The sequence below is a fragment of the Lasioglossum baleicum genome, chromosome 13 (genome assembly GCF_051020765.1).
Source record: "Lasioglossum baleicum chromosome 13, iyLasBale1, whole genome shotgun sequence".
NCBI classification, from domain to species: Eukaryota; Metazoa; Arthropoda; class Insecta; order Hymenoptera; family Halictidae; genus Lasioglossum; species Lasioglossum baleicum.
Window position 1 is genome coordinate 13,843,901 of NC_134941.1, and position 558,368 is coordinate 14,402,268.

General features: G+C 42.8%; 59 protein-coding genes, 1 long non-coding RNA gene and 1 other non-coding gene across 121 annotated transcripts; 26 read left to right on the forward strand and 35 right to left on the reverse strand.

Moving 5' to 3' along the window:
- Positions 1–9,142: 9,142 nt before the first annotated feature.
- Positions 9,143–12,630, forward strand: LOC143214882 (nucleolar protein 11-like). Its single transcript, XM_076436412.1, has 4 exons — positions 9,143–9,765; positions 9,940–10,474; positions 10,798–11,855; positions 11,948–12,630. The coding sequence occupies exons 1-4, from the start codon at positions 9,634–9,636 to the stop codon at positions 12,074–12,076; spliced, it is 1,854 nt and encodes a 617-aa protein (XP_076292527.1). The 5' UTR covers positions 9,143–9,633; the 3' UTR covers positions 12,077–12,630.
- Uqcr-c2 (Ubiquinol-cytochrome c reductase core protein 2) lies at positions 12,607–15,309 on the reverse strand. Its single transcript, XM_076436443.1, has 7 exons — positions 15,152–15,309; positions 14,675–14,811; positions 14,415–14,606; positions 14,123–14,339; positions 13,626–14,057; positions 12,925–13,146; positions 12,607–12,847 (listed from the first exon to the last, which is right to left on the reverse strand). The coding sequence occupies exons 1-7, from the start codon at positions 15,194–15,196 to the stop codon at positions 12,761–12,763; spliced, it is 1,332 nt and encodes a 443-aa protein (XP_076292558.1). The 5' UTR covers positions 15,197–15,309; the 3' UTR covers positions 12,607–12,760.
- A 428-nt stretch (positions 15,310–15,737) lies between these two features.
- LOC143214864 (uncharacterized) lies at positions 15,738–25,815 on the reverse strand. 3 transcript variants are annotated; one of them, XM_076436365.1, is made up of 8 exons: positions 24,583–25,815; positions 22,030–23,686; positions 21,719–21,953; positions 21,498–21,607; positions 21,146–21,392; positions 20,858–21,062; positions 20,585–20,783; positions 15,738–20,491 (listed from the first exon to the last, which is right to left on the reverse strand). In XM_076436365.1, exons 1-8 carry the CDS (start codon positions 24,810–24,812, stop codon positions 18,410–18,412), a joined length of 4,965 nt encoding a protein of 1,654 aa, XP_076292480.1. In that variant the 5' UTR covers positions 24,813–25,815; the 3' UTR covers positions 15,738–18,409. The 3 variants fall into 3 exon arrangements, with proteins under 3 accessions (XP_076292480.1, XP_076292478.1, XP_076292481.1); XM_076436363.1 differs by having other exon boundaries at positions 15,738–20,494; positions 24,583–25,814; XM_076436366.1 differs by lacking the exon at positions 24,583–25,815 and adding an exon at positions 24,209–24,539 and having other exon boundaries at positions 15,738–20,494.
- A 342-nt stretch (positions 25,816–26,157) lies between these two features.
- On the forward strand, positions 26,158–27,270 carry LOC143214918 (ATP synthase subunit d, mitochondrial). Its single transcript, XM_076436482.1, has 3 exons — positions 26,158–26,363; positions 26,649–26,817; positions 26,888–27,270. The coding sequence occupies exons 1-3, from the start codon at positions 26,248–26,250 to the stop codon at positions 27,110–27,112; spliced, it is 510 nt and encodes a 169-aa protein (XP_076292597.1). The 5' UTR covers positions 26,158–26,247; the 3' UTR covers positions 27,113–27,270.
- Positions 27,271–28,123: 853 nt separating this feature from the next.
- On the forward strand, positions 28,124–45,227 carry Nonc (serine/threonine-protein kinase Smg1). 5 transcript variants are annotated; one of them, XM_076436355.1, is made up of 16 exons: positions 28,124–28,633; positions 29,305–29,569; positions 29,643–29,866; positions 30,013–30,265; positions 30,446–30,575; positions 30,659–32,009; positions 32,234–32,390; positions 32,486–33,014; positions 33,446–33,633; positions 33,805–38,376; positions 38,462–38,735; positions 38,860–39,122; positions 39,195–39,471; positions 39,556–41,479; positions 41,798–42,841; positions 43,044–45,227. In XM_076436355.1, the coding sequence occupies exons 2-16, from the start codon at positions 29,334–29,336 to the stop codon at positions 43,226–43,228; spliced, it is 11,607 nt and encodes a 3,868-aa protein (XP_076292470.1). In that variant the 5' UTR covers positions 28,124–28,633; positions 29,305–29,333; the 3' UTR covers positions 43,229–45,227. The 5 variants fall into 5 exon arrangements, with proteins under 5 accessions (XP_076292470.1, XP_076292471.1, XP_076292468.1 ...); XM_076436356.1 differs by having other exon boundaries at positions 28,124–28,525; XM_076436353.1 differs by having other exon boundaries at positions 28,124–28,356; positions 29,280–29,569.
- Tmf (TATA element modulatory factor) lies at positions 44,356–52,482 on the reverse strand. Of its 3 annotated transcripts, none has more exons than XM_076436381.1 (12): positions 52,326–52,482; positions 51,327–51,527; positions 49,137–51,235; positions 48,969–49,070; positions 48,427–48,705; positions 47,968–48,306; positions 47,672–47,884; positions 47,463–47,609; positions 46,983–47,375; positions 46,664–46,913; positions 46,462–46,588; positions 44,356–46,038 (listed from the first exon to the last, which is right to left on the reverse strand). In XM_076436381.1, exons 3-12 carry the CDS (start codon positions 51,215–51,217, stop codon positions 45,752–45,754), a joined length of 4,218 nt encoding a protein of 1,405 aa, XP_076292496.1. In that variant the 5' UTR covers positions 51,218–51,235; positions 51,327–51,527; positions 52,326–52,482; the 3' UTR covers positions 44,356–45,751. The 3 variants fall into 3 exon arrangements, with proteins under 3 accessions (XP_076292496.1, XP_076292494.1, XP_076292495.1); XM_076436379.1 differs by lacking the exon at positions 52,326–52,482 and adding an exon at positions 51,693–52,225; XM_076436380.1 differs by lacking the exon at positions 52,326–52,482 and adding an exon at positions 51,604–52,225.
- A 179-nt stretch (positions 52,483–52,661) lies between these two features.
- Trnai-uau (transfer RNA isoleucine (anticodon UAU)) lies at positions 52,662–52,754 on the forward strand. Its single transcript is given in 2 exon segments — positions 52,662–52,699; positions 52,719–52,754. It is a non-coding gene; the product is annotated as a tRNA-Ile (tRNA).
- Positions 52,755–53,754: 1,000 nt separating this feature from the next.
- Positions 53,755–55,484, reverse strand: LOC143214913 (uncharacterized). Of its 2 annotated transcripts, none has more exons than XM_076436471.1 (3): positions 55,343–55,484; positions 54,816–55,283; positions 53,755–54,099 (listed from the first exon to the last, which is right to left on the reverse strand). In XM_076436471.1, the coding sequence occupies exons 1-3, from the start codon at positions 55,395–55,397 to the stop codon at positions 53,903–53,905; spliced, it is 720 nt and encodes a 239-aa protein (XP_076292586.1). In that variant the 5' UTR covers positions 55,398–55,484; the 3' UTR covers positions 53,755–53,902. The 2 variants fall into 2 exon arrangements, 1 of the variants encoding a protein (XP_076292586.1); XR_013010238.1 differs by having other exon boundaries at positions 53,861–53,897; positions 53,992–55,283.
- Positions 55,397–57,340, forward strand: LOC143214925 (IQ domain-containing protein K). The gene is made up of 5 exons (XM_076436493.1): positions 55,397–55,879; positions 56,513–56,649; positions 56,756–56,879; positions 57,012–57,087; positions 57,140–57,340. The coding sequence occupies exons 1-5, from the start codon at positions 55,604–55,606 to the stop codon at positions 57,259–57,261; spliced, it is 735 nt and encodes a 244-aa protein (XP_076292608.1). The 5' UTR covers positions 55,397–55,603; the 3' UTR covers positions 57,262–57,340.
- On the reverse strand, positions 57,105–58,324 carry Mrps34 (mitochondrial ribosomal protein S34). Its single transcript, XM_076436476.1, has 3 exons — positions 58,198–58,324; positions 57,815–58,101; positions 57,105–57,729 (listed from the first exon to the last, which is right to left on the reverse strand). Exons 2-3 carry the CDS (start codon positions 58,004–58,006, stop codon positions 57,328–57,330), a joined length of 594 nt encoding a protein of 197 aa, XP_076292591.1. The 5' UTR covers positions 58,007–58,101; positions 58,198–58,324; the 3' UTR covers positions 57,105–57,327.
- A 347-nt stretch (positions 58,325–58,671) lies between these two features.
- Positions 58,672–59,527, forward strand: Atg12 (Autophagy-related 12). The gene is made up of 3 exons (XM_076436489.1): positions 58,672–58,846; positions 58,921–59,057; positions 59,144–59,527. Exons 1-3 carry the CDS (start codon positions 58,672–58,674, stop codon positions 59,264–59,266), a joined length of 435 nt encoding a protein of 144 aa, XP_076292604.1. The 3' UTR covers positions 59,267–59,527.
- Positions 59,513–63,106, reverse strand: LOC143214881 (cilia- and flagella-associated protein 52). Its single transcript, XM_076436411.1, has 8 exons — positions 62,839–63,106; positions 62,119–62,546; positions 61,741–62,032; positions 61,173–61,345; positions 60,952–61,100; positions 60,716–60,861; positions 60,453–60,604; positions 59,513–60,038 (listed from the first exon to the last, which is right to left on the reverse strand). Exons 1-8 carry the CDS (start codon positions 62,980–62,982, stop codon positions 59,525–59,527), a joined length of 1,998 nt encoding a protein of 665 aa, XP_076292526.1. The 5' UTR covers positions 62,983–63,106; the 3' UTR covers positions 59,513–59,524.
- Positions 63,107–64,582: 1,476 nt separating this feature from the next.
- On the forward strand, positions 64,583–69,324 carry Det (baculoviral IAP repeat containing deterin). Of its 2 annotated transcripts, none has more exons than XM_076436488.1 (5): positions 64,583–64,830; positions 64,956–65,159; positions 65,240–65,360; positions 65,432–65,579; positions 66,554–69,324. In XM_076436488.1, exons 1-4 carry the CDS (start codon positions 64,817–64,819, stop codon positions 65,543–65,545), a joined length of 453 nt encoding a protein of 150 aa, XP_076292603.1. In that variant the 5' UTR covers positions 64,583–64,816; the 3' UTR covers positions 65,546–65,579; positions 66,554–69,324. The 2 variants fall into 2 exon arrangements, with proteins under 2 accessions (XP_076292603.1, XP_076292602.1); XM_076436487.1 differs by having other exon boundaries at positions 64,584–64,830; positions 66,569–69,324.
- Positions 67,099–75,382, forward strand: LOC143214892 (putative inorganic phosphate cotransporter). 2 transcript variants are annotated; one of them, XM_076436434.1, is made up of 5 exons: positions 67,099–67,240; positions 67,335–67,398; positions 71,168–71,400; positions 71,592–72,489; positions 73,854–75,382. In XM_076436434.1, exons 2-5 carry the CDS (start codon positions 67,374–67,376, stop codon positions 74,168–74,170), a joined length of 1,473 nt encoding a protein of 490 aa, XP_076292549.1. In that variant the 5' UTR covers positions 67,099–67,240; positions 67,335–67,373; the 3' UTR covers positions 74,171–75,382. The 2 variants fall into 2 exon arrangements, with proteins under 2 accessions (XP_076292549.1, XP_076292548.1); XM_076436433.1 differs by lacking the exon at positions 67,099–67,240 and having other exon boundaries at positions 67,293–67,398.
- Positions 74,736–80,987, reverse strand: Ire1 (serine/threonine-protein kinase/endoribonuclease Ire1). The gene is made up of 13 exons (XM_076436398.1): positions 79,836–80,987; positions 79,642–79,759; positions 79,513–79,558; positions 79,067–79,446; positions 78,789–79,008; positions 78,417–78,664; positions 77,962–78,329; positions 77,710–77,876; positions 77,332–77,618; positions 76,825–77,121; positions 76,464–76,639; positions 76,182–76,373; positions 74,736–76,108 (listed from the first exon to the last, which is right to left on the reverse strand). Exons 1-13 carry the CDS (start codon positions 79,947–79,949, stop codon positions 75,722–75,724), a joined length of 3,000 nt encoding a protein of 999 aa, XP_076292513.1. The 5' UTR covers positions 79,950–80,987; the 3' UTR covers positions 74,736–75,721.
- Positions 80,988–81,165: 178 nt separating this feature from the next.
- Positions 81,166–86,006, forward strand: LOC143214869 (uncharacterized). 3 transcript variants are annotated; one of them, XM_076436384.1, is made up of 5 exons: positions 81,166–81,660; positions 81,790–82,277; positions 82,335–84,889; positions 85,318–85,393; positions 85,477–86,006. In XM_076436384.1, the coding sequence occupies exons 1-5, from the start codon at positions 81,612–81,614 to the stop codon at positions 85,807–85,809; spliced, it is 3,501 nt and encodes a 1,166-aa protein (XP_076292499.1). In that variant the 5' UTR covers positions 81,166–81,611; the 3' UTR covers positions 85,810–86,006. The 3 variants fall into 3 exon arrangements, with proteins under 3 accessions (XP_076292499.1, XP_076292500.1, XP_076292497.1); XM_076436385.1 differs by having other exon boundaries at positions 81,790–81,864; positions 81,936–84,889; XM_076436382.1 differs by having other exon boundaries at positions 81,167–81,660; positions 81,790–84,889.
- A 961-nt stretch (positions 86,007–86,967) lies between these two features.
- On the reverse strand, positions 86,968–90,208 carry Metrn (meteorin). Of its 2 annotated transcripts, XM_076436450.1 has the most exons (4): positions 89,671–90,208; positions 89,385–89,580; positions 87,538–88,237; positions 86,968–87,235 (listed from the first exon to the last, which is right to left on the reverse strand). In XM_076436450.1, the coding sequence occupies exons 2-4, from the start codon at positions 89,513–89,515 to the stop codon at positions 87,020–87,022; spliced, it is 1,047 nt and encodes a 348-aa protein (XP_076292565.1). In that variant the 5' UTR covers positions 89,516–89,580; positions 89,671–90,208; the 3' UTR covers positions 86,968–87,019. The 2 variants fall into 2 exon arrangements, with proteins under 2 accessions (XP_076292565.1, XP_076292564.1); XM_076436449.1 differs by having other exon boundaries at positions 89,385–90,207.
- A 453-nt stretch (positions 90,209–90,661) lies between these two features.
- On the reverse strand, positions 90,662–92,099 carry LOC143214920 (uncharacterized). Its single transcript, XM_076436486.1, has 4 exons — positions 91,676–92,099; positions 91,419–91,621; positions 91,154–91,318; positions 90,662–90,807 (listed from the first exon to the last, which is right to left on the reverse strand). Exons 1-4 carry the CDS (start codon positions 91,736–91,738, stop codon positions 90,753–90,755), a joined length of 486 nt encoding a protein of 161 aa, XP_076292601.1. The 5' UTR covers positions 91,739–92,099; the 3' UTR covers positions 90,662–90,752.
- Positions 92,100–92,227: 128 nt separating this feature from the next.
- LOC143214893 (methanethiol oxidase) lies at positions 92,228–95,099 on the reverse strand. The gene is made up of 8 exons (XM_076436435.1): positions 94,834–95,099; positions 94,596–94,765; positions 93,807–93,986; positions 93,396–93,699; positions 93,064–93,324; positions 92,656–92,989; positions 92,440–92,562; positions 92,228–92,367 (listed from the first exon to the last, which is right to left on the reverse strand). Exons 1-8 carry the CDS (start codon positions 94,853–94,855, stop codon positions 92,316–92,318), a joined length of 1,446 nt encoding a protein of 481 aa, XP_076292550.1. The 5' UTR covers positions 94,856–95,099; the 3' UTR covers positions 92,228–92,315.
- A 2,570-nt stretch (positions 95,100–97,669) lies between these two features.
- On the reverse strand, positions 97,670–104,784 carry LOC143214885 (protein APCDD1). Of its 5 annotated transcripts, none has more exons than XM_076436423.1 (6): positions 100,272–100,533; positions 100,032–100,079; positions 99,799–99,940; positions 99,292–99,523; positions 98,778–99,158; positions 97,670–98,584 (listed from the first exon to the last, which is right to left on the reverse strand). In XM_076436423.1, exons 1-6 carry the CDS (start codon positions 100,330–100,332, stop codon positions 97,676–97,678), a joined length of 1,773 nt encoding a protein of 590 aa, XP_076292538.1. In that variant the 5' UTR covers positions 100,333–100,533; the 3' UTR covers positions 97,670–97,675. The 5 variants fall into 5 exon arrangements, with proteins under 5 accessions (XP_076292538.1, XP_076292541.1, XP_076292539.1 ...); XM_076436427.1 differs by having other exon boundaries at positions 98,154–98,584; positions 98,750–99,158; XM_076436426.1 differs by lacking the exons at positions 100,032–100,079; positions 100,272–100,533 and adding an exon at positions 104,656–104,784.
- L(1)10bb (BUD31-like protein) lies at positions 101,119–121,394 on the forward strand. Of its 2 annotated transcripts, XM_076436485.1 has the most exons (5): positions 101,119–101,259; positions 101,384–101,506; positions 101,787–120,656; positions 121,192–121,240; positions 121,360–121,394. In XM_076436485.1, the coding sequence occupies exons 1-3, from the start codon at positions 101,166–101,168 to the stop codon at positions 102,002–102,004; spliced, it is 435 nt and encodes a 144-aa protein (XP_076292600.1). In that variant the 5' UTR covers positions 101,119–101,165; the 3' UTR covers positions 102,005–120,656; positions 121,192–121,240; positions 121,360–121,394. The 2 variants fall into 2 exon arrangements, with proteins under 2 accessions (XP_076292600.1, XP_076292598.1); XM_076436483.1 differs by lacking the exons at positions 101,119–101,259; positions 101,384–101,506 and having other exon boundaries at positions 109,371–120,656.
- LOC143214896 (uncharacterized) lies at positions 102,298–104,678 on the reverse strand. Its single transcript, XM_076436440.1, has 2 exons — positions 104,436–104,678; positions 102,298–104,005 (listed from the first exon to the last, which is right to left on the reverse strand). Exons 1-2 carry the CDS (start codon positions 104,676–104,678, stop codon positions 102,896–102,898), a joined length of 1,353 nt encoding a protein of 450 aa, XP_076292555.1. The 3' UTR covers positions 102,298–102,895.
- LOC143214872 (uncharacterized) lies at positions 105,193–113,013 on the reverse strand. Of its 6 annotated transcripts, none has more exons than XM_076436393.1 (5): positions 112,576–113,013; positions 111,457–111,748; positions 110,658–111,371; positions 110,364–110,581; positions 105,193–110,022 (listed from the first exon to the last, which is right to left on the reverse strand). In XM_076436393.1, exons 3-5 carry the CDS (start codon positions 110,752–110,754, stop codon positions 107,323–107,325), a joined length of 3,015 nt encoding a protein of 1,004 aa, XP_076292508.1. In that variant the 5' UTR covers positions 110,755–111,371; positions 111,457–111,748; positions 112,576–113,013; the 3' UTR covers positions 105,193–107,322. The 6 variants fall into 6 exon arrangements, with proteins under 6 accessions (XP_076292508.1, XP_076292509.1, XP_076292511.1 ...); XM_076436394.1 differs by lacking the exon at positions 112,576–113,013 and adding an exon at positions 111,907–112,048; XM_076436396.1 differs by lacking the exon at positions 112,576–113,013 and having other exon boundaries at positions 110,658–110,854; positions 111,143–111,371; positions 111,457–111,931.
- Positions 114,303–120,815, reverse strand: Foxk (forkhead box K). The gene is made up of 6 exons (XM_076436428.1): positions 120,671–120,815; positions 119,447–119,827; positions 118,289–119,062; positions 117,907–118,169; positions 117,685–117,787; positions 114,303–117,262 (listed from the first exon to the last, which is right to left on the reverse strand). Exons 1-6 carry the CDS (start codon positions 120,703–120,705, stop codon positions 117,088–117,090), a joined length of 1,731 nt encoding a protein of 576 aa, XP_076292543.1. The 5' UTR covers positions 120,706–120,815; the 3' UTR covers positions 114,303–117,087.
- Positions 121,330–126,377, forward strand: Rpn5 (regulatory particle non-ATPase 5). Of its 2 annotated transcripts, XM_076436446.1 has the most exons (9): positions 121,330–121,472; positions 121,548–121,689; positions 121,774–122,010; positions 122,084–122,188; positions 122,248–122,429; positions 122,506–122,730; positions 122,816–122,972; positions 123,218–123,511; positions 124,083–126,377. In XM_076436446.1, the coding sequence occupies exons 2-8, from the start codon at positions 121,567–121,569 to the stop codon at positions 123,506–123,508; spliced, it is 1,320 nt and encodes a 439-aa protein (XP_076292561.1). In that variant the 5' UTR covers positions 121,330–121,472; positions 121,548–121,566; the 3' UTR covers positions 123,509–123,511; positions 124,083–126,377. The 2 variants fall into 2 exon arrangements, with proteins under 2 accessions (XP_076292561.1, XP_076292559.1); XM_076436444.1 differs by lacking the exon at positions 124,083–126,377 and having other exon boundaries at positions 123,218–123,839.
- On the reverse strand, positions 123,944–126,149 carry LOC143214916 (uncharacterized). 4 transcript variants are annotated; one of them, XM_076436479.1, is made up of 3 exons: positions 125,817–126,149; positions 125,300–125,459; positions 123,944–124,678 (listed from the first exon to the last, which is right to left on the reverse strand). In XM_076436479.1, the coding sequence occupies exons 1-3, from the start codon at positions 126,147–126,149 to the stop codon at positions 124,605–124,607; spliced, it is 567 nt and encodes a 188-aa protein (XP_076292594.1). In that variant the 3' UTR covers positions 123,944–124,604. The 4 variants fall into 4 exon arrangements, with proteins under 4 accessions (XP_076292594.1, XP_076292593.1, XP_076292592.1 ...); XM_076436478.1 differs by having other exon boundaries at positions 125,300–125,468; XM_076436477.1 differs by having other exon boundaries at positions 125,300–125,474.
- A 306-nt stretch (positions 126,378–126,683) lies between the features above and the next one.
- Ilers-m (Isoleucyl-tRNA synthetase, mitochondrial) lies at positions 126,684–131,691 on the forward strand. Its single transcript, XM_076436402.1, has 14 exons — positions 126,684–126,893; positions 127,000–127,122; positions 127,188–127,335; positions 127,443–127,647; positions 127,719–128,023; positions 128,087–128,253; positions 128,434–128,670; positions 128,771–128,943; positions 129,023–129,161; positions 129,231–129,388; positions 129,460–129,603; positions 129,754–129,967; positions 130,053–130,493; positions 130,682–131,691. Exons 1-14 carry the CDS (start codon positions 126,684–126,686, stop codon positions 130,925–130,927), a joined length of 2,910 nt encoding a protein of 969 aa, XP_076292517.1. The 3' UTR covers positions 130,928–131,691.
- Positions 129,753–136,667, reverse strand: Grip163 (gamma-tubulin complex component 6). Its single transcript, XM_076436378.1, has 15 exons — positions 136,493–136,667; positions 136,210–136,424; positions 135,893–136,134; positions 135,613–135,742; positions 135,167–135,532; positions 134,979–135,089; positions 134,728–134,898; positions 134,357–134,655; positions 134,067–134,286; positions 133,733–133,964; positions 133,382–133,577; positions 132,000–133,305; positions 131,703–131,912; positions 131,445–131,617; positions 129,753–131,377 (listed from the first exon to the last, which is right to left on the reverse strand). The coding sequence occupies exons 1-15, from the start codon at positions 136,665–136,667 to the stop codon at positions 131,050–131,052; spliced, it is 4,374 nt and encodes a 1,457-aa protein (XP_076292493.1). The 3' UTR covers positions 129,753–131,049.
- A 707-nt stretch (positions 136,668–137,374) lies between these two features.
- LOC143214906 (uncharacterized) lies at positions 137,375–139,195 on the reverse strand. Of its 2 annotated transcripts, none has more exons than XM_076436457.1 (5): positions 139,057–139,195; positions 138,437–138,637; positions 138,189–138,368; positions 137,903–138,114; positions 137,375–137,779 (listed from the first exon to the last, which is right to left on the reverse strand). In XM_076436457.1, the coding sequence occupies exons 2-5, from the start codon at positions 138,606–138,608 to the stop codon at positions 137,660–137,662; spliced, it is 684 nt and encodes a 227-aa protein (XP_076292572.1). In that variant the 5' UTR covers positions 138,609–138,637; positions 139,057–139,195; the 3' UTR covers positions 137,375–137,659. The 2 variants fall into 2 exon arrangements, with proteins under 2 accessions (XP_076292572.1, XP_076292571.1); XM_076436456.1 differs by having other exon boundaries at positions 137,423–137,825; positions 139,057–139,187.
- On the forward strand, positions 138,278–145,571 carry LOC143214895 (uncharacterized). Its single transcript, XM_076436439.1, has 5 exons — positions 138,278–139,681; positions 139,741–140,237; positions 140,421–141,114; positions 141,184–145,220; positions 145,309–145,571. The coding sequence occupies exons 2-4, from the start codon at positions 139,766–139,768 to the stop codon at positions 141,392–141,394; spliced, it is 1,377 nt and encodes a 458-aa protein (XP_076292554.1). The 5' UTR covers positions 138,278–139,681; positions 139,741–139,765; the 3' UTR covers positions 141,395–145,220; positions 145,309–145,571.
- D12 (YEATS domain containing 2 homolog D12) lies at positions 141,739–145,871 on the reverse strand. 3 transcript variants are annotated; one of them, XM_076436401.1, is made up of 5 exons: positions 145,628–145,871; positions 145,009–145,344; positions 142,244–144,885; positions 142,099–142,169; positions 141,739–141,877 (listed from the first exon to the last, which is right to left on the reverse strand). In XM_076436401.1, exons 2-5 carry the CDS (start codon positions 145,091–145,093, stop codon positions 141,760–141,762), a joined length of 2,916 nt encoding a protein of 971 aa, XP_076292516.1. In that variant the 5' UTR covers positions 145,094–145,344; positions 145,628–145,871; the 3' UTR covers positions 141,739–141,759. The 3 variants fall into 3 exon arrangements, with proteins under 3 accessions (XP_076292516.1, XP_076292515.1, XP_076292514.1); XM_076436400.1 differs by having other exon boundaries at positions 145,571–145,871; XM_076436399.1 differs by having other exon boundaries at positions 145,461–145,871.
- A 341-nt stretch (positions 145,872–146,212) lies between these two features.
- Positions 146,213–150,883, forward strand: Duba (Deubiquitinating enzyme A). Of its 8 annotated transcripts, none has more exons than XM_076436416.1 (12): positions 146,213–146,802; positions 146,914–147,006; positions 147,194–147,285; positions 147,535–147,677; positions 147,800–147,948; positions 148,076–148,231; positions 148,321–148,477; positions 148,889–149,124; positions 149,205–149,324; positions 149,399–149,554; positions 149,629–149,815; positions 150,321–150,883. In XM_076436416.1, the coding sequence occupies exons 1-12, from the start codon at positions 146,665–146,667 to the stop codon at positions 150,464–150,466; spliced, it is 1,773 nt and encodes a 590-aa protein (XP_076292531.1). In that variant the 5' UTR covers positions 146,213–146,664; the 3' UTR covers positions 150,467–150,883. The 8 variants fall into 8 exon arrangements, with proteins under 8 accessions (XP_076292531.1, XP_076292535.1, XP_076292537.1 ...); XM_076436422.1 differs by having other exon boundaries at positions 146,214–146,802; positions 148,889–149,100; XM_076436415.1 differs by having other exon boundaries at positions 146,215–146,802; positions 147,532–147,677.
- Positions 150,884–151,571: 688 nt separating this feature from the next.
- LOC143214904 (serine/threonine-protein kinase Nek5) lies at positions 151,572–154,774 on the forward strand. Its single transcript, XM_076436452.1, has 6 exons — positions 151,572–151,983; positions 152,042–152,132; positions 153,290–153,457; positions 153,999–154,159; positions 154,245–154,401; positions 154,484–154,774. Exons 1-6 carry the CDS (start codon positions 151,925–151,927, stop codon positions 154,772–154,774), a joined length of 927 nt encoding a protein of 308 aa, XP_076292567.1. The 5' UTR covers positions 151,572–151,924.
- Positions 154,775–155,218: 444 nt separating this feature from the next.
- LOC143214878 (MAM and LDL-receptor class A domain-containing protein 1) lies at positions 155,219–159,894 on the forward strand. Its single transcript, XM_076436405.1, has 10 exons — positions 155,219–155,682; positions 155,742–155,939; positions 156,475–156,853; positions 156,915–157,091; positions 157,186–157,612; positions 157,951–158,295; positions 158,358–158,579; positions 159,007–159,395; positions 159,488–159,653; positions 159,723–159,894. Exons 1-10 carry the CDS (start codon positions 155,219–155,221, stop codon positions 159,764–159,766), a joined length of 2,811 nt encoding a protein of 936 aa, XP_076292520.1. The 3' UTR covers positions 159,767–159,894.
- A 137-nt stretch (positions 159,895–160,031) lies between these two features.
- On the reverse strand, positions 160,032–161,644 carry LOC143214900 (rRNA methyltransferase 3, mitochondrial). Its single transcript, XM_076436447.1, has 4 exons — positions 161,181–161,644; positions 160,866–161,110; positions 160,637–160,792; positions 160,032–160,570 (listed from the first exon to the last, which is right to left on the reverse strand). The coding sequence occupies exons 1-4, from the start codon at positions 161,492–161,494 to the stop codon at positions 160,032–160,034; spliced, it is 1,254 nt and encodes a 417-aa protein (XP_076292562.1). The 5' UTR covers positions 161,495–161,644.
- A 304-nt stretch (positions 161,645–161,948) lies between these two features.
- Positions 161,949–170,727, reverse strand: LOC143214907 (uncharacterized). Its single transcript, XM_076436458.1, has 5 exons — positions 170,587–170,727; positions 169,145–169,409; positions 167,632–167,897; positions 166,129–166,320; positions 161,949–166,030 (listed from the first exon to the last, which is right to left on the reverse strand). The coding sequence occupies exons 1-5, from the start codon at positions 170,638–170,640 to the stop codon at positions 165,992–165,994; spliced, it is 816 nt and encodes a 271-aa protein (XP_076292573.1). The 5' UTR covers positions 170,641–170,727; the 3' UTR covers positions 161,949–165,991.
- Positions 170,728–171,754: 1,027 nt separating this feature from the next.
- LOC143214889 (putative ATP-dependent RNA helicase DDX5) lies at positions 171,755–180,727 on the reverse strand. Of its 2 annotated transcripts, none has more exons than XM_076436431.1 (8): positions 180,548–180,727; positions 179,790–180,140; positions 179,066–179,719; positions 178,819–178,991; positions 178,672–178,731; positions 175,017–175,259; positions 174,695–174,865; positions 171,755–171,894 (listed from the first exon to the last, which is right to left on the reverse strand). In XM_076436431.1, the coding sequence occupies exons 1-8, from the start codon at positions 180,562–180,564 to the stop codon at positions 171,884–171,886; spliced, it is 1,680 nt and encodes a 559-aa protein (XP_076292546.1). In that variant the 5' UTR covers positions 180,565–180,727; the 3' UTR covers positions 171,755–171,883. The 2 variants fall into 2 exon arrangements, with proteins under 2 accessions (XP_076292546.1, XP_076292545.1); XM_076436430.1 differs by lacking the exon at positions 171,755–171,894 and adding an exon at positions 173,816–174,478.
- A 578-nt stretch (positions 180,728–181,305) lies between these two features.
- On the forward strand, positions 181,306–192,492 carry LOC143214908 (uncharacterized). 7 transcript variants are annotated; one of them, XM_076436461.1, is made up of 4 exons: positions 181,787–182,728; positions 182,804–184,714; positions 188,687–189,069; positions 189,742–192,492. In XM_076436461.1, exons 3-4 carry the CDS (start codon positions 188,990–188,992, stop codon positions 190,220–190,222), a joined length of 561 nt encoding a protein of 186 aa, XP_076292576.1. In that variant the 5' UTR covers positions 181,787–182,728; positions 182,804–184,714; positions 188,687–188,989; the 3' UTR covers positions 190,223–192,492. The 7 variants fall into 7 exon arrangements, with proteins under 7 accessions (XP_076292580.1, XP_076292579.1, XP_076292574.1 ...); XM_076436465.1 differs by lacking the exon at positions 189,742–192,492 and adding an exon at positions 181,306–181,780 and having other exon boundaries at positions 182,598–182,728; positions 182,813–188,977; XM_076436464.1 differs by lacking the exon at positions 189,742–192,492 and adding an exon at positions 181,410–181,780 and having other exon boundaries at positions 182,598–182,728; positions 182,804–188,977.
- Positions 192,493–192,992: 500 nt separating this feature from the next.
- On the reverse strand, positions 192,993–197,584 carry Alpha-man-ib (alpha-Mannosidase class I b). The gene is made up of 11 exons (XM_076436413.1): positions 197,060–197,584; positions 196,213–196,380; positions 195,965–196,121; positions 195,718–195,903; positions 195,470–195,618; positions 195,117–195,305; positions 194,858–195,045; positions 194,647–194,773; positions 194,396–194,560; positions 194,177–194,326; positions 192,993–193,647 (listed from the first exon to the last, which is right to left on the reverse strand). Exons 1-11 carry the CDS (start codon positions 197,156–197,158, stop codon positions 193,429–193,431), a joined length of 1,797 nt encoding a protein of 598 aa, XP_076292528.1. The 5' UTR covers positions 197,159–197,584; the 3' UTR covers positions 192,993–193,428.
- A 337-nt stretch (positions 197,585–197,921) lies between these two features.
- On the forward strand, positions 197,922–200,346 carry Trsn (translin). 3 transcript variants are annotated; one of them, XM_076436474.1, is made up of 8 exons: positions 198,316–198,463; positions 198,556–198,665; positions 198,782–198,881; positions 199,041–199,256; positions 199,329–199,408; positions 199,467–199,699; positions 199,994–200,122; positions 200,206–200,346. In XM_076436474.1, the coding sequence occupies exons 3-7, from the start codon at positions 198,833–198,835 to the stop codon at positions 200,004–200,006; spliced, it is 591 nt and encodes a 196-aa protein (XP_076292589.1). In that variant the 5' UTR covers positions 198,316–198,463; positions 198,556–198,665; positions 198,782–198,832; the 3' UTR covers positions 200,007–200,122; positions 200,206–200,346. The 3 variants fall into 3 exon arrangements, with proteins under 3 accessions (XP_076292587.1, XP_076292588.1, XP_076292589.1); XM_076436472.1 differs by lacking the exon at positions 198,556–198,665 and having other exon boundaries at positions 197,922–198,463; XM_076436473.1 differs by lacking the exons at positions 198,556–198,665; positions 199,994–200,122; positions 200,206–200,346 and having other exon boundaries at positions 197,944–198,463; positions 199,467–199,726.
- On the reverse strand, positions 199,947–201,813 carry LOC143214903 (glyoxylate/hydroxypyruvate reductase A). The gene is made up of 4 exons (XM_076436451.1): positions 201,668–201,813; positions 200,616–200,990; positions 200,170–200,534; positions 199,947–200,088 (listed from the first exon to the last, which is right to left on the reverse strand). Exons 1-4 carry the CDS (start codon positions 201,762–201,764, stop codon positions 199,957–199,959), a joined length of 969 nt encoding a protein of 322 aa, XP_076292566.1. The 5' UTR covers positions 201,765–201,813; the 3' UTR covers positions 199,947–199,956.
- Positions 201,575–212,270, forward strand: E(pc) (Enhancer of Polycomb). Of its 2 annotated transcripts, XM_076436407.1 has the most exons (11): positions 201,575–201,716; positions 203,349–203,684; positions 204,581–204,719; positions 204,793–205,079; positions 205,197–205,453; positions 205,528–205,660; positions 205,913–206,215; positions 206,605–206,756; positions 206,847–206,981; positions 207,060–208,034; positions 208,502–212,270. In XM_076436407.1, the coding sequence occupies exons 2-11, from the start codon at positions 203,532–203,534 to the stop codon at positions 208,617–208,619; spliced, it is 2,652 nt and encodes an 883-aa protein (XP_076292522.1). In that variant the 5' UTR covers positions 201,575–201,716; positions 203,349–203,531; the 3' UTR covers positions 208,620–212,270. The 2 variants fall into 2 exon arrangements, with proteins under 2 accessions (XP_076292522.1, XP_076292523.1); XM_076436408.1 differs by lacking the exon at positions 201,575–201,716 and having other exon boundaries at positions 203,252–203,684; positions 204,793–205,034.
- Positions 212,271–215,041: 2,771 nt separating this feature from the next.
- LOC143214877 (fanconi-associated nuclease 1) lies at positions 215,042–219,414 on the forward strand. Of its 2 annotated transcripts, XM_076436404.1 has the most exons (8): positions 215,043–215,382; positions 215,441–216,870; positions 216,936–217,067; positions 217,420–217,863; positions 217,931–218,351; positions 218,468–218,590; positions 218,673–218,784; positions 218,889–219,414. In XM_076436404.1, exons 1-8 carry the CDS (start codon positions 215,275–215,277, stop codon positions 218,915–218,917), a joined length of 2,799 nt encoding a protein of 932 aa, XP_076292519.1. In that variant the 5' UTR covers positions 215,043–215,274; the 3' UTR covers positions 218,918–219,414. The 2 variants fall into 2 exon arrangements, with proteins under 2 accessions (XP_076292518.1, XP_076292519.1); XM_076436403.1 differs by lacking the exon at positions 218,889–219,414 and having other exon boundaries at positions 215,042–215,382; positions 218,673–218,828.
- On the reverse strand, positions 218,632–220,681 carry LOC143214911 (NAD-dependent protein deacylase sirtuin-5, mitochondrial). Its single transcript, XM_076436468.1, has 5 exons — positions 220,439–220,681; positions 220,147–220,361; positions 219,443–219,585; positions 219,059–219,209; positions 218,632–218,854 (listed from the first exon to the last, which is right to left on the reverse strand). The coding sequence occupies exons 1-5, from the start codon at positions 220,679–220,681 to the stop codon at positions 218,800–218,802; spliced, it is 807 nt and encodes a 268-aa protein (XP_076292583.1). The 3' UTR covers positions 218,632–218,799.
- Positions 220,603–222,731, forward strand: LOC143214905 (methionine aminopeptidase 1D, mitochondrial). 2 transcript variants are annotated; one of them, XM_076436455.1, is made up of 6 exons: positions 220,603–220,743; positions 221,327–221,566; positions 221,634–221,825; positions 221,883–222,033; positions 222,111–222,221; positions 222,459–222,731. In XM_076436455.1, exons 1-6 carry the CDS (start codon positions 220,738–220,740, stop codon positions 222,647–222,649), a joined length of 891 nt encoding a protein of 296 aa, XP_076292570.1. In that variant the 5' UTR covers positions 220,603–220,737; the 3' UTR covers positions 222,650–222,731. The 2 variants fall into 2 exon arrangements, with proteins under 2 accessions (XP_076292570.1, XP_076292569.1); XM_076436454.1 differs by lacking the exon at positions 220,603–220,743 and adding an exon at positions 221,063–221,206.
- On the reverse strand, positions 222,722–224,297 carry Prosbeta7 (proteasome subunit beta type-4). Its single transcript, XM_076436466.1, has 5 exons — positions 224,119–224,297; positions 223,672–223,878; positions 223,197–223,343; positions 222,935–223,133; positions 222,722–222,863 (listed from the first exon to the last, which is right to left on the reverse strand). Exons 1-5 carry the CDS (start codon positions 224,280–224,282, stop codon positions 222,774–222,776), a joined length of 807 nt encoding a protein of 268 aa, XP_076292581.1. The 5' UTR covers positions 224,283–224,297; the 3' UTR covers positions 222,722–222,773.
- Positions 224,298–224,761: 464 nt separating this feature from the next.
- On the reverse strand, positions 224,762–226,187 carry LOC143214924 (U-scoloptoxin(01)-Er1a-like). Its single transcript, XM_076436491.1, has 3 exons — positions 225,861–226,187; positions 225,486–225,673; positions 224,762–225,037 (listed from the first exon to the last, which is right to left on the reverse strand). The coding sequence occupies exons 1-3, from the start codon at positions 225,886–225,888 to the stop codon at positions 224,903–224,905; spliced, it is 351 nt and encodes a 116-aa protein (XP_076292606.1). The 5' UTR covers positions 225,889–226,187; the 3' UTR covers positions 224,762–224,902.
- A 2,045-nt stretch (positions 226,188–228,232) lies between these two features.
- LOC143214897 (putative chitinase 2) lies at positions 228,233–232,446 on the reverse strand. Its single transcript, XM_076436442.1, has 8 exons — positions 232,294–232,446; positions 230,769–230,966; positions 230,502–230,670; positions 230,327–230,429; positions 230,029–230,235; positions 229,753–229,950; positions 229,155–229,283; positions 228,233–229,075 (listed from the first exon to the last, which is right to left on the reverse strand). Exons 1-8 carry the CDS (start codon positions 232,355–232,357, stop codon positions 228,809–228,811), a joined length of 1,335 nt encoding a protein of 444 aa, XP_076292557.1. The 5' UTR covers positions 232,358–232,446; the 3' UTR covers positions 228,233–228,808.
- Positions 232,447–237,666: 5,220 nt separating this feature from the next.
- Positions 237,667–239,025, forward strand: LOC143214733 (protein KTI12 homolog). The gene is made up of 5 exons (XM_076436078.1): positions 237,667–237,954; positions 238,029–238,290; positions 238,361–238,499; positions 238,619–238,681; positions 238,828–239,025. The coding sequence occupies exons 1-5, from the start codon at positions 237,792–237,794 to the stop codon at positions 239,023–239,025; spliced, it is 825 nt and encodes a 274-aa protein (XP_076292193.1). The 5' UTR covers positions 237,667–237,791.
- On the reverse strand, positions 238,687–244,423 carry LOC143214732 (carnosine N-methyltransferase). 3 transcript variants are annotated; one of them, XM_076436076.1, is made up of 9 exons: positions 244,026–244,423; positions 242,338–242,567; positions 241,610–241,835; positions 241,171–241,328; positions 240,921–241,061; positions 240,687–240,849; positions 240,389–240,622; positions 240,103–240,301; positions 238,687–239,517 (listed from the first exon to the last, which is right to left on the reverse strand). In XM_076436076.1, exons 2-8 carry the CDS (start codon positions 242,442–242,444, stop codon positions 240,131–240,133), a joined length of 1,200 nt encoding a protein of 399 aa, XP_076292191.1. In that variant the 5' UTR covers positions 242,445–242,567; positions 244,026–244,423; the 3' UTR covers positions 238,687–239,517; positions 240,103–240,130. The 3 variants fall into 3 exon arrangements, with proteins under 3 accessions (XP_076292191.1, XP_076292192.1, XP_076292190.1); XM_076436077.1 differs by having other exon boundaries at positions 238,687–240,301; positions 241,628–241,835; positions 244,026–244,419; XM_076436075.1 differs by lacking the exon at positions 244,026–244,423 and having other exon boundaries at positions 238,687–240,301; positions 242,338–242,630.
- Pip4k (phosphatidylinositol 5-phosphate 4-kinase) lies at positions 243,702–252,594 on the forward strand. 5 transcript variants are annotated; one of them, XM_076436071.1, is made up of 10 exons: positions 243,702–243,797; positions 245,472–245,681; positions 246,528–246,625; positions 246,992–247,102; positions 248,011–248,196; positions 248,731–248,869; positions 248,946–249,245; positions 249,474–249,649; positions 249,720–249,862; positions 250,032–252,594. In XM_076436071.1, exons 2-10 carry the CDS (start codon positions 245,544–245,546, stop codon positions 250,217–250,219), a joined length of 1,479 nt encoding a protein of 492 aa, XP_076292186.1. In that variant the 5' UTR covers positions 243,702–243,797; positions 245,472–245,543; the 3' UTR covers positions 250,220–252,594. The 5 variants fall into 5 exon arrangements, with proteins under 5 accessions (XP_076292186.1, XP_076292185.1, XP_076292187.1 ...); XM_076436070.1 differs by having other exon boundaries at positions 243,720–243,797; positions 245,398–245,681; XM_076436072.1 differs by lacking the exon at positions 243,702–243,797 and having other exon boundaries at positions 244,658–245,681; positions 249,801–249,862.
- LOC143214730 (kinesin-like protein KIF23) lies at positions 247,732–259,685 on the reverse strand. Of its 2 annotated transcripts, XM_076436068.1 has the most exons (15): positions 259,480–259,685; positions 258,741–259,313; positions 258,504–258,674; positions 258,237–258,435; positions 257,693–257,831; positions 257,430–257,629; positions 257,252–257,356; positions 257,083–257,168; positions 256,886–257,016; positions 256,591–256,694; positions 256,431–256,535; positions 256,218–256,364; positions 255,538–255,813; positions 255,237–255,473; positions 247,732–254,925 (listed from the first exon to the last, which is right to left on the reverse strand). In XM_076436068.1, exons 1-15 carry the CDS (start codon positions 259,488–259,490, stop codon positions 254,755–254,757), a joined length of 2,655 nt encoding a protein of 884 aa, XP_076292183.1. In that variant the 5' UTR covers positions 259,491–259,685; the 3' UTR covers positions 247,732–254,754. The 2 variants fall into 2 exon arrangements, with proteins under 2 accessions (XP_076292183.1, XP_076292182.1); XM_076436067.1 differs by having other exon boundaries at positions 258,504–259,313.
- An 804-nt stretch (positions 259,686–260,489) lies between these two features.
- On the reverse strand, positions 260,490–261,305 carry LOC143214734 (uncharacterized). Its single transcript, XM_076436080.1, has 2 exons — positions 261,050–261,305; positions 260,490–260,896 (listed from the first exon to the last, which is right to left on the reverse strand). The coding sequence occupies exons 1-2, from the start codon at positions 261,122–261,124 to the stop codon at positions 260,540–260,542; spliced, it is 432 nt and encodes a 143-aa protein (XP_076292195.1). The 5' UTR covers positions 261,125–261,305; the 3' UTR covers positions 260,490–260,539.
- A 1,041-nt stretch (positions 261,306–262,346) lies between these two features.
- On the forward strand, positions 262,347–285,018 carry LOC143215241 (uncharacterized). The gene is made up of 5 exons (XM_076437199.1): positions 262,347–266,419; positions 266,494–266,641; positions 267,534–267,701; positions 269,844–270,122; positions 271,182–285,018. The coding sequence occupies exons 3-4, from the start codon at positions 267,542–267,544 to the stop codon at positions 270,104–270,106; spliced, it is 423 nt and encodes a 140-aa protein (XP_076293314.1). The 5' UTR covers positions 262,347–266,419; positions 266,494–266,641; positions 267,534–267,541; the 3' UTR covers positions 270,107–270,122; positions 271,182–285,018.
- Positions 285,019–285,187: 169 nt separating this feature from the next.
- Positions 285,188–301,892, forward strand: LOC143215235 (venom protease). Of its 3 annotated transcripts, XM_076437191.1 has the most exons (10): positions 285,188–285,787; positions 294,615–295,099; positions 295,928–295,972; positions 297,158–297,409; positions 299,527–299,612; positions 299,705–299,790; positions 299,862–299,999; positions 300,455–300,591; positions 300,655–300,812; positions 301,202–301,892. In XM_076437191.1, exons 2-10 carry the CDS (start codon positions 294,622–294,624, stop codon positions 301,358–301,360), a joined length of 1,539 nt encoding a protein of 512 aa, XP_076293306.1. In that variant the 5' UTR covers positions 285,188–285,787; positions 294,615–294,621; the 3' UTR covers positions 301,361–301,892. The 3 variants fall into 3 exon arrangements, with proteins under 3 accessions (XP_076293306.1, XP_076293308.1, XP_076293307.1); XM_076437192.1 differs by lacking the exon at positions 297,158–297,409 and having other exon boundaries at positions 285,191–285,787; XM_076437193.1 differs by lacking the exons at positions 295,928–295,972; positions 297,158–297,409 and having other exon boundaries at positions 285,190–285,787.
- Positions 301,893–302,298: 406 nt separating this feature from the next.
- Anne (polyamine-transporting ATPase anne boleyn) lies at positions 302,299–323,393 on the reverse strand. Of its 2 annotated transcripts, none has more exons than XM_076437190.1 (11): positions 323,251–323,393; positions 310,039–310,123; positions 309,716–309,943; positions 309,499–309,635; positions 309,275–309,431; positions 309,008–309,212; positions 308,572–308,910; positions 307,507–308,455; positions 306,903–307,395; positions 306,608–306,789; positions 302,299–306,534 (listed from the first exon to the last, which is right to left on the reverse strand). In XM_076437190.1, exons 1-11 carry the CDS (start codon positions 323,300–323,302, stop codon positions 305,114–305,116), a joined length of 4,248 nt encoding a protein of 1,415 aa, XP_076293305.1. In that variant the 5' UTR covers positions 323,303–323,393; the 3' UTR covers positions 302,299–305,113. The 2 variants fall into 2 exon arrangements, with proteins under 2 accessions (XP_076293305.1, XP_076293304.1); XM_076437189.1 differs by lacking the exon at positions 323,251–323,393 and adding an exon at positions 310,830–310,966.
- On the forward strand, positions 313,252–325,760 carry LOC143215242 (uncharacterized). The gene is made up of 8 exons (XR_013010333.1): positions 313,252–313,386; positions 313,804–313,915; positions 313,982–314,086; positions 314,167–315,032; positions 315,157–315,966; positions 316,083–317,347; positions 317,423–317,473; positions 317,552–325,760. It is a non-coding gene; the product is annotated as an uncharacterized LOC143215242 (long non-coding RNA).
- On the reverse strand, positions 325,474–339,018 carry LOC143215239 (uncharacterized). Its single transcript, XM_076437196.1, has 4 exons — positions 338,877–339,018; positions 328,061–328,146; positions 327,606–327,830; positions 325,474–326,855 (listed from the first exon to the last, which is right to left on the reverse strand). The coding sequence occupies exons 2-4, from the start codon at positions 328,139–328,141 to the stop codon at positions 326,208–326,210; spliced, it is 954 nt and encodes a 317-aa protein (XP_076293311.1). The 5' UTR covers positions 328,142–328,146; positions 338,877–339,018; the 3' UTR covers positions 325,474–326,207.
- Positions 339,019–340,706: 1,688 nt separating this feature from the next.
- Positions 340,707–344,420, reverse strand: LOC143215238 (hyaluronidase-like). Its single transcript, XM_076437195.1, has 5 exons — positions 344,223–344,420; positions 343,245–343,462; positions 342,530–342,956; positions 341,326–341,530; positions 340,707–340,940 (listed from the first exon to the last, which is right to left on the reverse strand). Exons 1-5 carry the CDS (start codon positions 344,282–344,284, stop codon positions 340,707–340,709), a joined length of 1,146 nt encoding a protein of 381 aa, XP_076293310.1. The 5' UTR covers positions 344,285–344,420.
- Positions 344,421–347,206: 2,786 nt separating this feature from the next.
- Nmt (N-myristoyl transferase) lies at positions 347,207–350,672 on the reverse strand. Its single transcript, XM_076437194.1, has 8 exons — positions 350,517–350,672; positions 349,778–350,013; positions 349,498–349,708; positions 349,309–349,425; positions 348,791–348,961; positions 348,547–348,727; positions 348,216–348,479; positions 347,207–347,949 (listed from the first exon to the last, which is right to left on the reverse strand). Exons 1-8 carry the CDS (start codon positions 350,618–350,620, stop codon positions 347,791–347,793), a joined length of 1,443 nt encoding a protein of 480 aa, XP_076293309.1. The 5' UTR covers positions 350,621–350,672; the 3' UTR covers positions 347,207–347,790.
- An 898-nt stretch (positions 350,673–351,570) lies between these two features.
- On the reverse strand, positions 351,571–485,435 carry LOC143215240 (uncharacterized). The gene is made up of 7 exons (XM_076437198.1): positions 484,704–485,435; positions 371,921–372,094; positions 365,901–365,941; positions 362,387–362,485; positions 356,508–356,582; positions 356,057–356,323; positions 351,571–355,423 (listed from the first exon to the last, which is right to left on the reverse strand). The coding sequence occupies exons 2-6, from the start codon at positions 372,081–372,083 to the stop codon at positions 356,117–356,119; spliced, it is 585 nt and encodes a 194-aa protein (XP_076293313.1). The 5' UTR covers positions 372,084–372,094; positions 484,704–485,435; the 3' UTR covers positions 351,571–355,423; positions 356,057–356,116.
- Between the last annotated feature and the right edge of the window lie 72,933 nt (positions 485,436–558,368).

Consider the following 558,368-nt stretch of genomic DNA (forward strand, 5'->3'; position numbering starts at 1 on the left):
AAGTTTAGCCGAGTTTAGCTTTCGAACAAATTGGAATATCTCCAGCACACCTTCCTTTAAACAATCCCTCAATTATATTTCATATCCTAGCATTTTTTTATCGTTTTCGAAAGCCGTGATTGAAATGTCACGGAATTCCTCGGTCTAAAGCGTCCACCGCATTTTTTGCCAATAAAATAAAAATTGCCCCCAGCGTGTAATAAAATGTTTCCCGGTCTCAGTGGTTTTTAGGAAGATTAATGGATTGTTAGAACAAATTTCCGAGCCTCCGGTGGCGATTGCGAACGACAATCGATCACCGAATGGCCCGCCGTGTATCTCGAATATGCAAATCGCGTGTTGTCGTCAACACCTCTTACCGTACGGAAAACATTTTAGCGAATTTCTGGAATATTTATAGGGAGTTGAACCCCGTGTAAACGGTTCTAACAGAGCATATATCTCGGTATCGATCGACGATCTACAGTCCGCTAGTCTCCGGGATACACGAAAATCGAGCGGGCGACATATGTAGAAAATGTCGGACACCGTTCGCGGGTTGATCGCTTAATCACGTACAGGTTTCCGTCGGAAATTCGATGTCCTGGTAATCGTTGTGTATACACGCGTTTCTGCACCGGTCGCCGATAAATCTGTCGAAAGGTCGACCGGCGAAAACGCTAACGGTAAAATTCGCTGACGTACCTTTCGCTCCGCGGCAATAAAAACGTACAAGTGTGTAAATTCGACGGAGTTATGTTACCGGAGTGATACCGGCTATCACGTCGCATCTTGTCCGCGAGGAATTTCTCGGACCCATTCGGGCCTGTCTCGAATTACGTTCGTTATGGTAATAACACCGAGGATTATGTTAATGCTGTCGAATGTATGCCGAGATTCTAGCGAAAACTACCGACAGTTTCGTTAGAGACGATCTCGGCCTCGTTTACCATCTTTAACGAACCATTCAGCGTTAATTATTTGAAAATCATCCCCGCGGGAGTCTCGAGCAAGTAATTTATGCTTTGTTTCGTGAAAGTTTGTTGCGACGCCGCAATTTCGCGGGCAGAAATTGAAAGCATAAACCTGTCCGAGCATTAATTGCCTACTCTACTCGAAGTAGTTTAATACACACTGTCCCGGGATTGACAAGTTGAATGCCTAGAAATTCCAGTTGCCCGACTAGCTTCGCGGAGGCAGAGCTACCGAACATTACAGATTCATGGGACAGGAATTAATTTGCCAACACCTTGATTCTTCTAAATTATATTCTTCGGATGCGCCAAACAACTCAAGCTCTTTTTTACGTTCGTTGCTTCAAAAAGGAACAACTCAATCACGCAACCAAATTGGTTAATTTACGCCAGTTCCACAGATACACGGCTTATTGGAGCACCAATTTACAATAGCGAGGAATGATCTCTTGGGCGAGAGGACAATTCACATCGTACGATTGTAAACTGTGAAAAAATCGCGGCGAACTGATTAGTAAGAAGGCTACATGAACGGAGAGCGCTCAGGTATTAAAGATAGCAGATGGATTCAGTTACGGTGCCTGCTTCAAAAGAATAAGTATAACCCGGACATTTGTCCGGGGCGCCAAAAAGGGGCGCCATTTTGGCTGTAAGTGTGACAAAAATATTGATGTGTTCAATACCCAATTAATAGAAAATTTGCTTTTATTAAAATAAATGCTTCTGTTTAAATCAAAATGAAATGATTTCATCTTTATTGAAAATAAAAAATATGTACCTTTATTTAAAAAATATATATATTCTTAAGGGGCGGCAATTTGTCTTTTTGTCTGGGGCGACGTAACCGCTAGGCGGGTGCCACAGGCTGGCAGCCCACCCCTGTTCTAACGTATTCGCTAAATAAGTTACAAAATTACAGTCACAAAGCAAAATTGAGTCGACAATTTTTACGAAGGAGAAAATTACGTGAACTCCAGCCTCGTTAATTCCTATCGTATTTAAAGGCGGAGAAGGATGCAGAAATGTGCAGATTGCAGCCGAAGTTTGGCGAAGCAGTTAGACTGGCCCGCTACCAGGAACGATCCCGGGATTCCCCGAAGAAAAACGCATCGATAACGGTGCAAGGGGCTATAATGCGGCAAGGTAATAAACAAATGCACGGTGCCGTGCAAATTAAACGCGACACTCGGCCCCCCTCGCATAACGTTACTTCAGGATTCTTGGCTTCGCAGACAATCTCTCTCTATCTCTCTCTCTGAAACGTTACAACGTTGAACAAGAGTATTCAGCATTTGCAACATTGAACACTTCCGAAAGACTCTAATAGACTACGGACAGCGATCATGATTTCTCATTCGATGACCAGAACGTCGGAGATAAAGGAGTCTCGTAGAAATTTTTGCAGAAAACAGAGTTCTGTTATGCGGACTGAAGAACCGGAATGAGGACCAGTTGTCGGCAGGATTGCATCCCGCCGCCACAAGTTTTCTCAATTTCAGACGATCTCTGTGTGGGTCACTGGCCCTCAGGACCAATAAGGAAATTCGCAAGATCTTAAACCCATACCGTTGCGAATCTCATGGATTTTATGTTCGGATTACAGTTAACCGGCGAATTCTTTTTTCGGGGACCTTCGGGGACGTTTTCGGGCCTGATTTACTTCTTAGTAAATTTAGCATCGCTGAAATGCAAAGAGGTAGCTTTCATTTATATTAGGTTGTCCCAAAAGTTTCTTCCGGAATGTGTTCCTTTAATGTCGCTAAATAAATACAAACAATACGATAATGTTTATGTTAATATTTTAGTACTTCTTAGTATGAATTTGCATTATGTGTATGCATCGAAAACCAACTTTCGGAACAACCTAATATTTATTTAGCAATATTAAAGGATCACATTCCGGAAGAAACTTTTGGGACAACCTAATACGTTGATTAAAGATTATGGACATCTGCTTATTAACTACGACCAGAGTCGTGTTGAATTACAATTGAATTACTTCACGAATTATAATTACATAGTAATTCAATTATATTGTATTCGATCATCTCGTAATTCGAAAAATTCAGTCGCTTCGTTCAATGAAATTATAATGTAATTTGTAATTCTGGTCACTTAATCAATTCAATTACGATGTAATTCACTTTTACAATTGAAATACGTATTGATGTGTTATGTTAGGGATGTTGCTGTAATCTGTTGGTGATTCAGACTTTCCGATATTTTCCATATAACCGTGTTCAATTTCTACCAAATAAATTATCAAATATGAAAGTGTATCGTGTCTGATCATTTAACCGTCAATTTCAAAATATTCTTAGAGTCAGTATAAAAAAAGTCCTGATTTTCGACTCGAGAGCCACGTTTATCTCGAGCAGTATCTCGGAAACGTGATCGGTAGCGCGAGAGCATGGTTTATGCGATCTTGATCCGGTGCGCGACGATCTACTAAACGGCCGCTAATTGCATGTCCGTCGGAGAGTAACAGCTAGTCGGGGGCCATAACGTAATATGACGAGGATCGTTGACAAACCGCAGGCGCCACGAAGACGTCGTAGATCGGAGATAAAGATCCTAAGAGGCGTGACATCTGACTGATCGGCGGGAATGCTAATTTTCGAGGGACCTTGGCCCAGAGGAAAGAAGAGGTTCGTCCGTGGGGGCCGGTTTCTATCGTCGGTTGATCGATCGATCAGACCCCCGCTCTTGAACTTGATCCCAGATCGGTGTTCACGGTCTCTTCGTGGCCGGGACCAGGGAAGTCAATAAATATGGTGGCTTACGTGGGCAGCAGGAATTTATTCGCAGACTGGAGAGAGGGTCGTTAGCCGAGTAAAATCTTCGCCTCGAGCCGACGACGACAGGAAGAGAGACTTCGTGATAGAGAGAGAGAAAGAGCAACAGGATCGACGACTGCTCCTCCTTGAAAAATAATCGGACAAGCTGTAATGTCTACGCTAAACGCTGTTCCGTTGCCGGTCCACCACGTTCCCAGCTCACCCGAGATGCTTCCCTACGACCATCCGTGATCTGCACCTACGGATTGCGCAATTCTGAACTGTACGACAGCACCGAGGGAACTTTACACCTCCGCCAACAATTCAGGGAATGCGAGAGAGAGGCGGTGCTATCGACTTTTGACCGACTGCGAGTAGGATAACCCTGTGCTCAGGGCCAGGGACCGTCGCTTTTCATCGGCGGAATGTTGGCAGCTGCTTTGCCACATTGTAACAACTATTCGTACCGGAAAAAAGCATACCAGCTTCATTACTTTTCGACGTTTACGTGATTCAGCTTCGTGATTTCTATTTAGTCTGTCCAGGAAAAATTCGGCGAATGAAAGAGATAATTGTACTGTTTTCTTTTATGTATTTTTCAAACCCGTCTCCTCCCACAGCATCTCCCCAGGATCTGTTTCTGAGACATTGCAACCAGGGGGATGTGAAATTCTTTCTAAATCCAATATTATCTCCCTTCGCGGTTCGTAAATACGACGTCGCGACAGAGATAATTGTACTGGTCTTTAGCGTGCGCTTTAGCAAGCCTCGACATTACAATAACATGCTTCAGATAAATATAGATGTTCTCTCAATCCAGCGCGGTGTCCCAACATCGCTACACCAGAAGATCATTCAAGGAATCGAGTAAAGTATGAAAACGATGCCCAGCACGCGTAGCAAGACCCCGAAGAATCCCCAGCGCCTCGTCAACCGTTGCCTCCACCTTCGCCTCTCTATTCAAGATCAAGAATCCAGTTTCATCATCGCGACGAGCATCATCGAAAGTCCCTAGAGGTGTTTTTCTGCCTCCAGGATGCAACGGTGGCGGAAGAATCCGCCTGCTCGGCGACCGTGTCGTCGGATTAACATTTTCGCTGATCACCGAATCGCTGGAATCGTTCCCCGGTACATTTCCCCGGGATTCCCCGGAGTGCAAGGTCGCCGGATGCGAAAGAGTCGCGAGTGTCCTGGAATTCTTGGCAATATTCGTAACGGAATCCACTCGAACATCTGGAAGTTGTTGCCGACTGCAGAGGACCGCCGAAAAACGTTGGAAACGAAGGGAAGAAGGGGCGTCGTTTTATCAGCCCCTTGATCAACGTCCGTGAATCACACGGACTTCCTGCTTGTTTGGGAAAAAAAGAAACCTGTTGCTCGTTGCCCGAATCCTCCCTCTCTGATCCTTTTCCCAGAGCCTCGATCTTTTTTGTCGCGTTCAGGAAGCTTTGGAACTTCCTCGTGTTACGGTACCCGTTCGCTAGTCCTCTGTCCGTCCTATCGGATCCTGCGATCGTGAAATCGTCACGCAATGGGAAGAAATCCTCGTGAAACCAGACCTAACCCAGACCCGTTCAACCTCCGCTTCGACGCAGAACCAGGGATGAAGGAAACGCGAGAGTAAATTGCCGGAGAATAATTGTTCTTCGAATTCCTGCCTCGCGGCGTTTTATTATTCCTCGCTGGCCCTTGAACTTTGTGCATTTTGTAACGCGTGGGTGGAACGTAAATCTGTAGAAGCATTCACAGTTTAGTTAGTTATTCTCATTAATATTCGGACACTGTTGAAAAGACGATCACGGTTTTAATATCGGACCATACGATTTGAACTTCTTTCAGAAGCCAGAACAATTGGTTTGCTACAGAACGGGGAAGAAACCTTTGAAGAAAATTGCTAGTTATCGGAATTGCAGAGAAGATACTACATAGAAGTTGTAGTTTGCAACTTTTCTATGTGGATTAAATTAATTATTTTAATCCTTAAGCGTCCTAAGTGGTCAAAGTTCGCCCAGATTTCTTTCTAATTATTTGGAACAGCTCTGGGGGATTCCGTAAAAGAAATTTTGACCAAAATGTTTGACAAGAGTAAATAAGAGCCACGAAAAATCAATTTTCATGTTCGTCTATATCCATTAGCATCCAACACCGCCGCTATTCTTTTTGTAGAATGACACAGGCTTATTCGAAAATGTCCTAATCGTTCCGCTACAGCATGCTTCTCCGGCGAATTAGCATAATCGCTTGGCTATCAAGGATTGTTGGTCACGGCAATTTTTTATTTCGTGGATTATTTATAGATCCACGATTCTAACGGACAGTCGGACAGCAAAGGTGTTTCTGCTGTCCAGTTTAATGCGCAGATAATGGTCCAGAGATACCGGAAGTGGCGTCGAACGTGAAAAATTACGTAAAATCGGCGGGATCGCGTGACGAAAAACAATCGCGGGCAAGAAACAAGGATTGTTTCTTTTTTTATTTCTGTTCAAGATTATGAGAGGGATTCAGATGTACTCCGTTTAAGTGAATCACCCGCGTTCATTATTCTTCTTCTTTTTTTTTCTTGTTCGTTAGACTCGTTAAACCGCGCCGTTTCCGGCGGACGATTAACGTCCTCGGATCTCTCTGGCTTGCGCACGAATACGATCCTCCTGATTCGAATCTACCAGGCGGGAGAGCTCGTTAGTTGGTAAAACGGAGGAGCCGAAGGAAAAAGTCTCGTTCCTTAACGCTCGCTTTGCCCTCCCACCGCAATAGTTCTTTCTGATTGTTCAATTAAAACGATCATTGCGCGCGCGATCGAGCGCGTACATGTTAAACTAGAAAAGGTACATTCAAGTTCAAATTGAGATAAATAAAATGGATTTGACTAGCGTGTTCCTTTCATTCAAAGATTATACATTGAAATAGGGACTTCAGTACGTGTCCCAGAATTTTTTTAGATTTTCTTAAAAAAGATTTTCTTAATAAACGACCCTGTATGCGAACTAACTTCGAATTGAAATTGAAAAAGTATCGATTTGATTTAAATTAGAAGTCGGAGTGCGTTCAAACAAAAGCAGAAGATTAAAATACGAGGAAATCTCTCAGTCTTGCTAAGAAGCAGAACTAAATTCGAATTGAAATTGAAAAAGTATTAATTCGATCTAAATTAGACGGAGCCAGAGTGAACTAAAATGAAAGAATAAAATATAATGTTGAAAGAAATAAGGAAAGGAAAAGATTACATGCATTATGAAGGTCTCTTATAGGGAGGGTTCCATGGGTGAGCTCGTTAGTCGAACGGCTACCAGCAGTGAGGCCGGGGTTCGATTCCCGCAGCGGTGCCTCTCATTTTTCCTGAGATCATCTGCACTAGCATATATTGGAAACTTCGTCTTATAATCATCATTTGATTGTAAGCACTGATGAATGACCATGACCAGAGGGTCATAATAACTGGATGTCCTCCACATGATGTGGTTGCATGGTTGCAACCCTATTGTGTGTGTACAGATGTAGATTAATTTGGAGGACTAAGATCGACTGATTATTTCCGGTTATTAGTTAATTGATTATTTCTATCGATATTTATCTCTTTAGTGATACTTTTAAGCACTCTTTTATTTAAGTAATATAATTTATAAGTCCACCAGTATATCGGCGGTTCGATACCATTTGAAGCTTGACAATTTTTGCCGTAGATGGCACCAACATTTTGGATATACCTGCCTCTCTCGAGCTGCTGTAAATTCGTACCTCTGTCCTCCATTAATACCAACTAAGACATCATGTACTCCTACTATGAAAAAGGCTTCAAAGGTATCCAGAACCGCATGAAACAATGTCTTGAAAATAGGTAGCACGATCAGAAATATCGCTATAGGTGCATATAAAACACTTATCACTCTAAATAAAGTAACCTTGAAATATCGCTATCATTATCGCACAATCAATTTTCCTTCTCTTATTCTATCTCTATCTCAACAAAAATCGTTAATAACTTCTCAATTATATCATGAACATGCTAAAAAAACGTTGCCAAAATGTTACTACGAATATATTAAAGTCTCTTTAACCATAAATGTTCGTATATTACGCTCGCAAAATTAGAAAATCAATTATTATTTACTTATAGTGACCGAAAATTGCTTTCTATCTATCTCAGTGCACGGGTACAGAAAATTTTTATCATCAGTTTAATCTGTTATCGCATCCGACTAAAAATTATACGTAAAAGTTGCTGAAGGTCCACTTTATATTATACAACTTTAAATATTTATGACTTGTTAGCGGAAAGTGAGTAATTAATTATTTTTCCATCAATTTTACGAATTACCGGGGCTATGAAACTCAAGCGCCATGGTAGCGACATCTGTGGGACGAGATTGAGAACTAATTTCCCCTATCTTTCACACGTGTAAAACGCTTCTGCGGCGCTTCGAATCTCCTGGTATTACCAGGAGCACATGATATGCGAGGAGGTATCCGACAACAGCAGCAATGACGGACCCCACTAGCCCATCAAATTAATCAATGATTCATTCATTAATTATTCGCTTCACAGCAACAATTTATAAACTTTAGCGAATGGAGAATGCGAGGTGGACCTCCTGCTACTTTCACGTATAGGTTTTGAATGGCTGCCGTTAGTTGTTAAATAATCATTAACAATTTTCTGGACCTCTGTCCAGAAGTGAGCTAGAAAAATATTGACACCATCTGAATAATAAATTATTTTCTCACTCTCCGGACATAATTTGTGAAGATTTATGATCGAATAAACTAGAATAGACCTCTAGCAACGATCCAGTAGCAATTTTTTGTAGATCCGGCTCGTATTTAATTAGTTATTAACAATTGTTGCAGAGGGTACTTGATTCTCCTATGCCCGTAATGTGTAAGACAAAGAGAGGTTGAGTGTGGGACAAGGACAGAGCGCGACGCACTCGTGCCACCTACTTTCAAGGCGCTGCTAATCCCCGGATACTTACTCCTGATAACATGAAACTGTCAGGAAATTCATTAAATAACTCGCCTCCCGATAATAGTTTATAACAATCTATGGTCAGAGAATGTAGGCTAGACTATTAGCAACTTTCACGTACAGTTTTTTATTCGATTTTATTAGTTGTTGAATAGTTATTAACAATTTTCTGGACATCTGTCCAGAAGTGAGGTAGAAAAATATTGACACCATCTTAATAATAAATTGTTTTCTAACTCTGCAGGCATAATTTGTGAAGATTTATGATTGAAGAAGCTAGAATAGACCTCTACCAACAATCCAGTAGTAATTTTGTGTAAATCAGGCTCGTATTTAATTAGTTATTAACAATTTTTTCAGTGGGTATTTGTTTCTTCTGTGCCTGTAATGTGCCACCTCCTTCTTGCAGCGCTTCGGATCTCCTGGTAAGTATTAGGCGCACGTGCTAATCAAGGAGGTGTTCGGCAAGAACTGACTTATGAATAATAATATCTGTATGTACCATGCTAAAGATAATGTCGGTTCTGTTTCATGCTAAAAACGATATAGGAAAAAGTGGGAACGCCGAAATATACTTTCATATACTTTCTACCTGGGGTAATTGGTCTATTCCTAACCTAATCTCGTCTGTAATTGCACGTAAATAACCTACAGCGCCATACAACATTAACCTAAATAAACTCGTGCGGTGTGCCCCGCGAGAGAAATTCTTCTATTCAAATAATTCCGATTGTTCGGCGTTGTTTGTAATCGCAACGGAAACGTTGATCGTGTAGCAGTGCGATCGATGATCGCCGAGGCAGAACACCGGAACGGTATGCACGAAAGAAATGTTAAAATTCGGAAAGCAATTGTTGGTTATCGGCGAAGCTGATTTTGGTTCTCCACGGATTGGATAGCAACACGTGCGCCGCAAACAGGAACCTGAAACGTGTTCGAAATGGCTAAACTTTATTCGTATTACACGTTATGTCCGCTTATCGATCAACAAAATTTACTAGGTGTCGAACAAGACTCGGAAAGCGGATGTGCAGTCGTGACGTTAGGGAGAAACATTGTTATTCGATACAAGGTAAACTTTGATATTTGTAATATCAGTAATAATACTAGTATTAGTATATATATTATATAGTATTAGTATAGATATTAGTAATAGTATAAATGCATAAAGATTCACAGTCTAGATATTACACTTTCTATATGTTTACTTCGCAATATTTTCTTCAACCACACGTTTCATCCACAGCTACAGGATCCAAAGCAGTTAAACAGTTGGACCAGCAAAGATCGATTAACGTCTCAAGTGATATACGATAAAACAACGTGTCGTTACGCTGCTATATTTAACGAGAAGAAGCTACGTCTTTGGACGGAGAACGAAACCGATCTAAACACCATCAAAGGTTACAAATTTCAATCTCCGCTGCATACAATTCTTACTTTTGAATCGTCTCCCTCCGTGTTGGTACGCAAAGACGGAGCTAGTGCTCTGTTAGAATGGGCTATACAAAACAGAAAGAAATCTTGGTCCAACGAGGGGATATTACATACGGACGAAAAGATTCTAGACTGTCGCTTGATTCGCACAGGCAACAGAACAAATTTATGCCTCTTAACAGAAACAAAAGGGACGTATGCATGTGTGGTGGTTAAATTGAACAACCAGACCTATTCTCAAGACGCCGATCGAGCCAGGCGAATGGAACTCAAGCGAAGATCCGAGGAGCTTGTCGGTTACACTGTGCTGCAAACCAAGAGCAAAGCATGTTTCTTGACGCTGTGTAAGTCGATAGTTGGAAAAAACATTGAAAAAATTGGTTTTTATTTTTCTTTTAAATTCACGAATAATAATTATAACAATATATCGGTCCTGTAAAAATATAAATGTGGTCACTCCAGAACTTCCTTGTGAAATCTGCATTTTGTTCGATTTTTCTCAGGTGTTTGATCTTTTACAAGCAGGATTTTCAATTTAAAAATCTGAAACGAATCGCAGAGTATGTGTTTAGGTGCTTGACGTGTGTCAGATTTTTCTCAGAATTTCTAAACATCATTAACTTATATAGACATGCATCTAACGTACAAACTGTTTCTCATTCGTTAGGGTCTCACGGAAGATTGTACAGCCATTCTTTGATGGAAGCGAACAACGAATCCAGCTCGAACGCGCTGATCGGTATTATTAGTAACGTAGATACTAAACACCCAGTCGTCATGACTCCATTGAACGAGACGACGGTGGCAATTTATGGTGCTGATGCTTCGGAGGAAGGAGCTGTATTAATGATTTACAATGTTCAGTTCAAGTTGGTTCAAGATGTACAAAAATTGAAATTGTACACGAAGGATGCAAAATTGTGGAAAATCGAGGATAAACTGTTACTAGCCGCCAATAGGCATTTAGCGATTGCGCCGTATCATCTGGCTCCGCAGAAAATAGCGACACTGCTTGGCTCGTCTCTGCGTTTCAAACGCAGCGATGAGAATGATGAGGACGACGACGACGTCGTTGTGATACAGGAATCTACGTTGGCTCAATGGGAAAAGAACGAGCATACCATTGGCAGCAAACAGCTGATTCAGAAACCACCGATGAAACTTTCCAAGCAGATATCATCTTACGTAAACGAGGGCTTGAGCGACGCGGCGATTCAGGAAATATTAATTCCTCAGCTGATAGAATCGAAGGATGTACGAACGATCGTATGGTGCTTAAATGTTTTCAAAGACCTGCCAGAAAAATTGCTTATCGAGCTTTTAATCTTTTCCCTTCGAACTCCCAACGAAACGTTCCTACCAATGCAGAATGGTACAGTCGATAGTCCATCGCAGAAGAAGACTCAAAGCAACGATTGCTACTCTAGAAACGGTTTTCTCGATAAGATATTCAACCTTACTTATTCTGACGTTTCTCTGTCGTCCTACCTTAAAAGTGGAGGCTTAAACTTCGATGAAATCCTACGACTATTGCAATACCTGATACAGAAATTAGCTGATAGAGATAAAGAATTTTACGAAAGTATTGTACAAGAACCTACGGAGAAACAATTATACGAGTGGTCTAGCCTTTTGTTAGAATCCCATTATCAACATTACGTATTGTCGCGGGATCCGGAAGTGTCGACGCTTCTCAATGAGCTTACCTGTGTTTTGGACGAGCATGTAAGTGTCTATGTAGACTCGTACGAGAACTCGAATATAACCCATGAGTTTGATTTTCATTTTTATCGTCTACTGATCTATGTTTGTTTTAGCTACGTTTACTGAAGGACATGGAGAACTTGAGACCTCTCCTGAAAAGGATCATTAACGGAAAGTCGTTGAAATTATTGCAGAAAGATCGTAACAAGTTCTACGCAATCGAAGAAATCAAGCTTTATTGACACGTAATGTATAGTAGAATGGACAAAATTGGAGCAGACTGGATGTTCAAATTCCTCGCATAAGGAGAAGCGAAGGAGGTTTTTTTATCAAGTCATTTCGTTTCTCGAGACTCAACTTTCGTTCTAAATAAAAGAAACTTGGACAGGTGAACAAATATGTTTGAAATTAAATGGCCTCTGAGTGTACATAGATTAACCCACCTAATCTGCCATGCTATATGTAGTGATCCCTTTGATCTCTTTCAAAGTAGGTAAATTCTATCCTTCTCGAATAACTTTCTATTAAATAGAAACCACTATTTTGCTGTATACACGTCCGTAGGAAGAAGAAGTTATTGAACAAATAAAATTCCGTATACGACATCCCTGGGAGATCCAGAAAGTATGTTTCGAAGAAAAGATTCCTGAATTTCAATTGTTATTTATGTATAGCAGAATGAACACGTTTTAAACATTTCCGAAATTTTCTTCTGATTGTTGAATCGCGATAATATTTGTTATACATATATAAAACTTGCAACACAACAACGTTTCGAATAAAGAATGTTTATTTTTATCAGTATCTACAGAACGCTTATGATGACACATTTTTTTAGCTTAGATCCCAACAGCGAGGCAGGATCTGAATATATTAAATTGGCGCTATTCGTTTTTCTCTTTTTTTTTTAAGATTCAACTTCGAATCTATTTTAACTGATCGAGGTATGGCACTGTGCTTAAGTCACCAATAGCAGCCATGCTCAATTTTCCTTTCGCTAGTTTATCGGCAACCTGAAATATATATTAACGATTAGCTGAACGTAAAGATAAACTGATGGAATCGACGTGATCGACGTAAATTTACGTACAGATTTCACGTCAGAAGCAGAAACATTGTCAACTTCGGCGGTCAACGCTGACGGTGAGGTAACTCGACCCTTCAGCAATGCTTGACATTGTAAACTCTCCAAGATGGCAGCCGCGTTATCTGCTCCGCACAGAATTTCTGCTTTCAATATTGCTTTACCGCGAGCAATGTCGCTGTCGTTTAAATTCGGACTTCTCAACCAGCTGCAGGCAGCTTTCGTCAACTGAAATGTAGCGATAGAAATTAATTATACAGTAGGTATTCACGGTTTATAGTTCGCACCAGAGATCCCTATTTCACGTGTCCACATTTTCATTCGTGTTAATTTAATTTTTAGATAGAAAAATTAATTTGAAAACCACTTCCATTTAAAAAATGTAATCAACTAGCTCTAGTTTATTAGAGAAGAATCCGATATGTTTTAACGTTCTGACGAGAAACGACTTCGTTTAGGATAACAACATTCTTAGCTGTTGAAAAACACTACTCCAGAGTCAGTACTGTTGCTGATATGTTTAAATATTTTCTTGCCGGTTCTAGAATTCTCAGATAATTAAATTTACTGTTGTACCAACAACCGCGAAATTTGTAAAACCGTAGTCTCGATACGTACATGGATATCAGTGTTCTAAAAATTGTACAAATTAAAATGAGGGTGCATTAAGTGAAATATTGTATACTCTGTCCATAGTAGCTACTCACAGCTCCCGCTACATTGGGTGCCGAGCACAGAATGAAGCCAAACAGTCCTGAATCGGTATAACTGGCGTTAAAGGTTGACAAAGCATACGGATCTGAGCCTGCAGCGTCGGATAATTTTTTCTGTAAAGGACTCGAACTGCTGCCCCATTTAACGCGCGGTCCTGCGTTAGAAGCTCTTTGCAAAATAGCGCACGCGAGGGCATCCTTCTCATTTTTCAAACTTGCACCCTCGACGGCAACTGCGACGTTAGATAGATCGCTGGCTTTTTCCTTACGAACTTCTCCACCGGCATACTTGGATGGTTCGGATGCACGATCTTCTGAACCAATCGACAGATGGTTCGCTAAAGCTGTAAGTTCTGACAGCGAAACACCGGTCCCTACGACCGCACACTTGGGTCCAGTAAACCACGTATTCACAAAGTGCTGTAACTGTACAACGAAGGTAAAACATTGTTCCCAGGCTTATCGAGATAGTTTCACACAATGATGCTTACAGTTTCCGATCCAATTTTTCCTATCTGACGTTTCGGACAGTATAGAGAGTAGCCCAGTCCGGTACGATAGGCAACTTTGTGCAACATCTCCAAAACTAAAGTTGTATGCGGCAGAGAGGCCTTCTCGTATTGCAGTCTAGGTGTCTGGTCCGATACTTCCCATGGTTTGAAGAGTTGCTTAGTCGCGACATACTCCAATAATTGAAGAGCATCCGATCTATAAAAAGAAAACATTGATCCACCAAAAGCTACATGATGCGACCAGCAATATGTCGTAACAAGCAATATTTACAAATTGTTTCTTGTGATTTGTAACGTGTATGCGATACTTTCTCGATCTACAGTAGCGATTATATTACCGCCCATTTGTTGAAGATTTCTTGTTATCGCAAACCCAGTTGCATTCACTGTAGTTAACCCTGCTGCCATCCGTAAATAATGAGCCGTACCTTGCGTTTCGTAAGTTTCATTTCGTGATCCAGTTCTAGAAATAAAAGGCTCTTAAGAACGAGGAGAAGAAGAAGAAGAGGGTCATTAAAACGAGAAAAGTACCTGAAGGCTATGGACACTTGCGCGATTGGTAAATTATTATCGCAGGCAGCAATAGTGACTTTATTGCCCAAAACTTGACATTCTGCGGCAGCGGAAACGGCAGGCTGAGTAGCTGCTGCAGCTACGTAATGCCTGACCTGTATAATATACAAAGCAACTTAAGCAAAGAATATTGGAGTAGAACTGTCTGTGGATAGAGAAAGCTTGAAATTGAATAAAAATTTTAGAGCAAGTATACATGTAATCGTTGACTAATCAAACATTCACCGTAAGATAGAAATTTGAATTCTAGAAATAAGATATCAGTCTTTTAACAAGATCTTGTTCGCGTAATCTGTACGACAAAGTCTGACATACAGAATGATACCGAATTACGTTTACATAACACCCATGAGTTTCATCGTGCCATTTATCAGTTACGAGTGATTCTTTTTCTTGTTAAAGCGAAATGGAAATGTATCAGGGTGTAATCTTTACCGTGGAGCCGCGTAACAAGGACGACCGTACAACCGAATTAGCCATTTTCTCGGTCCTCGAGAACTTGAAGAGCTTTTTCGTCCAAGTAGAACACGGAACAAAATTTAACGATCTTGCGCTCTCGGACTGTAGATGGCGAACGAATCTCCGTCAAACCTATACATATAGATCAGAGACTGTCTGACAGTCAGAGACTCTTTGATAGATATCAATAGATATTATAGAATTATAGATGTTCTGTACTTACCTGAGGACTTAGAGATTTTATAATCTAAACTCATGTTCTCTCATTAAAAAGCTGGATGAATAGGTTGATTCTTGCGTACGATTCTTTCGAGACAATATTCAACCGAGATGGAAGTATAATTGAATAGTAGAATTGAGTATAATATATATAAAATATATAAAAGTAGAATTGAAGTATAATGGAAGTATAATTATACAGGGTGAACCATGAATCGTGATCAGCAGAGATTACTCCGTTATTAGCAGTCCGATCGAAAATGTTTTCATCAGATATTATAGCATGGTTTCGAGAGAGCTTTCGCGCGATTATAAATTAAAACACACATGAAACTTGTATCAGTTTTCTCTATCGTATTCTATTTATTTCGTTTATAATGTTAATGAAGTTGATACAAATATGTTCGTGCTATATTTGTACTCGTAAACATTGTAATGTGAAGTTTTTCTTCGTCATCGTGATTGACGATGACATATAGATAATATATATAATACCTACGAATGAATGATAGCAAAAATTATGGTTCAGTTTATATGTAGACGTTCTGACAAATTTTTCTTTTCCACAATACAAAAACAAGGTAAAGACGGAATTAAAAAATTAAAAACTCGTTGCATTACTATTATGAAAAATCAAACGGCACATACACGCATATACCTCGCTTACTTACGAATACGTATCAACATATGTACATACATACATACATACATACACACATCCATGCATCTATGTACCTATACTACGTATCGTAAATGCTACGACATGTTTAAATAACCGAAAATAATCGCAGAGTTTCATTATATAGTATACACGTAGAATGTGCATATTTATGGTACAATTAATGTCTGATCAATTTGGCACAAAAGTTCCACGATTCCGTTAATCTTTGGTTTGAAAAAACACGTAACAATAGAAGTATAATACTCGACAATTCGGAAGCTATTCGCTCGCACCTCGCTACGAACATTGCAACTGAGATACAGTCTTATTTTATGCTTTAGCAATCCTGTTGCTGACTCGTAGAAAAACTCAATGTACAATACAATACAATCACGTACGACATGTTCAACGATTCTCATCTACAGTTTAAAACATGAAAAAAAAAGTATTATAAATCAATTTACTGTTCTGCACGTAGAGTACAAAAACCCCGTAGCTCACGTTGCAATCTCCGTGATACAATTCACGTAACCGTAAGATAATAATGTTGATCCTTATACAGGTGCATACTTACTATGACTAGAATTAAAAACGAACGCTTAACATTTCTTGTCGCTATGCATAATAGACATACTTACAGCTATAATTAGGCAACTCGCTCAGCTTATTTAGCGAATTCTAGACTGCCTCGATTGATTGAAACGACCATTTGCGATTTTCTCGGGGAAATAAATAACAAAACAGAAAGAGTTCTATCGCATCGCGTCGAGTCGAGTTGAACGAACGGTATACATGTTGCACGACGGCGATGTAATTAACGATAATCCTAAAACGGGCGACGATAAACGAAAATATATGTACACGTACTTATACATATACATTTGTATAATATAACAACAGCGACAAATGAAAAATCGAACATGCGGCGGCTAAATAGGAAATGTGTAAACGTTCTCCGTGTAGTAAAAGTTTTTCGCGCTATCGTCTCGCAAATCTCGCATCGATCGGTGCGGAAGAGAACCTACAGCCCTTTAGAAAAATTGTATAACCATCACGACGAATTTTGCACTGTTCAGGAAAAGTCTGTGTTAATACAAATATCCGATTTTTAAAGGCTAGATATACTCGGAAATCGTACGTAATTTCTTTGATCCGTGAGTCGTACTTTTGCTTGCGGAACGAAGAACGGTTCCTTTCTCTCTACGATTTTGTTCTTATTTTATCACGTATCTTAAAAAAATAATGTCCATTTGAGAAAAATAATAAATACACGTGACATCTCGCTATATACTTTTACAACGATCGCGTTTCTATCAGTCGACTAGTTTGATCGTACAAAATTTTTTTAAAACGTCTCGTTTAATTCGACGGCTCTACGTGTACCGATTTTCTTTTTTTTCTCTTTTTTTTACATTTGTGCGATCTCTTTAATCCAAACTTGTACTTTCGTTCGAAAGGTAAGGAAACTTCGATCAATTTTCATCATTGACGCGTCTAATACCGAATAATCTTCGGTGTCTGAGATTCTACAAGTATCCAAGACTAAGAAATGCAATCGAATCTCAATGTTCCGTGATCTGTTGCTATCATCTCTGTCCTAACGCGTCCAACTAAAGCCTATTATCGATACATATCATTATAGTGATAAATTGTTTACCTGTTAGCGAAATGGACTAAGCTAAGCTAAAGCTAAGCTAAGCTAAAGTAGACTAAAGTAAAAGTAAACATTCGATTCCGAATTCGGTAAAAAGTGTAAATAAACGGAAATGTAAATCACTGAGAACGGTGTATAGTGTAACATTGCGAAACGACAACATTTTCATACGCATCCTATAATCGTATCGATTGTTCGGGCAGCAAATGTTCGTTCGGCAAGGTTCGAAAATATGTCTACCTTTGATGAGAGAATACTGGAAAAACTATAGTACAGGGTGAACCGCGAATCGTGATCAGTAGGGGTAATCTCTTTTAGTTAATCTCTGTTATCAGCAGTCAGATCACAAATTTTTTGTAAAAAAAAAATTTTTTAAACACATTTTATTTTTTTATGTTATGATACTGAATTCGTCTTGAAATCCCCTAATAAATAGACGTACAAAATGACAGGTGTATTTGCAAAAAAATCGAAGTTGACCTTGAAAAATCACGGCCAAAAAGAGCCGACAAAAAATCCGCTATAATCGCGTGAAAGCTCTCTCGAAACCATGCTACGTCTGATAAAAATATTTTCGATCGGACTGCTAATGACAGAGCAATCTCTACTTCACTTCGATCACGATTCGTGGTTCACGCTGCACAAGAATATCAATCTATCCCAAGACACCTGGAGCGAACACGAAGCAATCGTTTACCGATCAGTAATAACCAGAGTAATGATGGTACCCTGGCCTGGGTGGATGATACGGTGTCGGACTAACAGGATAACCGGGATTGTATCCCGATAAAGGTGACGGTGGTGGTGGGGAAGACAGCATTCGACCATCCACCGGGTCAGCTAGGACATGCTGATTACCGGAGCCGGTCGATTGAGGACTGGTAATAACGCGAGCTCCGGATCCGTGTAGATGATGAGCTCTTGACAAGGCGAGATCGACGGTGTGCCTGCCGCCAGGAGTAAGATCCAGACTTACTACCCTCAATATATCGTTATGAGGATACGGTGGCGGTGGAGGTTGAGGTTGAGACGGAGGCGGCGGTGGCGGCGGTGGCGGTGACGGTGGAAGTGGAGGCGAAGGTGGTGCTGTGGAAACCGATATCGATGCCAAAGCTAAAGCTGATGAAGACGCTGATGTCGACGCCGATGATACCGATACTGATTCCGATATCGATACCGATACCGACACCGGTGCCAAAGAAGTTGATGGTTGAGACGACGGTTCCGATTGCGACTGCGACAACGGAACCATGCTAGCCGAAGAAACGGAAGGCGATGGAGGCGGTGGACCAGCTACCGTTATGGATGTTGCGACGGCCGATTGAGAAGAGGAAGAGAGAGGCGGAGGTGAAATAGAATAGGTTCCTGTTCTACTGAGGTCGACGGTTTGTCTTTCCGTAATTTCGTACAAATGATGATGATGATACCGCGCGGTGTTTTGTATCTGTACGCTAAAACCATGGTGGAAGCCTCTCGCAGTCATGTCCAAACCCTGAAGTTCGCCGCCATTTAGAACGAGAGGCTCGAAGCTCGACCTTTCCCTAGGGAAGGACTCGTCGATGGCGTCGTATTTGTAGGACGTCGACAGATCCAGTTGCATCGTTTTCTCTTTAACGGGGAGGCTAAGGTTTTGCGCCACAGAGTCACCCTCGTCGCTAGACAGATTGTCGGCGGACACCGGATGATGATGATGATGGTGGTGGTGGTGATGATGATGATGGACGTCCGGATATCGTGAATTCGGCGTTGCCGACGGTGACACTAAATTATCCTGCTGCATATGGATGTAATTGTTCGGGGAAGAAACGCGCGGGATATCTTCATGATGCAAGTACTGGTCGATGTTATGGTTTCTCGGTGTTCCGATGTAATCGATCGATCGATGGAGTTGATAGTCGACGTGCAGATGAGTAGGTGGGGTGTTCCGACTGTCCGGTGTAGGAGCAGGAGATATCAATTCCTCCTGTTGCTGAATATAAGAGTCCAAGTGACTCGGTGATCTTTGCGGTAAGGGAGACTGTAGCTGACTGGAGATCGAATAAAGATTGGTGTCGCGATCGTTGTCTTCTAACATTGGACTAGATACAGCTCCTATATCCCTTTCAGCAGCGTCGAGGGCAGCTTCGACCAGCAAACTAGCATTCGCGCTTTCGGTTCTTCTGTAAACGCTCAGCCCCAGCTTATTGCTCTCCATAACGCTCTGGATCCTCCCATTCTTCTCGTCAATCTCCTTTCGGACATCCTCGAACTCGTACGCGTTTCCGACAACGACGCCCGACGTCGAGAAACGCGGAATCGCCGTCGCGTTCGATGTTACGTTTATGTTCAACGTAGTCGAAGGATTGAACTCGCCCAGCCACTTTTTACTGCCTTTGCTCTGCAGTCGCGAAACCCCGTACACGTCCGTCTCTATGCGAACGTTTTCCATCGTTGATTCGAGGGCCGTTACCATTAATGGCGGTAGCAGTGATTGTGGCGGTGGTGGTTGCGGCGGTGGCGGTTGCGGCGGAGATAATTGCGGCGGTGATAACTGCGGCGGTGATAGTTGCGGCGGTGACGGTTGCGGCGGGGGCTGTGATTGCAGCTGCGATGCCAACGGTGACGGCGACGGCGACGACGGTGGAGATATTAAAACGCGCGAATTATGTTCCACTTTGTAGTTGCCCGCAGGATTTGTTCCAAACTCGATTATGTTTGACTGCGTGGAATTACTTGACGATTCAACCTTCAAGTTGCCTTCGAACATTCCCTTGTCCAACGACGTCAGACTATTGTTGTTGTCCTGCTGTAAACGTTACAACGCCGATCAGTCGATAACCCGTGTGTATAGTTAGTATTCGTTTAACAAGCGTTACCGTCGATTTCGAAAACAAACCTGGACTTTCCTGCTGGGTCGAGGTGTCTTGCCGCGGCCGACGTCTTCTACGAGCCCACCGCTGTACGCGTCGAAAGTGTACGCGACGGATCGTTCGATCTTTGGCATCATTTCCTCCGTGAGACCGTGTACTTTCTTGTAATGAAATTGTAAGCACTGTTTCGTTGTGAAAGCGGCTTTACATCCGTTCTCTTTACACCTGTAAATCGATTACGCACGATTACGAAATAGAGGACGCGTAGCATTGAAAGTGTTGTTTGCTGCGAGTCTTACTTGAACGGTTTCACGCCGCTGTGCGTTAACATGTGTATCTTCAAGTTACTCTTGTTTTGAAACATTTTGCCGCACCTATCGCAAGTCGCAGCGCCAACCACGTCCTTGTGATGGACTTCTTTCATGTGACGCTGAAGAGCGGCACGAGATCCCAACAGTTTTAGACATAGCTTACACTGAAACTCGCGGAGGACCTCCGACATATCTAAATAAAGTCCAGAGAACGAAATGCTTGTCAGAACACACTTTGAAAACTTGGTGAAACACAACACGGTTTTTTAAGCTTACCGCTATGCATTCGTTTGATGTGTACTTTGAGCTTCTGCGGCTGACAAAATTTACGTCCGCAAAAATCGCACAACGGCCTCGAACGTTGAGGATTTTGAGAGCATCCGTACGTTCGATGCATCTCGAGATAATTCAAGCGTAAGAAGAACTTTTTACAGTACTGACATTGATATGCTCCTCGGCCAGCGTGCAGTTCTGCCGCATGTTTCATGATGTTGTCTTTACCTAAAACAGCAGCTCCGCATACCTGGAGAAGCGAAACCAGTAGATTTTGTTTAGAAAAAAACTACGAATTAAGTTACGTCGATCGTCGTTAGCCAGATGCCTATCAGAATCCACGTTCGCAACCCACCTTACAATGATATTTTCTTATCGTCAAACTGTAGTTGGTATCATGGAAGATACAACAATGCAGACGATAATATATCGGATGGGTGAAATTCAAATTACAACCTCCGCAATCTAAACACAGGAGAAAGAATAAGCGTTTCATTTAATTCATACTCGAACGTTTGATTGTTTTCGTCGCAACATTCACCATCGATGCTGATATTGACAAAGATGATACCATACTCGTTTTGTCTACTTTATTTTTTCTTGTCCAAGCTGAAGATTGCGAATCCGCCCAATACGTTAGCTCCATTCCTGATACAATATTCTGGGTGGTAACCAGGTGTAATTCTCCTCGCTTTGTAATTACCGCCACGCTTCTTTCTTCCTTTGTCTCCGCCGGTCTAATGTAACGGATCCAATTACTTCGTAGCGGATTGGTAGTGCTAACGTAGCAGGTTTTACCATTGTTATCTATCTAAAGAAAAAGAACAACGAAAAACAAGATGCAACGGTAACAATAACAACGATGACGAATATCGCATCGATTTTACCTCCCAGATATGCCGCATAGAGAAGTCGTCGGGGATGTCCATTTCTCTGACTGGCCGTCCTACGAGGGGACCCAGTTTCACATGCATTGGGACAGAACTTTTCGCATAGATTCCGAGTCCGTGATCCGAATTGGCAATCCTTAATTCAAAACAATCAGGCAACGAGTCTCTAGCATACAATGGTCGATAATTGTCTACGATCAATCGCTTTTCCTCCTTTTGAGTTTTCACTTTCGTTTTACAATGATCTGTAGAGGGTGAATCCTCGTCCGATTCGATACTATCCTCCGCAGTTTGCCCATACCCGTCGGACATGGGATCGTCACATTTCATAGCTTTCAATATTTCCGCGTTTTCTCTATGCTTGTTCACCCAATCGTCGAGCGATATAGAATCCGAAATCGCGTACTGCGGTGTTGTCAATGGACAAGCATCTTGCAAGTGACGATTATTGCATTCCTGACAAAGTTTGATCTTTATAGCTAATCTCTGTGGCTCGGACATTAAATGTTCCAAGTTTGTCTCGCTTTGCGGTTTTGATGTTGCAATAACGGATGGTGGATCGTCCACAATCGGACAAGCGTCTTTGCTATCTTGCACGATTATTCCATCCTGTGGTGCTTTCCGAACATCGTGATGTCTGCGATTGCGATGCTCGCTGGTGTGTTTGTGCCTTTTCCTTTTGTGCTTGTGCACAGAATCCTCTACGAAGTCTTCCGATGAATCTCCCTTAGTATTTTCATCGTCTTCCCCGTGGGTATCGTATTTCAATCGCTTTCGTCTTTTCTTCAATTTACGAATATCTGTTTCGTCCGTCTCTGTAAAGTTTACGTTTGAAGCATCCATGTCAGCTGCTGTGTTGCCCTGCATTTTCTCGCTGTCGCTTATGCAGTCGAAGGTATTAATATTTGAAACATTTTTGTCTCCTTCTAACTTTTCAGGTGCTATATCGGAACTGGCATCCAACGTGTCTAGAACTCTGTCCACGAATGTTGCAGATTCGCTGAAATTACTTTTAACAGCAGGCGATATTGTTGAACTATTCGAATTTGACATTTCTTTTTTCCCATTAATAGAAATAATATTTTTCGCATCGACATCTCCAATGTCAGAATAAAGTATATTTTTGTTCGTGCTAACGTTACCTACATTTTCTATGCTACCTACATGTTCAGTCTTTGATACAACAGTTTCATCTTCCCTAGCGGAAATGCAAACACTATTTTCTGCATTCGACATGACTTTGTGTTTCTGTGGTAGTCCAGTATTATCTTCCTTCGCGGGAAGTTCTTCCTCGTCCCCTGACGTTGTGTCTTTTGGCAGAGGTTTTGCAGGCTCTACGGGTATAACTGTGTCAGCTGTCTTCAAATGACGTTTCTTTTTTCGCTTATCCTTATGATGTTTAACTTTATTTTTGCGGTGTTTGGATCTCGAACCGCATCTAGTATATAATTCCATTTCTTTGGATAGCCTGGCAGGTTCCGCGACCACAGAAGTTTCATGTTCAGCGATGACGACGCCGCTTTGTTTTCTCAAGCTCCGTCGGACAAATTCTCCCGAATCTTCTATCGATAAATCGGTCGAGGCCATTTGCGTTTTGTTCTTCTTAATTGCGTCCGTCTCTCTCTCTTCTTCTCCGTTCCATTTGCCGCTGTGTCTACCGGTCATAGAAATAACAACTTTTATATGGTGAATGGCATAGAATGGAAATAGTATAACTGATAGGCTTTTGAGACAACATAAAATTGAAATAATAAGCAAGCAAAAAATCAAACATTAACATGTTCCGTACCACCCTACAAAATTAAACATTTCTTCCAACCTAGAATATTTCCATTCTCTATGATTTTTGAAATTTCACAGATATGGAATTGGTATAATGTCTCATGCAATACCTAAATGTTTCGTAATCATAGTTAATAATGTAAACAATATTTTGAGTAATGGTACAGCAATTTTTAGTTGCGCCTCTCGGAGTTACCATTCGAATGCTAAGAATTAAACTGTTCATTCAGGCAGCGTGTGTACCACTGGAGAATATATTTTACAACCAGTTTTAAACTGTAGAATATATTTCAAAAAATTCAGTATAGAACAAAGCACATGAGTCTGCTTAATTGTCAAGTGAGAACAGCTCGGCACGGAACATGTTAAACCGATGCGAAAAGAAAATGTTTACCGAGATACATTCCATGCTTCAACATTCTCTTGAGTCTCTCCAAATGAAAATAGCTGTTGCAACTTGTTACATATGTAATTCGAACAAGTAAAATATTATCGATTGTTTTTATATCAAACGCAAAGTCCGCAAGATGGCGATTCGGCTAAGGTGCTGATTGACATAGAAGAGGGGAAGTCCCGTCAACGAGTGACAAGAAACGTTCATGCATTAGTCGAAAATAGTTTTCATAACGAGATATTCCATAATAAATCGAACGTCGTTCAATTACAAACACACAAGAAAAATAAATCATTTTTAATTAACTACTAATAAAATATATAATAGACATACATGTCAAAAGTTAGAGAGAGGTAGTTTGTTTAATATCGTACCTGGAGGTGGACTCTGCCAGATCGAGCAAATAAACAGCAACATCTTCATCTGTTGACAGACCCAGACGCTTTTTAAGAGACAGCCAACGTTTGCCGTTGGTAAGACCGATACGAACGCTGCGAAAATGTCTGGTTTCTTGTTCCGGCGGGATGCCAGAATTATTGGTTCGGTAATGAGAACTTCTCGTTAACCCCAACTCTCTGGCATACCTTGTATTTTTCTTCGGCATCACTACATTATAGATCTGCCGGTATTAAAGCGGCGAACTTGAAGGCACCACGGAGGTCGCGCACCGGTATTATCCTATCCTCTTTATGCTCACCACCTAACCACCACCGCCCACTCCGCCCGCGTCCGCACCCGTTCCACCCACCCTTGGCACTTGCCACTCACCACCCCGTACCCGTAACCGTAACCGTACCCGAACTCCGAACAACCTCGCAATTCACTCGCAACCACTCCCACCCACTTGCACCCACTCGCAACCACGCGCGTCATCTACTTCCCTTCTTCTTCTCGTTTGTTTCGTTATTCTCCTTTCCTTTTCAATACCCCACGCATCCCTTCGCCGCGATCATCCTCTTTTATCGATCCTCCTGTCTACGCTTCATCGCTAGGTATGTAAGTACATATCCACCTACATATCGCTTATGTATGTTGATATCCACATACATATGTACACATAGAAACGTGCTTCTACCCTGTGCTTCTACTATACATACCGGGTTTGTCCGCGAAAGTTCCCGCAATCATTCTTTCTTTCGGGAAACATTGATCGAGATTTTTTAAGTTGGTAACACGTGAAACAGTTACGTTCACATCTTAGTTAGTTTTTTGCTATAATTGTATATAATAATCACTGAATAATCACATAATAATATATAATTGTATGAACAGAGAGAGAGAGTTAGGTCCATAAGCTGGATTATATGATTATGATAGCGTACGGTTTCATCTACACCTAACGTCACACTTGTTGTTGAAAACAAATGTCACAAATGTTTAACCTCGTCACGTCACGACCGGAATCAAAGTGCACTTTGAACCATGGTTCCTGTTGCACGACAGCACACCGGCTTATACTTATACTTTGTGTAGCGAATGAATTTTTGTAAAAGAGAGAAACAGTTTCCTCTAATAATAAAATGTATTATATTTGTCTATATACTTGTTTATTATGTAAATACCTAGTTCCTCACGTTTCTGTATCATTTCCATCACCAATTCCTATCAGGAAGAAGGAAGGGATCACCAACGAATCAGTAATCAAATGTGAACATCTATTTTTGTTATTGGCCAATGAGCATATTCCATCTAAATATACGTATATATATATAAGTATACATGCATAAATATATATTATATCTATAGAACATTTATTCTGTGTTCTATATAAGATAACGGAATATCTGTCCACAACCACAACTGACGTTACAAGATAATTCAGTCGAAAAACTGCCTATATTCATATAGATTAGAGATCACGGACAAAGGAAATAAGTTCGTGTCTGGCATAGACTACATGAATACACTAGAGGCTTGTGACGTCACTCGACTCCGACTATAGCATTTCCCCACTACTGTCCCCTCGTAAGGTAACGTTAGTCTGCTAGTCGAAACGTCGAGACTCGCGTTGAGAAGGATTATTGTCACGAAAACGAAAGATGTCACGAAGAGCGATCAAGGCGATCGACTGGGCAGCTATTGCCGAACGAGTTGCGGAATCCCAAAAGACCGAGCTGACTGCGTTTAAAGCTGCATCGGATAAAATCTTACGACGGTTAGTCAAACCAATTCCATTACATAATGTCTTCGAAATACTCTGCATAACAATTGTTTCAAGGCATACATGTTTTCATTATTTTATATTGTCCCCTACATAGAGCGACAAAGCTTTCATTCATCTGTGGTTAAATAATCATCTTGAAATTAAACGGTTCTAATTCAGATGACATAACCTAGTTGCACATGTTAGACATGTTACACTATAACGTCTTGTAGCGATATTGTTAGAAAGCTTTGTCAAATGGTCATCGATCAAGAAACTACTTGGTATATTTTACAGCATGACTGCTAACCCAGAAACACCGCCAAAGCTCGATTGGGCTTACTATAGGAAAAATATTAAGACTCCAGGACTAGTAGATAAGTTTCAGAAAGAATTCGAAGCATTTTCGGTACCTTATCCAGCCGATAAATATACAGCAGAGATTGAAGCCCAAGGAAAGAAGGAGGTAAAACAATATATATTTTCAATTTTTCAAGTAATGCTCGATTAATAATGTTGTACTTATAATGTTACAGGAAGAAGCAGTGGCAAAGTTTAAATCTGAGGCGGATGAGATGATTAGAGACTTGTCGAACCAAATTTCTCACATTAAAAATTTATTACCATTCGAAGATATGACAATGGAAGATTTAGCTATTATACATCCGGAGCTTGCTATATGCAGCGAGAATCCTACCGCATGGCCCCATGATAAAACATTAGAGGAGGATGATTCCAAAGATGATGATAATGGTCACTAATTACATTTGAGATGCCATAGTCCCAATATAATATCTGTCGTTGATAATTTTCATTGTAATAGTCATTATTATCAATACCATTGTGGATAAATACGAAGGTTAGAACAATTTTCAAAGTGTCTGAATAAAAGTGTACCGTACTACACGTTTATTATTTACATTGTCTAGGTATTTGTCTGCTTATTATTTTCATCGAGTTTAGTTCAGAGTCACTGCCGCACGTCTGTTGGGGAATGTTTACAGTTGTAATTCAGTTATTTATCTATTACGAATTTGAATAATTTGTATATTTACAAATACGATATTTACAGCTCACAATAAATTTATCATGTTACTTCTTTGAAGGTTTATTTAGATCTGATTTGTACAAAAGAAATTTGTTGATTAGAAATGATGAATGAACGAATAAATATTTACAATGTATATAGATTGGACCCAGCCAATAGACCCAGCTTCGGATAACATGCCGTGTTCCAAGATTACATCGTCTACCAGATAACGGATGTGGGCAAAGTGCTATAGTATGTTGAGAAGTACCACGAAGCTAAAGTGTACCTAGAGAGGAAAGGGGAACCGTCGCCGTATCTCATTCTGTATAAATATTCATGGAAACTGTAACTGTAATATGTATATATATAAATATATTTGATTTTATTACCCGTTTATTTTTACTTTACTCTTATTATTTTAAATATGGCTAATTCATTTTGTCAATCATAATTTAGAAAAAGTGAAATTCTAATGTAGACGTCGATAATATGAAATCTGTATTTATTTCCTCACGACTTACTTTATTTGAATAAAAGAATAGTAAAAGAACAATATATCTTACTAAGATCTGGTTTACATGTAATACTCTCGGCGAAATCGCAAACCATGAATAATATAAATCGCAATAGAGTCGTGTACCTACTACTCGATACGGGCCAATCAGATTTCTAAATCGATCAGAATATCTTCCAAAGGATAGTTTTCATTGGTCGAAGAATTGTTGCTTTTTGCTTTCATCATTTCGCGTTGCGTACACTTATTTTATTGGGATGCCTACAAGTTGAACGTGTAAAAAAATAATATAATTATATATTATTACATGTACACACATGTACATGTAACATAGCTATAGCTAATATAGCGAGCTAATATAGTTCGAGCAGGTATGAATAATTCACGTATTTGTCAGTAAAGACATAAATTGTTTTCTCTGCAAGTGCAAATGTGTGTGCGTGCGGTGGTGTACGAAAGAGGTAAATACCTATATATTTAGTGTGGGTTGTCCTCGTTATACGTACGACGAAGGCATGTGGTGTGTCCATTAATTGATCTACTTTCCTCTTTTCTGTTTTTCTCTTTTTCTTTGAATTGTATAGCTTTTCAATGAATTTCGAAGAATGAATTTATAAAAAGTGAGACAAGGTAACAACGAGAGGGGGAGAGAGAGAGAGAGTTGCTCGCCGAAACGAAACAATTATCGAGAGCACGTCAACGTATACATAGCTTGGAGGCTACCACTCGTAAAACGATGTATGATCCTTTTCTTCTTCATTGGTTCTCGTACATTTTGACCAGGAATAATCGCTTTTGAACGAGCGCGCATACCTACAAATTTTCGAGTACTTGTCGAGAATCGTTCTCGAACAAGTCGTACGCGGAACAAGGTTGTAGCGTATTTTGATATCCATCGACTAGGGAAATATTCTAACGTATTTAGATTCGTTCGCGTTCTCGATACAATTGTACTTTATCTAGATTTTCGGCAACGAGTTCGACGTGTTTTCATTACCATTTCGAAAACTCTCCTCGACAATGGAAAATATTATCGAATTGAAATCGACGAACGTTCCGCGCGTATCCGAGAATGTTGCTTGAACGTAAGCTCAATCCTTTTCGAAATTACCGATTTCGATAATTGTCCCTTTCTTCTCGAGTTCGTCGTGATTTTTCTATCGAATATCTTACTATCTATCCTCTTCGTTAGCTTTCTGATCGTTCGGTGCTCTTTTTTTTTTTTTGACCCGTCGATACTGCGTTTGCGACGTTCACGATTCTTAGTCGCCGTCAAGATTCAGTTTCAGCTTCGATAACAAACACTGTCGCTTCGTACAACACGTATGCTTTCACTCTCTTTGTTGGCTGATTATTCTAGATAATGGTTATTATACATGTTTAGAACATTTTGTACATGCAAAGTGTAGGTTATGCAGATCGTCTGCACAGTAATGTAATGAATAGCTGTGGGAACTCTAATATTAGCACAAAGCTACGAGGATCCAAGTGTTTGGAGATACAGGAAGAATCTGTTGGTAATAATCGAGCTACAGAGTTAGATAAAGGAGACGTCAATGCGCTGAGCAGTTACAATACAAATGATTTTAATGCTTCGCGTGGCCCACTGGTCATTTGTCAAAGGAATTCGAATCATTACTCGTCTGATCACAGCTTCTCCAGGTTCAAACCCAGGTGAAATATTTACTGTACCAAATTTCTAAGAGTTCTATGGTTTCTCCTTTACAATCAATTCATTCAATTATAGAATCAGCGGTGTTCCACGCAATGAGTTTCGAATGGCTCGTGGTGGCAGTTCCGGAGACCGTGCCAGAGGCGCGTTACGGGGCAGAGCTTTTAAGAAGACGCCTGTCGAGCGAGACTCGAATTTGGAAACCAATTATTACTCTACAGCTAGACCCAAATTTCAAGAATCGCTGAAGAACCAGGAAAACTCGCAGGGAAAGTATTACGATGACAAACGAATAAATGGTTGGCACCACAAAATTATCTACAGCAGGCAGCTCCAACTTGTTCTTGTTGACTTGCGAGCTACAAGTTTGAACTCCCTGGTCTATGCCGGAACTAACGTTCAAGTACAGTTTCCTCATAATCCAGCTGTTTCGGTCGTGTTGCAGAAGACTCTAGAATTTCGAAACTCTTGAGGAGATTATGCCGAGAAGAAGATTACGATCATTTTATCCTGCTGTGCAAGCAAGCGCAGGAAGGTATAATAGCGGCTGAGAATCAGAGATACATACGTCGAAATTTGGAAGTGATCTGCGAAAGTCTACTGGATATGTTGCACACAGGGCCTGGACCCGAAGCGAAGCAGCAAATCGCCAAGTGTCTGGGTCGTGTCGGATATGCAGCCGAACAGGATTTCAAACGGTAAGAGTCGATCGAGAAGTAGAAACAATTCCAGTCTGTGTTTATCCTTGCAAATTATTCAATTTTAAAGAATGAAATTAAGAATTTTAAGAAATTCTATAAATTTGCTCATCATTGCATTAATCGGTATCGTTGTTTATAGATTACATACAATAATCAGTATCTGTTTTGTATTCCCAGATATATGGATTGGGTCTTCAGCAAGTACTCGCTGGAGCGGAAGGAGGACATCAAATACCTGTTGATTAAATCATTCGTGGAAGTGTTCAAGATGGACGCAGAGGCACCAAGATTAAAAGAATTTTCAGTGGTATTGCCATTTGATTTACATCATTGTTTCGCAATTGACCTCATACGAGATCAGTCTTCTTCTATCATGTTTATTGTTTTCAGCTGATGATGTCGCAGTTACAATCAACATTAGAGAACGTCGATCGATCGGACTTATTGGTGGCAACGGTAGACGCGATACTGTTGATCATGGAATCGTATCCCGAAACGTTCTCGAATCATTTTCGCGATACCGTCGACATACTGGTCGGTTGGCATATAGATTCAACTCAACAGAAGGCGATCGCGAGTTACGCTAGTCGCAGCTTGCAGAGATTACGAACATTTTGGATAGCCGATTTGCAGTTCACCTTAACGTTGTTGGGACAATTTCTAGAGGATATGGAGAGTTACGACGAGGAGTTGACTTTACCAGAACCTGGCAGAAGTTCACCTGCCGATGAAACATCTCCGACACCACGGGAATGCATCCTTCGTATCACGTCGTTGATCTCTGTGTTCAATACGGTCACGAAAAGCATATCCGAGCATTTGAATCCGAACGTGACACCGAACGTGCAATGGTCGTTTTTGACCGATTGTTTATCGAAAATGCTGAAAACAGTAGTGAAAGCTATCGAACTGAACGACGACTGCGAAACTTCGATCTCGAGTTGCGCTCTGACAGTCGAGAACGCCGACGAGCTGATGAAACGGGTAAAAGCCGCAGGCGTCACCGTTCCATCGCCGCCTCGTCGAAATTTCAACAAATCTGAATCGGCTGAGGAAAACGTGCTCGAGATGCTGAGATCGTTGAAACTCGACAAGAACGAGGTGAAGAATTTGAAGCTCAGCATCGAGAGAGAACCGTGGTCGAAAGAGAAACAGGAGCCGCTGTTGAACTTTATACGGTGGTTGCAATCGAGAGAAACAAAACGAAAGGACAATCTAGATTTGACCGAGGAGAAGGAAGAGTTGATTGTAACTGCAAACGAGTGCGCTTTTCTCCTGTTGGGTCACCTTCAGAGTCGTACAACGAAGAACCACGAGTTGCTCTACAAGTTTATCGATCTTCAGCTGAAAAGAATCCACATGTTCTGGGACGACACGATAATATCCATGCTGAACACCGTTTCGAAAATAATCAAAGAAGTCTCGGCGAATTTACCATTGGAATTGGTGCACAAATTGCTGGGAAAGGATTCGGCGTTACTCAAATTGAGATTCCGGGATTCTATTACTATACAAAATGCTAGCCTCCGTGTTTACCATAGCTTGCTCAGTTTGAAGAATATTCCGTTGCTGCAGGAATCGTATCGTTACATATTGTCTGATCTGGAGGTCGCGTACAGGCTTGTGTTGGCTGACATTGAGAGTTTGGTGCCCGACAATCCGCTGCTCGACGGGATCCATTACAAGAAGAAAGACGCAGAGATCGTGATTACATTCTTGTTGCGGGCTTTATCCGATATAGGTAAAGCGATTACTTTCTGAAACTTCCAAGGCGATGAGAATCAAAGTTTTGAAGCTTCTAATTAAAGCTTGTTTTATTTTTTATATTCTGTGAAAATGACATAACATGAAACTCGTAAGCTACAACTTCGTACGATTCGAAGACTTCGAATCTTCGAAGAATCGGAGCTTCGGAAAAGCAACAGCCCTTCAAATGCAACCGTGTAATCTTCGAACATTTTCCAGCGAACGCGAGTAACTCTATCATCGGTATGTGGGCGTTGAAACCAAGCATTCTCGAACTGTTGGCTGTAAAGTTGAGACCTTACGACAGCAGCTTGTCGATTACCAGTCCGTTCTTACAATACAGTATATTGTATTTGCTGTACGCTCACTGTTCCAGGTAAGACGACGATATCGATCATACGATTGTCGATGTGAATCAAATTCGATTGATTGTTCTTGTAATCTTCACCCAATGATATTCCTCTGTTCTAGATACAATCATTTCGTACCGAGTTCCAGTTTAATAACAGGAACCACCGCGTGTCGTCCGATAGACATGTTTCCAGGTGCACTGGATGTACCGACTACATCCCCAACCAGTGGTCATCTGTCTATAATTCTACATTTGATCGCTAAGAGTTTCAATCAGCATACCCCAGAGCAAACTTTGCTGTTGTTGTCGACATGGATGCAAGAAATTTGTTTGCAATCAGAAAATTATATCGGTATACTAAGTAAAACGACCGAGTACGAACGTGTTTTGGAGAGTCTCATTGCTTGCGGAGCTAGTACCGATTCCGATATCTCCATTGCTGTTTGCGAACTCTTTGAAATGATGGTGAGCGCTAAGAACGTAACATGGGGAGAGGACGTTTATTCGTCTATAGTGGACTTGGCGACGTTACACTTGGCATCGCGAGATCAGATCTTACGAGACAAGTATGGTTCTTTGTTGACACGCTTGCCTCTAAATATAGTGGTACCGAAGCTGAACACGGAATGTTTGCTGTCGGACACGAAGGTGAGTTGAGAATTAGGATAAGGATTGGTGATCCCTGTATTTAAATACACGTGTACAAGTGTATTTCACACGTATATTCAAATACACGTGCACTAACGTATCCACATTTTCATTCGTATTGATTTTTAGGATACAGTTACTAATTTTATCAAAGCAAACTTCTTGCCAGTTCTACAATTCTCAGATGTTTCAATTTATTGTTGTACGAACAATCGCAGAATTCGTGAAACCATAGTCTCGATACATAAATTAATATAAATGTTTGAAAAATTATATAAATTAAAATAAGGATGCATTTTGATGCACGTGTATTTAAAATGACATGCAGTATAAACTACGTGTATGTCAATACACGTGTGTTATTAATACACGTTCAAAACCACGATCTCTAATAAGGATAAGAATAAGGATCGCTACGCGTCTGTTCGCAGAAGCATCAAGGGATTAAGGATTATTCGCGGGAATCGTTGACTCTTGCGAAGAGATTGCATATGCGTGGAAATAGCAACGGAGAGATGCAAGCACAGCATTTTAAGACCTACATGGCTTTTTTATTGCAAGAACAATGCTTGGACGCATCCGGGCTAACGGAATTATTTACCCTGTGCTGGCCGATCATGTGAGTACAATATCGAAACGATAAATAATAAAGAACCGATGGTGGTAAATATAATGTAGGCGTAGATTGTAGAATTACAGTAAAGTCGCGATCTAAGCGCTACAATTCGCCCAACCTGTTCTCGATTTTCTGGTTCGGTCGCGTGACGATGCACTTCTGATTTTTCCCTAGATCCGAGAGTGAGCCTACGAGGAAGATGTACCGGTTAGGAGTCGCGAATCGCTCCTTTTTATATTTCTGGGCGGGTTTCGAAGCGGCTCAGCATTGCGTGAACAACAAACTCCGCACATCCTTGGGAAAACCGCAAGAAACGTTCACATCAATCGAAAGCGCTTTGAAGACGTTGGCCCGCGAGATATCGTACAACGTGGAGACAACGAGAAAGGAGAAACGAAGTTTGGACGATTTACTGGGCGAACATAGTCGAGTCCGACTATTGATCGAGTTTCTCGAGCACCTGGAGAGAGTGATCCATAACGCAGCAGAGGGATGCGCGTTGGCTTTGCCACCACTTTCCAAACCAGTCCGAACCTTTTTCCATACGAACAAGTCGACTTGCAAAGAATGGTTGAATCGAATTCGTCTGGCGTTGTGCGTGGTTTCGCTGCATTCTGGACTGGCTGGCAGCGCTCTGAGAAACAGTGGACGGTTGCTGGAGGATCTGAGCAACAGCGACAACACGCACGGTATCGAGTTCGAGAGGGCTACTCTGTGCACGGCTCAAGCATTAGTGATGCTAGGCGAGGCGGAAGCGTTGCAAGGACTGTACGTTTACACGAAGGAGAAAGAGAGAAAGTTTCCTTGGTTGAAAGCCGCGATGGAAGAAGCTGCAGGTCATTACGAATCCGCTGCCGAGGCGTACAAATTGATTATCGAGGAGCAAATGGCAGCAAGAAGAAAGGATTCCGAACACAAGATGGAGCAAGAATACAACGACGGTCGTGGAGGATACAACGGACAGAACCGCGAAGGCGATGCTGACATTGGTGGCGATGGTGATGCCAATGACAATAGTAATCGCGATGGCGATGACGATGATTGCGAAGGTGATGGGGACGACGATGGTAACGATAATGGTAATGGCGACGGTGATATCGATGTTGACGTCGATGTCGATGATGTGGATGTCGATGTTGACGTCGATAGCGAAGGTGAAGGTGATGTTGAAGACGAAGGCGGAGAAGACGATGAAGATGAAGAGGAAGATGAAGACGAAGGCGATGAAGACATTGAAGGTGACGGGAAGGGCGACGCTGTGGGTGAAGGTGACGGCGAGGGCAATGGCGACGGCGATGGCGCTGGTGAAGGAGAAGGAGAAGCTGACGGAGACGGCGACGGAATAGAGTGCTTCGGCGTTAGCGTAAGCGGAAACGGGAGCGGAAGTGGAGGCATGATCGGCAGCGGGGGCGAGGAACTTGGCTCTGCGGAGAAAGAGAAGAACGTGAAGCCCGAGGGCGACAGTCAGCTACTAGGTTTCTGTATGCAACGATTATCGAAGTGTTACGAAGCGGTGAGCGATTGGTCTCGCCTGGAAGCGTGGAAGCAGCAGGAGGCTCGTCTCCTCGCTCGAGACAAGAGCAGCAACGTGGGCAAGCAACTGCAAGCGGAGAGCAGCGATTGTAAACGAGCGAAGTGTTTGAAGATGTTCGAAGAAGGTGAAACAATAGCTCTGGACGATCTGACTAATTGGAACTTCTTGGAGAACGAGACGGAGAAGCCTGGCAATTGGAGTTGCGCGAAAACATTGGTGGAATGCAACGACACTCTGACGAACATAGCGCTCCGAATTCGCATAAACGACCGGCACGATTACTTCCAGGAGAAAGTGGAGCGGTGTCGCAGGGTGGCAGCTAAGACTATGGAGGAGGGTTTGCGAAACGTGTTGTCGGATTACTTGAACGAGTCGATACTGATCCGGTATTCGGCGAACGCGTTGAAGGAGCTGCTGCGATCCGGTCGGAGAGAGAACCTGGCTGCGTTTCAATTGTACAAAACGGAGAAACTAGAGCGGATGGACTCGCGTATTCTCACGAGAATTCTCTGGTGGTCGGAGTACTTTGAGACAACGGGAGAAGGGGGAAAAGAGGACGAAGGGAACGGAGACGGACGAAGAATCGCTCGCAACTGCGAGAACGGTGTGGCGAGCGAGGTGGCCGATCTGCGACTGCACATCGTTCGAACTGCCAGAAAGGAAGGAAACTTCGAATTAGCGAAACGGGAACTTGTGAATTACTTGCGGTCGGAGCAAGAGGTTTGCCGCATCGAGGGGAAGAAGAGAGGCTTCGAACGCGTGGATCTCGACTTCGATCGAGTAACCGCCGACGCTTTGAGGAACGTGATGCGCGTGAAATGGTCGAAGAACAACATGCGCGCTTTTCGGGAGTACTCGAAGCTGCTGTACGACATGGAATACGTCGACAAGGCGTTGAAAGTTTGTAGCGCGACGGCGCTGGGGATCTCGCGTGCTATCGTGGACGGAGAACGGTCGGCGGACTTGAGGGAGAACGGGACCAGGCTGCTTCTCACTCTGGGCAAGTGGATTCAGCAGCAAGAAGCTGGGATCACGGAGAACATTCAGCTGGAACAGTTGCTGGAATTCGAAGCTTTGCACAACGACGGTTTGATGACGAAGCTGTTCGGCTCGACCACAGACTCGATACCAGTCTCGGACATGATAATCGGCAAGCTGATGCAACTGGGAGTGAACCAGTGCCCAGATTTGCCGGTCGCGTGGTGCAGCTTCGCTAGTTGGTGCTACAAATGGGGCAGGAAGATCGTCGACAACTCGAACACGGCTCGACTAACCGATTCCGACAGGTCTGCTATACGAGACATGCTTCCATTCGAGACCGGCGAGGCTGATCTTATGGCGATCTTCTCCATACTGAGTCAGAGCAAAACCATTCCCGAAGACGAAGGTGACATAATTGACACGATTAACGACATCAACACCTCCGATATGATAGAGAACCAGCTAAGAAACGTACCGATACTGAGGCTAGCCAGCCCCGAACGCCTCGGAATGCTCGTTGACGTCTGGAAGCAAGCCCAGAAGAGAATCTACTCGTACTACGAGCTCTCCGCGAATGCCTACTTCAAGTACTTACAGCTAGCCGCGAACAAGGAGACCAACGACTGCGACACGATCACCGCTACGCTTAGGCTGCTGCGATTGGTCGTAAAACACGCCCTGGAGCTGCAGAATGTACTCGAATCCGGACTCTCCTCGACTCCCACTGCTCCCTGGAAACAAATAATACCGCAGCTGTTTTCTAGGCTCAGTCACCCGGAGGCTTACGTGCGAACTCGAGTTTCAGAGCTGTTGTGCAGAGTCGCGGAAAATTCTCCGCATCTGATCACATTCCCTGCGGTTGTAGGAGCGGTCTCTGGCCAGAGGAAGAGCTGCGACAAAGTTCTGTACGCGAAAACTGAGAACAGTTCGACTCAGAACGATCTGTGCTTCATCGAGGAGGAGAGAGGGTTGTTGGACCATGAGGACGACGAAGAGAAGATCGAGAAGGAAGGAGGCACTGCTATGAAAGGCGACGAGTCTGCAGATGCCGACGGAGACGCGGACGGAGACGTCGATGCTGACGAAGACGGCGACGAGGAGGAGGAAGAGGGTTATCAGGATCAAGACGAACACGAGAAATTCATGGACTGCTGCTTCTCGCAGCTGGTCGACTGCCTGTCGAATAGAATTCAAGATTCAGTAGAACAGATCAAGATCTTGGTGAGAGAGCTGCGTCGAATCACGTTGTTGTGGGATGAATTATGGCTGGCTACTCTCTGCCAACATCATACAGAGATCTCGAAGAGGTTCGAGCAGCTGGAGATTGAGGTGCAGAAGGTGCAAGACAACGTCTGGTTGAGCGCTGACGAGAAGGATCGGTTGATCGCTGAGAAGCACAGGATCATATTGAAGCCGGTGGTGTTCATCTTAGAAAATTTATTCGCCATGACCTCTGTCCCGGCTGAGACGCCGCACGAGAAAACCTTTCAGGAGAAGTTTGGTCCCTCGATCGAAGAAGCGATCGGCAAGCTGACCAATCCCAAGAACCCAGCGAAACCTCAGATCGCCAATCTCTGTCTGAAGCAATTGGAAAGCAAGTTGGCGCAACGCGTTCATCGACGCGCTGCTTATTCTCTCGCTATGAATGATATCAGCCCAGTGTTGGCTAATTTGAGAAACACGCGCATCGCTATGCCAGGCGTGGCTGCGAACGATAATAGAATCATCACGATCCAATCCGTCGATAACAATGTACAGATATTGCCTACCAAGACCAAGCCGAAGAAACTGATTTTCCACGGTTCCGACGGACATGTTTACACATATCTGTTCAAGGGATTGGAGGATCTTCACTTGGACGAGAGAATCATGCAGTTTTTAAGCATATGTAATACAATGATGTCGAAGAAGGGTGATTCCAAGCAGGTATACAGAGCTCGACACTATTCGGTTATACCGTTAGGCCCGAGGTCTGGATTGATACAATGGGTCGACGGTGTCACACCGCTGTTCGTTCTATACAAGAAATGGCAACAAAGAGAGAACTCTATGACTAACAAGACTGGCAGTACTGCGATCTTACGACCGTCCGAACTCTTTTACAACAAGTTGACACCGTTGCTGAAAGAACGGGGAATCGGCTTGGAAAATAGAAAGGAATGGCCAGCACAAGTTCTGAAACAGGTCCTGGCTGAGTTGATGGCCGAAACTCCGAAGGATCTGTTGGCAAAGTTAGTGCATCTCTTCTTCTTCTTCCTTTTGATTTTTTCCATTACTTCTGCTTGTTACCTGTAACCGTTATTTGTGATCTTACAGGGAGATTTGGTGCAACAGCATCGACGCTGGAAACTGGTGGCAGGCAACCAAGAATTACTCTTACTCGGTCGCCGTGATGTCGATTATTGGTTACATCATTGGTTTGGGCGATCGGCACTTGGACAACGTGCTCGTAGACCTGAACACGGGCGAAGTAGTTCATATCGATTACAATGTATGCTTCGAGAAGGGCAAGACGTTACGAGTGCCCGAGAAGGTGCCTTTCAGGATGACTCCGAATATTAAAACGGCGCTGGGCGTTACCGGTGTCGAGGTACGACGATCAACGATGTTATTGACGAACTATAACAACTACAGATCGTGGTTTTGAACGTGTATCTAAATACACGAAATAGGGGTCTCTGGTAGCAACGCTACATTTTCTAATCTCGTTCCAGGGCATATTTCGGCTAGCTTGCGAGCATACTCTTCGCGTGATGAGACGAGGTCGCGAAACTCTGCTTACTTTGCTCGAGGCGTTCGTCTACGATCCATTGGTGGATTGGCGAGCTGGCGCCGACAATAGTATCGCGAGTTACGGAGCATGTCAAGCCAGAGCGAGGTGCACCGGCATAGGAAGGAAACAACTGGAGCAGGAATTAACGCGAGCAATGTTTGCCGTGCGGACGGCAGAGATGCGAGCCGAATGGCTGGCGAACAGGTTCGCATCTATTTCCTTATTTTCTCATAATTTCGTTGATCGGATCGGATCAATCAGTCGTTTCGTTTCCAGGGACGAACTGATCAAGGTGTTTCCATCTCTGTGCCACCGTTTGAATTGTTGGATGGACGCAAGCGAAATCACGCGTCAGTGTCGGGAATTGCTTCAGGATAGACACCAGCAGCTCGCGTTGGTGAAGGAAGCTCAGGCGATGGGACGCAATCATCCGTTGTATTCGGTGATAAAACGTTACAACTCTTTCAAGAGAGCGCGCGATGCCCACGAAAAGGCGAAGGCCGCGTTGAAAGAGAGAATAGAGGACTGCGAGAAACAGATCAACATGCACAATGTAAGTACGAGAACCATGCTAGAGTTGGTCATCGATAGTGTCGTAAGTAAGCAAGTCAAGCAAATAAAGAATCACCGTTTTCAGCTAGCGCTTTCGGCGATAAGAGGCGTCCAATTGGGGCAATGGTTGTCGGAATTGGGAACGTCGACAACTTCGGAGGAGCACGTGGTGTTCGACTTGGTGAAGGAATTTCTACAGAACGCTGGCCAAAGTCAAATGATTGTTCAGTGCGAACAATCAGAAAACGAGCTGACTCAATTAGCCACGCAACAGTCTATCTTGATAAGAAGCTGTCTGGACCTTTTGAGCCAGTACTCGGCGATCTGTAACTTGTACCCGTTGAGTATCATGTCTCAACACCGTACGGTACTGTACCACGGTTGGGCGAACAAACTGTTGAACTCTGGGAACGTGGACGGTTGCCGCGAAGTGATGGCGCAGTTTGAAAGTACCTTCGACCCGTTAAAGAGCACGAACAGCCAGCACGTGCAGCAGATACTAACGTTCTCTTACCAAATGCAAGGGATTCTGAACGAGGCGAACGAGAGATGGAAGAAAGCGTACGAGAGAATGGTTTCGGAAGGGTTGCCGGAATCGGTGGGCAGAATCGAGAAAGCGTACACAGAATCTAGAGTGCAGATCCAGGGGTTCCTGAGGCGGGAAAAGGGAGCAGAAAGAGCACTCGAATGCGTGAACATAACCGCTCTGTGTGCCTTGAACAAAAGATACTTGATGATGGAGGTGGCAGCAAAGTGCGCCGGTGATTGTCTTGTCGATCTAACGTCTAGAGAAGGAGACTGGTTTTTGGACGAGATGCGGTTGATGTCGTCGTTGATCTCAGAACTGGTCACCTTGATACCCGAATGCCACAAGGCGAACAACGATCCTAGGATATCGTTGGTGTTGAAATGTTTAAGAGGATCCGATTACATTTACAAGGGGCTGCAGGAGCTGAATTACAATTTCCACACGATCATCCTTCCGGAAGCGATGAAGACGATCATCACCGAGGAGCCAACCGTGATCAGGATGATCGGCGAGTTAACAGAGATCATCGTGTCGCCAGGGATACCGCTCGGTGAGATCCTGGGACAGTTGGAGATGCATCTGCGGTTTACTGTGATGGAGATGGACAGTCCTCACGCGATGATGCAGAGTGTTGTCAACAGCATGAGGCTGCGATTCGAGGCGTTGCTGTCTCGAACAGCTGAGATCGAGGAACCGAATCAGGATGAGACGTTGACGCCCGGTCAGATGTTGTTGATGGGCTTCAACGGACTGTTCGAGAAGCTCCAGATGGAGGGGAACGCGTTGATTGGTACTTTGAGCACGCTGGACATTCCCGCAGCTTGGAGAAAAATCGATCAGATCAGGGAAGCGAAGGAAATGTCTGCGCCGATATTCAACAAAGCCGCGTGCCAGGTTCTTGAGGATATATTCCTGGTGAAACGACTGCACACTATTCAAGAGTTCTTCATGATGTGCAGGGATATCGCGACCGCGTTCAAAGGCGGTCTGGCGAACCTCTACGACGACGAACGGTTGAATAAACCTATTCGAATTTTTACGGCGGACTACGTGTCCAGGCAATTGCTCGGCGTCACTTCTCAAACGTTGGCGATCGCGCTTTGTCTCCTGCTGCAAAGAATGGGACTCAGCGTCACCACCGAGATCGAGCAGCGTGATATTGGAGCAGAGAGCAAAGTATCTCTGGAAGAGCTTTGCAGAAAGGTTGTCGATCTATGCCTGAAGAGAGGCTCGTTCTCGGGTTCCGTTCTCGCGCAAGCTAGCGCACTCAGCAGCACTCTTGAAAGTGCTTGGCGACGAAAACAAACCGCAAGATTGACGCAGCAATGCGTTGAAGTGGCCAGAGCTAGTATGCAGCGGTTGCAACTGCAGCTGACCGCTCAGCATTGGCTGCACGAGGACAGCTTGCTCCTCCGACCGAATTTGAATCTTAATCTAAATTTGAATCTGAATCTGAATCTTAATCTAATCAATCCTCTGAGTAAGTATGTCCGCTATACTATTAGGTTGTTGCATATTTCCGATTTTTAGCAGTGACATTAAACAAACGCAATTTTGTACTTGATTCTATTACGGTAAAAATATGAAGATTGTTATCTTGGTTCTGATGTCCTTTTTACCATCAACGACTACTACGTTAATTAATCACCAAATTTTCACCAAAAATCACACAATGCTATCGCCAATAAGTTTTCTAAGAGTTGCATTCTAAAATCGGACATTTCATACGCAACAACCTAATATGTCCGCATAGTACAACTCGATAACCAAGTCGATACCAACTAACTTTCTTTTTCAGATCGTTCGGCGTTCATGTTGGAATTACGCAAGACCGCTGCCGGTCTTTCCAGCCTGCAGTCACGCGTGTGCGAAGCCCGGGAGCAACAACAAAATCTCGTGTCGAGCGCCGTGCAACGTTTAAAATGGGCAGCTGGAGCGAATCCGGCTCTCGGCGAAGTGATGTCGGCGTTCGACAACGCCGTGCTTTCCTCGTGCGAGAAGCTTACCCGGCAGCATAATCTCGCGACCAACGTCGTCAATGCTTGCAACTCTATATTGCATTACGAAGCACTGAGAACTCGAACGTCGGAGAGCGTAACTCACGACGCGAATTTCGTCAAGCTGGTGAAACACTGGGAGGAGAGTTGTGTCTTAACCATGAGTTTAACCATTACCGTAACCGCGATCGAGGAGAGCCTGGTCGAACTGCTACCGATGGAAAGCACCGTTGACATCAATTGGCTCAAACAAGCCGAGAGATTCATCTCCGAAGCGATTCTCGACGTTCAGAAAAAGTTACAGGAGAAACAAGAATGCTTGCACGCCGCTCAAGAACGTTTACGCGAACAGATCTCGAATCTGCAGAACGTCTTGACCGAACATCACAGATTGATGTCCGACGTTCGGATTCTATTACGAACCATGGCTAAGCAAGAGAATATTACCGGGCTTCAGGAGTTTCTCTGTTCGTATCGATCCTTTACCGAAAGCGTATCTGCGATCGTGAAAGAACTCGAATCCGATTGTCTAGACGCGAACAGAGGGAGAACAATCAAACAACAATTGGAAAGTATGGCGACCGTAGTGCCGAGTTTGTACAATGAATTGCTAGAATTCGCGAATGAGAAAAAACTAAATACTGGCAAACTGCTTGACAAGTCCAAGGATGAAAGGTCCGAGAAAGGGAATCTCGAGAAGGAGAGAGCTCGAGAGAGAGGTAAAAAGGGCAAAAGCTTGGTCACGGTTAGGGCAAACAGAAAGAAAAAGTTAATTAGGCAAGAGGGAGTGTGCCACAGTCCGAGGAAGGGAATTCAGTTGACCAGAGATCCGACCACGGGGAAAGGTGAGCCTTCAATCATTTCTTTCCTTTATCCGTCTACAGTGTCCACACTAGTTGTATTGCTGTACTGCTGGACAAAATGATAAGACACTGTGTATGTTTCTATATTATGTACATTTGAAACAAGGAAAACAGAGTCTTATCCTTTAATGCGGCACTGTATTACAATCACGATTATTCATCGATCTATTCGTTTTCCACGCAGCTGTCCAAGAACGGAACGCGTACGCGCTGAACGTTTGGCGTCGTATTCGAATGAAGCTGGAAGGCCGCGATCCACATCCGTCCCGCAAGTACACCACAGCCGAGCAAGTAGAGTACGTGATACGCGAAGCTCAGAGCACTGACAATTTAGCCCTTTTGTACGAGGGTTGGACACCGTGGGTTTGAACGAAAGGTGGTTGACGCGTTCGCGTCGATGGTTCAATGTTCGTTACACACGGTACCAGAGTTTGTACCGTTCTGCGCTCTACGCTCTACGCTCTACGCTCGACAGAGCTAGCTCTCTGTTCGATCAGGTGTGAAGTACCTTCATCGTCATCTGGAAGAGAAAGTTCACTACGCCCGCGAGGATACCGTTCGAGAGTTCGGTAACGTGCGTCCATCTACAAAAAGGAATAATTCTGCGCGATGCACGATACACGTGACACGTGATCAACGATCCGCGATCCAACCGGTTTGATCTGGCACCGGTTCTATGATTATCTCAAATTACTCAAAACACTATCGTCGGTACCGCGCCTGTCGTGTACTCTACCAAAGTTTGTCCGTCTGTCCTTTCTCATTTTTATCTACACTCCGGTCTTATCCTAATTATTTACCACCGACCCTACCTATTATTTACCCATTTACTTACCCAGACAGTGGAACGCTACAAACTTTCAACAGTCGTTCTGAACTCTACAAATTGTTGCATTGCAAACGAAAAATTTCATTTTACCGTGTATTCACGTCGATCTTGAATTTGGGAAAAGCATAGAATCCGTCGCTCAATTTTTGAAATAAAACGGGGACAACGACTGCGAAGTTCAGTCGACGATGCGGAGGAACTCGATGACGATTAACGGCGTCGATGACGACGACGCTCGAGACTTTGAAGAGAACATCTGTGACGTGTTGTCTACCACGAACGTGATTCGTTCGAAGAAAACGACCCTTCTCTGAACTGAAATTTCTTTCATTTGATCAATTTATCCATGAAATCTCTTTCGTGTCGTCCGTTGACTAGTCGCTCATTCGCTTTAACAAAAAGACGAATGGAGAAAAGACAAACTGTTCACCGCTTGATCAGCGGTCATAGTTTGAAATCAACCTGCAACTTTTCACCAAGATAATTGCCGACACTGTTAAATAGTCTTGCTTCTTGAGAATGACTGAAACAACTTGAAAACATGAAAAAGAACTCCGGTGGTAATCGTACGATCCGACGGTACTCTTCGTTTGTCCGCGATAACAACTAATTTTCTAACTATACAGGTATCAGAAACACAGTCGTATATTTTAAGGAAATTCAGAAAATTAGGAAACTGTTTTATTTGTTGAGTAACTGTGACGTACTTGATATTTTAGTCGGAACAAACGTACCGTGACGTTGGAACAAAACGCCTCAGTACACGTACTTACAGTGACTCCCATCAATATTCGGACGCTCTCAAAAAATTAAGGTCCAATATTAAAAAAGCTGCAATATATAACTTTTAGTATTTTCTCTGCAATTTTTTCCCCCCCGTTCTGTAGCGAACCAATTGTTCTAACTTCTCGAAAAAGCTCAAATCGTATGGTCCAATATTTAAAAAGTTATCGTCTTTTTAAAAGAGTATTCGAATATTAGTAGGAATCACTGTAAATATACATGCCAGCCTGTAATATAAAATGTTATCGCGCCCAAATCAAATCTTTCTCTCCGATCGCAGTTATAGAGATAACATACAACGCGAATTTTCAGTAACAAACAACACTTTTCTTTATCAGACTTCGTTTCGAAAAATCAGTGAAGTATAGACATTTATACTTGCTCCTCTATACGTACAATTAATGGTAGTGCAACGCTACTGCATCGTACAGCCGTACAGATAACAGTCAGAGTAATAATCTTCCAAGGAAAAAATCATCAAGAAAGAGAAGGAAACGATAATACCGCTGCCAACATTCGACATTCGAAATAATTCTGTTTGTTCTCTTATTAAAGATACACGATACCACCGAACAAAACTAACATTTTAGTCATTCATTTCGCGTTTCTCTCCCATTTTTGTTTCATTTATTCTTTTGTTGCGGATCAGGAGCAGAGATAAGGTCGCACTTTGTAACCAATAAAGTTTACGATATATACGAAAAATAACGAGAAGTATATATTTCCTTCAACTGAATTACAATATCTGAAATCTTCTATATTTTACCATTTTCTTTCATCTTTCCATATTTCCTCCTAGCGTGTGCTCATCATAACGCCGTATCACGGTTTCACCGGATCGAAAAGTTTCACTTTCTCGATTCTTTCATTTTAGTTATGACTGGCTATAAAAAAAGAGATCCAACTATCGATGAACGTACATTCTTTTTTAATAAATTACATTGTAATTCAACTGTATATTATTATACAATATTGTAAACTTTAATCGTTATATTACAACTTCGTATCACATTGTTACTTATTCAACCAGCGTTGTACACGATGCGACAGGTCCCGAAAGAAACAAAATGTTGCATCGCATGCTTCGCGATTATTCAGTTACATGCAACTACGGATTTCTGCTGCCAGGCAAACTTTTGTCAAACTATAAATCTGATCTCTCTCGTATCTCGAACGAAACCCAACGAGAAATAACGTCGTTGTAGCAACGGAATTATGAATTATCCAACTGATATAATCTGTACACAACATTGATTCGCTTCGATCGACTGCGAGTTACTTCAAGTATGTTCTTTCATCAGCTGATCGATCTGTGTTTTGTAGACATCCTTGACATCTTGAAGGTCTAAACGCAGCTCTTCGTTTTCCTCCATTTTTTCACCGCACATTTGCAACAACGCGTCGTATCTTGTTTGGATGTCTTGCAAGTTCTCGTTCAAAACAGTTATATGCGAGACCTTGTTATTCAGTTCTTCGATTTTTAAGGTCAACGTAGACAGTTCTGTATTGAGCGCATCTCTCTCTACATTTCGACGCGACAGTTCCCACTGAAGTTGTTGTATCTCACCTACGGGAGCGAAGTTATCAGTTCAAATTATCGCGAATTATTATAAGGATGGTAACGAGATGCAGTGGGTATACCAAGTATTCGTAAGTAGACCTTTTGAAAACGAATCTTTTCAAAATTGGACCTCACATTACAGGCACAGGTAAAGAATTTAAAAATCGTGACTTTTACTTTTTCCATCGCAATGATAACCAATAACAATTAAAAAAAAATATACATTAGCTAGTAAACTATCCCTTCTAACGTCTCAAAAAGACTGAAGCTGTTGGATTATCGCGTAATGATTAATGTATAACATTATACATCGGAACACAATTTAGACTTTTGCTAAAATTCAATGAGAGATATTGCTCCAATAAAAATAACGAGAATGCAGGATACAACAATGGCATCTGTAGCTGCAATGGACGCTTAAAAACCTACCGTCCTTCTGTTTCAGTTGCGCTTGCAAGTTTTCAAATATAGACGTATTACTCGATCCAGCTCTGAGATAGTCGTACACCATCGCGCCCCTTTCGCTGCCCTCGTCGACAGCCTCGGAATCGCACAACTAAAAAATGTCGGACAATTCAACAGAATGCAATTTTACAGTTGACCATTGACAGTTTACGGTTTTTTGCATTACCGGCCAAATAAGGTCTATCGCGTTCGGAGAGGTCTGTAGATTCGCAGTTTCTGTGGTAGGACTTTGAGGATTCTGGGACTCGTTACGGTCAACTCGTTTTTGCTCAGAGATTGCGTTGTTCTTCCTTTTCTCTGCATCCGTGGCTGCCTTTTCTACAGCCAACTTGTTTTCTAACGCCACTATCTCTCTATTCAGTTCCATTATCTGCGAGGAGTGGGACTGCTCGAGCGTTTCTATCGTCCGCCGATATCTGAAAACGTAAGACTGATTCAGAAGTGTAATTCGGTAGAGGAAGAAGATATCTTTAAAGTTTCTATACCGGACAGTTTCCTCCGTTAGCCTCTCTTTTTCTATCGTTAACTCGTCGTACGATTCTTGCAATCGTGACAGCTCAACCTCCTTCGCAGAGAATTTTGATTCTAATTGGTGTAACTTCGAATTTAAATTAACAGATTCTTCTTTCAAGTAGCGATTCGTCTCGATCAAATGCTCCACTTTCGTCTGCAGTTCGAGATTCTTTTCCGACAACGCTTTCTCCTGTTTCATGAAATTGTTGCATTTTTGCGTTAGATTCGTATGAAGTTGTTCCAACTGTCTGACCAAAGGTTTCGTAGCCGTAGACACCGATTCCGAAAGTTCTTCGCTTCTGGTTTCGGCTGCCTCTAAACGCTTCAATAGTTCGTTGTTTTCATGCTTGAAGAACTCTTCTTTTCTAAACGAGGAACAACAAGACGAAAATATATTATACGAAATACACAATATACCTACGTGTACACGTATACATATATGTAGTATTTACTTGGCGTGCATTTCTTTCGATTCCCGCAATCTTAATTTCAATTCTTCAACTTGCGCCAGCAGTTGACACGATTCTCCAGCGTTATTCGTAGCATCTTTCAGTTCTGCCTCCGTTGCCAACAACAGTTTCTTCGTTTCTATTAGATCCCTGCAATTCAGTTAATCATAAAATCAAAGAATATCGAAGTAGACGAGTATTCTGACACTAACATTTTCGTCGCATCCAAACTCGTCTTGTAAGCGTCCATCTTGTGCAGAGTGTTGTCCAATTTTTCTTGCAAAGTTAAGATTTCTTTCTCCTGTTTCTTCGTTTTCGCTGTCAGCATATGAACAGCCTCTATCTGAGTTCTTTCGACTTCCTCTTTTGCGTGCAACGATTTCTTCAAACGTTCCACCTCCAATGTTTGCTCATCTATCAACTGCCTACGGTTATTCAACATCGAAATGTAAGTAACTACTTATATACTCTCTCTCAATATACACAGACACACTCTCTCGCTACATACTTTTGACTCTTTATCGAAGCGTCACTCTCCTTCTCCTTAATTCGCAATTTTTTAATAATGTTACTATGCTGAAGCTGCTGCTTGCTCAACTTGTCTCCTTCCTCCCTAAGCTCCTTAATGATTTCATCCTTCTCGGCGCTCAATGTGTACATCTCTTGAGACGACAAACGCGTAGCTGCTTCCGTTTTCAGTTGTTCCAAATTTTTCCGCAACGAGTCTCGTTCTCGTATCGCTTGTTGAAACTTTCTTTCCAGCGCAGACAACCGTTGAGTGTACTCGTCAGCTATTTGATTCAAGTTCTGGCTTTGTTCCGCGTATTTCTCAAAGTTGTCTAGTTGTCTGTAAAATCGTGATCGATAAGTTCATCGGTAAACGAGAAACAAAGTCCAAAGTCTACAAAAAAAAAAACTGAAAAGTACGATTGAATAAAAAGCATAAATACACTTGTGAAAAATATACTTTTTCATATTGCTGTTCTGTTCGTGCAATTCCATATTCATCCTGCTGACGTCGATCAGTTTCGATTCTCTCGCTTCTAATATCTCGGTCATCTCTTGTATACGTTTCAATAGCGTTTCTATCTCGAGATTCGTTTCGTCCGATCCCACGCTAATTTCGCTCAACTCTCTGGAATGTCCTCTGGATTTTAAGGTCTTCGTTAAAAGATCACTGCCCTTCGCTGATTGCGATCTCGTCAGACTCTGACGTGACTGCGTCGAACTCGAATCACCGTTTGGGCTTCTCAAACAAACGAATTTCTCTTCTTAGCAAATTTGAAGACGGTAAACGTAACGGCAGGTTGCTAACTATGGCCATTACTAGACAACGGATTTGATGCATTTACGACAAAAATGAATAGGTGCAATTTCAAACAGTAAAAATATTAGAAAATTTTTATTTCGCATAGAGATCCGCTGTCCAGCCATTACTACTGCTGACACCTGCACGTAGGACATTACATAGATGCATAGGAATGCCTACGCCTATACCTATACTTATACCTGGATATGATTTCAATATCACTAGAAGTGGTGGTTTCCAATTCATCCCCGCTAGTGTGACCGCTGGTTTGATCTGAACCAATTTTGACCAAATCAGATCGACTGAAACAAACGAACCATAATCAATCTTTCGCAAGGCTTTTCCTTTCTTTTCTTTCTTCAAAATACCTCTCCGAGGAAATAGGCGAATTCTCCCGAGGCATATCCGAGCTTTGTCCTTCCATCTCCATGATTTCGCCGACTTTCTCAATCATCGCATCCGCTAACATTGTCTTCACGTACGAGCTAGCCGTTAGAGGTGGTTCTGTTATCTTCCCTTCCGGTTTGTGAACCTGCGTCGCGTTATCCTCTGAATTGCTTTCGATCAAAGTCCCTTCGCAACTCGAATCCGTTGACATTAAATGATGGTCCATGATATCGATTGTGTCAGATTTCAACGGATACGGGTGTACAACATCTTCGCTGGTGGAATATCGTTCGGATTCTTCTTGGCCTGATGCTGATGCCAGTATCGGTGTCGGTTCCGATTTCGACTCCGGCTCCGGTTCCATCTCACTTTCCTGCTCTGTTTCTGGTTCTGCTGGCTCTATAGTCGTGTTTATCAGCAGATCGATACCTTTCCTATCCGTTTCTGGCTTTTTGCTAGTTAAAACTCCATCAATGCTCGTATACGTTTGCTCCGTTGATTTACGGATTGGTTGGGTGGTGATCGCTTCAATTGGTAAATGTAGATTAGGCTTCTCTTTAACGGTGTCTAGATTCGGACACGGATGCGTCTCCGTGCAAAGTATCATCGAGACTTGTTTACCGCTTAGAGGAATCTCTGTCCGTTGCTGTTGTACCAGAGGTTCGAATATAGTTGCAACAGTGCTCTCCGAGGCAGACGTATAAGAATCCTCGGCTAAACTCGGTTCGTCTGGTTCATCCAGATAACTGGTGGCTTCTATGTTCTCCGCCGGATATGTTCTTAAATTTTGCCCGATCAGTGATGACAAAAGCTTTCCCCCATGCGTATGTGTCCCCAGCTCTCCGTGGCTCTGCGTAGGATAGGCACTAGTCGATGCAGATAGCGACGGTGACGATGTACTCTCCATACTTGCACACAAATCATTGTGAAGCGTTTTGGCTTCTTCCAATGGAGATTCGTACGGAGAAATGTCGGAGGATGACAGATACCTCTGACTCGCATCTTCAATTGGAATCTGTTCGATGTTATCATCTTCCCAGCAAGGTGTCACCGAGTCGTCTCTGTCTAGCGCTGAACACGTTTCGGAACGCAATGGATCTACTGGCGACAGATACGGACTACTATCGCTCTTCCAATCTCCTAAAATTTCCACGGAACTTGGAGAGGTAATTAAACTGTCCGGCAATATTTCTACAGACTCGGAATTTAGCTTAGTACTGTTGGCACCCACGCCAGAGGGACTCGCTGAATCACCAATGGAACTGCTGTCCAACTCTGGAGTGGTAGTGCAATCAGTGTTCGATCGAGAACCCAGAATTTCAACGCTTTCCAAGCTCTTCTTATCGTTTTCTGATGAAACTAACAACATATTGTCGGCCTCCTCGTCTTGGCTCTTCGATATCTGTTGGCACGCATCTTTCTGCTCGCATTCCGTACCAGTGGTTCGAATATTCGCGATACCATCCTCTTTCGATAAACTTGCTATAGAATCTGAGTCCTCCATGCTCGTTCCTGCCACCCGTTCCTCCGTTTCATCTTCCATTCCAGATATTACGTCCTTCGCTTCATTCGTGTTTGACAATTCTGATACGTCCAACTCCGGACACGACGTATCTTTTTCTGTTGTACTCTTAGACCAACTTTGAGTTTTACTAGTACGATCCTCAGAGAAGGATAACGACGACGTAAGTCTAGCCCTTTGTCTATTTCCAGTGAATGTGTTTTGCAAAGACTTGGATTGAACAATTCGTCTCTGATCGCTATCCCCTTCCCTATACTTCGGAGATTCGAAAAACGACCCTGTAAAACTACCCCATATGCTGTTGCTTGCTTCTTGTTTGGATTCTTTATTTTTATCGCTCGGAACAACATCCTCATCGCTCTTCAATCCCCACGACACAAAGAAGTCCGACCCATCTTCCACACGACGTTCCAAAACTAACTTCTGCTCCGCTTCTTCTTCTTCCTCCTTGATATCCAACGCTTTGTCGATCGTTTTTTGAGCTTCTTTCAGGGCAGATTTGGCCAAATTGGCAAATCCTGTGGCATCAAACCAGCTCATTCTTTGCGGTGTCTAAAACTAAGCGGAAAATGTATTATACATGCTACACAGGCTACACAAGGGTTAATATAATGTAAAGTCGGGCAATTCGTTTGAAGAAGTAACTCACGTTGCATATTAAAATAATATTACGTTTAGTTTAAAAGTGTGTTCATATGAGAACACAATTGTACACGACAGTTGTAGGTTAGAGTAACGAAGCAACGATGTCAACGTTTGCTTTTCAGAAAGCTTTACATTGCTTTACACGATCTTGCCAAGGATCATCGATCTCTTTGTACATTTGTACATAGAACTGTCTACGAAAAAGCTGTAAAGGAAAGATCAGACGAATAAAACAACGAAGATGACATTCGTCGCATTGATGTATCGTAGACTAGGATTACAAGCATGATAGCTGAAGAACGTTGCTCTTCGGAATGGATAGCATGTTATACATTATAAGTATATAAATACTCGTGTATAACATACATACATGATTACTGTACTCAACGGTTCAAATAAACCGACTTTCACCCGAAACAACACTATTTTCATAGGTACACCGCATACACACATACATATGTAGAAGTGTTACGCGCATACGGACTACATGTTGTAAGTAAGTATGCTTACTATTGTACTATTGTACTACTGTGTTATGTACTTATACTGAATGTATTTGTATGCGTATTGATGCGTATGCGCGTATACACCATTGAAACACGTAATTTATGTTCGACGTTTTTTATGTTCGATGCTGTTACCAAACTTTGCTCTTGATGACACATGTACGATGAAATAGATAAATATTATAGATTGGAAATCATCCTGAATCATTCGTTCGCAGACCCGTGTCACATTCGAAATTTTGGAATATCCACTTGTCACGGATACACACTATTTATATACAGCAATAACATACATTACATATTACGTAAACGTTGGCATCGCGAAACAAATTGAAACAAATTACAAAAACGGTAACGTCTTTATCGAATCAACGTAATCGACAAGCAGGCGATAAATTGGTTCAAATTTCCAAAGTAAGGAACAGGAAAACATATTCCATGAAAATGTATACGTGTTGCTTTTTATCGTTTCCGTGCTTGAAAAGTTTCCAACCTACCTATATATGTAGATTCCTATCGGAATCTTTTCCGTTGTCCATATTTCGTCGACGGATATCGCTGTAACAATGTCAGAAAACTTTGACGTGTCGCTATAGCGAATATGTATACATATTCGCACGTACGCAGTATAATGTATATGTACGTATATGTGTACGTATATACATATTATACGTATCGGAAGGTATATTGTACCGATACCACGGTAAATGTAAAATGTTTACTGCACTATTGGAAAAGACGCATTATTGTTAAACAGATGCTCTATATTCGAGAAAATCGATGGGTTTCGATCGAGCCGCATAAAAACATTATTAGCGGGGTTGTTACCAACAGCTCCAGTGGCGCAATTGGTTAGCGCACGGTACTTATAAGACAGTGACTAGTGAGCAATGCCGGGGTTGTGAGTTCGAGCCTCACCTGGAGCATTTTTTTTTCTTACAAGTTTAATCTGTTATCTTGAAATTACGGTTGATTCTATGCATGTCTGATACGGATTCCATGGCGAATATGAATAAATAGTGACAATAACACCAACGGAAAGATGAGTATATTGGGAAATATATATATATATATACACACATGTATATATTTATTTCATTCCATATTATGTTTATTCGAGATCATATATTTGTAATTTCTTATCAGGCTGTTCAATTCTGCTTTACGAAAGCCGAATCGGTATGTACCACGCATCGAATTCCGTGCAAAGTTTCAGACCAAACGTGAATAGTGCAACAGATCCTATTATGCTTCTAACGAACGTGTCTCGACTCAATGAACGGACGATACAAGAGAGCGAACAAGTGCAGACGTCGTCGAAGTAACGCGCACCTTTGTTCAACAAGTACGTATCAACAACCTTCTGTCTTTCCTCGAGGGTTCGTATTCGGCTTTCTGTAGGAGTAGTACGAGATTGATTGCGATTCGATCAATGTTTTTACTTTGTCTACTACAGTAAAGTCGCGATCTAGCTCCCTGAGGATCTGCACGATCACTGTCCCTTCGCCTACCCCTTCCACTGGAGGGCATCCCCGCGAGAGGCCAAGAAACTCGAGCTGCATCTGCTGTCCTTTTCTGCGTTCGGCATCCTTTGTATTTACTTTCGGCGCAGTCGACGCAGTTATAAAACAATAGGTCCCCTACACGCAGTGGCGGCTCAAGTCAAGTGGAGGCTCCAAGCGGTAAAAATTTTGGTCTTTTACATAAAACAACGAATTGTAGCCTATAACGATCGTGGTATTAAAAATAAGCATAATTCACAATTGAAAATTGAAAAAGTTGTTTTAATTTTTTGTACATAAATTGAATTTTTCGCGGCCGCTTACTGCTAAACCCGCCACTTATTATTCCTACACGATCTCTGTCCCTGCTCGGAACAGGCGATGGGAGCTAGATCGCGACTTTACTGCATCTCTACTATTTTATCGGTGGATTTCTGGAGAAAATGAAGAAAAAGTACTTGCTTCGCGAGATACGCCGTGGACAAGTTGGATCGCATTCATCCTCGAAGCGAGTCGTAGCGAATGGTCCCGTCAATTCGTCTTCTTTGGTAGGACCGTCGTCGGTTCCTGTATCAAAGAGTGTCGTGGCAGTGACCGTTTCCCTGTTGACCTAGCAAACAGCTATCGTACCGTAACTCTATACTTCTAACATTAGGTTTACCTCGGCCTGAATATTGAGTCGCGGTGGACGCATCCTTCTCCCCTCTGGTCCGTGGCCCCGCGGACCATAACGGATCTACACCCCTTCCTTCGACAGATTGTGAATACGCTGACGAATATGCGGAAATTAGGAAAACAGTATCGGCTATCGCGGAGATACAGCAGGTGTACTAAAATATTCGTATATCTTTTAAAAACAGCTTTAGTTTTTTTTGAGATGTTAGAGGGATCGGTTTACTATAGCTAATGTGTAAATAATTTTTTCTTTAAATTGTGCCTGCAATGAAAATTTAGAAGGCGCATTTCGTTGGTCTAAGTAAGTTATATGCGTGTACACAGAGTTCCATCAAAATCGATCGAGGTTGTTATGAAATATAATCGATTGGAAAGTAACAAAAATTGTAAGACTCAGTAAATTCAAAGATTTTTACATCCTACAATACCTGCGGCTTTTTTGAAACTTCGTACATTTGTATAACTTACTTATAGATCAACAAAATTAAATGCACGTTTGAAATTTTCATTACAGGCACATAGATGAAAAATCTTGGTCTTTACCTTTTTCCTTCGCAATTGCGACCGATAACAACCAACAGCAATTGTTTACATGATTAAATATGTCGGCATCTAGTCAATTACTGAACATTTAAGTATTGTATGAGGTGTTACATCACTTTCATGTCCGTAAAATGAAGAAAATGATATAGAATGGAATTATTCTAGGTCGGACGAAGGGTTTAAAGAGTTAAAAGGTATACGAACACTTTGCACACCCACTGCATGCAGGTACCGCGATTTGAAACGTGATTATACCTCCGTTCTTACCATCGTGCGGAGATTGCGTCGCCGATTCTGTTCTCGGTCTTGTTCCGTTGGTATCGGGGAGTCGGCGCGAGGACTCCCCATTTGTATCGGGGAGTCGGCGCGAGGACTCCCCATTGGTATCGAGGAGTCTTCGGGAGGAATCCCCGTTGGTATCGGGGAGTCGGCGCGAGGACTCCCCATTGGTATCGGGGAGTCGGCGCGAGGACTCCCCATTGGTATCGGGGAGTCTTCGCGAGGAATCCCCGTTGGTATCGGGGAATCGGCGCGAGGACTCCGGCCTCGAGTCCGATACCTGTCTAGCACCTTTACCCTTTTCTCTTTCTTTGTATATTAACGGTTTTGCAGACACGCCATCGATGACTGCTCTTTGTTCCCTTTGGTCATCGCGATCGAGATCCCAGTCCCCTGTTTGGTCGACTCCGTTTCTCGACGCGACTTGCTCGTGCCAGATCCACGGTGCTCGCGCGACTGAAATGATCTCGGAAAGTAATAGCCGAACAACCAACGAAAATCCAACCGACTCGTACCTACTTTCTTCAATTCAGCTCTTACTATCGGACATCGAATATCGCATGTGGGCATTTAGGAAGAAGCGAGTTTCGAAAGAACCAAACATCCAAGAAATTATATCCTGATCATCGAATCCACAAAATTTGATCGAACCGCCGTTAACGCATCTTGTTGATCGTTCGAGTCTCGTTGTCTCGGCGCCAACGCCGACGATTGACAAATGATTTTCAAGCATTCAATTATCCTGTAAACGTAATTCCCCCGTTCGAACGTGAAACATGCAAGAGCCGGCGACGTGTTTCACACGTTCGCATAAGCTATCGCCCGAAGAAAATGGTAACGGTTGCGTTCGCAGATGCAGATGCGAATGCAAATTCGATTGCGCACGCCGCGTTGAAGAAACAGTCGGATATTCGAAGTCGGTCGTTCATTCGCCGCAGCAACTGGACCGTCGCCAGTCGGCATCGATTTATATCGATCAACAAATATCTCGATTGTTATTACCCGCCCTGGAGGAAACGCTTCTCGCGGCGGACAAGTGGAACGCGCTTCGGGTATCGTTGAATATTTTCACGGAACTACGATAGAAGATGATTCGACTGCGGATCTTTATGCGAGAGCAAAATTGTCTGCATCGATTGCAAGGAATAGAAACTAAATTGAATAGAGAAATCATATTTGCTATTTGACATCTCCAATTGTTAAAATTTTCCAACAATTTTGTATATTTTAGTAATGATTAATTTGCAGATTTTTATGTATTTATAAATCCCAGAATATATCAATATGTTTTTATCCCGGAAGTCCTTCAGGATCAAGTGCTAAAACTAAATTAGTATGGAAAGTTAAAATTTGATACACAGTTAGCCGTTAGCCCAAAGGGATGCGCGAATATGTTTTTATCCTGGAAGGCCTTCAAGATTAATTGCTAAAATTAAATTAGTGTTACTTCTTAAAACACAGAAGGTGTAGAAAGTTGAAATTTGATGCAGAGGTAGCCGTTAGCCCAAAGGGGTGCACGAATATGTTTTTATCCCGGAAATCCTTCGGGATTAAGTGGTAAAAGTAAATTAATGGCATACTTCCAGGAATTACCACTGAAAATAATATTTCGTTTGGTTCGAAAAAATTGCGAATTGCATAAACTTCCGCAGCCTAGTAATGATCGAATAAATGATCGCGTGCAGGTACAAAAGTGTTGGTTCAACGGTATCGATCGTCTCGCGGAGATTTTGTGGAATCGGAATCCCCGTCGTTCCAAGAGCATTCGCTCGCGTGTGCACGCCTTCGACATCCCACTGTTTCAACGGTGGTTGTCTCTACGGTTGGTAAATTGGCACAAATCCCACGTATTTTTGTATTATCGGTTTTATATATATATATGTACAAATGCTATATTTTCAATGAATAACAACTAATAACATTTACAGGCCACCTTATCCTAAATCATGGCTGTGGACCAGAGACGAGGCTGCGCTGTGCTTGCAAAGATACGTTCGCGGCTGGCTCGTACGAAAACGCGACGATGTTCAGGAATTGAGGCAATTCTGGAAGGTTAGCGAACGCATTCTCAACGTTAACTGGACATTTGTAGACTAAGTGTATTTGTACTCCATGTGTGATCATAACATTACACACAGACGCGCACACATTTCCGTCACATTACATTATCACTCTATATGTTAGGACTTCGCTGAAAAAGATGTGTCCGACAAGCAAATCAGGGATCATATCTTGCAACATGAAGGAACTTCTATCAAAGGTAGACGCTGTTCAATATTTTGTTGACGTATCTAATTACAGGTGAATTACAGGTGCAAGCGAATACGAGCCGAGTATGCACATTATCGATACTCTTCGCTGCAAAGCGTATCGTCGAGCGATCGCTGCGAAGAAAACAAACTGTGCGAAATCGAAGGACAGCACTTACGCGTAAACCGCTTTGAACGATTCGGAAAGTTTGGTTCGTGTACGGACGTTCTAAAAAGCTTTTTCTAATTTATTATTGCAAACGATTTTCGCATTCGTTACTGCTGTACAGTGTAGGTCGTTTTGTTGCCTCTAAATCGACCGTTGGCGTTTCCTGCTGCTTCGCGACAATGTAACCTTTCACTCCGGTTAGGTTGTATTTAAGCCGTAGTTTCGGTTCTACCACAGGATATTCTTTCCCTTCTCTCTTTATCGCTTCTCGAATCAAAATTTCCTTGAGCAGGGGAGGAAATTCTATTTCGCTTGGCATCACTCTCATAGGCAATCGACCAGGCGCATTCAAATACCGTGACTCTTCATCCTTTGGTATCAACACGTAATCTGACTTATAAGTTACTGATTCTAGTTGAACAGGTTTTTCTTTAGTTTCACCACGAAACGTCCTTTCAACCAGCGCAACCACTTTTCGCACATTCTGTAACACGCGATACCTGTGTTATGAGCACACGGATACTGGAAACTAGTGAATACATATGCCGAATCAAAACATTAAAACTTACGTCTGGATTCGCCTCGCCGATCATTGGTAACGCGGATACTTTTAATATTCTCATATAACATGGCTCGGGGTATCTTTGATACTGACTTCGGATAACCATTCTACCCACTCCGAAATTCTTCAAGTTTCCCAAAATTTCCCATAAAGATTTCCCTTTCAAAGTGGTTGTACGGCCAATGTATTTGATCCCCATATTTGGTTTAACCTTTGGTCTATCCTTTCCTTCTTCCTCAGATTATTGTTTGCTACTCTTCTTTTACTCTGACGACGATGATTCAACGACTAATCCTAGAAAACAATAGTATCGGTTCTCCTAATCAACTATTCCGTTTGTATACTGTATACAATAAATATTTTTATTGGTTTACACATTTGCAACCTAACCTATAACTCTCTGCCATAGGTTAGGAAAAGTGAACAAATTCGACGAGGCCAGGGTTTAGTACAGTTTAGTACCACATGGTACCCATGGTACCACAGTACCACGGTCTGGCATCACTGCTCTGGATATGCAGTGATATGTGATTGTATGTGATATCCAGTGATATCCGATACCTGTCGTGATCAATAAAACGAATGCAATTTTGACTGGTTATCAATGAACGGTGCGCGATCATGTTCTGATTTCTCATATGGTTCGATATTGTGAATCTCGACGAATAATTGTAATTTGCCAATTCGTTCCACGATCGATGGATTCGAAACGCTCGAACTCGGATTGTCAATGTTTGGTTAGAAAATGACGTGCAGCAATCAAACCGTTTGAAACTGTGCAGCTGTTGCAGTTGTATATTATTTGCGTTGTCAATATTTCTTTTGGGACTTGAAATATTGCTTGTCTAATGCGCATCGCTTGCCATGTCCGAGAAGACGGAAAACGATTGTATCACGCAGGAAACTCCAGGAAAATCCTCCGAGGAAACGGGGGAAAGTATAACCAACGAAGAAGCGTCAGCCAGTCTTGAAACAATTCCTTCGGAAGCTCTCATAGCGCGAAATGGGGTACACACGGTTTCCAAGGATAAAGCAAAAAGTAAAAGATTTCATAATATTTTGGCTTACGAGCGTACGTGTAGGAGTTTGCTCACCACGTAATAAACGTTTCAGTCGATATATTGTTGAAAGCAACTGGTAATGCTCCTATAATGAAGCAAAAGAAATGGTCGGTCAGTCAAGATTTCTATATTGGCAGAATTTCTGATTTCGTTAGAAGATATCTGAAACTAGAGCCTGGTGAAAAACTGGTGAGTCTAAAGTGAAAACAACTTCTCTCTAATATCGGTTAACAATCGATTGCATATATGTATATATATATTTTTTTGTTTACTAGTTCCTGTATGTAAATCAGACGTTTGCGCCAGCGCCGGATCAACTGCTAAAGAATTTATACAACTGTTACGGAGCTGATGGGAAATTAATACTTCATTACTGTAAAAGTCAAGCCTGGGGATAAACTATGAGATAAGCAACTACTAATTACGTATTATATATCCTACAAGTATCGAAACGATAATTGCAGACAGTTTCGAGAGCTATGTACAATACACGATAGGATTTGAGTACCGTCGAAGATACACTGTAAATACCATAGTCAGCATTGTCGGTGGAATGGTGAAATTTTTATGGAATCTTAAGAAGGGATAGCATTTGGCTTGACTTCTGAATTTCATGTTGCAAGCTGATTATTTCACGAAATACAGATACACTTAAACTAGGTTTGAGTATTTATAGCGTCGGTGTCGTTGCAATTGCAGCTGCTGCTGCTATTATAACATACGCTGTTTGACGACAAACGCTCGCGTATCGTATGCGATTGCTCCATCTGTTCCGTGTTCTGCGTTTCACTCGGTTGTTTCCAGATCATTATTGCTCCGTCCGTGCTTACCGTGACCATAAATTTACCGTCCGGCGAAAAAGCGCAACTACTGATCGGAGCTGCATGAGCAAGACCCAATCCGACGACGATCGCGGTACGATATTCCCAGAGCTTTACGATACAGTCGTCCGACCCGGTGAGGAAATATTTTCCGTCAGGACGGACTGTAACAGCGTTCAGCGTACCAATCGTAGAACCTTCCACTTCACGGACCAACGAACCATCCAAAGTCTCCCAGTAGGCGATTTTTCGATCCGTACCGCATGTTAAAACTTGGACACCGCTGGGTACGAAACACGCCGACATGTGCATAGTGTTTGACTGCAATGCGAATCTTCTCGTGAAATTCCTGCACGAAACAGAGACATCAACCCGGCTAGTCTAATCTAGGGCTGTTATTTTCCTTCGAAGGTCGAGTATTTTGAAGCTTCGAAGCTTCGAATTTCGAACCTCCGTAGTAAATCATTACAAGATTAAAAGAAATACAGTAAAGTCCCGATCTAAGCATGTTCGCCTATCCCTTCCACTGGGGGCATACCCCGCGAGAGGCCGAAAAGTTCGAGCTGCCTCGGTCGCCGAGCAGTGTAAACATTATTGGATTATTTTATGTTTACGCTTCTCGGCGACCGAGACCTCTCGAGCTTCGCTATCATTTTCTACGTTCAACGCAGCTACAAAAAAATATAATAGTATCCCTTCAGGATCTCTGTCACAGCAGAGAACCGAGAATCGGCTTAGATCACGGAATTTTCTATAGCATTACCTTGCGTCCCACACGATGCATGTCCCGTCCGTGCTCGAGCTAATAAGATTCTCGTCGTTCGACGAAACACGCAGCGCGGTGATCGGGCCTCTGTGTTGCTTCAAAACGTGTAACAATTGCCATGTTTTGCACTTTGCTTTCCATATGCGCACCTACACCGGACCAGGATGTAATTGTAATTGCACAGAACAGTTTCTTACCGAGCCTTCACGGCCAGTGAAGATAGAAATGGGAATAGGAATGAAACTGGAAATGTTTCAGACCTGACCGTCGCAGCCGCCGCTAATTAGATAGCAATCGTCGTTCTTGATCGTAATCGCCGATGCGGATTTTGTGTGCGCCCGATCAATAACGAATGCCATATTCCCGCCGTTTAATGTGAATCCTCGTATGGCGCCATCCTCCCAAGCTTTGCAAATGCAGCATGTAAACACAAGACGAGCATGCACGATACTTTACGGTAAAATTCGGGGAAAGAACTTGTGGACGAGAGATCTACCGGATATTATGGTGGCGCCGTTCCGGTTGAAGCACAAGCTGGAACAAAGGAAATTCGGCACAGTGATTCGCAACAATTCCTTCTGCGTGCTCAGCTTCCATATTCGGATATCGTGTTTGCCAGTCGTCGCAAATATCTCCGAACGATCGCTGCGGGAAAGCATCAGTTTGATTGGTAACGAGGAAATCTTTGTTACGATCCAGTCAACGAAACTGATTTACCGTGGGAAAGCTAGATCGTAGATCGGACTGGTGTGACAAGTTACGAGCAAACGCGTTTGAAAATTCGACAATTGGATCTCGTAGATCTCGCATTGAGCCGTTCCTACCAATATCAAATCATTTTTGTACCTGACCATGGACGTCACTGTGCCGCAAACGTGTCCCGTTCGAAGCTATGGCCACACAAAACGTGAAACATATTCGTACGCTCGTATATGTACGTACAGTAAATATTCTATGGACGCAAGAAGGTGTTACACGTTGGATGCAAAAAAATATTCCCTCCACTGCGGGGCAACGCCGCAGGGGCCATGAAGCTCGAGCTGCATCGGCACTGCCTCGGTCGCCGAGCAGTGTAAACATGCCGCGTAATCTGATCCCGGATCGGCTATATCGGTGTGAATCACTACTAATCCAATCGTAAAAACAAACAAGTTTCATTTATTGCACGAAGGTCTGTTTACACGCGCTGTCCTTTTCCCAAACAAACCTCCCCGAGGCCGTTGCGTCCATCGAATATTTACTGCAATTGTATTACTGCAAAGTGTAGTATAGTAGGGCAGTTTACCGTTACGATATAAGGGAGCACATGGCAGGAAAGTTTCCCACGAACGGACCCGTTCTTTAGGAGTTTCGCGTTGTCTTTCGCTATTTCGATCAATTCGACCGAGCCATCTCCTGCGCCCACTATCATCTTCTCGTTTCGTAAAAACAATAAACTTTTCACGCCCCCCGCGTATACTTCTCCCGTCGGCGTCTTATTATTTCTCGCTCCATTACGTGGCATCTTCGAATAGCATCCAATCATAACAGGATAAACGCTCGATGGCTCTTTCCCGTTCGTCTCTATTCTGTTTAATCTATGAGAAGCGTACGGAATCTCGATTATTGTAGTTACAGATCTATATAACTAATGTCGACATATTGGTATCCTTTTTACGGTTACCTTGTTTTCACAATGTCACCGGACGTTGTTCCACAATAGATATATTCGTCTTTGTCGTCCACGGCGATGCAGTTGATGTCACGCCGAATCTTACCGATCTTAACATCGATTCCTTCGAGTCTCCTTTCTTTTGGATCCACCAGCCAAACCCTGAACGTTCCTTCTCCGGCTGTGATGAAACTAGTCCCGCAAACTTGCATAGCTGCGATCGACAAAACGTTTCCGGACGTTTCTTTGCTGGCGAGAGTACCGCAAAGCGGTGTTCCCTTTGAAACATCCCATACCATGATACCGCCGTCGTCCATGCCTCCAAGGCTGATCAGATATTGTTCGTTCCGCGTGAAACACACGTCCTCGACTCTTACTTTGTGCATCTCGTAGCTAGATTTCATCTCGCGTTTCGCATAATCCCATATTATGACCATTGCCTGGCGATACAAGGAATACATCACTCGACTAATTGATATGCATATAACACTATACATGTATAGTGTTTTCGCGATAAATGTCCTAAATGTTTGTCCTTTAATTGTCCCAGAACTATCTCTACTACCGCGAGGTATATCCCGTGAGTGACCAGGAAGCTCGAGAGGCCTCGCTCGCCGAGAAGTGTATTATGAACATTCATCGAGGAAACACTGTATATACTGCTGAATGAATACCGCGATTTATACGATTTATGCGTCGATCTAATTGCAAGCGATCGAGCCAAGTAATCACCTTGAAACCATGGTGGGTCACTTGGCCGGATGCTAGAAAATTCCCTTGAGGTGAGACGCATAAAGCGGACACTATATTTTTATGTCCCGCGAGGAATGATTGTTTCCCCGTTTTCAGACTTTTTATAGTGACTTTATTGCCCATTGGGTACACGAGGTGTTCTCCATCCGGATGCAATTCCAAACCGTTTCTTATGGAACCTACAAACAGGCAAAGTGCAAGTAATCGTGCAGAGTGTTATAATGATGATGTGGGGTTCGAGACGATATAAGATACTAACCGTCGAATGCTACCACTCCGAATAATTCGAGTTGTTTCATGTTTACGATAGCTTGCCGAGTACCTTGCACAGTTTAAAGTTTAAACGATGCCGACACTTGTGTTCGTTTTACCTGTTCTGTTGTACCTTTACCGAGAAGCATGTATGTCGAAATTGTTTCGTTTCGCGTGTACATCCGAGTAGCATTCGGTGATCGAATGTTATCGTGTTGTCATGACATTCGAATAAGAATATAGGGTGTGTAACTTTGTATTATACAAATACATACATATACTAGCAGATGCAGATAATGTGGAAGTTTGGCGGTAAAGTGGGCATAGCAACGTTACTGGAGCGAAAAGTTTTCGTAAACGAATCTCTATATAGGCTTTGGAAGCAAATCCTTTCAAATTTCATTCGGACCGCCAAACAACGCCGAATCGATAAAGTAGGTAGCTGTAGATTACCATATCGACTGTTACCATTACCTTCCGGATAAAAAAATCGACAAAATGAGTTAGCACTATTTAAAATAATAAGGGTAAAGTAAACATGAACGAGTAATAAAATCAAATATACATATATTACTCCTCGCCTCTCTAGGTACACTTTAGCTTCGTGGTACTTCTCAACACACTATAGCAGAGACTCTGATTGTAGCACTTTGCCCACAACCGTCATCTGGTAGACGATGTAATCTTGGAACTGAAGTCGGGTCTATATAAGTATACATAATGCCTTAGACAGGATAAAGCCAGTGAAGCAAAGATAACTGGAACATATGACGTCACAAGATCGTTCCTAAGATACCCTGTCCATTGTCCATTCTTTCCATGTACTGTCCAGCACGCGAACGCGAAACAACGATTGAGAACAGAAATAGACTTGCTTATTTATTTGTGGCACGAAGATTCCGGCATAAACTCGTCTAAATCGCGTGAAATGAAAATGACAATGAGGTTACGTGGTCCCCGAAAAGTGAGCCGCAAAAATACATTGGATGATAGGTCTATTCTTATATCTAGTCGGTGCTTATACAGTATACAACATTCGTGGAGCTTGCATAAATATCTGTAAACTGTAAATAATTTCTAACCGTAACAATTTTCAATAAATCCTGCCAGAGATTAATTGGTTATTATTCATTCCCCCGGACACATTATATTTACATTTATTGATGAAAAATCAAGAGTATTGGCAGCTCTGGAATTGGATATTCAAAAACGTCCGTACAGCGCCATTTCGTGCAGCGGCAAAACGCTGAAACTGTTAGCCAAATGTTACCGACAGAGGTTCAGGTCGGTAACGGCGCCATCTAGCGGTAGATTCGGAACTAAATTTGGCTAACAGTTTGAGCGTTTTGCCGAAGAGCAAATAATTCGTGCCGGATTTAACATTGCGTCTTATGGGAAAAGCGGCACGAATCATTTGGAGCGGAGGCAGAGGTGCGTGCTGCAATGAAAGCAAGGTTGGTGTTGTTGATTAGGTCTCCGCCAGGTGGCTGGACACGCCCGACTCGGCGTTGCGTGGTTACGAGCAACGAGTTTGTGACGTTTGTGTGCGTTTATGCGCGCAGATTCGCGCTTCGAACGGTTACAAAATTTCAACTGAATCGAAGCGCGCGAAATACGCTGCCAACTGGTTTGTATACTGCCGGCTCGTTACCTCGGTTTATGTATCTCGTCTGAAGGAATCAACAAGCGTTTCATCGAAGACACAATGGATTTATTACCGTAAGTAGTCATTTTTTCGTGGCGTCATTGCAACGATCCGTATCTATCGATATTACTAAACGATTTATAAGTCAACGTCCTCATAACCTCATCTATAACATAGCTATTACTCCATTTTTCCTCAGAGGTCTTAATTCAACATTCTGGCAAGCTGGTAGACTACAAACGTTCGAACGTTGGCCTTTCCAATCTTCCGATAACTGCTGTAATCCGGAACAAATGGCCAGAGCTGGATTTATTGCTATTGGCAGTGAAGACGAACCAGATTTAGTTGAATGCTTCATCTGTTCGAAGCAACTCGATGGTTGGGATCCGGAGGATGATCCCTGGTACCTTGCTAGTTCATACCATTATTTCATTTATCGATGCGTCTACTATTTCTTTATTGTTCATCGCAAACTTGTTTCAGGGTCGAACACAGCAAGCATCAATCGCAATGTCCATTTGTACAATTAGGTAAACCCGACGAGACATCATGGACGGTACACGATTTGTTTGAATTGTTTAAAAAGTATTCAGTGAAAGAATGTGTAAGTATTATATATCCAGAAATAAAACATTTGGTAACAAGACTTGGTAACAAGATCTATGTACGTTGTAGACGCGAGAATTGGAGATGGCTAAGGTCAAAGTCAAAGAAGAGAGTGTCAAAGCAGCGCAAGAAATACCTCAGATTTATAAGACTTTGAGGAAGAGTTATCGAGGTGCGAGTTAACGGCATCTTTCCAGTTCTGCTTGTGGAAGTTGTGGTAATATATTTCTGGAACATACAGTTCCTTTTTCCTTTGTCTTCGCTTTTTTCTACTCTCGATTGTCGTCGTCGAGGTTCAAGGGAGATATCGTGCGCATGGGAAAAGAATGCAATCTCGCGGCAATTGTTCCGATAGCGACGCGGGCTTAACAGTCAGAAACCGATCTGTATTGTAGAGAAGCGTGTGTCGCGCTATCGCATTTCACCAATTTGCGTTGTCCAGTCTTGTTGAACTTGTTTGATTTTATCATGGAGCCACTCGATTCAGCGATATTAGAGGTGACAGAATTTTATTGTCTTTGATCCCGAAAGATACCGATAACGACAAGAAAATGAATCGACCAATTCCTTTTCCAATTCTATGAGATTGCTACTTCACGTGGCTTCCACGACGGATATCATGCACCCGCGGAAACGAGAATCGAACGGCATACTTCGTTCCACCTGTATTATGTATCGCGTTACCAATAAAAAAGAAAAAACTACATTTTCATGTGAACAGTTTGTGTCGCTTACGTAATTACTACATCGATTACTAAGTAAGGTAATCGATCATAGGCCGATTACAGCATTATCAACGCTCATAATTATAGTCGTGCCTGGCGCGAATCGCAACCGACCCTGATTAAATTTTCCTTCCTCGTACACAAAATTCATACGAAATGCCACACGTCGAATCGTTGCGATTCCTTGTTGTTTCGAAGGATAGCCGCGCATTTGTTATGTTTTCGATTCTTCGCGACGTAGAGTTGCGAAATAATCGAGAAGCCTTGTCTCGAAACTTGAGCAATCGGTATATAATTCGTCGACGAGCTTCATTATCGCGGTGGTAATATATAACTATAGGAAGCTTTTGCACATTTATGTTTGCTTTGTATTACCGGGCGATGCGTTTGCGTTCGCGTCGCTTAAGGGCTATATTCTTTGTTTATCAGATCGCTTTAAGTCGGTAGCTTATTGGATTACTGATAGTTTTGTTGAATCCAGGCTTTCGGTCGATGTATTTCTGTTCGGCTGACGCGTTCAACGTCTAGAGCCTCTTCTGACCCAGCGAGAAGATGCAACGGAAATCGGCCGAGGACTATCGTCCTCCGTAAAACAGGATTCTAAGGGATAAGGCGATGGAAGGTGGGAGATTCCGTAAAATACCTCAATCTATCTATGCATCCGATGCGAGCGGTTCACATTCGTCAGTGTCCGTATAACATTTTATATTGCCACACGATAATCATCGATTGTATCTGCCTGTTAGACTCGTTATTCTCTTCTGTTAGATGTTCGATCGACGCCGAAGACGATGTCTACGTCGATGGATATTCAACGATGCCGTACCGTATGAATATATGAAAAAAACGAGTACATGTCCCACCGCGTTATCATTTCCCCTCCTGGCTGAGCTGTGTGCCTCCTCCGCTTCAACTTTTACCAGTGCCGCGCTGCTCGGCGTCTTATCCACGTTTCCTTTCCCTTTTCGCATCCGACGAACAGCACGTGTACAAGTATAAAACGAAATCGCGCGGAGAACGTCGATTCAGTTACTCGCAACAATTTGATCGAGGTGTACGCACGCACGTATAAACAATTTACAGCACCGTATCGAGAACATTTATCATTGAACATCGTGAACGAAAAGGTCGTGAATAAAAAGAGTTGTCCGCCGTACGTATTCCCTTCAAGTTAGGATATCGTTTACTCTGGATCGTAAATTTTAATGCATGTATGTACAAATACCTATCTGTTGCTTTATTTCAAGGCTCGTCAGCTTCGCTACATTTTCGGTACATTTCGCAAAATGCTATCCACCTGGAAACTTTGTTGTAAGTATAGAATATTATTAGCGTTACGCGCGTCCACGTTAAATGTAGAGCCAGCCGTGCGGCGCGGTGCGATACAAATTTCAAATTTTCTTCAGATAGTTTTAACGATATCAGACAGTAGGAATTTTGTCGGTTGTCGCCGATTTTATTGCGCTTATGATTTTCTAATTCTAACGATTATGAAAATTGTCGAGACTCGTTTTAGATACACATTACGGGAAACGAATTCGCAACTAGGAGATTTTCTGGGAAATTAAAATTCTTATTGCGTATAGATCGAGGTCGTCCCTCGACGGCTGTTTGCAATGTAAATATAATGACGGAACTTAAATCATTCAGCGACACGTACCACTACACCGGCTTCGTTCACCAAGTTCACGGTTTCCGTAGTTTCGAAAGATCGACAATGATATAATGCAGACTGCGATAACAATATATTCCAGCGACATCGTTCAAACGAGAGTAAAAAAAGAAGAAAAGTCGGATTTCAAGTGGTCAGCAAGCGTGATATTGTTGCGCTCGTCGATCCTCGTGCCTTCGAATATTCTCCATGTTTGTGAAATTGTTTCTCAACGATTCGAAAATGGGGAATGTTTGAATTCGCGGTTGAAAAATTAATATTACTTTTACCGCGTTCGTACTTTTTTTAAAAACGAATAACTTTTTCAACATTCGAACCAACAGCTTGATTCTTTCATAAATTGGTCGCAATTGCGAAGAAAAAAGTAAAGGTGATGATTTGTAAATTTTTTATCTGTTTCTTATCACCTTTTAAAAATTAATATCTTTTTCAAAGTTGGGCCCAACAGCTTCAGTTTTCTTTTTGTTGTGTAAATTATTCTTTTTCAAATTGTTATTGGTCGCAATCGCGAAGGAAAAAGTGAGGGTGACGATTTTTAAATGTTTTATTCCTTCCCTGTAATGAAAATTTAAAATATGAATTTATTGACTCGTACAATGTTCGCTATTTTCAATCGATTATATTTCACAACAACTTCGATCGATTTCGATGTAACTTTGTACACGCATATTACTTTCTCAGACCTACCAAATGCACCTTCTAAATTTTCATTACAGGCATAATTTAAAGAAAAAATTATTTACACATTAGCTGGTAAACTGACTTTTCTAACGTCTCGAAAAATAAGCTGTTTGTACGTGGCCTGGGTAAATTACAAAGATAGTAATGAGTCTATAAGTATTATTAGTCGTGTCGCTTCTGATACAGAGAGATTAGTTGTTTGTTGAGTAGCAACAGACTACCACGCGAACCGGGATTACAAAAATTATCTTTTAATCCGGGATTAACAGTTTCCGCGATATCTTGCAACGAATTGACAATTATACGCGTAGATTCGATCTGTTATCGAATCGAGTTCAAGTATTTTCTCGAAGTAATTTTTGACATATCGCATTTGGGTTTCCCATACATCGTTGACAGATAAGATAAAATCGCTGAGGTTTTATAGTACAATACCGATGTGCGTTTCAGAGACATCCTCCCCGAAAAAATACAATTGTACACATGTGTATGCGTTCGCTAAAACGTCGATGATGTTACACGTACGATGCGCATGTATATCGGATAACCCTGGAAGAAAACGGTTGCGTTTCTTTATCGCGATTCATCTTGTTTCTACATATTGTCGATCTTCCGAGAAACGAGAAACTATAGTTTTTCGGATAAACTCGATCTCTCTCGGGACAAGCGCGCTTGCCCCACGATCGATAAGAATATTGATATGTACTCGTTTTGTTTGAACGACATACGTAACGTACCCATACCAAGATTTCTTACAGGTGTTCGATCATATTATGCGATGTGACGTCGAGTTAAAATGTGCGAGTACCTATACAATACCACTCGTTGTACAGTACTGTGTATTTTTTAAATTCTTAGAAATACAGCTTGGAAATTGATAATTAGACAGCGGATCTTCGTGCAAGATAAACATTTTCTACCTCCATTAGAACAAAGTCGAGTGAATTAGACATTCATCTTCTGTCAAAATATGTTTCATAGATTGGGAACAATAATAACAGTAGTTTAAAATTCTTTTTCACCTACTCACTTTTGCCATAAATGCGTTAAATCCGCTGTGTATCGGTAATAGAAACTCGCTGACATTGTTTCTATCATCGAATCGCTTCGATTCCCATCGTTGACCCGATTTTCATCCGAAGCCGCGCGCGCTTCGACGGCGACCTGTACGAAACGGTTTTTCGTTCAACTCCTGTACCTACCGATACTTGTCTATTTAAGGTAAAAGCATCAATATAGTTGACCAGTTCAGAAGAATTAATATAAATAATAGTAAACGCCTTTATTAACCCTTAGCACTCGAGCAGCGCTTCGGAGTCACCGCTCGAATTTTAAGGGTGAACATGAGAAACTATCTTCTTCTGTCGCGCCTCTTTTTCGAAACATTATTTCTCACGTTTCCGAGAAAAATGATCAGCTACTGATACGAGGTCAATTACTGGTGCCTTTACCGTACAGTCGCGTCACGAATGATCGAGGTCTTATCCGATACGCGCCCGACCTTTTCTTTTTATTCCAAGGATCATCGCCGAAATTTTCTTTTCATTCTACCCGAGACGCGCCCGACCTTTTTTCTTCTGTTCCAAGGATCATCGCCGAAATTTTCTTTTCATTCTATCCGTTACGCGTCGATCTTGCAATCGGATTGGGACAGCTCGGATCCGATTGGATCGAATCATAACGAGTTGAATTGGATTGTAGCGACGACCGGGATAAGCCGAGGGACACCGGTATCTTTCGAGCGGACACGAGCCGAAATTGAAATCAAGTTGCACCGGAGTCAGACTGTTTTACGTGCAAGGAATCTGACCTTTACCTAGATAGGTTTGTACGGTTCGTTAGACAGCTGCCAATAGGGAAAGGCTCTGCTAATCGTCATTCCTTCCGCGCCGTTGACCTCGAGCTTTCTTCTTTGCGGACGCGGACGCGGACGCGAATACGCGGTCGCGACACGATGCGACGTCTTATGAGCACGTCGCGTGTCGCTCAAAGTCCTCCATTTATCGCCTTCCAGAAGATAGCCCCCCACTCGATGAATTAAATCATTCATTTGTGCTCGAATATCAAAACTATAATACGAAAAATACGACAAAAACTTGAGAGAAATGATCTTTTGAGCAGCCCCCACTTTGCATTGTTTTTTCAATTTTATCGATTACGCTAAATTGTGTTAAAGTATTACTTTAAAAAGATAATAAATAGACAGCAGATCTTTATGCACGATAAAAAGTTTGTACCTGAATTGCAACAAACTGGAGTGAAACAGATGTTTATTTTCTTTCTTAATATGTTTGACATAGGTTGAAAAGAATATAATAGTATTTTAAAATTCTTCTAATGTTTCTACCGTTTTAAATCCGCTGTCTAATAATAAATAAAGAAGTTATGGTAAACGATATTTTTGGACATGCAACTAGCTCGTGCTAGCTTAGCACAACTTGGATATGCAATACTGTCTTTGTCGGATGTTCAGAAAGTCCAACCCTTGGAAACGAGTTATCGTTCTGCCGGAGAAACTGGTAGTTGTGCTGACTTGTGCTCGGTTAGCACAACTCTGATATACATATAAATTATATGCCGTTTGGATAACCGTTACTAACTTAAACATCAATCGCATATCACAAACAAAATCATTTAATTCAGCAAATGGATGAGGCTAACTTCTACTATGCCCGTTTAACGATACAATTATCAATAAAAACGAACGTGTGCGCGTGTATTACACAGGCGGGAGATTGCAGCAACGATGGGTATTCGCGATCATGGGATTTTTGGCATTGCTCAACGCTTACGCGATGAGAGTTTGCCTCTCGATCACGATTACCGAGATGGTGCAACAGGAAAGTACGTCGAATCACACCGATAGTAACAGTTGCCCGATCATAGAGGAAGATCAAGTGCATACCAACCAAACGAGACCATCCGGTGCGAAACTCTACGACTGGGACACGATTACTCAGGTAAAGGAAAATTCCGAGCCCGTCGTCGACAACGTTTCGATTGTATAATATGTGTGTATGCAACAACGATGGTGATGGTGATGGTGATGGTATTGGAAATGGAAATCGTGCCGTCGATACATTCGCAACATTTATCGTCAGATCTAATAGACAGTCTTGTCTGTGTTTGTTGTTGAATCTGGCGGTTACAGGGTGCTATACTATCTTCATTCTACTGGGGCTACATAGTAACGCACATACCGGGTGGTTTGCTGTCTGAGAAATTCGGTGGAAAGCAACTCCTTGGCCTGGGTATTCTGGCAACAGCTGTGTTCACAATCCTGACGCCGGTTGTCGTCGAATACGGTGATGCGACGGGTATGATTATTCTTCGCGTGATGATGGGCCTTTGCGAAGGGACAACCTTTCCGGCATTGAACGCGATGCTCGCGCAATGGACACCGCCAGAAGAAAGATCAAAGATCGGCTCTTTGGTGTTCGCCGGTGCTCAGCTGGGCACAGTATTCGCGAACTCTCTGTCCGGAGTGATTCTCCATTATTCTTCGATGGGCTGGCCAGCGGTTTTCTACGTTTTCGGAGGCGTCGGAGTACTCTGGTTCATCGTGTGGCTGTTCACCTGCTACAACGATCCAAACTCGCATCCCTTCATTTCTGAAAGAGAGAAAGCCTTCCTGAAAGAAAGAATGAGCGCTCATACGCACGAGAAACCACCGTCGGTGCCGTGGAGACACATCCTTACCTCGGTGCCGGTTTGGGCACTGATTACCGCGCAGATCGGTCACGATTGGGGTTTCTTCACTTTGATCAACGATCTTCCGAAATACATGAGCAGTGTGCTCAAGTATTCCATCAAGAGCAACGGCTTGCTCTCCGCCCTCCCCTATCTGACAATGTGGATTTGCAGCGTGATCACGTCTTGGTTAGCTGATTGGATGATCACGACTAATTTGATGTCGCGCACAAATGTGCGGAAACTAGGAACCACCATCGCCTCCCTCGGTCCGGCGACATTTATCATCGGCGCATCTTACGCCGGATGCGATAGGACGGTGGTCGTCGTTCTGTTCATCATCGGCGCTACACTTATGGGTACGTACCATATTCCAGTAATTGTAAGCAAAATCATCGGAATCTCATTTGAGTTGGACGGCACACCGTACGAGCGCAATGTCAAAAAACTTATCGTATTGCTTAAAATACCAGTGCGATGCCAACTTTTTTATTTTCAATTTTTCGCGACCGACCGAAGCGTGTCTTCCATCCAGAGTTGGCCAAAATGTAATTTCAATTACAATTACAATTACTTACCAATTACTGTAATTTGAAATTGCAGAAATACAATTACAATTACATGTAATTGTAATTGGTAATTGCAATTACTTGACGAATCACTGCAATTGTAATTGTGATCCGCAATTACAATTACTGGTTGAGCCAAAGTAATTTCAATTACAATTACTTACCAATTACAAGCAATTGTAATTGGTAGTTGCAATTACTTAACGCCAAAATGGCTCTAAAAAAAGTAATTAGAAACCTTTTCTTGATTGATTGTTTTACGTCGCTTCTTCAACTGCTATGGTTATTAAGCGAAAAGTGATTACATATAATATATGTATACCTACTCAATGGAAATGTCTAAAAAGAACAAACAAAAAGCATATGTTAGAAAATATTGATTATTTATTAAATATTTATTTGTAGCTAATTAGTTGATATTTCACAAAAACGATTACCGTTACTTTTCAGAATGACCCTCATTTCAAAGTTGAAGTCGGATAATATATAACATATGCTTTTTGTTTGTTCTTTTTAGACATTTCCATTGAGTAGGTATCTAATTACATTTTCTTCATTTTCTCTACAATTACTTGAAATTGCAGAAATAAAATTACAATTACATGTAATTGGTAATTGCAATTACTTTGGCTCAACCAGTAATTGTAATCGAGTCTAACAATTACTTCAGTGTAATTGTTCTTTTAAACCACTAATTTTTATGTTCTGGACCATTTAACCGTTTGCTTATTGTAATTATAGTCCACTTTTGCACATGTAATTGAAGATGTAATGAAATACTCATGTAATTAATTACTGCCCAACTCTGCTTCCATCTGCCCTGTTTCATCTGTCTGTTCTATCTGCCCATATATTAGAAGAGTGTGTGAGAGAGAGTAATAATAATAATAGCAATTATTATCATTAATTATTATTATTACTTTTCCCAATTATTTTCAATTTGCTTTCCAATTCAAAGTATTGGGTTGGCAAATAAGTTCGTTCGGTTTTTGTGATTTATTCCAATGTAAAAAACCGAACGAACTTATTTGCCAACCCAATAGATAAAGAGCACCATAATGCCCGCCATCTGCTCGCACCGTACGATTGCAGGCTGTAATCGATATCGTCTTGCAACCTGGTCCCGACCATTTTTCTCAACCACTCTTTTTCAGGTACCTTCTATCCGGGGATGAAAGTGAACGCCCTAGATCTCAGTCCAAATTATTCTGGCACCTTGATGGCAGTAGTGAACGGCCTCGGCGCACTTTCCGGTATCATCACCCCGTACATCGTCGGCGTGTTAACTCCCCACGACGGTCTCCACGAGTGGAGACTCGTCTTCTGGATCGTTTTCGCCGTTTTCATCGTGACCAATATAGTTTTCGTGCTATACGCGGACGGCGAAGTTCAGTACTGGAACGATCCTGAATTCCTCTGCAAGGAAAGGGAAGAGAAGCGAGGGAAGGTTCCAATGTACGTTATTCGATGAAAGTCCATACGTTGCGTTCAAGAAGGACACGATTCCGTGTGAACGCGCACCACAATCTTTGCGATCGTCACCGTCCTCCTCGTGTGTCGCGATGTTGTCACGTTACGGAGCGAAATCAATCGTTGAACGAATAATCTTCTTTTTTCGCACACGATCAACCGTTAACTGGGCAGCATATCTTTTCGTGTATACCGTTCGTACACGCGTATCGTCCGCCGCTACTTTTCCTCTTTTTCGTCTAGTCCGTATCTATATTTCTATTTTATTTAGTCGCGGAACGTTGCAAACGATCATTAAAGAGATACGCAACGATCGCAAGTAAGAAAGGAGTTTGGCTGTTTTCTTTTTTTTTTAAGAACGCGCAGATTCGACGGAAACGTACATCGACGAGTGTTCTTGCGATCAACATCTCGCGTATTCCACTGTACCTGAAAATATTTCCGCGCATCGTTTCATCTCCATACACGTGCCACCGCAAAGTCATTTATGGCCGGTAAATTGTCGTTACAAGAACTAATCAACGTTTCAATTTACTGCGCTTGTATATTTATAGTAAAATGCAATATTTAACAAGTATTCGTCATGATTGTATTGTATTATTTACAAGTATCTTCATTTTTTCCGCATCACCTCTCGTACTTTTTACTTTTACAAACGGATTCGATAGTCCAGAGAGAATGTGACTTAGCGAATGGGTGTGAGTCCGGGTGTATGCGTACACGCGCACGTATGCATCTCCTTATATGTATGTGTATGCGTATATGTATATGGATATGTATACAGAGTGAGTCTCGTAACACGACGACTTCAAATAACTCCTAAGTTATTTGTTGTACGAAGAAGTTTTTCAAACAAATGTTGCAATGTTGCTTCCAGAGGGACATACAGTTCTGTAATCTGTTTTTTGTTACTTTGCTTTTTGATCGAGATATGAGGGTCACCTTTCGAATTCGGATGAAGCACGAAATTCTGCGTAAAAAAGTATTGTACCAAATACGGCTCAGAATGAATATGATTAAATTAAATTTATCACGAACCATCAACAATGGCCATACCTACGCGAGAACCTATTGTTAGTGCATGTGCCGCAGTAACTGCAGAAACGCTAGGAAAAAGTTCTTCGTTCACTCGTAATCCGATTACGCAATGATTATGCATTGATTGTAACGTACTATACTTCGAGCATTGCTTGAAATAAAAGTCTTACAAATATTTCAGGAATTATTCATTTGAACTTTTACGGAGAATTTGATACTTCATCCGAATTCGAGAAAAAATATTGGGCGTTTCATTTGAAAAACAGAGGGTGACCCTCGTATCTCGATGAAGAAGAAAAGTAACAAACAATAGATTGCAGCACTGTATGTTCTCCAGAAAACCACGCGGCATTTTTTTTAAAAATTGTATATAACTTAGGAGTTATTTGAAGTCGTCATGTTACGAGACTCACCCTGTATACATATACATATGTCTCGTACCATTTCGATCAAAAAGAAAAAAAAGAAGAAAGTGACTTTGAACTTGTCAAAGCGACAAAAGAAACTAGGCTTGTTAACTGGACGACGGTACGGTCCAAGCAAGCGGTACTTCTATTTTCTTTTTCTCGTGTTTTCTTCGGTGTCCACGATATCTAGTTCTGTTCGGACTCCAATCAACGTTGTCGCCTCTGACTCTCCAGGAAGCGGTCGGTATCGCGTAATTGTCTGAATACGCGTCCGTCGTGTCTACCGCAGACTCCATACTGTAAACGTGATTCGTAAACTTGTAATCCGTGTGGTAGTAGTCTCGGAAAGTTGGTTCATCGCGGAACGTTTGCATGGCGCACCACACATGCGACAACAAACAGGGAAACCTGGAGAGCCAGTACTCGATGAATTTGTCCGGGATATCTCCGAGGTTCTCTTGAGCGGCCGGGCTCAGTTCCCTGTAATGATGTTTCTAAAACAAAAACGTACCGTTCCAATAGCAAAATGTTCTGTAACCATATTTCACTTCTACCACATCTCCCTACCTTGTTTCGCAACGCTCTCAGAAGATCACGAACGCTCTCTCCGCGATAGCTTCTGTATCTTCGGAGATCGGTTGCAACTTCCACGTCGATGAATAATCTCCAATCACCCTGCACAACTCGGTGATTGCCGGTTTCTAGCGCGATTAAAGCCGGACTGTCGGCTTGTTCCTTCTCCACTCGATCGCTCACATCCTAATGACACGATTTGCGAGAAAGCGAACGTCGTACAGAGAAAACCATAGAGAATATTTGTATTCGGTACTCTGTGATAAAACAGTATACCTGAAAGAACCCGAGTATTCGCGAGGGCTCCCAAAATATCGGATGCTCGTAGACAGTGATCACCGATGGTCGTTCCGATGGATCGTTCGCGATCATAGCCTTTATCAGCACCAGTGCGAGTTCCCTGTCGCTTTCGGAAATGTCTTCGCAAAGATCCGACAAGTCGCTCTCGCCGCCTGCGACATGGTAGAAATGGAGAAGTCAGAGCTGTCTAAATGTGGGATCTACTAAGCGCGTCTGGACGCGGCGTTTTGCGATCCATAATTGTGACGAATGGAGTATAAGCTGCGTCTAGACGCGCTTAGAAGATCCCACCGTAACAGTTGAGCCCGCTGCAGTAGAATCATCAGCAATATCTTACAAAGTATGTTGGCTTGTCGTCGCAGCGGATCTCCGAACGGGTGTTTCCCGTCGGAGAGAACATAGTAGAAAACGCAGCCAAGAGAGAAAATGTCCACAGCGCAGGTCGTTCTGTTTCCATTTAACATTTCCGGCGCTATCCAACCGTCCGTACCCGTTATGCCGGATCTGCGCGAGAAAGATACGCGACCCAGCTGCAGTTTCTTGCATAATCCAAAGTCGGATATCATCGCTCTAACTTCTCCGCGTGGTCCCGGTGCAGATAACAGTACGTTGTGAGGTTTGATGTCCCGGTGCACTATGAGCACATCGCGAAACTTACATTTCTGATAACAACGTACGTAACGTATTATCGTACAACATACACTGATATTCTATTATGCATGCAACAGGTAATACAAGTATACGGTACGATACGATAAAAATACACGTTGGTGCGGGTTTTGCAAGTCAAATTCATCCTCTTGCAAATCAAATTGAACCTTTATGTGAAAAACGAAAACCTCACCGATATCGAGACAATGTAGATGAGCCAATCCAGACGCAGCCTGGCGTAGGATGCTTTTCGTGGATATTTTTGCTCTAGCATATTTTCCGGCAACGTAATCTTGCAACGTCGCCTCGGCCAACTCCAACGCGATATACCGAAACATTCGATCCTGCTCGGTACAAAAGTACCGTACGACGTTCGCGTGCGCGTCCGATTCCCGGAGCAGTGCTACTTCGCGATCCGCGAATGTAAAGCAGTCCGGCAGCAAACGTTTCACCGCTACGGAACGACCATCGAACTCGCCTCTGGAATCAAAATAAACACCGACGCGTCAATACGAAACAACTATAAAGTCCTGAATCGTGCGAAAACGCGGATGGATCATTGCGATAGTACCTGTACACAAAAGTTCCTTCGCATCCTTTTCCCAACACTTGTCCAGTATCGAAAGTGATCTTGCCAACTTTGACCACACCTTCGCCCATGTCTTCTGGTACTGCGAGCGCGTTCGATCGTACTCCGTAATAGTAATCGTTACTCGTGCGACTACTTTCTCGCGAACCCTGTCGTTCGAAATTGATTCTTCAAATACACTGAGACAATTATATTCTGTATTCTATTCCTATAATAAAGTATAAGACCCAGTACCTGCGATAGCTGTTGAAACTCTTTAAATTGTGCATTCAAATACCAGAACATGGCCAAAATGCATCCCACCAATGCGATCAATGCCAATTTCAGTCCTTTGTTCTCTTGCTGATAAAACCAGTTCCTAATTGAAATGTACACGTGCCGTATAATCTCACGCCAATCCATAGTTCCTACGCCGGTAGATCCACCGGATTCGTCGGGTCTACCGTTCACCGTTTGCAAACCCAGCGACAGCAACGATTCTTTCGTTGAATTCACATATCCCAAAAAGGACGGTAAAGTTCGGATCACAGGATCGGATCGGCCGGTAATCTGAAGCGGTTGCTGAGTCTGCAATCTGTATTCCGCCGGTATCTCGTAATGTCCTGTTTCAATCAAATTCATTTTCACCACCGAAGTGCATTTATCTTCGAACATAATAGAACATCTTAATTGGATGCAACAGCAATTACCTAATGCGATCATCGTCCGATATCCTGTCTTAGCGACGCTCTCGGCGACATTATCGTCGACATACGCATCTGCGTGACTACCACCAGATACAGGGACCGCATTATCATTTTTGCTCGACTGTGGAACCGACAACGGACCCTCTAACAGCAACTGTTCGATGTTACTCGATATCGTAGCCGTTGCAGAATCGACGAGAGATGGTAGAGCGTAGAGGCCGTGTCTGTGTTGGCCGATGTACAGCGTTGGACTAGAACAGAAACGAGAACAGGAAAAAGACTGGAACGACAAGAGTCGAGCTACTAACAAGTAACATTACCGACAATTTTCAACTGGCTCGAACAAGATAAAAGAAGACAAAGTTTTATCCTTACAACAACTTAATGTCGCTCGGTTTGCTCGCAAAACGTTCCAACAGATGGTCCATCGTTCCATCAGCAACACTGGTAAAAGGAACTGCGAGCAATCCATCTTTCCTCACAATATAAACAGCTATTACCGGACTCTGTACGTCCAAATCCCAAAGAACAATCCCCAGCCTTCTATCCACGGTAACGATACGACCAGTCGAACTCGTCGTGAAATGGACCAAATCTACAAAGCAAGAGAACGTTAACACACGATTAGTAATAGCAACAATAACAGCACTCACCGTAATTCTCTATTCCCTCAGGCTCCATTTTAGCAGCAGAATAATCATAGAACGTGACATTCCATTTTCTGTTCTTCTGTTTCACATCCACCATAATAATGTTGTATTCCGTGCGTCCAACGAAAACACCATCTTGCATCTCCACAGGACAAGTGTTTTTAACCTTGTCGAAACCCAACAATTGCTCCCTTTCTCCGGTTCGAGGATCCACGCTGAACCATGTGTCCACCTTTCTGCCTGTATACAATATTCCGTCGCTGCTGCGACAAGGACTGTTTGCCACAAGCTGAGGAATAGTAAACGGTAGTTTCTTCAAAGCTTCTGTTTCCGCGCCAAATAAGTACAAGGAACCATCCTTCGGGTCCGGCAGAAACATCGGTCTGTAAGATGGTTAAAGAAATTCCAAGAATAAATGTGAACATTTCGATAGATAGGCGGATACATACATGGTGGAAGCTCGCGAGATATCGATTGGCATTTTGACGACTGGTTCTGAAACAAATTGGCAAGGTGACCATTGCGGTTACACTAAAAAATGAGAACTCTTTACTGTTGTTTGAATTTATCGGCATTACCATCGCTCTGCTGCCAAAGTACAAGTCCCGAGCGTTGTTCTACACCTATGAGCGAACCATCCAGTGTGGAAAATATCAGAAGAGGTTCGTCTTGTTCCGGTACCAGCTCCGTGTTTCTCTATATTGGTACAGTCAGTGGTATAGTAAGTTAATACTTTGTCTTAACCTAACGCTAATGTAATTCCATGTCGTACCTCTTGTTTAAAAGAATCCAAGCGACCGGACTCGTCGGATTGTTCCATCGAATCGGTAACGAAGAAAAACATACCGATAATGAAAAGAAACTGTGCGAACGGTATCAGTTGCATTGTTTATAAAATAATGTGATGCACGCATCCGTCGAGAAAAGTAAAAATTCTATCTCTTTGCAAAACAAATTTCGTTTGTACGAGAAAAATGTTGCGAATTATGTTTTGTGCGACATACGAGACTTTCAGTCATTTTGTAGAAGTAGATGTAGAAGAGTTTTCAATGAAACGCTTGAAGCATTAAATTCGTGCGTGACATGACGTAGCGTCGTTGCAAAATATCCGCCCCTTTTATTTTCATTCTCATTTCCGTGAAATTCACCGAGGCTACGGTACGGCTAGTAGCATGAAATATTTATTTCAACAATATTTCGTCCATAAGTCGACACCATCCATTCCTTATTTCACAGTCATTGTCATTATTCGTCGCAGTAGCGACAAGAGATAATGAACGTCGAAAACAATACGTCACATGGCACACATTTTTACAATAACAATGCACTATTCTCACGTGCGTCTCGTGCCTCTGAGAAATTCATGATCTTTTCCAACGTAGTCGATCTGTCTTTATCCGCATTCCGATTTTTATTGAAAATATGCAGATTCTTCAATTTATCGAAATATTCTCGGAATTTTTGTGTTCGAACAATATCGCGCATGCATTTAAAGGACAACGATAACGTCACGGACACGTGGCTCATGTATGTTCGCGCGCGACGGTACACCGCACATCAACACTATCCGTTTACAAAATATCGAGGAGCATCGAATATTCCAATAACAATAAATTATAAAAGTTATTGTTGTGTCTTGTACATCATTTAATTGTCATACTGTACGGCGTCTTTCTTCCTTACGTCTCTTTGACTCACAGTACCAGCTCAACGAAACATTGTTCGTATATTATTTAAATATAAATGTTTCAACTACATACATATGTGGAGACATTATTGGAAAGACGCGATACATAACTATACAATCGAGTTTCTTCGGTAAAACATAAGAACTTGACGTTGCCATTCAATGACAGAAATGGAGAATACGATGGAGGATAATGAACCATGCAACAGAAAACTATTGTATACGTTGTCGATAATGAAGTAATCTACGATTACTTTATCCGTCGTCTTCGAGATGTGTTCGAGAACGATCTATCGATGCACACGCAATAATACGCATACACACGCATAAACATATAGGAATGCATACCAGAGATATCCTCTGCATATACATATATACAGCATATACAAATGTATGTGTATATGTCAAACGATTGTTTGGCAGAATAAGATATGTATCTTATACCAGAGAGTATATTCTGCTAATACGTGTAATAACAAGGAAAAGAAGTAATTGTACCCACGAATCAACACTTTCCGGTACTTCTATTACGTAGTGACTTTGAAAATGAATTGTCATAATGATTGTTAGCCTCGTAACGCGCAGAAGCATAACATCGTTTTGCAAATGCGGTCTGTTTGTTGTCGCCGGCACAGTTGGTTGGACGTGCATGAAAAGACGACATGAAGATTAAACTTGGATCACGAACCGAATTGTTTGTCCGATCGTTGTCGGTCACAATCATGAAAAACAAGTGAATCATAGATAACTGGTTCGAACAATTCGAGGATTATGACGCGTGTGATTAAAAATATGGAATATCCATTTCAACGTAAGAACATTTGTATATCGATCGTTGTATAAAATAAATATTTTCGAAACATGAATACCAAGCGCAGCCCGAGGAAAGTGACATTGGCTATGATAAAAGGTAAGGTGAAGTCTATATAGAGAGGATATAGGATGAAATACGTTTTCGCGTCTATCCTGTGTAATTTAATTAGAAATTGTTGGTTCGATGGATTTAATTTCCTAATGGCGTCTACTATTTTTCCATAAGGTAAACCTATTACGACGTCGGTTCCTGTAATTCATTTCCATGCGAGCGACGACGAACTCGAAGAGATATATCCAAGTACAGACGAAGAGAAGAGATTAACGCCCGACTTCGAAAGAATTTCATCTAAACTAACCTCTTCTCCACAGAAATGTACCGAAAAAAGATCCACGCAGGAATCGGATATTACCGAGAGCAACTCGGAATGCCGATCGATCAGCGCGGAGAATGTAATACCGGAAGGCACACCGCCTTCTTTAGATCCATGGAAAATGTTGTCCAACTTCAAAGGAAAAATTACAAAGACCTTCGAAGAGAAGCTGTCGGAGATTAAAAGCGACAAGAAGAAGTCTGGTCACACTCGAGCGGAGAGTTCTAGCATCAGCGATTCGGAAGATCAAGGAAACGTTACTCCCTGCGACGATAAAACTGGAAACGACAAGCAGACCAACGAACCGACTACAAATACAGTTCTTCGAAGAACCAATCCGGTTAGATACGTAGGATTTTCTGGTGTAAAGGCAGGTCTAAAGGACAAAAGTTTGCAGGACGAGTCTGTCGAGAGTGGCGTAGAAGCATCAGAGTTTTCTCCAGAGACCGATAAAGATCCTGCTTCTTTCGAGAAAAGCGACACATCATTGAGAAAATCATCGGACACCGATAACTTCGCTGGCGTTCAAAAACAAACATCCTATATTCGTTCGACTGTATCCTCGACGAAAACGAATTTCAAGGTGGTCTTTTCGCATTTGTTGAAACAACTGGCTTGTCAATTGACATACAGGTCTGTCGCTGCTCTGGTCGCAGTCTTTTGCATTTATTACGTTACTCCGTTACCAGAATATCTGATTGGACTTGTAACAGGTATTGTCGCAACTGTAATTTTCTACGACACGGTGACAAGGTTCAAAACGATTTTAACAAATTTGCCGGACGATACGTTCGCTAACAGACAAGTAGTACCTGTTTTAGAAATTCCTGCAGTGGAGGAGCATGCTGTGGTCGAGAGATTTCAAGGCTGGTTAAACGAACTACCGTACCGGTACGAACCCTCAAATTACCACGTGGCCCGCACCAAATCCGTATTTTTCAGATTGGAAGGCAGTATACTGCGTATAATGGAGAGTAGAATAAAAGTACCGAAGAAGGCTGTTTGGGACGAGACGCAGCAGAAATTGAAGTTCGTTAAGAAGAGAGTTTACAATTTGTCCGGAGGAAAGGTAGAGCTTGTTCCCTGCGGACTGGCCAGAAGGCGGAGATGGAGTAAGAAATATCCAATTTGTATAACTCTTAAGAGGAAACAAGCGCACGTTTGTAATGTAATGTTAAAGGCTGCGATGAACGACGAATGTTATTCGACGAGCAATGGCCAAGGGGATACGATACTCGAATCGAAAGAAGGAGAATCGAAGGAGAAACAAGGAAACGAAGAGGAAAAACACGTTGACGAAGCTGAGGTATTGTTAGAGGAAGAAGAAGAAGACACTGCCGAGTTGGACGACGACGAGGACGACGTTGAAACTTTCCATTCTGATTTCGACAACGACGAATTTGACAACGAATACGTGGAATACAAGAGGCGGGTCCTGGAAGATGGAACCGTGGAGGATACGTGTAAACGAAGCATAAAGAAAAATGGGAAGAACAGAATTAACAACAGAAGGGGAGGGGAGAAGAAAAACGATAGTACGACGAACGGGAATGCGAACAAGTGTCACAGTTGTGGATATAGTTTCGTCGAGAGGAGGAAAAAGAAATGTCGAATGATATTGAAGCAGGTTAAATTTCGAAAGAGGTCAAATTCTGAAACAGATGGGAGAAGCAAGGTAGACGAAGAGAGGGGTAGATTGGCGAAAGAAGGGACGGATCGCTATGAGAACAAGGAGGCACAGAAACGAGAAGAAGGTGACGGGGAAGAAGAGTTCTCTGATGACAACGATCAAGACGAAGACGATGACGACGAGGATGAGGACGACGATGAGGACGATGAGGATTATTATTATGACAACGACGACTACGACGAGTATAACGACAACGAGAGCGACGAGGTTGACGAGGACGACGACGAAATGGAAGATGATGAGAATGAAACGTTAGAAGATAAGAGGAAAATGCGAGAAATAAAAATAGAGTTTGAAAGTTTGGAGGGTGAGGAGGAGAAAGAAGAGAAAAGAGAGGGGGCAAGGGAGAAGGAGAAGGAGGAAGAAAAAGACGAGTGGGAGACGATAGACGGAGCAGGAGGAGGACAAAAGAATTCCCGAAAAAGGCGGCGGAATAGTCGCAGATTGCGGAACCGAATAAAAATATATGTTTTTGCCAGGGCTGATCGCGAGAAGGAGGATTGGTACAGGAGGTTGGCCTCTGCATCTACGCGACGCGTGAAAAATCAAGATGCGTCGTCGTGTTTCACAACCGATGCATCGTCCACGTTGAATACAACGTTGTCTGCACAGCGAACCGTAACCACGGAATCAAAATTATCTGCCTCAACCAGTAACTCCTTCGAAAACGTACCTGAACTCACCTATAACGCGTACATGGCGAAACATTTGGAGAACAACGGTTCGATTTTCGAGAACGAACATTCCCCGTACACCGACAATACGTTTTGGATCAATTGTTTAATAGCTCGTATATTATTCGATGTACACAGATGTCCAGAAACTGTAAATCTGATACAGGATAAGATACAACGGAAATTATCTAGTATAAAACTACCATATTTTATGGAGTGCCTTTTAGTTTCGGAGGTAGCGATAGGTCAAGGGTCGCCCATCATTCGCAACGCGACAAAACCGATGACGAACGAGAGGGGTCTCTGGATTGACTTCGACATAACGTACAAAGGATCTTTGACCATGACCGTCGAAACGAAATTGAATTTAATGAAATTAACGAGAACCGGAACGATCAGCGGTGGCAGTAGCGTTATAGGAGGTGGCGGCGACAGTGGGGCCGGTGGAAACATCGTGGATTGCCCGGAGAAAGACAAGACAGCGGCCAAGTCGCCAATTTTTGATAGCGACATGGAAGACACACCGGAAACGTCCACGGAAGACGACGATAGCTCGCAGTTGTGTAGTCCAGCAGCTAAGGAGACGACGTAAGTTGTTCTAGCTGTAACATCTTGAAATAACATTCTACTTGAAACGAGATAATTACGTGTTATATGAAAGAACATGATAGTCTAGAATTACTAACGGAAACACTTCGTTGAACGACGTCTCCAGAAGAAAATAATAACTAGACTGCGGATCTTTATGAAAAATAAAAAATGTTTGCATTGATTGCAGGACACAGGAGCTAAATAAAAATTGTATTCTCCTTTTAATTATCCTATTCATCTGAAACTAATACATTGATGCCTTTAAATATTTTTGGAATGTCCACTGCTTTAAAATTACAAATACTCATTTTTGTCGTAAATGCATAAAATCCACAGCCTAATAATAACACTCTGTGTGAAAGACGATGAAGTTCTTTCATATAACATATAATTTAAGCGGTGCTTTATGATTCTTTCTGTTACAGCCCATCTACGCAATCGTCTGGAAGAAAGTTCCTCAGCATAGTGGACAGAATAGCTGCGAATAAATATTTCCAGCACGTAAGTGTACTCTGAATTTTGATATTTAGCTATTCTGATATTGGTACACGAGAAAATCCGTCTTTCTTTTATGCAATGATTAGGCGACGGAACTATCGTACGTGCGGAGGGCCATGGAGGGCGTCTCGAACACCGAAATTCGCCTAATGGTTACAGTGTCGAGTATAGAAGGTTGTCTTTCGTTGAACATTCCACCGGCGCCATCCGATCGTTTGTGGTATGGTTTCAAACCAGTGCCGAAAGTAACTCTTACCGTGAAACCAGCGGTCGGCGAGAGAGCGGTGAACTTCGCTTACATCACCAAATGGATAGAGGATAAATTACTCAGGGAATTTGAGAAACTGGTAGTTCTACCGAACATGGACGATCTCGTCTTACCATTGTGTCCTAATTACCCTTACACGAGTACGCGATAAACGCGGTTCACGTACGAGTAGCAGTGTCATGTTTGTATCGTATCGTATTATATCGTATCGTGTCGTGTCAGTGTGTAACCTATGTCATTGCGTTGTTTGTTCGCATGGGCTCGCTTCTATTCGCAAATGTGACCTGGTCGATTCGACTACGACTGCTGAATGAGAAAAAGATAAATACTTACCATACTGAAAATTAATCCACGTTGTTATTATTAAATCTACCGCGTGGCAAGTTGATTTCCGATTCTCAAGTTACAATAGAATATCTCGTTCGACGATCGACAACGAAACTAAGAGAACTCCACAGATGAAATCGATTCCAGAAGAAGAACAAATCTCGAAATATTCGAATGCCATCCAGTGAACGGCTTGCATCTGATTGAACGTTCAGTCGTGTGATTCGAATGAGCCAGTGATAAATGTAACGTCGATTGAAATTCTTGTTTATGTGCGATTCTATGAATCTGATATAAAATAATTGTAAGTTGAACCACATCCTTGACATTATTTACCGACCAACTGTTGAACAACTTTTTCATGGAACGGTACTGTTTACGTCGAAGCTCTGAAGCTTACAGGATTATGGAAACTTACGAGATTATGAAATTATCCATTGCACGGTAACGAAGTAAGAAACGAACGGAGATTGGAGAACGATGAAGTTGAGTATGCAGAATTGATGTAGAATAATGCGGAGCAAATGTATGTAACGAGTATATTCTGCACGATACAATTTTTACAAAACAATATCACAGTTCGGAGATCGGCATTCTTGAAGTATAGAAAAGAATAATGTAGTGTAGTCTGGTATAGTTTGATCTAATCTAGTGTAGTGTAGTGTATCATAGTGTAGTGTAGTTCAATGTAATAACGATTGTAGTCGACGATAGTATTATCCGATAGTGACATCGTTTCTAAAGATGGTGCTGACATTTTTCTTTAGCTATTCTGTACTGACACTTTTACCTTTGTATAAAAATATGTTTATTACACTATAAGAAGTTAGATGCAGTCGGTTAACGTTGTTGTCAAACGATGTTAATATCGAATAATGCTGTTGTCGACTAAAGTAGTTGTCGGTGATTGTCATGGGACTCAAATCTAGTCTAGCTAATCTAGTTGAGTCGAGTTGAGTCTAGTATAGCATGGTGTAATGTAGTATTAAGAAAATACAATTTATTTACAGACACGTTCCATTGTATACTGAAAGCTAGCTTCGAAGGACGCACGGAGCAGTTTCCAGTTCACGGACCGTTACCGCCCATGTCTCCAATCTTGGTGCACAAACCAGAATAAGGTCACCGAGTCTTCGTTTAGCCATTATCACAAATTCGCCTTGGCCGTGTCGTGCGTCGCAGGCACTCGATACTCGGACGCGGACATTTCTTCGATCGTGTGACTCGACGACGTCCACATCGTTGCTTCCCTGTCGGGAAAGAAGATATGAAACACAAGAGATTGAATGACGCCCTCACCGATTTCGACGATTTCTGGATGTTCCGTAGAAATCAACGATTCAAGAATTCAAGATTCAAGTTTTTATATCTCGGGAGCTAAAGCCAACCGCCACGAACATGTAAAGGTTTAGTTTAGTTTTAGTTTAGTTTTACATATCCAAAAATCATTCAAATTGGTGAGGTCCTCACGCATCGATAGGTTCATGCGGTTTTGTCTGATTCGTAGGTGAAAAATTGGCGGAGATAAGATGTTGCAAGTTAAAAATCGTACCTCGTTTTCTTCGACTCGGCGCAAGGTCTTTGTTATAGTGACGACAAGTTCGGCAGCTTCCAAGTTCAGTCGGTTTTCAACGGCGCTGACTGTACCCCTAACGACAAAGTCGCTTTGACAGTAGGCCTTGGCTAGTTCTTCCACGGAGCATGGTCTGCAATCCTCTTCTTCCTCTTCGTTGTACAAGCTGTACCTACCGTCCTTATCGTTGGCTACTCTTCGTCGACGTCGTCGTCGTCGTACCTCCAGATCGTATTGCAATATAACATATTGTAATTCACCGGATATAGGCTGCTCTTCCGCTTCGATGTAGAGCGCCGCGGGTTGTTTATTAGAAGTGGCGTAAAAGCATCTGTGTGACGACTTATGCTTGCCATCTCGCGGTGTATACAACGATCGAAGTTTCCCACGAGTCTCCAAATACACTCTGACGGGACCGGAAACTTTGGTGCACGCTCGGAATCCAGATGGTCGAGAAACGTCGTCGAAGTTTCCGGTCAACGTACTCTGATTCGTGTAACCGATTTTCCTCTGTTCTCGTTCGCCTGATACCACCGTGTCCGAGTCAACTTTTGGAATGGATTCGATTAAAACTGGAGGCGAGAGAACTACTCGCAATGCTCCGCGTGGATATCGCCAAACCACGGTCCCTCTCGAACATCGAAGGTACACCGGTCGCACACCTCGCCCTCCACCTCCGCTGTAATGCAACAATACCGATTAATCGGGTGAACCGTTTATCTTTCTTCTTCATCGTCTTCTTTTTCTTTCGGTCACGCGGTAGTGAGATTTAAAAATTAGAAATCGTGTATACTAATAATACCTCATGCAATAGCTAAATGTTCGGTAATTGATTAGATACGGACATATTTAACAATGCAAACAATATTTTGAATAATGGTAGAGCAATTTTTAGTGTTTAGTATTGCAGTATTTTTAAGCAGACACTTCAGATTTAATTACAATTCGAAGTAGAAATTTTGTCAGCATTCACCGAAATCTAACCGACTCTGTCCTTACGTTTACCCATATGGGTATGCTACACGCCCACGGATATCTGAGGAACCGTTCATATACGGCGCGAGGCTCGAATCGCTCTTTCTTTGGCAAAGAAAGAGATGATAAATCGAACGCTAGCCCGCGCGAGATCCTTTTCGAGTTCGCTCAGAGGACGTCGGAGAAAACCGGTTCTGGCCGTAAGTCGTGCGACTGGTTTCGCGTTCAATAAAAGTCGCCGAGTTTTCCTTGTCCGTTATCGGAGTCGGAATGTATTGTGTATGCGTAGACTACGGACCACGTAGATCGATGCTGCAGATGATTACGTTAATGGAAATTCAACGAACAATTATTTCTCAGAGTTTGTATGGTCAGTGGAGAGAACTGGATTGCAATAGGTAATGAAACGGTTCCGAAAGTTGTCAACACAAATGACGATGTGCAAGAAAGAGAAAGAGCTAGAAATCTAGAGGTGACCGTAGTTACTACGGGAATATAGTGGAGCGGCCAGGTGAGCGTAGCGTTGAGGAGAGTGGTACGGTAATTTTTATTTCTACATATGTGCACCGCTATTCTCTCGTCACCGCTCCATTATAAACAGTCGCATTTAACCCTTAGCATTTGAGTAACGACTCGGAGTTACCACTAAAAATTGCTACACCATTATTCAAAGTAATGTTTAGATTATTAAGTATGTTGGTGTATCTAAGCAATTACTAAACATTTAAGTATTGGAGATGTTACATCAATTTCATTTTGCCGCGATGTCCGTACTCCTATGCGATTCGGGAGACGACGAGCTCGTGAAAGTCGCGTCGAATAAAACAAACGAATAATATGACAAAACAAACCTCCCAATCCAGTCGCATTGATCAGCAGCTTGGAGGGCACCTTGCTCGTATGTAGGGGCCGATGACACGACGTGAACATATTGATGTAACAGCAGCGATATTAAACCAACGGCGAACGCAAGCGGTTTCATTTTTCGTGAATCCCCAAAATCGTCTTTAAGCTAAATATTTCTATGCAACTCAACTTGCATTTTTCCTGTAGAAAACCGCGTAACTTCTCGTGAGACTGATAAACAAATTCGACCGAGGGTAGAACGAAGGTAGACAAATAAATAGAGAGACTAACAAAGTATGCAGCAGAGGTACGTTTCCGAGAGTTTCAGTATATCACGGAGTACAGTCGCTAACACGTTCTCGTTCTTGTCGCGTTATCGTATGTGAGACGCTCTATCCGATTTCCGAAGTTTGTCATCGTTATCGGCAGGTAGAAACGTCATGGTGGTCGAGCACATCGGCTTGTAGAAATCTGATGCGTCGAGAATCGATCGTGAAATTATTCTCGCGCCTCTTTGAGACTCCTAGCAGAGAAAGCTACTCACTTTTCTTGCTATACACTACACTTTGTGTTCGAGACGCGCGGTCGTACGATCGCGTGCATTCAACGAACGAGTTCGATGATATCCGAAGGATCATGCTTCTCGTCGCCGAAACGTGAAAGGCTGGTTACGCGCACAAGAACGATCTCGGCTAGCGCGCGAGTAGACATACTCGTCTACGGTCTGTCGGTATTTGCGGCGACCGTTTACAGAGCTTGTGCACAACGCACAACTATTTTCGGCTATGTCGTTCCCCGTTGATCGCCTTTCTCCCTACTCCCTCTATCCTCGAGTACTCCTGTCCCTTTGATGGTGTTTGTGCTACAGGCTACGGCTACAGACTCGGCAAGTCGTTTCTCGCTACGTCGTGCCTCGCCTCGCTCCGTCTTTTCAGTCTCGCCATCTACACCTCTCTTTCTCTCCTTCATCCATTCCCCTCTCGTTCCACCACTTGCATCGTTCTGCTCTGTGTGTATGCATTCTTTCTTTCTTTCTTCCCTTCCTACGTCTTACTTGCGCTATCCGGTAACGTTGTCGTTTCTCTCGGCTTGTTTCCTTTCTCCTTTTTTCATTAACCACTACTACCATATATATCGTGTCGCTACCGTTGTTGCTACGACAGTCGCGGTTATATTAACGTAATTGTTATAAGATCTAGATATGTATTATTTATGTCGCAACGCGTAATGGCGGTCACCGCCAACTTTCAATTTTACAGCATACCATGTAGCCGACAGTTCCACGGATTTGTAGAGACAATTTCGGGTTTACAACATATACTTTCGTAGCTTTTCCGGTAGTGAGTTTATCAGGGCGAGGGATGCATATAGGATCAACAGGTAGTCTTGTCCGTGATACGCGCGAGCACGAATTCCAAGCTGTACATTCTGAAACGAGACCAATTCTTTTTGTGAATATCTTTGCGGCGCACGTACGGGAATATATATTGTCCAAATCCTTTTAAAAGTTAAATTCAACCTTGTGCAAATCAATTTCACACATTAAGAATTTTAAAAATTAACTATTTATTCATTTAGATTAAATTATATGTTTATTTATGCAATAAATGAAATTTAAAATTTCTCAACAATTAATTTACATTTACATTGAAAAATATTTATATGTAAAAGCGGTAAATTTGAGGTGCAAAATCTTTTATTGTCGCGCGATAAATAACTAACGAAGAATAATGCCGATGTAGAAAAGTTCTCCAAACAGATGAGGTATACTTACACTTCCGAGCAAAATGTTTGCCGATTCACGTATCCTGGAATACACTCCGCAGGACACGGGTTGTAAGAATGTATATTCAACAGTTTCATGGCAAATTTGTACGAATCTAAAGACACGTATCCCGAGTTATGGATGTCGAGATTTCGAAAAATGCTATCCAGGTGCCTGCGATATCAATTACGTGATTAACTCTACATATATATATATATATGTTATTAACATATATAGACTGTATATGTAGATATTGTAGATTGTAGTATTATACCTTTCCATCCAAAGTAGTCGAGGCTCTTTCAGTCCCGCTCGGAAAAGTATACAATCATCGAGCAATTGATACAGATACGGAATTGGGTCGATCGGTTGGTAAACAATCAAATGTCCGATCAGAAAATGAAATGTGTCGAAAATCTGTTTCTTCGTCATGTAATCTTGGCCTTTGCATCGTGTTTCAGAAATGTTGGTCTGAAACTATAAGCTATCCAATGAAACTTAATCGTGACATTTATTACGAGATCGATTTACCTCGTTGGTCGATTCTTCCCGTGATTCTACAGGAAAATTATTCCGAAAGAAGTATTTATCCATTCTTCGAGACGTTCGTACTACTTATTAGTCAAAAGCGAAATTTTTTCAAGAATCTCCGCTTCCACGATGGACCCTCTTCTTTCCTCTGTTTTTCATAAGCAGTTTCAAGTCTCATTTTGAATAATTGATGATATTCCGCTCGCGTGACAAATAAAAAATACTCAACGATACAGCGACTGGAGACTGGAGAGCCAGAATAGCATACGGTGGCGCCCTCTACTTATCAACGGCCGGATTATGTTGGTAAGATAGGAAATAACATTAAAAATCCCTTTGGGAAACATGTTTTTAATGAAAAATGAATGTGTGCTAATTGTGCTCCTATCTCTAGCTAGCACTTCGATACGGAATAAGTTACAGTCGTTTCTTATCCGAAATTTCACGAGGATTACGCTGGTAGAAGTAAAAGTTATCCAGATATAAAGATATCTGCACAGCTTCCGAGTCGAGAAAATAGAAAGGATAGCAAGGAACCATTAAGACAAGGTATAACAGCAAGTAATTAATCTTTATTGCAACTGGCGATATCCCGAAGAAGATCGGGTATCGTCCTCAATACGCGTAGAAGGTTTTCGCATCAAGGAAGTTCGGGTAACCATATGTCGGATGTGCAATCGCCTCCGGGGTACCTGAAACGTAAACGATCATGATAAATTTCCGAAAAATTAGCTCGACACGCTAGAAACATCGTGTAACGTTACCGCATTTCGTGTGCAAGTAGCACATCGTTTTTATCCTCGCCAAAGTCTACCAAAAATTGATTGTCGAGTTTTAAACCACCGTTCACAGTGTCCACGTCCAGCTTGACCATTACCGAGCCGTGCCTAGAACATCCAGGTATGGTACCAGTAAATTTATAAACGATTCGCAATTCAAAACAAGATTATTATACACGTAGAAACGGAAGCGTATCTTACTCGACTTGATCGGGGTAGAATTGTTGGTCCCATGGTTTGAAAATGGAAGTGGTCACGTACAAGCGCGTTCCGTCGAGGCTCAGTTGAAGCATCTGCGGTCCGCCGTAAAATCGACGTCCCTTCACGTAAACCGGGCCCGGTTGTTCGGTTAGTTCTTCGTCGTGGATTACCCGAATCTTCGAGTCGTTCAAGACCGATCCACCGAGGAATATTTGACCGGTTAATTTTGGATTCTTCCTGTCGGAGATGTCGTACTGCCTGACGTCTCCGTGAAGCCAATTCGAGAGGTAGAGATATTTGTCGTCGAGGCTGAGCAAAATGTCGGTGATCATACCTGCGGAACGGCTGATTGTTTAGCTCGGTCGAACAGAATTTTATTTAATTAATTTCTACAGAAGACTGTGTTACCTGGCATTTGCGGAGCGATCCAGCCTTCGACCTTCTTAGCAGGCACTTGGATCACCTTCTCGGCGCGCCATTCGCCTTCCGGTGTTTCGTAGAATCTGTGGACGTTCGAACTAACTGCGCATCCAACGAATCCTTCGCTAGCTTTCGGATCGTGCAGGAACCTGACTTCAAGAGGAGCGACTCCGTCATCTCCCAAGTTGACCGTTTGCTTCAGCTTTCTTTCGCTCCACGAATAAAAGTTCAAGCTTCTGCCGTAAATCGCTGCGAAAAGATCATTCGATTCGATTCAATTCGAAAGAGAGAAAGATAGAGAAAGAGATACGAGGACCAACTTGGATCGACGCTGTCCGTGATCTTGTATCCTCGTTTAAATACTCTGGGTGCACCCCATTCGGAAGCAACGAGTACATCGTGATACGGCTGGTACCAAAAATCGTAACCGAAAGCCGCTTTCCTCTCTCCCTTCGTCCACAGGCCTTTCACCTCGAATGTCTCCGAGTCGATGCAAAGGAATTCGCCTTGCGCGTCACCGTTCGGCTTGTCCATGGTAGAAATGATTATCTCTCCTGTAGGCGCACAATGGCTGGTATGTAAGGTCGATACCCCGCGTTCGTGTACCTCAGCCGGCGACAACACCTTATCGCGGCGATGGGACAACCAGATGAAACAGAATAGAATAGGATGGAATGGAATAAAGAAGAGAAACGACAACTATACGGAACGCAACGCGAATATGAACAAACCTTCTTGATGGACGGTGCTCGTTCGTTGCTCGTGTTGATGAAATAGACGCGGTCAGACATCAGACACGGGAGCACCAACGTGTCTCGTTTACGCGGTTGATCGTGGCAACTGCTGCAGATGTTCCATCCCGAATGATGCAGCTCGTCGCCGACATGAAGCATTCGCAGTTTGTGAACGATCTGCACGAATTTTAAGAAAATCAAATCACTAAACTCTTATTTTCAGTGGTAGCATTATTGACTTTTATGTTCTAGCATCATTTTTTTGAAAATTTTCAGATGCCAGGTCGGTTGGTTTAACAAAAAAAAAAAAAAAAATGGGATGCATTAAAAAGTAAAGTACAAAAAAGATAAGGTCGTATCATATAATTTTCTTCATATTTTCACTTGAAAAAGTGCAGTATATGTATCATTCATAATTGCACTGCACTTCGTGATTAGATTTCGTGTGATATCTAAAACTGTGGTGTGATTCGGAACGCACCTGAATAAACTGCAAGTCCCGTCGCAAATTTTATCGTAGCTCTTATCTTATATATATAGACTACAGATCTTTATGCAAAATAAAAATGTTCTGCGTTGATTGTGGGAAGCAGGAATAACATAATAATTGATTTCATCCCTTAACGACTTTGTTACATTGAAAGCAACTACATCATTCTTGAATTTTTTCAATCTTTCACTGTTTTATATTTCGTCTGACGAATTTCTTCATAAATGCATAAAGATCCGCAGTCTACTTATATACAACTCTGCTAATATTGTATAATAGTTTGCAGCAGTTTCTACCTTGCAGTAGGTGGGGCTCGCCGGGTCCACGTCCACGGTGGAGAGCACATCCGGTTTCTCGGGATCCGTGTGGACGCAAACAACGTACAACAACTTTTCGCGTGGGCCCTCGAGCATCGCAGCTTTCGGCGATTTGTAACCGGGACCGGCGCAGCTCGAACATCCTGGCCCTGGAATCAATTGTTTCCTTTAAGTTTCGCGGAATCGTTCGAGTCTAAAAGCACAGTTGTATGATTACCTTTGCTTTCCATAGTCCGCATTCTCGCGTTCGTTTCTCGGATCGAGACTGATGCTGATCGGACAGTAAACACGCTCTATATGCGTTGTTGAAATCGTACGAAAAAAAGGAACAAGTCGACAACCAACCAGGCGTATCCGCGTAAACACGAAGACGAGTGTATATTTCCTATAAACAGCTTTCGGCAGCCGATAACCGACAACAAGGTGTTTCCTGTTTGCCTCTGTTCGGAACGCAAATGTACTGGTACTATACGATAACTACACAACGACGCAACGGCACTCCGAAGAGTGGAAGGTACACGTTGATGCTCGTCGCAATTACGCAAGAAAATTGCTCGGTTGATAACCGTTCGACCAATAAGCTACGAAAACAGACCGAATCAGAAAATAGTCATTAATCATCAGAGTGTTATCATATACATGTTAACAGGCGGCTTCTGTTATGATAAAAATTTCGGTGTACTTTCGTTCCGCTATCGTCCTTTCTTATCGGTCTTGTTTTTACTTGTGTTATCGTTGCTGTTGCTGCTGATAGCTTTATCGGCAGACTGATCGCGCTTCTTGCGAAGTATCGCGCAAACCAAAAGATTGTCACGATGCAAACTAATCAGTTGCGCCAAACGATATTTAGCGAGATACATTTGCGTCGTAATGCCATCATACTCTGCATTCAATCTGTCCAATTCGCTGCTAATGTTAGCTATCATTTCTAACAGTAGTCCGTCTCTCTTGCGCAGCTCGAGACCGTATCTGCTTGTAGCTAACAACGCGATCAATCCGATCGTCGTGACGATTATAAATCCTAAAAGGCTTCTTCGCAGCAGCGTCATCGTGACTGAAGAATTTGTCGTCGGAAATTGTTGCTGTTGCGCTCGACGTTCTCATCTCGCGATTTCAATTGAACTTTGTACTTCTGGGTTTTCTTCTCGTCCGTTATCGTCGACGTGGACACACGATTAATAATTCTCTTCTCCAGTCCGGGATTATCATATTATTCCTCGCGCGAATCGGGTTCGATTAGCAATTCAAAACCGCGACTACAATGTTACGCGCGAACAAGATGAGAACCGAATCAACGGAAAACTGTACAGTATTCTCGTTTTACGCTCGATCTGCTCCAGTAGCAAGCTGGTCCGTCTCGTTCTCGACGTTGACGTTGGTCGCACGGCTCCCGATGCTCCCCGTTTTCGTTCTTTTTCCGGCGCGAACGCCCACGTTTTTTTCATCTATTATTAAATGCGCGACGTCGAGCGCAAGAAAACCATTCGTCGCGACACGCCTCTCTCTTCTTTTCTTCACCATCGTCGCCTTCCGCGCGATCTCTTTCAGATTCCTCGATGCTATCGATTCACCCGTACCAATTATCCACCGTACGTGTGCCTACTTCGTAACCCATGTGCGCGCAACATCTACCAGGTCTGTTATTTTCCCTCGAAGGTTCAAAGCTTCGATTTCTGAAACTTCGAAGACGATGAGAATCGAGATTTCGAAGCTTCGAAATTCGAACCCTCCGCAGTGAATCGTAAGAGGATTAAAAGAAACGGAGTTTCGAAGCTTTGAACTTCGAAATTTTGCTGCTAAGTTATATTTGATACAATTACAGACACTCCTGCATTTTGAAAAAAATACGCCACCACAGCTAAAAGATTGATTCAGCTACGACTTCATACGATTCGAAGATTTCGAAACTTCGTACAGTTCGAAGTTCCCGTCGTTCCTTCGAATCTACGAAGAGTCGAAGCTTCGGAAAAGTAACAGCCCTAACATCTACAGTGACTCCCATTAATATTCGGACGCTCTAAAAAACGCGATGATCTTTTTAATATTGGTCTATACGATTCAAACTTTTTTCGGAAGCTAGAGCACTTAGTTCACTACAGGATGTGAAAAGAAATTTTTTCGAAAATTGCAATTGGTCGGAATTGTAGAGGAAATACTAAAAGATCCATTTTACAACTTTTTTTATGTGGGCCTATATTGAAAATTTAAAAAATACGTTTTGTAGATCTGTTTCAATTAAACATATCCTGAAAATTTCGTCAAAATCTACGGTTCATCAAAGTACTACGGTTCGGGAACGAAAAATAATGAAGAAAGTAGAAGAAGCACCGTTGGCCTCGATTTCGCTCACCCAAACTTTCAAGCAGCAGACCTGACCTTTCCATCGCGCAATGGATACGGGGATGTGTTGCACACGTCACCGAGTCTGGTTCCGATCGACGAATTTTGAAGACACGAAGGGAAAGGAAAACAGGGCGAACAAAGGTTGAAACAGGAATAAATCGAAGAGAGAGCGAGAGAGAGGTGCGAAACGATAACGACGATTGCGAGAGGCTGATGTTGCTGCTACTGCTACTCGTGGTGCTGGCAGTGCTGTTGGTGTTGTTGGTGCTGTTGGTGGTGGAAACGGAGGAGCTGACGAGCAAAAGAAAGGCCAAGGGAAAACAGAAAGCAAAAGAACAGGACAGAGATCGTGGAAAGCGACATGCGCGAAATCGTATATTTGAGAGCGCATCCGCATATTCGCACGCTTCTTAATCGATAACGCGAGAATCGAATATCGTATCGCGGTGGTCTTGTATAATTTACGGTTCCACGCCGAGAGTCAAAATGAATTCTCATGCTTTCTAATCCTTCTAATTGCGTTCAACGACGCGACACGGCGCAGTAGACATAGACAAATAAACCTGCCTACCTTGCATTTTATTTAAAAATGTACATCAACAATGTACAAAATATTAAGAAAGTATTAAAAGATGTTTTTGTCGTTCTGGGACCATTAAATATTAGAAACAATTTTGGCCAGCTAAATCAACGGCGACCGATCAAACGCTACGTATTCACGTCGACGAGATCGATGGAAGCGCGATGCAGGCAGCCATTGACGAAAGAAAACGCACGATCGAGACGGGGTTAACGTTCAACAAAAGACACACTGTTTGGAAAACAACAGCCGGAAGAGATGGAATGGTTCGTTCGTTCCGAAAAGGAAGAAAATACAGCCAGCACGCGAAGAATAGGACGATCGGATATTGAAAGAAGCGATTGTACAGAACGGACAGCTTCTCGGACGAGAGAGAGAAAGAGGATTCCTGCCACGATTTCGGGTCGCGCGCGCAACTCTTTGCTCGGAAATTATTCGAGGAAATTGCATTGGAGCATCGACGAAGTGGAGCCTCCCAGACATCGTCCTTCGAAGAGGCCAACAGCAAAGTGTAATCGCCGTTCCAATCGAGGTTTATTCTCGCCTTGAACGTTGGGATCGCGGAAGTCTTCGAGTAGTCGACGTATCCTTGAGGAAGACAACGTCTTGACCTGGAGAACGGCCGTTTCGTTTGGAAAACTCGGAAAATCCGAAGATAGAGATTCGAATCCTTCCTGGATCCTCTCGACGATTCGCCGAACTCATCGAAGCGAAAGCGCACGCGATCGAAGAACATGAACGGGGTCGAATCAAGTGATCGCGAACGGGGCTGTTTGGTTCGCGCGTAAGTGCCGGTTGCCATAACCGCGCACGACGGAATCGAACACGCGAAATCGGTGTAATACGTCCAACGCGCGGACCAACGATTCTCGTTGGAATAAATCCGAAAGATTCTTCTGGCCCAGAAGCCTCTGTCGACGCTCTCGCACCTGACGCTCACCCAGAGACCTCCGATCTCCACCGGGAGCGTCGGAGCCTGATGAAACAGCGGCGGACTGTACTGTGTGGCGCGCAACACGTTCACGCAGATTGGACAGAAAACAAGCTGAAACACCATCACATAGTTACTTACACCGTTTCACTCGAGACTCTGGAGCTTTTATCTTCTTATTTATAAGTTATTTCTGAAGCTATGGCAGGGTTTAAAAACTGTTGAGTTTTATTTATTTGTAGATATTATGGAATGTGTGTGTGAAAATTATATACATACATATACATATAGTGATGGTCATGATTACCGTATCGGCGCGTAGCAATGCCAGAGACTGCAACCGGCTCGGGGTCCGCGTGCCAAACGTTTCCGATAGTCTCGTGCTCCGAAGAGATCCACCAAGCAGCAGTTCCACTCTCGATCTTCTCTTCTCGACTCGCAGCAGCCCCAGTTCCGCGAATTCGATGTTCAACATCTCCAAACAATCGAATGCGTCACGATTCTTCGTGCGTCGCGAACGACTTTCAAACGAATTCGAGCTCGGCCCGTGGAGATTGACGTTCATGTCCGCCGGAACGTGAATCGGCCGTTTGTAGATCGGTTCGGCTCGGTAAGGACGCCACTTTATTTCCTCGGTGTCGTCGACGGCGCAAGTCGCGTTTATTCTGCGCCGGAATCGGCGAGCAACCTGTTGATCGACCAGCAGGCTCGATCAAAAACGATCGTCGGTGGTTGCTTGAACATGTGTCATCGTGCGCCATGCGTCATGCGTCATGCACCAATACCCACTATTTACTACATAGGCTTGCGTAAAGATGTACTTGTCTGTTGAACGGTATCAAGTGAACCGAGTCGAGTCGAGCGTTCGTTTCCGTGGCACCGGAGATCCTGATGGACGGCGACGAGAGTTCGATCGAACCACGCGCCACGACGGCGTACGTCGCGATGCTGCACGACTCCTCTGCGTAATGGTACCGTATCAACAGGAACGTACCATTCGCGAAGAAACTGTATTTCCGTATCACGTGTTCAGGCCCGGCACGCGTCTCGCATCTGCGACAAACGAAACAAACAATTTCAGTGGGAATGATCCGCGAAATTCTCAAGATCGGCCGATCGTTAGAGAGTAGAAAATAACTAATTTCTACCTGAATTCCAACAAACTGGAGTGAAACAGAAATTGATTTTCTTTCTTAATAGATTTAATAGGTTGAAAATAACGTAATAATATTTTAAAATTTTTCCAATGTTTTCACTGTTTGAAATTACGCCTAATCGTTCTTGTCATGAATCTATAAAATCCGCAGAAGCTAAACGGCACAACTCACTGCTGCGACAACCAAATAGATTGCAATCTGGTCGGTGAATCGTCCGTTGTTATTCCTCTATCTTCGGAGGCGACCTTCTCCATGATCTCGTCACATCGATCTTCATCCTTGTCCGATACAAGGAAAACGCCGAGACCAAAATCTGCACAGAAAAATGAAGACTATTTCTATGAACTGTCTCTGCTATCCGACGAGCTTTCAGAGCACCGCAATATGCTCTTTAATTCACTTACCGGTAAATAAACAAAGCGTAAGGCCAACGACCAACGAAAGCATGTTCTCTAAAACCGTACAAGCAAGAAACTGTAAAAACTATTTGCTCCTACGTACGTTGTATCAATTACTTTTCTCTCTTCACAGAGGAATATCGTTCGGACTATACAGAAAGTTTTCCCTGACAAACTGAACTCGCGTCGAAGCCACCCTCAACGCGGTATTTATCCGTATCCCTTATCCCTTCCCAACTTTCTCACCTCGAACAATTGTGGACGCGACCGCTGACCGCGCGTTTAGCATGCACGGTGCACAATCCATTACTCGCTTTGCATATCTCTCTCTCTTTCATCCGAACATTCCGTTTATTCGCTCTCGAAGCATCGTTCGTACTAAACCGTTTGTATAGTTTGTACCCTTGTGTTCTCGTAATATATGTATATTCTTTTACGTCAGAAAATTTTCGGAAAACGTATTCGCGATGAATACATTTCAGTATACTCAGAAAAATCATTGATAACCTATCTAATACGGGAGAAACGTATTCGTTTCTACTCCACCGATTCCGTGTAACGGTCTCCGGGAATCACGTAATAAGTAACAGTAGCAGTAAGCAGAGAGCAGCAGAGAGTATCTCTGCAGTAAGTAAATAAATACTCAATCGAGCAGCGATTGGAGATTGGAGTGCCAAAAAGTGAATGGCTGCGCCATCTAGTGGCGACATGTGGAAATTTGCAAATAAGAAAAATTTAAATCACTGTGCCACCGACGAGATATAAGAATAGACCAATAGACTTGAATAGACCTATCATGATGATAGTCGGTGCCAAAACCTCTGAATTTTTTAACAGTCGTATTTCAGAACATGAGACATGAGTTCCATAAGATGATAGATCTATAGTCTATTCTATATCTCGTCTGTGATAATATTAAGATTTTCGATGGATTTTCGTCACCGACGGTGACGCGCATCATCCATTGCGTCATTTACGGTTTCACCGACGAGTGGCGCTACTCATATATCGAATTGAATCGAATCGTATCGAGTCGAAGTCGAATCGCATCAAATCGCATCGCAACGTATATCGCCCGTAAAAGTAAACCAGATATCCTCTTTGCGTAAACGTAAACGTAAACGAAAACGAAAGCAAAACATGCCAAAAGTACGACGGAGTAAGAAACCGCCACCGGACGGATGGGAATTGATCGAGCCAACGTTGGAGGAATTGGAGCAAAAAATGCGAGAAGGTAACCGCGATACGCTGTACGTAGGTTATGTTTGCGACAGAAATCCTTCGTTTTCTTCTTATTCGTTTCTGTATCGGTAACGCTTGTGTGTTATTTCTCGTTTTGTCGGTTGGTTGAATCGCAGCTGAAACGGAACCTCACGAGGGAAAACGTAAACAAGAATCTTTGTGGCCAATTTTTAAAATCCATCATCAAAAATCACGGTACATATACGATCTGTACTACAGACGGAAAGCCATAAGCCGAGGTAAGTATCGTTCGAAAGCGATTCTTCTTTTAATTACTTTCCTTGCCTCGCAAGTTGTCTCGCGAGACGCCACAGAGGCATAGAGGATTCTCGCTCGCAGCCAATTGTTAGGTGACATCACACACTTTAGCAAATAAATCAGCTAGAACCGAAAGTGCAAGTGAAATTCTCGTTCCTTTTGAATTCCTGCCAGAGGAGACAACTTGTGAGGCTCAGAGAGTAGCTTACTTCTCCAAAACTACAAGATGTACGGTAACTTTGTATTCCATTTTGTTTACAGAATTATATGATTACTGTTTGAATGAGAACATAGCCGACAAGAACTTGATAGCGAAATGGAAGAAAGTGGGTTACGAAAATTTATGTTGTTTACGTTGCATACAAACTAGAGACACTAATTTCGGGACAAATTGTATTTGCCGAGTTCCAAAAGGAAAACTAGAAGAGGGCAGAATAGTTGAATGCATTCATTGCGGTTGTAGAGGATGTTCTGGATAACCTACGCCGTTGAAAATAATTAAGATGATCTCGACGATCGACGGTCGATCGGCGTCTGTGCCGTCGAGCCGTACTTGATTTTGAAAGTCCCTGTTGCGCGTAAACATCTGCGCGCGATTGCTGGAAATTTACGTTAATAAACAACTGTCAACTGTGTTAACAAACACTGTCTTATCGTTTTGACGCTCGTGTCGGAAAAGACGCGTTTTGTTCGTAAGATTGTATGGCGCGAGTACCACGGGCCAGGACTCGTTGCGTGAGAATTGGAATATTAATGGAAATAAACGACTGTTGACGCGGAACAAGAAAAGAAGCTTGTTCTGTTCATTAGAGAGTCAAGTAGTTTTCCTTTTTAGTTGTGCTCCTTGATCTACGGACGTTATCGTTTCAGTGTCGAAGGGGTAGCGGAAGAAGCAAGCGTGAAGCGGAAACGAATCTGATGGAGAACAGTGGAAAAGCGTTGCACACACACGCCACTGGATACATGTACATGCACGAGTATTGTAAGGGCCTGGACGGCCTCGAACCATTCTGGGGCCTCTCCGTAGTCACAATCGCTAGATGAAAGATCAATCTAGCACGCAAGTATGCCCAAGTGGCCTACTTTCGCGTTTTCGAGGCGTAATTTGCATTATTCGGCAGCATGTAATTGCGTAGCTTTATGAAAATGAATCTGTCTGCCGAATAATGCAAAAGCAGGCTACTTTAGGAAACTTGCGCGTTAGATTGATCTTTCATTTAGCGATTGTTGTAATCCTCGTGCACGTATTTGTATCTAGCGGTGTGTGAGTGTGCAACCACATTCAGAAACCGCGGATCTTATTTACATTAGCGTCTTCGTATTCGCTCAAGACGTGTCTGCTGTCCCTAGGAAAGAATGAGCGAGCCCGCTTATCGCTGTTCCGCGTAGAAGTCGATGCAATTGGTCTGAATTTCTTTATGAGCGCACGTCTGCGTACCCTGAGTGCTCATTAGAAACGCTTTGTTCAAGCTTCGCCGAGGTAGATTCGTAGCCGGCGATGTGACTGATGGTTTGCTCGATGATTTACTCGACGTTCCATCGACGATCCGTACCACGTCCGATCTAGCGGACAAACGTGAAGCGACAAGATCCTCTTTGGAAGTTTGCGTACCGATACCAATGATTTGCCAAGAGTATTTAATGGAACAAGCGTAGTCCGCTGTGTCGTCGAACGTCTCCTGCAGTAATTGTTCGAGAAGCGTTCGCGATGTTTGAATATTTTTGCCGAGTACTTGCCACGAGTACTTCGGTTTGCAAGGGTACACTTCTTCCGAGAGATCGGCTGCTGCAGTGGGAACGATCAAACAATCGGCATCGTCACATTTTTTCCTCGACTCGTCGTAACATCTGAAGAGTTTGTCCGCCTCGAAAACGTTCAACAGGCTTCGGCAAACATCGGTGGCTGTCGTCGTTACTTCTGCCGTCGCTTCGGTTTCTGCTTCGGTTGTTGTCACCTCAGCTATTCGGGCAGGCGTTGCCGCGACGGTGAACGCAACGGGTATGCCGAACGAATCGGTTTCAAGTAATCGTACCGCTTTATCGAATACCGTTGTCAACGTATCCGTCGATAACCAATCTATCGTTTGTAAGTCGCTCAAAGCACGCCGCGTCGCTGTTTCCGTGTCGATTCCAACGACGTTCGATAAGTTCGACGAGGTGACCGAGATAAACGAGTTTGTCGCGCTAACCGATACCCGATCGTTCACCGTCAAACGTGCTTTCGTTTTCATTGATTCTGCGTAGCATCGATCGGGCTCGACTCGATTTTTACAAGTTTTCCGACGTTTCGGCGGAGACAGTTGCTCCGAAACGGGACTCGCGTTAGAGACTGAAATTGGAGAAGGAAACGGTAGTACGTTCGATTTCTTTTCATCTCGCGGTCTTCTCAAGATGGTCGTATTATAATTAAATAGCGGCAATGTTGGATTCCGTTGATCGTTCGTGGTCCGTTTCTTCTCTTGACAGTGGATTCGTTTGCTCTGGAAACGCGTGTTGTTCCTTTAGCGAGATTTAGTCGACGTTGAATTTGAACGAGGCTAAATTAGGGCTGTTACTGTCTCGAAGATTCTTGGAAAATTCGACTGACTTTTCACAAAATACAAAGAATACAGAAAAGCTTTAATTCGAAGCTTCGAGACTTCGATTCTCATCACTAGACTGTGAATGTTTATGCGATTTTCAATTTTTGTAGTGGTAGTAGCCTTTTTAGATCTGAAATAAATTAAAGTCGTACTAAATTCTGTTATATTTTATATCCTAACATTTTTTGCAAATTTTTCAAAGCCGTAATTTCATGAAGATCCGCAGTCTACTCGTCACCTTCGAAGTTTCAGAAATCGAAGCTTCGAAATCTCGACCTTCGAGGGAAAGTAACAGCCCTAGTCTGAATAGATTTGACTGAATTTTTACCGGTTGCCTAGAGGGTTGTTTCAGAAGCGGTATCGTCGCATCGCCGCTGTCGCGTTTCCGCGGTGCAATCGTATTCGTCGCACTTCGGTCAGAGAAGCTGGAACGGACGCGTGAACCTTTCTCGACGAAAACCGTCTTCGTTATCGGTACGAAAACGTTTTCGGTGATCAGTCCGACAACGGAGGTTGGCGATTTACGCGGTTTGCAAATGCGATCGTACCTCTCTACGTTCTTCACCGTCATCTCGCTTGTGGTTGTATCGTGTCTTGGCTGTTTTCTCGTCTGTGTCGGGGTCAACTATAAACTGGACGATTTTGATGTCGGTGAACGAAACATGGTGAAAGGAGGGAAGACGGCGCCGCGCGCGACATGCGAGATGCGAGAAACGAGAAAAGGTTGAGCGACGCGTACGCGCAAACAAATTCGCGTCGTCGGAAATCGACGATTCCGACCAATTGCAATTTTTAACAAAAATTTCTTTTCACATCATTCGGTAAACTATTGCTCTAACTTCTCAAAAAAGTTCCAATCGTATAGTCCAATATTAAAACAGATACAAAAACACAAATAACTCTTTCAAAATTCAACAGCTTGCGTTCTTCCGAGACGTTAGAAGGATCAGTTTACTAGCCAATGTGTGAATAATTTAAAAAAAAATTGTTATCGGTCGCAATTGCGCAGGAAAAATTAAAGGTGACGATTTTTAAATTTTTCGTCTCTGTGTGTACAACGAGGAAAATAAATTGGTCGACGAGAATCTGTCTGTTTTACCTCGTTGACGAGGGTATTCTTTATTTGTAAAAAATATAATAATGTAATGACGACGCTGCTGGCAGTAACGATAATGTTTGCAACTGTATTAGCAACCGTGATACTGGCGACGACGAGAACGTTGGTAACAGCAACGGTACAACGACGACGTTTCACGCGATCGTAACGATAACTGTGTACTTATTATATGTATATGCACTATGTATATTATTCATCCTAAAGAGAGTTGACGGTAGCGACGATAACAAGTGCAAACGGTACGAACGTGCGAACGTCGACACCGACGTCGACGTCGACGTCGTTCGCGCAGCTCTTCAATGTTGAACGTGTAACGTCGACAGTAAAAAAACTGTAAAAAAAAGCAGACGATAACTCGATGAATAACGTAACAAATAATCGGAATATATATACGTACACATATACAGTCGGGGGCAATATTAAGTGGACACTCTTCAAAATCGCATAACTTTTTAAAGTTCGTCCAAATCATTTGGATTGTCTTAAGATGTTAGACCGACTGGTTCAAATTTTTGTTTGCTCATTGTCTAGCAACGGGTCGGTGAAACATCTTAAAAAAGTTCAAGTGATTTGGGCCAGTTTAAACAAATTTATGCGATTTTCAAGTGTCCATTTAACATAGTCCCCGGCTGTATATGCGGATGCACGGTAAAAACAGACACGAGACGTTGCATGTCGATGCTGCTTCGAAAATCTGTCGAATTGATTGCGCCAGTACGATATGATATGAACGCAACGATAATTGTAACGATAACGGTAACGATAACGGTAACGGTAACTGTAACGGTAACGGTAACGACGACGACGAAACGCAAATGATTGAAATCGCGTCGTCTCTCGCGTTGGGTTTTTTACGTCTACGAGCGTAGACGTGGATGAACGCGGTTATGGTGAGGTATGTGCGCGTTGCATGAGCACGTGACCGTGATCGCGATCATTCTCGCGGTCTCACGATCGTTCGCTATCGATTCTCTAAGATATCTGCTGAATCTTCGATTAGGAAACTATATACAAAAGAAAGACGGCCCGCGACAAATGCTTGTTCGGGGCGCGTACCTTTCCGCTAAAAATAATCGATGCGTCCTACTATTCTCGATATATATATATACAAGTTTGTTCGGCATATTCTCGTAGAATAACGCGCGCACGTGAACGCATAACGCACGCGTACGAACATTCGCAGGCACTCTTGTCGTTAACGTAACGCGAATAGATTGTACATATATACGTGCTAATGTGATTCCGAATCCGTTTCCGATTTAAGGGGTCGATCAACCCTTTCGCTACGTGGATTAGACATCTCGTCGCCATCATTTCATTGTACATTGCACAAACGAGATATCTCGTCATCACGCTGTCGTGCGTACGATACTACAGACGAGCTATTTCGTCGCCATGATTTCGTCGAGATATCTCGTCCACAGCATCGCACGTCCGAAATCACGGCGACGAGATATCTCGACCATCGTAGAGGAAGGGTTGAATACGATCTACGAAATTGTGTATAGATTCGAGTCTCCTGAAACGAGCACGGTGCACGGATCGCGCGCGTAGACGGTCAACGACACCTTTCTCGAGTTCTCTCCTGTCTCCCGAATCGATTCGCCCTCTAATTAGCTTCGGTTGGTTGTATGGTTGATGATCGATCAATTGTTTTCCATACTACGGCTATGATGCTTGTATCCTCTATAGTCGTTTGTCTACCTCTACCTATGCGATCGATCGATCTGCCGGGGCTCGCCTTACCCCGCTCTGCTCCGCTCAATGCTTTCGCCCTTTTTCTCGCTCGATGACACGGAACGAAACGAGCGCGAAGCGCTAACTATTTCTTTTAAAGATTTCTACTCGGTCCGTTGGCGCGAATCAAGGCGTGGCGGACTTGGTCGTACATTTTACCGCGGAACGACGATGAGAAGCGATGAAGGATTCCTGGGAAACGAGAACAGGCAAAGAAATGACAGTTTCTATCGCCTACGGTGATCGCGAGTCTTGTACCGCGTTCGTATCGACATCCGCGAGAGTTAGGGTTGGTATCGCGGGAGCAACCGTGACCGTGATCGCAACCGAGTTCGAGTTCCAGTTCGAATTCGCGCTTCTGTCAATACGGTACGTGGATGTTTCTCGGTGTAGAGCGACGTTTGCAGATTCTGCAAACCATCAGCAAACAGACAAGCCCGAAAAGAACCGCAAGAGCAGCTCCTAAACCAGCACCAGCCCATCCAGCGGATCCTACAACGCTGGCGAAGCCACCGACACCGTTTCCGGATCCGGCTGAGTTCACGCGTGCATCAAGCAGATTGCCGCAGGTTTCGCTCGATTCGTCGTTGGGCTCCTCCGTTATTGCCAATAAACCTGTCCCATTGTTCGTCTTACGGAACGTGGACTTAGGTTCCGGTGCTGGACAATTTACCACTCCGTTGCAGACAAGTCTAGCGGGGATGCAGCCAACGTCCCCGGGACACCGAAATCCGCAGACCTCTTCGAGTTTCTGCGTGTTCAGAGCTCCGTTGGCATCGCGTGGTAGATGATACAGCTCGGTCCATACGATTTTAAACGCCGCTCGAGCCGGAGCCATCGTCCCGGTGAACTGAACAATCACGGCGGGCCATTCGGACTCATCGTTCGGACTCGAAGACGTCTGAGACGACGAGCCAACGTTCGGCTGTTGCGTCTGCGTATTCTCGAAGCTGTACCCGGTCCCGTAACCATAATTGTAACTGGATCCAGTGCCGGAAGCCGAGCCGGAACCTGAGTTCAGACCGGAACCCCGTTCGCCGGATGGTCGAGCACCGGCCGGAGAGATCTGTGCTGCTGAGATGATCGGCATCTTCAACGCAGAGCTGATGTTCTCGCCGCAAATACCCAGGTACGGATCCGGATTCCCAGGCAGAAAGATCTCCAGTTTGCCGTCCTCGCAGGACCTCGAGGCGAACTTGATTTTATCGAACTGCAGCCACACGTCTCTGTCTCGGTTCACGCGAAGCTCCCAGATGCACTTGATGGAGCGTGGCGGCGCGACGTAGCCGAGCGCTTCGTAATGCGGGAACTCGATCTCGCCGTTGGTAGTAGCCGGCAGAATCGCGGGTCCGCAGAGCGGGCTGTGAGCGAACTCGTATCTCGCCTCGAACAGCGGCGCGTATTGCTTGAAATAGCTGGCCGCTGAATGCGCTCCGTCTACCAACATCTTCAGCTCGAGCTTCTCTCCGCGCGAGATGACGCGCACTACGGGTTTACCGTCGCCGGCTTGGCCGATCGACGACGATCGACAGATGCAATGTCCAGTCTTCTCGGCGCTTGGATCCTGTTGCTGTTGCTGTTGTTGTCGCGATTGTTGAGACGGCTGAGACTGTTGAGTCTGTTGCTGATGATTCTGATAAAACTGTTGCTCGCCGGAAATAGCGGCGGCCGGTTCTTTGATGATCAAACGATCCACCCGACTGTCCCAACAGTGTCCGCATTGCGCGTACGGGTGCTCTTTGAAGGAGACAGACTCTACGGTGAGAATAACGCGAGCGTACAAACGTTTATCCGTGAGGAAGGTGTACGCGCAAGAGAGATCGGCTGGTGGATCGCCGGGACGTTTATAGACGAGCGTGTTGAGCGGCGATCGTAGTCGACCGGAGCGCGTCTTCCACGAAGCGAACATCTCGTCGCATTCCGTCCCGGGAACAGGCTCGCCGAACCTGGTCGCGTTGAAGAAATCATAATGCGCCCAATAGTAGAGCGAGCTGCCGGAGTAGCTTCCTGTTTTGCTCTCGAACTTGACGAACAACGCGTTCGAGCTCGAGACGAAGTCGTGCTTCTCCATCGGCTTGCTGAACGTGTCGCAGAAGGTTTTGATGATCTTCGCGTCGTCCGGCCAGTCGGCGTCGTAGAGAGTCAGGCTCTCGCCGCAATCGCCTTCGTATGGCTGGATCGGCGACTCGATGCGGTTCACGCGGAAGCTTGGGAAATAGAGCCTGGCGATCTCGCCAGGTCGACCCTTGAGCAAATAGTTGCAGCTGGTGTGCGGAGGATACCAGTGAGCCACAGAGAGGAATATCCCCTCTTTGCCGGCGTCGAGGGACTCGCTGTTCAACAGCCAGTCGCAGATGCCGTTTTGAACGCCCACCGTCTCCACTTTGCCAGGCAAATTGCCCACGTTGAACGTGAACCCGGTGTTCAACAACGGCCCGGCTGGCGAAGAGACAAACTCGACGTACAGGTCCAAACTGGTTCCGATTATGCTGTAAGGGAACTTGCCCATTCCGCAGAACGTCCCGATCACAGGACTGTTCTCGTCTTTGCCGTCGTACACACGCAGATAGTCGTACGGGCAGTGCTCCGATCCGGAACTTATCGGCCTCATCGGACACGTCATTATGTTCTCGCATCTCTGCCCGTCGATGTTGAACTCTTGGTTTTCGATGTACAACTTGATGTAGGGCACCCGCGTGTTCAATCGATACTTGCAATGCAACGCGCGCGGATATATGCCCGGATAAGCCGGGCTCTGCACGTAACACGTCTGCAGCCGGCAATCCTTGAACACACGCTCGCAGTAACTCCCGAGAACGATCTCGCCCCTGCGATTCGGGTACAGCTCCGGATGCTGGCCATACCTCAGGTACACCTCGAACTGCTGCTCCGCGCGAGTATCGAAACTGAAGTACGTCTGATCGGTGAAGTTCTCCGCGTGGAAGAACACGCGGACGAAATTCGTCTCCGAGATGAACGTCTGCGGCTGCTCCGATTCCCCGCAATACACTCCCGGGTCCTTGCGATTGCTCACCTCCGACTTCGCGTTTCCATCGATGATCTGTCGTTGTTGAATAAAATTCGTCCTGTTCAATTCTGTCGCGATACTTGTGGTGCAGCGTTTCCTCGATAATTGAAGTACAACATAGTATACTACTAATCCAATAACGAAATGTCTTTATTTCTCATCATTTTATTATGGGACTTTCATCAACGTATTCGTAGCATTTTCTAATGAATATTTTCTGATGATATTTACTTGTGTAATGAATAGACCGCGGATCTTTATGCCAAATAAAAATATTTTGCATTGATCGTGGGAAACAGGAATAACACTTTGCGTGTCACCTTTTTTTCGGACAATTATCGAGAAAGCGCTGTACTTCGCGGCCGCTTGCCTACCTGCAAATAACCGCCGGAACAGGTAGTGGCGTTTTCCAGTACGCCGACCTTGAACTTTTTAAATCGAACGCGTAAGATCCAGTCCCGCGGTGCTGTCGGGCGAAACGCGCGGAAACGGTACGAGCAAAACAGAGGTTTTCCCCAATTCGCTGCGGTTACGGCCGGACTCGACACGTCCTCGTAGATTTCTACGGTCTTGTTGCAGTGATCGCGTTCCGCTGAAACAGCGAGAAAAGATATCTCTAAAGTTTTCGTGGATACGCGGTGGTAAAGAAGGAACCAAGAGCTACCTACCTCTGCGACTTGCGGCAGGACTGGGGGTGGCAAAGACCAGCACGAGGAAAGCGAAGATTCCCCAGCCCCAACTGTTCGATACCGTTGGCGCGAGCATTCCAAGGGGTGCGCCACTTTCGACTCCTCGAACTGTCAATCCGACGTGGTTCGCGCGTTTTCCGGTGCTAGCATCGTTCGGTGTTGCTCACGAACACCGCCTGCAAATGCGAAACCACAATCATTCCCTGCGTTCGTCGACCTCCTCTCGATCCTCCTTCGTCTCCTCCCACCATCGTCGTCACTATCATCGTCACACCGCTGTCACCGCAGCTATATCATCACCGCTATCACCTCCTTTCCCCTGAATCACGAGCGACCACCAACCCTGTCGCTGCCAACCCTCACCGACGCGGTACTCCGTCTTGTTTTCGTACACGCCTGAACCGCGGAACGCCATCCAAGCATAGGCCACGTTAAACAGAATTCTTCGACGGGAATTGATTTACTCTTTATATGGATTAACCAAGCCGGAAGTAGCTCGTTCGCTCGAGAACGGGGCTATAATTGGTTGAATCCGTGTTAACTCTCCTCTCGTCGCTGGTTCGGAACAGAACAAATCGCGCATCTTTTTTCTTCCTTCTCGCTCGCAACCATCGTCGCTTTCTTCTTCTTCTTCTTCTTCTTCACTCGTTCTATTTGCAACACCGACCGACAGCTTCTCAAATCCTCCGAAAACTGTAAGAAGACGATGCGTTGACATTTTGAGGATATCATTTCTTGCAAAAATATCGATCGAAAACGTAGAGATAACCGACTGTACCTTGCTCGCTGATTCGATGGTCCGGTCGATTCGTTGGTTACAAGGCTATATACGAGGCTAGAAGGGATGGAAACCACGACTTCCCGCACCGTCTCCGGTTGTTCTTCAGCTTCGATCCCGCGAAACTCGCGTAACAATGGCGAAGAACGCGTTCGAACGTTCGACGATCGCATGGAGATCACGAATGTTATTTTCCCGTGGCGTTCTACGTCGAGCAACTGCACGCAAAATCCTGCGCTCGCGCAGACGAGACTGTTCCGTTTCACCCGAGGACACGGATACACTGAGAAATCTCGAAAAATTACGAACGACTCGTTAGTCGAACGAGAAACAGAAGAAAACATTTACATATTTCACTTAGTCGCGAACCGTGGATGTACCCGAGTTCCCGGCACCGTTCCCTGCGACGTTCTTTCTACCCTTATTCCTCTTATACTTGTTGCCAGTTACCTGTTACCAGTCACTCGTTACCGTTTACCACAGGGACGCCTATTCTCGACAGAGAGTCCAACGTGCACGCGTTTCGCGTTGAAACTCGAAACCAGTACGATTTAACGGGTCACCGATTCTCTGCTGCCCCTATGTTCGCGACTTTGCGTTCCAGAGCTTCGATCTCGCGGAGCACACGAGTTATTGGATCGAGGTACGGTTTGCGACGCGCACCGTTCGCTTCGTTCACGAAAGAATGAAATTGGAATGAAAATTCAGACGCGCACCGTTCGCTTCGCTCACGAAAGAACAAGATTCGAATGAAAATTCAGACGCGCACCGTTTGCTTCGTTCACGAAAGGAAAATTGGAATGAAAATTCGGACGCGCAGACACCAAGAGAGAGAGAGAGAGAGTCGAGTACCAATTTAGAATATGGATTCGATGTGCTCTCCGTGTACGGATGTAGAATTGACGTACATGCTCGCGACAGGAGCGGTAGCGTAGTGGAAAAATGATTGTAACGATGAAATAAACGGATAGAAAAAAGCGAAAACTCCGATCGACTGCGGAAAGAGAAGCTGGAGGAGGTGGTAGCGGCGAGGAAAGGTATACGCGAACCGCAGGGAACGACGATCTCGCACAGTGACGAAGGGAAACGAGAAGAGAGCTGATTAAATTGATACTATACCGGTTAGAGTACTGATCGTTCCATGAAGGAGAGGAGCACGGAAGCTTAGAATGCGGCTAGATAAAAGATTGCCGATGGCTGGGTGGTTGACTAGCTGGTTGGTTGGCTAGTTGGTTGGATGAGTGGTTGGTTGGTTGGTTTGCTAGCTGCCTGGCTGGCGGGCTGGCTGGCTGGCTGGCTGGCTCCGACGAGAGATTCGGGTCGAACGTCGCGCAAGCTCGCAACACCCCCTTTCTTCTTCGTTTTCTCTCTTGTCGTCTCTCTCGCTTCCTTTTTCTTCCAGCTCCCTCCCACCCAGCCACCCTCTCTCTATCCATTTATCCGGCCCCCCGTCTCTCTATTCCTCCCTTTTCTCTTTTCGCCTTTCCCGGCGCGCGATATACGCGGCATTTCGCTAGGCTTGTTTTTCAGAACTTGCTTTTTCGGAGTAATTTTACGATTTTTCGGGGTGTAACGTACTTACCCAGCTTGGCTCTGTCCCTCTTTTTTCTGCGATTTCCATTCCATCGCGCGCTTCCTCCCCTGCTGTAACAATTCCCGGAACGGTTGTCGGTGAAACTCTGCCGAAATCCGCGATTTTCTTTTTTTTTTCATTAGAGGGAAAGTTTTGTTGTATTTGAAATGAGCAGGCAATTTTTATTGTAAATGGAGAACACGTGTTTTTTGCTAGTGAGCGATTGGGAAACTGGGATTGACAGGTCATTGAATAATGTCAAACATTTTTTGTAAATTGATTCAAATGTTTTCTTGAAAATACGACAGCACTTTCCCTCCAACTTAATAATTAGACAGCGGATCTACACGCGAAATTTTATACCCGATTCGCAAGACACCGCAGTGAAATTGAAATCTATTTTCTCTCTTAATTAATACATATTTAACCTTCAGTTACGCGCACGCCGCTTTCTACGTAACTGGTTACGCTAAATCAATTTTTATGCGATGAAATAACTACTATTTGCAGGTGTAGCCGACACCTTCGTTTATGCTTGAAACACTAAAGTTTCGAGATCGTAAATACTATGCGAGTAATTTCGAGTTATTGTAACAGTACTTTTAAATTTTTTAATTTTCATCGAAAATGCATGAAATCCGATGTCTACTTATAACGAGCAGAATATATACGTTACCTTTTCCCTCATTTCGGATGTTCGCCGTGGTTCACCGCGAGCCTCCCCTTTCTTTCGTCACAGATCGCAGGGAAATAAAGAAATCATCTGGATACGGCGGCAGAATTGCGAGTTTCGTTAATCAGGATGTGGTCAATTCGACAACCCTTCGCATTCTCGAACGGGGACTTTGTTCCTTTCTCTCGGGTTCGTTGTTTCGCCGAACAGGGAGCCGATCGATTTGCAAATTAACATTAAACACGGGGAGCGGGACGAGGAAGCGAGAACGAAAGAAGGAGAAATGGAGCGAAGAAAGAGAGGAAGATAGTCGATGTGGAAAAAACCGAATTTGCAAAAGCTAGTCCATGTAGAACATACTTTTGCTAGTTGGACGATCGTTGATCGTGAACAGAAAATAAATTCGAGAAAGAACTTCTGATCGGTTCCAACTGATAAACGACGTGCGCGAGAATCGGAGAAAACATCGACGAGTATTCGTTTAAGAGTTTATTTACAAGTGGCAACAAAAATACTATCACCTCTTCCTGTATGATTATAGTACGTTAATAACTTTTATCAGATAAACAGGCACGTCGGGAAGAAATTTCAAACGACGTATTCAGCAAAGAAGTATTGCTTGTTTTGTTTTTAAATAGCAATTTTTTTCACAATCGTACGTAGAACTACAATCTACTGTTCGTGTCTACGGCTCGCGAGCATTTTCGGGGAATAGCAACAAATCGATTCGACGTGACGGAAACGATCGAATGAAAAGAGTCAAAAAGGCGTAGAGGACATCATTTGTCCTCTTCTCTGCTCCCTCATCGTTCTCTACCTCCTCCTTCTTCTCTTCCTCTTCTTGTTCTTCTCTCTCTCTCTCTCTCTCTCTCTCTCTCTCTCTCTCTCTCTCTTTTTCTTCATCGACTGCTTTTCTTTACGGTAATGGTTGCACGCTCAACAGAAACATTAAAGTTTATTAGACAACCAAAGAATCAGAAGACAACTATAGTAGCCCAGCCGAGTCGATTCGTGAAACGAGAACGATCCGCCACGGTTCTACGAAGCTTGTTTACGGTACAGCTTTGCGATCAATCTCCCAAGAAAAATTCAATTAGCGGTGTTAGCAGAGCATCCGAACACATCAGACTTTTCATTTCTATCTATCTTTTCTATCCTTCTAGTCTCTTCCTGTCTTTTTGTCTTTCTTCGTTTGGTTGTTTCGTTTCGCGGGTGGCGAGGACAAACGACGCGAGATCTTCTTCTCGTGCCGCGCTGTTTTCCCCTCCGGCTTTGAGATTCGGAGAACAAACTTTTCGAACACGTTACAACCGTTACGATATGATTCCGACCGACAAAGTATTATGTTTTCGATGGCGAGTAGTCATTATTGGAGAACGAAAATGAAAACTCGCGCCGGTTCCTCGCCCGTACGCAGCGTACCTCGAAAAACACGAAGGAAGCATTCGTTCGATGAGACGCGTGCACACATGTTTCTGTACGCGCTCGCGAGGACGTCCGCGTTAATATACATACGTGCGTACGTACATACATACATGCATGTATACATATGTATATGTACACGGACGGGGACGCACATGTATACGTATACATATATCATATCCTCGGTGTCCCCTAGTAAAGAGTACCATCGATTACAATCCGAGAAGATATTCTCTGCGACCGGTCCTCGAGAACAAAATCATGTAGCGAAGGGGAGTACAGTTCGTTCGAGAAACGCGGTCGTTCTCGAGAAAGATCGATCTTGAATGGCCCGGAGATCCAGATCCAACGATTACGCGAATTTCTGCACCGTATTTCGAATTGTTCGCATACGCTCCTCGATTCGCCATTAATCTTAATACCTCGTCAGTTAAATAAATGTTATGCTACGATGAACCGGTCGCGACGATGCGCGGAGTAACGCAAAACTCTGTTACCTGTACGGTTTTAGCTCTTTCTCTCTCGAAACCGAATAACGCCCGCTACACACATCTGTTTTTCTAACGTGCGGCGAACATGCGGTACCGGAATTGCGGTCGGAGATATAGATTCGATTAGGCGATGCACATTTGTTTGAACCGCAATTCCAAAACAATTCGAAGCGGGCTTTCCAGGGTAGAACGAGGAAAAATGGAAAGACCAGAGCACAAGTAGAGGAAAATATTGCGCTGAATATTGGATCGCGGCGCCGCAACTACGGTTTAGGGCTGTTACTTTCCTTCGAAGCCTCGAATTTCGCAGCTTCGATTTCAGAAACTTCGAACGTGAGAGAATCGAATTTTCGAAGCTTCGAAATTCGAACCTCCGTAGCGAATTATCAGAGGATTAAAAGAAACGGAGAACTTCAAAATTTTAGAAACTACGGACACTTCCAAGGCTTCGAAGCTTCAACACTTCGAAGTTCTCTTCGTTCCTTCGAATCTTCGGAAAAGTAACAGCTCTACTACGGTTCAAACAAATGTGCAGCGCTGATTGAATCTATAGTGCTTTCAGACCGCAATTCCGGTACCGCACGGTCGCCGCACGTTAGAGAAACGGATGTGTGTAACGGGCCTAATACGGTGGTACACGCGCGTTTTCCCTTCGGATTCTCGAAATCGATTCGTTCTTGACCAAGCATTCGTTACTTTACGCGTCTATCCAGAACGTTCGGTTCGCAAATTGTGTATTCGACGCTGGATCACGTTCGAGCGCATACTGTCAAATATATCGGGACACCTTTTACACGCGCGTGTCAAGCGCACACGCGCTTTTTCTCTCGTTGTCGGTTGCTGGCGACGCGCGACAAGATACGATACGATACGATACGATACAATATAATACGATACGTTACGATACGATACGATACGATACGATACGATACAATACGATACGAGAGATACTAGAAAAAGTTGCGTGAAACTGAACGGCAAAAAACAAAGTTTTCGAACCCGAAAAAAAAGGAACCACACCGGTCTTTATTTCAATTTTTTTTTTCCTTTCGTTTCCCCATTCTGTTATTTTTCTAGCAATGTTCCACTTGTTGCGTTAAACGATAAATTGAATCGAGTATTTATTAATACGCAGACTAAAGAAATCGGTATGTATAAAATGAAAAGTACAACATTTAGTGTACACGTGTACATGGTGTTGTTGGTACTCACGCGAACGTTGATGAGGATGCGCATAGACTTGGATGGGGCATGGACAATGTGGGCATGCATCCGATAGTTTTGGTACAAACGTGAACGTGAACGTGAACGTATACGCGTGATGCGGATGCGGATGCGGATGCCGATGCTGAATGCTTGATGCACATTATGAGCAGATATGAGGTACACGCGCGTGCAGATATATTCAACGATGAGCGAATAGCGCGATGTAACAAGTGTCCTACGTAACGGAAAGCTAGGACAAGAACGATTCAGTGGTCGTCCATTTCGTGAAAGCGTTGACGTTTCGACTGATGTTGCTGATGCTCCAGAGGTTCTGGACTTTCCACGATGGCGAGCGGTGCCGGTGAACCCGGTGAACTATCCATTTCCTCGTGGGAGCGTTTCGGGACACCGACGCCTGCGTCGGGACCAATGAAGCTTCCGCTGGATACAAAGAAACGATCGGTTTCAGTGAGCCATTCGACTCGGTAATCAAGAACGATCGAGGATACGATCGGGAACGGGTACCATGGAAATCACCGACACAGTTATCACCGAGAATATCTTTGGCTGTAAACGAATTTAACCGACAACGATTTAAATCGTCGACAGTATTATCCGATAGTAACATCGTTCTAAACATGCTAAACACTTTTACTTTTGTATAAAAATATAATTATTACTAGATAGCCCCACTCTTTCTTAACATTTGTCTACAAAACTTGAAAATTATTACGCTATAAGAAGTTAGTTGTCAGGCAAAGTTATTGTCGGTCAAATCTGGAGTCGGTGAAATATTGTCGGTGATTTCCATGGGACCCATCGGGAACAGAGTGAAATTTAATTATTGGTTTGTTATATGGTACCTGTAGTTATATGTGGTTTGTACGATAACAGGAGCTGGGCTGTACTGGCCAGCCGGAGAGAGAGAATGCTCCTCCATAGCGTTTCCAGATACAACGTACTTATCTAAAACAATTCGAAGCAGGCTTTTCAGAATAGAACAAGGAAAAATGGAAAGACGAGAGCAGAAGTAGAGAAAACGGAGTCGAGAAACAGAAAAGGATAATATCGATTGGAGTAAATACCTTCTCTGGTCGCGTCACCGGTAACGCCATTCGTGACAACGGTAATTTGTTGCATCAGCCGACCTTTATGCGACGTTTGATTCGAGGGCGCGTACGGATGCCCAGGCGATCCTGGAGCAGACTGACTATTCAATTGACCACCAGCCGGAGAAGGTACGGAACTATCCGGATAGGATTCTGGCCCCGGAGAGGCTTCCCTGCTCAGACATTCTGGCGTCATTAGCCCACTGATTCCTACATGAGACGGCGAAGCGGGGGCGCTCCTAGTTTTAAAAGCGACAATGCCACGTAAACGATTACGTCTTTCAATTGATAGAAAAGCGTGCATGCCAACGAAGCCGTTTTGAAACGAGTCTCTCAATTATATTGTAGATTACGATACCTGGACGAAAGACCGAACGGTGCCCGAAAACAGGGAACGCCTCGCTGTCTTCTTCGCCTAAAAGCTTGCTCGATGAGTTTGGCTTCCGACTGAGAATCTATTCTCCAGAAAGATCCTTTTCCCGGCTCCTCTTGGCTCCTGGGTACTTTGATGAAGTAACGATTCAACGAAAGATTATGTCTAATAGAGTTTTGCCAGCCCTTGTCAGCCGTTCTATAGTACGGATAATTCTTGGTGATGTACGAGTAAATTCCAGACAACGTCAGCTGCTTGTCTGTCGCCGATGCTATCGCTTGAACGATTAGTTGAGCGTACGAATACGGCGGCTTGGTATCATCTTTAGGAGGACTGCAACGAGCAGTCGTACCATTCGGTCCATTGCTACCTCCAGCCCTGCAGCGTGTCTCGATGCCCGGTTCCGGACTGATCTGCCTACTGCAACTAGGTCCACCATCATGCCTCTCCAAATTCGAATTCTGCGGATCGTTGGCGACAGCAGCTGCATACACTGCCACCATCTGTAGATCCGCCGATATGTTTCTCCTTCCCTGGCCGGCACGAGGACTGGCTGGACAAGAATTAGCAGCGCTGATGGTACCGGTCGGCGAGGGGAACGGACTGCCACAGCCTGGATCCGGGATGTTGATACGTAGAGGTGGCAACGGCGCCCTTTGTCTCGGTGGAGAAGGTACTCGTACGCTGTTCTGCTCCTGCTCGTCCACCAGCGACTGAAATACCAGCCTTATATTTGTACTGGGGAACCTGAATGTGCACCTGCAACAGAAACCAAACATTCGAGAACCGGAAAGTAGAGCGGAGCGCTTAGCTAGGACTTTGAGTCTTGCAAGAGCTAAAGCAAACTACACGCGAAATCCTGAAGATCCTGAGAAAATCGATTCGACGAATTTTTGAAAGTCTCGAACTAATTCGTGATTCTAAACTGGCCGGCTACTGGTATATCGGTTAAGGAGCGACCATATTGGGGAAATAATTCGAAATATATAGGACGTGGACGTTATCGGAGCACGCTTGCTCGAAAACACTGAACTCGTTGAAATGGAACGGCTCTGCGCTCTGTACTCCGTGCGTGCGAGAGGCATGCGAGAAACGTGCAAGACAGGTTAAGTCGACTCTGGAAAGACTCGAAATATATCTTACGTCCTTGGTAATTGAAAGACAGGCGAGCCCCTTCCCTGGAAAATTCCATCGACGAAAACACCATTTTTACCGTTGCAGGTCATAAAGAAAAAGGGATGATCGTAGAAGATTTCGACGTGTCGTCGCGAGATAAAGCTGGAGTGGCCCATGTTGACGTCGACCTCACCCTTGCTGCTGTTACGCCCGATAGTGATACGTCGTTGTCTAACCATGTACTCGAATTCGCGACCCTCGAGCCGTGCAATCGGTGCACCTCTTGCCTCCGGGTTCCACTGCATCTTCGTCGGACTGGCCGGTGCCGACCTCAGTGCCAGAAGGGCCCACGCGTCGCTCTCCTGAGTACGAGAGTACGTAGACATAGCACCAAGTGAGCGAACCCTCCTCCGGAATAGAATGAGAGAGAGAAAAAGGAGAGGTAGACAGACAGATATAGATAGATAGATATAGATAGATATAGGTAGATAGTTAGATAGATAGATAGATACATAGATGGATAGATAACCGAACAGATAACTAGATACATAGACGCGGATCCGGATAGAAAAACGAACGAGAACCGAGTACCGTGGAGCCAACGGATACGAACGGAGTCACCAAAAATTTCTCTTCGGTTTCAAACTAATTCGAGAGAGGCAAACGTCGCAATGTTCCGTGAAATAGCAATTTTACAAATCGAATACACGTTCGCGTCAACCATTTAAATACAAAACCTGACAGCTATTGAATTATCTGGAATTGTCGCACAAATTCACCAACCGGTCCACCAACCAACCGATTCAGCAATCGATCGATCGATCGATCGATAATTCGAACTTTCGATTCATTGTCAGTAATGTAAATATTTTGTTGTTATATAGTGTTCTGGTATACAATATGCACACATATAAGTATAGCTTCGGTATCGTATATATGTATGTGTCGATGTGCGTGTGTCTGTGTTTGTTGTTTAAACCGATGCGTAAATAATAAACACTTGTGCTTGTGTAATATATATACACGCGTGTGTACTACTTATATACATATACATTAGTGCACAATGTAAATGTGCTCACATTTACGCGATTAGAACACCGAAATCTCTTTGCCCTTATCAATGGAGTTATAAATGCGAGTAGGGACACGTGCTATTCGAATCGATTGTCAACAAATCGCTCAACGAACGATTATACATTTCATCCTGTTTCTACGTTTCTACATATAATATATAAGTGTATGTATAGGTACTTATGTGGGTATTGAAAGTACACTGGTGTGTACATCCACGATCGAAATATGCATGTTGAATTTCATTTCTCGTCCCATTTCGAGACACTGCCGAAATAGGGATTCTCTCTTGTTTCGGCAAAACTTAGACCACAGACTAAGTATAAGGATAGACCTATCACCCAATGTAATTTTCTGTCCCACTTTTTGTTACCCCATTACTATTTTTATTTCGCCTATTTGTATCCAAATGAAGCGATCCAGTATACGAAACAACGATTCAGAACAAAAACAGACTTATGGGACGAAGATTGGTGGCATAAACTCGTCTAAATCTGCTACTTTCCAAGAAAATGGAAATATATGGTCGGTATTTCAGAACACGAGACAAGAAGTCCCATACGATGATAGGTCTATTCCTTAGGCCATATCACTATCTATAATATATATGGTCTAAGCTTACATGTTATCCGAAAATGATCCGAAGCCGGGTATCTATAAGTATATGTGGTCTAAGGTCTAACGTCTGAAATCTTGATTAGGTACATTTCACTTTGAACCGTTGGCAGTAGTGATTTTCACGCTTTCACGGTGAGTGCATGACAGTCGCTTTTTGATCATGTTCATTGATGAATGTTAGCTGCAAGAATTCAAAACTTTATCGTTCCGTCGGTGTGATTGCCACATTTTCTTGCTAAATTCTGTTACAGAAGGAAACGAGAAAGTTAGATGTAAAAAACAAACACACACACAGTTCGGTTTTCCAGTTTGTATAGACGCAAAGAACAGGTGATCGTGATAGATACTTATTACTGGTAAAGAGGTAAACGATTTATTTACTTGTATTTGTCGAATTCTTCGTTGTATAGAGTTTAAGTAACCGAACAATATTTTTCAGCGGAAAGCTACAAGTGAAAATGGAGGTAGACTACGGCAGTATCTGCGAGGTTAAGATCCCCGAGTGCAAAAAATTGGCTAGCGAAGGGATGTTGTTCAACGCATTGGGCCAATTGCTTGCTTTAGAAAAACAGACACGAACGGTTAAACATTTTCTGGAAGATTCCTACAATATCCTCTACCGTCACCGTTGTCTGGGAATAATTGTAATATTTCAACCATTCTAGGCAGAGGATATGGGATGTACCTCCCAAATTCTAGTGGCTATCGTACAAATCTGTATGGAAGCAAAGAACTGGGAAGCTTTGAACGAATATATTGTTCTATTGTCCAAAAGGCGTTCCCAGTTGAAACTGGCGGTCACGAAAATGGTCCAGGAATGTTGTACTTACGTAGATAAGATGCCCACTAAAGAAATTATGATAAAACTAATAGAAACTTTGCGTACGGTAACGGAAGGAAAGGTACGCAAGCGATGCACATTTTAAATTTACCATGTAAGCATTCCGAATAATCTGTACAAATGTATTCTCAAAGATTTACGTGGAGGTGGAAAGAGCAAGGCTTACGCATCGCTTGGCAAAGATCAAAGAGGAGGATGGCGATATTTCTGGTGCCACTGCAGTTATGCTTGAGTTACAGGTACATGTGGTATAGGGAAGTACTACTAACTCGCATACTAATTCATATGTGATCCATAGGTTGAAACATACGGCAGTATGTCGCGTTTGGAGAAGGCCTCTCTGATCTTGGAGCAAATGAGATTGTGTTTAGCGAAGAAGGATTTCATGCGGACACAGATAATAGCTAAAAAGATAAACGTGAAGTTTTTCAAGGATGACGACGACGAAGAGACGCAAACTCTCAAATTAAAATATTACGAGTGAGTTAAACGAGTAGCTGAAATTTGAAATTGATCGTTCCAAATGTTCTGGAAATGATTTATCGCGATGTTTCAGCCTTATGATGGAGCTAGCCCGTCACGAGAGCTGGCACTTGGAATTGTGCAGGCACAATCGAGCGGTATTGGAAACGCCAGCTGTTCGAGACGATCCTGAAAAGAGACATACCGCTCTGTCGCGAGCCGTTTTGTATCTTGTCCTTGCACCGCACGAACCGGAACAGGCGGATTTGACCCACAGATTACTCGCCGATAAACTTCTCGACGAAATACTCACATACAAGTAGTACTTGTTCATTTCTCTGTAATTTGATTGTAGGAAGCGATCGCACTTCTTCGATCGGTTAAACTTCTCCTTTCGTTTGCAGAGAGCTGCTGCGTCTGTTCGTGAATCCGGAATTGATCAAATGGTCCGGACTTTGTGAAATCTACGAAAAAGACTTAAGAGCAACCGAAGTCTTCAGTCCTTCGACCGAAGAGGGTCGCAAACGATGGGCTGATCTTCGAAATAGAGTTGTGGAACATGTACGCGTGCCAATCTAATTTTTCATTCTACAATCTTATCGCTAGACAGCGGATCTTCATGAAAAATCAAAAATTTCTACCTAAATCACTACGTTTAATAGGTTGAAAATAATATGACAGTGTTTTTCAATTTTTCTAATATTTTTACTGTTTCAATGTACACTTACTCGTTCTTGTCATAAATGCATAAAATCCGCTGTCTAATTGTTACTGCCGAATAAACTGCAACGAAATTTTGATTACAGAATATTCGAATCATGGCGAAGTACTACACGAATATCACGTTAACGCGTATGGCCGAGTTGTTGGATTTGCCGGTCAAAGAAACTGAAACGTGCCTCTGCAATTTAGTAGAAACCGGCGTGATAAATGCTCGTACAGATCGACTAGCTGGCGTGGTCCGATTCACGGGAACGCAAGAACCAGCTGCTCTATTGGACGCATGGGCCGCTTCGTTGTCGAAATTAATGAGCCTTGTTAATCACACGACTCATCTGATTCATCAAGAAGAAATGTTGGCCGTTGCTCAATCCTAACAGGTATATTATACATCATTTTTCATTCTCCACATCCTTTTGTACTTGCTTCAGCGGTACATATATCCTTTTTCTCCTTTCTCCATCCTTTTCTCCCTTTATTCCTCTTTATTACACGATATTCCGCCTTTCTTTTATTCGATGTGTCCAGTTTATATACGATCTGAAGAATATCGTTTTTACAATAAAAAGAAGCACGACTAGAAAAAGTATCAAACATTGTTAATGTACATTTTGTATTCGCTGTACAATGGAACAGTTGAAAAGGCATTTCTCGTTTCGCGGCTCAGCTATGTACCGGATCGATATAATAAACTGGTTGTACGAAACACATAGGTTTTTTTTAATGATTTCGGTAATGTGCGACATAAAAACAATGAATGAAACAAGATTTATACAAAAACACCGACTAAATGATCTTGCTACCTTGTTTCCTCCCCCCCCCCCCCCTCTAGTCGTATATCGTTAGCAATTATACGTTATGCGTATCGTATCGGTAAAACATTCGATGGTAAACTGTAATCAATTTACAAATAGTATAATAACAACATTCTCTTCTGTATTTGTGTTCTAGGCGTTGTAATCGCAACGAAGGAAAAGTCGTTCTGTTTCAATGAATTAGAAACGTCGTAAGATCTGTGTTATCATTCGTCACTTTGAACATTTTTCTTTCATTTGATGTTTATCGTTTCAGTCGATCAAGTCGTAGTCATAGTCGTAGTCGTAGACAGAATCAAGTTGTCTCGGATCAAAACGATTCTATCGAAGTAGTTCGAGCAAAACGGCGAACTCTTTCGAAGGTAAGGGAAGAAGGTAAAGCCGTGTTATCAACTTCTTCTGTAAACTTCGAACGTTTCACGCTCGTCAAGATGATCCCTTCTTCGCCCCTTGTCTTTGTCGATGAAATACATACTATACAATGCGGATACAGATGGCATTATTTACATGTCAGATTCGCAATCTGTTCGGAAGAACGAACGCTCGTTTAGCATAGCGGAAATATAAAGAAACGAGCGATCCTCCGCGGTTAAGTAGGAAACAGTTAAGTTACAATTACTCGTAATCCTGGATCTTCCGATCGGAAGATATGCCGGTTTCACGGTTTTTGTCTGATGTTATCGGCCACAGCAACATTCTCGTCGGAAATCGTGCCACGACTCGTTTTTACATCTGAAAAATGGAGCAGAACAACATTTCTTTATTCATTTTGTATCCGATGTACGTATACAGTGGGTGTATAAAATATTCGTACACTTTAAATTTTTTATCTTTTATCTCTTTTTTCTAAGTGAGTTATACACATGTACGAAGTTTGGGCATTGTAAGATGTAAAAATCGCAGATTCTTACAATTGCTGCTATCTTCAATTGATTATATTTCATAAGAACCTCGATTCCATTACGATTTCATTACAAGCACAGATAAAAAATTTACAAATCGTCACCTTTACTTTTTCCTTCGCAATTGCGACTAATAACAATTTTTTAAAAACATTATTTACACATTAGCTAGTAAACTAATCCTTCTAACGTCTCGAAAAAACTCAAGTAGTTGGGTCCAATTTCCAAAAAGGCTATAAAGAATTTAAAAATCATGACCTTTACCTTTTCCTTCGCAATTGCGACCAACTACAATTTAAAATAAAATTATTTACGCATTAGCTAGTATACTAATTCATAGTACATATACTAGTAATAGCTGTTGGGTCGAATTTCGAAAAAGTTGTACGTTTTTAAAGGGTGAACTTGCACACCCACTGCATCAGTAAAACGGAAAAACTCAAGGGTTTACCATTGGCGAGAGTCTTGTGTAAAAGTGCAACTGCTTCTGCGTAAGACGGCGGAGGTAATTCGTTCGGAACTTCTTGGACGACAACTTCGTACGAAGGCGGACTCGACGTTGTCGAACTCATATTGCCGATTGGTCCAATGCCACGAGTACCGGTCAATTCCTGTATATGCTGAATCTAATCAATTGTATACATCAACAAACTAACGTGTGCCTCGGGTTTATCGAATCGATCTAATTATTCGTAAGAAAAAATTTCAATCCCATCATCGTTCGAGTAATTGCCGCGCTTAGAGCGAGCAACGTAGATAAATACACACAAACATTGTTGATTCGAATCACGAACGATCGATATGCTCGGAAAGTAAACGATATACGATAACTGACCAGGGATATTGATTAAACAAGTAAAAAAAACTGCGTTACCGAACACGAATAAATACAAGAACAATTATGATAAAAGTATACAGGTCTATGTAGGGATCAGTATGAACAAGAAACATAAACGGGTGCTACTTACCCTAAACAATTGTCGTTGATGAAAAATCATTTGTATGACGGATTTTCTTCGGAGATAGAGCATACACTTGACGGCGACCATAAGTCCGGAACAGATAAACATTGGGCCGATGAACCACATCTCGCCGAGATTTAAGAATATATGTCCATCCGCAACATCGCCCAAAGCGAAAATAGTGATAGCTGTACCAATGGTGAATAGAACAACGCTCAGGACAAGATAGCTATAGCTAGTGCAGTCGCATTTGCCAAAAGTGTTGGTCGGTTCTTCGTATCGTTCTTCGATGCGATGCAGTCGGCTCGATAAGAACGAGCTTTCGAAAAGTGTAGCCATATTTTCGTCGATTATCAACCGTATAACGCTAGACCGAAATCGGATCAGTTCGAACGAACGAGAACGGACTAACCTACCTATCGTCGTGCACCTCGGTTCCTTGTTTACTATACACGCATACTGCTTTCTCTTTCTTTCAAAATTTTCTTTGCCACACGTTTTTATCTTCAACGGCTACTAACGAACAAATACGGAACATCGCTGATACAACTAAGTACGAACTACGACTTTGAATAGTCGAACATACACATCGAGTACATAAATATAAATACATCGAACTTTAATATTCCTGCTGGTTGAAAACACGCTGATGCATACGACGTAAAATACGAATTATAGAAAGAAAAAAACACACAGTATAATTCGATGTCGGTTGCTGATTCTTTATGTAGTTTCGAATAAGGTTTTCAATAATTGTTTCGTCGTATTGATAGAATTATCGATTTGTTGCTCGGTTAGAACGTTCGAATTGAAAATTCACGTGTAACCTATATTAGTGAAATAAAAACTTGTTCGACCTGTATTATTGTAAACATGTACAGGATTCTAGTCACACAGAAACGAACGTTGTTCACCGGTTCGATTAAAAATAAAGTGAACGAGAAAATAGCTCGTGCGAACAAAGTAAAAACCACGTTGAAGAAGAGCAACAAGTATTCCGATACTGTTCTACTTCCGCGAACTCGGTTTCCAGCGCAGATTAATGGAAAAGAACGGATAGAAAAAGACGAATATCTAACTACGGTAAGAAATTTATGGATATATATGTTTATATACATGTTTAACAGAATCACGTAATTTTTCATTTACTCATTTACAAGTCATTTACTCCATTTACGTGTTTTTGTAGACATGCGGTTTCTCCGAATTGTACGAATGGCAAAGGAAAAATTTGTCGGGACCGGAGTTCGTTTTACACGATGGACCTCCTTACGCCAATGGAATTCCACACATGGGACATGCTATTAATAAGGTGATAGATCTTCTGCGATGTTTGTTCTGTCTTTATGTTGTCACTTTTTGTTACTTTCCTTACAGATTCTTAAAGATGTTACATTGAGGAACAATGTGATGCAAGGTAAACGCGTTCATTATATCCCTGGTTGGGACTGTCACGGACTACCAATCGAGTTAAAGGCTATTCAAGATGCCAGTGTGCAAGATCCTTTAATAATCAGGCAGCAAGGTAAGAGTTTAGGGCAATGCTGGCTCACTGAACAAAGTTTTGGGCAAATGTACTTAGAAATAACAGTACAGTATAGTATAACTCATTTTGGGAAAACTGTGTCGTAGCTCGAGAATACGCGGAGAAAGCTGTTGTTCAACAGAGACTAGCTTTCCAATCTTGGGGCGTTACGGCTGATTGGAAAGAATCTGGATGTTACTTTACAAATAGGCCTTCGTACGTGAAGAATCAGCTTCGTCAATTTATAAAATTGTACGAAAGGGGTGTCATATTTAGAGATTTCATGCCTGTCTACTGGTCGGCTTCTTCCAGGTACGATGAAATATTAGCTTTGATTTTCTTTCGAGGGATTGTAAAGTTCGGTCGGTACCATTATGTCGTAGAACAGCACTAGCAGAATCTGAATTGGAATACAACGAGAAGCATCAAAGTAAAAGCGCGATCGTTCGTGTACGTATCGATGATTTGCCGACAAAATTAAATTCGTTCAAAAATCGTGTCGTATACGCTCTTACATGGACTACAACGCCTTGGACTTTGAAAGCCAATCAAGCTCTTTGTTTTTCAACGGATGGCTGGTATTGCGTCGCTGAAGATACGAAAGGAAACTTGAATATCATCGGGGAGGAGTTGTTGAAAAATGTTGAAACCAAAATCGGTCCACTGAAGCAAATAATGCGCGTTGAAGGTAGTCTCGATTGTCTGTTATAATCCATAGTAGAAATTGTTCGAACTACTGTCGATCTTTCAGGCAAAGAACTGGAGGGTACTACGTATTTTCACCCTTTCGAGAAGACTAGATTACCTTTCTTAGCTGCGCAACACGTGATGATGAATGCAGGAACAGGTCTGGTTCACACTGCCCCAGCACATGGTCGAGAAGACTTTTTAGTCGCTTTGGAGAATAAAATGCCTGTCGTGAGTACATTGTATTGAAATTTATAAGAGGCAACAGTTTCAAGCGAAAATATTGAAGTAGAGTGACTCCCACTAGTATTCGGAGATTCTTAAAAACACGATAACTTTTTTAACATTGGAGCATACGATTTGAACATTTTTAGAGCGTGGTTGATGATTCGAGAAACTTTTTATATACAGGTATCCATGGTAGACGCGGAAGGTCGATACACCGAAGCAGCTGGTCCAGAATTTCAAGGACTGAACGTATTAACGGAAGGAACGGACAAAGTTTTACAGAGTATCGCGGAAGATGTGTTACACGTCGAAATGTTCACGCACAGTTATCCGTACGATTGGCGAACAAAACAGCCGGTGTTTATCCGCGCGAGCAGTCAATGGTTCTTCAATATAAATTCCGTGAGGGACAAAGCCATTGTAAGACATCCTTTTTCACATTTCCTCTTTTATATGCATGTAGATTTACAGTAGTAGACTTATAACGAGTGGAAATGATTTTATACCGTGTTTGCACAAGGACAGTGTCAACGACATAGAGATATATCCTGAATGCAATCGTACATCTTTTACGAATGCTCTGATCGCTGGAATAAAAGATCGGCCATATTGGTGCATCTCGCGGCAACGTTCCTGGGGAACACCTATACCTGTGCTTTACAGCAGAAAAACCGGTAAACCGTTTACGAGCAGGTATACCTCATTAAGATGAGATAATAAGTACATGTATTTGGTTTTTATTATTTTTTATTGACCTTTAATATTCGTTTAGAGCATTGATCGAACGTCTGTGTCATTCGATCGATCAGTATGGTCCCGACTGTTGGTGGAAATATTCCGTGGAAGAGTTACTAGGATTAGATGTGATTCAACAGATGAACGTGCGCGTAGACGACGTGGAAAAAGGAGAGGTAAACACTTCGGATGGAGAATATAGTATACAGAGAATCCAAGATTGAAAGCGCAAATACTTTTCTCAGGATATTCTGGACATTTGGTTCGACAGTGGCGTATCGTGGTCAGCTGTTTTACCGGAAGGCAAAGCCAACCTTTATTTAGAGGGATACGATCAATTCGGTGGTTGGTTTCAGTCATCGTTGATAACGTCTATCGCTTTACAAGACAGTCCACCTTATCGGTAAGCGAAACGACTATCAATTCGAAGCGATGTATCGGGGAGATTGAATATATCCATTTTTGCGATTCCAGTGCACTATTCGTGCATGGATTTGCAGTCGATGAAAGTGGATCAAAGATGTCGAAATCCGTAGGAAATGTGATCAATCCTGAAGAAATTCTTCTAGGTGGAGCCAATTCGGAAAAGAATCCGATTTATGGCGTCGACGTTTTAAGGTATACGGCTATAATTGTATACACGAGTACGCGGTACATTTTTTAACGTAATGAACGTAATTTTCGGGAACCCGATTCCTTTGGGAGTCTCGAAATTTCATCGGGTTCGCGCACAGCCCTAGTAATTATTATTAATTATTTTTTGCAAAGGTGGTGGGTGGCTAGTCATGGGTCTCAGCATTTGCAAGTGCCCGTCTCGAGATCGTTACTCGATGGTAGCAAGCAGTCGATTCATAGAATACGTTCAATAGTGCGTTTTCTTTTGGGCGCTATAGGTTCGCACAGTCAAGGTGTGCGCGGCGAGCCACAGTACCGGATGATCGACAAGTATATGATGTATAGATTGTACGATTACAACAAAGAGGTAGCGTAAACATATGAATCTTCTTCAGTATTCATTTTACTCTACGGCTAATAATTCGTTTCACGATCATTTTGTACTTCGCTAGATGTTACAACATTACAACGGTTACCAGTATCATCACGCCAGTAAAACGATTATGAATTTCGTAGCAAACGATGTGTCGGCTTTGTACTGTTTCCTCATCAAAGACAGACTCTACTGCGACGAGATGACGTCACCGTTGCGTCTCGCGGTTATCGAAGTTCTGAGAGCAACTTTAACCATTCTTTTGAGAACTATGGCACCGATTGTACCGCATCTGGTCGAAGAAGCATGGTTACACCATCCAGAAAATTACGATGAAAATAAAGTACCGTTCTACTGTACGACGTACGTGATTCCAGAGTCCTGGAACGATGAAACAATCGTGGAACGCATGGATGCGGCCCTTCGTATAAGGAAACAATTTCAAAATGTTGCCGGCACAAATCGATGGCAATCGTCTGTTACTATAGAAGCGACGAAACACGATTTTCCCTGGCTCTCCGTAAGTATCGTGGGTGATTATTTACATAGAGGTACTCCTCTCCGATTTTTATGAAATTTAAATGTTATGCACAGCTATACATTTTGAAAAACTTTATCTAATCTAATATGAATATTTAGAATTTGTAGGGCTTAGAGATTTAAATATTGAAAAATTTGAATTTGTTTCTCTCTTTCTGTTTCGTTCAGCTTCTCCACGACAACAAGATGCAATCGGCATCAGAATTGTGTGAAATTCTACAAGCTACTTCGATAAACTTGATTGAGAACCAAACCATTGCGGAAACGAACATTCAAGTGAATGCTGACCAGAAAGTGTTGTGCGAACGATGTAGAAGGTATCCGGAAGAACGTGATCACGGTTTGTGTTCGCGTTGTGCCGACATGCTCGGTCAAGAGAAATCTACGCGCGTTAATTACAGTGGAACAGAGTAAGAAAACATACATGTAATATCGATGTCCAGCATCTCTTTCGTTGTTGTTTGTTTTTGTTTTTTTTATTAATCATTAACTTATACAATCAAAGATATAAACTTCGAAGATAATAAAGTAAAGTTTTATAAGTCGGAAGGTTCTGTCGAAGAACCGCGACAAGACTTTACAGTTAAATCGTATAAATGATTTATATTAAGAGCATTTAAAAAATGCATTAAATGTGGCTGATAACCACTAGTAGCTAATTTAAACGCAACATGCGCCATGTATGCGCGTAATTCGCAAAATGCTTGGTACATTTGTTCTAGTCTCTTAAAATTTGGATGCACGCATACCGTAGATTTCATGGTCCATTTTTGGGATCGTAGTCTATTGTGAAATTTCAAGATTACTTTAAATATATTGTTTAAGCATACGCGTACTTTTTCACCTCGAGCATTGAGCATGCATCTGTAAAAAGAAACGAATAAGATGAACAAGCAAAAATCCATTCGATGAAAACCCGTAAATTTCTTACCTCGAAAGTATTCGTTTGATGTAATTCACATGCGACGAGTATATTTGGTCCAGGGTCAGAGAATTTTCTAAATCTTTCTCGAATTCAGTCCAACTAGCGTGTAAGACGCTACACGTTAAATAATTGTGCAGCGCGTTCATAAACTGCGTCATCGAATGTCTGTAGAGCTGCAACTGTGAACAAATTAACACAAACATCATTTACACGTGTATGTATATGTATTGTAAATAAATTCTGTGATCGACTAGCGACAGTCACCTTGTGATATTGCGGCGACGCGAGTGTTTTTCGTTCTCTCTTCATGATATTGAAATCTTCCTGTAACACCCACGATACTCGACCACTTGTTATCAGAAATTTAAACACTTTACCGTATTGTTGCATAACCGCGTCGTCGAGTATAATATTCAGTGGCCAAGTTATCTTGTAATTCAGCGAGAGACAGTCCAACGCAGCCGGATCGGACATCTGCGAAGCGTAAATGTAAATATAACAATTAAACAGAAAAGTAAAACGACACGAGACACGTTCTCTAGAACTTAATCGCTTACATACATGCAACTGCAGCGGCGCGTTAATCGCCGACAGACCGAGAAGTTCCGAGTTTACACAAACGCTGTTGAACGAATTAACTAATGCTCGTTCCAACAAATTCGTCAACGTGGCTGAATTGAATAATTCAACCGGCAACGAGATCTCGTACAGACGTGTGTACAGCGAATCCGTCAAGCTCTTAGCAAATTCTCCGTTCAACAAGAAGAAGTAACTCCTCAGGCTGTGCAAGTGTAATAGTAAATGATTCTCCTCGACGAAGTATTTGATAACGGCATTATTGACGAGTCGGCTCTGTACTTCGAGAGGGATGCGGATCGATTTCTCCAGATAAGCTTGCAGGGAAGTGTGATCGATCAACTCGATGTCGGCAACGGTTAATGGAGTTGATTCCGTTAATGCCATGGTTGTGGTGGTTGTCGGTTCGTCCTGTTGCAAGGCAAATATGTCGGAAAACGTTGCATCTTTTCTCATGGCAATAGGCGATTTTGTACATGTCCGCGAGTTACTGGAAAACATGTCGGTGGTTGAGATTTCGATGGGCGATCGATCCTCCGAAGGATGCGTTTCCGACGCTGGACTTTGTAAGGACGAAGGAAAATTGTCCGTCGTGCAGGACATTGGTGTTTCCAAGTCGTTTCTTTCAGGGAATTCCCTCAAGGAATCGTTCGAATTCGATCCAATGCGAATCTTTCGTATATCAAATTCATTATTATTCGGCGTCATGCTACCTTCCAAAGACCACGACTTGCCTTTGCCAACCAGCGATTCCATCGCTGCAGCGTTATCAATTTTTACAACGTTTAGAACAGTCGGTCTCTCAACGGCGACAACGGTTGACTGGATGTAAGGTACCGTCGTGTTCGAGTCTGTATACAATCGATTGGTATCCGTCATAACAATTGCCGTTGCTCTGGTCGAGGTCTCTTCTTCTACTTTTTGATTGTTCAAGAAATCACGCAAGTTCGTTTCTACGTTGTTGTTGTTTGTTGTTATGTCGACGAACGCGGTGCGAACGATTCTTTGACAAGGTGTTCTCGAGTAATTTTTATTTTCATCTTCGAACGGTATTGATATTTCCAGAGGACTCGATCTCGGGATCGATACAGATTCAGCTTCTTCTTCTACTATATCTACTTCATCCCCTTCTCTTAGCATTTTCAACTGGTCCTGCGAGTTTTGTTTCGTCGCTGTTAGTACATCGACTCTCTTATCGTAGAACGCCATTCTTTTAGCACGCCATTGAGAACGCACGTGACGTTTGTCGATGTCGAGTGCTAGGTTCTCGTAGTAATTCAAAATGTTTGTTCTGCGACAAGAAAAAGATTTATTTCTGACTGAGATCAACAGTAAATGCTAGAAGTTTAATCAGAAAGTTAGTGTACCGTTCGATGCGTCGGAGATTTTCTTGCAAAGCGCTACTCCCGAATAAAAATTCCGTATCGTACGGTTCATTCTCTTTCTTCTGTTTTCTATTCTTATTCTTTTTCTGCGCTTCGATCACCAGATATTGCTCTTTCAAATTTGTCAGGAACTCGCGTTTCGTTTGCGCTATCTTCTTCAACGCGGCCTCTCGTTCCCCTAAAATGTGCACCATAATTACCATATAAGTCCATATATTTCTTGACTCAAGATATTTCAAGGAAAAGAAATATGGGCTTCTAGAGCTGTCTATAATGTAAGTGTACGGTGAGTTATGGGCTTATGGTTTCGTATTTTGAGAAAGCGGCACTTACCCCTGATTCTCGTGAGCGTATCGCGTTGCGCGCGAACCACAAACTCAGCCATTTCCTTCTCCAGTTGTTTTTTACCTTGTATGGCCGTGGAGAGGGAAAGTATCGGACCAAGGGCAGATTTCCCTTTCTCCTCGTAAATACGGTATCTCAACGATTGCTCGTATAACGCGTTTATACTCAAGCAAACCTTCACTTCGGGTTGTTCGGTCAGACAAACACGGCACACGGGATTCTAAAGCCTCGTTTTGAGATCAGTACAGTGTAGTTTTTGTACTACAATTATACAATTATACAGTACTTTAACATCATTCATTCTCTATGCTTCGACGCGTACCTTTGTACTGCAGATTCGTAATAGTCGCACGGTTTTTCCACATTGAAGTATCGATTCCGTTAAACCGTTTAAAAAACCTGGGATTCCTTCGTTCCGAATACTGAAACTTTTCGTCCAAAATTTATGATCCCTGTTACGCAAGTATTGCGGTCGCGTTTTGATCATGAACTCTCCATAAATATCGTCGCACACACCTTCGAACATCCATTTTTGTAGAAACCTGAAAACTATTCGATTAAATGGCGTACATTCTACAATCAAACGTATCTTTCTTTGAATAGGATATGTACCGAAAGTAAACTTCGCAGCAGGACTTCAATAAAGAATAGAATACCAAAGCGGCTTTCGTGTTTGTCACCTGAACCGCTTCGTTATAAATTCTAGCGATAATGCTACTTCCTTCTCGAAGTGTACATTGATTTTCTCTGTAAGGTTCGCACAGTTTGGCAACTTTAGTGATCAGGCTAGCCACTGGACGAACTCTCTGAAACGTTTTCAGCAACCTTTGTGAATTATTTTCATAGTTGAAGATTCTTACGAGCACGGCTTGATAATAGAGCAGCAGTTCCTTGATATTTGTACATACAGCCTATGGAACGACAGACCAAATTATTTGAATTTCCAATTATTCCTTTCATATTTATAGAAATTCCTTTCAAACCTTGAATATAAGGCCTTGCTGCGACAACTCGCTGCTTTGTGACTTCGGCGTAATAAACTGCGATAAGAATCGAAAACAGTTGCCCCAATTGATAGCTTCTTGGCAAGCCTTCTCTAACAATTCCGAGCTTACGCCGTACACGCTGATGTTCTCTCGTAAAGTAAATCCTGTCTATCAAATTCAGATTATCAAGATACATATTACCATTTGACCAAACTTTGAAGTCAATCGAAGTCCATCGAATTACATACCATGTGCGCATAGTAGAAGGTATTCGACTCTATTCCAAGTAACATCGACTTCGTGTCGTTCACAAAGTCTCGTATGGGAATTTCTTCCACGAGGAGCGCAGAGTTCATTATCTGTACAAAACCAGTCAAGAAGATATTATATTAGTGACTTAGTAATATATTAATGATCGTAAACAAGTACGCTTTACCTTTTCCGAGAGCAACGGCAAACTACTCATTTGTTTGATTTTTACTAGATGTATCGAAGCTGTTGACACATCGGTGAAAAACCGTAATTCTTTTGTACATTGTATATCTCCCAATTGTTCCCATGTACGACGATCAAAGAGAGACATGTCGTTTATATCGGTATCTCTCCATTCGTGATTCCAACCATCGATAGCATACCCTAACTCGTCGACGATGCTATGATCCGAAGACCTCCATGTGCCTATGAAACTTTCATTTTCCATGGTAACCGCTTCCGAGCGAGCAGACAAGGGACACGAATTGTTGGCTACGAGACCCTTTTCGTTAGAAAAACTAAATTTAGAGTCCTCCCTCCCGCTGTACGACTGAAAGAGAAAGCTATTTTAGAATTGTCTGAATCGCTAATCTTTGGTTAAACGGTTTGACAGTAAAGTTTATTCCTTACCACTATTTCTCGTGGCACATATGGATCCAAACTTAGGTGTTTGATGAAGCGATGGTTTGAAAACATCAGCGCTTGAGAGGATACAGTGTCGAATGCGTGGGTGGATATAAAATCAGATGCTACAGATATGCTGCCACATACAAAAACAGAATTAATAACTGGACAGCGAAAATATTAGAAGGATTTCAAAATACTGTTGTATTATTTTCAACTTATTAAACATACTAAGAAAAAAAATGATTCTACATAGAAGAAGCTTGTAAATTCTGCTGCGGCTTACTCTATAGACTCTGTTTCGATTGTGCACTTGGACTTTACTCTTCCATGCAAGAAATGCAATTCATTCATAACTGTAGTCGGCATAACGCGTGTAATCTGTAGCCTTTGAGGTTCCAACGTCGCTTCGAATTGATCCGACAACATGAAACATTCCATAGGATATATGCGAAAAGACGATACATTATTTCTAGTGTACGTGATTTCTGGGACAGCAGGATTAGCTTCTCCATAATAAAATATATTCTAAACATTAGAAACGAGAGAGGATTATAACAGATGAAGTTCCAAATATCTTTTACATCTAAACTCAGAACTTACTGTGATTGGCTCGGGAACGATATTGAAGTTTTTTAATTGAACTAACAGCTGTAGAACGGAATAAACAGGTCCTTCCAAAGAAGTATCCTCTTCAAGTTCCTCCAGTAGCCTTTCTAACGTAGTAGCATCACATAAACGCCTCAACCTTAACTTCATTACGAAGACATGCTTTTGTATTTCAAGTATCGGATCTACCTGTTCGAGATCTGAATAATCTAAAAAACAAAACATAGAAGTAAACCTTTGTTTGTGTTACCGTTATATTCTGTAATAGTATACTCACCAGCTTTTTTCAATAATATTTCGAAAGCCTTGCTCCGAAGATATTTGATCACTTTATAGTTGTGTTCATAAGTAAATCGAGTATTTCGTTGAAAAGGCTGTCGATTTGCTTGCAATATATGTGTACTCAATTCGGTTACAAGACCGTAGACATCACTATCATTGTTTAGGTTCATGATGATAATATTCTTGATAGTAATTATGTATTGAAATTATTCATTACAATGTAAGAATGTATTTTCTTCTTCTAAAACATGTATTTACATATTTAAGTTCCAACTACCATCTCCTCGTCACAATTTTAAATGTCTATACGCATTTTTTTCGCGCATATTTCTGCGCAATGTTTTCTCGCATGTTTATGCGCAACATCTTCGCGCTTTTTCTATTATGTGGTCTATATATGTGTGGATATGTGTCTATATATATATGTGTGGAGAACTAGATGGTTATCGATAATAGTTCTCACCAGTTCTCACTATCGAAATTATCGGTAGCGAAATTTGAGGGTTGGTATTCGTAAAGTTGTAATTGATCAGTAATTGATTTACTATATTGCACAATATAAACAATATTAATCTTTCAATATTTCTCTAAATACTACGAACGCTCGGTATTGCCTCAATAGTCACGTGGCCGCCGGAGTGGAGTACGAGTAGGGGATTAGCCAATGAACGAGTTCCGTTAGAGTGATATGCGTACAGTACATAATAAAAAAGAAAATAATTAAAAGTATATTTTATATAAATTTAAAATTGAGGAGATTTTAAATAATTTACTAATAATTAAAGTAGAGGAGAATAATTAAGAATAAATTTTATATAAATTTAAAATTGAGATTTTAAATAATTTATTAATAATTAAGGTAGAGGGGGGAGAATAATTAAAAGTAAATTTTATATAAATTTAAAATTGAGATTTTAAATAATTTACTAATAATTAAAGTAGAGGGGAGAATAAATAAGAGTAAATTTTTTATTTAATTCTAAATAAATGCTTTTCGATAATACAGGCTGTATCGGATTAGTTGCATCTAAGTTTCATCTTCTGATTTATGGCTTATCCGGTTCTTCGTCGTACCTGCTGCGTACAACATTGTTGAACCAAGAATTCATTTTTGCATTATATTCGTGTTCGTTTATGCAAATTACTTTGGTAGCCAGAAAATTTAATTTAGCAATCGACAGGTCTTCAAAAGTGATCTCTTTGCGTGGTCTTGGACCAAATCTAAAGTCAAGCGTACAATAACCCACTGCATGTACATAATCAGAGCGATCCACTTGTTTACCTAATAAACCATTTTTCGTCTTTAACGACCATTCATGTTCGAAGATCTGTAGCACAGTTAAATCAATTAATTGACTTTTTTCAGACATTATACATTTACTACAATATGCGATCTCATACTTACTGCCATATCGCGATTACTTGTACCAACAGGATAATTAAATTGTGGACGAGGATCAGGAAAACGTTTTGGGCACTCCTGACCTTTGAAACATTGCGAATTTATCTTCTTCGCGTTACACTTATATTTTTCGTCGATCGCTTTTCTTTCCAAACTATCTCGCATAAAATGTTTTCTATCGTAATTAATCATAATAGTTCCGGTTCCATCGTCCACTGAAAATGTTATTTTACAGGGATGTATTTTTTTTTTCAAATATATCTGTTCACTCGAATTAAATAGTCTTCACCTTGATACATGTAAAATCTAGCGTTCTCCGAGACAGCAACCACGAATCCTATTATTTCGATTTTCTTGATTATAATGTGCGGCATGTTCAACACGTGAAATCCAATGTAATTATTATCGACGAAAGGTACGAGTCTATTCAATTCCATTATCAACATAGGTTCGCACACTATTGTTCTACCTAAAAAATTCATCCCAATTCTATAACTTACAGTATAACTTCGTTTACGAACATTTAATATTACGTACCTTTGGTATTTTTGTAATTGACCCATTCTTCCTTTTCAGAAATGTAGAACGGATAATCGTAATCTTCGGGGGCCGAGACGAAATTTTGATCCATTTCTTTTGGCAAATCCATAGAATCCGTTGAATCCGTCAAAGTTTGTATCTCCGACATTTCTGGACGTTTCTCAGACATTCTCAGTTGAATCGGTTACCGGTTACAGTCTATCAGTGGTTACAGTGCACAATATTGCAAAATTAGCGGGAAAAGGAAGTGATGATATTAGGTGCAAGATTTCACGCGCATGCGCGGCCAAAACAGTAACGTATCTATATATATATATATATTAGCAGACCCCAGAGGCAGTTATATTGGCGGGAATGTACCGAAACAATCTGTTCCAGACAAAAAGATTCCAGGACGTGTACTACGAGTTACAAAATATACACAAATACACATGTTATACATTCATGTTTTCAGACTCAAATCATACCAATTTTTTAAAATTCTGCGGGGTGCTCAAGGTACCCCCTTTTATGGAGAATGTTAGTTTACTGAGGCTGAAATTGCCGCGCATGCGCGTGAAATCTTGCACCTAATAACAGTAGTTATCGGTAGAAGAGAGATTTGAAAACATTCGTACACAAGAGATAGTGAGATAGACTTGGATAGACTGCGCGGCTTATACGAAGCGCTAAATCCTACACTGGCCTATGGCCTACACAGAGGCCTACAATGGCAGCGCGGGGTATAAAGAGTAAGAGTGGAATAGCCACAGTGGAATCGCGCTCTCTTTCTAATTGACGAGTTGGTGGGAAGAGATTCGCCCAATGAAAGTGAGGAGTGCGTAGGAAGTGAGAGTTGTGTGTGACTGGCATAGCTATAGGCTTAGACCATATAAATAAATATATAAGTCTGCTAAATGGATATAATTGGATATAATCCTGTGAAATATGATCTTATAGTTTGTTACTAAACAGCGGTTATCACTGGTTATCACAGTCGTCACAGTTGGTAGCATTGAGTTTAAGATTGACTTGTCACTGACAAGTTGTCAGTACCGTTCGGTAACTATGTGTTTAGTAAACAATAATACAAACAACAAACCGTACGTAAAGTGACCGGGCGTTTATCCCGAGTACATTGTAATTTGTTGCATTTGAGAAACCGAATGTAAAATGTAGCCATCGATTGAAGTATTGTTTTCAAAAACCAAACGACAATAATAAAGATGCTTTCTTTGTTATCCATTTGAAAATCTCTTCGAGGTAAGATCCCTGATTGTTATTTCCATTTTATTAGATATTAATTGCTACACATTCTACAGGTATCTCTTAAGAATTGATACCATAATGGCTGAAGAAAACACTGAGATTTGTGGATTCCTAGACATCAAGTATCTCAATGGTAAATGTAAGGCTAATAAAGTGAAGAAAAGGACGCTAGCTCCTTGGAAGGTTTGGAGAAGACGATGGTGTTCCATAAAAAAATTAGGCCCTGGTTTGGGCATTAAAGTACAACTCGACTATAGCATTAGCAACAACGTAAACACACTGCTGAACGATAAAGATAGCTCGTTGATAATACCGTCGGATGTTATTATTTGTCGAACTCAATCTAGGTCTAAACAGTTCGCCTTCGGCGTATTTCCTTCTAAAGAAAGGAAGCCGTTGATATACTTTGCAGGTACTTCGGAAACAGAAACGCAACGATGGATGGCTAACATCAGGGAACTATTGAGACCCAGAAAGAATCAGTTCTCGCCAGGATCTTATAGTATATCTGTGGTGGATAATGCGCATTCCAAAGCATCTGGACTTATCGGTACACGATATCCCGATATACACAATATGTTCAGGGTGATCCAGCTAAAGAAAATAACATTTGCAAAGCACTAAAAACATTTGTTATGTCATCAAAAATAAAGGAGATATTTAGATGGATCACCCTGTATGCATATATATAATATATATATCGGTGACAGTGAGAATGTAATAATTTTTATAGGACTGTACGGCGATTTGGTAGCTAATACGACAGGTATATTTATCAAGGACGCTCACTCAGGCGAACAGATAGCAACTTTCGATTGGAAAGAGTTTGGTCAATTTCATCATAGTACAACTGGTCATCCAGAAGACGTTAAATGTATTTGCGTAATTCATACGACTAAATCATTCCATGGGGGAGTCGGAGAACTTCATATATTTTGTTTAGAAGCTAGCAAGCTACTTCAAGAGTTAGTAACGCAAGGTCGTGGTCCGAGAAACAGACCAATAAGAAGACCTTTGAGTTTAAGCGAGGGTGATCTTCGAATATCAAAGTTTGAAGAGGCGCAACGAAATTATTCAATCCTGATCAGGACGGTGAATAAAAGTAGAAAAGGTACTATAGAGTACGAACAATCGAGTTTGAAAGTCCAGAACAAGCAGGCAGAGAATGTTTATCAACCGGAACCATTCAGCATTCCGAACGTAACCAGCAACAGAGGAGACTGGTCGAGTTCTGCTTACGACAGAAGAATTTCTGATATTTCGGTAGCTTCTGGGATTTACGAAGAGATTGCGGATGAGGTAGAGAGTGATAGAGCAACATCTTCACGTTTCTGTATGGATGAATTTTTCCATAATTACCGGTCGGACGAACCTCCACCTCTACCACCGCGACAAAGATGTGCTTCGGAATCGATGAAGGGCGTTAGGTGTGTATTAATGTTACGTACTTTTGTACGTTTCAAGTTTGTCGCGATATTAATGTTTTATTCGTGTAGGTCGCAAGACGTATTGATTTCTGAACGCGGTATTCTATCGGCAATGCCAACTCGAAATTCAGGACAGAGCGAACAAAATAGTTTCGCATTGCAAAAGATTGCGGACACTTGCAATTACGTTCCCATGTCGCCAAGATTAAAAGATCTCGCTCTGCATCACTTGCAGACCCAGACTGCTCTGCAAGAGAACGACTATGTTATAATGCGATAAGCTCTGCAACGAAAGTAGTTCATAAGGTTTTGTATTATCTCTACAATTTTATTTTTTTTTATACTGTCCTTCTTTCGGAGGACAAAAAGAACTGTACGATCTTTATTTTGAAATGAAACACGTTAAGGTAACGTTTGAAAGGTAAGAAAGAGAAACGCAAGGAGAGTGTCGAGATAGTTCAGTATTAAAAAAAAATCTTGCATGTTTATTCGTACAAAACTTGATATACTTAGCTTAATCAAATTTAGAGATTTGTACACGTACGAGGCTGCCGTTTTTAGGCCCGATACTGAAGCATATTGTTGAAGCAAACGATATCATCTCGGTTTAGTAGAAATAGTTCGTTTTCATTGTGCCTAGATTAATTAATCCGTCGATGTTTGTCGATACTTGGATCCTAAACCTTGATTCGTGAAAATGTCGAATTCTTCACGGTTTAGGAGAGCTCCGCGTACGTCGTCCAAAACAATCACCTTTGGATATCTACAAAATAAACAGAGATTGCCACGACATCGTGATGAATGTATATACTATAGTGTGATATGGTATGACACGATACCATACAATACGATATACACGACTTTTGCTACGTATGTACACTTGTGACATTTACAATTTCAGCATAATAAATAATTGTGAATGTTTTCAGAACAGAAAAACGTATGTATGTGCACAAGTGCGCCAAATAGAGAAGGAATGTTTACCCGTTATCACATCTTTCCCAAGCTTTCGCCAAAGACATTCTGACCAGATCGTCCACAAGACATTCTATGACCTGAAAAACAGTACGAACGAATAGAGTATATCGTTACCGAGAAAATTGAGAACGAAATCTTTTGTATATCTTACTCTCATTATCGCTCGACTGACTGCACAGTCCACCACACTGGGCAGAATTTCTTCGTGATTCAATTTAACACCTATTTCTCTCGCAGTTTCCGAAACAAAATCATGAAACGGTATCGACTTAGCCTCCATTTCCAGTACAGCAACTTTAGACGCACAAAGATTCCTTTCGTTGAAATCCGTATCCCCTTTTGAGCTCTTTTTCTCAACCTCTAAGAAACCCTCGTCAACGATATCCACTTCAACATCATGTTCGCAAAACTGCTGCGAATTGGAATCGGACCAGTGACCATACGAACCGCTTGGACAAATTTGAAGCCATTTACAAAAAGCATCGGGTTCCGAACAAGTAAAAGTAGTTCGTGGTCCAGTGGAATCGGTTAGATTGTTCGGTCGTTTGACTTGCTTGCAAGAAATTCCGGAACCGAATCGAAAAGGTGTGTGTCCGTGGAGTCTTGCCCAAATCATGATCTCTTTGACGGTCCACAATTCTTCCTCCGGAAATGCCTTGTTCTTCAACAAGCATCGTATAGTTTTCGCCCGACTCCACTCGCAGGCGGTTCGCTTCGCGACGGTGTATTCGAAGAATTCTTTCTCGGTAACGCAGGCGTAAGGATGTAGCTGCTTGTAATCGGAATCGGAAGCATCCCGAGTAACCATGGGCATCCGTCTGACGATGAATCTCAACAGGCCTTCGATATCCCGAATGTTTGCGGCGTCGATCACACGGAACGCTTCGTCGTAGAACTCCTTCCTGCTCTGCAGTTTATGTTTGTCTTTTCCCAAGGTGATCTTCTGTCGCGCAGGGTGCAGTTGTGAATTGTCTTCTCGATTCTCCGGAACGTTTCTCGGCGCGGGTTCCTCCGCGTGTTCCAATCCTCTGTGAGCATCAACAGGATGATCGTCCTGTAGATTTCTTCTCTCAGCTATTTGCAACGCGGGCACGTTCGAATTCACGTTCAACAGAATACTCTTGGAAAACTGTAGCTTCAGTCCTGGACGAGCTTCGCTCACAGAATTCGGCTTGGACGAACTTGGTTTCTTCAACAAGCTGATCCCACGCGACGATACGCCTAAATTCGCTTTTCCTTTCGTCGTAGAATCGTTGCTCGATTTACGAGTCTGGTCGTCGTTCCGCGGAATTCCAATGTCCACGGTGATCGTTTTGTTATTCTGAAGTACTAACACGTGTTTGTTCGACGACTCGAACAACGGAGGAATCGAGATTTCTAACGGACGGAGGCTCGACTGGAGTTTCGAGCAAGACGACGGAAGCGCTTTCACCCTGTTTCCATCGGCTTCGTTCTTTCTCGATAACGAAGGCTCCGATAATCTTGTTTCCTCGTTCGCTTTCGCTTGTTCGAGGCTCTCGTCGACGATCTTGTCCGTCGTCGAAGCCGTTTCCGTTTTTAACGTTAAACAGGAATCTTCTTCGAGACGATTCGATCCGCAGTAGTCGTGGTCAAGGTCGACATAAAGTCGAAAGCGTTCAATATTCAGAAAAGTCTCGTTGATCTCCAACGAAGTTTCCTCTTCCTCCTGTTTGATAGTCACAATCGAGTCGTTCTCCGTCGAACCCAACTGAAACTTGGAATCCGAATCGGAATCGGAATCCGAATTTAATTTCACATTGGAGTCGTCGTTATATTCGGAACGAGTTTCGTTTTCAACTTCTGATTTATTGATCTCGTTGTACGAGCAGGATCGAGCGAGAGGTTTCGAATTTCGAGCATCAGCGTAGATCCAGATGTCGACTAGAGTTTCGGAGCCTAAAGTTTGCAGACCGGTGTACGTGCGGTCTAGTTTTAAGTGATGAATTATGTCCATCGGCTTATCGAGCACGGTTTTGAAGTGCAACTGCACTCTTAAGGGAAATTCACCCCAACCGCGTCTCGATAAACAGAATGGCGGTGCTGTTACTTCAACGACATCGTTAGGCCTGTAGCTAGGATGCAAGAAGAATCTGACTTTGCCAACGAAATCGTCGATCTCGGGATTGTCTTTGTTCCCTCGGACGTACATCGTCCATTTGTGACTAGCTGCGTCGTCTCTCCATTCCGGAGGGATCCATTTCGAGATGTTCCCAATGATTATACGTTTTCTGACTTTGTGTCGAGTTCCTCTCGACGGACAAGGAGCCTCCGGGATTCCAGATTTCGGCGGAATGTATCGCGGTATCTTCTTCGGTCGCGATTGCTCCACCGTCTCATTGTTCCTCTTTCTTAAGGGATCGTCCTCGGAAATTCCCTTCTCAGACTGCTGCTTCGAAATTGGACTGGCAATCGGGTTCGACGGACACGTCGCAACAGAATACGATGCGATCGAATCATCCGCGTTGCTGCTTTGCGTTGTCGCAGTTGAATTTGATGAAACTAACAAACTACCACACTCCTTTGGCGACTTGCCGATCAGATGCTTGATCGCTGGATGAATTTGGGTCTGTTTCGCTTCTCCATTCTGTGAATTCTGACATTGCTTGCGATTATAGAAATCAGCAACTATCACGTATCGTAGGAAATGCAGAGCTTTCGATGCTCTGTGCAGTCTTTCCTGTATCTCTAACACTTCTTTCTCTTTCGTGTTTATTTCCTGAGAAAACTCCTTCTCAATGATCGCTGTTATCTTCTTGGCGGTATTGTTTCTTGCTGAAAATATTGATAGATAATTAGTCTTACTGAGAAAACGAACGATTCTAATATACAACATTCTACAACAATAGTGACAACGTAAATATTTTTAAAAAAGTTCGTTTGCCATCTGCGAATTACCATTTTCTTCGTAGATTCGTTGATGCTTCTCGTTATTCGCAACGGGGGGCCCGTAATCGGGATCGTGATCTTTTAAGGCACTCATTTACCATAGTCAGTTCCGAACACAGAAGACAGAAGAATGATACGTTTCGCGACACGAAAGGATAACCTTTTATGCGTTACAACAATGTATTCACATTTCCAGACAGAGGATTGTGTTTCAAACTTCGGTACGTATCTACATGTATTTCTGTATGTATTTACATTTACACAACGTTCACGTACATAAACAAACGTTATAGGTTATATTTCTTGCAGTAGGATAATGTCAAGCGTAATGATCCACGTGTCTCGCTGAAACCATAGGGAAATGATTATATATATTTTCAGTGATAGCTGTCACATGAGAAATTACTGTATACAATAGGGTTATGATCGTCGCCAGAAATGACGTAAACTTATTTACGTACATAATATATAAATATTGGACGTTTAATTCGACGACTCGTGTCGTTGCTAATTATTTTGAAAAAATCTCGAACATCGAGAATGTATAGTATAATAAAAAGAAAACGCTTACATATTTCGATCACAGAGATATCTATATACGTATTTAAAGAGACTTGTATTTATTTACACGCGAATGAAATCTCACGAGGAGGTTGCGGGTTTCCACATTGAATTCCCTTGATTATACCATGCACTATGCACCCCGTATTGTATATTTGTCAGCATGAAGACGAACACCATAAAGAACAATGCTAACTTATTATTATTTGCAAAATGTTTTTCAAAAATCATTGCACATGTATCTGGTACAGTATTGGTATGCAGGCATGCAGTCCGAATCTATGTATGTTTTTTGTGTATGACAACCTCGTGCATATACGTATATATATATATATATATACCAATATATACCATGTACACTGATGTAAATAACTTATTGCTTATACCACAGTGTTCCAAGATAACGGAGAATATCTTGTGACGTCACATGTTCCAATTATCTTTATCCCATGTCTATGAGTTGATACACACAGAGAGGATACTCTGGTTTATATATATATAGTCTAAGAATGGTATATATATATATATATATTTATATGATGTATAGAGTGATATCAGATCCAATCAGATCACAGTATTCGCGCATGTGCGCGCATGCGTGTGCCAGGGATTTTCGTAATGTCGGTTTAGGGAAATTATTGTACGACCGATTGGTAGCAGTGGCAATCTGGCAATGTGTAGAATCGTGGTGATGTCTGTTTGACAAAACATTCGCAGAGAAGAATTAATGTAGTAGCCGATTATCAGAATTATCATGTCGTGTTCATCCGGAAGGTATAACGGTGTTCTAATTTCGATTCACGGGTAGTTTGTCAATGCGTGCGGGAACGTGAGGATTTCGTGAAAAGTTTACGTATTCCAGAGAGAAAAAGAAAGAGCGAGCGAGTGAGAAAGGGTGGGGGGGAGGGGTGAGACATACAGAGAGTGAGACAGAACTCGTAGGTATCGTTGGGAGTAATAATAAATAAGTGGATAGAGATTGCGTTCGGAAAGGAAGTACGGGGGTTCAAGGTGCGCTGAGTGCAAGCTCGCGAAGCGTTCTTCCGCGATCTTGTTAAAACGAGCGTCGTGTGTCTAACGACTAACGACGATCGATTACGCAAGATGACCATTCTGTCGAAGAAGAAGACGAACGCCTCGAAAGATAGACGAGAAGGAGGCAGCACTTCCGAAGTCGATGTACACGGAGTGCAAAACGAGCATGGCTCTGGATCTATCGCGCTACCCAATAGCCCGTATCAGGTGAACGAATAATCTACGCTTTGCAAACTGTTTGCGCCTAGCTTGACATCGCGACACTACCATACTAATTGGAACACCGAACGTTAAACGACCTTTTGCAAACCGTGACAGGTGCGTGCTGCGAATGGTTTCGCGGTCGATCTTCACGGAGTACAGGCCGATCATGGATCTGGTTCTATAGTGCTCACGGGTAGCTCCTACGAGGTAAGCCAATCGAACAACATTTTTCTCTATGCTTTGTTTTTCTAATTACCTCGCCATCGATTATATATCGTGATCATAGTCTCTTCGAATGTCTCTTTGTTACTTTACAATTATACTTTTCGGGGGAGGATGAGAAAATATATATATATCATATCTCCTATCACTAACAATAACAATCGTATCGTAGACAAACGTCGATCGACGGGAAGACAAACACTTCGAAGAAGGAAGCGGACCGAGCCATGGAAAACGTCACAGGCAAAGAGCTAGTCCGCACAGGTACTCGATCCCCTGGCTCTGTCCTTTTCACTAGAATACTAATTTGCTCGTGTTCGAAAGAGTACGCAAATCTTATTAGTAGACTGCAGATCTTTATGCACTTATGAAGAAATCGGTTGGGTGAAATATAAAACAGTAAAAGCTTAGAAAAATTCAAGAATATTGTAGTAATGTAACAAAGCCGTTAAAGATCCACAGTCTACTTGTTACGGATGAATATCTATTACGGACGAATATACTTTTTAGCAGTTGCATTGGACGGAATTCGCGCTCTAAACGCGAAAGAGAAAGGGACAGGGGTAGAGAGAGAGACAGAGAAAGGGAAAGGGAACGAGAAAGACAGGCTACACCTCCCACTGCGTCTTGCAGCGGTCTACAAGGTACTGGTTATCGTATGTTTCCTAAAATTTTGTATCGTAATACGCAAACGAGTTGTACAATTTAGACAGCGGTCCTAGTCTGGGCTGTCAAGGGACATTCGATAAAGACTTGATAGAATATTTAATGTATGCAGCTACAGATGCCAGCGTGATAACCAACAATCGGATGGCCATCGGCGGATCCACTGCAAATATAGAACACGAGCTAGCCAATGGTTACAATAGCGGGGACGAATATACTGGTAGAACTGGAAACAATCTTACTTTGGCCGAATGGCAAGAGGTCGGTACAACCAAACTAATGTTACTACTAGACGGTGGATCTTTATACCAAATAAAAACGTTCTACATTAATTCCAACGAACTTTGGATTTGAAGCCATTTTAATACAACAGTTGAGTTTTTTTCAGCGGGACAGGTGGTTCGAGAAACGAATGCGCAAGATGGGCTTTATTGTTAAGAAAATGGGCGAAGACGGAGCATGTCTGTTCCGAGCTGTTGCGGATCAAGTGTACGGTGACCAGGAAATGCACGGAGTAGTACGGAAACATTGTATGGATTATATTGTGAGTATTCCGTAAAGCTACGATTCGAATTATATTTGGAAAAGCTATCGTTGATGTTACGACTTGTGAACAACCCTGGGTTTTTCTAGGCTTCCAATCAAGAGTTTTTCTCGCATTTCGTAGCGGAAGATTTTAGCACGTACGTAGATAGAAAACGACAAGAATATGTTCATGGAAACCATATAGAGATGCAAGCTATGTCCGAGATGTATAATCGCAGCATACAATTGTACTGCTACAGCACCGGTACGTTTGAATGTGTTTCCATTTCTTTTCTATATTGTTCGGCGTCTACTACGTGTATTATGCTTACTACGATGGATGCATAGGGTAAAGATACCAGTTACCGGATATTTACCGACGGCTTGAAGTTTTGTTTATTAATGTGAAGACATTTTGTAATTTATTTTGATTGATTACCAACCTTTTCCCTGTATCGTCAAATGTTTCTGGACGATTTCGTTAAAAAGAAAAAGAAATATTAACTAATTTTATTTTAAAAAATAAAGTAATACTAGGTACTTCACATGTTATTTTTATTAATTTTTAAAAAGTTTGTTTTGTATCCAATAGCCAGGTGGGACACGGTAACTGGTACCTTTACCCTATGTATAAACGTGCGATATTGTAAAATGTAATTTCAAATCTTTGATACAGAACCTATCAATATCTTCCATACTATGGTTGAAAGCGATAACGAGCCGATACGATTGTCTTATCAACGCGGTAGTCATTATAATAGCATAGTAGACCCGTATAAAGCTACCGTTGGCGTTGGACTCGGTCTACCCTCGTACAATCCTGGTGCAGCGGATCGACAGCTTATATCCGATGCGGTTCGTCAAAGCGAAGAATTGCATATCGAACAGGTAGAGATGCGTTCAAAATCGTTGGTATGATTTTTCCTTTATTGTTAGTTTGTTGATTTTCTATACGAGTGTACTAGAAGTATATATTTGAAATGTCTACACAGACGATGCTCGAAGATAAAATAAAAGCGACCGACTGGGAAGCAACGAACGAAGCCATAGAGGAACAAGTTGCAAGGGAAAGTTACTTGCAATGGTTGAGGGATAACGAAATGCGCAAAGCGGTAAGTGTACGTATAATGTCAGTCCGCGAATTCCTGGGAATGTGAAAAGACTGACTCGTGCTTTTTGAATAAAGCGATCAGCCAGTAGTAGCAGTACAAGTACGGTGACAAGCGCGCAACACAGTCATACGCATTTCCACACTCATGGAAGTCGTGGTCAACAACGTAGCCACACTTCCTCCCCAACCACGACCCAAACTAGCCAAGACACTTTACGCAACTCTCCGAAGGTCTGTTCTGTGCTGGTGAAACGGATCGATTGGATTCTACTTACGACCGTTATCTGTTTTGCTAACCATTTCAGGTGAACGACACTGTAAGGTTTAGCAAGAGATCGCCCCAGCATCAGCCTGCCCAAGGATCCGCTATATCTCACCTCACCTCGGACTTCGAACCGAAAATTTCTCAAGAGCCCGTGCCAGGCAGTAGTAAAGAGGCTCACGCTTCACCGGATATCTCGTTGTTCAATCGTCTTCCTCCCGAAGTATTCGGTACATGTCTCCGCGTGGTCCTATGAAAATCAGCCCGACACAGGTTTCACCGATTCCAGATTTGACCAACAATAACTTTGGCCGACTACGATTTTGATCGTCGACGAATTTAACCGACACCGATTTAGTACTATCCGATAGTAATATCGTTTGTAAAGTTGGTGCTGACATTTTATTCTTTAACTATTCTGCACTGATACTAATTAGACTTTTGAGGGCAATCGCGGCCTAGATCGATCTTTTATCTAGCGCTTTTGATTACTGAAAAATCCCATCTTTGCATTATCGAGAAATGAGAAGGCGCAACCCGCACCCTTGCAATCCTGGAAACGCGAGTCTACCCCCTTAATATCGGATAATAATGTCGTTGACTAAAGTCGTTGTCGGGCAAAGTTATTGTCGGCGATTTTCATGGGACCCGTCTCCGCGATACTAGTCGAACGATGACGACGTTAACAGTAACCGTGCGGTTAAATTAACAAGCGTATGTTTGTTTGCAATTTAGGTTTGACAGATTGGGAAGACAGCCACGTACTATCGCAAGTTCTGGCGACATCGCAACAGGAATACCTGGACAGCTTAAAACAATCTCGGAACTCTGCATCCTCTGGAAACGATACTAACAACATATTAGATTCTAGTAGCAGTTAATTCTGACAAGCATTATCGATAAAGTTCAAACAAATACCGAAGCAAAATATGTGCATTTGTATGCAGCGTTTTTCATAGGATGATGTGATATATCTGAAAAAGATCAGGTAGTTCGAAATGAAAATTCAAGCAACTCGTAGAATCACTACACACGATTAATTGCTAGATCAAATCACCGACGATTCTGCTGAAAATGCATGCCTAATAAACTTCATTACTTGCAACAGACCCGGACTCGGCTCGATGTTTCCTTTTCTTTCGTTTTGTAAGGTGGAAAAACAGTTCTCGTAAAAGTATTCAAGTTTATTACGGAAGCATTTAATTTATAAATTACTATACGTTCAGATTTAGTAACACGCGATAATATCGTGACGATATTGTAAACGTATGTAAATTTCGAGAATCGTTTTAGTTTTTGATCAAACTTTCTCTGATTCGACAAAACACAGTGCATCTTATGAGACACACTGTATATATTGCGGTATCATCTAATTCTGAATTGCACTAGGGTATAAGGTGGTTTGCTTTTTTCATTGGTGTAAGTGTACGCAGTGAGCATACTCATCGTCGGGTTCCATTTCGGAATTGTCAATGTATGCACGGGATACTCTGAAACGCCATGCATGCATCGTTCCGCCTGCACCTTTCGAATACCAGAGTAGATCGAAGAACAATTTTGTTTTATCCGTAGTGTTTGACCTCGCCGCGGTTCAAATATTTCGTACGATTGATTGTAAACTAACGAAAGCAGTCCTCCTTTTTCTTTTTTTCATTGTGACAGACGTTGTTCGCCGATGCTAGATCCTCTGGATGTAATGAACCACGTTATTGTGACAATTTTTTTTTCTTTTTCTCGTGGTACGATATGATACGTCTAAAACGCTTTAGGAAAATCTTTAATGCGTTATTTGTAAAAAAAAGACAAATAAAACTACTACGACACGTAAGTTGAAACCCGAACTTGTCTTTCCCAATTAATTGTATGCTCGATATGCGTTCTACAAACGCATTAATAAGAAGATTCATACTATAAACGACACTGTATCTAAGCTATGGAACAATGAAAACGTACGTCGAGGGCGAACTTGATTTTCCATTGTTTTCTCTCCTGCTTTGTGTCGCGTTTCGCAATAATTTTCTATTCTTGCGTAGTCTGTATATATAATCGATTTCATATTCGTAAAATCGCGCCATTATTGGCGAAGTGGTCAAATTAGCATCCGATTGTCTCTATCTTGTAACAAATTGCGAACGATAAACGAGTTTCATTGCATAAACTGTCTAACGGTATTTATACTCTTTGCGCTGTATTTGAAAAAGTCGAAAGTACATATTGCGAATGACATGATAGTCCAGAATGTTTGTATACTATTGTACCACACATTCACGATGTTCGACTAGTGTCAGCCGTTTGTTTTTATCAGTCGCATATAAGGTGCCGAAAGATTGTCGCGAAAAATGTCGATGCATATAAGCGACTATGTTTTCCAAACGTTGTTGGGTCAAGGTACTTTCGGGTATGTATTTCGATTGAATATCTCCTGCAACGTATCGTTCATCGTTCGATACTTTTAGATCCGTTTATTTGGTACGAAGGAAGAGCAATTGGAAGCCGTTTGTCGCCAAACAACAAGTTTTTGATTCTGCGAATGCTCTGCCTTTTAAGGTGAGATATACCAGCTTGTTATAGTAATTCAGTATATAATGGTACGCAATTCACAAGATCCTCGATATTTTATGATTTTGTATATCGTTCTAAAAATACAAAACATTTTTCTATCGTACATATACGTACATGTATACAAGTCCTTTGAACTTCCAGATATTCGGTTGTAAACATACAACGTTGTGTTGGATTATTATTTCTACTTGTTTCGTACGTGACATTCCGTCACCGTTGAATGTTTTCTTGTTTGTGGTTCGTAAACGAGGTGGAAGGTGTCAGGTATCATGAAAGGGAATGATGAAGGCTTTAGGGGAGCGATTATTTTTGATTGCTCTATTTATGTATATAATTATAACATATACATTTCCGGTTAAACTTCCGAAAGTCGATCAAACCGGATTATTTTAGTGGCATTTTCTATCTTACCGACATAACAGTTTTCTCTGTCTGGGTTATTTCCAGATTAGTTCTGGATTTTTGGGTATGATTAGGTTTAATTTTTATTAAACATAAACTCGGTAATGTAGAAAATGACAATGAAATGATAAGAAATTATTTTCGAGTCGCCAAAGATCCCTTTCCAAAACATGTTTTTGATACAAAATTTTAGCAAATCCGATTTATTTACCGTCTTCATATTCGTTTGATCTAACAATCCAAAACAAAAATCGCGCGGATCTTATTTACATTAGCATCTTCGTATTGGTTCACACGTGTCCGCGCGGACCAACAATCCAAAACAACAATCGCGCGGTAGAAACAGTGATGCCAGAAATGCGCAACATTTCACACGCATGCGCGAGAAACAGTACCGTGTCTATGTGAGGTAGCAGAGCCCTGAGGCAGTTATATTGGCAGGAATGTACCGAAACAATCTGTACCGGACAAACAGACTCCAGGACGTGTACTACGTTACAAAATATACACAAATACACTTGTTATACATTCATTTTTCAGAATCAAATCATATAAATTTTTTAAAATTCTGCGGGGTGCTCAAAGTACCCCATTTTATCGAGAATCTTATACGAGCCTAATCGCCGCGCATGCGCGTGAAATGTTGCGCATTTCTGGCATCACTGGGTCGAAAGCGCGCGATTTCCGCCGTGTCTGAACGGGCTGTTATTCGTGCGTGAAATAAAAGAATTTCTTCGCAGAATATATTAGGAGAGGTGCAATGTCTACACAAGCTGAGACATCCGAACATAGTGACTTATTACGGAGCCTGGATAGAGCAAGACCACTGCTATATTCTAATGGAATACGCGTCGCGGTGCACTCTAAAGGAACTGCTAAGTAACCGACAGACACCGCTCACGGAAGAGGTAAATTCATATATTTACATAGGCTGCTCTTTACTTTACCGGACTCAAAATGTGTGCCTTTCTCCTACGAATTATGATGTATTTGATATGTAATCCGGTAGATTTGTACCCGCCGCAGATGCAGATCGAAGTTTCGAACCTCTAGGATCAATAGTTGACGAGCTACATTTCCAGTTTTTTGACAGGTAAGGGCGCCGCCATATTGGTTTGTATTTAGTGACGGTCGCACGCCGCTTATTGATAACGAGTTGGTTAGGATTAGGTCGCGGGGGGTGGAGGGGGGTAAAGTAAGCGGTTCGCGGTCGTCACTACAAACCAATATGGCGGCGCCCTTATCTGTCAAAAATGCTCAACTTTAAGCGACCATAACTCCTCAACTATTGATCCTAGAAGATCGAAACTTCGATCTGCATCCGCGCCGGGTACAAATCTACTGGATTACATACCAAATACATCATAATTCGTAGGAGAAAGGACCCTAATTTTGAATCCAATACTCTATACATGTATACTAAGTGCTAAATACGCGGCTGTATCGAAGGATGCGCTGTATCTATTTTCGCAAGTTGTTCTCGGCGTTCACCACATACATTACAAGAAGATTCTTCATCGGGATTTGAAGCCGGAGAACATTATGCTAACCGGAAACCGCGGCGACATCGTGAAAATCGGAGATTTTGGAATATCGAAGAATTTCGACGAGTACGACAATATACATATTTGCATTTCAATATTCCGTATTCTGTAGCGTAGATGTTTAACCGAATAATATCGATCACACTCGTAGAATGGGAGATCCATCGACAACCTGCCGCGCTGGATCGTTGGCTTACATGGCTCCGGAAATGTTCGAGAAACAGTGTTATGATTTCAAATGCGATATATGGAGCATGGGAGTTGTTCTTTACGAGATGGTAACAAAGAGACATCCCTTTCCTGCCACGGTAAATGCGGTTTGTTTGATAATTGCGATATTCTAGATACGTTATATGCGCGTAGAAAAGCTGATTTGCGTGCTGATTTCAGAACGCGGCGGATATGGCGAAAATGACCTGCAAGAAAAAGCCACGACCTCTTTGTGGTGAAACGTCACCGGCTATCGTCAATTTGATATCGAAGATGTTGAGAAAAGTACCAGCACTGCGTCCAAAAACGGATCAATTGATGCTTTGCCCTTATCTCGTCCCTTTTATAGCTCGAACGTATTTGAATCTAGGTCGGATTCCGTGTTCCTTCAGCCGGGAGAACGGAACCGTTGGTTCCGAAATGTTTCTGAAATTCCTAAAGAAACGCGTTACAGCCGTAAAAACATCGTGAAACAACGATTTGGCTTGATCTCGAACGATTTAATTCGATCTCGTCTCAAACCGAACAACAATTTCATTTGATCTCGTCTCGCTCGACGAATGCGTGCGCCGAACAAGAAGCTGGAAGGACATCGAATAATCATATTATTAGAATCGACGGTCTGCATGGAATTGTTCGGCGATCCGGTGTTATCGAACCGCCTGGGCCTGGTTTGGTGTATGTAAATACATAGTACACGCACATCAGACACCAGGCTCGAGTGCGTAACGACAGGAAACGAAGACCGGAACTACGGAATGCACGTTTTATTTCATCGCGCGCATACCTACACCTCTAGAAATCCGTTCGGTCTGTTCGATTTAGTTGGACGAATATCGGACAGCCGCGCGTTTCAAATTTGTCTCTCGTCGCACGACACCGATACTAGTCTTTAATTTGTCGAAAGAATTCTGAATGTGTTTTAAGCTGCATCGATCTCAAATATTTTTAATAAATTCACGAAAAATGTGGTCAACACTGCTGACTTTTTACTGTTTGACCCACGCTTGGATATCGTGCGCGAGCCCATGGTATCCCGTGAACCCGACATTCGGCGAGCAAGTAGATCTGGTGGGAGCCGCGGACGAGAATTTTGGGCCAAACGGGACTCCGACCGTTGGGAACGATCAGGCTAAAGATTCGATCGATTTTCCAGATTTTATTAATGTTTTCAATGCGACGCACGCTCCGTTCAATTCGATCGATCGCGAACGTGAACGCGAACCTTTGGACGAAGTGGAACGCATAGAGCCTAGACAGTGGCCGGTCAGACCGGATATATTCTACGGTCAGAGTTCTACTCCTTCGACCACGTCGATTTCTTCGCGGAATCCACTCGGGCCGCCTACGATCGCCCAAAGAGATCCATCGACGCAGAGGTGAGCTTTTTGATCGGTAGATGCTCGATATCGTAAAGGTAACAGATTACACGTTACAGGTGTCCTCCAACGGGCGCGACAACGTCTACCGCATCCATAGATGAAGTGTTTTGCGACTTCAACGCTTTTCCGACGCAAACGCTTTGCGAGTGGCGAAACGGAGATGGCGCGTTGAATTGGAGGGCTGGGACCGGCATGGGCACCAATTGGATGGGTGGACCACCGAGCGATTACACCACCGGAACCATGGAAGGAGGGTAACGGAACGTATTTCTTACCAGGGAAAAACCATCGACGATTTTCTTCTGAATGAAATATATCTTTGTAGTCCAGGCGAAAGATTGGGCTATTATAAAATATTTTTTTCAACCTCGATAATTAACTTTACGACGTCGGAAAATGTAAACAAATTCCTTTTTGCTGATCATAATAGCGGAGCGCGTCTCGCCTACCTGAAACGAGGGTACGCGTCCTTTTCCATCCTTTTCAAGGGCTCAGTTTGAAGGGACAACTCCCGGGAATATGACCGTATTTTTTCAATATTTAAATCACTCAAGTCACTAAATCACTAAAGTTAATTATCGAGGTTGAAAAAATTATTTTGTAACAGCCCGATCCTTTCCAAAGTAAGTGAGGCCCGTTTTCGCCAAAATGGGCAAAAATTGCAAACGTCGAAGGCCTGTAATTTTTAAAGAAATTCTAAACCGGCAAAATGATGACTTAAACCCACCCTAATTTCGCATGGACTACAACATAATCCATTCACGATTTTCATCGACACGCCTTTCATAGGTACGCCTTTTTGGAGAGCTCCGAGCTACCGCCGTCGAAGGACGGCAAGGCGAAAACGTTTGGAGGATTACTGCACAGTCCTCAATTAGGGAGTACCGGAGTAGCCGGCACATGCATTATGTTCAAATACGCGTTGGATGGTCTGAGCATAGCCGGTCTGAGGGTGTTGATTCACGCGGGAACGGACGAGTTTTCAATCAAGAAGGAGGAAACGGAGACGGGGATCGCATCCGGTAACGACAACGGGACGTCAGTACCCTCCTGCAAACCTTACTTCGTCCAACCGTTGAGCGAGCGTGTCATTTGGAACGGCCAATACTACACCCTCGGTGTTTGGCAGCAGGCACAAATACTCTACACCTATCCCGAGTTACATTCGGTAATTTTCTAGGATATTCGTATTCGTAATCGTAATCGTAATCGTACGTACGACGATGCAGGTGGTCATCGAGGGCATTCCGGTAGATCCTACCGATCCAGCTCGCTTGTACAGAGGATACGCAGCCGTGGACGACATAGATTTGCAACCCGGTACATCTTGCGTCGGGTTCTGCAACTTTGCGGGCGGATTTTGCGATTGGAGCAACGACGCGGAGGATGACTTCGATTGGACGATCGTAGGTTGTTTGGAAGGTTTATCTCTGGCTGAGAATTATTACATGATCTCTCGAGAAATTGCAAAGACGTTGACGATGATCACAAACTTTTAAGAGTCGAGGAAGCGGTAACCCAACGACCGGACCAGCCATGGACAGTTCCAGCGATCGTTCAACAGCCGGAGGATACGCGTACATAGACTCATCGTTTCCACGTAGACCAGGAGACAGAGCCAGACTTCTCAGCACCAGCTTCCCAGCACCAAATGCCGACGCGCCAATGTGTCTACACTTTTGGTTCCACATGTTTGGTGCTGGGATCGGCAGCTTAAGGCTGTTTGTGCGACATTTTCGTAGCATGGACGCACCCCTTCGAGAGATTTGGGCGTTGAACGGCCACGCTGGAAACACTTGGTTCGTCGCTGAAATCACCGTTAGCTCCTTGGACGATTTTCAGCTGGTGTTCGAGGCTTCGGTGGGGAACACTGGAATGGGAGACATCGCCATCGACGAAATCTCCTTCGCCCAGGGATCTTGTCCGGGTAGGGGACGGTCTCATCTTTCACCTGTTTGATCTCCTCTTGCGATCTTTAATTCACCCTTTTCCAAGTCAAATTCAACCTCGTGCAAATCAGTATCACCCTTTCGCAAATCAATTTCAAGAATGACAAATTCTATGTAGACTGCGGATCTTTATGTATTCATATAGAAAAATTGAGTAGATGATATTCGAGATTGTTAAAAAATTTCAAAAATTGAAGATGTCAATACATGATTTTTCCTCTTTTAAAATCATTAAAGCAAGAAATAACATTTAATTTAGTTTCTATTTCTTCACATAAAGATCCGCAGTCTGGTTATATGTTATTGTTTGCGACAGTTACGCCTCCAGTCGCCGCACCAACGCCCCGAGACTGCAGCTTCGAAGCCGACGAGTGCGAGTGGATCAACTCCAGAGATCCTGATCGCGTCGAATGGGAAAGGGTGTCGTTCCAAGTGCTCGGTCCGAGGAATCAGCGGAAACCGTACAGCAATGGGTACACCATCAACCGGAGAAATGAATTTTTCCTTGGCCTGGGACGTCCGCGTGGAGGACCTCGGTCGTCCGGAGGCGGGACAGCCCAGCTGGTTAGTCGTGAGATGAAAGGCAGCGAGGAGCCAGTTTGCATCACTTTTTGGTACTTGATGTTTGAATCATTCATCGACTCTACTGGACCGAGCCTAGGTTCGTATATTCGCGTAATCGTTGATATCGCGCGGCTATAACGAGTCCTCCAACGTTTTAAGGAGTGCTTCGAGTATCGATACAGACAACCGGAGAATCTTCCACCGAGTCCAGGCCAGTTTGGCAGCTTTACAATAATCAAGGACCAACGTGGAGTTACGCGCAAGTCGGCGTAGCCGAGAAGAAAGACTTTAACGTTGTGTTCGAGGGCACTTGGGGTCCCAATCGAGCCAGCGGCAGCATAGGCATCGATGATATTTCCTTTTACACCGGCAAATGTACAGGTAAAATAAAATATATATAAAAAAACTTTTTAAAAACCACGCTTATATTAAATTGCACCAAAAAGGAGAAAATAACTTTTTTAGACATTAGCTACAATAAATAAAAGCGTGGAGCGCCAACGAAGATTGCGTCAATATAGTTTAACGCTCCACGCTTTTATTTATTGTCGCTAGTGTCTAAAAAAATTATTTTCTCCTTTTTAGTGCAATTTAATATAAGCGTGGTTTTTAGAAAGTTCTTTTATTTTCTACTTTTTATTCTTTACATATCTTGTAATAGATTTTAATCATCTTTTGTAAAAGGAAAAATATTGTGTCATGGCGGCTGCAAATCGAAGTTTCCATTCTGTAGAATCTAATAGTTCAGGAGTTATTGCAGTGTTTTTGACATTACTCTCTTACAATTAGTGTTCGCACCTTTTCGCAGTGAAACCGGCAAGCGCGGCGGCCAGACCGGAAGACTGTAGCTTCGAGAAAGGATTGTGCGGCTGGGAAAATATTACTTCGTCGGACAACGAACGCGCCGTCACTTGGCAGCGTGCTTTTCTCGCTCATCGACCGGCTCAATTACTGGACAAGACTTTCGGAGCGTCCGGTGACTTTGTCTTTTTCGATATCTTCACGACGAATCAGAAATCGACGGATGTAAGACTGCGGTCGCCGGTTATACAGACGTCGCCGGACGAAGAATCAGTTTGCTTTACTTTTTGGTTCGCCGCGTTTGGAGTCGAGGAGTCCACCACGTTGCAGATCATCAAGATGAACGCCGAAGAAGAACAAGGCGTTCAAGAAGATACTGGAAGTCAGGAGCAAACTGTAAGAACAAGAATCGATAATACGTCGAACGATCGATTCGTTCTCACCGATAGGCTCGGGAGACTTTTTCTTTTTCTTCTGTCTTGTTTCAGCTATGGTCATTGACCGCAAAAGGGTTCAACAACCCGCGACCCGTATGGACGGCCGCACAAGTCACGATAGACGCGCGTGTACCGTATCATCTTATACTACGAGGAAGCGCCAGCAACGGTGGTTTCGCTATCGACGATATCAAATTCCAGCCTCAGACTTGTTCAAGTAAGTTTTGCCAAACTATTGAATGATTGAGATCCGACAAACTTAATAAACGTTGTCGAAATTCGACAGTCCGACCAGCTGCTGCTCAACCAGTCGTCGCTAATGAAAATTAAGGTACCGTACTTGGAGGAAACATTGACGAGACGATCGAGGAAAACGGTAAATTATTTTATCGCTGGACAGTGGATTTCTATGCGTAATAAACATTTTCTACCCGAGTTCCGACTAACTGGAGTGACATAGAAATTTATTTTCATTTTTAATACGGTTAATATAGGTTGGAAATGATAGGTTATCAATTACACCTACTCATTTCTGTTATAAATGCATCAAATCCGCTGTTTATCACAGTGAACGTAGATCGAATTGAACATTTTATTACAATTCGTTTTGCCTTTTTATAAATTGCCTCTTCATCTCGAACGTAACGATGCCAAGGGCGACCCCCGTGTTCAAACTGTCCACTCCGTTTACCAAAGGTATATTGATACGAATAGCTTTCCTCTCGTTCAATAACTTGTACGAGTCGATACTCAAACCTTCGGTTTCTCCGCTTAGGACCAGCACAATTTCTTGTTTCGTATAATCCATAGTGTAGTACGGTACGATAGGTAGTTTCAACAAAAGTTCTGCCATAGCTTTTCTGTTGAGCGGTGATTTTGGCTCAGATACGATACTTTGGTTTAATTTGAGCTGCTCCGGATCGACGTCGAATATTCCTATAGTGGGTTGAAGCGTATCGGTGTTGTACCTTGATACGAATTCGTCTCCGAAATTACTGTCAGCTATGAAAATGTTTGAATCCGCGCTTATTAACGAAGGAACATCTTCCCATAATGGAAATGCATGAACAGGCAATCGAAAGTGAGCACCGCATGCGGTTCGGAGAACTTTTGGCTCCCACAGATCCACGCAACCTGAAAGGAACAATATAACAAATGTAATAAATTTCGTGCGCAGCATATCACGTAAATAAACTATACCTTTTAATAATATCAATTTTTCACAGCCTACAGCCGCAGCAGCCCTCATGATCGATCCCAAATTTCCTGGTTCCCTCACGTTGTCGCAGATAATAGTTAGGGGCAAGGAATCTGTGGTAGCAGTGATTTTCTCTATGACGGGTGTCGTGAAAATTCCTGTACAAGAGAATGAAAGTTGATGTCAATATACATTGCGTTGTATTGTATCGTGCATGGCTTGCGTCATTACCCATGACTCCGGGAGGGCTGGTTAAAGAAGACCACATTTGAATAGTTTTGTACGGTACTTTGTACAGTTTCACATCGTCGGGAATGGGATGATTCAATTTGTCGATTTCGTTGTAGTTGTTGAAAAGAATCGTGTCCAACTGCGCGCCAGCATCGAGCGCGTCTTTAATTAATCTGTACCCTTCTAGAATGACTTTGTCGTTCTTTTCCCGTCTCTTTCGCGATTTCAGTTTCGTCAGGAGAGATCTATGCCGAAAACAAAACAAATTTTACTCGTCGAACAGCACAACGCTCGATCGATCGGTGGATCACCTACGTTATAGTTGAATCGTTGTGCTCGAACACGGTGAATCTTTTATTTTTCTCCGGCGGAGTTTCCTCCGTTTGTTCCTCCGACTTTTTCCGCGTTGACTTCGCTCGAGGAGGTCTTCTACGGAGAGGTAATTCTCTGGTAGTGTCTTCGTTATCGAACAGTTCATCTTCGTTAACAATTGCGACCGGTCTACGACTAGTCCATGCCGTTCGTGTTTGCGTTAACGTTAGATTTAACGTTTTTCCGATTGATTCGAGTTTCGTTGAACTCCGTCCAAGAGGCCGGAAAGCACTGTACACTACGTTCAAAAACACCATTTTTCTTTCCTTTCTCCGAGAAATATTACACGTAGATCTTGCCTCCCCAATTCAACAGAATTCGTAGTTGTAATGTAAACAACGAGTGTACATCAGTGTACATACATAATATGGTTTTCTACTTGAAATGAGGTTAGAAACATAACCTACATATTTATAATACGTAGCGCCACAAACGATATGTAGCAGAAGACGATATGGGACCGATGTCGATAATGTGGAATGTGGATTCTTATGTTGTCCCAGATGTCGATAATGTAGATTACTATCAACGAATTGTCACGAATTGCTTTTGTAAAAACAGAACCAAATAAACCTTCAATTGATCTCGACGGTGCGTTTAAAGAGTTATTGAGTAAATATAACGAGTTTAGAGTTTAGACTTATGTTAGAGAAGAGACTGGTGAGGATTCCGAAGATTGTCGAGAAAGAAAGCTGGAAATTCGTTTCCCGATAAATTGAAAGTAAATGTTTTATTTGAAATATTTTTTTTACAGTGATTTACCGTTTACACGTCGAGATGCGATAAATATTTTAGCCATAAATTTCACGTTTACAAGTATAAGGGTAATAGGCTTTTCGTTAGCAGCAGCTCGGTTTCCTTGTATTTTATCATTTGCTCCGTCGAGAGTCTTCTTCTTTATTTGTAGTTTTTGTGTTTTCTTTTCTTTTTTTTTGTTAAATATACACAGGCGTTTCGATAGCACTAATACTAATAGTATTACCAATGTCGGTAAAGTCTTACAGCTAATAAGAGTAATCTTATTATTGTCCAGAGCGATTATTTATATAGAAATTATACGTATATATAATAATTCTTTGGTTAATCAGTTGTCAGGAAAAGAGATCTTTCGGCAATGCTACGCGCAGAAAAGTCGAATAAAGAAGTGTATAATCGATAAACGCGTCGACAAAATTTGTTCTCGTTCGATTACATTTTGAAACACAGATAAAACGAGAAATATGCGGAATTCTGCGGAAGAACGGATTTCGCTTATCTATAGTCTCTATAAATTATTGGTTGAAGTTCATAAAGGTACGAGGGTCCTACTCCAAACTTCGAACAGAATCGTCAAAAATAATCAGACGGTGTTCCGAACCGGATAAAGCGGTTCATAAAACGTACAAGAATACAGTTTCGACGTTTACCTATGAAACAATATACGTATTATGCGTCTATCTAGTATAATTTCCGATTGTTCGACCCATAGTACCTTCTGTCCCTTAAGCTATAGTTTCCATTCTGGTTTACATAGAGTCTCTCTATCTCTAATATTGTCCAGGATATATTTTTCCATGTAATAGTTTTTTTGTATATATACGCACACATATTTGTATGTATTGTTTGTACATATACACGCAACACGTACACGTACATATACAACCGTATAGTATACATTGTATATATTGCGCGTATTTGTACACATTTGAAAAATAGAATATTTTTACAAAAAACATTCGAAATCAAATACAAATATTCGGAAACTTTGTCTTAATAATGTACAAGCAGTCTCTAGTTTCGGATATTAGGCACCGATTCTTCGATCGAAGAATCTTCGACCAGGAGTGTCGATTCGCCATAACTGAATCTGTGCGATACACAATAATAACGATAGTTACGAGTGTCGCGTTCATATAGATGTGTGTTCGTGTATATATGTATGCACGTATTTATGTAAAGTATATTTGCCACCAGGTATATTAACCCCTTGCCCTACAATATCGTGTCAGACTCGTGATGAACATTCTGAACAGAGTCTAATAAATATGTATATGTTATTAATTTCCTTTAAACCGAGATGAAATTCTATTTTGGTTTCGTTAATGTATATATTAAAGTTATTGGAGAACATGCAGGCATACAATAGATATAAATTTTCTCATTTTTTAGGGAATCATCACCGCAATCACTGAAACCGTAAAATAAATTGTAGGGCAAGGAGTTAAATCCACTTGTTACGGTTTCAAATCATTTTCCGTCTGTATTAATTGTTTCGTAAATTTGTCATTTTGTACGCGTTGTAATAGCCGAAAGAGGTTAATTCTCAGCACGAGATATGGTTCAAGCCACACAAATATTCTGTATGTTTAACCTATTGAATCTTTTTGCGATACGATTTCGAGAAACGTTACATTTATCGTTTTTACGCGTATATAATATATCATATCATATCGTATATAGGGTGGTCCACCTAAATGTCTCCTTTATTCGTAATGACATAACGATTGTAAACCGTATCGCAAGGTGAACGTTTCGCAATTGTTATTTTTTTCTCAAGGTCATTTCTTCCGGAGTTTTTTAAGGTCATCGATATTTTGTTTTCTTGTAATTATAGTTTGGAAACTCCGGAAGAAAAGACCTCGAGAGAAAATAACATTTGCAAAGCATTCACCTTGCGATACCATTTACACTGCATTCGAAACATTTGTTATGTCACGAAAAATGAAGGAGATATTTACACCCTGTATAATAAAATTGACCCTTAAGCTTCTATCGTTGTTGTGGAATTTCATATAGCGTTCGTTATCGTTTTTCCTTTGAACTTTTGCAGAGCATCGGGAGACGTGGATACGTATCAATTTTGGCTGAAGATTCCAGACTAAAGGCTACAGGATACGGTTAAAATGTTGCCGGTTACTTTGTCGAAAGCGAGAGGAAATCGATCGAATGCCTAAGGGTCGAATTAAAATTGCTCGTACGTGCGATCGATACGAGAAAACAGGAAATTTCTTTTTTCCCAAACATAGGTATAGGTCTCTCCTTCTCAACATATTCTATCTGCAGTTTATGCAGATATAATTGATTCAATCGCTATTACCGTAATAGCTGTCCTTTGAACGTAACCGCGTCGATTGCACGTATCTATGGTGACGAAAAATCTTCCTTAAGATTAATTATTGTCATTCGTATAGTTCCATTGATTATGCTTTGTAGTCTCTTATCTTAATTAAATATATACACATGTGTACACATGTATATACATGTAAATATATATATAATATGTATTTATATATATATATGTATTGTCAAAATTTTCAAAATATTAGTCTTTCTATTTTATTGTCCAAGTCGAAACGAGACGGTGAAAATCAGGGCGCATCGTTTAGAAGTTTATACGATCTATATAATGCGATCCCTCAGTTTGATGCCAGTATCGATAGCTTAACTCCGCCTTTGTTACAGTTGTTAAGAGTTATCTGTTCGAGTGTTTCATCTTGAAACAAACGAAATCGAGGTACGAACGAAGAGTAAACAGGACCGCGAGTAACCTGGAAGAATACCTTGAGCAAAGCCAGAGCCGTGCGATTGATTTTCTCAGTATGACGCAAGTCTTCGAAAATGCCGTCCCTTAAATGTGCCCATAATTGTGAAAATGGGTTTATCAGTTATTTCGCACCATATTATTTTAAATTCAATTAATTCGCAATGCAATTTTCCCGATATTGTGAACAATGAATCGTTACTTTGCCTTCTAATAGTGACAAAATTGCGTTCATCTAGATTTCGTACCAGTTGTGTTCAAGTATGTACTTCAATAGAGAAGTTCACTAAAACAATTTCTCAGGAAAACATATCTGGGTCATTCCATGCCAAATCGATCACTTTTTGCAGGCACCATCGTCGATTTTGTTCTACATGAAATATGTTGTAGTCCATGTGAAATTAGGGGGGGGGGGGGGTTTAAGTCATCATTCTGCCGGTTTCGAATTCTTTTAGAAATGGCAGGCCTTCCAAGTTTTCAATTGCCTGCCATTTCTAAAAAAATTCGAAACCGGCAAAATGATGACTTAAACCCCCCCTAATTTCACATAGACTACAACATATTTCATTTAGAACAAAATCGACGATGATGCCTGCAAAAAGTGATCGATTTGGCATGGAATGACCCATCTATAATTTTAATATTTCTAAAAGGACAAATCGGGAGCAAGTTTTTTGAACCCCATTGTGGTAGATCCAGTGTTAATTATCTCGAAACAAGATAATGATGGGCACAAATGTTTCTCATAAATCATAAAACATCCATATCGGAATAACATGGACCAATGTAGAAAATTCATATCATAGCACGGCCCTGCGCAGCTACGTTTCTACCAGGTTGAACGCGAATACGAAAACGACGATTCAAAGTTCTAAGCGCGCGACGAAAGACGAGCAGAGCGCGAATTCGAAGATTCCGAGAAAATACGATTTCTCGTTTTTTTTCCAGCCGGATAATCGAATACATGAATCAAAGAGAGAAGGAAAAATTCCGGCTGAACGAAAATCGAACCGAATCGTTGGATGCTGTGAGCGATGGATCCGTGTCGGAGATCGGAAAAGAGGATAGATGCTGCGGTTGCGGCTGCGTGAACGTACCAGAAGTATCGTATCTTGTCAATTTGTCGACCCCGTTTCCATTTCCATTTTCATTTTCATTTCCATTTCCAGTTCCATGTTCTTCTCCGATATCGACTCCACGAATCGAAGGATCGAGGGCTAGTCCGAGTGAAAAATTAACGCAACACGTACTCGCGGGATTGCGGTACGCTTCTCTAAAAGAAGAACGGAACATTAGTTTGTCGGCGCTCGAGCAAAATTCAAACAAGAAGGATTAATTATGACGCGGAAAATATTGAGGAGGTATACTCACCGACCATGTCGGCCCGATATTCGGCATATTGTACGCGTATAGGCCAAGCTCGTCGTGCGGCTTCGTCGCGATTTGCAATATCGGGTTGAACAATTGTTTTCGATGTTGGTGCAGTTGTACTTGATCTTCGTCGTCCGTCGTATACTCGTAACCAGTTGTTTTAGCGGCCATTTCCTCGGCATTGTGCTGCTTCTAAACGGTTCGTTCAGTTCAGACAATCGTTTCCAAAGGATTGTTAGTTGATTCGAGAGTGGCGCGTCGAGGCTCATGCGTTTTACTCAAACAATCGTATTAGGCTTTGCAATCCCGCGCCATTTTCAATCCCACGGCTGTGGGATTTATTTCAATATCACTGTCCAACACCAAATTTGTTCCCTAATTACTGTTGGATCCTTTTTATAAAGTTTTTTGCGCTGATTCCGAATCTGTCCTTAATTTTCCTCCTACACGCACGGTTTTTGAGGAACATGGCTTTGAAAAAAAATATTATTCAAATTTAAACAAATATTGTGACGTTATTATAAAAGATATTGAATACGAGATATTGAATTAAGATTTTAATACATTATGATTGTTTAAACATGTTTAAACAATGATTAAAGACGGAGTGACACCACTTTTGCACCAATTTTTGAGGATATTTTTCAATTTATCTCTAAAAATAAGGGTCCAGCGGAAAATCGAACTATACCACGCGATAGAGCAGACTTTTATCTTGAGAAACCACCCTTTCAAATCTGGAACGTCGACGTTTTTTTTAACCAGAAAGCAAAATATCTTCCCCCGACATGTTGCGCCTGTTCTAGCGGTAAGCGCCACTGGCAGCAACTCATGTCGAGCGAAGATATTTTGCTTTCTGGCAACGTCGACGTTCCAGATTTGAAAGGGTGGTTTCTCAAGATAAAAGTCTGCTCTATCGCGTGGTATAGTTCGATTTTCCGCTGGACCCTTATTTTTCGAGATAAATTGAAAAAGATCCTCAGCAATTGGTGCAAAAGTGGTGTCTCTCCGTCTTTAATCATTGTTTAAACATGTTTGAACAATCATAATGTATTAATATTGGATATCACTGTATTCGGGAAAGTTTACAGAATCTTTTGCTGCAAAGAACAATTCAATATCTTTTATAATAACATCACAATATTTGTTTAAAGTTGAAAAATATGTTTTTCTTTCAAAGCCATGTTCCTCAAAAACTGTGCGTGTAGGAGAAAAATTAAGGACAGATTCGGAATCAGCGCAAAAAACTCTATAAGAAGGACCCAACAGTAATTAGGGAACATAAAAAGAGCTGAAAGACAGTGTATTCAGCCTCTACACTTGTAGGTCGAACAATTAGTATGAATGCAACATCGAAATAGTTCATCTTGCGCAATTTTCGCTACACGCACGGTCCCGGAAAATTTGTGGGATTTCGCACCCCGTGTTTAAGAAACGTGGGCCCAAAAAATGACGCGGGATTGCAAGCCCTAATAGTCGGAATAATAATGACAGTATGTTAACCTGTAGCTCACGGGCACGATCGGCGAGAAGTAGCTTCTTCAAATGCTCGAACCTGCCAGCCTGAGGCACTTGAGAAGCACTGCCCATTGTGCGGAAATTAGTGGGTCGGCTCATCCACGGCTTCACCTCTCCGTAATACGGTTGATATTTGCCGTGCGACCTCTGGAGATGTCGCATTCCGTTTCTCAATCTGGTTTCGCCCGGTACTTTGTGCACCACTTTCCCATAAATCGGAGTGCTACCTCCTGCGCGGTTCCGCGCACCAACTGCCAACAAGTAATTCTTCCAATTCGCCCACGTTTTTCTCTCATCTCACGTCGAGCGAGTATAACGATGGCCCAACGTTGGCTATCACTACACTGCGGATCTTTATGCAAAATAAGAATGTTCTGCATTGAAGCAGGAATAAAATAAAAATTGATTTCATTCCTTAACTTTGTTTGTTACATTAAAAGCAACATTATAACATTCTTTGAATTTGTCTAATCTTTTACTATTTTATAATGATACTTTTCCAATTTTTCTTATCCTATAACCGAGTTCGGACTAATACGAACATTTTAAAAAAAGAATTAGACAAATCGGTCCAGCCGTTCTCAAGTGATGCGCTTACCAACGAACAGCATTTGATTTTTATTTATATAGATAGATAGATTACCCAAACAATTTCTTCAGAAATGCATAAAGATACGCAGTTTAGCCATGGCTGTTAGCCCAACTGCACAATAGGGCGACATTTCGAACCGTTTGCCAACCAATACCGCGACGTAGGCCCAACGAAACACCACGATAAATGCTACTAGGGCTTGGAAGAAAATCGCAGATGTACCTTGTTTCGGTATTCGATAGAGACCGCGAACCACCTGTACGTTCTCTCGTCTCCACTCGGGTCGGGCGTAGCTTTGCCCACGGACAAGACACGTAATTTGCATTATTCGGCGGCGTAATTTGTTCATAAATCACCGGACACTCATTCAAATTTCGATGCAGACGATGATGTTTCGTTACTAAAGCACCTCTATTATGAAATAAAAATTTTACTGTATAAAAAAACTTAAACTGGGAGCTCGTATTCTTCAATTACCATTTTGTTGAAGATAAGTGAGTGTCCCATGCTACCGGATAATGCAAATTACGCCACGTAAACGTAAAAAATTAGGACTATCGAGAGCGACTGCGGTCTAGATTGATCTAGCGAGAAGGCGCATCCCGCGCCCTTGCAAACCTGGAAACGAGTCTACCCCCTTAACCAAGACAGCGACGAATGTCTTGGCAAAATATCGATTAGAATTTTCCGATACGGCGCCGTGCCACGCGACGCGCCGCGCCGGTGCTCCTTTCGTTTGGATCGTTTCGATCGTTTTGGGCCGAGTCGCGGCGCGGTGTAGCTACCGGCGAGAATCATGTCAACGTATCGCGCATGCTAATCTTTCACCGTACAATTGAAATTTCAGATCCAGTCCGATTCGAAATGATCCCATAAGAAATTGCTAGGCGGAAGAACCGATCTTACCTCGATAGTTGACAGAAGGCTCGGCTCCGTCGGAATAGGACTCCCTCATATTGAAGTTCGCGGCACTACTCTGTCGTTTGGTGTACCTCCACATCGCCCTCAATTCCTCGCACGTCGGCTCGGTCAGGTGCACACACTTCTCGCCGACGTCGCCGGTAATTCCCGACTGTGTCGAGATCGGATCGATGAATCGTATACCGGTCGCCAACGGACTGCTCGAAAACGCTAACACGAAAACGGTCCATACGGCTACGGTGTGCATTTTCTGCTCGACAAAAAGTAACACCGAATTCGTGTGATCAGATATATCGACGGCAGAGTTCACGGTGAATAGGAATAGCTAGCGGAGAGGGAGAGAACCAAGGGGATGATTCCGATACCGAACGACCTGGAACGTAGCTAGGAACGTACAGCTTGGAACGGCACCTGGAACAACCGAATTTTACGACGAACTCGCTGTTATGCCGATTCTTGTCGAACGACTTCTCAACGACGACGTCGAACCCGATAGAAATTGCGTTTCTTCGACGAAAGTTCCGGCCGTTCGGAAACTGTTCGGTAACCATATGGCGCAGGACGTCGAGAATAGTCGCGCCGCGCCGGTGTACCGTTTCCACGGTACAGTAAGATTTTTGCAATTCGTCGGTTCATTGATTCATTCGATCGGTTCAACGTTTTTTCGAATCTCTTATCGAGAACAGGTGGATTCCCGTCGAATCATACGTCCGCAGTGCCGACGTCGACTCGTAGAGAATCGCAATTTTACATCCTAAGATCAGTTGGCGAATGAATAGCCTCGGGAAACGATAACACGATTTCAAGACTCCGCCGTACCGAGTACAGAGACTAGACGACCGACAGCTGTTCTTCCGTCTTGTTTTCCTCCACCGTAACAGGTTGGAACACCGAGGGAAGATGGACAACTCCGCGGCGGAAAGGCCGCGCTTTAAGCGATTGTCTTTCGTGCGTGTCGTTTCAAGAAAGAACTACGATCAAACCAGTATTTCTAGTATCTTCCGATTGTTCACGGAATTAACCAACGAATGTTATGGTTGTTTCAGTTTTGTTGGAGCGAGCACGTTTTCGCCAGGAAATTCGATTTTGGGTGGAGCGCGCGCGCGATAGAGGAACGAGTGGCAGATAAAAAAGAAGGTGAGCAAGATAACAAAAGAGGTAGAAGGTAAAAGTTGCTGTAAAGTCGCGCAAGAAACAAGTGGAGTTCACGATAGAGGGTGGTGAATGCGTGTAAATTGTGCGGGCAACGAGCAAAGTAAAAGGCGCGAGCGAGCAAAGAACCAGTCGCATGAATGAAGCCAGAGGACACGCAGAGTTGGCGAGGCAGACAGAGAAAGAGGAAAACAGAGAGGGTTGCCAAGGATGGAAGGAGGTCAAGAGTGGAACGAGGAGAAACTGGTGAATGAACGAGAGTTGGATTCACTAACCTGCCAGTCCACGCAGTCCGGAAACCGACGAGCAACTGAGAGAGTTGCTGTCATCGGGTCGACTATTCGCCTTCCTTTCCACCCCCGCTTCCAGTAAACCCCTGCGTTTCATTCTCTCCCTACCTTTTCCATCCCTCCCCTCTAACTCCCTGTTGGCCCCTGTTGCACCCTCTTGCTCCCTCTTGCTTCATCTTTCTCCATCTCGCTTCTCTTTCTTCGCGAACTCTGCTCTCTTCCACGGTCTCTCCGTGGAGATTCGTGTTGCGTACTCTCCCATCTTCAACGTTCCCCGGATAAATTCGTTTTTCAATCTGCTTTTTCTGCTATTTCCATATGGGCACGATGCAACTGTTTCCGTTTCCTTGTCTCGTGGACGACAGTATCGGGCTAGACTGCGGATCTTTATGCATTTGTGGCTCCTAAAAATGTTCAAAGAATGCTGGAATGTAAAACTCCACAGAATTTAACACGATCTTTACTTATTTACCGATTTGAAAATAAATTCCAATGGTTCAATTTTAAAGAACACAGCTTTATTAATCAACTATATAGCGACCATTCTTTTTACAATTAGAAAAGAATGGTGACCATATAATTATTTTTACACTCCGCCGTGCAGTACAAACTTATGCAATCATCCGACACATCCGAGATAAAGCAGTATAAAGGCTACTACCACTGAAAATCAGATTTTACTTGTTCCCACTTTCTCGAAATTTGCCTGGAAAAATTAAAAATTGAATAAACATCCGCAGTCTAGTATTCGCTCGTCGAACTATCGAGCGCTGCGAATGCGACAAGGTTTGTCGCGACGCGCCAGGCCGGGTCGTTCAGACGAGTCGATTTTTGTAGGAAAGAAAATGTTCATTTGTATTTCCATTCCGCTCCTGGATCGTCCATGTTCCTCGAATACCAAAGATTCTCTCTGCGATACGAATTAGGGAAAGGATCTCTATGTGCACCTAATAACAGTTGAGAAAAACGAAGGTTCGAGGTCATGGTCCAAGTCTTATCACGGTACTCCTTCTCCGAGTTCGTGTTCGACGAGTCGCAGAAGCTTCTCAAAAGACTGTATCGTTATCTGTTCATCGACGATCCATTTATCGCGTGAACGACGAAGGAGAAGGGTGTCGAGAAGCGCGAGCTCGTTAGCCTTGCTCTTCGCCTGCGCAACAAGTTTCCCTCTGGGACTCGGAACCATTGTGGCTCGAACGAACAAACGCTTTCTTCCCTTGAATACGGTTTCGGCTGATAAACGAATCCTTGGACGGTTCGATCTTTCGTAGGATCGTTGAAGTTACAGGAGACCTGAAAGCATGAGCAACAGTTAGGATTATGTTAAAAACATTTGTAGGGAATACGGTCTGGGTCAGGCGAATCCTTGGACGGTTCGATCTTTCGTAGAATCGTTGAAGTTACGGGGAACCTGGAAAAACGAGTAAGAGTTCGGATTATGTTAAAAACATTAGGAATACGGTCTGGGTCAGGCGAGTATCAATTTGTAGAGGAGAGAACGGTACTGGTTGGACCAATAGCGGTGTGCTGGAGTGCGGGAGACGGAAGAACAGCAGAGGCAGGGTTGGAACAGCACACGCACCTCGTTCCTCGTTAACCACCCACGGAATTTGAGTAATCGGGCTACCGTGGGAGATGCCCGCCCCTTGCTACCCTGCTGTTAACCGTTCCCGTTGCTGTGGCTCGGCATTTCAAGGCCCCTTCCCCGTTTCCACCGCCGCCAACTACCCCCAAGCGCTGTCACGGCAGTGCGGCTGCTGAATGAGCAAAAGTGGGGGTAACCGTCTCCTCTGAACTACCCACGCAATCGATAGCAGCCTTGGCGTTTCTACTGAATGGACTCTGCCCTCCATACGCTATAGGTACGAGTCTGCGTCGGTCGCGCTCCCTCCGATCCGATTCGATTCAATTCGATTCTAGCAAATCATGGAGCAAGCGTGTACACGTCCCTTTCTCCACAACCTCGTTTGTTCGTGTGGAGCCAAATCCCTTGGCTCCTTGGCCCCTTGGCCCATCGACATCACTCTATCGATTACTACGCCCTTGCGTTCCCCGCGATCTTGCGGGGAGCCGCTCTATCGATCCGGTCAACCGTATTACGGTTCATTCATAAATCTTTCCTGGTTTTCATTCGAATAGAGTCACCCGCGCTCTTTTCTTCTATAGATCGTCCCCCGTAAACTGCGCGGTTCTAGACACGAATCGAGCCCATTGAACCACCCTCTAGTCGAGACACTGTTCTCGCCCATTGATACCGTTTAACGCGGTACGGTTTACGGCGCAGCCCCTCGAAAACGTTGCCGCTACCACTAGCCTCCTACGCTTCAACCTCCGCCTCCGCCTCCGACGTTGGCGTCTATTCAATCGGTGGTAACAATAACGGTAACCGTTAGGTAAAGGCGCCAGTAATTGATCTCGTAGCAGTTGAGCACTTTTCAGGAAACAAGTGGGAAATGATATAATGTTTCTGGACGTGATCTTTTGGAAAAGGCAACCACTTGAACAGGCAAAACACGAAACATCTACCTACCCTGTTCCCAAATTAGATTTCTACGGTATTGTTTATAATGCCTCTTTCTTTTCGTGGAAATATATTCTACTTGTTATAAAATGTACGTTTGCAGAGAATTTTTCTTAACTGGTCAACTATTGGACTTTTACCTCGACGTATTGTCAATTACATAGTAATTTTCATCGTTTTCAAGGATGACCAAAAGGTTAGCTTCGTTACACGATACGTGAGAAGTTCGAAAACAGCAATTTCACGCACAAAGTCTCTCTGTTCCATAAAAGATAAAAGGCATTCTATCGGTAGGTCAACTATTGAATCTCGACGTTCGACAGGTAGGGGATACGGGGATCGGACGACACACGAAAACCAAGCTTAAATAGTTAATAAATTTATTTATGACATTTCTGTTAAATACTGTACATTATTCCATTAGTTTTTAAATGCTTGAATACGTGTACGAATTAATTGCTAGCCACCACTAGACGTCTACGAGTGTTGTCTGTAAGCTATATAAATAGTGATACGCGATTTTCGAGAAAATTGGTGTAGAGAGTTTTTCGGGTGATGATTCGTCGTTTAATTACATTTGCGAACCCGAATCGAATTTAGCCGAACGTGTTGCTGCGGTGTCGTCAAAAAACATATACATATATATATATATATATATATATATATATATATATATATATATGTATATATAAGTGTATGTGTACACAGCGTCCAAAACGTTGCGTTCAAACAACATGTCCATCCGCTACTTACGTTCTACGATTTCCTATGATACCGTAAATGGAGAGAGTAACTGAGACGAGAAGAATTCTATAAACGTACGGGTTATATTGCGAAAGATTGCAGAAACCTACTGGTTTTACAGTTATACAAGGTTCTTGCGGTTTATCAGACGTATCTATTCCCCTGGTTACCCTTTCCAATCTTGTACACCGCGGATCGTGATTTCTTAACGCGCGACGAGAACGTACTACACGCTTGTACGTATTCTATTCGATTCTATTCTACTTCGAGTTTAATTCCATTCCGTTCCTCCTTCGTTCTATCGTCCTCTCTCTTTTCGTCCCTTTAAAGTAATCAACTATAATGCACGATCAATCCGTAAATAATCTACGATCGCGTATTAACGTTTCCGGTTAATGGAACATTAATGTGTTTACACCAATATTGTTATGACGCGAGCGTACGATGTGTGAGTGCGAGTATGAGCGTGACCGTGTGATCGTGAGTCGAGAGAGTGTGGTTTAAAAGGGGGAATAAAAAAACGTCACGCGCGATTTCGTCGAGTAAATGTTGGTCCTTAACCACTGGTGGAAGATCATCTTTCGCTGCTCCAGTAACTCTTACCGATAACCTCTAGAAAGAAAGGTACAGTTGTTTTTGGGCGCGTACGGTGTGCGGCATTGTGTACGGCTCGTCGAATAAGCCTGCTAGTATTTCACCGTTTGCGATACGATAGGATACGGACCCGGATACGACACGACACAACACGAGACGAGGACGAGACGAGACGAGACGACACAGTACGTCACATACGGTGCACCTACTACGCACCAACCGTGTTGTACCTACCTGTACGATTGCTGCCAACAGGGCTACGACTTCGAGAATAACTTCTGCTATAACTTCGACGATTGCCGCGACCGTTGTGCTCCCTGCTGTGACTTCGACTTCTGCTTCTCGAGTAACTGCGATCCTTTCCGTTCCGACCGCCGCCCCTCGATCGCCATCGATTCCTTCCGCCTAAACGAGCAGTTTTCCAATGTCATTCAATGAACGTTCGCGCAACAATGAAATTTTAATAACCGATTCTCGCAACCCTTCTCGGGCTATTTTAATGGTTTATTATTATTTTTTTTTGCCTGAAAAGAGAGAATCTCGCAAGGCAAGGTACCTCTGTGTCTCCCGTATCCACCGGTTTTACTATCTGCAAGCTCCAGCAACTTTGGATTTATAACTTGATTCGCTTCTTTCAGTACCTGGATAAGGTCGTTGGCCTTGTTCGAGTTGTTCGGCGTGAAAAATGTATAAGCTGTACCGGTTTTTTGACGACGACCCGTTCGACCGATTCGGTGAACGTAATCCTCCGAACAGGAGGGATAGTCAAAATTGATGACAAACTTGACGTCTTCAACGTCTGAAATAAAGCACACGTATTAGCTGTGTTGGTTTCCGGAGATCTCCTGCCTGTCTTACGGACAGACGTTCGATTCGGATAGTTCCGATGTAACGCGGTACAATATAATAATAATCTAATATAATGATATAATATAGTTTAGTTTAGTTAAGTTTAGTTTAGTTAAGTTTAGTTTAGTTTGGTATAGTATAGTAAAGTAAAGTATAGTATAGTACAGTATAGTAGAGTAAAATAGAGTATAGTATAATATACAGGGTGTCCCAAAATTCCTTCAACAGCCGGAAATGGGAGGTTCCTGAGATCATTTGAAGCAACATTTTCCTTTGCAAAAATGTTATCCGCGGCTTTGTTTAGGAGTTATTAACGAAAAACACGGACCAATCAGAGCGCGACCTAGACGCGAGTTGGCACAGTCGGCCAATCGACAGTTGGCGCGCTATGACTACTGTGCCAACTCGTGTCTAGGTCGCGCTCTGATTGGTCAGTGTTTTTCGTTAATAACTCCTAAACAAAGCCGCGGATAACATTTTTGCAAAGGAAAATGTCGCTTGAAATGGTCTCAGGAACCACCCCCTTTCGGGAAGTTCACGAATTTTGGGACATCCTGTATAGTGTATAGGAAATGTATATTATATATGTATATTATAATTCGATCGTGAATTGTAAATCAAATGATACTGTGGTAACACACTCTCCAAACGCAGTAACGATGGTGAACGAATCGATTGTACTCTACTCTATCGCTTACAGTTTTCAGTCAGGATTTATACGAATATTTGTACGAACATTTCACGAAAGAGAAACCAAATCGACTACTGGTTTAGAGAGCGTTTTCACAAACACGAGCATAAAGCTCTGAAACAAAGAAATGTTCTCGCACAATGACAATCCTGGTTCCCATTCTACCTTTTCAACTCTTAGCAAAATTTCTAGACGTGTTCGGCGCACCAGTCGCGCAAGAGAACTAAAAAAAACGGAACCAGAATTGATATAGAACACAACCTAATCGATACGATAGTTAGTAGTAGATACAAGAGATGAGTGTGTAATGAGACACGGTTTTCACGATGGATGAACGAGGATAGAACTAGTAGTGTGTAAAACTTACGAAATGGCATTCGGTGTTGCTTAAGCTGCGAGATGCTTAAATCATTTCTATTTTTCAAATGAATAACGAAAGAAAGTGAGAGAACTCGTTTTCTGGTAATTGCTTGTCGCAGCTTACGGAACACTATGCTGTGTTTTGCTTGTGTGAGAAATTATGTACGCGCAGAGTCTTGTAGAAAATGTATATGCTACTTTGACGAAGCAAGTGTTATTACTAGACAGCGGATCTTTATACGTTCATAGCAAGAATCAGTAGGCGTAATTTAAAACAGAAAACATATTATAAAAATTTAAAGATACTGTTACATTGTTTTGCGTAGAGATTCGCTGTCCACTTGTTAGATTTTTCTGAAGCGACTGTTGTTTCTGTACGTACATACTTTTTCTAATCGACTCTGAGACTGTGTTTGCGGTGTGTATGTATGCGTCTACACACACATACGCTGCACCACATATGTGTATATACGTATATATGCATATATATAAACATATACATATGGATATATAGATATTTATATATATATATGTATAGATAGATAGATGGATGTGATGTAACTGTGTAGGTGTGTGGGTTGTGTAGGTGTGTAGGTGTATAGATATAGCAATGAATTGAAGATTACTGTTATACTAAAATTAGGCAGTGGGTGAGTGTCGCTAGCAACGTACGGGCAGGGCCTGGCTGTTTGCGCTCGCTCCAGCTACAGCCTCCGCCACTCTGTTGCTACAGGGCACGCTTAGAGAGGCTCTGGCATCAGCTACCATGCCACCGCCTCATTGGACCGTTGTTGGGTCTGATTAGCTTGAGCGGCCAGCGCAGGGGATTCTATTCTGGCAACAACGACTTGGCCAGCCCAGATGGCGTACAGCGTAGCGTAGAACTGATATCCAGTATGTAGGAGGTAAAGTCGATCCCGATTTGGCCCAGACTGGCCCTTCACGGAATTGACGTATAGAGGCACGGCGTCGCAGCCAGCGCAGACAATGCAAACCAGTGCACCACCGAACAAAACAGGCGGCGGGCACCCCCAATTTGCTTTGCATTACCCGGCGTGGGCCTGCGCGCAATGTGCCTCTGCAATACAAACAAAGATCCAACCGCGTTAGCTTACATGCTCACTTCGATGGCTTTCTGTGTGTTGATCAATGTATATCAATTGTTCTATTAGATTGTATTTATTGTTTTAAATTTTCACTCTCACTAACCTCCCTCCGTCCCTACCCACCTCCATTTTCCCCCTTTTCCCTTTTGTAATATACTCAATGAAACTCTACTCTCGACCCTTCACCATTCATTTTCCTTTCCCGTTTCCATTTTCATTTTCACTTTTGCTTTTTCGCTTGTTCTTTTTTTTTTCTTTTCGATAAAATCTCAATAGACTCTCGGAGTCTAGTCGAGCAGACCACGAAGCAATTTTCGGCAAGCTGGAATTTACGACGATACTGTTCTCTCGATCTTCTTCATCGAATACAAACGAATCGAATAACCGCGTTGCTTGCCGACCGTTCGAAACATGATACGAATATTTTCTCGGATTCTCGCGTTCAAATTGCTCAACATATTTCGATTAGGTACCTACAGCAAAAATGTGAGGAAGCAAAGAAACACAGGTATTAGAATCGTTAAATGAACCACGTTATGCTTTCAGAATGTCGTATACGTGTATCTTTTGATTCGAATCGAGCGCGAGATGTTCCGCAAATTTTACATTTACATAGTACATTGTAATTACACATTGAGATCGCGCGGTACGTTCGTCGTATTTGTGATCATTCGGCAACGTTTGGCAATCGTCCGGAACGTAACGGGAAAGAAAAAGAAAAAGAATAAGAGAAAGAAAAAAGAAAAACGAATAAACAGATGCACAAATAAACAACCGGACAAATAAATAAAAAGAATCAAGTACCCGTTAGTATCATTTTTCGTATATGCGAGTGGTTTGTAGCAGAGGTAATCTGTTTGCTTGTATCGAGCGATCGTATTACCGTTTCGGCACATAAAGTGGTCCAAGTCTCTAAATCAACGCGTATGCAACGAAACCTTGTTCCGCGTCTAAACATGAAACCAAAGCGAACACTTCTAGCACGTGTTCGGCTTACTCGGTTACCTTCTAGCGGTGACGTTAAAAGATTCGAAAAGCTTTCCATCGGAACAAGATGCGTTGCGTGCGACAGAAATTATTAAGCACAAATCAAATTTGTAGAGGAACGTGATTCGTAAAATATTTCATTCTCCGTACCAAAGGAAAATGAGCAACGATGCTTGATCTTAGAGTTTCATTATATTGCAACGAAATATCTTACTTACCAAGACCGCGAGCAGCAACGTCTGTTGCAACAAGAATTGGAGCTTTTCCCGATCTAAAATCTGAAAAGTGATACGATCCGTTAAAAAAATGCTGTTGCAACCTTAACAATGGCCACTGGTCATAGTTATACTTCGTGTTCCACTCACCTTGTAAAACCCAATCCCTTTCTTGCTGTGTCTTATCGCCGTGTATACAAACGGCAGGCCAGCCGTCTCTCTTCATTTTCCTAGCTATTTCGTCCACTCTGCGTTTCGTTTCGATAAACACTATCGTTTTGTTTTCACTTTCCGCCATTATTTCTTTCAGTAGTGTATTTAATCTACGAACAGAAGAAACAGCGATAACGATCGAGTCGAAAGTATAATATTTGAACGGGTATCCTCGACGGCTTACTTGTTCTCTTTCTCGTAATCTTGACAAACGTCGATGATTTGTAATATGTTATGATTAGCAGCTAACTGCAGGGAACCGACATTGATCTGAGCGTAGTCTTTTAAGAAATCCTCCGCTAAATTTTTCACCTCTTTCGGCCATGTGGCGGACCACATCAACGTTTGCCGATCTGGTCTGATTTGTTCGATAATTTTTCTAATTTGAGGCTCGAATCCCATGTCCAACATTCTGTCTGCTTCGTCGAGTACCAAATAGGTGCATCTTTTCAAGTTTGTACGATCGGATTCCAGGAAATCCAACAATCTACCCGGCGTGGCTATAACGATCTCCACGCCGCCGTCCAAATCCCTGGCTTGCGTGCCTTTCGGGGCGCCACCGTACAAACACGTGTTCCTAATACTCGACGAATGTCCGAAATCATCTGCGACTTGTTGTATTTGTTGCGCGAGCTCTCTGGTAGGAGCTAACACCAACGCGATAGGTCCATCCTTGCGGCCTAACTTCGGTTGACTGTTGATATGCACGATGGCTGGCAATATGTAAGACAATGTTTTTCCAGATCCTGTCGAAGCAATTCCAACCATGTCTCTTCCACTTAAAGCAATCGGCCAGCCTTGCGCTTGGATAGATGTAGGCTCGGTGAAACCTTGCCGCCTGGAAAGTAGCAAACGACTGTTTAGATACAAGAAATACAAGAAATAGAAGAAAAACAAGAAATACTCGCTTAATCTCCTTTAGAACATAGTCCGGGAAGCCTGTTTCTTCGAAGGTGAACACAGGATTCGGTATACTCTTTCCTTTCAGCGTAATCTCTTTCTCGCTTCTGTATTGCTCGACTATTCGCAGGTCACGATTCTGAACAGACTCGTGAGGTATATAGAAGTCTTTCTTGAACGGTTCCAGTCTGCTTAGATCCCAGCGTGGCTTTCTCAAGTTTGCTCCAGGCTGGCCACGACTGTTTCTTCCACCTCCTCGATCGCGTCCACCGCTGCCACCCCAGCTTCTTCTGTCTCGTGGAGATCTACTGCGAGACCTTGTGCGCGATCTACGTCTCCTATCTCGATCGCGACTCCGACTGTAATTAATCGCATCGCAGTTGTAATATGCAGCGTGGAACGTCATCGTTCCACCAGAAACGACTCGAATCCTTGAATCACACGTACTACCGACCCTAATCGGTCGTCTAGTATGATACACCTGGTGGTACGCTGTACGACTCGACACGCGAGATTCCTATCAAACTCGTAGGATCGAAGAAACATAGAAGGTTATACAAGATCGATCGACGTAGCATCTTCGAAAGTACTTCCGATCAACATTGTTTTCGCTTTTACGCGTCCTTTCGTATACAGACGTGAAGGCGGCCTCAATTCAATGGAATTTTTCCAAGACGTACGCGTTCAGTACCACCGAATACATCGAGCATATTGATAACACGTACTCCACAGGCATCGTACAAATATACGCGCATGGCTGGCTTACCTTCTGTAACGACCCATATTCAATTTCTCCTCGGTTTCCCTCTTCTTCTAATCGAACGTTGTGTACTACTGGTAATAGTAATAGTTACTCGAACACAAAAAAAGCCGCGAGATACCATGTAACTTGAAAAACTTGAATCCAATCAGAAGACGCAAATGAAAGCGGCTACTACGCCGCGAACCAGGCGATTGCAAGAAGGGTGGACGGTATCGAGAAATTGGAACGCATGCGCAACACCAAATTGGATTTCATCAAGTTTCATTGGTTTCATCGAGAAGTGGCAATTTCTGAAGAACGATGAACAAAAAGACTTTGATCGAAACGATCGAATACACGTCGAAAAAAGCGTGACTGTGAGAGAGACTTCTTCGCCAAGTTACAGGTATAACTTATTTATCGGTGCAAAGTTGAATGCAATTAGAGTAAAATGCTCGTGCTACGACAGTTTCGTTTTCTAAAAGAATGTTTTAAAGTATATTTTAGACAGTTATAACTTACTCTAGCGTGAATACGACGAACCATATACGTATATGTATATTTAGGTAGCATGTCCGACCACTCATAGACCATATAAACTTCTAGATAATTTTCTTTGAAGCAAAGATAATGTAATACGTGACGTCATAGGTTCCAAAGGTGTATAACAAGGGTGGGCACGGTTGGACATGGTTGAAGCCCCTCAAATTCCTGCTTCCCCCATCAACCTCCCTTTCATCACTTTCATGCAGCACTGCAACACGCATCTTCGTCCGTCGCGATGCGCGAGACCTGTGCAGTGCACAAATTGTGGAATAAATAAATAAGCAAGTCTATTTCTGTTCTGACTCGTTGTTTCGCGTGCTGGACGGTACACGGAAAGAATGGACAGGATATCTTAGGAACGATCTTGTGACGTCATATGTTCCAGTTATCTTTGCTTCACTGGCTTCTCGGCTTTCCTATACACATGCCGTATTTATGAGTTTATATAGTCTAAGGGGCTAAGGTGGATAGCGTGTCCGGCGGATAGAAGTGGGGAGGCTCTATTGCTTGCGCATGCGGTGCGCATGGTGCGCATCGCCTTTCATTACATACCTATATGTATACATACATACATACAATCACATACAATACACTGACAGTCGGTACAATTTGCGGTCGCTGATCGCTAAGACGCGACGACGCTGCATCTGTCTGCGAGTACTACCGACGAGTACCGAACAGTACCGAGCAGTACCGAGTACCGAGTACCGAGTAAGTACATATTGCGACACTGCGCGTGTTGCAGGTTGCAGCTGGTTGCAGCGCGTTGTCGCTTGTCGCCAGCCGTCACTGCCGTCAGTGTCAGTGTCAGTGCGTCAGTAGCAGTCAGTGTCACAGTTCAGTAGCAGTGTCAGTAGCTGTCCAGTCATTGAAGAGAAGGGACGTTTCGACCAATTCTGCACAACCAGTGTCGTTTTCTGTTGTGTCTCCTTACGTAGGAGCTTGTGCCTACGAAATCGCCGGTAACTTAATAATAACAGCTTTTTTAATAACATCTTTTATCCTGTACTTTTGCTTGAATTAATAAACAAAAAAAAAAGAAATGTCGCCGACAAAAGAGTACTGTAATATGTGCGTAAACCGTACGTACCGTAGTGTGTGTGATCGTTATACACCGGTGACGATATTTTCACGTTGGAGAAATCCGTTGGTCAGGAACGGAAATTTCTCGCGACGCGATTGTTATGCGTGATTCGTTCTCCGGAGCTTGGTAGAGATGCGTTGCAACGTACCACCACGTACTTATACAAGTATACGTACTACGAACGAAGTGAGAAAAAATAAAGTTACACATCGTAAAAGCTACGGGACCGAAATAGACCACGAGAAGTCGTAAGAGCAAAAAGGCGATAATGAATGCCGCGTGTAAAAACAACCTTGAACGGCGAACGTATACGTTATATAGCTGTCGACGGATGAGAGTATCAGAGACAATGCACATACATAATGTAATTAGAGGAGACAGGGAAGAGGTTGTTGCGCGAGGAATCCGACGAGAAATCGTGAATCAAGACTGCTTCGCTTTCAGGACGATCGGTTAGCGTTACTGGTGCAGCAGCCACCTTTTTGGTCATGCGACAATCAGGCCACGATGAGAGACGGGACGTTCACCACGCGTGCCGATGTTTACGCTCAAGAAATTCCTGATGCGTCCGACAGGTAAGTGTAGCTTCCAAATTTAAACAAAAAATCTAATCAAATGCATACGGCGTCTCTATCTCACGGGAAAAAAAGACATTTCAGATCGTACACGTTACCGATTCCTATCGAATTCAAGTCATGTAAGTATGTAATTGTGTTTCGGTCGCTTCGGACAGTTAAAAACGGTGAAATCATACCTGTAGGCAGACGCACACGCAGGTAATTTGGTATGCGCGATCTTTCAAGGTAAACGGAACGCACACGATCCGTCTCTCATTGTTAGCTCACCGAGATTCGCACTCGAACCGAGATGCAGTTCTACGAAATGTTATTGTCGTTATTTCTGTGGTTTTCGGGAAGAACGCCGCATGTTACGTACTTCCACTTACAAGATATCGCCGTTTAAGGGAGTAGACTTTCGTTTTTCGATAATGCAAATATGGAGTTTTTCATTAGTCAAAAGCACTAGGTAAAAGAGTAATTTGCATTATTCGGAAGCATAAAATTATGTAGCTATTTTCATAAAGCTGCAAACTGTAAACGTATAATTTTTTAGGGCGATCGCGGCCTAGATTGATCTTTTATCTAGCGCTTTTCACTACTGAAAAAGCCCATCTTTGCATTCACTAGAAACGACTTACCCCTTCAAGTTTTCATCACTAACGCCTCGACACAGGACATCGGTTAAATTGCATTATTTTACGGAGCCTTTCGAACTTATTCTCATGACTTTTTCCCCGGTAAATACGTAAAGCTCAGCTAATTCATAAACTGAAATTTTTTGAAATTGTGACATACGGCGTTTTTCCTGGCGACCACAGATTCGAGAACGGTAATCATTTTTCTTACGACGCGTGACGCGTCTACCTTGAACTTTCTGTCGCTGTCGGACACGTTCGAATAAAATAGAAACGCCTACTGCTCGTTACGCGCGTGCGGAGAGAGTTTTCGAAAGATTTTTGTTTTTTCGTTTCGCCTCCATACTGCTTTGAAACCGGTTTCACGTTGGCTCGGTTACTAGTGGATGTACGTTAAAGGAAGGAAGAAGACGGTTAAGGCTAAGGAAAGCGGCTCGTCTCTCGCTCCAGTCTGCCTACGTACGCGTGTATACGTAGCTCGTAAAGACGATTATATTATACGTAACCATACCAACCCTAAGAATGGACATGGAAGTAAGCGATCGTTGCCCACATCCGTCATTACCGTATAAGCGAAGATCGTGTTTTCTTCTGTGTACGTACCTTTAACGAGAGATTATATGCATAATGAGTATGAAAAGTAAATGGTGGTCAAATCACTGTTCTAATACAGTTTCATAGGGAAGAACTAAAATCTTCGAGCAAAGCAGGTTTGCCCTACGAAAATTCCACTTACGTCAGGTTTGTACGAGAGTTAATAAAATTCGCCGGTTGTAATAGTTTTGATGAAAGAAAAGCTCAATTTTTGTGGATGAGTTTTTATACATTTATGACAAAACTGTGTAGATGTAATTTAAAATAGTGAGAAAACGTTAGAAGAATTTTAACTGTTATATTATTTTCAACCTATTAATGAAAATATTGAGAAAGAAAATAAATTTCTTTTTCACTCTAGTTTGTTGCAAATCTGGCAAAAAATTTCTATTTTCTATTATGTATTCTTTTTCAACAATTTGTTAATATTCCTCTAAAAAATCTTACATCGGTACACGTAAAAGCAGAAGAGAATACGCGCCCCCTTTTTCTCTGTTTCTCCCCTCTACTATTACCGATGTACGATTCGCTCGTCTGTTGGCCCGTTGGCGTTGGCGTTCGCAGTGTTTCGCTTTCGCGTGTCCTGCGTGTCTGTCGGTTGTCGCTCGTCTCGTGAGGGGTGTGCTTTGTAATTTTATTCGGTCGATCGGCGATCAATTATTTTCCTCGTACATAAACGACTATTATCGCGAGTGTTGGTTCAATGATCGATCGTTCGATACCGTGGACTAATGCGTTTTAGAAATCCATTCCTACAGCGTGGCTCCTACAAGTAAGTTGAGCAAACCGATCAATCGGTTTTCGAGGTTAAGCATTTCTTCCTTAGTTCCGCCTTTTCTATGTTTTTATTGTAATGTAAGCCCGTGTACGTTTAGATTCGTCGATTCTCGACCGCGTCCATCTTTTCTATTGTATTTCCCAAACGGTGTGAATGTTTGTAGGCCTTGTTAGGAGTAAAGAGCAAGGAGTCCTTGCTAAGGACTCTCATACAAATCCAAGTGACGCTGTTCGTCGCTGCGAACTGCGAACACATTATCTTACTACATACTACTATTGACTACTATTCAATGTGTACAACCAGATATTATTCGTATCAATGTTTCATTTCAATGACGTGTTTACGTTTTATAGTAAATAGTTCGGATTGTACACGCGAGTGATTTCCACAAATCTGCCCATAATTCTGCGGTTGTGAGGAAGAACGCCGTGTCACATACAACTTTCACTTTCGAGATATTACCGTTTAAAATTTTCATCGCTAATGCTTTCACATAGAACATCGGCTAAATTGTATTATATTTTTTTTTTCAGCTTTTCGAATTTGTTCCCATGACATTTTTTACTATAAAGCTCGATCAATGCACGAACTCAAATTTTTTGCAACCACAGAATTATGAAAGTATTTGCAATTCTGAAAACTTGAACTATGAACTATGAACTGTGTCGACTACAATTGCAAATATTTATGTATTTTGCATTAAGGCACTATTTTATTGAATGAACATCTATATTTATGTTGGAACGATATATAGTTTTCCATGTAACCAGTTATGCAGAAAGTGTTTATCAGTTATTTAACTAAATTTACTGAATGTAGGTAGTTTTTACGATATTGTAAAAAATTAACCGTTTGATAGTGCTTGTTATTTTATGATTATATATATGGAATTCATTTATAGTGTTAATATGCTTTTGCTTGAAATGTCTCGAAACAAGTAATATGTACATCACTTAGACCACTTTTATAATTATGAGCCGAAATAATCGTACGCGCCCGTGAACGTGAACTTACCTCACATACCTGGACCGAAAGGCCGACTATTTTGGCCGCGATACGCGTACGAAAAAAACCGGTTTCGCTGTGACACCGTCGTTAATCCTCGTGGCAATCTTCAGGTTCTCGCATCTAATTCGTGGACGGACTCGACGGTTTTTCGCAAAGTATTTTATGTATACAATAAAGATTAATATGAAAATAGATTGGAGGTCCGTGATGTAATTCCTGAAAAACGATATTAATCTCGGCTGCGGTTTTGTGAAACTTTCGTTCGACGAATATTCTTTTCCAGTCCCTATCTACGAGATCCTTTTACTCGGCGGATATCGTTGTACGACGTATCGCGTATCAATGTTCCGAATAAGATCAGAATCGTTGATCTACGTTCATGTGGTAAAAAATCACTTTCCTCGTATTTAATGCATGCAGATGTATGAATTACATGTACATAGATGTATGAAATACATCTACAACACGAGAATGTCGATATGAAATGGAGAATTGGATAAACATTATAATTAGAACAAGCATTTAAAAATGAACGTTTTATGAAACTGAATACGATTTCTCAGGCAATTCCGATGACGAGACTAAATAAATGTTCCAAACAAAAGTTAATCGACATTTGGCGGTCTACAAATTTCAATAAAAAAAGATTTTTAAAAAATGTTTATTCTACAAAAACTCAGGATCATCTTTAATTTTTCAAAATCAATTTATCACCACGCTTATATTAGCTTGTCGAGTTGTTGTTGTATGCGTCGAATCTTGTAATCGAATTTTAATCCACTTCCCGACGAGCTAGAGACTTGAAACTTCAAACATAGCTCAGAACAGGATGACAATGCAATATTTAAAAAACAACTTTTAAAAAAACCCATGCGTTTAGGAGATATAAACTATTAAATTTAACCGTTACACCTGCCCGCGCGACGCTCGGTAGTACGTGATCGCGTACTAAAAAGTAGAAAATAAAAAAATATATGAAAAAAAACTTTTTAAAAACCACGCTTATATTAAAATGCACTAAAAAGGAGAAAATAAATTTTTTTAGGCATTAGTGACTATAAATAAAAGCGTGGAGCGCCCACGGAGATTACGTTAATATGGTTTAGCGCTCCACGCTTTTATTTATATGTAGTCACTAATACCCAAAAAAATTATTTTCTCCTTTTTAGTGCATTTGAATATAAGCGTGGGGTTCTTAAAAAGTTTTTTTTTCATATATTTTCTTTATGTTTGACTTCATAATATAGTAGGAACTTCCAAAGTTGCCGGGACCGCGAAAAACTTTCTCGTTTCGAGGCTTGGACGATCCAGTTCGCGCGGAATCGAGCCAATTATTCGATTTCCAGCGGCGCAACATTTTTGTCCGGATCGATTTCTATCGGAAAGAAAGGGCTGGGTGTGTTTCTTTCGGAGGGCTTTGCAGCGGTTAAGAAACCGGCGACCACGTGAAAACTATACGTGTCGCGTGGGGCGTGGGGTGCGAGACGCGGACTATCTTATACATGTACTCACATATTCGCACAGTTGCCTCGTTGAATCGAGCAGTTGCGCTTCGATCGTCTCACAAGTCGCTCGTACCGAATCATCCTGCACATCTTTACAAAAACCTACGTCCGAATTTACTATAGATAGTCGGTTTCGTTGAAATTGTTCGCCGGTATGTTAATTTTACAACAGCTAATATCAATCGGTACCTATCGCTGTTTAGCTTGACTGTGCAACTGTTCAATAATTTCTTGGAGAACTCGCGCTTCCTTTACGAAATATTATTAGATTCGAAGAAGAAAAAACGAGATTAATTGCAAACAACATCGCGTTTGGTTCTCTTCTCTACTGCATCGCGATGAATGTCATAAATACGTACATAAGTACATATATGTAATTTCATCTTGCACGACGCTTGCACGTACGGTCCCATTTCTTTTCTAGCCTGGATCCGATAATTTAGCTGTAGTCGGTCAGAAACAGTCTTGCCGTGGTAGCATATTCAATACAGTGCTTGTAGTACGCGTCTCGTCTCGCAATTTGAACGTACTGGGCGTGCTGCGTATTCTTGCACGGGCTTCGCATGGTATTCTCCTTGGTCTCGTGTGTCGTTTCGTAGAATCGAACGGAATTGAATGAACAATGCACGTATTCGAATCGATAGAAGCTGTGATCGTGTTATTGGGCTCGATTAGCTCACGGAATGCATGCTCGACTTTGATCGGCGCGGTCCGTTTCTCGCTTCTTCCCACCCGTCTCTCTTCACCTCTTTCTTTTTGGTCCCTTTTTATTATTGTATTGTTTTCCAATCATACAAATCGTTGCATGAAACGCGATTAACACTCGGAACCCGTTCAGACACGGCGGGAACCGCTAGATTTTTGTTTTCGACTGTTCGATCGCGTCGGCACGCGTGAACGAATACGAAGACGCTAATGTAAAGAATATTCGCGCGGTTTCCGCCGTATTTGAACGGGCTCTAAACCTACCGAGACTCAAAATAACAAGATTCAATTTATTTGAACATCGCACGGTTCATATTATAATATCTGCGCTACTAAATATGCAGGGTGAACCAAATTACTCCGTTATTAACAGTCCGATCGGAAATAGCAAATTATTTTGTAAGATCAAATAAAAAAGCAATTTACTTTTATGTTATGATACTTACCGAATTTGTGTATTCGCAAAAAAATTGAATCACGTGAAAGATCTCTTGAAACCATGCTACGTCTGATAAAAACATTTTCGATCGGACTGCTAATAACAAAGGTTCACCCTGTATTCATTGAATCGTTAAACACGAAAGCGTCTATATCGTTTTAATAATTGCGAAATAAAAGATCTGGAACCGGTCGTGGTAGGTTTAGTGTTAAACATCTCTGTCCGCTTGTTTTCCCCCCTCTCCTATCCCGTTGACGATGTTGCGTTATTGGTACCGATATGAAAAGCTAATTTTTCAATTTGTCGAAGAAACACCAGGTCAAACGTGGTCGTTGAGTTTGCTTGATCGATAAATCGACGATGCTCCTTCCACGCGTCGAAAGAGACTGGTGATTCGATTTCCGTGATCCGCCTCGCCTTGCCTCGCCTCGCATCGCATCACCGCGAACAAACCGAAAGTATGTGATCGGTGATGTGTGCGGTTGGAATTTGGAATGAAACAGGAGGACGACGAGAAGATCCACGATTCGAAAGAGATTTTCGAAACATCGACAGTCTACGCCGGTGTCTGATCGGTGTCTAACGAAACGGTAGAGCTACGATTCCAAACAAATGGACAGGCAAATCTATTTTTATGCTACTCTGACGTCGGAGGAAAAGAGTAGAATGCAACCTTGTACGAGGGCTAGGTGGTACGTCTTCTTCCTAACACTTTCTATAACGGAATAGACTGATACTTACTTCCGGAAACTTTCGTCGCGAATGGAATTCGGTGGTTTTGTGGTTTCGCTTTGTCTGCTGATCTGCTAGTCTACTACGTAGTCTGCTGACTCTGGGTTTACTCCTTGCGTTTCCGCACCCTTCTTACAGTTTAAAAAACGAGCGAGTCCCTTGGGGAGAAGTTCGTTTGCTAGGAAATTAGGAAATTCCGAGTCTCTCGCGACGAGAGACCAGTGACAGAGACGAACAGAGAATAGATCGTTGTACCTCGTTGGTTGGAGGCAGAGTTGTGTTGAATTACAATGACTAAGTATGTAATTCGATTACATCGTATCCGGTGATTTCGTAATTCGAATTTCAGTCGCTTCGTTCAATAAAATTATAATGTAAAAACAGACAGACAGACAAGAAAGCGAGCTAATTTGTACTCTATTTGTTCAGCAAGTCGATTTAGCGGAAGGTTCGAATTATGCAATTCAAATGATGTAATTCAATTGCGCAATTCAATTACAATGTATTTAAATTAGCACAACTCTGGTCGGAGGAATCGTTTCTCACGAATCGATCGTTTTGTTCGTTTCGACGACCGTTCGCTGGTTAGTTAAACTTTTTTCGACGAATTTAATGTTGTTTTCTGCTTTCAGCGTGATCGTAACTAGCGAGTCGGCGCTTCTGCAAACTTCTGTGCCTGCGGTAGAGTACGATGCGCCGGATACTGAGAGACATGGACAAGGAGACAGAGATGAAACGCGCGTTGGTCAAGACGTAGACTCGACGGCTACGTTCGACGAGCATCCAGCGAGCAGTAAACGATTGAGTTCGTATACCGAATCGAACGACACCGATCATCGTACCGAGACGATCGAGAATGACGTCTGCGACGCGAGCCCGATATCACAAGCCGTTGCTCTGTCGCTTGCTAAATCCGCATTCGAATTCGGATCGGATCCCGATGGTCGATCGGATCCACAGAGCCAGACAGATCCAGAGTCCAGGCTCTCTCGAGTCCAAAGGAATGGACTCGATACGGACAAGAAGAAACCGGTCGTTCGACGCAACGACAACTCCTGCGTCGTCGACTGCATATATTTCACGCAACAATGTTGCGAATGCGTGATATTTTAATTTAGAAGACCAGAAGAAGGAGCAATTTTACTGAATCAAGAGGCACGATTCAAATCCGAGGCTCTCAGCGCGAGACGGTATCGTGACGAAGAATCGAGTGTCATCGATCGAATGAACGAACGCTTCCGAGAAGTAACGTTGTTCGTTATGTCTCGTGTCTCGAAAAGAGGGTTCGAATCTTCGGTACACTCCCGTCCGTAAATCATCGGATGTTTAACTTATCTTCAATAAAATGGTAATTAAAGAATGTATAAGCTTTCAGCTTGATTTTACGGTTTTACAGGGTGATAAGAAATAACGGAGTTAAACATTTCTTATTATAATTCTTTCAAATCGACGAATTTTTAAAAACCAAATGATAATTCTTAAATATATGAATACTAAAGGTCCATGTTATGGTTGTTATTATTTGGTTTTTCAGAATTCGTCAATTTGACAGAATTATAATAAGAAATGATTAACTCCGTTATTTCTTGTCACCCTGTATTTTGGTTAGATGTAACTGTCAGATGATTGCACAAGTTCGTGCTGTATTAAACGATTATACATATAGATAGTCACCATTCTTTTCTACAATTGTTAGAAATGAAATTATTATATTATTATCTTTTTTCTGTAATTGTTCTTACAGTTTGTGACATCTATGAAAATCGGGCACGAACTTATGCAAAATTAAATATGCTATTTGAATAAATTTCGGGAAAAAGAGATAGAGAAATTGTGGGATGATTACGGAGGGGTCTGGAAGCCAAATTTGAAAATTTAGAAAATATAAGAATGATAATTAAAGATATTTTTGTAAGGATATTAAGGATATTTTGATCAGATTTGATTTTCACGTTCTCTACATTAGAAAAGATAAGTACCGTTTTTTTATTTCATAACATAGGTCCTTTAAAATCGTCTGCATCCGAATTTGAATAAGTGTCCGGTGACTTATAGACGGGAGTGTACGTCAGGTGACCGCCGCAGCGTATTTTCCTACTATTTGGTAAAAGATAATCGCTATTCTTTCCGATCAGATTTCGATTTCAAACATTCCAGTTGCATCCGCGCATCGTTGCGCAGCGTAACTATACTACTCGATTCGGAATGCCATAATTATTTATTACGCGAAATTGCTAGATTAAAAATACATTTATTATTGTTGTTATTATTATAATAATAATTATACCAACGTGTACAGTGCTGCACATTCTAGCCATCCGCAAAAAAAGCATAGTTGGTACAATATTGCCTTGTAGGAGTTCGAAAGACTGCTCAAGTACCGATAACGCGCGTTATTTTTACGAGTATCCTTTACGAGTTTCCTTTTGGGACGATGATATTATGATAAAAAGATCTGTATAAAGCAATGTGATTTCCATGGGAAAATTGTACAAACATTTTTTACATTTGCAAATAATGTAGTACCAGAAGTCAATTTCGAAAACTCGAAGAGTTGCCTCTGTCGATCTAAGAAACTCGAACAGCACAAAAGAATCGTACAAATTTTGCGAAACGATCAACGTACGCTCAAGAAGAACTGCCATGATAGTTTACAACAACATCGAAATGTACATGTTAGGTAGTTACCTTTGCTTTTGCAGGCTTTCCAGAAAAATAGTATTTTCTTATAAAATGTTGTAGTATTACTGTCAGGATCGGTGAATATTTGAATGATCGATTTCTTGTTCTTTCTGACATTTCGAGGATCGTGCAGGATACAAAATGTGATCGATATATTTTCTGAATATATTATAATATAATATACGATACGATACGCGGTGTAATATCGTGTAATGTAGCGTAACGCAACGCGACAAAATAATCGAGAAATGAAGAAACGAGTTGTACAATTTTTGTAATAATACAGAAACGTTTGCGCAACTATATTCTCTTCTACTTATGGTTAGATTCGTACAATGTCGGTGATCGTTCTTCGATAACCAAAGACACGACGGAGAATACAAAATAATATTGTACAAGCGCGTACATTCCACTTGAAGTATAATATAAATTTATATTCGCAAGATAATTAATTTACGATAGATTGTAAACTAATATGGTTTCTTTATAGACGAATCTGGTATTCCTCGTTCCGTACCACTCGTTCGTATCGTTGAAATACATTTATCTCTACCTAATTCATTACTATTCGCTAACCGATAATAAAATCTCGTTCTACTTACTTAGTTAATTTTATAGAAAACGAACGTAACACGTAATAAGAAAAGTAATATCGTCGACCACTACTTTTGTAATGGAAAACTAATTTTAAAGCTTACAAACTTACGTAATGGCAATTTAGTTAATTGCAGCTATATGCTATAATTATAACGTGTATCACATGTAAGTCTGTATCTCGGAAGATGAGATGATTAACAATTGTACACAGCCTGAAGAACTATTTGCAAATGAGACAGCTATACATTTATGTGATATACGTTTAGGAGAATGTAAAGAACACAGTATTTTAATCTATCGACGATTTCCGTCGCCTGCCTTGAAAGTGTCCACTGTGGAAAACTTAAATGCCCTCCTCTGTTAATATTTTTCTACGAAAATGTGCAATAAATAAGAACTACGCTGTAACAAGGAGTAACTGTGATACCTTCATTGCGAACACGCGTCGTTAAATTCGGCTAGAGTCGTTGAGAACTCATGGAAACGTGAATTTCACTTGCTCCAGTGATCATGAGAGTCCAGAATCTTCGAAATGTATAATAAATACGAGTATAAACAAGAAAGGAATTGTTGCATCGGGCTACAAATAACAGACATCGAGCATTTTCTATTTTACAAGATTGTACTCAACAATTCAGATACACTTTTTCATAAATACGATCTACAGTATATCTTGTACGAATAGCACGAACTTATTCACCACAGAATAGAATACATTTTCGATTAGAAGTACACGGCTTTCTAAATCGGGGAAATTAGTAAAAAATTGTGTATAAATAGTTAATTAGTTGGTAATGTACAATGTCTGTGCTTCATGTTGTGTGGTATAATGCTTGTAGAAAAATTTGCAAGAAAGTGATATAGAACTTTTGAAAACTCGTGCTGAAAGACGAATTCGATCCGACCAGTGGTGTTGTTGTTGGTGGTGGTGGTGGTATACGCGCTTCGTTAGATCGATTGACTGGCCATGAAAAATACTTGGTACTGGTATTCTGCTAAAAGTGTAGATTTGTATACTTTGCACGTTCATTCATATCGGGTTACGACTCGTGTATGGGAAGCGGATGTCCTTCGGAATTGAATACCCATTTATCTAAATCTATTAGTTGCCTTGTATCGTCGAATAACAAGTACAAGTATTTCAGAGTTTCGGCGAACCAGAAGCTTTCGGTCATATCTTGTTGTCGAGTATCGTGAATATTTCGGACGTTGCCAATACTGGTGTAACCCTTGTCCACCTTTGTGTAATTTTCAAAAGCCTGCGACGAAGAAACAACATTGAACAGCCGTATTCTGTATTGCGTATTACAGCTACAGTGTGTCATTAATATTCAAATATTTAAATCTCTAAGCCCTCCAATTTCCATATATTCCAATTTTTCTATATGTATATTCTACTAGGCCGGGTTTATTGTCGGAAATCTTGAAAATTTTGACGAAATTTTCAGAATATATTTAATTGACACAGATCTACAAAACGTATCTTTTAAATTTTCAATATAGGCCCACATAAAAAAGTTACAAATTCAACTTATAGTATTTTTTCAACAATTCCGATCAATTGCAATTTTTGAAAAACTTTCTTTTCACATCCTTTAGTAAACTAATTGCTCCAGCTTCCCAAAAAAGTTCAAATCGTATAGTACAATATTAAAAAAGTTATCGTCTTCTTTAGAGCGGTCTTAAACTTTTCCAAAAAAGTTCAAATCGCATGGTCCAGATCCAATATTAAAAAAGTCATCGTCTTTTTAAGAGTGTCCGAACATTAGTGGAAGTCGCTGTACTTACCTGAAATATCTGCCATCCCCAGTCTTGGAATGTTTTGTTTCCGGTAAAGTACCACATATAAAATAGACTCTCGATGAATTCTGGTCTCAATAGATTATGAGCGTCGTGTATTTTCACATACATATCCATCGATTTGTTCTCTTCGGCGTTCTAGGGTAAATTATGCACAATATATCTGTGATTCGAATGAACGATTCATCTATTTTTCAACGATGTTACCTGGATATTGAAGTAAGTAATTTCCGGCGCAAGAAACGTTGGTTGAATAGCGTACGTCTGGTAACATGTTTTTACAAGTTCGTTCGCAAGATCCATATGTTCGGATGACAAACCATGATGGACTCCCAAAGCTAAAGTACCTGGTAGGTAACACGTGAGATGGTCCTACAAATGAAATATTTTGAACATCGGTAATCGGTTACACGATTAATAATAATTTATATGATTTATAGCCGAGAGAATTAACTTACCATTTTTGGTTTGATCTCTTTCGTTGCTCCAACTAGTTCAGCGATAAAAACATACTTTTTGCTCGCTGTTTGCTTGACAAGATGACTCCGAGTTCCAGAAATGCCTAACAAGTAATCGTCTCGCAAACTGAAAACATTTTGAAACAAGTTATTCCGGTACAATTGACACGGAGCATTTACATTGAAGCATACATTCATGAAAGGTACTAACTAATTAATAGTTTTTCCGGTTTGCAGCCACTGTTTCAGCAAGTATTCGTAATAGCTGTCGGCGCGTGCACCAAGCGTGATCGTTGCAAACTCGCGAAATTGTCCGGTGTTGGCGTTAATAAATATGGGTACCAGACCATCGTATTTCTCCAATTGGTGAACATGTTCGGACACCTTTGCTACGGCTTCCTACGAGGACGTACAAGTTACACACGATACACAAATACAGCATTGTGAACATAGCGAACAAGTAAATATACCTCGTATTTTGGTTCCCCCGTGCTGCGAGTAAGATCTCGAAATTCTAATTGAATCGAGGTGACTTCGCTGGTACTGCTATCGGGACCCCATTTAGGACTATGCGCGGTATTCGTGCCAAGATTTACATCGGAATACGGAACACCGGATGACGTGGAAAATGCTGGCATCAGACGATCGCCTAACTGTGCCTGTACAATTGATATTCAAAGTGTACCGTTACGCTGCCGTAATAGTTACGTTACCATATCATATCAGTTCATACAATGTAACGTAACGTAACGTGATATTATATATGTATGCTAGTATAATATCACATAATATTAATCCTCGGAAAGTCATAGGAGAGACTTACAGCTTTATTTAAAAAAACTTTATCACCCGATAAATGATATGCCGATAATAGACCTCCTAATACCCTAATGGTAACTTCGAATAAATTAACGTCCCTATTTAGAGTAAATACTAAACTCTTATCAACCCATGCCTTGGCTTCTAAAAATTCTGTAAACCAAACAGATCACAGGATTAAAATTTATATCACGATAACAGCGTAGATTTAACATTGTTCGAAAAACATTTCGAATGGCTTGGTAATCTCACCATTATTTAAACCCATTATGTACATAGTATCTAGGGAATCGACTATAGTGAGTCCCAAACCGAACCATTCGTGGTATTTTCTAGAAATAGGTTTGACGGTATCGTGACCCCAGGCATATTCCTTGTATCCGTTCCATGAATGTTTAAACGCTGCAACTACTGCCTTTTGTCTACTATTTTGTGGACCTAAAATTCAGACAGCTCGTACAAAGCAGAACTCGTAAAATATCGTAGAATATTTAATTACCGTTAAATTTAAGAGCATTTGGTTTAGGTTGCGGAGGTTCCCCAATCTGATCATCGTCCACTTGGTTTATTTCTGGTTGGAACTCCGGTTCTTCTATAACCTCCCCTCCATCTTTGCGCTCTTGGTTCGCGTTGTCTACTACGATATCTTCTACAGCCTACGAATTTCATTATAATACGAGCATCTGTGCAACACGAGACATAATAATGTCTACCAGTTTCGATGATGAAATATCATAATTGTCATACCTTTTCATATTTAAGAGTATCCTGTGCAACTTCTATATTGTTGTAGTCGCTCTCGTCTAAAATTCCATTCTTGTTATCGCCGGGTAGCAAATAAAATATAATTAATATAATTGTAATGACTATGAAGTAGAGGATGTTCCTTTGTAACCTGGACAACTGATTCCATTGCTAGAAGAAGAAACAGTAAGGCGATTAATGAAAGCGTAAGTGATTATTAGACAGCGGATTTGATACATTTATGAGAAAAATGAATAGGTGCAATTTAAGACAGTGAAAATATTGGAAGCATTTAAACGTACTACTGTATTACTTTCAACCTGTTAGACATATTAAGAAAGAAAATGAATTTTTATTTTGCATGGAGATCTGCTGTCTAGTAGAGATCGTGGTTTTGTCACGCTCATTTTAATTTGTACAATTTCTAGAACATTGATATTAGTTTATGTATCGAGACTATAGTTTCACAAATTTATATACCCATATTATGCTTCCAAAAATGACTAACTGTACCCTAGAAGTTAATACAAATTAAAGTGTGTATACGTTAATACACGTATATTTAATAATCTCTTTCAACAATTTGTTATTCAAAAAATTTCTCTGAAAGTCCATTCTTTGCTCGCTAATATATTAATTTATAGTCTTAAAATGAGAATTTGTGGAAATATGTTAAATACAAAAGGTTTTAAATAATCTATACATCTTGGTTAACAACATAAGAGTTGCATATAAGGTGAAATACACGTGAAATAGGGATCTCTACTGTCTTAGTCATTATCTTATCCAATATAAACATGAATGAAAAGTATTTCGAAAATTGCAAAGAATATCCTCGAAAGCAGTTTACCCTCCAAAGACTGCGCGACGTTCCTCGTGCGAAAGTTGCGCTCTCCTGAATATTTAAACTTATATAGTCCGTCTTGGCAATATCTTTCGGTGGAAACATATTTCGCTCGAGGTTAAGTTGTTCTGGCAAATACAATGATAACGTGAGCCAGAACACTCCAAGAAATGATAGTACCACTGAGCCACATTAACTGCGATAGTCTTCATTTATGTGATGCGGATTAAACATATTTATCGTCGAATACAACGTCGGCTGGCCACGATACGAACTTTAGGCGGCCAGTATACTCGAAACGCGAATCATTCGACCGACACTGTCGTAACTTTATTCAGTGATCTTACGACCCTACGAATGTTGACTGTTGACAGTATGCCGGGGCATTACAACCACGTTCAATCTGCATTATATCGCTATCTCGTCGTGCCTTTCCACTTGCCACTTGTCACATATCGCACAATAGTATCGCGTACAACAGTTTTTTCCTGCAAGTCGTCAAATGTAATTTCAACTACATATGTAACTATATGTATATGTATAGATAAATTGTATGCGCATGTATTTACGTGTGCGCATGCATGCGCATGCGACACGGCAACACGACCGAGGTCTCCGTTGCGATGGTTGCGAGTTTGCTGGTTCTATTTTCTAAATATTTAGATAGGGATTCTAATCCGATCCCTAACCCAAACCCGGTTAGTTCAAGAAAGGTTACTGTAACAGGTAACCCGCTGTAACCCGCTGTAACCCATTGAACCCATACCAGAGAGGATGATATTCTCTGCCCATGGCCCATACTAACTTCGGGGGAAGAGAGAGCGGGAATCTAACTATGAACATGATTTGAGTTACTAACGATTTCTTCAACACAATGTTTGAAATAAGAATGAATAAGAATGGGAAACATTCATGCGGGTGGTACATAACAATAGAAAATCAACAAATAATTCTTCAAACTCATTCCCTCTCGCGACAGTTACGAGGAGGAGGACAGAAAAGGAGGTCTCTGCGTTCCACGAGTTCCACGTTAAATAATTGCCAATCGGTGCTCCAAGAACAATACTACAAGACCAGGCATTCTTTCACCGAACACTTACATTCAATATTCAATATTCAAATTTTTGAATATTTCAATCAAAATTTTAGCTTATCCCGAAACTGTGTTACCACTGTTGGTATTTCAAATCCCTGTTAGTTCCTCGATATCCATCTGGTCTGGTCCCACTTTTGACGCCGCTGAAAAACGCGGATCTCATCAGTGGCATAAATTGTTATTGTTCACGGACCGTGTTATTGTTTAGTATTCAATTAGTTCCACGAAAAATTATAATCGTTATGGCGGAAAGAATAGCGGAACTGTTTAATTCGTTTCAAGATTACTTGAACAGCGAAGAAGAATTGCGCGAAGTGAGTACTATTTACCAATGATTTATTATGATTGATATTTTTCATATAAATATGTTGAGGTACCAAAATATCGTTAAACAATTTTCATACAGATTTCGTAGAAAGCACAAATTCATTATAAACATTCGCAAACATCAACGCTTTTGACTACGATTTTAAATGATGCGAAATCAAAGTACTTTCTGTCAAATACCTTCGAAATGTGTGTATATATTTTAGGTTATAGTGTGACTTTCAAATTATAGTAATTGTTTTCGTAATTAACTGATCGGGTTTGTATATAAGAAATGATATGAATTTAATTCTCTTTTGCCAAAGGAAATCCGTATTATTGTTAGAGATCTTGAAAAGTCTTCCAGAGACATTCTGATGATACTACAGAACATTCACAATGACGATAACGTCGAAGAGAACATAAGTATATATTTGCCTAATCCAGAGAGTTCCAACTTGTTCTCCTCTGAGGCATCTGATAGCGGCACGGGAACTACTCATGAGCTACAAGTTGGAACTCCCTGGCCTAATGTGTTCTTTCATCGTAGCAAACAATTATTATTCACGTATTATTTTTCCACAGTTGTATCTCGATACTGTGCATCAGCCAGAGAATTATTCGAAGATGTGCGTAAGGACTACACAAGGCTCGCACAAGTTGTACCAAAGGACCAGTATTACAGATTTCACGACCATTGGCGTTTTGTCACACAAAAATTATGTTTCCTAGCCTCGTTAGTAATTTATTTAGAAATTAAGGCTCTGGTCACTAAGGAAGTTGTCGCGGACATGTTGGGAAGTATGTGATCGAACAAATTGCAATTACTTTTATCGGTGTTTCTTTATACTCAAAATGATATTGCGTGTACAGTTAAAAATAGCAAAGAAGATGGTTTCCACTTGGATCTAGAAAATTTCTTAATGGGTTTGCTACAGTTGGCTACAGAATTGGTATGTATGATTTAGAATACGATTATAATAACTATTTATTCCATGTATTTTCTTTTAGAGTCGGTTCGCGGTAAATAGTGTCACAAATGGCGACTACAATAGACCCATAGAAATAGCAAAATTCGTAAACGAATTGAACGCAGGCTTTAGACTTCTAAATTTGAAGAACGACACGCTAAGAAAACGTTTCGACGGTTTAAAGTACTCCGTCAGGAAAGTAGAAGAAGTAGTTTACGATCTCAGTATACGAGGTCTAAAGCCGGGTCAAAATCCAGTCAACCAAGAAACAGAGTAATTATTATCTAAGAATAGTTTATGGCACTAACAATATCTATATATATATATATATAATAAATTATTCAAACTACCATCTTCATATTAATGGTTGTTAAGCTTTATAATTTGTAAGAAAATGTTTATTTTTTTGTTTGATCATCATGTTTCATCGATTCAAACTACAATTTTCATATTAATGTTTGTTAAGCTTTATAAATTGCAAGAAAATGTTTAATTTTTTTATTTGATCATTGTTTCATCGATGAATATAATTAATAGCCTTCATGTACGTTTACTCTGTTTAACAAGTCTTCGCCATTGATGAATTTCTGGTAGTTCTTAGCGAAAAATCGTGCGACATCCTGAGGACGAGTTACGCCAGAAATGTGCGGCGAAATAGTAACCTGGATGAAGATGTATTGATTGAAATTGATTTAAGTTAGTTTAATAATATATTTTCTATTCTATGTAAAGCGTAGATTTACTTGTGGTAATGCCCATAATTTACTATCTTTTGGCAGTGGTTCTTTTTCATGAACGTCCAGTATTGCTCCCGAGATCCATTGTTGCTGAATAGCGTTTACTAAGTCAGCTTCTTTAATAATTCCGCCTCGACCCACATTGATGAAAACGGTACCATGGTCCTTGCAATTTTCTAGCATGTTCCCATTTAATAGACCCAAGGTGTTGGGCGTGGATGGCAGAACATTGACAATGTAATCACATTGTTTTAACACCTCAGGTAAACATTCAATTGTTCTATGTTCATCTAAATAGTCTAACTTTTCTTTAAGTTGTGTCCTCGTGACGCCCCACACAGTGGCCCCGAAAGCTTTTAATTTCTCTGCAACTGAACAAACAAGTGAAAAACTGTTTACAAAAATAAACAGGACCTATATAATTACTGTAAGAGGATTACAGTATCACTCACTCGATTTTCCAATATTTCCCAAGCCTAAAATGCCCACAGATAGATCACAGATCAATCTGTGGTCCGAAATTTGTCCATCTATTCCCCATTGACTGTTTCTTTGATTCTCGTATTGTTGTCTCTGATCACGTTCGAAATTGAAAATATGAGCTACCACGTACTCTCCCATAGCCATGCCAAACGATTGATCAGAGAAACGGGTAACGGTATAATTAACACTGTTATTTTTCAAGTTTGGCATTAATTTTTCAACACCAGCTGATGTAGCTTGTACCCATTTCAAAGATGGCAATTTGTCCATATATGGTACAAAAAAGCGGCACTCGGTCACCAGTATGTCCGCCTCTTTCAATTTTTTCAACGTATCGTCTTTATCTGCAATAATGGACAAGTTAGGAGAGACGCATTGTCGTGTACAAGTTTTAAGAATGTTTTTTCAACTTTTTTTATCTGAGCCTGTAACGATAATTTAAAAAATGCGTTTCGTAGATTTCGGTAGGAAATCGGTTAATGTTGCATTGAGCTACAAACATTTTAAACGTATGTAGCTCGTTACAATGTTGACCGATTTAGATGAAACTTTCTTTATGCATACAAGTTACGAAGAAAAAACATAATTTTTCAAATCTTTTACAATTCCTACCAATTGCAATCTAAAAATATTTTTTGTTTACTCATTCTCTAGCAAACTAGTCGGTCTAACATTTTTTAAAAATTCGTCCTTTGGACCAATTTGAAAAAAGTTATGCGATTTTTAAGAATGTCCACTAAATACGACAAAATAAAGAGTCGCGCAAATAAATTGTTCGCTGCGAGAATTCTTTAAAATTAGGCCGTGAATCATTTGTCGGAGGATCTGTTTGAAATATGCGCCAAATATTTGAACGGGGTGGGTTTTTCCGCCAAACTGTACACGGCGAAATGCGCAAATTCAGTGTACAAGGGGTCGTAGTGTTAGTGCGTTTCAACACGTGCTCACTGCGAAAACTCTCGTGGGCCGATGGAATTCACGCTCTACGGGCATGAGAGAAAGTGTATGTCAAAAATAATACCTGGCGCGACATCAAATATCGTTAAGTTTGGAAGTTGCATGCGAAGATGGTAAGATAACCTAGGTATCACGGATAAAATCGCAATGGTATGCGCCATGTCGAGACGCGGGAATATGATCTAGCCTCCACGCAATAAATAATCACAGTCAAATACAAGAAACAATGCTTGTTTCGTTGTACTACGTTCACTTCCAACCGGAATTTCACACCGTGTCAGCCTCGATGCGTTTCCACCGTTACATATAACCTAAATTTTTCATCTTGATAACAGAGTTGAAAAATTCTTCCCCACGACTATAACATCCTTATTTACGCCATGTCATTTAATTTATTGTTCGTGTTTCCATCGTTCGGTTACGCTTTGTTCATATTGTTCTTGTTCCAAGGATATCGTTTCATTTGAACATATGAAAACGCTATAAGAAGAACAAACCGCAACTTGTAATTATATCAAGTTTCTATTTGTTACTTTTGCTTTAAACTTTGTTCGGTTACTTTTGATTCCAGAGCTTTAATTGGCTGAAATGGACGGAATAGCGCTTATATAGATTTTTATTCGTGCAAGTAAATCGAAAATTCAAAGTGTTCGCATGATGCGACGCTTGCGCAAAGTATCAATACCATGAAAACAAACGTAACTTGTTTATTTCGTGACAATAACAAGTTACAAATTCATTTCTGCTATTCCATTTTTTTAACAGAATTATTTTTATCAAACCACAGATAAAACGGAAATGATTGTCAGTCGAAATTACCGCGCTTTTTTCATTCAAAACAATTTCAAAATTTCAATTACCATTATTGTTTTTTCAACTTTCGAATATTCGCGATTTTCACGGACATTTTATATAATATAGTGTCGAGCAAAAAAATTCAATGATTTTTTCAAAATAATGATTGAATAAAACCATATGCTTGTACCTGTGAACGGTCACTAAACTCACTATTTATATAGGCGGCGACAGTAGTAAATTTAAAAATACCTTACAATTCGCATGATATTGTTGAAAGGGTTACGATGAATTTTATTGAAACATTTGTAACAAAAATGAGGTTTCTTTTCGGAAGTGCTTTAATTTGTTCATGCTTTTCGGAACTGTACAGCAAAGCTTGGATGGAGAGCATATCATCAGAGCTATATAGGTAGAATACTATTTCAAATAGTAAAGAATTAAAAATAAATGTGTGTGAAGTTCTATATGAGAAGATGAATAAAAAATATGGAAAAATTTTATTCGCTTAACGCCTCGTTCGCGAGAAAATCAAGTTCGAAAATATTATATACATATTGACTAGATTATCAAAATAAGAATATTTTCTCTGCAAAAATTTGACTTTTACATTTATTCAAATAGTGTTTAAAACACTTTATCCAGCTCTGACGGTCCAATTGTCCTCGGTACAATTTTCGGAAAAGGGAAGGTAAGGTAAAGGATTGTAGGACAGTGTGAACTAGGCTTGCGTTCGAGATGAAACTTGTTGACCAATGAGCATCGACGAGTCGACCGGTGGCGGTAGCTCGCCGATTCCCGCGCGGCGCACGTCGCATCGGAGAACTGCTCGAGCTGAACGTGTTAAATGGCTGTGCGTCGGCCATGATGGCTTTGAGCAGGGACCGTGTCACGCAAACATGTTTTCAAAGTGATATATCTCGTTTGGTGACTGAGTGACCGTGTTCCAGCGCGATGGCCGGAGAACGATGAGGCCCTGACCGCTCTCTGTGCCGGGTATTACGGGCGCAGGGCCCCCAGCCAGGCCCAGTCAGGTTCACGTTCCGCAAGCCCGAGGCCCGAGCCGACCCGACTGGCCTCACGGTTCGACACCAGCCAACTCGGTTGTCAACACGCGAGCCAGCCGCCTCAGGATGAGCAAGCTGTCGTTCAGGGCCCGCGCCCTGGACGCTTCCAAGCCCATGCCGATTTACATGGCCGAGGAACTACCGGATCTGCCAGATTACTCGGCCATTAACCGTGCTGTGCCCCAAATGCCCAGCGGCATGGAAAAGGAGGAGGAATGTGTAAGTCGAACTGTTCGGACTTCTTCCAGCATGTTTTCCCCGTCCGCCATCTTACCCTCAGGCGCATCTTCGTAAACAACCGGCAGATGGCAGTCCGCTTACCATTATTATGAGAACAAATTTTATAATTTACAACGTTAAACGTAATTGCCGACTAGATTTTCACTGTGATTCTTGTTCCTCGAACATTGGTGCACCGGTCACAAACGTTATCGACAGCTGTCACCGCCTCGTTCCCCATCAATTGCACAGTGAAAATTGTTACTCCAACGTTGCTATTCGGTGCAATGACAATCTCAAGTTTTTCTATTTAACGTATGTCACCGTGGCTTTTGTGGTGTATCACTGTGCGTGCTACTTTGTTTGTTGAATGATTCTTCCATGAGAGTAGAAGGTTCTTAGGGAACAACAATTGTTCATGTTTCTTTGTCGATGATGATTGCCTACAATGGCAATCGGTTTTCGGAGTAACAGAAACGTTGAAATGTTGTGCGGAACAACTGTTATAGCAGCGTTTACTGTTTTTTATGTGTTTCTGAGGCTTGGTACAAATTTGTATTAGTTAAACGTAGTCGTTCGTATGCTGTAAACATATAATAATGGTATACGCTCGATATATTTGCGTTAGATCGTAAACTTTAGGGGAATATTATTTTTATGCCTTGAAATATTGGAATTATATTATATTTTATATATTGTTTCACTTGTTAAAAGAGAGTAATAAATAGACTGCGGGTCTTTATGCATTTATAGCAAAATTGATTGAAAAATTTTAAAACTTGAAGATTGTTACAGACAATTTTTCTTTTGCATAAAGATCCACAGTCTAGTAACAACATAAGGCAAGAATATTTTGCGAAACGCCAAGTCTAATGTTATTTTGATTGTTTGCGAAGGAACATCACTTGCAACGAGCAATATGTACGGGTCTAATCATTCCTACTCCCGAAGTAACCGACTTGGCAGATGCGGAAGCTTATGACAAAATATATCCAGCTGATTATAAGCTACCTCGTCAACTTATACACATGCAACGTAAGCGAATAGACTAGAAAGAATATTGAAATATAACATTCGACTGAATAATCGCATGCATCTTGGTTTTAAGCATTTGCAATGGAACAAGATATTCCGGATTACGATATGGATTCGGAAGATGAAAAATGGGTTGCAGTACAAAGCCGTAAAATGGACTTAACTCCTCTTCAATTCGAAGAAATGATGGATCGGTTGGAGAAAAGTTCTGGGCAAACTGTTGTCACCCTTAACGAAGCTAAAGCACTTCTGAAAGAAGACGACGATTTAATTATTGCTGTTTTTGATTACTGGCTGAATAAACGTCTTAAGACAGTAAGCGTCCAGCATCGTATTTCGAATGACAGTAAAATTGTTGTAGTAAATATCGCTGTTTACAGTTTTGAAACTATATTTATATAAATTTCAATTATCACACGACGATGTTCGTGATTCGTTAAGCATCGTGTTAACAGTTCTTTGTTTGATTTGTTACAGCAACACCCACTTCTATTAACAGTGAAAACAGAGCATCGGTTTGGTTCGGCTGCAAATAATCCTTATTTAGCGTTTAGACGTAGAACAGAAAAAATGCAAACACGTAAAAATCGCAAGAACGACGAAACTAGTTATGAAAAAATGCTGAAACTTCGTAGGGATCTTAGTAGAGCAGTAACTCTTCTCGAGATGGTAAAACGAAGAGAGAAGACCAAACGGGAACACTTACATCTTACAATCGAAGTCTATGAGAAAAGGTATGAGAAATTTATCTTTCTCTCCCTTACGAAAATTGTATTTGAACACTGATGCAACTGAAAAATGTTTACAGATACCAAGCACAAGACTTTAACGGGCAAATATTGGCGGAAGTATCGGCGCTGAAGACACCGAGGCCAGCTTTTGCTCCACTGTTTACAAATCAGTTCGGTGTTCATCAAAATTGGGCAAACAAAGTTTGTAAAGTGAGTATCGTACAATTTTAGTCTAGATAATCCAGGATAGTTTGTAAAACATTCATTTCATGTTATTTTTTCCTTGTTACACTTCCATAAATGAAATTATAAATCGTTTAAAAATCTCGGACACGGCCCCGGACGTAGTTATAAATCCAGGACTGTTCGGACCGACCCGGGACATTCGATAACCGTAGTATATTTTCGCTTGTAAAATGTTACACGTTCGTTTAATACTAATCCGTACGTTGTCTCGAGCAGGATGAAGTAGTACCAAGAAAAGAAAAAAGACAGTACAAGAAACGGAAACATAAAACTGACAACAGAGGCGGAAGCTTGGACGACAATGGTGTACGTGGTGGAACAGGTAGCGGAGGCGGTCGAGGAAGTCGACCTGGTGTTCTCGGGAGCGGGCTGGACCTGCTATTGAGCTCAGACGAGGATAGTCCGCTTCCATCTCATTCACATTCTCAGCCCTCGGTTCCCTCCGATCGTGATGACGAAGACACCGCTGACGAGGGTCAATTCGCTTTTCGACGGAATAGAAATAGCACTTATTTACCAGTGAGTGAGGTTGATCTTGTGCAGTTTGATTCTACCAAAACTTTTTCCGCTGTTACACGCGTGTCATCGTGGATGTCGATGACAATCGTCACGATTCTTCTGATACTGTGGAAATAGTCTTAGCCCCTTCAGCTACAATCTACTTTATGATTGCAGTGATTAGAACTTCTTTGTCGTTCGTAGTTTCTCAGAAGAAGAAGAATGTTTCTATTTATTGTATGCTTATATAGTCTCTAATGGCTATATATCGATAACAATGAAATAGAATTTTGTTTCGATTTAAAGAATATCGACAACATATATATATTTAATGGATTTCGTTTGAAATCTTCATCACGATCGAAGTTCATTTCTTCGGGATCGTGAGTACAGAACTTTCATTTTTGCAGCCTGTATTGGGTGGATTTGGAAATTGGCCTTGGTGTGATAAAAACGAGGGAGGTTTGGCCGATAAGAAGTATAGGTTTTCACTGACCAGTATCAGCAAACCGGTACCAAGGTGTATCGGTTTCGCACGGCGACGAATTGGTCGGGGTGGCAGGTACGAAAACACAACCGGCGTTTACGTATTCACGTTCACATATTCAAATGCCATGCCACGGTAATCGAATTTGGTGTTACACGATTGTAGAGTAATATTGGACCGTTGTTCTACCGATATGGATGATATGTGGTCGTCGTTAGACTTCACGATACATCAGCCGAAGCGAGAACCAGTGGATTCCGATACAACTGCCGCATCCGCAACTCCAGTCAAAAAAGAGTGGTATGTTGAACAAGAGATTCGATCAAATTATTTACTGGAATGGCAACGATTTACTAACGCGCATTACTTCCGTAACAGGTTACACTTCCGACCAAAGACTCCACCCGTGCCAGTGCATAGTCCAAGCGAAGAAAGTAGTGATACGGACTCGGATGTGGAGCCAACTTTGTCGCAAACGAAGCCGCTTCCGTACCCATTCCCACCGGAAGCAACGTCGATCTGCGTGGAAGTGGAGCCTGAGCGTGCGGGAGACGAGCTACCTTTCACGTCCGAGTTTAACATCGCGGATTACTTCTCGGTCGACGCTCTGTCGGACTTCGACCTTGCCATAGCGAACATCACCGGTAGTGCGTGTGTTAGTGGACTGTCGGACAATAACTCTAGCGACTCGCGGACAGACGAGCTGGGCAGTTCGCATTTCATTGTGACTCCGCTACCTAGCAATCATTTTGCACAGCCTGCGTCACAGCAGGGTCGGCCTCAGTGCAGTGGTAGTGGTTCTAGTGTTGTAAATACTTCTACAAGTTGTTCTACGGTCCCGTCGTCATTCTCGTGTACGACCAACAACCAACCAGCAATGTCGTCCAGTACAGTGTCCACGCAATGCGCCAGCACTGCTACCGAGACGCAGTCGAATCACCAAACTAAGCAACACAGACAATTGCCAAACAATAGCAGTACCGCCTCTATTCTATCAAAGTCTTTGACTAGTCCGGCGAATAATAGGAATGGCGGTAACTGCGGCAGTGGTAGTGCTGGGGTCAGAGTGTTCAGTGCGAGTACCACAAGTAGTGGAACGTTAACAAACTTCGGCAATGGCCATCAGAATGGACCGTTGCCTCATATAAATAACTCTAACAACATTTCGAATAGCACCCACATGGTGAATAATCAATCGACGATAGTTCTGCCGCAAAAACATCCGCCGTCCAATCTGCTACCTGGCTTGATCGCGCAGAGCAAATTGGCGAGTCTCGCGAGGCAGCAACAACAAACGCAAAGTCAGGCGCAACAAATCCCAACGTCCGGGGAAATTACGCTTAATAGTAATAGGTGAGTGGACACGTTTTTATTTCACGTTACAACCAGGCTGCGGATTTTATGCGTTCCGTCGTGAACATCGAATACGTCGCAGCAAATTTTTTAGGTAAACAAGAAAATTTGAAAAGCAATTTTTTCTTTGTTGTGTTATGTGACTTGCGGTTGATGCACAAACGTTTTACTTTGTACAGAGATCCGGAGTCTAGCTATTACCGATGAAAATAGAATTTTATTTGGTAGCACTTTCTTAAAATTTGTCTCGAAAAATTGAAAATTGCATAAACATTCGCAGTCTACTCGTTATAACTCGAAATCCGAATATCCAAAATGTATTTGGAGAATCCAGTTTTCGAATATCGGGATAGTGAGAGCCCTGGTTACTCTGGCACGGTATAAATTAGTAGATTCGGCATTGTCGAAAAGAATTAAGATTCTCCTGTAATATCGTATGTTAGCCAAAGTTCCGTGTTTGATTGTAGTGAAAGTTTGGATATGGAGGTGGATGGAGTGGAAACTGCAGCTTGTGACGGTAAGCCGCAGCAGCAGCAGCTTGTACGGGCAAACAAAACAAATTCATTAGCAATGGAAGTGACATGATGCCTGCTATTGGCACCCCTGTTGCCGCCAATACGTCACTGGGGGCTTCTCTAACTTTTACCTTGCCTATGTCTGCCTGATTATCGGGCCTGGACATTGTACTAAGGGCTCGTTAAATATGAAAACGCGGTACGGCTAGATTCAATTGCAGAAATGCTCTGATCAGTTGCCTGTTTGTGGCGAGATAAACAAGGGGATAGTATTGGTTCCGTTGCAAGAGTACCAAGTTAATTTTTCAAATGGAGAAAACAACAAAAAATGTAAGAGAGAGGATCGTGCTCTAATATTCACTTTTCTAAGTCAATCATTTCCTTTGCTCATTGAACAACCGCAATTACTCAATGAAAACGCAGTATTTCATCTGGAATGGTTACAAACAAACAAAAAAGGAAAGAACAGGAAAGAGACAATTTATTTTTTGAAACGCCCTACATCGAATTAGCGTTCCTGCTTGGCTCCTCCTGGCTTCCAGTGTGTTCTCTTTCACGTTTCACTACGACGGAAATTACTTGTGCAGGAACTACGACGATATCGAAAACTTTTACGTTTGACAAATCCATAGGACAGGGCTCCTTAGTTATCTTCTTTTTCTTTCTTCTTTTAATACGTACATGCAAATAGTACTACCCAAAAAACATCTGTGATGCAGTTGTTGCAATCGTACCACACAAGCTTTCTCAGACACAGCATTAACTACGTTATTATTATTGCGAGAACATTGCACAGAGATATTTGCGCTCGACACGTGTCTCCTTTATTTGCGAACATTTGACAAAATGAAATTTCATACGATCTATACGGGAAGATCTGAATATAACAAGTAATAAAATGAGCACTCAAAGGGTCCCGTTTGAATTTCTGTAAAAGTTCATTTTAAACGATATTACTTCTTTGCAATACGTGAAATCGACATTTTCGGAAGTGATGCTTTTATGTGTGCGTTTATGATTGTAAATGTTATTTAAAGAAAGAAAACGATGCACGTCAAAGAATAGCAGCATCTTCCTACGAGAAACTCTGTATAGTAAATCTTTTATAGATACCTTTAAACAATTACAATTTATATAATTGCTCATTTCAGTGAACGCAGAATAGAGTGATTCAGATTTATCGTGAATTCGTCTAATTATTTCAATACTGTACATAGATTCGGTTCTAAATAACGATAAGATATTATTCAGTTTAATTCTTTACGAGGTAGTAATACGTTGAAGGCTTCCAGGCTGTGAAATAATGAAAAACTATTGTTAACAATAATTATCCTTGAATTAGCATTAAAGTTACTCGATTAAATAACCGAATTGTTTAAATTGTTTCATTGATCGCTGATCCATGCATTTCTCTGCTATTCAACATGTATCGAATCATCCCTCGTGTATATGCGACGCCAGCATATCAAATTCGAGATCCTAATGTTGCGTTTGGGAAGCTTGTAACCATGAAACAAATTCGAATATATCGCGACGCGAGACTACGTTAGGATTTTGTAAACGTTCACAAGGAATGTGGAAGAATTCCGATGTCTTTCACTTTAGTAATTGCGAGCTATGGAAGTAAAGATTACCAATGGATTTATTTTCCATAATATATATAAACGGAGGAACTATTGTTCAACTAATTGGCTGTCCACAAAAACAAAAAAACAAGAAAATTCATTTGCTGCAATATAATGTTGGTTCTCTCTTTTTTTTAAATATTTCTCAGCAAAGTTCCAACCACGGTACTTCTGTAGAAAGGACTTGAAACATTTTTATTTGTATGAAACACGTTACAAGAGAAAAAGATAACCATCGGGCGAATTGTACAAACGTTAGAACAATAGGCGAGATAGCGTTTCAGCTTCAGAATTATGAGAAATGCTGTTCGGAAGATGTACAAGATATTTCGATTTACACGTTACAAGTGGGAAAAGCAAATCATTGGGAAAATTCTGTAAACGTTAGAGAGCGATAGTCGAGATTGCGTTTGTAAGCTTCGAAATTATGAGAATGCTGTTTTCGGAAGATAGAGAAAAAAAGCGAAGGATCAAGATTCGTTCCGTTGCTGACGCATCTTATGATTTATCATAGCCGAATAGATTTTTACGATCTACTGGTACAGCTACGTGGAAACTGAGATTAAAGTGTACCAGCACTGATACACACAAACACATACACACTCCGACACATACATAGCCCATACGCTTCGCTACATAATTTTCTGTCGATGAAATTTTGATTACCTCTAGAAGAGACGAGACCGACATTGCGCATAGTTACTGAAAGCAGCGCGGCGTTTTTGCGCGCGGCGCGTTTATTCTCTTCCTCTTAGTCTTTCTACAATAATTGTATATTGTCTCCCTTTCCAACGTTAAAATGACCGTGAACATGTGTGTGCAACGTGGAGAGAAGCGTAACAAGCGTGTGCAGAGACTACGTGTGTTTTACCATGGAAATCGACAATATCCAGTGTACATTTTTCATTCGAAATTGAAACGGAGTAACACAGAGGATCAACAGGTTTATCGCAAAACATGGAGAACGGTTTCTTCTCTTTAGCACAATCATTTTCATATTGCCGTGTGATAGAAGCGAAAAGATGTTTCGAGACGCATCGATAGAACCGATGAAATTCAATGTCTCTGTCACGAATTTGTATTGTCGTTTTTTAAAAAGAGATACATCATTCGTTCCTCATGGCATAAACATTTTTGAAAAATCCATAGGCACTGATCAAGATATGATATCTTTACTGTTCGGACACAAAGGTTTCTAATTTAATTGACATATTGCAAACTGCCGTGGCAGAGTTTATCGGATAGTCGTTGATTTTCCGAGTTTGAGGCACAGCGAAAGAGAGAAAGAAAGAGTGAGAGAGAGTGAGCAAGAGAGAGAAAGAGATTTAGTTGAAGCATGCAATAAGTATGTTATTTCGCGAGCCGTAACGCGAGATCAAGAGAGCGAACGAGAAGGAAAGAAAAGAAAGAAAGAAAGAACGAGAGAGAAAGAGATAACACAAGAAGAAAAAGGAAAAAACGTAAAATGGTGCAAATGTTGCAAATTCTAGGGAGACTTCATGAAATCATAATAAGAAACAAACAAAAAAAGATATATTGTACATATAAAAATAATTACGCTTATTGTATCTCTTACTTTTAGGTAATTAACGGAAAAATAAAAAGAAGTAACTGTAATTAATGTTGTTGTGGTAGCCGCACAGCGATGTGTAATGAAACAAAAAAAAAACTTTATGAATTCGGGACGATTTTAGAGGAGGAGTAATAAAGAAAAATTTTATCCTGGATAGGACTTATTATTTTGTTAAGAACTTCACTCGCCTGTATATTATATGAAATTCTTTTGTGAAATCTAATTTCTGACACATTTGTACATACTTTAGATATCTGATTGTTTCTCTCGTTATTCTCAAATTCACTGTCGAGCGCGAAGCCACACAATTTGTTCTGTTCTCGTCGAGTCTTTCTCTGTTTTTCTAATGTTTCGATCTCGCGGGACCGTTTTTATTTAGACACGTTGATTTCGTTTTACTTGTCGACTTGATTTGCATCGTGCAGAGAGAGAGAGAGAGAGGGGGAGAGAGAGAGAGAGAGAGAGAGAGAGAGAGAGAGAGAGAGAGAGAGAGAGAGAGAGAGAGAGAGAGAGAGACATATAACACATAATACACACGCTCTTCCGCCGCATATGATTTTGAGAAGGACGAGCGACGTTGCGCGGAAACCGAAATTTCCAAGAATGTACTTGTAAAAACCATTTGTTTATTTTAGTTGGAACGCTTTAAACGAAATATAGTGGTACATGGATTTTTATATAAAATTTATTAATGTTAAACATATTGACCCAATAGCCACTTTACAACAAAATAAAACACAAAAAAAGAGAGTAAGAAAAAACGTGAGAGTCGGACAGAACGTCGAATAAAAATCTTCAACGGTTTGATCGCTCCAACCAAAGACTGAGTTCGCTTTACATTTTCTGATTTGGCAAACACGAAATTCCACCAACAGGGAGGCCGATTTCATCTGTTCTTTGTAAAAGGAAAAAATACAATCTGTTACGAGTGAACGAATAGTAGTCAGATTATTATTACTTAGCGTACTGCGCAGAACGTTTTATTATTTATGAAAATTTTAATAATTTATGTAGTTAGTCGATGAGATTACGTGAGAAGGATTAAAACAAACCGCTCCGGGTGTTTTTTGACAAGTGAACTTCATTTCAGAAGCGGAGGAGGTGCTCCGAAATAATGGGAAAAATTCGTACAAACATGAATCCTGTTTCGGCTTGAAATAATTCAAATTGCATGTTTTATAGGAATATCTGTATAATTGGATTCGATCAAAGCTACGACGAAAAATGGGATACATGTTCATATCGCTATCTTTCTCCATTGCTTCTGCATCCTTTATCATCGCTGAAAAGTATTTCGCTTGTAAAGAAACATCCGGTGCAGAAACAAACAGGTATCTGTAATTCGGTCGAATTGGATCGTGAGACTTCGTGTTTACCTAATTCGTTGCATTCGCGGATAAAGAAAAAAAACAATAATTGTATCATGTAAGTAGAAGTAAGCCGGATCAATGCAACTGTTTAGAGCGATCGAACGAGACCTATTATATCGTTTCTCGTGTGAAGAAAAACTAAAAAAAATACTTATTCAGAGAAAGAATGAGCTTAACAGATATAATGTTTAAACGTGAAGCTCTTAAGAAAAAGGTTCTGAGTGTTGAAAAAAAAAAAAACTTTTACGATAATATCGACCAGTGTCGACATGCGGTGTATCTATTATACGTGTATTTTATTCTGTGAATACGGTAGAACTTCTATGTCGCTGTGCGACAGGAAGATTTAATTGGAAAGAAAGAAAGAAAGAAAGAAAAAAACGCTCCAACCAAAGCTCTGATTCGAATGAAAGTTTGGCGAGAGTATTTGAGTATTTTTCTCAAGATTGTATGATCGGAGAACGTAAGGGGAGGATATCAAGTTCTATGTACGTAGAATGTTTGATTCTAGACGACCCTTCGATTTGTTCTTCGATGCACACACATCATCTATTCTCTCGTCCCCTGATAACACCTTTTGCTGAACGCATGTATCAACTTTAATTTGGTCTAAATAAAACATTGTCAGATGCAACATGAAACGTGATTCTATTTATTGTTTACAAAACTGTAGGAAGCCATACGGACAGATGTTGGCAATAAGAAACTTTCTGTTCGCTTATCTCTTTTCCATAATCAACTAATCGACAAGCCTGTAAGCTCTTTTCGCGACGGCCACAAAATCTATTTGAATACGATAAACAAGAACGTTTCGTAGTGTCTTTACGTTACAGTATTAATAGAGAGGTAGAGATGTTATCAGGTAGATGAGTTACGTTTCCTACAAATTATGCCTAGAAATCTAAACTCCAACTATTGTTTAGTATTAATATCCGTAATTAATGTGATTAACATTTGAATCTATTAGATAATGTGTAACTAACTGAATGTATATATGTCAATCTACGGGTTGCAATTCGACTCTTGAATGTATTCTAATTATGTAACTCTGACAAATTGGCAGAACTATTAACAATCCGATTGTTGTACATATATATATACATATATACATATACAAGGAAGGAAAAGGATAGTTTGTCAGGGCAGAACTTACTATGCGATATACATAATTCTCTGCGTATACTTTATGTTACCGGATCGAAATACGCTCTTTGTCTGTTTTTTCATTTGCCAATTTTCCTTGTAACTACATTGTGTACGCTTTATGTGCTGGACAAGCAACAGAAAGTATACAAACTTCTTTGTTTCCCTGCAAAATGATATATCTGTCTCAAAGAAAGGATCGTTTATAATTGCATTTAGCAACCATACTGTTAAAAAGGAAATATTCACGACGAACATAGACTGGACTAACGAAAAGAGAGCAGAAATATCTGCTGAAAAATAAATTCTGATTACATCGCGTAAAAAGATAAACAATTTTCTTCAGGACATCCTACCTAGTAAAACGGAATGCACGTGTTCATAGAATTTATGGTTTTATTTACACGTAAATGTGTTCGAGTTTTTTCATTTCTTTTTTATTTGAGAATTTATTTTATTTTCGAATTCGTACATGTTATTATCTATGTAGAGAATTTCATCAATGTGATCGTTTCAAATTTTGGAAGAAACGTCAATATTTTCGATTGCTCGTGTTTTATTTTGAAACGTGTTGCTCCAAGTTTCTAGGTTATGTTTGTTTAACATACTCCATGAACTCGGTAGATACATAGATTGGTATTTCTTTCTGGGTATTGTATCCGTTTACAGCGCTTCTTGCGGTAAGTTCGGAAAGGTTTCGAATTGTTTATGCATTTCTACGAGTTATTGATCTCTGTTGCGTATAGTTTCGGTTGGTTTAGCTTGAGTCTGTAGGTGCGCTGCACACACAGCTGCACACCGTGACGCCGTGGTAACACCGTGTGCACTTGAGTTTTGAGTGGTTTTGACTCATCCGTCGTGTGACGTATATTACGCAGAATTAAAACAACTTTGACGCTAACTGGGAAAAGGAAAAATATTACATATGTATCAAATAAATGAGATCTCCGAGTGCAGTGACGTACTTCCTAACTTGTCTTTGACGTTCTAACAAATAAAATAATAAAAAAAACAATGCTCAAGCAGAAGCGCATAGACGAGTTTTTTAAATTAACAAGTAGCCGACATGCGTTGAAGAATAATGAAAAGAATTCTGCAAGTGTTACATCTCACAGCAAAAATGTAAGTTATTCTTCTACTTTTGTTCTCTTTACAAGTACATTGTTTATTGTATTCGTAGGGAAGGAAACGAAGGAAGCTTCCAAAGGATGCACTTAAACATTTCAAATCTAATAACTCGTTCTCCGATGATATCGTAGATGTGGAAATAGAATATCAAGGAAATAATACTTCGAATTACAAAGAAGAGAATATTTCATTATCGCAAAGCAGCATTTGCAGCATCAACTCTGCAGCGTCTGCAGATTGTACGATTGTATATGAAAACATTAGCGGATTATCCCAAGAAGATCATAACGATGCGAGATTACTTTTTCAAGATGACGATATGGCAGACGAAAGAAACGATCTAATGCTTACAGAGGATGATATCGATATATCATTTGTAAATAAACCAGAAGACAATATGTTGAGCAACAATGAAACTGATTTAAGAAGAGCAGAGAGCGAAATGGAGTACAATAATGAATTTTTAAAAACACCGATCAAAGAACAAGCGTCCTTCGACGAAAGAACATCTCCAATACTAGGTTCTAGCAGTTCATCGCTTAGAATAAAAAGATCAAAATATTCTCCAAGAAAGCCATCTGGTAAATCGCCGAAAAAACAGATGACTGAAAGATTGTTCGATCAATTTGTGAATATTGATATCGCAAAGATTGTTATCGAACATATGAACCTAGCCAAGCAACATGCTATTCCGCTAAATAATTTCAACCTGGAAGAGATATATTCTACAGATACATTTGATTATCTTTACTATCAAATAAGTACAGAAGCTACGGTGAATTATCAACTAGACAATGTAAATTTACCTAGAGACCTCAAGGCAAAAGTTTTAATCGGTTCTATCCTTGCCGTGTTGTCTAAGCCCTTTAATTGTGGCTATTTCAAAGAGACGGAGTTAGATTTCTTGTATTCGGTTCTCACTCTTCCAGAAAAAGGTCAAATGTTGCTGGCCCGCATAATTACAAGGAAGAGGGGGTGGCACCGCAAACGTACTATAAATTATCCAGAAATATCCAGCGATTTGCAGGATGTCTTTAACATTCTCGAATCGCAATGTATTTGCTCCTCAAAACTAAAAGATGAAGATCAAGAGTTACCCGTTATACTTGATCTATTACAAGCAGATGAACTTCGTCAAATTTGTCAAAACATGAAAGTAAAGTACAAGGGAAAGAAGGAAATTATCATTGCGGAACTGATTAAATTGTCAAAGAACAAATCTTTGTTTCCTGGAATGAAGAGTTCCAACAATGCTTTGTACGATTGTATTTTGAAAAAACTGGGTTACTGTGTATGTATAACAGACAAAACATGGAATACTATAGACGCGATAATGACTTTGCTATTGCCGGATGAGGATCCTCAAAGTAGTATGTCAGATATATTCTATAAGCTACGCGATATCTACTTAGGTAACATAGAATTTCCGAATAAAGCTGAAAATCCATTTCCAATATTTTCGTCTAGTTTGCATTTAATAAGGTAAGTTATCTGAAGTTCCTTTTGTTTAATTCTTTTGATTTCCTTAGATTCAATTTCGTTTACAGTTATGTTCATGTTAAGTCAATGTTGTCGAAAACATTGACGTTAATCTTAAAGAAGAACTGGGAAGAGGTGCGACTTTATGGGCAGCTAGCCATGGAAACGTTACCAGATTTGTTAACAACAGAATCTGAAAGGTACTATTTGCTTCGCAAGATAGTAATTTCGGTATTTTAAGGTGAAATAGAACCGAATTTTTTCATTCAAGCGATAAACTTTAATCAATAAGATATTTTCCCTTTTGTTCGATGATTGCATAAAGAAATTCGGTTTTATTTCACCTTAAAATACCGAAATTACTTTCTTGCCAACGCAATAGAATGTATGATTACTAGACTGCGGATGTCTATGCAATTTGAATTAAGTAAAATGTTGTTTTCCATGATAGTAGTCTTTGAAAATTTTTAGAAGCCATAAATTCATAAGATTCGCAGTCTAACGATCACCATAGATTTTCAGTATCGCACTCATTGATTTTATTCCTTACAGATTAGAAAATTCTACGCTTCCTATGCACGTAAGAAAATTTATGCCTGGTTACGTATGGATGAAAATACTGTCGAAGAGTATAGATGCATTTAAAAGAAAGAAAGACTTGACCAGAGTCGAAGAAATATTAAATTTCTTGTTAGAGCAGAACTGTCATATGCAAACGTATAAAGGGAAGTGGTACTCCGAATTAGCTCTTGTCAAGATGCGTCATCGCAAAGACATAAATTCTAGTGCATTAGTAACGATGACAGCTTTGAATTGCGAATATATATCGCAAGTAGATAAAGTAGATCTCTTGCGGAGATTGAAGCAGATTTCAAAGAGAAAGGCAGATGTAGAATCGAAAACGAAAATGAATATTGATAAGGTGTTAAATGATTATTGTCATCAGATGCCAACGTTCGATAAGAAAATAGTAATTTCTGGTTCTTTGATGCCAAAGTGAGTCAACTTGCAAAAAATTCAATGAAACGGTGTACACAATTTGTTATGATTGAATATTTTCTAGTTCCAGACCAAACGGAAAAAGCACTTGGCTCGTAGAAAGTAATGATGGAGATGATGGTTATGGAACGGTAGAAACGGTTGCTTTGTATCATTATAAGAAGCAGGAAAACTTTTCCAACGGATTACATTGCGAAGGGAATTTACCAATTCTTTTGTTCACCACTTTGTTCTGGGAAGAATTATACGAAATACAGATTCCTGGGGCATTTATGAGTCCTTATGGAACTGCTCCGGCTGATTTGTACACTAAACATTTCTACAAGAATAGAGAACAGAAAATTGATACAAAACTGCAATACATTAATTCTTTTAACGCAACTCCAGAATTTTTTAGTACCTGGATGGAAATGAGATTTGAAACGTACAAGCAGTATCGGTCTTTAATGCCAACGAATTTGCTGGAGCACAATACTTATATGAAAGTGCGTACTTTTTTTAATATTACTTTTTTATGACTCGTGTACGGTTACGTCCTCTGCGATTTATAGCGGCGTAATTGGCAACTTAATATGGATATGAAAATGATTTTTCTTTCTAGGAAATCGTATATTGTTTAGGAGTCTCTGGTGTTACAGGGATTTGTGAACGAATGCTAAAAAACTTTAAACTTTGGTCGGCTGGATTTCCCGATTTAATTGTATGGAATTATGATACGAGACAGGTGAATATTGGCACGAAATTAAAATGAAAGATAATACATACTTTATTTTTGTATATGCCAATAAATGATTTATTTCTCGTAGCATAAAATTGTAGAGGTGAAAGGTCCCGCAGACAATCTATCGACTAAGCAACAACTATGGTTAGAATATTTGAACGAACTCGGATTAAACGTCGAAGTGTGCCTAGTACAAGGTAGGAGAATTACATTTAAGACTCCAAAGCTTCTGTCACTGTAATTGTGCAGGGGCCTTCGAAATGATACCTTTAACACAAATATGATTATTATTTAATTGCAGATAAAAAAAGACAAAAAAAAGAGAACTGATAAAAGAGGACTGTGAATAAACAGTTGCATATAAATTTACATTTATTCCAAAGAATTGAGTATTTATATTTTTGACAAAGAGCATTTGAACGTTTTCTTTTTATATTATAAATCTTAGAAATAGTTACTGATTGTACTTACGCAAAGTGTCTTGTTGCGGGAGTTGTCTCCAAGTTAAATTCAGCGACCGGTACACCGCGTTTTGCAACTTGCGGCGCAAACATTGCCGCAGGATATACGATCGATGACGTGCCGACAACTAAACAGGCGTCACAACTTTCCACAGCGTCGTCTTGCAGTTCGAATAAAACCAAAAATGTTTTGTTTTGCACATTATTTATAAGAGAAGTCGTACAAATTTTTAAATGGCGGTATATATGTGCCCGTAATTATGGAAGTGGTCTAAGCGAAAATTTTTATAATAATTACGGGCGCATACATATGTTTGATTGTTATACATATATATTGTTACATAATATAAATTTTACATATTTGCATATATTTGTATTTCCTGGGAATACTTACGAGCCTGTCCAAGTACCTCTTCGTCTAAACTTTCGCCAAACCATACAATATGGGGTCTCAACAATCCTCTACAATTTCCCTTTTCGCATCGAGGCAACTCATCTTTTGGAATATCAGAGATCAAAATGTTGGGGTCCGGAGATCTAAATATATTTACCTAAATAATGTATGATCTAGATTCAGGGATGGGCATTTTTGCCTCGGCAAGACTGTCCACACCACACCACAGCGCCCACTGCCTCCCACCAGCTCCACCGTTACCATAGAGAAAGAACGCGCTTCGCCCGTAGCGAGCAGTGCGCATGTTTCGCGAAGAGAGGTTGGTGGGAGAAGCAGGCGTTTCAGGGGCCCTACCAAGGGCCCTACCAGTGATGCCATATGCGGGGAGTCACGGTAAAATGATGTACCCCTTCTTTGATGACGGGGAATGAGTGGGACGAATGGGAGACACGTTGCACGTGCGCGATGGGGAGCGTAGAGTGTGCGCCTGCGCACGGTGCTGGAATGGAATAGTGGAAGGGGTATGTAGGAGAGCAGTAGGAGAGTACGGGAGCTCCGTGGAGCTCCGTCGAAAGCACTGGCTCCGTCTGGATCTGGAGCTCATTATGGCAACACTGGGCCCCACCCGTGCCCATCCCTGAATTCTAGATCATGTCCAGGCAATTGTAGCAATTTACTTAGCAATCTAAGAAACTATATGTTACCCTTTCCCTTCCAACGCAGGACATATCGGGATATTTGTATTTACAGAGACATCGTGGCAAACTGTGCAACGTGTTTTGTAAAGGGAACCGTGCAGTTCCACGATGTCTTTAGCGCCAGCCTTTTGATGGAGTTCGTCAATGTTCTGCGTTACAATAGTGACGCGTTTGCCTTCCTTGGTTGCACGATCTTGAAAGTTTGCTATTGCCTCGTGAGCCTAGAAACATGACGTAAGAACGCATGTAGTCTACACATTGAAGTTCTAGATCGGAATATAACTGAACATTTAATTACTTTATTAGGTTTTGCTTCGTTAGCTACCCTCCTACGATATTCGTAGAACTCCCAAACCAGAGACGGGTTTGCCGCGAACGCTTCCGGAGTCGCAAGATTTTGCGCTTGATATTTTCTCCAAAAACCACCGGGACCTCTAAATGTTGGAATGCCAGATTCCGCTGAAACCCCGCTACCACTTAATATCAACACGTTTCTCGCATTCTGTAATGCCTCTCGAAACGATTTCATGATTGCGTTCATTCCACGGACCTAAGGACCACTAAGGACTGAGCGTAAAGCGTAACCCTGGGGGGGTAATGAGGGTAAGGCGAAAGACGGAAGGGGTATCAACACTGATACTATATCAGTGGGTATCAACTGGTATCAACCACTCATTCTTCGCATTTCACATTTCACATTCACAAACACACGCGACTCGTACGATCAGCTGATTTCAACTATGTAGTACACGTGACGTCATGTCATTAGGTTTATAAATTTCAAAAGTGGATAACTCTGCGAGTCTTGGTTACATCATACTCGAACATATTTGATTCGAAACAGAAATTGACTTACAATAAACCATTCTCTAAGGAAGAAATCATTTTCCAATTGTAAAACCATTTGTCGGTGTCTTTGGTTAACCCCCGAGTAATGTATTACAACTCGTAGAGATTTATTAAATGACGATGCTCGTAGAGATTTATTAAATGACGATACTCGTAGAGATTTATTAAATGAAGATTAAAAATGTTTATTAAACATTTCCTCAAAGGGTTATCGAACGTAAGTTTATTATTAGGGCAACGACACTGTTACGGAGGCTTCTGCCCTGCCTCGGTGAATACATTACAATTATAAACACCGAACAATTATACTGCTCTTCGTTCTCTGTCAACTTTTCAGACACCAGCACCCAAGCGCGTGACTAGCTCGTTTGGGAATTATGAAATCATTGAACCATGGACGGTCACTGAAATGAGAAAAGTGCCATCCTACATACCTAAACCATCTTACAGTGAATCGTCCGTACCTAGAGAAGGTCCGAAGAAACCAGAAGTTAAGGACAAAAATCAAATAAAATGTATGAGGGATAGTTGTTACCTCGCCAGGAAAATACTGATTCAAATCAAACAATACATAAAGGTATACAGTATGTACATAATTTGAAACTCAATCAAAGACTTTGTTCAATTAATATATCTGATCTTAGCCCGGTGTCACAACAGACGAGTTAGATGCGATAGCGCATGAAATGATTATAAGTAATGGATCTTATCCAAGTCCACTTAATTATCGGGGATTTCCTAAATCGATATGTACAAGTATCAATAACGTAGCGTGCCATGGGATACCGGATACTAGACCGTTACAAAGTGGAGATATATTCAATATCGATGTTACAGTGAGTAGAAATATGAATGTAATATAAAAATTATTCAAACAATTAGTGCGCTTGTAGGTATTTTTGAATGGATATCATGGAGACTGTTCCCAAATGTTTCAAGTGGGAGAATGTGACAAGGAAGCTAAACAATTAATAAATGTCACAGAATTATGCTTACGAACAGCTATTGATATTTGTAAACCGAATGAGAATTTTTCTAGTATAGGTAATTGTCAGAAGTAGGTGGGTGTTTACGTTTTTTGGAAATGTATTTACTAGTGTTCGATCCACATTTACTTTTAGGACACATCGTCGAAGAGACTGCACATAAGCATGGATACGCTATAGTACCAGCGTTTGCAGGCCACGGTATTGGTACATACTTTCATGGACCTCCTGATATCTTGCATTTTGGTAAGTTAATTATTTAATACTTAAGGGGGTTTTTTACGCCTTGTAAACGTAAGTAGGACTTTTGAGGGCAATCGCAGCCTAGATTGATCTTTTATCTAACGCTTTTGACTACTGAAAAACCCCATCTTTGCATTATTAAGAAATGAAAAGGCACATCCCGGACCCTTGCAATCCTGGAAACGCGAGTCTACTCCCTTAACATTTTAGCTACCTGAGGCCTATCGTATATTTTTCTAGAGAACGAGTATCCTGGGAAAATGTTACCAGGAATGACATTTACTATAGAACCAGTTCTGAGTCAAGGTACCAAGGAGATTGAAATTTTAGAAGACGGATGGACAGCAGTCACAACTGACAATTCTCGTACCGCCCAAGCCGAGCACACTATCTTAATTACCGACACTGGCTGTGATGTGTTAACTCATTAGACGTACAAAGATCTACACATATTTAAATTCATGTACAGAACTATCATTTTCGATCGTAATAAATCGTAAAGGTTTATTTTAAGTGTACGTATTTTTATTAAGAAAAAATTCGTGATATTCATCTTTACATGATAGCAGGTTCCCAGTAGCTGTCCAGCGAGATTGGTCCTTGTATTTCAATACCACCTTCTCTTGTGATTATACCGAGTTGATACTGAGAACGAGAAGGTTCAATTATTTCTGTTCACTTAATCTACAAATGTTTTGCTGTAATATGTAACTTACCTTCGGGAAAGATCGTGCGTCTCTGTAGAAAAGAACCTGCATTACTTTATACAGTAATTCGATCGCCTGTTCTTTACTCATTTCCTTATTCTCTTCGTAAGCCTTTCTCAGGATCGGTATTGCCATGTACGCGCCATAACCAGTTGCGATTACTGGATCGCTGTAAGCTGTACCAAGCTTGTCCACAGTGCCTAAGAATCTATAAAAAACATTTAAATCACTGTACCATGTACATCGGACAGAATTAAAACGAAACACTTACAATTTATCGCCTTCCAAGCCACCGATAATAAAGTTATTCCACAGAGGATCGAACTTGGATCTTCTGTTGTACATCACACGAGTCAGCCAGCAATGTAAAGCTTTCGGCTTCAAAAGTAGTCCGTCGTCTAGACATTCCTCTTCTAGACTGTAAACCATATTTACAATAAATATTCGAATGAAGGAACCCTTCAATGCTGGATTTTACCAGCAAGTGGATAGTCGGTCCAAGGACCGGCATGGCGTTTAACACATTCAGTGCCATTTTTGTTCAACAATTAAATAAACTTATGTACTTTGTTCTATGCTGCATTGTTTATAATGCCTTAATCTTTTGGTGGAAATATATTCTACAGCGTTAAACTTATTCTACAGCATTAAATAAATATGTTAGCCTGAATGGATAGTTTAACGTACACCATTGGTGGTACACGTGGCACGGAACGTGTTAATGCGTTAATATTATCTACACGTACATTTTCTTCTCGATGTGGCTCTTAAGAAATTGGTAATCAGCATAGTCTCCTCCCGCACCAAGAATGATGTTATTATTAACTTTCATGATACGATCGAGGTTCCTGTATCTAGCCAGCGATCCATACGATCCAAGAACATCTGCTGCTATCAGGATACCGTCTTTGAACTGAATTCCAACTACAGATGTACCAGTTGTCATTGGAGCTCTGCAAAAAGACTCGTATTTACTCGATTGAGGTTAGAATTGCATTGCACGACGAAACACACAATCATTGTGTAAAAGATATTCTCAATTTTGACTGAATTAATAATAAATAAAGATACGCAGCTACTGAAACCTGAATTACTTGAAAATTATTGTTACTATTTCTGTTCGAAAAGAATGACATGCAATTTTCTCAGAGGTAGGATTTCGCGCAGGTGGAATATAGAATGTAAAATATTACTGTGATCTTTGAAATCCTCCAACATTGGATTGCGAAGAACCTCCAGGAAAATGGTAAAATGCACCCGGTGTCGGTCCATTTTGCCAAAGCGGTGCAGGAGTATACCAATCGCCTTTATTCAGCAGCGCCATGTTTCTCGAGTTTGAAACAGTTTGAAATGTCATTCAGACGAAACGCGAATATCTCGATAGTTCGACTTCTCGCGTGAATATCGATCTCTCGATTCTCGACGGTCGAACGATAGTTTCGAGAATATTCAAATTACGAATGCAAGAATCGAATGAAAATTTTAGTACATATAGTGAACGACGATGTAGAGACGAAATAATTGTTCAGTTCATTGCGACTATCTGAGAAAATATTATCTCACAGGTGAACCGGAGACCGTGGATGGTCAAATATTTAATAAAATTGTTATTCAAGGGCTAAAAAAATTGGTGGGTGTATACTGGAGAATCTGTATTATACAATAAAGATAATTTATTCATGCAAAATAATGAGTATCGAATATTTATTACAGCAGCAAATAATTCGTGCCGCTTTTCCCATAAGACGCAATGTTAATTCCGGCACGAATTATTTGCGCTTCGTATACGTACTTACAGCGCCATCTAGCGGCAAAACGCTCAAACTGTTAGCCAAATGTTACATATATATTCTTTATTACTTAAGATTACAAAACGGTGGAGTTGTACAGCATAATTTCGAGAGATACAGTATCAGAGTTTCACACAAGTTCACGTTTATTTCTTTGGACTTTCGATCACATGAATTCTTCGTAGATTTATAGATCGCCGTACAGGCTTCCGCATCTGACGTTGTAAAATTGATCGCAGACTTGGAACTGTTGATTGAAAAGAGTTCCGTTTACACAAAGATGGCTGGAGATCAAGTTTCCATCGTGGCACAGATGATACGCCTGTGAAAATAAATTATATTTATTATGGTCCCCCCTTGCCTTTCGGCTTAGGATAACTTCCAAAAGATAAATTATACAGGGTGTTCGACTACAGATGGGCGGTTCTCCATGATAATATAAGACGAAAATGAAGAATCGAAAAATTGCGATTTCAGTTTGGTCTTTTAGTTATCGACAATCAAAATCCGCCTGAAATGCGGCAACCCGGCCAACAGAGGTGTACGTTGCGTACGTCATAGAGGCGCGCGACGGTCTTTACGTGCATGAAACTTGAATTACTTGTACACCTCTGTCGGTCAGGTTGCCGCATTTCAGGCGGATTTTTAATCCTTGACAACTAATAGACCAAATCGAAATCGCTATTCCTGTATTCTTCATTTTCGTCTTACATTATCGTAGAGAACCACCCCTTAAATTTCATCAATTTGGATTTTTAAATTATCCTTACTTGGCACTGCGAGCTGAGATCTGCCCACAACTGGTTCTCCAAACCGTAACAAGAGAATCCGGTACGAGGTACCCTATGATACGTTGGATAAAGTGGTGGATTGTGGGGTAGGTGTAAATTATGATAGGGATCGTATGGTGTCCCATCCTCGTTGTAGTAATGACCAGCGAAGACGGCCGTCGACAATACTAATCAAACAGAATTTCGAAAAGGAATGATTAACTTGAGAACACTATTTTACAGATCACTGATGGTTCGAATAGGAGACACAGATGAGATGGATGAAACTCTCAGAGAAGAATTACACTTAAAACACTAGCTGATGTACGATAGCATTCGAACTAGGAACTCTATAAGCAACTCGTATATACTTACTTGCGATCAAGGCAAATGGAGCGAACATTTTTAAAGATTTTTTTTTTCAGTATCGATGAACGTCAACTGTTTATACAAATACTTCGAAGTTCGAGTTCACCGCATCGTAGTTTTATCGCGATTTTTTAAAAGATTTTCACTTTATTTCTCGATGGTGTTTTGCAGGGTTCCGTTTGTGGTACCTTTCGATCGGACCGTCGGCCGAGAACTGATCTTACCGAAAACGACTGTCCGAGAAGTAAGTTCAGATTCGTGTGATAATTTCACTGGATGACCGGCATTGAAAGGTGAAAGAATTCTGCGATCGAGTTTCGGCGCCCCGTTAAATCATCGATCGGTTTACGGTCAGCTTCTGCAAGTCCCCACTTCGCTTTCGCTGGATTCGACAACTCGTTCTAAATACACCCCTGGCAAAGCCATTATATTTTACTAAAATATAGTAACAAAGTTTACATGTGTCGTTCGATCAACAAGTTCGAGCGATGTGCAACTTTATACATATGTATATATATAATTTGGGTACATACTTTCGATTTTATAGTTGGCAAAAAAATTGATACTGAACGAAGAGACCCGTTTAGACTTTTCTTAGTACGAAAAATGACCAATATCAAGAACACAAGCGTTAACCAGCTGTAGAGGACCCCAAATGGAACAACTTTTACCCCTATCACTTTTTTTGTTTCGGCCTTGATTTCCAGATAATTGCAAAAAACCATCATTTTTTGAGTTTACATAGAATTAAATATCTCAGGACTCCAATGATGAATCTTGATGGTTTTTCCTTTGTTTAGTTTAAAATAAGTAGGGGCATCTTTTTTATTAAATAAACTTTTTTGTATGACCTTCGGATAAAAAAAAAGTGATAGGGGTAAAAGTTGTTTCATTTGGGGTCCTCTACAGCTGGTTAACGTTTGGCCGTTTAAAAACGGATGACCATGTATAAAGGTATACAGGGTGATTCTGGGAACTGGGGCAAGTCACTGCTCTTTTTTAAGTAACAATTTGTGGTCCGATCGAAAATGTTTTTCTCAGATGTATGTAGGATACTTTCAAGAGAGCTTTCATCGGATTCTAGCAAATTTTTTGTCACTTTTTGTAATCATTATTTGTGAGAAAAAGATCGTTCGACGAAAATCGAGCCTAATTCTGCAATCAAATGAGGGTTTTACGTAACCCTTGAGCGTAACTTGATCCCGATGATCGATCTTCGTACGTGTATGGAACCCGAAATTACTGACCTACATTTTTTTCATAACAAACATTCACTTCCAAACTGGAGCAACGTGCTACTGCTCCGGCACCGCCTACCTTGTAGCACATAAGTCTTGTATGTAACAAGAATGTATACATATATAGAAGCTTCACAAACACATTGGTTCGTTTGAATGAATTCAGATTATTTCGTATACGATCCCCGACAACAAATAATTGCATAAAAAGTCCTATAATAATATGTTAACCGTTTTTACTTTACACTTTAAATCTACGAATTATGTAGATTCATTTATAGCGTCACATTTTATAGTGATTACAAGGTATATAATCTCTTATTTTGAAAGATGCGGTATATGAAACGCCACGAAAAAGTTTTCCCGATATTTGAGAACTCGCGAGTGCCGCTTTCGTGTCGAGAGACAGTCGTATACGTGCGTCGCTTTGTTGCCGTAATATGCAAATCGGATCGAATAATTTAAGGATCAAATATCCTTAGGCAGTGTTCTCTGGGTCTCTGCCAATCTTGCACAATAGTTTGGCGCCAGCCTCCCACGTTCTGGCTTATCTCGTTTTGCTCCTTTTTCATACCAGAGAAAAAGTATTTACGCCAAAAGTCCGCCTGTTCCGTCGCCTTGAACGTACGACCGAATCGCAGCCCGGAGTTCCAATTATCATGCTCGATTTCGATCAGATTCTTTTTGCCATTGAAAGAATGAGAAAAAAAAGGAATCAGTTCGAAGAGACGGTATAAAATTCCATCTGTGTTGCTTCGTGCGATTTTGCAAAGACTCTGACGACCTAACGTTTCCAAATTTATTAGCTATATAAATTACCGAACGTATTTCATATTTTAATAAACTACTGAAAGTATTGTACCAGGTATTATATCAGTTTTATATCGATAAAATGAAGAAAATCATAGAAAATGGAAATATTTCAGGTCGGAGAAAAATTCGGTTTTGCGATGGAAACACATAATCATTCGAATTGAAGTGCGACTATCTATAAAGAGATTTTGTGAGTAATCTTTGCGAATGAGTATTGTTTCATGTCAAGAAAAATGTTTTGCTAAACTGAGTTTCCTCGTTTGTTTCATCAACATTTGTTTCCTCGTATGCTTGATCAAAAAGAAACAGGAAAATGTATCGACTTCGTAATTGCACACCTCTACAATTGTATTTATTAACAAAAATGATTACCACAAAATTGGACATTCGTCTTCATCGTTTCACCGCTTCGTTCTTTTCTAAATAATACTGTTTTAGTCATGGTATTGCGCAGGAGACAATGAAGGAACGATTTCGGTTAAGCGCGCTTCTATTCGTCTACACACTTAAGTTGTACAATTTCTTACAATGTTTCTATGTACACATACAACCTTGTAAAAGGCAGTACGCAGTCTATACACAGTTCGCTCGCTATACTAATGTATTAATCTCATAGAATCAGTTTTATCTTATCTACAATAATAATACTGTAGAAGATATAATGGTTTGCTGAAGCTGAGGGGATTTTTTTGAAAAATGATCTCGGAAACTGCACACCGTTCTATAAATAGCGATGCCAATCCCAGAATTCAGCGTGTCAAGAAATGCGGCGATGAAATTTACTTTTCTCTTACGATAACATTTTTTTGAGGCAGTGTGTGCCATACCACAGGCACTCTTGAAGGAACTCTTTCGAATCGGCGGATATTGCGTGTTTGTTTTAACATTTTTGGCATTATACCGTTACCAAGCGTACCGTGCCATTAGCGCGATCGAAATTAGAGTAAAACTTAAGAAGCAACGGTTGGACGAGTTGTTGGTATCATTGATATTAGGTTTTCCTTGATTTGTAGAATTCGAGAGAACCATGTTGATAGTTCGCATCAAGGGAAAAGTGGGATCCTTTGGGTCCAAGTATTCTCTCAATTGCTTGCAATTGCCCCGGAAGTCATCAGTGTCGATGCTCCAGATCATCACACCCCCGAGTTTCATCTCTAACGCGAACTCAGTCTATAAATTATGATTTAAAAACGTTTATCAGTGATTTCATCTACATCTCAACAGAAAATCAATGTGTTCCGTTACCAACCTTTCTCTTTATACTTGTGGGATTATCGTACACGACAACTTTGTCACCTTTAACAGCGTACGGCGTGCTGCTACCTTCGTCCCAGCCAATACTCCATTCGGTTTTATTGTTCATTATTTCCAAGCAGATCTGCAAACAAATAATGATTATCCAATGAAAACGTTCTTAGACAGTTCTGAATTGCGCAGCAGAGTTTTGTAGACTCTGCCGTTGAAAAGGTGATATGTAGACAGCAGATTTTATGCATTTATGACGAAAATGAGCATTTATGTTCATTTTTATATTCATCTAAATATTAGATTCTTTTCAACCTATTAAACATATTAAGAAAGAAAATAACTCTAGTGATATGTGTGTGTGTGCAATGGTTCGAGTGAGATGCCTATAAAGGTCTACCAGAAACGTTAACTCTTGACGCTCGAGTGGCGACTCAGAGTCATCATTAAAAATTGCTGTAGCATTATTGAAAATATTGTTTACATTGTTAAATATGCTGGTACCTAATCAATTACTAAACGTTTAAGTATTGTACGAGGCATTATATCAAAGCAACTCAAAGCTGCGAATCCAAATACACAGTGAATATTGTTCCACGTACTTCGTTGTACCCCATGAATCCCTTTTCATTAGTATAGGGGCCTGAGAACCCTACGGCCTGGCATGGTTTATTGATAGGGCTTTCTTGCGGAGAGCTGGGCATTGTAGTCAATATATATGTCCTTCCGTACATGGGTACACCCAACACTAATTTGCTTGGCGGTGCACCTTTATCTAACAAGTATTTGATCGTGCTTTTCTGAAAAGATAAGTGTCTCTAACTCGTTGCAACATTGTCTCGATCGTTCCAGCAGAACGTATCTATTAAATTCCTTACCACGTCAGCACCGTCTTGGCTATTCAGTGGAGAATTTGGAAGCACCTTCCGATCCCATGTACCATGGTAATCGTATGCCATCACGTAAATATGGTCGAGGTATTTGGATATTTCTGGAATATCGTAACCATTGTCTAGCATTCCTCTGTTAGATACTATAGCTGCTGTCAGCGAGTACCTGTACTCTTTGAACGCCTCTTTCAGTTCCTGATACAAAACAATTCTTTGTTATCCTGTAGATCCTAGGATATCTCTAGAATGATTGTAAGAAATGATCAACTTTGTGATTCAACCGTACCTTCAGAAGAAGCACGAAATTATCTCTGTCCGCTGGTACTCCTCCGCGTGACGCATCTGCAGGAAACTCCCAATCCAGATCGAACCCATTGAAACCGTATTCTCTGCAAGAAGAACGTGTCTTTTAGAGGAAACGCTGATCGACGCAAGAATTACTCGCACGTTTGATTTCGTACTGGAGGAACAGGATGACACTGTTGATGAATGTCTCTCTATGTTCAGGGACTGCAGCGAGATCGGAAAAGTTTTTGGCACCCTCATTCCAACCCCCTATCGCAAGGGACACTGTCTTCAGATGAGGATATTTTTGACGAAGCTCGGTTATTCTTCTGTAATTGCGTAGTCCTAAAATATATATAAAACGTATCAAAAAGTAGTAGCTCTTTCTACATATGTAGAAAATTCGCTAAAATTCGCTAAAATTCTTTGAGGATTTTTGTTACCAGTGATGTCATTGTCAGGATCTAGGCTCCTGATGCTCCAATTAGCACGGTTTATTCCGGCAAATGTATATATCAGGTGCGTGCAAAGTTCTGGTCGCAGATTATCGGATATGCCAAATTTGCCAGCACCAGTTCTATACACAGCCCAGGAAGCAATGTAACAAGCCACAACTTTATCGTGCTGCGATTTTGCTGCACCTGTCAAAAACAAGTGATAAGTACGTTCAAAAATATATGCTCTTTTCCTTGTGTAACCAGAAATTTTTGCTTTCTTCCTGTGTAATCCAACAGATTAGGGCGAGACAATGCAAAAAATCCAAGTTTCGGTCCTAGAAGATCAATGGTTCAAAAGTTATGAGTGTTTAAAGTTGACCGATTTCAAAAACAATGTAAATCGGTCGACTTTAAACACTCATAACTTTTGAACCACTAATTTTCTAGGATGGAAAATTGGATTTTTCGCATTTTCTCGTCTCTAATCTACACAGGGAAAAGTTCCACCTCAATTTCAAATAGTTTAAAGGCCGATTATTATACTATCCGCATTTATAGTAATATGCATTTGAGAATATATGCAGTGGATACACAAAGTATTCGTACACCTTTTAATTGCGAAGGAAAAGGTAAAGGTGACGATTTTTAAATTTGTCGAAACATCGGAAATTAAACAACCAAAGTATTAGAAAAAAGATTAAACCATCTGCTATTATTCATAAATGATTTATTTGCTAAACGAATAGAAAGTAGATTGCGATTCTTCGCAGATCGCGGTTTTCATTGGAATTCGAAGTTGAACGAAGGTCATGTACATTATCGAAATGTCAGATTTCCATTACACAAGATACCGTAGAAAATGTCAAATACATTCCTGACTTTCGTCTCCTTTATGTTCAATCCGTTACTCGATCGTTCAACTAAGAAAATCGAGAGAGTGAACAGGACCTATTTTATATCTTTCTCTGTGTAGCTTATTTTTCAAGCTTTCACTTTCAAAAAACAAAAGAGTTCAAAGAATAACATAAAAATTGAAAAAGAATACATCGCGCGTATCCCAAAAACAATTTCGCAAAAGATCCTTTGGTGGTTTACCCCCAATTTTCACTGTAAACTTGAATCCGACCAATATCGTACTTCATTCATAATTTCATATATTAAACAAATATACAAAATAAATTCTAATATTTTTAAAAGAACAAAATATTGTCAAAAGATTTCCCGATTGCCTACGCAAAAATTAAGCATGAATTGTTTATGCAGTTTGATATGCAAAGAGTGAAAGGATTCCAATAGTTCCACCGTTATTCGAGCTACTCCGCTTACTGCGAGGAAGTTATTATTACACTGCTATCTCGTTTAAATATTCCATTCAATTCGTGGTAAGTAGTTTTTGTTTACGATGGAATAAATATAAATATCTTCTTGTGCGAAAAGGATTCAAAGTTTCTAGGATAAAGATAATAAACGTATATGTACAGTAATAAAAAGTACAATAGTGCGATGCATTAGAAATGCTTTTCTAGCTCACCTGAAGCATCGGTGATAGCGATCAAGAGGATCACGAGCACAGAGAGAATACCGTACACCTTCATCGTTGGGAACAAACTTAGCGAATGCTGGGTTATTAGCCTGTAGTAGTCAGCTTTCACTCGGCTTCCAGCTATGGTACGTCACCTCTTCGTTATCCAGAAAAAGATAGAGCTAAAACCTGTTGTCATGAAGTATTCCATGGCATTGTAAACATACACGCGGCTCAAGTAATTCTTGCCGCGTTTTACTATCTAGTCAATGTGCCAAGCGGCAAAAATCATTCGTGCACTTCAGATTAAAAAAAATAATAAAGATTAAACCAAAATGTAACGTTGAATCATAATTTCTAGAAAAAGCAACAAATCTTTTCATTTTTATCAGCGCGTCACTCATTAACTCATTATTGGTCATCAAAATAGGAAGAGCCATCTCGATGATATCTACTATCTACTATTTACTGAATATATCAGTAACGAGTAGCAGAGAGGATATGAGAGTCAATGAGAGTGCTGGAGAGTGCTCACGCTGGCTCACGCCCGGGGTCTGAGTTGCCTCCGGTATAGTGCTGCCCCCACAAAAATCTTAGCCTGGATCAGCTCCTAGGCGCACGGTAGAGCGGACGCTTAGCCTGGACACCGACGAGATACCACGAGATACTATCACAGACGAGATATAACATTACCCATTCTGTAATTGCCTTATAATACTATCACCGAAGAGATACTATCTCGTCTCTATACCTAAATAGAACCAGACGATATATGACATTGTTCACGCCCGGGGCAAATCAGCTTGGATAATACATATATTTTGATCTGAAGGAAGGTAAAATTGCAAAATGTTGTGAAACACAATAGGTATAGGGATAGAATTTATTGAAAAATCAACATATTTATTAAATGTGCAGCTATTAGCTCGATATTATCCTTTATTCATAAGACACTAAAAGTTCTTACAAATAGAGGATAATACCGATTGCCCAGGTCTCACCACGAGGAGGTTGCTGCACAAGAGACCCGAAAGGGAGTCAGAACGAATGCAATATTCCTTCTGGCTCCCTTTCTTACAACGATGGAATTATACTAAATTACGCACGCAAGTCGAGCAATTATTGCGGAGCAAAAGGTGTGAATCGGAGAAGAAGTCTCCGATCCAGGGGGGGATCGAAGGCGAATCAGGCAGAAGGCTCTGATTCTTTCAAAGTAAAAAATAAGAGCGAACCAGAGCAGAAGGCTCTGGTTCGAAGGTGACGCGGCGCGTACATTGCTTGCAGTGCAGCTCCGGTCAGAGCCGATACCTGACGTGTCCTCACCAAGAGGAATGGACAGTGAGAAGTGTTCAAACGTAACACCATCTCTCTGCCAACTACCTGCCACCAGGCAACGCAATGCATTGAGATGACGTGGGTAGGATGACGAACAGAGAATTTCTCTGCCAACTACCTGCCACCAGGCAACGCAAAGCATTGAGGTAACGTGGGTAGGATTACGAACAGAGAGAATGGCAATACGAGTGAACAGGTCTCAATGAACCACCCCTCTCAATGTATCGACGCCGAATACCGGCTCCAATCGGTCTGGTACATACAAGCAAGGTCCGACACAGCAGAAGGCTGTGTCGGAATCAAGCAAACGAGCAAAGTGAATTTAAGGCAATAATTACTCGACATATTTAAAACGACGATATACAATCTTAATAACTAACGCACGCAAGTCGATGGAATTATACTAAATTACGCACGCAAGTCGAGCAATTATCGCGGAGCAAAAGGTGTGAATCGGAGAAGAAGTCTCCGATCCAGGGGGGATCGAAGGCGAATCAGGCAGAAGGCTCTGATTCTTTCAAAGTAAAAAATAAGAGCGAACCAGAGCAGAAGGCCCTGGTTCGAAGGTGACGCGGCGCGTACAATGCTTGCAGTGCAGCTCCGGTCAGAGCCGATACCCGACGTGTCCTCACCAAGAGGAATGGACAGTGAAAAGTGTTCAAACGTAACACCATCTCTCTGCCAACTACCTGCCACCAGGCAACGCAATGCATTGAGATGACGTGGGTAGGATGACGAACAGAGAATTTCTCTGCCAACTACCTGCCACCAGGCAACGCAAAGCATTGAGGTAACGTGGGTAGGATTACGAACAGAGAGAATGGCAATACGAGTGAACAGGTCTCAATGAACCACCCCTCTCAATGTATCGACGCCGAATACCGGCTCCAATCGGTCTGGTACATACAAGCAAGGTCCGACACAGCAGAAGGCTGTGTCGGAATCAAGAAAACGAGTAACGTGAATTTAAGACAATAATTACTCGACTTACTCGGGTGCGGCCTATCGGCGATTCGGGTACCCCGGGGACGCGACTCCCCGTACTCACTCACGGATGCGGCCGTGAGTGAGCCCCTGGGGGACCTCCCTCGGCGAATAAAACTACAACTTCGTGGTACGTCCTCTTCTTGGTGTGTCCTCTTCTTGGTGTGTCCTCTTCTTGGTGTGTCCTCTTCTTGGTGTGTCCTCTTCTTGGTATGTCTTCTTCTTGGTATGACTTCTTCTTGGTGTATTCTAGCTGAAACAGACTAATAATATAGTTAGACATAACAATATATAACCCTGTACACGAGTGCAAACCTAATACCCGCTCACAAGAGCCAACCTAATACCAGCTCACGAGAGCCAAACTAACCCCGCACACGAGTGCGAATCTAACCAGCTCATGAGAGCCAACCTAATACCAGCTCACAAGAGCCAACCTAATACCAGCTCACGAGAGCCAAACAAACCCCGCACACGAGTGCGAATCTAACCAGCTCACGAGAGCCAAACAAACCCCGCACACGAGTGCGAATCTAACCAGCTCACGAGAGCCAACCTAACACCAGCTCACGAGAGCCAAACTAACCCCGCACACGGGTGCGGCCTATAGGCGATTCGGGTACCCCGGGGACGCGACACCCCGTACTCACTCACGGCACCATCCGTGAGTGAGCCCCTGGGGGACCTCCGATCGGAGGAATACCAATTTCAGACAAGATATGAAAATGTTTCGAAGCGGGACTTGTGAAAGTTCCGATGCAAACAATTGGAAATTCAATTCAACAGTCAGAAGACCAATCATAATTCTGCACATGAGTGCGAATACAACCAGAGAACCAGCTCATGAGAGCAATTGTAACCCCGCACAGAAGTGCGAATACAACCAGCGGAACAGCTCGTGAGAATAACTATAACCCCGCACACGAGTGCGAAAACAACCAACGAAGCAGCTCACAAGAGCAATTGTAATCCTGCATACGAGTGGGACGCTCAAAATGTAATTTTTATAAAGAATAAAATTGATAAATTTGAAGAAGACTCAATAGTCTTCATTGAAAGTCTCGATAAAAATTTCAAAAGTATGAAGGACGAGTTTAAAAAGACAAAAGAAGTTTTGAAAAATATTAGTAATCAAACTTACCGTTGTTCCTTGAATTGACAGTTGAAGGTAGGCCAGGGTAACTGTAGATGACCTCTAGTCCACCTCTGGTCCACCTCTGGTCTCTCCGGTTCTCCTGGCGCTCCTGGTCACGCAGCAGGTCCGCTCACCCCGCTTCCCCCGCCCCGACTGACTGACCGCCGGTGAGCTCTCGCCGATCTGCCGAGCTCGAGCGGCGCCCCCCACTCCGCCGAATATCGATCGATGTCGATCGCCGTGACAATTATTGAAAAATTTATTATTTCCAGCTGGTTAATGTTTATAACAATTCTATTTGACAGCGATGCCCACAAGCAATCCCTTGGCTATCTGACCACCTAATTTTTTAGTCAAAGTGGCTAATAGTTTTCGTGATACGTAATAACTTTTAAACCATAACATTCGCACGCAATAATTTATTCGATACAATTCACAGATAAATTTATTATATCTGGCTGTTTAATGTTTATAACAATTCCTTTTTCTAACGATGTTAACGAGCACTCCCTTGACCACCTTCCCATCTAAATTTTTCGTAAAAATAGACAATAAAACTCGAAATATAGAATAACTTTTAAACCATGAACATTCGCACGCATTAATTTATTCAAAATTGATTTTTATTATATAGAAGATAATGCCATGAGACATTTATTAATTCTAGCTACATAATTAATGTTTATAATAATTCCTTTTGCCAACGACGTGGACAAGTACTCTTATCTTAAGAGAATAACTATAACCCCGCACACGAGTGCGAAAACAACCAACGAAGCAGCTCACAAGAGCAATTATAATCCTGCATACGAGTGGGACGCTCAAAATGTAATTTTTATAAAGAATAAAATTGATAAATTTGAAGAAGACTCAATAGTCTTCATTGAAAGTCTCGATAAAAATTTCAAAAGTATGAAGGACGAGTTTAAAAAGACAAAAGAAGTTTTGAAAAATATTAGTAATCAAACTTACCGTTGTTCCTTGAATTGACAGTTGAAGGTAGGCCAGGGTAACTGTAGATGACCTCTAGTCCACCTCTGGTCCACCTCTGGTCTCTCCGGTTCTCCTGGCGCTCCTGGTCACGCAGCAGGTCCGCTCACCCCGCTTCCCCCGCCCCGACTGACTGACCGCCGGTGAACTCTCGCCGATCTGCCGAGCTCGAGCGGCGCCCCCCACTCCGCCGAATATCGATCGATGTCGATCGCCGTGACAATTATTGAAAAATTTATTATTTCCAGCTGGTTAATGTTTATAACAATTCTATTTGACAGCGATGCCCACAAGCAATCCCTTGGCTATCTGACCACCTAATTTTTTAGTCAAAGTGGCTAATAGTTTTCGTGATACGTAATAACTTTTAAACCATAACATTCGCACGCATTAATTTATTCGATACAATTCACAGATAAATTTATTATATCTGGCTGTTTAATGTTTATAACAATTCCTTTTGCTAACGATGTTATTATAACGAGCACTCTCTTGACCACCTTGCCTTCTAATTTTTTCGTAAAAATATATATATAGGCTATAAAACTCGAGATACAGATGAACATTCGCTCGCATTAATTTATTCAAAATAATAATTTTTATTATGTTTATTGTGATTTTTTAATTGCAATTGTTATTTTTATTACTCTTTATGTCAATTCTATACACTTTTATGTCAAGTCCACAGGCGTTCCTCTAATAAAGCTACTTATTAATATTAAATTTATTAGAATTATGTATTATACCGCATCGAATTTTAGCAATTTCTAATACATGGTTATATCGCGCGAGAAGCATCGGTTGAAGCTAGTTCTGATTTATGCCACAGGCTAGTAAAGGTTCTGTTTCATGCTAAAACATGCTGCTGCATGGTATAGTCAGTCGCTGTTTCGTGGTAAAAGCGGACTCTACGGTGCAACTAGGAGCTGTTCTGTGCTAAGCGTGAGCGTGCCAGAAAGTGGTGGCAACTCTGCTATGTATTTAAACAACCTCCTCAGTTTCGAAATATTTATTTAGGTTAAGACTTTTATTGTGATACAATTTTTTACATTACTTTCACACAATGCCATTAATCATCATAACCGGCATACCTTGCAGTGGCAAAACCACACGAACAACCGAATTAAAAGAGTATCTCGAGAATAAAATGGGAAAACGAGTGGAAGTGATAAACGAGATCGATTTTGTTACCAAGGCTGGCTACGATAAAAATACTTTCTACGCTGGTTAGAATTCGCCAATTAAACTGGTTTTTAAGAACAATCACAAGGAATCTTGATTATTACGATCTGCATTGCAGATTCGAAGAAAGAAAAAGGTGTGAGGAGCGATGTAAAGTCTGCAGTCCAACGATTGTTAAATATTAACGACGTTTTGATAATGGATGGCAGTAATTATATCAAAGGATATCGCTACGAAATATACTGCATGACAAAGTTGTATAAAAACCCTCAGTGTACAATTCATTGCGATATACCGATTGAACATGCTTGGTTGTTGAATGAAAAACGACCAGAAAATGAACAGTATAGCAGAGAAATTTTTGATGCTCTTGTTATGAGGTAAATAAAAATACATTGCAAAGAATCATTTTATTTGAAAACAATAAAATACACGTTACACGTTACGTAGGTACGAAACTCCGAATAGTAAGAATCGTTGGGACTCTCCGTTGTTTTCAGTGTCTACGGAGGACGAGTTAAAGTTCGATGAAATTTATAAATCCTTGTACGAAGTGAAAGCGCCGAAACCAAATTTGAGTACACAGTGTGTGAGTATTTACAGAAATTATTCTATCGAACTATATATATATATATATATATATATATATATATATATATATATATATATATATATATATATATATTAACGTTTTATGTAACATTTCAGCAACCACTGTCATCTACGAATTACTTGTACGAATTGGACTCGGTTACTCAAGAAGTGGTCAATGTAAGTTGTTTGAAGATTTTTTATTGGCTAAATAACCATGATAAATTTGCAGAAAATGATACTACAAAAGACTGGAAATCATAAGGTTGTACACTTATGATAAATTAATATACATGTTTGTTTTTTTTCTTGTTCTCGATATAAAGGCGATATTGTCAGCCAAGCAGTTGGGTATCGAAAATGATTTTAAAATACCGGACCACAATTTAACGGTACACAGGCCGTGTACAGCAGCTCAGCTTATGAGATTACGAAGACAATTTTTAACTTACAGTAAAATGCAACAAATTGAGGTGAATCAAATTGCAACATTGTTTGTACAATATCTAAATAAAAGTCTGTAAAGGAGAAAAACATATCGACATCGTCTTTCCACTATCTAAGTTTTTGTACCATAAGTGCTTTAAAAGTATTGTAATATTTTTTTTATAGAGGTAATTACACATTCGTCAAGATTTTTCATCGTATATTGTTTTTAATAAAAAATTATATTAATTACATTGTTAGGCCTAGCTTATTTTATAATTATTTTTGGCCTGCATGTGTATTTTCTATTGCAAAGGAAAACTTTCTTGCTTCGCAACGTGAACTTGTGATATTTTTAATAACATAATATCGAACTAAATTATCGTAAAATGGATACTGAAATTTGTGCGACTCTTTTCTCTTTTAATCTCCGAAAAAAAAGAAAATATGTAATCGAGAAGAAAGCAGAAACAATGTTCGAATTGCAAAAAAAAGGAACGAAAAGCACTGAAATTTTGAAATTGCATCTTCTTTGCAGTATTCTAACTTTCGTCAATTTGAGATAAAACTGGATAAGGCAACACTGGTTTCTGTAAAAATTTGTAACTAACATGTATTTTTTGGTAAGATGCATCTGTTAATCATTAAATAAATGGAAATCCTCTACAAAGCGAATGGAAGAGAGCATCTCGAATGGGGAAATGTTGCATATTATATTGTATATACATGCAACCAAATCTAGTTTGTTTTATTTTCATGTTATCACGATATTTGATAAATAATCGAAACAATGAACGTTTAATGATTATGCTAAATCACAAATATTGAACTCAGAAGAGAAATTGCAAAACTGTTATTAAAAATTCATTTTATATCTTGGACACGAGAGTCGACTTGCGTCGACATAATAAGAAAATAATTCTACTACTTTACTATTCTATTTGTTAACAATCGAGCGAATACATTCAGCTGTAAATTCTAATGAAATAAAATTTTCAGATAAAAAAATATCAATTTAATCTTTAACTGTCTTTAAAAGATTTCTTTCTTTCCATCTTTTAAACCCCAAGTTGCCTAATATCGACTTATTATTTATAAAGTATAACAGCTTTGCTTTTTTAATATAGAAACTATTATATATATAATGCATTTACAGTTAGATCAATTTTTCTTACGAGTGGAACACATCGGGTCGTCAATAGATTAGTTCTCTTGTTCCTGCATTCCATTACTTTCGGAACCGTTTCGATGACTCATATCGTTGTCTATGCGTCTTTTAGGCTTTCGACAAACAAAATATACGCTATTATATTCACATTGTAACATACTGTTAATATTCTGTGCATAGCGTGTTTTCACGCGTGTTTCTTCCTTCTGAAAACAGAGTAATAGTCATAATAAGTAAATACTACAATGTGCAACAAGTGTAGCATGTTACGATGATGTTAGAAATTTAATTACTTCTAATTGAAAACCAAATCCTTGAATAACATCGCGAACAACATCGTAACTTGGTTCTATTGAGTCTTCCATTGGCATATCACTGAAATGATACAACAGTGGTCCAAGATTTATCCATATACCTCCTGGTTTTAGGATCTTATAGATTGTTTCAATAAATTGTACAACATTATTTGCGCAATCTATAAAGAAACACGTTGCGACACAGTCCCAGTGATTGTTTTCCGTGTAAACCTGCAAAAATAAAGAATCTCCTGTAATCGTGTCTTCTAAAATTTTAAAGAACCATGAAACCCACCTCTAAAAAGTCCCCAGCTGCCATAGAAAACTGCGCGTTTTCTGGTAGATCGCTAGGATTCACATCAGGAAAAAATACAGCCTGAGTTTGATGCTCTGGTTTTAAATTATTCATGTACTGATGAACCCACGGATGTACTTGATATGAATTCACTCCCCTACATCTGCAACATTGTTACAAAACGTGTTAATAACGTCAAATATTAATTAAAACAACATCCATCGATATACTCACTTGTTTAACACGAAATGTGACGCGAACAGCATAAACAGAGAAAACTCATTCCCTTGGCAAACGTATCCTCGTCTTGCAATTTCGTACGCGAGTCTTCCTAATCCTGCTCCAGGTACTAAAATTTGCACTTCAGATGGTGTACTAGAAATTTACCTATCATTTCATACTTTTCTTAACTGTTTTAATACTATGGAGCAGACGCTTCGAGCAAAGATTCTTTTCAACGCATGAAATATTGAAATGTTCGTACCAGTATTCTAGAGGAAATTGATGCAATATCTCGTCTATAATAGGTTGATAACACGCGTTACGTTCTTCGGTCCCCTCGATGCTCCAATCGCGAACCAGCTGTTTAATCGTCGCTTGCACCTTTTCTTGATCAGCCATTACTGGACGAGGATTTAGTGTCTGCAATCAGACCTACCTATATTTTGTACAATAGAATATATTTTTATAAAAAAAGAAGCTTGTTAAAGTCACAAGAAAAAAAAGCTAAAGATCAATAAGAAAATCGACGTAGACGATACAGAAGATTATTTTTGCAAAATATAATGTTGGAAGTCACAGTTCACGAGACACAGAAAACAAATTCGTATTAGGGCGTTCCTAGCACAGGATTAATTGAATAAATCAATCGCAATATGTTTAAAACATATATCAAAACAACAGGATGTATACATGCCACACACCAGGTAAATTTTTCTTACACTGTCAGTCTGTGCACTAGCCGGGCTCACATTCTCAAAGATATGTGCAACGTCTTTTATGATCAACTTAATGATCTCGTCGTTATTTTCGATACATCGTTTAACTTCTTGCAGATGATCTTTGTACTTGGACAGAAGTTTCTGATGATGAGATGGTAGTGTCAACAAATACGACTCGGTCTTTTTTACCCTGGACAGCGAGTGAGTTCTGTAACAAGAAAGATTAGAGAAACAATTGGTAACGTTATGCCGAATTAGAATCATAATGTTATGCAACTGCAAGCCAAATATGCGAATACCAATTTTTAGGAGATAACAAATTGGTAAATTGCACACCGTTAAAAGATCTTATTGGACAAACCCAAACGGGAAGTAACTCATTATACACGGGTCGTTGAACTTTAGCTGAAAAGCTCAATGACACAATTTCGATCATAGATTTCTGTAACGATAGGAGAACAACATGAGCACAACACAAAATAAAACATCGCGTACCGCTGCTTCGGCGAAGGTTAAGTAATATCGTTGAAAATGTTCCGATGATGTACGGAAAATCGTGAACAATGACACATTGAGTTGTTGTCGTTGCAATGCACAAAGAAGAACGTAAAAAATGAAAAATAAAGATGATATAAAGATAAAGGCAAAATCGCCGTGCCGAGGATTGGAGCCACAGGAATAGTTGAAATGATTTCTTGTCGACTACTCACTTGTAATATTTGAACGCCGAAACGATTCGTTGAAAATGCTTCCTCTCTTCTTCGTCCTCGTATGTGTCGTGCATTTTTTTCGGATACGGATTTGACATTGTTTCCATTTTCCTATTCGAACGCGGAGCTCTATATTTCAATGAGTTTTTTAGCACGACGTTCAGTGGCGGCTTTCTTGGTGCACGCGTTACGACGCGTTCACATTATCACGATGGTTTCTCCCTTTAAGGCTGAACCGTAAACAGATTTTGCTTATCAATAAATGCATGATACAAAAGAAATTTATGTTTGATCGGAACGCATCGGAATAGTCTTTAATCGAAATAGTCTTTTAGGTATCGCGAGGTGACGAAATTTTATCGAATTCTATTATTACGAAGAATTCACACATATTCTGCAATATGTAGAAATATCTTATTGTTACATATAGTAATATCATTCGAGTGGATAAATGTACAATTAATGTTCGTAAAAAATAATATTGAATAAATATAAGTATTGAATGCATTATATATTTACACTTGAATGCTATATATATATACCCCGACAGCACAGTCTGCCCGAGCCCACCGCCGGACCCAGCTAGCCGAGCCCCAGCCCGACACGTTACGGGCTAACGCAATGCTTGGCTCAGCGTTGAGACCAAATCAGGACGATTTAGCCTGGCCCCTGTGCACAAAAGGGCGCGATTTTCACCTGCCGGGGGCTCGAGCCCAGAGCCTGACGGCCGGGCTGGGATTCAGCCTGTTTTTGAGAGGGCAGCACGGTATCACACTAATGTGGCCAATCAGTGCTTCGATTGGGCCCAACTTTTCTCGCGCATGCGCGACACAGGGCGGGTCGCATCAATGTGGCAGTACTTTGCAAATGCGTAGCAGTCTCCCTTGTTACCGACAAAAGTATAATAAGTTAATAAATAAGACCTTTGAGGGCGATTGCTGCCTAGATTGACCTTTATTTGGCGTTTTTGACTACTGAAAAAACCCGTGTTTGTATTATCACGCAATGAGAACGCGAATCCCGCACCCTTGCAATCTTGCAAATCGGCTGAATCCTAGCCCGGCCGGCAGGCCCTGGGCTCGAGCCCTCGGCAGGCGGAAAACGCGCCCTTTTGTGCACAGGGGCCAGGCTGAAACCGAGCCGGTGTGCCGTCGGGGTATATATATATATAACGCTATGCGGATAAATTGATCTCGATATATAATTATTTCCTAATTTAACAGTAAGAATTCTAATTAATAGCAATTGTTCGTCCATCTGTCATTTTTATATATTGAAAATAGAAATAAAATTGTGATAGATTGATAGAAATTTGAAAAATTAATGGATCATCTACGCATCAGCTGCAAAGCATAATATATGTATAACTCGGACACCCGGTATACTGCAGTGACACTGCATCGTGAGTCGCATTAAGGTAACTAAACTGCAAAAACCGTGTATCGCTTGAAAAAGTCAAGGTAAATGTTCGAGCATGTATTAAAGTATTCATAAAATGATTTTTATCGATCCACGAATCTTTACGGCGATGTTAAAATCGGTGGTTTGAAAATCAAAGAGAGTGCGTCTCCGTTTTAGTTGAAACTTTTGTACAGTTATAGAGTACGTTCTTCTGTTTACGGATATGTAGTATTATAGAGTCAGATACTCAATACCTGTCGACGTATTAATAATTAAAGTTTCATTACCACTTAAAATACTGTTGTGTCAAATCGTCTGCCAAACGTCACAATAGCTCAGCGGTAACGTGCTGAAATTCTACCACGTAGGTCGCAAGTTCAAATCTCATTTTTTGTCTTTTTTTTTTAATTAATCACATTTTACCTGATTAATTTGATTGGATTTTTTCGTGTCCTTCATACTTTTCAGGTTTATTTGAACGGTATACTTACTATTTTTGTATTTCTTACACAGGAAATAAATAACGAAGAACAGAGTTTTCATAGACATTTATTTTTAATCAGATTTACAAAACATTTGACATGTATTTTATGCGATATAAAAGAAATATAGATTTGAACTCGCGATCTACGCCGTACTATTCTAACGTGTTACTGCTGGAGCCACGTCGATACTCGTAACACCGTTTGGCGCAACTATATATTTTCAGCTGATAATCGTCAATATCTTGTAAAATATTGACTATTCGGCTCTGTAATGTGTGATACATTTTCGTAAACAAGAAATTAAACTCTACAAGCGTGGAAAAGTTTCAAGTAAATCTGAGACCGGAAGATGGTGCACTCTCCTTGTTAGTCGTAGGTCGTAAGGGAACGCTCATAGCAGTGCGGAGATATTGGCCAAGTTTTCCTGTGCATGCGCGGCGATTGTAGCATCAGTAAAGTAAAATTCTCGATAAATTAGGGTACCTCGATCACCCTGTAAAATTTTCAAAAAAGTGAAAAATTAATGTATATCATGTGTATTTGTGTATATACTATCTCTGAATACACATATAAAATATTAAAATTTTTTGTGTAATAATTGTGTGTACATATATGACCTTTTACGACTTTATTTGAAATAATTACCGAAATTACTTTCTTGCCAACCAAATACATAAAACAACGCAAAACTTTCCCGCCAATATCACGGCCCTGCTACCTTTTGTACGCGCATGCGCGATAAAACTTGGCCAATATCTCCGCACTCCGCAGATAGGCATAGGCGCGCGGTTTTGCTGGAAAATTTAACGCGGGGGAAATGCATCGCAGGCGTAATGAATAGAGGTTCGATTAAAATGCACGGACGAAATAATTAAATGGTATCGTATAAGATAAGGTTGTGACGAATCCACACGGTTGAACTTGGTTCGTCGTGATTGGAAACGGTGCCAAGGCGCAACTCGCGTATCCGCAGAGTTTCTATATAGTTATTGCAGGTGTAGGACATGCTTGTCCTCGCCATTTTTAAAAGGAGTATCTCAGTCGCTATTCAACCGCCGTGGGGTGCGTTTCGGTCTGTCTGCCGGTGGCGATTGTCACCTCGAACTTGAGCGACCGTCTTCCTTTTTTCTCTCACTTTCTCTCTCTCTCTTTCTCTCTCTTCTGCTTGTGTCAGAGAGCCTCGCAGAGCCTCGCGAGGGGATTCCGCGATGACGACAGTGTGAAGAGGGTTCCATTGGGTTTTTCTAGCGCGCGCGGCAACCGAGGTGTTTAACGAAAAAAAAGGTGTTCGTCAAAGAGGCACCGAACGCGAGAGAAACCATGTCCGGCATATCGCAAATGTCCAGCGGGCTGAGCAAGCTCAAAAAGAAACACTTCCGAGTGAAACATCAAAAGGTTAAGCTGTTCCGTGCGAACGAACCTCTCCTCAGTGTTTTCATGTGGGGTGTCAATCACACGGTGAGTACGAGGTGACAGCATCGTACGTCATCGAAATGCCATTTTTCTTCATCTATCGCGAAACTTTAATATAAATAGACAGGATAGTCGAATAGTTGGACATTCGTTTTTTCGTCGCGTTTCTGAAGCGTATTCTAACGATCATTTTTCTGAACGATAAGCTCCAAGATAGCTTCACAGAGAGAATTGTCCGAGGTGCACGATACCTCTCGGTCACCTTCGCCCTCGATACTAGCTAAAGTATTTCTGATTTATTTCACATTCGTCGTTAGAACGGTGACGTAAATTTGTTTTTGTCGGCGAGAGGGATCGGTCGTCGACTGATTTACAGTTCACCTTGCCGCGCGTTGTTTTTGCAAAATAGTGCGCGTCAGTTATTTACGTTTTAAGACCTTGTTTTGCGATTCTATTATAATTACAGTGAGGCAGGCCTCGCCGTTATTCGATTAACATTATTTTAATGAACGGTGGCTTCGTTGATCGAGACTCGTGTTCGATGATTTATTATCGATTACATCCTGTTATCGTGATAAACGTAGTTTCGCTGATACAACAATGTTCAATGATTATTGTGTGTTTCAATTTTATTTACATGCCATGATCGATAACTGTCCAGCTTTGAACAAAATATTTAGCAGCAGAGTTCGGTCGCAGTGTTTACGATAAACTATTCGATACCGAGGAAGTTCTATTTTACATAGTCATTAAGTGATTTGACATGATGACATTTTTGTGGACAGATGCATGATCTCATTACATGCGGGATGATTATGATAAATATTATGTACAATGAGTATATGCACAAACGAGTACATGACACGAATGTTATGTTTCTGTGCATTTCAGATAAATGAACTTAGTCATGTCAACATACCGGTAATGCTCCTGCCAGATGATTTCAGAGCCTATAGCAAACTGAGAGTGGACAATCACCTTTTCAACAAGTGAGTTCCGTAATATCTAACGGCAGTATTCCTGTAAACGGAAAGCAGTACAAGAATAAAAATGCGAATTAATATGTTTCAAGCATCCGGAGATGCGAGATCAGTGTTTTCTCCAATATAAGAATGAAATTGTAAAATTAAAGCATACCGCCGAGGTCTATTCTAAATATATCGCTTAAATACTGAATTAGTAGGTTGGTCACTGCTTTTAATAATAGAATCAATGAAGGTCCTTGTGATCCAAGGTTCTGGTTAATGCAGAAGATAGCTTTATCTCCAAATTTGAGAGTGAAAGACTGGTGTACATATCGGTATTCCGACAGCATTATATGCTTTCGCATTTATGCAAATTATTTTATGTTTTAGGGAGAATATGCCCTCTCACTTTAAGATCAAAGAGTATTGTCCGTTAGTATTCAGAAATTTAAGGGAAAGATTTGGTATAGATGATTTGGACTATAAGGAATCTATGACAAGGTAAATGGTAATTTATTTAATAGTCTGTATCTTATTGTATAATTGTTGAAGCTGTAAATATTAGTTTAAATGTCTCTCTAAAGTAGCAACATACTTGGTCTCTATTCGCAATGCATTTTACAGATGAGAAAAAAAAGAGATAAACAAAACACTTTTCAATACACTTTTAGATGCCTTCGTTTCTATTACGTTGCACTGCATGCTCAAGATATGTATTATGTTACACGATAAGCTTTATGTCGGAACCTACAATAGCGTTGGTGTAAAGTTATATATCCGTGTATGTATTTAATTCTGATAAGTGTTCCTCTCAGTTCTTTCTGCTACAAAGTATTCATTTATTTATTTATAGAACATTGCAGATTTAGAGGCTTTACTTGATACAACCTTGAGGAGAGATAATCCGCAGAATGACTCATAGGCAAAATAATTGTAAATAAACAATTTTATCTTGACACTCGATATCGGTTTGAATTGAAATGTTATGAGAAGGATTTCTTTTCTGTCATGATATCAATAACATTTTCTATTAATGAAAGCGCATACCTCTTGTGTTTGTATAGTTTTGATGTGTCTGAAATTTCGATAAAATTTTGCTGCATCGCGAACACCGTTAATCTCTGAAACAATGGTCGAGAGATAAGAATTTCGAGAAATTTAGAGAGATTCGAACAGCGCAGTAATACAATGTTCTTTTTACAAGGCATGCAAACGGAAGTGTATTGCTAGATATGAAATTTTTGTGACTAACATTATTTTCTACATAGAAAGAAGGAGTCTTGTAAAAGAAGAGTATTTATTATACAGAATATTTGTTATACATTGAAAAAAAAAATGGTACTCTACATTTGAAAGCATTAAGCAACAATTGCTGACAGTCGACTGTAATACATAAATTTTAATGCTAGATGTCGGGCATTTAATCCTTCGCAAACAGAGAGGCGTTTGGATTTGACTGGGAAGGCTCGTGAATTGGTTCACCGCTCTGCTACTGCTCCTTCGATAACCCTTTCTCCTCCTACTCCTATTTTTTCACAAATTCCAGTCCTAACCAAGCCGCTACGTTCCTACAGTTTTAAGCCAAAGCGTCTGAGGTTAGCCAGTCTTGATTTTTCAGTTTCTGCGTGTTGCTTGTGGCTAACTTATTTCCATGAGTTCCTTATTAAAGATAAAGAATCGATTCCAAGGAACCCACAGCATATACATTACTTCGCCGTACTGTTATCAGACACAAACAATATATTTAATCATATGTTATTGCAGTATATCGTAGATTAGATCCCATAAGTTACATTTCAAGGCATGCTTTTCTTCTAACTTGATGTATTTTTTAATTTGTATTCTAGGTGGTTGACAGACGTTGTTTACATGGTTTTGTTATCAGTTTTTTTTTCTCTCTCCATTATAGTACACAATGTAGTATGCGAGTAATTAATATATCTGTTTTGTTTCGCATGTGAAATGTAATAGATGTAGACTAATAAGGATTGGTGTCCTAGAAAATGATAAAAAATAAACATAGCGTGCTTCGACGTGAGAACAATGAATGCTTTATCCACTACAAAAGAATGTTATCCCGCTGCTGCTAGTAATCCGGAATAAATAATCGGTATACTCTCTAATTTCAGATCACAGCCGATATTGGAAGACTCCTCGGGGAAAAGCGGCGCAAAATTTTATCAGTCCTATGATAAGTTGTTTATCATCAAAACTCTTACGAGCGAGGAGGTCGAAAGGATGCATTCGTTTCTGAAACATTATCATCCGGTACGGAGAAATCATTTTCACAGTAAGCTCGTGTATTGTCGCCAGAGGTGTGCAAAACTAACAACATTACTTTCAGTATATTGTCGAAAGGCATGGGAAAACATTGTTACCCCAATACCTCGGCATGTATCGTTTAACGGTCGAGGGGCTCGAACATTACGTTGTTGCCATAAGAAACGTATTCTCGAATCACTTAACGACCCACAAGAAGTTTGATTTGAAGGGTTCAACCGTAGATCGTGAGGCGTCCGACAAAGAGAAGGAGAAAGATTTGCCAACGTATAAGGACAATGATTTCGTTAAGGAAGGAATGAAAATTTATATAGGTGAAGAAGCAAAAGCGAAACTTATAGAGACGTTAACTGCTGATGTCGATGTGAGTTCCTCCCCTTGTATGGATCGATAGAAATTCTTTTTCGATTCTGATAATAATTAGACTCCGGATGTTTATGCAAAATAAAAAGTTTGTGCATCAATTGCAAGACACAAGACCTAAAAATGAATTTTCATATAGTGAAAATAATATATTAATACTCTTCAAGTCTTCTAATCTTGTCACCATTTTAAATTGCACCTATTGATAATTGATGAATTGCTTCCACAGTTCCTAACGCGATTGCACTTAATGGACTATTCTTTGCTGCTCGGTTTGCACGATTGTGCAAGAGCTGAACAAGAGAATAGAGAGCGTGCGGAGAGGGAGGAGGAGGAGGAAAATCACGAGGACGAAGAGGATAGTGAGTCCGGAAGTGGATTGGACTCTCGAGGTCCGATGGGAGAGTAAGGATCACTTAATATATTCGTGAAATGTTCCTCATTCAATATTTCTAATGTTTGTTCTATCGTTCAGCCGTTTATGGGGTTGGAGTGGTGTTGCTGGAATGGCAACACCACCTGAATCACCTCATGCTCCGTTGAATCGTGACACCAGTCTACAGTACGAAGATGCAATAATTCCTCAATTAGATATTTACGCGATACCTAGTAAAGAAGGTAATATCTCTGTGTTTGTTGAAAGTGGTGTAAGTTACTCCACATTTGAATATATTAAAAACTATTGCTCTATTATAGAACAAAATGTTTCATTTCTTTTGCTTGCACCACTTTCGTAATTATTTATCAAGTTATTTGTCGGTCTTTTAACGTTGACGCGTTGTTCCAGGTGCACCCATGAAGGAAATTTATTTTTTAGCCATAATAGATGTACTGACACATTACGGTGTTCGTAAACAAGCAGCGAAGGCAGCTAAGACAGTGAAATATGGTGCTAACGTCGATGGTATATCAACCTGTGATCCAGAACAATACGGCAAGCGATTTATAGAGTTCATGAGCAAAGCTATAGAATAAGCTCGTTGTTCGTTGTTGCTATGCTTGTAAATTTGGATCGCCCTTTTGGAAGAATCGTGACGGTATTGTCGCTTTTAACCGAGAGAGAAACATCACCTTGATGTTCTTGCGTTCACGAATCAAGGTAGTGGGAGGTTTTTAGTGCATTGAATGGTTTGTTCTTCGCACGTTGATGTTTCGACCACGAAAAAGTGTGTGTGTGTTTTTTCACACGGTGCGTCAGTAATGTCGTTACCGTCGAGTTGTCTCAGTATTCCTTACGACATTCACAATGGAATTAGAAACGTAACAAATCCGACGAGATATCTCTCTCGCAAAGAATTTTGTTCGCGGAGGAATGTTTGTTACCTTTTCTAAATAGTGACATATTTTTCTCAGTATTTCGCTTACGTTTCCACAGTCACGCTTACCGAACCACGATACACGGTTCTCGATTTTCTGTTTTCTTCCCGATCAATTCGTTCGGTCCATGATTTTATTACCTTCGGTGCATTATGTGTACAGACGTATGCGGAACACCGCAGAAATATCAAAGTAATTTAATGGCGTATCTGTTATATACAAAAAAAGGATACGTTGGTATTTGTTGGTGTTATATTCGCACAGTTTGCTCCTCGGAGAAGTGATTCGAGAAAAGACGAAACACAATCTTTGAAGCGCTGTGTCACGTGAAACATTGGCATCATCGACGATGACGACAACAGAAAATCTATCTTACCTATGTCATGCGTTATATTGTTGGTACACATGATGTATAATGAAAGCTGAATTAATTACCGTCAATCGACGGTAAGGTTACAAGTAATTTAACACGTAACGCTAGTTTACTGGAAATTTGAAAAAATTAATGTTGATGTTACACATACATATATAAAATAACCTCAAGCGAGAAATCCGTTTGAAATGTTCCGCGAAGGAAGCCTACACCTATCCGTAAAGAGCCTCTCCAGTTTCATAAAGAAGTATCAATAATGCTTCTGGTCTAGCGTCTGTGGTATTATCTGGAATGTTTACATTTCGAGTTAGAAACATAATATATATATTAAACGAGAAGTAATATATATATTATAATACGCGCAGAAGATACTACGTATATGTATAATATATATGTACGCGCATCGTACCTGTATATTATATATGTATATAAATATACATATATCCTATATATGTATGTATGTGATAAGAGCTTGAAACTTTAAGAATTACGAGTAAATGTTAAAAGTCTGTAAATGTCACCTCCTCGGTCGTTTTTCAGTTACCGCGAGTCGGTGTTAAGGTCATCGATTCGCTTTAGTTCGTCGAGTGTATTTACAGGGAACAAAGCGAGTCGTATGTATTATGCACGATTTATGTCTCCTTTCACTCGTGAAAGTGCTCAAAGTTAGCCCGCGTTTCGATTATTAGAATTTAAGAAGAACCTGAACGGCATATATGTATACTCTATTTTAACGCATTGAGGGTGGGACGCCTCGGTTGTTCTCCTCCTGAGACTATACGTATTCTTTCCCTTGAATGTGTATCGCGAATTGACTCGGTAGTTTCCAGAGTTCTGCGAGAACTCGATGATCGGGCTGGATCGGGCTCGGGAATTTGTAGATCCTCTAATATATCAAAATTCCCAAAAACTTTGGGGATTCCCGAAAATTGTCGACAACTCCGATACATTTCAACACCCGAATACGCTCGGGCATCGAATTTTCGAGAACCTGTCCTGATCCCAACTAAAGTTCTCGACCCGTCCCGAGATTTTCGTGTTCTCGCATGCCTCGAGTAGTTTGTTAACGGTACACGACTTTAGTTAAGAGTGGATAGTCTGACAATAATTGTTTAGAGAACTGTATCTCGGCTGTTAGCGTTGCCATCGCCACTGAGCGATCGTTTGCGCGTGACGACTGATATTTCCACAGATGTTGTAGCTCTCAATGTTGCCATGAAATTCTCTACTTATTTAAAGAAACAAAACCATATAAAAGTGGAATATTATTTCTAACGCTCTTAAGTCTACTCAGGGATACTTTCCAATACAGGACTGCACACACACACACACACACACACACATACACAGACAGACATAAAGAAAGGGAAATGTTAATGACTGGTTGTACTCTGTTCTCAATGCGTTAACTTTACAGCGCAACTTCAGCTGCACAAGAACTCGCTTAACAATTTCTATGCAGGTCGACTTTTACTATAGCTTCACAGTTTTTTTATTCGGTGAACTTGTCTTGCAACAACTAGGTTCTAATGGACAATATGCTAAGGTCGCACGCGCGCGCGCGCCCCGTTTGTACTTGGTGGTCAAAGCAAAAGGGAGAATGCATCGTCGCATAACACTATCATCTTTAAATAAACAAGATATCCGATTTTTTAAATAACTTGTTACAATTATGCCCTCCTTTACAGCGTCACCGGTTTTTCTGTGGCTAGTGTCGCAATTCGGTTGCTGCAGAATTCGCAACGGAGCTTTTCTCAGCTTCCTTGTCATTCCTTGAATCTTCAATCTGTTGATGTCTGTCGAGCGATCCAGGATCATTCAGGATGTTCTCGCACAGTGTGTTCTTTCGTGACAATCCGCTGATCGAAGATCCTGGTGGCTTCATCCTCGCGATACTTCATCATTTCTGTCAGCTTTCGGGATACGTCGGTTAGCTGTCCGTAAGTAAACATCCTGTACAGGTCTAGCACAGTTACTAAAGCATCTCAGCGCGTGCTGAGAATGAACATCAATGTTTATCCAATTTAGTCGACGCAGTCTCTGCTTCTCATTTTAAGCCTGCTTCTGTGTACGCAGGAACAGATATTATACTGGGTGGTCCGTCTAAAGATAGTCACCTAAATATCTCCTCCAGTCGTGATAGTATAACAAATATTTTGTTCGTAATACCCTCTATATCAGGACTGGTTAGGATTACCAGTCATCCGGGTTTGTTGGGGCCAATCCCTGGATTCTAATTTTTAAACAAATGGTAAAAGACTAAATTATTAATTTTGTAGAAAGTACTTTCACCGTCATCTTCTGCGTAAGTGTAGTGGGTGAAAATTGGAATGCTGTTTCGCATTACTTCTTGACGGAAGAGCATAACGTTCCTTGTTGTTTGACAATGGACTCAAGAACCGGTTGCTACAGTTGCTAGTGCTTCGCCTTAGTTTTTGCAATTGATGCGCAGTGTACGCTGCACTTTGCGAACCATTGTTGACCCTCTTATCGTTGAAACTTGTTTGGTGTGACCTGTCCTTTCAGTTCCTCTCGCTATAAGTAATTACGTCATGTCTAGGGATAATCGAAGCATTCCAAAATTACTCTGTTAGTTCTAGAAATATGGGCTATCGAGTTCTCTTCGTTTGTAACTTTGCTACTGGTTATGGATTCGACATTGTACGTTCTGCTGGATTGACTGCACGATTTCTGTTTTCGAGGATGTGTATCAACTATGACGTCAACATGGCGAACGAACCATTCTCCCTCACTTTTCGCGGTTACCTTTGGTTGCCCGGGTTAGACAGCGCGTAGGTACTTGACGTTGTTAAAGAAACCGATCGTAATATGTAACGACTAATTACTTTAACTAATTAAGGTATTCATCTAGTCTCGATACTTTATATATGATTTTATACGTTGCCAACGCATCGAGAGGATAAGCGAAGCGAACACGAAACAGAAGAGTAATGTAACCCATTATTGCTGATGACACTCTGTACTATACAATAACGTTATTAGTTGCAAGAGTACGCTCAATTTCTGTAATGTTGTAGTATCTGAAAGATACAAAAAAAGATCAAGAAAATCATCAAAAAGAATAATGAAATACTATAAAACTATTTCTGTCGCATACAGTTTACTGCTACGCGGTAGCGAATTTTTTGAATATATATATTTTTTTTATTGTTGAACGACTTACTCACATTATTACCGAAAGCGTTCGAAGAAAAGGAAAAACATTGAAGATGGCTCTTCAACATAAATTCTCATCATTCGCACCGTATAATGTAGAAGCTGTTCGCTGTTGGCAATACATATCCAGGCTTCTGTTGTCCTAACGTTTGTATTATTTACAGAGTCTGCGTTGTATAAGCCACAGGAAATAAATGGACGTTTATCGCTATACGGAATTATATTATATAAAAAGAAACACAAGAAGACAGAACAGATGTTAGGCGAGAATATCTTTAATTTAATTTGCTAAAGTTCGTTTGTAAGCTAAAAAGATATATCTTAAGTAACGATATACTTTGAATTATAAACAGTTTAATTATATACTTTCAGCTAGAAATAATAATTCGGTAACAGAAAAATATATATATTTCGCTATCAAACGAAAAACAAACAAAAACTATACTAAGCACCAATTTGTACACGCTTATAAACTGATTTGTACTTTTCGTTATTGCATAAAAGGAAAGAAAAAATAGAAGAGAAAGTCCATCCCTTCGTCACTTTGGTCTTTGAATACATACGTACTATGTAACTAATCTTATTCCTGATAAAAGAAAGTCTTCGTCTCCATTTCGCGACACGAATATTTATCTAATAAACCTTAAACGCGAGGTTTCTTCGTGTTATTCTCTTCTGGACTACTTTGAGCTTTCTTCTCCGGACTGAAGAAGCTGCTGCGTTTTCTTCTCGGTACAGGCGACACTTGCTTCAAGTGTTCCATGTCGTTAAACACCACTTGGGCACCTCCTCCGCTAGTTGGTAAAATATCGCCCTATAATACAAGGATTATTTATAGCTTACACTGTATAACTTATAGAGTTGTACAAGCATTTACACGAAATTATAGATTCGAAAAGAAAATGAAAGTTTGTTGAAGCGTTATCTAGTCTTATTACCAGACTGCGGATCTTTATGCAAAATAAAAATTGTCTGCGTCGACTGCAAGAAATAGAAACCGAATAGAATGTTCTTTCTTCCCCTAATAATTTTAATAATCCCCTACGATTTTGAACTTCATCTACTCAATTTTGCTGTAAGTGCATAAAGATCCGCAGTCTAATCATTATTACTATGAATACTAACTTTGTACAATTTCGTTTCAAGTTCACCGTCGTCATCTTGCTCCTGTGCGACGAGACAATACCTAGACACCCCGTCAGTGATGTCTCTCGGGTCTGTCAATTGTGTTAGGTTTCGTTTGTGTCGTAGAAGCGGTTGGAGGATAGTTCCAACTGGAACCAAGCCAGAAGGCCGGTGATCTACCCATCTCTCGGCGCTTTGCGATCGTCTGTACCGCAAGTTTACTACTGGAATTCTTTCCTACAGATTGTGTAATTGGAAGGTCAAAGGTAACAATTTTAATTAACCAATAGCGTAAACTTACCGTTGTACCGATCTTGGTATCAACTTGGTCTTCGATCTGAACGGTGGACGGTGTTCTCACGCAGTCTTTTGGTGTAGCTGTGCTAGAAGACGCAGCTGCTTCTGATACTGTCGCGGGATTAGCAATAATTGTGGGCGTTGTAGGAATTTCTGTATCACTCGATGTTGTTACTGGAATTGACTCCTTCGATTCTGTTTTTCCTTCAACACCAATCTCGTCGTCGTGTAGTATCTGTTTCATTAGCTTCAACTTCTCATCCTTCTCCTTCATTTGACTCTAATAAACAAGTAGAAACTACAGTCAGTCTCGTAATCGATGGCACACACTTTATGGAATAACTTTTCTGCCGAACTAGATGATAAGTAGACTGTGGATGTTTACGCAATTTTCTTTGTAGGCAAATTTTAAGAAAGTGACATTATGTAAAATGTTATTTTCAGTGGTAGAAGTCTTTGTAAACCTGAAATTAATAAAAATCGTACTAAATTCTGCGGAATTTTATTTTCTAGCATTTTTTGAAGCCATAAATGCATAAAGATCCGCAGTCTAATGATAAGTAATGACAATTTTGGAAAACTTGCGTGTAGTCTGAATTATGCAAAGAATAGCAAAGGTTGCTTTTCACAGCCCTTTCGTTCAGGCTTGTAACGAAAACTTTAAGAATGTCAAACTTCGTCTACCTGAAGAATTTCACGCTGTCGTCGTAATTTAGTTTCCAACTCCTTGCCCATCTTATCAGTCTCTATTTGAATCTTACTAGTATACTTCTCCTTAACCTTCTGCTTGTCTATTGCACGTTGATTGAGTTTCATATCCTTGTTCTTCAGCTGTGAAAAAATTCATTAGTATCTCGTTTAACAAAAGACAGGAATTACAACGTCAAAATATGTTACCTCTTCTTTCATGTGTCTGATTATGTCGTTCGCGCTGTTCAATCTGAACAGGAGAGTGTCAATTTGCGATTCAGTTTTGCAAATGTGGGATTCCAAAACAGAGATCTGTAACAATAGAATTGTTATCCTTGAAACGTTAGGTAGTTCTTTAAATACATACCTTTTTCTTTTGCTGGTCGCCGGACGTTCTCAACGCAGAATTCTCAATTCTAAGGGACACGTTCTCCCGCTCCATTTTTACCAACATGTTCCTGAAGTTAGTCTCTGGAAAAATTAGTTGAACATTCATTTACAGAAATATATCACCAGCGGACTGCGGACTTTATGCATTTATGACAAAAATGAGTAGATGCAATTTAAAACAGTAGGGAGAATTAAAATGATTAAAGAAATAGTGAAATGTCTATTATTATTTCGCATAAAAATCCATAGTCTAATTATCAGCGTGTAGTTACGTTTCTGTTTTAAATCCTCTTGCAAGACATTGCGTTTCTGAATGCGCGTTTCCAGGAATCGCATCAGCGTGGTTATTATTTCATCATTGTGCGGACTCGTTAAGTCTGTATTTGGGAACGGTCCTCCGAGACTGCAAGAAATTTGACGTTACAACAAAAATAATATTTCCGACTTCGTCTAGCGTTAATCGATGTACCTGTACACTAAACCTAAATCAACTTCCAAGTCGCCAGCGGCTGGGTTACCGGAAGATTCTAATCTATTCTTTGCTTCTTTAAATATCTATGTTGGAAACAAAACAACAATAAACAAAACACATGCGAGCATTCGAGTCGACTAAATTTAAAAAGATATATATTTTCTACTTTATTGGCTTGTCTTCTGCCAGGCGTGTATCCTAGATCTAATTTTGAAGTCGCGGAATTCGTCACTTGCACTTCTTGACTGACTTCAGCGAACTTCATTACTTGCTGTGTTAAAACAGAAACTGTAATTAGTACGCTATCAATGTATTTTGCATTCAATTTTAGAACGACTACTCACTATAGTTTCATCGTAGTCATCGACTCTAGGGTTAACGCAAACGATCATTCTAACAGTGCCTTCGCCATCGAAATAATTCTTGAAAAGATGGGTTACTTTGGACTCTCGATACGGGACTATTTTATTTATACCCTGGGTTTGGTTCTCGCGTAGCAATTCAAGGCATGTTCGTAGAGTCATCAGCGAGTTGTTTATGTTTCCTATTTTTATAGAAGAGTTTTATGTAGATGACGAAATGAATAACATTGATATTTAATATTCACCTGCTTCTCTGAGTCGTTGACCGGTGTTCTTGGATCGATTTGTACGTTCGCTTCCAGCTAAATCCACCAGCGACAATTGACTAATGCAAATTACCCGTTTATCTTGCACTATTTGTTCCCCATCCTTATCTAAAGGTGCCTAGCGAAAGACAATGTTCGATTGGTATAAATTACATAAATAGTATACTATTAAAAATAAAAATTGTCTGCATCCATTGTAAGAAATAGAAACTAAAGTGAATGTTATTTCTTCCCTTAACACTAAACCTACCGAGCCTCAGAAGTAACTGGAACATGTTCCCTTATAAAAATGACAAGATTGATTTTATTTACACTTTGTGCGGCTCCTATTGTAATGCATGCTCTACTAAAGATATCTATACAATCATTTCTTATGAAATCATTTTTATTATTTCAATAATTGTAAAATAAACAACCTGGAACTGGTCATTTTGACCAGTGGTGGTAGGTTTAGTGTTAATGATTTACTCAATTTTGCTATAAATGTATAAAGATCTGCATTCTAATTATTAGTTTGTCTTACCTGTACAAGTCTTATAGTAAAAACGCTATGAGATCTACTCGATTCAGCGTTGAGAGCTGTGTACGCGATATGTCTTTTACGCTGACCTCTCTGGAACACTTCGAACGCTTCTCTGGCGCTTTTCACTTCTACCTCTGTGCAGCCATGAACGTACATGTTCCTATTCCCATCTTCTCGAACGATTTTACTCTGCAAAGGCCTAAATTTTCCAAATTCTTTTGTAGATCAAATCAAGTTTTAAGCATTCCTCTAAGGATTAACACTTACTTTATTCTACCCTCGGTATCCTCCAGTAAATCATACACGCTGTTATTATAAATTTCTATATATGTTATGAACACAGCATATGCATTGTCTTCGTCAATCATTAAAGTTTGCGATTCATCAGTTTCAATGGAACCACACTCGTTATTATTTGCTTCATTGTCGGCTTTAGCCCTGCAAATTACATATATTAAATAGCAAAGAACAGTTAACAATAATTGTCTATTAGAATAAACATACGTTCTAGGAGTTCTCCCATTCTGAACAATGGCAAGCTTTTGAAGCTCGCTTTGTCTATCTATCGACGCGTCCGTGTCGGATTGCACATCGAATCCGTTTAGTTTGTCCGGTTTGAAAACAAACTTTCTCGTTTGGCAATTTGCTATGCTGTTAAAAAGAACATCCAAACTTCGTGGCATGATGCCCGCATCGTATTCGTTTCCTGACATGGTGTACGTCTTGCCGCTACCAGTTACTCCGTACGTGAAGAGTAAACTATTTTTACCGTTGATCAGATTCTTGACTAGTGGAAGAGCGACTAATTCGAATACATCTTTCTGAGGAGCGTTCGGGCAAAAGACACGACTGAAGGATGTCTGGATGATTTTGTTCCCGACGCGACTGCTTGTCGCCGATTCTGGCGGACTGATCACCAGGCTTGTGTCCGATACAATTTTTATGCAAGACACGTCGTTGTGATGACCCATCATCGGTTTCAAACGGCAGAAAACCCTGACGGCTTCTTTGTAAGCTTCGCTGTCGCATTTCATGCGGCTTGTGCACTTACGAGTGGCAACAGGTGGTTTGGAATTCCTAATAAATGCAGGAATTGCGGATTATGTATATATTATTATTGGATTATATATATAACATTCGAAAACATACGTATGTAGATTAAAATTTCTGCGTTGTTCAAAATTTTGTTTACACGTTGAAAACGTGTAATAATTCGATTTTACTAGGTTGATTCAGTACTTACGCAGATTTCATTTTGTAAATAAATAGTCAATCGGCAGACATAAAAGCTGAAACACGTTTCCTTATGGAGTATTAAGTAATTCTGTAATTATTTGATTTAGTTTATCTGTTTGCAACAACCGCCGTAACAGTAGTTTTGTTAAACAAGTTTAAAATTCAAACATGTGTACCGTGAAGTCGCCCATTGTACATGTTAAGGCACGTTTGCATCATATTATTGGGAATAGAAATAGAAACATCACTCTGGAAAGATGAATGCACCTTTAAATGCACATTTAAATTGATTAAAGATATTCTGAGAATATAATATGTATTTTTGTATGTGTATAAATTGAAATGTGTTTTGATTCGTGTTACTCGCTAACAGTGTTACAGTATCGAAACATTAAATTTAGTATTTCAAGCATAAACAAAGTCTACACTATATATATATATATATATATAGCAAATATTTATATTTTGCATTGACATATAGTTATATTGTCGAATAAAAATTTATTCATAATATGTTGGATTCATATATAAAGTCCCATGTAAACAGTTACATATCATATGTATATGTGGTATATGTATTTACATATAGGAAATGGAGTGCGAGTATCTCTGGTGTATAATGTATAAAATTAAAAAACCTTATAAGAGAAATATCAAAGAATTTGTAATTATTATTGTAATTTTTGGAATTAAATTTATAACATTCAGTTTTTACGTTTTTATTATAACGAAATCACGACCGGAAACATTGTATATGCGCCATCTAGTGATAAAAATATGAATATAAATAGTATCAAAAATATAACCTGGTGATTCGAACATTTTTTCTTTAGATTTCAGTAAAAATTTAAACGATCTAAAATCTGCAATGCAAATTACTGGCACAAAAGCAGTCCAACAATATTGTAATGACAATGAAATAAAATTCCTTCATGATTACGTAATCATTATATAAATCATTTTCAACAGTTCGCTAATCGAATGATTAAAAGAACGGGGAAGGGGTTTAATCGAACATTTTACTAGTAATAAAAACTTTATTGATTAGATCCTATGAATTATGTTCATTAGCGACCTGTTTTAGCTTTCACCACTGCGCTCATATGAGACCCATCGCAGAAAGGTCTATTCGAAGTTTGTTTACAATTGCATAACCAATAATCCTTAGTTTCTTTAACCTTAAAAAGTATGGGCCTTTGTTTAATTTTTAGATAGATATTTCTATGAGTACCGTCGCAGAAAGGTTGCGAATGACTATGACCACACAGACACCATGAATATGTTTTTTTAGCTTCGCATCTGTATTTGAATGGTTTATTATCGTATATAACTCCGTTACGAGGTTGATCGTTCGCACTGTAATATTTTCTTATTTCATTCGTCGGAATTTCCGTATCTTCCTCCAGTTTCGTAGAATATCTCACCTGAAATATAACAGAACATTCATTTAGAATACTGCGAAACACTTTGTAATACGTATAACCTAACAGTAAGCTCAATCTCATGTATAGATTGATCAAAATGTTGATATAGCTAATTGTTTATTGACACAACGTTTTAATAGTGAGATCACTTACGGTTTGGCATTTAGAAACGTTAAGTGCACACCGTGAAATTCTATTTAACACTTTGATACTCATTGTAGTGATCATTCCACCGGAACACAGCAGACGAAATAATTGTTCAGTTCATTGCGACTATCTGAGAAAATATTATCTCACAGATGAACCGGAGACCGTGGATGGTCAAATATTCAATAAAATTGTTATTCAAGGGCTAAAAAAATTGGTGGGTCTATACTGGAGAATATGTATTATACAATAAAGATAATTTATTCATGCAAAATAAAGAGTATCAAATATTTATTACAGCAGCAAATGATTCGTGCCGCTTCCCTCATAAGACGCAATGCAAATTCCGGCACGAATTATTTGCTCTTCCTAAACGTCCGTACAGCGCCATTTCGTGCAGCGGCAAAACGCTCAAACTGTTAGCCAAATGTTACCGACAGAGGTTCTGGTCGGTTACAGCGCCATCTAGAGGTAGATCCGGAACTAAATTTGGTTAACAGTTTGAGCGTTTTGCCGCTGCACGAAATGGCGCTGTACGGACGTTTAGGAAGAGCAAATAATTCGTGCCGGAATTTGCATTGCGTCTTATGGGGGAAGCGGCACGAATCATTTGCTGCTGTAATAAATATTCGATACTCTTTATTTTGCATGAATAAATTATCTTTATTGTATAATACAGATTCTCCAGTATACACCCACCAATTTTTTTAGCCCTTGAATAACAATTTCATTGAATATTTACCCATATAAAAGCGGCACGAATCATTTGCTGCTGTAATGAATATCCAATACTCTTTATTTTTCATCGATAAATGTAAATATAATGTGTCAGGGAATGTTAATGATAACCAATTAATTTCTGGCAGAATTTACTGAAAATTGTTACGGTTAGAAATTATTCACAGATATTTATGCAAGCCCCACGAATGTTGTAATACACGTGTATGTAGACTGAAGCAGCGACTACGTATAAGAAGAGACCTATCATCCAATGTATTTTTGCGGCATATTATTTCTAGCCGGTTAATGTTTATAACAATTCCTTTTGCCAACGATGTGGAGAGGCACTCCCTTGGCTATCTTGCCATTTAATTTTTTACACAAGTATTTCAGTATTTATATATAGATAATAGATAATACCGAGAGCGTTTTTGTTTTAAAATGTGACCGATTCTAATAGACGTCGATGATTTTAATCTTCGTTATCCTATAATTTTATTTGAGACTTTATAACAATTTTCCGTTTAATCTCCGACTTAAATTCTTTTCAAATCACTGTGAATCATATTTTCATTTAATTCTTATCAAAGTGAACGAATTACTGTTTGATTGCATGTACACGAATGCGTAGAAAGCAGTGCTTTTATCTTTAAAAATTCATCCGAACTTTGTTATACTTTCTGTTGAATCGTGTCCGATACAAGCTCATATTATAAATAAAATAAATTCAGCTTATTATACCCATCAAAATTATCAACAATTCATATCTACAACACAAATTATTTACACGTCTAGAAAGGAAAAATGTGACGTTGACATTTTAAACAATGTATATCCGGAGAAGTGGAAACTTGTGCTTTTCCGCTTGCAATGTCCAGAAACAAAATAAAATATTCATTTTCCGTGAGATATTGTTTAAAATGTCAGCGTGTGTTACTCAGTAATTACAGATTAGAATTAAACAACAGCGAATATTAACATTCTTCTTAATTAGAATTGATCCCACAAAAATTGATTTTTCAAACAGGAACGACGAACATTTCGGGGCTTGAAAATCGCAAATTACAACTCGAAGGAAAATTCCTGCGTTTGCTTTGCCAGGAAATCGTGAATTTTGTTCGTGCTCTTTAACGATCGTCTCTCTAGGGGTTCGCTTTCCGGTAAACTTTCGAAAAATCGAACGAGAATATTTTTCGTTCTAATTTTAACTTTAACTTCAGTTCTTAATCAGGAATCTGAATTTGCTTTTGTATTAATTTGACAATGAACTTCTAATTTTTCGAGGCATTCTAGATGCAACAAAAGTCTCCGATTCTATTTTCTAACACCTGTGATTTCTGTCTCAGGTGTTTAAAGGAAAAAATGGTGGATGATCGACGCAGAATGTGGAAACTGTTGTTCACTAATTTATCAAATGATTATTAATCGATGCTTTCCTGCATTCTGGATGGAACTGGAGTCTCGGAATCTATTTTCTAACACCTGTGAATTCTGTTACAGGAGTTCAAAGGAAGAGAGAATGTAAGATGGACGCGCAATGTGGGAACAGGGGATTGGCGAGTGAGTCTAGCCGCGAATTTGCAATAAAGATGGTAGGAATCTTGCAGATTCAACATTCAGAGTCATGGCCGTAAATGGTTTTGAGGAGAAAGGTGCGCGAGGTGAGGTAGTTTTTCTTAAAACCGGTAGGAACACTTTCGGGGAAGTGAAATTTCCATTATCCCCGCGATTTAATGGTTCGCGTGTTACGGGGAATCGATCCCGCTTTCGAACGATGGTTACACAATTGTACTGGTGACACCGAATTTCAGTAGGATTTGTAATCAACAGATTTCTCCTCGGAAAATCGTCTCGATGAGCTTTAAATAATTACTGGACATTTTCGAAGCGGAAGATCTCGATAAGATCAACAGGAAGAAAGAAGCTGGTCTCGAGGAGTTCTCATTACAAAAGGGTGAAGGTGATTGATTAACGGAGCCGGCCCGATGATTAATGGGACCGTCGAGGCAAGACAAGACTTTAAACAATCCCCTAAAAATTGTCCCAACAAAACCATCCCCTTGCCGACAACTTTCTGTTCGCTGAACCAGCGCGAAGCTTACTGTTTACGTCTCAAATCACATTAAAACGGAACGTATAGCTTTTATAAGAATTGCTACGTACGTAAAAAACAGAAAAATTAATATCTGCATTCGAGATCTTCGGACAATCAGGATTCGAGGGTTTTTCTTCAGAAATTAAATTTCTCCAAGGAATCCCATTTTTAGAAATTGCTAGGTACGTCAAAAAAATTCATTTCTGCATTCGAGATCTTCGACAATTAGGATTCGGTGGTTTTTCTTCAGTAATTAAAGTTCTCTAAAAAATCCTACGCCCCCGATTAGCCTAAATCGTGAATCAACTTGCCACTGCGTATACCGATTAAACATTTCCAAGGTACAATGGCTTTTTATTTTTCGATACAATTATCTTCAGATTTCTGATAAGAGGTCACCCTTTGCTCCAGAGGAATAAAGTGCGGGGACAACAATTTCTTCTTGTTTTCACAGGTCCCGCGCGGGATCCTCGAGATCAACATGATTAATTAGAGAGCTCGACTGCGCCCTTTTTAGCCGGGTTCTGGGTTAGGGTGTTATCCGGAGCGATCGAAGGCGCGCAACAAGTGTCGCGGCGAGTTTCTTCTCTCGGATGGAAACGCGCTCTGATCACTGAGAATTCCATTTACAGAAGCTGAGACCGAGGCGATGGGAGATACGGGCTAGGTGTCCGAGAAGGTCTGGGTTAGGTTCGTGCAGATGAGCTCTAATCGAGCAGGGCAAGACCGGAAACGTGTCCGGATGCTGTCTAACCGCTGCGACTCTCTAATTCGTCAAGCTAGCTTTTCGTTGATTCTTCAGGTAATACCACGTAAATGTCCGATGCTCCTTGGTTACCTTGTACAATCGAAAATGCACTTCTGAAATCTATTATCGGTTCGTTGCGACACATTTCGAACGAGTTTCGAATTATTTATGAATATTCATTCTGGCTGGAACTTCCAACAATGAGGATATTGGAGCTAAATAAAATTATTTACTGTTCTCAGGACCTTCTGGGATCCATTCATTGTTTCCTGAACAGCGTGAATTTTCGAAAATATTGTCCTTTTGCAGCCAGGTAGCAAATCTATCTCTCAGATCGTGCGAGAATGGTCTCCACGCTACTCGGATCACGGTGACGACAGTCAGCAAATAAAATGCACTCGTTCTCCGGAAGATTTCCTTTTGATCGCCATTTGGTTTTTATGTGGCTGTCTTTTACGAGCTCCACACTCGGTAAATTCTCGATCGGGACCGCTGTTAACCCGTGAGAAATCGAACACATTGCCCCGCGAACGCGTTGTTCAGGAATTCGAAAAAATTGTTGCTCCTCCTCGACGAAAATCCCTTTCCTTACAATTACTGGAAATTAAGGAGTACCGAAAATTCATCTACATTCGCAGGGGAAAAGTCGCGAATCGCAGAACATTTTCGACGATTCCGCCAACATGAAGATGTTGTTCGGCACGCAGAGGGTTGTTTCTCAAGTGATAAAGAAAGCAACCACCTTTAGCCGGTGCCTGACCTCTGCAGCTTGATTAAACGCGTCTTGCAAGTTGCAATAATTGCGGGGCCTTGTGAAAAATTCAATGGTCGGTTAGGTCGTCGAGCAGCTGCGCCTTGAATTTTCCACACCGACGTGGGTTCAAGAGGACGCGCTGCTCCACTGCGATTAGGTTCATCGGATGGACCAAGAGAAATACTTCCGACAATCGAGAGAGACGTTAGCAATAAATTGAAGTTATCCTTTTATAGAATTCCCAACAACAGTTTCTTCAACAAAGGATTTCCGAGGGAAATCTCAGACAATTCTTAACATTTTTATGCCTGAAATGTAAATTAATCTGTTAGTTCACTATTCTGCTATTTGTCTGCAAAAATTTTAGGGTGTAAAACATTTGTTGCACTATTTCATTTGTATTCAATTAATTACTGAACGCATTTAATATTTTAATGAACCACTGAAAGTATCGTACGATATAAGATTAAGAAAATCATGTAAAATGGAAATATTTCAGTCCGAAGAAAAGTTCGGTTTTCGAATTAGAACAGCTCCGAGTGCGAAGGGTTGAATCAGAAACAGCGAGATCAAGGGGTGGGATTTTTGGACGGCCATTATGACAGCGTAGAGACGACGACGTCACCGATGCATCCTGGTCGCCTAATTCGTTCCGGGGGCGGCAAAAATGGAGACGGTAAGAGGTAAAATCATCGCGAATCAACGAGGAGAGGGTACGGCGAGCCGTCGCGCGATTGGTCGCCGTTAGGGGTGTCTGAACACTTCGTGGGTGGTTGGGCGCGAGTATATAAAGCGTTTCACGGATCATGCTACATCGCAGTCGCTCTTACGTGTTGCTTGATCGCCGGTTCCGGGAGTCTTCCGCGAGAGAACAACACCCGTCGAACTATCCAAACTTCACCGCGTGTTCCGGTTTCCATCTCTTATCTCACCCGGTGAAAAATCTCCTTTCGCGAACCGATCGATGCGCAACAGGCTGGAAAATGGTCCCCATTGCCCGCCGGAGTTTTTCGTGACCGTGAGAACCTGAAAACTAACTGGATACGGATAAGGCAACAGGTAAAAGACAGGCTGCGAGCGATTTTGTAGACAAGAGTGCTACGATCGATGATCTACAATCGATTTCCTTCCAGTCGGCCGGATTTAATAAGCACGAAAAGTAAATTACCGTTTCCGAGGGTCGTTCGAACGTGTCCGAGTTGGTAGAGTCGAGGAAGACGTTCTCGCTGGAAAGAATCGCCGAGAAAATCGCGAAGTCGAGCCCTCAGTTCGTTTTAAGCGGTAAATATCTGAAAATTGTCGACGTTTTTTGTTGTAACGAAGCTTCTTTAACCCTCCGCGAACCAGGTGAACAGAAGTCACACATTTTATTAGCATGTTTCCTAATTTAACACTTTTTAAACCGCTGAGGTTAATTTGTCCTGGTTCGCGGGGATTAAATCAAATTTTTAGTAACTGTATTCGAACTGTTCAAGCGTGGGGAATGAAAGAGTTGCACGGGGATGATTATGTAAATTTTTTAGGATCGGGGTGGTAAAAATAATTGGGTGTGAAATGGAAAGTTCACTTAGGGTTGCCAGCTAAATGGGGACTAAAAAGTGTATGTGGCACGTGTAAAGAAAGAGTCGGGTGATGGGGACCTATTATGTAGAATTTTGAGGGATACCCAGAGGATTCTATGAATTCTCGAGTGTGTAAATTTTTTAGGATTCGGGGTGGGAAAAATAATTGAGTGTAAAATAGTTTGCTTAAGGTTTGCCAGCTAAATGGGGAGTAAAAAGTGTCTCTGGCACGTGGAAAGAAAGAGTCAAGTGACGTGGTGGATCAATTATGTCAAATTTCGAGGGTGAAAGAATTTGTAAGCAGATATGAGAAGATCGCTTAAGGGTTGCCAGCAACGTAAAAGATTAAAGATAGCTTCTCAGACATGTAGAAGATCGTATAAATTTTTTAGGGTAGCTGGTAAAACAAATTGCAAGCAGCTAAATGATTAAGTACGAATGAGAACGTCCAGTTAAGGGTTGCTAGGAGGTTGAAGATGGTGGAGTACTTCTAAAGTACGTGGAATGCAAGAGTCGTGCATGGGGACCAATTATGTGGGTTTAGGGGTTGAGTCTGTGGAAAGATGGCAGTCGACTGGTGAAAATATTTGGACACATTTCGGTTTCTGCAGGTTGGAGGATGCTCCCTCGAAGTAGAAAGGTTCAGTCGGTGCCGTGCTTCGGGAGCGTTGAATTCGTGACGTGTGTGTGGATCGCGTGTGCTCTATTAACCCTTCTGGCCTCTGCGGAGGGTTTCCACATCCTCACCCGGTACGGGAAGCGACATGAACCACATGCGGGTAAGTCACGAGACCTCCTCTGATTTACGACTTCCCGCCCTCATAATTAACAATTACAGAATCTCCTGGTGGAATCCGACTTCTTACCACAATGTTCCCAAAAATTGATATTTGACAATAGCTACTTCAACCCCCTTCCCTTTTTTCTTGAATCCTCTCTGTTTGTTAGCTTTTACCGCGTCTAAGAGAACAACAACAATTTTTCGAAGTCAAGCCCTTCGGTAGATTGGCCTTTTGCCAGGGGTTGCTTAGTAATTCATAAAACAGGTGCTTTAAATATTCAACGCGTTTCATAATTGCAACGCTTCAAAGAAGAATCATCCCGCGAGCAATTGGCCACGCGCCCTCCAGTATAAAAACTTTCATTCCACTAATTGACACGGCATGTGGAACAAAATAGAGTACGAAGTTCTTTTGCTGAGGAACCAACGACGACTATTTCCGTGGATTATGGAATTAAAAATAAATCTGCCTGTGGGACCTGCTCCCAGTGGGAGAGCTAAAAATAGTTGACAAACAATGGTTCATTTTTTGAAAATCATCTCTGAAAATGCAGATTTATACTGTTGGAATTAGGCATAAATTAAAATTGTAATTCCCTTGGCTAATATTTTGTTTTTTGATCATCTCCGTTAATTTTTCTCATTCGTTATTTTCGTTTGTCCTCCTCCTTTGCATCTCATCCCCTCGTTTAAACATACTTCCTTCCCTCGGACGAATCTGCCATAAATCATTTAACCCTCCCACTGTCTCCAGGTCAACGCGACCCTGTAAAAATTATTTAAATTTCCAATATGAGCTTTCAAACGAATTTTATATATTTTATGTATTGGGGGGCAATTACGAGTCAATCAATTTTCCAATTATTCCTTTATTCCAAATATATTTTTACAGACGTGATCAGCTGAAAGCGATGTGAGGATTAATAATTGTTATTAGATTGCAGAGTTCGATAAAATTTTCTCTTCTGCGTTGATAGTTCGAATGAAACAGCAAGAACATTACAGATTACATTACATTATGATAACGACTATTATCGATATTATCGTGATATTTAGTGTTGCGTTTGTGGACCATATTGCGTTTCGAGCGTTCGATATAACAATGGTAGGTGTCCAGTAATTTTCGTTGGCTCGGACTTTCGCCGTTTGTTCTCTAATCAGAAGGATTGCGGTGGTTCGCGAAACGGTGTCCTTCAATTACTTCGTTTCCGGTTCCTGGTCGACGGAATTCTTCCGCGAACCAAATCCGAACAGAATCCTACTGTGGAAGGGAGCAAACCCTTTTTTTCGTCGCCTTGGGCGGTCTGTAATCGTGCGACAATCCGCGGACTGTTCCCAATTAAAGAAGTTCCTTCTCTTCCGGTTCGAAGATCGGCTTTCCTTCTCGCGTGTGTAATTCGCAGTCGCTCCGATGGTCACGCCCTTTCAGCTCTGATTTATCGGGGTGATTAGCTACCGGTTCCCGAGAAACCATAACAAAGGGTTTGGTCTTACCGTTCTGTAATTACGCGCGGAATATTCTACGCCACGAGTCGGCCGCCCACCTCTTTGCAAGTTGCTCTTCAAGATGTTCGCGGGAGTCACAAGTTCCAAACGACACTGTTTCGGACACGAGATGAAATTCACTCAATTTTCTCAAATACTATTCACACGATGAAGACCTGCAAAAGGTTGAATTTGATTTGCAAAAGGTTGAAACTGATTTGCGAAGGGGTGTATTTGCAAAAGGGTAAATTTGGAGTGTAAGACCTGTAAATACAATACTTTATTTGCAAAAGGGTGAATGCGGAGTGCAAAACCTGTAAAAATACTTTGCATATTTGTAGAAGATTGAATTTGATTTGCAAAAGGGTGAAACTGATTTGCGGAAGGGTGAATTTGGAGTGCAGAACCTGTAAAAATACTTTGCATATTTGTAGAAGGTTGAATTCGATTTGCAAAAGGGTGAAACTGATTTGCGGAAGGGTGAATTTGGAGTGCAGAATCTGTAGAAACACTTTATTTGTGAAAGATTGAAATACACATAGATTTTCGAAAGGGTGTATTTAACTTGCAGAAGGGTGAATTTCGTCAATTTTTTATTTCCGTTTCTGTCAGCCTGAGAGAAAAGTTTAAAAAATGGCGCCGTCTTGGTTCGCAGGTTCCTTGATCTGGTCGAGGTATGGTCGCAGCGACGGTTCCCAAAATGTAGGCATGCCGTTGCCAAAATTGGTGGAGGTAGTTCCGAGGGAGAATCGATTCTACCTGGGCAGGTACGGTAAACGATCGTCTCCAGATTATCGAACCGTCTCTTCTGTGGATCGATTCAGCGCGGTCCTGGGCTTCATGGGTCATACCGGACACGTCTCGTTTGATCGAGAGCTCGACGCCAACCAGGGCAGCGATCCAGAGTTTCTGTCATAAGGTTATCAGTCCTTCAGTAAGTACCTACAAAAGGAAAACGAGCAATCGATCAATCAATCAATAGAAACACGACTAATTTGTGAGACTTCCAACAGAATATATTTAATTCAGAGAAATAAAACACAGTCGAACAATTATTACAGCCTGAAATGATTATTGTCGTGCTTGTAAGTAGACTGCGAAGGATCTTTAGTAGATTGTTTCTCGAATGATTTTAAATAGAATGTTATTTTTTTAATAACGAAGCAATTTGTATCAGTAAACGAAGGATATCCGAGTCGGTTTAGAATAGTCTTCACTTATTAATGGGATCGATCCCGTTCTTGTTCTGGCATTGAAGTCACTGCTAACCTAGAAAATATAATTCTATATACGCCGAGGTATTTATCGAGTTTAATTGCGTAGCAACGTACGCGCGGCGTCCCATTAAGAACTTCAGAGTGAAAGTTAATAAAGCCTTTTCTTCCATTTAACTACAACTTCATATCGAACACCTGCTTGGACTCGCAAAACATTCTGTTATTCCACAATGATTATTGAAACTAACAAGTATACATATATAATTATCTATATTTGTTTCGAATTATACTGCAAGAACAGTCACTTCCTTTCCCTAGAACTCTTTTAAACAAACCATCGAATTTCACAAAATTTTATTATTCCGAGAAGAGTTCGATGCAGTTCTATTGGTAAAATTCCTCACGCGTTCAACATTTCAATTAGCAAGGGCGCCGTCTGCGACGTGCAATCAAGTTCCAAGCAATTTTCTAAATTTGTCGCAATTAATTTATCGGATTACAAAAATGATCCCCTATCGCGCGATGTCTCGAATTACGAAATTGCGACGAATTGTGTCACCGTATAGCATCGATAAGGTTCTAATAAGCGGTTGAAAACTCTACCGTGACCCGTGATCGATCAGGGGTGGTTAATCTTCCTCGAAGGGGTAGCAATACCTACCACCCCTTCAGGATAAAGCAAAAAGAACCACCGGTAAATAGATCCCTTTTGAAGTATCGACAACGACTTCCCAGTGGATGATCGGCTCCCGAAGTCTCTTTATCTTTTTTTCCAGATATCTGCAAGGACTCGGTAACTGTTCTTCCGCAAACGATATGAATCCGGGAGGGGAAGAGGGGCGTGGGAGGATCTACGAAAAAGAATGTTTCATTGTAACAACATTAACGAAAGATATCGATTCACGCGGAGGAGGAAGAGATAAGCTTCGGAATCCATTTTTCATAAACTAGAGCATCGATTTTTTCCGGCGACTGTATCTAAACCTTTAACTATGTGTGCCCATAATTGTGGAAGTGAAAATTAAAAAAGAAAACTGACAATGAGTTTATCAGTTATTTCAACGTCATTTTTACGATATTGTGAGAAATGAATCGTCAGATAGTGCTTGTTATTTCAACATTATATGGAGTTCATTTAATGTTAGTATGCTTTTCCTTTAAATATCTCGAAAGAAGAAATATACGGGCATAATTATGGGCACATTTCATCCTAGATGTTCGCCGATCGTTTCTGTTGCTTTTCCGATAAACCGAATCGCTTTTCACTTGATTTTTTCCGGCGGTATTATTAGATCGAAACTATTCCCGCAGTTAGGTTTAATGAGTGTCGTTCAGACAGCTTTTCGAAGTGCGTAGGACTGCGATAATCGCCGCTGGTTCCAGTTTTATGTTCATGTTCTCGCGTACGATTTAAAAAAACTGGAAAGTAGTTTCGATACATCCTGCGATCATTTTACGAGATTCACTGTGGATCTGCTATGTTGGAATATTTGTTTATTCACACGTGAATAGATGAAGTGTAATTTTGTTCTTCCTCCTGTTTCGTTCGTGTTTAAGAAACGTTCATAATCCATTATTCGGTTACGTTGTTTCGCCACGTTCATTTCAGAGAAGAGTGCGCATTGTTATGTAATTTGCAGAGGAGATTCATGAACTTTTTTTATTGTTGTTTGTTTAGTAAAAAAGTTTTGTGGCCAGATAGACCGTCTCGTGGGACGAACATGCGTTTTTCCAACGCGTTGAACGCGGCGTCATTATTTTTGCAAAAGTCTCGCCGGCTGCTAGTGACACAGGTCAACGATTGGTCGGCCCACCGGGAAATTCTTCTCCTCTTAACTTTGCGTTTCCCATTTGCTCTTCGTTCTGTCATCCATTTGCAATCTCCTCTACGACACATTTAGTACGTCGATTAACAATTTTACTAAAATTTTCTTTATTTAAATAAATTGGCAAGCCTCTCATTTCTCTCTTCCTCTTTCGATTATCATTTCTTCTGAAATTGTATCTACGCACAATAAAATTCTTCGTTTTTATAGAACGTTTCTCCTTTTTTTTAATAAAATTCCATCCTATTTCTGGAACGTTCATTTTTGTCTGTTTTTTAGTTGCAGTTGCTTCTGCCAGCTCTTCACCGAGTTACAACGATATCTGTTCAAAAGTTCGCCGTTTCTTTTTTCGATACGAAGTTTTCGTTCTTCTTAAAGTTTATTTACTTTCCTTCGAGTTTTCAAAATTTCCTTTATTTAACGGTCGCGAGTTTTCAGCCCTTACGTTTCTCCTGTCCCCGTTATTTGAAATTTACACGAAATTCGATGCACTCGAAGCTATTTTAACTGGAAAATGAAGCGTTTCTTCCGATCTAGAATAATCTCAACATGTTTAATAATGTAAACAATATTTTGAATAATGCTGCAGGAATTTTTAGAGTTAATTGTCTAATTTTCGCGGTCCAAGTTCCATCGTTTTCTTCGTTACTGACTGAGGTTTTCCAGCGGCGTCCCATTGTAATCGGCGACAGCAACAGGTACGCTCAGCGTTCGATTGCCTCGTTTAGGGTATCTTTTAGTTTGAAAACGATGTCGAGAGTTCCGTTTCCGTTCGAATGGAATCGCGGGGAGGTGATAACAATAAACGTTTAATTTCCGGTTTTCCGGTCGGACACGCAAACAAACGGCGCGCGGAAAACACGAGTGAAAATCGTTTACCAAACACACACTCTACTATATTTTCTTCTGTGTTTTCTCTTCGGTGTTCTACGTACATACCTGTTCCTCCTCCTCCTCCTCCTTCTTCTTCTTCTCCTCGTCGCGGCTGTTCCTACTATTGTTCCTCGAGTTAACAGCGTATCAACTATCCTCAAGTCGAGTAATATAGTCACGTGAATGTATGCTAAATAAACGGTGAATTTATTCCGTAACAACGACGACATTTTTTTTACCATCTTGTCATCTTTGCGAAACACAAACGAAATATGAATTTGAATGAACGAAGCGTTCGTTCGATTCTGATTAATTATTGAACGAGCTCTTGTTGGTAGACAATGGATTTTATGCATTTATGACAGAAATAAGTAAGCGTAATTGAAAACCGTGAAAACATTAAAAGAATTTAAGCATGTTGTTGTATTGCTTTCAATCTATTACAGGTTTTGCACTCCGAATTCGCCTGTTTGCAAATCAATCTCATCCTTTCGCAAATAAAGTATTTTTAAGTAAGTTTTTGTAAGAAAAATCGGATGTTTATGCATTTCCAATTTGTCTAGACAAATTTTAAGAAAGTGGAAATAAATGAAATTCTGTTTTTAATGAGAACAGGCATTGTAGATCTAAAACAAATAAAAATTGTACAAAATTCGATCGAATTTTATATTCTAGCCTTCCTTGAAAATGTGCAGAAGCTATAAATGCATAAAGATCCGCAGTCTAGTAATTATCAATTCATTAATTTAGTAATGTATGAGAACAGTGTGTAGATATGTATATTCATTGTAGCCATTTTCTGATTAATAAACTTTGAAAATGAAAGTATCTACATATGTATTTATTGAAGCGGATTGAGAATCGAGTCTTGTGTTTCCCTCGCAGTAATGACACCGTTCGCGCGTGTGTCTGAATAGATAATTAATTTAATCTAAGTAAATAAGTATTGAATTTTAAATATTTTTGATGGGTGAAACTGATTTGCAAAAGGGTGAATTTGTAGTGCGAAACCAGAGTTGGAGTTATTGTGTACAATTAAAAAAGGTAATCATTGAAAAATGGACGGTTGATTCAATCGGTTAATGAAGTTAATCGCCATACGGTCTATCCATAAATTGTAATAAAGGAGGGAGATAGAGACAGAGAGCTGAGATGGAGAATTGACAGAAATACATATGTATATCTCAACAAAAACTCAGTTAACATTTTTTTCAGTATTCATACAGTTTTGATTCCGTATTTAATTTCGAAGTTTGAGAAGTTAACCATATTAATCAATTATCTGATTGACGGAAGGTCCAGGAGGTAAAAGCGATATGTTCGATCGAGTTCACCGGCGGAACGACTCGACTGGCATCGCGATATCGATTACGAAGTGCGCGGCGCCTCGCGTCGAATGCCGATGGGCCAATTAGAAACATGGACGCGTTCCATTCACTTTCGCCGATGAAAACGAGCAGAGAGCCAGCCGGTCCGACAGCCGGGCTTTCCGTCGAAAGCAATGAAAGTAAGATGACCGTAGTGTCAGAAGCCTGCCGATCAGAACTAACCGCTTCTTCTTCTTCTTCTTCGTTTTCTAGGACCCCGCCTGGTCGCGGTTCGAAGATTCCAACCGTGGAGCGCGTCTAACGTCAGGCCAATTAAACGGGCAACCGCCGCTGGAATTAACCAGAACGGGTCATTGAGTTATCCGAGACGAATGAGACAATGGCAGGCATCGATTAGAAAGTTAGAGAACCGGCCATGTCGATGTACATGTATGTACATGCACGCATACCCCCGCAAAAACTATTACTCGATGCTCCGGTCCGTGCATGGCACACGATGCTCCGGACCGAACAATTTAAACGCATCTTCGTGTAAATATTGCTTATTATGTGCAGTGATTCCCATTAATATTCCGGACGCTCTTAAAATAACGATAACGTCTTTAAAAACGCTGAAATGTGTGATCCAGATAATAATTATTTAAATCACCGGGCCCTCGAATTTCCAAATATTCATATTTAGATTGAAATTACTTTTTAAAAATGTTTGTCGCGTTTTGTACTGAATTGTTCTAGCTTCCCAAAAAGGTTCAAATCGTCTAGTTCAATATATTAATCAATATTAATATTAATATTTGATTTGAACTTTATTGGGAAGCTAGAACAATTGGTTTACTACACAACGTGACAAACACTTTTAAAATTGGAGGGCCTGGAGATCTAAATATTTAAGTACCTCAAACTTAGCACAACTCGGCACAACTGTTGAAATGATTTAATTCAACAAGCGGCGGGCTAACTTCTACGAGGCTAATTATTATCTGGAGCATACATTTCAGCCTTGCAAAAGATTTCGAGATGTTGATCCAACAAATTTTCGACAACTTTCACCGAAAGCGCTTCACTATGTTTAATCATGTGTTTAACGCAGAATCCTTCGAGTGTCTTATATCATAATTCGTCGAGATTTCACTCTAATGCGTGGATTATGTAACTCTTTCGAATCGCGTTAATATTCGTGGATTCACTAACTTTCCCTCGAGCTGATTATTCCGAATTTTAACCGAGTGAAATGATATCTCGAACAGCACGGCCGGTCTGGTCTACAATTAAAACAATTATTTGTGGAATTGTTTGTCTCGCAGAAAGGTAACAGTGTTCTTAGAAATTTCTTTTCGCTTTTCGCTATCACACATGGAAAGATCCGAAAATTATGGCTAGACAAAGCTGATTAGGTGAGACGGTAGTTAACAGATCGAGTGGCAAGGTCTTTAAAAGATCGTTTAATCCTATTTGGGACCTACTTTTGAGTCGGCCCCACAGAGGAGAAAGTAAGAGAGGAGTGACGGCGGTGGCGGTCGCGTGCTTGAGAAAGTAAAGTCTCGTTCACACGTAAGAAGCCGACCCGCGTTTTTACAGGCACTCACACATTACGCCGGAATAGGTTCGCGATTACCACATTTTAATTTTCTTCGGATTTCTGGGTCAAGGAAGGAGCCCATTATTCTTTTTCTCCCCGCTTTTTTCTCTCTCTCTCTCTCTCCTCTCCTCTCCGTATCTGGCTCGAAAGCTGAAAGCATAATCAGCCTGGCATAATCAACAGATGGTCGAAGTGTAACAGGTCCATTCGTTAATTGTCCCTCGGCAGGGGAATTGTCTTTACACGCCGGTAACTTCGATGAAACTGTACTTTCCTGTTGAATTCAACGTTGCCCTAACGGCCAGCATGTGTTCACATGATCAATATCACCTTTCCAACGTCAGTCAACGAGTAACCGAAGAACGTGTACGATTTTATACATTTATGCTTTATGAAAATGTCCAAAAAAGATTAAAATAGAAAATTCGATAGAATTTTGTACAATTTTCATTTGTTTTACATCTACAAAGGCTGTCCCAATTAAAAATTGGAGTTTATTTCATTCCACTTTCTCAGAGTTTGTCGACAAAAATTGGAAAATGCATGTATCATACGAATGAACAGGTGTAATTTGAAACAGTAGGTAGTTTAGATGAATTAAAAAATACTGTTGCATTATTTCCAGCCTACATATAAAACGCATCAAGAAAGAAAATCAATATCCATTTCACTCTAGTTTGTTGCAATTTAGCAGCATTAATTACGGTCGCATCGAAGCGCAATTAATTCCGCGCGCGTTGATGCAAATCGGAACTAATAACAACAACAACACATAGACCCGTTGCGACGTAAGCACGATTTGTTTTCACTTTTACAGTGATGTCACCCCAAACGTGACGATCGTGATTCACTGATACACTTTCCCTCTCAAATTCCTCATCTTCCACTGTATAATTTCACCCGTACCCTAACGCGAGTATAAATTCTCATAATCGATACAAAAAGAACGTCCTACCGAACATAATCAAGTCCAACATAACGTCCGACGTCCTTCTGTCTCTTCATTCCCACCGATTCAACCCGGAAAATGCATTCGAAACAATGTCGGCGGTTTTGTTGAACAGTTCAATGATTTTATTAGCGGAACGAACTCCTCGATAAACCGTTTCGTGCAAAATGACGGTCGATATGATCGGCACGGTGACCGTGTCGTTGATGCGTCCGATTCGAAAGTTGCGATTCGATGATAAATCGACGTTTACTGCCTCGACTTTAACTATCGCATCGGTTAACGAACCGCAATTACGACGAGATTGTGTTTTCCGGGGATTGATACGTTTCTCTGTCGCGAATATAATTAGAGTCACGTGAATGTTTCGTTACCAGTTGCCGCGCTGTGAGTATGCAAATCGTTTTGTTTCGATTATTGCTAGATTACCGTGGAGTTTATGCATTTACCGCAAAAATGGACAGGTGCAGTTCGGTTTTTGTTGCCGTTTTAATCGTTTGGAGATGATTCGATCGCGAACGAAATACAGAAGCGGCAAAACAGCCGAGAAATTGCTTTCTTCGAGGAGGAACGTCGAAATCGTGGCCCTAATTAGGAGAACAGTCGATAGAACGTGGAAGACCGGTAATTACGAAGTAATTATGCAGATACTCGGACGGTAATTAGACGATAGTCATAATAGGTAATTAGATAGGGCTGCAGTTTGATTGACTACGGTCGAATCTGATCGAGAAACAGGAGTACAATGAGATTGATAAATTGCGGTGATAGTGGTGTTCACGCGGCGTTGTTCTAGTTGTGACGTGAATTAATCAGCCTCGAAGTAGCACTCTCGATAATAGTAATATTTCGAAATGGTTCCGAGTTAATTTTACATATTCATTGAATTTTTATGCTTTTATATGTAGTTCACGGATTATGCAAATCGTTCGCGTAATAAAGGAATGTGTGCTAGTTATGAGAGTTGCATTAAAGCGGATGATATAAATGTTCGTAGATCTTCGTATCGAATAAATCATTTCTAATGATTTTTTAGCGAAGAACACGGTTCTAACAAGAGCGAGTAAGACACATTGGAGAAATTGTTCGGAGAGGTTTCTAATGAATTCACCATTAATTGACCATAAATTACTGATGTTTGAGGATTAAATAAATTACGAAAAACATTTCGAAAGACTTCCATTGAAGCTGCTTTCTTCGTCTCTTTGTTTTCTAAAAATGAACCACTGTGTACTAACGTTTGATCAGTGTTAGAACGATTTATCTACTTCTTGCTAGAAGCAGGTCCAGTCTCGAAGAATGCTCAGAACAATTTCCAACAAATTTTACCAAGAATAAGACCATCGATCGCAAACATTTAAGGTCAAGACGAGTGGCGGTGGTCGGCCAGAATAATTTCCAGCGAATTTTCCGCGCATACCTGGTGGAACACGTTCGCACTGGCCGGCGCGGCACGACGAAGGAAACATTGGACTTTCCAGTCCACGGAGAAAGTTATGCTCTAACGACTCTAGGCGGGTTTGGCCGCAGACTCGTCTGGATAAATAAAAGGTGCACCGATGATCCGGCGATCTTGCCAGCTCTACGACCCAGTTACTTTTTTCTTTGCCCGTGAACGCGCGCCGCGTTCCAACGGCACGGCATTTCGTATTATAGATCCATCCGCGCGTATACTTATCGTTGCTCCACAGTGTGAACACTCTCGATCTTAAATTACCGCATTATGCGTATCGCTGTTTCGCGATGTCGATCGTCCGCGCGATGGAAAACGATCACAGAACTCTCCACTCGGCAAATGCGATAGAAACCGATTCGAATGTCCCTGAAATCGCAGAAACGAATATCAGATTCACCGACCAGGCCGGTTTTCACCGGAGGATTTACAACAATTCCGTTGTACACGCGATTTCTACGATTTTCAGCTGTTCCTTTTCTTCTTTTCGGCCGCAACGAGTTTTTCGCCGGTTTGTTAGCTTATCTTCGATCGCGAGCACTCCACTTGCTGGATTTTTTCAGGCGATTATCATTACACGGGGTGCACGTGTACATATTTCATTGAGTTTCTAAGTAATTCGTTCATGAAAGTGGACTAGCCGCAAAGATCGAGGTTCGACACGCTAATTAAAACGGTTCGAAATGTTAATTTCTATATTTTCGTGGAGGCTGAGCTTGAACGATGCACATTCATCTCTCAATGCATCAAATTCCTATAGTACAAATTACAAATGTGAGAAATGCCTCTGGAATATCCGCAGTCCACATACTTAACCGAGAAAAACGAGTTGCAGCTCGCATTATCCGTGAAAATCCCGTTTCCGTTTTTCCGTGGTTGCATCAGACGATCCCCGATGACAAACACGTGACGCAACGTCGATCGAAATGGATCACGGATCGATCGATCCGGGAGCGACGACGACCGCTCTCGGAAAACAATTCCGCGGAGCGGCGATTCCCGGTCGCGTAATTGCTTTCGCCGGCGAAAACGTGCGCATACCGATTTATGCAAATCGCGGAATGAAACCGAGAGTCGCCGGACGTTCCTCGCATAATTACTCATATCCTCGTCCTCGAATTAGTCGTTCTTTTTCAACGTTCACAAAAATTGTCAAAAGTGTCTTCTATTCTTGTATTACTAAATAAGTCGTTGACAAATGTTTCTGGAGCTGAATTTTGCAACAGCACCTAGGCGTTTCGCAGTCGCGAATTTTTTCTCCCGTTTCTAGGTATCTAGGCGTCGCATGACAGTCTACAAAGCAAAGAAACACCATGTCTCGTGGGAAGCGTGATTGTTCTACTCGTCGACTATGTATCCCGCGCACCAGTTCGACGGTGTTCGGCGTCGCGTTGGTAATTAAAAGTGCGAAATTTATTTTCGACGACTATTGTTCCGTGGAACATTCCCAGAAAACCTTCCCCAGCCTGATTTCCTTCGGATTCTGACGTTCTCAGGTTAAGGTCGTACTCTTGTGCCAGACACACGAGGAAATGAATGGTGTTTCCATTCGGGCAAACCCATTTGCCAGTTTGTTTTCTCGTTTTGCCTCGCGGTCTGGTATTATGCCATTGACTCGAGTCGGTTTTAGCTCCTGACGACGTTCCTCCGCGGATGTTACACTTTTTCAAGGTGTTACGATATCCGAACTCCCTCTTCTTTAATTGTACGAATCATTTTCAACCGTTGCCATCTTCGTTCTTACGATGCAAGTCGAACTTTAATGAAGTCTTCACATATTTTCTAAACAAATTATTTTTTTTAAAAATCGATTTACTCTGAAAGATTCGCCATTCAAAGACACACGAATTGGATTTTGAAATTTTCAAGGCCTAGTAGTTTCAAATGGATTTTTCACCCCAACTTTGAGGGCTATTTTCACCCCCTTAACATGAACGTATCAAATATTCTTTTCGAGTTCTATATCACACCAAAATTTTATTAGAATGTGTCGGTTGTGTAATCTCCTTTGCGAGTTCTAAAGTTTGAAATTTTTGGAAACTGAGTTTGGCTGTCGAACTGTGCTCGTGGCACAGCGATGGAAATTACGCTCGAGGGAGAAAGAAGATGGCGGACAGAGCCGGCGCGGCGCGGCGGATAAGGCACGGGAAGAAATATTGTCGTAGGCGCAGCACGCCTCACAGAATTTTATCTAGAGACGCTTTCGCCCGGACGGTTTCGAAGAGGCAACGTCACTGAAATATCCACACGACTTCCTTCCCGTCGAACCAAGCGAACTCTTACTTTCTTCATCGATACACACTCGAATGTAACACGAATGGTGCCTGCACACTCCTTTGTAACACGCGTTGTCACGCAATGCGTGTCCGGCGTCACGCGTCCGGATGTTCCCCACCTCGAATCGAATATAACTAACGTTTCTAACACCTCGTGCAACGGCACCGATTAAAACGAACTCCGATTATAACTGCGATTAAAACGAGCCCGTCCACACGGTTTTCCTCCGGATCCACCGCACCGCGCGCCGTAGAACAATTACGGAATTACTGTTCGGTGTAATTGGGCCGGCTGCGGAATTTATCGGCGTTGCTGCGGACATTGTACACCATTTTCTACCAGTCCACAACGCAACTGCTCGAGATAAAGTCTGATCATTCTAATAGGTTGTGAAAATCCTTCGGATTGTTTATTATGAGATCTTCTTGAAAATTTTGTGGAATTGGTCTGAAATAATTTTTAACTGCTTGTAGGAATATTATTGTTTAAACGAAAATGACTTTGGCAGCCTTTTGTCTATGTAACAATTGTGTTCACAATTATGAAAGGAGAAGGGTAAACTTAGACCACTTTCATAATTATTTCAAGATGCATTTTATATTTTTCCAAGTTGAATTATTTTACTCTTCAAGTAGGGGATGCAGCCTTTTGTTAGCAGAATAGTTTGAACTATTTACACAGCAAATTTGAACTCGATAGGATTTTTTCCCGAGAAGTTACAACCATATTTGTTCATTCATTTGCCCAGAATTATGAAGGTGGTCCAAGTCATATTTCTTGTTTCGAGATATTTAAAGGAGAAGGATTCTGACACTAAATGAATGAAGCACTATCCAACGGTTCAATTTTGACAAAATCGTAAAGATTACATTGAATAAATTTCGTTGAAAATAAACTGATAAAGTGATTTCTTTTAAATTTTCACTCAGACCACTCTTTCACAATTACGGGCGCAATCACGGACGACTCGGAAATCCTTTGAAGCCAGGATATTCCGGCGAATTCGCACATCAACAACTCACCACTGGCATTTTCATTATTTAACGCAGGCGCTAACGAAAGGGGACGCCATCTCGATAAATCACGCGCGAGCTGTACGAAGAATCTAAATCGCGTCACCGTCGATTAGTAACCGTGCAAATGGAGCAAAAACACCATACTCTTCTCCGAAAAATAGTTACCTGTTGGGAGACACGTGGAGAATGGAATCCTAGTCGATCGCCCACGGTGGTTATCGATTATGTTCGAGAATTCCGTGAATTCTGTTGGCTGTCGCAACGAATTCTCCAGTTTTACGTCCCGGTCCTTGAACGGCCCTATCACTAAACCGGATGTGAACGTTCCGACGCGACGGTGCGGTGTGTTACGTGTGAGAAAACATTTGCACAAGGATATTACGCGACCGCCAATCGCACACGGACATTGTGATCGTTGGAAAAATCGATCCATTAAAACGGAACAGTTCCAGAGATTGCGAAGTCCGATTCATTCGGATCGAGATCCTTTTCCTCCGAATGCCTGGGAAACCCATTCGTTATGAAATCAGCTCTAATTATCTTTCTCATTTCTTTATTTATTTAGAACACTCTCGCTGCTCGAGGAACACGTTCGCGCACCAAAATATGGTTACACCACGAATTATTATTTAAGCGCCGGTGAAAGTGCATGACAAATCGGCATGGCGAACGTTTTTGGCAGGCAGAACACTGCCGAACATCTCTCTCTTCGCGTTGAAAATTCACCTGTCCCTGTCTCCTCCCAACCGAATACGTCACGAAGATCTACTTTGATTGGATCGAAGAAATCTCGAAACTGTCAGCTACAATTTCACCGAAGCTACTTCCTACTTCGCGTAGAAGTCGACGCGTTACCGTCAGACAAAGAACTTCTGACAGTTTTAAAAATGTGTGGGTGAAACTTTGGAAACAGTAGAAATCTTGTTCAAGTGTTATTTTCAATTTATCAAAGCTGCTCGTGACAGAATCCGATTTCTAGTTGGCTCCCGTAGCCTCGAATCGACGCAGAACATTTTTACTTTGCATGAAGCTGTTCGCAGTCTACTAATTATGGTTTAGAAAATTCTGGTTTTGCTGTGGAAGTGGCAGGCGATCGAAGAGACTGGCTTCTAGCTAACTTCTCTTAGCACGGACGCTGCAGAAGGGTGAAATTGATTTGCAAAGCCTGGATTTTCAGTTCATGAAGTATATTAAAAAAGAAAATAACTCCAGAGGCGTTTCGAGACGGACAGAGTGAGCGAGGAAGATGTATTCTCAATAAGCGACTTACGCATTAATAATATTACGAACAAGAAGCGAGGAATAAATTAATTTTCCCACGCGTTTTAACGTCGAATAATTAGCAACGGTTTACGAGGTAGAATGCGGACGAGTACATACTTTCCAATTACCCACACTCGGCTCGATTAGATATCGATTTCTTTCGCGCTTATGTATCTCCCCGCGGCCCATTTCCACGATCGACGCCGAAAAATCGACCGATTACACGGGTTTTCTCTTCATGCTCTTGTTCGGAGACACAATGGCCGGCATTTATCCTGCTCCTTTTCTTCTTTACAGTTAATGGCCTCGGTTAATTGTCCGAAATCGCTTCCAAGCCGCTCGAGGGAGCGTGCAGGAGCGAGCAAACCGTGCAAAATCACGGGGCCGAGACTTCTTCTTCGAAACCGGCTCGCGGAAGACACGTAGAAATTCTTTGTTCCGGTGATAATTACCTCACTCTTCGCTGTCTTGCCTCGGAAACGACGAGAGGAGCGAGATTTTTACAAGTTAACCCGATTATTCCATCTTTATTCATAAATCAATGAAAAAAAAACGAACGAACGTTTCGGAAAGAGTGAAACTACTGCTTTTACTTATCCTATTTTACTGTCCAAAGAATCGTAAAGCGTTTAATTTTCTCAGTTCGAAACGTTAAAATTTAATTAGAGTCGATATAAAGCTAATAAATTACAGTCAACAAGTAAGAGTCAGTGGCTTTTCGATGTAATTGTCTCGGAGAAGTTTCAAATTGATGATTTCTAGAAGATTTTATCGGCGATGAGTTTTGCGTTTCAGGAAGTGACCCGAGGCTGGGAGATCGATGGGTTATTAATGAGAATGCGATTGGCAGGAATTTTTTAAACACCGTACAGGAAGAGACATGAATGGACGTTTCGTTGTCGCATCAGAGTTTTAAGCGACGAACGAACATTATAACACGAGGGAAGAGCAGCGTGTCGGAAGATTGGGTCGTTTAATGGGTTGTCTCGCTCGTCGTTTGCCTACGCCGATGTCAATTTAACGAGAAACTTTCCACCCGCGCGACAAATAATAATTCAAACTTTCTTTCTCTGCGTTCGCCTCCTTCGAAGGAAGGATGTCGACACTCTCGGTGAACCTCGGGCGATCGTTTCTGTTTTACGCGATTGCCGATGCCTTCTTTTAGACGCTCCCACGCAGAACCCTCTCGTCGATTCATGCTTGTTACTTAAGAATGCCCAATTTGTTCGAATATTTCGAAGCCACTGGAGATTACCTTCTGATTCATCCGGTACAAGGTAAGAAGAAGAATTTCCAAGAACATCCGAAGAGATATTCTCTCTACCTGTTCCTTTGTAAGTTTCATATTTTTATTATTGAAATGATGAAGTTGCTTGCATGGAAATTGATTCGATAAATGTCTTTGTCCAAACAGATAAATTGCGATAAAAGTTGCACACAATCTAAATAAATGGAGCCTTGTCACTTTTGTAAGCTGAAATATTTTAATCGCTTCCAGAGGTTTAGTGTTAAATCTCCAAAAAGTGAATCAAGTTTTCCCCGAAACAGAATGCTCTTAATTCGAAAAATTGCAACTAATTTCCCCCAAAGAAAATGCTTTAAATTCCCAAAAGTGAACCAAGTTTCCCCCAAAACAGAATGCTCTTAATTCGAAAAATTGCAACTAATTTCCCCCAAAGAAAATGCTTTAAATTCCCAAAAGTGAACCAAGTTTCCCCCAAAACAGAATGCTCTTAATTCGAAAAATTGCAACTAATTTTCCCCAAAGAAAATGCTTTAAATTCCCAAAATTGAACAAAGTTTCCCCTCAAAATAGAATGCCCTAAATTTAGAAAATGAAACTAATTCGTACCACTGCCGGTCAAACGACCGGGTTCATATTTTTCATTTCACAATTGTTGAAATTACGAAGTTGCTTGCATTGAAATTGACTCGATAAAATATTAATGCAAGCAGACATTGTCATTTCTGTAAGTTGAATCGTTTCAATCGCTTTCATTGCTCGGTATGTTTAGCTTTAAAGATTTCAGATGATTCACAGAAGAGGATCGATCGAAGGACGCCGGTATCCTTCCGATCGTTCGATTTTCCCGTCGTAGGAGACAGAGAGAAGAGTCAGAGTGAACAGAGAGGCCGGCATTGGGTGCTGGTGGGGGACACACGAGAGAGTTTTACCTACCGAAATGAAACTACTCGCCGCGCCGGAGAAAGTGAGAGCAGCTCGAGGTAGCGGACGGTGGGCACCGACGACGAGCAGGCGACCAGGGCTCCTCGAGACGAGAGGATAGACATGGTGCGAGCCCTCGATCGCGTGGATCCTCCGAACCCTTCGAGACAGTCTTCCGGTTGATCGTTTCGATCCGCAACATTCGCGTCGCCAAACGATCCTCGAACAGAGAAACTTGGATCTCGACCTGGAAGAAAAATCTCAAGGTGCTTTAAACGATTACAAAGTGTCTTCAAACATCTTCGAACACGTTCGTCTCGATGCAGATACGTTCAAAGAAGAGGATACAGTGCCAGAAAGTCTGCGCGATGAAGAAAGTCAGGTGACCGTGAAGCTCTCCAACAGGAAGATCGCGATTGATAGATCGTGGCTGGCCGCGTGTGACCGATTCGTGCGAGGAACCGGTGTACAGACATAGCTTTTGCTCTACTCGTTGTTGTGTTATGGTTGTGAGGACTGTTCACGGTAGGCTTGGAAGAAAACGAGGAAGAAGAAGAGAGGCTGGAAGGATTGGCAAGAATAATTCTTCGTGAGGTGCTGGGAAGTTGAGACGTTCGCTGAGAAAGGATTATTTCGGTCTGAGAGAGATCGGTAAGTTGATCTTTTCTGTTTTCTATATCCGTTGCATGATTTAAAGAGGTTGGCCTGCTGCTTCCGATCGCTTGAAAGGATCTATGATACTTCTTTGAAATTCTTGGATCCTCTTCGTTTTACTTTCGGTCTCGAGATTGAATTTAATCGCGTTAATTAGCTCCGGTAATTAATCGAGACTACGGGGAGAACGCGTGTGATACCGAGATTCTGTTGTCGTGATACACTTCAGAAATGGACGTGGAAATATTTAATTATGGCGCGGTGGCGAAGAGGTTTGCAATTAACGGGATAATGAACTTCTCCGAAGCTGGGTGTAGTTTAGGTTTCTGTTCTCGGGAGAAGTCTGAAGACGAGTCGATTCTTGATTTATGAGTTTCCGTTCTAGAGAGAAATTCGAACATGAACAATTGAATAGATAGGTAGTAATACGTCAATTGATTTGTACGAGTGAGACAGATGATTTCAGAGCAATGAACTTGATTCTAACGATGATCTACGAATCACGACGACGACCATTGCAAAGAGGATTATAAGACAATAGCCAGACGACGATCGGGAAGATCGAGTGAAAGTGAGAAGGTCTGGATCAGCTTTTGAAAGAAAGAGAGAAAACAGTAGAAGATTCATGTGGCAAGATGGGTAAACGAAACCAGTGATTTTAATGCCCGAGCGGGCTAGTCATTACCGACAAATCAATGGCCTTCTCTCGTCGCCGATTCACGTTTCCACGGGGAATTAATGGATGAAAACATTGTTACCAATGCAATTTCAGGGAGTCCGATTACTGTTTTAACAGCCGTCCGTCGGCGCGTAACAAAATCGTCGGATTTCTGCGATTAATGGTGGTAATCGGACCGATCGATTGGTCGCAACCAGCAAATCGAAGAATTAATGACCCATTGTTACTGGGACCCGGCCGAGAACACGTTCGAAATCAATCGTATGACCGAAACTACAAATATTATTCAGTTCTAACACGATTCAGTCGATGGTCATACTCTGGCGCACGGTAATTCGTGATTGACAAACGCTCTAGCAGTTGAAGCTTGCAAAAAGATCGATTTCAACCGTCTTTAGCCTGTCATTCAGTCAATACAGATACGCTATCTTGGATAAACGTTGAATCCGGACTAGCTATTACCACTAAAAAGTAATATCTTCGCTTGATCGATCAAAAGAAAAAGCGAACATTTTCTCGCCGTTTTCGCCAAAGTGTCAAGATCGCAGTAGCAAAGATCTTCGAGAACAAGATTTCCAGGGACAAGAAGATCTGTTACCCGGGAGAAAAAGTGAGATTTCACGATGGCTCGTGGCCATCGAAATCTTTCGACTTTCCGGCCTCGTAGCCAGTGAAAGTACTTCCGTTCTGTTCCAAAACGAGAGACGACAGAGAGGCCCGGCCACTGGGGGACGAGCATTAAGGATGCACGCTTCGGTACCGTTCCTCGGATTGCCTAAACGAACCACTCCCCCCTTTGGCTTTACGTAACAGTGTCTGACAGACGTTCGGACAAGCGCCATTTTGTCTTCGGCTTGGACCTACGCTTCTTCCTATCCGTATTCGTCCGATCTATATTCAAATTTTTCAATATTTCAATCTCCGGGCCAGTGGTCCTGAACCTTTCTGAAGTCAGGGAACACTTGTGATTATATGAAAAAGTTGCGGAACGCCAAAATTAATGATCCAAAAGCAAACAAAAACATCTCGGGTAGAAATAAATATATCTTAGTGAATATATTATTAAATATGATTAATATATTCCGCGGAACACACCGGTTAAGAACCAGTGCTCTAGGCCCTCCAATTTCCAAATATTCATATTCATATTCATATTGAGATTTTTATTCAAAAATTTTTATCACGTTGCGTAGCAAACCAATCGCTCTAACTTCCCAGAAAATTTCAAATCGTATGATCCAGTATTCGAAAAGCTGTCCTCTTTTCAAGTGTCCGAATATTAGTCTCTGTAATCGCATTTAAAAGCGGCTATCTCGTGGAAAAGCTGCGCGAGCCCAATTCGATGATCGTGACTTTGTGGGTTATCGCTTTCCGGCAATGTTCCCGATGAATATTCATCGGAACCGTAGCTGCCGCGCGCTGGAGAGTACGTTACTCGATCCGACACACTTTTTCTTTATTTTCATCTCGCCCGCTGCTGGGATTACGCTGTTTACGAGCGAATTAATTTCTCCGTGAAAGTAACAATGGGGATCGCGTTCCGCGCTCGAGCGAGACCCTCGAACTCCTCATGCACAGAAAAAATACAGCACTGTCATGATCGCTAGGGAAATATGAAAAATTTTCCTGAAGAAGAAACGACAACCAAAAGAAATATGAAGAAAGAGAATCGATCAGAAAGAAGGAGAATGTAAAAGAAATGAATACATGTATATATACATATTCGTTACACAATGGAAAGTGTTCGTCATGAAAGGGTATCGGTGAACTAGACCGCGAAGAAGCGTAGCTCTTTCAAGGCCACGAAGAAAGAGCAGAAGCTGTGACGTTCAGATTTCTTCGAACCGGTTTCCTTCGAAAGGTTGTACGTGTCCCGAGCTGTACCAGAGGCGTTAAAGGACTGGCGGCGTTGTATTTTTATCGAAAGTCGGATGAAAAACGAGAGTCTGCTAAGCGTTTCCGGTTCCAAGCAACGCGTTGCAACGCCATCTTGCCTGGGCGTCACGAATCCCGAGTCGAACAGAATAATTCAATTCCAGCTTACTAAAATAGTTAAAAAAGATCAACGCAATTTTGATTTCGCACGAAGAGCAGTCTGGTGATCAGGAACTGTTGAGGAAGTTGTTCGCTATCGTTCGAACGCCTCTGTATGCCAGGTCTCGATCAAGGGGAGTGCCAAGGAACGAGAGAGAGAGAGGGGAGTCACGTACGAAAACAAAATTTCACGCGCGCCTCTTATTTTGGCTTTTTCTCGGGTCGCTTTCGGCGAAAGTAAACGGCGCCCGTGCGCCTCGCAGAGAAAGTAATGGATCGTGCTCTTAATGTCGGTTCACACGGAATTCGGGATGCGAACGGCGACTTTGTGGCGCCAATCGGCCAAAGCATAGTCTGCAAAGACAGTTCGTACCACGAGCAAATCGAAAGTGCCAAAAAATATCGGACACATCTGTCGACATGTTAGTGTAGAATAATTGACAGGTGTAGAAGCATGAAAGTTGCCACAAGGAAGTGAGCGAGAACCTAACAATCACACGATGATGGCACTGTATTACCATACGAAATGCGTCATTCGCGTGTAATCGCATAATCACCACTGTATTCCGAATTAACCACCTGTTGCAGTGGTGGCTCTCCCACGTGAACCAACGATTTCGAAATAATTAGGTTGTTCCAAAAGTCTCTTTCGGAATGTGTTCCTTTAATATTGCTACAGAAATGTTGGTTTTCGATTCAGCAAGAACTAAAACATCAACATAAAGATAATAGCAACATTAAAGGAACACATTCCGCAAGAAAAACTTTACGGACAACCTAATATAAAATAGTTCTTTTTCGCCGATGTTTCTCCGAGCACACAGGAACGATTTAAAAATTTCAAACAAATTTTCCAAGGTCCCGGTGCTTTGAGCGACGCTGTACATCCTCGCGACGCACGTGGGCTTTCACGAACAGCTGGGAAACGAAGGTACAATTATGTATGTGCCGCGTATCTCTGTGTGTACACGGGAGAAGAAACTCTGTACTTTCGAGGATCGGCGACGAGCACGATAGAGTCGGTTGACTTCTAGTCGTAGAGGAAGGTGAAAGTTCGTGCGACTTGTTCGAGATCCTCTCCCCCCGACGTTTTATCATCTTATTTCTCCCCTTGTCACTTTTCCATCGATTGAGTCCAGGAAAGAACCTTTAACGACTGCCATTTTGTTTTTGCCCGGTCCCGTCGAATGCCGGAGAAAAACCGGCGACTCTTGCAGGCGATAATGGATCGCTGGTCATAAATGTAGACAAGTTGAGTATTATTAATCGCAGATTCGTTAGAAAACGCTTTCTGCTTTCGAACCGAGCTACATATATTTTTGTGGATGTTACTGATAAATATAAAATTGGTAGCGTTCCAGATTCAGCAATATCTAATGCAACTATGTTTGCATTTTCCGATTGCGAGACCAGAAGAGAAGCGAACGGAAGTCTTTACCGATTTTTGCTGCTTTAAATGTCTCTCTGAAAGCATAAATTTGCATTAATTTCCGCAATCTACTTGTCGCCTTATCAAACTAAAGAAATTAAGTATCAATTTAATTGAGTTCGTTATATAAGGAAATTCCCTGCACGAAAGTTGCAAGAAACGTCATCGAAAAACTGTCAATTAACAGATTATCGACAGATAGGAAAACATTGGGAACATTGGCAGGTTAAAATCTGGTTAGAGAGTAAGGTGAATTATTGATCAGGTTTTCGCTTATACGTTTACGATTTTCTTTTCTCTTCTCTTCTATCGATCATTCCGCGGTTCCGCGCCGGTGTTGTACGCCGATCACGTAGAAATTTGCTATATTTTCCATATTTTCTATTCACGCACGAGATCCTTAATTTGCACACAATGGACGCTTCTTCTCTTCTCTCGGTTTACCATCGTGTCGATGGTTATCGGCGTTCTCTGCCGTGCGACGAACGAGAGAGAAAAAGGAACGCCGATCGCTCGTAACTTCCGGTCCGGGCTGGACGGCATGGCAGCGTGAACGTGAACTTCACACTGTCGTGGAGATGCAAGACGTGCACTTTCACTTCTGCTGGATCTACACGACAGAGCCAATGACCTACTAACACATCGAACCGTTCACTTGCAGCGGCGACGCTCGCTGCGGCAAGGACGTTCGATTCGTCGATCCTTATCGCGATTTTCGAACACGATTTTTCGAGAAAACTGTCCCGTATCATGTAGCACTGCAACCTTGCTGTACATGTGATTATTCGTTGCTTTTCTTCGTCGTCAAAGATGATGACGAGTCCAGACATCAACATCTGTCGAAAATCATCAATTAGTATGTCTAATACTTTCTAGACCTGTTAGCCAGTTTTTGCTAGCTCAATTCATCAATCCTCATCGCGATTTTCGAACACGGTATTTCGAGAAAACCGCTCGTTTCATGTGGCACTGCAACCTTGCTGTACATGTGATTATTCGTTGCTTTTCTTCGTCATCAAAGATGATGATAAGTCCAGATCCAGACATCAACATCTGTGGAAAATCATCAATTAGTATGTCTAATACTTTCTAGACCTGTTAGCCAGTTCCTGCTAGGTCGATTCATCGATTCTCATCGCGATTTTCATGTTGCACTGCAATCTTGCTGTACATCTGATTATTTGTTGCTTTTCTTCGTCATCAAAGATGAGGACGAGTCCACACATCAACATCTGTCGAATTAGTATGTTTATACTTTCTACATGGCTATGCTTCTTCTTCACTTTAGCTGAAGATAAACGATAGGTAAAACACAGTTGCAAACCATTAGCCAGTTCCTGCTAGAAACTCGTGTGTCTCGCTTCCGCGTAAGACACCCGGAAGGAGGATCCATACGATCCTACGAGGATCTTCGATTTCCCTCCGTCAATCTCCCGTTGATCCTCTTTTCGGATGTCAGGACGGACGGGTTGTTTGCGTCACGCCGCCCCGTAACGGGTGAAAGTAAAAAGAGCCGAGAGGCTCTTGGAACCCGGAACCAGAAGCCACGCGTCGATCATGCTCGCCAGAGATGGAGATCCGTGATGGCGCCGACGCGGCGCCGTGACCAGCATCCTTGTCCAGTCAATTAATTAAGCCAAAATAATTACGAAAGTGGTCTACGTCATTAACAGTCTTCCTTCGCATAGTGTGACTTTCGTCTCTACGGATATTGTTACTTTTTTATCCCCCCTGCTAGGGGGTTCCCCTTAGGCGGTGATTAAACTCATTTTTTTTAAATTTTCGCTTAGACCACTTTCATAATTATGGGCAGATATGCGAGTGAAAACGCTGATAAACTTTTATGCTACCGAGGCGCGATTAGGCAACCGAGCCAGCCGAATTTATCACTGGTTCGATTATGTTTGGGCCAATTTAACCGCCCTGGACCTGCACTGGTTTAGATCATTATGGAAACCTGCTTTGTTCAATGAAATAAAATAAAATACAAAATTTTATAATGCAAAATAGTAATAATATTACTACTGAAAATGCTGATAAACTTTTATGCTACCGAGACGCGATTAGGCAACCGAGCCAGCCGCATTGATCACTGGTTCGACCACGTTCAGGTCAATTTAACCGCCCTGTACCCGCAATGGTTTCGATCATTATGGTAACCTGCTTTGTCAACCTTGAATGGAATAAAATACAAGGTTTTTTAATGCAAAACAGTAAAAATATTACTGCTACGTTATTTTCACCCCGTCAAAGAAAGACCAAGAGATCCAGAGATCTAGAGCTTACGGCGAATACAGACAATGTTTGTGTTGCAAATCCGCAGTCCAGTACTAACTGGGGAATATTTATGCACGACGATACACATTTCTTAGCATGTCATAACCGAGAGATTTTACGAGCAGCTTTTCTATGATGACACGTGCATAAAGTGCAAGAGCACCGGCACACCATGGGGTGGGGGTTGACGACCGGAGAGAAAGTGGGAAAACCAGTTCCAGTTGGAAAATATTCCGATCATTCGGATAGGATTCTTCTGATGATCGTGGAAAGGGTTTTAGGAGAGCTTGGTTGAATACAAGTGCTCAAAAACAGAAGTGGTTCTTCAAGGTTGGAACGAGTAGATGGAAATACTTTCTTTCAACCTGATGACAGGATTGACTTGTTATTTTGATCTCACCTCTTATGGACACTTGTTTCCGTTTTCCTCAGTGCCAAGGTTTCGTTGCAGCTCTGGTTTCTAGCTGCGACAATAAGAGAAGCCAGACGAAGACACAGAATGTGTAATACAATTAAGTATTAAAGAAGTAGCGAGGAACAATTTAAATTTCCGCTAACAAGATATCGCAATCGTTTCGAACGCACTAAAACGATGAACAAACCGAACCATTCGAACAGTCTTGCATAATCGTGCTAATTGTAAAATGGCTGCTGCTTCACAACTCTCACTGAACCGTTACAGAATGAGGATTGACTAAGGGGAACTGAAATGGAATTATGAAAAGACATTTCCCTAATTTCTAATCACTAGACTGAAGATCTTTACGCATTTATGGCTTGTGAAAGTTTTCAAAAGAGACAATCTTCATTTGTTTTAGATCTACAAAGGCTGTCCCCATTAAAAATAGAATTGTATTTCATTCCACTTTCTTAATATTCGTCTACAAAATTTGGAAAATGCATAAACATCCGCAGTCTACTGACTACCATTAACCCCGAAATATTTTAACATCAAATAAGAACGAAACTGTAAAAATGGAAACTAAAAAAATGGTTAAAGTGTTACAAGAGCCATCCGATTCGTCCAGAGCTCGTTCACGAAAGTGAAAGATCATTGAACACCGAAGCAAGCGAGGCGATCCGATCACGAATGATCGCGTGATTCGTCGTCAACGGGTACGGTCCCGTAAAAATGTCTGCGTGTTCCTTGGCTCGTTGAGTTTCGATCACGCGACGTTTTCAACACAATTCTTCTTTTATTTTCCTTTTGCAAAATTGTAGCTAACGACCCGGTGGATCGAGCAAGGATCGGTCAGAGCGAGCATCGTCACGTGAAACCGAAGATCGCGGTGAAAATGTATACTATAGATCGTGATCGTTTACCGAACTAGAAATCGCCGTAGTCGAGGACAGAGTGGAGGGAAGAGAACTTAATTATCTCGCGTGTCGAGGCGTAATTGACGTCTTTATGGTCGTACTAATCGATCCTCGACCAACAGTTTTTTTTTCTGATCTGGATCATTCACCCCTTTCGCCGCGATCGAGCGTTATCCGGCGAATCTGTGTTTGCTCTGGTTCTTCTGTTTACTCGGGAGATACGGCGCATTGAGCGGACGCATCGGTTGTTTAATTTGCTCGAGTTAATTGCGAAACCGTGTCGGCCGAACGATTATGCGAAGTTGTAAAAGCGAAAGGGCCACTCCATTTTATGATGTGAAATGCGACAGACGCACTACGGACTAGAATTCTGTTTTTCGAGTTTCGCGTATCAAACAAATTTTTTCTCTTACTATAATGTGACAACCATTTGAAACACTCTAATTCAAAATATTACCCGGTTTCAATGATCCTGCGATGAGATATGGCGCACAGTGGGAACTTTCGACCAAACACGATTCAAAATCAAAGAACTTTCGATAGAAATGAGGTAGAGTGATGAAATTTTTTAAAAATTGAAGCTGAAACTTGGCAGAATATGGGGAAAATAGGGAGATTACGGTACGAACGTTTTTTAACCTTGAGAAAATTCGTTAAACTTTCACAATTTCAAGAAAATGTGGTTTCTCCGTTACCACGCGCGGAAAAAATTTCTTTTTAACATGCTATATATCATTTCCCGTAGATTTTTTCACGTTGATTTCAAATCTGGTCTCAAAATTTGTCTACGACCTCATTTTTTACGAATTCAACGACTTATAATAATATAACTAGACAGCGGACCTTATGCAAAATAAAATTTTTCTACGCGAATTACAACGAACTGGAGTGCAATAGAAGTTTGTATTCTTTCTAAACATGATTAATTGGTTCGAAACAATATATAACAGGATATTAAAATTCTTCTAATGCTTCTACTGTTTTAATTTATACCAACTCATTGTAGCCATAAATGCGTAAAATCCGCTGTCTAAATATGACATTAAACAATGACAAGAATAACGAATCATTGCACTTACGTTTCGCAGCGGAACGATGGGTGCAGCGAGGTCCAGCCAATGGTTGCTGCTGGGTATAGTGTTCGTGATCACGTCGAGCCACGCCACGAGTCAAACGGAAGAGGTTGGATCGCCTCTGAGCAGACCGGAAACGTTGTTCGCTTCGATCGAGACCAGCAGCAACGATTTGAACAACCGGACGGAGCTGTCGAGTTCAACGCGACGGCGTCGTTACGTCCGGTTTCCCAGTGGTCCAGGTGGATACCTGTTCGAAGGGGGTGGTCCTCCGACAGGGAGGAACGTGGCAGCACCCCCTGCTCTAAGATTTCCATCGTGGAGACAACATAAATCGTTATGGCGAAGTCCTGTTTCCGAATACAACAGACCTGTGATGGGACATCGGACACCTCGATTGATCTTCAGAGACAATGACTTTCCACCACCTGTCGGTGGCAGTGCTCCATCCTTCTTTCAACAGTCGAATCATCTGCCTGACTTCGAGGACGACGTCAGAGGTAACCTGCAATCTAAAGTAATTTCTTAGATGAAGTGGAAACGAGCAGTTTAGATTTATTAACCCCTTGCCGTGTTTTATCGAGTCAGGCTCGCGATGAAGATTTGAAAATAGATTCGTTTGTAATGATGTATAAAAATCATGTCACAGATCTTTGCTCGAGGGTTAATCTGAGAGGATTAACAACTCTCTGCCCTCCATTTACAAATGGAAAAAGTTTGAATCGGACAAGCTGTTTCTGTGCTATATTTGACCAGGACGCTAGCAGAAATGAAATTACAAAAGAGTGTCCCATTAACGTTATTACGCCTCTGCAGGATAAAGAAGAATATTACGAAAATGGCAGAACATTCTCAGTTTCATTTGAACACAAAAATCCATCGCGTACTATCCTTAAAAATTAAGACTCCATTAAAAACGGCGAGTAAAAATTGCAACACCGAGTCCAATCAAACAGAATCGACCTAGCGTGAGAAACTAAATGAGTGCATATAAAATGGTACAATATACTTCCTCGGCGTTGCAATCCTTATGCAAAATAGCATAATTCATTCTGCATCCTAACGATTACCACTGAGCTAATTCTCAGCTTTCGTCATCGGTCAGTCTAAATCGTAAGATCTCGCACAATGTTGTTAAAAATTCTAACAAAGTGTAACACGTACGAATGTTATCTTTCTCTTTAGATGAAAGAAAAATTTGTTTGGTTTGTAATCGATATGCGAGCATTAACGTGAAATGTTACTTTAGTCAAGGGGTTGATGAAATTCACTTATCTTTGGACGTTGTTTCTACCGAGAGAGAATAAGGAGAAGGTTTCTTGTTTCAGATCATCGAAAGCAAACGCTCGACGATTACCCTAGGTTAGAGTCAGGTACGTTCCCCAAATGAGAAGCAATGGTAGACCAGGTAGATCATCGGGGATCGGAGGGAGAATGGCGTCGCGGAAAACCGATCACTCGAACGCGCACCTGTCGAAAGCACCGGTTTCGCAGCGTACCGTCCGGTCTTTCGGTAATCGGGACCGAGTGAAACCGATACTGTTGCGCGCGCGCGCCAACGATAACAACAACAGCGGAGGCCGTGTTGCATCGCGGCTTTCTGGATTTCGTGTTTCTCTCGGATAATCGTAAATTAGTCCGGCCACCCTGCCGCAATATCCTAGGAGGTTGCCGCAACGATTGTGACAGCCGGTCTCGTTTCCGTCGAGCCGACGATTTCCGTCATCCGCAAACGCGAACTCGTTACGACAGACGGGCAAACCTTTCCTGTCGACATTTACGGTTTCGTTAAACCGCTAATCGCGATTCTCTTACACCTGGACAGGCTGTCCCACTTCAATCGGCCGCCGAAAGTCGCCTTCGTGTTCAATTTTTACCAAGAACTCGAAGACAGCTATTAATTGAGGATCACTGAGATTGTAAAGATGCTTCCCTGAGAAATTATTCAGCCAATTTACCTCTTTGGATATACAGGATGATTATAATCATTTTTAAAAACATGGTTAAAGATATACACTAAGTTCTTCTAAATCTGTCAGCACACATTCCTTTTTGCTCTACTCAGACGTTCTTGAATTCCGATTAAAAAACGGTTCGAGTCAAAATTTCAACTCCGTGGTGAAACACATTGCTACAGCTTGTCACAGTACATCAACGACGCGAATTCTTTTTCCAGAAGCACGTTGATGTAGCGAATATTATTAAGTTACCGTGTCGGAATGCCGCCGGCGATATCGAAGAGCTGGGTCGATTTAAATGGGACAGCCAGTAGCGAAAGCCTTCATTTTACCGGGATTGCTCGACCGTATACTCTCGGTCCTGTTTGACTATGAAATACCCGAAGCTAGGCTTGGAGTAATCAGGCACGATCGATTCTAACCTCGAGTCAGCCCGAGAATCAGGTCAGTTCGAATAAAATTGAGAAATGAAGAGACAACGACGTTTTTGTTGGGTGTCTTCTTCGTTACGTCCTGGAACGAAAGAGAGAGAGAGCGAGAGAGAGATAAGGGTGAGAGTGTAGAGAGGAGAGAGAGAACAGTTTAGCCTGTTTTGTGCAGAGCCGCGTCAACAAAACAGACCGCTGTGGAAGGGTGACGATTCGTTGTGCGCTGACGGACGAACCTGCGAATTTTTTCTAATGTGCTGGATGTCCGCTGGCCTATTGGACGGCAGTTGCGGCGGCATTATGTTCGCTTGTTGTCAGAGGCAAGAGCCGAAAGGTAGCTCTGATTATAACCTGATTGAGGCACCTAGAGATCAGTCTCAGCCGCTTCCGTTGGACACTTACACGGAGACCGCCAATGATGATCGTAAGTCCTTCCTACTGAAGCATGCCATCCGATTCTTGCACTAGCATGAGCACCAAGCTGTCTTCTTCTTCTTCTTCTTCATCCTATTCTGTCGCCTAATCGCGCCGGTAAACGTTATCAGTCCATTTTATTTGTCAAACAACTCGCGCAAGCTCCAACTATAATTAAAAAATTATAAGTATACTAGAGTCTTCTCAAAAACTTATCTACGACTTGAACAAAACTGTCTCCGTGTTACCGGAGAAGCGTTACCGTGGTTGTACATAAAGTTTCGTAATTTTCCGATAAGAGAATCGCAACTTTCGCCTTCAAGATTGACCAAGAATCCCCGTGTTCTCTCGTTTCACTCTCTCTTTCGCGAGTCTCTGCTCTCCGATCAGCACTATCGCACCCTCCTCAGCATGCCGAAGCGACCAGCATGCCTGCATCCCAGCAACCGATCCTTGAATCACACCAGTTTCCCCATTTTTTTCCCTCCTCTCCCCGACGCGACGATCGTTGCTTCTCTTTGTTACTTTTTGTCTTGAAATTCGACACTCGCGCTCTCCTCAGCATGCCGAAACATTCTCCACTTTCGAATCAGCCTCTCGGTGTACTCGCACTTTCCTCAGCATGCCGTCGAACGATGCCACTTTCTTTATTCGCACCTTTCAAAGCATGAAAGTACGTGCACCGTTCCCTATCCCGTTGCCCTTCCTTCCCTTTTCCCTTTTCCATCAATTTCCACGAGTGTTCTAATCGCTGCGATCGATCTTGCATGCCCGATTGCCATAACAACGAAGTCTTGACGACGTTCTTCCACACTTCCGGTTCCTCGCCGGGGGAAAATGTCCCCCGATCTTCGCAGGATCTCCACGGTCCTCACGATCGATTCAGTGATCGAGAAAAACAGGATCCAACGCGATTAATCTGTACATACGTGTGACGAGTCTCGACTATTCTTCCTGCTGCAACTCAGGAGGACGTCTTCCACTTCCGGTTCTTCTTCATCGCCGGGGAAAGTGTACCCCGATCCTCGCAGGATCTCCACGGTCCTCAAGATCGATTTCGTGGTCGAGAAGAGCAAGATCCAACGCGATTAATATGTACATACGTTTCACGATCGAGCAGGAGGACGTCTTCGTTTCTGTCGTTTACAGTCTGTCTTACTGAATTACTCCAAGTCTAATTCGGTAACGCTACGTCGGCAGAAATCAATGGCCTGCGCAGTGAATCATCCGTGCGAACCTGCAAGCAAGCGATTCACATTAACTTCGAAGCGTCTTTTGGTTAGATTGCTCGAAAATATACAGTGACTCTCATTAATATTCGGACGCTCTAAAAAACGCGATAATCTTGTTAATATTGTACTATACGATTCAAACTTTTTTCGGAAGCTAGAGCACTTAGTTCGCTACAGGATGTGAAAAGAAATTTTTTCGAAAATTGCAATTGGTCGGAATTGTAGAGAAAATACTAAAAGATCCATTTTACAACTTTTTTATGTGGGCCTAAACTAATTGCTCTAGCTTTCCAAAAAAGTTCAAATCGCATAGTCCAATATTTGAAAAGTTACGGTGTTTTTAAGAGTGTACGAATATTAGTGGGAGTCACTGTATTTAATCTGTGTCTTCTGTGCTTCGCGAAGGGGTGGAAAAGTAGCCCTTGAAGTTGGTTTACTCTATTTTCCTATTATAGCTTTGGAATAGAAATTTTCTCAAAACATTGAATTAGTAGACAGCGGATCTCTATGCGAGATAAAAATGTTCTACCTGCATCGTAACAGAGCGGTGTGAATTAGAAATTTGTTTTCTGTCAAGATATGTTCAACAGGTTGAAAACAGTACAACAGTACTTTTACTATTTTAATCTCGATCTACGCGTTTGCAATGTATTCAAATTAGCAGAACTCTGAATTACATTGACATCGTGATCGCACAAGATGAGAGGCCATTTTTTTCTCGCGAGTCTAACGCTTGTTCCACAGGGATCGAGAGAACTGTAACGTTCGCGACAGTCGAGATAATATCGATTGAATCGCCGTTATACGATTCCCCCGGTTACTAACGCACCAGGAAGTGTTCAATTAGCGATCGTGTTTGAGACTTAACAATAGGTCTACGCCATTGTAATTGCAGGCTGCGGGATACCCGCGTCGAAGCAAACTGCACAGAGGAGGATCGTCGGTGGCGATGACGCCGGTTTTGGCAGTTTCCCATGGCAGGTCAGACTCGCGACGATCGATCGCGATCGCTATTGACTTTTAACAATGTCGGGAAGAACGTGTTCAATAGAGAAACTGTTCTACTTTCTCAGGCGTACATCAGAATCGGGTCCAGTCGATGCGGAGGCACGCTTGTCAATCGATTCCACGTTGTCACTGCTGGACATTGTGTCGCCAAGTGAGTAGACCGTTCGAGGATTTATTAAACTTTTATAAATTGTAGTGTAATCGGTTCGTTCTGATTGGCAGAGCTTCTGCTCGCCAAGTTCAAGTCACTTTAGGGGACTACGTGGTCAATTCTGCTACCGAGACGCTGCCAGCTTACACGTTTGGGGTCAGGGAGATTCGCGTGCATCCCTACTTCAAATTTACACCTCAGGCTGACAGGTATAGTGATCGATGAACCTGTTTCTTCAATTTAATCTTCAATTTCATTATAGATTTCTATAGAATGGCATAGAATAAACATAGAATAAACATAGAACAACATTATAGATTTTTACATATAATCATTTACAGTGACAGCATCATCCTAATTTCAATAATTGTTATATAAGAAACCGCGGCCATTCCCTCCGTTGTAACAAAAGAAACGTGCTCAGGCACCTTATAAATAAAGTACTACTACTACACAAACTTTTAAGCCACGGGGAAAAAATCGTTTAATTTCGGCCACGATTTCGGTCGAACTCACCAGTGTGCTGCGGTGGTAGGTTCAGCTTGAATAAATTCGATGTTCCTTGATTACCCGAACGTCTCTTTATAAATTCGACATTTCTTGATCAACTCAACATTACTTAGTAGATTCGGAGTCTAGTGATAAAGAATAATTGTCGATCCAGGTTCGACGTGGCAGTTCTGCGACTGGATCGGCCAGTCCACTACATGCCTCACATAGCACCGATCTGTCTCCCCGAGAAGAATGAAGACTTCCTAGGCCAGTATGGTTGGGCGGCTGGATGGGGTGCCTTGCAGGCTGGTAAGTGGACTAAAAAGATGATTAAACGACAGATAATCGTGCACTAATTGTTTCGTTAAACAGGTTCGAGGCTGCGACCGAAGACGCTGCAAGCTGTCGACGTACCTGTGATAGACAATCGTGTCTGCGAGAGGTGGCATCGTTCCAATGGCATCAATGTCGTCATTTACGATGAGATGATGTGTGCCGGGTATCGTGGAGGTGGCAAAGACTCTTGCCAGGTGATCCTGCTTAATCCTTTTACGATATTATGCCGAAACATTTACCAATAGACAATTGTCTTCATTTATCTTCATTTATAAATGCACATTTATTATAAATTTATTTTCCCCAAAGCAAGTGAGTGTTTTTATGAACAATTTTTCTTACATTCAATACTTCTGTTTTTTCAAAATTACTATAACATATTTAATTTACAGACGCGATTCAAATAAATCTTGAAAAAGATCCAAACTGGGATCGAAACGTTGATTTTGTTTGACAATTAGCAAAGTTGCTTTATAATTCGTAATAAACGATGGAACCGTTGCGCCGAAAACATTTAAAAATTTATTATCAGCAAATACGATCGATAAAAGAAACATATTTGATAATTGTCTTCTTTCCAAAGGGTGACAGCGGAGGACCACTGATGCTGGAGAAAACAGGTCGCTGGTACCTGATCGGCATCGTCTCAGCCGGTTACTCCTGTGCCCAACCAGGCCAGCCAGGGATCTATCATCGTGTAGCGAAAACGGTCGACTGGATCACGTACGTGATCAACTCGTAGCCAGCACTCGATCCAAGAAAAATGGATACTGTTCTCTGTGCGCTCGGGTTGGGAAACTTTGCATGAAACAAAGTTCGTGACGAAATGGTATTGGATTATGGGTGTCACACACGAATGGTTTGATCCCGAAGGATCTGGCTAAGCAGCTGCCACGATAAAGTAAAAGTAACCGGAGAGAAATATTCGGCCATTTCTGTATGCTCGATGTAAATACGAAGTCAAACGTGGAGAGAAAGAGTGATTTGAGAAGTGACTTTCTATTCTTTTGTATAAAGTGCGAGACGGAACTGATCGATTTTCATCTACATTATAATTATGCATTGTTACGGCGCCTGTGTAAATTGTTGTATTTATCGTCGATCGCCGAGCCGTTCGAGCGGCGGGAAACTATTGCCGGATCTATTAAAGAATCGCTCGTCGCCTCGGTCCTGGATCGATCGGTGCCGATTGCGTCGACGTTAATATGTTGTAAATTAAGTGCGTGTGATATTTGTTTATATTCGCGCTTAATAAATGTTCGATTTTTATCCCATTCGTCCGCTGTTCCATTCGCTCCTGAACCTAATACAATGTTTTCTTGAACAAAAAGGACATCGATGATAACAGAACTTCTTTATTTTTTATTATTCGGTAGTGTTGGGACCTTGAGAAACATATTCGTGGCATTTTTATAATGGAAATGATACCAAATACGATATGATTCCGATTATATTTACTTGTGTATTGAACGATGAAAGTTTTGGACGCGAAGAAGGACGGTGTATTGGACAATTATCGAGAAAACACTGTGATCCTTTTGGAGAAATCCTGCTGTCGATCGACTTTAATTAACCGGGACGCTTCTAGATCCTTTCAGTGATCCTAACTCCGAATGCTGCAAAAGATAACGAAGGATCAGTGAACAGGACGGAACAGATGGGAAAGAGAAAACACGTGTTACATGAAATACATACTTTGTTATTCGACAACCGCTATATCTCAACGTAAGCATAGCGTCGCAGGTAGTAGAACAACGCGCTTAAGTATTTACTTCGAATTGCGTAAACAAGTACAGTTAAGTACACACTTATCCCCCGTCGTGTTACACAGATTAATTATTTATCCGCGAGGACGAGGGTTGAGAGATCTTTGCGCAACCTCGCGGGAGAACGCTTTCCCGCGTTAAGTATGATACGTTGGAATTAAACTAGAGCTTAGTTACATGTCCCCATCATCACACCGAAAAGAACCTAACTGGATCCAGTTCCCGCGACGAGAAAACGATTCCATCGATACGGAATTTCTTGAAATATATTAGAACCGATAAGATCATGCTCCACCGATAAAAACCGATCACAAGAACCGGGATTGCTCGTCCCGAGAACTGGAGTATCGCCAACAAATTTCACCTACAGTTCTCTAGTTAGACACAAATCCATCCGGAACCGCGTCCGTCTATTAAATTCATAAAAAAGAGAAAACAATGTTCGACCGCGTCGGACGCGGATCGTTGTTAGTTTAATTAAGTATCTGGGAGTGGAGACGCGAAGGGCCAGGTTACAAGCTGGCCTAGGGCTACTATGAAGCTCCCAGAAGGATTCGTCGATCATCGAAAGAGATGAACCATTCCTTATCGCTCAACGATCGGCAGTCAACTTCGTTAAACCACCTCTAAGTACTGTTTCCTCTGAGATGAGGAATGTGGACTCTGGCACCGAGCAAGACAAATCGAACGTTTACAATCCTGGACACTTTCGACAGCTGAAGCTGTCCTAAGTCAGTTCCCTTTCCACTGCTAATCGAATTGAAAAACTTCTTTATTTCTCATTATTCTTTTATGGGACTTTGAGCAACTTATTTGTAGCATTAAATAGCAGATATAATTTCTACTGTATTTAGTGATTTGGTTGTGTAGTAAGTTTTCAGATTAAGACTTTGCTGTATAAAGTGTTCTTGTAGAGCAAGTAACTAGTAGATGATTTTCTAGGCATGCTACCTTGTCTACAAATTTCGCACGGCTTTTCAAGATAGAAAATCTGATTATCCTATCACGTATCGTTGCAGTTTTCTATTTCTATGCAAACCATGGCCGCCATTGGATTTGTCTTGCTCAGTCTAACCAAATAGTTTCTTCATAGACCGCCCTAGACCCACAGTGGCGTCGCACTACGACGGCCGTCACTATGACGACCAAATAAACCACATCTGACGCCTGTATATCAGGGATCGGGAGAACATCTATCTTCTATCTACTTCGGTCGGCCTGCGGTCGGTACAGTTCTCTTCCGCGTATTGAAGATCCGTGCCCGTGCCGCAGGGCGAGTTAAAATTTCATCATCTAAAATAAATAACACTGACGATATAATACTTTCTCGAGAGGGTGTGGCTCACACCGCTCGAATACTAGCAAAAAAAAAAGAAGAGGAGTAGTAGTAGGACGAAGAGAGATCGGGTCAAAAGGGACCCGCGCGGATCAAGCATGGCGGACGTATATGCCTCTTCATCTTGTTCTGCGTTTTTTCTTCTTCTTCAGATGCATTTTGCGTCGGCCATCGAGCTAAATGCATCTCGCGACGAACGATAAGCTCTTGTCCCATCGTTCCTCGTTCTGAACACTTTTTCCAAGTCTTCTGGGTCGCCATTTTGAATCTGCTCGAATCGTGGCGCGATTTCTCCGCTGAAACTCGGCCCCGTTTCTGGACGGTCGAGCCGCGAGCGGACCTGGGCGACTTAAATCAAGTTAAAACAATCAAAGAATAGTCCTCGAACAACCTGGTCATCTTCCAGTTAACGTTGTTCTAGAACAATTTCATCGTAAATGTACAATTCTATAATACAACCGCGAATCTTCGCTATCTACAATGTTTCTTCGATCGAGACGGTCGGCCGACCCTAACTGCCGAGCTGCAAAGGCTTTGGAGACACTCTCGAATAAATCGTATGCAACACAGCCCAATGTATTGTAAACGTGAAACAAGATCTTGAAGTTTATGTAAAAAAATGTCCAGTCTCCCCGGTACTGCTCAACGTTCAAAGAAGATTCTAGAAGAATCGTGGCGAGAGCCCAGCCCGGCAGCGAGAGAAAGGAAGCAATCTCTTCGGTAGCCTAAATACAGAGAATGAAACCCGCGAATCTAAATACAGCGTCTAAACACACTGTCCAACAAATTTCAACTTTTTGCGATTCTTATACAGCTTTTGCGCTGATTCCGAATCTGTCCTTAATTTCTAGTGATTAGAACCTTTTTTGTAATTCGTAATTTCCTCAGAAACGAGAAAATTTTTATCAATTGTATGCCTATATATTCTCCAACAACTGTACATTAACAAAACCGTAGTAGAATTTTATTTCGGTTTAAAGGAAATGAATAGCGGACATATTTAGTAGACTGTATTCAGAATCTTCATCACGAGAAGTCTTAATTCACATTAAAGTTGAAAAATATGTCTTTCCTTCAAAGTCAAATGTCTCAAAAACTGTTAAAAAACTGTATAAGAATCGCGTAGTGAAAATTGAATCGTTTTTGGACAGTGATATCCTCGCCCAGGTTCCGCGGGTTCGACACACGGACGGACCGTGGCCCGTGATTGTCATGGGACGAGAAATGCAGTGATTAGTGGAGATCCTTCGTGGTGTCCTAGTCTACGATCTCGGGTCAGTCGATCAGCCACCGGACCAAGTCGCGCGATCCATTGTAGATCATCCACTGTGTGCATCGTCGATCGAACAGCGTCGTACCGTCGCGTCGTCGTATACCGGAACGACAGCCGTCACTACGACGGCAGTATGTCGAGCTCAAGGACACTCTGCCTGTTGGGGGACAGTACGTCTTCGCTTTTGTGCACTAGGACGTTCTTGAAGTCGCGCAGTTTCTGCGGCTGCAGCACCGTCGCGGAGTTTCTCGGCAGGGTTGCTATCGGGTTTGTGCTGTAGGTCTTCAGGGGCTTCTCGTACTGGTTGATCGAGTTCTCGCATTCCGAGTTGTGTCTCCTCTTGCCTGTCGGCTTTGCGTTCTGTTTCGCGTCTCTCTCCTCAAAGCACGGGACCGTTTGCATGGACATGGTGTTCCTGCGATCGTTGAACAGCGACCTCGGGTTCAGGGTCACCTCCCTAGCGGACCCGAACTGCTTGAAGTTCGCGCACACCGGGCTGTTCATGAAACTGGTGTCGACAGAGCGAGGCTCCGCGATACGTTTCTCGATCTTGATCTCGGTGACGTTCTGACGGATCAATATGTCCGGCGCGGCTTCCGGTAACGGTTCCTGCGAGATCGGCGGCCATTTCATATCGCGTGCCAAGTCGCGTTCGATCGCCAGGAATTTCCTGCGAGACTTGTCGACGTTGTGCCAGCGGTAGCGGAGTTTGTTGAAGACCAGATAGTCGACGAAGAAGTACTCGGTCAGGAGAGAGACGACGAAGTTCGCCCCGCCGTAGCCGATCAGGATGAACCGGAAGCTGACGCCCTCCGGAAGTTCCAGCTCGAACCAGTCGACCAGCCATTCGAATGGGAATGTCGCTAGATAGACGGAGAACAGGCTGAGGAAGATGAAAGCGGTCAGCAGGCCGTAGTTCGTGAATAAAGATTTCCTGTACGGATGACCTTTCGAGAACGCCACTGCTAGGATGATGTACTGCATCGAGCTGATGATAAAGAGCGTGTAGTTCTCCGTGCAACCCACGTCGTCCTTGTTCTCCAGGGACTTGGCCGTAGCGTTGAACGGCTCGAACCATTCCATTTGTTGCAGGTGCCACAAGCTGCCGCACTGAAAGATCGCCACGATCAGGATCTGAGTGACTAGACTGAGGATCGGCGTCGTGCTGATCAGACTGTTCAACGGCGTCGTCTTTGCCAGAGGACCGTCGTACGCTTGCGTGTGACCGAAGAAGAACGCGAAGATCGAGATGATGAAGAGATCGATGTACAAGAACTCGATGTCCGTCAGGTTCGACTCGATGCTGTAGAGTAGCATCACGGAAATGAACTGGGTGAGCGAGTAGCTGGCCATGTACTTGAAGATCCCGAACGAGGTGACCAACGCTGCCCGTCCTTCACGGATCACCGTTAACACGGAGGAGATGTTGGTCTCGCGGCTGGTAAACGGCGAGGCTACCGAGGACTCCGTGTCGGAGAGAGATATTCCCGTGTGGGCCGCCTTCAGGGCTCCGCAGTCGTTCGCGCCGTCGCCCACCATGGCTGAAAATGATCCTTGATCAGCGCTACTGAATTCTAACAGAGCCAGGGTTAAGGAAGATCAAGACTGACATACCAACATAGTAGCCCAAAGACTGTAGTTCTTGAACGAGCTGCTGCTTCTGGTCCGGCGACATCCTCGCGAAGATTGCGCCCCGGGTAGTTAACTTAGGGATCAATTCGGGGTAGTATTGTTTCACCAACGCCCACGTCTTACCCGTCAGCGCGAACACGTACTGATGCTTCGAGCGGTGCAAGCTGAAAACGCGTAACATAAATTGTAGTGCAAGGGGTTAAAGTTGAAACTAATTCTCGCTGTCGATCTGCTTGAGACCGAACACTACCCAAACACGATTAAGCTGACCACTTACTCATCGGATAAATAATTGACATCGTTGAACCCGCTTTCGACCGTGTCTAAGCTAGCTATACTGTCTAGATCGGTGAAATCGCCATGGCCCTTCGGTGAAACCGGCGTCGGTTGGCTGTTGCTGTTCATGAAATAGATCTGCGGCTTGGTCTGCTGATTCTGCTGGGTCGCCGAGACTGCGATCACTGGAATGCCAGGTTTCACGATGTCGCAGTCTCTAGCGACCGACAACGCTGTCAGCATATTGTCACCGGTTACTATCACTGTCTTGATGCAGGCTGCGTTCAGGGCGCTGATAACGGGAGTGGTTTCCGGTTTCAGCCGGTTCTCCATGATCACGAACGCGAGGAAGCTCAAGTCCGACTCGGCTGCCTCGCGACTCAGTCGTTGTACCTTCGCGTAAGGAAGACGTTTCAAGGATTTGTGGGCCAACGCGATCACGCGGTAGCCCTCTGAGGTATAATCTTGCAATATGGCGCCGAAGTCTGCTGGAACTGTCGAAGAAACGGAATTAGCAGCTGATCGAAGAATCAGTGAAATTAAAATTTCAGTTAATCTTGTCTAACCTACTACAATTCCAATAAAACACTCTCGATCGTACGTACTTGATTCGGCTCTGGAGAGGCTCAAGATCATCTCGGGGCTGCCCTTGCAGTACAGATCGTAGTGGCTGGCGCCGAGTGTCCTGGTGATGACGCTCATCCGTTGAAGAGTGGACGTGAATGGAAACTGCCTGACGATACCGATTTCCAAGCCCTGCTCACCTAACTCCGTGGTGGAGCTAGTGAGCGCGGCGTCGAGGTTGTTCAAGGAGATGTCCATCACGTCGGAAGACATGGAGTTTTGTCGGCTGAGCGTGATCCTTAGATCATTCGGCAGCTTCTTCAGCAGCTTAGAGCCTTTCGGTGGCCGGACTACCGTCGGGAACAGCATGGAGAATTTAGAAGTGTCGGACACATCGGGTTCTTCCAAGGTCCAGCCGGTGGATTCGAACATCTTCAAGTCAAGCGGATCGCCTACGGGCTGATTATCGATTATAGTGATCCCGTGGCACGTCACCATGCCGATCAGCAAGTCGTTCAACGGCAGGGATGTGATGTCCTTCGCTGGCAGTTGGAATTTTCTATCGACCGCCGGTACCACGCCCCACATGTCGAGACCATCTTCGGTCAACGTGCCGGTCTTGTCGAAGCAAATGCAGTCGATCGATCCCGACACGTTGATAGTCCGAGGACTGGTGCAGTAGATCTTGTTTTTCTCCAATCTCCGCTGCGCTACCAATCGACCAACCGTCATGGCTGCTGGTAGGGCAGGTGGTACCACTACTGTAATCAAGTCCAACGCCTCCAGAGCGATGTGATCGCCCTGCACACCTCTCATCGCCTTTGTCACGATGGTGTAGATCACGCCGATGCTGGCTATACCCGTCAGAAGAATCACGAACTTGTAGGAGTCTTGCTCGAACTTGAAATCCACCGGCGGAGGGTACATGATGGACCTGACCAGCGCGCCCTTGCTCGTGTTGAAGCCTGTCCTCACGACCACCGCTAGCACCTGACGAGAACAATGATTGGTCGTGTGTTTTCAAAGGATTATCGAGAAATGAGAAGGTGCATCTCGCACCCTTGCAATCCTGGAAACGGGTCTACCCTCCTAATAAGTCAACTTACCTTTTCCGTCCCGTAGTATCTGGTTTGAATGATCTTCGTGCCGCAGAACAAAGTGTGTCTAGCGTGCTCCTTGATGTCATAGGTGATGTCATTGGATGATGGAATAGGCGTTTTGGTGACAGGGACCGATTCCCCGGTGAGCATGGACTCATTGATGATACAATTTCCGGTGAGAAGCACCGCGTCGCAAGGCATCAGACACCCGTGAGAAGGAATGACCAGTATATCACCAGGGACCAGTCGTTCTGCAGGTATCGTTGCTGTTTGACCGGTAGCGCGATCTCTTATCACAGTCACCACGTCGGAAGATTGAATGGTGGATATCAGATTTTGTTGGTTCTGTTTATTAAAATCATTCGAATGTTGTTATTTATCTTCTGTTTCTTACGACTGACTTGTAAAACGAAATTTGAAAGCGAAACAAATGACGACGTACCCGACGATTCTGGAAGGCTGCCATCAATATGCCGACGCTGGACATTGACAAAATAGCCATGGCGTAGTAGTAGTAGTTGTCGGCCACCCAGAGACAGAAACTGAGCAGTTGGAAGACGTAGAATGGATTCAGGACCTCCAGACCGACCAGCGTCATGATGTTCTTCACTGGGATCATGATCTTGTTGCTTCCGTAAACGCAACGTCTGTGGAACGATTATTAATTTTATAATTATCAGTTGATCGACTATGTTTTGATGATCTCTACCTCATGTGCTGTTCATAGCAGTTCAGTCCTTGCATTTGATGTAACGTTGAAGTGAACACATCGACGTCCAAGCCGCGCAGCTTCAGGAACTCCGCTCTCTCGGGGTCCCAGATGTAAGTGAGCTTCTTGCAGTTGAAGTAAACGATGGACTGGACCTCTGCGATAACATAATCAAGTTAATCACGATATTTATAAGCGATACAATCAAACTGTTTGATTCATACTTTTGAACTGTCCACCCGTCAGGTGCAACGACAATGAAGGGTGGAATTCTTCCTTGACTTCCTTGACGGTGATCATGCTATCGTTTTCCATCCAGGGTTCATTGTTCATTAGCGAATCGCCGTCGAATTGCTTGTTCCTTTAAATAAATATAAATAAAATTAAGAATGCTTAGAAGTTTTCAATTGGATAAAGTAGATGAGAGCCAAGTGTACTAACATTACATCTTGGATAGTCAAGGCCTTCAGCTTCTTCACGTAATAGCTGGTATGTGTTCCTTGGAACTTCTCCACGAGCAGAACAGTGTCCGCGTCCTCTAGTCGGCATCTGGAATGAGTGCTTTGCAACATCCATTGCGGTACCCAGTGGAAGACTAGTCTCAGGAGACCCCCGGTGACGAAAATTAGGAACCAGATGATCACGGTTAAAATTTTGCTTCTCTTATACCTGGCGAGATCAACGAGAACAATCGATTACATCGTTATACAAATAAATAAAACTCCCGAAATCTATTTATCGGTTTTAAAAATGTATCCTCGTACCCATAAATCTCCATTTGGTCTTCTTCGCCGGGGTTGACGTAGTCGACGCCATTTTTAAGGTGGAGGACGCCAGGGCTTCTGGCATCTGAAGGAAAATCAAGATTTAAACAAACGCCGATATAAAATACTGAAAATAAGATAATCAAAAGTGGCAGGAGTGGTCGCGGGCAAAATTTACAATATTACGAAAACATTTATGAGACAGTGAGAATGAAGAGGAAAGGTTGCATCTTCAGGTTTGAACCTTTAATCTTATTCTAATCTAATCATCATTTGAATGATGATGTAGATGATGAGGATTTTATTTAATGTGCATTCAAATTTTTTCTGAGGACCGATACAAGAAGTTTCAACGTCAATATTCATAAAGTATGTACATTGTCAATTCTCCTCATCAGACTACAAATTACAAAACCTACGAAGTTGCTAAAGAAAGTGCTGAAAGTAAAGATAACAAAAAGAGTGGCATACAGTATTTCTCCGCATAAAAAGTTGCGAATGATCGATCGGTGAAGCCGGCGGTAAATATAAATACTAGTGGTGTGCGAGACCGGGTCGGGACAGGAACGGGAACGATTTACGGGACCGGGACAGGAAAGTTCAAACTTTCGGGATTTGTTCGAAACTTGTTCGGGATTTCTTACTAAAAAACTTATGACAGCTTTCTCGCAACTTCTATTTCTAACTTGAATTTGAGGGTCCCAAAATGTTTACCGCTTGGAGCCTCCATAGATCTCGCACACCGCTAATAAATACCGATCGACTCTACATACATATATCCCGAGGCTTACCCTCCAAAAGTTCCGTTTTCTGTTCCCGCTGTTGGTCAGCGGTGTTGTTGGTGCCGCGTGTTCCGAACACGCTGTACGCGTTCCTTGCGAAGTTCAAATTCAGTTTGCTGGGCGTGGGTGTCATGACGGCTACGGGTGAGTGTTTAACAGGAATTCTCTCTTTGTGAAATATCAGATACCCTTGTACGGAGCTCGAGTTAAACCCGGTTTGATCGACGGTATCCTTGTTCCTAGTTGATCCGGTGGTCTCACAACTACATCTCCTACCACTACCCTTAAGAAACTACAAATTTATTGTCCGTATGTCCGTGACCTGACTAGTCGTCCAAATTAGCCGATAGCTAGATCGAACCAACCAGGACAAGAGAAGAGTTCGTCAACTGTCCTCGAAGGTAGTTCGAGGTTGGGCCGGAACACTATTGGTAGGAAAGATCGGGTGGCGGGTATCCAGGTGAGACCGGGTAGTTTCCCGACAGATGTACCCGGTTCGAATTGACCTTGGGACGAGGCGTAGAGTTGTTGCTAGCAACAACCCCGTCTGCTACCGACACCGGTTGTCCGCCATCGTTCGGCCCATCTCGAATGTACTCGACCCGGTTGATCCTAACACAGCGTTCTGTTGCATCTGGCTGGCATAAAGGATCCACTGATCCTTTGGTTGACGTCTGACCCAACAGCGAAGGGCCTTGTAGATGGTTCTTCGGTCCTTCTGGACAAGGATTGAGCGGCAGGAGTACGAGGACGTTGAGCTTCGTGACAACAGTTGATGCTATCGCTCCGGACCTGCCCCCGGGTTCCTGGATTCGTGTCAGTCGCCAGGATCGGTCAGCTTTCGCCAGCCAATTCGCAGCGTGATCACGGCTCGTTCACCTTCGCTCATACCGCGACGTTGGCACGCCTGGTCTGAATCTCTAGCCAGCGAACAAGGGCGAAGTAACCGGGGCACTTCGAAGTTTGATTTCTCCGTTAATATTTCCCTCGTCCTACCCCTGATCCTAATTCTGCTGGCCGATCCGAGCTGGCCTCGTCCTCCTGCCCCGCAATCAGTCCTCACCCCCTCTCTTGTATGCTCGTGCCTCCCTTTGTCTGCCTTGTCGCGCGATCTCAAATACATTACGGGTTAGAAGGATATCTTGGGGCGCCGACGATACGTCTCGATCGGCAGATAATCTTCAAAACAATCCAAACCAATCCTTTTTTTTCCCGCGACTACACCCGGTTTCTCTGACTTATCGACTGGGGCGGTAAGTCGCGTTCTATATTATCGATCACTATCAATTCTCACTCACGAATCACAACGAGTCAATCACTCTTATTAGTTTCTTCTCTGTTTTAAGTACAGCACATCACAGTCTTACGGTGGAACGAAGAACCTTGCCGGAACCGAACCGGTGTCGGAGCTAGTCTCTTGGTTTTCACGAGTTTATATATAACTCGGGTTGCGTCAACATTCAGAGTCCGTCTCGCTGAAGGTGATCACACACTCCTCGATGATCGATCCGCCGAGTATCACTGTGTCTCTGAACCGCAATAAAAAAGTAATTCGAACGATATTCTTTCTCACTCTGTGGATCTTGACTTTCCTAAGTAGATTCGCTCGGTTCGCAAGCAAGTACACTGGAAGGGTTGGGTCCTTCAGATGATCCGCTTAAACGACTCACCCTCTTCGGGACTTCTAAGTACAGAGAACACGGTGCAATAGTTTGTTCCTAGCATCTTGCTCATAATGACGATCCGGGTTCACGTGTCCCGTCCTACGTTGTGTATCTACGGTTCCGCGGCCGGCCGGTAAACTAGGAAACGGAAAAGGAAAAAACCAGCTCCCGCAGGAAGTCACTTTGCACGGGGATGTGTTCCCGGTTGCATCGATCACTTCGAATTCACGATGATAGAACCGCGAGAAACGAGGTGTTCACGCTCCAGGCCACCACTGGCACGACTGCGTGCTCCGACATGCACAACAACTCTTTATAGGTATCCTAAGCTACGATGAATCTCCAGCTGGCATACCTCCCGCTCGACGTCGTTCAACGTTGGACGAGGGATATTCGCGGAAAAATTTCCCGCACACTCACACACACGGATCAATCAACACACCGGCGCCGACTGCTCCTTCTCGCACAACGTGCTCTCGCAGACCGTTCTAAGATGGCGACCACACCGGGACGAACCCGTTTCTACGTTACTCCCCGCGCGCCGAATTCCACCAACGTCGCCGCTCTTTCGTCGACGTCGTCGCCGTCTTTGTTGTTGTCTAGACACGAATGTTGCGTGATCGTTTAGATACACGTCCCAAAGACGAATTTTTTCGTAGTTGTCTGCCACTGATGTTGGATCCCTGTGTTCCTTCTCAGCGGAGAAAAGAGCGCGCGACAGCTGCCACACAAAACCGTTCGCCCCAATTACCAACGAGATTCCGGCCGCGAATGCGTTAAGGGAGTCGTTTGGCAGTCACCGAAGACTTGCGCTCTGACTACTCCCGACCCGGTTCGCTCAGGGCCGTACCAAGCGTCCCACAGAGGTTTATAATCGCTGGAACGTGGGCGAAAGAGATGAGGTACTCGAATTTTTATTCGAGTCGCTGATTATTGGACTGCGAATCTTTATGCAAAATAAGATTGTCCGTATCGATTGCAAGGAATATAAACCAAATTGAATGAGAAATCATGTATTGACAATTGACATATCCAATTTTCTAAATTTTCATCTGCTCAATTTTGCTGTAAATGCATGAAGGTCTGCAGTCTAATCATTACGAATCTGATGTGAAAATTTGGAGTAACTGGAATAATTGTTGGATTTATACAGGGAAATTTGTATTCCTATGTTTGTCGGAATGCTGTGTATTCCAACAATTTTTCCAGTTGCCCATCCGCTATTTTGTTTTTTGAAATTTTGATACCAGATTCATAATCAGCAACCCGAAAAATATCCACGTGTTGCCTATTCATTGTTGTAGCTTTTCAATTTGCAGGTACATATTTGCAAGAAATGTTTATGCAGCCATCTTCAGGAAGCTCTAGCAAACACGTTTATGCAAAATTCATCGTGACCTCCGCTCTGTAGTCGTCATTAAAGAAAACAAGGTCACGAAAATTGTCAAGATAATTTTCAAAGTTCTAAAATATTTTTGACTCTTAATTTTTATACAGACACGCAGCTGAAAGGACGCTCTTTAACGCTGTATATCTAGTTTTGCGGATATGATTACTCATGAAAAAGTACGACGAGACGAACAACGTTAATTTCAGGAATAAGTGCGATCATTCTAAACAACGTACATTTAAGAACCTGTACATCGAAGAACCTATTGATATAAATTTTATTCATCTTTCAGAGAGTTGCAAGAATTCACTTTCGGCCACGTTTTGGCGATTCTGAACCCCTGTGGTCGCCGACACGTGGCTAGCGCGCGAAACCGAAACCAGCGTTCGATTTCGCACCGTCAACGGTTTTCGCGATCGCACACGAACCGAATAGCCGCGTATCAACATCGTCAGCAATTCAGCTAACGGTTTCTCTGCGTCGAATGACTCTTTTCTTCTCGGAGTAAGTATTTCGTAGCGGCCTCGTATGTGAGTCATTGCTTGTTCTCGCGGCTGCCAGATAAGCCGACACGATGAATAGTTATTTCAGAGTGATATTCGAGCAGCTTTGATTGTATTAATAGGCGATTAATCGAAAAGAATTTTTCCGTGGAGGACACGCGGGTTTGTTACGAGAAATTATGTAATTGCTTCGGCTCCGTATCGTCCGATAGGTGAGGTAAAAATAGATCGCGAAAGAGAATTCATATCTCGCCGTGTATACATACAGGGAATTATGTAATCGGTGTGCTTCGACAGAGTGCAACGAAGAACAGATCGCTGCTCGAGTGCCGGAGACTTTCGGTTCGGGTTACGATTTATGAGCGGCTTCGCTGAAGCTACTGATAAGCTTCTTCGGTAGTATCTGTCGTAGGCTGTTCACCTTGATCAAAGACGCCGTTAGGATCGTTTAATATTAGTTTGTGATGTTCAACTACTGAAACGAATTTATACGATTTCGAACGAGTACATTGTTTATCTAGAGTCTAGCAGAAACATGTTATTGCCAGAACTCGTAGGCTTGCAAAGCTGGTTTGTTTATCGTGATAAGAGGAACTGTCACGTGAAATATCAAAACTGAGGCAATTGTCCAGATACACAGCCTTCTTGACAATTTGTTAGTAGACATTTATTTTTATCGATTCTATAGAAAGATTAGGATCGTTCAATAAAAGGTTGTGATGTTAAACTACCGAAACGTGTTCATACGTTTGTATTAATATAAATGTTGAATTTTCCAGATAAAATATCTCGGCACGCTAAGGGTTAAGAGGCATCGAAGGATCCCGAGGCAGGTCCGTTGATCTTGATAAATGACCAGGACGATGCAAGAGGCGACGGGCGCTAATCTCCAATTGAGGCGAGCCAGACGAAGTCTAATTCCCCGAAGCGTCGATATTTGCCCTCGAACGGCACGAGCCGGCGGCTTACATTGAATTGCGTAATTTCTGTTATTCGGGGAGCCGGAGTTAAATCTGGTGGCGCCACGTTTGATGTCGTCGTGCCTGAGATATACCCCTTCCAGCGGGTTCTGCCTCGACCTACGACGACGTCGTACTCGTGACTCATCTGTTCCCACACGAAGTCCCCTATTCGTGGCACGAGTACGGCCCTGTTAATTGCACCTCGGCCCCCAGAAATGCATCTTCGGTGTCCCCTGTCGAAATCGCCAGCGGAATGCACCTGTTTTAGGGCCGGCCCGACCAAAACCCAGCCCGATCCAGACGGTTTTGCTTAACCGACCTCGGGATCCATCGCTGTCTCGCTTCCGTTCGTGGCCCGTTCGAGTATTGAACGGCGCCGCGGTCGATACCTGCTTCGAGCTAACTCGGGCCTGCACAAGCCAGCACGTGCCAGCCCGAAAACGTTCACACCTTACTCTTCTGGCCCGTGTGGAGGGGGAACGGTGTGTACCCGTCAGCGGGTAACTACAACCCAACCCCACTCTCTCGCGAAACATGCGCGCAACCCCGTCCATCAAATTCGACGCACCTGGGCGCGATGGAATGCAGCTCGCAGGGGCTGCCACCCGGGAGCTCTCAGGGGATGAGGTGGGACATCGACCGTCTTTCGGAATTTATTTCAGACGATCTGCTGGACCAATCTTTTTGAAATTTTAGAGGCTTGTTAGTACACTATTTAGGTAACTGATCATATTTTTTTTTAGTTGTTAGAATTTGTAAGCGCACGGAGCAGCATAAATATCCGTCGATGATATACTACAACGACTTCTTTGGAAGTGCTGTATAAATAGCCGAGGACTTGAACTCTCGGAGTACCGGCAGAAGAAGAGGAGAGATGACGAATTCGATAAAAGAAAGAAACATGAACTGACGAGGATATATTTTCACTGACATCGCAGCTTAATTTGACCGTTGCACAAAGGTTCCCTGTGTTGCAAACACGAGGTCACTAATGAAAATGATGCTCCATTAGAATTTTCACTTAATGGACCTATTAATAAACAAATTGCGTCGTTGTGCAATGTGTTTCGCTGCGACAGGTCCATAAAAATTGTCGTTTGCATGGGTATATGTATTAGATTCTATAGAAGAGATATTTTTATTCAAGATGGGTCCACTTTGACCCAGCAGCATGATTTATTTAAATTGGAGATTGTTCAAATCGATATACTAAAGAGATCGAGTGTAGATAAAATATATTCAACCTTCACTGGGGTCGCTCCGGCCATATTCAAATTTATGTTGATAATTATTTTGCATTGCTGCAACTATTTGAATATTTACATAAACATTTATTATGTAACGAAGTGTCCAATGCCACAAAGTAGAATAATATTTATTTAGAATTCAGAAAATCATTTTTGTTCTGTGCGTAAACGTATGTTTCCAGACGAATATCTGTGCTGCGAGACTTCCAAGAACCGATGCGGTTAAACATACATTTCCTTGCGAAACAGGGAAACCGTTCTGGCATTCGACAAACGTGCTAATGGCTCCGTATCGTTTGCTTTTGATTTCACATCAAGTTCCTTTATCAGCTCGGACATCGCGACACTTTCAAGTGGAATTTTTCTGCGAACGATCGGCGCTTCTGTCACGCACGCTGTTGTAATTAATAACGACAAGACAGCGGAACTTATGTAAGATGAACACTGTTGAAATCCCATTCCTGCACGCATCCAAGATGCAGTCTAGCCAGCAGGAAGAGAGTTGCATCATCGATTTTCCCTCGACGAGAAATCGCCGGGTTTCCGGTTAATTGGCGCACGTTGACGATTCTGATCTCGTGTATCCTATCCGGAACGCGTTCCACGTGTCCGAGTCGCGTCGTTAATAATTACGAACCACCCCGGAAAAAGGAGCTTTCATCGATCGAACTGCCAAAACAATTTGCATATCTTCCCGAGAACAACTGTCCCCAAAATTCAGAGAACTGTGAGAGTCGCCCTTGCAACAATTACGGACCTGGGTGAGCGATAAAACCATTTTTATATGTATTTTAAAAAAGTTACAGAAATATTACATATTGTACAAATCATTCTAGCGAAGTTAATCAAGCGTTTTCTGTTGCGGATCAGAGAACTGTGGCAGTCATGTGAGCGACAAATCTATTTATACATATATTTATTTAAGAGAGTTACAGAAATATTATATATTGTACAAATCATTCTAGCGGAGTTAATCAAGCGTTTTCTGTTGCGGATCAGAGAACTGTGGCAGTTATTCGCCCTTGCAACAATTACGGACCTCGGTGAGCGGCAAAACCATTTTTATATTTATTCAAGAAAGTTACAGAAATATTATATATTGTAAATATCAATATATTGTAAGAATTAATTGATCGCGAGATACGTATTCGCCGCCTCGCTCGGTTATCGTGCACTTATGGCAGAGATAATTGTTGTCAATTTAATTGTTTCTTATCGGCTCGACCATAGTCGAATTCTTTCGGACGCTTAGAAGAAGTTATTCAAGGACATCCGAGTCTCGGCTAACTTGGTCGATATGTATAAATATTATGCGTTTGTCCGCAACCACCGTTATGTAAGATCAGTATACCGCACGTTTTCGTGGCGTCTCGTGAACATAAACTTGCCTATGAGCCGACACATACCGAGAAATTGTAAACGTGTTCGTGTCTGTACGCTGTCTTTATCTTTGTTTAATGTCATTGCGACGTTTCAATGAGCGCAACTCGAGTATTCGATCGAGGCTCGTTGTGTTGCTCGTATTGTAACCCGACACTGGGGATCAATTAACGCTTCGAACACTATGACACGCTGATAATTATGTCGGTTTTCTCTGGGACTCCGTCTAGAAGGCTGACCTTGTCCGGCATCGATTTACTATCGTTATCTTATCATTTTTGCACGAGTTACATTGTAGATCTTCGTACGAAATTTCTGAGAATCTGCGGATAATTACAATTCATTAACATCGATCTAAATGTACACAGACTGATGATAGTGTTTAAGAATAATCGCTCATCAATTCATTTCTCACGTTCGTATTTTAGAAACGCATATCAATACGCAAAAATTTCGAGAACACCGCGTCGTGCTTTTTCGAAACGAATTTCTCCGAAACCGGGTGAACGTTGTCTTGTGTTTTCGCTTTATTTTCTCACGAAGATTTACCCGATCCATTGTGTGCACTTAAGTGAGATAAAAGGGGGATTTCCCTAAGGTGTCCGTGTGTGTGATCACGTATTTCCTCACGTCGAGATATCGATATTTCAGATCGACCGATACGAGAGACAAAAGCTGACGATTCCATCAACGTAGGTGTTGCTACATTGTCTTTTCAATATATTGAAACGCGACCTCCGTTGAAAAGCACTTCGGAGCAAATTTAAGGACAAGTTTCGGTATTTAGAAATGGCAGACCACGAAGATGATGGATGTCGCGAATTCGCGAACGTCCGCGGCCCGGAACACAGACGAAACGCGACCTCCATGCTATTTTCGCGCGGCGTGGCGCGTCGGCCGATTCGATGAAAATCGTCTCGTATTCTACTTACTCCCCGGCTCTGTGACTCGCTCCCTGCATTTAGAACGTTTGAACTTTTCGGGTCTATAATAGTCCAGTGACGAGGTCGCAGCGTTTCATTGGTGTCATCGTTTCCGGGATCGGAGTATTAGTAACTCGTGTTTTACGCTCAATGATTCAGCGAACGCGAAACTGCGTACAGCCTCCCTTCCCCATCTTGTTTATCTGGTCGAATAGTCAACAATATTTGCATCCGAAATTGTTCACGATGTTGCACATCTTCCATCTGGTTGTCCTAAAAATATACAAGGTATTCGTACACCTTTAAAAGGCGAATAACTTTTCCAAAAATCGACCCAACAGCTCGAGTTTTTTCAGATGTAAATCATTTTGTTTTAGATTTTTATTGGTCGCGAAGGAAAAAGTGAAGGACACGATTTTTAAATCCTTTATCTGGGCCTGTAATCAAAATTTCAAACATGTATTTTGTAAATCTAAGGAAGTTGTACACACGTGTACAATGTTTCGAAAAGTCATCCGTTTTAAAAAGATGTACGAGAACTTTGTACACCCAAGTGTCGAATTCACTGAAAATCCAAGGTTCCTCGAAATCCCGTTCTAAATTTAGTTTCGCGAGGTTCTCAGTAATTACACCGTATAATCGCCGATGAATCATCAACGTTAGCTTCTGAAATTGTCCACGGAATTGCAAACTTCTCGTCGCTCCACCCGTAAAAGGAAATATCTTTCGTTCCTGCAGAATGCAGGATTTTTTCCTCGTTTTTATCGATTATATCGGAAAGTTATAAAAAAAGTTGAAAGACAGTTCTCGCCGTTATTCTCATTTGAATAATGATGTAACAGCTTTCATAACGGATCTAAAAAAGTTGCAAGGCCGTTCGGGGATCGTTGAAAAAAGTGTTGTTCAAGCTCGAGAAAGGTGTTAACGTTTAATAATAAGATACTAAATCACGATAAAAGGCAATCTGAAGTCGGGAGATTAGATTTAACTGGTAAATCAAAAGTGATAAAGTTCATCCTCGAAAGAAGGCTCTGAAGACGGCAAAACTGGATGGGAAACTTATCGGGAGAAGTTAATACATTATTTTCGACTTGTTGAAGTTGTTCAACAATTAACAAATTTTTATTCTGGATAAAATTCGACAATAACGCAACGTCAGTCAAAATGTACATAATGCAAGATTGATAATTGTGTTGCATTTTGGGCTGGAGATCTCTCGATCTCTCGGATCGTTGATTGACTCGAGAATCCACAGAGGAGATAAGCGATTCGTGTTCGGGACCGCGTGGGCGTTATGGTATCAAACGAAGGAAAACTACTTGATCAATGAAAGATTGGTTTCACACTGCGTAACCCCTGGGGTTATCTCGAGTCGGAACTCCTTGTGCTTCGTACATCCCGGTACGTACAGAGTCCGTCGATATTAAATAATGACAGACAGAGAGACAAAGTGGTGATAGACAAAATTGCGACGCCACTAATTGTGCGTTCTAATTACGCCTTTCCAAAACTAAAAACCTTCCAGACAACAATACGAGCAGCATCGATACTCGATGAATCGTTAATATTCAAGCCGTTGTAACTTTGTAGAAAAAAATCGCACGGGAGCAAACCCAGACTCATTTTGAAGCTTGAAGTCTCTACTTTCATATCCCCTAAGTCTCTTTTCGCTAAAAAATTTTTGCACGGCGTAGTGGACAGATTAGTAAATTCATTAAATATTTAAATCTCTAGGCCCTCCAGTTTTCCAATATTTAGTATTTTCTCTGCAATTCCGACAACTTGAAAATTTTCTAACAAATTCTTGTCAGGTTGTGTAGCAATCTAATTGCTCTAACTTCCCACAAAATTTCAAATAGTACGATCCAACATTTAAAGAGTTATTGTCTTCTTAAGAGCGTCCGAATAATTCGCTTTCGAAAATCTAATCGAGGAAGGCTTGCTATCTGAAGCGGTTCATTCAGATGTCTCGATAACGGCAGCCAAGTACACACGCTATTTATACCGGATCAACTCGACCGATAAAACGGAGTACATGGAAACGGACTGGCGGGTTTGTTTCCACTGATGTCGGTGAGCGTCATCGTTTCTCTGCGGTAGAAAACGTTAAGGAAAACTTTCCTTGTTTCCTGGACAGTCCAATAAGTGACCACTGCCGTCTGCGATCAGACAGGATGGCTGATCCGTGCTGATTCTTACTTGCGTCAGTAGTTTAGTGGATTCGCCTCGACAAAGTTCGAGGCTGCTGAAAGTTGTTCTAAGTTTGGACATGAGAGTACATGTTAGTTTGATGGACAGTGGTTAGTTCATTCGTTGAGTGTTACCGTCCGACGATAATCGAATGTTGGTAATTTCCAGCGTTTTGTGAAGAGAAACTCGTATTTTTATTGCTGCTTTGTTCATTGTCTCTATGCATTCAATCGTGCATTACATTTGAATCTCCTTAATTCGAATACACTTTTGTCTCTTTCCAGCAAGATTCACCCGAGGTAGTTGATTTTTAATTCGACCACGTCCTCGCGAAGAGTTTTTCATTTGTTCAAGCGTTTTTCTTAGATGCGAATGCGCGCCGCTTTACGGAGATAGATTTTCGAAGAAATTCACGGGCCGTTTGCTCGTCGTCCGTCGTTTTTCGTCAGCTGTCGCCGACGATCGAAGCCTTGGACTTCGATCAGTCGAATTCACGAACGGCAGCTGTTCAAAATGAATTCGTTCTTGTGATCGATGGGGCCCGCTCGAATTCTCGATCCTGCCCTCGCGTAAACGAATGCATTAGGTGGGCCAATTAACGCGTGGACTGACAATGTCAAGCCGACGTTGTGGACTTCGATTATTCACAATGATGTTGGTCAGAATTTTTTGTTGCTTGTTTCATTCGTAATTTTAATTCGAATTTTTCCCCGACGCAAGTTGTAATGGTCTTTCACAGGATTGAAAAGAACCACGCAACACAATAGCAATTTGAAAAGATCGAGGACTCGATACGAGGCATTTAAAGCTTCAAGGATCTTCGTCGAATGAACACTGTTTACGAAGCAAGTGACCAAACAGTTTTTCAATGATAATACGCGCGTTTATTATTCTTACATCATAGCTCGGTTACACAGTCGAAACTGGCGGAGTTAGTGTGAATAATTATTTTTGTTCAACAACGACGATCGTCGTTATTACCACGTAATAACACTGTTTTAGCAATATCGATAAGTTTGCGTAATGATATGAGCAAATAGCTGTCGGAAAATTATAAGCTGACGACTTCGTAGCAGCGAGGTAAACGATAGATGTTATGAAATAACAATATTATATAAACGCCGAAGAGACGTTTGAATGTGATCTACGTCATAGATCATTCACCCAGATCGCTTCGTTGATCCTGGGTTCACAAGCTGAAATTTTATAATATATTTTTAACATTCGAAGATTCCCTGCAGTCTATTTAAAGCTAAAAGGTTGTTCACTTGACAAATATATAACTGTAATCCGATTTCAATCCTTTTTTAAACTTCTTAAAGGTCGGCTTATTGACTTTACAGTCGCATTTCTATTTCTATGGATGAACAAATCGATTTCACCTTGTTCTCAAGCTTTCTATTGACTTAACAGGTCACGTTTTTACTCTTATCTCTTCACGAGCTCGATTTGAACCCTTCTTTAGTTTCTCCGAGGCTGCTTTTATCGATTTAACAAACAGGTTTGCAGTTGGATTTCCACTCTTCTTTATTCTCTGAAATTGACTTTGTTCATCCTATTTTTCTTTCATCACCACATTTCTATGAACCTACAGATCGATTACTATCTAAGCTTTTTGATTGACTTAACAAGCACATTTCTATATCCGTCGACCTTCCAGACAATTTCAACTCCCCCTCTCCTTTCGGTTTCTCCGGAGCTGATTTTATTGGCTTAACGCGCACATTTCTAATTCCATCGATTTAGAGATCGATGACAATCCGTTCGTTGTCTTTGTAGGCTAATTTTATTGACTTCGCGATCACAGCTCTATTTGTACCGATTTCAATTCTGTTTATGCTTTTGATGGTCCATTCATAAAAAAAGTGATTCTGATTTAAAATGTGTGTGATCAGTAGACTGCGGATTTTATGCATTTATGACAAAAATGGGTACACGCAATTTAAAACAGTGGAGGTATTAAAAAGAATAAAGGCCACCAGTGTATTAGTTTTACCTTACCAAGATAATTAAAAGAAGAGTGAAATTTTTATTTGGCTCCTGTGTCTTGCAATCAATGTAAACATTTTTTATTTTGCATAAAGATCCGCAGTGTAGTGATCAGTTATGCTCGTAACAGTATCTACCATCTTCTATCTACCATTCCCTACGTCAAAGCAACATAGTCCTACCGTTCACGACGTTAAACGCCGGCTCATAGGGCTCCTGATCCAGGCTATCCATGGTCACCGGTGTCGTTCGTGGTTCGCCGATCGTTCTGTGCGATTAGGTGTGCGCGAACGACCCGGGGTACCCCGGGCATCGCGGTTCACCGTATCCTCGTGAGGTTTGTCCGTTTCTCCCGGTGATTCTCAACGTCGTCGAGCCGATGACAGCATTTCCCGGGGCCGTTCTCCGGGTTTGTTTTTTCGTGCGACACGTAGCAAAATCAACCGGGACGCGCAACGAAGCGCCGAGCAACACTGCCGGTTGCTAGTTGCTCGCCCCGTTACCGAGCCGCGTAATATCGCTTTCGTACCGCCGATCCGCTCAGACCCGAGTCGCTGATTGGCCCGGGCCGGCTCTTATCAGCCACGATTCCTCGGATAGACCTCTTCCGAACCGTCACGTCGACCCCGCTTCGTCTACCGATCTCTCGACGCGCGGAGACGCTCTGCGACGCTCTTCCTAGACAGAAATTGCAGCTTTTAGTGTGTATTTTATTTAATTTTATCTGAAAATCACTGTTCTTGCCGGGGCGCGACGTGTGAACGAATACGAAAGCGATCATGTAAATAAGATCCGCGCGATCGAAAATCCGCGTGTTTCTTTCTGTGCGAGGAGTTTGATTTGTCCTAGTGAATATCGTTGAAAGAATGGAGGAGGACGACGAACACGAGGCTCGTGTGTTTCTGGGAAAAGAGTATCGGCTCCGCAGGTTCGGCGAAGTAAATTGGCCGGAGGATTCCTATCTGGGAAGCCGGATACGCGGCCGTCCGATTCACAATAGATCGAATAATTGCCTGCGCCGTATCTCGAGACCAAGATAATTGGCTATTTAGTTAATAAGTGATCACGGGTCAGCGAGTACATAGGCAACATAGTTCGTGGATTATCAGAATCGACGCGGACAATGAAACGGCCGAGCTAATCTCTTGATAGGATTCTACCTCGAGGACTATAGTCGATATAGCACAAGCTTACCTTGCGAAACATACACAGACACCTCGTGCGATAATCGATTAGCCTGGAGATTCTCCCGTTTCCGACTACTTCAAACAAATCGACTCTAATCTGCAGATATCCTGGAAAAAGTGGCCCGGTGCTGGTCGGACGTGCTGCTTATCTGAAATCGTAATTATACGGTGTAGAACGAGCTATCTGGCACAGCTTCAGATCTAATTATTCTTCACGGAAATTGTTGAGGTTGGCGAAGTAAAACTCATTTACTTTTACGCAGCTTCCGCGAGCGCGAAAATACATAGACCAACACGGATGGTTCTAAGTGATGCTGTTACCTTCGCTTTTCCCTTCGCGTTTTTGCCGAAGGAGAAAGTCCCAGCTCCCTGCAGATCCTCGCGTTTTCTCCTCGGACTGCACCCGATTGGTTTATTTGCATTCCGACTACATCTACGGCACGGTTCCCGGTTGACGAATGTGCCCCGCCATTCCTTTCTCTTTTTCGAGCTCGCTTTAACAGAAAATCGGCGTGACTAATCGCGCGCGACCGTCATCCGACCACTAGCGATCCTCCGTTTGTCGCGTGGATTATTTAATAATCGCCGATAAACATGAGCATCCGATAGAGTGAAAGGGATCCGCGGTTCACGGACATCCAGCACGATAGTGCACGACTTGATCATCGAATAGTTTTATTTCTTGAGCGATACTCTTCTACACGTGAGACGCAATTAAACGGTAGTCGAGCATGATTTATTAAGAGCAGCGTATCTAATCTCTGACAAAGCCATATTCTTTTTTGATCGAGTGCGCTTCTTCCTGGGATCGCGTGAATACTCGCTTGTTTATCAATTTTCGTGTAGAATTAATCGTGTCGCTGTTGATGTTTGTCGAGTGTCGCGAAGTTTCGCAATCAGCGCTGCTGCGCTCCCGGATTAGGCTTCGATACGCTCTACCGGAAGTTTTCGATGATTTTTGGAGGGTCTTGCGGAGGATCTTAGGATTTCGGAGATTTAGTCGAGAGATTTTGCGATTTTAATCATAGGCCCACCTAGAAAACTTGTAAAATGCAACTTTCAGTGTTTTCTCTACATTTCCGACCAGCTGCAATTTTTGGAAAAATATCTCTTCACATTAAACTAACTGCTGTAACTTCTCAAAAGAGTTCAAATCGTATACTACAGCATTAAACAGGTTATTGATCCTGTTTACAACACAGACAGAAAGAAATTGGATATCGTGCCGACTTTTCCTTTATTCTCTGCGAGACAATGGATACAGTTGTATACTTCTCAAAGCAGTCAACAAGATAAAAAAAGAAGGTGAACGCCCTTCGGACGTCCTCTAATAAAATTGCGAGAGTTAAGGGATCGGGGTAATTACGAACGAACGAATCTTCCTTTATTAAACGCGCTAGTACGTTAAATAGTTAATCAATAATATTAATAATAATAATAATAATAATTAAATATATATTAAAATTTCATCTCTCTCTCTCTCCCTCTCTCTCTCTCTCTCTCTCTCTTTCAATAACTCTCAGCGTCCAATCCAAGCGAATTCGATCGTACAGTTTTCCATCGTTGCTCTCCACCACGATAAAAACAATTCTTCCAAAATACAGTAGGACCTCGATTGACCGGATCCCGATTATAAAGAAATATGCGTTCAAATATGGTTGTATCATGAAGGGAAATAAATTTTCAAAAATAAAAAATTTATTTTGGAATATAATGTACATTTTAATTATGTTCCTCGGGCCTTAATTTTTCCGGGCTGTTTATCTCCCGGTTATTCGAGGTCCTACTGTAAAACAATACCATAGAAAGCATGATCGTTTACTAAAGTGACAAAATAGAAAACAATGAGACCGCGGACTGGACTAGGCTGAATTAACGATCCTAAACGATACAAGAAAACGATCCTAACACGTGGTGCACAACGATCCAAGCCGATGACGTTTCCAATCAGCTCAGAAGTCCTTCTTCTTATCCTTGTCCACCAGGACGTTGTCGTGGTAGCTGATCTCTTGTCCAGGGACTGCTGGATGAAGATAATGCGGTTCTACATCGATCTTCTCTTTCACATCCGAGTCTAACACCATCGAATGATGAGGTCCTCGATGTAAGACCGTCGTCGTCGAATGATGTTGCTGTTGTTGTTGCTGCTGTTGCTGCTGCTGTTGTTTCCCAGTCGATTGATGCTGATGTTGATGTTGATGCGAGTGCTGCAAGAACTCCTTCAACTGCTCCAAGTCAATATCCTCCCCATACTTTGGGAACAAGTCCTTCAGCAATAAATCTGTACTCGTTTCATCCGACTTCTCAGAGTCCTTCAATTGTTTGTAGAACTGCAGGAAACGCTCGTCAGCCTTCACACCGTCCCTCGTCGTGTTCTTCGAGGCGTTCAGATTAGGGTTTAATAGAAGATCAGGTGTCTCGTGGACTATATTCACGTTTTTGTCCAGGTTCTCCTCGGTTAGGGATTGCAGGAGGGTGTTGTAGTCTGGTTTGATTCGGGATGTCTCCATGCAGGAGCTGCAGGAACAGTTCGTGATGATCTGGACCTTCTTCTGCATCGTTATGGGGTTGTTGTCTTCGTCCTTGCAGTCCAGAGTCACCTGGAACGATGAAGACGTGTGTGAGTAGTGTAGTGAGAATAAGAAAATCTTTAATAAGATCAGGATTTGGTCGGATTAGAAAGGATCTGACTGAAGGGACAGGTAAGGGTACGGTTATAGTGGAGCTATAAATTATGTAATTTATTAGTGTCACGCTTCGATTGTACCTTATTTTAATATCAATCCTCATTTATCATAAGACAATAATATTTGTAAGCATTTTATGGAAGAATGACGAGGTCGGTGGCCCTGAAAACTTAATACATAGTAAGAAAATATTAAAAAATAAAATCGATAACATTTTGTACGCATTACGTTAATAATATTAAATAATGATAAAACTTTCCCCTATGCAATTTAAAGAGACAGAAGAAAAATGGTGTTATCTTTACCTTTTACGAAGAACGTTTGTTCAAATCTCTGAGATTCGAAAAATATAATAAATTTGTACAAATTTATTCTGGACAAAATATCCATTTTTACGTATTGCAATCTGATTGGGAAAGGATACCGCAGTAACAGATACATTTACCCTAAATAAGAAAATCTCTAACAGAACGAGGATTTGTTCAGATTAGAAAGTGAGAGCGAAGGGACAGGTAAGTGACGGGACAGGAGAGAACGGCAGGTAACAGGTACAATGGGAAATGGGAGATAGCGTTATCAAATATTTTCGTGGTAGCTAAACAGGTTTAAACGGTGGACACGAGGGTGTGACAGGGTGGTTGTGTCGTCCGCTCGTTAATTTACCGTATGCCAGACGCTGTCGAGGGGCTGACACGAGTCGCAGTATGGTCTGATGAGGTCGCCGGGCGCGGACGGTTCGCTATGGGGCACCATGTACGAGAAACAAGCGCCGACGCACACATTGTTGTCCAGCTCCTTCGAGGAACACTGAGGCCATGTGACTACCTGCTTGATGGGGGTTGTCTTGCACCAGCTGTGCTTGTCGGGATAGAGCACTATGTTGTGGACCTTGAAACGAACCGTCATGTTAAGTGTCATCCCCCATTAAGGGGTCTAGGACGTGGCTAGCCGACAACCTGTACAAAAGCGTGAGCTTCAGGAACACCTTTTTCTGGAGAAATCTTTCTTTCTCAAACAAATACTCTGTAATCACTGTTCCTGCAGATTGTTAACTAGACACGGTCCTTTCTTCGAGGGAGCGAAAGAATAAAATATATCGGAGGAGATGATCGATAAACCTTGTGTTCTCGGTGCGCGAGAAGAAGGGTCGACTGGACGAGCAGCAGGATCGCCACCGTCAGATGACACGTCGATCCCATGATCCCTGAAACAATGCAAAGAGAGAGAGAGGGTATCCGAAGCTTTCCAACTGATCGACGGGTCGCTGTGAAATAGTTGCCAGGTAAGAAAACGTCCGCGGGACCGAAAACTTTCTCCGCGGTTGAAACCGCGGGGTCGGAGAACGAGCCCACCATGGAATTTCGCGATTGCAATTCCGAGGCGAGGCGTGTTGCGTGCACGTGTGCAAAGTCGACGGCCTCTTGGTCCCCTCCCCGGATGAATGAAAGTCGCAATAGCGACTGGCTTGTCGCGCTGCTACGCGTGCTGTTGCGATTCGCGTGAAAATTTTACGCGATTTCAATCGATCAATGAATTCGACGAAAATTCAAAGAGCCGCGCGCATGTGTCCAATTCTACTTGCGCGCAATTATAATGTACTGTGTCCAAAAGATATGTGCGCAATGCGGTTGCGGCCAAGGTGGCCTCAACTAATAAATGTATGTTTATGAATTCTTCTGACGGATCCGTCAAATGTACCGAGACTGATCAATGTTCGAAGTGTTGAAGGAAATGGTTTATCCATCAGAAGAATTCGTAAACATAGATTTGATACTTCAGATCAAGCGTGTTAACCCGAAATTAATTGTAACCTGGTCGCAATTCCACCTGTGCGCAATAAATATGTGTCGAATTCTATTTAGCCTGAATTTGGGCGCCTCCCCATAGCGATCCCCATGGACGCCGAGGTCCCCGGTTCGACGACCGACTGAAATTACGTCACCGGGATTTGTCGTGGTGCCGTTTCTGTAGGCTCTTCCTTTTTTCGTCGCGTTCGTCGCGTGAATTTAGTTTAAAGCGAGAGCCCGCCGCACACCGGTGCGCGCGCATAGGGGGCTCGTAAACGCGACGGGGCCCGGTCCCAGAGAACACGGGGTTAATAGAGGGGGGCCGGGAAGATGTTGGGCAGGGGAGAGAAGGGAGGGGGCCCGGTATCGGTGCTTCATTCATAAATCGTCAGGCCGATTCCTCGATTCCGCCGACGACGAGGAGCCGGGGATATGCTCGAGTTTTAAAGTCGCCGAGATTCCGAGATAACGGAATTCCCCGCCGCCCCTCGGGATCACCGGGAAACAGGAGACTTTCTCGTGGATGTCCCGACCATAAATACCGGCGGATTTAGGGTACGAGGCTTGAATACGCGATGCACCTTCTTCCGGCGATGCGTCAGGCTTCCCTCGTGCCGACACGAACACGACGACGGAAAAACGACGCTGCCGGCTTGTTGCTTTCGGAACGATCGCTGTTGCGCCGCGAATAAATTATGGTCGCCGCTGCAGATTTTTCGGAAATCGCTTTCCGAGAGAGAGTTCAGGCGATTTCTGCTTCCTTCGAGGGTTTTCATGGGGATCGAAGGAGATTTTTCTAATAATAGAGCCCTCTTGTCTACCAGTCCTCTTCGCAAGAGAAACAAAAAGAAAAGGAACCTTCGAAAACATCCTCAAATCTTTATCTCTCCGCCAGAAACAAAAAAGGAGAACCCGTAAAACCATTCGAAAGAAAAAGGAAGAATCCCCACCAATTACCCGGCAACCACCAGTCGCCATCGCTTCCTCGATCAGTACATACATCAGTCTCCCGCTATCGATCCTTTTGTCTCTACTTTCCCGAGGCGATCGGTAATGAAGCAATAATTCGGTATAGAGGGAACGAGCCCTCGAAGAAGCTGCGGAAGAGGAATTAACGAGAGACAGAGAAAACGAGGCCCGGCAAAATAAAGAACGGAGCACAAGTTAGGAGACGAGGTGCCGGGGTTGGTCGGATCGATGGCGACGGAGAAAAAAGCGTCAATCTCATCGTACGATCTTTCTTGATCCTTCGGGACGATCACCGTCGAACAAGTGGCAGGCACGACAAGGTAAAAGGATGTGCAGGTTCCAATTACGAGGCGCACCGGCCGTTTTTTCGTCTCGGCGAAAGCCCATCGGATGGATCCGTTTCTCTGCTCTCTCTCTCTCTCGACTCTCCCTCTATCCGTCTCTCTCTTTTCTGTATGTGTGCGTGGACCCGTTTCGTGCATCCTCCGTTTTCAGCCCTTCAGGAATTCACTTTGTCGTTGGACTCGCGAGTTGGATTCCTGACAACAGAAGGAATCTCGTCCCTCCCCGGACAATTGGTCCCCGGTATTTCCAAGGAGAGGATCAACTTTTCGTTCCCCTCCGATGCATTTCAATTCCACGATTCCTCCCCCTTTCGTCGTCGTCGTCCTTCTCCTTCCTTCCTCCCTTTCTCCTTCGAACCTTCTTCAACGGTTCCACCAGCCTTTTCTTCGACTGTTCCATCCCGCGCCACTTCGTTCGTGGAACCTTTTTCTTCTCCGCGTCTTGGCTACCCGTTCTACTTTATTCTCACGCGGCCTTCTTTCTCGGCTACACGCCTCGTCCCCGCATCTCTTCGTCCTGACGTTTCTTATTCCGACTTCCAAGAAGCACGGAAGCCGCCGCGACCACGAAACCCGATCACGGATCGAGAGGATCGGGGATACATCCCCTTGATAACCGAGATGATAGCGAGGGACCCAGCCTCCCGTAAGGGATGCCGCATTTGCTCAGGGAAAAGGAGTGCTTCCACTGAGATGCTGAAAGGACAAGTTGTGTTTCACGAACGACGATCTTACATTCAGACGACGAATAAATACTTGCTTTAAATGAAGTTCGTTCTTTAAATGAAGTTGTGTTTCGCGAAAAAGGATTTTCCATTCACAGGAAGAATAAATGGATGCTTTAAATGAAGTTTATTCGGTTTGTTTAACGCGTGTCCGATATTTGTTGAAAGAACTGAAGTCGTGTTTCACGAAGAAGGATTTTACAGTCACAAGAGGAATAAATAAATGCTTCAAATGAAGTTCGTTCGGTTTGTTTGAGGCGTGTTCGAGATCTGTGTAGATTGTGAAGATGCCAGAGGATCGTGGCTCGGACAGCCCGGATGAAGTGGTACTTGTAAGTCGTGAAACTCATCCGGATTAAGTACGTCCCTGTAGTGTCCTACTCGGTCATTCAAATCTCCGCTCGTGGAAATGAGATGGGCGGCCGCCGTGCCGCGCCGGGTCCGTATAACCGCACACACCTCCCCTTCGTCGGCACGTACAGGGTGATTCAACAAGAATCAGCTGAGAGCTCTAATTTGCTGACTATCGTGTGTTTAGGCTAATTTGCGGCGGGTGCAAGAAGCTATTAGTTTACGTCAACGGTTCTCTGACACGTATCCCCGTTCACTGACGAAACTCACACGGAATATCGACGCTTCTCTACATCGATTTCTCAATTCCATCGTACACAAGGACTTCCACTTTCAAAATAATATCACAGCCTAACCTGTTGCCGTATTTTAACGAGTCATGAAGATTTTAAACGAGGTCTAACAGATATGAATGTTACGCGTTTCTTTTTAAATGTAATAAAATTCGATTCTCGCTTGTAATCAATATTTAAACATTCAAATAAAGGTAGGTGAGTCAACGATGAAATCTAAAAGTGGAGGTAGAAATTATAAATGACAGTTTTCACGAGTATTAAGAAATTTTCAAATTTTAGGGATGTAGACTATGAAACTATTGATGACACACTTTCCCTACAAAATCAATTGGGTTGTCCCAAAAGTTCGTTTCGTCTTCTATTAATGTCCACAATGGAGATTGTTTGTATATGCTCGCGTTAGGTGTTGGGCCTTGACGAGAGCGGTGAAATAATTGGCGACGAAGCGGCACAGAATGAATGAAATGAAATGAGCCATACAGCAACGCCGCCGCTCGTCGCTGTGTAATCACGGCCTTAATCGTTGTGCCAGATGAATACGGCCCTGGCGGGGTCGCAGCCAGAAGTCCAAAGCTCTTTGTTGCTGCGCCACCTTCTCTTCTCGCCTCTGGGTCCGTGTCGGTGGCGTGGAGGACCTCCGGTCCACCTCCTTCTCTGCCTTCTTCCTCTCAGTCCCGTTCCTTCGATTTGCTCGTGTCGTCGAGGGCACGAGGAACGAAGAGGGACCGATGGGGCCCAGGAACCAACGAGAGAAAGGTGGAGCGAGAGAAAGAGAATCTTCTAGGGAGAAAGAGAGGGGCCCGATCACGAAAGAATGAAAGAGGAGAAAGAGAAAGAGAAAGAGAGGAGGTGGTAGCCTTTAGCGAGCGAGACGGGAGAGGGTCCTGCGCCCAGCCGCGAGATTAATTTGATTTTCAACCAAATTTGACGCGCCCTCGGGCCTAGGCGGGCCGGCACAAAGGGCGCCGCGGATCTGTGCACGCCACGGACCCCTTGGGCCCGTTGGTCTCGCTTCAACGTCGCCCATCCCGCGGGACCCATTTAAAAAGCACCGGGGATTAAATCGGTCCTCGTCGAGCTTAACACCTCGACAGATGAAGAGGAGAGAAGAGGAGGAGGAGGAGGAGGAGGTGTGTTTGGTGGGGCCCTAACACACGAGACCCCGCGGACGTGGGGCCTCACGGTTCCAGGAAGCGACTAATAGGAATTCATATTTCACCCGGACTTTCCACCCGGACTCGCGCCGGTCCGGAAGAAGAATTATCGTTTGGCGAAACTGGACGAGTGAAGAACGCAGCCGGAGAGTCAACGCGAAAGCGGACCAACGGGCCCCGTGATTTAGGGGGCCCGCCGACTGGACGGTGCCAGCCTCTCTCCTCCTCCTCCTCCCCTCTCTCCTCTGCGCTGCTCCTCTCTGATCAATTAGGCGGCAGGAAAATGATTTAACGATCCAATAGCTGAGACGACTCTGCCAGAGGAGATTCCTCGGTGATTAAACCCGGTATTGGCTGCGAGCTGATGAATAATGGCGGGATGGGTTTTAGCTCGTTATGGTGAGGGCAGGGCTTCTAGCTGCCTGATCTCGATGTGCTAGGTACTCTCGTGATTAGACTGCGGGTCTTTATGCGTTTATGGCTTGTGAAAATTTTCAGAAAATGAGGGAATATTAAATTCGGCGGAATTTGGGAAGATTTTGATTCGGTTTCGATCTACGAAGGCTGTTCCTGTTAAAAGTAGGATTTTATTTCATGAGTCTTTCTTAAACTTTGTCAATAAAAATTGTCTACTCGTGATCTAGTACGTTTCAACCACACGACGGACAATTGTATCGAGAAACGTGAAGAATAAATTGCAATTCGAAACAGTAGAAAAATCGAAGGAATCGTAATGAGGAAGAAGCAGGATCCCATCGGACCAGAGTTCGTACGGCCCTGACGCCCCGGGTACATGAGATACTTTCATGATCTCTTTGCCGGCGTACTTAGACGTCAGACAAAGGGAAGAAAAGGAATACGAGAGGAGGAAGAGAAGAAGAAGAAAGGCTAGATGGTTCGAGGCTGTTCGACCAATGGAAGAACCGTCGCTTCGGCGAATAGGTACAGGTTCGAGCACGTGGTACTCGCCGTTCTGTACTAGTTTCTCCTCGCTCGATCACCTTCGCCGAGGTTTATCTACGCGTAACCATATCTGGATAGAATCGTCCGTCGTACGCTGCAACCGCCGCAGCTATCATTCTTTTTTCGAATTCCTTTCCGGCCGAACGAGTCCAAACACTCGGACGTACTTCTCACACAGAGAAACCATTACTTTAACACTACTTCTAGCAAATCTGTCCAAAGTCAAAGTAATGCATTGAATGAAATAAAAATGGAAATATTAAGATTTATGATGCTGAGGCTATGAACACAGCGATTATAGATCCTGTGGGATTTTATATTCTAGCATTTTTTGAGAACTTTCAGAAGCCATAATAAAAATGTTCTGCATTAATTGTGGGAAGCAGGAATAAAATAAAAATTGATTTCATCCCTCGATGACTTTGTTAGATAAAATCAACGTTACGATGATTTCAAATTTCTCTAATCTATTACTGTTTCATGTTTCACACAATGAATAATTTCAATTATCAATGTTATTCAAAATATTATTCAACTAAAGGTAATCTCAATTATGGTTGAAAATGCCGATCGTTTTATCATTACGTATTAAATATTGGTTGTTGCAAAAGAAACGTGCTCCGGCACTTTATAAAGAAAGTACTACTATACAGATCTTTAAACTACGGTAAAGAATTTGTAACTTTTTTATTAATACGTCTCTCGGAAAAAGTGATGGTAGCCCCTCTGAAATCCCCCGTTAGGCGTCCCGACGCCGAGTGGAAGGCCGGTGCCGTCGCGTCGGCTAGGTGGCCCGATCATTGGTCCCAGATTAGAGGATAATTCCGTGCGCGCAATACGTTCGCCCCGTTTTAATGAGAAATCCCTATCTCCCGATTTGGTCTAGCCCAATTTCGCATTTTGCGACCGTCCTTCGTTCGTCTTTTTTTCGCAATACGGTGCCGTGGCCGAACTAATAGGGGGCCCCGCAGGGTGAGGGTCCGTTCCAAAGAGGAAGAAAAATCGAATAAAAGAACCAGCACACACACTCGCGGTGGTAGAACGCGCCTTGAAAGAGTAAGAGAATCGAGTTGGGCCTTATACTATAGTGAGAGGAGGAAAAAGCAAGATAGAAAACGACGGATCCCGAAGAAGGAGCCCCGAAGACCAGATACAGAGCGGAGACAGAGAGAGAGAGGAAAGGCGACCTAAAGGGGGGAACGAAGCAAGAAGAAGAGGAAGAAGACGACCGTAAAAAAAAAGGAGTTTGCCAACAGCACCGGAGGATGCCCCGAAAACACGCTGGACGTGTGGCGCCATCTCGGCTCCTTTTTTTTCTTCCTCCTTCGCCGCCACTCTCCGCACACCCCCCAGGTACTTGTTCCTCGTGCTTTTGTTACTTCGCCCATACTAATTCTTCGCGAGGCTGCACGGCGTGTCCCAAGGGTGGGGAGAGAGGCCCGCCGGGCCCTGATAGTGGTGGGGGACACGGGCCCCGGACACACACCGGGCCCCCGTGCACCGGCCAGTGTCGGATTAAGCTGCTTTCGCACCCTCTTCGCTCCTCGATTAGATCGCAATTTTAAGCCCGCCGAAATTTCGACGCCCCTCCCCCCCTCTCTCTCTCTCACTCACTCCTCGCACGGCGCAACACCCCCAACGTTTTCCGCTCGATCATCCTCGTGCTGCCCGAGAGAGATTAGGGGTCCTCGAACCCCGACGTCGATGATACTAATTTCTACGACGCGCCGTTTCTTCGCTTCCTACTCGGCGCGGGGGTCTTGGTGAAAGTACGATGTAAGAGTCGATGTAAGAAGAGCGTGCGCTGCGTTCTGTGAAATTTCTTGTCTGTCGGCGGAGTTGAAAGGATCGAGCACCGAGTAAGGATGGTAGTTTCCTTCGGGGGTCGAAGATTTTGAAGCTTCGATTTCAGAAACTTCGAAGGTGACGAGTAGACTGCGGATCTTTATGCATTTATGCTTTCAAAAAATTTTCTGTAAATGCTAGGAAATTCCACTGAATTTAGCACGATTTTTATTTCAGATCTACAAAGACTACTACCACTGAAAATAACATTTCTCATGATTCCACTTTCTTAAATTGCATAAACATCCGCAGTCTAGTGAAGATTCTTCTCTCGTAGAATCCGAGAGAACCAATTAACTGAAATCGACTACTGTTTCATATCACGTTCATAAAAATACTGGGAGGATAAAATACAAAATCGTGGGGACGTTGGAAGAGTTTGAGAAAATTGAAAAAAGAACAGAATTGTTATTAGATCATTTTTTTGAACCAACAGTGAAAATGTTAATGATAAACAATTCCCTAGGAGAAGAGGGGTTCCTTTTCTAGAAGAACACGGTGGGATGCAATATTGCAAAGCACCGTAGCGTGTCAGAGTATCCGTACTCGTCTGGCCGCTTCGAGGATGTTATTTCAGGAAGCCGATACGCGTCGGCCAGAAATCATTTTCCATCGAGCCCGGTTCTCCCTCTCCGAGGATCCTTCTCGGAGGAAGGGGGGGCTAGCTGGTGTGTGCACCGCTTTAAAGAGTCGTTCGCCGGTGTGGCGACCGCGGTGAGAGAGCCGCGGACCACATACCTGCAAACGAACGTTCTTAAAAGGGAGGGCAGAGCCCAAGAACAGGTCGTTAAAATGTAATGACATTGTTGTTTTTAATGCTCGCCTCTTTAAAACGGGCCCTTTCGTCTTCCTCGAGCCTGGGCCCGCTACTTCGGGCTCCGCGGCAGCTCGCAACAAAAAAGAAAAAAAAGAACATAGAGCAAGAAGAAGCGAAACGGAGAAAAAGAGAAGTGAAATGAAATTAACCGCGAGAGTTCTGGCTGGCCCGTTAGATCTGATTTTCACCAACGTTTTAAGGAACTTTCCTGTCGGTTCTGGATCACCGTAGATCCTGAAGGAGCAAGATATCCCTGAAGGGAACAAGCTTTCGGTGTCTGTTTTATCTCGACCGATTTCACGGTGGGTATCGGTCGCTAGGTGTTCGAAGGTGCCAGCAATTTGTACTTGGCTGGTTTAATGATCTTTTCTGGTAACCGATAACCCGTTACCTGGCGAGATGACACGGCGGTTTCGACCCCATGGGCACACGGTGTCCAATGTCACGGACCCCCTCGTAGCCGTATCCCCGCCTTCTGATTTTTCATAGTTTACCACCGGTGACCACACACCGGCGGCACCCTGAGTGGACAACGTGTCAAAATTTCGTCGGTTTCCTCGTTTTATCCCCACGCGCCGTCGTCTCCGCCGAACGACTTAATGAGAGGTTGAAGACACCAATTAAACCCGGACGTATTATTGTCCATTTTCTGCGGCCCAATTACTCGGGAGGCGCGAACACGGCCGCATTAGCCGCGCCGAAGCTCGGCCGAGGCCTGGCTACCTGCAGCTTCGAAAAAGAAGCGCACCGTAAGATGTAATTAACTGCAGACCACTCCTCGGGGAACGAGACCGGTTAATGATATTACGGGATGTTTGCGGGATGATGTGATACGGTCAACAATGCTCTCGATCCACGGCCGGATCGACTCTTCCGTTGGAGCCGCTTCTTCGCGTTCGCCTCCAATGAAGACACGTGACGTCTGAAGTAAGACGTTATTAAAACGTCTCGAGAAAGACGCGTGTTTAAGATGTCTTTAAGATGGATAAAGTAAGACATCTTTAAAACGTCTCGAAAAATAGGTGTTTAAAACATCTCGATAAAGCCGTCTTTAAAACTACTAAAATGAGACGTTGTTTCAAAACAATGTTTGTTCGAACAATGTTTTTTAATGTGTCCCGGGGCGTTTTCGGGCAGCCTCTGTATAATCAGCAGTTTGGCCGAGGTTTGACGGCTCGGCTAACGGTACAGCGTCGCAGGGTGAACCTTCGAGTCACTCAGGTTCGTTTTATTCGATCGAATTGGGCCCAGGAGGATGAGACACGGTTGCGAGAGATTTCGCGTGATATTTTCGAGATTAGCCAATTAAGCGCACAGTGGCGAGTCGAGTCGGTCGCGAAAGGTCTTCATTAGAAAGGACCCGATGCCGAGAGCTCTTGCTACCGCGCAACCGTTCCGCAGAGCTCGGAAGTTCCGTTCCCTGTGTGTTGCTGTTGGTCTAAGAAGAGCTATCATTAACTCGAGAATAGGGTCCCGGGGTATTAGGATTAGTGGGCAAAACGTTTCGGGATAGGGTGCTTCTGGACTATTTAGTCGAGAAAGGTCCGACGGCCGTGTCCCTTTGGCCACGGTCTCACCACTCTATAGGAAGCCTGTGATCAGGGAGTGCTTGCTTTTCAGCTGGTGTTAAGTTTGCACCGATACCAGTTGGACCACCGGTTGCATCCTACAGATGATGTGTCTCTTTCAGGTTTGTCTGTTAACCCTTTTTCGAGGAGAATAATGCTTTTGGCGCGGACGAAAATGATTATTCTGTTAAATTCGAGCCACTTAACCCCTTGCACTACAATTTATCTTCCGATCGCAGTGATTCGAATTTGTTAGAAGAACGAGGATCATATTTATCGCGCGCCTATGCATTCTCCAATGGCTCTGTGAGAAGTACAGGCTAGGCAGCCATTTTGAAACTAGTGGAATATGACAGTGTGCAGCTCCGAAAGAGGCTGTATCATTCCTGTTTACAAAGAACTCTCTTGTTAATTTAAACACGGATGCATTTAATGCAATGCAGTATGAAGATTTAAAGCTATGCACTTGATATGTTATATCCTGCTGTACCTACACTACTAATGTACAACTGTAAAATGTCATGTCAACCTGATCTACATATATGAAACCGTATGTTAATGCTGATGTAAAGCTTTATAACCTTTTATGGGAAGTTCCACTTCAGCTTTAAGTAGAAAAGAAAAATCTAGTCATAATTGTGCTGCGTATACACAGTGATAGGGGATTGTCTTCTATCAACCTGTATCAACTTGCCCGGTCTCCCTACCCTAATAATAACAACTCGGTCACAATCCACCTCAAATCTAACAGATCCATTTCCACCCACCGAATTCGCAAACAGCCTAAAGCCAACGATCAAGCCTCGCCTAATTTCCCAGAACCTTTCCACTCGATGGAAAGTTCGCCGTCGGATCGCAGACCTCGCCCAACAATTTCACGGGAGAGCGATCTCCAAACTCTCTCGGTCCCATCGAAGAACCATAATCCCGAACCCGGCTCTCCGTGAACGTTAAAATCCGTGTGCGTATCGGTACCGCGATCGGTTCTCGGTGAACGGTGGAGTCTGCGGTCTCGGCGTAAGTATCGCGTTGCTGGCAACTCTGGCAACGATCTCGAGCGCTCGTCGCCAGCGCGCACACACAGCCTTGGCTTTTCTGAAGAGACTGTCACTCACCTCGGTGTACGTCAGCGACGTTGCGAACTACGACGCACCACTGTTATACGACGACGGCGACGAAGGACGAAGGACCACGCCGTAGAAACGATCTCCTCTGTTCGGTAAGAAGAGGAACCCGAAGGGGGACACGTTTTCCGTGATTTTCCTCGGCGAGGGGGGCTCAGAGGGGGGGAAATTCGCGGGGTAACTCTTGTTGTTCTCCTTTCTTTTCACTGGTCGATCTTTTTTTGATTCGGGGCCTTAGTTTCGCGGCCCCGAAGAGGCAGACGAAGAGATGGATGATCGGTCTCTCTCGAGGCGGATTCGCGAACGCGAATGCACGCCGACTATCCGACTCTGTTCCGTTCCGGAGCGGTTTTGCGCCTCGCGGAGAGAGAGAATAACACACTCGAGGAGATCCGATATGAGGCTGAGCCGAACCGAGCTGAGGTTGAACACGAAACTGTGCTGCCGATCTCTCGTGTTCCGTTCTCTCCTCCTCCTCCTCTCCTCTCTCGCGGCTCTCCACCTCCACTAGCACACCACCACTAACACCGGAGAGTCTCCTTCAGCTCCTCCTTCTTCTACTCCGTGAGTATACGCGTATACCTTCGTTCGTTCGTTCGGTTCCGCGCCGTTCCCGTTCCGTTTCTCTCTCCTTCTTCGTTCACCGGTTGCCACCAGGTAACCGCTCTTCGAGGCAGAAAGAGAAAGGATCACTATATACACTACTCTCTGGAACACGACCGGCGTGAGAGGAGAGAGGAGAGGGAGGGATCAACGGTAAGCAAGAGAGATCTTTGACTACCTCTACCAACGACGATCGTCGTCGTCGTCGTCGTCGCCGCCGCCGTCGTCGCGTGTACTGTAAAAAGCAAGATCGCCCGAGGCCTTACACCTCGAACCAGTAAAACTTGTCGTACGCTCTAGTGAAGTGCGCGAACCGAGTCGATGCGCTTTGCATCGGTCTCAGCCGGTTCCCAGTAGAGATCGTGGTTTTCAACGGGTACCAAAATACACGTGTACACGTGGTACGAAATTTAAGGATACGGGTATTGCATCGCCGCGCCGCAACTACGGTTCTAACAAATGTGCAGCACCTAATTAAAGGGGTACACTCGTTTTTCCAGGATTGCAAGGGTCCGGGATGTGCCTTCTCGTTTCTCTATAATGCAAAGATGGGACTGGTGGTGCTGATTTTAGTGGACGGATCGGTGTGATAGGCGTGATAAGGGTGTTTGGAGAACGCCTCTCGATGGGAGTAGATTTTCGAAGGTGAAACAGAGTTAGCTTCTCAAGAGATTTATTTCGGGAGTTGCTCAATCGAGACACGGTCCCCAGCAAGTCCCGTTCAGTCGTCTTTGGTTTCAGCGACGTACGGCCGACATCTTTCGCTGTCGTCGAAGGTCGCACGGTTTCTCCGCGCGCGTCACACTTATGGTAATCGCACGCGTAAGCAATTAGAAACTGGCGAGGGTGTTGGCCAAGCCCCTCCAGCTTCTACGAAATTCATGCACTGCACAGAACTCGGGAAGTATGTTCAGTACAGATTTTAGGGGATGAAGATCGCTCTTCCAGGTAGGGTAGCTAGACCCTTGGTCGTTCAACCGTTTTACGAACTAACAATTTTATAGAAAATCATCAAATTCACCTGCTGATATAATTACATAAAGAATCGAGAAATAGCCGAAGTTGATGTCAGCCTCTTACAGTGAATTCGCGCGAAGAAAAATCGCGTCTAATTTTTTGAATTTCCGAATTCGAGACTATCATTCCTTGTTAGTCAAAAATGGTCAAGACACTCTGAATGTTCGTCCAGAGCACTTAGTCCGCAAGATCTCGCCCGGATCACACTTGATCGACACTAACGCCCCCTCGATCATCCGCAGGACCAGCTTCGTAGCTGGTCAAGCCTAACGCGTTGCGCCTAACCCGATCCACGATAGGTCCCAGATCATTGTCCAGGTATTCCCTGAACCGCTGGCACTTCTCCTTGGTGTTGATATCGTTAGAGCTGCCCCAAATGATGAGCCCGTCCGCGCCTAGATCCGAGATCTTCCGTAGAGTGGCCTCTAGATCAGCCTGCGAAGATAAATCCACTTTGAGCAGCGGTCTCCCGGGCCTCCGGTAATCAGGTGACACATCTTTCGGATCCCCTTGAAGATCTTTCCAAAACCAAGAGCAACAGAGGGAGAACGGCTACCTACCCTCTACGTCTCGAAAACTATGCAATACCTCCTAGAAGTTAGTCACCCACTTGTTGAATTAACTAATTTCGACAGTTGTGCTAAGTTTGTGCTACGTTCTGCTCGAATATTACAGCTATTATATAAAAAATAAACAAACTGAGAAACACGATTTTTTAAGTAGCCCACACTTTTCATTTTCTTAAAATTTTCCCTATTGTGCCAAGTTGTGCTAGGGTGGATTAATGAAAACAGTCGTTTGAGGCAGTTTCGCTGCTCACCTTATCCAAATACGCGTCCCTGTGATCCTGGTACTTGTACCAGTAATAAGGCAGAACCTTTTTCCTGGGTGTCGACTGCCTCGCGACCCGCAGGGCCTCTTTCACTCTGCCACCGACCAGGCCCACTCTCTCGCCGGCTGTCAGGCCCAGTCTCAAGTAGACCGAGGGCAGAAGAACATCCTCCAACTCGAACAGCCATGACATTCTGGAACAGCGTGACCATCAGGGACTTCGGTAGCGACGCGCTCTCTCTCTCTCTCTCTCTCTCTCTCTCTCTCTCTCTCTCTCTCTCTCTCTCTCTCTCTCTCTCTCTCTCTCTTTCTCTCTCTCTGTCTCTCTTTCTCGCTCGCGTTATCGCGTGTGCCACCGAGATTAGATAAGACGCTCGTCAGCTCTATGTGCGCGAACAGTGATTTGAATTTTCAGCGAGGTCCTTGGCACTGGCATCGTTTAGGTGATCTTGACACGTGACCGGTAATCTGCTTACCCTGGTACAGACACGGTAACTGGAGCACGCGACGATTCCTAATTCACTGACGCTAGCGAAACTGTATCAATCGATCATCTGTACTCCGCGATTTTGATGATCCCGCGATTGCCAGAGCTTTCAGTATCCTTGCGCGGTTAGGTTTCTTTTATGGTACTTCCGAACTTGATTCTAACGCGGTGGATCGTCTGAAATGTCGCAAATCCGTATATCGAATTTCGAGTTAATTGCAGAGTAACAACGGCTAGCTGAAATAATTCGAATTGTGGAAGACAACGCTTTTAGATATATTTGAACACATTGTTGACCGGCAATTTTACACAGAGGCTATCTCATGTCACCGGCTATTATTTCTATTAATCTAAATAAACTTCAATAAACTGTATTTATACATAATGAATTTAATGAAACTTTGAACATATCTTTTATATAACTGTTAATATTTTTTTTAGTATGATAAACTGTATACCAATCATCGAATGAACAAAGGTTTTGAACCTTTGGGATTCATAAATTGAAATTGATAATGCAAGTGCAAACACGAATCAACTCGTGGTCGGTCATCAATGTGTTAAGCTTAACTCGTAGATTCGTTTCCAGGATTTTTCGGTAGCCAAAAGCGCTAGATAAAAGTTCTATTTTTACGTTTGCGAAGCGTAATTTGCAATTTTTTGCGTTTTGTGCAACGTATCCGCACGAAAGTTTCGCGAGACATACTTATCGTTCTCGAGCACGGTGGTTCGATCGCATTGCGCGCTGCGCTGGTTCGGCGACAGATTATAGCAGTAGGGATAAGCATAGTAGCCCCAGCTGGCTCCCGGTCTAATCTCCTTGGCAGCCTTTAGCGTTTCCTCGACGAAAAGTTTCCCGTACTTCTCGAAGCTGCGCTTCGCCTCTTGCTCGACGCTCCTGCTGTCCCAAAACGGGTGCTGTTCCCGTACCAACTCTATGGAGTAATCTCTATACGGCTGGAGGGAAGCCCAGTTCTGTCGGAAGATCGGTCGCCAGCTTTCGAAATCGATCACACCGATGCCACGGAATGACTCGTCTGGGATCTGTTCGGTCAAGTGCTTCCGGAAGACCTCCAGGTGCCTGGTGAGGTTACCCTCCTGCGGTACTCCGCCATTTCTACGTACCACGTGTCCTGACGAAAAATTCGCACATTTATCCTCAGGTATCAAAGGTAATAATGCTTGAAGAGACTAACCCATTGCCCTACGATTTATTTTACGGTTTCAATGATTAGACCTGTTTCGTACATCGTAATTTCCTGAGAAAGGAGAAAACTTTTATCTATTGTATGCCTACATGTTCTCCAATCGCTGTGCATTAACAAAAAACATACATTTTTATTCGAATCTGTTCAGAATCTTCATCACGAGTCAGACACGATGTTCTAAGGCAAGGGGTTAATAGTTGACGTTGTCGTTACCATCTGAGTCTTTCAATAGAGCTGGGAACATGCCCGGATCGTAGAGAATCGTGATATCGTTCCCTCGGAACTCGTCCTTCTCGTTCTGAAGGACCCCGAACTTGTTGGAGACCTCTTCGAACCGCAGACCATATTTGTGACACATGAACGTCGGCACGTTCCAGTAAACGTTGAACTCCTGCCGGTCCTCGTCTTTCGGGGTGACCGAAGGCAGGAAACTGCGAAGAAGGAAACTGGGATGACGTTTTTATTTGGCTTTGGAATCAGGGATTGCAATCCCGCAGGATACCGCTTCAGTTTTTAGTGTAACCAAAATTGATTGATACTAATCATTCAACCTACAAGTGTGGAGGCTGAACGAGCTTTTTCCAGGATATCTTTGTAATGACTTGAGGAGCATCATATCTTCAAAGTTCTACAGATGGAAATTTTCTTTTATAATTTGAGCATTGTTCTGATTTTAATTTAATCAACGCTATATTTACAGACAGCTCGTTTATACATATATTATTCGTTCTAACCAATTTTTACTTTTACTTAACTTCCTCAACTTCATTAATAATTCAAAAACTCACTTCAGCTTCGTTATTGATGTAACAATTTTTTGTTTAAACACCTTCTTTTCAATACGAAAATATCCCTAAAAAATGGAAGTGGTTTGGTTGAATCTCAAGAATGTTATCGTCTTTTCAAAAGTGTCCGAACATTATAGTGAGCGACAATAAGTCAGCGAGCATGCATCAAACGCGTACAATAAGTCCCACCTCAGCCGGTCAGGAGTCAGCTCGCCGGCCAATGACACGAATTAGATAAGATATTTTCGGTTCCTGAACTTGAACGCTTTATGGGTATTTCAGGAGCTGCAGAAGAGGCCTGCCAACTCTCGGTAAACACGGACGGGTTCGCAAAAATCGTCCATCGAAAAGACGAGTAACGGAGATACAAGTATAAAGTTCATGTGTCTAAGTATGTATGTACCCGAACAGGAATCCTTCGACGAGTAGGAAAGGCGCCATCAGGTACAGCACTGAAAGTAGCATCTCCGTGCCCGAGGGTACATGAACCGGGCACCGTAAACGTCCACTATGTATCTGCGACCGCGAAGTAACGTTCGTTTATCGATTCTTTCAGCTTGCGAAGGGGATGACGATGATTCCGCGATGACCCCTGGGGTGCCACGAGTTTCCCAGCACGCCGACGACGACGGTAGGACAGCGGTGCGACTGAATTCCGCTCGATTTCAGGCCACTATTTATTCCGCATCGTGTGTCTCGTGTTCCCCACCTACGTGCTCGTCGCCGCTCCTCGCTGTTATCTGGCTCTCCGGGTGTATTGTTCGGTGATTTCTCGTTTCCGTTTTTCCTTTTCCCTGTCTTTTTTCTTCGTCGACCACTCTACTCTCCTCTTCTTATTTCGCCAGCCGCGTAAAAGGGCATCTAGCGTCCGCGATCAATCCAACAGCACAATAAGAAAGTGCATTCAGCTCTCGGACCCGGGTCCTCCTCGACGTATCGCTGGGAAATCGATACAGCTGCCCTCCGGGACAAGGATCACAACTGAAGGACCCTCGCCGAGGATCAACAATGACCACCTTTCACAACCGACACCTGCCGATTCATTCACGCCGTCGGATTCGACGAATCCCGGGAGCATCCCGAAGGATAACAATGCGCGATGGTGCACGGTGGTTCGTCAGATTCGTTTGTACTTGGAAACAAGATTAATCGTGGATAGTACCATACATGTTTTCCATGCGTGCGTAGAATTGATTAGTTTCTGGGACATGCTGGACGTTTTTGCTGTGCTTCGACGGGCTCTATCGATCAACGGATCTCCCTAATTGCTACGACAATTAGAATTGCGAGCTGATGATTTTCGTTAGCAGTGTCATAATACCGTGTTGTAACAGTGCTACGGATGATAAGTGGATATGCGGGCACGGCTGGCTCGAGAAAGTCTGGAGAGGGGCTCCTCCGAGAGAGATTGCAAAATTCGGAATTTATATCGTTCTTCTGGTCGACGACGGTTTGACCTAGAGATCGCGGTTTCTGTACGTGTATTAACATATAGTGCAGCAATGCATCCTCGTTTTAATTTGCATAATTTTTAGAACATCGATACTAATTTATGCGATTGATGTTATTTGTGATTCTATTTCAAATTGCCACGTACAACTGAACAACAAACTAAATAATAATGGAATTGAATGGTATTGCCGAATTTTGAAGCTGCAAACGAAAGACGCGGAAAATTAAACAGCTGAGGATTGTAAAACCGGCAAGAAAATATTTAGCAGTTCCTCCGGAATGGTGTTATTCAACAGCTAAGAATATTGTTATCCAAAGAGAAGTCGCTTATTGTCAGAACATTAAAACATATCAGATTCTCCTCTGATAAACAAGAGGAAATTTTAAAAATTGCAATGAAGTACGAGCCGATCGTGGATCGAAGAGGATCGCCGGCGCGATTAATTGCGAGCAGTTTCGCCCGCAGTAGTAATTAATTAAGCAACCCCCGCGAGTATGCTAGGTGGGTTCGAGGGCTCGTTAATCGTACGTTTCACGATAGGACCGTTCTAGCGAATAATTATCGGGGAAGGAAAAACCGAGCGCGTTTCGCGAAGGACGCGTCCCTATCTCGCGAGGTAAAACCGTGCGTAAGCTTCTCAGAAGGTTACGCGTTCGAATTCGCCGGGTATTTTGTAATTGTCCGTGCGTCTTTCGTTGGATGATTAATGCGCTATGGCTGAACCCACACGGCAATTTATCGAGCCCGACCGGTAATGAATGTACCCGTTTAATCTTAACGACCAAATTGATTAGGTGGAACGGTTTTACAAGGGTGTTAAAACAGTCCTCCGTGTGCCTCTTTCTCACGCGTTTAGATAACCGGCTGATAACGGTCAAGGCGACGCTGCATTCCACTTTTTCGTTGTTAATCATACATACCTGAGGGAAAAATATGTTCCGAGGATTCTTGTTCACCTGTTCGCTAAATCACAAAACTGTCGGCATTACTCCAATTTCAGTTTCTCGTTGTATCGCTGCCGAATACAGTGGTTTCGTACAAAAACAAACTATAGTAAATTTTTCTCGCAATTTTATTTTTCTGGCACAGTGAATGAATTTTTCTAAAAATTATTTCCTGACGATTAGCACGCAAGGTAACGAAAAACGTGTTCACCCGATTTGCTCGAACCTTCGCATACATCTACATAAATAATTTAATTACAAGTTCAACCTTCGAAAACAGCGATATTGTTCGCTGCGAAACAAACACAAAAATTCTTTCATAAAAATTGCTATCTTCTTCCAAGTGCAAAAAGTATTCTATCAAGCACCCAGTCCGAAATAAATACAAAAGCTTTCAACAAAAATTACTTTCCGATTCCTCAAAGACGCAACAAAATATCCGAGTGATTAAAAAATGGGGAAATCATATTACTACCTCGAAGAAAACAGAATTCCGTTCATCTAATTTTTACACGTCAGACGAGGCTTCAATCGCTACATGGTCATCGCTTCGCAGCTTTTATCTCGTGGAGGCCTTGCGTGTCACTGGCGCGTGTATTGTGTGTTAAATATTGATCAACAGTGACGGCTGAGAAGACCTCGACTCGCATTAAGGGCACGCGTTGGGCGTAGCGAAGCAGCGTAATCAAAGATGCTCTGCAGGAAACATCCTTGGACATTAAGCAGCCCGGCAACTACGATTAGAAGCTCGGGATTTTCCGGGACAATTTGGAACGGAACTCTCGAACATCCAAAGATACCTCTCAGGAAGTGAGCCGTCAAAGGATCGTAAGCTACAGTGCCACCCTAAACGACAATCTCTAGACACAGGTTTCTTTTCTAACCCGTTATCTAATCTCAACCGGAAGCTGTATCACTAAGCTAAGGAGGTGGTAAGATAAATCATACGAAAGCGAGTTTCAGAGGGTAGAAGAACCAGGTTAGACAGAATTACTTTCGACCACGATTTATTTAAACTCTTCCACTCTCACTTCCTTATACTTCTGCGACCTATTTAATCAAGAAGATGCTGAAGGTAAAACAGCGTCCGGGAGCCTTTATTGAAAACTGTGTTGTGGATGGCCACGCGGCTGGTCCATCAGCGCGGGGGAGCGTGTGATGACGTGCACCCCCGGCTGCGTGGATTCTGCAAATTACTAATGTACGATATTTATCTACATTGCTCGAGTCACGCACATACGTTCTATACACACGCGCCGTACAAGCGTGTCCCGATCTTTCGCCGGCCTTTACCTATGGGAAGCACGAGCGAGATCGGCGACACGAGTGACAATCCGCGAAGCCCGACATCCAGTTTTACATCGGCGTGTGAGAGAGAAGCCAGCCTCGAGGAGAACGTCGAGGTCTGCTCCCTCAAATTGGTTTCAGCGTCGCTCTTCCTCTTCCTTCCTCCACCCCTAAATCAATTTCGTTTCTCCCCGGTTTTTATTGTATAACCATTTTATCCACCTTGGTAAGCTTGCACGTGCGAGATTGTGTGCTTTTGTTTCCTAGATCCGTTGAGCTAGAGATCTCTACTGGAGCACCAAACCGATCTTCCAGGGCGTCATGCTGGGACAACGCCAGTTGTACAGGTAGTACTGCAGGTTCCCGTCGCCTATGCCGAACTTCAACGGCTCCAGAAACTCCTTGTTGTCCATCAGGTCCAGCGCGTTGAACACGTCGTAGCCCAGCTGAAAGAGATTCGACCAGAGAATTAGAAATTATATCGCTTTTAGTGTCATTTTAATCAGAACAATGCCACAAATAAGCTGCTGAAAGTCCCATAAAATATAATGAAAAATAAAGAAGAGGCACCACGAGCTTCTTGGCCCCTCTTAGGGTACGCCCCTAGTAGAAGGGGTAGTCGAACTGGCTTATTATTAGACCGCAAAGCTCCATCGCGCTTAAATCGCGGGATTACTGCACTTTACATGGTCAGAACGGATCTGCGACTTACATTGCGCGCAGAGATCAAAGCGTCCGTCATCAGGTCCTGCCAAGGAGTCACCGTGGACACGTTGTAGAAGCTGTACGCAGCTCTAAGCGTCTTGTGCACTAGATGGTGCATGATGGAGCTAGGCAACGTATAGTAGCTGACCATATCCGTGATCTTCCCGTCGTTCTCCACCACGAAGCTGTTGATGATCCCGTCCTGCGTGAGGAACCAATGTCGGAACTCCTCGACTGAGAAGATCGGCACCAGATCGAACTTCTCCAAGTACTGAAACAGGAATCCAGTCAGTGGTTCGATAGGTTTCAGCGTTACCTTCCTGTCTAGTTATCATTACTTCGGTCAGCAGCTTGTGGGCCTGCGGTATGTCCGCCTCCACCAGTTTCCTGAACCCTGGCACCTTCGTGTTTTCTGGCAGTTTGAACAGTTTCAAGGTTCTCTGCATCGTCATGTTGCGAGACAAGTGCGAGAACTTGATGTCGATTAGTTTCTTTGGATTAAGAGAACGATGCCAATACCTAGGGATCAGTTTCAGTGTTAGGTTGTCGTTGAACAGTTTGACGGATCATGCTGGTACCCACCTGCAAGTTGCTATTGGTTTTGGCAACACTACACCTGCAGTGTACACAGCCTGGAATATACCTTGTAGATTTACTCTCCTAGTGATCTCGCGGATCAAGACCGGCGCGACTCTCTTTGATCGCAGCTTCTTGTGCACGCAGAGGAAATTGATCTCCACCATTTTCTGGGTGCTAAAAGTTCACTTCCGTTAGGTCATCAGGGACATTACGATGGAGCAGCGTTTCTCAACATGCAGTGGCGAGATTCGAAAAGATTTTCAGCTGAATGTACCGAATATGAATCAGGCTAGGCATTACGTTAAGATAATATACTATCTTATCTGGCTACGCGTTATTTCATATAATCGTATATTAAGATATTCAAACAGAGTAATCGTCTTTAGATTACTTCGTTATCCGAGTGTCAAGTGAAATAATTTGTTGTCTGAGTTCGAGATAGCAACTTGAACGATTTCTTTTGCGAAAATACTTGGAACAAAAGGGTTGAGAAACGCTGTTACAGACTGTCTGAGACCTACTGGAAGTACACACGCAGAGTGGCTGGGATAGCGGAAATGAAACCGACTAGACGTCCGCTTTTGGTAACTCGTACCCCGCAGTGCCATTCTTTGCACCATCCGGGGGGTTGCAGTGCCCTGAAATAAGTTACTGTGCAACCACAATCCTACAGACTGGCTCCTTATCTCGTATCCATCTGTTCTATTTACCACTTGAGAAAGTTTGGCGGATAATCGAATCTAAACATCGCGTCGTCGTCCTCCACGTAATTCTCGGCTAACAAAGTATACAATTCACATAAAACTAAAGGATCGTCGAGATTCAGAGTATCCCATTGAAAATCAGCCGGCAACGAGTAAGGTTCTTGCCTTATGGACGTTTTGTCAGGCTCGATAGGTTCGTTCTTTACAATCTTTTCATCTGTGTAGAATCGACAATGTAACTTTTATATCGTGGCTAAGCGACACTGGCGTTAGATTATAAGTTTACCCATTTTTGGCACTGGCTGCGTGCTCCAGAACTGGTAAGGCTTTTGCATAGCTTCCTCCTGAGTCTTGGCTGGCTTCTGGTGCATGTTGAACACCTCCATGGCCATTTGTATGTCTTTCATCCAGATATTACAAGAGCTGTGCATGTCGTGATCATCCCTGTGACCCGCATGGTCATGGTTCTCCGTGGCGGTGTGAGCCATCTGGTTCTTCTTCTTACGATTTCTCTTTTTTGAACTGAATTACAAATAATCCATTATTAGCTACGAGTGAATACGTTCCATGTACACACACGTACAGTCATGCACACTGACATAACATGAAAACACACTAGAACGAAAAATGGGAGGAGAATAAATTAAACGAAAGTTAAACGCAGTCGTTCGAAAGCGTTTATCGGTATTAACAAGTGAAGAACAATAAATATCGCAAAGAATATTTGATGGAGTGGTGGAAGCTGTTCAGAGTGCATGCATAGCAGGTTACTAAGCCGCACGAACATGATTTTCTCTGATTAATATATTTCGCAACGTCGGAACGGAAATATACGAGCCTCTCCATTCAATTCTGGGTTTTACAAGGACACTTTCATTGATAATTAGAAAACGAATGTAGGGAAACGATCGTGGCTAGTTCGTCACACCCACGCACGATCCCTTCCAGAGGAAACGTTTCCCGTAGAGGTTAATTGAAAATCGAACGGCAAATATATTTCGTTAAATGAACGATCGTCCACGTACCTTTTCAACTTCCCATCTTTCTCGTGAATTTCATCTTTCTTCGCTTCCCGTTCGACAACTTGACTCTTTTCCTCCATTTTAATATAGATTTTGATAGAACGCATGCGCGCGATATCGTGGCGCCGCCTAGCATATTCAAACGGAAAGACAGTGTGTCACGTGATCACTCTGGCTCGTGGGCTCGGCCGTCGCGTCGCTTCGAAAAGGCGAACGTTAATTTATTCCTTTATCAACAATTGTTAATCTTTCGTGAATAATCGCGTTGTCTGGGTTGTTAATTGTACAAAACAGTTTTGGTAAGCGATAGAGAACAAGATTAGTTGATGGTTTTGAGTATCAGTGTAGTTTTCGTGAAACATTTTGGAAATTTTAAAAACCGCTATTTGGTCCTGGGACCACGATGGTAAATCACGCGGCCTAGTGCCTTTATTCAATATTTTGGATCGTTTTTGAGTCGCGAAGTCTAATCGAAGTGTTCAAATTATTTCTGTATTATTGCTTTTTTAGTTCTGAGATGTATAATAATGATCCATTTCATTGTTTACGTAGTACGTGGTACTTTTGCTGTAAATGCTATGGACGACGACAATGTGCGGAGTAGGAAAGGGCGCGAAAAATGGTGGAGAACGTTCTACTTCAAAATTTGTTGTTGGACCAAGTAAGTGTATTTCATTACGTTGGAGATTGTAAAATAATTTCAATTATCGATCGTTGGAGATTGTATTTGAAACGTTTTTAAGTTTGATTTGATGAAATGTTTATTGGTTATGATCAAATTGCGGATTTGATGTGTTTATGACAGAAACGAGCAATTTGAAACAGGTAAGACAGGAGGAGCATAAACGTGCTATTAACGACTACAAAATAAATAAAGGTAAACACTTAGAGCGATTATATTAGACAATTGTAGAAAAGAATTGTGACTATATAATTGATTAACAAAGCTGTATTCTTCAAAATTTAACCATTGAATTTTATTTTCAAATCGAGCACGATCTTTTAAGCAATCATCTGATAAATATTGTACATAACTATTAATATTCAGAGAACATTCTTTAAGCAAGAGGGGGAATGTTTACATCGCAATGAATGTCGTAAAAATTTACGAATGGACGGGTTAATATATAATTAAATTAAAAAATTAATAGGGTCAAATGAAAACTCTCTCGATGGCAGTCTGGCAAGTATAGTTTTCTTTATTTCATTACCAACAGTGTTCTTACATCTTCATGCCGAAACAATGTATAATTTCTATATATCATAATATATATATATTTATTTATTTATTCATTCATTCATTCATTTATTTGTTTTGAATCCATGTATATGTATAATTGTTTAGTGATCGTAATAGCAATAAATAGTCCGTAGTAGGCGAGTCTGTAGGTGTGTAAACAGCTTTTAGGTACGTGTAATTCCAGTTTATCGATCATTCGAACCAATGTTCGCGCGGCGTGGCGTGGTTGCGCTTTAATTCGCATTCGCGCGCGAATTTGCATATCTGTTTCCGGTGTGTGCACGTCACGTATACACACACGCGTCACGGGCAATGCCGAGAGCACACACACTCACACACAGATCGGCTTTTCCGTGGGACTCTCGGGATCGGGGGAAAAACGATTTTTTCTCCATTGCCCTTGATAGCGTGCGCCGGGAAAAATACTCGATATATCGAGCGGGATCCCCGGCTTTTCCGTTCGAACGACGCGATTCGAACGGAAAATTGATCTGTGAAAAGCAGCGTCGCTTTTCTGTCTCCTTTGAGAATAAGAAAGAGATAGAGGGACTCGAAGAGTCGAGTGCACCCGAAGTAATAGTTGCGAGATGAACTCGTCGCGTTTGTTCCTGCGGCATTTGCACAAACCCGATGAGCAAAAGAGGACTGGATTTTGCGAGAGTGGTTTTTCTTCAGGTTCGTGCTCCTCGCTGAGAAAGGAATAGCGACAGAAAGCCTTTGCTGCGGTGAGTTTACCGGCCGCAAAAGTAAAGAGGACTTCGACGGTCTAGGATATATTTATTCGTAATAGTTACGTGCAGCTGCGGATCTTTATGCATTCGCGATAATAAATGCAATGAATACAAAATTCCCCAGAGTTTAGTACGATTTTTATTTGTTTCAGATCTACAAAGGCTACTACCACGAAAAACATGAGTCTACTTGATTACACTTTCTTAAAATTCGTCTGCAAAAATTGCAAACTGCATAAACATCCGCAGACTAGAACGTAACTCGATTAGGATGTTTGCGTGCGCTCAGATTATTTGATCGACTCGCGTTTTAGACTTCCACCAAAAATCCAGGTTCTGAAAGGGGTCAATTATAAAATAGCGAAACAATGCCGGAGAGGGACCTCGAGAATTCTCCGTATTTCTCGGATTCTAGAGCCACCGCGGAGCTCGCGTGTTCAAAGGAAGATTGAGGATCGTCGAGTCGATGGTTATTGTATTACGAGGAACGAGGGAACGAGTCACGCTGCTCGCCGAGCAAAATATTCGCGAATCGTGGCGTGGGCGTTCTGTTAACAAGTGCCCGGAGGATAACGATCGATCGCGACCTGTCACGGAAATTCTGAATGGATCAGCTGGGAACACGCGGGGAATGTCGCCGTCGAAATGAAATTCTGTCCGGAAGGATGGTACGGATTTTTCGGCACCGTTGTGAAATGAATCCTTGGATCGTTTCGCATTTCGTCTTGGTCCTGCGACACTTTCGCTGCTACTCGTGCGCACGTGCTCGCGTCGATTAGTAGACTGCGGATTTTGTTCGTTCGGAACTGAAACGGATAAGAGAAATATAGGATTGTAGATTCGCCAGAAGGATTTGTTGAAACGTTCAGAGAATTTGCAGGATCGTGCGGGGCAGTTTTATTTTGCGTACGGGTCTGCAGTCTATTAATGATATTTCTGACGCAAGTTTTGCACTTTTCATGTGTCCTCGTGCTTAACGCATTGACTGTAGGTTTCTTCTCGTGGTTTTCCATTCAGGTTGACAGTGATTATTCAATTAGTTGCTGGTTAGATTAATTTTCTGTTTTATAATTCGAAAGAGATGCATAGAAAATTGTTTTTATCGAGTAGATACACGTGTAGAAAATTGTAAAAGTATTTTTAGTCTAACCCTTAAGTGGTCTGTTGATTAATGAGTTGAATGTTTCGGTATGTTCTCGATAGCACGAAGTAAAAACGAATGATAGATCTATTAATTAAGACGTCGCATTTTTGCGATCAGTCTCGGAAGTCCACTCAAGGGTTAAGAAATGTATTAGTTGAACTCCATTCATGTGAACCCGAAAAGCTGTTCGTATTAACTAGGTCGCCTCTGGGTCGTATGGTTGAAATTTACCTAATTCTCCGTACTATCCATGATATATGGTGCAGATAATTGGAGTTCGCGTTTCAGATAAGTGAATTAGGTCAAGGATTTCTTTGTACAAAATAATAATGTTTCGAACTTTGCCAAATGAATTCGAATGTTTAATTCTTTCTGAACCAATCCTTTATTCAATCATATAGTTTCAATAGGATTTTAACAGAAAATATATTTTACAATAACTAGGAAAAATATGAGGAGGAATCATTTGTCTGGCACTGTAGACATATGCTTTATTAATTATTAGATAACAACACATCAGAATTATCATTAGACAATATAAATCAACGTTTAACACGTTCCCTGCCAAAAATCAACTTTTTCTATACTGCATCAGGGAAAATGAAATTTTCAGAGTCCACTAGGATTTATTATAATGATCGTTTCGAAGGATGCAGAAGAGTCAACGGACTAATCATCGTGATAAATAGACTGCGGATTTTTATGCAAAATAAATATTGCCAAATGGAAGTTTTCTTCTTTAACGATTTTAGAAAATTGAATTGATTCGAATGTCTCCTACATATTTTTCTCATGAGTGCATAAAATCCACAGTGTAGTAATAAAGTTTGTATTTTCAGTCTTGGTTGCATTGACTAAATTACAATGATTCCGTGGGATGCTCCGAGGGTGGTAACTTGGCAATGAACGTGTCAAACCGAAATGTAACAATAAAGAAAGCTGCGGGAGCCTTTCCTAGCTCTAAATTCGAAACTCTAGAGCGGAGAGTCTAGAATTTAGAATGACGAAAACGAACACTGAGAAATCAGTAGCAGCGAAAGCGTCGAACCCAAACCGTAGACCCTATTCGCCGTCGCTCTAAAAGCACAACTACTCATCTACGATAATCGAACAATTCCTTTTTCCATCGCATCGAGCAAACACCTCGAGATTCCCTAAAAAAGAAAAAGACCGAGGAATCCCGCAGATTCGAAGAATCCTTCTCTACCTCGCTCGAAAGAAAACCCATCGATCTTCGCAAAGATTCGTCGGGTGTCGGGTTCTCATTAACGAGCGGGGAAAGACAAGACGGTTCTTAACTTGGCTACCTTACGCCGCTAAAATACATCACCGTCGTGTAATAATTACGCTCCGTCGGCGATTCGCAATTTATCTTGGAGCTTGTCTAGACGCGGGCGAAAGATAGAGAGAGAGAGAGAGAGAGCAAGAATAGAGCGAATGAAATACAGATGAAAAGGCGAGAGGAGAGAAAGAGAGAAAGAGATAGAGCTTGGCGTGAAAATTCCGGCGAGGACGAGTCCTCTCGCGGACCTTATCTCAAGATATGTTGGGATCACGAGTCTCCGGGTCTGGGTCGAACAATGAAAACACGGACACCGTACACAGAGCGATTAGAGTGATGGGGGGAAACGGAGAATTACGAGTAGGATAAACTGGTTGATCAGTCGGATGATCAGGCCGGATGTCTCGCGAGGCCTCGAGCGGATTCGAGCTGCCACAGGGACCACGATCAGACCAATCCCGGGCTGCAGCTTCTTCTTCTTCTTCCGTCTTCTGTCTTTCTGCCTTTTGTTTACTGCGGAGATTGAAGACAGTTGTAGCAGGTTAAGTTTATACGTGCCAGCCCCACTTTTCTCCCTACACTTACTGTCCACTCAAGGCAGCAAGTAGCAGGGGAAGAGTGGGCATGGACATTCGGACAACAATGATTTTTTATGTGGGTATGTATTGGAAATTTAAAACATGTTTTGTAGATCTGTGTGAATTATATGCATTGTAAAAGTTTCATCGAAATCGGACAGACATTGAAAGATGTAAGAATCCTTAGATTTATTGCAGTTACAAGAGGTCGAAAATCGTGAAAAATTGCAATTTTTATCAGTTTTAAACATCTCTGTTTGTAGCTCGTTGCAACGTCGGCCGATTTTGATGAAATTTTCAGAATATATTGAATTGATACAGATCTAGGAAACGTGTTTTCTAAATTTTCTATAGAAACCCACAAAAATAGTTTGAAAATACATCTTTTAGTATTTTCTCTGCATTTCCAACAGCTTGCAATTTTGATAAAAAATTTGGGTCACGTTGCCAAAGAATTTCAAATCGTACGATCCGACATTAAAAAAGTTATCGTCTTTTTAAGAGTGTTCGAACATTAGCGAGAGTCATCGTATGTCGATGGTTAATATCGATAATGTATTCGCGGAACCTTTTCAGTCCCTGGTGCTCTCTTCTGTCTTCTAACCGGCTGTCTTATGCCGTAGCTTCCTCAGCAGTGATATGCATAGAAGAGCGAGGCCAAAAGCCACAGGGCACCGGTACCCTGTGACCCGAACCTGCCCCCGACCCCGTTCCTGCCGGGTCGTTTGCGTTTCGGCTTTGGCTTTGCGCGACGTTTTCGCGAGAAAATCGCGTTCGTCGCGTTCGTCGGCGAGTCGATGTTGCAGTAGCTCAGGTCGCAACAGCTGATGCACACCTGGAACGAAATAACCGAATTTATTTTGACCGTCGCGCTATCGGCCTCTCCCTCCTGCGATTCTTTTTTATTTCGATATGGCCCTTTGCGATGTTTGTATGTGTATATAGAGGGTAGATATTTTTTTCGGAAGGGAGAGACCGGCACGACCAGGTGCCACGAAACAAAATTCGCTATTTCGCACCTGCTGCGTGTCCACCGGCACGCAACCCACCGATGCTGGACCGCATTCCTCGCTGCTCGCGCAGCTCTTGCTCACCTGAAACCGGAACACGATCGTTTCAATAACTGACCCTCTGTTAAAGGGTTCAATTTTCAACGAATCTAATAAAATTGTTTCGAGAGCGTTTGTCTTGACACTTTGCATGCGGGCGCGATTTTTCACGTTGCTGAACGTGCAACCAGCAAATTCAGTTTTCTCGCGGGCTAGTCAACTTGATCATTTACAAAAAACATTCATTTTACAGATAATTAGCAATTTCCTTTACGTAGGGCCACCTTACAAACTTAACGTTTCATTCTATCTATTCCTTTCAAAATGGGTAAAATTACAAAAAATGCTATAAAATAAAACACAAGTTCCTTTAACCCTTATCTACATAACCGGGCACCTGGGTACTCACTCTCAATTTCTTTTTAGAACTTCTTTAATGCTCTCGTCGACAAATAATGAGTTGATTCTATATTTGCATGTTCTTCTTTTAAAATCATTAAGGGAAGAGAGATAACATTTAATTTGGTTTCTATTTCTCGCAATCGACACAGACAATTTTTATTTTGCATAAAGATCTTAGTGATCACTAGACTGCGGACTGTGTGCAAAATAAAAAATGTTTTCATTGATTGCAAGACGCAGGAGCCAAATAAAAAATCTTTCTAATATGTCCACGGCTTTAAATTGTATAAAATGCATAAAATCCGCAGTCTAGTGATCACGGTCTCTCGCCTGCAATGTGTTAAACAAGCGCCGGTAGTAGACGCGTTAATTGGGATCGAGGAATTTCGAGATGGTCGGGCTCGAATAAAAAGGACTAACAATTTTCACGAATCCCGTGCGTCGAGGGTTAAGCCGAGCGGCATTTTTCTACGCGGTCGTTTGTCTCGCGTTCGCAGCTCGCGAGTGCTCCTGGGTTCTCAATCCTTCACGGGAGAATAGGTTTTTTCACGGAATACCCCGGGCTATTGATTCCCAGCAGTTCATCGTTAGAATCTACCGATGCTCGCCTGTATAATTCATAGATCTTCGATTTCCTGTACGTAGGATATTCATCGTTATGATTGCAGTCGGTTTCGCCAGGCCCGCCTCCATCCCTCTCTTCTATACACACCCTTCTTTCTCTTTTTCCCCCCTTCTCTCCGTGTCTTTTTCCGGGAAATTGCCGGAACTTTCTAGCTGAATGGAACTGCTAGCCGCAATTCCGCCATCCGGAATTGTTATTCTTTTTCTTGGCGGAGCAGGGGGTGGAACGAGATTGCGCGACGCGACGCGGAGTGCTTGGTCGACAACCGTCGCCATTTTCTGATTATGAAGGCTTTCCGTTTATGCAGAATTACGGATTCTTTGGGACCGGTGGAAATATTCTTTCTTCGTTTCCAACGGATTCGATTCAATGAACCGTTCGGTTGATTTTTCTATACGATGTCGTATTCCTGAAAGAACTCCGACAATATTGTAGATTCTAGTCGAATAGCATGATTAATACTTAATTTTTCTTCCGTGGACCCGGTGGGAAGTGCTAAGACGTCCGTAATCCCGCCAGCGTAATTATGCGTCTATTAATACTCCCGGAACTATAGCGTCGCTCCATTAAGCTATACCGAACTTTTAAGCAGCATCGCGGATCCATGAATCCTTGTCTTTCTTGCCGCCGTGCCGCGCCGTTTCGGGACAATGCCGAGTGTCCATTGAAATCGAACATTAATTAAAAAAGTTCATGAATAATATGCAGATCGTTTCGCGGGGCGTTTGTTTTCCACTCGGGGAAATACTAAATCTGCGGGCGTCAAACGTTCATGAAAAATGCATGCTGCTCGCGCTCTCCCGCTCTATCTCGTGTGTACACCGATACACATACACAGGATCAGTCGATGCCGAGGTACTATTAAAAACGTTTTTACACGCGATCATAAAACTAATCTCAGGGGCCACTCGGTGAAACAACAGCGGAGATCGATCAATATTTGCAAGCGGAAGGGGAACACGGATTCTGCGAGCGATTCCCGCGGACATTTCCATTCGTAAAACGATAGATCCCGGCCTGAAAATTGTCCCGTGTCACCTGTCGATCTTCCCACGGGCTGGTTACGCTATCCAGGAATTAATTAACCGATCGGCGAGAGAAGCAGCACGCGGCCGACCCGGTCTCGACGCTATCCAACCCCTAATTAATATAGATGCTCATAATAGGAAGAGTTCAGAATGTGCTTATCCGACTGCTAATGATGTTAAGCCTCCGAAGACGCTTCCGAACACTCCACAGATGATTATGTCTTTCTTCTTCCGAACGATCAATCATTCTCTCTCTGAACTAATTCGTTCGGCCAGTTTTTTGTTCGTTTCTAAACCCGCGAGAGCAAAATTAATTCGATCATTTTATTGTCGTTACTAGAAAATGTTATGGAATGAAGAGATTGCTCTGCTAAAATTGGAAAGTTAAACGACATTAATTAAACACGGTGTCGGAACGAATGGCGTTTATTAAATTAATTAGATCTTTTTAGCGCAACGTGCGGGATTATGCTCAAGCAATAACAAATGCGTTAATGAATAGTCAATGATAGCTATAAAATATTCCATTTGTCGGGAATAAATGCAATTTGAAATTACCGTCACGCTGCATTAAGAGATAATCAGGAATTTACGAACTTGATGCATTATCTCGAGTGAATAGCGTCTACAGTTGTACACAGAAATGAATTGTTATTTAACACAAAGTATTTTCCACATTTTACGGCTGTATCACGAGTTTTTAAATGCAGTTTTCACGGTGCCTGCCACGATATCTCGAAAACCAAATATCCGATTTACTTCAATCTTGGCAGACGACTCCAGCAGACGTCCTATCACCGTCTGAACTTCAATCAGATCGATATTCGCAGGATACGGTCCTCGCAATCTAAAAAACCAGCGAACTTCTCGTAAAAAGCGATGTTCTACCATTTATTCTACTTGAAAATTCTGACGCAACTCTGGTTAGCATCGACATTTTTACATGAAAAAGATCGTGTTACATTCTTCAAAGCCTGCCAAATCAATTCGGAAAATTTGAAGTGGATGCGCTTTTCGGTAACGTCGCAAAAAATTCGTGACGACATACATTTTCAATAAAACGCGCTGGCTGCACGCGTCGGCTGAAATTCTAACACAACTTCCGTTAGAATCAACATTTCCGCATCACGCAGAAATTGCGTTGCGTTCTTTGAAATATGACAAATCCACCTATAACGTTTGAAAGCTACGGATTTTTTAGTTGCGATGCAAAAAATTCGAAACGACGTATTGTAAAATGAAACATGTTCCAACAAAATATTCCGGCTGCACTTCGGCTAAAATTCTAACACAACTTCGGTTAGGATCAATATTTTCGCAGAAAAAAAATTGCGTTGCATTCCCCGAAGCCTGACAAATCTGCTCACAAAATTTAAAATCGGAGCGCTTTTTAGTGACGTCGCTAAAAATTCGTAACCACATGAATCTTCCATAAAACACACTGCTCCCTTTCCGGCTGCCCTTCTCAATCGAAATTTTGACATAACTTTGGGCGTGACCAATATTTTTACATGAAAAAAATGCACTGTGTTCATCAAGGTTTGCCAAATCAATCTACCAAATTTGAAGTTGGTGCGCTTTTTAGTTCCGTCTCAAAAAAATTCGCAATTTGAGCCAATCTGTGAAGGGGAGGTCACGACGAGGCAAATCCGCAATTGATTTCCATCGGGGTCGCATGATTGCGGTGCAGCTAACGCACAGCGGCTGTGTTGATTTTATCGCGTCGACCCGACACGGTTAAATCGAGCCGTGAAACGAGAAACAAGCGTAAAGGATCGCGACTGTCGTGTCGCGTCGCGGGGCCCGCTTTCAAACGCGCGAAATTCCGCTCGTTCCTTTCGGAACCGATCGCCTGTCGTCCGACTCGGAAACTGTCGGACGTTCTCTGTGGGATCGGCAAACTACCCGGAAACGCTTGAATAACCTACAATTACCGTAATGAATTAAAAGGAAATTCCTATCGGAGCAAATGGTGAAGTTACTGGCCGGAATCAAAACTTTTTCCAGAGCGGGGAAATTGTTTCGCTTCGAACGCTGCACAACTTTTTCTGTAACACATCGTTGTTCGTTCCTTTTTTCGCTGGTCCCGTTTATTTTCCAGTTGTTTTCAGTTTACAGTGCGGCTTCGGAGGTTTATCGATTTTCTGTCGTTATTTTTGGAACATTGTTCTTTTCGACCGACATACACAGATTTTCTGTTACTGTTCGAATATATGTTATTGATAGTTCGGAAGAGAAGAGTTTAAATATACTTTCTAATTGATTTTAAATCTACACAAAGATCCAAGTAAAATTGTTCCTGTCAGCGGCAGGTACTTCTCAACATCATTCGAAGGCGAAGTTACGGAATTGTAACATCGTTTTTTCATGGTTACCTGCGTGAACTGAGATTTCACGGTTGGAAAAGTTCGAGGAGCCCCGGTTTGCGAAGTTACCTTTAATTGATTAAGTAAAATGTACCCCAGCGTCGGAAAGTTTTGGCAGCGTCTCGCTAGACTTCGGCTGTTCTGCGTAATAACACGTTCCAGTTGATAAAACACCGAGTTCCCTCGAAATTTCTCTCGGCCGAATATTCTTCTTCTCTTAATATATATGTATATACAATATATACATGTCTGCGCGCGTTGCTCAACAGGTAGTTCCTTGCCCTTTGCCGCAATGTTCGCTTTTACAATTACGCCGCTCCGTGTTGAACTTCCCGGGACAGGCTCTCCGACTTAAAAATACTCTTCCGCGACTGGTCACCGTCGAAAGCGCTCATTAGCTACCCCATTTAATTACCGAAACCCCGTAAACTCTTCTGCGAACGCCGACAAACAGTTAATTTCGTTTCTTGGCTTTATTTTTATTTAAGCGTACACGCAAAGCATTAAACGTTAAACGTGTATCATTCTTCATACAGGCAGAGTATCTCTGCAAAAGCTTATTAATTAACGTATCAAAGATTAAAACTGCCGCTGAAAGACCGCTGATATGCCACAATGTTGGTAAAGGTTCTCGAAAATTCATTAAAATTCCTTCCTCGCGTGAAACAGAACAAAAGCCGTCCGTAAACATTCTAAAAGCTCGAAAATTCTGTTTAATTAATATAGAAATTGGTAACGTGAACCTGTACAAAATATTTTCTTTACAAAACCGCATCAGGTATTAATACCGCCGCGAAAGTGCCGCGAATATTTACACGGCAATATTTCGAAAGATTTAGATTTAGATTTCCACATAAAAATTTCAAATCAAGCCTAGCATTTACTAATTTAAAACCAGTAAATTCATAGACCTTTTCGAGCGCTGTTCAACATAATCGGTGCATCTGATCGCCGTGATAATTACGCGAAATTCACGGCGAGCTGGTCGACGAAAGGTGGAAAAAAGAAAAATATGTTACGACCGAGCGGAACCAGCACAATTTTTTCGCATTCAGCGAAGAGCCGCTTTCAAGCTTTCGGTCAATAATGTGCTTCCGTTTTCCCCGGCCGAACGAGGCGGTTCAATTAACAATTCTTCATTAAGTCCGAGTGCACACGGTCCCGATAATTCTCGATTTCTTGCCCAAGAACACCTTGTCGCTAATTAACCGTTTCACGTAATCCTCCGTCCACTCCAGACGAAGAAAGAAAAGAAAAGAAAAAAAAAAGAAAAAGAAAGACAAGCGTTTTCAATCGGTCACGATCTGCGAGACGATTTCGCCGACGATTCTCCGCTAATATTTCTTGGCAAGGAGCGAGCTTATCGCGCCGGTTAGGCTACCCGAGCAGAGAGCTTTTTTCGAGGGTGTTGCGAAAAAATTTGCTTGCCAAGACGCTGTTTCCTTTGCTGTCCAAAATGTGCAGCGATCTGCAGAAGTCCCGGCCGGCCGCCGGACACGGCGTGTCTATCGCCCATTCGTTGCACATCTGCGGACAGAGAAAGAGAAAAAGAGAGAGAGACAATGAGAGAGGGAGAGAGAGAGTAGATAGAGAAATAGTTCAGAGACATAGTTAGAGACATGTCGGTTAGGGCAAATTTAAGTGGACCCGGTCCAGCGGGACTTTTTGCCAGACTTGCCTGATCGGCTTTTGGCTGGCCTCGGGATCCGCAGGCTGTGTAGCGGGTGATCGAAATCGTTTCTAGAGTATTGCTTAAACGAATTGCTTAAAATCGTTTCTGGAATGCGGTGTTGTCTTTGCTCGAAAACGTTCAACGAACTGTTTTACATGTTTGAAAATGTTTAACTCGATATGGTACACCTTTGGCATCGATATCCTTGCTCTCGGTGGCTGCCGAGAAGTATACAGGAAGAATCTAGTCGAAAACGTAGAATGACGTTCTTATCTACGACGCCTCGCTTCCGAGATAATCGGATTCGAAGATTCCTCGGTCGCGCGTGCCGATGAATAGCGGAAGGCTGGCGTGTCTGATCATAATTTACCGTTTCTACTTCTTGTAGATATCGTCGCCTGTTGGATAAACTTTCGAAGTCGATTATCTCGGAAACACGGAAAATCCTAAAAACGGAAAAAGGGTGCGATAAGAAACAATTTATTCCTGACCCCGACACACGGGGCTTTTGCCACGAGCATAATTCAATCACCCGCACCGCATGATTCAAAGCCAACAAACCGAGTCCAGCCAACAAGCCGGCAAGGGAAAACGTGCGAAAAGCTGGAAAAGGCACGCGGTTCGTTAAATAGGCAAAAAGTTGGCGTATTAGATATCAGCGAGCCGATCAGCGCCGGACGTGGGTGGTTCGTAAAAATTCCTGGAGCGAAACGTAAACGTGGAGAGTTCGGTTCGTTCCAGGCGAACGCTCGCGACAACTGTATCGCCTTTACAAACTTCTTGGACGCCGTGCTCGCTTGCCATCGAACTTGAGGATAAAAGGGACGGGAGAGAGGGAGAGAAAAAATCGCGTCGAAAAGGGGAAAAAGGAAAACTGAGAGAAACTGCTGCTGCCGGGCCAACGATAGACCAGGGAAATTCCCCGGGAAGATATCCGGTGGAAATCGGGCTGTCCTGATTTCCAGAGACCGGCGATTGGACGGATATTGGCAGCGACGGGACTAATGCAATGACACGTTCATTAATTCTGATACGTATCAATTTTCCGTGGCACAGCCGTGTGCGCAGCTCCAGTTCGGCATTAAACAGATACACGCGGCTCTGCGCGTTCTGCTCCTCTGTTCTTTATTGCGTTACACTGTTACGCGGGACGATAGAGGATTCACCGTGTTTGGGAACACCGTTATTAATTACGGGAACGCGTGGGGAATTGAAGAACCAATATCTACGAATTCCCTCTAGAAATCTGCCGGAAAAACCCCGCGAATTTGATCGTTTCGAATCAAATTCGAACGGTTTATTAACCCTTATTATTTGTTGCGTTATTCAATTATTTTATATCAGATAAACTACTAAACATTTGTGTAAGTTGCATCAGTTATAATGTAAACTACAGTTTCCGTTTACAGCCGCTTCAGAATGTTCTTTCAAATCCTGAGATTAGAAAAATATGAGAACGATCGGCAATTTTGTTCGCCTCGCCAACGAGAATACGATCTCATCGAATTGTACAAATTGATTCAGGGCAAAATATTCAGTTTCACGTGTTTCAATCTCACTGGAAAAAAGTACTTGATTGATGTCATCATAATTGTTGTTTGTAAAAATATTCGAGAGAAGCTTCCGTAGTCGGTAGACTATTTTGGTTTCGAATGACAGCGAAAATTGCGATTTTCAATTTCCGCGATTTTATTCGTGTTTATTGTTGATAAATTGACCGGAAGTGCTGTAGAATTTTACGAAATTGTTATTGGTCTCGGGGAATTATTTGTATCGTTATTGAAATAGCTTTTAGCGGCAAATCATAATACGTATCGTTGTTGTTGGTTCAGTTGGATTTGTCCGTCGCGTTCGGGCGAATTAATCGACAAAATACTACGATTCTTTTTTTTTTTCCGTCGTTTTTAACGGTGATGCTAGACCAGGGATTTCGTGCGTTCACTACCTCCCGGCAGAAAGTGTTTAATCAACGGATTAACACGGTTGCTGGGCGGATTGTTTACGCACGGATTAAAAATGGAAAATACTGCCGGCCGTGTGAAGTACGGGAGCAGAATGAAAAGAGCGGACGGTAATTTATGCAAATATTAATGAAGTACCGGGTACAGCGATCTGCTTGCTAAATGCGAAACTATATGTCACGCCCTGTAACGAGAGAGCTGCCGAGTGACGAGTGTACGGCAGCGTGGAATATGAAAAAAAATGTTGCTTCTCTTAATTGTATAGACGACGTCTCCGTGTTCTTGCAAATAGAGAAGGATGTTCACTTTTTATACAAATTTATCACTGCTTTCATTCCAGTCTGCATTTCCAGCGAAACACAATTTTAATTTTTCTTAATAAAGTACATCAAATCTCCGCGCTGAACATTTTCCTACAAACTGGCTTCATAAATATATTTCGTGCGAAACTTTCGCTTGCGGGCACACAAATAAGAAGGTTTGGCTTCGTTCTAAAATGAACAAGAATGCTCCACAGGGTTGCAAGCGAATACAATGTCTGGAGAATCCACGGTGAAACAATTTAGCGCAACCGGCACACTTTCAGTGCCCCTAAATCTCTGAAAACCTGTAGTTCCCGGCGCCGATGCAATCTTATCGCCCATTACGGTAATTCCAAAGAAACCAGCCTTAACTCGTTCGCCAAACAACCCGTAAGCCCGTTAGGTTCAGTGCTCCCAGACCCGGAGAGAAGCTATCTCTTGAAAGCGCCCGTCCCTATCGATCATTCCCGTAACCAGTAACGCGGCTACAAACGAAACAGACAGGCTGCCGACCGATATCGAAACGTCTGTAGAACGGCACGGCAAACTATTTTTTTTAGGAATGAAGCTTCCTCTTCACAACGACCATTTCTTTTTAACGAAATGAGCATACTTTGAATATCCACAAGCATTCAAGTACCGGAACTTCGTGAAAATTACGCCTCGCGAATGTAAAAATAGAACTTTTGAGGCAGACAGCGGTCTGGATTGATCTTTTAAGCGCTTTCGACTACTGGAAAAGCTCATCCCTTGCATTTTCGAGAAATGAGAACCGTTGCAATCCTGGAAACTGGCCTTCCCCGTTAAACAGCAGTCGTGTTGGGCAAAGTGTTAAATTCTAGCTGGACCAGGGAAGCGGTTAGGGGCATCGGGAGTAGTGTAGCGCGAAAATAAGGGAAGATCGATGGCGAGCACGATCCTCGGGGGTTGAACGAAATTGCGGCTGGACCGGGCGCGATACAGGCATTACGGACTCTTAAGGGGGCGTTTAATGGACTCGTCGATACCTGGTTATCGCTGACGTTGACGCAAGTGTAGCACGTTAGACCTGGAACACAACACAGATGGGGCGTTCGAGTGAGTAATAGCGTTGCGGAGACGGCTCGGGGCCGGCTCCCGCTTCGCGAGACAAAGGGCGGAGAGAGGCAACAATTAAACACGCTTAGGCGTTCCTCCACTACCGCGTCGATCCCCATAATACACCCCCCACCCCTAAACACCACGGTGCTACCTCGTTCGATAGAATTCCGCGCTCGGTACACTTAACGCTCACTGGATGGGAGAGGGTGGAATGGATTGTCCCGTCGAATGGAGCTCATATAGGCACCAGACGGATCGCGCGCGACGCGACAAAGCGTTCCGCCTCGAAATGCATCGTTTAAACGGGTCGCCGCGCGAGCCAAATTGTCCGACCCGTCCACCAACCCGCGTCGTAATTAATACTTTTCACGGAATTTCAAGCGGCCACGACGCGGCGTGGCCCGGAATGAAGAATTAGCTGTTCGAAACTTAAAGACCACATTAAATAGGTCGTTGGATTCGCATTGTCGTTATTGAATAAAAAATATACAGTGATAAACAAATAATCAAGGTGGCCTCAATTTTTTATTGATAGAAAGGAAGTCTTGAAATTTTTGTATATTCAATAGAATAGAATAGAAACATTTTCTTGTCACAGTGAATAATTAATAATATCGCCGCCTCTCAATGCAAGAACTAGGTAACTTGAAATTTGGACATTTTGAGTTATCTATTTCGTATTAAAGAAGAAATCAAGTAGAATTTAATGTAAAAACTGGGTAACCTATCAAAGTAATCCGCGACATCCAGTGAGCAGTGTTCAAAGTAGATAAAAAATAAATACAGATTTCTATTTATGTTATAAATGGGCAAATCTACTTTAAAAAATTTTTTAAATCCAAAATGATGTTTTTTCATGTATTGTTCCACTTAAAATAAAGAAATATAAGCAGATATTGGCATTATGTTTAAAATAACGGCGTGTCTCCCTACCATAATTTTAAAACCTTAAAGTACTGTTTCATCAATTTCTCTAAAATAAGGAATTTTAAGTTACCTAGTTCTTACATTCAGGCGGCGATATAATATAATAATTGAGAACTGGCTGTTCAGGCTTTCAAACAAGAGTAATCCGTAATTTTCGAATCAATGAATTTGATTACTAGACTACGGATTTTATGGATTTATGTGGACATATTAAAAATGTTTGAGGACATCAATTTATTAGTTTCAGCTTAATAGGATAATTAAAAGAAGAATACAATTCTTATTTGGCTCCTGTGCCCTGCAATCACTGCGAACAGTTCTTATTTTCCATAAAGATCCGCAGTCTGTTGATTACATTTAATGAAATAACAAAACTGCGTTATTACTCTTACAAGATCACTCGTGGTCTGATTCAGGTTCGAAGAGGATTTCACGTGTGCTGCTTTTGTTGGAAATGTATTATTTATGTATCACCGAGGGGAATTGAGGGATCAGTTGAAGGGAGAGTGTTGAGTTAGGGGTTGGCGATGTTTAACCTGTTGTAACTTTCTGAAGGGAAAGAGGGTGATTATGTACTTGGGCTTATTTCGAAGGGTGGAGTCTGTACCTTGTTACCTGCAAGTTGTTTTTTCGCGAAGGATATCGGCAATTTGTTTCCGAATGAACGAGGGCACGTTTCGAGTGTCTGAGTGCGAGCTTCATCAAAATTGAACGATCCAGGTTGCGTTAGACCGTCTGCGAGGGTGTGAATTTTCTCCTTTTTCGAAGTCGAGCTTCAAAGACGGCGGTTCTCTTTGAAACGCGTTACCCGCGGCCCTTGTGGGAACAAGGAACTTTTTTTCGGACGAAGTGGACTCTTTCGGGGTGCGCTGGGAAAATATTTGGTCACTTGGGGTGGGTTGCTGGTCTTCACGTATTTAGAGCCGAGAGCACTTCCAAACTTTCGCAACACAGCAAATTGTAGACACCTCTGACGTGATCATTTTGTTTTTATTTAGACGTTAGGTACACTTTACTGCAGGGGTGGCCAACCTTTTACATGCCATGCGTCAATTTTTTCATATTCGAAGGGAAAATATCAATTTTAGTTTTAAAAATAAAGTAATACCAGGTGCTTCGTGTTATTTTTATTAATTTCGAAAAAGTTTGAGGTGTTGAAAATATGAAAATGTCACAGGTTGGCACCCCTGCTTCAAACGATAAAGATTTCGGAACGGGTGGTAAATAGTCCCTCGGAAAAATTCCTTAAAAATATTGCAAGCCCTGCGAAAGGTGGTGAAAAACGGGCAGCAAGTTACGAGCGACAAAGGGCAGGCATGGCGGCGTAAAACGCGCGATTCTACATGTCAAAACAAATAAAAAGCAACAACAACAAAAAGATAGAATACATTCGAGAATAAAGCACCGCGGTTGCGCGAGGTTCGTTTTCAAGAAAATCGAAGCGGAAGAGTCGCGGGGGGCACGCGTGCTTCCAGCACAGTTGGCTAATGCGCCTGACCGCTGCCGACTGCTTCCACTTAGCATGAATACAGACAGTCAAGCATTGTTATCTGTTTCTCGCAGATCGTATCATTGGCTGGCTGCGAATTCGCATCAAATTATCGCGCAAACTGGTATCGCGCCGCTGTCAACGCTCGCGCAGATTAATCCGAGCAGAAACAACCGTTAATAATCAGACCGAGCATCAAAACACTATCCGACGCCGGAATACTCGAACAGAATTCTTCCAAACAGATTCAAACGGCACTTTGAACTCCATTTTGCATCGGAGAATCGCGCGATAGTTAGATGAGTTCGTGTTGAATTATTAAACAAAGTTTCGTAGCATCGCGCTGTTAATGCTCGCGGATTATTCCAAGTAGAAATAATCGTGTACGGTCAGACTTGAAATGAAAATCCTATTCAGCAGTCGAGTTTGCGTACAACCGAACAGTTTCATCTGGCCTAAAATCAAAATCGCATCCAACACTTCCGTACAGTAATTTTGGCTCTCTTTAATCCTCGAACTCATGAATAAACAGCAAATTAACACAAATTTTGCCGGATACGCTGTTCCCATCAATTTTAACGTTCCCGTAGATCAGCGCAAGTGGAAACAGCAGTTAATGGTATACTACAAATCGAAGCCACATTCACACACATGTGTAACCCTCTTTGAAACTCAAAGTTCTCGGTAAACAGCAAATTAACGTTCAACGTTCGAGTGGAAACAGTCGTTGACGGTCAGGGGATTAAAAGTAAAATATCAAATATATTTATAAAACGTGCGTGAGAGCTTAATTTAATTTCAGTCGAAATAATTGTTAGCAGTCAGTCCATCATCCACGCAGAAATTTCGACTCTGTATAATCCGGAGAATCATCACGCGGCTTCGAATTGACATGAAATTATTTAGCAAATTGCTATGTGGCGTTGGTGTATCGTTCGCGCGAGGCCCGTTGCAAGTGGAAACAGCGGTTAATGGTCAGACAAAACCTGGATCCCGTATCAACGATTTCCACGCAACAATTTCGGCTCTCTTTAATCCCGCGGACCATCAATCTGCAGCAAATTGACACGAAATTATCAGCTCGCAAACCTGTATGATTGCAAGCGGGAACAGCGGTTCCCGATCGTTGCCAACCGGGCGGCGATATTCTTCGGCGTAGTTTCGCGCAACAATTTCAGCCGTCGTTTACGGGCGGAATGATCCGCGAAACCGAGCGGAGCCGCGGCCATATAAACCGGACAAGTGGGAAGCTGTTCGGACAGTGGGCCAGTGGCCGCGTCAATTAAGCCGAATTCGCGGCCAGTTCGACCGAAAGAATTTCCAATCAAAAATACGTTTCCGGCCGGGAATCGGACGCGAGAAACGGGCCGTTCGCGGCAACCTGGAGGGGGTGAGAGAACGGTAAAGGGTGAGGGCTGGAAGGGGAAGAGAGGTAACACCGAAATTTAATGCTCGGCCAGAGCATAAAAACCGGCCGTTCCGTTTCAACGAGCGGAGAGCACGGGATTACGTTGATCCTTTTTGCAACGGTGTCGACCGTATATCCAACTGGATCCCAGCGTTTACGCGGTCGATCTCTCGCGTTCGTTTCCGGCCGCGTTTCCACGGCTACTTATCGGCCTCGGCGACGCTTTAAGAAGCTTGGCAGCGACCGTCGTCGCGACGATATTTCTGGACAATATGTTACACCCCTTTCCACCCCTTTATACCGGGTGCACCGTGCAAACACGCCGCTCTACGCCCATACGAACGTCCGATATAAAAACTATCCAAGCCGAAAGTTGCGCGGTTTTATTGGGAGAACCGTGTGAAAATGTGCTTCCGTGCGTTTTTATTTTTTTCGTACAGCTCTGCAAAATGCAACTGCTCCCTATTGTTTTACAGCCAGCCTGTATTTTTGTGTGGTTTGTTCGATGCTGTTTTTAATTCTCTGTAAAGAGAGTATTGCGGTTAGTATGAAAGCTATTCAATCAAGTTGTATTAGTTTCAAGTGACTAAATAATTAAAAGAAGAATTACAAAGAAAGTATCAATGAGCGTATTTTTCGAAATTTTTAGTTCAAGAGCTGTTTAAGAACACATTTTTAAAAGTGTATTCGTTTCGTCGAACAGGCTGTTAAAGAGTTCCGTGACGTTTCCTGATGGAACGTCCGGCGTGAGTTGCGTGGAGCACCCTGTAGATCAAGGGGATGATTTGTGGCGGGTCGTTGGCGCGGAAAGCTCGAAGTAGCCGTCTGGATCTTTCGTGCTGTAGATCGCAAGGAAGTGGGATTAGTGGAGCTCGATTGCAGGATTCGAGCGGGTTCTGTGTGCGGGGGTGGAGGTGGACGAATATAAGCTACTCCGAGTTACTCAGAGGGTAAATCATAGATCCGTTTGCTTCTCTCCCCGCCCGTTTTCCCGACGTCTTCTTCTTCTTCTTCTCCCTTGGATTTGGCCCGTACCGACGACAATGGCTAACGGGCGCACACTGTTTCATAACGGTAGTCTGACTGCGAAAAATCCCGACTCGATTTAGAACTGCTTCGACAATTTATATCGTTGCCGTCCTGTTTTTTACGATATCGTAAAAATTACATTGAATTAATTCGGTTTAAAATAATATGATGAGAAACTACTGACAAACTGATTTTTTTCAATTTTCACTTAGACCACTTTCATAATTATTCATAATTATCTATTTAATGAAACGGAAAATTAAGGGATTTTTACTTCGGATAAAAATTATCTTTCAAAATAATAATAATAACTTGTTTGGTACATTAAATACACTAAATAATAAAAAATGTGGAAGCTTTTTTGAGATTAAAAATTTATGAAAAATTTATTTTATATCAAAATTTTATTAAAAGTGAATAATTTGGGGGTTATTCATTAATTTTATGTAAAATTTAATATTGTTTGAATATTAATATGAAAATTTATATATCTAATATATTATTTGAGAAGGGATAATATTATTTATAGAAATTTTATATAGAATTTAAAAATATTATTAAATTAATGTGAAAATTTATGTATCTAATATTATTTGAGAAGGGATAACGAATATTGATTTCTAGATTGCGGATCTTTACGGGGTTATAAAAATGTTCAAAAAATACTGAAGTATCAAATTCGACAGAATTTAGTACGATTTTTATTCATTTCGGATCTACTTATTTAAAGTCTATAAAAATTGAAAATTGCACAAACGGATCAAATTTTATTTCATTAGAAAGAAAGGCGTAACATTCATATTTGTTAGACTTCGTTTAACATCTTCATCACGAAGGGTCGAATAGTTGTGGTCTATTTAAATCGTAGAGATCGCATTTTTTCCTGGATTCTCAAAATATTAAGTTTACAAATTCATTGATACAACCATTTAATTACCAATTTACTTTGTTAAAATCTTCATCAAGGGTGCGACTCGCTAAAACACGGCAAGGAGTTGGGGTGTCCGGGAATCGGGTGGCAGAGAATGGTAAATTTGGTGGTTTTTGGCTGGTGAAACGGCCGTTTTGAGACAGTGTGCGACACAGGTACCCACGGTAGATGTCCTCCTCGTCGCCGGTGACTCCTTTGAGACCGTCCTTCGGCTGCGTCTCCTCCTTCCCGTTCCCGTTCCCGTTACCGTTCCCGTTTCCGGATAGGACGTTTCTGCCGCAAGTTTCCGCAGCCAGGAGCAGCCCGACCATCACCCACGTGATCATTCCTCACATCTCTGGAATGACAGAAATGGGGCTGCGTGTTACGTAATTGACCGCCAAGTCTCTTCCGCGGTCGCCGACGACCATCGACCGGTCGGATAACAAGCGATCGGTTATGCGAGCGGTGATACAGATCGTGACACCCTGACTTGGCATCTTTGTGCAACCATACAGTCGTTCGCAAAAGTTTCGAAATCTCTATTTCACTCGCCACATAGAAAACGGAATTTTAATTAACTCTGGAACGTGCAAAATGGAAAAGTAACAGTACCCAGAGTTTTTAATTTAGCAGAGTACGAAGTTCTGGTTCAATAGAGCATAAGGAGATTAGTTTGATCAAAATCTTTTGCGAGCCACTGTACACTTTGATTAATCAATTACGAACTGATGGAACGGAAGAATATATGTTCTATTTATTAAGGATAGCATTAAGCTCGAAATAAAATGCAAAGTTTTCATTCGCAACGAAAATATTGTATTTTCCTCGAGGATATTGAATTTCCATTAGTAGAAATAACGAGCCATGGTCAGACACGCGAGAGACATTTTAATAACTATTTTACGGTCGAACATAACGATTGAATCACAGATTTTTCTGCGAGCATGGATCTTTATATATTCCGATATCGATGAAATGGAACGGAAGAATTTTACATTTTATTAAAAGTTCTATGAAATTGTGAATAATAAATTGAATTTCAGCGAAGCCTCTGTATCATTTGAATATGACATATTATCTGCATAAAATTCGCTGTTCACCCCGGGGATAAGTGAATCAGAATTAATGGAAGTTTTAATAGCGATATTAAGGTTTTTTCACATTTTTTAGCTGTGATCAGACATGGTACATTTACCAATTAGACCTACTTTTAAAGGGAAATCCTGAACTACATGTGTTCTTTATTCCGTGTAGCAGATTTCCGTTCGAAATACAGGCTGCATAGTGAACGTTGAATTATAATAAGATAGTCGCAAGAGCGCTCCGCCAGCGAAGCAACCAATATTCTGATAGGCCGCCGTCAAATGCTACCCTGTCGAGCCTCGGAAGGCAGGAGTTTCGACACATTTCTATGTTTTCACGGATCCTGGATCCAATTTTCTTTTTTCGAGCAGACTGATCCTCCAGGGTCTTCGGTGATAGAACATTAAAGGGGATGAACCGACGAAGGAGCCAGCCGCATCGCGATGGGACCCGGTCCAATATGTACTCATGAATATCGGTTGATTCGATATCTAAATCTCGTTTCATTAACTTTAATGCGAATCGAAGGTATGGATTTTTCTCTCGCTGCTGCTTCGAAATATTTCCTTCCGCTCCATCGAATCTAGAAACATTTTTAACACTAGGTTTACTGAAGTTTACTCTAATGAAGATCAGAATTTTAGTATTTCAATAGATAGACTGCTGATTTTATGTATTTATGAGAAAAATGGGTACGTGCAATTTGAAGCAGTGAACATATTAAGAAGATTTAAGGACATCAGTGCATTAGTTTCAACTGTATAAGATAATTAGAAAGGAAAAAAATTTCTAGGTGGCCCCTGTTCCTTGAAACTGATGTAGAAATTTCTTTTTTACCACTCACTGTGACTCGGCATCAATGACGCAGACTTCAGACGCGTTCTTACTCGACAAATTATTGATTTTATGCATTTATGAGAAAAATGGGTACGTACAATTTGAAGCAGTGAACAATTAACAAGATTTGAGGACATCAGTGCATTAGTTTCAACTGTATAAGATAATTAGAAGAAGAACAAAATTTCTAGGTGGACCCTGTTCCTTGAAACTGATGTAGAAATTTCTTTTTGAACAGTCACTGTGACTCGGCATCAATGACGCAGACTTCAGGCGCGTTCTTGCTCGACAAATTATTTTCAGACGATAGCAGTCGCCAATATTGAATCGCACGGTAGTATCGGTAATTCTCGACTCGCCGATTTTCCCTGGGACCGTAACTCGCCGGTATCGTTCTGGTCCGGTTGCAAAAAAAATGGCTATCGTGCGTCAGAGGATTATCGTGCACGGTAAATTATTCTTATCACGCGCGGATACATGACTTATCGGTGCTTCGATCGGTTCCGATCCGATTCCGACCGGTTCGGATCCCGCGCGAAAAAAAAGAAGCCGAACACAACAACGCGAGAATAAAACGAGAACAGCCGCGTAACAACGGCGTCGCGTGATCGCGATGAGCTGCGTTTCGCGAACTATAATGCGCGAATGAAAAGACGGTGACACCGTCACGCTCACGGCAAATTAATGATGTGACGGGGACTTTTTGCGAACGGTTTTCCCACCGCTTTTCGCAGTTTGTCATCCACGTCGAATAATTTATAGTTTATTAGGCGAGAATAGATAGGGACATTCCTATAAAAATCTGCGAAAAAATTGATATATTTTGAGAGAGTATTCTACATTCGCTGTATACATTATTGGAAATCTTCGTTTGATTTCGCGATGTTCATAACATGTTGTTTAATAACGTGTTTTTTAATCATTCATCGCGCTGTGGAATTTTTCGTACGTTGCGTACATCAACGACATTTTTTTTAAACCCACCCGTGGATCGTAATTATTCTCCACGCTCGTAATTATCGTGTACACCGTGGACTGGGTTCAAGAACGTGAAATATCACAGTTGAAGTAATTATTATTTCATGTGTGCTCCGACGAAAAATTATATTATTTAATGTTCTCGACTCGCGACAAAAATGCACAGAAAATATTCAATACAGGATCGAGAGAGAGAGAGCAATTGTTTTATGATAAATCGTTTGTTCTCAGTTTGCAAGTTTGATTATTTTCGACGTTCTCAGCGCGGTGGGCAATTAGAAGACAATAGAAATTCGATAGATATCGACAGAAAAAAATAGATTTTCCAACAAACGAATGGGTGAATTCCGAGGTTCGCACGAAAGCGTGGACCGTGCATCGCATAGTGCGGTGAACGTTCATTGTCGAAATGGACAGGATTCGAAAAATCAACTTTTACGTTGGAATTGACAACGTTCATGGACGTGTCTGTAGATGCGTGTTACAAAAGTAACGATATTAAAACCAATATTGGTTTTACACCCAAATTAACGCTTCTGCACTAATCAATTTCACCCTTTTGAAAATCAATTTCACCCTTTTGCAAATCAATTTCACCCATTAAGAATATCTAAAATTAATTATTCATTTATTTAGATTTAAAATTAATTAATCAGGAAATGGCTACAATGAATATACAATATAATATCTACAAACAGTTTCCGTACATTACGAAGTTAATGAATTGGTAATTACCGGACTGCAGATCATTATGCAAAATAAACATATTTTGCAATGGTTTTGGGCAGTAGGAGTTAAATACAAATTCACTTCATCCCTTAATAGATTTTTCACGTTGAAAAGATCATAGCAATACTCTTGGATTTTTCTAATCCTCCACCGTTTTATATTTCATCCAGATGTTCTTTTTGATGTACAACTTCGCTGTAAATAAAGTATTGAATTTCTTAACAATTAATTCACGTTTGATTTAATCTTTTTTTTACAAAAACTCACTTAAAAATACTCTGTTTGCAAAACGGTGAATCATCTGCAAGTGAGCATTTTCTACTAAAATTCATTTACCAATTGCGCTAGTGTATTTCATAAAACTGAAAAGTTTTCAATGGAGTTTTGTCCATGAAACGGGTTTGCCGACGTACTGTGCATCGTCGAGAGCAAACAATGAAGAAATGATGAACGTGGCACGGTGTAGAAGGGTGAGAGTGTGGATCAGTAGGAGTTTCAATTCTCTTCGGTTGATCGGTGGATTTATCGTCTTATGGGAATGAAAATGGCTTACGAGCATCCAGGCAGCCGCCGGCTCGAAGGGGACGTCTTTCAGGCGGGCCGGAAAGCCCGCGTGGTCGACGGATACAGGAGAATTGGAATCCGGATCAGGAATTACGGAGGAGGTTCGGGCCAGAAGCTAGTTTAAATCCTCGTGGAACACGGGGACCGCAAGGATCGGTCGTCCCCGGTGAGCCACGTTCGACTCTTGTTAGTTACAGATGTTCAACTTCGGTTCTGATCATCCGTGGCTCGTCGTGGGACTTACTACCATATTTTCTGAAATGTATCGGCAGCTGAACGAAGCCGTCAGTCCTCTTAGGAATTCACTCGTTGAAACAAAGAACAGTCGTTGTCGTTTCTTGGTTTAACCTCGATCCGTTCCTTGGGGCGAGGATTCACATATGTATCCTCTGTTTCCAGGATACTGTACTATCTTGAACTTTCGCGTGGTTTTGTTGAATGAAATTCTTGAATGAACAGAAGAGTACACCGGCCGCGGTTGTTTCTTTTATGTTAACCCTTGTGTAGCCAACCGCGGGTACTCATTTACTTTCTCTGAATGTCCATTCTTTGCTAGCCGATACAGGGTGGTCCATTTATCTCGAGACAGTCAATTATTACGGAAACCAGCAGGAATATGACAAAACGTTTTATATAAAATATTCTTCATATGAAGGGGCACATTTAATGGCGCTACGCACATTTTTCTATAATGGCGCTTTCAGGGTCAGATGAAGGGCAATTTCATTTTTCCAAATGGAAATCCATATTTTTTAGTTTATATTTGGTTCCGTGGTTCCTGGTTTCCGTAATAATTGACTGTCTTAAGATAAATGGACTACCCTGTATATTAATTGATAGTCTTAAGGGGGTAGACTCACGTTTCCAGGATTGCAAGGGTGCGAGATGCGTTTTGTGTAGTCAAAAGATTGCCCACAAAAGTCCTATTTATTTTTACGAGGCGTAATTTGAATATTGGAAAGTTGGAGGGCCTAAAAAATAGGTCTTTCGAGGGCGATCGCGGTCTAGATTGATCTTTTATCTAGCGCTTTTGACTACTGAGAAGTTCCATATCTCCGTATTACCGAGAAAAGGCGCATCCCGTACCCTTGCAATCCTGGAAACGCGAGTCTATCCCCGTAATTCCTCTAAAAATAGAAGAAAGAAAATCTCCGAACAAAACACAGCACACATAATCCGCAGGATCACACACCATCTTGTCAAGTTCCATGGGTGTCGTCCTGCGGCGAAAGATAGTAGTTCGGTAATCATTAGTTCTCGCGCGTAGTTCCTCGTTACTGATTACTCTTCGGATCTGCCTCGTTACCGTTAACGATCGCTTGGCACCGGTCGATCGAAAAACGAGGGGCGAGAATCGAGGGTGCAGTAGGGACGGGGAGAGGATAGAAGAGGAGAGAGGCGGAATTAGATCGGCAGCCACGGACGAGCAATCGTAGACGAGATTGGCGAGTTCGAGCGTGGAACAGAATAATCCTATCGATTAAAACCGTGGCGGGATATGGTCACCGGTGGCTCGCGTTCCACTTAATCAATGGAACACGGATCGATGAATATATATATATATATATATGTATAAAATATACATATACACACATATATTGACACGAGCTGTTGCACACACTGTGTCCAGGACCTCCCTCTCATCACCGCCACTCCTGTTCTTTGATACGAGCCGTCCATCAGCAGGCTGATAAGGCTGATCCTTTCAATACACTTCTGTTAACAATTGTCTGGCGTAGCCTCGCGGAATGGTATCCGACAGCCGCGCCGAGGATTATATCGGCCCGTGGAATCGATAGCGTGTTTCCAGGTGAATTCTCGACGGTGTGGGATCACGGCCGGGGTAACGCGATTATATTTCGGCCGGGTACGACACCCTCGTTTCATCCCCTTCCCCTATTTCTCTTTCTCTCTCTCTCTCTCTCTCTCCCACCAGAACCAAGAAATTCACGAGCTTTCGAATGGCGCCCCTTTATCGCCGGATCGGCGGCTGGCTCGAACACCGGCTAACTTTAATCTCTTTCCCCGATGACGAATGGTAATAGCCATTACCCCGAAAGTATCCTCGTATTTCTTAGATCGCACACCCAGCACGAACATCGGCCCATAACCCGGCCGGCTACCTTCCACCCATCGATCCCCGGGTAACCTTGTCGCGGAGATAACCGTCAAGCTGAGCGATTGAAATGGGATCGCGTACTCTCCGTGCATCAACAAGACAGCAAACCGTACGATTCGCTCGTTCCGCACGCACTTTCCGTTCTAGCCGAATTTATTCGCTGAAGCGTGTGACGTCAAAATTGCCACATTGATGAATCCTCGCTGTGAGGAAACCCGGTTTACCTTTATGCAACCAAGCAAAGTGTGTAGATTATATTTAAAACCCTTTGTATTTAACAGTGGGAAGTCGATTGATCACGTTCGCTGCAATTGACGTCTTCCCATAGAATTTAACGTCGGCATCGTTGACATATATATACGCGTCACGTTCGCATTTGGTTTGTACCACGGTATCACGAAGTGGCTACGGCTTCTTTTGTATGTACTTCTGATAGATTGACACCTTGCGACAACATTGTATTATGGTACTTTGACTTTCAAAGGACTATTGACTCGTGCCAGCGGCAGACGTGTTAATGGGATTAAATTGATAGGATCAATGTTCGTTAATGGGCTGGTTAATCTCTCTTCGAGGGTCGTCGATCTCCATATGCGTTTTGACAATTATATTTGAATTCGAGTTCTCTCGCGAACTGATTTTAAAGAATTCTTTATTCGCTGTTTCGATTATGACGGTAATAACGTGAAATCTGCTTTCGATTTTCTTTCATCGTGAAATCAATGATTGCTCAGATACAGGAGGGAAAATCTCTTTAATTTCGATTGAAATGAAATGTAATTAGAACGTGCAACTCGACAGTGTAATATTTGATCTGAAGATTGTTGAAAAAAGCGAGAGTAAATTGACTTTAACAATTCGCGTGGCACGTGTGCATGTAATTAAGTAGAAATGTCAAGCACTGATCAGACGTGCCAGCTGCATGCAATCGTACGTTACGCAGACGACATTTAAATTCAATTTTCCCGAAAACGAAATTATACTTTACGTAAAACACAGACACAATGTTACATAAAATCGATCGCTTTGTAGAAAATTACGGAAATTATTTACGTGTTACATTCGGATAATTTGTTTCCCGTTAAAGCGAAACGCGTTCGTTTATAAACTTCCAATCGAAATATCTCAAAAGCGAGTCTCCCATCAAATAATTCATTTGAAAAACGTAGCCGTCTAAATGTCTCCTTTATTTTGAAAGCAATGTAGATTAGAGACATTTCGTTGACCCACCCTGTATTCCCTTTAAGTAGAAGCAGCGAGCGATGGTCGGACACAGCGGCAGAGCTGAGAAATGCCCGAAGAAAATGCCAATTCAATTACTCTCGAACTCAATGGCTCACATAAAACAGTAAATCGATACAATAAGCCACCCTGTAGATTCTCCTGCGGTGTAAACACAGGATCGGGTATAATTCCGGCAATTAGCGGTCGAAGAATCGGGTGAACAGATTAACCCGGGAATTAGGTAAAAATTCCCTTACCACTGGTGAAACCAGATCGTCGATACAAGTGGATTAAGGCAGCCTCGGCCAGACACAGACGCTATAATATACATAGGGTGTCCTGTGTTTCAACGACCAAAGATTGTCAGTACATAAAAATCACAATATTCTTGACGTGTTCAAATGATTACAAAAGTAAATGCATTTCTATTCGATTTCTGGTTTTTACGATCGACTTGGAGAATTTTACTTTTCCATAATAAACATCCGCTGTGGAAGTGAGTCACCCTGTGTACAGTAAGCTCCGAAGACCGGTGTTTAATCTGGGAATCCGGAGTCCCTTGGCCTTAGGGTTTCGAATTGGAACCTTTGGGCGACGTTCACGCACGAACAGCAGCGGAACGCGTCGGGTTTTAACCAGCCAGCCGGCCAATTAATTGGGAAAGCAAACGAACAACCGGTAGACGACTACGACGACGCTCCAGGTATAGTTGCAGGAGAGGAGAGCAGTTGGGGGAGAGGGTTTGCCAGAGTTTAACCGTGTCGGAGGGAACGGCAGGATTAATCCCGACGGTTTAAATCCTAGTCGAACATGTCGTCCATGGGAATCGGTCGCGGGTAAACTGATCCACTCGACCGTTCGACATGTCAATCGATGGATGTGTTCCCCCCAACAGTTCCAAGCCAGCCATGTGTGCCAGTTCTTCGAGCGTAGATCAAGGTTCAATTCTACGGGTCGGTTGACCTATCACTGGCAGACTATACCCTGTCCTATCGGGGTTCCCGCGAGCTATCTACGTCCGCAACCCTTTCGCTGATAAGGTCCAGACCTAGCCCCTCCTAAAGGATCCAGCCTTCCAGACGGCTGCATTGACCGCCGATGCACCCGAAAAACAGCCGCTGATTTTCTCCTGGACGCCCCTGACTCTTGTTGGCTGCCGATTGTCATTTATTCGATCGGCGAGAAAGTAATTTCGGCATTTTAAGGTGGAAAGCCAATTTCTCTATTCGAGCAATGGACTTTAAGCAATAGAATACCTTCCAAAATTGGGTTTATACATACAGGGTGGAAATTATAAAGCGATACAGACGAATATCTCCAAAAATAATACGCAAAAATGTTTCAGATGAAAGTCGTTCAGTACCGAGAGGGATATCATGTGGTGGGACTTTTATTTTTCCCGGTAGACACTCCATGATGAGGTGAAGGTCAACTTTCTTTTTTTAAAAGGAATGTCCTATTTTTTCTACCATAGATCGATAGAGTATCAAATTCTGAGTATAAAAGTGTTGATCTTCATATGTCCTAAGTCTAATAGTTAACGAGATATTATTGAAACAATTTTCTCTCTTCTTTGGATAATATCTAGTTAATTATTAGGTTCAGAACATATGAAGGCAACACTTTTATACTTAGTATGGGTTTATATACCCATGGGGGATTATACCGCGCCGCTATCATCGATGCTCGCCGCTCCACTATAAATGCACCTTAGAATTTGATACTCTATCGATCTATGGTATAAAAAATAAAACAGTCCATTTAAAAAAAGAAAGTTGACCTCCTCACCCTGGAGTGTCCACCGGGAAAAATAAAAATCCTACCGCATGATGCCCCCCTCGGTACTGAACAACTTTCATCTGAAACATTTTTGCGTATAATCAATATTTTTTAAGGTATTCGTCTGTAACTCTTTATAATTTCCACCCTGTATACTTTAAAAACGCAAAATTCGGTTTTGTTTGGCTGATAAAAAGTCGATTTAGCGATGGTCTAGTATTTTCTACTTCGCGCGGATTTGGCGCAACGCGCAACGGTTCGGTTAATATCGTAACATTAGCGCGATACTAATTGAAATGCAACGCACATAAACGTCTGTGCTCGTGGATCAGAGCGGCCCCTCGTTAGTAGCTTCGCAAATGAAGGCTGTGCGTGGTCAAACTGTGATGGAAGAAATTGTTACTCGTTGATTATTATTTTTAAAAAGATCTCGTATAAGCGTCCCAAGATAAATGAAATTCTTCTACAAGTAAGTCTGCGTGGTGTCGAGTCCACCGACATCGGAGCAACAAACAATTACTCGGTCTAGTAAACTTTACGCGACACCGTAATCGCACGCAATCTGCAAACCCAATCATGCCCGTCCGAACGAAATCCCACGGGGGTCAGAAGCTTTTAAGACTGCGGCGATAAAAGTCGGCCAGCTCGTTGAATTAGATCGTTCTTGTTTTACGGGTGGGTCGGATTAGGGTAACTTGAATACTTCGCCGTTGACCCGGCTCATACAAGAATTATTCGACCGACCAACTCGATATCCACTCTATGTAAACAGACCACGAAGTTTCGGCAGTTTCTTTCGACTCGATAAAACGCCCGTTTCGCTCGGGAATGTTTCACGGGATCCATTGTCCGAGATTATGAGTTCTCTCTGGCTGCGGTTCTCCGACTGGTTTGCAATGTAATTATTTGGTTCGTGCAAAATTCATCGCGGTCTTGGCTGCTCTGAACTTTATCGTTTGTTTCGAGATAAATTGAGGAGAGAGAGAGAGATGCTTCTCATTCCACGATTTCTCGATCTCTTTCTCCCAACGTTCATTCAAACAGTATATGTACATTTAATTTTGCATTGAAACGTTGTCGTATAATAGCTACATCTAATCAAAATGAAACGATAAAGTCAAGCTGGTAGCTTGTATTCTCTAATTACCATTTCCTTGGAGATAATAAACATTTGAATATGTTTATTTGTCACTGTTTCCCATTGACTCACTAGCAACACGTGTTTTTGATTTACATTCAAGCAAAATTACCTGCTCATTTCAAATACGACAGAACTTCCCACCAACCTCATAAGTGTCCGGCGATTTATGGACGGGAGTGTAGCTGCAATTCGAAAGTTCGCCATAAGCGCGACCCCCAAGAACAATTTCACGAATACGTAATTATTGAAACGTATCCACTTAGGATTCCATTGTGTCGACGCGCGTGCTCCCGAGGACCCAGTTTTCATTCTGTAATTAGAGGAAAAGGCGTCGTCGGTGTCCAAGGGGGGAGGAGTCGGTTGAGTCGTCGAATTGGGTAACAATCGCAGGGTTTTTTTTCGAGAGGGAACGACCCGGCTTCGCACGAAAGTATAATGAAAGTTAATTTCGCGCAATCAATAGTGATTACAGCGTGTTCGCCCGGCAATCTTCAGTTTTTACCGGGCGTAACAGGAGACGTTCTTTGTTCGTTCCTCTCGTTCCGTCTCTCCTCTCTCGCTTTCTATTCTCCCAGTTTCTTCCTCTCTTTTTCCCCCTCTCTCTCTCTCTCTCTCCGTTCGCCCGTGTCCCCGAGGATTAAAGGGACTTTTTATTTTCCTGCTCGCGGAGCGAGCCCGGTTCGGGAATTAGGTTGCTCTTTCCGCTCGCGTGGAAACGGTTCGGTTTAGTAGACCTACTCGGGCGCGCACGGCATTCTGGGAGTCCCGCGAGCAAACACTCCGGCCTCGCAGTTATTACTACCCCTGAAGGTCATCGATCAAATCCCAATTTATAGGCTGTCGCTGGTGTCACAGAATGAAATTCGACTGCGAGCCGACGATCGATACGCCTGCCCTTAGCAGTTTCCCCCTCTCTCTCTCTCGCTTCAGCCTGTAATAGTTTATCTGGGGTGTACTGCAAATGGGTGTTAATAAATGCACGCTGGTACTTTTCGAATAAAACTATTCCTGATTCCACAGCGGGGGAGAAAGCTCTTTTCTATACGAAATCTTAGCTTCGAACCTCGAAGGAAAACCTGGGTCCCCTCGTACGTCGAGACTGTTCAGGTTGGGCCCCACAGTCCGGCTCTTGAAACAAAGTATCAAAGGGGATAAATATGTTTCTTCTATCGATCGTATTTGCTGATAATAAATTTTTAAATGTTTTTAATTTACATACGCGATTCAAATAAATCTTGAAAAAGATCCAAACTAGGATCGAAACGTTGATTTTGTTTGACAATTAGCAAAGTTGCTTTATAATTCGTAATAAACGATCGAACCGTTGCGCCGAAAACATTAAAAAATTTATTATCAAAGGCGATACTTCGAAATGTCTATTTAGAAACGATTCTGATGACGTTCATTCATTTTTCAAGACGAACAAAAAGTTCATTGTGCTGGTAACTTGCGTTCCAATGTGGCAGCTCCCAAAGAATCGATCTCCTAACTTTTTCGCGAAAGAATTCAAGTGGTTTGATCCACTTTTAAAAAATTCCCTTCTAAGTACCGTTCGAATACTAATAGGGTGGCTGGACGGAAAATCTTCCTTTCTGCCCTTCACCGAAAATTTCCATCGCGGTCCGATCGAGGGGGTGGTAAATATTGAAATGTCTGTCGCAATTAAAACTCGTTTCCGAGCGGTGATCGCGCGATGAATTTCACCCGTGCTCGCCAAACAATGGCTGACTTTCAATCGTCCTTAATATCGATTCGACGCCGCGAATGACTCGGATTCACCCGGCGTAATTGTTTCCAGCTGCGATCCATTTTTGCCGTATTGATCCCGGGACCGATGCTCGACCTCACGGCCCACGATGTGTCCGACCATGGCACGCGGCTCCATCATCGATTTTTCGGGGCCACGCTGCTCTCTCTCTCTCTCTCTCTCGCTCTCTCTCTGGCATGCCGCGGTACCCGCGACGCTCGATTGTGCACTTTCACGGTTTATTTATGGTGGTGACCCCCTTTCCCACTGGCCTCCGCCCGCCATTTTCTGTCCCATTGTCATCGAATGATCTCTGACGACTGCAGCCGCCGCTCCGTCTGCCGGCCGAACCAACTGCTCGCTTTGCCAGTCGACCATTGACTCTCGAGTTCATTAAAGCCAACGTTCCACATACCGTGTACGCCAATTCGCAGGTCTCGTTATAATTGATTAAGAGGCTGCGGATCTCTCCATGCATTTATGGTTTATAAAAAATCTCAGAAAATGTTGGAGTATCAAGTTCGACAGAATTTATTTTACTTATTGTGGACCTCCAAATGTTATTGCTAGTCTTTATGCAAAACTGGAATGGGATAGAAATTTATTTCCTTTCTTAACATGTTTAACAGGTTGCAAATAACACAACAGTGTATTTAAATTCTTCTAGTTCTTTTTGCAATTCTAAATTACACCTCATTTTTGTTATAAATGCATAAAATCCACTGTCTAGTTATTACCATTGAAAATAAGATTTTATTTGATTCCACTTTCTCTGAAACCTTGTCTACAAAAATTGAAAATTGCATGAATATCCGCAGTCTCGTTGTTAATTTCAATAAGGAGAGAGAATTATAAATTATACAATACACCGAAAAGAGTAAAAGTCGGTTTGATATCGTTACTATAAATACTGCGAAGTATATCAACCGTTAATTCTCCGAGCAAACGATTGAAAACAGTTTAATCTCGAATCAATAGCGAGAGCTGATAATTGAAATTCAATACAGAAACGTTCAGGATCGTCTATCCTTACGATATTATCTTCCCCCTTGCCAGTAGATAAACTCAATCTATGGTCGGACGTGGTTTCATCGGCAACTGTTCCTTTCCCTCGGCTTTGATTACACATAGTCGTGCACCGACGCGGTTTATTTACAGAAACTGCTTCTCTCACGGTCCTCTGCTTTCACTTTTCTGTTCCGGGATCTTGGAAAGTGGAAAGAAAATCCGAGTACACAGACCATCCCATAATTGTTCGAAACAGCATAAAGGCTGTTTCACCGGCAATTCAGAGCAAGTGATTCTAATTTTCTGTTTTAATTTTTATACAAATTTTATACAAATCATAATAGAAAGAAAATTCACCACATTCTACTGATAACAAATGTGTAGCAGCTAAACAGCGAGGTGAAACAGACAGCGTCCTTTCGTCGTTACAACTCGGATCTTTATGCAAAATAAAAATATTCTGCATTGATTGTGAGAAGCAGAAATGAAACAAAAAGTGATTTCATCCCTTAATGATTTTGTTACGTTAAAAACAACATTAGAATATTCTTGAATTTTTCTGATCTATTACTGTTTTATATTTCACCCAATTAACTTCTTTATAAATGCATAAAGATCCGCAGTCTAGTCATCAGGTTATCGAACCTACACCCGCGAAGATAAAGGTCCCTCGTCTCGTATTCAAAATTATTTGTTCATATTTGATTTTACAAATTAACACTAAACCTACCACAGCTGGCCAAATAACCGGTCCTAGATTTCGAATTTTATAATTATTGAAACGATGACGTTGCTTACATGGAAATTGATTCGATAAATTTATTTATCCAATAAAAATTGCACAATATCTAAATAAACAGAGCCTTGTTATTTTTATCAGATGAAACATTTGAATCGCTTTCAGTGCTCGGTAGAAAGTGCTCTGTCTCCGATCATTTCCACAAATGCAGCGAAAAACTAATAAAGTTAAGATTGTCAGTCTACAATGAAAATGGTCGAACTATCGTTTCCTAAGCAAATAACTCTAAACGACATTTCAAATTTCAACATGAATTAGCATTCGGTGGAGGTGGCAACTCATAGTCAGGCACTCCGGTAGATCTCTATTCAATATCTAACGGACCAACCAAATGTCCAAAGTAGATTACCACGACGCGCATTCCATACACCAAGGGAGCCCGAAATGTCTGACCATGGTTTACCGTTTCCAGTTCCACTTCGTCACTCGTCGCCGACGCGACGCGACGCGTGTAGAACAAACTTTGGAACTCGATTATTCCTGGAACGGAACCGCGGCCGGAAAAAACCTCGTTCTACGTTTTCGACGTGTTTTTTCATGCAGAATCACTCTGACCGCGTTTTCACCTCCAGTCATAACCGGGGACCGTGTAAAATCGTCATTTACTGCCCCTGCTGACGCTTTTTCCGCCAATTTGCAATCTTCCTCGCCACTCTCCACGAGCTTAATCCCTCGACCGAGGATACGAGTTAATTCGTCTCGGAACGAGTCAAGTTTCTTCTTAATTCAACGAATTATTCCTACGTTACATCTACGGCGACTCCCATTTATATTCGCACGCTCTAAAACGGAACGATTACTGTTTAAATAGTGGGTTATACGATTTGGACATTTATTGGAAATTTTAAATAGTTAAATCTCTGGGAACTCCAATTTTCGAATATTCATATTCATGTTGACATTTTTTTGCAAAAATCTAGTTCACATTGCGTACCAAACCAATTGTTTTAGCTTCCCAAAAAAATGTCGAACGAGTCCAATATTATCGAGTCACTGTATTTCAATTTTTTTATTGATGCACAATATTTTGGATTTTCTAAAATACTAATACGAGAAAGCGAAGCAGTCACTCGCCGTTTGAGCCTTAGTTTCGGACCTGGCTCCGTAACGACCGTTGAATTTTTGCGCGCGGTGGCAAGAACAATGGTAATTTCGCGTCAGGTAGCAGGTGGCGAGGTCGCATAGTTAGGCGAGAAGGGGGCAGAAGGGGTGCAAGGGCAACGTCCGGGGAAAGCGGGCGTGAAACTCGGCGCAGATTCGCGCGGGATGCTTCATTGCTTCCCAATGGCCGAGGTAACTCAATTCCGCGATGTTACTACTCGCTTGTTTTCGACCTTTCCATGGCGGAACGTTATATTTGCCTGGTTGAATGTTATTTTTATACTGCGGGCCCGTGCATACATGAAAACCGGACCAAACCAACCCTGGCTCGCCTGGCCCGACGGCCTTTTAATCGACCCACCGGAATTTCGTTATTAAACCGTTACCGACGCGTTCCGCACACTGCTATCTGCTGTCCCGCGTGCGAATATTTCCGCTCTACCATCTCCTGGGAAAATTTACGCCTTTCGCGTGTCCCGTTGATATTTACGACGGGCACCGCGACGCTGCCGTCTCGCGTCGTCTTGCTTTTCAATTTCATCGCAACCTGCTGGTTCAGCGTCGTGCCCCCAACCATTTTTCTTCGCGGATTTATCGTCGACGCGCGACGGATTAGAAACCGGCCACTTGATTCGCTCGGGTCTCAGACAGACTGGAACGGAAAGGAATTGCTTGAAAATGTTTCATCTTCGTCTAAAATTCTTTATTACGAACTGGATCTTCATTGAAACTTCGCACAGATCCCAAAAAACCCTGCTCTAAACTGCAAGCTTAGTATTACTGTATTTCTTTCAACAACTTGTTGTGTTGTTCCTCTAAAAATATTACAAAAATATCAATAAGAAATTTCTCCGAATTAATTTATAGCCTTGAAATAAGAATTTGTGCAAATATGTTAAATATAAAGGGTTTTAAATTATCTGTGTATACATTTTGGCTGGCTAGATAAGCGTTAAAGGGGACCGCTCGCTCCAGCGCTTTAATGGCTGATCGGTAACGGAACCGGGCGACTTCCGGCGGGCGAGACACGGTGAAAATTTCGGAGAACGTCCTGCGGAGGTTTCTGGCAAGCTTCCGGTGTCGGGGCGTAAAGTTCACGGGATTGGTTTTAACCTAATTCTCCGGGCGCGATCCGTATCCGTGCCGGACGATCCGTCGACCGGAAAGACGGCCGGATCCATTCGTCGGTGGATTCTTTGGACAATTTCCGGGATTTCGGTGCAGGTCAGACTCGCAGGGGTTGCAAGAGGAGTGGTTTTCAGGCGGGGCGTTGTCGAGATTAATCTAGCACGGTCTTAATTTCGAGCAGCAATCCTGTTGCTCTGTTTCGAGTTCCGAAAATCCCGGTGTTTACGAGCCGCGTAATGAAGAAGGGGGAAGTTTCTGCTGGGCTGGCGCGTCTTGCTCCCGGGTCTTGATCGTTCCGCGTTAAATATCCGTTGTGTCTTGTCCCGGGTGTTTGTCAAGGCAAATAATAAATAAACGACCCAGAACAGGAGGGAGAGATGCAAGCTCGTTTACGTCCTCCGGTGATTCCCGCTCCCGCGTGTTTCGCGCTAAATGCGCCGCCGTGTTCCCGCGTTTATGACGTCTTTTATGCTTGCAAAATGCGGCGAACTCAAGATTTTAATAATGGGACAAGCCCCGCGCCTCTGCTACAGTCAGCTCGCGTTCGCTGACAACGCTTTTATACGCCAGTTCGCCTCCGATTTATCTCTTCCTCCATTTTCATTTGCATTTTTCATCGAGACTCGATTTTATATGATTACCCTGTATTGCGTACGATGGCTCGAAATTTGCCACCGCTCTGCAGCCCCTTTGTTCTTATTTCGTTTCAGCTGGTTTTAATTACCAATTTTTAAATGTTTCTGATCTTCGTTTTACGGCGTTTCTGCTGTGGATGAAAACGTTGTTTTTGTTTTGTGTTGCGCCAGAAAATGCCTCCCAATTACGATAATTAACACGGGAGCACCGGACGAAGTTAAATGGCTTGGTTTTGATTTAGGTTTTGTCGAAACGTTACCTCCTCTCGGGTTTTGACGAAATTGAAATATGTTGTCGAGGTGATAATTCCAAACAACCTTTTCTTTTACATACAGTAAGCTTGAGTTGGTTGTAAGTTTGAGTTAGTTCTGGGTTAGGTTTAACATAAAAAATGTAACTGCACTTTTTATCACATATTATTCTCAATTATTATCAATAGAAACTGGAGAAGTTTCAGCCATTATGTCGAAAAAAGCTATTCTTGTATTGTCGTCGGAATAAAAATCTAACCAAAATTCGCTAATGGCGGAATTCGCTGTACTCGAACAAACAGTTTTTTGTTAATATCTAAAAAGCTAGAGGAAACCGCCTGTTATTCGTACAGGAAAAAGTTAGCCTGACTTTTTGTTTCGCGTTTATGTAGACTGCAGAAAATTGTGCGAAGAGTATCAAATTAATAATCGCACCGAGAGTATCATATCGCAATCGCAACGCGATAGAGAAACAGATTAATTTTTAACGGCGGGTCAGAATGACCCGGCATCGGTCCAGCAAGCTAGCAGCGAGGTGTTCGTAATCCGAGGGTTGAATAAACGGGATTCGCGTGGCCCGATGGGGAGGAAATGAAAGTTTTCTGTCGCGAATAAATCCGTCGTTATCTTAACGACATCGGGCCACGATCTGAGCGTGCCGTCGCCCGCGGATTCGTGCCGACGATCGAGAGACTTTTAATAGATTTTCGGCGTGGACGGGTAAACCCGGCGCGGCGGCGTTGTTCCCTTTGAAAATAATTACCGGCCGGTATTAAAATGAATCGGCCCGGCGCGCGGCGGCCGACCTGCTGCTGCCGGTTCAATTAATTCGACAAATTATCCACCGATAAAGGGAATTGAAACGCGCCCGCCTCTTTAATCGGCCGGACGTGGTTATGAAACTTTGATGGCCGGCAAATTATCGCTCGACCGTGAAATCCCGACGAAAGCCGATATCCTTTGCGAATCCTCACATCATCCTGTTTCTAAAAAAATTTCATGTTGTTGCTCAACAATTTTCAGTTTCATCTTTACCCAAAATATTGAAATTCATGGTAAAACGAATATAAATTCAGCACAAAAATATTTTATTTTGTAGACTAACATTTTTGCTCCGTCCTGTTTGCTAACACAATATTGATAGCAACGTGTCCGGTGACGTTCATTTTCGAGATTCGGGAGATCGATACATGAGTTATTTCCCACAGAAGTTTTGCAGAGTCACCCGGTATATTCGGAAGACGGTGGATATCTGTATTGTCGAGGAAGAGATGAGTTATTTTATTGGACGTTGAGCACCGAACGTTGGCAACTGGCAAGTGACCTATGCCGAATGCGAGGTCGGCGGTTTACTATACGTCAATCGACCATATTGACGACTGGCTGGCTGCAGATTGTGCATCGTTGGCGTAAAACTTGCGATTCAGATCGTGCAACACTCTAGAGACCTCTAACAATCATTTTTCCAAGTGGCCACGGATATTGTTTCGAGGCTCGTCGAGATCAGCACAATGCTACCAAATGTTCTATCGCAATCTACATTTTGATTTCCTCCGCACGAAAAAATCCCGGAACATTGTTGAAACATGGGCGAGGCTACACACTGAAATTCCAAATCGAAAACTTCTGTAGTTTTCTCGGAGAAAAATGACAAACTTTCAAAAACGACGCACATTCATTACAGATCATTTTGAGGGCCATCAAGATCACAGTCAAACGACACCACATAATTAAGTGCACAGCCTGTTAATCACAGGGAAAGTGCAAGCTTCTTACAACAATGAGAGCCTTCTTCCTTAAGAGACCTGTTCCCTTTAATTCCGAAGGAACTTCCATCATAATTAACGCGTCTGGAACTTGTTGTACTACATCGCGCATGTCGCGCGCGAACTTCTAGATTAAAACCGTAACGGTCTCGAGTGTCTTTTATGAGACGTTAAGCGTGATAAATTGAACCCGCGCGAATTGAAGGTTCCACGTAGCAGCACAGAAAAGAGCAACGAGTTCGTCTTCAGCACATCGTGTGCTCATCTGCTTGAATTTCGGATATTTCAGGAAGCGAATGAGCCGTTTAGTGAGCGAGTTCTTGAACACAATGCGAATTGGATGGCACGCTGAAGTTCTAACGAAGCATCTACTTTGGGTTCTCGGCGTCTTTTGAGCTTGAAAGCCCTTCAAATAGTGATCGTAAGGATCTTCGGGATAGTCGGTTCGCCTCCTTTTTACTGCTTTCGACTTCTTAATTGTGGTCTTTAAGGTACTCTCTAGAGTGGCTAGCCGAATCAACGTGACAATTGATTAATGAAATTATTAGAAGAATTTAAAAATACTGTTACACCATTTTCAATCTATTAAACATGATACGAAAGAAAATAGATTTCTATTTCACATCTTGTTGCAATTCAAGTGGAGTTTTTTTATTTTGCATAGAGATCCGGTGTCTATTCATTGCTAAAAGGATTTACAAGTAGCATATATTAGAAAAATATTGAACAAAGACCTACAGAGAATTTTTATGATAGAAGTTAACACAGTTTTGATAAGAAATTTCTCCACCGAAGGAAATGTACGAGAGAGGATCGACCCGAGCAGAATCCCAACGCGATATAACAAAGCAGGGTAAATAAAAAGTCAATTCTACACTTTTTCTAAATTTCTTTCTTCAAACTCGAAATTTGTGGACCATTCGAAGGTCTCTCAAGCAGCATACGTGACGAATATCTCTGAACGAAGCCACCCGAGCAGAATCTCAATAAGAAAGAACGTCAAACTGTTCTGAATAAAGAATCCACCACTGTTCACCGCCTTGCTCAATATTTTTCACTGCCATCCTAAACTTGAACCATTTCCAAAAAATCATTATCCGGCAAAATTTCAATAAGAACATATCTCAAAATCATATCTTTCTCGGCAGACTCTTAAAAAAGTCTCATGAAAGCGATCCCGCCAATGATTCCCACTCAATTCACCTCCGCAGCGTAACTTCCGTCCCTTCTCTCGAACTTCCACCATTTTAATCCCAGCCGAGGTACATTCCGAGACAACCATAAAAAAACATCACCCAACCAGAACTTCGCCGGGGAAACTTCGGTCATTTAAATGTACCGCAAGTACGTTCGGTGACGATCATAAAAAGAGTCGCATTCGAGAACTCACGGAACCAGTCCCGGGGCAAGTCTCAATTCGCCGTTCGTGAATCGCGGATCTTTGTTCAAAATTTAAATTTTATCGATCGTTTATAAGCAGAAAGTTCCGTCTTTCTTTAATCATTTGCGGAAGTTGAAATTAATACATTGCGGAGCGGAATGGGGCACATTTACCCTACTTAGTACACTGTTCGACAACCACAAAACGTTTCGATTTTCGCCGATTCTGAATCTGCCCCGAATTTTTCCCATGGACGCATGGTTTTTAAGAAATTTTATTTTGAAGAAAGGCATATTTATCAACTTAAAACAAATATTGTGATGGTATTATAAAAGATTTTGAATTGTTCTTTGGAGCAAAAGATTCCGTAGACTTTTCCGAACACAGTGTTATCCAATATTAATACATTATGAACGTTTGAACGTGGTTAAATCTTTCAAAATCTTTTATAGTAACATCACAATGTTTGTTTAAAGTTGAAAGATATGTCTTTTCTCAAAAACTATGCGTGTAGGGAAAGAATTAAGGTAAGAGTCCCATAGTGAAAATCGAAACGTTGAAAAAGAAATTTGTTGGACAGTAGTATTGTCTTGACTGCACAAATCCGCAGTGTAAAAGTGAAAGGGCAAGAGTCCGAATTTCGAACAGACTCGGCGCCGATTAACCCTTTCCGGGGTTAAATTAACCGGTCGAATTTCGCTGTTGGATCGTAATCATCGCGCCGAACCAACGGGCGACGCCTTATCACCGAGCGTAACCGGCTTTTCATTACTTTCCGGGACTTTATGCTCGGCAAGGACGCGCGTGTGTGCCATTTAATCGCGCGTCTCGTCGGAGTCCGCGCAAAACTCAGAGTTTAGGGGAACGGGGCCGTTCGCATAATGCTGCTCTCCTTCCCCTGGTGAAATCCAGAGGCCAGGACACCCTGGGACTCGGTAATTCCGCGAGTAGCTTTTTTTCGCCACCGACAGTTGCGTTTTTTGCCCCCGGACGCACGAAATGGAAAGTTCCGCGAGATAGGAACTCGGACGAGCTCGGTAAAAAGTGAAAAGGCGAACAGGGGAAAAAGGGCTCCGGCGTGTCCCGCCCACGCCAGAGATAAGCTTTCAACATTTTTATACCGGCCGACGGTTTGTGAGAAAAAAAAAGAACCTGGACGGCCGCTCGTTTGCGCCATTCACCGCGCGAAACGCGCACGACAACCTACGTCCACGTTGAATGATCCCGATGTCGACAGAATTCGAGATCAACGGTCCTCCGCCAGCTCGTCTCTGCTGATATGATTAGACCAGCATTCAATAAAAATGCAGAATCTTTGTAGCTCGTCTTCGCGAAAGCGCCGCGCGATCTTCAAACAGCTGAACCACAGGAGATAACGTACTGCAGTTTTCCTGTTAAAAGGCTAATATTAGACATCGTGGTTTTGAACGTGTATTAATAACACACACGTGTGTGCACGTAGTGCATGTCATTTTAAATGCACGTGCATTAATGCATCCTCATCATAATTTGTATAATTTTTAGAACGTTGATATCAATTTATGTGTCGAGACTACGGTTTCATAAAAAATTAATACGAATTTATTGATACAAGGGCAAAAGTTAATACTGCGTCACATCGGTTCAGTTATGTTGAAGTAGATACCGAGGGTCAAATGTTTATTTCCTAACCCAGGCCTCTTAGACCCAAGGACATCGGTAGTAAAACATCCAAAAGCCATGCGCTGTTGAAACGCAGATAAAGCTAAGGGCCTTCAGAGCCCAACTGACCTGGGCTTTCTTTCTTTTCCGTTGCAGTCGGCAGAGACATTCTCTCTGCAGTCGTTTAGTCAGTCGATTTTGAGAAGGCGGAGAGAACACTTGCAAGGGTGAATTTCACTAACGCGTTTTTCATTTAAGATCCTACATCCTGCTTCCCAGAAAACCAATAGAATTAAAATGCGGATACGCTGATACACGTGAAACGGGAATCTCCAGTTAATATCCTCCTCTTCAGAATTTAGCAACAAAAATAAAAAGATCTACCAGGAAAAACCGGGTTGATCGCCTAATCGATTTTTGTCCGTATAGATTAACGATCCGGTCGTCGACGTTTTTGCACGGCTCTTCCATCCCTTTTTGCACCGACGCTCCGAGATGATACACGCAGATCTATTTTCTCTAGCGACGACCCTCGATCCTCCCCTAATCGACGACACTGTCAAAGAGAAATTTGATTTCGACCCTCTCGAGCGAAATTCCCGCGGAATAGTCGACGTGCCAATTTAATTGATAAAACTCGACTACCGTCGATCCGCTCGAAATACACATGCTGCCCTATTTCACTCGCTTTGTTTCTTCCCGCTCTCTCTCTCTCTCTATTTTTTTCGGTCAACCCGCCGTGATGAATTTTTGAACTTGTTTCGCTTTTCGACGGAGGAAGCCATTTGTTGTTGCGAAGTTTTGCCTCGGTGGTGCGCGATCGCGAAACGTGGCATTTTCGGTGTTTGTGTATCGGAACGATAGTGAAACATTTATTGGCTTGTCTGTGGTACGGCTAACATTATTTATTTCAACGCAGACGTGATTGTACAGGGATTTTTTGAATGCGTTTTACAGTGTTTATGGAGACGTTTGAATTTGCTGCGCTTTATCATATCTTGCAATTAATGCACACAATTTTCGTCTCTTTTGGATTGATACAACTTTAAACATTTAACAACGAGGAAAACGAATTATTGGTTATTTGAGATCGCATATTTTGTACGAAACGCATCGAGTCGCGTCGCGATCGGCAGCGAGTCGAACAGCAAGACGTTTCCAGTATGAAATGTCTCGCATTGAAATTTTTGACACGAAAATCTAACGTCGCATATTCGCTCGCGGATAAATGACATCTTCTGGCACGAATAATACGCGGATATTGTCGTCGTCTTTATCGGACGATATTATGAAATATTTCAACTATTTAGAGGCAGCACCGACGACCGTCCAACACGAAGGAAAATTGAACGAGTGCCGCGATGCAGCGTGTGTGCTCTGTTTTCATCGCATTACTCATTTTTATGGATTCATTTAGGGGAGTATGAGCTATGCGGAAACTTGGCCCCTTTATTAAGAATGTTATTAGATCTTGGTTTACATAAAAGCGTCGTTGAATTTTACACTAATTTTCCTTTGCGTCCAATTTGCTCGTCTCCGACGAACTTCGTGCACATATTTTCCGCGTGCAGTAAGCCACAATTATTAATAAAACAGCACTAACAGACTTGTTTCGGTGCACGGAAAATGTTTAATCTTTGGAATTTAATGTAATTTATTTTTTAGATAGCTTGCTTTTATATCGAGACTTGGTTAAATGAGGGAATTAATGTTTCAAATAGGTTGGAAATGTTCACTTACGTGTTCCGAAGTTCTGGCACGTAGAATTTCACGGCGGACTGTGCGCAATAAGCAGCGACAAGAGCACAGTGTCTACGCGCAGAAACAAGCAGAAAATCTCGTTCCCGAGAAGATCGACTCGGAAACTTCGTGCGCTGCGCGACGATTGCGGAAAATAGAAACTGTCTGCCGTGAGCAGACGCAAGGCCGATTTAGATTCGAAGCACGCACCGCCGGCAAATGTTCTATTAATATTCGCCGATCTTGGGCGTAAGCATCGGCCGAAAAAAAGAATTTGGCCAAAGAGATCATAAAAAAATGTTTCCTTTTACCACGCTTATATTAACTTGCACTAAAAAGGAGAAAATAATTGTTTTAGACATTAGCAACAACAAATAAAAGCGTGGATCGTCCACGAAGATTGCGTCAATATAGTTCAGCGCTCCACGCTTTTATTTATTGTCGCTAATGTGTCTAAAAGAAATTATTTTCTCCTTTTTAGTGCAATTTAATATAAGCGTGGTTTTTAAAAAGTTTTTTTATATATTATAATCTAAAGAGATTATAGAACAAAATGTCATAAAACTTATTCCAAATGGTAAAAAATTCGCGTTCATTTGCCTTTCAGGGAAATGACTTTCCGAACGACCTGGTATTTGCCGCGATAAAACGAATCGGTTGAAAAAGAATTTGGCAAAACAGCGAAAATTCCGGAAACCCGGTAATCTATACGATTAGCAGTATTTCTCGTATCGAACGCGAGCATCATATCGTTGGCCCGCGGCGAGAAATTGAAATTGCTCATCGCAGTTTCGCGTGATTTTTCAATAGGAGACGATCAGTTCGGGGTTGAATAATTCAGTGCACTGCACACGGTAAATCAAGCTCGGCGAGGCCAATCCCCTCACACCCTCCCTCCCAGCCCATACAGAACTATCGTATTATTATAACTAGACTGCTGATGTTTATGCAAATCCGTGTATCTCCATATGGTAATCCGTGCAAACAGGTCAAGAGTGAAAAAATAAAGGGAGAAGTCGAAACATCGGCGACGCACCACGCAATTTTATTACGTTTTAGGTATTTACATACATTATAAATGCATGAAAACCGCGATCCAATTATAACGCACGGTAAATAACAACCCCTCTCGGCGTAAGAAACTTTCAACTGGGTTGGCGGGATGGGGCATGTAATTTATAAAATGTATGAACGCGGAAATCAAACAGGAACCTTGCTTCACTTATTACCAGTTTTATTCGATGGAGAAAGGAGGGTGGCATCTGCCAGGCGAATTTGATCAAAGTTCCGCGACCAACTATTGAGTTTTCTGCGGCGTCCGATGCGAATGCAAATGTGCGAGACGTCAATATGCTAAGTACCAGGTTTGCTGCACAATTTCTGTCGTACTTCCCACCGTGGAATTGAACTTCCGAAGGAACGTATTCAATTAACAAACGCCCCGTCTCTCTGAATCGACATGGATTCGAAGATCAAAGCCGACCGTTTGCAGCGATACTAGAAATTTTGCGATTTTAATACAACGAAATTATTTACGAAAAAATTGCAACCGACCTGAGTGAAAGTAGACACTTGAACCTTTAAAATGAGCCCAGGTACGCCCCGATTCGATCATTCTTCACGAAGTTACAGCATCTCGAAGATCACCAATTTTTCACCCAGGGTCTAATGGTGTTTTAATTTGTGTCGGCACTTCGACACCGCTTATGGTTGCCGATACGCCACTTATCAGACTGTGCAATATGTCCGTGGTATCTCGAGCTGGGAGCTCCTTTTGCGGGTACACTTTATTGGCCGATATGCTCGGTTTATTTTTCAAACCGGAGAGAATTGCCTAGTTTCGAATTCAACTTATTCATGGTGAGAGACACTATAGATTTCCTGCGGACGTACGTTTCTCCGTGGGTAGACGTTGGCGAGGCCGCCTACACGGTTATGGAATCCGAACAGATGTAACGGTCCCATAGGTCCCGTGGTCCGACCATAAATACCGCGTTCCCGTAGATTTTTCACACCGCGAATATCCATAGATATGGAGAACGCTCGTAAATAAGGCGACCCCGTGGACACACGGCGAGTTCATGCAGTCGGAGGGAATGCACGGGGCTTTTTCATCGGCGCCATATTTCCTCAGATATAGTATCTTCGCGGCTACCGTTGTACTGTCTTCGTAATCCGTTTACGCTTATCGCGAAACGGTCGTTCCAAATGCCGTTTGCCCGATCACGATAAAAGGAAATTACCCTACGAGCATGCGACTCACGGTTATTAACAAGCCTCGTTACGAGAAATTAGGCTGCAGATTTTATAAATATTTATTGACATCTCGATGTATTAGTTTCAGCTTAATAGGATAATTAAAAGAAGAATCTGCAAGTTTTATTTGGCTCCTCTGTCATGCAATCAATGCGAACATATTTCATTTTGCATAATTTATACAATTTCTATTATATAAATGACCCATCGTCTTGAAAATCGCGATGAAACTGAATAACAAGCAGCGAAGTTGCATTTCGCATTCAGTTTACTGAAACAATTCATCGAAAGGGATCATACGTCATTTAAACAAGATTTATTATTATTGTTATTGCAGAGATAAAGGTACGAATAAAATAGAGAATAATGCATATTACAATTGGAAATATGTAAAACCTGGATTTACGGCTTGCGGCGATGCGATGCAACGTAGAATATCTGCGGATTCGAATGAGCGGAACTTTTTAAATTGTGGTTTTGTAGATTTAATCACGGACGGATGAGATCCATCGCAGTCACTCGATTGTATTCATTAATCTGAATTTGTACATATTCGATACGTTCACGTTGATTCCTTTTTTTCAATTTCATCATTTAAATTTCATTTCCAATTCTTTATCATAAATACAATCCACGTAACACGGGATAAAGTCAATCAAACATTGCCAAGAGAACGTATTACTGTGAAAACGATAATCGCCTTGTAAAATTATAATTCTTGAAACCGCGAGGTGTATTAAAAGTCTCAATGAAAATTAATTGAATGAACTATTGTCCGCGAGACAATATCACTCGGCAGTTTCGCGGTTTCGCGAGGAGTGGGGGTACAGAAAAAAGAAAGTAGCAATTAGGAAAGCGAGTTGCGAATTCATAAAAGCGTTGATTACACCGCCGTCCAAAAGACGCGTTTACGGGGGCAAAATATTATCCGGGGAAACGCAAATGGCCAGGAAAGGCATCTCCGTTCTTCTTTTTTCTCGCCGGGGGTCGCATTTACACGGGCGCTCAAAAGTTTCGGTCCCCGGTTACAATTTCCAGCATTCATAAAGCGAAAGAGAAGCGAAAAAATTATGGATTCAATCATTTTAGCCCTCTCCCCGTCGCGTCGCACATCGTCCGGCCTCTAATTTCCACCTTTCCCCACATGCGCACGCGGAATGTCCCCAAACGAAGCCGCTTTATCACCTGGGGCTTTCAGAAAACTTCTGGATGAAAAGCTCTTGGCAAATATGCAGCCGACAATATTTTATTTGCGAAATGTTATTGAACATTTTCGGAACAACCTCGAACGCTCTCTATTACAGAAAATTAATAAAGTCGCGGCGAAGGTGATTCCCGAGGATTTTTCTTTGAAAAGCGATGGGGATCTATTGTGCACCGGCTACATTGTCGAGGTCGCTTTTTTATTCGCTGCGACGCGTTACCTCCGCTAATGAAAATATATTCGAAATCAGAAACGCGAGACCGACGAAGAAATTTTCCTCCTAGTAATGTTCCAGCTGGTTTTCTATTAACAATTTTTTCGGCGTCGTTAAAAGCAATGTGAAAGCAAAAATTTTCGATCACAAAATGAAGTAAAAGTCCTGTTATAAATTCTAAAATCGCACTGCTCAACCAACGAAATAATGAAAACGATGATTTGAAATTGCAGTTAAGAGTTTAACAGATTGTGCAGGATATCTTCCGACGATTTCGGCGAATTTTGGTTGCGTCAAAACTCGTTTTGCCAGACCGAAACACTTGTACCAACCTGTGCAAATTGAATCGCACTAAGAGAAATAGAAACTAGTTCGCAAGCGGCTGGACATTAGAGCAGAGCACGCTGGGAAACCTTTGATCCTTTGGCGTTGTGTTCACGGGTTGTTGTTTAATTCGCCGGAAAAGGAGTCGGGCGCTTCATTCCTTTCTTAATTAACTTTGTCTGGCGTGGAACTATGAAAATGCGAATAGAACGACTCGCCGCCGTCGTCGACTGTGGAACATCGGCAATTAACCGCTCGCAAGGCTGACGTTTCCGAATCAACGACTGTGCTCCACTTCGACTCTTATCTTTCATCCAATTATCCAAGCAATTTGAACAATCAGAATTTTCTAAGATAATTAATTGCATTGTACTCTGCAAAGACTGGCCAATTTATCCACAAAATTTCAAGTCAATATAATTACTAGTTCCGCCGGAAAAAAATTCAGAATATAGCATTCAAAATTCAAGTCATCTTTCATGAACAGAATTTCCTAACGCAATAAATTGCATCGAACTCAATATAATTATAATTCAATTCAATACAATTATTAGTTTCGCAAGAAAAAATTCAGAATACGCCATAAGGCAACTTGAAAAGTTAAATTAATGAAGGCTTCTGAACGAACGGGTCAGGGGGGACCCGACCTCTGCGAACCGACCCGCCCGACTGCTACAAGTGTAAAAACAATGGTTCCCGTTCGATCGGGGCCATCGGTCGAGTAATTGGCGCGTGCCAGCGCCAATTTACCATTTAATCCCTCGATGTGAATAAACGACTGGCTCGGTAAATGGATCCGCCGGTTCCTCCTTTTCTTCCCACCGTTCCTTGCCACCGTTACGTCCCCGTTGTTCCTGCTCTGAATTTCCGGTCGGGCAATCAGTCGAATATCGCACAGCAGCAGAAACGAGTCGCGCTCGATAAAAATTCATCGTCGCGCGAAACGCAGGCTGCTCGTTGTTGCTTAATTGAAACGCATTAGCCAGTGCAGCGCGCAACTTTTTTTATGGTGCACCCGCCCTCTGTTCATACACGTACCGACACACACACACACAGAGAGAGAACCTGTAAACTTTAATTCAACGTTGCACGCTGGTGCACGCTCTTTTTCCGAGGCTCCTCCGGCCCCGGACGTACGTGCGCACGCATAAATTTCCCTTTCCCGGTTTTACGACTTACCGACGTTGTCTCGCTGCTGGCTGCGAGGAAAAAGGCTGCGTTGGCGGGACGATGATGGATTAGGCTCGCCCTTGTAAACGCTCGCCAACGAATCACACGCCCACATCTCCTCCGACCAGTCCGTTTCAAACTCTCGTTAAATAGTTCCCGAACTGTTTAATAGATCGACAGCTCGACCCCGTTTTGTCCGTATTTTTGTCGACCACTCCAGCGCAATTCGATCTCGATCCAATTTATCACCCAATGTACCATTTTTGTTTGCACGTTTCACATTCGTTATTCAATCCGTCGTTTTTGTTGTGGGATTTATTCTAAATACACCAATGACCTAAATTTTCTAGGATATTCAGTGATGTTGCACTTTAGATTTTCGGGATTTATTCAAAATATACGAATAACTAAAATTTTCTAGGATAGTCAATGATGTTGCACTTTAGATTCTCCACGAATATATTATACTTATGCTTTACATGTAAATTCATCTCATTATTCGTCGGCGAAGACATTAAAGAAGTTTTCAAAAGAAATTGAAAGTGGGTAGATAGACACTCGGTTATTGACTACATAATTGGGTTAGAGCTAGTTAGCTGGCTGATATGTGGTATAATGATAGGTGGATGGAGATTTCAGCAGGAGCTTTTGCATTCTAACCTTCGACATTGTGATCCACAAGTTAATTTTCGATTCAGACCAGGTGCGCCCCGTTGATACGTATCTCTTGCTCCTATTCTCCTCATTAATGGTACCGATACTAGCCATCTGATCCACTTGACTTTTGTATGTACGATTCTGATACTCTATCCTATCGAACACCTGCACAGTAATCTGGATTATACGTTTCGGTTGTGCCGCCATTCGCTTGATGATTATACGGACGCCGTCTAAACAACCAGATCAGTATCTGAATTGTGTTGTTGCGTGATCTGTCGGGGACTTGTCTGTACAATGAAACACCTCGTTGATTCTATCAACCAACATATATCTTCGATCAAAGCATACTTCATGTAATATTTCTGGTTTTAAATTTTCTATCTCGTTGTTAAATATGTTGGTATCTAATCAATAGACTGCGGATCGTTATGCATTTATGGTTTATGAAAATTTTCTAAAAATGCTAGAATATGAAATTCGATGGAATTAGCAAGACTTTTATTTGTTTTCGATCTACAAGGGCTGTTTCCATTAAAAATAGGATTTTATTTTATGCCACTTTCCTAAAATTGCATAAACATCCGCAGTCTACTAATCAATTACTACAATTACTACTACACATCCATAAAACGAAGAAAATCATACACAATGGAATTATTCCAGGTTGGAAGAAACGTTTAATATTCAAGTTAGAACCGCTCCGACTGCAAAGGCTTAATTAATCTAGACCTATGAATTACTCCCCGAATTAAAGTTTCCTTACTTTCCGGGTGACTCGCATTAATCGAGTAATTTATACAGTTCTTCCGCAGCCATATTTCCGCCTTCAAAAATGTATAGAATAATTCCACGTGCTCCACGGGCCAGTACGCGGGTCCGGCACCGCGCAAAACGGTTGAAATAGGAGGTGCAGTTGCATCCAGGGGAGATTTATGCATTGCACTCTGAAGGAAAGCCGGCGAGCAGATGAATATTTTCTCGCGTTGGCCAACGAAACACCCAATTTCCGATCGATCACATAGCTGAAGGGCGTGCGATGCATCATGGAACGTGGTTCCACACCGCGATACCATGAATACTTGAAGATTGCCGCACCTTCCGGCTTAATAATGCACGACACGTCTCAGAACGCATTACATTGTTTACATGTTGCGCGGGGCATTATGGTCGTTCGATATCGACACGAATGACGGATGATCGGGTGCCACGAAACGGCATAAAACATTCGATTTTGGCCAGCGGCCCGAACAAGTCCGCGCACACACACACACGCATCTGGGTGGTTATTAATATTAAAAGTGTCGCGACGAACGAATTGAAAATATTTATGGGGTCGCGCGCGGATCACGAGGGCCAATCACGCGCAGCCTCCGTGGGGGGGGAAAAAAAGTGTTCTCTCCCTACGCGATTTACGACGCCGCGCCGAATTTACGGTGTCTAGCGTATGGCCTCAATATGGCCGCGGGAGTGAAAGCATCGGCAAATGGAGGATGTCGCGTAAAATATGGCGCGTCCCGTTCCCAGACTTTCGGGTAAGGTCGGCTGTTAATCATTTCGTTCGAGTCTACCCGGTGTTGCGGAAGCTCTCGCAGGCTTTCAGAGAATCAATCGCCCGAGTCGAATTCGCCGAACTCGGGGTTTCCAATGATTACTAAATGATTGGAATCCCGCGCGAACCGACAATGCCCGAACTCGTCTCGTCGGCTGCGAAACAGGATTGGACAACTTTGTGCTCGGACGAAATTGGTAATTGCGAACGTATTTTATAAACAAATTCGAAGTCGGCAAAATATGATCGCTTTAGCTAATTTAACGTGCGCCATGACACATTTCGTTTGGAACAAAATCCCCTGACCGTAAAAAAGATCGTTCAGCGTGAAATGACTAAATCAAATCGGATGAAAATTTGGCGGTGTGCAACGGCGTAATACTTCATTAATGAGGCCATTTTGCAATTTAACATACATCCCTCAAGTGCTGCTTCATGTAGAAACATATTAAACTAGGTAAACGGTCCGCTCACTGTACAAAGCAAATAATACATTTGCCTCACCATAGAATTCTACGTGCAGCATTTGCCAGAGGGTCGGGTGGAACTGCTATTTATTTTATAACCAGCATAATACCCGTTGAAAAATCAATGGCTGGCTTATTTATGGAGGTATGATACTAATTTATTTCTACCGCTTAATCCTGTAGCATTTCCGGGATAAAAACATATTGGTGCACCCCTTTGGGCTAGCCTGTGTACCAAATTTCAGCTTTCTATGTATTCTTTGTTCCGAGAAAATGCAAATTTCTCCAACCTTTCCCACTCTCATTAGTAGACTGCGGATATTTATGCAAAATAAAAAATGTTTGCATTGATCGCAGGAACAGCAGCCAAATAAAAATTGTATTCTTCTTTTAATTATCCTATTAAGCCGAAACTAATGCATCGATATCCTTAAATATTTTTCGCACATGTCCACTGCTTTGAATCGTACGTACCCATTTTTTTTCACAAATGCATCGCAAATCCGCAGTCTATTAAACAGAAATCACGGATGATCGGACATCGACGTCAGGCGAATTACACGGAAACAGGAGCGTGCTATCTCAGTCGAAATTAGGGATGGTTTAAGTCATCAGGCTTCCGGTTCCGAATCTGTTGATCGCGTTAGCGCGTAAGTGCCGCAGAGGACCACGCACGCGTATCGTCCAGTCTGCTCGTTCGTTGCAGCTAACAAGAACGCTAATGCGACCGGGTATATAACGCATTAAGTTAATCCGGCCGGGCTGGTGTGCATGCAGGCGGTTGTGCGTCTTTTGCGTCCCCGAGGGTGGCACACTCGTCCGGAATACGGAATTAACGTTCCCCTGAATTATTATAAACTCCGGCGATATCGCCGTTGCGCAGTTTACGCCACGTTGCAGCCGGCCGCCCCCGCGAATATAACATTTAGAGGCCCCCGGTTCTGCGGGGGTGGGATTCTCTCTCACCCTACACAGCCGCGTAGACGTAACGCGCAGTTACGCAGCCACTTCGCTTTGATTTATTATTCAGCCGTAGCCCGGGGGACCCGCGCGAACGGACCAGACGTAGGCAGAGCAGCACTTTGTCGAATGCACAGACACTGCACAAATTTCCATAAGTGATCTTTCTCGTAAATACGACATTAAACCGGCCGCCCGGGCAACCCCCGGCAACACCCACCCCCTCGCATCGTTCCCTGCCGGACGACGCGGACGCGTGATTTCCATAAACAACTGCCGGGCATCTCTCCCGCAGCCTAGACACACGGTTATTCGAGTTAACGCGCCCTCTCGCAACGGACACCCCCTCTCACGCACACACCGGTTTCGCTCCTGCGAAAACGTTTAAATTGTCCGTCACTGCCCGGAGAGAAAATTATTTTTGCGTGCTTATCTTGTTTGGTGCGGCTTCGAGTATTTTACGTTGGAATTTTATTATAAAAGTTGCCAGATTAACGCGGCTGAAATTGCCGAGGAAGTACAGGGGTGAGTTTAATGCGAAGGACGATAACGTGGTCATCTACGATTTGTGAAAAATTCGGGGTGATAGGTGGAATCTTCTAGATGAAAATGTTCGGTGAAAGTTGGTTCGTTGAACCGGGAAAGTTTTAAATCGATGCATCAGACTTTTTCAATTAAAAGGCATCACGTTTTTATTTCGGGAGCGGCGCGGCGGCGCCGTTTAAAAATGTGTTTATTTGCATTTTTCTTCTTTTTGTTGACGGTTGTCTGGCTCTCCTCGGTCGGACAGAGGTCCGTAAATTTGTTGCGGAAATTAAATTGGCGGCGGACTGCGTGTTTTACAACTTGCAACTGGTTGCGAGCGAATCGATGCACCTGTGGAGTGCGATTGCACCTGCTCCGTCCCGGGACGTGTTGGGACGAGCCGTTTGTAACGAATCTCGAGGAACGAATTATTAGGCTTGCTACCCCCGTGGAGGTTGAATTTTGTAATTTCGTGAGAGTGGTGTTCAGTATTTCCTCCGCGCAGCTGGAACCGCTAGCTACCCCGAAATTACTTGACCTGAGAAATGGTTTTTACGCGGGTTCGTTAACGGCGAACGCCTTTTTTCGACCAACAGAGAATCGATATTCCCCACCACACGTTCACAAAGCACCCTACCGCGACAAGTAACCTCGTTTAAATGGAGATCATTTTCAAGACAGTCCCGCGACGACATCGGAACCGATAGCGTTACACGGACCAGTCTGACGTGCGTCGAATACTTAAACCCTGCTGGAAATAGCCTCTGAGAATACCTAATTTATTCGTTGCTCCCTGGGAACTAATATTTTCACCGGGTTCAGCATCTTTGGTTGAACAAATTTTTGGGGAATATTCTGGAAATATTCTGCACCATTCATCCCATTCCCGGGCTCCTCAAAATCAACCCTTCGGTATTGCCACTTAATTAAAATCACCGTCATTTACAAAATTGTGCATCGCTAGCAACTGCAAGAATATTACAGACCATCAACGAGTTAGAACTACGTGAAACACAAAATTCTCCAAATTCTCACCCTATTTCTCAGGACCCTGAACATCAACCCTTCATCGACAAAATCGTACTCGACTAGAAACTACAGACGAAAAAGCTAGCAACAATTTCTGCGGAGTTCTATGCACCCCGTAATTAAATCTCAATACATCCACGAAATCAACCCTTCGGTATCATTATCACTTGATTAGAATCACCCTCGTCTACAAAATTGTGCATGACTGGCAACTACATGAACATTAGAACCACCGGAATCACATAATTCTGCAAATTCTCCAAATTCTTCGTTACAATCACTTAATTGAAGCCACGCTTATCGATAAGAAAGTACTCGACTAGAAACTACAGACGAAAAAGCTAGCAACAATTTCTGCGGAATTCTGCAGCCCTCGATCTCGATACATCTCGCGCAGAATCAACCCTTCAGCATTATCGCTCAATTCAGACCTCCCGGAGCGTCAAAATCATGCTTCCTACGACCCGGAACACCCGGTGGGGTTGCGGAGAATCCGGGGCAAATTGGCTGCCGTGAAGAAAAAGGAAGCGTCCTGATCGGGGGTTGGGAATTAGAAATTCAGTGAGTTGCGACGGCGAGAGAGAAGGCGAGAGAAAAAAAGCAAGAAGGAAGGAGAGCAAGAGAGGGAGTGAAGAGAGGAATGGAGGGAACGTTGTCGTCTAGCGTGTTACTTGAATGCGGCTACGCGTGAAAGCGTCGGGCGAAGCTACGGGGGGATGGCCCATAAAATATGAGGCGGTTGGCAAGCCTCGAGAATCCACCGGCGCTTTTCACAGAACGGCGCGCGGTCCCTCGCTGAAAATCACTCGTGAATTCCAGTGTAGTCGGCTCGTTCTTTCACCGCCCACCCTTTTTCTGTCGAGCGTGCGCGCGCGCGTCAGAACGCGATGCGATGCGAGAGCCGTGTGCGAGCCTCTCGTGAAAGAGAAAGGCTTTTTTCGTAGCATTTCCGCGAACGACCACAACGGAGAGGTTGCAGACGTTCTCTCTCTTCGTCTCCCTGTCTCTCCTGTGACTCTCTTTTGATACACGGCCGTAGCACAGCGATCCCGGCTGGCAAGCCATCATCCAATTTTTCATCGCCGCGCATCCGTTCGCCCGGTATATCGCGTTCTACGCGATCCTCGAACGTCATTAGAGCCCGCCGCCGCGGAAAGATATCGTTTCCACTTCCCCAGAGACACCGCTACACCCCCGACAGAAACGTTGAAACACTCTGCCACACGGGGCGCGCTTAGGGTTGCTACTAGATTGCGGATTCCGTGCCACAGTTTTTATTCCCACGGATTTCAAGCTTCCGAGGCGAATCTCGGGAAAACTGGGTTCTTGTTTCGGCCAGATGGGAATCGGGGGTGAGCTTTTTCCCTGGGTAATTTTTTATGCTTCGATATTTTGCGCCCTGTTTCGAAAGTGTTGTGGTCGTTTTTAGTAATATTTTGTTGCTTCGAAAGGACAGAGTTTATTCTGTATTTTTTACCAGATCAAGTGGAGATTCTTTAATTAGTTGCGCGAATGTATAGAATATGGTGGTAATTATTTTGGGAGCTTAACGGGTATGCTTTCGTGGGATCTCTCGAATGTGTCGAATTTTTTTCGAGCGAGCACTGTCTAATTAAAATGATACGAAAACGTAGAATTAACGAGCGAAGGGGGCCGAAATGAAAATTCTAGCTTCGAGGCAACTTTTTAGGTTTCCAGTTTTGGACGTGTTAATCTGGATGAAAATGTTGCCCTTCTGCCTGGAGCGAGATTTTGCTTCGGGGGTGAGCTCAACCCTTGAATTTAATATCGTTAAAAATTACTTTCTGAAAACATTCTACAAACAACATATCACCCCAATTCTCACGCTAATCCGTTGATCAAACCTCCCCAAAGTAAAGTCATACTTCATTACGCTCGGCCAACATTCCAAAATCAGAATTTTGTATCGCTTCGGGTCCGCGCTCGTCGTCATAAATCACCGTTGAAAAGACGGCAAACACAAAGAATCCTCCAACGGTCTCTCTCAACCCTCTCGATCCCGAAACCATCGGCGTAACCATCTAACGACGACGTCCGAATTAAACCATCAAACTTGGGGAACTCCTCGAAACAAGCTCCCCGTCCGGAGAAGACATTCTCGGTGGTTTCTGGTCGGATGATCGATACCTCGCGTGTCGATCCCACCCCTAACGACGCAACTAATCGTTCGGGGTTCGCCGGGGTTTCGCGATGAAGTGCGTCGATAACGTCGTTACTTCCGTTATCAGTCTCGACCCCGCGAATTCGGGGGATGAGAGATCGTAATTAAAAGTTGCACGGGCTCGGATGACACGGGAGCATCGTTCACGGTGCGCGAGGGAGGCTAATTACCTTCCGCCGAATAAATGGCCGTCGACGAATGAAAAACGAGATCTATTTGCCACCTCCCGTACACCCCCGCGCAACACTCCCGGACTCTACTTCCAGTACTACTTTTCCGATTGTCCGTGGCTGAAAGGCGTTACACGATTTCCCTTCTATATTTCGTCGCAATCCCGTTCCTCTGAGGGGGTGGGCTCGTCCCAGATGGCGAGCCCTGACCCCCTGCAACCCCCTCAGGAACCCCACGGCGAGTTTCAACCCCTATCCGAAGTCCCTTTCCTTCCCTGTTAATTATACACTTAGCAACTTTGCTTTTATCCGAGGTCCACTTATTCATGAACTTTCGGACACGGAGACCTGCTCGATTGTTCTCGTATACCTACCCCCTCATTGTCTTCGTCTTTGAAATTTCTGGAGGTTTTTCATCCCACCGTTCACTGTCTGTCTTCACAGAATGTCAATTTTTCAAACACAGTTCATTTTTAACACGTTACCGACTGGTGACCACATTGCTTAATTTTGAAAAATATATGACACATGGCTTTTTAATGGAACCTTTGTGCAAGTTTTATTGTGAACTAACAAACCATGTAATAGTTTCATTGAAGATTGCAATGTAAAAGAAAATTTCTATGCTTTCTTTTGGTACAGTACAATTATTGAAAATCGTTTTAACAGGCTTCCGGTAGGTAAAGTTTAAACAAATTATTTTTTTAAAAATCACTTTAGACTAAAAGATTCGTCATTCGAATTCGCACAAATTGGATCTTGAATTTTTCGTCGAGGCCTAATAGTTTCGGAGATATTCGATAAAACGGATTTTTCCACCCCAGCATTGAAAAAATACGTGTAAAATATTTTTGGAGTTCTAAATCATACCAAAATTTCATTAAATTTTATTGTTAGATTAACTGATCACCTCCGGTCGGATGGCGAAGTCTTCGAGATTCGAACAACAGGTTTGCGTCCGAATTGTCGACGTTTTGTAGGTGACTCTGTGTGCGATTTCTGGGTGTTTAATTCTTGGGTTTAATAAGTGTCCGCGAGATAACAGGGGGTTGTAATCTAATCCCAGCCGGCTAACGTTAATCCAGGCGCCATTGTGTGCGTGTGTGTGTGTGTGTGTGTGTGTGATTCTGAACGAAGACGCGGCGCGGATGGCTGGATTTATTGTATTCTTATGGAACGACTCCGTGAAAGTGACTCGTAATCTCGGTTTAACTTAGTTTCCATGTTGGCTCGTCGTCGTTGCCTCGTCTTCCGGGGGGTGGGTTTTGTAATTCAATCCCCTGCCAGTTTGACTAACGCGTCGCGGACAATGGACCTGCTTCCGCGTAATAAGAAAGCGGTAAAGAACCAAGTTCGACTGGTACCGGGAAGATAGTGTTGATAACGTTTCACTGCTAATTGTGTTTTGCGAACGTCACAAAAAGTATTTTTCTTTCGCTATTTTCATTTGAAACATTTTTCGCGACAATCTTCTCGTTACTCTTAATTGTTTTCGCTGCCGACGAATTCAAAAAAATAAACGGTGGGTCCTCATTATTCGACATTTTCGTGGTTTGTTGAAATTCACATTTTTACGGACGCTTCCGTGCACACTGGGCTAAGAGAAATATAATTGCGCAGAATTTTTTCCGTGACTACAACCTACCCCGTTATTATGATTGTTATTATAATGACTACACACTACTTTACCGTAGCGCGAACGTGGAAAAATAACAATGTACAAAATGTACACGTAGAATGAGCTTGCGAGAGTGCAAAAACAATTAGAAGAGAGACTAAAATAATAGATCCAGCCATTTCCTTTATTTACGCTGATAATTACAATTAAAAAGATACTCGATCCCGGGTAAAGGATTTCTCGTCTTTGATCTATTCTAGCTCCGCGAAAAAGATTGGTGCAACGGTGTACCTTGGCTTGTTTTAAAGGTTGGAGCCTGTATTTTCGCTCGCGTGAATTATTTTTCCGAGAATCTCGTTCGTAAACGTGTGCTTGTGTTTAAAAAGTGTGCCAACGAAATACATGAAAAAATTGATAATCTACATGAAACAATTGGACACACTGTGTTCTGTATAACAATCCAGGGGCTTAGAAACCGGAGTAGAGCGGTATGGAAACGCGCAACGCTGTATCGCAGTTAAAAAGCATTACACCGCGATCTCTGAAAGCTGGAATACTGTGAATAACAGTGCTGCGGCCACAGATCTCTACTGTCAGACCTATCCGAATCTCTCCTAGAATTACAACCAGATAGAACAAGAGTAGGAGCACGGTATACAGGGTGAGTCCTTAGAAAATATTCCCTTATAAAAATGACAAGATTGATTTTATTTAGACTTTGCGCGGCTCCTGTTGTAACGCGTGTTGTAACCGGTCAATTTGACCGATTCCATTTTGATCTGTCGAATTCGAGCATAAAAATTGGACATTTAAAATATCGAAGAAAAGGCACAAAAAAAGAATAACATTCGATGCCATTCAAATTCCCATGTCGCCACATTTCGTATCTTTAAATCCAGCAAAGATATTCGGGTGTTCCGTTTCTTCCGACTCACCCTGTGTAAGAAGGGGTTTGGTGCGAGTTACTGCGAAACCTTTGAAGCTAGAATAATACAAGTATCTCGCAGTTACAACTCGAAGGGACAGGAGTGCGCTCGCATCGCGGAGCTTTCTCTCGATTAAACTCTTCGTCTCTCTCCCCCTCTCTCTCTCTCTCTTTCTCGCGGCCTCCTTCGCGAAAGCGCGAAAGGATTAAATCTGATCATGGAACCTAGCCGGAAGTTGCCGGGAGTCGCGCCGGAGGATGATTCGACATAAAATTCATGAAAGGCGTTTCATCGAATCAATTCCAACTTCGGGACGAGCCGCGTTTCCCTTCGTCCGCGAAGTTTCGCAATAATCCCATCGGAATTTCACCGGTCGTTCTCTCCCTGACACCCTCCCCACCTACGCCGCAACTCCTCCGCTTATTAGGGGCCACATTTTTGTAACGTAACAGGATTTTAATGAAATCCGCCCCGCGAAATTGTTTTCAGCCACTTCCGACAACGGGACAGTTGATACCGACCTGAAAAGATTACGAGATCGTTTCATTACTGGATTTTGTTACGGGACCGTTTCGCTGGAAGTTCGTGTTACAGGATCGTTTTTCGTTACACCACTGTCCAGTCTATTACATTATGGTGACCGAGCGAATTGTGTTTAGAAAACGTTTCTGTTAAAAGATAAAAACATTCCCGACTACGAAGAACTGTATTCTTCGTAATCTATTCAGTTGTACAGGAATAGGTACCTAATCTTCCCTCTTAAAACCTGAATGTTCCTCGCACATGGAACAACGGAGTCGAATATTTTTCGTTTATTCCTTGAATTGAAATTCCTCAAAGGCTGAGGAACTGCAGACCTGGCGATGCAACGCGAGCCACTTTACATACTCCATACTGTATTCCATTATTCATTCAACAATTCGTAGAGAACTGAAGACTTGCGATTCTGTGTCGAAACGCTGTTAGGAAAGAAGACAAGTTTATTGCAAAAAATTGCTAGATTTACTAAGTAATCGGAACGGTAGCGCCGAAAGCATCATTAACCCTTTGCACTCGAGCGGCGCCGCTACAGCGCCACAGTGAGACAAACCGATGGATTCTGTGTCAAAATCAAAATACTTTCGATAGAAATGAGATAGAGCGATGATTTTTTTTTAAATTGAAGCTGAAACATTGCAGAATGTCGGAAAAATAGAGAGTTTATGGTACCAACGTTTTTCAACCTTCATAAAAATCGTTAAACTTGCACAATTTCAAGAAAATTGTTGTTTATCCAATATCACGCGCCAAAAAATTTTCTTTTTTGGCATGCTATACATCATTTCCATGGAAAGCTCTGTTCGAATCTCAAATTATTGTGATACGTGCCCTGACAAACCGAGGACGCATCTTGGAGATTGTTCTGTAAAATATCAAACGAAAACCAATTACAGAGAGTAACATTTAACAGATTTTGCTTAGTAAAACGTAGAAATACATAAATTATTGAAATTTTATTATTCGTATACGTTTGGTTGAGTATAAAATCATTTTAAAGTATGTATCTGTAAAACCATTGCCTAATATAGCCAAAATCGTCTCGAGTTGCTAGTTCGCCCGAGCGAAAAAGTCCTCGAGTGCAAAGGGTTAAATTAAATACTTATAGAGAGTTCGAATTCCATGAATCAAGGTTCGAACCTGCGAGGTACTTGATCCCATCCCTAGTGGCTGGCACGTTTAAGGGAAGAAATCCAGTGGCCGTATAACTCGAACGGAGTTCGGTTCTGGGTGGATATTAAACGTCGCGAAACGTTGCACGTAGCAATCGGGGGGGGGGGGGGGTTGAAAGGGGTGCTCCGTGTCTCGTAAATATTTCAATTGTGACGCGATCGGGGGTTGGCGCGTCGGTTTATGCAAAACACCGGCTGACAAAATGGCCCGTACCTGGCGAGCATCTGTCTCGTGTCAAAGTTCTTTCTCGGCTGGGGTGGGGAGGGGGTTGGCTCGACCGGTAGAAGGGTGTGGGGGATGGTTTGCCGGGGGTTGGGACGAGCCAACGAGCCGTGCACCATCCATTCTCGTTGCCCGACCATGCACGTAATTTTCTCCTTTTCGGGGCTGCAGTTGCTGTGTCCGGCGCGGCCGGTTAAGCCGCGTACACACTTGCCCGGCCCGTGATATATCGGCCCGAGTACATCCGCCGTGGCATTTTGACCGGGTACCATTCGCCGGGAAACGTGTTCCGATGGAGAAGTCGTCCGAAGAATTTTTCGGCGAATTAATTCCGTTGTAATTCCCTTCGGCCCACCCCTTCTGCGCTTCGCTTAGCTTTTCGCGCGCGCGCTTGCGCCACGCTTTTATTTATGGTCGCGCCGGTGGTTCCAGCGGGATCCAGTTTTTGCGCGAGAAGATTATTGCGCCGTGCAATTTTACGTCGCCCTGGACCCCTCGAATGGGGCAAATAAATGATTAGCTAACGTTACAGCCGCGGAAATAAATGTAGTCATCGAATTATTTCGAAATGTTTGCTTTGCAGAGGGTGGATTAAAAGCTTGATCAAGAGTAATGCAGCAATGTGTTTGGATTTTCTTTTATGAAGGGTTGTTTTCATCCGTCCAATGTGGTTCATCGAAAGAAATGTTTAGCTAACATGAGAGCCACCGAAATTATTCCGAAAATTATTTCGGAATGTTTGCTTTACAGAAGGTGGACGACTTCGATCAAAAGTAATGGCAGCAGTGTCTCTAGATTTTCCAAATGTTCGTTATTGATAAAGTATATCATCCTCGAAAGGACAGAGGGTTGTTTCCACCCGACCAATGTGGTCGATCGAAAGAAAATATTCCCCGTGTCGAGTCTATCCGGCTAAAGCTAGATTCGGATGTATATTTGCATAATACAAATAAATTGGTAAAGATTGAATTCCTACGCGTCGAAATAAGAAAATAAACGGCGAAGCGGAAAGTAACATTTTCGCGAACACGTAGCTCTATTTTCGAATAGATCGATCTTGGAAAATCCGTCGTGTACACGTGCCATTCAATAGGAATCTGCTGACGCGTCTGTCCATGGCTTTCCTTTTCCACTTACTGTAAACAGAATGCACACGCCTCTCGCCGTGAGCTTCGAAAATCGATTTCCTCGGAAACTGAGCCTCGCATGGAAAACCTTCAATCTTGCATTATTAATGTAGCTTCTGCATGACGAATCATCCCCGGCTCGTATTTACGATGATTTTAATAATACATCGGCAGCATGTTCGCGTTCGATTCGAATAATACGATATTCCTGTTCTCTCTGGTTTTATTTTATTTCCTCACTCATTTTTTTAACGAACTTGCGTCTTTATGGAAATACACGGGGGGGGGGGTTCGGGTTCAATTTTACCGAGACGAAAATAAAGGGGAATTTTATTTTCGTATGCCCGGAGGGTTTATCGTCTTCGTAGTATAACATCGCCATCAAGCTTGATGAAAATTTTTATCTTATTAGCGGACTCCAGATTTTTCTCGCTTATTTACATTTTTATCGAGCTCCCTAAATCTCGAGGGACGCATGCAAATTTCAGTTCTACCGTCGATCGTCTCAATTAAATAAAGTGGACACGAGAAAGAAACAGAATTTTCATTCAAAAACCAGTTTCAGCCGGTGGTAAATTTCCCCGTGAACCCTTATCATTACCATCGCGCGAGCCCCTTGCTCAGCAGAATCCGAGCGGGCGCGGCGCAAACAGCCAAGCGGATGCATTTAACATCAATAAATTTCTTGGCGAACAAGAGGGTAGCGGGTGGCGAATCGACCGATCGTTCCGATTGTTTCTGGAAAGCGCGGTGGTCCGTGGCGCGTTCTCCCTCCGAGAACAATAAAGAAAGACGAATCGTCGCGGACCGCTAGTTTCCCGTCGTTCTAACGAGCATCGAAAGTGCTCGGTTTTTCTTGAGTCGTCGTCGTCGTCGTTCGGTTAGTTCGTTCGTGGAATTCGTAATGGGCAAAAAGAGCCGTTTCGGAGCGGAGGGAGAGAGTCGAATAATCGAGAAACGACGGGGAACGATAACGGAATCGTTGTCAGTGAAAAACGCAGTCGTGGGAGCCTGTTCTGAAAGTTTTGCGGCAGCAAAGACCGTCGAAAGCCGACGTCTCTCTGGTTGCGGGAACTGGCAACGGCAGGAAAACGAGGCAGCAACGGCAGCGTTCGCTGCCCATTCAAACGGTGAAACGGCCAGCCATCTATCGCGCGGTGTCTGACTATATGTACCTACTCTTTCCCCTTTACTCTTTCGCTCATTGTCGTTGCGCTCACGGCTCGATGGAACGTGTGCGATTCGCGAAAAAAAACCGGCAGAGAAACCCGGAGAACCAGAGACAGAGACGCGGGAAGAAGAGCGACAGGTAAAAAAAGAACGGACGGTCGCGAGCCTCGGCAGAGCAGGTAAAGGAACAGAGGGAAAGAGAGGAGGAGAGAGAGAGAGTAAAGGGAGAAAAAAGCGGTATCGAGCGTGGGCGGTTGTTTCCAAATCGATGCATAAAGATGAGAGAGTCGGCCGGTCAGGCCGAAGAGGGACGATGCTGCTGGACGAACAAAAGGCGTGCAACAGGGCGGGGGTGGATGCAGCTAGAAAACTGGAATTGTTTCGATGCTGGGTGAAATGGAAAATCGACGAAAAACTGAAGAGGAGAGAGAGAGAGGGGGAGGGAAAAAGAGAAAACGGATAGTTGGGACGCAGAAGAAAGTTTTCCAGCGCGAAACTCTCGACCGACTAACGACCATCGAAAGCATCCGCCTTTGGCTGGCTACGAGTGCATCGATCCCAAACTCCCAGGAGCAACCGGGCTACCTCGGAATAAAGACTGAAAGAATACCCTCTTCAAGGCGGCTAAAATTATTCCCGTCGTTCCATTATCATTAAGCACGGACGTAAAGTGCCCTGCGCAGCCGAGAACCCGGAGTTCTGACTCCTCCGGCCCTAAATGCCGGTGTGTTCGCGGCCAACGTGCGAATATAGGTTGCGAATGTTGCTTTGTTTTTTGTTTCGTGGCCCAGTTTGTTCGGCTTGCGGTATCATGCTTCGATCGTAAGTTATGTGAATATTATTCCTCATTTATCATGAAAGAATACGTTTTATTTCTTAGAATATGGAAATCAGGTTTTCCCAAATCTCGAGATTATAAAAATATGAGAATGATTGACAATTTTGTTTGCCTCGCCAACGAGAATACATTCTCGTTGAACTGTAATATGTATTTTTACGTGTTTTAATTTCGTTGGGGTAAATACTCTACCCCATCCACTATTCAATCTACAGGAAATTTCCTGAGTAAATTCGTCCGATGAGTTTCACGCTCGTATCACTAGAATTTCCACAAAACTGTTTAAAAGCTCGTGTATTTGCAGCATCGAAAATTCACGAGGAGCCACGCGACGTGGAAGACAGTTTCGCAAGTAACTCGGCGCGACAAGTTTACATTATCAAGTTTCTCGAAACAAATTTAACCACGTAAGATGTAACGATCAAGAAATTTTTAATTAACGAGTAGTTAGCGTTTCGCTGAACGAGGAAACCGTGTCAAAGACCAACGGAGTCGCCGTAAAGTTTCGCCGAAGCGAATCCGCGCGGATTCACGGAGTTGATCGACGCCGAGGACGCGCGCCGCTTAAATAATTCGTCGCTAATGCCCGTCGATCTAACCGGTAGGCCATTAAATACTGACGCCGCCTCCGCCACTTTAATTTATCGCCGCATTAAAGCAGGAATAATGCCGACGGTGGCTTGTTTTGCTAAATTACGCGCGACATAAATCGACGCCCTGATAAGCTTGTTTGCCTTAGGAACGATTCCGATCCCTCCGCTCCGGGTTAATTTCGCGCGGAACTCGAAACGCTCGATCATTTCTGTCACAAAAGATATTTGTACGAGAAAACATTTCTTGAAGAGTGACTAAAAAAAGAAAATGAAAATAAATTCTGCAATGTTCCAGCTTGAATTCGAAGAAAGTTTCATCGCTCTATCTTGGTTCTATCAAAAGTTATACAATTTGAATCTCGGGATTGACAGATGTGTTCTCATTGCGTGGTTGAACAGTTGGATGATAGATCTTCTCGTGTCTCTGGAGAAGTTTCAAATTTTTCGAATGCCCGAGGTTCTTTCTGCTCGCTCGGCGGGAAGCTCGAAACTATCTCGCTCGCAAGAAGCGTCGAGAACTTTTAACGAACCTGTTGATAGCCTCTCTCGAGAATGTATTCTCCGCCGTGCGGGGGCGTGTGACGTATGGAAGCGTGAACGACAAGTGTTTCATAGATGAACGAGTTCCCTCTCCCCGGGAACGTGAACCGCGATAATGCGAGTTGCGGATGACTCCGATCGACGGACAATCAACTCTATCTCTTCCTCTATTTCCCTCGCCTTCTTCCTCTTTCTCGCACTCGCTCGTTCAGCTAACTCGAGGGAAGTCCCGCGGTTGTTTTGAACTTTCTCGCTGCGAACCGGATAAAAGCGACGACGAATGATTATATGATGGAGCAAGTTTCCGACGTGAACTGTTGACCCACGATTTTCAGTCACCTGTTGATTTTCGTCTCTTTCGATTCCTTTTGCCATTGCGGTCTTTCGTGACAGCTTGCCATTGACAGTTCGCGGACTTTTATGGAAACTGGACATGTCCGTCCGTTTCCCGGGAATGGAATTAATTGGCAGTTGTTGAGGATGTAGATAAATCGAGAGAATTTTCCTTGGTACTTCGGATAAAAGTGACGACGAGTGATTACACGATGGAGCAAGGTTCCGACGTGAATTGTTGACCCACGATTTTCAGTCACCTGTTGATTTTCGTCTCTTTCGATTCCTTTTGCCATTGCGTCTTTGTTGACATTTATGGAAACTGGAAACCTCCATCCGTTTCTTGGGGATTAATTGGTAGTTGTTGAGGATATAAATAAGTCGAGAGAATTTTCTTTGGTATTTTTACAAGGCTCACCGCAAGTAGTACAGCCGCGCAATTGTTCAGACAAACGCGCATACAATTGCCTGTTAGTAAATAGTGTAAGAGACTCCCTGGCCGGGGGGATAAGTATGCAAACGAAATCTCGAAACAATATGATACGTCGGAGGGAACAGATGCGCGCATGAGGCTCCATTTAAGTAGTATGGCCGTACACAATGCCAGACAAGATCAATATATACGTGTTCCTTATGGCTGTTTGCTTCGTGCAGGTGGACTTTATTAAAATCCTCGACAACGAATAATTTGAACATGATATTCCACAATATGGTGCAACATGTTCATATAAATTCATCAAGATGTTGCTGATAATTGAAGACTCGGGATTTCGGAGAATAATTAAAATGATCGACGGTAGGAATACATTTCAGGGAATGCTTCTAATCGCTCTAAACGTGTATGGTCGGAGAGGCCGATAAACACACGAAGTTCTGAAGCGAGTGACACGACTCGGCAAACAGTCAGCCGAACTGCATTAGAGCAGCGTTGCGGCGGCACTTATCGCGCAGCTGAAATCCAAGAACCGAGGAAGAATCGGACGGAGTTAGCTCCGGCGGCGTCGAACCGTAATTATCAGGGCCCTCGATAACGGGCGGCAAGCGCCCTCGAAACTCTCGTCGGAACTCCTCGAAACAGTGCTCTAAACTCAACGGTTGCGGGGCAGGAGGAAGAAGAGAGGACGCCGCTTTTCCGGGGTCCGGCAGGGAAGCGTGAATACAGCCTTTTTCAGAATTCCTTCCGCAGGTCGCGTAAACCACCTACGCGAGCGGGGCTGGTTTTCCGGGGCGGAACCATAAATTCCCACGTCGGCCAACGAAAAGCAAAATAACCGTGCGGAATAAAATCAAGTGGGGGATGGAGAGCGAAAGTGAAAGAGAGATACACAGCGGGGATAAAGAACACGCGGTATCTGCTCGGAAGTGCGAGGTGTTACTTCACGTCAGTGGTAGATCCTGTGGAAGGGAAACGTGTAAAAGTTGATATGAAAATATGCTCTGTTTGGCCTCGTTTCGATTTTATTTGATGAAGTACTTTCTAGTAAATAATGTAGACATATTTTCTGAACTGTTGAAAGCTTGTATTAAAACTGGGAGATTGTATAATGTTTTACGACTAGCTCATTTAGACCTGTATGGATATTCCAAGAGGCTGCTTCAAACTATTCCACGTAATTTTCTAACGGGAATTTTTCAACTTTTGTGGGCTTAAACGAGAGGCGGAATATTATGATAGACTCGAGCGAGTCGTAAGAGTCTCTGACCACGTTGTTGAGTTTGATTTTATTCGATGAACTACTTTCTACAAAATAATGTAGACATATATCCTGAACTTTTGAAAGCTTGTATTAAAATTGGGAGATTCTATAAATGATTTACAACTGGCTCATTTAGACTTGTATGGAAATTCCAAGAGGCTGCTTCAAGCTATTCCACGTAATTTTCTAACGGGAATTTTTCAACTTTTTGTGGGCTTAAACGAAAGGCGGAACATTATGATAGACTCGAGCGAGTCGTAAACGTAAAAAGAGCTCAACGAGGCTCGCCGTTTTTCTCTGCTGGCGTACGAATAATATATTTAGCCCCGGAAATGAAGTAACTTTATTGAAGTATATATACTCGGACTGCGGACGCGGCGGCTCGTTACGCGCGTCTGCGTATCGCAGGCGGCCTTGTACCGCGCCGGCACGTTTAATTTCCTGTGTACGATTAATCAAAATTCCCAACAAAAACCGGCCGGCCTTTTCTCTTGCCACCGGCGAGGGTTTAATTATCAGGGGCACTCATTTTCCTCGTCGTCGCACCTCGCTGCAACAAAATAAGAGAGGTCTCTGCCGTCTCTGCGCTCCTTATCTGTCTCTCTGTCTCTCTTGAACCGAGTTTCTCGTTCCTCCTCCAACTTTCTTGGCCTCTGCGCTCTCGCTGCATTGCGGATGCGACCGAATCGCGGTGGAAAAGTTCTTCTGCCGGACCCTTTAACACTCCCCATTCTTTCAATGCCTCCTCCATTGCCCCTCCTCCCGTCCCTACCCATCCCGCCTATTCTTCTTCTACTCGGTCTCCTAGGTTTTCCTTTCGCCCTTCCCGCGCATTATTCGCGCCCCTAACTCCGAGACAAAAGACAAAGACGCCGCGCACAGGTCCACGGAGAATGGAGGACTGCAGACGGGATAGACCACCGCCATGGGACACCATGGAATACTAATGACCGGTGGCCGAAAGGGCACCCGAAAGGGTCGTCGTCGTCTACCAGCGATCAACGCCGCCTGTTTCCAGCCCGCTAATTGCCGGACCGTTTGGTACTTCGGACTTAACAAAGGCCAGAACGCCTGGAACGGTTACCTTGCGGTGGAATTAATTGTTCGATGGTTTACTGAGTCCCATGCGCTCTGACTCTCTCTCTTCCTCTATCTCTCTCTCCTTCCCCCTTCATCGTATTGTATTCTCCTCGTCCCTCGACGGCGCCTCCGGCTTCCCTTGTTGGTCGCACGGTCTAAGTACCCCCGGATTTTCGGCGAGATGCTGTCACAGTATTGTCTTGTTAATGGGAAGTTAATGCCGCAGACGGAATTTTTGAGAGAAGTCTGGTTTAAGAATTATCAACCACTTTGTGCGCTTCGATCACTACTTTCAGAGTTACTGCAATTATAAGCAGTAATGAAAGTACGTAATGTTTTCTAATTAAAATTCAATGATGAAGTTAAGATATGGGAACATTAAACAAATTAAATTAAGAAGTTTTCACGTTGCGTAGCAAACTAATTGCTCTAACTTCTCAAAAAAGTTCATATTAAAACAGTTATCAAATTTTAGAGCGTTCAAATGTTACTGGAAGTCACTGTATTTAAAACAGTTTTGTTATTCCACTTCAATGAAGCTCTCAAGTGAGAATTCTCAGCACTTCAGCGATAATAGCGTTATCACAGTAATGGAGGAGTGAAATCTGTTCACTATTGATTCACGTACTATATACGCGCGGGCTTGAAGAAATTTTCATTCATAGATAGACCAGCCATTCACGGACGCGTGCACTAGTTAGTTTTACTATCGCGTGTACTACGAGCTTCATTCACAATACAACTGCGTCCTACTAACCGTTTCACGATGTTGTATCTTTCGCTTCGAAAGCGTCACAGCACAGTCACACAGACTCGTGTAAAACTTAATTAACACAACCGGGCCAGGTCTGTATTAATTCACGACGCAAACATTAACCAAATTGTACAACAACAATCTCGTGATGTATATGAACAATGTGGAACACCGGATAATTATACCGGAGAGTAATTTCTGGTATGTTTGGGGGAATTCAATTCTTACATGATTTACATGATTGCTTGTGGTGAATTTAATTTCAGGATAAACAATTTTGGAAAAGAGACAGACTGTTTAAAGTCGGTTATCTTCATTATATTTTGTAAAATATTTTTAAGCAATGTCTGACTAGCTAACATTGGTCACATTGCTCCACAATTGTACTCTATTCTCCGATTAACAAAAGAACAGTACATTAGCATGTACATATTTTGAAAGCGCATACAGGTCAGTGATTTACGTACACATCGATTAACGAGAACGGGTGTCGTGTCAGCTCTAAACAAAAGCCGATAAATAATTAAAACCGTGTTGCGGGGAGCTGCGTGTTTGTACGTCCGGCCAAATTCCCGTCGGTAATGTTAATGACTGCGGTTATTAGAATTAAAGTCGTCATATTCGAGGGTGAGGGGTTGTGTTCATGTTTAATTCAACTCCGGATTAACTGAAATGATTTCTGGCGGACCGTATTGAAACGTTTTCGTCCGGGTGTCGGAAAATGGAGAGGCTGGCACGCGGCGTGTATCGAATCGCGGTCGCATATTTGCTAAATGCCGTTGTAATATTTAGCTTTCGATTATAGATGGTTAGCATGCACGTATATCCTTGTGTGTGTGTGTGTGCAGGTGTATGAGCGAACACAACTCTCGCTCACACAACCGGCGCGTTTCCATTAATTATTCGAAATCGTCGTTCATCTAAATTCAGCACACTTCTGTAAACGGGGCCATGATTAAAAAAACAATATCCTCCGGCGAAACTCCAATTTCTCGTTCCTAACTATTAAAACACACCCGGCTGCATTTTAATTTCAATCTCCTCGGCGAAAGTTGGAATTCTCGCCGGTGCGCGAGTTATTTCGATCACGCAAAAATGCGTGCCGCATCCAGCGCCCTTCGAAACGGGCCATTTTTTGTTTGTTTTATTTTCGGGGTGGAGGCCAACGGAATTTTTCCTGTGCGTCGAACAAACATAATGCGAAGCCCCGGCCCGCGCCCGATTAATCTAATCCCCTCGGCTACACTGCTTATTCGATTTGCCGTTACGGAAAAATGCTCGAATACTTCGCTCGGCTGTTTTTGCGGGTCCCGTTCTCCCGTTGTGTACCACGCGCGACGAACGCGCTCGAGATTTATTCGCGAAATGCGGGAAATAAACGCGGCTTTTGTGGAGTTTGAAGGATATTTTACATAATCGCGACGCGCTTGTCGGGAATTCGAGATACTTCCTCTCGCGCTGTGACATCGGACCTTTTCGAGAGGCGCAAATTTTGATCAACACATCCTTTGGAAAACGTTTACCTTGAAGTCACCAAATTTTCTTACGTTCCCGGACAGGCAACCGTATTAAATGAACCAACTCCAACATCATCCGAGAAGATGATACTCGGGGAAAAATCGGAAGGGTCGTCAATTGACGATTTCCCATCAGCCTTTTAAAGAAATCTCCCTTGGGAGGAAATTCCCCGGCCACGGTTTTCCCCGAATAATCAACATTGCGCCGATTATCACGCAATTTACGACGCGGGGGGGGGGGCACGCCTTGGTAATTTCCTGGCAGCGCAGCTCGCGCTCGCCGCTTAAAAGCTGGGAAAATCGATACACAAAGAAGCCGACGAGAAAGCAGCAGAAGCTGTGGAAGAAGAAGAAGAAGAAGAAGAAGCTGAAGTCCTGGGTAAAATGACAAAAAGAAACCGTAGTACGTAGAGCTTTGATACTTGCCGGTAATTTCCTGGCGTTTCGCCGAGCGCGAACGGCGAGAACGCATTTAACGCGGCGCGGCCGCCGAGTAAAAATCGATGGAAGGTGGGGCGTCGAACCCTCTTGCGAGAAAAAAATTTAAAAAAAATTACAGTCACCCGTTGATAGGATCCTGATATTTCCCGGCAATTTCTTCTCGAACGTCTGAAGCCTTCGAACGCGCTGGAGGCTGGGAGGATCGAGGGACGTTAAGAACGAGGGTGAATTCGCTGAAAGAACAGGAGGGGTCGAGCGTAACTTGATCAACAAAACCTGGTCTCGTTTCTTCTTCTCGCGGTCTCCGGCATTGAAGCCGCAAGAACGCGGTCTCGCAAAGGATCGCTTTAAAACTCTCCTCCTCGCCTCGGAAAGTACTATTGCGCGGTTGCGACGATATTTTAGGCGAGAAATCCCCTTTCTGCTCGTTTATCAGGATGACGCGCGAAAGCGGGGGCGCGCGCCACCACCCTTTGACGGCGCCGCAGCCGTATGACCGCACGAAAAACAAATTTAATCGGGATATCAAAGACCCCTTTTGCATCGACCGAACACACATCGGCTCTCTTTTTTTCTTTCCCCTCCGTAAACGCAACCGGTTACGCCCGGAAAGTTAAGCGTAATCGCGGGCTCGTTAACAGCAGTTTTCGTTGTTGCTGAAAAAATACAGCGCTGTTCCGGATTTTTTTTTTTTATCAAACAAACGGTGCTAACGAAGCAATTTGTTGCTTGCTACGTGTTGGCAAGCATTTCTGGCCAAGTTCGCTGGTTCGTTTCCGGTAGACGTTGCCAAACTGCGCGATAGTATGAAATCTGTGCAAGTTTGAATGTACAGCTGACTTTGGGAATTTGTTTCGAGCGAACGGTAAACGTAGGAAAACTTTATCATCGTTTTAGGCGATATTCGTAAATCGAAGACTGTTCGAAAAAATATTTGATGAAACTCGTGGATTCGTTCACGGCGGACTTCTTGCCAAAGTGTAGCCCGGTATAAAACCGTTCCTGTGGAACTCTGCGATATAGGACCGGCTTTGAGAATTTTTTGAAAACAAACAGGGCAAGTAACGAAGCTTGCTGATTGCTCTAGGCAGTATTGGCATATTGTAGAGTGTTGGGAAAAATTTTCCACGAGATACCCGTTGATTGGTTTCCTGCGCACGTCTTGTCAAAGTGTAAGCTACGATGGAATAGAGGCGCGTTTGGTATATTTTATCAAACGAACGGTACGGGCGAAGCAATTTGTTACTTGCCCTAGGTAACGCGTGTGCATCGAATGGTATTAACAGGAACTGTTGACGAAATCGGTTGGCTCGTTTCCAGTAAACATTTTGCCAAAGCGTGAGCTAGTGCGGTGCACCCTATTATTTCAACAAGAACGTGATTGTGTTTTATCGTAAATAATAAGTAGACAGCGGACTTGATGCATTTATGACAAAAATGGGTAAATGCAATTTGAAACGGTAAAACTATTAAAGGAATTTAAAAATACAGTTATATAATTTTGAACCTATTAAACATATTACCAAACAAAATAGATTTCTTTTTGTAATTTAGGTGGAAAATTTTTATTTTGCATAAACATCGGCTGTCTAACAATAATAGAAGCATAGAAGTAGGGTTGTTTGTGGAATTGTAGCAATCACGACGGAAAAATATTATTCTGTGATCAAACGAGTTTAATAACGTTCATAATTGGACTGCGAAGGCTTTCAGCGCAAATGACCATTTAAAAGGGGCGTGCGCGCAATATATAAATTGTATGTTTTGGGGGAGAAATCTGTAAATATCTCGAAAACAGAATGATCCAGGGAGATAATTCAGTGGCGTCTCTCTGGTAATGTTGATGGCAGCCTTTCGCGTTTCACTTTGGCCAGCCGTATCGTAATTTAGTACCGAGACGACAAAGACGCCGCGTTTGGCACACGATGTCTATTAAATCCGGCGAAATGGCCGGCGGCTTTGGCCGCGGTTAAAGGCAATAACGAGCGACGAGATCAGAAACGGATCCGTGACGCAGCTTATAAATTGTTGACGTTTATTTCGGATGGGAATGAATCGCGCGGACTGCCGCGGGGATTAATGGCTCGTAAACCGTGTGCCCGTACCCGGTGTATTTTTGCGCGGAACGATTGCGATTAAAATACGTTCCATAAATAATCGGACAGGGAACATAGCCCGGCTCCCGTGTAACCTGCTCCCGGTGTTCGACCCCGCAGTACTCTCCTGGAGATTTACAGGATTTTCCCGCGTTTTATGAGGGGATTTCGAGGCTCTTTCATAGACCAACGAACGACGGACGGATGGCTTGCCGCTGTCCGATCGAAGCATCTTCTAAATCTACTTAGGAAAATCAGACGTGCCGCTGGAGCAAGTAGTTCGAATCTGAAATCCGTCGGACAGGCAACGCGCAGAATTTTATTCGCATTTATGGTCGAAAGTGTTTGATTACTGATCAAGAAATGTGAGAACGCGCGTGAATCACTTTTTCACGTTGTGTTATAGCATTGTTGATGAAAGGATTGTCGAAAGAAATGCAGTAAATTAAACCGGAATAATGTATGCAAATTGGAATTTGTATAAACATCTGCGTTCACCAGGATTTAATACTTCGAAGAGCACGAATTTTCTGCCACTGTTGTTAACATACGGTTCACGGTATGTTAAATATTAAGCAAATATAGATATACAGCTAGGAGCGAAACTGATCGCACACATTTTAAATCGTAATAACTTTTTTATGAATGGACCAAACGACTTCAATTTCTCTGTAAAGCTAGATGAATTAGTTAAGTATATGACGACTAAAAAATATGTTGAAAGAATGCATTTCTTCGGAATTGTGAAAAACAATTGATTTTTGCGACTTTTTTTAGTCTTTTTTGGTCAATTTGTATAAATTATATACGCTCCGAAAATTTCATTGGAATTGGTTGATTGGTTTACGAGTTATAATCGATCAAAATTGGTAAAAACGCAAAAAATCTTGGAAAATTGCCATTTTTACCACTTTTGGTCGTTTATAACTCGTAAACCAATTAGCCAATTTCAGTGAAATTTTCGGAGACTATATAATTTAAATACATCTTAAATTTTCGTTATTGGCCCAGCTGAAAAAGTCGTAAAAATCAATTATTACTATTGTTTTTCACAATTTCGACTAAATGCATTTTTTCAACATATTTTTCAGGCGTCATTTCCTAAACTAATTCATCTAGCCTTACAGAGAAATTGAGGTCGCTTGGTCCATTCATAAAGAAGTTATTCGGATTTAAAGTGTGTGTTTTGCTTCTAAATGTACATACAGAAGTGTATATCTACATAGATAATTATGCATGAATGGCAAAAGTGAGCGGGCGTAATATGAAACAGTAAAAACAGTAGAAGAATTTAACATACAAATTTTCATTTAGCATAAAGATCCGCTGTCTACTGACCAAACGGTCGTCTATGCGAATAAGAATAATTCAAGGAAGTAGTACAGCTCGGTACATGGTCAGCCGTAAACTCGCTTACTCGAGATAATGAGAATTCATGGGTTTAAGAAGAATCGCATCGAGTTAACTTCGGTGGCAGTGAACCGTAATTATCTGGGCACTCGATAACGTCGAAGCGCTCTCGAAATTCTCGTTAAAGGTCCTCGAAACCAGGCTCCAAACTCGAATGAGAATTTAGTCTGACGAGTGACTAAATCCACTTAAAATGCAGAGAAAGAACGCTAACTTTCGGCAACGTTCATACATCCGCGCATTCTGTTGCATAAATAAACAAATTCGTACGTTCACATCGCGAGTGGCCATCAATAAAATATATCAAACCGTCCATTAATTTTTTAAATTATCTCCGAATGCATTTTTCAATGACGATTTTTATCGATCCTGCTGTGTTTCATTCTAGTCGGTGTTTATCGATATCCTCTGCGCAAACATTTATTGTCGTCGTTGTATATATAACGAGGAAAAACAAAACATTACTGATGGACCAAATATTATCCATTTTGGTGTTGAATAAATCTCGATGATAAATTCCACTGTGAATTGATTCGCGACAATCAAAAGCCAAACAAAGACCGAAAAATGCGTCTCGGTGAGATATTATTTCTTCGGGATCGTGGAAAATCGCTGATTAATTGTGCCGCGCGTTTGCCAATAAAATTCCCGCGTATATTCGTCGCTCGGCAACGGGGAAAATTTATAATTGGTTCCTGCTCTGAACAGCCAATAACGTTTCCGTCACTGAGGAGCCATTCGAGGAACTGTCACATCGATCTGTCAATTGCTCGACGTATCCGTTCGTCGATGATCTACTGTATGAAGTCATCGGAACAGGCAAATTGTCCAGTGTAAAACGAGCGACAAAGCCGAGCGTAAAATTACTCGGAATTTCGCGAATACGCCTTTGTCACATAATTCAAGCACTCTCAAGTAAATATTCTGTGATTTATCAAAGTGGGAATTCGGGAGTTTCGACGTCCAAATAAAATATTTTCTTTGCTTTGACTCCGGGGAACCAGATTGTTCGAGTAACACCGTTGGCGGGGGCGTTTCCTCGGGAGTTGTGATAGTAAATTTTTCTGTCTGAGAATTGGATTTTCTGCGAAGCAAAGAGAGCCTTTTAATAAAATGTGAGAAGAACGAATAAGAACCGAGTGTTCCCGAGTGACGGAGAAGATTGTTCGCGGCGCTGTGTGCAATCGTTTCGGGCAAACATCATCAGTGGCCGTGTGGGTCGCGTTCTTTCCTCGTGTTCATCATCGGGCCGAGGTTTTTATCAAAGGTGGGGGACAAAGGATCGCGGCGATAGACTGGCGCGGCAGCTCAGAAGCGAATTAAATACCACGAAACGTCTGTTTCGGGTCGGATGGCTGGTGGCCGTGGGGAACAAGAGGATGAAAGGAAATACAGAGGCTGGAGAGGCTCGCCTGGCTGCTGGTGGAGCTATTTTTTCTGCTAATGGCAGAAAGAGAGAGAGAGAGAGAGAGAGAGAGAGAGAGAGAGAGAGAGAGAGAGAGAGAGAGAGAGAGAGAGAGAGAGAGAGAGAGAGAGAGAGAGAGAGAGTGTAAGGGAGAGACTCGGGAGATGAGAAGAGGTTGCCAACCGGATGGAAGAAAGTCTGGGAGAGAATGATGGAAGAGAGCTGGAAGGAAGAGATAGACGCCGCGAGATCTACAGAAGAAATATACCGTGAAAGAAGGGAAGAAGCTAGAGAGACGGTGGCTACACGTGAAAAAGAGCGTGGAGGAGGAGATTTATGCACACGGTGTCTCGGTAGTCTCGGTGCAACAGGAAATAGGGTAATTCGTTGCGAAAGATTCAGTGAAAACATCGAAAAAACTGACTTTGACAGAGGAGAGTTAGAAGAGCGAGACGAACGCGAGAAACAGCGTGGAAGTGAAGAAGTATCTTTGCTTTCGAAGGTTGTGTAATGATTATTGAAGCATCCAGTATATGGAGCAGAGCGATAAGAGAAGAAAGCCATACAGAGGGAAAAGGGTTAGAAAAGAAAAATAGACGTGTAGGTGAGCAAGAGGATAGACGTGCGAGGGGCCAGGAGAAGTATGATAAATCCAGAGAGAGAGGGAATGGAGGAAATAACGCCTCGGGAGAAGAAAAAAATGAGGATGGCTAGTGGGTAGTTACACTGCTTATACAGAGTTTTCTGTAGGTAGTACGAACCCGGAATTGGTCAGGCCAGGATACACTCCGTTCCCTCTAAGCAGTGAAACTTTTTAAATTGGTTTTGGAGGGGTGTAAACTTCGGTGTCAGTGGTGGTCGATTGTGGTCGGACGAAGATTCACAGAACTTTGAATAAGAATTATGCGGGTTTGACTGATTAGACTGTCTTAGAAATTGATACGATACACGTTTGCAATTAATCAGTCTCTTTCAAGTAGCACAAGCTTGTATTTAGTCGAACAAACATCTCTACAGTTTCTTGCAGGTAGTACAACGTTGAATTTAGTCAAACATCTCTATAAGCTTGTAATTGATCAAACAATTGCATGGCCCTCCTGGGATAAGTAGCGTACGACCAAAATTAATCAAACACGTATACGTTCAATAGCAGTAAGAGCTTTAAACGTATTAGATTATATTACACGTTTGTGAACAGCACAAACGCAAAATTGTTGGCACAGATGTGTACACGGTGTCGTTTGAATAGCGTGAATTTATAATTGGTCGGACAAATGTGTACGTACGTAGAATTTCTGTAAACTGTCGGACAGAGGTGCGAGCTTTCTCGCGAGTGAAATACCGTCGAAATTCATCAGACAATCGCACGAACATGCTCGTAAGTAGCGTAACATAAAAATTAGTCAGCCGAACTGTCTCCTGTGACTGATACAGGCATGACTATGGCTGTAAGTAGTACAAAGCCGAAATTCATGATGGGCCCGGGTGTAGACCTTTCTCGAAGCAGTACAAAGAAGTCGTATATCGTCGATATGGTGGGACAGCAGCACGGTCACAGGAAAGACAGGCGCAGGGGAGGATTAGAAAAGAAAAATGGACACGGAAGCGAACAAGGGGAGTATAATGGAGACGCGGGAGGACAAAGGGAAGATGATGGATGCAGAGGAAGAGAGATAGATACGTGAAATAACGCCTCGGGAACTGGGAGAAAAAATGAGGATCGCTGGGCGGATAGTTCGAACCTGCCTCGCCGGTGCTGAATGATACCGGTCGAGAGCTTGACGGCCGGTAATTTTTAATCAGTAAAGCCCACGCCGCGCCGCGTGTATGCGCACGGATTTCGATGAGCCTACTCGAAAAAGAAGCACGCTGCGCGGTGATAAACTCGCAACGGGTTCTGCAACGGTGTGTTATCGGAGCTCTGAACCCCCCCGCGTGCTTTTCACCTGGCTTTTCATTCGGATTCACCCAGACCCAACCCCTTTCGCCACTTTCCACGGTCTGTTGCCTTCTTCGCGACGGCCACTGATCGTTAGCTGATTATTCGTCGTTCCATCTGTTCCACGATCGATCCACGTCTCGTTCGATGCTACACGGAAAAAGTGATTAGTTAATCTGATGCTTTTAACCCTTGTCTGGAAAACGAGGCACCTGTTCACGTATTTACATTCTCGGTTCTTCCCGGGGCTTGATTTGACAAATATCTTTATATTTTTGTATATTTATATACATATTGCAACGTCCCATTCAGCAGATAAATGATACGATGACCGCGAACTACTCGATAAATCATGCCAACGCAATCAGAACGAATATCTCTATTGTATCCTATCTATTGAAGTCACAGTGAGATATAAATCTCTTCCAATTGCCTAATAATATATTCAACCCATTAAACTCTACCATCGAAAAATCTAATTCAGCAATTAATATCGACAAAATTGTGCTCAGCAATTACGAGCTGTTAATTGTATCGGCGCACTCCGGGGAATAAATAGTATACAATAATCATTATCAATATTGCCCAGCAATTATACATTACGAGAACTGATAGCACAGTAAGATATAAATATTACAATTTACATTATTTAGCGTGCAAGCGAAATGTAAATAAGCAGATGCGCCACGTCGTTAATGATCGATTCGATTTGGTCGGTACACAATACTTATTAATATGTGTGTAATATACATTATGATTTTAGTGTACTGGTAGTTGCTTCGGTAACAACGATAACTTTTGTGAAAAGAATGTGAAAAGAAGAGAATCGCCCTTCAATTTTCAAAATTTTCAAAAATCTTTTCCACATTGTGTAGCAAACCAATTGTTCCAACTTCTGAAAAAATTTCAAATCCTATGGATCCACTATTAAAAAAGGTTATCGTCTTTTTAAGAGTGTCCAAATATTAGTGGAAGTCGCTGTAACTGTTCAGACTTCAAACTCGTAAGGCTCGGTGAATATACCAGAAGGAACAGTGCTGTTAAAACAGTATTCGACGTGGTAAAGTTGAAAGACGTCACGACCGAGCAGTCGACTCTCGCTGAACAATTAAAAAAATAAAAAGAAGGATTCCCCGCGGAGTTGGAACACGATAGTCCAGAAGGGTTAAATTTAAATTTCAAATTGAACAGAAGGCAGTGCCGAGGATGCTCGAATAAAACACAGACTAATCAGACAAGCGGTACGTGACGGTCGTTGCGACATACAAATCAGGATTGCAACTGGCTGGAAAAAGCGAAACGATTTTTCCTAGGTTGATCGTGGAAGTCGCGGGTGGAATGTGGTTTGGGAAGGTTGTCCGGGTGAAGCTCGTACCGAATAAGCAATTCAAACGAGACTTCATCGATGCCGGGGGACGATCGTCTGATTAAAACGATCCGGGTCTCGATTTCGCTACTGGAAAACGAAAATATCTGGCGGCGAGCAACGAGCTCCACCATTCCCACGCTGACTGTCGTAGTCCTGCGTGTTCATTCGCAAAGACTGCTTCGCGACTCAAGATAACCTCTTCAGAAACAAAATGTTTAAAAATAAATCGATTTTGTTCCCAAACAGTCTTGAAACCATTCGGTGATAATAGTAAGTACATTATACATTTATTGCAACAATGATTAAACGAAATACAACATTGTGAACGAATTCTAGAACGCTCTGACATTATTTTAACCCTTATCCGTCCCTCGTTTCACGAACTGAATCTGTCCATCGGTGTCATATTGGCACAGTAGTTATTTTTCGATGTTTTTTATTGAAATTGGTGAGTTAACATTTACACATTAGCTTTTTCGGTTGTGTTTCGCATTAAAAAAAAAAGTAAACGTCAGTGAGTTTTGGGTTATCTGCAAGTAGCAGAACAGTATAACTTATTTCTGTTAATCTGATTACCAGAAGAAATACATTTTCATTTAAAATAATGATTCCGTACAAAGATTCTCTGTCATTTCGACGGTGACTTTAGAGTCAATACCGAGGATGAACCGTCGAACAGAAAAAATGGCGAAGAGGGGAAACCTTTAGGAGAAATACGAGGCGACCCTTTGTCGCTGTAAGAGAACGAATGCGCCATAAAGGGAGGACGGTTGCGGGCCGTGCAAATAGTATTGGCAGCCAGTGGCAAGCCAATATTGGCACCGCGAACGGAGCCGAATCGAAGACGCGTGGCTCCGACGGACAATTCCGAAGTCATCGCGAAAATCTCTTGCCAACCGTGAAACGCGATCCCTCCGAAATGTTTTCCCCCTCCGCTGCAAGAGAAATTCCTGTTTTCCTCTACCCCCTTCGCTATTTATTGTCACCCTACTTTATACGCCCCCCACCCACCCTTAATTTGCGCTAGACGTTATTGTGTTGTGGTGGACGCAGGAATTGCGAAATTGTTCTGAAAGTATCGCTGCTCCTCGCGTGTGCCGAGTGCAATATTACTGGGAAGTGATTTTTAACGAGTGTGACAATTTTCCAGTTTTCCAGAGTGTTATTTATAGTTTAATCATGGTTCTCTCTATTCTGTTGTCGATGAAATTTCAAGTGACCACTGCGAACTCCCTCTGTTCCAGTCAGCAGCGTCTGTACACAATATTATTTTTAATAATTCCTGAGATAGCGTCAAGGCTGCGGGAGACAATTTTCAGGGGATGGTTCCATCCCTAATCCTCATCCACAGGGTCGAGTAACTCGCTCGTATGAAACTCTGTTTTTAACGAGATCCTTTGTAACAAGTAGATTGCGAATTCTCATGCGATATCAAATTTTTAGAAGCAAAATATTACTGCGCTTGGATAAAAGCTTCTCCACTTCGTTAAGAATTTATATGATGTATTATATTTTACACCGTCACACTTTTCACGAATTAATTAATTGCTTGCATGGCAATATATCCTTTAGTTACTCGCTCCTCGATTTGTGCAAAATTGCTCATGCGGTATATAATTGCTCTTGTAGTATCCCAGTATAATAACGTTTCAATCCAATTAAAACAACTATTTTAGTTCTAATTAAGTATTTATTTACATTAGCTAGGTCCCTCTTGACAGTTTTCGACAGGAGGTTTCACAGGTATTACAGGAAGTAATTATTCGTGAAGATATCGAAATTAGAGGATAAAGATATTATAATTGAAAGATATGTAACAACGTTTTGTTCGCTTTCAGCCGAACGAGAATTGTGATGATTTAATTTAGCAATACAGAGGTTGAGTTCGAGGCTGCCTCGGCGGTCGAGAATGCGAGATATTTTTACAATTTGCATCTTCGTTCATTTTCCGGTAGAGGGGTTAAGAACGAAGGGTTCGCGAGCCAGTACTTTCATTCGGCTGGAAGTTGCTTTAATATTTTACCCAGCAGCGAGCCTCTTTTCCGGCTGCCTCTTAATTCATCCTACTCTCCCACCTGGTGGCTTGTTTATTCATACGCCGACGGAAAATTATTCATTACTTTCCCCTGTCCGCTACGCAACAACCGTTCTCGTGGTGTTTCCGCGGACGCGAAAGTGTGATTCGAGAGTTCAGCGCGAATTCCAAGACTGCGAACAGGCTTCCCGGAGAATTTCAAAGGACGTTCACCCACACACCGTTCCTTGTCTCGCCTAATAAATATTTACTTACATATTTTTCGCCCTTTTCTTTCCTCTTTATAATTTTTCTATATTCTCATGCATTCTCTTACACTCTTTTCCTCTACGATTTCAAATTATTCATAGAATTTTGAAAGCGGGTTTTCATACAGTCTGCTCTTCGTTGTTATTTTCATAAAATATTTATTTCACCAAAGTTGCATAAATGCATACAGAAACGTGCACCTCTAGCAAAAACTTCGAAATCCTAGCTCCACCGTTGCGACGAGGTTCTAATGTCTGTTCTCATAGCTTTCGGAACTCCGCGCTCCTTTTTTTTCCTATGCAAATTGCTAGAAGAACGTTTCAGTTTCTTCTGGTTCGCCTTTTTCCAGGGATGGGGGGTCTCCGCATTGTTCGCGCAAGCGAACTAAAATTTTTTAGTTCGACATTAGTGACGCTTTTGCTCGCTTTGTGTTTCTAATGAGAGTGAATTTTATCGCGGAAAAAGTTATACCGGGCACTTTTTCGTTTCGCTCGGGTTCTCTCTTTCTGCCGTTTCTTTTTTTTCATTCTGTTCGGGACTTTGCTCGTTCTGCCTGGCCTTTGTGTCTTCCGCGCGGGCGAAGTTTAATCAGGAGAGACACGGCGCGAGGAATTTTGAGTGCGACGACACGCCGATCATACTGGTCGATCGTTTCGCCAATTTCCGAGTGTTCCTCCTCTAGCGATGTTAGAAAATAACTGAAGACATGCACAAGCATGATTTAATTTATTGGATGATTGCACAAGTTCGTGTCCGATTTGTGAATACAATTCAATGGTTAATTTTTAAAGAGAGTACAGCTTTATTAATCAGTAGACTGCGGATCTTTATGCATTTGTGGCAAAATTGAGTAGATGAAATTGAAAGTTGTAGGAAAATTTCAAAAACTAAACATGTCAATGTATGATTTCTCAACTACATATTATAATTAGACTGCGGATCTTTATGCATTTATGAAGAAATTAGTTGGGTGAAATATAAAACAGTAACAGATTAGAAAAATTCAAGAATATTGTAATGTTGGCTTTAACGTAACAAAGTCATTAAGGGATGAAATCAATTTTTATTTTATTCCTGCTTCTCACAATCAATGCAGAATAGTTTTATTTTGCATAAAGATCCGCAGTCTAATTGTAATTATTGGAGGAAGAAATAACATTCTGTTTGGTTTCTGTTCCTTGCAGTCGACACAGAGAATTTTTATTTTGCGCAAAGATCCGCATTCTATTAATGAATTCTACTATAGTGGCCACATTCTTTTCTGCAATTAGAAGAGACTGACTACATAAGAACTTGCGCGATCATCTGATATAAAATAGCAGCAATCAAGAAAACAATTTCTCCGAGCTGTCGGAACATTTCAAGAAATTCCGACATAAATCAAAGAAATAAGTTTCCCCCGTTGATTCGCTGGATCCACGAGGGGGTGGATTAATAAGAAAATAAAATCAGCACGGGGATTGTAATTTATGGCAGTTCCGCGGCTGAAGGATGCAGTGTGCGCGAAGTCAGCTTCTCAGAGGTGAGAGCCGGCCGGAAACAATCGAGCCACTGCTGGCGAATTAAAGCGGCAGGCTATTTTCCGCGGCGTGATCCCGGCAATTTGCGAATTAACGTAATTTCACGCATGTACGCAGAGTGCGGAGGCTCGCAAGATGGCGTCCGCGGCGTCTAACAATTTCCAGACGGAAGTTCGAGCTTTCGTGGAAGGGCTCACGCGAGACGTTCCGCATGATCTTGGATCTAATTTTCATTGGTAATGAGTTCTACGATTCGCCTCTTGCTCGCAAAAGTCTCTCTCTCTCTCTCTCGCTTTCTCTTTTTCTCGTTGCCGTCTCTCTATCCATCCATCCAGCTCTGTGAACCGCTTTTTACCTTCGTTTCCGGCGGATACCGCGACTGAATAATTTCGAAAACTCGGCAAACAGCCCCGGTGAAATTCCCCGACAACTCGCGAACAGACGTGAATTTCGACGAGCAAAAACCCAGACCGGAATGCAGTCAATTTAGGCGAGTCTTTCTTGCTCGAGCCCGGAACCTTTGCCCCGGTTATGGCAATCGCCCGGCCTCCCGAGCTAACATCCGGCGAAAATAATCGTTGCCGTTTAACGATCATTGGGTCGTTAGCTATTAATACCTTCCCACTGTAATTAATGCCGCGCCTTGTTCCACCAGCACCCGAGACGCGCCGGTCCTTGCTGACCATTATTTTCGGATTATTGCTTGTGTTGCGCGCGGGATCGTTCAATTAAATATCGCTCGCTACTGGCCACCGTCTTCTCTAATCGCCAATTAAGATTTTATTACGCGACAACGACGCACAGTGCTCCTACAATCCAATCTGGATCGAGAAATTCAGTGACGTTTTGTCTAAAATGAAATTTCTCCTATCGATATCTAATCGAAACATTGCTTCCTAAATTCCACGGACCTCGGACACGACTTATAGTTGTAATAAATATTCAAAGTTGGGCATTTAAAGAAAAGTATTCACGACAAAAATTGCTTTTATTTAATATTAACTTTTAATATTCTCATTTGCTTTTTTTTTTTAAATTGAAGAGCAGACTTTTGTGATAAAAAATATTTCGTAAAACTATATTCAAACAATTTTGTTTACAATTAAAAATATCAATGAAAATTAATTAACAAAGTGTTTCCAATTTTTCCGAATTTTGCTTTCTGGATTGTCCAATATAAACTGGTTAGGAATAGTTAAATGTTACCATTTCTAAAAATTATTGAAAAAATTGCTAGCCTCCGACGGTCGACAAGATTTATCCGAAACAATTTTTTTTTCATTTAGCAGTTACAGTTCAGCGACCGTGTGTACGCCAAGCAATATTTTCGCACACCTATAATCACAGCTGACGTTTATGGGATACCATTTACGTTATTGAATCTGGGTATTAAATCCTGTTCACATTTTTGCGGGACCGACATTGTGTCCGGGAGAATGGAACGCAGAATTTTGACTGCACCATTCAATAGAAGTTGGCTAACGTGTCTGGTTATGGCTAACCAAATCTACTTAATGTAAGTGGATTACACATTATGAACATCAGTAAAGCTTTTAGCGTACATGTTTTCGACAATGCGGCTTTCGCGCGAAAAATCTCCTTTTACATGTCCGTTTTTCAATTATGATAGAATACGGAAATGCTGATTCAAAATTCTGCTAAGCGAAGCCTTAATTTCGCACAACCATGATAAAAATTCGTAATAGAAGACGTTGATGGAAAAATTACATTTATTAAAGAGAAGGGATATGTTATGCATTTACAAGAAAGATAAGTAGATGAAAGTTGAAACAGTAGACACAGTAGAAGAATTTCAAAACACTGTTATATTTAGACTGCGGGATTTTTATGCATTTATATAAAAATTGAGAAGATGAAGTTGAAAGTTGTTGAGCAGTTTCAAAAATTAAAGAAAAATTAAAGAATTAAAGGGAAGAAATAACATTCTATTTGGTTTCTACTTCTTGCAATCGTTGCAGACAATTTTTATTTTGCATAAAGATCCACAGTCTAGTTATTAATCAGAGATACAGCATACTTGACAAAAATAATAAATAGCAATCCCGACAATAATGCGTTTCAGAAGTAAAAAAGCTGTAACAAGCCGCGTTTAAACATTTTAAGATCGACTAGCTCGTCGATCCAGGTCCGAAAATTCGTCGCCGCAAATATTGATCGATCCGGGGTTGAGACGGGAGCCATGGTGGCATGCCAGGAGAATTACGTCGCGCGTCGAGATTGCATTAAAGCAAGAATGCGGCAGCGTGTCGTATCGTGTCGTGTCGTTGGCGCGGAGAGCGTCGCGACGCCTCTGCACGGCTCGCGTCGCTTTATGATTCCACGTTGCCGATGATATCCAAGTGTGTAACCGCTCGTAATTAACCCGGTCCATTTAAAACGGAGGGACAAACGACACACGGGGATCGTTGCCGATAATGGCTGAAACGAGTAGCCGGCGGCCTGGGTCGGGCCGGGTCGGGCCGCGGATCACGTTCGGCTCTCGATCGTCTCATTAATCCGGGCAAATAATTTAAATACTGTTTTTCCCATCCACCCACACGCCGCACGGTAATTGCATTTTATCGCGGCTTCGACGCCCCCGCCACCATGCACACGCGCGCGTGCACATACACACAGACAGACAGACAGACACGTTCGCTTGAGCTTCCGTGTCAACGATAGAGTAATTTAGCTGTGATGTTCATCAGGCGGCAGCGACGCGCATTGTTTCGCCATCTCGCATTCAATAACAGACAAGATCGTTTCATATATTATCGCGTTACCGTCGCCGGGACCCATCAACCAACCCCTAAAAAGCTCGATCTGCGAGCCGGCCGTTTATGGTCGCGGACTATTGCACCCGCCGGACGCTCCGCTGGTCCAATGGTTGTTATCTGTTTCGCTGGATTGGTCCGTTGTCTGCTCCTCGGAGTCGTTAAACCTTTGTGCTCTCGACCGTGCAACCCCTTGCTCTGAAATTTCTATTACAACTGCGGCGATTATCCCTGATCATCACCGAATCAAATTTTATTTTTTATTTCGATTCGACGAGTCGAAAAGATCACACATTCATTTCACAGCCTCCGTGTAAGAATGAAATAATATTCTCTTTTTAATTGAATAATACTCGAACAGTATTTAGCAGTCCGTGAACTGAATAATACGCGTACAGCTTTTATTAAATTAAAATACAAATCTCCCACGCGTCCATACGAATGTTACAAGGCAAGAGACGCGCTTTGATGTGTCAGTTTTGCTTGCACTGATATTTTATGATTGGAAAATGCAACTCTCGCTTTAATACTAAAAATTAATATTTCGGGCGAATTCAAACTCAAAAATTGTGTCCGAATCTTCTCCGAATATTCTGTGGGGATGAATAAACACTTTTTCGAGGATTGCTTTCGGAATGGAAAATGGAGGAAGCTTTTTTGGGGATGTGCAAATCAGACCACAGCTGAAAATAATATTTTTTAAAGAATCAAGCTTCAGCGACCTGCTCGGTACGAGTACGTAACGATACCGTAATATCGCCGTAGTCCGACTATTGCTCGTTATTTCTACTCGCATTCGATGCTACGTTATTGTCTCCGGTTCATCGATCTTGCCGTTGTTCTAACGACCGACCGGTTCGTAAAAAATTATTGCCGAGAACGGGTAGTACAATGTCTATTGGTTACGTTTATGAACGTTTGTGTAAGTGGAAACAAACTGTAATGGTCAGACGCTCGTGCTATTCTAACATCGATGTGAACCCGGCTCGCACTGAATGTAACTGTTATTCTACATTTCGGCTTACAACTTCCGGCCTTGCTGCTGTGCTTATTTAAGTATCATCGTTCCGCCATAACGAGGAATAAAAATCTTTACAATCCAAATGTTGCTGCATAAATCCTGCATTTCTTCGATAAGAGTTGCAATAGAAAAACTAATTTCGAACTGTGAAATTCGTTTTTCGACTTGCCGTGACTTACTGCAATTCAAGAAATCCATAGAAATTTTTGTTGTCTCGAAAAGCAAAGTTCTCGGCGCTAATTCCTCCGGAATAAATAATAACTGGTTACATGGGGGGAGCTTTACATCACTCCATCATAAATAAATTTTTATGCTTGAAACACTAAATTTAGAGTTTTGAGACTGTACAGAATATGTATATGCGAGTAATTAAAAGTAAAGGGCAGTGATCGGAAAGCTAAATTTTTCGACTGCGGATGTTTATGGAATTTGCAATTTTCGTAGACGAATTTTAAGAGAAACTCGAATCAAATGGAATCTTATTTTCCGTGGTAGTAGCCTCCGATCTGAAGATAAATGAAAATCATACTAAATTCTGTCGTATTTTATATCCTAGCATTTTTCTTGAAACTTTTCAAAAGCCATAATTGCATAAAGATCCGCAGGTCTACCAATAGGATTCGTGGAAGCCGAGCATCTTTGTCGCATTAGTTTAAATATTGGATGGGGTAGGATGTATTACATGTAATCAAATATTTAGACGGTAAAGACACTGCTGGGAAGGATCGATGGCGCACCGAGCGCTTTAAAAAGGCATGAACGAGCGATAGCTTCTACTTGAAAGTGCTCCTTCATCGTCGGAAGCCCCATCGGGAGGGATCGAGCGGAGACGCCTCGAATAAATCTTCATACTTCGCCGAGTCGGACTCTAGTCTTCGGAGGTGTCCACTTTCCGGTACGTTCTTTCCGGTTTACCCGCGCGGAAGAATCACTGGCACACAACACTAACGAGGAACAAAGCGTTTCCAAGAGAAATCTCGTCCCGCGACGTATCCATCAAAGCGACCACGTAAAATGCTTCCCCCTATTATTCCCGATCTTGTTTCTTCGCTCGGTCGCCCGTGGCCCTCTTTTTATCCCCCTTGGCCGCCCCCTCCACCCCCGCAAACGACGCTTTTTCAGGGAGACACGGATTTCCGGGTCAAGAGTCACGGATTTTTTGTTATTCGCTCGACCGCAGTTCTGTGCAGCCATTGACCCCGTCACGAGGACACAGCGCCGGCGTTTTGTCATCGGTTTCACAATCATGCAGAAAATCGTGCGGAAAAGTAGTCCGAATGAACTGCGGATGTTGTTTATGCAATTTTCAATTTTCGTAGGAAAATTCGAAGAAGGTGGAATTAAATGAAATCTTATTTCCAGTGGTAGATAGGCTTCGTAGATCTTGAATAAATAAAAATCGTACGAAATTCTATCGAATCTCACATTCCAGCATCTTTTGGCAATTTTCAGATAAACTATTTACAAATAGTAAAAACTAGAATATAGTAATACACGTATAGTTGTCCAAACAAAACAAGAAGAACGTAGAAACAATTCGCGATCGCTCGATTATCAACAGCCCGCGATGAAAGTTGCAAACACGAAAAAACCACTAATCTATTCCGTCCTACATCCCAGGGGATAAAATTTTCATACGCTTTCGAGTGAAATATCCGGAAATTCAGCGGCTGAAGTAGCTATCCGTTGCAGCAATTAAAACACGAATGATCCACCTCTAATTCACCGTTCTATATCAATTTTCCAGGTCACAGATAACAACAACCGAAGCGGCAAGAAGCTGGGAAATTTGCGATTCATGAAGGTCCAACTGGAAATTATTCAGAGTGCGACCCCTTATTGTGTACCTCGTCACCGGTCGCACCTATTTGTTTTTCGTCGGCGTTGCGGCGTGCGGTGCGGCCCGAATTCGTGAGAGTCTCTGAAAACAGGTCAGACCGGACATATTTTACCATTAGCCGAAAACCTGGTGCTCGATGGTTCCTCCGCGGAGGAAGTGTATAGGTCAACGCGGAACCGTTTTACGTATTCCGCGAGTGTGCGGCGCTATCTTTGCGAGAACGGACAGGCAGTCCCGTCCGATAAATCTCAATTTTTATTCAGCTCGGAACACCCTTTATCTTCCGTTGGTTTCCCGTTTAATTTATGGAAAAAAAACCGCGAGCGGAACGGGCCGTCCGTAAACGGGCTGAGCGAAGCGGGTCGCCCGAGAGGAAGAGAGAGAGAAAGAGGGATGCAGCAGGCGAGGCGCGCGAACTTTCAAGGAGTCTCGCCGAGAAAAACTTTTTTTAACCTTCGCCCTTAATTCCGGCCCCGACGTACGAGCGAACGCGTGCTCCAGGGTCGCGATAAAAATTTCACCCCGCAACTTTCTAACGAGACCCGGCCCCGCGATAAAAATTATTAAACACGGGGCCCACGGTTTTCTCTCCCGTTCGCCGGAAGAGGGATTTAGTAATGAGAAAAAAAGCTCGCTGTTTATAACCGCGCGAGGCCTCGTTAAACAATATTAACTTGGGGGAACGCGGCGCGCTCGTTACCCGCCCACCTTCCACGCGCGTTTCGTCATCCTTCTCTCATCCCCGCCGCTTCGAACAATCCTTTGTTACTGTTCCTTTTTAATTTCAGGCAATTGCAAATTCCGCTGACTCCCGCCCGGCGACGCGTGTAACCCTGTTTCCATGGGAAACTGGATTCCGCGAGTTCCGGTAAGTAGATTTGACTGGTAGAAGTCAGACGTTTGATTGGAGACGAATGGGAGGAGAGGGGAATTTTTATGTCGTGGAAAAGCGCTCGTTTCGACCGATTTTGGAGGGCCACCTCAGGCCCGCAACATATTGCGGCGGCCTTGGCGCTGCTCACGCCACTGTCAATTCTGTGGTTGTCAGGAAAAACGCCGCCATAGGACATCCGTTAAATCGCATTATTTTTCGAGGCTTCCGAATTTATTTTCATGACTTTTTCCTGGTGAATACGTAAATCCTCTACTATACAGTTCAATTAACGCATAGACAGAATTTTAGGAAGCTTTCCACTTTCGCCCGAGTGTTCGAAACTCGCCAAAGAAGTGTCCCGCTTCGCTTTCTTTCCAAAGTAGAATGATACTGTTCTGGTCAGACCGGAATAACTCTGAAGTTCTAAGGGGAGCGCTAAGAGGCGGCGGACACGTCCCGTCCGATATTAAAATATGTCCTCGATCCCGCGATCGAACAACAGGAAGAATAAAAAATGGACGAACGAAGGCTCCGGAACGAGGAGTTAGGGTAAGTGGCGACACGGGGGCGAGAGAGGTTCGCCGGAAAGTATTGGGGGTTTTGTGGGATGGGGTGGTTGGCGGAGAGGTCGAACTTTCAAGTAAAAGCCGAACAGGAGTCGACGAGAACGTGGGACGCGGAAAAGTTGCTCGGCTCTCTCGACAGGAGTTTTCGCAGGGCAGAAATATATGGTCCCGAGGACATGTCGTCCTTATCAAATATGGATGCGTGGGTGTCGCGCGAGTTGCGTGGTTGATCAGCTCCCGAGGAAAAAAAGGGGACAAGAATAAAGATGTCCTCGGCGCAGTTTTGCGATCGCCCGGAAAAACTGGGGTGAACTTTTACAATTTCTTTTATGGCTGTTTGAACGAGTTTCGACAAGCCCGCGTTGACAATAGTTTATTGCTTTTAGCGGTGAGCCGTCGGAATAGGATGTGAAAATGCGAGAAATAAAGAAACAAAAATGGAGAGCATCTCTCGTATACACTCGCCAGGAAAGGATAGGGCTCGAGCTGAGGAGACAAAACGGCGGTGTAATTTACACTGGGCGAATGGGGCCAAAAAATTTAGACCTGGCTTATTTTATCGCGCTTATCAGCCTGCAGGTTCGTTCCTTGGCGACTGCGGGGCTCTGGTTACTGCGCGGTGGGCTGGATCGTGAACTATAACTCTTCAACCATAAGAGGTATCGGAATTTTGCACGAAAAGTGCAAATAAAATAGTACAATTTGTAATAATGCGGTATTATTTGGAACTGAAAAGATATTCCTTATGAAAGAATGAGGAATTTTGAAGATTTCTGTGCCTTCGCTGTGCATTATTTTGAAAATACATTTTAACTAAAGGAATGCTCTTTCTTTCAAAAGAACAGCAGAGGAAAACTATTAAACAGGTTAGCTAGGGCGTTCAGATGAAGATAAGCATCTTTCTTCTTTTTTGATAAGCAACTTTAAGTGTTCGTTACGATTACAATTATTGGAATAGAAACTTTGTACATGTCGATATGAGAAAGCTCGTTTTTCGACAAAATGTCACTGGATGTTTTTGAAAAAAGGTTTATCTACATCGATTGATAATCCTTCGATAATTATGTGTGCAGGGACATCAACAAAAGTTGATCAGTGTTCTAGAAATTGCAATATTAAATTTGAACCTCGAAACAACGCTGAAATAATTTCGGTTGCATAAATCGGATTTCCAGCTCACCGTGCATCGAGCTGGCTCGAAAAATTTTGTGGGACGCCGCACCGGCGCCCGCTAATTCCGCAGATCGATCCCCGGCCGATAATTAGCCGGGGCCATTCTCCGAAGTCATTGTTCCCCGCGAATCATTCTTGCCCTCGGCGCCGCGACTTCAATGCGACGACGACGTAGGATCCCGAGGCTCTGGTGAATGCGCGCGAATATCAATCGCGAAAACCGAGGCCCCGCGGATCCGTTTGATTCGCTGCTCCCGCGGCTGTAACTCGCGAGAACTCGCCGACAGATATATCGATTCGCAAGCCGTGAGAACCGGCTCCATAATTAATGAGAGTGGAAAATGTTATTCGACGACGGTTTAATGGAACTGATATCCGGAAACGGGCTGAACGGCGTCGCGCGAACCCTCAAATATTAATCTTCCGGGACGCGCACATTAGATCTCGCGAAATATTCAACAATCTTGTTATATTTTGCACGATTCAGGAGTGCAAAATTCAAATTCAATTCAAATCAAAATTTTAACTCGAAAATGAACATTTCTTCCGACTTAGAATAATTGTAAACTTCATTTCTGAAAATTGTACTTTTGTAGAAAGAAGAATATTACAGAAGTGTCTTTTTCCTGTCATTGTAAATTAAAACTGGCATTTTTAATTGAAACAGGTTGCTTTCTCTGTTTTAAGCAAAACAAAATATTTCAATAAACTTCCGGAGCTCTATTAGCCTTCTTCATAGTTATTTAATGTGCACAGAATATATGTAACACGGAGAATTATTATTCAGATTAAGGCGAGTGTTAATTTGCGATTACCGCTGTCGCTGTAACTTCGTTAATGCTTCGCAAACGAGACCGAAAGTTATATGAATTATTGTGAAAATGGACGCGAAGGAAAATCTTCTTGCCGAGAGAATTCCTCTAGGTAGAAGTAAACGGGAGACTCTGGATTTCAGTACGTACGAGAGACGCAGGATTCGCGGTTAATTAATTGCAGCTCATTTATCAAGCAGACTCTCCGCAAAGATAATTTCAATCCACGTTACATCGTGATTCTATTAAAAAAGATGCTGGATCGCTCACCGGTAAGTTTAATAAAGCAGCCACAGACGATCTAATGAAAACAAATAGCAAAACCATCCCCGGAAGGAGCTTTATAAATCTCGTCTCCGTGGTTAAAAGTTAATATACCGATTATTCAAAGGAGAAATGGAATTACCGTTCTGCGAGAAAACGATTCATCGCGAACCTCTGCGGTTCTTCAGTTCTCCCAGGATTATTTTTCAAGTAGCGACTTTCGCGGCGATTCATTGGATTCATTTGTTAAACGTATCGAATTTTAATGTCTTCGAATTCATCGTTCTAAATTCACAAATTCACTGGTTTCAGTAAAATGAAGGGAGGAGATTTCGTTTAATTCATCGAGCGTATTAAGTAGAAGAAAAATTCCTTCCAATTCCAATCTCTTGGAAATAAAATCGAACCATCAATAGAACAGATTGGAATTAAAGCGACTTAAATGTCTGCGCCGACTTAAAAGAAATCTTTCTTCTCCTTCACGTTTTAAATAAATTAGAAGCAGCTTCAATACATTTTCCCTTAACACACTGTTAACAAATTCTTCTTTTAACACTGCAATTCTCTTCCTGAGCAGTCGAGAAAAATTCAAACAGAGATTTTCCATCTCAACACTTCAAAACAAATTAAACCAGATTTCCCCGTTTCCCTTCGAGAGACCAATGTTCCTCCGCGGCCTAAGGCAATCAACCAGCAAAAGAAAAACAAATGAATATTGCACAGAGTTCCAAAGCGACTTCTCCAACTAAAAGCAATTTCCTCTGCATCGTCAATGGGCCAATAATTCGTGGCTCTCCGAATCCGACGAGTTAATACAGCGATTACTCAAAAGAGGAAAGGACTCGCGGCGGCAAGGAAACGATTCGCCGGGAAAACCGGCGCGTCCTTGATACGTTTATGATTACCCGGTAGCACGTCGCGGGTGGGTGGGGACCAGCAAGTTTTAATGGGAACGGGAACAATGGCGCTTCCGTTTCGAGCAATAAACTCCGAGGTTCCGGAGACGAAACAACAAAATAAACGAGTGCCGTGGAACTTCTCGAATCGAAGTCCCGGTCTCTGGCACCGGACGACGATTCGTCATTGACATCGTTGCCTCCTCTAATTGTTCCCCATTCGTTGCCACATTTTAACTAGTCGTTATCCCGAAATCGCTTTTTCCCACACAGCCACTGTACACTCTCGCTCATAAGTCGTCGGACAGTGGTCATATTTGTATTCAACTCTGTAAAAATGAAATAATCCTTCAAGGAAGCGGACAAATTTTTCCTTATTTAAAGGATTACATGTGAAGCAAAGGATGCTGCACTCATATATCAAAAATCTTTCTAAGAAGTAACAAAATACTCATATTTTCTTTTCATCGAAGAATCCGCCACGTTTCTTTATTACAGTTTCCACTATTTTCTATCTGTTGTTATATTATTCCGTAAATATGCTTTCGGAGTAGGGCAAAAGTTTCGTAGCTGTCTATCCAGTTGATCCTATAATTTTTCTATGGGGTTCAAATCTGGTGATTGGAGTGGCCATTTCATAATTTTTAATTAAATATTGCATTGAAGTTGATCGAAATAGTTTTACATATTTTTGACGTGTGTTTCGATCATTATCATTATATTTATATTATGTAGTTAACTCTTTACCTACCGGAAGCCTAGGTTTTCAATAATTTTACTGTACCAAAAGAAAGCGTAGAAATTTTCTTTTACATTGCAATCTTAAATGAAACTATTAGATGACTTTATTGAGGGTGTCTTGTTAGTTCATAATGAAAATTGCTGTTACTATTGATGATTCCATTAAAAAGTGTTTAGCCATGAAGCATATATTTTTCAAAATTAAGCAATAATGTCGGTAATGTGTTAATACAGTTAAAGGTTCATAATCTACACGAAATACCAGAGTTTTACCAAAAACCAGAGGTGTCCTAAGACTTGTGAGCGGGAGTGTACATGCCGTTGCTCCAATTACCGAGAGTTCTCGACGATAAAACCGAAAAGTCTCGCCGGCGCTTAACAAACGGGTTATTTGTCCGGGTTTCCGGTGCCGGAAACCGCGCATGATTCCGATCACGTGGCCAACCGTAAAACATCCGTACCATCCTGCGTAGCACATAGAAATATATATATGTATATATCTCCTTGCTCGTTCATACGCGCCTTTGGATTCACTTAAAATTCATGGGCAAAGCCCGAACCGACGCCCGATTCGAATAATCTTCTCGTTTTTCGATTTTTCCTCGCCAACATGGGGAACAACGCGGCGGATATCAGTTTTTGGGTGCTTGTTCCCTATCCCGAGATCCGCTCCCTCCGTTTTTCGAACGTTTTTCGAGCTACCAAACCCGTCCCACCGATACGATGCCCCGGCGATACGCGACGAACGCATTTCGATGCATCCCCGGATTTTCGGGAACTGATCTCGTAACGCGATATTCCTGTAAATATGAATATTTATGGAAATGTTCGGGTATTTTGTCATTCAGAATGGATGATACGTATATTTTTGAAAAATATCGAAAAAAGAATGTTTAAGGAGTTTACCATCGAATTAACATTTTTTATGCAGTGCAAATTTCATTTCAAATGAAGTCGTCAAAAGTTACCTAACTCAGTTTTTTGCTAATAAAAAACAGAGATTATTAAAGCATGGGGGATTAAGTTTCCTGAAAAATCGTGAAAGATCGTAGAAGAAAAACAGGCTGTAATTTCCCTTTGAGAAAACGAAATGATTGCAGATAGACATGTGTAGGAGTAATCCATTAAAATTGTTGTTAAATAGTTCCTCTCTTGCAGACTGCGTTTCCGTCGTTTCCCGACCAGCCAAATTCGTTACTACGCTATGATGCAGCGTCGAATGCACTCTCATTCGTTCCGCTGCATTCCGTAATTTTCAGAAGGAAAAGCGATACTGCAACACGTTTTGGTAACGGGATATTGCTGCTAAGATACTGTAAATGATAATATTTTCGCAGGGATTAGTTTATTTTCTTATTTTAGACACACATTAATGTCTGTGAAAGAGTAAAATATTTTGTGAAAATGTCGGGCTTGGAGAGAGAATATTTTAACGAAGAGACAACTTTTTGAAATCGTTAAATAATTTTTACTTTACAAAATAGACACCTCATTTCAACACTAAAATTGAATTATATCAAACAAATTTTACGTATCGGACCAATACATTCTCCTCTTAATTTTGTACTTTATCGACATGAATTGATAGAATTGATATAAAAGTTCTCGAGTAATGAACATTGAATTTTTTTTCTGTAAACTGAGAATTTCCCGGCTTCTTCGTTCTCCCTTTTCGGAAATCTAATATTGCGTGTAGTGTTACGGATCGTTGAATTTCTTAATTGTCAAATTATCGCTGGAAAATTGATATCGGGTAGCTCGGCTGTATCGACTTTTATTTTCAGCTCTGTCGGTCCCTGTCCACGATGAAACACCGTTGTTAATTAGTCTCATATTCCCATCAGTTGCCGAGCATTATCACCGTGCGTTTACTTCCGATGAGCTCTATATCGCAATTAACCAGATACGAAACCCGTTGTAATTGACACATATCGATGCTGTTTAAACACAGATGCCAGAGTCGCTCGCCTGCGATCGAATTGTGTGCATCATCCAAATGATGAAAGACATATGACAATAATCGTATCCATTTTTTATTTTTCATTCGCTATCTGACCGTATTATTCCGAAAATCCTCTCAACAGATCCCTTTTATTTACTTCTATGTATCGGACGTGACTTCCCACAATTTTTCAGTCTTTTTTCCCAACATGTATACATATATTTAATTTTTCATTGAAATATTATTGTATAATAGCTACGTCTAATCAAAATAAAACAATCAAATCAAGCTGGAAGCTTGTATTCTGTAATTACCATCTTAATAAAAGAAATTGTCAGCGCTTTTATGTTATTTAGGGAGGAAGAATTAATTTTTTTAAATACTGAAACAAGCTACGGAAAAGGAAATTGAATATTTTTTATTTTTATCATTAAATGAAGTAAATTTACGTTATATTGCGGTCTAAATTTGGCTACTGAAGAAATGAGAAAGCTCATCCCGCACCCTTGCAATCCCGGAAACGAGACCACCCCGTAAGAGTCGAGGGAAATGCAAGAAAACCGATTTTTCGAAAATGCAAAGCCCGAGAGTGCCCTTTTAACTCGCGAGATTACAGTGGTTCGTCTCGAATTTGGGCCACGAAACACCCTCGGAAATGGCTGTCGCGTAAACGTGCACGAATAATCTGCAACTCCGGGGCCGTGCTGTGTCTCCAGCCTCGGAGAACCACCGGCGCACGGCAAACCACCCTTCAGCCTGTTTTCCCGTTATCGTTCAACGCCACGGTCTCGGCCGTGTACACGCGAACGGCCTCTTTATCTCGAGCGCTGATTGCTCGCTAAGCGGTGGCCAAAGACGCTTCCACGTTTCACCAAACCCCGCGCACCCCCGATGGGGATGTTTCTCTCCTCCATGGGTGCCGAGCCACCTGCGGTCCTTTACGCTTTCTATTCTTCCGCGCGGAAATTCGCATCGCAAACCCCCCAGACCGTATTTATCGCAGACGATGTTTCCGCACCGACAGAAAACGCTTTGCCTGTTCGGGCTTGTCCCGGATCGATTCTAATTGGGTTTTTCGGGCGTTTACATCCACCACGGAATTTTAGCTGCTTCCATCACTTGCACCCCTGCTGGTTCATTCGGTTGGTCATCTCGTTTTTCTACGAATATTTAACCTTTTGCTGTCGGAGCCATTTTAACTTGAATAGTTTTTACTTTATAGCATTCTGATCCTTTTCGCGATTTTTCAGGCAACTTTTTTTATTGAGAGCTTAATTGGAACTCCCCATAGGTGGTTATAAAGCTATACATTAGTAGTATACATCTTATAGTTAAACATTAGTAATGTAGGTACAGCAAAACACATTAGTATATAATACATTAAGTACATAACTTTGAATCTTTAAATTACATTGCTCGAAAAGATTGAAAAGAAGATGACGTGCCTGAATATTCGGTTCATAATGTAACGATCTGATATTTAAGGGTGGGAACAAATCGAGCTTCCTTAATTAATTCATAAGATCAACTCTTTGTGATTCCAACAAGGTACATTGCCAAATGATATGGTTAAGATCTTGAACCTCATTGCCGCAGTTACATTCGAAATCATTTATTATATGTAGTCGTGAAAGAGATGCTGCAAGATGATAATGATCCGCTCTACAACGATTGAATGTTGCAATAAATTGTCGTGATAAACCTCTGCCCGAGAACCATGGTGCTTCAGGCAACTTAATACTCGTAGAATTTCTGACTTTCATTACCGAAAACTTGAGTTGGATGAATTTTCACGACTTTATTCGAAACGCAATTTGCACCGCGTACAGAATGTTGGAAAAATTCGAAAAAGAAAACGGTAATCCGATATTACATCCTCTCCGTAAACAGAACACATGAAAAGACAAAAGGTGTTGGAACTGCGGTAATGAAAACATGCTTGAAATGTGAAAAGTCGAGACGTACCACGATTTTGCGATTTAAAGCAAGGTTAAGTAATAAGTAGACTGCAGATCAGTATGCGAAATAAACATTGTCTGCATCGATTGCAAGAAATTGACATATCGATGGCGTTGGACGATAACGGCAAACATGCTGAGGGGTAGTTTGCTCTGGGGGATGGTTTCCGGAGGCTGTAGACACGGCGGTCCCGGAGTTACAGATTATTCGTGCGCGTTTACGCGACTGCCATTTCCGAGGGTGTTTCGCGGCCCGAATTCGAGCCGAACCACTATAATTTCGCGAGTTAAGAGCGCGAGAGGGTGTTGGGAGGGGGTGTAGGAGGGTTGAACGAGGCACGGAATTGTCGGCGCTGAGACAAGTTCCGTAGACGGGGTTCCGGATGGGGGTTGAGCGTGGGGGAGGGTACTGGAACACTTTTGGCCCAACGGGAACTTCGGCCGTATATTATGGGTGCCGTTGGTAATTGATTTTGCGGAATCGTGTTAAACTGGGAAGTAGGTTTCGTTCCCCCGGAAATCACGGTATTGTAACGCGTGTTCGTGACTCCCACTCCCCATATCCTGATAGGGTGGCGAGTGCCAAGCCACCCCCGTGTTCCGAGCATGGGGCATGGCTTTTCTTCGTATCGCGCCCCCCCTCCCCCGGAAATACGTCGCAGACGTTATTGCCAATAAGTGCCTCGCATTTCTTCGTGTCTCGACATTCCTCTTATTTATATTGGGAACGTTTCCCCATTTTGCAACTGTCCGACTGCGCCCCTCCTTCGGTTTTCCCTCTCGGCGCGACGGGATACATGTTAAAGGGGGTGAGATTGAGTAGCAATGTGCGAGGGAGACGTCGCGTCGTTTGTTTGGCGTTTGATGCGATTGAGATACGGCCCTCCGAGATTGGAAATTATTGGGGACGCTCTTGCGCAGCTCGACGGTGCAAATGTGGATTTAAGGGTGAACGCAGCTAGGGAAATGTGAGTTTAGGGGTAGTTTGATTTTTAACGAGCTCCTTTGTGTTCGGAATTGGGTTGCTCGACTTGGCAGAGGGTTTGGAAGATTGGAATATTTCTATGGGAATTTTTGAAAATTATTCAGGACGTTCATTGATTATAATTTCTGTAAATTAATATATTATACAGATGAAATTCTGAATCGGAGTTACAACTGAAACAAAAACGGAACTGCAATTTTCACGGAATTTTATTTTACTCGTTTTCCGCTACTGTCTCCTACCAGGAAATTAACAATGCACGAAATAGAATTCTATTTTACTTTAGTTTCTCAGCAGTTGCCGGTGAATATGTAAATTTCGGTGCTCATCCGCAGTCTACTAATTAGTAGACGGCAGAAGTTACATTTTCTAGATAACTTCAAAGGGACTCCAATTATGACGCATTAAATTATAAATTGAATGTACGCAATTCACACTAGTCCAGTGATTCGCAATTACGTTCTAATTTTTGTACTTCAACTTCGCGCATAAAATCCCTCCCATTAATTAATGGAAAGTAAATGTCGGCTCGTACGAATGAGTTGGTACAGTATAAAACAATGAAGATATTCATGAATAAAATCGTAAATTTGGCTACCATCCCATTAATTATTCAATGAGTTGGTACAACGTAAAGCTATGAAGATATTATAGAGATTAAAAACACTTTTATACTATTTTCAACTGATGAAAATGTTTGAGAAAAGAAATGGCTCGCGAATCTTGCTATTAATGGCGAGAGTTTTTCATTTGCATAAAAATCCGCAGGCTACTAATCATTAGAAATGATACCGCTGAACGTGAATGGCAAAAATAAAATTGTATTTACTGGAAAGACCGTCGCCACAAGCCATTACGCAATCTTCCTCGGAGCGAACGATTTGAATGCGGTTTTTCATTTGTTTGTTGCACCTGGCTCCCGCGGTTTCACTATTAAAACATACATTTCCACGAGCTGGCGCGGTTCTTTTGAATTTCTTCTTTGTCTCGCAGATGCATCTGGAGCGTGAGATATCCCGTTTTTTTCCAGCGAACCTCTCGGATATGTAATTTTATTAGGAAACAAATTATGTTCTCGTCGTTTAATTTCGTTCTTTACCGGAACAATTTGCAATCAACGTCCGTCTTCGTTATCGCGGATCAGCTGTTTCCGCGTGTTCGTTGGTCGATAGTATCGCCCTGCACGCTTTTATTATGTAAAAACCGATTTTGCTCCGGGTTCCCGTCCTTTCGAATTTCGATTTTCACCTCGCGAATAGATCCGCGAATGCTCTCTTGTTCGAATCTCTCTCTCTCTCTCTCTCGGTTCGGTGTATATTTTTTTATTAGGTCGGGCTCGAAATAATTCGCATTCTTCTTTTTCGCGTTGGATTAATATTCGTTATGAATTATTAATGCCGGCACGAATATGCTTTAATCTATCGAACAACCCGCTCCGCATATTTACAATGTACACGAGAGCCCCGCGATTAAAATGTCATGTTAAATTTATATCGAGCAATTAATGATAACGAAATATTCAAATACAGATCACATTTATTTGTCGTGAATTACGTATTCCGTAACAAATTCGTGCACACGAACTCGTTAAACAATTTAATAAATGCTGTTAGGTCGTTTCGTTTTCTCGAGGGAAAAGGAAAGCCAATTTTTTACCATTTAGAATAAGTTTTATGATTTTTTTGCGATTTTTCAGGCAACCTAAAGGTTCCATGTTACATAGCTTTTCACGACTTCATTTGAATTACAATTTGCACCGCAGTAAAATGTTGAAAAAAGCCGAAGATACAAATTTTTCTTTCGTGCACTGCATTTTTACACTTGCAATAATAGAAATACAAAAGGCTGCTGTCCAGATATACCTCGATTTTGCGAATTAAATTAAGATTAAGCGGATCTCCCTGAAAGTTTCCTGCCTGAATTGCCACAAACTCGAGTGAAATAGAAATTTGTTTTCTTAACAGGATTAAATAATCTGTAAATTCTTCTGTTGCTTGTACTGTCTTAATTTACACCAACTCATTTTTGTCATAACTGCATTAAATCCACTGTCTCTTGATTACGATGGCTGCTGCTCTCCAACGGCTGTGCTTCCATTATTGCTTTATCGGTTTGTAAAGACGGTTTTAAAGACGTTTACTGCACTTTTGAGCAGCAATGTATTTTCCGGAAGATCCCCCGAAATGCTCAACTGCGATCGCAGTTAGTCTGTCTCGGGCTTAAGCCGTTAATTGGTTAAGTTTCCCGAAGCCTCGCCTCGTATGAGCATAATTAATTCTCGAACTTCTGAGGGATGAGGCTAGTCGTCGAAACCGCGCCGCCCGTTATTATTCGCACTCGGTAAACTTTAAATACCGAGTCAAAGCGAAACTTCTCGCGCAAGGAATATGAAAAGTTTGCTTAAAAAACCTTTTGGACGACCCGTGAACTCCGGGAAGTTTGTTGATTGTTGCGTATATTAAAGTTGGAAGTACACGAGGCTGATAGTTTATTAATATTTCGTGACCGGTGGCTGCGGAAGAATATTCTTCGCATTTCATATTGCATGGAATTATGAAATACATTTTTCTAGTTGAAATAGTAGTTATAAACAATAAACGATTTATCAAATTTGAGTAGGCTGCATCAAATTGACATGATGAAGATTCGATACGTTACGCGGAATATATTCGATTTGTACGATTGTTGTTTTGGAATAGATATTACTCGGGAACGGAACGGGCTCGCAATTACAAGTCCATCATGTTTATTGTGCGTTTTATCTATTTTAAACGACCGGAACCAATTTCCATGAAATATTCGTTCGCATTATTTGCCTGATAAAAAATTCATGAGCAGCAACATGTGCTTCCGCGCGTTATTTTACCTCGATCAAGCATTTCCTAGCATAGTTAAGTACGAATTAGTGCAACAGTTTGTTGGAAACCTCGTTTATTCACTGAACTCATCAAAGCTTAACGCTTGCTGTATAAATGTGTTAACCCTCATTCGTAATTCAAGATGTATAGATTATTTAAAACCTTTTGTATTACACATACTTGCACAAATTCTCATTTTAAGACTATAAATTGATACATTAGCGAGCAAAGAATGGACATACAGAGAAATTTCGTAATATTTTAACAAGGGTTAAATTTGTATTCAATAAATAACTAAACGTATTTAATATTTTCGTAAAAACGCCAACTAATAATTCTTGTACCATTATTCAAAGTATCTGTTGCATTAATTTGTATCGAATAAATTACTAAACGTGTTTGATATTTTAATAGCGGCGGCTCCGAGTCACCACTCGAGTGCAAAGGGTTAATAAATTGTCCACATAATTTTGAATAGCATTGTACACCAGAGGAGCAGAGAACCGACGCTTATCCTCCGCGGGAAGTCTTTCAACCCCTATTCGGAGGATCGTCTTATTCGAGCGTATCCACAAAAGGGTACGCCGCGGCATCCTACTGCAAAATTACTGATCGGGGTCTCGAACAAACCCGAAGCCCATCCCGAAGACGTACGCTGTGAGGAAAATTACCGATCACCCAGCGAGCGGCGAAAGAATCGACCAGAAGAACCCCCATTCTTCGGGCAGATTATTTTTCCAAGGGGAATCGATTCGACCCCCTACCCCTAGGTTCCCCATCGAGCTCTCAATGCACCGAAAAAGAATCCATCCGACGAAATCCACGAGAATGGTCGGAGTACTCGTGGATACTGGGGGTTGGGTCACCGAGCCACCCCCTGTGATAGCAGAATTTTTATTCGGAAGGGTGTATCTGTAATTAGACTGTCAATGTTTCAGGAAGATAAAAATATATTCCGTCGGGAAAATGCAAGATAAATAGGGGGTGGTTATCGCCTGGACGTATTTGAACCGACAACGTCGCACAGTGGGACCTTTCGTCCAAATCGGAGACGAAATCAAAGAACTTTCGATAGAAATGAGGTAGAGCGATGAAATTTTTTTAAAATTAAAGCTGAAACTTGGCAGAATATGGGGAAAACCACAATTTTCTTGAAATTGTGCAAGTTTAACGAATCTTCTCACCATAATCTCCCTAATTTTTCCCATATTCTGCAAAGTTTCAGCTTTACTTTTAAAAAAAATTTCATCGCTCTACCTCATTTCTATCGAAAGTTCTTTGATTTTGTCTCCGATTTGGACGAAAGGTCCCACTGTGCGTCGTATTTGAACCGTGCAGTGAGACAAGGCTTTTTGAAAATTAACTCTATGGCAGTATTTAGCAAGAATTCTAAGCGAATATATTCTGAATTTCATCCAGTCAGCTATCGAATTTCATTTTGTAATAAATCGATAGCTGGTATGCTGCCTTATAGTAAAGGATCCATCGAAAAATCCGATAAAATATTGTGTTTCAAGCCTGCAATGAACACCGCGTTTAAATTCATATGTACCAGCAGGGTACGTATACATTTATCCATATAATAGTATACGTGAACTTCCCAATTTCAGCAAGACCGAATCATACATCGGCTAACAATAAAATACAATACTCTGCATACAAACAGAGTGAAAATTTCCCGGATATAAACGCTTTCAAATATTCGCACAATATACGGAAAGCATACAATTACGTTATATCAGAAATAATATAATTATTTTCGTAATATGTATGTAGTTCGTTAATGCACTCTACGCGGGTTGTACTAAATTGCCACTGAAATTGGTATGATGAATTTTTAAAATTAAGAACCATTCGTTATTTGTGAAAATCAACATTTAGTGTTTCTCACCCCTAATGCTCCCGAAGCAGTAAAAGAAAATTCGTCTACTGGAATCCAGGGGAACGATCTTCCATACGATGGCAACGAGAGATCCAAAGGGGGTGGCAAGCGTGAGGGGTTCCAACCCCCTCGCCTCGGCGATGGCAAGATTTTTATTATTTTCTCGATAACCGTCGGGATGCTCCATACGACATCGGCCGAAGTGGCCGAGAGCCGGCGTTGCCGTTAATCCAATTACCCCCCCGGATTAATTAAACGGGGGCGGTGGTTGGTTCTCGTTAAGCTACTTCGGTCGGGCACCGTCGGGTGTCGGTTCGGTTATACACCTCGTTTGGGACGTGGGTACCGGTCGTTCCCAAGAACCACACCGAGAGTAAAAGAGAGAAAGAGAGAGTTCCTCTGGCTGCGCAAACTTTTGCCTCGAGTGGAAGACGGGGCTGAAGAGGCTCGCTGAATTGGACGAACAGCCGCACCGTCCTTTTTCCACTTTTACCGCCCACTGTTTTCGGAATGTTTGTGTCCACGGTCATTTCCAAGTTTTCACAGACCTCTCGTCGCGCTGCTGCGACTTGTTCTTCGAGTTCCACTCGCGGTTCCCGGCGCGGAGCTCCGCGCACACAGGTGGGGTTAAATATTTTCACCAGCAGTCGATTGATTCGAAAGATTATGGCTGGCTACTACGCCTGCACCTGTTTGGGGTTTTTTTTGACGTCAGTACATTTTGTACAGGCTTTGCAAGTCAAATTCACCCTTTTGCGAATCAATTTCACCCTTTCGCGAATCAATTTCACCCTATTGCAATTCAATTTCACTCTCTTTCGCACATCAAATTCAACCTTTTTGCAAATAAAGTAATTTTACAGGTTTTGCACTCCAAATTCACCTTTTTCCAAATAAAATTTTTTACAGGTTTTGCACTCCAAGTTCATCCCTTTGCAATTCAATTTCACCCTTTTTTGCACATCAAATTCAACCTTTCACAAATAAAGTATTTTTCGCGGGTTTTATACTTCAAATTCACCTTTTTGCAAATAAAGTTTTTTACAGGTTTTGCACTCCAAATTCACCTTTTTCCAAATAAAGTTTTTTACAGGTTTTGCACTCCATATTCATCCATTTGCAAACCAAATTCAGCGTTTTACAAATGGGTGAAATTGAATTGCAAAGGGGTGAATATGGAGTATAAAACCTGTAAAAATACTTTACAGCGATTCCCGTAGAATTCTCTTAATTGCGTTAATGGTTTCCAATGTGCGAATAGATATAATAGATAGAAACGGGGGTAGATTAAGGGTTGTAGAGTCCATCGATGTGCGAGCAGTCGGTTCATTCCGGCGATTGATACAGTGATGAGTATAATGATTGTACAACGTTGCAAAGGGTGTAGTGAACTGACTAATCGTCCGGCGTTTGTGTAGGTGTGCTGGATTGATAACTATGGCACTGGATACAAAAGGAAGGCTCTCGAGCCTGTTGATTAATAGATGGTTAACATCGAGTGCTCTGCCCTCGCATAATTAATTAATTTACCAGCGTTGATTCATCACTCTGGCAGTTTAATTTTCGTGGTTAGCACTTTGCTGTTTGTAGAATGAGTTAAAAAGGCTGTTAGGTGTCGCAAACATTTAATCAAAGATCTAAAAATCTCTTCTCTCGTATATAATTAACGGAGTACGAATTTCTGTGGAAATTCTGCAATGTGTTTTTAATTCGGAGAATTTTAATAGAAAATCCATGAGACGATCCATGGATGTTGCAGACATGTTGCAAACTTTCTTAAAGACAAGTTTTAATAGGATACAATATTGCTTTAATCTTCATTCGTCAACGTCGTGCGGTTGGTGTAGAAAATGAAATTTCACCTGACGCTCGCCTCTTTGAATTCTTCCATGAAAATGTAACTTTGCATAAAGTTCTGCAGTCTACTAGTTATTTCTGCATTCGTGGTGCAGAAAAATTTTACTGGCTCCATGTTTCTTTCGACGACACCGGCGAAGAAAATGAAATTCTACCTGGCTCTTTAAATTCTTTACATTCTACTATTAAAATGTAAATTTACCTGCCGGGGTCTGCTAATGATAAGACTGTGCATCGTTATGCACAAAATTTACGACTGAGGCCACGGTAGAGCTCGAAGATTCCCCGAACAAATTGAACCAACCCCTATTTCAATATCTGCGACGATTCTATTTTTACGGCCAATCAAAGCCATCCATCTTTGTGAAAACCGTCGAGTCCTTTGTTCCCGGTACAGATCCGTACTTCATGACCCGTGTCCGGGGTCAATTCTCTGGATTCTCTTGCTGTGGAATCCGGGAAAGGAATCCATTATCAGGCCGAGAGTTCCAGATCCCTTCTATGCCCGTATCGGTTTTAATTGATTCCCGAATATCGAGCGGACGCGCGTGCACTCGGTCTGAAAGAAAACACGTACAGAGAGGCTCCCGGTATCGAAACCCCTGTGTAATCGGCCTCTTTGTGACCGTGCATCCCTGTCGTCCACTTCCACCCCCTGAAAGCTACCCCGCGTGTAGCAAAGGCAAGCCAAATGCACTCTGACTTCCGAGAGGACGAAAGTTGCGCCATAGGCAAGAAGAAAGGATGAGGGACCAGGGGATGAAACGCGCCTGAAGAAATCAACCCATCCCCCGAACCACCCCCGGTTTCGAATTATCGGACTTGCCTCATCTTCCAACCCCCAGCGACGAATTATCGGCTGGGAACAAGGGGACGGAGAACTTGCCGACCCCTCAGGGACCCCGTTTCTTCGCCATACGATTGATTTAATTCGAACCAACCCCCCACTGGATCCAGATGGATCTGCGACGACGCTTCTTACGATCGCACCGACCCTGCTCCACGCGATTGACAGAGATTAGGATTAACGAGCACGCTGGTCGATCGATCGGACAGGGCATCGCCACGGAAATTTGGTATCGGATGTACCGTGACTTTCATTAATATTTTTTTGCTTTTTATTGAGCCACTGAAACCTATTATAGGTTTATTTCAGCTTTTACAATTATGCATTAGGCTCACAGTTTGTGTGCAATTACAGTCTTAATAACCGCTGGAGGTGAAGTTTGCAGTCTTCACTAATATTCGGACACTCTTCGAAAGACGAAACTTTTTCAAAATTGGAGCAGACGATTTGTACTTTTTTGAGAAGGTGGAATAATTGGTGTGCTATACAATGTGAAAGAGATTTTTGAAAATTGAAGTCCCAGAGATTGAAATATTTGAAAATTGGAGCCTCCAGAGATTTAAATATTTGAGAACTGGAGCCTCCAGAGATATGAATATTTGAAAACTGGAGACCCCAGAAATTTAAATATCTGAAAATTGGGTCTCCCAGAAATTTATATATTTGAAAATTGGAGACCCCACAGATTTAAATATCTGAAAATTGGAGCCCCCAGAGATTTAAATATTTGAAAACTGGAGCCCCCAATGATTTAAATATTTGAAAATTGGACCCCCCAGAGATTTAAATATTTGAAAACTGGAGCCCCCAGAGATTTAAATATTTGAAAACTGGAGCCCCCAAAGATTTAAATATTTGAAAACTGGAGCCCCCAGAGATTTAAGTATCAGTTAAATATCTATCATTCTCGAAAAATGGTGGCCACCTAAATGTGAACGATTCCGTCAAGAAACGCTTGAATCCTCTATTTTACAAATAAAATTCCTCTTCAACAAAATTCAACGAACAAGAGTATTACATTCCGAATAGAAATAAAATTGAGAGTTACGAACACTCGTCTGTTCCACTATAAATTATATTGTCAATGTAGCCGTTACAACGAGGCGGCAATAAAATTTTTTCGCTCGCCGGAAGTGATGGAAAGTTTATTCGACCGCGACACCAGTCTACGTGTAGCTCGGTGACAATGACGAATTCCACGGAGGGAATTGTATATTTCCGGGATCCACGGTGGATCTCAGATTAATAGAGATCGTTGCGGGGCTGTTGAAGGTTTGATGCACGCGTTTCAGGATCTACGTTGATGGTGAAAAATCGAGACGATAAAATAGCGCGTAGCGGAAGGAGCTAACGGAGGAAGCAGCCGCCGCGGCACTTCACTTGCGATATATATTAGACAAGCTGCTGGACCGGTAAGATTAGGCGCACGATCATCGGATCCACTGAGCGCGGGGGAGATTCTCGGGGATCATGTTTGCGAATGCTGCACGAGGAATAATTATTCTGATTATGGACCCTCGAGCGTAATTGAAAGGAGAAGCGGTTAAAAGCTCGGATAATACAGGCGTCCGGAAAGATGAGCAGAGCTCACGGGGCTGCACGCGAATAATCCGTGAAAAGATCAAATTACTTTTCGCAAGATAAGTTACTCAACTCGAAAATCCAGATTCAGGTCAACGTCGAGGACCAACAAGATGGGGTCCTCGAAATTTTTCATTAAAAAACTCCCGAACGCTTAACAATGGCGAAGAAGAAAAATCCAGTGGAACGAGGCCGCGAGTGGTCAGACGTTCCGAAACTTTTGACCATTTATTAAATCTGATTTCGTTGGAGGTGTTGTTTCAATGATGAGAAACAGTGTGCAGTAGAATGAGACTGTTTATGGTCAGACAAACATTTACGATTAAGAATCGTTCAGTGGAGCGAGTCCGAAAATAATGTTAGATCATTGAATCGAGATTGAAGGAAAAAGGTAAAATTACACAGTAGAATGAATCACTGTATGGTCAGACCAGAAATAATTTGAACAAGATAGTCTAACAGATTATACTTCATTAAATTTTACCGTTTAATTACGGAATAGATGGTTAAAGACGAAAGGAAAGGAGAATCCTTGTAGTAGAACGGGTCTGTGTGTGGCGAGACCTGGGATAATTTCAGTCACGACGATCAAATAGTTCAAACTTAATTAAAGCTGCTATTTAATTGGAAACTGAAAGTTTTAAACGCGAAGGAAATTGGAAAATTGCACAGTGGAAAGGATCAACGTGTGGTCTGGCCTGCAATAATTCCAATCTAGACCGTTTAGACCTAACTTTATTAGAGGTGCTGTTAAATTGAAAATTGGAAGGTATTAAGAGAGAGAAAATGAAGCATTTTACAGTAGAATAAACCTGTACACGATCAGACCACAGATAACTTTATTTACAACGAGGTCGCACTCTAATTTTACATATAATTGGTAATAATTCTGTAATTTTGATCTTTTTGACTAACTAGTTATTAATTTAGAGTTGTAGTTTGATTAAAATGTAGTAGAAAGGATCAGTGTTCAAACTAATCAGACTTCCCTAAAGTTCAGTCCACACGATCCACCGAGACAAACGTCATTATAGCTGCTGTTTCACTGGAGAGTGAACGGTTCGAAAAGTACAAAAAGTATGAAATCTCACGGTAATCTAGTGAAGTAGCGACAGCACAGCGGATCTTCTCGCAGCAGAGTGACGGTTCATCGAAGTTACTGTTTGACCAGAAGAAAGTGAGTAGTCAGGAAAGGTGGAAAATTGGAAAAACTCGCAGTGGAACTGGTCGACGGGTGGCCAGGCGAGAGATAATCTTGAAGAAGGTTTCCAACAGGGTCATACCTCGTTAAAGTTGTTATTTAACTAGTATAAATATTCAAACTACAGCGAACAAAGTGGAACAAAGTTCCTCCTACGGTTTAATCTCCCTGAGATCTTAATGAAACAGATAAATTTCTGTTTGTCGACCGACTTTGCAAATTACTCTGCAAAACTGTCAGTTTGCATAATGATCCACCGTCCGGGAACAATATTTGCTGTAATCAAAGCGATCGAATGCAGCGATACAAACGGTGGATAAAGAATCAGTCGGAACGTGGTCGAACTCGGAATAATAGCGGTCTCGGGTACGCGCTGTTCCTTTTATCGATTTCGCTGGAATGTATGTTTCATTAGAGCTGCAGCGATCGAGCCAGAATAAACATTTCGACTTCCAGGAACTTTGCGAAAGTTTCTACTGTATTTCAATGCGATCCGAATCGTGAGGAGTCTCCCCGTGGAAAAATGACATTCGCGATCTTGCCAAAGCAAAACTTTAAACTCTGTTCGCGCGTTTGTCCATCCTTAAGGACTCGTTGCCCTTCTCATTTCTCGGGAATGCATGCGATGGGCTTCTTCAGTAGTCAAAAGCGCTGGATAAAGGATCAAAAATCCTATTTCTACGTTTACGAGGCGTTATTTGCATTGTAATATAAAGAAAATTACATGATATAGAATAATGCAAATGGAAACGAGAGATCACTCACTTAAGAAATCTGTCAAACTTTGTTTCACAGAAAAATAATTACTATAATCAGAGTTACGGCGATGCAAACGCATATATTACGGAAAGATACAGGACGAAGCAGGGCTGACAGGATTCTTGATTAAGAGGGGTCACAAAGGAAGACGGAGGACCTCGAAAAAGGAGGATAATTTGGAGGGCTGGCAGCCGGTCGGAACCACGGCGTTCCTCCGTTTCCCGATTGCTGGGAAATTTGGCCCTTGCCCCTCTCTCTCCCTGCCTTTATCAGCGTTAAAGGGCAAGAATGCTGACGCGGCGAGCGTCGACGGGTTAACGATACAGAAACCGCGACGATCGAAAACAGACGCGCGCGTTCCTCATTGTTGGAATTGCCGGAGCGGCGCATAGCCGAATGCGGCCCGCAATTTTCGTCCGGGCGATCCGCCTTGGGAATCGCCGACGAAATTTTCGTTCCTAACAGTTGAAGGACTCGAAACGAGAAAATCGTCCTGTTGCCCATCGAGGTTCCTAAGTAATTTCTGTCGCGACGAGTCTTCTAATCAAGGGAAACAATTGTTCATTCGGTTACTTTAGTTTATAGTGTAGCAAAAACTTGACCTGACGAAGATGAAAATGGAAATTTTTATGGAAAGAGTTTATATTTATATACCCAGGACGCGTTTCCGAAAGTTCACGAAGTTATCTCTTGCGGAAAAATGTTTTTCGGAGGAAAGGATGATGGGAATGAGAGTTTTAGCATGTTCCAGGCTCACGGGACACCAAGTTAGGATAAACAGCTGTTGGAGACGCTGTTATGGGATACAAGATGTTAGCTGATGAACCTGAAGTGACGCTTAAGTTTAACAGAGACATTGTACGGGGTGTAAACCAGGAGGTAATGCAACATCATAGAATGATCCTTACTATGATCCTTCTACCGACGGTATGTCTGAGTTAGTTAGAATATTTTCATCAAATGAAAGAATGCAAATTCCACAGAATTTAATACGATTTTTCTTTATTTCACAACTACAAAGGCTACAAAACAATATTTTATTTAATTCCAGTTTCTTAAAATTCGACTACAAAAATTGCAAATTGCACAAACATCCGCAAATTAAATGATTATTCTGTGTTTGCTTTCCTATTTTTATTTTGATTATTTTACCTTGTTATTTTTCAAACATTTTCAAAAAGTCACCGATTCGTCGATGCTAAAATTTCCATTCCTCGCCAGTTTCCTTGTGAATTCTTGAATTCCAATGCTACTACACCAGGTTCAGGAAAACGTGCTCCGTCATTGAAGTATCCTAGTGAACGAGAAATCAAATTTGTTCTAAATTGAATCGAATTTCCTGCTTTGAAAATTCTCGGGGAATCTATTTTTTCTGCTACAAGCGTCGCTCGCAAATTGAATAAAATACAGTCTGGAACGGAGAGTTCGTTTCAAAGAGCTCAAACAGCACAAAAAAGCACGAAGAAATGTCAAGCAAAGGCTTCGGGGCGGTGAATAATGAAAACGGTGCGCCGCGGTCTGACCTAACAACGACTCCCTCCACTTGCTCGATCCTGCTCGGCCCCGGTTCGCTCATTCCAATCAGGTAACCCGGTAAATTCAACATTCCATTACTTCTGCGAGGATATTTCACGTTATCACTGACGTAGCCGACGTAGAATTAACGAAGGTACCGTAACTTTAACATTTTAAATCATTCACCTAAAGATTAACATCTTCAGCATTTTCTTCGAACGTTGCAGTAAATATAATATACAGTAAATAATCCAGAATCTCAAGAATTATGGCTACAAAGAAATGATTGCTCATCGAAATAATAGCAGCTTCGAGCGGAGCAGCGTTTTCCTGGGATATTAATCAGAATTATTAAAATTAAGGATGAGATCCAAGATATTCTCGAGATGGGACACCCGGTATAGACGTTCCGGAAGGTAATATTTCTTCGGCGGCGAGTTTGATTGCATTTATCTCGCGGCGGGCAGACCGGCAGCCGTATAAAATTGAATTCGAAATAACCGGGGGACTACTGTTGGCCGAGGAGGGATGGTCGATCACGTGGATCGAGAACGAAGCTCGTCGGCCGATGGGAAGATCTATTTATTTTTAATTTCTACGCCCGGACCTGTTAATTCCGCGAGGATTTAGGACCCGTGAAATATTGGACTCCGATCCTCTTCTCTCGTATGTACCTTTCGGAAATATCGTTACTCTTTTCGAAAGTTGGATCTCCTGCTGGCAGAATCAAATTTAAAGTGAGGAACTGGCTGGCGCGAGATCAGCGAAAGTTCCCGAGGACCCGAGCGATAATTTCAATGGAGCACCGGGAAAAGGGGTTAGGTTCTCCCCGGTCCAAGTAATTCTTCGATTCCTTCCATTCCGTCCGGGCTGGAACGCGTTTCCCCTTTTGCTTTTGAACCTTTCTTCCCTGTAGCAAAGTCGGCAGGAACTTGCCGTGGCAGCTTTTTCCGTTCAAGTAATTTTTTCTGTTCGCCACTTATCGGTCGCGTTGACGAGAAACTTTTTTTCTCGCTCAATCAGGCCATTCGATCTCGTTTTATTGCGGAGCGGAGAGGACTCGCGATTTGACAGCGTGATGGACCGGCCTGCTTGAAAAGATCGCTCTCTGCATTGTGGCATAAATAGTTTTGTAGAACAGCCTTTTCATCGAACAGCTATCCACGCGATTTACATTTTCTGAAGCAGTCTTAACCCTTTGTCGTATTTTAACGAGTCGGACTCGTCGTGAAGATTTTACAAAGTCTAAAAATTAAGACAAATGTAGCCTTCCAAACCCCTTCACGATATTGTTGAGTATAAAGACGTTTTTAACAGATTTATTTATTCCCATTCAATTCGGCTTCGTCACTTCGTCAGTTTTTCACTAAAACGTTTCAATAAGCTTAATTTTTGGAGCATGTATTTGCCGAATAATTATCTCTCAATTTCAGGCTGAGGTTCCTTCTCATATAAATTGCATACCCAACTTTTAACACCGCTGATTAGTTTGTGAAAGTTTTAATTCGCTGAATATATCGCGCCACTTGATACAGTTTATATAATCAAGATTAAATTTCCCGACAGAGTTGTGAATATGAAAAAATGGAAAGAGAATGAAGGACCATATTTTTGTACACGTAAATGAGCTGGTGACATTAAAGAAAATTGCTTGTGAAAACTCGTCGATCGTTCGTTCCGCGGTTTGACAATTACGCCCGACTACGGCGGGACGTATCTACCGGCGATAAACGTTGATCGCAGGATAGCATGATTCCATCAATCTCGTTATCTTTTATTTACTCGTATATACGAAATTACTGGCGGGGCAAACTAATGAACGCGCGCCGACGCGGCGTCATGTTTATAAACAATATAGCAAGTGGAAATAGCCGTTAATAGTCAGACATTCGGGCCAAATGGCTCGCACAGGCTATAAATTCTCTACGTGGATTTAATCGAGAACGGAATCCAGGACGACCGACTTTTATACCACTGTTTCGACTAATTTTACGGCGCCGGATCGCCGACAGTTACCGGAGATTATCGACAACGGTAAAATAAGACTCCAAGTCGCGCTTCAAGCCGTCGAAATCTTTCGCAGATGAAATAGATAAAATTCTTCTCGTCTTGCGGACATTCGAACAGCATCTTTAAAAATTCTTCCACATATTTTTCGAGCGAACTTTTCCAAGACCGTCCGCGATCGTTCGGAGTCGATAGCAAGCGGCTTGTCAAATTATCCTCGGTCCCGCCGCCACGTTTACCTTGGGAACTTCCCTTAAACTCTGCCCCCTCGAAACTTAGCGAACTCTTTTGCCGGGACTGTGGACGTCAGCGAAATAATGCAGACCGTTAACGTTATTAAAACCTGCTCGGGGTAGCGGCAAAAAGAGAAAAGATCCGAGAAAGAGGGGAGGAGACCGAGAAAAAGAAACCTGGGGAAATTTCGTAAAACTAAAGGGAGCTTGCCCGGGCATTATCGACTGGTGGAAAAATAATTCAGCGAGCAAGGGAAGCAAGGTGATCTTATAATAAAAAGGCAGATATGTTTCGAACGATATTTATCAGGTCGTTAAATATGAGACTTGACAGATGCGTTTGAAATTTGTGTTTTATTTGTCAACTGATATATGATGCTCTCTCTCTTCTAAAGCTAGGCTTCGACTGACTGAGTTCTGTTGAAACCGAGTCGCTCATGTCGGTTTGCGGACTCGAAGGGCCGTGCCTGTATCTTTGATTTCAATCTTCAAGGTCCCATATTGTGGTACGTTCTAGTATATTTTCGAATATCCTGCTATATTCAGGTACATCCTGGTATATTCTGGTACATTATGAGATACAATGTACCGGGATACAATGGACCGTTACATTGTATTGTCGGAACCGTATTAATTTCGGTATCGCACATACATATATCAAAACGCCGTACGTGCGGTTAATAATGGCGGGGCGAACTCCGATGCGCACAATGGTGTTCTTTCGACACGGGGACTCGACGGTGGATTTCTTAATCTCGGTCCGAGGCGACCGCGAGGCAGCAGAGGCGAGGCGGGCCCACCGAGATAGTGAAACATTCATAAGAAGCTTATAAGCACGTAAAAAGTTTCATTACTCTTCCAGACAGCCGCGGAGACGCGTCCTGCCGGGATCGCAAGGCATAACTCACTTCCAACGCTCAAAACCACCGGTTTTGTTTCCTACCAAGTGCGTACAGGGTGTCGACGTGGAATCCCATGCCCGGACTTCTTGCCCCGGAAAAGATTTCGCCCGTTTTTAGCCCGTCTGTCTCACCGTTCGCTTCTTACCTCTCCGAAGCGACGGGAACATCTATTTCGTTTTGGTACGCGCTCTTCGACCGCGCGAACTCGAATGATTAATGCCCCCCGCAGAAAACCCTCGATAATTTAGCGCTTCTCTCCGTGCCGCGCGCGAATCTATGAATTTTTCTCTTTTCGCGCCCCTGAAATATTTTAGTGGAGCTTGCGAAACCCGCGAATTTTCAGGAGCTTTTGTGGTTGCAGCGTGCTCTTCGCGAAGCCATTTCTCCTCGTTTTATTTTTAAGGAAATTTTGGGAACAAATTTTCTTCGGAAATCTCCGAATTTGAACAGCTTTAAGCAACTCGAAAAATTTATGACGCTCCGCTAGTTTTAGGGTTCATCTGGAATATCGTGTTCAAAACGTGTTCCCAGTGAGTCTTTGAATATTTACCGTTTTATTAAATTTTTCAGCAGCTCCGGAGTTGGCCAGACCACCGAATTTTGGGAGCTGACCGCGGACTTTGTGTCTGTAACACCTTTTTTGGGATTATCTGAATTATAACTGCGTTGCTGAATTTTTTTAGTAGCCTCGGAGTTTATGAAACTGCGGAATTTTTGCTGCGCAGTTTTGTGCTTGTAACGTGTGACGAATGAATCCCGGAATGTTGACTGCTTTCGTAAATTTTTTAGTAGCAATTTATAAGGTTTCCGTAAAACTTGTGTGTAACGTGTTAAATTGTTTAGTAGAGGTTTGCCAGGCCACTGGATTTTTAGGCTGACCGCGAATTTTGTGTTTGTCACCTGCTCTTCGGGTAGCCCTGAATTTTTCCGGCGTTACTAAATTTTTTAGTGGCCTAAAAGTTTATGAAACTGCAGGATTTTAAGGGTGCTCGTGGACTTGTGTGTGTTTGTCGAGTGTTCTTCGCGATTCTCTGAATTTTGTCTGCGTTATTGCAGTTTTTAGTAGTCCCGAAGTTTGTGGGGTAATGAAATTTTTAGGGTCCCCGCGAATTTTACGAATAAACCGCGAACTGTGTGTTTGCGACGCATTCTTCATGAATTTCGGAATTTTTCCAACTTTATTGAACTTTTTAGCTCGATAAATTGATCCGAAAGTTTGTGAGATGGTGGAACTGGAAGTGTCCATTAAATGTTGTATTTTCAACGTGTTCTATCGAATTTTTTAATAGCCCCAAAGTTTGTGAAATTACTAGTTCCAGTCAATTTTTTGCATTCCCAAAAATCTGAAATTGAATTCCAACGCACTGCTTTCCTTATTAATTCCATCCTTCGCGGACATCGTTCCCATAAATAATGCATTAAGGAGACCACTTAAAATTTCATTCGGCGCGAGAATGATAACTCACGGATTAACGTAACATTTTTTCCGGATACAAGAACATAATCACTAGCCCGCAGAACTTTACACGTTTCACAGTGAATAAAAGTCTTCGCTGGATAATAAACCGCAAGATTTAATAGAATTTAGCGCAGCCGCGTTTTATTTTTAATCCACTGAAAGCATTCGCGGAGGCGGAGAACAGTCTTTTCATTTCAATTCGTTTAAATTTGTCGACGGCAATGTATACTTACGTAAACCTACACAATCTTAAAATCATTTAGCATGTGTTTCGCTGTACATGTATCACAATTTGCATTCGCCGTGTTCGCCCACAGCAACGCTGTTAAAAAGAATGAGACATTTTTCAAAAAAAACCCTTTACATTGCACACTGCATCATGCGAAAATCCTTTTACAGTGTGCGTTTTCATCATGGTTATAAATAACGGAGACCACATAAAGTAGACGATCTGAATAATGAGATTTGAATATTTTATTGGGCGAGCTTCTCGTCTAAAATATTCAATCTGTCCGTGCTTTATGCTTTTATTCGAACTGGATTTTCTGCATTTGCGATAAAAATGAGTAAGTGCAATTTAAATGTTGCGGCGAGAACAATGTCCGAGACTGTTGGTGTAAATGTATTGTAGATTAAAAATGGGTTTACAGTCAAAATTAATGTAAATGTAATACAGTTAAAATAGAAGTCTGTCACGATAATTGATCGTAACATTCGATTGTGATAGATCAGATCATTATCATTTTGCTGCATCCCTTTTTAAGCTTCCAAATAAAAAGAAAAATACTTAAGAATTGCGGAAAAAGCAATTTAAATGTTCTATTGATCTTCAATAATTTAAAATTGATTTATATAAACTGAGTATGATTTTAACGACGTGAAAATTGCGAAAAAATTGAGGGGTGAGGAAGTTCCCGCGAACAGTCCCGCGCCGAATGGTAAAATAATTTCAGGTGCGGATCTCCGGCTAATAAACTATTCTTTCGCGAGTAAAGAATGGCGCCGGAAAACTCGGCGAGCAAGAAACTGCGGGCGAAACAATTTTCATGGAAGAAGCTGCGGTAAGACAATTCTCACGGAAGAAACTGCAGTAACACAATCTAAATAAAGATACGAGCGATCTCGGTGTGGTTCCAGAAGACACACGGGTACGAGATGAGAACTCAGACACCGCGGCGTTTCGACGCGAACGCTCTCGCATCCTGAAAAATAGTCGAACTTTCGACCGCGGGAATATTTTAGGGTCGCGAAGGGAGGCTTCGGAATTCCGCGACACTTAGGCGGGTTCGCCCTGTATATCATTCCCGTATGAGAAATAAATCCGCGTCCCAGATGCTCGTCGCATACGACGAGCTGTTTCGCCAAAGTTTCCGCGTCTTCAGCGGGAAAGGAATCTCTTTCGGATTCCCCTTCTTCCTTTTTTCCTCCTCGAGGAGACCCCCTTCTCATTCCTGTCCAGGGTCATTCAACTTTTATTTTTTTCAATCCTCTTGTACCATTTTTCCAGGCTATCCTTCTCATTCCAGATTCTCTCTTCATTTTTTCGAGATCTTCCATTTTCTCCTCGTTTTTTGTTCAAGACTCTCTTCGCCTTCCTTTTCACGGTTTCTCAACTTTTAGTTTTTTTCAGGTTACTTCTCCTTTTCCCGAGATTTTTCATTTTTTTTTAGGATTTTCTTGTCGGTTCTTTCTTCCTTCGTTTTCCAAGGTTTCAACAGCTTTCCTTTTTTTTCTTTCGAAGTTCGTCAGCCTTCATTTTCTCTCACAAGGTTCTCGTTCTCCTCCTTTCTTCATTTTGATCTTTTCTCGAATGTTTTTTCTTCCTCGAAAATGTTTCTCTCCAAAAAGTGTACTTTTTTCAGGAGTTTTCCTCGTTTCCAAGATTTTCTCTTTCTCTATTTTTCAGTCTTCAAAGATTCCCTTTCCCTCGTTCCTCCTCTCTCAAGATTCCTCTCCCACCCTGCAAGTTTCCTTTTCTTCCTTCTTTTTCCTGGAAGATTCTCCGTCTCCGTCTCCATTGCTGCATCAAAGGCACACTGCCTCGCACTCTTCTCTTTTGAAGTGATCTATCCCATCTCTCTTTCCGCATCTTTTAAGTTTTAACTCTCCCCTTGAAATTCTTACGCTTCTCTTTCTCACAGATAGCCCCTTCCCTTTCTATCCCGTTCTCTTAAAATTCTGTCTAGAAGACGCTCTCCTTCTCTAGCTATCCGTCTCGATTTTTCCCTGTGTTGAAATTTCGTCTGAGATTCGCGATTGTTATATCTCGAAATCTTTTTATAAATATTTGCGAACATACACATCGTGCTGCTTGCCAACAACCCTGATACGGGATACAGTAAATCTTCATGTTTCATGTAGGGAAACCTAACAACCATGCAGACACAGATGCGCCGACGAAAGCATGGGAAAAACCAGAAGAAAAAGCACGCTTGCCGCGTATCTAGAACAACGGAGCATTCCAAAATGTTTCTGCAGGATGTTACCATAAAATATAACAAATATTTTATGCTGTCTATAATCATTAATCCGTTTACCAAAGCTCACTCGATTATGATATTCCAATTAACGATTATAACGCCGTGAATTTTTACAAAACACAGCGAACCGCTTATAAAGAATATTCACGCAATTCCGGATGAGCAGTTTCATAATTATTAAAATCGCGTAAAAGTGCTGCTGGAAATTAAATCAGCAAATTGATTCGCTCATACGTACTCTACAGTAATAGTCAATTATAATTTCAATGAAAACAAATTTGTAATTTATACGATAAAACAAAATCCAGCCCCTTTGTTCGCTCGGTACTTCCATTACCAATAGCATTTTAATTACGTTATTACGGGGAGAAATTTCCTGGTGGATCAAACGAACTTCCAACTTATTTTTCACTTTCACAATCAATGATTATATGTAATTGCAAAATAAAAAGAAGAGAGAGTGCATAAAAGTTGCCAGTCTAATCAAATAAATGTGACCCAAAATTCGCCAGTCTGACGACGACCAACCCAATTCACTTAACTCAGATGAATGTTCCCAGTCCAGCCATAAAACTAAATACTGGCTTAAGGTTATTGTGTCGCGGACACACACACAGCGGAGACGAGACTCAATAAAAATTCGCGGAGCTGCGTCAGGGTTAAAAGATGATTGTAGACAGCGCGAGGAACGAAAGTGCTCTCTATTCCTCGCGGTATAGTTTATTCAGCAGCGGTCCATATCTCGTTTAGCAACGTCGGACGACTTCCATCTTCCTTTTTGACCATCCGGCCCCGGGACGTTTCTCTAAATTCCGAAATAGCATCCAAGCAGCAGCACAGCGAAACGGTGTTAGTCTCCGGGATGACTATTTTATGCGTCATCCACGAACTCGTAAATACTACGTAAACGATGGCCGCGAAGATAATATTTGTTTTAGGGGCCAGTGAGGGTTTTAGTGCCACCCGGATATGGAACCTCCCCGGCGCGGTTTATATTTCAGATAAAACTCCCGGATTGCTGAATTATTGGTAAATTGTGCTGGATACTTCGCTCCCGTGTTCACCGTATTTCGCTGAATCGCGCCCAGCCCGTTTCCCAAACTGTCTAATAAAGAAACGGGAGTTGCCTAATCGATTTTCATACACCTGGAATTTTTTCTCCGCTCCGATCGAACGTTTTTTTACTAGCCGGCGAACGTGTCTTCGGACGCGTGCTTTGTATTCCGCCGAAACGTTTCCGACCGTAACTAGTTTTACAGGGGCCGGTGATAAAAATGAAACAGTGGACGAATTTTAATCTCTTTAGGGGAGCGCGTATATTTTTATTATAACTATTTTGAGAAAGTCCACTGAAATGAAAAAACTTTTGGAATTTTCTCGGAATTCTTTCTGCCAATGTGTGAATTGTGCTACTTTTCTGAAACGTACAAATTTTTTAAAGGTATCTACCGAGTATCTCTGAAAATCGATGAAACATCGGGCAAAGTTTCCCAACTTTTAGCCCGGCAGCACGTCTGACCCCATATCCGAACTCATACTACTTAAATTAATCTCCTCAAGGCCCGGAGGAAAAAAACGCTCCTCCCTGAACCGGTTGGAAAAAGTTTAATTTTATTAAAACTATCGTGACGGGGTAAATCCGTCTAAATAATTAACATGTGTTTTCACGGTCTCAGCTTGATCTCATTAAGACCTCGAATTTACATGAAAGGGAGCGATCCTAAGAGGATTAAATACCTCAAAAAGTTTCGCTGCTTTATTTCTGGCAAGCTTCGCACCAGCTGAATCTTCTACATAATTAATAACTGCAGGATCGACTGCTCATTCTTCATTCACTCATACTTTTCATGAAAATGTTATCAATACAAAACTCGCGGAAATAACATTGTATTTTATTCCAGTCTCTTCAAATTCGATTATAAAAATTGTAAACTCGTTCGGAAGACAATCAGGTTCCTTCAGAAAAACAATTTGTTCGTTTTACATTCTTTCCAGATAGGTAAACATATGCACAATGTTTGAAGTTGACATATTCACATTAATCTTGGTTTAACAAATTCCCAAACAAGTAAATCTCCTAATCACTGTGTCCCCTGTGCTTCGGGGAGTATCATGTTTCGAAAAATCTGTTTCTCTTCGACCAACACTCCCGAGAATGCGGGTACAACAGCTAAAATCAATACGGGTGAGATCCAGCAGTTCTTCGAGGCCTGTGTTACTGGCTGTCGGACCATACGCGGACCCATTCTACTCCGGCCGGCATCGTTTCGGCCGAAATTCGAAATGCCCGGTAGTTAAAGTGAAACGACTTTTGGCCGGTGCGCCCCATAAATTTCCCCGTTCGAATTCCCCCATCACAGTCTCGCTTTTGAGCGGCGGCCAGGGCGCAGCCAGTAGTTACAGTCGATAATTTCTCGGGCGGTCGGTACGCGGTTCCACGGCTCTTTGAATTTCTCTCGAGACTCCAAAATGAAAGAAAAAGAAACACCGCGCTGCGGAAAAAATTAATAAAAAATCATTTCGTTTTCCAACACAATCTTAAAGAATAAGACTCGAACGATGTGTCGACAAATTTTCATTCGAAAATTCACAGAGCCACAACAATTTGAAAATTAAGTAGCGCACTTCCTGAATACCGAATGAAGTGGAACCGATCGAACTCCAGACGCGTTTCACATACTAATTACTCGATCTCAAAATGTACACGTGGACGCTAAAATTCGCGAACACCTTCCATGCATTAACTCAAAACAATGTTTAAAAAGTGGCTAAAATCGAATTTCCGCGGTGGCTGTACTAAATCGCGCGCGGTAATCTCAATTTTGAGTCTGGCGGCACTGAAAAATTCGTGGACACGGTTGAAAGATAAACGAAACCGTGCACGAAAGTCCGATAATAAAAAGTACCGTGCTTTCCCGTAAAAAAGAAAGTTTCATCCGTCGGTTCCGCGTCCCTTTGAATTTCTCTGGAGACTCGGGGTGAAAGAAGCGAAGGGGGGAAGGAAGGAAGAGAAAAAGAAAAAGTAAAAAGAGTAAGCGTTACGTGTATAAGCCGAGATCGACTTCGCGCTCGGGGAGAGACGTGACGATAATTAGTGCCGCTGAGTCTGACGTTCGTGACGAAGAGCGAGAGAGAGAAAAAGAGAGAGAGGAAGGAGGGGGGGTTTGAAACCGCGGAAGAGGAAAGAAATGAAAAAGAGTCCGACTTCGATACGCGTTTTCTCGTGGAGGAGCGCTCGAGATCGAGGACGGTGGTTCAGGCGATATTTCGCAGGATTGAGCGATCGTTCCGGATGGGAAAAAATGGAAGAAGTATTTAGGTTAGCCAGGTTGCGCGCGCGATAAAAGTCGGAAAGTTTTTCGCCGGTCTTTTAATCCGTTTCGCATTTCGGTCGACGCTGTCAGCTGACTTTTTTCCACTCAAGGCCTGTTTCCCTTTCGAGGGGAGAGAAATCGGCTTGTTAATTACGTCTCTTCGAAAAATTTTGCCCGAAAATGTGATTGGTGGATTTACGTAAACATTAAATATTTTTATGCATTTATGAAGAAATTAGCTGGGTGAAATGCAACGCAGTGAAGGATATAAAAAGTCTAAAAACACTATTAAGGGATGAGATGAATTTGCAGAATTTTATTTTGCACAAAGAGATCCGCAGTCCCGTCATTGCAACATTAAATTTACGTTCTTGAAGGAAGCGATATCCTTGCGAAAACCGGCTGGGTTCGCGTTCCCGGGGTTCGGTTCGACTCATTAAAAGCGAAAAACGTTTGCGGGTGCTCGAGGGATGCCGAGGAAAAAGGGGTTAGGTCTGGGAAGGAAGATAGGTCAATTGCTGTGCGAACGGGGCGAGGAAATGATGCGCCTTGGAACGAGCACGGCCGACAAGTGCGTCCTATCTTGGATTCCTTTTAATTACTGCCACCACGCCGGATATTTGTATCGCCGGGCGACGCTGGTCTTTGTCCCCTAGTCAAGGGGATGAAGCTGAGGAAACAATGGACTCCGCAGTTCTACCTACGGGGATGAACTGCGCGACAGGTGGGGAGGCAAGGAGAAATTACGAGAGAGAGAGCGAGAGAAAGGTACATTCTCTCGAATTTCGTTCTTGCGCCAGAGATTCCAAGCGACAGATTAATTATAAGAAAAGAAAACGGTTATTGATCGGTGAAACCGGACGGTCTATTATTGGACGAAGTTCCTGGACGGCGATTTCGTGGCCCGTTAAATGCCGGCCGGTTCGATTGAAATCGCTTGTTAATGCGCCATTCTTCGCTGGAGACATTGTTTTCAGAGGACTTCTGGCTGGAAGATTTGTCGGGTTAGACTCAGTAATTTGATAGATTGTGTATTCCACATCGCAAGCCAATGCAATCTCGAACGTGGCACATATCGAGTACAAAACCGTCAAACTACCCGTCACAGATGTCTCCTAAAAACCACCCTTTTAACTTTCCACCAGATTTCCCCCGTTCCCCGCTGCCAACCGGCTTACCAGCCCTCCGTTTTCGACTAAAGCTCGAAGGCAACCCTTTCCACCTGGCGGTGCTTCTCTCTTTATCTTCTTCCTGTGTTCCTGGCAAAGCTGTCTTTGTCTCGCTTGGATCCTCCATTCGGCCGGTACTTTGGACTCTCTCTCTCTCTTTCTCTCATCATCCCGTTTCTCGCGGCTCTCTTTCGGCGTCGCGCGGAGTTAAACCTCCATTTCTGGTTGCCGCGGAAGCCGCACACGATTCCAGCGGTTGCCAGAAAGAGGAGAGAGAGAGAGAGAGGGAGTTGGTCGGGAACCACCACCGTCGCCGCGTTCAAGCCTGCACAGCATACTTTCGCGAGAGAGTGGGGCCCGCCTACGCGATTCCCGAGGCTTGTAGACCGTCCGCAGGGCACCTAACTGTGCAACGGCTGTTTGCCCACGCTACAAACCGCCCCCGCACCTGTACAAGTCCGTCCACGCTTCCTACTCTTGCCATCACTCGCCCACGCTCCTCGCCTATACATATTTGCCCGCGGTTGGAGGCGTGGGCGAGACCGGCCACGTTAAAGCAATGAACACGAGTGCATACCCGAGCGCGATCAAACACCGGGCTGACAGGGTTCCAACGACGGACCAGCACCCGTGTATCTTCGTTGAAATTGCAAATGGGGGTGGAAGAATGCGGTCTGGTAATGACTCGGACTACACGCCCGAAAACCAGTCGCCCTCGGAGAGATAGAGAAAGAGCACAGAGACTAGTTTGAGAACCCGGTTTTTCCGCGCAAGCTGAATGTCGTATTGTCTCGGGATTTGAGAGCCAGCTTCTGCTCTGTTTCCGCGCGATGAGCCGCGTTTCCGCCGAATTTTGCGACGCTACGGTGGTATGGGGCTTCAACAGGAACATTCTGTTCTTTCTCTTTTATTTTCCCCCTTTTTCTCGGGTTCTTTAATCATCTTTGGACGGTTCCGAGAATATGAGATAGCCTTGGGACTTTTATTTTTCGCATGCGTTTTATTGGAACAGTGGAGGGGTTGTTGCTTCTTTTTTTCGGCGTTGTATATTTCTCTCTGGAGCTTCTTTAATCATCTTTTGTACGGTTCGGAAGAAGGTGAATTATTTCGTGATAATTGTCGATGCAAGATCGAAGAAAACGAAGAGCAGAGGAAAAGAGGAAAGTTTTGGGAGCGAAGCTAAAGAGTGGAGCTCCTGGGGTAGCCGTAGAAAGGGTTGCCAAGGAGCTTTGGCCAAGCAGAGTGCAGGGGTGGTAATCCGGCCCGCGGACCGACCGGCGGGGGAGTTTTCTAATTTGAATGTTTGATGTCGGATCGCCTTTTGTTTCCGGTCCGGGCCACCGCCGCGGCTGCTGCGAGAAGAAATAAGAGCAGTTACACACACATTCACCCCCTGTGGCCCAACCCTCACCCCCTCGTCGGCTACCCTTTCTGCCTTATATCCATTGTTTCCCACCCAATACCCCATCCTCTTCTCTGTCTCTCTGTTTCTCTTTCGGCTCGCATTCGTGACCTCGTACCCGCCACTTTGCTAGCGATGGGATCAACCGTGTCACGAGTTACGGGCGAGTCGATACTCTTCGAACACTGCTCCCCGCACCACCCACGCATAGTTCGCTGAGGAATGGCACTTGGGAGTGTAATTGAAACTCCGGCGCGAACTTCCGATGGCTCCTATGGGACGCGATAATTGGACGGTCTAATGGCCCGACTCTGTTTTCCGCAGCGCGCAGTCCGGCAGCCCGCTTTTTATCGCCAAAACTATTTCAAGGCTTGATGTTATATTGTTATCAGGGGTGGGAGGTACCCGAAAATTCCTGATACCCGGGTACTAGGAAATTTCTGGTTCCCGACGTCGAAATCGAATTGAGCAGTGGTCTCCGAGCCCTCCAATTTCCAAATATTCAATAAAAAAAATCGTTTTTTTCTCCAACTTGTATTGAAAATAGAAAAGTGTCCGAATATTGTCAGGTCATTGAAAACATTTTAAAAATCGTGTCAACGATGCTCACACTGCATACTACGGTCCAGAAACCGCGAAAAAGTAGCCGAGGTTTAATTCTTCGTCAGAATTGTATCAGATCTAGTAAAATTTTGTTGAAATTTGAAAGTCGATATTAGATTATGTATTTAATTAAACAAAATTAACTTAATGACGTTTTATTAACACAACTATGAGCACAAAGGAAACACGTCTATTTGATTTAAATATCACACGTCAAGTGAGGATCATTCGGGCTAGAAAGCATCGAACAAATAACTCTAACGGTTTTATAAATAAACTGAAATATACCAATGTTCATATAACATCCTTCCTTGAGTGAAACAATAGATTCATTTTGACATATTTCAACAATCGAAAACTTGAATTTTGGCTATAAAAAGCGGGCTCCCCTATCACTGTGCAGCGTTCGGATACTTTGGATTTTTCCGAAGCCGTTTTCACGCGACCGGGGCGTTGATAAAAATTGCTGTTCGAAGCGGATGCTGATATTGCTGTTCAGTGTTATGGTCCGGCTGGGAATCCCCAGGAATGCTGAGAGTCTCGGGTAATCTCTGCCCTGACGCTGTTACAACAGAGTGCTTAGTCAATCTGAAAGAACTTTCTGCAATTTTTTTCGAAAAACACAATGCTTTTTGAAAAGAGTATCTTGGAACGGTGAGAAAGCCTTTTACTCTGATCAATTCGAATCTGCCTTATCAGACTCCTTAGGAAATGGTTAAGAAGATTTTAAAACTGGAATGCGAATTTTCACGCGGACTTATAAGACCTTTCGGATCTAATTTATGGAAATTGGAATCGGAAAGAAATTTTCTTCGTCTACCTAGGGTAGATCCCGAAGAAGAAAATTCCATTGGTTACATTTTGTCGACGTTTCACCATCATTTAGGGAGTCCGAAATCGTTATCAGCTCACATGCTGTCCGCAGACTATTAAACGAATTTCGCTAATTGATCGTATTGGAAATAAAAGAAGAATCGACACGATTTAATCATGATGGATTAGATCGAGTATGTACGAAAAATGTTTACTTGCTCGATCATGTTAGAGAACGAATAGTGCGTGATGAGTCTGGATATCGTTTCGTTGGCGTGACACGTTGAAAATAAAGCAGTGAGATCTGTGTCGATATTTCAGTGACGAGGTGCAGCCTTCAATTGTTATTGCGCGTATGGGATATATAGGAAAAAAGAAACATTTTGTTTATTTTATCACGAATGCGTATAATATTTTTATTCGCCAACAGAGCACAGAGACGTTCGAAACACCGGCCAATACTGTTATATTCCATGGAAAATCTGGCGCTTTATAAGCACTCGACAAAACTGTTCATGTCAAAAATAAAACAATACTCTCTAAAACGCACGGAATGGTCAATTCGCCAATCAAAGTTTTGTTTCGTCTATTAAATGCATGTACAACATTTTATGATTTTCCAGTCGAACAATCAGAACGAACTCGTCAATTTGAATGCATCTCAGTGTTCTCCCGAAAAATAAAACGAAGAACTGGTTTGTTCAATTTTTTTTCATTCTCTCCAATAGAAAATGCGAAGGAGTACTTTGAATTCGACTGTGCCTCGCTGTACAATTGAAAGAATAGCGGTCAAGGGCCATTTTATTAAACCTACGGAGCGTGTATAATATTTTTGCGTACCAATAAACCAAAAAATATTTACCATCTCGTTATTCGATTGCGCGAGACCGGTGGCTAAGAACACGGTGAAAAAAAATTCGCTAATTGGTGCAATAAAAATTCGGATAATAATCCTCGTCGAGAGTGCAATAAAAAGAGGTGGTTTTCCTAGTTACCATTCACGAATATCTGTATCGAATATTCGTGAAAAATCCCGACGGTTATTGCAACCACCGAAATCAAATCATATCTAGAACAGGTCCTCGATTAACCGAGTCGCCGATTATCCGCGCATTCTCCTCCTCACTCTCTCCCTCTCTCTCTCTCTCTCTCTGTCTCTCTTGATTGTCCCCGTGCTCAACAAAAGGAAACAGTGTTCACAATATTCTTTTGTTCGTTGTTTATTCGTTACTTTGTCACTTCCGGACACAATGGCTCTGTGTTAAGCTTTACCGATGATGAAAGATCGTTACGATGGAAACACTTTCAAGCGCAAACTTCGCGGATTGAAGCACATCGGGCGAATATATATGTAGATGCACGGCGTATTGTAAAGAATAAAATGCATCCAACGGTATATAAAGAACCCATTGTGCATAGAGAATATGCTTTTAATCGTTCTCTTTCAGCTACCAATTTACGCAACCCGCTTGTGTCCCCATTAAATCGGTTAATAGAGGCTCTAGCTCAATTTCGAAAAACCGACCTCCGGGGAAAAAAATTCGAAAACCAATTGCAAGTGGTATTTCCGAGAGAATTTATACGATTTTCAAAAGTCACTGTTCTCATAAGAACATGAATTTTTTAATCGATTCCCCAATGAACTTACAATTTTCGGAGGCTTCGGGCGACGTTCGCGCAAACTTCCGCAAGCTCGCCAGGCAATCAGAACGTTCGAACGAGATCAAACGCGTCGCCTAAAACCGATTTCGGTCCGCAAAGTGCTGCATTCGTGATGTTATGCACAGCGAAATAAACGTCACACGAAAATTAATTTCGAAAAAAATATAAATTCCCCAACGAACTTGCATTTTCGGAGCCTGCGGACGACGTTAACGCAAACATTCGCTAGCTCGCAGTTCCGCAAGCTCGCCAGGCAATCAGAACGTTCGAACGAGATGAAACGCGTCGCCTGAAACCGATTTCGGACCGCAAAGTGCAAGCAGTCCCAACTAATCACCGAGGACCCCTCGTGTAAATGAAGTTGAAGTAAAGTTTGATGGGACTTTTACGGTCGGCGGTAACCCGATAAAACTCTTAACGAGTAGAAGAGGGTGTCTCCCGTTTAATTTTCCGTCCATCGGATCGGCGAGAAATCTATGGTCGTGTACGGCAGCGTTGTTTCCGAGCGAGGCTCGCCCCGCGCGGCGGCGATTTTTTTCATTCGCGGCACGTCGCGCGATAATGCCAATTAACTCCGTGTAAATGGTAATACAGGACAACGTGAGTCCAAGGGAACGTTGTAACCGGATGCCTGTAGCCGTGGCGGTAACGGCCACCCCTAAAAACGTCGTAAAGGTTATTTTGCGAGCTCTATCTTTTCCCACGTTCGCCACTTAGCGTCCGTTCCCGAGCATCGCCCGGCCTGGATTTCGCTCGCACGTACCAGAACCCGCGTAAAATCCGCGACACCGCCGCGAGTAACTCACCTAACCCGGCATCTACAACCCCCAGCAACTCCCTCCAACGCCCTCCGCAACCCACACCTCCGTGTACCATCCCCGCAACGCCATTTAAATGCTAATGCCGTTTCCGCTCGAGCGCGCACACACGCCCACGGACCAACAGGCCCCGTCTTCTGATCGCAAGAATTTGTCCCGGAACGAAATTTTCTCGTACGAGCATCATGGAAGGTTGTTCCGGAGGTCCGGCGACCTGCAGGAATTTCTTTTCACGAAGGGTCAACGTTGATATGCATTCTCAAGGTCAAGAATGTGAACGACATAATTTTTCCAGCTCTTATTCTAGAAACGGCTTCTTCGTTTTTCGATCTTGACTACAGGGAAAAGTTAAAGCAACTCGAGCACAGTAAATCGTGGAACTTTTGGTAGGATTAGGATACGGTGGCGAAACTTTTCTAAAGTGAAGTTATAATGTTGCAGTATGTACAAAAACTAGGGAAAAAATGTCGAACAAGGGCTTGACCTTGAAAACATTTATTGAAGTTGACCTTTCCTGAGAAAAAGTTTCGGTAGGTCCGTGATAACCTGTTAAATTCAGTTTTGAACATGTTCCCCTAAAAGGGTCAACAGCGGAGTGAAACAAACGAAAACTGCGGAAAGTAAAGTCCAGCGGCAGCAGATTGGAAAAGCGAGAGCCAGGGGCGACGCCATAAACGTCACAATGTCTCAGTAGTCGCATCGATCGCTCGAGGGGTGGTCCGATGTACTAAAGTACCAAATGACATTAGACATCGATAAAGTCCCATTCGACGGATACTTAATATCCGAGTGCCTTGTCGTAAGTCTCGATCACCGACATCCCCCGCACCCTTAACCGTTCGAGAGAGCGAAGGAGAGAGAAGAGGACGATGGGGGCGTGCAGTAGAGACGGGCTGATGCCTGGAAACAGGGTAGCTTGCGAGTTTTTCCCGGTTAGACGGGGATTCGTCTTACAGAAATGTGCACTTTAGAGCGATGATAAAAACCGGGGGGAGAGAGAGAACCGGCTATCCTCTTCCCGTTCCCGTTCGAAACCTACTTCCGTCGCCTTTCACCCCTTTTTGCTTCCTCGCCTCTGCTCGCGACACTTCTCTCCATTTCGTATCGGATCGCCTGTCTGGATTTCGATGTTGACGTCCGATGGTTTTCGGCCCGTAAACCCCCTACCATATAAATGGTAATCTTACACGGATCCCCGAGCCGGCGTTGAAATCTTGCTCCGGGAAACGAGCACAACCCCTGTCAATCCTGTAATCCACCCCCGGAGTCGTTAAGTGGCCAATTAAAACCGTCGCTCGGACCGTGTGAAACATATCACCGTCGCTTTAATTCTCTTCAACCCCCTATTGCCTGTCAAACAGTTCGCTGTCACAAATGTTTTACCTTCTTCAACCCCTATGGAGTATTTTCCTCGATGAAACCCGAAAAGTCCTCGTTACAGTAGAATATGCAGACATGCATAAATAGGATTGAAATTATTCTGGGACGGTGTACGAAGGATTGAAAGTCACATATTGTCTATCAAACATTTTGCTGTTACAAATGTTTGATCTTCCTGAACCCTTAAGGAGTATTTTCCTCGATGAAACCCTAAAGTCCTCGTCACAGTAGAATATTCAGAAATGCATAAATGGGATTGAAATTATTCTGGGGCGGTGTACGAAGGATTGCAAGTCACATATTGTCTATCAAACATTTTGCTGTTACAAATGTTTGATCTTCCTCAACCCCTATGGAGTATTTTCCTAAACCCTGAGAGTTACAGTACAATATTGAAACAGACATAAATAGGATTGAAGCACTGAAAGTCACATATTGGCTATCAAACATATTGTTGTTACAAATGTTTGATCTTCTACAACCCCTATGGAATATTTTCCTGAACCCTGAAAGTCCTCGTACAATATTTGAAAAGACCTAAATATGATTGAGATTTTTCTTGGGCCGTGTACGAAGCACTGTAGGTCACATGTTTAGTAGAACGCGGAGCAGTCCATCTTCTTTAACCCTTACCATCCCCCTCGCTACCGCAAAAGTGCCTCTAAAACTCTTTAACCCGCCAGCTTAAAATCGAAGAAGCTACCTAAACATCCAACTAGGAAGGTTTACTAAAATATACATATTCCTGGAGAATTCGGAATTTGCAAGTCTGAGCAGGAGCGTCTGGAAGAACAATAATCGTTCCGAGGCAATCTTCGAGTTTCGAATCGCCGAAAATCAGGCATCTGCTTATCATTCAGTGCATCGTGATCCCCTAAGGAGGCAGCAGCCGGGCCGTCCGGCCCCACATTTCAATTCCTATTTTCCAGAAGCTTTCCCTCCGGCCAGATAACACCGAGGCCGAGGGGTTTTGATATCTCCAAGTTCCCATCAGGATTGTTTCTCCTCGAAATTCCCTCGGAACTTTCCACGGAATCGTGTGTACACCCCGTGCATCATACGAGAAGGGGTTTCACGAAGGGGATGGGAGGGTCAAGTATTCCGAAACGGCGAAATGGCTACGAAGAGAGGCCAACCCCGTCTGCGAGCTATTTCGGGGCAGGACGCGTCCGACCGCTCGATCTTCTACGCTCCGGAAGGTCGCGAGGCTTAAAGCTGTTGTGCGATGAAGTTTAAGGTATGCTTTTGCCTCGAGCACAATATTCTCGGCTAATTTTGGAATTTTCACGCTTATCGGCTGGAGACTAATTTTTCTCACAGTCCGGACCATTGTGGATCAGAATAGAATAATTTCCGAGAGGAAAATCCGCGAGTTTGGTACATTTTCATAAAATATATGCGAAAATCGTGGAATACAGGGGTTCGTATTTCACGAACAAATTCAAAACCAACGGAATGATGAATAAAACCCCTCCTGATTTTGCGTGCACTGCATCATATTTCATTTCGAACAAAATCGCTGGCGCAGACCGCAAAAACTTATCGATTTATAGCTCTAACCCTTTCGTGACAATTTTACGCGAGTTTACAGTTCACCGCGAATCGTGCGCAGCATCTGCTACGTTCTACTGTTACACACAGAGACCGGGATATATTTCTATATAAACCATCCGGCGTCGATAACAAATTTCTAAAGAAATTTTTTGAAATAATGCAAGTTTTAACCAGTGGCACTGTTGTGGGAACTTCAGTCTTTCGATACCGATCGTAATGGCGGAATATATAATACTGTGAACTATATAATTCGAGAGTGTCAACGCGAGAGCATATTAAATTTTACGAAATTTATTTCAATGCAACAAGCGTGGAGCAATATCCTGGGGGTGACAAGGGTTAATAAGCAAACTTCTAATGAACTCGACATTTTGATAACTGGGTACAATGATCGTTAGTGTAATGCCGCGAGACTTCGGGATTAATGAGTGATTACGGAGTGTACGGAGCGAGTATAGTCGGCGTTACAAAAGGTCTGAAGCAATTCCGACATGTTCGAACAGTTCCGAAATGCTGCAATGTCGCTCGTGGAAATTATAATAGAAATTCATCCCTAAAAAACGCAACGTCTTATAACTAAATTCACCGTTAAGCTACAGCGAGCCTAAGGCCACCCTCAATAACAACGTCACTGCAGTTGTCTTTACGAGGAAATTAATAAAAATTTATCCCTAAACATTGCAACATTTTCTAGCTAAAGCCACCTTCAACCACAACGTCGCTGCAGTTATCTTTAGAAACGAGAAAATTAATAGAAATTCATCCCTAAAAATTGCAACATTCTCAAGCTAAATACCGAAAGTCACCCGCTAAATTCCTCCCTGAAAAACGCAACATTTTCTACCTAAATTCGCAGCGAAGCTACACAACAAGATTAAGCAACCCTCAGCAACTATGAAGAACTATAAAAGCTCGAAAAAGAAGCAACTTCGACTAATAAAGACTTCTTCCCAGCAGTAGTCTGGAGATTTTCCAAGCGACTATTCCAATTCCCAAGACACAACGGGTTCCGTGCTACCGGGAATGACCACGGGATGGAAGAAGCTAACGAAATTCCCGGAAGGATGTTCTTTCTCAAAGTTCTAGACCAGAACACCCCGTTGAAGGTGTTGCGCGGTGCGGTTTAAACGCGGCCAAGTTTGTCGGCGCGAAAGGGTACGAAGGGTTTGCCGAAGGAAGAGAATAGGATAGCAAAGGGAGGAGAGAGAGGGAGGGAGAGCACAGAAGGTTGTGGGTGGAGAAGAGGCGAGATTTTTCCGGCGGGTTACACCGGTGGAAATCCTCGTTAAGCACGAACCAGGCCGGAGGATGCGCGTTGTATCGTTCGGAGGCAGCGCGGCGTTGGATTTCGCGCCAAACGGCCGGTCGACCGACAGATACCCACGCTCGAGCGATTCCTTATCGCGTATTCAAAGGGGAACTCGAAAATAGCGAAACGGTGGAACGATCGAGCATACAGGGAGCCGATAGTAGACGGTCCAAAAGTGCGAATGACCGAACGAGCTAGCTGAAAGATCGAGGACACATCGGGAGTATTCGAGCGCAGGGAAAATTGCGGCGCGACGATCACCCTGAGAAAGACAGAGAGAGGGAGAGAGAGAAGTTCGAAGCCAGACGCTCGTACCAGTGGAAAGAGAGAGGGGGAATGGTAAGAGTTCCACGGGAAAATTCATCGAATTTCCCCGGAGGATTGGTCGAAGCAGTTTAGCAAATGGGCTCCATCTCAATTTTCGGTTCCGGAGGATTTTTCTTTCCGGAGAACACCCTAGATCCTCTCGATTGGCCCCCCCTTCCGCGGTGAACTGGCGAATTGTATCGATGAAAAGACGTGGGCAGCTAAGTCGGAGAGCTAAGTGGATTGCGCTACTCACTTGGAATATCCCGAACGCTGTGCCGAGGTGTTCATTTGTCCGCGCGGCTCTGGTCACGATCATCACTCTCTCCGACCGGCTATCTTTCCCTTCGGGGTTCTCTGCGACTAGGACACACGACGATACTCTTCAGTTCTATCTTCGACGGTCACAGGCTGCGTGGCTGGACGAGCATTGCGTACGCCGCGCACAAACACTTTGCACCAGTACATCCGCGTGCAGAGGTTGCTCAGATTGCACCTGGGCCAGCTAGGCCAGGTGGTCCCGTCGAGAACTCAAACCCCATAACTGCGAGAACCCTTCGACAACCCTTCGACATACAAACCCTCGAGCATATCCCCCAAGCTATCGCGAAGATAGTCCCATGAGCGAGCGACGGTGATCCTGCCGCGACCCCATCGGGTCAACGTGGACCCGCTACTGGGTCAATCAGCTGCGAAACAAGGTGACCAAGTTACGGTCCTTTTTTAACTGCTAGCTCCAAAAATAGGGTTAATTGATGCTCTCGGGATTGTTGATCGATTTTATAGGACACTGGGATGATGGTTGATTGGTTTCAACAAGCAAGTGTTGCTGCAGAATTCGAGGTGACACACGGACGGACGCGCAACGAGTCGCGAGCACACTCGGTGCGACACCGCGCAGACACGCAACCAACGCGACTACGTGTCCTCGACTGGAGGCGCCTGCGGTCCAGGCTGCCACGCAGTGTACTGAGCCGTGCCGGCTGCCCGGGAGAACCCGTGGGCGAACGAAGCTCCCCGAAAATCTGCGAAGATCCTCGATTCGATACGCTCCCGCTCTTCGGGGCCGCGCGCGACCCCACCGAGACGCGCTGCGTGCCGCGCGTTCGAGAGAACGCTCGCAGAGATGAGAGAAAGAGAGAGAGAGAGAGAGAGGGGAGCGGGAGCGTGTGGGAGTCTGAGAGAGGCGAGAGAGTGAGAAATTGCGGGAACGAGGGAGCAGAGACTGGGAACGCGAGAGACTCGGAGCCTCGAAAATTTAAAGCGTGGGAGAGTCACAGTTATAGGAAACTCAAAATTGTAGGGGACTGAGAGTGGAGAGAGTGAGAAAATGTAGAAACGGGGGAACCCGAGAACGTCAGAGACTCGGAGCTTCGAAAATTGAAAGCGTGGAGACTCAGAGTTGTAGGAGACTCAAAATTGTAGAGACTCAGAGTTGTAGGAGACTGAGAGCGGGAGAGCAAGGGGCTGACGGGCCGAGAGCGCAAGAGTGGGAACGAGGGAAGGAAGAGAGGAAAGAGCTCAGACCAGCGCTTCGTGAGTGAGTTCGAAAACGAGTTAGGACACCTTGTATGCCAGCCGGGCAGTTAAAAAACAGAGGAGACACGTGTGGCCAACGTTTGATGAAACGATGCGTGAAATTGAAGCGTCCCGAACGACCTCACCAACGAGATTGTATCTCACGGCGACGAGTGACCGACAGTTTTTCGGCGATTTTAATCGTTTTCCGATTTTCACCTGCGCGGCTACTCGTTTGTCCGCTCTCTCTCTCTGTCTCTCTCTCTCCGCCTCAAGAGGAGAAATTCCGTAGTGGTAGATAGTCCGATTGAGTCTGGTCTCGTTGAGATTCTATTCGCTCAGTCGTTTTTAGATGACGATTTTCTTGAGCCAGTCAATTTATTGAAAATGCTAGCTCCTGAAACTTTTTCAGCGATGTCTGATCATTAGTCTGCGAATCTTCATTTAAAATAAAAAATGTTTGCATTGATTCCAAGACACAGGAGCAAAATAAAAATTTAATTCTTCTTTTAAAATAAAAAATGTTTGCATGGATTCCAAGATACGGGAGCAAAATAAAGATTTAATTCTTCTTTTAATTATCTTTTTAAGGTGAAGATAATACAATGGTGGCCTTAAATCTTTTTGGTACCTCCGCTGTTTGAAATTGCACGTACCCATTTTTGTCATAAATGCATCAAATCCGTCTACTGATCATTGACTAAAACTGTCCAGTCAATATCAATCTTTTTTTATATTATAAAATTTTTTGAACACGCTCTAACATTTGACGGGAGAATCTACCGAATCTACCGATCCTTTCCTGTTCTAAAAGTCTGCTAGTAATTGGTATTTGTCTGCTGGTAGTGCATCTGATATCGGTCTGATGTAGAAGGGTATATATGATCGATGGACTTTCAAGTTGCGAGGTTTGTTCGAGTGTCCGACCATGCACGGGATAATCTACTTCGTGACCCAGTTCCAGGGAAAAAGGATACAAAGAAGTGTCCATTCAGTTCCATGTATCGTTAGCTTTGTTGGGAAGTACAAATGTCTGACCATGAATGGAAGAATCTACTTCGCGGTGCAATGCGATGGCGATGTAGATATAGAATCTATTCAGGATGGTTTTTCGAGACACGTCTTATTGTAGCGCAGTGTCCCGTGTTTTCTGTAGTTTAATTAGGAACACCTGGAGCGGAATACACGTCGAATTGGAGAATTTCGTTGGACGTCTGACTTCCTGTTCTCAAAATTACAATATGCCGAATTGCTCTAGTTGATAATAGAAATCTGAAAAATCAATTCCAAAGGAAAATACAGGGGAAACGCAAACAACGCGAGTACGAACCCAAAGAACTCTCTCGTAAAGCAACATTGAGCATCCGCAACCTCGACGGTAATTACGAAATCAAAGTACATTGAAATGCGGAGAGCCTGCGCATATATAATTACTCCCAAAGAATCTTCAGAGAAAGCAATAATATGAACGAACAACTCGAACGACTATCGGGAAAACGAAATGCAACGAAAACCGTTAAAGAATTCGAGTATAATGAAATCCAAAGGATTTGCTCGGGAAGCAATAATGGAGAGTACCGGTTCCACAATGATGATCAAGCGGTGGCACAAAGAAATAAACGGGGGGAATGCAACGAATTTGTGCATAATAAAATCCGAAGAATGCGTACATAATATTACGGTAATAAGGAGGTGGAGAGAGGGGAAATTGAATTGCGAAACAAGGGAGGGAAGAAAGAAGGAAATTAATCTAATTTAAGAGGAGCGATAATCGAGGTCCCGGCGAGTTTCTCCCGCGCTCCTCGAATTCCCGTGGACTTTTATCCGTCGAATTCCTAGGCTAGCTGAAAGCAAAGGTGGATGGATCATGAGACGGTAGAAAATTGCGGATAATTTGGCGGGTTCGCTTATTAAGTCTGCGCGGGCCGCAGTTTAACACCGAAGATCAGAAGGGCCCGACTAAATCGCGAAGATACACGGTTCTGTTGGCCGAAAGGATTACGCGAAGATCAAGAATCTCCTCGGTGTTTGATCGCGTCGTGCAAAGAGTAAGAGAGAGAGAGAGAGAGAGAGAGGGGGGGGGACAGTAAACGCCCGAGCATATTTGCAAATATCAGACTCGCGAAACGTCCTCTACCGTGCAACGATGTTTACGGCCGGGATCGTTTCCCTCTGTAATAAAGTACACGGAAAAAGAAGAGGACGAGCGGGAAATGCAATTTGCCACGTACGAATTACAACGTACGAACGTGTTTCTCACCGGCGAAAGTTGCCGGCGATTAAAAGCTACAATGGTGCCCAGAGATGAATGGGATCTGGATAGAATTACTGGAAGTGGATTGGCCATTTCCGTGGTCTGCTTCCCTTCGACCATGAAACTGAAGTAGATTCGTTCTGCCTGTGGCCAGACGCCCGAGGACGGACGGCAGAACGTTCTTTAAACGGCAGCAATTGAATTATGCGAATGAGCGATGTTACGGCCGCTGCCCGGTGTTTTCAGAAGTTTAGACTTGGTGATAAGCCCGGGAAAGGAGTTTTACATTTACCGGTATTGGTATGGCGCCCCTGTTGATTGTTAGTTTAGCGGATGTCCCCGATGCTATGGAGCAATGCGTTCGAGATCATCCTCGAGTTATAACCATTTGCAGTTGTTGCATTATTAAATTTGTATTCGATAATTTAATCAACTACTGAAAGTATTGTACGAGCTATTGTATCAGTTTTATATCGATAAAATTAAGAAAATCATAAAACATGGAAATATTATATTAGGTCGGAAGGAAAATTCGGGTTTCGAAAACGGGGGAAGTTCGGAGTAGAATGTTTCGTGGCCCGTCGGAGAAGGCCATTGTGATACAAGTAGTAAACAGGTTTCTGTCGGGTCACCGTGTCGTTCGAAAATCCGTAAGAAAGCCTCGTTAGAGATCAACGGGGGATGATCGGGGCCGTGAAAAGGAGTCGAGTCGACAGAAAAATTAATATCTCCGCCGTCGGGGATCCGGCGGCCGATAAATTCAATATCAGCTCGGTGTCAGACGTGTAGCGACGCCGAGGGGGGGATGGGCGGCCGACATTTTGAAATGCAAATTCAGCTGCACGGTTCCCGTCCGACTTGCGGGGCTTTCCACGCGGCGTGTTTTCGGCAAAACATTTCGTCGTCGCGGCTTATCCCGCCACGGGAGTCGCGGTAAGATTATTTTATTTACGACGGATCAAGGGATAGAGAGCAGGCCGTGTTGCGCCTCGATCCCTACGCCTGCCTCGCGTCGATCCTTTCCCGTTGATCCTATATTAATCTACGATCTCGTAGTCGCAAGCTGGCCCGACATACTCGCCGAAACGCCTTGACAAACTTCGAAATTTATTGCTCGCAGCTTGCAACAAAAATTGCTTCGACCCATTTCAACAGAAACCAAATACGAGTGAAAAATTTCTCTCTTGAATAATCCTGAAGAAATTGTAAATGATGTCTCGACAGTTCTAAATTTTAGCGATCGTTAGACTGCGGATTTTTATGCGATTTTCAATTTTTGTAGACCTTGAAGAAAGTGGAGTGGAATAAAATCCTATTTTTCGTGGGAACAGCCTTTGTAGATATAAAACAAATAAAAATCGTACGGAATTCTATCGAATTTTATATTCTTTGAAGGAATTTGCATTCTTTGAACATTTTCATAAGCCATCATTCTACAGAATTTTGTCACGTGACGGTAATTAATATATTTAGCAACGCCGCACTCCGTGGAGCTTGAATCTGTTATTTCATCGTCAATGTACGTTCCAGGGGCGTAAATTTGCCTGGCCGGCGCAGATGGTCCGGCAAAAATCGAGCCCTTTAGCAATCCGAAAGATTTGCATTAGAGAGAACATCTCCGATATTCGTGCCACATAAATATCGGGTCGTTTCGACAACGATGCGAGATACTGCCTCGGCGGGTGGATGTGTGTAAGGGGGTGGCAGTAGCTCCTACAACCCCCCTGTCTAATAATTCATCCGTAATGTTTTAACGAACCGGGGCGCGCTGCATTTCCTGACGCGAATCTTTCCTGCAGGTGCAGAGGCGGCGTCTGCAAATAGTTGAATTGCGATGGGAAATGCGCTTCGAGGCTGCTGAATGTTTTAGGCACTCTTCTCGACGATGCGCGCCGCGAGATTGGGATAATTTGTTTAGGGTTCCTAGCTTCCTCGAACCTGCGGCGAACATTTTTGTATGGGATTCGTTGATTTTTCTGGGTGCTTTAGAATTTATAGCTTGGGAAAGGAATTTTCGGGCGGGCGTAGAATTATCTTTGCAACCGAGGTTTTCTTATTTATTGCTGATAGAAGCTGCGCGAACAGTTTCGCATTTGATCGTCGAATTTTCGCGGCTGCTTCGGGATTTATTGCTCGCGAGGAATTTTAGATGCTGCAGAATTCTGTCAGGGAAAACGCCGCATGTCACAATTTCGAAAAATTCCAGTTTCTGCATCCATTGAGCTTCGTAGTACAGGATTTACGTCTTTACCGGAAAGAAAAGTCATGAAAATAAATTCGGGAGGCTCAGAAAAATAACGCAGTCAAACGATGTCCTATGTCAAAGCATTACCGATCAATACTTGAAACTGCAATATCCTTGAAATCCTGGAAAATGTCTGTACAGTTTAGAATTGATCACTGAAACAAGAGCCTCTTCAAAAATGGCCCGGCAGAAAAATGTCGGGGGACAAGAGTTCTGCAAAAAGGTCCTTGTTTGCGGTATCGGGAATAAAAATTCTGGTGGCAGGATCGGTTGGCTCATCTCGGCGAGTGGACAGAGGCAAAAGGAAGGAAGGAAGGAAGGAAGCTCGCGCGGATGCGGCGTGCGCGCGGGATATATTCATATTATTCGAGTCACGCGGCGGACATATTCCGGTCCCGGTCACGAAACAGTATCCCCGAGTCTGATCGACGCCGGCTCGCAATAAAAATTCCTTGATTACAGTTTGACAATCCCTCTCTGAACGGGGAACGGTGCTGGCTTGCTCGCTCCTGCTCTCCGGCAGCGGATTCTTTCGGTAGACGTTGTAAATCTCGCTCGAGCCATTCGTCGGGCCGGGAGAGGTGCTCGAGATTTGTACCGGAGAGGTCGGGCGCCGGGGTTAGACGCCTTTCGAGCTCCTCCTCGCTCTGATTGGATTCCCTCGGGATATACTTCGTGGGGCAGTCTTTTCTAGCCGGTCGTTGCCGAGTTTCGGCCCCGCCGCGCCGGCAAAGCTTCGCTGAACCGGGAAACCCGGGCTGTTTTGCTTCCACGAATGGATGGAGAACCTTGTCTCCATTGTTCTCCAATGTCAAAGCGACTTATAGAGGTCTTCTTCCTCCTCCTCCTCTTCTTCTTCTCCCTCTTGGTCGACTGCTTCTTCTTCTTCTTCTTCTTCGTCTCCTTCGTTCTCTCCTTCTTTTTCTTCCTCCCCTGGGAGAGGCTTTTTTTCGGGTGAAGTTCACCCGGTAATTAAGTCTCCTCCAGTTCCATGGAGTTCCCCCAGCCGATAAAGACTACCCCGACAACCCTATTGCCGCTTATCATAATTAGTTCCCGAGACGGAACGACGACGCTCTACGCGATGATCGAACACCGACGACGCCATTGTTACTCCCTTTCCGCGCCGATTAATCTTCGATCCGGCATTGTGGCCGACTCGCGAGTGATTGGAGACCTTCCTCGATGGTGGATACGGGAACCTTGAAGACGTTGAGAAGGGTTCACACGGGTACGGGAGCGAAGCTGATGGAATTAGAGGGTTCTGCGGGCTGGACGGATCTTCGCAAGACTTGTTCGTCTTCCAGAATTTTTTTTCCGTGAAAATACGCAACTTACAGTTCTGAAATTTTTCAGACATGTTGTTGCGCACTCTCGAAGCGGCGAGAAATATTTTTCTCTGGGAGATTTGCGAACCCGACGATGGAAGAAACATTCGGAGAACCTGTTAAAACGTTCCGGAGGCCAGAGGATCTTCTAGAATTCATTTTCAACATCTTCTTTGCTATTAAAAAATTCGCAGTTGTAATAGTTCGTAATATACAGGGCGAGTCTCGTAACATGACCACTTCAAATAACTCTTGAGTTATTTGTTGTACGAATACATTTTTCAAACAAATGCTGCATGGTTTTCCGAGGAACATACTTTTCTTTATCATCGAAATACGAGGGTCACCTTCAGTTTTTTCAACGGAATGCTAAAGATAAAGCAGATGGAACTGTAATAGTTTGGATGGATTATAATTCATGGTCGTTGCCAAAACAAAACGTGCGAACAAACAGAAGACGGTGCCGCGATGATCGTAAACCGTGCGAAACGAACATTTAATAAACAACCTTGATCAAAAGCCGTGCACCGTTGTTCTCGAGCGTTCGCTTGACCAAACAAAAATATTTTCCGTCGTAGAATCGCGGAGTAACATAGTCAGGAAAATATTTTCACTCACGGTCCCTGCTAAGGAACATAAAATATCGAACGTGTGGTGGAATCGCGACACGCGCTCGCTATAAGCTCGCCGCGGGTCCCGTTGCGGGCGGAATCACGGAGGCAGATGCGATATCGGTTCTAATTCTCGGCGGTGCTACCGAGGCAAACACGAGTCGTGTTTTTCCAGCGGAAGGCAATATCGTGAGGATCGATGGTCGCGGGTCTCGAGGCGGCAGCGGCTCGGTTCGGTTCGTGATCCATATTTCCAGATTGTGTTCGAACCAGCGACATATCCCGGCCTCCCCCACGGTCTACTGGAACTCAGGATCGATCCAATCGGGGAAGACTGGTCTCTCCTCTCGCTGACGAGAGCACGGAGATCGAGGCAACGTCGAAGAAGAACGAAAAAAGATCAATACCCATGTCCCATTTAGTGACCCTAACGTCGCGAGAGGCGACCCCATAAAGGCAGCTGGCGTCTTCTGCCTCGTCCTCGACCGTGTACCTCGCTGTTACAGCGAAAACGGAGGCGACGAGGGAACGAGAGGGCAAACTTCTACGAGGATCTGTGTACAGAACGGATTTGCGTTATGGCAACGCGCTCCGACGACGTCCGCTCGGTCAAAATAAACCTAGCCGGACTTGATCTAGTAAGTTTATCTCGTGGGAATTGTGTTGGAACAATCTATCTTTATGCACCAGTCTAGCTACAATCCATTTTTATATGAAAACATTGCTAGTAGTGTTGTATAAAGCTCGATTCAAAGCTTCAACGCTCAGCTCTCAGCGTTCTTGACCAATAGGAAAAAGAAATGGACGATAATTCTATGTATATGTTATTTATTTTCTAAAAAGTTTAGCCATGAATTTAAACACATGGAAGCTTGAATTGTGGATCGGTTTAGCCTGTTTCTTTTTTTCGTAATTAAATTTCCTGCCTTTGAAAAAGACTCTTCGCTTGGAACACTTGTAGCAGGAATTGAGACAAAATATCTAATGCCATTTGACTTAAACTCGGAAACGATGTTTTTCGAGTGGTCCACCAAACGAGTGGATCTGTATCTTCAGATTCTTGCGACACATTTATATATATATGTATCAATTTGAATATGTTGTCTCTATCGAAGACGATTATTTCTGGGAACTGTTCACGCATCGAATTATCCGCGTACAATCGTAATTAAACGATCATTTCGTGCAAAGGGATCCGACGACGTAGCAACAACCACTCGGTAAAAGCTGGCTTCGCCGGGATCAAGATGCATGACCAGCGAATCATGATCGCCTAACTGCACGGCTTCCTACGTGGTTTCGAGTAACAAATTACTGGGAATTGTTGGCAGAACTTAGGGAAACATGAGCATGCACGTCGAAACGATCTTGGATAATTATGAACGCATTAAGACGTGCATGAGAAATGTCTGTGACAGGTACGACACAGTTTATCGTCGCTGTTAATACATTTAGTTTGATTTATCACTAGACTGCGGATCTTTACGCAATTTATAGTAGAATTGAGTATATGAAATTCAAAGTTGTTGAACAATTTTCAAGATTCAAGATTCAAGTATACCTAATTTCTCCTCTATTAACACTTCACCTGCCGGAAGCCTATTAATAGGATTTTCAATGATTGCGTTCTACCAAAAGAAAGCATAGAAATTTTCTTTTACATTGCAATCTTAAATGAAACTATTAGATGACGTTATTCAGGGTGACTTGTTAGTTCACAATGAAAATTGCTGTTGCTATTGAAGGTTCCATTAAAAAATGTTCAGCCATGTACCATAGATTTTTCAAAATTGTGCAATAATCACCGGTCGGTAATTTGTTAAAATCATTACAGGAAGAAATAACGTTCAACTTTCATTTCGCATAAAGATCCGCAGTAATTATTTTCGCAAACATCTTAAAATCACAATTAGCACTTGCTCCAAAAGAAAAAGAGAAAAAGAAACGGGACCGGGTTAAAGGAGAGTCTCAACTAACACGAAGAGCGGAGATAAATGGACCGGCTTAGCCGTAAACGAGGCATAATCGTATGCAACTGCCGGTTAAGATAGAAGTCAGCAGTCGGACTGGGAACGACTGGTTAGCTGCATTATTCCCGATGTGCCTCTCGCGCGCCGTGGAGATTATTGTGCTGGCACTTAACATACACACCTGTATATCACCGGTCGAGGTGGCTCGGCTATCAAGATGGAGTAGACGGGACCGTAAGTCACCGTTCTCCTGAGGGAGCAGCGAGCCAACTAGCCATGATAACGGGGCCAGGCCATATAACGTCGGATGTTTTCGTCGGTGTGGAAAAGAAGCTTCCGGCAGTTCTCTCTGCTGAAACCGGGAATGTTCACCAAAGGTTCGCCAAAAGTTCATCCCTATCTCCCACATTCGGCAAAAGGAGCGATCGCACTCGAGGAAACGCGACCTACAGGAAAGTATAAGCACAAGCACCTGGCCCGTGACAGCGTGCAACCACCGCTAACAGTGACTTGTCACATGATAAGGAATGGCCCTTTCAACGACACCGCGGCCAGAAAACGAATCGCCTGGAAATCAATTCCTTTCGAGCTAGCCTCGCCTCGCCTCGCTTCGCGAAGCGACCGATCTCGCTCGTTCCACGGGAAATGGTTTTCTATTTATTTCGTACGCCCCTTTTCAGACCTTCTCAACCGAGCTGACAGCCGCTGCTCGATCCCGATCGAGAGATTGTACACGTTACTCGAGATTTGCTGTAACCGATCTGCCGAGATCGTCGCGAACTGTCTTCCCTTGTAGGGCTCTAATTTTTGATCGAATATTCGCTCGGGGTCGTTTCGTACGTTTTACAATTCTTCTGTATTTTAGACATTGTTAAAAATTCAAATGTGCTATGAGGAAACAGAATGAATTTCTAGGTTGAAAGATATGCCTTGATTTGAATTGCCGAAGGGTTAAATTCGATATCAGTTTTCCCTAATAAATTTAAGAGTCTAGTCATTTATTTATAAAAATTTTATTCGTGATAAAAATTAGTTGCAGAACGAACCGGTGAAAGCATGTAAAGCGTAAGCGCTGTTCGGTGGAGAAAGATTGGTTGATACAGCAGAAAATATTTTTTAGCGGCGTGTCTGTGCTAGCGGAAGGTGTGCAGAGCACTTTGTGGCTCAAGATACCAATAAGCTCCGTAACAAATTTAATTCCACACGGAAGGTCAATTGCTTCTGCACATCTAGCGTTTGACGAAGGTGTTATTCCCATGGAAGCTCGCTTGCTCCTCGAATCAACTGGATGAGGGGGTTGCTACGGCATCCGAGGTTCACGTCGGACGGGAAGAAACCGCAGAAATTCCGTTCGCTGGGCTCCCGCGTCCAGCTCGTATCTTGCCAAGTGAAACGTGGCTTCTGGATCATAACTTGCCCGCGTATTGTGTTTTCTTGGATTCGTTTTCCACCTGGGTAACTTCATCCCCCGGATTGAAGTGTCTTACACTGAATAGAAAGCCATTGAACCATTCAACCCTTCGAAGTCACTCTGAATAACTTCAAATTTTGAGCTACATAAAGAAGTGTGTTGAAGAAATAAAATTGTCTTTGAATTTTTGTTGAATATCATATAGAACATGTTCTTTATATTTTTAACACAAAGTTTTTATCCTCTTCGGAGTTAAGGATTAACGAGCACGATCGTTTTATTTCAGTATTTCATTAAATGGTAAGCGAGAGCAATCTTTTTTACTGCGAAAAACTGAAATTTCCCTTTCGATGGCTGATATAATGAGAGGAAGAGAGAGCCGCGGCACACCATCTGTCACCATTACACGCAACCACGCTTTGCAATTAAATAGAGATCCCAAAAACTACAAGCAAAACAAAGGCTGGCCACCGAAATTGATCCTACTGTGCCACGAAAAAATTGGTGTGTTCCAACGGTTAAAAAAATAGTAAAAATTCAATTCAACTCTGAGAGAACTCTAATCAAAGACTCTAGAAACAGATGACGTTGAATTAACTTGCAGAAATCCGCAGGAAAAATTGCAATTTAAATGCACAGGTCTGATTCTAGGTCAACTTACCCCGAACAGTGATGAAGCTCTAACAATTCCAATAATCGTGACCTAAAAAATCAGAAACCAGTAATTTCAACCATCTAGTGTTCCAAGTTTGGAGCCGGTGATCCCGGGTATTAATTAAAGAGAAGATTGATGAGGCTGCTCCGGTGCAGCCGGGAAAGTTCCCGGGCGAAGAGCGCGTCGAAACGATGGATATTAGAATTGAGTGGCGATCAGAGTCCGCAAACATCCCTTAACCTGGATGAAAAGCATCAAAGGGATGATTTCATACCATGATCCTACACGCTAGATCCTGAAACCTGAATCCGTTCCAATTCGGACGCATGGATTCTTTCACGCATTTAAATCGTTGAACTCTGGGTTCAGATAGATTCTCAAGAGAAAATGAAAATAAACATTTTCTACCTGATTTGCCACAAAGCGGAGTGAAACAGAAATTTATTTTCTGCATGAATATGTTTAATGGACTGAAAATTTGTACTGTTTTAAATTAGACCTATCCATTTTTATCGCAAATCCATAAAATCCTAAAGATCCAGAAAAGAAAAACTGAGATATCAGCTAATGATTTGACGTGCTGGTTGAACTGTGGGTCCAGATAGACCCATCAGAGGGTCGGCGAGGTACACCCAGGCAGAGATAGTGGAAGTGATTACCAGATTGGCGAGTTTCTCGGTGTCGATGCGAGCGGGCAACCCGAAATTGTCCTTTCGCCGAGCCATAAACACCCTCCGCGAGGGTGTCCATTCCAGGCTATCAGGACTCGGATCACGGTCGACCGAGCACAGCTGGAACTGGGAGGGCCAAGCATGTTTATCGCGCCGTTTGCGGTAGCGGATACTTTGGGAGTCGAACAGTTTTGAATCGGCGGACCGAGCCGAATTAGCCCGAGCTTGGCCCAGACCAGATCGATTTCTCTGGTTCCCTTTCACCGAGAGCTTGGGGAACGAGAGACCACGCAACACTGAACAGCTTTATCTTCCTTCTCTCCTTCCCTCTCTCCCTCTCTCTTCTCCTTTTGTCTACCTTTTCGCTCTTTAATTGTATCGCGGCTCGGCTTATGACTTCTCGTTCCACGGCCGCGCGAATTACCCGGCGCACAATCCAAAGCTAATTCGTAGGCTCCGACGATCCTCCAGGATACTTAAGCTATTTCGCAGGATTCATCCCCTTCGCTTCGGGCTTCCCGAGATTGTGATCGCTGGACTGCGAACTTTATGAATCCGCTGAAGATCGCGCTCGACCACGAAGTTTTGCAGATTTCAGAACGGCTTCATTCCGCGGTCTTCTACGGAGCAGTGTTTTGTCGTTATTAAATCGCTGTATGTCTGTCCTCGTTGTGTCTACAAATCCCAATCCGTAAACGAGGAGAGAACAAACCATTCGGTTTATTATTTCTGTGGTTGGCACTTTCAAAAAATTTCAGTACTTACTAGAAAAATGGGAATGAAAACAAATTCGATGGGCTCGAAACAATAACGCGATTTGAAACTTTAACTCGAAAATGATACATATCTTCCGACCTGTGGTGTCGTGTCGATCCCGGAATTGGAGGTCGTACCACGACTAGGTTGACGGCGAATGATTGTAGAGTCAAACTCCGGAGAAAACGTTTCTTTATTAAATAATTTGCAAGAGTCGATTTTGGAGGCCAGGGCCTGTGCTCGGCCCCATAAAAATTTGGAGTCATTGAAAAAATCTCTGTACCAGCAGTGGGACCGAATGACGCCAGAAGAGCTGCGGCCCATTGCCGAAAATTTCAAGACACGTTTGAGCCTCTGTATCGGCGCAAAGGGTGGCCATTTCGAAACTTCTTAAATATATGAATACTAAAGGTCCATGTTATGGTTGTTATTATTTGGTTTTTCAAAATTCGTCAATTTGACAGAATTATAATAAGAAATGATTAACTCCGTTATTTCTTGTCACCCTGTAGAGGTAGGTTAATCTTCACGATCGTGCGCTTGTCCCTTCGCAGAGGGTTTTACAACGGAACACGACCTATAGTAATTGCATTCTATATAATACCTCGTACAATACTGACATGTTTAGTGATCGATTAGATATCCACATATTTAATAATGCAAACAATATTTTGAATAATGGTACAGCAAAATTTTTAGTGGCGACTCTGAGCCACCGCTGACAACCACAGATTCAGCAACCGCAGAATCTCAGAATCCGCACGGAGAAGCTCGTCTATTTTTGTTGATAGAGAGGAGCGAACCATGATCGACCATGGGGACAGATGACTATACATAGTGACGTAGCAAACTGTTGAGCCGGTGGCACACACGCCGTATACCCGAGATTGCAGAAGGTGCCGGGTGGCGTCCCATGATCTTTTGTTCTACGGTGACTTGTCTTGTTTATTCAAGGATCGGTGATGCATCAGCCTTTTCCCCCCTCTCCCCTTTCTACTCTCATACACCCCTCTCCACGAACCGCCGCACTCTGTCCCCGTCTAGTTCCTCGAAGTTACGCGCAAGACGTCCAAACTATCTAGGGAATCGCGTTAACTGCAATTACCGGGCAGACTCCGCGGGCTGAAGTCCCCTGGCAAACTTGTCCCTGACAAGTTTGCTGCCGGATGGGATGGCTCCTGGGAACCGGGGGAATCAAGACATTTGCAAATGGATTGATCCGAGATTATGCGGATAAATGGGTCAATCTATCCCGACGGTTTTTGCGACGCGGAACGACCCGAGATGCATCGCCGCGCGCGTTATTTGTTGCCTTCCCGGCGAACCGCCATTACAGTTCGCGCGAACTCCTCAACAACGGTTACATCGTCGTTCGTGACCTTTGAACGAGATTGCGGAAAGCAGTATATCGTTTCGCTGTTTGTAATTCATTTAGTGACTACGTTTGTACAGTTTTATAATTACACATATTAATCATTCGGTTTCATATTGTATTAGGTCGTTCGGAACGTAATATCGTTTTTCTTGTGTAGGAGACTGTCGGCAGATTATGAGAGACGGTGTCGGCGGAGTCTATAGAAACCTGATCGGTTTCTAGAGACGGCGAAGAGGTTTACGAAAACCTTATCGCCTAAAGGCGGCACATGACGAGTGGCCCGCTCCTGCTGATGCGCGGCGGTCTTCGAGGGCATTCTTTGTGCGATCGTAGCCAGCATCGGACGTGTTAGCTTGAATAATAAAGAAGTTGGTTCCTAACACCGGTGTTTCATCCTTATTATTACATTTCCTACACTTGTAGAGGTGTTTGTTTGCATTGATTCTGGGAAGCAGGAATAAAATAAAAATTGATTTGATCCCTTGATGACTTTGTTCAGAACAATATTACGATATTCTGAAATTTTTCTGATCTTTTACTATTTTATATTTTGCTAAACCAATTTCTTCATGAATGCCTAATATGTTTAATGAGTTGAAAATAACATAACAGTATTGTAAAATTCTTCTAATATTCTTATTGTTTTAAATTACATCTACTCATAGTTCTCACAAATGAAATCAGAAAACACATCACCTCCTTTAATTTAAAATGTCAAAACGCTAGAGAGTTTCCACGAGATTCTACGAGAAATTGCCTTAGATCTGAATGATTGATTCTACAATTAGATTTTTGAAAGACGCGGGACTTTCTCCGGTATAGATACACTACTGCCATCTTACCGAGAATCGATGAAACCACTATAGAAAGTTCGTTCACAAGTCCGACATTGTAGATGGCGCGACCATAGTTAAGTGGATCTTTTCGAAAGTGCTGCTGCAATTTCATCCCGGTAAGATCAACATTTTTAATCGATTCACTATGGAAAATGATACAGAATTATAATTGATACATACCACGCATTGCACATTTTTCACACTGAACAGGTAAGATCTCTTCCAACCACGTCTTCCAATCCAAAACAAAAATCGTGCGGTCGAAAACGCGCGGCTCTTATTTACATTAGCCTCCTTATATTTGTTCACATCTGTTCGCAAACAATTCCGCGAAATCAAATAATTTCGCGATCGGAAACGCGCGGTTTCCGCCGTGTCGGAACGGGATTTCAATCGGTTCGACGATAACGTAAAAGTGCACTCTACGTTACCGACAGTTCCACTTTAATTCGAGCGTTCCTCCATAGAGGGCCACGAAATTTCAAGTCAGAAATCGAGTTGGTTTAATTTCCGTTATGACTTTCTATTCAAATTAAATTGTCTATTTATAGTTAATTCTGATTTAGTTTCTGACTGTTTGCCAATTGTAATTAATGAATTTGCTCTTTCTGTTACAGATTCCGCGGGAAAGAAATCAATCGATCGAAGGACCATATTCATTGCCCAGATCGATACTTCACGTTGCTTTCGATAATCGAAAGCGTGACAGCTTCATGGCGTACTTTGTTGAAGCAGGAGAGGCCGTGAGCGTGAGTGCAAATTATATTTCCAATTATACTATGTTATTGAACATCATTATTCATATAATCTCCTCAGGAGACAGAATATATCCTAGAGGGCGTAAGAAACACCAAAGTATCTGGTAAAAATGAGCTGAGGAGCAAAATGGATGTCGAGTTTGAGTCTCCGCCTCACAGATGTCGCTAGTCACTATTTTAGTCTTAACTTTGCAAGTCCCTCCCTTCTCGATCAAAAATTTAAATAAATAACACAGAATGTGCGTTCATATAAACGTAGGACAGAAACTAAGAAATTTTCTGTCGAATATTTTGTAAAACATCAACGAAATTTATAACCGATCAACCGAGGAATCCTCCCCTCGTTACAACGTACACTTTTTATTTCAACCATAACAATTCTAACGTTATAATATGTATAATATTAGATCACAAATTTTTTTCTGAAAAATCTGTGCGACTTTCATGAATATATCAGACGGAAAATTATTACAAAGGGAAAGGAAGTTCAAAATTCGAATATCTTAATATAAATACAGAGAATTATATTTTGCACGAAGATCCGCAGCTTAAATATACATTAAATTAGACAATATGACCAAGATGTGTTGGTATCAATTAAAAGAATTTATAAGACCATATTATTAATACATGCATAGTATTTTCAATAAATAAGAATTATACCTCAAAGAAAGAAATTTCGATTCTCCTGCTAACTTATTTAGCAATTGCTGCATAAAATTTATATATTGCATAACAATCCGCAGACTACTTGTACAGAATTCTACAGAATCAGAGGAACATGGCTCAGAATTTTCACAAATGATGCTATTATACCTAGATGATCGATACCAGATAAAAGACACGAAGCAAGGAATAGGAAGACGACTTTTTCGTGATGTTTCACTGCCACCCGATCCGAACAAACAGAAAATATGTCGCATTAATTATCCCGTTGTTTCACGTTTCTGGGACGCTGTTTCCGCTTGACAAATATGCGGTTATTCATTCATCTCGAGTCTGCCGATTGTAATTACTATCACGTATTGCCAGTAAAACGTTAGACAGCGACGCTTATCGAGAATTTCTGGGCGTTCGTTCGGTATATCGTGGATCGTGGTTATAGCCGGGACGTCGATCGTTCAACTCGTCGAATTGTATTGAGCCGAGGTTAAAAGCCCGGACAAGCGGCACTTCAAAGGGCAATGTGCACGCGTGCATAACTTATTGATGAGCTCTTCCACCTTTCATTGAAAGTTCACGGGCTCGATTTGACGAAAAAAACAATCAGTATTCGGCGAGGTTCACGTAGAAAGTATCCGTTCTTACCGTTCGATTCGCCTGTGTGATAAAACGTACACGAATCCCGTCTCCAGTTCCCACAGTGATATTCTCAATTAATTTACATTAAACGATCATTGTACAAGGCATTGTATCAAGATCAAGATGCTCCTGAATCTTTAGAGAATCCTTTCAGGGAGTTGCAAACAGCATTGTCTACTCGGTAAATCCAACTAAAAAATTCTCTTCAATTCTTGCTCCGATTCCTCAGCATCCAAATGACTTTTCTTCCCGTCTTGACACAAATCCCAGCTGATGGTCATCTTGGAAGTACCACCGATTCGACTTGCCCCAGCAAAAATGGACCGAGCAGCCCCCGTACAAGATTAATTGACACCGCATTCTCAAGTGCAAGCATCAGCATGCGGTGAAGGTCCTGATCCTGGTGAAGGGGGTTGAAGGAGACGAGGAGCCGGTGGTTGCGACAAGAACAGGAATTCCCTCGATCGTCGTGTCGATCCTCTCTGCAGCACGCGTGATCCTCGTCATTCGGTTGCGAGAGAGGGATGACGATGGCGTCGGTCCACCGTGACCGTCCGATTTTTCTTGCGGGTGCCAGGGCAGTTCTCTCTGGTCCGGTAATTGGCCGTCATCCGGAACCGTCGAAGAATCGTCCCGTCTCTTTTGCGAGGGACGCGCGAGTTGCCTAGAGCTGAGAGCAGAGCTGAGCGCCGCGCCGCGCCGCGCCGGGGGCCCATAAATCAATTAATTTTAGCCAGCTTCGATATGCCAGGGCTGGCTTTAATTTAAATTCTTTCGGAAGCCTTTGGAATCGGTTTTAGTGCCGATAGCCGCAGCAGCCGCCGCCGCCGCCAACCGACAGAGAGAATCTTACGAGCAACAGAGAGACGCGACAGAGTCCGAGAGGCTAAAACCGCGTCTCCACCGATGTCGAACGATCCGACGAAGATCTGCTCTTGATGACGGCTTGGTGGGGGCTGATTGGTGACTTACGGAGGCGAGGAGAGACAGACTGACCAGAAGCAAAACGAGGAGAGACACCGCGAAGGGAATCGGCGGAGAGGGGGAGAAGATAGAGAGGGAGAGAGAGAGAGAGCGGGACGGAGAGAAAGAGAAAAAGAGACGGTGGAGAGTAGACGCCACCTTAAGTATTTCTGATCGAATTCCAAATGGCTGGTTCGTCGTCCGGTCGGACGGTCGGTAAGAATTCAAACCATGACGAGCAAATGGACAAGAGCGTGCGTCGCTGCTCCGATCGTGGAAGAGCACCGAGAACGGAAAGAGGGCTGTGCCCGTCGCTGTGCGTGAAACCGAGAAAGAAAGGGACAGGCAAAATAAGCAACGGTGAAAATCCGCGACGCAAAAAGCCGACCAACAGTCATCGAATGCTCCCCCTCCACCCCGCGCGAACTTTTGCGAACCTCGGCCGGGGCTAATCAGTTCGCGGGTCGAACGATGAACTGCGTTGTCTCTGTTTCTCTCTGTCCTCTTTCGGAGAGAACGTGTCGGCTCTTTTACTGGACGCGGCGTGACACACGCCGAGCCGGTAAAGCGAACTGCTAATGGTTCTTACGTAATTCGGTCTCTCCCTTTGGGGACTGATGTCGTAGACCCATCGGAATCGGATTATTTATAGGCGATCGGACGCGCCGTACGCTAATTTGCCTTAATACGGTGATCGACCGATGCCGAGAGCGCGAGTGGGGATGGTTAGTCGAGGAGGATCACGATTTTTCAGCATTCTCGGAGGTTTTCTTCTCGCAGGATTTTTTATTTTATGGCAGCAGTGGTTAGAATCTTCCCGAAAGAACTTTTTATAACCGATCTTTACGTCCACGACTAATTTGTTTTATGAGACACGTAAAACGCCATGGAGACCGACTTGCAAAAACCGTTTCCGCTGATCGATCTGAAAAATCGGGAACGATTTCCGTCAGAGTCGCATTAAAATCATCTCCAGCAGCGAGACAAGCGTCCGTTCGACGATCGCGGGGCTCAGAGGTTACTCTGCCGGTCCGAAATCGGAATATTAATGATGCCCATAGGTCCGGGAGCGGCGCGTGACAAGGGATGCGCAGTTGCAGTCTGTTCCACCATTCGGAAGATCAATTTTGCATAGGCCCTTCGGAGAGGGTTGGGGAATTACTTTTCATGAGAACGTAACCGGGATCGTATATCAAACGGGTATGCGCTCGCGCGCGAATCGGATCGATGATTCCTTTCTGTGGTCGTTACCGAGTTATAAGCGGAGGAATCGTTTGCGAAACCAACTCGAAATCGAGAGGAGGCCACGGGAGATTCGAGAAATTCCACGGCGATGAAAGAGGAGGAGCAAAACCGTTGGCCACGCCATTTTGTGTCTCATCGGCTCGTAACGACCGGCACAAAGCGCATCGCGTGCAAGCTAATGAGAGTAATCACTTAATAAAGGCGGCCCGGCATCGCGTGACCCTCAACACGCGCATAACTGAGAATCAATATTTGATTTCGAGGTTTCTGCCGCGTGAGAGGATGCACATCCTCTCTCTCTCACTCGCTTATCTTCCGTTTTCTTTCTTCTTATTTTTCTCTTTCTTTCTTTCTTTCTCACCCCCTCCACCGGGTTACCGGTAAACGAGACGGAACGCCACAGCCGGAGCTTCTTTTTGCGGATAGACGCCACTTTACGAGAATAACATGCATTTTACTGCTCAACGGGAAATTGACTGCACCACCGGAGCCTCGCAGACTCCGTTCTTTTTTCTTGTTTCGTTCCTTGTTTCTTTTTTTTCCTTTCGTTTTTTGGTCTTTCTCTTTTCGTTTTGTTTCCGCTCGCGAACGCCACGCGATGGATACTTCCGAGGGACCGGTCACGCTTCCTTCCACGTTTCCTTCGAACACGAGCCACTCGTGTCGAGCAATTTGTCCGATTCAGGCTACGTGTGTTTACCGCCACGGATACGCCTCGATTCTCCTCGGCTTTTTACTTTCCCGCCGATTTTACGGCCCGCGGTAATCACCTGCGGTTTCTTATTTGGCCCGCGAAGGAAATCCGTCGAAACGAATGCGAAAGAGAATTTTTCTAACGTCGCACAAATTTTGTGGATAAGATTTAACGCCATTCAACATTTACCATTATTGAACATATTGTTTGTATTATTGAATATGTTGGTATCGAATCAATTATAATGTAATTAGTGGTCTGAGGATATTCGTGCAAAATAAGGAATGTTTGCATCGATTGCAAGACACAGGAGCCAAATAGAAATGTCTTCCTTCCATTAATCGTCTTATTAAGCTGAAATTAATAAACTGATGTCCTTAAATCATCGTAATTTTGCCATAAATGCATAAAACCCGCAGTCTAGTAGTTAGCAATGGCAATGTGTAGAGTGTCAGGGTCCAGAGCCTCTTATTTGCATAAACATCTGCGAGCCAATCGCGATTAATTAATTACGTGGGGCCAGTATCGAATCGGCCGACTAAAATTCGAGGAATCGATCGGTGGCCGCGAGCCACGCGGTTTTTTCCCGAAACACTGTTCCGTATCTCGTGGCCGAATCGTACGAGGGTTTTTGTAATTCCGCGGCGGTGAGATCTGGTAACGATCGGTTCCCACATGGTGGAATTAGCATCGTGCCGTCATCAGTCACTCGTTTTGACACGCCGAAAATAAATAGTCCGGCGTGGACGGCGTAGAGACAGAGGGCGAACAGAACAGAGAGATAGAGAGAGAGAGAGGAGAGGAAAGGAGAGAAAAAAGGGGTAGGTCCTCGGACGAGTTCGATTCGCAGTTCTACATCGTTCCTACGAAACTTGCGTCCCGTGAAAACGATCGAGGAACCGGTGCCAATCCGAGCCGCGAATTTTCCACACATGATCGCGCCTCTCCATCCATCAAATCCACGGGACGCAGATTTTTAGCGGATATAATCGAGTACGGAAAGCCATTTGTCATTCGACTGGCACCCGAGGGTCTCGCCTTGGGTCCTTGGGAGAAAGCCTTTTCCTTTTTCCGAGGTTTTCTAGCTTTTTTTACAGGGAAATTGATGAATCCGGTGGCTGGTGATCGGTGTTTGAAGACCCCGGCAGTCTTTTAATGATCACCAGCGAGGGGAGGAATTGTCGAAGTTGTTCGGAGAGCTTCTAAAAAACTGTTGGAGTTTGCAGCTTTCAGTATACATCGAAGATCGTGTCTTTCAGAGTACGTTGTTTCCAATCATTTCTGTTCATCTCTTCTTTCATTTGGCTTACAGTAAGGATAAAGTCTGGGAAAAAGCTTGTGAATCATTCTATCGCGCAGTACAGGGTGTATAAAAAGTATTCTGAGGTGTAGATTCACTTTTTATACACCCTGTACAATATTTTTAGTATGAATTCATCTTGAGAAAAATATATTTGAGGATATTTCCAGAGGTTTGAAGATGCGAAATGGTTAGGTTGGTAAAAGGCTCCCATTAGAGGCTCCGAGAATTCGCGGGCCGAACGGGGTGAACGAGGGTAACCGGGCAAAGGGGTGGAAAAAGGAAGGCCCAGGTGAAAATCGAATTTTTACTCCAGCCGGTCCGTACGAAATTCTAATTTGACGTTGGAAACTGACGAGCAAAAGGGTGAAAAAGAAGCGGGGGGTTGGTCTCACCCCTTGGGAAAGGATTTTTACGTATTATGTGTATGCGAAAGGGTGAGCGTGGCCAGGTTATACGGTAGGGTAGACGTGAAATCGTAGAAAATGATAAACAGGGTGAATCTTATTCAAATAGAAAGACAAGATCCTGAATTCGAGAGAAAGGGAGAGGGAGAGATAGAGAGTAGGCCCCCCCTGAGGTTCGAACGGTGTACCTACCGCGACTACCTGAGGCATGGGAAAAGGTACAGGACTTTCAACTTTTCGATCGTTTCCAATGTTTTTTTTCTCAACTTTGTTTGGGATTAAACGTTGCTCGCAGAGGGTCTCTGAGATAATGGAAGAGATTTCGAGGACGGAGACAAAGCGGGAAGGTGAACGAAAACTGAGAAAGCAGGAACCGAGAATCTGGAAATTGAATTTCTAGCCGAAAAACAATCAAAGAAACAAAGCCTCTGCCGAGCGAATCGACTGCAACAAAACCGAAAGGCCACGCATCTCTCCGCCGCCCATCCGCTTCACCAAGGCCCGTCAAAACCACGAAAGAGAGCAACGGGACCGCGAGAGGAAAGCAAAAATTCCCGCAGAATTCTCGAAAGCGATTCCGGGGGCCCCGGGTCTAGCGGAGGAGATTGATCATCATCGAGGAGGGACAAGGACGAGAAGGGTTACGGATTCTGGTTCCCATGGAACGCGACCGCGGCGGCCGAAACCGACACTGGCCCGGGTCCAGGATCAGGATCTCCTCTCGCGCAGACAGTATCAGGATCTAGCGTCAAACTCGATCAAAAGCCACTGGCGCGATCCGAGGGCCGCCCGTAGAACCGGCTCGGCTCGATCGAGGTAAAAAGAACCCGTGGCTGGTGCATCGAACGCCACGAGAACGTTATAACGCGGGGATCGAGGGTGAGAGAGAGGCACAAGGTCCGAAAATTCGAAATCCCTTGAGAAAACACAGCTGGCGAAGCAGGTAACGGCGCGCGAGGGTTCCGTCAAATCTGGAAGAACGAAGCGGACGAATAAAAAGGTGGAGGGGGTAAGATCTCCGGCTAGGTTGAGAGATGACATCTTGCGCAATTTTTCTGCTCCCCCCCCCCTCCTCTTAGGATCTCCTTTTAGGTCTCTTTCTGGCGACCGTCTTCCCCAAAAACTGGTCCTCATTCAAAAGCGCGAGGATTGAAAGGGTTCACCGGTGGAGTATTCGATTTCCACCTCCGTGGACCGGTGCCTCGGGCCCACATCGGGCTCCGCGACGTTTCCCCTTTCTGCTAGGAAGCTACCTGCCCCACTGTTTTCGCTTCTCGGGTTACTAAAGACGCGGAAATCCAGAAATCGCGAAGCTCGCCCTCGAGACCCCTTTTTTTCTGTCCCTCGTGGAAGGATTCAATGGAGCCTATCTGTCTCTTTCTCTCTCTCTCTCTCCCCTTCTCTCCCACTCGGCACCCTTTTTTACGCGGCGGACGAAGGTCCTTCTTCTTCGAACCCCTTCCTCCTTGCGAGTTTTCTCCTTTCTTCCACTATCCGGGGTTCTTAACCCCTTTTTTTCCGTCAGCTGCCGCGCAACAGCTGTATACGGGCCCCGAGCTACACGTTCACGTGTGCACAACCAGAGCGTATGTGTTCGTACGTGATCGTGCGCGTTTGAAGCGCGTGTTCGCGCGTACGTGCGACGCGTGAACTGTTGCGTCGATCCGGACCCGATATTATCCGCTTGCGAGAGCTCTCCTTATCGCTGCATCGCATCGATTCCACCCCGCGAGAACGCTATTGTACCGCTTTATGGGATTTCTCGAGGTTGTTTCTGTTCGACGCGAGCCGGTACGGAATTTCGGATGCGTATTGTGTTCGAGCAAGAGATCGGCTGTTTAGACAGAGGGTTGATTGCCGGAGGAATTGTCGAACGGAAGGGTGCGCGCGCGATTTTTAACCCTTCGATGCTCCGGGCGAGGCTGAAATGACGGAATCCTTCGTTTTGTGGAAATACTTTTGCTTCCGTACGAATGCGCCACTTTCAATCATTTGGTTTAGTGAAGTTTCCTTTAATTGTTCAACCCTTTGAGAACGACTGGCTTTATTCTCAATTGAAAATTCTATTATAGAACAGTGTATAAAACGGTAAAAATTAGAAAAATCTAAAAACAGTGCTATTGAATGATATTAATTTTTATTTAACTCCTGCTGCCCGCAATCGCTGCTAAACATTTTTATTTTGCGAAATAACTTTCCGAACAGCCAAATATTAGGTCGTACGAAAAGTAAATTCGTTTTCCTATAAACTTTGTTATTAGTAGACAGCGGATTTTCTGCGTTTATGGGAAAAATGACTAGGTCTAATTTAAAACGGTAGAAACATTAGAAAACATTGGTGAACATATTAAAAAGGAAAATAAATATCTATTTCACTGCAGATTGTTGCAATTCAGGCAGAACATTTTTATTTTGCAAATATATTTTATTTTATTCATTCAGGAGGAAACGAAACGACTTTCCGAACGACCCGATACATAAAAAGATATGTCGGAATGGATAGAACCACAGTGGAAATAATGTCAGTGTTGCTTTTCCGAGGATGCTGATGTTGGAGAAACCGTGGTTTCCCGGCGAGTGTCGCCGGTTCCCGCGAGTTTCTCACGCGATGACAATTATCGGGCGACAGTTTCACGAGGACGAGCAGAAGAGAGGTCGTGTTGCGTCTCTCGTCTGGAGCCCCGGTCTCTCGTGTTGTTGTTTGGGTAATTGAATTCGGACAGCTTCGAGTGGCCGAGAGGGACGGTTCCCGGGCGCGGGCGATGCGATACGATGCGATGCTTGGGCCGTCTGAAAAATCTCAGAGTCAGAGGGCCCCGAGGCGTGATCCCCCGCTCGAAACGTGACTCGCGTGAAATTCTTCAGATCTTACGGAGGCCCCCACGAGAAAAGAGAAGAGACCGGGGCCCCCGAGCCTCCGCGCCGCGCCGCGCCAAGAGAGAGAGAGGATCGAAAAAATCCTGTTTCGGGGATCGTGGATCGGCTTAGCGTCGCCGTCGTCTATGGATCTAACCGTGTATGAAACGAACGGATCCGGAGCCGCTCTGAAAGGAGAGGAGTCACTGTAAAAATAGCCCGTGATAATGGAAACCCGTGAATGGGTACACGTGTCCTGGAAAAGACCCGGAATCGTCCTGCCGGCTTCTTCTTCTTCTTTTTCTTCTTCAATGTTTAATATTATATTTGTGACACTTTCTGTCATTACACGTTGCTAAAATGTTCTATGACATTTCAGTGTTGCCTTGGTTCGAATTTTTCAGATCGATTTAGTTGGGTTACGATACAGTGTCGATTTTATTCGCGAATTCATTTTTATCTAGGTTTCAATTCTCTATAATTCAAGCTAGACAAAATGGAACTTCAGGAATGAAAGTAACAAACGTGTGACTTCGAAGTTACACAGTATTATGGTTGCCAGAGTATACTGACGACTCAGAGTTCATTGCACCCCGTCCTCCCTTTAAATTCCACACCAAGGCGTCGCCCCTTATGCACCCCCACCCACGATTTTCACTTCGTGCGGTCTAGTGCCTCTTCCGATCCGAAAAATCATGTATACATGCGATCCACCCGTTAAGTTTCACTTCCTGAGCCACTCGAAGCATCGCTCAATGGCGTAGAAGCCTTTCGAGTGAGTGCAATTAACTCTGTGGGCTGCTACGAACCCCGTCGCTCACCAATACCCATTCAGGAAACCAGGTTCATTAATTAAACTCAGCAAAATCTTCTCTCCTAAAAAGAATGATCAGTTTTCTATCTCTACGACACCGAAATTTAAGAATCTTGTCACTAACATCCAACTGAGAACTTTTGAAGAATCACAGTCGTCACAGCTGCTTCAAAAATCACAATCTGTAAATTTCGAAGTGTTGTAAATAAAAAAATTGTAAATTTGGTGAAAGATCGAGGACTAATTGGCCAAGAGGGTAGCGCAAACGGATCCTGCGGCAGGAAGAGGGTTTATGGGAAATGGAATCGTGTTTATAAATATCCGTCGACGAGGACACGTGATTCCGGCCACGCCGATGGCGACCATTATCATCCACCAGAACCATCCACTACTCTGTTCACCGTCTTCGTCATTTTTGGAGGCGTTCAGAGACCAAAAGTCGATGAGATAGAGAGTTGAGAAACAGCAGGCGCAGCCGTGCATCCCCTTTTTCCCACTGGTGTATAGCCGTAGCTCTCTGCGTCGATTCCTAAGAAAGGAACGCGAGCACATGGCCCGGTTCTTCGCCCGCCACTTATCGCTAGCCTTTATAATTTTAGATTTCGGAATACCATGATTCGTGTTCCACGGAGAGTGACGTCGGTGCCCGGCGAAAAAACGCGGACGCAATTAAATATCGTGAGCTGCTCGAATATATTTCTGCCTGCGCGCCTCCTCGCGAGAAACTCTTCTCTCAGGGTGACTCCACAAGTCCTCAACATGTACGGAAATTCATTATGTTCTTCGGATGTCGATCACAATTATTTTAATCGTTACACAATTTTCCCTCCGCTATTCTAACCCTCGAAAAATATCCGACTCACCCTGCCCGCGGTCTTCTAAACGAAAAAAACAATCTCGGAACAAGTTACACACGGTCAATATTTAACCACGAACCTGTACCGAAATTCACCCCCGAAAAACTTCTTCAAGATCCACGCTTCTCACCCTCGCGGGGTCAAAATAAATCCCTTGTTTCCTCATATTTGTCAGCCAGGCAATTCCCATAACCAAACACGCCCGCGGGGGTGTTTTTTCCCAGTTCACCCTGTACTCCCCCAAAATTGGGAATCGCGGAGGGTCGTGAAAAGTGGCAGGTTGTGGGAAACGGACTAATTTCCTAGCACTCGGCCACACATTCCCTCAAGGGTTGCGAGCACCAATTTCCGGGGTCGGAATATTTTTGGAATTTTGTTTTTGGTCATTTGCGTCCGTACTTCCTAGTCTCGGGAAAAAAAACGCCAGGCTGTATGATGGGGTGCTAGATAGGGTGCACCATGAGATCGGGGAGACTGCAGGGGGCCCGGACGATCCTTCTATCGATTAATCATCCCCGTTTCTATTTACCTTCGTACCTGATCGTTTCTGTTCTTTTTTTCCCTTCGCTCTTTCCCGGATTCCTTCGCTTTTCGAATTCTTCGATCACGCGAAGCACGTTTTTTTCCCGTGTTCTTCGACTCGCCCTCGCGAGATTTTTCATCGGGAAGGGTTTCGTCGTGATGTCGGGAATCCATCGATCAGTCGCACGTGAAAGAGTTCCATGGCAGCGTGAAAATTCTAATGATCGAGCGGCATGAGAACTTTCTTAATCGTTCGCTCGAGGCTCGCGGTTTTGATCGACGATTCCGGGGAGACCGTTGATCCTGCGATCTTTTACCGGCCCTGGGAAAAGATCTGCAAGCTCTAAACATCACGAACAAGTTTTTCTGGTGTACTGGCAATGTAGAATTTTGTTACAGATCAGAATGCTGCATCTGAAAACAGTGATCGTGTCAGAAGTGCCATAAAGTTCGAGCAATTTGTGCCGGAGGTTGTTGTTGAATTGTTTTTGAGGGATTTATAAGCGAAAATGAATGAAACGAACACTGGAATAAAACAGTTCGCGAATATTCACGAAGCGATAAAGTGCAGGATGCCAATCTAAAAATTGTGGAAGAGCGCGCGAAAGAAAAACGCATCAAATTAAGATGCGAGGATGAGAATGGTAGCTAGACTGCGAACGCGTGCAACTTTCGATCAAATAAAGAGTCAGGATCTAGGCAGGATCGTATTACGAAAGTTGTTCGCTTAATTTCCGTCTCCTTTTTACGGGAAGGCGCAGTAAAACGTTTCGGATCTAGAACAACGCAGTTTCACAGACGGTGTTTCGCGAAATGAATTTAAATGACGAGCACAAACAAGTTTTCCTGGTATATTGGCAATGTAGAATTTTGTTACAGATCAGAATGCTCTATCTGAAAATAGTGATCGTGTCAGAAAAGCCATAAAGTTCGAGCAATTTGTGCCAGAGGTTGTTCGGCAGAGGAAAAAGGCGCGTGCAATAAAAATCTGAAGTGTCGTCTATACTTTTTTAAAAGTCGCTTCGAGCGTCGATCACTTTAAACAGGACAAATTGGTGCGTTTCAAGTGCTGTTTTTCAGTCATTTCCCACGTAATATGGTTCCGAGGGAGTGTACAGTTTTTTTCGACGGTGCAACGATGGGGTGCATCCATTTGGTACCTGATTCCTCGTTAATTCCATCTGTGCCTGTCTCTCCCTTCTGCTGGAAACGCATCCCCGCGAGGAAGGCGAGTTTTTGTCGCGCCGGAAGTCCTGATCCTGGCGTTTCTAGCCTCCGGTAACGATCGTTTCTAGCCTCGTAACCCTTCACGCTGGTTTTTTGTTTTCCCCAGTCAAATACGTGGCATATTGTCGTGGGAAACACGGTGGAAATGTTCAGCCACGAGATTCTACCGGGACGCCTGAACGAGATTAGTGTACTATATTTAAATATCGTCTGCTGGATGCTTTTTCGAGAAACCCATCAAATAGCCTCGGGGCTTTGGTAGTTTAGAATCCGCTCGTAAAAACGTCAGAGATACCGAATCTGCTCTTATCAAATTAACTGTATCGACTATAAAAATGTTTTAGCGTTCAGTCAGAAATGAAAATATAATTTAAAAACGATCCGTTGAACAGTTTTAATATGGTCGCTGTTTTTGTTGAACCTCCCTTAGTTTTTCTGACTTCCACACAACAAGATAACACGGATCGCAGTTCGATCCGAAATCATCGATTCTAATCAAATAGGGAATAGCCACATAATCTAACAAGCGCTCCCACAGATTGGCATTCGCCTTCGATAAGATAATGCGAATAGCCGCGAAAAGTAGAAACAATTACAGCAGAAACGTTAATATCCGACGTCGGCGATCGAACTATCGATAATCGATTTCGACGCGCGTGAACGATCCGTCCGATTCTCCAATTAAAAATTCGCCGACAAAGTCATCAATCTCGTTTTTCTCTTGTGCTCGTTCGTTCGCGTTATTGTTATTATTGTTTCGCGGTCGAGATTCGGGAGTTGGTTGTCGCCGATCAACCGATCGATCGATCGATCGATCCTCGCCGATCGTAAACCGGTAATCTAGTTGGCTACACGTGTAGACATCGGCATCGTCCGGGGACCTTGAGGAGAGAGCCGCAGCTGCATCCTTGCACACGTCGAGAAGGTAAAGGACAAACGTATAATATGATCTAACAGATCGCAGAGCGGCGAGTCGGCCTCGCCGCGAATCGCGAAATCTCGATCCATAGATCCTCTCGCGGTCGTTCTACCACCCTGACCTGGCCCCCCTCCGGAGGAGAGATCTTGAAATTTTATCGCTACGGACTAGAACCTCCATTGTTCCGTGCCACGCCAGGCCGGTTTATTATTTGATCTTCCTTTTCGTGGGAATAATTGCGAACTGGAAAATCATCCTCGCGAACATGGGATCGCGGGAGGATACAATGTCCGAGCAGAATGGCTACCATAAACGCTCGAATCATCTCCGACTCTCGAATCAGGCGAGAAAACAATTTTTCCGGAGGCTCTTCGATTACGAGTTGAACAGATCTACGAAAGTAGACGTTTTAAACTGAATTCCAACATGATTTAATTTAAAGAAATCTACGAGGTTTCAAATTGAAGATTTTGTTGGATTATTAATATAATTAAATCATTTTAAGCAATTTAAACTGTTTTAGCGTGTAGAATATAGAAATTTAGTGCAACTTTTATCCCAGTATGTGGTATAATTTCCCTGTAAACAACTTCATAATTTCAATAATTGCAGAACGAAAAATATAAAACTGGCAGCGGTAGGTTTAGCGTTAAATAATGCTATTTTTGTACCTAAATACTGATTTTCATGGTGAAACGAGGAGGAATAGAGAGTGTAAATTGAAATACGGTTGGTCGAACATAATCGCGAGAGGGGTGATTGCACTGGTACGAAATGCCGGGAAAAGGTGATCACAATGTTACAGACTGATCCAGTAAGAGGTTCACTTGGCCCGATGGAGGATAATTGATCTATTAGCGCAGATACAGATAATTGAGCCTAACCGTTGAAGCGATTCAGCAGTCGGCAAATGCGAGACTCGGTCCCGGAGAATGTTTGTTGTCTCTGGAAGTTGTTGGTTGGCCACCACTGCAAGCATTCAGCGATTCAGGGTCTGTTGGGCCCTTCTACGATAATTACACGGTGCGAGCTGCGAGTCGGCCCAGGAATATATGTTCGATCGGCCGGTTTTTGAATTATTTGAAAAGAGACAGACCCTGGTATAACCGCGATATTATGGTATCGCGATTCCTCCTCCTCGAACCTTCGATCCCTTTTCTCCCTTCTTTTACGACTTTTTCTACCCTCGCTGCTCTTTCTCTCCTACCGCTCTCGCCTTGTTCTTGTTTTGCGAGGCTTGCTTGCAGCCTTGCCACCTCCGAGAGAGCGGTGCTAGCTTTTGAAAATATTAAGGAACATTCTCGAACGCACACTACTGTGCGAAAGAAAGAAGCACCCAGTATAATTATGAGATATAATGACAAACAATATCTTTACGTAGAAATTGTACCGTGCAATAATTGATTTATTGCATTTAAAGTGTTTTAGATAATCTGCGAATATGTTCTCAGAACTATTCAATTAAACAGCGGAATCCTTTTTCAAAACTTACTGCGTTCTTATTTGATTTTTTACGCTTCTCTATTAATTATGGCCGCGTGCTTCTTTCTTTTGCACAGAAGTGTATATCCTCTCGTAGCGCTGCACTTTTAATTTCAATTACCATCCAGAGATTCTTAGCAATTTATTAATAGAACAGTATACACGATTTTTAAAAATATTTCCTGTCGTCTTTCACCCCCTAAAATCGCACTTAATAACCAACCAGCAAGAATCAAATTCAAATAGCGCTCCCATCTTGCCACCAAAAAGAAAAAGCACTGACTTACGAAGAATCTAACGCAGCTGTCATCGAGCCTTGTAATCTAGCTCGATTAGATTAGATAGTACATATCGCCAAATCATCGAGAGCACTGTACTCTGGGAATAATCTAATTTTCATTAAGCTCTCGAAATATTCCTGTCAGTATAATCTCACCTGATCGTTCCGAATTTTTATCTCTTCCGTCCGTTGATCGATAAAACGAAACTCTTCCATAGTTCGGAGGTGGGCGCGATTAGTTAATCTCCGATCTCGATCGCGGCCGGGTTCGTGGATCGAGAAATGCACTTTCTTCGGATCGATTCGGCTGGCCCTCGCGGTGATTACCTGCTGCAGAAAAACAATGGTCCCCCATTGATATGCTCCCCCTGGCCGCGGCTGCATCCGCCCCTGGTTGCAGATGTTATAATTTCGAAATAGCATAATCTCCAGGCGAGCGGTGCGGAGATCGGCTTTAGATCGGGTCTCGAGGAGAAGTAGAACAAAAAAATAACAACGGAGGGAGAAAGAGGAAAGGATGGACAGAGGGAGAGGGTTAACCCGATTCCAGCCAATGACAAGAATGGGGAATCGTAATGATTAGGGGAAGATTGCGACGGGACCCGAGTGAGCTATCATTATGGGAAAACCGATGCAAATGAACGAGTTTTAGGCGCAATGCCACATTCGCGCAAATTGGAACAAAAAGAGGATCGTGATCGGAATGCTCTGGAATTGGAATTATTAGTAGACTGCGGACCTTTATGCAAAATAAAAAAATGTCTGCGTCGATTCGAAGACACAGAGGCTAAATAAAAATGTCTTTCTTGTTTTAATGATTTTATTAAACTGAAACTAATACGTTGAGGGTCTTAAATCTTTCAAATATGTGTCCACTGCTTTAAATCGTACGTACCAATTTTTGTTATAAACGCATCAAATCCGCAGTCTAGGTATTAGACAATATCTTGAGAATTCCTGGGAGCTGATTAAAACCTGATGGGTGCAAGGGGCGTTCCGAATCGACGCGCACCCCATACAACCAAAATTCAACCCCGTCGAAGCACCAGCGCACCAATTACCGGGGATCGTTCGAGAATCGTGGAGAGCGAGAGAACCAGCGAAAGAAATTCGAATCGCGAACGCACGCGTCTGGCCGCAGAACAAAAGGAGAGAGGAGAGAAATGCGAGGCGACGTAAAAGCGGAGCAACGGGCGAAACCCTGGTGGGAGAGGGGCCTTTATCTGCCCCCCACCCATCCTACGCCAGGGCCCTATATCCCCTCCCCGCACACCTCACGTCTCCTCTTGCCGTTCTCGCGAGCCTCGGGCGGGATTTTTAAATTTTGTCACGTTCAAGTTTAAACACAGTCATTTGTTGCGATCTCGGCCGACCAGTACCTATGCCTTTTGCCAATGCCGATCTTGTCCTTTCCTCTCCTCTCTTCTCTTCGTCCCCTCCACTCCTCCCCGCCTCCCACCAACAGAGCCGCGGTTCTCTGATTTCTTGATTACATTCCTCCTTTGTCTCCAGAATTCATAGGTACGCCTTTTTCGTCCTCTCATCATGCTCGCCTTCGACGTCCGCTACGCGGCCTCACCTTGCTCCCCTCCTACACCGCGGGCCCCTGGACGCCATTTTGTCGCCGGCAGCACCCTAACGTCCCCTCATTTCTGATTGAACATTTTCAGCAGAATACTTTTTGTTTCTCTCAACTTAAAACATTGAAAGTCGTTTCGCTTTCTCGAGGGAACACGAAAGCCGATTTTTCACCGTTTTCGTATTCTGCAAAATCAACCTGTAATTTACTCCTTTACCTTTAATTACTCGAGTCTCGGCGGATCCTAAATCTTTCAGGATCTCAAGCTCGATTTTCAAAATTTAAGGTTAAGTAATTGACTAGACTGCGGACCTTTATGCAAAATGAAAATGTTCTGCATTGATCCTGGAAAGCAGGAATAAGATAAAAATTAAAGTTCATCCTGTAATGACTTTGTTGCATTAAAAACAACATTACGAGATGCTGAAATTTTTGTAGTTCTTTACCATTTTACATTTCACCCAACCAATTTCTTCATAAATGCATAAAGATGCATAAATTACTTTCGGAACGACCTAACATGAAACGTGTTAATATCCAGACACTTCTAAGCTGCTCCAGGTGAAAAGAATTTCGTGGCAGACGTTTAATTAATTAACGATCGTTGCCAGACCAAGGAAAAAGACACGACTTCTGGCCGATCTTTCTGTAAAACATTCTTCACTGTCCAATCGAAATAATTCGAGGGGCCGGCGTTATGAATAGGTGACGCGTTTCTCGAGGAAACCAGGAATTCGTAATCTGGCCCGCGCGAGTTAGACAAGGATCGTTACCGAGCAGAAAAATCGGTTGGCCGAGAGAGAGCAGCACGCTTTGGAAGTCCAGCTCTGGAAGAAATGCCACGGCCGGGGCAATTAATCATATTTCGAAAATCATTCCGGCCGCTGAGATCTGGCCGGGCAGATAGAAACCCGGAGAGCTCCTCGAAACTCCAGAGTCATAGGGAGCCCACTATACAAGCAGGGTGTTTGACCGAAGAAGCCAAAGCTCTTTCTCTCTACGGAATCTTTCTCCTTCGTCTGTTTTTTTCGACGCTCTCTTTCGTTCTCGGTTACCGTTCTTTTTTCTTTAATACATTCCGTGTCTGCCGCGAGAGAACGCAGCAGAAAGAATGATGATAGAAGTCCACCCTGCGCCGAACGTTTTCGAACAATCGACTTTCCTGATTATTCGACCGAGCTTCTCCAGTGACGTCTTCATTCTGACCGATCTGATCTTCACAGTATTCTGTAAAATTGCGTTTCAATTTGATGAGCAATTCCATTAGGTCCAAAATGAAAAGCGCAAAAACACTGAGTAATCCTAGATATTATCCTAAAATTCCTAGAATTTATCTAGGATAAAATTAAAGAAAAAGTGTTAATATCCTTCTCTTTGGAAAGATCGAAACAAGAACTAAATGGCTCACAATTACAATTTTCTCGAAATTTCGATGAGCAACGGCCCCAAGGATGCCCTCGGGCGAAACAATTTGATCCGCGCAAATAATTCCGAATCGATTTCCGAAAGCACAATACAATATTTCTCAGCAATTTCGGCTGGAGCATCAGGCGAATAATTCGCTGAGCAGAAGAATCGCTCTCCGGGATCACAATGCGATATTTCTTGCGAATCGGGAGCGGTAGATTCGTGCATCGGCAGGGAAAGAATAATTTCGAGCATATATTGGACGTCGAGTCGAAATCGTAGGAGAAGGAAGGCGGAACGAGAAATAAGAGCAACGATTACAAGAGGGAGCGAACGAGCGGGGTGCAGGGAAAGGGTGTAGAACGAAGAGAAAAGAGAAAGAAACACGGAAAGAGAGAAAGAGATAGAGGAGCGGGTCTCTGCAGCGTGATGTATTAGTTTCAACGCATACAGAGAACGGTTTCGGCCTCGTGGCCATTACAATGCGTCGAGGAGTTCTCCAGTTCGAGATATCTCGAATCGGAGCGCGTTCGATTCATTTAAGAGATAAGATCTTTCGTTCGAAATATGAATATTATATTATAAGCGCAGTCAGTGCTCGGGCTTCTCTCCCTCTCGTCCTCTTCAGCCTTTTCTGCTCCAGTCTCTCCCCCACTGTTCCCTTCTTTTACTCTTTTCTCCGGTCGTTTCTTCTTTTTACCCCTACCCCTTCAGCTCCCCATTCGACGCTGCCAAACCGAATGCCAGCATTACCACAGCAACTCCGTTTCTTCCCCCCCAACCCCTCTCTTTCTCTTTCTTTCTTTCTTTAATTCTCTTTCCAGTCCTCTCGAGATGATCCTCCGAGAGGTGTGATTAATTAACGCTCGGGGTTTCCAGTTTTCGGATACTTCTCTCCGCGTTTTGAGCCGCGTCATTCTTACTGACGGGCGGACATCCTTTTCACTGTAACAATTAAATTAGGCCAACATCAACCCTTTGCACTCGGAGCTATTTACGTCTCTTCCGATTCAGAATAATTCCATTCAATATCGTTCTTTCCATTTAAATGTGTAGTGATAGATAATCCAAACAATATTTTGAATAATGGTATAACAAATCTGGGTCTTCGTCCGCGTGTAATCGATGTAGAGGACAGTTGATTCGTATATTTTTGCAAGGAAGTTACGCAGTGCGCAGAGTTGAAACGTAACTTGATTTTTCCAGGAAATGTTTATAGTTAAAAGAGCATGAAAATAGCCGTTTTGGTATGGGTCGTTTGTCAACGCGGCGTGCAGCGGCTCGGCGAATCCGTGAGAAGAGCGCATTCGTCGGGGATCCCGGTCGAGAAAGCAATTCCCGGGTCGAAAGCGATCCCCGATGGGTGCATCGTGGCCGAATATAAAGAGTAAAAGTCCGTGGAATCCTTAATTTTCAATCTAAATTCTAATAACGCCGCGGGGGTACGCCTACCATCGGTACGGTTCATTCTCTTCGGTGGTATCGGTGAAATTACAGCCGGCTCGTTCGGTTCTTGCAACAATAAGAATGAACGCACACACCGGCGCACATGCACGCACGCCGTAGACGCACCGGTGGAACAGACAGACAGACAGACAGGGACACACGTTCGCAGGATCAGAATGTCGTTTAAAAGCTAGAAGGTAAAGTGATTACTGCGCGAGCTGGTAAGTACCGCGGGGCCCGCTCCGCGTTTTACGCGTGCACACGCGACCATCCGCGGAAAATAAAAGAGGAAACCGAGCCGGCTGACGTTTATAGCTTGTAATACACGATCATCTATTATTATTATCTCGTCCACGTCCCGCGCCGATCCTCTCTCTAGTCACTTTACACCCTCTCCGTCTCCCCACCCCTGCGATATGGCAACGGGCTTCTTCTTGCGAGAGAGACCGCGCGCGAACCCCGTCCAATACATAAACGTCCCTTCGAAAATGCTTTATTGAACGATCCCGCGAGATCCCCCCGTCGATTTTCTCTTCCTCTCTCATCCCTCTGCCGAGATCCCCTTGGAATTCGACCCGGCGTCCGCCATTGTTCGACGGCTCGATTCCTTCGACGACTCGTGGATTATCGATGTCTCCATTCCGTGGTTCGTCAGTGGTGTTGATACGTTTTCCAATTTTTGTGGTGAAATTTTAGGAAAGTGCAATGAGATGAAATCCTATTTTTAATGGGAACAGCCTTTGTATAATAGATCTAGAACAAATAAAAATTCTAAAGTTCTTTAGCTGATATTTTGGCAAGCATTCGATTCTTATTTAAGGGGGTGTTCTCGTTTCCAACGATCCGAAAATCAATTTCACGTCGATCTCTTCGAGTCTAAGTGTTCTCAGCGAGGAGCAAAACTGAGCCTGTGAAATTACCTAATATCGGTAAAATGTTCAAGAGTTAATGGAGAATACCTATTTTACAGTGTCGCCTGGGAATCCACAAAACGGAGGCGATCTCGCTTCTCATTCGAAATATCGTTTTACCCGCGGCCGAGCGACCTAATCCCGTCTACGTTACATTAACATACATATAAGGGCCGCTCGCGGAGATTAAATCAACGTGCGTGTACTCATATCGGCCGCGTGTGTGAACAACCATAAGGGAACGGGCTGTGGTGTGGCGGGGGAGGAAGAAATACGGGGGGAGACCAGCTCAAAAAAGGGTCCATGGGCCCCTGAAGTCTCACTCTCGCTCTCTTCCTCTCTCGTACTCGTTCTCTCTCGGTTCTTCTCCCGCTCCAGCAGTCGTTCATTTTTTACTTTCAAAAATCATGACGATGCTCATTTTTCTGACTCGTGAAGAATTCTTCAAACTGACGTGTAACCAAACGGGGCCCCGGGTTTTTCGGTGGGCGGTAGGGCACGGAGGGGGCCCGGAGGGAGCCCAGAAAGGCTCGAAATCCTCCACCTATGAGCCACGATATTCCACCGGGAATCCTTTCTGTATCCTATTCTTCCCGAGTTCGTTCCTCGAAAATCACTCTCCCCGTCTCGTCGGATTCTTATTTCTCTTGAAAACAAGCCACCGAGGATCTTCTTCTTTTTTCTACCGGGCGCGCGGGGCCTCCTTCTTCGGGGTGTCGTCATTATTCCGGTTTTTATGGTCGCGTCCGGCCAACAGAGTTATTAAGTTATTAGTCGAGCGCGGATTTTATGCATCCGCGGCAAACGCGATTACGCGAAATAGTAAAAACGTTCGGAAGCATTTAAACAAACCATATCATTAAGAGTATCTGTATATTTATGTTTCGAAGGAAGAGTCTGCAGACTTTTGGAGACGAAATGGCACAGTGAAACCGGCATAACACGATCCGTGGGACTGTTCAGGGTCGATTTTCTAATCTCCGTTACATCTCTTCCGCTCCAAATGGTTCTTTTCGTCGTCGAGCAGTTGTTCGAGTCATGAGCGAGTTAATCGGTAAATACCGAGAGATGTTTTAGAAAGCGAGAGGAGAACAGCAGGAGCGAGAAAGAGAAGGAGAGTAGGGGGGAAAGAGAAGAAGAGAGGAGCGGGTAGATGAAGAGGGCGAATGAGCAGGGCCTCGGCAAAGGCTGATTGGCCGTGTAATCCCCATTAGGCCCCACGAATCGATTCCCGTCCGTCCGCGTACGTTCGATATTCAAATAATCGAACAATGGGCCCTGCCGCTCAAACGCCGCTCTCGACTCCACGGGCAAAAGGAACAAATTTAAATAATCATAATCACGATAATGCCCCGAGGACCGGGGCAATGAAAGAGGACTCTCCTCGAGGCGGGCAACGCGACCGACAAAAAGAAAACCGAGCTGCCACGGTTTATTCTTCGAGTAGCGAAAAAAGCCGTTTTTTTCGTCGTGCTCCGATCGATAATTCCCGCTTCGAATTCCTCTTTCCGTGCCAGTCCGAATTGGGCCTTTTCAGTAGAAATTTTACCAGATACTTTCAACAGATGATTGCGTTAGTTCGTGCCCAGTTTTATTAATCAATTGTATAGCCACCATTCCTTTCTAATTGTAGAAAGATAAATAACTGTAATGTTCCAGAGAAGCTGACGAAATCTGATATTTTGTCATTATTAAATCAATGTTTAGCTATTCGATTCGAGGAAGAAGCGATGGAGGAGCGTTTAGAACGATCCATTCGATTAGAATGGTTCGGCGCTGGTTTACAATTGGCAGACAGAAAGCAGCAGATTTTGTCCGCGACTCGGTTTCGGGATTATCGCGACCGCGACGACGATGGGAATGGGTCCAATGACGTCAACCGACTGGAAAGTAATATAGACAGCCGGTTTCACTTTCCCGCGTGTCATCAAGTTTGACGGCCGAGATGAAATCGGAGTTGATTCGCGGTAATCCCGCCGATAAATCGACAGCTGGTTCGTTCGCTGTTCGATAAACCATCGGTCTTCTTGTATTTATTAAATACGCGGAGATAGACGACGCTCTTATTCCGCTGGCTCAGACACGCTTCCTCGTAACCATTCTGCATCGGAGCCATGCCAAGACAACACATCTCCCGTTCCCTCACAATTATTACTTTATCTAGAATCATTTCTGAGACTCCATCTGACAACTTCTAAAGCTTCTAAAACATTCTCCTCCGATTATTTCACCTTCGATCTCTGCCATCTTTTCGTAACTTATTTTTCCTCGTATTCATCCTCGACTAACAAATTTTTTTAGTTCATTCAATCGTTGATTTCTGCTGATCGAAGGGAGCAGAGCCTCGATCTTCCCCGGTAAATTCCCCCTGACAGTTTCGAGGGTCTCTCGATCCAGATCGAGGAATTCAAGGAATCCGATCGACAGGATAAAAAAAAAAGGAAGGAGCGATCCCTCTTGTCACGTATTAATCTAATTAATACAGATTCACGCGTCGTCCTTGGATTTCGAGAGCGGCTAGAGGATTCATTCATTCGCGCGGTCATGAGAAATCACCCTCTCCGTTCTGCCCCGTTCGAAAAGCGGCTCTCTCGATGAGACCACCTGACTATGATGGATCGGCCGTGTGTGTGTCTCTCAATGTTCGCTCTCCTAGAGAACGAAGCTTAACCGGTCGCCAGCCTTGATTTTGCGGTAAAAACTGAGCGCAAACGTCCCGATAGGACGTGAAAAGAAGACGTTCGAGAGCTGGACGACCGGCCGCGAAAAAATTGACGGGACACTCGGGTACCTCTGCTCCTGCCGTGTCCAATCAGAGCGAGAATTAAACGTCCGGATCCCTTTTACACTGACGTCGGCTTTTTTATCGGGCTCGATAAAATCGCTCAATATAAGGACGAAACTTTGTTTAATCGTTGCGTGGTGTCGCAGTGAAATTATTTTGCGCTGTAGAATTTTCTTTTTCGGATTAAAACATTTTTCCTCGGTGAAATTATTAACCCTTTGCGGCCTGAAGTATTTTATATGGTTTTCTTAATTTTATCGATGTAAAACGGGTGTGATACCTCGCACAATACTTTCAGTAGTTTATTAAAATGTTAAATACGTTCAGTAATTCATCGAATACAAATTTAATAATGCAACGAATTCGACAAACTCGAGTGCAGAGGGTTAACTGCATTGGACTGAAACATTTTTAGAGAAATCGTTCGAATCCGAGTTCGCACGAGTTCCAATCCCAGTAGAATGTCGAGCGGGTATTTTGCAACTAAAGGTAAAGGTGAGGTAGTGATCCCATGTGGATACAAGCGTGTGTTTTGAAGGGGGCGGTGGGGAGCAGCCCGGAGCATCGGCAAGATAAATCGTTGGACCGAGAGGGGCTGTCAAACAGCTCGCGGTGCAGTTCGACGAATAAATTTCCGAGTGTGCCGTTGAATACTTCGTTACCGCGTTTAAACAATGTCCATGCCGGATAATAAATAACCGGTGAACAATGCCGGCACCGGAGAAGTAGCTCGCAATTACGAGTCAATCAATGCATATTCATATTCGAACGAGCGTTCCTGGAATACAAAAACTGTTCTCCCGTTCGTCTTCTTCTTCTCCTTCTTCATCCTACGGTTTCTCTTCTCTGTTCTCCCTTTCTGTGCCACGGTGTCGGGCGTCTGCCCACGCAGAGAAGAACCCGAGGAAAGAAGAAGAAGAAGAAGAAGTCGAAGAAGATGATGCAGAAGGGCAGATGCAACGGAGGGTGGAGGGATCGGGAATCGACGAGCGATTCGAGAAACGCAGCGGAAAGATTCCATAACGTCGTACAAAGAGAGCAAACCATCGGCAGAAATTAATAAGCAGCCGCGGAGAGCTGCTAGGCTCGACAGAGATCAACAGAGAGAGCAAGAGGGGAGAGAGACTCTGTGTGGGAAGAGAGAAAAACGGCCGAATGGCTACGCGCACTTCGACGATCTGCTCCTTTCGCTCACTCGATATGTCCCTTTCCTAAGAGATCATCTCTTTGATCGAGAACCACCTCCGGCTGCTACGGACCTGGCGATTTCTTCCTCGCGATAAAGCCATTCGTTCATCGCATCCGGCCATTTTCTCGGAAAATTGAACGCTCCCGTGAAATGCACGCTTTTAAAAAACGAAAACGAAGCTGCTAACTAAAAAATCCATCATCATGATAAAAGATTTCCTATCATTCGATCGCTGCATTCAGGAATTTTCTGATGAAGCTTCTCGGATAATTAAACACTCTCGTGAAGTGCACACTTTTAAAAGAAGACATCCTGTCAAAAGAACCGAAACAAAAATTAGCTTTCACCATGATCCAGTATTACGCCCTGACGCAATACCCGCTCAAAAATCCAGAGATCTGCAGCGAGGCCCAGATCAATCTAATAAACTTTCTAACCCGAGATTATTAACAGGCACGACTCGATTAATCAATCCTTTAATGCCGCTAGAAAATCGCAAGGGTGAAACGATACTAAACCGATCGGCGTAGCCTAATGTATCAATTTCACGAACGGAAAAACATGCTTCCGGGTTTAGTCAGCGATACGTTAACATCGGAGCAGAGATATCAAAGTTTGAGGACAATATTCCCGACCCCAGTGCGTTTTCACTTGATGACTAATTCCTGCTAATTGAAAAATCAGGATTGGTAACCGGACACGGTGTGGCCGGTCCGCTTGTTGCGTCTCTCGCAAGGCAACAGTGACAGCAGCGGCGGCGGGGCCATTCTTCTTGTGTTACATTGAAAACTTTCATGTTGGCCACTTACTTCTGAAAAGATAATTTGCTTCATCCGGCGTCGAAGAAATTCGATTCCCAACCGAGAAGCTGGCACGAAGAGTGGTTCTATTGAAAGCAATCAGAAACAATATCGGGCCAGCCTTTTCCATTCCCCGGCTAGAAACTCACGGCGAACAAGCGCACGAGGTCAGCGTCTCGCGAGCAAACAAACGATTCGCCTGAAACGTTTATCTAATTGACCATTAACAATACCGATATTCTCGAATACCGTGTCACCGACGGTGACTCCTCAACGACGAGATCAGCGCTCAAAAAGACGTGGAGAAATTGTTCGAAAACGGACAGATACAATTTTGGTTTAGGCGCACCGCGGTGGTAGAGGTGCACGGGGAGGCATAGTGATCGAAAGGGGTGGCGACGATGGAAGAGATTCATCGGACGGTGCCGAGGTCTCCGAGGCGTCCTTTAAAATTGGAATAATAATGTTCTTTCATCTCTCTGAACTCGAAATGATGACTCGACGCCTTTCAATATTGTGGGAACGAAAATCGGTTAGGAACACGTCGGCTTGGATTCTTCTTCTTCTTCTTCTTCTTGTTCCTCTTCGTCTTCCTTTTCTGGCTCTGCTTCGTTCGACGGAGCCACGTGGGACCGGCTCTCTTTTATCTAGAATCAAAAAATGGTTCCACCGGACATCGTTCTTAAATTGTCTTGGATACATTGTACGCTCGAGATAAACCATCGGGAGACAACGGTGATTTCTTTCATATATTTTCGCGAGATGATCGAGAGGCGTTTGCGCCTCTGCCCGACAAAAGGCATTAACGACGAGCTATTGAGAGCTCGGCGAAATTAAAAAGGAACGCGAACGACCGACGTTCGACAAAGGGAAACGGGAAGAGAGACGATCTGTAATTAACGCTCGTGTGTCGGGGTAGACAACCACGGGGGATGGAACACGACCCGTGGATATCTTCGAGAAAGCGAGTGACGGAGACCGAGGAAAAAATGACGTAAGTCATCCTACGAAGCATTAGATTGAGCTTGATTACGAGTAATTATTCTTACTGCACGGTTTCGTATACGTTCTTATAGCGTCTGGTAACGAGGCCGGCGATCTTTGATCATTGCCTCGATCGAGATACACATCGCCGGCACGCAGAACGCGTCGAACTCGCATCAGAGATTGATCGGAGTTGTCCCGGGATTTTCGCCGCCTCACGGAAAAGATCTCGGCGTGGATCTCGCTGCGATCGACTCGAAATTCGTCGGGCAAGTTCCAGGATTTTTATTCTCGTACGAAATTCTACAGTAAAACCTTTTTGGTATCGTTCACCAGATCTCTGTGATCAGAGTTTAAGACTGTGGGTCTTGGAGAAATGGAGCCGGTTGGTAGCAGCAATAACAGTAGTAAGATAAAAGAGTCGGAAGCAGCGGCCGTGGAGTGCTATAACAGAATTCAATTATGATGATAGAGGTATGATACTAAGGACTTGCGGTGGGAGGAGGCAGCTACGAAGCCAGCCGCGTTAGTAACACAGTAATATAGCGGAATTCAATTATGATTATGGAGGCATGGTACTAAAGAGTTATAGCGGGAGGCATAGCGACAGCGAGGAATAGTAATTCGAAATTATAGAGCCACCAATATAACAGCGAGACTGAAATCCTTCGCCGAAGCCAAGCTGCGTCATCGCTCTACCTCTACCGTCTAGGAACACTTCTAATACCTAATGCAAAAACGAAACGTCTCTTTCGAGAAGAAAGATACATTCAAGCCGGTGCGCAACATTGAAACAACGTACTTTCTTCATAGAGAAGAATATGATTAATTTGCGTCCGACGATGAAGATTTGCGGGTATCGAGTTGCAAAAGTTTCGCACAGTGCAGCACAAAGGATCGGAAGAAGCTTGGCTGCATTCACGCGCGATCACCGCGAGCATGATCTACGCTGTCATAAGTCACGCGTTCGATCGCGGGATCGCAGCTACCCATTTCTTTAGGAGATCAAAAACCGTGGATCCGACAATGGTTCGCTAATTACCGTTCATAAACCCAATAAAAGCGCGCGGAGGATCGAGAGAGGATCGAGAGGGAGCTGTATCCTCGCGTATCCACCCTCTCGATCCTCCTGGATCCTCGATACTCGTTCTCTCGGTTCGCACGCATGTCCTGGGGGGACACCCGATGAATAACGAACGTCTTTTCCACGCCTCCGAAATGTTGGTGATTAGCCGTGAAATATCGGTTTTCGTATACGAAGAAATTACACGCGCCGAACAGCCCGAGAGAGGATCGAGAGGATCCGGAGAAGATCCAGAGAGGATCCAGAGAAAAAGGGTGAGAGAGAGGGAGAGGGAGTGGAGTGGATAGCGGGCCGAGGGATCCCCGCGACGAAAAATGGAGCATAGCGTTTGATGGTGGTGGATGCACGCCACGTAATATAAAAGCTCAGATTCGCATCGTACCGGCACCGGCCGCCATAAATAACGCCGGCCGCTAATCTACGCTCATTAATTCATCTCCGGGGATTCATTTTTCGCGGGGATGCAACGGCGCATGCGTGAAACACGGAAATCCGCGGCAGATTCGAGAAACCGCTCTTCCTCTGCTGTTCTTTCCCGATGGAAACATCGTTCCGAAAATTGGATTCTTGCGATTACGATTGGAAACTGTTCGGTGATTTTTGAAACGAGGATCCCGGTCCGCGAAACCATTGCCATTCGGCGGAGCCAGCGAATGGGAGTGGTCGAAATACGTGGAGCGGCGAGAGAGGCGATTTGAGAGCCGGGGCCCGAACAATTAAACGTCGCGGCCTGTCGAAGGCGAAACGGAAGAAGAAGAGGGCCTAGAACGACGCAGCCTGCTGCTCTGCTCCAAAGAAGACGAAGAAGCAGCTGAAGAACCAACATCCAAAGAAGAAGAAGAAGAAGAAGAAGAAGATGGTAAAAAGAGCAGTGGCGTGTAGAAGCAGAAGAAACGAAAGCGCGATGGTAGTGTAGTAGGAGTCCCAGCCAGTCGAAAGTCTCTCTCGGCGCAGGAGAGGGAAAAAAAGGATGAAAATCGCGGTTGTAAAATCCACGCGGGTTGCACCAAACGCAATTAACCGCTAAACCCGAATCCCCATAGGGGCCCGGGATATAGTTGAGCCAAGTGGGAGAGAGAGAGTGCCACGGAAGAAGGGAACAACGGGCGAAAGAGGAAGAAAAGAAGAAACGTGGAAAGAAAGAAAGAGGAAAGAGAGCACCGCGTCGTGAAGGTGGAGCTGTACGATGAACAGAGAACCAACCACCGAGGAGAGAGAGAGAGGGAGAGAGAAAGAGAGAGAGAGAGAGTTCTGGCCCTCTCGACGACTACTTTCGGTCTGACCAGCCCTGCCAGCCCTTAGGGCTCCAGACGGAACGCTTTTAAAATTTATTGACAATCATAAATTTCGAAAATAAAACCTTATATTCCGGAGCGCGCGGTGGCGCGCGCGCGCGTGCTCGATGCTTACCAGCACACGTTCACCGTTGTTCCAACAGGTAACGCATAGGTGTGTGGGATTCGAAGCGGTGTGCGCGAGTCTGCGACTCTCTTGCAGGGCCTGCATACACGGCTGCAGAAAAGGTTTCGGCCGCGTTTCGTTTTCGTTTCTCCTTCTTTCTCCGAGAGAGTTCGCGCGCGCGCGCCCGCGCACACACCACCGGCGAGTAGCAGTCCCGGATCGTTTTCTCTTCAGTTGCTCGTTTTCTCGGGGTGCTCGAAACAAAAGAATTCGTTACGAATTTGCCTCCCCCCCCTGCCCTACCACCGCCCAGAACCGTTTTCGCTCGTAGAACCCCACCATGCCCCCCTCCCGTGCCCTCACCCTCAATTTTTCGTCCTGGATCGGGCCGACGTGTGCTCTCGACCTCTCGCTCATGCATCCCTCTCGGTTTCGAAGGCCTCCGCGCGATATTAGGCCCGACGAAAGTGTTTCGCAGGAGTGGGGCCACTGTGGAATGCTTCGCGCTTTCGGATTTTTATGGGGAAACCAGGGGAAGCGGGGTGTTGCGCTCCGGAGCTCCGGCGAAACTCGTAGGGGTGGTCTGCTGCAGTTTTCTGTGGAAGATTGGAAAATCATTTTGAAGTTTTGTTCTCTGGAAATGCCATTTAATTAAGAATTCTTATAACAAACTTATTTTAAGTTTTTATAGAAAACTGATTCAAGATTTGAATTGCTTCAGTTTGATATATTTTTTGTAGAAACAGTGTAGAAGTTGTTGATGACGAGTATCTGCTTGGATTCCAACAAACTGCAGTGGAATATAGAAATTACGTTTCTCTCTTAATATGTTCAGTAGGTACTTTTAATGTTTTTCGCTGTGTCGAATCACATCTCCCCATTTCGATAGTAAACGCACGATTCCGCTGTCCACCGATCAGCCTAAATAACTATTGTCCCAAAGGCTGGACGCAGGTGTTTAACAGAAAGAAAGAAGGATGAGTCGGAGTTCCGATGTTAATAAGCGGCTCGCCTTTTCCTGACAGCCATTGTAATGACTTCTTATTCGAGTCATCGGCCATATCCTGCCGGGTTATCTTCGTTCCTGGTATGCATCGAACGAGAATGATGACCCTCTAGAAATTCTCACGATTTCTCGTGGCCAGGATCCATCTTATCGATCGGATCTCTAGGAAGGAGGACCTTGCTCCGACTCTTCGACGTCTCCGCGGAGCGAGGTTCGTCTGATTGGTGGACGCCCAGAAATACTATGAAACCTGCTGAGTATCCGACAAGACCATCGTCTCTAGAAATCATTTTAGAGGATCGATGAACCGGGTCATTTGTTATTTGAGTAAACTGGCCGTTTGTCGTGGACCAATATATCTGTGAGAATCCTCGGGGACCAGGAAGTTCCACGAAATTGTGGTCGTTGCGACATTCGCACACTTGTTCCGAGGAGGCTTGACATTCATCATTTCTCTAGTTGTCACTTTGCCGGCTCAACCTACAACCACGACTTCACGGACAATGAGAGGTCGGGGCTCTCCCGCGTGGGTGGACGTTTCGTTCAGGTGTCCAGGTGTCTGGCGATCTTCCATGTTTCACCATTCGTCTTCGGTCGCTGCCTTCTTCGAACGTTTCTGCAACGTCTTCATCTCTATCCTGGCCAGGAAAACGACGAAACACTTGGCCCTTTCGGGGATTCATATATCAGTTAAAAGAACAGTTTTATTAATCAATCCACAAGTGTTGCCTAGCATTTTACGAGCTGGTGGATTCCTAATAAATTTCTAAATGTTTTCGGCGCAACGGTTCGATCGTCTATTACGAATTATAAAGCAACTTTGCTAATTGTCAAAACGTTAAAAAATTTATTATTAGCAAATACGATCGATAGAAGAAACATATTTACTGGTGGATTCCTTTTTGGAAAATCTGCATGGGTTTTTTTTTAAACCTGGAGAGCTGGAATTTGGCACACAGGTAGCCGCTGGCCCGAAGGGGTGTACAGATTAATAATATCCTTCTCCCCGATCGGAGAAGCTTCTTAGGCTTCGGATTTTCGTGGAAAATGAAAATTCTTTAAATCAATTGCAAATAACAGACGTTAGGTGAAAATGCATTTCAAGTTCGAGAGAAATCATCACAGCAGATCTCAATCGGTAAAAAGTCAGGGTCTGCGAGCCAGCAAAATGGAGAATCCGGTTCCTCGAAAATGACGAAATGGAAACCAGTTCGACTCGTCTAAGTACTCTGGTTTCACGAACGGACTTAATCAATTAGTCACGCGACACGGTCGAGTCATTTCGATCGTAATTTGCTTACTGGCATAATAAACCCCTTCTCCCTCTGCTCTCACTTTCTCTCTCTCTCTCTTTTTCTCCCCTTCTATCCCTCTCTGTTCGGTGGAAACGACATGGTTGGCGTGTTTATAAGCGGAGCCAGGCCTGGAATTCGACGTGTTTAAAAATCCGGCGGGCAACGATACCGCAAATAACAATTCGAGACGATCGGATGAAACACGACACGCGATATACACCCGTGAATGACGCGGCTGACAGGCGCGGGTGGATCATCGGAGGGGCTTGGATCATCGATCGAACGCCAAGCGACGATTTAGGGGCCGCTCGTCCTTGTTTCTTGCGCGCTTCTCCGCCGGCTGCACGTCCGTGCGCCTTCAAACTGCCAATAAAATTTTTTGCGGGGCCGCCGCGATGCATAAGCGCGGAACGATACCCGGCGCCAAAGAACCGGCGCGATCGGAACGGCGTTCGTTAGAAAGACGGCTTCTTCGGGAACCGATCGACAGCTTCCGATCGGTTGCCATTTTCCACATTGCGAATAGTACTGTAGAAGAAGAAGAAAGAATCGGTTTACAATTTTCCACGTAGCGGAGATTGATCCATTAAAAATCCTTAGCGGAGCCAATTTTTGCTTCGCCTGAAAATCCTCCAAGTCCATTGATAACACAGAAAACTTGGTTGTACAAGAATATAGTAGAAGAGGAAGAAAGAATCGGTTGGATCGTGGCGATTCGCAAGAGACCGTGCTCCGACCGTCTCCCGTAGCAATGCATACATAATAGACTGTCATAATTAATGAGGCGGTCGATTAATCAAAGGAAGCGGAGGGATCGATGGTGGGGGATACACACAGAGAGAGAGAGAGAGAGAGAGTCGTGGATATAAATAACAAGAAAACGTGGTTCGAACGATAGGGGTAGGGGGTTGAGAATTTGCATTTCGCTAGGCAGGCCACCGTAAAAATTCCTCGCATTGTTCGAAGGGAAGGGTCTTAAAGCCGTCAAGGTCGCCGGTGAAAAACCATCCTGCTTGGATATTACGTGGGTTAACTGAGATATACAGATATACGTCCGCGGGATATTCAAAAACGGCGCTGCACACGTGGATCGGCATGACGGATCGGTGGCCTCTCGTGATGCATCGCTCCGTTATAATTCCTGACTTGGACTGATGATGAATTCGCCCCCTCCTCTCCGGCTCGTTGTTGTACCCCTTTACTCCCGTGACCCCTCTTCGCCTTATCCACCACCTCCTCCTCCTTCTTACTACCACGTTTGATCCTCCTCTTCCTCCTTCATCCTGGTGACCCTACCCTACTACCATCGAACGAGGACTCTCTTCGAGCACCTTTCGTGGTTTAACGCAATTCCGACGCTCGATAGCCCTGCAAACATGATTACGGATCTACCCGGACAAAATGGATGCCGGCCGGCGATGCGTCTTCCCCTTGGACTTTGATCTCGATTAGTATGCTCTGGAAGATCGTGCCGGTTTGTCCCTTCGTGGACTCGCTGGAATTCGCAGAATTTGTCCTCTATTTGTCACTGCTCTCCGTGAATTAATAATCGGGCCATTTTCTCGATGCGTTTTCCTCGGCACCTCTTTTATGCGAAATGGAAATTGCATTGATTGCAGGTTCCATTTCTTCCGTTAGCGATCGCAAGCACATATATCAGTTGTTTATTTATTTGGTAGCCTGGGCTGCTGCAATTCTTACGCCTTTCGGCGCAGGCTAAGTTTATATTAAATGTCAGAGGCATAATAAAATTCTTAAAGCCCCATGCAGGGGGCCTTGTCGAGAAAGTAAAATGTAAAGTGTAAAAGTCATCGGACGGCGCGTTGCACGCCGGAAAAGATAAAAAAACTTAGTACGAAATGGATACAAATAAGTAAATAGTTGGTAGTACAATATTTTAAAATTCTTTAAATGTTTCCTCTATCTTGGATTTGATTCGCAGATAAAATCTGCATATTGCAGATATTTCTAAAATTCGCTGAAATTGCCTCCTAAAAATGCATTTTACTTTCCCTCGTCGTCGAAATGCAATTCTTTCGGAAGCAGCATAATTTCGGCTCGATAGGCCGAAGTCTACTGCATCGATCAGGCTCGGGGTCAAAGACAAACAAACGATTTCAATAAACGAAACACACGGCCGAGCGAACGGTCTCTCCGAGGCGAAGCTCGTCGACGGGTGACGTCACTTCCGTTTCCTGGTGCACGGTGGCCGCGTACGTAAGTACATACAGGGAACACTGTCGCTCATTTTAATCGAGAAAACGGACCTCGATTCGAGGAACCTCTCTCTCTCTCTCTTTCTCTTTCTCTTTCTTCCTTTCTCTTGACTCGATAAATATATCGACGTGTTTACCGGTAACGATCGCGCGTTCCGTTTCGGTTTTCTGATTACACGCCGTTGCCGCGTCGAAATTAAAAGTGACCCGAATTTATGCTACCACCGGGTACGTGGACCCGGTGGTTTATGACCGGTAAATGGGCCTTCATGGCCCGACAATTCGTCCCCGTTGTACCCGGCCCGCTGTCGTCCCAAATCAGGATTTTACACTCCGGAATCAGTATAATCAATTTTCTGGACATTTTAAAAGTGTCGTGTCATAATTTGTTCATTTTTATATAGTACGCAGCAAAGATAATAATTGAACATTATTACTCGACTGCGAATCTCTACGCGAAATAAAAATTGCCTGGATCGATTGCAAGAAATAGAAACTAAATTGAATGTTACTTCTTTTCTTAAAAATTGTAATTTAAAATTTTTCATAGAGATCCGCAGCCCAATTATTACACCAGGATATTTTATTATTAGACTGCGGATTTTATGCATTTATAACAAAAAGGGGTACGTACAATTTAAAACAGTGGACATATTTAAAAGATTTAACACCACCAGTGTATTAATTTCATCTTAATAAGATAATTAATTGAAGAATGAAATTTTTATTTGGCTCCTGTGTCTTGCAATCAATGCAAACATTTTCTATTTTGCATAAAGATCCGCAGCCTATTTATTATACCATTTCCGAGAATTGTATCAGAGGTAAAACCGCCAACTCGACGTTTATTTCTCTTTCGCTGTTTGATAGAAGCGTTGATTAATAGTAAACGTTTTGTTAATTGGTTTCTCGAGGACCGTGGAACGTTTCATCGCTCTCGTACTCAACTGTGATACTAAATTCCCGCCCGTGTTCTGTCAACGACTGTTACGTGGAATCGTTAGCGTGTTTACAAGTTGGTGGAACGGTGTTTGGGTTCAACACCGATGGCGGACACTGACCGTGGAATCGGATAATGTTAACGAATCGACGATACCGTGACCCATTCACAAACCGTACGTACTTTTTCTGTAGCTGCGAGGAGATGTGGCGGCTAAATAGAACGAACGGGAACTTGAAAGAACTTACGGGAAACCATGAGTCCCTTTTCACAAAGTTTCTAAATGCATGACTGCGCCTGTGATACGTGTAAGCGGCCCTGTCCCTGTCACGCTCCGACAGCGGCCCGTTTTTACCCCGTTAACCGCGATCGTTCGACGATAATCCTCGTTACCGATCAATTTCATACGTCTTTCTTTCGTCGGACACGACAAATCACCTGCTCCTCGCGGTTCTGCCTTCCGGAGAATTCGGTTCCCCCGTTTTACCATCTAATCTATCCCTGGTCTATTTTTATTTGCCACTTTCAATTGGAAAAGCGATTGGAAGAGAAATATATTCCTCCGATCAAAATTCTAATGAAATCCTCACCTTTATCAGGTCGTTATTTATGAAACTTGACAAATGTGTTTGAAATTTGTGTTTTATTTGTCAAGTTCCATACTTAATGAGCTGATATAATCCACAAAAATGAATGAATAAGAGAGGCTGGAGAGTCCTCGTTCCCCACTCAATTTTTATTTGCCATTTTTCATTGGAAATGCGATTGGAAGAGAAATATATTCCTCTGAACAAAATTCTAATGAAATCCTCACCTTTATCAGGTCGTTATTTATGAAACTTGACAAATGTGTTTGAAATTCGTATTTTATTCGTCAAGTTCCATACTTAATGAGCTGATATAATCCACAACAATGAATGAATGAGAGAAGCTGGAGAGTCCTCGTTCGCCACTCAATTTTTATTTGCCATTTTTCATTGGAAATGCGATTGGAAGAGAAATATATTGCTCTGAACAAAATTCTAATGAAATCCTCACTTTTATAATCCACGAAAATGAGTCGACAAATCCCGAGTAACGCGAAAAATTTCCTTGAGCATCGAGAGGGGGCTGAAGAGTCTTCGTTCCCCGCAGGCAGTTGGATTTTTCATCGAACAGTTTCGCGAAAGGCGTGTACGGTCGTCCGGTCACGGAACGGTGCGATCTTGTCCGGCGATCGATCGTATTTAAATAAATCCATTAAACGGGGCACGCTGCGAACGTCAAACGACGTGGCTCACAGAACAAGAGAGAAAGAGAGAGACAAGAGGGACCCCATAGGTTTTTTTCGTTTCCAGGATCGGCCGGTGGCCGCCGGTATCACCGGCAGCCTCCTCCACCTTCTCTAATTGACCACGATCCGCGATCTTGCACCCCCATAGGCCCATACCGGGGGGCGGGGGAGACCGATCGACTTGAACGAACACCGATCGAAAAGAGAGGGGATGAAAAGAGACAGAGGGGGTGGGGAGAGGGGGAGGGCTGCGGGCGGGCCGCGATTTTTGAAATTTCAAATCCGGATTTGCGTTGCAGATGCAGGGAGCCCCTTCGGGGCAATGTCGCGCTCGCGGAGTATAATGTTTTCCTCTCAATTAAGCCTTAATTAAGTTAAAATTAACATCGTGGATTTCTCCCTTCCCCACCGTCCCTTCCAGGGAGCACCCACCTCGAGTCCTCTCCAGCTTTGGGTGGCCTCAGCCGCGTACAATCCCGGCCAAAAATTATCAATTCGTTCTCGTGGTACCCCTAGGTCTCGTTTTTCCTCGTCTCGTATTTTCAAGGATATTTTACATTTTTACATTCGTGTACTTGGTATTCGTGAATTTTTGTACACATGTTTTATATTCAGTGTACTGTAGCTAGTACTCTAGACTCAAGAAGAGTGTATTTTATACTTCAGTACTTCCTTGACTCATAGGAGAGTGTTCCTTTCATTGAAGATTCATCAAGGATATTTCAGAATGTAGCCCCAGGATCATTTTGTATCACTGTACTCTAGCTACCCCAAAAAGAAGTAATAATCAAAGAACCATATCAGCGTAAACGGCGCTGTCGTTAAGTGGCAGAGACACCGGTGTACCTCGGTGTGGACCAGGCAGACTTTTGAATGAGGATGTACGAGCTGGTGGCTAGCACCACCGCGAAGGTGTCCACCACCACCACTGCATACGTGTGGTATGGGTTCTACTGGGAATCGAAAGCCTTCAGATAAACCAGCCTTCATTAGGGCGAGGATGATCAGACAACGCGATGGCCAACGTTGCTGGCTCCCGCTTCTGGCTGCTGGTCTGCTGGTCTGCTGGTCTGCTGGATGCTGCTTCTGCCTTGCCTGGGTGCTGTTGCTGATGCGCCAGGGCTGCCGGTGCAGAGCGGCAGCCTGCTCACCATGACACATAGACACATAGACACACGAGGATTGACCGTGGACACGTTGCTCCCAACAGCCCCCGTGTGTCCCCGTGTGTGTCCTTCGTGGCCTCTCGTCCTGTGTTCCTACTCACCGTGGGTCCCTTGTCCGGCCGAGGATTATGCTAAAAGGACACACGGGGAGCGCTTCCACGTCTCGAATTAGGAAGACGCTTCGCAACGTTTTATCACTACCGGAATTGTGGCCCCTCGAAGACCCTCTTCCCTCTGCCAAGACGCGTCAACCCGGGACCTTTCCTCTCTTCCTTCCTATACCTCCTCTCTCTTTCTCTCTCTTTCTCTGCCACCGCGTAATCGATGAATAAGAATCGAGCTGGCTCTTCTTTTTCTTTTTTTTTGAGGATACCGAAGGGATTCGGTACTATGGCACGGTCGTGTCAGAATTTAGGCGATTCTGATTCGCTGATTCTCTGGAATTGGGATGTTCTTCGAGGGTCAGCTGTATTGTTGAGTGTTCGTTAATTAGGCTGGTGGGACTTCGGATGTATTTACCGTTGCGAGGTTGTAGCAAATTCGCAATCTTCGCAAATCTGTACGGGTGGAAGTATCATTCCTGGTTGATATCAATGGTGTCCCCTTCAATTGTTGGTTAGAAGCTACTACAGTTCTCACACTTACGGAAGCTCTTCTTAAAATCATCTTTAGAGATAACGAACGCTGCCTCGTCGTATTCCGTTTTATTGCTTCTACAAATCTTTGTCCTTTGAGAGGTTTTCTCATCTCGGGGAACAAACAGAGTCACAAGGAGCTAGATCAGTACTGTACGGAGGATGACATCAATGGTTTCCGAACAAGAATGTCCAAGTTTCTTGCAAAATTCAATGCATATCCGTTGTCGAAAGCTGCGTACCGTCTTCAAATGACTTGCATGGGCAGGCCACTTCTCACAACGCCGCGCCAGCTCTAATCTAAACATGCGCTATCCGCCTTAGCCCACTTAAGAACGAAGATATAAACAAAGGTCGGATACTTTCCGGAGAGAGCACGTACAACGAACCATCAGGCTGCACGCAAAATCGTCTCTGTCCGAGTTGATCCTGCATGATCGGCTCCGTTCTTGAAGACCTCGACTACTCGGCCGGCGAATCTTCGCCGCACGGTTCTAAGTTCGGCCATTTCTCAAACGGCCGGGGTTCCCGCTGTCGAGTATCCGAGTGCAGCAAGACAACGCTCCATCATCGGGCGGCGACTATTCAATCAAACTCTCGAAAGAGCGGTACCGGAACGAGTCCTCCGGGTCCCGGTCACGTGCGGTTGCACGCAACGCGTCGAGGCAATGGTGCGTGCCCGCAAGTCCCTTTCGAACCATGGAAACCACGTTGGCTAAAGTGACGGTGCGGGCACGGCGGCGGCGTCGTCGTAGCCAGCAGGGTTGGGACACAGACGACCGGCAATTTTCCGGAACGTCTCGGTTCCACGATAGATTTCCAGAACGATTAGACTCAATTTCCTCCTTTTATCGTTTGCTCAGCTCCGCTCGGGCCCGCTCGATTTTTATTCGATTCGCGGGGGCCTCGCCGAGTAATTCTATTGTTTTCACGGACTATTAAGTGGCCGGGTAATCGGCCGCTTCCGGTCGCAACGAAGGATGCCTCGTGAACCGAGTTGGAACTCGTCGAATGCAGGAAAGGGCGCGGCACGGGCAGCCTAATTCCTTGAAAGATTAAGGAGAGGCATCGGGCCAGGCTCGCCTCGACCTCCATTCCGATGGAACGCGACCTACCAGGCTACACCCTGTACACCCCTTTAGCTCTCTACGCACCGTGCCCTTCGGGGCCCCCATAACGCTCGTTATCCACGAACCACTCGCTATTCCGCTTCCTTTCTCACGTCGTTTGTCCTCCCGCGCGCGATTCCCTCCGAACCCAAGGCCCAACCCGGCCACGATTATGATTTACGATCAATACTCTTTCTACTCTCTCGCGCGGCATATACCTCGCACCCACCCTTCGCGAGCACGCCCTTCGCCCTGCCAACCGAAACTATGATGGCCCGACTCTACTTTCCAACCGACGTGACGCGACGGGCCCGTAAAACGCGGCGAAATTGAAATTCTCCGCGCGGGGAATTGGGCCCTGCTAGTTGGCACTAAACCGCCCCGTGGGCCTGTTCTGAAATTGTTTGAATTTGTCTGCTGCTTCAATTTGTTTCTACTCATTCTTGTTATAAATGCAAAAAAATCCGTCCCATTTTAAAAATCCACCCCAGTGGATCGATATTCTTAAATTGATTGAATTTGTCCATTGCTTAAATATTTTCCTATTCATTCTTGTTATAAATGTACAAAAACCGCCCCATGTTACAAAACCAACCCAGGGCATCGATGATCTTAAATTGATTGAATTTGTCTGCTGCTTCAACTTGTTCTTACTCATTCTTGTAATGCATTTAAAAAACCTGCCGACTGTTTATTGTTAGCGAAACTTGTACAGGTATGTGTGACAGGTCTGCCGGTCTCTAGGAAATACGTTTCGATGAAACGATGACTACTGGAAAATCCGTAGATGGTCGATTATGAATGGGCAGGTTCTTCCTCGATTTCGCGTCTGACCACAGCAAGTTCCTAGAATGCATCGACACACGTTAGCGCGTGTCGACGCCGACATCGTGAGCAGAATGTCCACGACTGATTAATTTCGAACGTTTAACCTACATGCGAGTAGTAAGCGAAGGTCCCTGTCAGACAGCGCGTATCATATCTACAGGAACGTCAACCGTGCCACGTAGGACCTGTCTGCTTCTTCGATCGATGCTCGATCGGCGACTCAATTAACGCTACCACTTATCCCCCTTTATATTAACAGATCCATTAATATGCCTACACTGTCTTCCGAAATGGAAACATTCGCTGCTTTCGGAAACACAACTTGCAACGCATAAATGGAAATACTTCTTCAAGGTATGTAGTCTTCCGAAAAATGTCTTTGCTTAACAAGTGCAGCGATCAGAAAACGAAAAGGATATTTTAAACCGATATTGATCACGATCGACAGGAATGCGTTACCAAAATGGCTGCCGTGTTCTTCCAGTTTGAGCTATCCAATTAAAATTTTCATTCGACATCACAGAACAAGATGTGTATATTGATTTCCCAGAGGAACATCATTTTATGCACAAGAAAAATTGTGTTTCAACCGCTCAGGTGTATGTAACCCCTCAGCTAGGGTTTGATAAATAGATAAAAATACAAATATGGTGGAGAGAAGTACATTCAATTTCACATATTTCACACGAAACGTTCTGAACCGACGAAAATCTTGATTTACAATCATCCGACCTAACAGCTTCCAGCACAAAGGTCTAGAAAAGGTAATTTAAACGGTCCCAAGATCAATTACTCTCCAGCATCGATCGCCTCGCCGCAGAATCCCGATCCGGGACCATGGTGTATCTCTGCGTTCGCGTAAAAGTGCGGGGCTATAGTCTCTCTCGCAATCGCGAGAAGGAGCCGCGCGCAGCGATCAGTCCGCGAAAGAGAGGAGCAAGAGAGAGAGAGAGAGAGGGAGGGAGAGAGAGAGAGAGAGGGTGATGAGATGGAGCAGGAGGAGATGGAGGAGGAGGAGGAGGAGAGAGAGAGAGTGTCCGAAGAGAGGGAGAGCTTGTCCTCGGCAGCCCCTCGAGGTTGGTCGGAGGTGGCTCCGCCTCGTGTCCGCCTCCGGAACCCGATTGGATGGCAAATTCTCCCGCCTCGAGGCTCATTTGTTTATTAATGTTGTAATCACCCGCGTGATCCTCTTTTGTCCCGTTCCCTCCGTCTCTTCCACACGGCTCTTGTCCCGCGGAATGCGACCAGTTCCGTCTCGCTTCTTGCCGTCCTCGTCCTTCAACTCTCTTTCTCTCTCTCCCTCTCCCTCTCTCTCTCTCTCTCTCTCGCTCTCTGTCTGCCCCTTCCATCCCTCGAACGCGAGCAAACACTCTCTCCCTCAGCCCTCATTCTCTTTCTCTGCGTTATCGCTCACGGTCTCGCTCATTTTCTTCCTCCGCCGTTCCCCTCTTCCTTCGGAGAGACTCTTCTTCGTCTCTCTCCTCTCCTCTCTCCAGCCATCGTCGTCGTCGTTGTCGTTGTTCCCCGGCGATTTTCTTTCGTCCTTTTCTTCAGCCGCGGGTGGCTCCTTTTCCACCCGAGTTCGCGCCGCTCCTGTCTCTCTTCCTCTTCTTGTCTCTCTATCTTTTGTACCAAGTCTCCGGTGCTTCTTCGTCGTCCACTGTTTCGTCTGCTTCTTCGTCTTCTTCGTTCTCCGCCTCCTCCTCCTCCTCCTCCTCCTCCTCCTCCTCCAGACTGTTGCTCTCCACCGGGCCGAGAACAGTTCTCTTATTCTTATTCCCTCTCGTTTTGCTCGCTGTCGATCGCGGTTCTGTTCGAATGCGCTCGTCGAATTTAAACGCGCCTCGGTGTCTTGTATCGCTTCGTAAATGAACGAATGCCGTGCCCGCCGCTTTATTGCGCTCGGGAATCGCTGTTAAACGATCATTTTCTGAGCTTTCATTAGCTTCCCGTCGTCGTCGGCGCCGTTGGTTCGACTCTTGGCAACCAGCACCGTCTGAGGAGGAGGACGACGATGCTCAACGATCTAACAGACGATCACGATCCTAGCTGGAATCCTGCGGAACGAATCTCGAGAACCCGCTCGATCCCATCGATTAAATGAAGCCTCCGTTTTTCCAAGCGGTTTTACGCTCGTTTCGACGGGAATCTGCATCGCCCAACCATGATCCAGCATGCTCGAGCATTTTCCACTGGGGCTGTTACTCTCCGAAGCTTCGACTCTTCGAAGATTCGAAGGAACGAAGGGAACTTCGATGTGTACGAAGTTTCCAAGTCTTCGAATCGTATGAAGTTGTAACTTGATTTTTCGTTGAAGTTGAAGTTGTAACTTTTCGTTCGAAATGTAGGAGTCTCTGTAATTGTGTCAAATATAAATTAGCAGCGAAATTTAGGAGTTCAGAGCTTCGAAACTCCGTTTCTTTTAATCCTCCAATAATTGACTACGGAGGTTCGAATTTCGAAGCTACGAAACTTCAAAATCTTCGACCTTCGAGGGAAAGTAACAGCCCAGGTTTCCACTGATCGAACGACGAAGGAGATCGGTTCATCATGACCGCCATTTCTAGTCGATCGAGCAGCTTCCCGATGATTTTCTTCGTCGAGAATGCAAAAAATCATTTTCGGTGGCTAATTAGCTGGCGAACCGCCCTCGACGGCGACAGCGTGGTACGTGGGTGGTTAACGATCCTCGATCGACGATGATGATGTTGAATAGAGGTTTTTCACGACGGGACCAGGATTTCGAGGCTCGACTCGGTGACTGACTGTTTATTTGAGCTGTCTTCGACGCCGTCACGAAGGCAGGAAGCGTCTCGACGACGAGATCGACGTTGAGGGACGTTTACTCAGTCCGCCTGACGTCCCGACATCCCGGCCGAAATCCAAGATGTCGGACAGCGACGTGGAACAACAAGCCGAGAGCTGAAAGGATCTAAATAGCCGTTCCACATCGGGGGAAACACCGTTTTCCCTCGATAAACTTTATTTTTGGAGCGCGGCCGATTGATAAAGCCACGTGAAAAACGGAGGGCTTCTCGTTAGTCGTAGTTCTCTAGCTTCTCTGCGGAAGTTCTTGTCCGTGTAGTTCAGAACGTTGATTTTTATCGTTGGGACAGTTGTGGATTTTCTGAAGATTAAGAAAAGTAGCAAGACTCGTTCAGATTTCTTATTTATTTATTTGAAGTTTATTTTAACGTGGTCGAATTAACAGCGATGTATTTGACATCGAGTTTGTAAAAAGGCAAATAGTTAACATTGACATTAATTCGTATAGATCGATGGATTTAAAGAAGAGATTTCTTGCATCTGCTGAATTTAGGTATTCCAATGAATTCAGAAGCTGAATAGGTGTTCTATCGAGTTCGAGAGCTAAATTTAGCTGTTCTACCGAGTCTGGTAGTCGTCGAATCGTTGAATGTGGATATTTTCCTAAATATAGGCACAGAATTTAGCTGCCAATCTTTCTAAGATTTCCCAGCAGCTGTCTTCCTAAGACAATTTCGTTTCTACTGTGTTTTATCTTAGATGAAAGTATTTCCTAATAAAAAGATTCAACGATCCCAAGAATGCAGTCAATTAAAGCGAACTGGTGGATGTTCCAAGCGTGTTTTACGGATTTCACACGTTTCGATCCGCATTTGCGAGAGACGTTTTACATTTGTTGCAGAAATTTGCCGGGCGTTAACGAGCCCGTCTCTCCGCTCCAGTTTTATCGAGATCGAAATGGCGTGCACGTGGACGAAAACACTTAACGCAATCATCCCGATCCTTTTCGGGATGGCTTCACGTACAGGCTCACGGCCTCACGTGAAATCCGATTTCATGGTCGTCGATTATTCTCCGATCGGTTAATTGAACAGATCCGAAAGGGGATCGTCACGGGAGTCGGTTCAACTGTCATTAACCGGAGCCGCCATTAGCGTTTTCTTCGATGTTGTTCGCTTTCCGGGGCTCGGGCACAATGTAGATTCAATGTGTCATTAATGGGCTCGGCTCCACTAATTCGCCGGGTCATCTTGCCGCTCGGCAACAATGAACTCGTAGCTTTTAATTTATTAATTATGTACTCCTTAGATTCGCTGTTCAAATACAGAATGTTAGGAGTAATTTAGAACCATAAAAATATTAGAAGAATTTAGAAATACTCTTATATTACTTTCAATACTATTGAACACGCGTTAAGAAAGAAATTAAATTTCTATTTGTCTGCAGTTTGTTGCAATTCAGGTGTTAAAGGAAAGGAGTTAAATAAAAATGCACTTCATCCCGTAATAGATTTTTTACATTGAAAACATAATTTCTTCACAAACGCATAAAAATCTGCAGTCCAGTTTTCTCAGTAATTAAAATTTCAACAAGACGGAATCGGATAGAATTTTACTTGATCTCTATTATAATTGAAGGGGTTGATGAGCAACTGGTATTTCCGCAAAAATATCAATCTCGCCGCTCAAACAATACCGCGCGCAAGGTGCGAGGGGTGGAAAGAAGCAGACTGGGGAGCAAATCAGGGGGGCAGTGTTCGTTGTGTCGCCACTCCTTGGCTAGTTCCCGCGAGCAAGAAGAAAGAGCGATTACTAAACGACGAAGGGCAGGATGACGAGGCGAACGTTAACAGAAACGAAACGATAAGGCCAAGCCTAAAGACGAATACGAAGACGAGAACGGCGACGACGAAGAAGAAGAAGATGAAGAAGAACGAGAAAGGATCGTAGCCACCGGGCGATAGAAAAGAAGCAAAAGCATTCCTCGAACCGCTTCGTTTCGGCGTCTCGGTGTACCCCACCTCCGTTCTCCGCTGCTTTTACTCCCACTCCCCCTTGTGTGCCTCCCCCCTGCTACTCTCCTTTTTTAATTTTGAGAATCCAGTTAGTCCCGAGATACATCGAGCAATCCCGGGTTCATTTGAATAAGCCGTGTAAGTACTAGCTGGCCGGGGCCCCGTTACAGGGGCCCAACCGGGCTGCAGAAAAGAAGAAGGAAGAGGGGTGGGGAAAGGCCCGCGAACAACGCCTCCCCCCCTCGCCACCACCCTCTAGGAAAGAAAGAGCAACGATTATCGGAGTGACGAGGCCACGGGAGCAAGGTAGAAATAGAACACACAGTCTTCTGGGGGACCATGGCGGTCGGACGGGGCAAGAGGGGAACGCAGGGGTTAGGGGGGAGGGGCGGCATATCACTTACTACCAAAGGCGCTTTCACGGACAGGTGCACCTACGTGCACCAACACCGCCGCGAGAGAAAAAGGCCCGGGCATTATACATTATGATTCGTCATTTCGGAATAACAACGAACCGTATTCCGGCGCGCCACGCCCTCCTCCGCAACAGGAATTCTACATTTGGAACACGTCCGCGCGCGGAAACAAGGAAACTTCACCGGGGCCCACCTCTCGCGGGAGGGAAGGGGTGGAATCGGTAAAAACTATGGTAATATGTTTACCAAAATGAGCAACGCCGCTGACGTTTTATTTATAGTACGCACGGGCGTGTTGCCGTTCGGTGAAAACGATTCGAAGTGGCAGGTAGATGCCATCTGATTAATCGATGCCGCTCGTAACGCTACATGTGTACAGATCTTTGATTATTTATACGATTAAATTGTTTGGTGGGAGTCGCGGATGCGTGTTCCTCTCATCTTGTTAATATCCTTCTTTTCGTCAACCCTTAACTGGTTCAGTGGTTTAACGAACGTTCGAAATAGACGTTTCATCGAAACTTTCCTTCTGTGTTCGCGAACAAAGAGTCGCCTCATCCGTCGTAGCCTCATCGTTACCGCCACACCCCGTGGTATTATCGGTCCTCGCGATCTACGCGAAATGTCATTTGCCGGGCGGGAGTTCCGGGAGCGGACACACGGCACTTTCGAATTTAAATTGAGAGCAGTTTCGCGAATCCGCGAGTCATTCGATCGTTACCTCATCGCGTTCGAATACGAAATATAAATTTCCCTCGCAATCCTTAACAGATTCGCTGAACCTACAGATGATAGTGTACACAAAGCTATAAATCTCTTGGTCAAACACGTTTTCCAGGCTGGAGCAGCTGAGCGGACGTGACGAGTCACGCAATTTGCCATTGTTCGATCGATCCTCGACGAATTTCCGAGCAGACGGACGAGAAACCGACAAAACGGTCGACCAGCTAGCTCTTCGATCCGATTTCTCCGACAGATTCTCCCCCGGCAAGTGTACACGATTCCCTAGATTCGCAATGGGCGGGTTCTCGTGAATGGAAGTTACCTTTTCACAGTTGGGGGCGGGAGAACAAGATTTCCACGCTTGGCCGTTTCCAGATGTCTGGAAACTCGATAAATACGTGTTTAATGGCGACGGGGGACTTCTGGGATGCGGTTATGCAATCTTCTCGGGGGACACAATGGCGATCTGTTCGAATCGGAGAAAGGAACACCGAGGTGGTGACAAATGTCTTTTGCTCGAGTCCGAAAGGTTTCGTCGAGCTTTTGCGCCTTTTTGACGAGAAATATTTTAGAGCGATGGGGTTTTAATGATCGGAAGGAACCAGGAAAAAGTAACAAAGGAGAGACGCAAAATTGGGTTGCTGTATCTTATAATTACACTGCGGATTTGTATGCATTTATGAAGAAATTCGCTGCAAAATATGAAACAGTTGAAAGATTAGAAAAATCGAAGGATATAGTTACTTAACTTGTTCTCGATGTGAAAGATCGATTAAGGGATGAAGTATATTTAACAAAACATTTCTGTTTTGCATAAGAATCTCCAGTCTACTTATAATAAATAGAGAAAATTTTTATATTTCATCGTCCGACATGAAATGGCTAAAAGTGTCAGAAAAATTCCGCTGGGGTGGCAGAAAAAATGGCAAAGTGGATCGAAGAAGGCAAGACGGAGGGGGCAGAGTAGGGATCCGGAAAAAATAACGAAGGAGAGAATCTCGGTGGAGGTGAGCGTGCAATTGCAGAAATCCGAACCGCATCGGAGCGTACGGTTGCTCGCCCACGCCGCGCCGCATGCTCGCGTTATCTGGGGCCTTCGGGGCCCGACAGAAAAGGGGTCCGGCACTCGGGCGAACGCGAGATGCTTGGCAAAAGGGCGAGGGGGTGTCCCCCCCTCGTTTCGAAAGGTGAGTTTCCAGGGACCGCTGGGACGAAGTGCGAGAGTCGACAGGACGAATGGAGGAGTCCCCGAAGCGGACTCGGACAATCCGCGCGCACAGCGCAGCGCGTATCGCTCCGAGACGATATCAAGCGTCGCCTCTGCTCTGCTCTCCTCTCTGCTCGCACCGGCTATATCAATATTATGCTTAGTCGTTTCTCCGTAAAACCTGCCCCACCATTGCTCGAAACTGTTGCGTCTGCACGGCGGCTTGCGACCCGATACCGAAGCGAATAAAGAACCGGGCCCCGGTCATCTTTGGGAAATTAATCGCCTCGACAAGCTATCGCTTCGACAAACCGGATGCGGCTCGCTCGCGTTCAAGTACGCACTGCGGAAGCGATCCCTGATCGACGATCCACCGGCTCTGGATTTCGATCCATCTTTCATCCGGGAAAACAGAAATTTGTATATAAATTATTAGCGCGGTGATTTATCGGAAAAGTTCATTAATATTAATTCGATTTCAATAATTGGTGTCTTGTAATTGATTTAATATAAATCGTCAATGCAGAAACATATCTCAAGGCCTCGCTAATATTTCATGTTAATGATTGGTCCCCAATAAATGATGCAACATACATGATTAATACAGTTCCGTATGGACCAATAATTTATTCGATATTAATCACATCGTCGCAGGACTGCTATTAATTCCGAAGCAGCGGGGTCCGGGTCTGTTTCGACCCGGAGCATCGAGATCGTCACTCGAGTGCTGAAGTTCTGGCAATTGAAGGAAACGATTTAAAAAAATCGAACAAAAGGACCCTTTTACGAGGACAATGGTTATCTCTAATTGCAGGGCGATTCTAAGGGTGACCGAAGCTGGTAACTCCAATAATGCTTGTTACCTACTTAGGAGGCCACGCAATAATCCTGCGGCCAGGTATAATGAAACGGTCCCGGGGCCGACAAAAGCACCTGGCCGTAACAATATCGGCGTTGTTAGCTTTTGCGGCTGACCAGCGGGTCACTGGACAGGTCAGTTTCTATGGACACGATTGCTTCACCTGTTCCAGAGGGACCTCACCTCGTTCCATTGATCCTGGATTATTGTCCGTGACATAGTCCTCCTCATCAATCACCGGAGATCTTCTCACTCCGACACACATCCACCGAATTAAAAATAAATAATTCATACACTCGCTAGATTACATTTTAAAGTGCGGCGATGAAACTGCAGATTAAAATGAACTTGCCACAACAATGAAAAGTATTAATGGAAATAGTTCGAACCTTCGATCCAATTTCTTTGTTTTTTGTCACATAATAAAATTGTTTAAAATTAGTGTGCATATGTATTTAACGTGGCAGTAAATGTGCAGTCCTCTCACACGATGTTTTCTGTGCACGTACTCTACATTTACTGCCACATGAAATAAACGTGTGCAGTTTTTTTAAACAATTTTACGACCGCGTTCTACGGCAGCCTATTGTATAAGAAGTATACTTCGGGATCGGGGAAAAGGAGGATTGTCCGGGGCCAGTTGGTGAAATAAAATCGGCAAAAATTTCGGCCGGTGTCTCCGGACTGGGAATCCGACCTGTTAATAACCCAGACGGATCATAAGTCAGCCGGGTGTCTACCTGCGGCGCGACATTTCACGCGGCCTGTTCTCGGGCAGGTACAATGCAGGAGGCGGTTGCCCACACAGAACCCCAGCTTACACATCCACCGAGCGATGTAAACTCGCTCGGTCAGTATAAAATCCTCTCCCGGTACTGTTCGCGATGGCGACAAGGCCAGCGCTCGTATTTCAATTCCCCGTGAGTCGAATTCGAGTCAACCGCTACCCCGGTATCTACGGCCCCCAGCTCTCGATAACGGAATTCTTTCCTCCATATCGTTCAATCTGGACGACGGAGAACGCTCTGGCCCCGGTTCCGGTGTCGCTGTTCCGGTATCAGGATTGATAACGGCCGACAATGAGCGAGAATTTTCGCTTGGTTCCTCCAGCCCCTCTGTAGACCTCATCTATTGTCTTTTCTGCAGCCTCTTGCCCTTCTACTCGCCTGTACTATTGTATTTCTACATGTCCCGACATCAAAGCGTCATTTTAGAGAAAATTTGAGTTCCAGAGAAAGTGTTAATTCTGCAGTTAAAACCGAGAATTTTCAAAAATGCGGATATATGGACGAGGGTGGACGCAACGGGCTTCGTTATTGTACTTTTACATGTCCCGATGTCAAAGCGTCATTTTAGAGAAAATTTGAGTTCGAGAGAAAGTGTCAATTCTGCAGTTAAAACCGAGAAATTTCAAAAATGCGGATATATGGACGGGGGTGGACGCAACGGGCTTCGTTATTGTACTTTTACATGTCCCGACGTCAAAGCGTTATTTTAGAGAAAATTTGAGTTCCAGAGAAAGTGTTAATTCTGCAGTTGAAATGCAGAGTTTTTAAAAAGGCGGATATATGGACGGGGGTGGACGCAACGGGCTTCGTTACGGCGCCCGCTCGATAATTTGCGAGCGTCCGGCTCCGGGTGCGAGGCGGCCGCCTAATTACAACGCTTTAAAGAGATATTTATCCGCGATCTCCGGATGAGGTCCAAAATCTGTAGGCAGCTCGCGGCGCGTCAAACACGTCCAATCGATTTATCTCGCGAGGCGCGAACACCGCAGCCGTGTTCCCGTTAAGCAACGATTTATCAAGCCGGCCGCGTTAATGTATTCGTAAAAACGGGTGCGCAGCTGCTACTTGCTGCTGCTGTTGCTGCTATGCGAACGTGTCTTATACAATGAGCTAACATGCACGTCGGACCAACACACAGAAACACGGGAAGGGTGGCGATGATTTTTCGCGAGCGGTGCCAAACGAAAAGAAAGAAAACCGAGAGCGGGAGAGGACGAGACAAGCGGCGCGAACGACCAACGGAGATAGCGAACGGAAAAAACGAACGCGTTAACAAGCTTCGAATTAAACTCTTATATCTTGCCGAAAAAAGGGAGCAATCTCGCGGGTTGACATATTCGATTATACGTCCGAGGACGGAAATATCGCCGAGCGTAAGCTTCTTGATGAGGGAGCATGTCAAAACACCGCGTTAGGCCAATCTGTTTATGCATGTTCCACAAAAATGAGTAGGTGTAATGTAACACAGGAGAAACGTTCGAAGAATTATATAAGTTTTGAAGAATAACTCCTACGAAAGTCATTTGTTACACTAATCTACAATGTTACGCTAATCAAGATACGTTGAAACATCGGAAACATTTTCTTATATTGCTAAAAACAACGGAGTGTAAGTGTTAGGTGCCTCGCCCTGTGTATCAGGAGACACAGGAGATTGAAATCGCGAAGGAAAATGGCGTCGGGGATGGGAAAGCAGACAGAAAGTGCGACATCCGGTTCCGTTTCGAGGTCCCGAATCGAAGCGACGCGACGCGTTACACGCGTCGATGCGTGTTCTGGCATCGAACCCCACGTAGGATCGCGTCGTATGCTAATCAGCCGATAAATCAGCGAAGGACATCTCGGGTTGCCGATTCATTACCGAAATGGCAGCTGCCAATTGGCGCATGTGCCGATTACGAGCGCATGTGCCGGGGTGACTTTTGCCATTCGAGGACCGAGAGCCAGTTTAAATAGGAACCGAACCGATGGAAATAAGGGTACGGAAACTTTTGCGATCATCGGGCTCTCGCGCCGGGTTTTATATATGACTGTGTACATGTATTATTGTATACACATGTACATATACGCGCGGGAGAGCGCATTCGTACCGGTGATCAATGAACCGCTTCCGTGGGACGAGCACGCTAAGTGGTATCTGCTTTGCATTGCTTTGCAAGATGAATTGTGTGGACCGCTCCGGTTCGTACCACGTGCTCCACTTTCTTCCGCTCCATTGTCGTTGCCTTCTGTGTTTGCTTCCCGCGGAGAGAGAAAAGAAATATATCGACGGTCCCCGATTTATTTATTTATTCATATGCGGGTAGTTTCCGTTCTCGGTAATTGGGTTTAACGCGCGTGTCTAGTAAATCTGTTCATTCTTGAAATCAGCTTCATGGAAAATAAAAATTGTAGGTTCTGGTATAAAATTAGAAGGCTAGAGAAAATTCCGCAGGGAAAACTCTCGGGCAGCTCGATAAGCGGCGTTGCGGATTAGGAAGTCCATTAATAAGTTTCCTGCGGATAATGATCATCGGCGAACGGGTTCTAGGCGTCGAGGCGTTAATCAGAGCTGGCTGGGGGCAAAAGGAAAAAATGGAGATTTCCCATTTCCCTGGCCGGTGGTTCAGCTGTTACATATTTCACCCGACACCGGGGCGGCGGTATCTACGGGTGTATAAATGGTCCCGTGGGGCCGTTCCGTGTGCACGCAACTAACTCGCAAAGGTGTTTTGTGCATCGCGAATGCAACGGGTGCCATCGTGCAAACAGCAACGCACACTGAGAAGAGAGTGGTATTTTCCATTTCCTTCGGCAATGGGTTATCTCCGAGCGGCTCCCGTGCGATCTCGGTTATATTCCGTGTCCCGGTCTCTGGTCTTTCCGCGGGGATCATCTGCATATCTAAATAATCGAAACGTAGCCATGTGTCGTGGCCGCGACAAAGAGGAGAAGGACGGTTTCGAAAGGAAGAGGACGTATGGCGTGCGCGCGGGTCTCTCGTTTCGAACCCAAGCTCGAGCCGGTAGCTACTACGACGCGACGCACGGTTTCTCTCTCGCCCCTGTTTTGCATTGCAAATAACCGCCGCGCGGGTCCCCGGGGTTCCTTGAACCAGATCCGATTGGCTCAGCCAGTACCGCGAATCTAGATCTATCTCTCTCTCAAAGGTGGACCTTTAATCCCGCGGAGCCCCGCTTCATTGATTGCCGATTGAAAATACACGTCAACCCCTTCGGCCGTCTACGCCCCCTTCGCAAAAACTCGGTTCGCCATTTTATTACGCCCTTCGATATCTCCGCGATTTTTACCAGATTGTTTAGAACCCTCTGCACTCGAGTGGCGACTCCGAGGCGCCACTATAAATATAAAATTATAATATAAATACATAAAAGAAATAATATAAATGGTTTAATTTAGTTTTTTCGTCTGAAAAAACTCGACTCAACTTCACTTCTGTTAAATATTCATTGGCCCCTCAAATAAAAGAGCTCGGTCCTCAAATACCCGAAAATTGAAATCGTCAGAGCAACGCGCGATAAAATGGTCGAGCTTTCCTCTCTTTGGACGAACATCGTTCATACGCGCAAGGGGTAGCAATCCCTACCACACCTCCTAAAAGCGAAGGGAACTCATTGTTGGCCAAGAATTTGCATGTCGACGCACTTTTCGACGCGTGTTCACGGAAGGGGTGGTCCCTTGGTCTAAGCTGCCCCTACTACCACTAGGATGCTCATTTTTTTTCGGGCATATGCGTGCCCTATTCTACTGTAGATCGTACGGGGTTCCAATGGCGGGTGTCATCGACACCAACCTCTACCCCGGCCTCGAGAGCGATTTTCTTAGTGATTTATCATCCCCTATCCCGTGGCTACTTTGCATACTGAGCGTGGCCCTCTCTTGCTCCCTTTCGCCGACTCGAATCAATTTTTATCTCATTACTCCGAGAAATTTTTTTGCCTGCGACATACAAACATTTTTACCCGGTAAAAAAATACAGGCCTTGTATTTTACAATTTTTATTCCGCATAATTGATGATGAGGGTACCATAATATGAATGAGTGTTTCATCCAATAAACGTTTCATCCTCGTTTCAGTTCACGTAAAACATAATTGTCTATTATTCTCGGTGGCTATGTATTTTCACAATGAATTCAATAATCTCTTATAAATTCCGCCTCGCGAAAGAAACAATAACGAACACAGCCCGTAATCGTTTGCATGCTAAAAAATTAGGCCGTCAGAAAACAATCAATGCAACGCGAGCCTCGACTGCTGCGTTCAAAAAAAAGAGCGAACAATCTTCTCTAACACCGGCATAAAGGATCTAACCGTACCTACGGCGCATAAATTATTCGATCGATTACCGGTCGACTAAAATCCAGTTTGCAGCAACAAAGTTATCAGCCGTTTTCGCCTAAAGTGGCACAATTTGCGAGGCATGCAAAACGTCCAGTACGATCAATTGAAAAAAGCGGTTCGATCTCGAGCTAAGAATATCGGCGTGCATCCTGCTCTATTCCCGCATGGAGGCGTTGAAATCACCGAGCGCGTAGCGGGTTCGTCTTCCCGTAAAAAGAGTTAACCTCGTCACCGAGCCGAGATTTCTTCAATTAATGGCCGGAAGATAGCTCCGGCTACAATGTAGCAAATCTAGCGGAATTGTCGCAACGGAGTCTGGTGTCGTCGGTTTCAGCGCTTTGACAATTAAAACGCGTTTATTGCGGTAATTCGCTAATCACCGGGTAAAATAAACGGGCGGCCGGGTATATCGTCGGGACGAGATACCGCTATAATTACATAAGTGAGGAAGACCAGAGGCCTGCAGGGTTTCTGTGTCTCTCCTCTCGTTTCACTCGTTTTTTCTTCTGTTCCGTGTTGATCCTACTCGGGGTCCCTTTAGTGGCCTGTGGCGAGAGAGCCACACGATTTTCTCCTACCCCTTTTTCTATCCTTTTTTCGCCGGATTCGTCTTCGCCCGGCGTGTCGACTGTCCCGATTATCGATCGACCACCTTGACGACGGCTCGGGAATTAATTGGGACGACCTCGTTAGCGGCGGATATCGGCGACCATCGAAAAAGAAATCGAGGGTTTTCGTTTGCACCCGTATAAAAAATCCTGCTCTTTTATTTAGCCAGGTAGAGGAACCCGGTGCGCGCAAGAAACGCAGCTGCTCGAATCAATTTTTATCGAGCAACTCCTCGGCCAGCTTTGTCTACGCGAACCTCCTCGGGAAAGACCCTCAACCGTGCTGAATATTCCTCTTAACGTCACGGTCCCCGAAATATTCTTTATTCGAAGCAGTAATCGTATAAAGAGATTGTGGAAAATTTATGAATGAAGGAAACAGGGTAAAAACAGGAATTTTCGAGTACGCATTTGTTCGATTCGTATCGCGCATGCGCACTGGTAAATTGGTATTCCCGGTTCGCGTCGACCTCGCAAAAACGTGCCACGCTGAAACAAACGAAGAAAGGGTACGGAGGCCGGAGAATAGAGTTGTAAAGCGAACGACGAGTAGCTGCCAGTTTTTCCGAACGTGTTTCCTCCGCGGACTCGTGCAGCGACGTGTAGATCGCCTCGGATGCACACATTGCACACACGGAACGCACACACGGCTCTCTCTCTCTCTCGAACCGCCCCGACGACACCGCGCCAGCTCTCCAACAGATAGCGAACCGCTCCCCGAGGTTTTATCACGTGGCAAAACATTCGCGGGATCTTCGACGAATCTGGTATTCCTTAATGATTTGCCAATTTTGGCCTGGCGAGGAATTTGAATAATTGCTCATGGAGATTCCCCATAAAACGCACCGACCCCTCAATGATACCGATCATGCGCCCTTATGCAGATATTCAATTTTATGAGATATTTTGTGGAAATTTTTATTAGGTAGTTATTGACATCTTCTAGGTTTCTGCATTTTTTTTTTTTATTAATGTTCCTCGGTTTTAAAAAGTTCCAAAAAATTCAAGAATACTCCCCAACGTTTCTAGAACATCCTCCAATAATTTTTATTGCTCCACGTTCCTTAGAGAACCAAGAACTAAATCAGGAATCAGCCCTTATTAAACCCTCTATTTACAATCTCATTTGTGCCTGTATACCGGATCATCTAGATTTGTGTAATTTTTTAAATTATGTTCCTCGGTTTTAAAAAATTCCAAAAAATTCATGAGTACTCCTCAGCGTTTCTAGAACATCCTCCAATAATTTTTATTGCCCAAGTTCCCTAGAGAACCAAGAATTAAATCAGGAATTAGCCCTCCGTATTAACCCTCCACTTACACTCTCATATTTTGCCGATGCTTGTATCGCTCAGTGGTTCCCTGATTAGTTCGGACGAAGTAGGTCCTAAATTACTTGTAGGAGATCCCGGGTTCCTCGCGTGTTCAAGAATGAAGGGACGTGTTCGTGAAAACAGAGGCGATCTCGTATGCACGAGGCGTTCCAGGTTAGCGCGTGTCCCCTCGCGTTCGCGCTTCCAACTCGGCCGTGTGCACGCGTGTCTCTCCTCTCTCTTTCTCTATCTTCTCTGTTCTCGACGCACACGCTCGAGAAACACGGGACAGGAAGAACCGGGATACACGGGGCCCCGTGTCCGCGCGACGATAGATCGCTGCAAGCTCATCGGGAAAAACTGGCAGCTCTACGACTCTATCCCGCCTTTGGTTTCATTCCCACGAGGCGCCTCGAGGCACACACGCACGTACACCGAGAGAAACGCACCGAGAATTCCCTTGGGAAAAACTCGATGGACTTTTATGAAATATGGATGGCCGATTCCACCGCGAGATGATTTAGGAACTTCGAAGATCTCGCCGGTACTCGCGAATTGCCTGGGTCGCAAACCTGATGGAATTAACCCTTCGAGGTCCTTCTGTTCTCAGGTGTTGAAACAGAGAATCTGTTCTCATAATTTTTCAAGGTCATCTTCCACTTTTTAGCTAGTTTCTATTTGTTAGAGGATTTAAAGACGAATTCGATAAGTACCGTAACATAAAGAAAATTGCAAAAAATTGTAAAAAATTGCTTTTTTAATTTTTTTTACAAAAAATTTGTTATAATTACGTGAAAGCCCTCTTGAAACCATGCTATACCTGGTACAAACATTTTCGATCGGACTGCTAATGACACACTGATATCTACTGGTCACGATTCATGGTTCACCCTGTAGAATTTGATTCTGTTTCAGAAAGAGGGGTGGAATAAGTATGATTCCGGGAAAGAGGACGATAAATAAGATCGGTGGTCTGTTGGCAGGTCAGCTCGACCGATTGGTTCAGTTCGCGAGCGATTGGCGTGCGTGGCGGGCACGCGACCGCGTGGCCAGGCTTCATTCACCGGGATAGAAACGCGGTTGGCGTCGTTCGTGCGGAACTGCTTCCGATTTCCGTGATCCTTGCCGAAGAAAACGGGTCTGCGTGGGTTCGACCGATGCGACCGATCTAGCCGCCGGCAGCGCCGCGACGCCATGGTAAGCGAAATATTCTCGAATAGACTGCACCTCCGTTCTAACTTCGTTCCGCGAGCTATTGTTACCTAGTTACGGTGCTTTCCATCTGAGATGATCAGTCCGGGGTCGGTGACCTCTGGAACCTTCGCTTGCTGTTCGCAGCTGTGCATGTAATTGTGCACGATTTTTCTGTAGCTTCTTCTAGAGAAGTTGCTGACGAGTTGCCAGACGATAGATTTCATTAACGAATTATTGCTTGATTTTAGAAGCTGTTCATTATTTTAGAATTTTAGCAGAAGGATTAATCGTTGACCGTCTTAGGCGAAAATTTCGAGGTTGCTTCTCCTCAAGAAGTTACAGACGAGTTGCCAGGCAATTGATTTGATTAACGAATTATTGATTGATTTTAGAAGCTGTTCATTATTTTAGAATTTTAGCAGAAGAGTTGATCATTGACCATCTCAGGCGAAAATTTCGAAGATCTATAAAGCTTGCTTCTCCTAAAGAAGTTGCAGACGAGTTGCCAGGCAATTGATTTGATTAAAGAATTATTGATTGATGTTAGAAGCTGTTCATTATTTTAGAGTTTTAGCAGAAGAGTTGATTATTGACCATCTTAGGCGAAAATTTCGAAGATTTATAAAGCTTGCTTCTCCTAAAAAAGTTGCAGACGAGGTGCCAGGCAATTGATTTGATTAAAGTATTATTGATTGACGTTAGAAACTGATCATTATTTTAGAATTTTAGCAGAAGAATTAATCGTTGACCGTCTTAGACGAAAATTTCGAAGATTTCGGAAAGATCGAGGGAAGATATCGATCAGGCTTCCCCGCGATCCGCTCCAGCGGCCAATCGGCGAGCCCAGCTGACCTTTCCAATGATCTGATAATATTCCAGAGCGAACTCGGTAGTCCGGTTGCTATCGCGTGGGTGGTTCGCGTTGCGTTCCCGGCTCTTATCGCGGACTGAATCGAACGCGAATTACACGGGTTATTGAGTGATCTTTAAAAATGAACGCCGCAGGATTGGTTCCCGATCGGTGTCCTTGCTAGTTGCCCGATAACACGACCGCAGAGCGTCGTTTTAGAGGTCGGGGTTTCTGTATTAGTAGAATCCTATAAATCTGCTTTCCAATTCCTAGAACCTAATTTATAGTCTAAGAATCGTTAGCACGCACTCGAGACGCGGACGATAACGTGCCGTCATTAAATTCAGAAATAGAGTGAAAACCGCTAGATCCAACTGTTGATAACTTTCACCGCGGAGTGGAAAGCGATTAAATAATAACGGGTCCGTCGATTCTTTCGAGCTACGAATCGATGCATTCGAATCAATTCTGAGGTTACATTTTTATTTCGAAATTATTTCCTGCCGGGAGAACGAAAATCGTTTCACAATTGCGTGAGTCGTTTCAGAAATCGTTCGGTTCAGAAGCGCATCGGATAGTAAACGGCTTTATCGGTCGGAAAGTTATTAACAAGCGTGTTAGTCGCTCGGGAAACGACGATGTACAGATAAACGCACACACTCGGTCGCTCTAATAGCCTCTCCGTAGGCGAATTAAGTTTCCACGGCGCGGCGCTTTGGCTGCCGATTAGATAGACGTGCAATTACTTACTCGCGGAATCTCGGGAAAAATCGCTCGCTTTATCTGCCACTGAACGTCGATGGATCGATATAATTCCCGGCTGGATTCCGTTTCTTAAGTGGATAATCTGTTGCTATCGAATCGATCTCGATTTACCGTCTTGCGGGGAGATATGCACGGTGGTTTCTTGTCTTCGAGGAGTCCTGGAAGCTGAACGATTTACACCCCTCCAATCAATTATCCTCGAGTTTCTGCTTGGACCTTTTCTGGTCCTTCTTAGTGGAAAAACTTTAATCCTTTTCGTCTGTATTCTATAAATTGCACAATGTAAAAAACGTCTTGATTTTCGAATTAAAATTGCTTCGAGTCCAAAGGGTTTAAAGGTTTTCGGGCATTTTCAACCTCTGTGGGACTTTTCCGCAACTGCAGAGGATCGCGCGCGATCCGAAGTGTTCGATGAAGCTGTTTCGCTCTCGACGAAGGAAAGACCGACCGCCGATGAAGCGGATAACCCCGTAGCTGTTAAAATCTGCTGAAACGCGCCCATTAATTCCGCTTTACGGGTTGTGTCCGAGGGCGCGGGCCGCCGCGAGCCGTAAATAAGTCACGGCGATCCGATCGAAACGATAGAAAATCACGGCACGTCTCGTATGACACACATGTTGCAACCGATGGAATGCAGCCTATCATACTCTATCAGTCGCGCGTGCCCCGCCGTTTCTTTTGTGGAAATCGACGTCGAAACTGCCGCGACCACGGCACGGTGGTTGTGTCTAGACGAAGCTGGGCGGTGGAGGGAAGGTTTGCGAAA

Coding starts and splice junctions, on each gene's coding strand:
- LOC143214734 (XM_076436080.1), bottom strand. CDS start 261,124: ATGATCACTACAATGAGTATCAAAGTGTTAAATAGAATTTCACGGTGT. Junction 260,897..261,049: donor ACGTTTCTAAATGCCAAACC/GTAAGTGATCTC, acceptor GTTATATTTCAG/GTGAGATATTCTACGAAACT.
- LOC143214916 (XM_076436477.1), bottom strand. CDS start 126,149: ATGGCTACACTTTTCGAAAGCTCGTTCTTATCGAGCCGACTGCATCGC. Junction 125,475..125,816: donor ATCAACGACAATTGTTTAGG/GTAAGTAGCACC, acceptor ACAATTGATTAG/ATTCAGCATATACAGGAATT. Junction 124,679..125,299: donor ACACAAGACTCTCGCCAATG/GTAAACCCTTGA, acceptor TCCATTTTTCAG/ATGTAAAAACGAGTCGTGGC.
- Pip4k (XM_076436071.1), top strand. CDS start 245,544: ATGTCCGGCATATCGCAAATGTCCAGCGGGCTGAGCAAGCTCAAAAAG. Junction 248,197..248,730: donor TTTAAGCCAAAGCGTCTGAG/GTTAGCCAGTCT, acceptor CTCTAATTTCAG/ATCACAGCCGATATTGGAAG. Junction 249,863..250,031: donor CGCGATACCTAGTAAAGAAG/GTAATATCTCTG, acceptor GCGTTGTTCCAG/GTGCACCCATGAAGGAAATT.
- LOC143214881 (XM_076436411.1), bottom strand. CDS start 62,982: ATGGGCAATAAAGTCACTATAAAAAGTCTGAAAACGGGGAAACAATCA. Junction 61,346..61,740: donor TGCTCCCTTATATCGTAACG/GTAAACTGCCCT, acceptor GTGTGGCCATAG/CTTCGAACGGGACACGTTTG. Junction 61,101..61,172: donor TACGATCTAGCTTTCCCACG/GTAAATCAGTTT, acceptor GCTTTCCCGCAG/CGATCGTTCGGAGATATTTG.
- LOC143214878 (XM_076436405.1), top strand. CDS start 155,219: ATGTGTTTTAAGCTGCATCGATCTCAAATATTTTTAATAAATTCACGA. Junction 158,580..159,006: donor TTACACCGGCAAATGTACAG/GTAAAATAAAAT, acceptor ACCTTTTCGCAG/TGAAACCGGCAAGCGCGGCG. Junction 159,654..159,722: donor CCAGCCTCAGACTTGTTCAA/GTAAGTTTTGCC, acceptor GAAATTCGACAG/TCCGACCAGCTGCTGCTCAA.
- Foxk (XM_076436428.1), bottom strand. CDS start 120,705: ATGTACACACCAGTGTACTTTCAATACCCACATAA. Junction 119,828..120,670: donor TACTTTCAATACCCACATAA/GTACCTATACAT, acceptor TCTATTCCGGAG/GAGGGTTCGCTCACTTGGTG. Junction 117,263..117,684: donor CAAACCACATATAACTACAG/GTACCATATAAC, acceptor CTTTGTATCCAG/CGGAAGCTTCATTGGTCCCG.
- LOC143215239 (XM_076437196.1), bottom strand. CDS start 328,141: ATGGGATCGACGTGTCATCTGACGGTGGCGATCCTGCTGCTCGTCCAG. Junction 327,831..328,060: donor TCGCGCACCGAGAACACAAG/GTTTATCGATCA, acceptor GTTCGTTTCAAG/GTCCACAACATAGTGCTCTA. Junction 326,856..327,605: donor TCGACAGCGTCTGGCATACG/GTAAATTAACGA, acceptor TCATCGTTCCAG/GTGACTCTGGACTGCAAGGA.
- Nonc (XM_076436352.1), top strand. CDS start 28,326: ATGTGTGTGCGTGCGGTGGTGTACGAAAGAG. Junction 33,634..33,804: donor ACCCTGTGCTGGCCGATCAT/GTGAGTACAATA, acceptor ATTTTTCCCTAG/ATCCGAGAGTGAGCCTACGA. Junction 38,377..38,461: donor CCGAAGGATCTGTTGGCAAA/GTTAGTGCATCT, acceptor GTGATCTTACAG/GGAGATTTGGTGCAACAGCA.
- Prosbeta7 (XM_076436466.1), bottom strand. CDS start 224,282: ATGACATTTCAAACTGTTTCAAACTCGAGAAACATGGCGCTGCTGAAT. Junction 223,879..224,118: donor GGAGGATTTCAAAGATCACA/GTAATATTTTAC, acceptor GTCTTTTTGCAG/AGCTCCAATGACAACTGGTA. Junction 222,864..222,934: donor ACGCACGATCTTTCCCGAAG/GTAAGTTACATA, acceptor TCTCGTTCTCAG/TATCAACTCGGTATAATCAC.
- LOC143214897 (XM_076436442.1), bottom strand. CDS start 232,357: ATGAAGGTGTACGGTATTCTCTCTGTGCTCGTGATCCTCTTGATCGCT. Junction 230,236..230,326: donor ATTTCGTGCTTCTTCTGAAG/GTACGGTTGAAT, acceptor GTTTTGTATCAG/GAACTGAAAGAGGCGTTCAA. Junction 229,951..230,028: donor GCCAAGACGGTGCTGACGTG/GTAAGGAATTTA, acceptor TTATCTTTTCAG/AAAAGCACGATCAAATACTT.
- Atg12 (XM_076436489.1), top strand. CDS start 58,672: ATGTCCGAGAAGACGGAAAACGATTGTATCACGCAGGAAACTCCAGGA. Junction 58,847..58,920: donor TTCCAAGGATAAAGCAAAAA/GTAAAAGATTTC, acceptor TAAACGTTTCAG/TCGATATATTGTTGAAAGCA. Junction 59,058..59,143: donor TAGAGCCTGGTGAAAAACTG/GTGAGTCTAAAG, acceptor TTTGTTTACTAG/TTCCTGTATGTAAATCAGAC.
- LOC143214892 (XM_076436433.1), top strand. CDS start 67,293: ATGCATGTATGTACAAATACCTATCTGTTGCTTTATTTCAAGGCTCGT. Junction 67,399..71,167: donor ATCCACCTGGAAACTTTGTT/GTAAGTATAGAA, acceptor TGTATTACACAG/GCGGGAGATTGCAGCAACGA. Junction 71,401..71,591: donor ACTGGGACACGATTACTCAG/GTAAAGGAAAAT, acceptor TGGCGGTTACAG/GGTGCTATACTATCTTCATT.
- Rpn5 (XM_076436446.1), top strand. CDS start 121,567: ATGGAGGTAGACTACGGCAGTATCTGCGAGGTTAAGATCCCCGAGTGC. Junction 122,011..122,083: donor GTACGGTAACGGAAGGAAAG/GTACGCAAGCGA, acceptor GTATTCTCAAAG/ATTTACGTGGAGGTGGAAAG. Junction 122,731..122,815: donor GACGAAATACTCACATACAA/GTAGTACTTGTT, acceptor TTTCGTTTGCAG/AGAGCTGCTGCGTCTGTTCG.
- LOC143214908 (XM_076436459.1), top strand. CDS start 181,583: ATGCGGTGCGCATGGTGCGCATCGCCTTTCATTACATACCTATATGTA. Junction 181,781..182,597: donor TACCGAGTACCGAGTACCGA/GTAAGTACATAT, acceptor CTTCGCTTTCAG/GACGATCGGTTAGCGTTACT. Junction 182,729..189,741: donor ATTCCTGATGCGTCCGACAG/GTAAGTGTAGCT, acceptor TTCTGCTTTCAG/CGTGATCGTAACTAGCGAGT.
- Metrn (XM_076436450.1), bottom strand. CDS start 89,515: ATGAAACCGCTTGCGTTCGCCGTTGGTTTAATATCGCTGCTGTTACAT. Junction 88,238..89,384: donor CAATGCGACTGGATTGGGAG/GTTTGTTTTGTC, acceptor GTTGCATTACAG/CGGAGGTGGAGGGCGAGGTG. Junction 87,236..87,537: donor GCCGAGTCGAAGAAAACGAG/GTACGATTTTTA, acceptor CTTTCCCGACAG/GGAAGCAACGATGTGGACGT.
- Ire1 (XM_076436398.1), bottom strand. CDS start 79,949: ATGCAACTGATACCGTTCGCACAGTTTCTTTTCATTATCGGTATGTTT. Junction 77,619..77,709: donor GAAGGAACTTTTGTGTACAG/GTACTATCGCAA, acceptor TTTTGATTCCAG/AGGCGAGTTCGATGGTCGTT. Junction 77,122..77,331: donor TCTACATTGTCTCGATATCG/GTGAGGTTTTCG, acceptor ATGTGCTCATAG/TGCACCGGGACATCAAACCT.
- LOC143214877 (XM_076436403.1), top strand. CDS start 215,275: ATGCTCAAGCAGAAGCGCATAGACGAGTTTTTTAAATTAACAAGTAGC. Junction 215,383..215,440: donor TTACATCTCACAGCAAAAAT/GTAAGTTATTCT, acceptor TTGTATTCGTAG/GGAAGGAAACGAAGGAAGCT. Junction 217,068..217,419: donor TTAACAACAGAATCTGAAAG/GTACTATTTGCT, acceptor TATTCCTTACAG/ATTAGAAAATTCTACGCTTC.
- LOC143214864 (XM_076436363.1), bottom strand. CDS start 24,812: ATGCCGAAGAAAAATACAAGGTATGCCAGAGAGTTGGGGTTAACGAGA. Junction 21,608..21,718: donor AAATAAAGTAGACAAAACGA/GTATGGTATCAT, acceptor TCCTGTGTTTAG/ATTGCGGAGGTTGTAATTTG. Junction 21,063..21,145: donor CATCAAACGAATGCATAGCG/GTAAGCTTAAAA, acceptor GACTTTATTTAG/ATATGTCGGAGGTCCTCCGC.
- Anne (XM_076437189.1), bottom strand. CDS start 310,953: ATGACACCCACGCCCAGCAAACTGAATTTGAACTTCGCAAGGAACGCG. Junction 309,636..309,715: donor TTGACTATCCAAGATGTAAT/GTTAGTACACTT, acceptor ATTTATTTAAAG/GAACAAGCAATTCGACGGCG. Junction 306,790..306,902: donor GTCAATTATTTATCCGATGA/GTAAGTGGTCAG, acceptor ACGCGTTTTCAG/CTTGCACCGCTCGAAGCATC.
- LOC143214730 (XM_076436067.1), bottom strand. Junction 257,169..257,251: donor GCAGAAGACAAGCCAATAAA/GTAGAAAATATA, acceptor TTTCCAACATAG/ATATTTAAAGAAGCAAAGAA. Junction 255,814..256,217: donor GACAGCGTGAAATTCTTCAG/GTAGACGAAGTT, acceptor CTTGTTTATTAG/AGTCAAATGAAGGAGAAGGA.
- Mrps34 (XM_076436476.1), bottom strand. CDS start 58,006: ATGGGGATCAAATACATTGGCCGTACAACCACTTTGAAAGGGAAATCT. Junction 57,730..57,814: donor TCGGCGAGGCGAATCCAGAC/GTAAGTTTTAAT, acceptor CGCGTGTTACAG/AATGTGCGAAAAGTGGTTGC.
- Alpha-man-ib (XM_076436413.1), bottom strand. CDS start 197,158: ATGTTTCCACCGAAAGATATTGCCAAGACGGACTATATAAGTTTAAAT. Junction 195,619..195,717: donor CATAATGGGTTTAAATAATG/GTGAGATTACCA, acceptor TTTGGTTTACAG/AATTTTTAGAAGCCAAGGCA. Junction 194,327..194,395: donor TTACTTACTTCAATATCCAG/GTAACATCGTTG, acceptor AATTTACCCTAG/AACGCCGAAGAGAACAAATC.
- D12 (XM_076436401.1), bottom strand. CDS start 145,093: ATGAGTGCCTTAAAAGATCACGATCCCGATTACGGGCCCCCCGTTGCG. Junction 144,886..145,008: donor ACGAATCTACGAAGAAAATG/GTAATTCGCAGA, acceptor CAATATTTTCAG/CAAGAAACAATACCGCCAAG. Junction 141,878..142,098: donor TGGGAAAGATGTGATAACGG/GTAAACATTCCT, acceptor TTTATTTTGTAG/ATATCCAAAGGTGATTGTTT.
- LOC143214895 (XM_076436439.1), top strand. CDS start 139,766: ATGGCTGAAGAAAACACTGAGATTTGTGGATTCCTAGACATCAAGTAT. Junction 140,238..140,420: donor CAAAGCATCTGGACTTATCG/GTACACGATATC, acceptor TAATTTTTATAG/GACTGTACGGCGATTTGGTA. Junction 141,115..141,183: donor GAATCGATGAAGGGCGTTAG/GTGTGTATTAAT, acceptor TTATTCGTGTAG/GTCGCAAGACGTATTGATTT.
- LOC143214889 (XM_076436430.1), bottom strand. Junction 178,732..178,818: donor AAGGGATTGGGTTTTACAAG/GTGAGTGGAACA, acceptor ATCACTTTTCAG/ATTTTAGATCGGGAAAAGCT. Junction 175,260..178,671: donor CGTTGCTGCTCGCGGTCTTG/GTAAGTAAGATA, acceptor GCTTTATTTCAG/ACGTTGAAGACGTCAAGTTT.
- LOC143214900 (XM_076436447.1), bottom strand. CDS start 161,494: ATGGTGTTTTTGAACGTAGTGTACAGTGCTTTCCGGCCTCTTGGACGG. Junction 161,111..161,180: donor CACAACGATTCAACTATAAC/GTAGGTGATCCA, acceptor TTTTCGGCATAG/ATCTCTCCTGACGAAACTGA. Junction 160,571..160,636: donor AAAATTGATATTATTAAAAG/GTATAGTTTATT, acceptor TGTTCCTTTCAG/GTTGCGTGGATCTGTGGGAG.
- Grip163 (XM_076436378.1), bottom strand. CDS start 136,667: ATGAACCTAAACAATGATAGTGATGTCTACGGTCTTGTAACCGAATTG. Junction 135,090..135,166: donor TGCCGTTGCTCTCGGAAAAG/GTAAAGCGTACT, acceptor GGTTTTGTACAG/ATAATGAACTCTGCGCTCCT. Junction 133,306..133,381: donor AATCTCCGACGCATCGAACG/GTACACTAACTT, acceptor TTCTTGTCGCAG/AACAAACATTTTGAATTACT.
- LOC143214896 (XM_076436440.1), bottom strand. CDS start 104,678: ATGACGGTGAAGAACGTAGAGAGGTACGATCGCATTTGCAAACCGCGT. Junction 104,006..104,435: donor AACAACCCTCTAGGCAACCG/GTAAAAATTCAG, acceptor ACGCGTTTCCAG/AGCAAACGAATCCACTGTCA.
- LOC143215235 (XM_076437191.1), top strand. CDS start 294,622: ATGGGTGCAGCGAGGTCCAGCCAATGGTTGCTGCTGGGTATAGTGTTC. Junction 300,000..300,454: donor TTTACACCTCAGGCTGACAG/GTATAGTGATCG, acceptor TTGTCGATCCAG/GTTCGACGTGGCAGTTCTGC. Junction 300,813..301,201: donor GTGGCAAAGACTCTTGCCAG/GTGATCCTGCTT, acceptor TTCTTTCCAAAG/GGTGACAGCGGAGGACCACT.
- LOC143214869 (XM_076436382.1), top strand. CDS start 81,612: ATGAATACCAAGCGCAGCCCGAGGAAAGTGACATTGGCTATGATAAAA. Junction 84,890..85,317: donor CCAGCAGCTAAGGAGACGAC/GTAAGTTGTTCT, acceptor TTTCTGTTACAG/CCCATCTACGCAATCGTCTG. Junction 85,394..85,476: donor CGAATAAATATTTCCAGCAC/GTAAGTGTACTC, acceptor TGCAATGATTAG/GCGACGGAACTATCGTACGT.
- Nmt (XM_076437194.1), bottom strand. CDS start 350,620: ATGCGTTCTATCAAAATCTATATTAAAATGGAGGAAAAGAGTCAAGTT. Junction 348,962..349,308: donor ACTCTGCGTGTGTACTTCCA/GTAGGTCTCAGA, acceptor GTGAACTTTTAG/CACCCAGAAAATGGTGGAGA. Junction 348,728..348,790: donor AAACCAATAGCAACTTGCAG/GTGGGTACCAGC, acceptor ACTGATCCCTAG/GTATTGGCATCGTTCTCTTA.
- LOC143214913 (XM_076436471.1), bottom strand. CDS start 55,397: ATGCCCACATGCGATATTCGATGTCCGATAGTAAGAGCTGAATTGAAG. Junction 55,284..55,342: donor AGCTGAATTGAAGAAAGTAG/GTACGAGTCGGT, acceptor AGATCATTTCAG/TCGCGCGAGCACCGTGGATC. Junction 54,100..54,815: donor GACGCAATCTCCGCACGATG/GTAAGAACGGAG, acceptor CATATTCGTCAG/CGTATTCACAATCTGTCGAA.
- Duba (XM_076436415.1), top strand. CDS start 146,665: ATGACCATTCTGTCGAAGAAGAAGACGAACGCCTCGAAAGATAGACGA. Junction 146,803..146,913: donor TACCCAATAGCCCGTATCAG/GTGAACGAATAA, acceptor AAACCGTGACAG/GTGCGTGCTGCGAATGGTTT. Junction 147,286..147,531: donor CAAAGAGCTAGTCCGCACAG/GTACTCGATCCC, acceptor TATACTTTTTAG/CAGTTGCATTGGACGGAATT.
- Tmf (XM_076436381.1), bottom strand. CDS start 51,217: ATGAGCTGGTTTGATGCCACAGGATTTGCCAATTTGGCCAAATCTGCC. Junction 49,071..49,136: donor TCGCCTATTTCCTCGGAGAG/GTATTTTGAAGA, acceptor CGTTTGTTTCAG/TCGATCTGATTTGGTCAAAA. Junction 46,914..46,982: donor CTAACGGAGGAAACTGTCCG/GTATAGAAACTT, acceptor TTACGTTTTCAG/ATATCGGCGGACGATAGAAA.
- LOC143214925 (XM_076436493.1), top strand. CDS start 55,604: ATGCAAGAGCCGGCGACGTGTTTCACACGTTCGCATAAGCTATCGCCC. Junction 55,880..56,512: donor ACAAGTGGAACGCGCTTCGG/GTATCGTTGAAT, acceptor GATCGCGTGCAG/GTACAAAAGTGTTGGTTCAA. Junction 56,880..57,011: donor AATTGAGGCAATTCTGGAAG/GTTAGCGAACGC, acceptor TCTATATGTTAG/GACTTCGCTGAAAAAGATGT.
- LOC143214882 (XM_076436412.1), top strand. CDS start 9,634: ATGGCTAAACTTTATTCGTATTACACGTTATGTCCGCTTATCGATCAA. Junction 9,766..9,939: donor ACATTGTTATTCGATACAAG/GTAAACTTTGAT, acceptor TTTCATCCACAG/CTACAGGATCCAAAGCAGTT. Junction 10,475..10,797: donor AGCATGTTTCTTGACGCTGT/GTAAGTCGATAG, acceptor CTCATTCGTTAG/GGTCTCACGGAAGATTGTAC.
- LOC143214903 (XM_076436451.1), bottom strand. CDS start 201,764: ATGGCGCATACCATTGCGATTTTATCCGTGATACCTAGGTTATCTTAC. Junction 200,991..201,667: donor GATATTTGATGTCGCGCCAG/GTATTATTTTTG, acceptor CCATTATTGCAG/ATAAAGACGATACGTTGAAA. Junction 200,535..200,615: donor GGGAAATATTGGAAAATCGA/GTGAGTGATACT, acceptor TTGTTTGTTCAG/TTGCAGAGAAATTAAAAGCT.
- LOC143214872 (XM_076436397.1), bottom strand. CDS start 110,754: ATGCTCGCGCCAACGGTATCGAACAGTTGGGGCTGGGGAATCTTCGCT. Junction 110,582..110,657: donor TCCTGCCGCAAGTCGCAGAG/GTAGGTAGCTCT, acceptor TCGCTGTTTCAG/CGGAACGCGATCACTGCAAC. Junction 110,023..110,363: donor GTTCCGGCGGTTATTTGCAG/GTAGGCAAGCGG, acceptor CAACAACGACAG/ATCATCGATGGAAACGCGAA.
- LOC143215241 (XM_076437199.1), top strand. CDS start 267,542: ATGCTCCCTCGAAGTAGAAAGGTTCAGTCGGTGCCGTGCTTCGGGAGC. Junction 267,702..269,843: donor GCGACATGAACCACATGCGG/GTAAGTCACGAG, acceptor CTTGGTTCGCAG/GTTCCTTGATCTGGTCGAGG.
- LOC143214907 (XM_076436458.1), bottom strand. CDS start 170,640: ATGACAGCAACTCTCTCAGTTGCTCGTCGGTTTCCGGACTGCGTGGAC. Junction 167,898..169,144: donor GCCTTCTGTCAACTATCGAG/GTAAGATCGGTT, acceptor ACTTGTTGGCAG/TTGGTGCGCGGAACCGCGCA. Junction 166,031..166,128: donor ATATCGGGCCGACATGGTCG/GTGAGTATACCT, acceptor TTCTTCTTTTAG/AGAAGCGTACCGCAATCCCG.
- LOC143215240 (XM_076437198.1), bottom strand. CDS start 372,083: ATGATCACGTGGGTGATGGTCGGGCTGCTCCTGGCTGCGGAAACTTGC. Junction 365,942..371,920: donor CGACGAGGAGGACATCTACC/GTGGGTACCTGT, acceptor GTTGTGTTCCAG/GTCTAACGTGCTACACTTGC. Junction 362,486..365,900: donor TCAACGTCAGCGATAACCAG/GTATCGACGAGT, acceptor CTCTGTCCGCAG/ATGTGCAACGAATGGGCGAT.
- LOC143214906 (XM_076436456.1), bottom strand. CDS start 138,608: ATGTCTGAGAAACGTCCAGAAATGTCGGAGATACAAACTTTGACGGAT. Junction 138,369..138,436: donor CAATTACAAAAATACCAAAG/GTACGTAATATT, acceptor TGAATTTTTTAG/GTAGAACAATAGTGTGCGAA. Junction 138,115..138,188: donor TAGATTTTACATGTATCAAG/GTGAAGACTATT, acceptor TAACATTTTCAG/TGGACGATGGAACCGGAACT.
- LOC143214918 (XM_076436482.1), top strand. CDS start 26,248: ATGTCACGAAGAGCGATCAAGGCGATCGACTGGGCAGCTATTGCCGAA. Junction 26,364..26,648: donor TCGGATAAAATCTTACGACG/GTTAGTCAAACC, acceptor TATATTTTACAG/CATGACTGCTAACCCAGAAA. Junction 26,818..26,887: donor AAGCCCAAGGAAAGAAGGAG/GTAAAACAATAT, acceptor ATAATGTTACAG/GAAGAAGCAGTGGCAAAGTT.
- Ilers-m (XM_076436402.1), top strand. CDS start 126,684: ATGTACAGGATTCTAGTCACACAGAAACGAACGTTGTTCACCGGTTCG. Junction 127,336..127,442: donor TTTAATAATCAGGCAGCAAG/GTAAGAGTTTAG, acceptor ACTGTGTCGTAG/CTCGAGAATACGCGGAGAAA. Junction 129,968..130,052: donor TGTACGATTACAACAAAGAG/GTAGCGTAAACA, acceptor GTACTTCGCTAG/ATGTTACAACATTACAACGG.
- LOC143214911 (XM_076436468.1), bottom strand. CDS start 220,681: ATGAACGCAATCATGAAATCGTTTCGAGAGGCATTACAGAATGCGAGA. Junction 219,586..220,146: donor CCTGCGTTGGAAGGGAAAGG/GTAACATATAGT, acceptor AAATATATTTAG/ATCTCCGGACCCCAACATTT. Junction 219,210..219,442: donor AGAGGTACTTGGACAGGCTC/GTAAGTATTCCC, acceptor TCGAACTGCAAG/ACGACGCTGTGGAAAGTTGT.
- Uqcr-c2 (XM_076436443.1), bottom strand. CDS start 15,196: ATGGCTAATTCGGTTGTACGGTCGTCCTTGTTACGCGGCTCCACG. Junction 14,607..14,674: donor CAAGTGTCCATAGCCTTCAG/GTACTTTTCTCG, acceptor TTTTATTTCTAG/AACTGGATCACGAAATGAAA. Junction 13,147..13,625: donor CACCCAATGTAGCGGGAGCT/GTGAGTAGCTAC, acceptor GCTACATTTCAG/TTGACGAAAGCTGCCTGCAG.
- LOC143214920 (XM_076436486.1), bottom strand. CDS start 91,738: ATGGATAAATACTTCTTTCGGAATAATTTTCCTGTAGAATCACGGGAA. Junction 91,622..91,675: donor GGGAAGAATCGACCAACGAG/GTAAATCGATCT, acceptor GATAGCTTATAG/TTTCAGACCAACATTTCTGA. Junction 91,319..91,418: donor CGACTACTTTGGATGGAAAG/GTATAATACTAC, acceptor TTGATATCGCAG/GCACCTGGATAGCATTTTTC.
- LOC143214885 (XM_076436423.1), bottom strand. CDS start 100,332: ATGGATTGTGCACCGTGCATGCTAAACGCGCGGTCAGCGGTCGCGTCC. Junction 99,524..99,798: donor TCTATTTGGTTGTCGCAGCA/GTGAGTTGTGCC, acceptor CGTTTGTCGCAG/ATGCGAGACGCGTGCCGGGC. Junction 99,159..99,291: donor TGATACCGTTCAACAGACAA/GTACATCTTTAC, acceptor GTCGATCAACAG/GTTGCTCGCCGATTCCGGCG.
- Det (XM_076436488.1), top strand. Junction 65,160..65,239: donor GATCCGGAGGATGATCCCTG/GTACCTTGCTAG, acceptor AACTTGTTTCAG/GGTCGAACACAGCAAGCATC. Junction 65,361..65,431: donor AGTATTCAGTGAAAGAATGT/GTAAGTATTATA, acceptor TGTACGTTGTAG/ACGCGAGAATTGGAGATGGC.
- LOC143215238 (XM_076437195.1), bottom strand. CDS start 344,284: ATGCTACTTTCAGTGCTGTACCTGATGGCGCCTTTCCTACTCGTCGAA. Junction 343,463..344,222: donor GTCGAAGGATTCCTGTTCGG/GTACATACATAC, acceptor CCTTCTTCGCAG/TTTCCTGCCTTCGGTCACCC. Junction 341,531..342,529: donor ACCGTGCTCGAGAACGATAA/GTATGTCTCGCG, acceptor ACGCTGTTCCAG/AATGTCATGGCTGTTCGAGT.
- LOC143214893 (XM_076436435.1), bottom strand. CDS start 94,855: ATGCGGACTATGGAAAGCAAAG. Junction 93,700..93,806: donor GAGCACCGTCCATCAAGAAG/GTTTGTTCATAT, acceptor CGCCGCGATAAG/GTGTTGTCGCCGGCTGAGGT. Junction 92,368..92,439: donor CTACTTGCACACGAAATGCG/GTAACGTTACAC, acceptor TTTACGTTTCAG/GTACCCCGGAGGCGATTGCA.
- LOC143214905 (XM_076436454.1), top strand. CDS start 221,171: ATGTTTATTAAACATTTCCTCAAAGGGTTATCGAAC. Junction 221,567..221,633: donor AAATCAAACAATACATAAAG/GTATACAGTATG, acceptor ATCTGATCTTAG/CCCGGTGTCACAACAGACGA. Junction 222,222..222,458: donor TCCTGATATCTTGCATTTTG/GTAAGTTAATTA, acceptor ATATTTTTCTAG/AGAACGAGTATCCTGGGAAA.
- Trsn (XM_076436472.1), top strand. CDS start 198,392: ATGGCGGAAAGAATAGCGGAACTGTTTAATTCGTTTCAAGATTACTTG. Junction 198,882..199,040: donor TAACGTCGAAGAGAACATAA/GTATATATTTGC, acceptor ATTTTTCCACAG/TTGTATCTCGATACTGTGCA. Junction 199,409..199,466: donor TACAGTTGGCTACAGAATTG/GTATGTATGATT, acceptor ATTTTCTTTTAG/AGTCGGTTCGCGGTAAATAG.
- LOC143214904 (XM_076436452.1), top strand. CDS start 151,925: ATGTCGATGCATATAAGCGACTATGTTTTCCAAACGTTGTTGGGTCAA. Junction 153,458..153,998: donor AGACACCGCTCACGGAAGAG/GTAAATTCATAT, acceptor GCTGTATCGAAG/GATGCGCTGTATCTATTTTC. Junction 154,160..154,244: donor ATATCGAAGAATTTCGACGA/GTACGACAATAT, acceptor TCACACTCGTAG/AATGGGAGATCCATCGACAA.
- LOC143214924 (XM_076436491.1), bottom strand. CDS start 225,888: ATGTTCGCTCCATTTGCCTTGATCGCAA. Junction 225,674..225,860: donor TCCATTTGCCTTGATCGCAA/GTAAGTATATAC, acceptor CTGTTTGATTAG/TATTGTCGACGGCCGTCTTC. Junction 225,038..225,485: donor ATCTCAGCTCGCAGTGCCAA/GTAAGGATAATT, acceptor TTATTTTCACAG/GCGTATCATCTGTGCCACGA.
- LOC143214733 (XM_076436078.1), top strand. CDS start 237,792: ATGCCATTAATCATCATAACCGGCATACCTTGCAGTGGCAAAACCACA. Junction 238,291..238,360: donor TTTGATGCTCTTGTTATGAG/GTAAATAAAAAT, acceptor CACGTTACGTAG/GTACGAAACTCCGAATAGTA. Junction 238,682..238,827: donor TTACTCAAGAAGTGGTCAAT/GTAAGTTGTTTG, acceptor CTCGATATAAAG/GCGATATTGTCAGCCAAGCA.
- LOC143214732 (XM_076436076.1), bottom strand. CDS start 242,444: ATGGAAACAATGTCAAATCCGTATCCGAAAAAAATGCACGACACATAC. Junction 241,062..241,170: donor CAATTTCCTCTAGAATACTG/GTACGAACATTT, acceptor GTAAATTTCTAG/TACACCATCTGAAGTGCAAA. Junction 240,623..240,686: donor CAGCTGGGGACTTTTTAGAG/GTGGGTTTCATG, acceptor TTATTTTTGCAG/GTTTACACGGAAAACAATCA.